At 40.2% G+C, this 576,716-nt stretch overlaps 1 long non-coding RNA gene across 1 annotated transcript; it reads left to right on the top strand.

The window, feature by feature from the left end:
• Positions 1-280,313: 280,313 nt before the first annotated feature.
• LOC143153573 (uncharacterized) lies at positions 280,314-291,303 on the top strand. The gene is made up of 2 exons (XR_012993863.1): positions 280,314-280,335; positions 290,969-291,303. It is a non-coding gene; the product is annotated as an uncharacterized LOC143153573 (long non-coding RNA).
• The last annotated feature ends 285,413 nt before the right edge of the window (positions 291,304-576,716 follow it).

The following is a 576,716-nucleotide window of genomic DNA, read 5'->3' as shown; positions in this document are numbered from 1 at the left end:
ATTTACTATCGGTGCACCGTGGCGCGGAATTAACGAAGCGAAATTTAACGTCGTATCGGAGCCTTGAATCAAAGTCGTCGTAGACGCGGTCCTTTCCGAGCGTTGCTCGATCGAGCAGGAAACTATGAATGGAGCAACGATCCAGAACGCCAGCTGCTACCAGCGTTTCCATCCTCGTCAGGTTCGCACGTACACCGACGAGATTTCCCTTGTGTTCTGCGCAATTACCTCGGGGGGAAGTGTGGCGGTCGCGAGCCTCTTTTCTCCTCTTTCGGGAAAATAACGCTCGAACGAACAAATTCTTTGCCTCGGTCGAGTACTCGAGCGAGAGTACTTCGAGAGCCGAGAATATGTTTGTTTTATTCATAACGCCGCGGATAGAACCGGTTGTGTATTGTTTCGCGACATCCCGATACACTCACGGTAACAAACTGTTTAATTGTTTAGCGATGGAGAGCACTGTGACGGGTTTCGAGACCGTGTAATTAAATACTGGAACGAGCAAGAGGAATACGACCGGTCTTACTATAGACGCGGGTACTTTTCGAGATATTTTGTTCATTTTTTATTCTTGCGTTTGTAAGTAGATTTTAGTGCAATTGTCAATAGGGTCGGATAAATTTGTATATACGGTAATCGGTACTTTTGTCAGATTTCTATTTCATTTTCTTGTGTAGAATCTTTTAGGTATTGGTGTAGGAAACTCGAGTGAAAAGTAACAATTGATAGGAAAATAAACAAAGACGTGGAAATTCATTACCACGAAGGAATTTTACGCTTTCATGATCATCGAATATGGTTCTGAGTAGAGCAACGAACGACAAACGATAAATCGGCAGAATTGTGGTATGTTTTAATTCAACGAAACTGTACAAACTTTTCGCAAATCTAACAATAGACGAACAACTTTTCTCTTACAGGAATATGCGATTCCAATAATTGTTATTCACTGTCCGATCTGGTGTGAACCAGTCGCGAAGTAATAAATAAATTAATAAATGAATTTCAGTCAAGTGTTTTGTATTCCGTACAATTTATCCATGAAATGGATTTTATCGATAAGTCCATGTTTGTCAATAGCCCGCTTAATTAATTCCTGCTTGTTATATGGGTACTCGAGTACTCAATTATTGAACATTCTGCGTAGATTTTTGTTCGTGGAAAATTGAGCAGAAAATTTCCCGAAAGATGGGAATTCGGAGCAGTTTGACGATATTTCAACAAAAACTGTAAACAATTCATACGACGAGCATCGCGATCGACGACCGGGACAACATTTCGAAACGCTATACTCAATATCGTTTAGTTATTTGTGCTTTAATATCAATATCCCGTGTGGTTGTTATTTGGTTACCATCAATAAGGGTATTTTGTATCTTGTTTCGAATAGAACGTCTGTTATATATCTGGCCGCAATTCTGTTCGAGAAAATTGAGCACTCTGATTTGTCAATGTCTCGAATTGAATCGATTACACACGGTGTTGTATATTGAAAAAATTCTGTTCGTAGAAAAGAGTCGTGGCCCTCTGGTGGTGAAATTTCGTCCACCAGATGTCGCCACTCCATATTTCGTTCACATCGTAACGATTCTTAATTTTAAATCGATGCTTCGAAATCGACGTAGAATCTCGAGTCGAGAAATAAAAAACAACTCACCGAGATGGATCAATTCCAAAGTCAATAAATGTCAAACAAATCCAAAAATAACAATCGAACAGATACAAATCGGAAAACCGATGTAACCATGTCGTGGCTACGTTTCGTTCAACCGATCGTAACTTTCATAATGGAAAAATGGCAAATAATAATTTTCCTCGTTTCGATCGCGGCGTGTACAATTATTTGACGTAGAATTACAAACCACTGTGCACGGGTGGTCTCGATGTACTCGACCTACGCCATTATACGACATGTTCGTTGACGTATGTAAATATCTGTCAGAATTTTACTTGGCCGCTTGCGACTCTCCCCATCGGCTTGAAGGATTTTCCTCAATTACGCCGTTTCACTCGTTACATTTTCATTGCATTTTCATTACACGTTCCGCTCGGGAAGTCGGTCCGCCGCGATTCATAGAGAATTAAGTAGGCCGACGTGATATACTTCCTTCTCTGTCGGAAGCAGGAAATTTGTTCAGTGACCAGCGCGCGCTTTAATCGTATTCACGGTATTCTCTAGTCCCTATGAAAGCACCTTGAATACCGGTTTCCCATTTCTCGGCGCGCGCCGTCTGGGAGCCAATTTATATGCAAAATTACCCCGCGCTGCAACACATGTTCAAAAAGGCACGGGATGACCGACGGAAAAAAGATTATATTATCACGTCGTCTCGTGGAGAATTTGTATGCAAAAAACGCGCTAATGCAATATCGTGCGACGGAACAACGGTTCACGGAGAAAAATGTTGCTTACCGGTGCCATTTCGTCGATAATTTTAGGTTAGGTTTGTCCTCTCGCTCGCGAGACGTTTACTCTGGCTTGGTAAAGCTTCACGATGAAGCGTTCAAGGTCGTGTTCTTAATTTACATTTCCTTGTACACGAGCCGATAAGTGATTGTTGGATCGAAGTGTGCTCGTAACGTTAAATAATTGTAATAACGACAATATGTATGTATATAGAAACGATTGCGAACAGTGTCGATCGAAGGAGCAATAAAACACGTTACGTGGAAGTAGAAATAAATATACAACTATGGTACAATTCCACGATGATAAACCAGGGCTATTGCGAGCATTTATAGGTTAGGTTGATTATTTTTCAATTCGTGAAACTTTTCGATCGAATTTACCGTCGCGATACAGATCTTATCTAACAAGATCGTGAGTAATTCATTTAGTAGATCTTATCTGGTAAGTTTTAACGTACTTAAAACAATGGAATGTACATTGTTACAAGGAATGATACGGGTCGATCACATTTTTTTCACAGTCATTGTAGCCGGTGTTAAAAGCTATACGGTTATTAAAGAAATAAAAGTGTTTCAAAAGGAACGAAAAATCGGGAACCTATGCGACTCGAATGTCACAAATGTATCCGTATTTGTCACGATCATCGAGCGCAGACAGCTCGGCAAAGCGACACGTTATTCATTGAATCCGATGGTCGTATAATTAATAGGTACATCAAAGCGCGCTGGGAGGATCACTCGGGCATGGAACGCGACTGATTTATCTGCATGTATTACAATCATACCCATCGACCAATTTTTCACGTGCCAGACTCAACCGATATCCCTGATTCGATGTCTCGTCATTTCAACGAGGATCTATAGCACGTACAGATCCCAAGGGAAAAAACGTGTCCAATCGGTGATTTCTTAAATACAGAACGATATACACGGCGATACGATCGAAAAGAGAGCAATCATTATTACAAACGTATACGTTTGTATCGACCGAACCCTCTGCTCTATCATCGAGATCCTGCATCGTCCAAACACCCGCGTCATCGAGCTTTAAATCGTACACCGAAACTTTCTAATTGTATTTTCCACGGCAAACTCTCTGTTTCGAATTATCGTGCGATAATATCACGCTATGAAACAAAGTCTTTACAATTGCGTGTTCACGATGCGTTAATTGTTTTTTTCCAGATCACCGATCGCGACCAGCGGTCATCGTTGCTTCGGAGCACATCGATCGTTATAAAGGTACCGGCTAGAAAAGTATCCCATTTTCGGTAACGCGATCGTTTTGCGACAACGAACCAATTTCTATCGCACCTCGTGCTTTTCTCAGTTATTTAGAGTCGTGTGCAATTCATCGAGATACTCAAAGTGGGGGGACATATCCACGAGTCGTGTCACAAATCCTAACGTTCGGAGACCCTAGCATTTATCTCGGCAACGAATGGAAATAAAGCTATAGTTTATAGGACATTTTTCATTCGGAATGACCTGGCAGACACGCTAGAATGGTTCGCCGAGTACTTCGCGGGACACCCGGTGTATCCGATCCCTGTCGCCGGATCTCGGCCGATTTCGACATTTTACGCTTTTTGCGCTCGTCTAGTATGCTAATCACGGTGTCGTATAGTATCGTTAATGCTCGAGCGGAGCGGAAACGTTAACGGAGCTTCGATCGGAGCCGGGGCCATGAATCATAAGTCGCGGAAAAGATAAATAAAATTGTACAAAGCCAGCGTTGCGTGTAACTTCATTATGCGGAACAAGCTTCTACGAGTCGACTGTTCATATTTCATTCCGATCAAGCGATGTGTGCCTGAAAACCCGCGGGATTTTTAATGACGTTCCTGTTCGGTACGAGTGTTATTTATGGGCGTGAGCGGCTACTGCGCTGCTGAAAGCTCGATTTTTACCGCGCAGACAGCAGGTTGATAGTAAAAATCTTGGAAGTCTCGTAGTACAGAACCCATTTTTCAATGAACTCCACGAGTAACGGGGCTCTTTTATTCCGGTGAACTGTACCCTAGCGTAAAAGTTAATTTTCAGCAAATTTGAACGTGTATCTCGATTTTATTATAAAAGGTAGCCTCGTGTAAGTTCGCTTTTAAAATTCGGTTCTACGCTTCGGTAATTTCAAGCACCTCGAGGTCAGGTTTCATTGTCGAAGGTAATTTTAAATATCGTTCTCGAGTTTAAAGTCACTTTTTGGGGAATTTAAATAATCTCCAGCCCACGTTGGACTTAACCACGAGTAGAACTTCGCGCAAACTTATTACGATCTGCACGATGAATTTATTATTGGAAACATTCTCGAGTAATTTGAACCGATTCATTTTAATTTTAAATAAGATACAAAAGAAATTGAAGAATCTTTAAATACGTTCAAGTTAGAGCTCAATTTCGCGCTCGGGTAAGTTTTCGTATTCCACAAATTGAGGTTAGGTTCTATCGGCAACAGGACAATTTTCTCCGTGTAGAAAACGAAAGTTGACCCGAGCATCGAAGATAATTTTACAAAGCCACGGACACTCTCTGAGATGAAAATTCAACGCGACGAAAGGAACATGTTTTCTTTGAAACTTCTCGTGTCTGAGCAGATCTTACGTAGTTTGGTTCGAAGTTTGCCGGTTCAAAGATGGAAAACACCGATCCCTAATCAATTCTCAAAAAAAGCGATATCTCAGCGTCGAGTTGTCTGTTTCTCGTGAAAATTCACCCAGAAAGCTTCTAAATTCGATTCTATCACCGAAGGTAATTTTCATTCTGACTGGAGTCGAAAATTTGTTTTATCGTCGAAGTAAACTTCGTGCAGTTGCGACAACTCTTGCGCGTAATAAGAATGCAGACTACACTGATACTGGAACACCACGTTCTCTCTGACATTTCAAACTTCCGCGTAATTCTTTCGAATCCTTCGAAATTCCGAGTCGGGGGGACCGAAGAAAATCCAGGAACTTGAAAAAATAACGCTCCGGGAAACTTTGATCCCGGCCCGTGGAAATAAATTTATTCCGAACACGAGGTTAAACTTATTTTCATGGAAGGTGCGTGTAAACTGGAATCGTTCGTCTTCCGCTTGTCGCTCGAAAATATTCGAAGCTCGTAACAATCTCGAGTTAGTTTCACGAATAAGACGATCTTCGTGGAGCGTAGTCTAGGCGTTCGAGAAATCGTTTGCACGCGGTGCACCGTCGAATCGACTAGTCGGCCCTGATTAATTACAAACGTCGAACGATTTACAGTTCCATTATCGCGCTAACCGAACACTAAATGGAAACAGCGGCGCGTTGACTAACAATTGTTCTACTATTAATCGCTGGCCACATTGCACCTACCTATCTGGAAAATCGATGCACACCGCTGTTCAGCTGGCTGTGTTAAATTCCAGCGTCGGTTTCCATCGATTTATTTTATACACGAATTACGTCGATTGACTGACAGATACATTCGCAGTAAAAAGAGAAGAGCAACAAAAAAAAAAAAAAAAAAAAAAAAATAAAATATTGCTAGGAGTAGTATTCTTCTTATCACAATGACGAATGAAATTGACATTTTATTGAAACGAATTGAACCGGGAATTCTAAATACGATGAAGCTTAAAAAGTGAAGTGCTTCACGAACGAGCATTCTTTTGCGAAAAAAAATTATTGCATTTAACGAGACTTTTATCTAACGGGCATCGCTTTTATCTACGTATTTATGATTCGGTAATTATTGTATTGAGTATTTCGAGCGTAGGACGAGGATATCTTTGATTTTTCACGAACTGACAAGATTGATAACCAATATGTCAGAGGTCTGTTTGAGATGGGCGTGTACGTTGAGGTTAGAATAGAACTAGTAAGCTAGGTTAGAGTACACTCGGATGGAGCTCGAATTAAGCGTAGATTGGATTTAAATTTAGGTTAATTACTGTACATAGGTAGTACAGCATAGGAATAGTTTGTATCGCGTTGGGGTGGAGTCAGATTGGGTTACAGTTTGGTTAAATCCGGCATATTCTATAGGCGGGTACAAAGATTGACTATGTTAGGAGGGACACGTTAAATTAGACGAACTTCGAGCGAAGATTAGACAAGGTCTAACTCTGAATTATATCAAACTTACACGTAGGTTGAATCTAGATTCGTGTAAATAGGGGAAGTTCCCCTCCCCCTTTATCGACCATCTTAAGTTCTTTTTTGTTACAACTCGGGCTAAAATCGTTAAAACACAACTTGAAAAAAAATGATTTGCGATGTAACTGAAAGTTTTTTAAGTTTCTGAAAACTTAATAATATGTGTAAATAATTCGCAAAAATGGAAATGTAATTCATAATAGACGAAAAATGTTCTGCAAGTAGAGACTAGTTATTTGGTTAGTGGATTTACTTTGTACTAAGGGGTTAATAATGCTAAAAAATGTTAGTAAAAGATATTTGGTACGACATCGTTTGAAATTTATTTAACGAATATAGTAAATAAAATAATTGATATTTCACCGGTGCGTGTATCGTCCAAGTGTGTCTAACCTTCATGTTGGTTGCATCGCACCCAATCTTCGTTGAATGATTCCATACTCAACTTTCCTCTCTTAGTTTTTTCTTTACTTGTTTTTAATTGTCTGACGATGGAGAATTAGGTTTGATCGTTACCGGAGAACCTTCTTCTACCTTCAAATAGAAATAGAAGACCATAGTCCTGGATTAATACAGGTCGCGTACACTCTGTACCAGAGTTAAAGTCTTCTTAAATTTCGCAAATAAAATTTCAAGATTATGTCAATTTCGATTAGCTGCAGAAACATTTACCTCCCATGAAAACACTTTGTCGTCCCAATTGAATAGTGAATTGTTTATCGCGTTGACCTCGATTTTATCGATATTGCGAGACTATTATACGTCCTATAAATTTTGAAGGAATCTTGGCTTTCGTTGAACACACTTCCTGCATCGACCATGTATCTTTACGATAACGGTCCGTGTGGTGGATGCTAGGAGAGTGTTTTGCCAACTGCTTCGTATTGGCAGCGTTTGGAATTCATGTTGCGAACTTTGTACAATTTTTCGGGCTACGAACGAACCGTATTTTCCGGGTTAATGGCCAGAGTTTCTCGATTTTCGTTCCCAACTGGGTCATTGTCACTGTGTCTCTTCCGACTTTCTAAACTGGAATACCCTCGCGACCGAACATCCAGCCACATTTTTCCGACCTGTATACTACACAGGTACTGCATCGAACGATGCATTCACATTGTCACGACTTTACATCACGTGGACATTTCTCTTACAGAGTGATCGAAGCTCGAACATAAGAATTTTCTTTTCTTTTTGCAACAACCCTCGAAGCTCGAGTTTCTCAAGCTTGAGGCAGTTGCTCTCCAAAACAGCAATTTTCTTCTCGAGGGGTATCACCCATTAGGTATCGAGTTATTTAAAACTTGTCTTTTAAACGAGTTTCGATTTTGAACGAGTTTTTAATTAAGAGTTGTAGCAAACAGGTTTTAATTAAAAACTGTATTTCCGATTAAACTTCGTTATAAATAAATCAACATGTACATGGAAAAAGTGGCAATCTACGTCAATATTTATCAGAACGGTAGAGCCGCGCCACCATTAGACGGCAGTCGTTGTTAATTATAGATGTGGTAATCTTTCGAATTTACTTATATGATATGCGCAAAAAGCATCTGATTTGCAAGGCACGTCCAACTCCAACCTTTCGGATCTACTTAATCTCGATACGGTAGTAGACATCGGACAGGAAGGCCTCGAATTCCAGGTAAAACGTCAACGTGGATATTTACAATAATCGTTCCCTAGCTGACAACATAGCACTTTGAGTTATCGGAGGATAGACAAGAATATACTGTGTTACGTTACGAACAAATAATCATTGACTATCCTGTTTTGGTACACGTCCCACTCCAATCTTCAAAATCTATCAAAGAGAGCCTTCTTTTGTGGGAATTTGAAAAGAATGATTCGATTTTTTCATTTTCTAAAGAATAGAATTTAAAAATGTATCCACAAAATCCTACATTTTTCTCGAAATTGATTATATTATCCATTATAAAATGGCGTTTTTGAACGTGGAAGGTGTCCTAGAATAAATGAGAAGTATTTTATGCATCTGTGTAGCATCTGAAGAAAAACGAGAAAAGTTTACGTAAACACGCGTCCTATTTACGATTACGAGATACAGCGAGTTTCGCATTGAGAATAATAATACTCCGGCAAACAAAGCTGGTGCTATTTATTCTGCTTTATTGTTTACAAACAATGTCTGATATATTTCCCATGATTCATATCCTCGCATACTGCTCTATGAATTACACAGTTTAGTTTGTCTTTCCGATAAGATCAATACGTGCCAAATCCATTGAGTACGCAACGCCTATTGAAAGTGTTGAAACACTTCTGTACAGAATTGAATATGCGTTTCAACAAATTCGAGAAATACTAGGAAACACCGAAAGGGTTGTTACATAGATAACAAAGCCTCTTCGTACACGTGTCCGAATACATAGATAATAATTTCGAGCGTTTAATGCGAAGAGAATTGCATACAAAATGAAAGAACAAAAAGTTTGCTACATCTGGTAAACAAGGTGAAACAGATCCACGTTGTATGAACAATTTTCGTTATTTTTTAGGTGCTGAATTGGTATATAAAATATTTCTCTATATACGTTAATTTATATATTTTGATACGTACTCGGATACTAACGATAATTTTCACATTTCTTTTCATCCTATCTGTATAATAATTGTTCATACTCGCGGTTGTTACACTCGCATACATACATTTTACTGGCAATTTTAATAAACGCCATTTTCTTTTGGCAATGAATAGAAAAAAAAACAAGTTGCAATGTAACATTCGGTTGAAATAGTCTAATTTCTAATAAAATTTTTAACGGCCATAGTTTCACCGTAAGTGATATTTATCGATCGAAATACGAACGAAGAAAGTGTATTTATCGATCGAAAAAGTTTATATATTTTGTCTACCAGTTTTTTGTTGTCTACTTCTTCGGATCGATCGCGTAGTTTATTTTCGATGTTTCTATATTCTAATCGACAGATTTTCGAACCAACGACGGATCGTTTGTTCGCTAACTGTGAATCTCTCGAGAGCTGTATCGATACTACGAACAATCACCATTTTGTCCTAAAACGATCGACGAAACACATATTCTGTGGTTGTCGACCAACTTGTCGACACACTTAGACTTTAAACTGTGAGAAACTTCGTGCGTTTACGGAATCGCCTATTTCATATGCAACAACCTAACGACAACTGAAAGCACAATGGATGATTGCGGGTATGCATTTGTACTCTATTTGGACAGAATAACTCCGTACAATCTGCATCACAAGAGCGTGGACGCGATATCTGTGAAACTCGAGCGTTCTCCAATACATCAATGTTCTTCGATACACGTTAACTCGTAGACTCTAAAGGTACGTTTTCACGTGGCGGTGATTGTCGAGAAACTGTCGCGGTCTCTCGACTGTTTCTATATTATACGATAATATAGAATAATAATTAATACAGAAATAGTTGCACGTTATACGATATCCGATTGCTTTTAGAAAGCTTTCTAATAAATGAATTTCAGTCTTCGTTCGTATCGTTCTTGAAATAATAAAATTTCTTGCCGGAAAATTGAAATTTTCAGATCACTGACGTGCCAAAACCAAGATTGTCGCAAAACCAACTGCTACACTTTCGTACAATATCATGGTGGCTGAAGTCTCAAGTCACGACTTTTAATGTTTCTTAAAAACGTACTTTTACAACTCTTACAAATCGAATCGTCTTTCTGAACTTGGGTTCTATCGAACGAGCCTATAAATCTATATATTTTACTTATGGAAATACAATTATGCAGAGTCTTGTCGAATATCCGATAAAATTGCATGTTATGGATTTTGGAACATTGTGCGTCTTTAGAGGCTATTGAATGTCCAGGAAATGATTGAATTATACGAAAGAGGTCTCTTAGTATCTGCGAATCATCGATTTAACGATACTAGACACTAATAGATTCTTCGAGAGACCATTGATCCCAAACACCGAAGCCGAGTTTGCAGATACGTCGATTTAATTCAATATTCAGAGAAGAAAAGCAGATACGTCGATTTAATTCAACATTCACTTGCGATTCATTTCACAACGCGAAGTGAAGCGATACCTGAAAGTATCTTTCACCGAGTTTGCAAACCAGCAACTATTATTTTCGCACCGCGCCTCACGAGAATTATAATACACAGTTTATTATAATTATTGCAGATAGAGTGTGGAATTATTGAAATTGGAGACAGAACACACTCAGTGGATTTACTTTCAGTTATTTCAGATACAAACTGTTTACACTCAGGAAGGTTACAAAGTGAGCTCTCGATCAGTAGGCAAAACGCGACAGTACAAATTATTGCACAAAAAAAATTAACATGACTCATCGATCATACAAGCATTGTCAGGAGACGATAAAGGACGCGATTACCACAGATTAATAAAAATAAACAAGGATCTCGAGTATTCAGTAGTACAATGATTGTAGATAATAGATTGTTCAATAAGTTTCGTCGTTCGATAAAACTTATTGTACACTACTGTTCGATGTAGTGAGAACGGTACACTACTGTTCACGATCTTCGACCGGTCTCGATAAGTTCTATCCAACGACAAAATTTATCGAACAACCTAGTACCGTTCGATAAGTTATATCGAACGACAAAACTTATTGAACAACCTAGTACTGTTAGATAAGTTTTATCGAACGACAAAACTTATTTGAACAACCTAATGTAAAAATACAAAGTCGAAAGTGTATGAAAAAAAATGGTTGAAATTTAAATGAAAAGCAGTGAAAGGGTTAATCTTCGTGCAACGATAAACATCGTCTCCTGGCGGAGACGGATCTCGACAAGAGATATTCGAATCGACGAGGCTACCTTTGCGTGTCTCTACGGTAGCTCCAGTTCCTCAAATCGCTTAAAAGTTCATCGCAGCGGACGCAAACAGAAATTCAAGTAGCACTCGAGATGCTCGCGAGGCGTGACTGGCCGTAGCCGCGCAGGTTGGACGACGATCGCCGCGAGGGACGCGTGACGTGGTACGGGGCCGTACAGAAGCCGATCGGCCTGTTATTACGCGATCGCTTTCGTTATTTAAAAGCGTTCCCGCGCCTGCAGCCCCCACGGCGACCGACTTTAATTCATCCGGGACGATAAGAAGACCGGCAGCGAGATTAACGAGCGCGATTCCATTGACGCTGCGTTCAACGCTGTTCCATGCGAAGGAACCAACGGACGTAGGTACAGTCTGTCACATAAGAACGTCTTGGCGATATCTTCGAAACTTGACACCCACTGAAGTGGAAACATTGATAATCTAAGTGTATGCGATCATCTCGAATACGCGTTGGTTAAGTTTCTTTCAGATTCGTTTCTATCGATGTCGAGAACAGATCTTTTTGAGATCAGTGCTAAGTATGCAAAAAGGTTTGAGACGGTTTGCCTGTGTAGTCACCAAAAATGAGTTTTGCAAGAAACTGTGATAATTTAAACGTATATGATTATCTCGAATACGCGTTGGTTAAGTTTATTTCAGATTCGTTTCTATCGATGTCGAGAACAGATCTTTTTGAGATCAGTGCTAAGTACGCAAAAGGGTTTGAGACGGTTTGCCTGTGTAGTCACCAAAAATGAGTTTTGCAAGAAACTGTGATAATTTAAACGTATATGATTATCTCGAATACGCGTTGGTTAAGTTTATTTCAGATTCGTTTCTATCGATGTCGAGAACAGATCTTTTTGAGATCAGTGCTAAGTATGCAAAAAGGTTTAAGACGGTTTGCCTGTGTAGTCACCAAAAATGAGTTTTGCAAGAAACTGTGATAATTTAAACGTATATGATTATCTCGAATACGCGTTGGTTAAGTTTATTTCAGATTCGTTTCTATCGATGTCGAGAACAGATCTTTTTGAGATCAGTGCTAAGTATGCAAAAAGGTTTGAGACGGTTTGCCTGTGTAGTCACCAAAAATGAGTTTTGCAATAAACTGTGATAATTTAAACGTATATGATTATCTCGAATACGCGTTGGTTAAGTTTCTATCGATGTCGAGAACAGATCTTTTTGAGATCAGTGCTAAGTACGCAAAAGGGTTTGAGACGGTTTGCCTGTGTAGTCACCAAAAACGGCCAGAAATGAGTTTTGCGTTATAGAGTGTAAAAAATTGGGCACATAAGAAATTAGCAAAAGTTAAGAATTCTTTTTACGTGTGTACAAATTGTATCGCTGAATAAAACGGACGATTATTAAGTGTATAACTTTTTCTTAATGTACGTTAAATTTGTTACGTTTTTTAATTTAGATTATTTTTCATTGCTTCGTTTATACGTAGCGTGTAATAAACTTGTTCCTTAGTACGCGATAACTAATCTTTTACATGCATTACATTTTCACATACATTATTTTAATATACATTATTTTAACATACATTAAATTTGTCACGGTTTTTACTTTAGATTATTTTTCATTTCTCCGTTTATACTTAGCGTGTAATAAACTTGTTCCTCGGTACACGATAACTAATCTTACTCTGAGGCACACTTTCACAAGATGTCTCGCTCTGTAAAATGACTTTTTTCAACGTCACGGTTCTGATTTAGTTAAATGTAATCGTGGTCGTTAATAGTGAACAGTATGTACTTCGAGTGGGCGTCATTGACGAAGTTGGAAATGGAATACGAAAAAAGATGAACTATAAACAACCGAAAAATGTAACAACCTAACCTGTCCTCTCCTACTGGTGTAAGCAAACGTGTTGAGTACGGTAAGACCGGTCGAAGATATTAAAGACTAATTAAGATATCGAGGCCAATAACGAGTCAGTTTACGTTACGAACATAGAAACAGAATCGCTTATTATGTACCGCGTTTGCTTCTTTACGTTAACCTTAATTAACATAAGTGATTTCGATGAAAAAACCTTAAACGATTTTAAGGTTAGTTCACTCTTGAATGGCTACTTCATTTTCGTTGGAACATCGCAAACCCTGAGACGAGTGGATCGTGTGTTCTCTAAAGTAAATTGACCATAAATTCGTCTTCGATTTTTTCTGTATTCGCACAAACCTCTATGAACATGAACTAAAATTTTCATCGAAAAGAGACCGGTTCATCGTTTCGTTCGTAGCCCTTTAACACTAGGACTACGTATTCTTATTTGTATTACGCCATGCACGTATCTTCGAAGTTAAATTAATTACGAGTACCATTAGTTGTCTCTTTCAATAATTGTCCACGGATATTTTAAACAAAGGCACAGTTGATGATTAAGTGATTTTAAAAAGAAGTTCGAAACAGGTCGAATTAACCCCTTTGGTGGTTCCAGTGTTGAATCTTTGGGTTCAGCCTACGTTAGATGATGATTTTAATAAGAAAAGTGGACCGGTAGAACGCACTTGCAATCGCAACAATGGTTTCTCGTCTTCAAATCGGTGAGTTGTGTAAGAGTTGCACGACCAAGATGACGTTGAAAATATAAGAATACAGCCAGCATCGTTATTGTATACGTGCATATATAAATGAGGTAACATGGGTTTCGAGTAGTCTAGCTAGTGACCTATCGCAAACCTACGCGTCCTCCTGAGAACTCTTGGCTGTCATAGTTAACGTCCGAGTGTAAGACCTGCGTTAAGATTAAGATTTGCGTAGCACTCGACTAGACTTAAAAACCATCGTAGCATTTGTTATCTCTCCAACTGTACCGACAACAGTGTTCCAGTAACCACCGATTGTTACACGAGACGAGAACGTTCATTATCTCAAATTGGGTAGATCAAGTTCCGAAAACGACAAACGTATGGTGATTCGAACGATTATGTCCCCCTGTTATCGTTACGTTCAACTTTGTTCTACCTTTTCGTTGCAGTACCTCTTATTAACTTTCACGTATATACTGCTCATATGCGAGAAGAAGGCTAACGAGTGGTTGCATCCTCACTCTGATCTACAGGCTATTAGTTCCCCTACCATTGCGCTCATTGTCGTAATTGGCCGCTGGCGATCTTTCGTCATCGTAGTCGGCCAATAGCAACAATGCGCGTGTCGGTAGGAGCATCAGTATTTTCACACGAGCTACGCATTCTGTGTCTTAGCCACAGTCTCTGCCATAGTAGTATGAATAGATTTTAATTGCGTCCCTATTTCAATATGTATACGAATATAAAGCTTGGTGTTTATAAAATACCGAGCTTTCGTTTATGCTTACTTTTGATGCATAAAACGTTCGTTTTATCTCATAAGAGTTAACATAACAAAGAATATTTCAATATGTATATGAATATAAAGCTTGGAGTTTATAAAATACCGAGCTTTCGTTTATGCTTACTTTTGATGCACAAAACGTTTGTTTTATCTCATAAGAGTTAACATAACAAAAAATATTGTACGATATTAACAGTTTTTCTATGGCTGGAGTAATAAAGATGATTTTGAAGTACAATTAATTTTCCTTAATGAAATCGAATGTTTTGTACGAAACAATCCGACTTAACTCTAGTCATTTTCCACAAAGAAGTATTGAGCCATGTTTCCTGAGAGAACAATGGTATTTCCAAATGTGTTAAAATTTAACATTACTGTTATCGCGTAGAAAAAATACAGGACGAACGGAATAACAAGAATCAGAAAATTAAATGTTTTCTTAAAGAAAAGTATACATCTTTTTAAGAAAGCAATGGATACATTTTCTCCGTACATCACACATGAAAGCTATTGCAATATCTACCGAGAAAATTTGTTTACATTTAAATTTGTAGAAACTGCCCAGAAACTGATTAAGTTTTCTCTGAAACATTCTTTCGTCAGAATATTGGAGGTGCCTGAAAAATCGTGGCGACAGTTCTATGTACCGCACACTGTATATAGTATAACTTTCTTCGAAACGAATGAAATTTCGTTTCAATTTACTTCTAAATCAAATTTCCTATTAAATTATTTTTCTTCTCGAAAAGAATGTCACTTACTTCTACCGATAATTATACAACCAATGCTTTTCCAGCATATTGTAAAAAAACTAACAAAAATTGCTCTGCTGTATTAAATATAACCATTCGATAATAATAATACGTTCCATCCAGACCAATGGGGCTCTCCCTGCCGCGCGTTTCTCATTATCTCTCTCTCTCTATCTCGCTACCTTCTTCGTCATTCGGTCCACATGTGTCTGTAACTACGGCGACGAATAGCGAACTAGAATTAAATGTGTGCGTGAGAATCGATGTACCCTTTCCATTTCTCTGGCATTCCTGCCGCGAGACTTCAGATCAGCAGTAGACTATACATATTTTTGTACTTTTTGGGTACCTCGGAGCTAACTTGTCCGTTCCGTTACACTCGAATCGTATACACTCTATTTATACATACATACTTGTATATTGGATTCATAAATTATTATTATTATTATTATAATTATTATTATTTATCGAGCAATCGATTTCAGAGGCATGGTGGCAGCCTCGGTGCAAAAACTCGGAGAAGAGAAACCGGGAAACGCGATCGAAATAATCACAGCCTGGCGTCGATAGATACAAATGCGTAACGATGCTCCTCCCGTATAGATTTACGCACGCTTATTACAGGCTCCGCTGAAACGAATGTGATTGAAAACCGTGTATGAATTATGCAGACCGCGGAAAAATTATGGAAATCTCGCAGGAAGAATTATGGATACGTCGTAACTGCTCAATAACGTTACCACCGTAATTGCCAACTGGTACGCGATTCCTCTTTGATCGGTGCCCACAGAATTATTGTAATTAGGTTTACCACGGATTTCGCATGAATCTATTATAGCTCTGTTCTGTTACGCGCGTCAAAGGCATTCCGTAATCCAAGCAGCGATACGCGTCCCGCTGGAATCTCCGAGAACGTTGCTTGCGGTGCACACTGGAATTGCATCTTACGATGCGTTACTGTTAGCTCGGCGGCCATCTTTGAAGTTCGATCTTGTTGGTCGGGCAACGCCGAACGACCGATACTCGACCCGTCTACGGCCCGGTTTAACGATCCAACGGATTCAAAAGTGCAAATCACGCTTCAAGATGATAATAAGAATCTGTAATATTCGATGATGATCGGTACGAATTTATGGTAATTATCTGGAAAAGAGATCCTCGACTCTAACGAACTTCACCTTGGAATATATTGCAGAGGGGAAAGTCTCGAGGGATATGTATTTGTTCGAGGCGTGTCGACAATTGTTGATTATAACGTAGGATAATCGTGGTTCGTTCGTAAGAGAAAGAAAATTGTACATTTTGCGTTACGTTATTGCGGGGCTGCTTCGTTATTAATATCGTTTAACGCGTGGTGGAAAATAGGTTAGTTTTCCCACGTGGTGTCGAAGCTTTGTTTCCGTGGTTTCCCCAATCTTACATCCAAAGTTCCGAGTCTCGAATTTCGAGATTCGAGTTTCGAATATAATAGTGAGATAGATCTCACGTTCGAAGTTTTGAGTTACGAAACTCGAGTTTCAAGTTTCAATACATTCGAGTCTTGAGTCTCAAATTTCGCCCTCAAATTTCTGGATTTCGTATCTCGAGTTCCAAGTTCAAGACACTCGAGTTCTGAATTCCGAATCTTGCGATCAAAGTTTCGAATACTGAGTTCCGAATTCTCTGTTCTAAAATACTCAAGTTTTAAATCACAAATCTTGCGTTCAAAGTTTTGAATTTTGTAACTCGAATACCAAGTTCAACATACTCGAGTTCCGAATCCTAAATCTCTTGTCCAAAGTTTCGAATACCGAGTTCCGAGTTCTCCGTTCCAAGACACTCGAGTTTCGAATCTCGAATCTCGAATCTCCGAAGTTTCGAATATCGAGTTCCGAGTTCTCCGTTCCAAGACACTCGAGTTTCGAATCTCGAATCTCCAAAGTTTCGAGTTTTGTGTTTCAAGACACTCGAGTTTCAAATCTCGAATCTTCAAAGTTTCGAATACCTATTTTCGAGTTCTCTGTTTCAAGGCACTCGAGTTCCGAATCCTAAATCTCTTGTCCAAAGTTTCGAATACCGAGTTCCGAGTTCTCCGTTCCAAGACACTCGAGTTTCGAATCTCGAATCTCCGAATTTTCGAATATCGAGTTCCGAGTTCTCCGTTCCAAGACACTCGAGTTTCGAATCTCGAATCTCCAAAGTTTCGAGTTTTGTGTTTCAAGACACTCGAGTTTCAAATCTCGAATCTTCAAAGTTTCGAATACCTATTTTCGAGTTCTCTGTTTCAAGGCACTCGAGTTCCGAATCCTAAATCTCTTGTCCAAAGTTTCGAATACCGAGTTCCGAGTTCTCCGTTCCAAGACACTCGAGTTTCGAATCTCGAATCTCGAATCTCCGAAGTTTCGAATATCGAGTTCCGAGTTCTCCGTTCCAAGACACTCGAGTTTCGAATCTCGAATCTCCAAAGTTTCGAGTTTTGTGTTTCAAGACACTCGAGTTTCAAATCTCGAATCTTCAAAGTTTCGAATACCTATTTTCGAGTTCTCTGTTTCAGGACACTCGAGTTCCGAATCCTAAATCTCTTGTCCAAACTTTCGAATACCGAGTTCCGAGTTCTCCGTTCCAAGACACTCGAGTTTCGAATCTCGAATCTCCGAATTTTCGAATATCGAGTTCCGAGTTCTCCGTTCCAAGACACTCGAGTTTCGAATCTCTCTCGTTCCAAGTCCCGAAATCTCGAATCTCGTGTCCAGACTTGCGAATCTCGGATCTCTATACCGATCGTGGAATACCCGAAAGTCCAGCACGGTGCTGCGATCGTACGAACGAGCAATATCGCGCTCGGGAATCTTGAACGAATCTCGACGACCGATAAAATTCGAGCAGAATCGATCTGCACCGGCACGCGAGAAACTACGAAGCAGCCGTTTCGCAGAGTCGTCGCGGATTCACGCGGCAAACAGCGCGGCCCGGTAATCGAATCGCGCGTGCCGCGAGCGTCGCGTTTCGACGTATCGTCGCGTGTTTCGAGGCTCCAATCAAGCCAGCATTCATCGCGTTTGTTGCCAGCCTCGCAGCGTTCCCCATCCGGTTGCGGATAAGTGCATTATCGGGACGCGCGTCCGCGTGACGAGACGCGCGGTGACGCACGAACGAACGAACGAACGCCTCGAAAATCGGGAAATACGTGGCTGTCCTCGTCTCCAGCGACGAATCGTCGTCGCACGGAATTGGAAACGGCAGGCGGTCACCGCCCGCGGAAATTCTATCGGTAGAAATAAAATCTCGCTGTAACAACGTATTACTGTTATCCCGCGGAGGCCTCTGACACCGAGGCCGATGTTTACGATTAGATTACCGATCAACGACCGCCACTCGAGCTTGACACTAATGGGGAAGGAACCGACTCGCGAGAACACCACTCGTGGAGAAATCAAATGAATCGATTGGGTCGATCGAGAATCTCGCCCCGAAACTTAGCCACGTTCGAGTACTCGACGATTATTCTGAGCTGTTCGTGAGTTAGGATTCTAATGTGCATCGATGGAAAGATTAAGGTACGTTTTCACGCGATGGTAACGGTGCAACAGTTTTTCGACTAATTTTCTACAGTTGCGCGTTACACGATGTTCGTTACTTTTGGAATGCCTTGTAAGAAATTAATTTTGTGGTATTTATTTTTTTTTTTTAGCGGTTGATGTATCCATTCGCTCGGTGTCTATTGTTTTTAGACCGACGAAAAATCAAAAATAAGGTAAACACAACGACGAGACGGAACTGTAAATTATTTGAAATTCCCACCAAAAGTTTTGTACTTAAGTTTATTCAGATTTTCCGCCTGAATCGGTAATTACTTATTACTCGACTCGACAGAATCGTTTTAGAACCGAAAAGAACCGATGTATCGACGTACTGCGAATTCCTAATCGAAAATCGCCATTTTCCAACCGTAATAGATAACACTGTATTTCGATTTTTCGGAACAGTTTTCATATCGTGGTCGTTTTTAATCCGTGTGTATATCGGACAGCTCGAATCGAAGAATTCAACGTCTGTACTTTTCTGAAAATCGAAAGTCGAGTTTCCGATTGAATCGAACAAAATTAATTTTTAACTCGTCGTTTTGAGAGCCTATGTGCAGATTTCCAATTCGTTAGAATATGTTCGAATCTTTAATGGCGATCTATAAAAGGAATTGGTAGATCAGTGTTGCAGATGTTCTTCAAATAACAAGTTGAAGGCTTATGGAAAAATAACCATCGATCAAGATTCTATTTCCAATACAAATCCCTCGTTATTCTTCGAAAAGAAAATGATATTAACCCCACGAGGGACCAGTCACCCCTTGGAGTATTTTCCTGCATTCCTTGGAACAACCTACGTGTATAAAACCATAAATCTCGGTTGCGGTATATAGTACGTGTTATTTCTTCGTTGGTGGGGCTAAGTTTAGGGTTGAAACGCTGGTAATAAGAAAAAATATTCACGTAAATGTACAATTTATGCGATTCTGCTTCCAAATATAGCCTTTTTTATTTTAAACAGACCGAACTGCTGTTCGTGTTGACTGTTCCACGAACACCAGTTTGTGGTTCTCCGTGAGTAATTTAAGCTGAATTTGTTATATCGAGCGTTACGTGTAAAATGTACAGATCGATCGAGGATGAAAATGACTACATTTTGGAAACCCAGGCAATAATTTATTTATTATTAAGTATTTATTCAGAGGTTCCTTTGGTTCGAAGAAACTCTTTGGTACGAACAGATAACAGGTAGAGAAAATAATATACAAACACGAATAGATAATAGAACAAACAAACGGATGTGAAATTCAAGCCAAAGAAATCTTTAGAGAAAGTAAAGACCAAATAGATCAATTTCCAGGTGGAAATAGTTGACCTTGACAATCGTTAAACATTCAGTTGTGTAAAATTGAAAAGTTTACCCAACTAGTATAATATACTTGTTCAATAAGTTTTGTCGTTTCTTCCATTGTAAAAAACATACTATGACACTTCAACTTTGAACAATTAAATATAACTAATTACTAGGTTGTTCGATAAATTTTTTTGTCTCTCCATTGTAAAAGAAATACTACGACACTTCAACTTTGAACAACTAAATATAACTAATTACCAGGTTGTTCGAAAAATTTTGTTGTTTCATCATTGTAAAAGAAATACTACGACAATTAGACTTTGAACAACTATAAATATACGAACGAGTCGACAGATATACACGAAACTTCACACATGTTCATCGAACAGTACTACCATCTTTAGAAAAAATAAAAGGACGAACCTAATAGTGACGTGTCTTATCGAACGACAAAACTTATCGAGCAACCTATTATATCGTTCACAATTTTGTACAGATTGATCTTGCAGTCGCGGGTAAATAAATCCTACATCGAAATTTTACAATAATTTCCTTCCGAGTTGTATAATTACTCTTGGGATGCCCCAATGTCGCTCTCTCAAGATGAAGGACGATTACGATGATCTTCGAGCAATCACTTAATTTATCTCAATCGTAGGAATAGATGTAATTAAACCAACTCCCACCGATCTTTCTAACAAAACTCTAAATAGTTGCTAATTATATAAATACTAGGTTGTTGGATAAGTTTTGTCGTTTTCTCCATGGTAAAAAAATACTATGACACTTTAACTTCGAACAACTAAATATAACTAAATACTAGGTTATTCGATAAATTTTCTTCTTTTTCCATTGTAAACAAAAATACTATGACACTTCAACGTTTGAACAACCGTAAATATACGAACGAGTCGACAGATCTACACGAGACTTCGCACATGTTCATCGAACAGTACTACCATCTTTAGAAGAATAAAACAACGAACCTAACAGCTCCGTTTCTCACGAACGACAAAACTAATCCATCGACCTGTTACATACGTTAACTGAATGTAAAATATTTGAATCTGTCTTCATTTTTAATCGTAAAAGACCTTCCGTCAATGAAATATTGAATAATCTCAGGAAAGTAGGGTCCAAACGACAAAGTGGTTTTCTCGTGTTGATTGGTATTTACCTATTAGTTGACACTTTCGTCGTATACGGCGTTGCAGTCGCATGGAGACAGTTCGAGGGTACTCGCCGCGGCGGTTCGTCTCGCGAGATTACTATGACACTTCAATGTTTGAACAACCGTAAATATACGAACAAGTCAACAGATCAACACGAAACTTAGCACATGTTCATCGAACAGTGGTACCATCTTTCGAGAAACAAAACAACGAACCTAATAGCTTCATTTCTTATCGAACGACGAAACTTATCGAGCAACGTATTATTACTCCATCTTGGTAATCGGAGACGACGGTCCGTTTCTACAAAAAGGAGGCCACGATCCACGATGTCGCGTCATCGTAGCCGATCAGGTGCCATTTCCCCCGTATTCTACCCTTCGTCCACGCCACCCTTTCGCAACAGGGGTTGTCGAAGTATCGGCACGATGGCATCGATATCATTGAAACCGAATACCCTTGTCCCTGGTGCTGCTGGACGACGTGGTGATCTCTAGAAAGCCGACCAACATCGATATCCTTGCATCGAGAACCTCGTTTTATCAGCGTCCGTTCAGGAGAGAAAAAAGGGGAAAAAAAAACTGTGCATAGGTATCGGATGGTCTACTCGTAATCCGACGCCGCGAGAGGAATCGAGATTTTGTTATTAAAAACAATGTCGGGGGTCCGATCGAGTGTCGCGTCATCGGCGAACGTGGTTATTCAGATTTGCCGCAAAAGTTTCTTCGTTTATTTCCAATGGAATTTTTCACGTTTGCACGCGAATCTGACCACGCAGGAGACACTGATTGACCTTTGTGATAGGTTCACGAGGCTTGAAATAAACAACGAAATAAACATTAACCTTCCGGAGGGGGATGCAGCGGAGTTTCGAGCGATAGTAGACACAGAGTTTTCGAAGTAGACCGAAGTTAACCACTACTGAAAGTCTTTGGGACGACCTCGGGACTTTCTTGATTAGGATTATTGTTTGCTATATCGCGAGTACTGCGAATGACACTCTTGGCTTTCCAAGAGAAATATGTATCGCTTGTTTTTGGTAACAGGACGATGAATGCGGCAAAGGATTGAATTTCCAGGTCGTCGTAAATATACATATACGGGGTATCTCGGTTGAAAGTGATCACCTAAATATCTGTCTTATTTTTTTATGTATGAAAATAACCTCCTAGGGCAAAATTATGCTGTTTTAAGGGCCACGTGTAACCGTGGAAAGAATTTTTTCTTAAAGTTATTTCTTTTCTTTTTTTTTCGAGATTTCAAGGTCAATGATATTTTTCTAACTACACTCGATATCTTATTTATTTGTTTATGTACTTAATTATTTATGTAATTACTTATTTACTTATTTATTTATTTACTTATGTACGTATGTATGTATGTATGTTTGTATGTATGTATCTATGTATGTATCTATGTATTTATTTACTTATTTATTTATTTATTTATTTATTTACAGACCAAACCTTTTAGAATACAAAGAAAAAAGAAAGAAGAAATATAAGTAAAAAAAAGTAAGAATGTACAACACGGAACAACTGAAACGCAAATCTGGCAGGAGTGAAAAAGAAATCGCTATATTTACAATATTTAATAACGTATTTTAACTTTCAAACTTCTTTCAACGTAAGCGTATGAGCACGAATAACTGTGAAAGGCGTTGTAAACTTAAAGTTTAATGATTCGGAGTAATACATGAAACCATTAATAACATTATACGGGAACTGAAGTCCGAGTAAGATACGACTCTCAAGCGATAAAAGATTGAGCTCGTACAGGAGTTGCGTACAATTATGGTTGTCAATTGCCATAGGGCGATATACACAAATAGCGCATAAAGGCTAAAACCGGTGCTGGATACTCTTAATCTGTTCACAAAGGTAGTCGTGATACGGGGACCGGGTAATGGAGCAATATTCCAAACGGAATCGAACAAGACAGATATAAAGATATCTCAACGTATGAATATTCGTAAAAAATGTTGACACTATTGATAAATTCAGGTGAATAGAAAGCTGAGCTAATAACATTATGGATATGGGTCGAAAAGGATAAATCACACTGGAGGGTAATACCAAGATCTCGAATTTCATCGACGACGAGAGAAGTATTATATATTATTCAATTTCAAAGTAAACAATTCGATGCTTTCTTTAGGCGAGAAATTGATAACTGAATATTCAGAAATGCCAAGATACAATGCATTGTTTCGATAGTAATTATTACTTAGACATTCGTGAATCTTCATATCGAGAATCTTTGGTCACACGAAATTCATCGATGTCCGACCTGAGGATGGTCCTTAGATTTTAATCTCCTTATTCGATACTAGGTACTTTTAAACGAGAATATAACCGAATCGATAGTTCGAAGAACGATACGAACAATTTTTAAATAATCTTCAAACTATCCTATGTAAAACGAATAGAATTACAATTAGGATCGAGAACGGTGCAAAAGAAGTACCCTATACCCAAGTCTCGAGTAGTCCCTTAAACGTAACAATTGCAAGAAACAGTTTTCTTCAAATATCTTTCAAATATAATTTTTGATTTTCTACCGTTTTTCGATTATCGATTTCACTATTCGAAACGGATATTCCTCGAATCGATAACTTTGCAATCCCCGCTACACGGTAACTGTAAGATATACAACAATGTCACCAATTCTTACAATTTCTAACAACGCAACATTCCGCTTGCACACTTACGCCTACGCATTCGTTCCCTCGCCCAAGCAAAATGTACCGAAAGTGAAACGTTTCAAAATAAATATACTACCCGAGTATAAAATCGTGTGCGAATTTACATAATGTAACAAGAACCAACACCTCGAGCAAACACCTCAACGTCCTTCTGTAACGTTACAACCGAGGTTCCGGTTTCTTTGGCTTCTCCTTGGCTACGATTTACAATTTATCAGCCTTCGTCCCGGTTAAACAATAAGAAACGTTTACCGGAGAAAAAACACAGCTCGTCGTTTTCCAGACCAGAGAACAACGCTGCCAAATGGAATCGTTTCGTTCCTCGATCATCGACTACGGTCACATCCGGCCAGCTAGAAAACCTCGACGAACAAATTGGCAAGTTTTCAGGCTGTTTTGCGACGGTGCCGGGGCACGTCACACTGTTTTGTTAGGACGCGCAATCTGCCTAGGATTCTATGTCTGTCTGTCCGTTGCATTCACGGTTGCCGGTTGGGTGAGGATTTGCGAGAGAATTTGGCAGTGGCCGCCTGCATACGTAAGCCTGAAATATACTTCGGACTTTATTCGCGCGGCATAGTTGGCCTGGAAGGTGAGAGGAGAGGGCAATAAGATCGTTCGACATTCCCCTCTTCGGGCTGGATTTCCCCCGGAAGCCTTGCTCGATCATGAGAGCAATCCACTTCGTTCGGCTAGCAGCTTGACAAATTGGTTGTTCGTGAACTTGCATTCCGATCGGTGAAGGAACACGGATACACACACGTGGATCGGTTTAAAGAGAATCCATCCTTTCGCGGATACCGTGTTCCGTTTGACTGGAGCGACGGTGATCAGAGAGAACCCGAAGAAGATTAGAAGCCAAGAAACGGTGAGCAGGAACGAACGATCGTTGACAAACAAAGAATTACCTGGACGGTATGATAAGTACACGTTATGGAGGCAAGAAACGTGTTCTTTTTGTTTATTTCTCGACAGTCTCCTTTTAACTGGATACACATAGTCCAGAGAAATTTCGAAATTTTTTAGCGATATGAAAAGTAAGTTTCGACGAACTCTGTGAAATTGGTCTCTATTTCGACGAATATTTTCACAAGAAGTCTGTAACTATGCGAGTTTTGGGTACTGATTATATACGAAGGCTGTACGATAAGTACCTGTGTTAGGGAAAGGAAACGCATTCGCTTTTGTTTATTTTAACTCGATGTACATAGTCCAGGGAAATTTCCAAATTTTTAAGCCATCTAAAAAGTAGGTTTTGACGAACTCTGTGAAATTGGTCTCTATTTCGACGAATATTTTCACAAGAAGTCTGTAATCTATGCGAGTTTTGGGCACTGGTTATGTACGAGGGCGGTATGATAAGTACCGGTTATAGGGGAAAGAAATGCATTCTTTTTGTTTATTTTTCAACATAGTCCCCTTTTAACTAGATACACATAGTCCAGGAAGAGTCCGACATTTTTAAGCCATCTAAAAAGTAGGTTTCGAAGAATTCTGCAAAATAGGTCTCTCTTTCGGCAATTACCTCTTCGTTTGACACAAACTTGTTTCCGCCAAGCCATTTTTTCAAGTTTCGGAGGAAACGAAAATCGTAGAAAGTGAAATCTGAAGAATATGGTGGACGAGGCAACAATTCGTAACGTAATTCGAGCTATTTTGCTATGACGACTACGTCCGTGTGCAGTTTCGTATAATAAATACCAGTTTTTACCGGTGGATGGTGCCATTGATTCAAAGTTTGTATATCGTCAATTAACTCTAGCTTTCAAACGACGATTGTCAAAATTTCAGACAAATTTATCGAGTAGTTTTGTTTTGGTAACTGTTTAAACCGTGACAAGTTTGTTCTACTGTGATCAAACGTGACATTCATCTAGCCGATAGCTTCCTCATGTCCAATTTTTCATGTAGGATATTTTACACGCGTTCAATTGATATGTTTACAATGCCAGTAATCTCTCTGATCTTCTCTGTTAACACGATATCGTGGATTTTGTTCACCATATCTTTCGCAGTTATCTCAATAGGACAGCCTGGGCGCTGTCGATTGAAAACAGATGTTTGGGCACGTTTGAATTCATCGAACCAAAGTTTGACGGTAGTCATCGAAGACGCATGATCCTTATAAACATCGTGTAATTTTTCTTCGACGTCCTTACACGTTTTCCATCCAAAAAAAGGAATCAAACCACTGAACCATATTGCTCTTTTTCCATGGTTGTAACCTAATACAAACTTGTCCAGTTTGAACAATTACCAAAATAAAACTACTCGATAAATCTGTCTGAAATTTTGACAAACGTACTTTTAAAACTAGAGTTAATGGACGATATACAAAACTTTGAATCAATGGCACCATCGGCCGTTAAAAACTGATACTCATCGTACAGTTCTCGTAGATGATGTTAGACAGGGGTCAACAATGTCGGTGGAAAAGAAAAGACGACAGTTGATCGTGGCTTCTGTTCTTACCGGACGCGATTCGAGAACAAGAATCGAAATAATTAGAACCGATAAGAGGGACGATGGAACTTGGAAAAGTAAATCAGCGGCGGAAGGATAGAAGAAAACGAAAGAAAAGTAGGACTGTCCGTGACGGATGGATCGTTGAAGATCAGCCAAGACACGTAACTCTATAAGCTTTACAATGAATTTAAAGAATCTGGCTCTAAACTTGGAACGTAGAAACGTAGACGTTGTCCTGTTTGGTAGCGATAGACACACGAAGTCGAACGACATTAACAGGTTGAACGTGTGAGGCATCGAAACGACTCATCACTCAGAGATAACCCCATCCCCAGACGACATCGACCAAACTTTGCTCATGTGATGCACCAAAACAATCCATAGTCCAAGGATGACAGTACTTAAATGACATCGACCGAACTTTGCTCTAGCCCCCACTCTCATCTAGCGTACCCAAACCTAACCAATAAGACAAAACCATATAGTGAGTTGTTAACAATCTGACGACTGTTTAATTCGAATTGATCGACCGAACTTTGCTCTAGACCTCACTCTCATCTAGCGTACCCAAATCTAACTAATAAGACAAAACCATATAGTAAGTTGTTAACAATCTGACGACTGTTTCATTTGAATTGATCCATTGTACAAACGGACTATTCTTTGGTACATAGAGTGGCTTCAAAAAATATTATCGTACGCTATATTATAAGGAAAGTTTTCGTTGCTCATATAGAGCATAATAGTACATATATAGGGAAATTGTTTTGTCTACAGAAAATTTCTTTAAGAAGGTGAAATCAAGTCTCCAAGGCTTAAATGTTTCTTTTTTATTGCTTTAATGCAATTTTTCTTGGGACTGTTTTATAACAGAACGATAGAGCACCAAAAGCTGGACACTTTTTACAGAAACAAATTTTATCTCTATTTCGCACTATTACGAAATTGTATTTGCAAAATTGAAAAGCACTGTAAAAGCAGACGACTTTCATTTTATTTGTAACTTTGTAATCGTGCGAGATACGACAAAAATTTTCCTACAAAATATATTCACTTTTTGGTACCCTATCGTTCAACTGTGAAAAAAAAGCCCTCCAAAAGGATTATATTAAAAACTAAAGAAACGTTAAATTTTCAGGTCTTGATTTTATCCGGTCGAGAATATTTTTTATCGATGAAAAGATTGTGTCACAAGCGGCCCTGTATGTATAATATATCCTATATATGCACACTTTCATTAAAATTGGACTTTTAGGTTAGGAAAACTTCCTCACAATATATCGTACGAGTATATTTCTTTATCGACGAAAAGATTGTATCACAAGCGGTCCTGTATAATATATCCTATATATGTATACTTTCATTAAAATTAGACTGTTAGGTTAGGAAAACTTCCTCACAATATACCGTACGAGTATACTTTTTTATCGACGAAAAGATTGTATCACAAGCGGTCCTGTATAATATATCCTATACATGTATACTTTCATTAAAATTAGACTTTTAGGTTAGCAAAACTTCCTCACAATATACCTGACGAGTATATTTTTTTATCGACGAAAAGATTGTATCACAAGCGGTCCTGTATAATATATCCTATACATGTATACTTTCATTAAAATTAGACTTTTAGGTTAGGAAAACTTCCTCACAATATATCGTACGAGTATACTTTTTTATCGACGAAAGGATTGTATCACAAGCGGTCCTGTATAATATATCCTATACATGTATACTTTCATTAAAATTAGACTTTTAGGTTAGGAAAACTTCCTCACAATATATCGTACGAGTATACTTTTTTATCGACGAAAGGATTGTATCACAAGCGGTCCTGTATAATATATCCTATACATGTATACTTTCATTAAAATTAGACTTTTAGGTTAGGAAAACTTCTTCACGATGTACCGTACGAGTACATTTTCGATCCATTCGATACTGTTGGCGTATCCCCATAGAACGAACAAGTAACTAAAACCCGAGAAGGGCGCTATAAACCGGAAGAGAACACCCTCGGCCGAAAAAGCTAGGGAAAAAAGAGGACGTTCGCGCCTTATCTCTCCTCGCGCATCGTCTCGAGCAATATAAATCAATGGACCGGAGACGGCATTAGCAAATATAAAACAGAGCGTCGGCGGTGCACGTACGCGTATATCGTCCCAGCATCCCCCACCCCCGGAGGGCGGGAGCGGGAGGTTTAAGCAGGTCGTTTTTTAGCCGCGTTAAAATGCACCCTCTAGCGGGAAAGTGTCGCGCCACCCTCGCCTCGGGCGCGCGACTCGTCCCGCCCCCTACCCCCTCCGACACGGGCCACCGGATAATTCTGTTTTAGTTTCGCATTACAATACGACGTACGGTAGTGTCCCCGAGGGGGTGACTTCCTCGCACCTCTCCTACGTTGCTCCGCTTTTTCTTCCCCGCCGAGAGGAATTCGTCTCCACGGTTAAACTTCGTTCGTTGTGCTTTTTCTTTATTTCACTTTTTTCGAAGACGCTCGTCCGCCCCATCCCCCGGTCGCTTAATCCGAGAGTCGGCGGAATTTGACTAATGCAATCGCGAATGCTAAGAAGCCATTTCTTCCCGGCCATTGTGCCGCGTTATTCCCTTAGTCGCGCTTCGCCAACCCCCGCCTACGGGCATAGGTAGAAAAGAAGGGTGACAATGGAGAGAAACTCGCGAGTGTACTTGCCACGACGCGAGCCGTCCTACTCTTTGCGGGCTTCTCGAGCGGTACGACGCGCCACCGAGATGAGACGAGCGGAGTGGAGCGGAGAGGCGGATTTAAATGTTTGCCTCCGGCCAGAACGACGATCCAACGAGGCGCGAGTGCCTCTCCCCGGGTGATTTTGGGACGGTTAGGATCTTGCCCGACACTTCAACGAAGAGTTCTTTTTCTTGTAACGGTTCGCGGGTTAAGGGATTGCGCCGGCTTAGCAACGTTCGGCCTATTCGAACGAAATACGTTTTGTAGGATTTTCCATCGGCTTGCGAACTCCACCGTCATTTTTAGAATTTTATTTTAACGCGTTAACGACGAGAGACGCCCATTCGCGTATTTCGTGGTCCGACTGTTTGCTAACGGAGACGTTTAGTCGCGTTTTACGTACTTTGGGCGGTATCTTGTACAATTGTTGGCTATAGGTAAATGGAAGAGCGAAAAGAGCAATTGACGTGGGATGGCGAGTATGTCTGCGAATATGTGTGGTATAGTAGGTTGTTCAATAAGATTTATCGTTCGGTAAAACAACCTAGAAAGATACTGTTCAATGAGTTTTATCGAACGACGAAACTTATCGAGCAACCTAGTATTTGTAAATTTTGTCCAGTACCTCTCCATCGTAGAAATTGTTTTTAGATATATAGCATTGAAAAACTTGATTAGGAGTATCTTCAAATATGCTCTTTGATTTTTAATATAATATTTCACTCGTTAAATACAATACACTATTTTGTATCTTAGCAATCAGTTATTCAATAATCAAAAACAATACGTGATAATTTTGTCTGTATGCTTATCACACCGTATCGTCATCAATGTGTTAACGTTACAACTTTCCAATAAAAGGTTCAATAATATTTTTACGAAATGTGTAACATTTTATGTTAAGAACTTGTAAGAACAGTACTACATTGAATAATCTATTATTAATTTCTACGAGCCTGTTGATCGATCAACGGTCGAAACTCGAGAAGTCCGGAAATAGGAGTATTTTCAAATATGCTCATTGATATTTAATCAAATATTCTACTCGTTAAATGTTGTACATTCTTCTCGAATTTTTGCAATCGTTGATCAAAGAATTCAAAAAATACGTAGAAATTAATGCTATATGCTTATCAGATTGTACCGTCGTCAATATGTTAATAAAATGTCTTTGGAAGGTAAAGATCGAACCAGGCGATGCGTTTCACGCTATTCTCTAGTAGGCGTACCGGAAGTTACGGATGAATGCATATACTTCTTTGTACAGGGTTGTTGAGCACGACGTTGAATCGATCCACAATGCTGAATTCAGCTCGAAGGACCAAAATGTTTAACAAAACGTCCCTCTGATGATTGCACTCCAAAGTAACGGAGTGTTATCGCATTGAAAAATTTGTTGACTTACGACAAGGTGTTCGATGTTGAACTTTGGTTTATTTACAAGCCGGAAAGAGAACAGTTTGTCACGGTTCGGTGGTTTTGTCGTAACTAACAAGTCTCGCGTCTGTCTCGTTGTTGAAAATTGGGTTGTCTTGAACATTTTTCTACGATTAGTGTATTTTATAAAGTGGTCACTCTATATGTACCAAAAAATGTTTCAGAACAGCTTAGAATATCGAACAACTATTACGTCGTTCCGTAACGTTTTTTTTTACGGCATCCCTAGACAAAATCATTTATTTAATTATTTATTTATTTATTTTAAACGAGATATCGAAGATATCTGATTACATTATTTTAAAAATGTTAAAAATATTATGTGCAACAAATAATGTTACTGACACTGAAAGTAGTAATAAAAGGAGAACACAATGTGCATGACAATTAGAAAACGAACATAAAGCAGTGCACTTGCAATTACGATAGTTTAGAAATACACGTTTTATGAGCAGTATCGTTAAAAAAATTCAAGTTTGTACAGTATGCATTAGCAAATTTACGTAAACGAGTGGTAGAGCTGGAAACGTTAAACCTGGATACAAGTTATTGGATAAAAGATGTATACGAATCGAAAAAATAATAAGGGCACATAAAAATAAATTTCTGTAAGAAATTGCAGACAAGAAATGATAGCATTCGAATAATGTTATGCAACGATTTAAATACGAACAGTGGATCGGTAAAAGTACTCCTTGAATCTAGAGGTAATAATTTAATTTACAATTAGCTGTTATCGGTTTGTAATTATGGTTGGTTATACTCATTGTGTGCCCCAATTTGCATGCAGCGAATCTCAAAAATCTGTGCTAGATTCCTTCGATTAATTATTTAGATTTAGTCCGAGCAAGTGGTCAAATTAGCGACACAGTTTCAAGAATTAGCTCGATTAACGCTCAATATAAAAGTTTACTCCTTTGAATATCCTTGAAGTTCATAGCACATTGCATTACAGAATGTAGTATCTTTGGTGAGTTCGACACAACATTTTGGTTAGGATTTGACAAGACAGGTAACGATATGAAACAAACTCGTGAATCATTTACTCCCGAGACGTGTCTGAAAGTTATTCCATGAAATTTGTACTCAAAGGTAAAACCAATTTACGGTTTTCGACGTTGGATGCTCTTTGAGTGGAATTCGTCTAAAAGCATTGTCGAGTAACATTAGATTTGTACGACACCACTGTTCTACACTCCAAAGATCGAGTCGATGCTGAGAAGAGTCACGTTCGCACGGTATCTTTGTGAAAATCTCAAAATCACCAACATAAAATAAAGATTTACTGTGCTGAATTACACTTGTAACGCCATTTACGAATAGAACGAAGAATGAAGAATTATTTAGATGATTTCAGATTTCTTTGGTTTCAAAGAGAACCTATGTGATACCCTAGAACGTGTATCAATTGATGGTGAGTACATACGAGTAGAATTTGTTTACACGTGCTTTGGTGTAAAAATAAGAACGGTTAAAAAAAAACATTTTCGAATTAAAAAGAGAAAATTGTCTCTCTTTTACCGATCTGATTTTTCGTTGAAAAAATCGATGCAAGTTAAAATCGGCCAACATTCGATCGCGTATTCGACCACTTTCGAATACCGTTCGAACGTGTATCCGAATGTTGTAATATTTTTCGAATCCGTACTCAACCGCATTGGAACATCCATCGATTTAGAATATACTAGGTTGTTCGATAAGTTTTGTCGTATTTTACATTGTAAAAGAATTCCACGACACCTCAAAATTTGAACAACTGTAAATATACAAACAAGTCGACGGATCTACACGAAACTCCAAACATGTTCGTCAAACAGTAGTACCATCTCTCGAGAAATATAACGACGAACCTAATACCTCCATTTCTTATCAAACAACGAAACTTATTAAACGACCTATTGTATCGCCCCACGGAGAACGTCTTTCGTCCATGGAACAATGTCAAAGTTACGCGGAAGATTCCAACAGACACCACTCTGCGTTACCGATAGAACGATCCACCTCACCGACAGAACGATCTACATTGCCGGCGGAGCGATCTACCTCACCGACAGAACGATCCACCTCACCGACAGAACAATCTACATTGCCGGCAGAGCGATCTACCTCACCGACAGAACGATCCACCTCACCGACAGAACGATCCACCTCACCGACAGAACGATCCACCTCACCGACAGAACGATCCACCTTACCGACAGAACGATCCACCTCATCGACAGAACGATCCACCTCACCGACAGAACGATCTACATTGCCGGCGGAGCGTTCTACCTTACCGAGCGAGAACTCGTGATCCCCACCCACGGTTAGAGATCTCGGCGATATTACTATTCGCGCGTAACTTGTTCCCGACTCGGAATAAAACTACAATCCGTTGCGTCATTGTATCACCGAATACCGGGCAACTCGACCGCAAGACCCGAAAGGAAGTATCGTCGAATTGAAATATCGTTGAATCGGTACGGATCGTCGGTGTTGCGGGCGTCCATTGTCGACAAAACGTAAAAACAGCTCTGGGTACCGTGCACGCGGTATACGCAACAAAAGCCCGAGCACGGATCACTGCCGCGGCAAAAGCTTGCCTCGCGGAGGGTGTCGATCTCGTTTTTCCCGTAGCCGGAGCAACGAGAGCCAGCCACGCGGAATCGCGCCGCAACTCTTCCGAATTTCAGATGGAACCGGCAGTCACGGTTGAATTCCGCGCGCAACGAAGCGAGTCGCCCATCGTCCATCTGCGAATCGCGTTCCTCTGGTAGCCAGGGGACGGGAGGGGGCCCGGGGGAGGGGTTACCGGGGGCAGACGGAACCGATTCCAAGTTTTCGCATCGACGGGCTCGCGTCTCATTTCGTCCGCGTCGAAACGAGTTTTTGCAAGGCCCCGTGACGGCGAGCCGTGCCTCCTTTCGCGGGTGTGGAGGGCGGTTAATCCCAACCCCTGTCGTGAGTCACGCGCCACCGTGGAATTTACGAGGCACCGTTGTTGCGCTCCTCCGCTCCTCTGATCCGTAGGATTATCTCCGCGCGACCGACTGTTCACCCCCGTCGGCCGACTCTCTCGATTATTATACCATCAAAATGTGGCGTCCAGTCAGAACACCCCCTTAATTACAAGGGGCCGATCGATCGTCTCGATCCGACCAAATGTAGCCCGCGACTCTGTCCCTGGGGTTGACTCGCGAGGGTCTAAGGGTCGCGACTGTACGGGACATTCAATCGGACGGAATTTACAATACGAACGGGAGTACTCGATTTAGGTGCGATCGAGCTTCGTTCGCTCGAATGTTTCCCTCTACGTTTCGACGGTACTCGCGGTACTGGGCGTGGTTAACCCTTTAACGCGTTAAGCGCCACGCCTCTTTTGTCTTCTTTTCCGTTCAACCCGCGATATTCGATTTCTACTTTAATCCTTTTAAAGTTGACCGATGGTACTTCAAGGTCAATATTTTTCTAAACGACACTGAGTATTTCATCTATTTATTTATTTATTTATTTATTTACGAGTTAGGCATTTTATAATACAAAGAAAAAAGAAAAAAGTATCAGTCGTCAGAATGTATAACACGGAACAACTGTAACGTAAATCAAGCAAGAGTAAAAAAGAAATCGATGATAAATTTAAAAGATTAATAATTCGGGGCAGTACACAACTCGCGGTACTGGGCGTGGTTAACCCTTTAACGCGTTAAGCGCCACGCCTGTTTTGTCTTCTTTTACTGTTCAGTCCGCGATATTCGATTTTTACTTTAATCCTTTTAAAGTTGACCGATAGTACTTCAAGGACAATGTTTCTCTAAACGACACTGAGTATTTTATTTATTTATTTATTTATTTATTTATTTATTTCCGAGTTAGGCATTTTATAATACAAAGAAAAAAGAAAAACTATCAGTCGTAAGAATGTATAACACAACTGTAACGTAAATCGTGCAAGAGTAGAAAAGAAATCGATGCATTTATAGTATTTGTTAACATATTTTAGTGTTCAAGGAACTATTAGCGCCGCGTATTGTGCGATATAAACTTCTTTTAACATTATAGTATGATGACGAATAGCTGTGAGAGACGTTCTAAATTTAAAAGATTAATAATTCTGGGCAGTACGTAACTCGCGGTACTGGGCGTGGTTAACCCTTTAACGCGTTAAGCGCCACGCCTATTTTGTCTTCGTTTCTTTTCAGCCCGCGATATACGATTTCTACTTTAACCTTTTTAGCGTCGACCGACAGTATTTCAACGTCAAGTATTTTTTTCTAAACGACACACACAATTATTCAAAAGTCACGTGTAAAATATAAGTTTTTACATTTTCTATCATAGGTAGAATGAATTTGGACTATAAAAAAAGTAGACACTTTCCTGTCACGTTTCATAAATTTATTGGACTATTTAAGGATTAATACGCAAAGAATTAGGGAACTACACTTGTATTTTACAGTCTACGTCGTGTCGTCGCGAAGCGAAGTAAGCTCTAGAGTACACTCAACGAAAGATGCTTTCTGATTTCGTTCGACTTTGTATCGAGAAACTCGTTCTCGTTCTTTAAATTAATGTATTAAGATTGTACGAATTGAAATACAGACACGTTAACATCTGTGCAATTAATAGACGTGAAATAATAAATAGTTTAGATAATAGATAGCATTTAAAACTGTGATCTTCGGCAACTATCGACGAGCCTTCCACCGCGAGTTTACGATACGTGAATCGCTGTCAAGGACTAGGCGTTGCGACACAAGAAGATGGTGGTTGCCAGAAATGCAGAAATTACGTGGGAATAATACAACCTCCAGGATCGTAATCCCTCGTGCAGTTAGGAAACCGGAACCTCGATATTTCCGGCAGCTGTTCCTCAAAAATAGGGTGCACGCATCGTAAACTCGAGTTTTGGACCGTTTAACAATTATTACCTATAGAGACAAAACGTAAATAGTCATGTCGAGTTGCTATCGATATACTAGGTTGTTCGATAAGTTTCGTCGTTCGATGAACAGTATAGTATCAGGCTCCTCGATAAGTTTTGTCGTTCAATGAACAGTATAGTATTAGGTTTTTCAATAAGTTTTGTCGTTCGATAAAACTCATTAAACAACCTATTACGTACCAAAACCTCAATTTCGTGACCGATGTATCACAATTCCAACTTCGCGTTTGACATATTATTATCTCGACTTCGCGACCTATGTACCATACCTTCATCTTCCCGAACACCATCTTCTAGTATGTGACTGAAGTAAAGTAATAAGCTCGACTCGGAAATGTAATCGTAACTTTTAATTTGTTTATAAAGTAAATTTGAATATTCCCAATATAACGTTCATATCGTTTCTCCGTTTCGCAACTTCCTTTGAGTATTTAAGTTATTTTTGTCGGTAATCAACTAGTGCTAGGTGTATCGCAGAATTGATAAATTCTTAACGTTATCTTTAGAAACACATGGGCATTATTTTTGCAACAGGTGTTACTATCGTGCAAAATAGTTTCTACGAAGTTACTTACGATGTTTCGCAATTATTCTAATATTCCGTAACTTTTGTTCACGCAGTTATTCGCCTTTACGTATAATTAAGCAACACTCGATATAATAACCAGGGTTCCAGGCTATCTATTAATTATTGTAACTACAACGATATTCAAGCTGAGCTGGAATCATGTCGTTTCGATTCACTGTTCGAACTATGCACGCTGCAACTACAATGTCCTATTGTTGCCACGTCCGAAGTCGACGTGTCGTTAAAATCTCTGTAATTACACGCGTTACAATCTCTTGCACAATTCCCCAGCGTGCTGTAACAGCACTGCTAGCGCGGTTAAAATGTATTAAACCGACGACTAATGAAAACTCTAGTTACCCGTGAAAATTATTCGCAATAAAGTTATCCAACGATTAAATTTTGCCGTCTTGCAATTTTGGCTTCTGTAGGTTTCAACACCGTCCAACTATTGCATCTGAACAATTCGGCTCTCTTATATTTCGGTTTGGACACGTTGAACTGTTTTGACATCTTGTAACGTCGACGCCTCCAAATCTTGTCGTTTCAAAGGTTTGAACGTTTGTATTATGGAGATTTGAAACTTTAAGGGTCCCAAATTTTGTACTATTATTATTATTATTATTATCATTATAATGAATTCTTCTTATTATTATCATTATAATCAATTCTCCTTCTTCTTATTATTATCATTATAATCAATTCTTCTTCTTCTTCTTCTTATTATTATTATCATTATAATCAATTTTCCTTCTTCTTATTATTATCATTATAATCAATTCTTCTTCTTCTTCTTATTATTATTATTATCATTATAATCAATTCTTCTTCTTCTTATTATTATTATTATCATTATAATCAATTCTTCTTCTTCTTATTGTTATTATTATTATCATTATAATCAATTCTTATTATTATTATTATTATTATTATCATTATAATCAATTCTTCTTCTTCTTCTTATTATTATTATTATCATTATAATCAATTCTTCTTCTTCTTCTTCTTCTTCTTATTATTATTATTATTATTAATATTATTATCATTATAATCAATTCTTCTTCTTCTTATTATTATTATTACCACAACATCATGAATGATTTTTATTATTATTATTATTATTATTATTGTGATTATCATTATTATTGTATCGTCTTTATTACGCAAACTAGAAGAAACATATCGCGATGAACGGTAGCTGCATAAAGGCCGTATACAGAGTTAACCTAATCTCAAATTTCTACGCCGTAAAATTTTTAAGCGTCTGAATTCCGGTGCATTAAAACTTCAACGCATTCAAATTTCATGCACTGAAATCTTAATGCTCTCAGAGTTTGACACCGTTAAAACCTTAATGCTCTCAAATTTTAGCGGATCGTAATTCTGAGCGCCAAATGTCTGCTACTTTGAAAAATTCAAACGTTGAAGTTCGAACGCCGTGCGGTTTCACCGTGTTGAAATATTCGCGCTTGGAAACGATTGTCGAAGCCCGCGTGTATCGTACCGTTCGTGTCCCAATGAATTTTTCGTAATTGGAATTCCGTTGCGGGGACCGTTCTCCGAGAAATTAAAAAACAACACGATCAAACAAGTCTCGAGTCTTCCTCGGGCGTCGTGACGCGATCGATAGCAATCAATCTTTGCGACTGCATCCCTTCCGTGGCATTATCTCTCTTTGGAAGCTGGCATGCGACCCTTCGCGGCGGTGGCGCATTGCTCGATTATTATACCATCGAAATACAGCGGTTCGTTAACCCAGCCTGCCCCTGGCCCCTCTTAATTACAGGCACTGATCGATAGGACCGATTTTCGCGAACGTAATCCGCAAAATTGTGTACACACGACGCCGTCGAACGCCTGTGTTTACGACGATAAAGCACCACGTGTTTGTGTATTTGCACTATCCCGTTGAAGAATTTTTAGCATCCATCTCGCTCGTTATCGTGGAATTTCGTTTCAAGGGCTACCGGACGAGGTTCTGAGCAAGGAATGATACATATCGGAAAGTTAGATAATTATTATCGTTTATTTACGGGGTAAACCCTTTAGAGTAGAAAGAAAAAAGAAAGAAGTCGTGAGAATGTGTAACATTGAACAATTGAAAACTTACGTCCAACAGTAGTGGAAACAAAAAGTTATATATTTATTAGAATTTTATCGTTAAGGTTAAGGTATCGTTACAATAAAACTGATGTTCCACGTGAAATAACATTCGTTTCTTCGATCGTCAATTCCGGTCATTGACATCGATCTATTAATCAATCGTTCGCAATCAAAGTTCCGTTATTCTTGAAACACCTAACCTACGAAAATACTGTTGAGACATGTATCCTATCAATTCATGAATTACTTTTAATTCATGTGATACGTATTAAATCATTAGAGTGATACAATTTCTTCAAAGCCTTTTACTTAATTTACAATATGTCGTTAATATGTCGGGTATAGTCGGAAAATATACTATAATCAGAATTATTCTTACACGCATCGACGCCATGGTAGAATTTTGTTTGCAACGTTCCACGCGTAAATACGCGTACGAGAATGAAAGGAATCCGTGGGTGTAGACCCCGATTCTGAGCCTCTATCGTTTCCGTCGATATTTCCGTGTTTTTCAACGCATACGCTATAGTCTTCAGGCAAGTTATGTCGTAATAAATACTATTATATTACGAAGTAATAGGTTGTTCAATAAATTTTGTCGAAACTTGTTTGCATTGTCGAACGATAGAACCTCGTCCGGTTGAACTTATTGAATAGTACTGTTCAATGTAGTACTGTTCAATGTAGTACTCTTCAATGTAGTACTCTTCAATGTAGTACTGTTCAATGTAGTACTCTTCAATGTAGTACTGTTCAATGTAGTACTCTTCAATGTAGTACTCTTCAATGTAGTACTGTTCAATGTAGTACTCTTCAATGTAGTACTGTTCAATGTAGTACTCTTCAATGTAGTACTGTTCAATGTAGTACTGTTCAATGTAGTACTGTTCAATGTAGTACTGTTCAATGTAGTACTCTTCAATGTAGTACTCTTCAATGTAGTACTGTTCAATGTAGTACTGTTCAATGTAGTACTGTTCAATAAAGTACTGTTCGATGTAGTACTGTTCAATGAAGTACTGTTCGATGTAGTACTTTTCAATGTAGTACTGTTCAATGTAGTACTGTTCAATGTAGTACTGTTCAATGAAGTACTGTTCGATGTAGTACTTTTCAATGTAATACTGTTCAATGTAGTACTCTTCAATAAGTTTGATCGAACCACAAAACTTGTTGAGCAACCTAGCACTATACTGTTCAATAATTTTGATTGAACGACAAAAACTTATCGAACAACACGTATTGAGTCATTAGAGTGACACAATTTCTTCGAAGCCTTTTACATAAATTACATATCGAGTGTAGTCGAAAAATATACCATAAGCAGAATTATTCTTACACGCATCGACGCCATCTTAGAATTTTCTTTGCAACGTTCCACGCGTAAATACCTACTGTCCAATAAGTTTCATCGAACGATAAAACTTATCGAACAACCTGGTATATTAGTTTGGAACGAGTGCGGAGTAAAATATTTGCCGCTTAATGTTTTCATCCCAATTGTTGCCCACGTGTTAAATACATCCGAAGTTTGACCAATAAAACCGGATCAAAAGAGAACAAGAATCGAATCGAGATTAACTGTGAGATTCATTTGACTGGAACAGTCGTCGATTCATCGAAAAAATTCTCCGTCGCTCGCATTTCATTCGCAGAACTATTAATCCATTCCGGGATATTAAATCGCGTTCAGCGTCTTCCGATCGTTCATTAAAATCGTTCCTCCGTTAAGAACGAGTCGAGACACGGTGTAAATATGCGCAATTCGTTTCCTCGTGGTGAAACCGATGAGTCTGTCGCCGTGGAACGGAAATAATGAGCTTTCACGAAGTAATCTATCATGAAAACGGCCTTATTATCCAGGCGTTGCAATATTCGACTCCGGTTATGAAAATCGGACGCTCGGCGGATTAAATATTGCCCCGGTCGCAAATACCACACCTACGATTCGTTGATATTGATAATTAAATCCGATGATCGCGCTCTTCTGCGCGACGTTCTCTCATTAGCAAATCTTCTAACAATGTATCGAGCCTGGAATACGCGATACTATCGCGTACAGGCAAATGAGATTACGTTTGATCGGATTAATCAGACTGAGTCCTGGGCTACGTTTAACGTCCAATGTAATTTCGATGTTTGATAATGTTAATGTTGTCGTAGCGTTCGCGTTGCTCGATATGCCAAACGTTGCGCAATGAATGCACTGGAAATGTTTTCCTTCGATCCGGCTACGTGTTTCCCAACATTTCCTACCCTCCATTGGGAGTTTCGACAATTTCTTGAACAAATTTTGCTTTCGGTCGTTTATCATCCAGGATCGTTCCGTTGTTTGTCAATTATTGAGAAATTATATTTTATTTTTCAACGAACGTTGTCCGAGAGTGAAAAAAGACATTAGAGCTTCCAAATTTGAAAGTGTAAGTTTTTAAGTCTTTGAGTTTCAAATTTTAAGCCTTAAATTTTTAAATCTGCTTCCAGATTTCAAGGCGTAAAATTTTTAGCGTTTCGAAATTTCAACGCGTGAAAATTTTAAACATTTCTAAGTTTTAGCGCGCCGAATAATTGAACAGCTTCAAATTTTCAAGGCGTAAAATTTTAAACGTTTTTTAAATTTCAAATGCATCGAATTTTGAGCGCCTCGAAATTTCAACGCCTCGAAAAATTGGGAGTTTTCAAATTTGGAAAGCGTAAAATTTTTAGCGTGAAATTTTAAGCGCTTCGAAATTTCAACGCGCCAAACAATTGAGCATTCAAAAATTTCGAACCCGCAAAGTTTCGAGCGCTTCTAAATTCTAAATTAAAATTTGGAGTGCTTCCAGATCTCAAGGAATAAAATTTTAAGCGCTTCCAAATTTTAGCGCGCTAAAAATTGAAAAGCTCAAAGTTTCAACGCAACGAAAAATATGTCTACCATGGAATTTCAAAGCATCGATATTCGAGCAACTTGTCGAACTTTGGGCGTATCTTATCGACGATTATAGTTTGAGCTGGATTTCACTCATAAGTGAAAGAATATTCTCTCGATCCCATTTTCTTTGTAGCTTGTATGCAACGTACTTGAAGAATTTTTCTCCCTTTTTCTAAACAATTTTTTGGTAATTTTCAAAGAACAAGCATTGGTACATTAAAAGTACCAATTTCCAAGAATACCATCAAAGCGAAGCTTTATACTCTAGCCTCTAATAATAGTATTCTTACAAAGAAAACGATCATAAAAGGAGAAGTTTTAAATATACATCCATGGAAGACGTGAAAGCATAGAGTTAAAGACAACCAAAAAATATTATTATACATTAAAGATCAACGGACCTCGTATTCGACGAAACACCCCTATATAACGCCTATTTTTATTCATTGACTCGGTTATCGCAACTTTAAATCTTAACGTGAAGTCGACTTTTATTTGCTCCACAAGTGCATCGTCTTCTCCATACGAGTCACTCGTAAACTAAAAAATTCAACCTCCAACCTCGCGATAAAATATGTCACGTCGCGAATGAAGGTACCTGATCCACTTCGTGTGTCGTGCGATGTAAAGTCTGACGTTCTAAACTTTCGACATACTTTTCGTAACTCGTGTCTATTTCCATGTTACTCGAAAGGATGCAGTGTCGATTCTCCTTTTTCGAAAAGAGAAGAAGAAAAAAAAGAAACGAATTCCTCGAAACATCGGCGGATCCATGCGAGTCGAGCGTCGTTCCACGTGACAACGAGAATATATTTGAAGAGAAACCCCAGCGAAGGACCTCTCCGGGGAATACGCGATCCCAGGGCGCGTTGTATAATGCACCAGAGTGACGCATCGGTGAACTCTGCATAACTGCATACGCACCCCCGTGCTGGCGACTAGGGTGGTTCGCGGCGGTCGTTCATCATCGCCGCGCTCGCCCCTATTGCAGCATCTCTGACACACTTGCCGGGGCTGAGTGGTCGATTGAAAAAGACAATCGAGAGAGGGCCGGGCTTCATTAAACGTTACGAATTTTCTGTACATTCATCGGAGATATTAAATTCGTGCTGGAAACGAAACTGGTCCCCGAGCGCAACCAGAGACCAACGAACGTTACTCGTGTTGTTCGACGACCTTGGTGTAGACTTGATTCACAAAGACACGAAATACTAGGTTGCTTTAATGAGTTTTGTCGTTCGATGGTATAGTAAATTAAACTTCGATAAAATTTATGGAACAGTACTATATAGTATGGTAAATTAAATTTCCATAAAACTTATCGAACAGTACTATGTAATATAGTAAATTAAATTTCCATAAAACTTATCGAACAGTACTATATAGTATGGTAAATTAAACTTCGATAAAATTTATCGAACAGTACTATGTAGTATAGTAAATTAAACTTCGATAAAGCTTATCGAACAATACTATATAGTGTAGTAAATTAAACTTCGAAGAAACTTATCGAACAGTACTATATAATATGGTAAATTAAACTTCGATAAAACTTATTGAACAGTACTATATAATATAGTAAATTAAATTTCCATAAAACTTATCGAACAGTACTATATAGTGTAGTAAATTAAACTTCGAAGAAACTTATCGAACAGTACTATATAATATGGTAAATTAAACTTCGATCAAACTTATTAAACAGTACTATATAATATAGTAAATTAAATTTCCATAAAACTTATCAAACAGTACTATATAGTGTAGTAAATTAAACTTCGAAGAAACTTATCGAACAGTACTATATAATATGGTAAATTAAACTTCGATCAAACTTATTGAACAGTACTATATAATATAGTAAATTAAATTTCCATAAAACTTATCAAACAGTACTATATAGTGTAGTAAATTAAACTTCGAAGAAACTTATCGAACAGTACTATATAATATGGTAAATTAAACTTCGATAAAACTTATCGAACAATACTATATATTATAGTATAGTAAATTAAACTTCGATAAAACTTATCGAACGACAAAACTTATTAAACAACCTACGTTTAGATTAGATCGATGTTAGGTTGGGTCAGTTAGATCAGTATTATCTTGAGACCCAGTAACAGTTTGCAGTACTATAATAGTACCATTTATTGTAATCTAATAAAATATGGTAACCTGATTGAGCTTTGTGGATGAGAATTATGTAAAGAAAGAAACAGAGAAAGAGAGAGAGAAAGAAAGAGTGTGCTCGCCTAAAAGCTGAACAGCGATTGCGTATTAGTGTTTCACGCGTGTCTCCTTTTTATTGAAAATATTTTTTATTTCGATTTTTTTTATTATGAAATATTGTTAAATTCTATATTATAGCTTGAAAATGTTAATCTATCAAGGTACAAGAAGTACAGGCTATCTCCACTAACTGTTAGCAAGCTATCGTTAACATTTACAAGGTTTGCCATAATTTACTACCGCTGAGACGAGATAGAATTGCGCGGTTAGGTACGAACGAGTTAAACTTTGGATATTCGAAGTAAGAACCTCGTGGGACTTGGATCGTGAGTTAGGTCTACGCATTGTTTTTAATCTGGTAAAACACAACGCTTTGTCTTGTCTAAAAATCTCTGTAAATATTTGATACGATACGATTGAACATCGTTTACCCAAACTGATCGTGAATTTTTTCGGATAATTGGTCCGGAATAGGCAAATTTTCAAACATGTTTCGAAACGATTGAACGTAAAATATATGAATGTTTATTATAAAAAAAATTACGTACGTACCGAATAAGAGGAATGTATTCTAAAGAAAACAATTTTAAAATAAACATCCATAGAGTATTTGTATTCGTTGTTTTATTCATTTTAGTAGAATATCTAATGCATTTTTAGCTTCGCATTGTTTCGTTATTTTTGTCGAGTACGAATACAATAATATCGTCGCAATTTCGTATCCTGGATTACGTTCACCTGCGTTTAACCATTCCTTTTTAAACTCAAAATGTAAACATTGTTATGTACCTAGTTTAAGTACTTCAAAATTTTTTAAGAAAGTTGATACGGTAAAATATCTTTATATCAATCTCGTTGGATCTCGTTTGAAATATTGCTCCATTATCTGGTCCCCGCATCAAGACTACCTTTGTAAACAGGTTGAGAGTGTCCAGCACCGGTTTTTGCGTTTACGTGTTGTTCGTATATATCGTCCTATGGTAATTGACGACCATAATTATACGTAACTCTTGTGCGAGCTCGAGAGACGTCGCATCCTGCTTTGACTTCAATTCCCGTACAATGTTATTAATAGTTTCATTTATTGCCTCAAATTATTAGTCTTTTAAATTTACGTCCCTCACAGCTGTTCATCATTGTAATCTTACGTTAGAAGAACCTCGTGTCACGTTGCTTAATAATTATTACTTCGAATAATTACCAACATTATTCTAAACTACGTCAATAAATGCTGTAAACATATTGATTTCTCTCCCACTCCTGCTTCGAGGTTCAATTGTTCCAATTATACATTCTTACGACCGATCCTCTTCCTTTCTTGTTAGCACTCCAAAGCCATAACCCTTCGAACAAATATTACATATAATATAACTATTACTTGTAATAAATATAATTTCTTCTACGTCGAATAATCGTTCTCGATTCGAACCTCATTCTTCAACCACGAACGTAAAACAATTCCAACTTTGGCGACTAAATTTCCCTTTAAACAAAGCCTTAGGAAAACGGTTGACACCGACGCGTGGAGAATTGCTCGTATTATTGAAGGACATCCGGTCCTAACGGACCAAGAGTCCAGATTGCATCGTGGGTCGAGTCCGAGTAGCCCTAGACCGGGTGTATATAATTTTGAGAGGCTGGGTTAGGTTCTAGATTACACCTGCTACGGCTGAGTTAGCAGCCAGCGATTAGATCGAAATCGGCTTAATCGAGGTTGCATTATGGCGCGACCTGGGTAACTCTGGATTATATCCGGGAAAAGAGTTCGTTGATTCGGACAAATGGGAGGCCCAAGGACGCTAACGACGTTAAATCGCGCGCTCCATTCGCGCGGTAGCTATCGTGACGCGAAAAAATTCATGCCCATTCCGTCTAATCTTATTTCCACTCGCGAGAGAAACGAATGGCCAGTCGTTGCGGCGGAGATTAGAAAAAATGTCCACGGGTACCCGGCTTAGCTGTCCGCGCACCTGTACTCGTCCTCGAGCGTGTAGTCGCGCGAAATTTCGTCGTGCCCAAGGAGACGCGCGTGGCCGAGTGCGCGGGTAAAATGGACGCTGAAAAAGGGAACGAAATAGGTGGGACTGCAGGGTCCACGTAATCCTGTGACTGATTGCAGGTAATTACGGCACTCCGGTTGGCTGTACGCCGCCACGCAAATACCGTACCGCGAGGGTGCTATCTCGAGCGGAAATAAAATTTCAAAGTCCTTTGACGCTCCCCAACAATCTCGTTCTCTTTCGGTTTCTTTGCCCGCGGTCTACCCTGTTATCATTCCTTTCGTTCCTCCTTTCGCGCGCTCTTCACGGTGATGTTCCTTCTGCGATCGGTCCCGCGCACTCGTAGACCTCGATGCTGGATTAAACCACTACGCGGGCCTCGTCCTCGATAAAAGACGAGGAGAGAATTTTTTTAAACGCGTCCACGAGAAATGTTCGAGTCGGTTCGTCTCGAACGCCAGACAAGAAGAACGAATCGAGACTAGAACTATTGTTGGATTGGAGTGTGTTGAGGTGGTCCTTGGATCTCTCCAAGGGAGATCGATGATTGAAGAAAAAGGGGAACTTATCAAATCGATTGTGCGTGGAGAATGGAAATGATGTATAATGTAACGTCTTTTAACGTATACTATATGTGAGTCTTTTGAAAATATAGTATGGAATTTCAAGCAAATTTCTTCGTAAACGCAGTTGGAACCGGACATTTTTACCGGTTGGTATATCTAGGGTTGATAAGGTAGACGCTTGTGAACGAGTATCGGGATACACTGTATTTTTCGTAAGAAAAGGGGTAGAAACCTTTTGAAATCCGTGTTAATTTTAAAAGATACAACAGAGGGTGTTTCCCAGAATTTTACGTGACGATGCTACATGTCCGATCGAAGAGAATATTTATCTACGTATATATACTGTACGATTTTAGCTGTGAGACGTTTTCCAAACTGAATCGTAGTAACTTTGTTTTTTTTTTATATTTAGACAACTTTGTTCCTTTTGATACTACTACATAATAAATATAGATACATTTACAATATAGATTCATGATATTTTTCCCCCATATCTTTCCTGAACTTTTTCACGAGATGAAACGTATTCGTATACTATATGTGACTCACTGTATGTAAATGAAAAATGTCCTAGTTCTTTCTCATGGCAAAAGTAGCGCGCAAGTGCTCTTAATGTTTCGTTTCAGCGGGTTCACGTGCAATAATTGTCTATTTTTTTCTATAGTATAAATATATAAGAATGTTGTATATGATATATAAAGTAACAAACGGAGGAATGTTCCTTTGTGTTACGCGATAGCCGGTGAGAAACGTTGAAGTTGGATTATGAACGATGAAACTCGATTGATCGTAGATGTGTATTTGGTCCCACTTGATTAGAGAAGTGGACTCTTTAGTTGTATACAGAATGTGTTGATTGAACGAATAACCTTCACGGAATGAAGTCTGATCACAGAACGAATGTTTTCTCAGATCTACTCGTTATTTATGTATATGCGTTTGGTATGCGTTACTATTGGTAAATCGGTGTGAATGTTACAGACTGAATGCACAAGATCGAATGTTGAAGACTGAATGCTCAAGACTGAACGTTGAAAATTGAATGTTGAAAACTGAATATTAAATGAACGTAGAATGTTGAATGAATTTTCAACGAATAATAATATTTTTCTTGCGTGTTCGCTACTTCCATAGATATGTGTTTCCACTGATAAATCGGTTCAAATGTTGAAGATTGAATTTCGAAGACCGAATGTTGAAAATTGAATGTAGAATTAATTTTTCCCAAATAATGATACTTTTCGTGTGTCCCTGTTGCTTGCATAGGTATATATTTCTATTGGTAAATTGGTTTAAATGTTGAAGACTGAGTGTTGAAAACTGAATATTGAAAATTGAATATTGAATGAATTTTGACCGAATAATACTTTTCGTGTGTTCCTGCTGCTTGCATAGGTATGCATTTCTATCGGTAAATCGGTTTAAATGTTGAAGACTGAGTGTTGAAAACAGAATATTGAAAATTGAATATTGAATGAATTTTGACCGAATAATACTTTTCGTGTGTTCCTGATGCTTGCATAGGTATGTATTTTTATCGGTAAATCGGTTTAAGTGTTGAAGACTGAGTGTTGAAAACTGAATATTGAAAATTGAATATTGAATGAATTTTGACCGAATAATACTTTTCGTGTGTTGCTGCTGCTTGCATAGGTATGTATTTCTATCGGTAAATCGGTTGAAATGTTGAAGACTGAGTGTTGAAAACTGAATATTGAAAATTGAATATTGAATGAATTTTGACCGAATAATACTTTTCGTGTGTTCCTGCTGCTTGCATAGGTATGTATTTCTATTGGTAAATCGGTTTAAATGTTGAAGACTGAGTGTTGAAAACAGAATATTGAAAATTGAATATTGAATGAATTTTGACCGAATAATACTTTTCGTGTGTTCCTGATGCTTGCATAGGTATGTATTTTTATCGGTAAATCGGTTTAAGTGTTGAAGACTGAGTGTTGAAAACTGAATGTTGAAAATTAAATTTTGAATGAATTTTAACCGAATAATGATACTTTTCGTGTGTTGCTGCTGCTTGCATAGGTATGTATTTCTATCGGTAAATCGGTTGAAATGTTGAAGACTGAGTGTTGAAAACTGAATATTGAAAATTGAATATTGAATGAATTTTGACCGAATAATACTTTTCGTGTGTTCCTGCTGCTTGCATAGGTATGTATTTCTATTGGTAAATCGGTTTAAATGTTGAAGACTGAGTGTTGAAAACTGAATATTGAAAATCAAATTTTGAATGAATTTTGACCGAATAACGATCCTCTTCGTGTGTGTTCGCTGCTTGCACAGGTGTGCGTTAATCCTGTCTTAAACTGGAGGATCCCAAGAACTGGCGCATATCGTACGCATGCTTCAACACGACAGCCTGCGACAGCCTCTCTCCTAGGTTAACATCGACGTAGAGACTTATAACCTCTACGTGGTTCTGGAATACGACGAGCTGAACGTTCGAGGATTCCAAGTTTCGTGTCCTCGAGATACGGAGGTGTTCAAGTTTTTACGATTTTCCGTCTTCAATCTTCTCGAGACCGCGAGCTCTCCAAACGGTGGATCCTCGGAACAACCAAGTGTCCAAGTTTCGACTCGTCAAAATCTCCAAGTACCAAGGTTTCATCGCGTCGCGATGTTCGCGGCGAAGCTTAACGTCTACTCCGTGTTCCGTGAAGCGGAAATTTGGTAGGTTTGGATTTTTACGGTTCCGGAGCGAGTCCTCCGTTTCTCGTACGCCAGCTTCTCAATCAGCTAATAAACAACCTACACGCGCGTCCGAGTCTCCGGCGTACACCGTTATGCTACAGGCTACTTATCAGATTATCGGTATCGCTATTCAACGCCCACGTCGATCTTGATTCCACCCCGAGCCATTGACTCGCCGCGTGTACGCGATATCGTCGGAAAGATCCGGCGTGCAGACAAGCGGCTAGATAGGCAGATGGGTAGATAAAGCAAGGGACGGAGATACACGAGGAAAGAGAGAACGAACAAGGGAGGAAAGCCTCGAGGGTATTCGGAGGACGAGGCGTTGACGCGACGCAACGTTCTCTGTCTCGTCGATGATTGGACACATTCCATTTACCTCGTCGTCGATGTCAGGGACACCGCGTAGTCATTGTTTCGCGACAAATTAGTTTGTCAAAAGCAGCGGATGTTACGGAGATACGGAGGAAAAAAGCGATAAGAGGGATGGCGGGGCGGGGGTGGTTGGTACACGTCGGAGTCATTTCGCCTTGGAACTCGGCTAGGCTGAAATTGAGGGAGCAAGATGGATTGAGTAGAAGCGGGGCAGAAACGCCAACCGAGCCGGGCTAGGTTATTTCTGGACGCGATTGGACTCTTTTTTTTCAATACCGGGTTCAACGAACGACGCGGAAGCCCGCGTACTATATAACTCGCGCGCGTGGGCGAATTTGATTTCCTGCTGGTCAACGCGTCAACGAGTTTCCTTCTATACGCGCGATAGAAACGCGCCGCGCGTTCGAATCGACAACATCGAGCGTAGAGCAGATCGTCGCTTTCGATACGGAAGGAAAAGCAACGGTAATTAAGATCGTGAAAGTGATGCTTCGATTTTTCGGCGCGTAGAATCGGACGATAATCAATCGGGGTTCGAGGTAACCGTGAAAAAGAACATTCGATAGCGGATCCTCGAGATTTATTGCGGAATAGAGGATTCGGTTATTTAAACGTTTTGGAGCAACGAAGATTCGTAAGGTACGAATTCGACGATACCAAAATTCGGTAGAATTCGCTTTTTATAGAATTCGTATTTACGGTAGAAAAATACTACGGTTGTCAAAATTTTGAAATATCAGATGTCAAAATGAGATAGTGTCTCGAATTCTTAGCATTGGAATTCGGTAGTACCTAAATTTATGATACTAAGATTCTCTAGTGTTCCAATTCTTGATAATAAACTTCCGTAGCGTGTGAATTTCTAATATAAAAGTTCGATAGTTTCTGTATTTCTATCATCAGAATTCGATAGTGTTTCAAAAAAAAAAATTCTTACAAAATTCGATACTAAAATTCGGTAGTGTTCGAATTCCTCCTAACAAAATTCGGTAACGTCCGAATTTCTCCTAACAAAATTTGATTGCGTTCGAATACGTATAATTTGGTACCAAATTTCAGTAGTTTCCGAATTCCTACTAAGAAAATTTAATAACGCCCGAGTATCTAGTACTAAATTCGATACGTCCGAATTCCTAGTACCAAAACTCGGTAATGTCCGAATTCCTATTAACAAAATTTGAGTGTCTAAATTCCTAGTATCAAATTTCGGTAGTTTCCGAATTCCTACTAACAAAATTCGATAGTATCCAAATTCCTAATACCAAATTCGATAGTGTCCGAATTTCTATGATCAAAATTCGGTAACGTCCGAATTTCTACTAACAAAATTTGATAGCGTTCGAATACCTATAATTTGGTACCAAATTTCAGTAGTTTCCGAATTCCTACTAAGAAAATTTAATAACGCCCGAGTATCTAGTACCAAATTCGATACGTCCGAATTCCTAGTACCAAAACTCGGTAATGTCCGAATTCCTATTAACAAAATTCGAGTGTCCAAACTCCTAGTACCAAATTTCGGTAATGTCCGAATTCCTATTAACAAAATTCGAGTGTCCAAATTCCTAGTACCAAATATCGGTAGTTTCCGAATTCCTACTAACAAAATTCGATAGTATCCGAATTCCTAATACCAAATTCGATAGGGTCCGAATTTCTATTATCAAAATTCGGTAATTTCCGAGTTCCTACAAACAAAATTCGATAGCGTCCGAATTATTACCATCAAAATTCGGTAGTTTCCGAATTCCTACTAACAAAATTCGATAGTATCCGAATTCCTAATACCAAATTCGATAGGGTCCGAATTTCTATTATCAAAATTCGGTAATTTCCGAGTTCCTACAAACAAAATTCGATAGCGTCCGAATTACTACCATCAAAATTCGATAGCATCCGAATTCCTAATACCAAATTCGATAGTGTCCGAATTTCTATGATCAAAATTCGGTAACGTCCGAATTTCTACAAACAAAATTCGATAGCGTCCGAATTACTACCATGAAAATTCGGTAGTGTCCGAATTCCTACTATAAAAGTTTCGGATCCGAATGATCTAACACCGAGTACCGATTGCGTAAAAATGTTCGCGTTTATAATTGGACAACGAACGAATTCGGTACCGTAAACGTTTCCTAGTGTTTAATTTCGGATCCAGGGAATAGTTGACACCGAAATTACGGCGTTTCGAATCAAGTCCAATGCAATATCATAGACGGCCAAGTTTCGAGGCGCCAAAGTTCAGCCGATCCAAATTTAGAGGCGCCAAAATTCCGCCACGCCCAGTGCGTATCAAAGCGGCATACTCGAGACTCGTGTCGCCGCGTTAATAATCATGGGGTCTCCGAGTAGCGGCGCATGTTGCTTTACATGCAAATCAGACAATTGCGGCCGATATGTACGGTCTCGCGTCCAAAGCACAGGGTTAGTCTCGCTCTGGGCATCGGTAGTTTAATTAGATTACGCCTGCATGGTTCATCGTGCCTCGCGCTTATCCGTCCCCTCTATAGGGTGACGCGTTACGCGGCTGAATTGATAGCCAGATAGGCGGCCGTTACGGGGCGGCGCGAGAGAAAAATACGCTCGAGTCGGCCATGAAACGCAGTGAATTTTTATGTCAAGTATTCCGGCACACGTGCTCGAATTTCGTGCGCGTGGCACCCTGATGTATCGCTTCTGGTCTCGCGCGCGTAAAAAATTTCACCGTTGTAATTGAAAACGTGTAAAAACGCGGCCGTTGAATCGTAATAAACCGCCAGGGTGGAGCTTTTTCCCCCTTACACTCTTACTGGCTGGCTTTCGCGCCCGAGGAAGTTGAACCAAGTTCAAAGGAGGTCCGGGCTACCGATAGAATTCTCGCTGGTCGCAATTTCGGACCGTAAATTGAGTTCTATGTTTAGGTTGACCGAGCAGTTATGCGCGAAGCTGACAGAGGAGATGAAAATAAGGCTGAGAAATTCGGGTAGAGTAAATATCGGTCTCGTGACTGAGAAATTTGCTTTCTCCCGTCGCGAGTGCGTCGGGACGCGTCGACGTCGCGTCGGGAATCGGTGGCGCCAAGCTTCGACGTCCTCCGAATTCAATGCCGGTATTCGGTAACGTCGTAATTCGATAACGTCCAAGTTTCACGAGGATGAATTCCGATCGTTTAAAAATTGCTGGAGTCGGACTCGAGTGACTTCTAAATTCGGATAAACCGAGATTCGATTACCACTGTATTCGATCGAAAAATTCGGTAGCCTTAGAATTGCATAACGAGGAAATGTTATCCGCTAAAAAATCGATAGCGAGCTTTGTATCTTTAAGATTTAGGGTTAACGATATTCGATCACGTCCGAATTTGGTGCAAAAGTTTAAAGAAATTTGCTAAAAAGTCGGTGGTGGCGAATTTCCGCATTCTTCGAATTCGGATGCAACGATATATGATTATGTCCGAAATCTATGTAAAAATTCAGTAGCCTAGAGATTTCACAATGACAAAATACCATCCGCTAAAAAATCGATGGTGACGAGTTTCCGCATTCTTCGAATTCGGATGTAGCTATATACGATTATGTCCGAAATCTATGTAAAAATTCGGTAACCTCGAAATTTCACAACGACGAAATATCATCCATTAAAAAGTCGTTGGTGGTGAGTTTCCGCATTCTTCGAATTCGGATGTAACGATATACGATTATGTCCGAAATCTATGTAAAAATTCGGTAGCCTCGAAATTTCGCAACAACGAAATACCATCCGTTGAAAAGTCGATGGCGGAGAGTTTCCGCGTTCTTCGAATTCGTATGTAACGATATACGATTATGCCCGTAATCGATGTAAAATTTCGGTAACCTCGGTGAACCGCAACAATGCATCGTTGTACCATTGAAATCGAGTAACGTTCCAAACCGAGATTTTCGGATTGTTTCGCTTCGAGCTGGCTTCGATTCTCGACAATACCAACGCGTTCGAATTCTCGTCGGGGCTTTCGTTCTCGATACATCCGCGCGCGAAGATTCGAATTCCTCGTCAGCGTTGCCGCTCGCGTATTCCCATCCCGCGACTTATGAATTTTTACGGCCCAATAACCGCGAGGGACAGAAATTTCTTGATTCCCGGGGACAAGACACAGGTACAAGGAGGGGGCGCTACGATCGTGCGACATCTCCCCCCACCAATTTTTTCTCCGCGATTCGTCTCCGTGATATCTGCATCCGCCTCGACGGGCCGGCTTCCGCGACACGTTTTACGACAAAATACGATTTGCATTCCGCGGCTACGAAGGCGCAGCCGGTTGAAGATGAAAGGGAAGCGACCGCGGGAGAAAAAATCGAGCAGGAAGCCGAGTGCGGGTTGGAGGAGGGGGAGTGCTGGCGGCGGAAGGAGCGGAAGAAGTAGCAGAAGAAGAGAACGAAAGCACGCCGGGCACGCGTGTAGTTACATTTCCATTCGAAATACGGCCATGTACTTACGGGTTTGAGAATGTGGAACGCCATAAGTAATTCAGCGTGGCAGCATTCTGCAGCGGGAAACGTGCGTCGCGACGCGATACCGGGGGAAAGAGGGTGCAGCCAATGGGAACCGTTTTACATTCCGCGCTCGCTTCCGTCTACGAAACGTCTCCGATTTTTCTTACGAAGCGGCCCCGACGTACCGAATACTCACCCCCACTACCTTTGCCGCGGTTTAAGTGGCTATTTCGAAGCCGGAGCTGGAGAAACGACCGGCTCGACGAAGATTTCCGGACTCTTCGAGTATCGATCGCGGATCGATCAACAGCCTCGTAGAAATTAATATATCGAGGACCGTGTGCTTTTCAGGGCGCACGGCAGACGCATATTATTGGAAATGATGGACGCGCGAATTCTTTGGAAACGATGTTATTGTAAGTTTCTAATGTAAAATATTATACTTTATAGATAGTTATTGTATGTTCTTAATATGAAATATTATACTTTTATAAGTTCTGAATATAAAATATTATACTTTGATAACTTCTTAAAATAAAATATTATACTTTTATAATTACTTAATATAAAATATTATACTTTTATAACTTCTTAAAATAAAATACTATACTTTGATAACTTCTTAAAATAAAATATTATACTTTGATAACTTCTTAAAATAAAATATTATACTTTTATAAGTTCTTAATATAAAATGCTATACTTTGATAACTTCTTAATATAAAATATTATGCTTTGATAACTTCTTAATATAAAATATTACACTTTTATAGGAAGTTATTGAATTCTTTATTGGAAAGTCGTAATGTTGACACATTGATGGCAGTATGCTCTGATAAGCATATAGACTGAATTGTCACGTATTTTTTAAATTATTTAATAAATAATCGATAAGATTCAAAAGAGTGTACTGTATTTAACAAGTAAAATATTTGATTAGAAATCAACGAGCATATTTGCAGTTACTTCTAACGCAATATTTTTTAGCGCGATATGCTTGAAAACAATTCTCCCGATGGAGAAGTACATACTAAGCAAAATTCACATTATATTGTGCGTTGCCCTTTCTTTTGCGTGCAGTGCATACACGGCATATTCTCTCTGGATATTTTTGTTTCGCAGTGCTAACAATTTGTTTCACAATATATTGTCGCATATTCCCAAACAATCTTCTAGTTGAATCGCTACGAGGAGCTTCGGAATCGTCACTTGCTCAATTCTTTGCCAATCGGAGTAAAAAATCTTTATACTTAATTTTTCTCACAGTGTTCAACTTTTTATAGACTACAAATGAATCGAACAATGCGCAATTTATCATCCAAAACCCCACTTTCTTTAACCACTTGATCGTTTCACGAAGTATCGAATAATAGGACAAATATTAATCTTCTGTATCCACTCCCTTCGTGAAAGTATTATATTCGATATAAGTAGCTTTGTTCTTATAGTGCCATTTCAATACGTTTTATCGAATGTGTTCTATAGTAGTTAACATTTTTTACAATATACCGCATGAACGTAGTCTCCAATCAACAACATCTTTGTAAACCGAAAGACGCCAATTGTCGTCTCTCGTTCTCAATGTGTTGAAACGATACTATATTCGATATAAGTAGCTTTGTTCTTGTAGTGCCATTTCAATACGTTTTATCGAATGTGTTCTATAGTAGTTAACATTTTTTACAATATACCGCATGAACATAGTCTCCAGTCAACAACATTTTTGTAAACCGAAAGACGCCAATTGTCGTCTCTCGTTCTCAATGTGTTGAAACGATACTATATTCGATATAAGTAGCTTTGTTTTTGTAGTGCTATTTCAATACATTTTATCGAATGTGTTCTATAGTAGTTAACATTTTTCACAAGACAGCGCATGAACGTAGTCTCCAATCAACAACATCTTCGCAAACTGAAAGACGTCAATTGTCGTCTCTCGTTCTCAATGTGTTGAAACGATATTATATTCGATATAAGTAGCTTTGTTCTTGTAGTGCCATTTCAATACGCTTTATCGAATGTGTTCTATAGTAGTTAACATTTTTTACAATATACCGCATGAACGTAGTCTCCAATCAACAACATCTTTGTAAACCGAAAGACGCCAATTGTCGTCTCTCGTTCTCAATGTGTCGAAACGATATTATATTCGATATAAGTAGCTTTGTTCTTGTAGTGCCATTTCGATACGTTTCATCGAATGTGTTCTATAGTAGTTAACATTTTTCACAAGACAGCGCATGAACGTATTCTCCAATCAACATCTTCGTAAACCGAAAGACCCCAATTGTTGTCTCTCGTTCTCAATATGTCGAAACGAAAACACGCTCGATTTTCCGCGCGTACTGTCGCGCGTTCGTGAATTTTCGAGTTATCGTTTCGCGATTGGAGGTAGGGTGAGAAGCAAATCTAGTTTCGCGGCGATCGGAGCAACCATTTTCAAAAAGAGATTTCAAAATGACGCACTACGAAACGAAACCGTTTCTAGAAATCGATTATTCCGCCTAACCGGTTCGATAATCCTGTACTATTTTCAAAGCGCGTTAACGCCGCCGGAAACACCCTCTAAAAGGGTGTCTAAAAGGTTCATCGATAATTACGCGACTCGCGGGACATTGTCGTATTTCCTCGAAACCTGGGATAAAAAATTAGCCAACATTTTCTTTCAACCCTCGGGACCCACCACAGAAATTCCTTGTGCATAAATCACCACCGTAATTTAATCGAATCGTCTCCTTAACTCGCCGATACTCGAATTATGGTTACCCGGAGAATGCTTTCGCCAGCCGCGGACAGGGGGCCAGGGTAGGAAAAAAACGAGTGATTTATTCGTCGCGAGCGGCCCGTCGAACGGAAGTGCCGCGGAATTTATGGGCGGGGCACTTCCGACTAGATTTTATCGTTTATCAATAACGTCCGAATAAAAGTAATACGAGGCCCCGGGCCGTGGGCTACGACAAATGGATATTTCGTGAAGTGTGTTACGGAGTCGCCGGGCGAAATAAATGCGAGCGATTCCGCTCGGCTCCTCGCGAATGCTTCATGTAAGTATAAAAAGTAGGGGCCGGTTTGTATCGTTCCAGACGTTGCATCGATTCGAGTCTCGAATATAAGAAGAGATATATCTGCGCGAAACGATACCGCCCCTTATTATCGAATACTATTATACGTTCGGTTTATTATTCCTTTGTTGGCTCGTTCGACGTGGCTATACGGATATCATCGGTGATTCGGTGCTTCTTGTCGACACCCGTAACCTTGGAATAAGCAACTCTTGCGCGACAGAATAGCGTCTCAACGCGAGACGAATAAAGCCACTCTCTCGCCGGAGGATAAGGTAAACTCGTACAAATTAAGCCACTTTCGCGCGAGAACGTCGTTACATTTTCGGCGAATTGTATCGCGAATTAAGAGTCTGTTACACGAGAGGATTGTACGATCTGTGGCGCGTTAAGCCTCTTTCCCGCGGGAAAATACAATGAATTTTGAGGAATTAAGCCCCTTTCGTGCGAAGAAATTGTCACATTTTCGGTGAATTTTGTCGCGAAATAAGATTCAGTTAGACGAGAGATTTGTGCAGACTGTAGCGCATAAAGCTCCTCTCTCACGAGAAAATACGGTGAATGTTGACAAATTAAGCTCCTTTCGTGCGAGAAAATTGTCACAGATTTGGTAAATTTTGTCGCGAAATAATATTCTGTTACACGAGAGATTTGTGCAATATGTGGCGCATAAAGCCACTTTCTCACGAGAAAATATAGTAGATTCTAAAATATTAAGCCCTTTTTGCACGCAAAATTATCACACATTTGGTAAATTTTATCGCGAAATAAGATTCTGTTACACGAGAGATTTGTGCCGACAGTGGCGCATAAAGCCACTTTCTCGCGAGAAAATATAGTAGATTCTACAAAATTAAGTTTTTTTGCACGCAAAAATTGTCACACATTTGGTAAATTTTATCGCGAAATAAGATTCTGTTACACGAGAAATTTGTGCAGACTGTAGCGCATAAAGCTCTCCTCTCACGAGAAAATACGGTGAGTGTTGACAAATTAAGCTCCTTTCGCGCGAGAAAATTGTCACACTTTCGGAAAATTTTGTCGCGAAATAATATTCTGTTACACGAGAGATTTGTGCCGACAGTGGCGCATAAAGCCACTTTCTCGCGAGAAAATATAGTAGATTCTAAAAACTTAAGCCCTTTTCGCACGAAAAAATTGTCACACTTTCGGTAAATTTTATCGTGAAATAAGATTTTGTTACACGAGAGATTTGTGCAGACTATAGCGCATAAAGCTCCCCTCTCTCGAGAAAATACGGTGAGTGTTGACAAATTAAGCTCCTTTCGCGCGAGAAAATTGTCACACTTTCGGTAAATTTTATCGCGAAATAATATTCTGTTACACAAGAGATCTTATATACAAACCGTGGCGCATAAAGCCACTTTCTCACGAGAAAATATACTAGATTCTAAAAAATTAAGCTCCGTTCGCACGAAAAAATTATCACACCTTCGGTAAATTTTGTCGCGAAATAATATTCTGTTACGAGAAATTTGTGCAATCTGTGGCGCGTTAAGCCCCTCTCTCGCGAGGAAATATAGTAGATTCTAAAAAATTAAGCCCTTTTCGCGCAAGAAATTGTCATATTTTCGGCAAATTGTCTCAGGAATTAAGATTCTGTTACATACGTGATTTGTCGAAACTGTGTTGCGTTAAGCCACTCTCTCGCGAGAAAATACAGTGAATTTTGTCAAATAAAGCCCCTTTCGCGCGAGAAAATTATCACATCTTCGGCGAGTCGTGTCGCAAATTAAGATCCCGTTACGCGGTAGAAGGATGGGATCTGTGGCGCGTTAAGCCCCTTTCTCGCGGGAAAATACGGTAAATTTCGAACAATTGAGCCCCTCTCGCGCGAGAAGATGAGGTAAATTTAAACGAATTAAGCCCGTTCCGCGCGAGAAGATTATCACACTTGCGACGAATCGTGTCGCGAATGAAAAGTTTCTTACGAGTACGAAGCGATGTTTCACGATTTAGGCCCACCTCGCGCGAGAAAATTACCACGTCTTCGGAAAGTTGCGACATACATAAATTATGGCATCGTGGTACGCGACAATTGTGGAAACTTCGTTCGAATTAAGCCCTTCACAGGCGGCAAGATTATCGCAGCGAGTTAGGTGTCGAATTAAGCTTCCATCGCGCAAGATAATACGAAAATAATAGACCAACCATCGTAATCTCCTTTACGTAACCGGAATAAACCCGGTTCGCGTAAAGCGATTTAGCCACTTCCGCGTCTACTCAGCGGCGTTCAAAGGGACAACCTTTCGAACGAAACGACTCGTAGCGATGCGTCGAAACGTAATTTTACGTCGATACATCTCTCGTCTAACCGAATTATGTGAAATAGTGAAATTCGTTCGCGATCGAAATATTCGCGAATCTTTCGCGATCCAATTAGAACGAAATCGGGAACAACCGACGTTGAATCTCGAGCGTCCCCCTTCTATATTATACGAGTACACGTTATTATAGCTATCGTTAAGTATCCGATATTGGCTTTCGTGTGGCTCTATTTACGAGAAAACGCCATCTCGGCGACCACGAGAGTTAACGAAGAAATATAATTCCCGCGTAAAAGTTGGCTCGTTAATTAAACACTATTCCGCCGGAATATCCATAAACGCTATTAATGTGTAAGCCGTGTTCGTCTTTTTATAGAGCGGCTCTACGACGTCGTAATTTGCGTAGCCGCAGCGAAAAAAGACGCTCTTAATGACCCAGCTTGGAACGAAATTAAGAGTGGGGCGGGGGGTGGAGGGTTGGGGGGTGGCCCGAGTGGCACGAAATGCCAGCTCCTAATCCCGTAAAGTGCACGCCCGCGATAAATTAATATCTCCGGCGGCGCGGCATTGGGAATTTTTTGATTGATCGCGACTCGTTTCGTTAAGTACAACACGGTACAGGGAACACGACGGAAGTTTCCGTCCCGGGAAGACTTTATTAACGAACCGCGGCAGACATTTCTACCGAGCGATTCGGACGTCTTGTCGCATCGTGTCGTTCCGTGTTCCCGCGTATTTCTGACCAGCTCCGTAGAATCTTAACGAACGGCCCTCGTATTCGGATAACGATCCGGAACGGTGAATTGAAACGTCATACGACGACGCGATCCCCGTGAATGTTAATGTCGTGTCATTGTACACCGTAAATGGATTTTAATTTCCATCTCTATCCAGGACTCGCAACGATATCTCGTACGTCCAATTGCGATAGCCATCCGATGAGAAAAATACTCACGGCACAATGGTGAGGAACGTAATCTTACTGCGCGTATCGCTTATCGCGTATCAGCTTACATTCAAAAGACGGGGACTTAATTAGATCCGTCCGGACGATAGCGGTACTGTCCTCTCGGTTGAAAATAAAGCCCCGTTCGCGCGTACAGATAGCGGACCAGCGGACTAGCGTGTTTCTCGATGATGGCTCGAGTCTTGGCAAGTTCGAGCGAGCTACGAATTGTTCAAGACAGCTACCAACAATTGAGCCGCGTTAACGACCCGATATTGCTACGTTTCTTTTCAACCGATTGGAATCAAAGCTTCACGAACGACAGTTGGACGAATGGATTTCGAAATGTATGCTTGCACTCGAGAAACGACTCTCGGTCGTCAAATAATTTATTGGAAGTTTAACGATTTTTTTAATTTTCAAGGAAAACTTGAAATCGAGATGTAAGAAATGCTTGGCGAAATAACAAATCAATAAAAGAATCAATATCGCATTTAAAGTTCGTGCATCGATCGGTCGATCGATTCATCGACTATTTTCGAGACGAATACAACCCGAACTAATTCTAGTATGACAGAAAGGTTGAATGGTATTTTATACGTCATTTGTCACAACGATGTATGCTTGAAAATTCTTTCGGAGGAACGATACATTTTATTCCGCGTCAAACATTGTACGAAAGTGTATATTAATGGTGTATTAAGAAGAGTATTTGGCAATAATGCTTGGAAGTATTTATCGGCACTGCTTTTGCAAGTATCTGGCCAAATATTTTTGCGGGTATCTGTTGACAATAGTTTGCAAGCATCCGTTGGTAGTACTCTTGCAAGTCAGGGTATTTTTAGAATACTCTTGCAAGTGTTTGACAATAATTTTATAGGTAAGGTACTTGTCGGCAATGTTTTTGCAAGTATTTATCAACGATACTTTTGAAAGTGAAATATTTTTCAAGGATACTGTTGTAGGTAATGTATTTATTAACGATACTTTTGTAAGTCAAGTGCTCGTCGACAATAGTTTCGAATGTAAGGTATTTATTAACGATACTTCTGTAAGTCAAGTGTTCGTCGACAATACTTTTGAAAGTAAAGCATTTATTAACAATGTTTTCTCAAGTTACTTTTATATGTATTTGTCTATATTTTTGCAAGTATTTATCAACGATACTTTTACAAGTGAAATATTTTTCAACGATACTGTTGTAGGTAATGTATTTATCAACAATACTTTTGCAAGTAAAATATTTTTCAACGATACTGTTGCAGGTAATGTATTTATTAACGATACTTTTGTAAGTCAAGTGCTCGTCGACAATAGTTTCGAATGTAAGGTATTTATTAACAATACTTCTGTAAGTCAAGTGTTCGTCGACAATACTTTTGAAAGTAAAGTATTTATTAACAATGTTTTCTCAAGTTACTTTTATATGTATTTGTTTATATTTTTGCAAGTATTTATCAACGATACTTTTACAAGTGAAATATTTTTCAACGATACTGTTGTAGGTAAAGTATTTATTAACGATACTTTTGTAAGTCAAGTGTTCGTCCACAATACTTTTAAAAGTGAAGTATTTATTAACAATACTTTTTCAAGTAAAGTATTTATCAACATTACTTTTATACGTATTTATCTATACTTTTGCAACTATTTATCAACAATATTTTTATACGTGTTTATTTATACTTTAGCAAGTATTTATCAACAATACTTTTATACGTGTTTATTTATACTTTAGCAAGTATTTATCAACAATACTTTTATACGTGTTTATCTATGCTTTAGCAAGTATTTATCAACGATACTTTTGTATTTATAATAATACAGTAGACCCCTGATTATACGATCCCGTTTTAACCGATGACACTTTTTTTAATTCGAAAACAATTGTGTTTCACTTCTTCCCGAATAAATCTACTTTTCATCAGATCATATTGGTCATTATCTAAATGCATAGTACTTCTCTCGTTAATCTTATTTTTTGTCCTACTAAATTTTCAAATACCAGATGCAGTATAATCGTTTATATTTTTTAATCGACCGACGAATCGTTTACCCCCAAAAAAACTGATTAAGAAGAAGTCTGTTTCTACTCTATCTTTAATTTTGTACTTTAAAGTGCTGCATTGTCCCATAATTTTCGAAACAATCGTGCAGCCTTGGTTTATTTCACCTTTAATTCTTCCATTTTACATACCGTGTAATCTTTACAATTTTTCATCATCGTTGTGACAAATAACATAAAAGACCATTCAACCTTTCTGTCATACTAGAAGTCAATGATTGGTTCGGGTTGCATTCGCCTCGAAAATCGTCGATGAATCGATCGACCAATCGATGCACGAACTTTAAATGCGATATTGATTCTTTTATTGATTTTTTATTTCGCAAAGCATTTCTTACACCTCGATTTCAAGTTTTCTTTGAAAAGTAGAAAGATCGGAAAACATCCAATAAATTATTTGACGATCGAGAGTCGCTTCTCGAGTGCAAAGGATTAAATTTCACTGATTTATTCTAACATTCGCTGGAGATTAATTTATCGACGCGAAATTTGTCAGCACCTTTCGTTAAGTTGCTCCAAAGCATCTATTATCTCGTTTTGCACCGACAATCGTCGAGTTTTCTTCTCTGCGAACCGTGTTTTATTTTATATGAATTAAGCTCCTCTCGTATTCAGTAGACGCGTTTTCGCGCGAAATAAAAATCGAATGTTGTTTTCGACGTAATCGCGATATACAGGGATGACATCGTCGAAGCCTTTCCACGATTCATTATTTACTTATTTACTCACGAAGTAAACCTCTTAGCGTAAAAAAGAAAGAAGTATTTGTCGTAAGAATGTGAAACTCGTAACAATTGAGAACTGAAATCTAACAAGAATGGAAAAGAAAACAATATATCAATAGTATACATTAAGACATTTTAAAACATCGTTCAAGCAATTAATAACACCGTATAACGTGACACGAGCATTAACTCGTGTAATCAGTTAACTAATGTAATCAGTTCATACCTATGAGCGATTCAATGTTCCCTTTTATTTTTCACTCGAGAAACGGATAACTGAACATTCAGAAATGTTCGAACTCCATTGCTCCAACAGCAATTCTCCGATTTACCAAGATGAAATTTTACAGGGAACGTACTACGAGAGGATTCGATAAGAAATGCGCGAAACATTCGGAGAGGTCGTGAATAAACAAAAGAAATAACGGATGACCCGATCCCTGAGGAAGGTCGGAGTTCGCTGTAAAGGTGAAGAATTTGTGAACCGAAAATCTCGGGCATTGAGTAGATTCGGCACGGAGTAAGCGATGCAACTCCATTAAACGAGTGACTCTAAAAACGCAACTAAGAGGAAAACGGCAGGCGGGTTCGGGCACGATTATCGACAGAACGATCTCGTCGTTATAGATTCGCCATCTCGACGTGCACCAGCGTGGCTTTATGATCCGTATAATGCTGTACAATGGGAATTAATGTCCCCGGCCTGGCCCGATAAAATCATCGCGCGACGCACGAGCGTACCGAGTATTTTATGTATATTCATTCGAGGTACGTTGCGTCGTCGCTGGTGAAATCAAGCCGTGATTTATGGATCTCGGGCTTCTCGGCATCTGGACGCGGTATAACTCCGCGGGGCTGCAGAAATCGCAATAAAAAATTTAAATGTTCCGTTGCACGCTTTACGACCCCGAGCCCGCGTGCCACGCTCGAGAATTATTGTAAACTTTAATCTGATCCCGCGAAACGTATCCTGGTAATGGACGGCTTTAAGGATATTGTTACTAATCCTAGATAATTATCGGGCGATGTTGGAACACGGGAGGCCTCGCGTTTTTAGAGTGCGAGAACACGTGATCCACGGCCAGTACGCTAATTTTTATTTAACCCCCAACCCCCGGGGGAAAATCAGCGGGAGCGGTTGTAGTAATTACCATTTGAAATGCTTCGGTGCACGGAATAAATAATGCACCGATTAATGCTCGAAACGACTAAAACGTTGCGATTCATCGGTGTTTCGTCGACACCGATGCGCTTTAACGACTAACGTCCCGTACGATTAATGTATTTTCAAACGCTCGAAATGGTCGCCATACCGATTAACGTATGCTCGATGCGCGAATTAACGTTCCCACCCTTTAATCGACTCGTTCGTTTCGCATCCCGATTAAAGTTCTAATCGAATTCAACCGATCTCGCATTATGCGGTAATCGAAGCGCCGATTAATCCAACGAGAAACGAATCGAGTCCCTCTCCTTGTTATCGTGAACGCGGAATTTTCGCACGAAAGAATTTCCAACCGAATTCGTAACCTTTATCGCGAGAAAACAATGTAAACGCGAGTCAATAATAGAATTACCACGAGGGTCGATTTCACCTGTTTCGAGCTTCTCTTTCAAATTACTCAATTATTAGGGGTGAGTTTGCTTACCGTATTCGTGGACAATTATCGAAACAGACGACTAATGGTACTCGTGAATTAATTTATCCTTTCTAACATCGAAGATACGTATCTGATTTGATGTAAATAATAATACGTTCGTCGTCGGTAGTTCTAGTGTTCAACGAACAAAAGGAATACGTGTCGTTGTAAACCAACGGTCTCTATCGCTTTATTTATCTACGTGAAATTCACTCTTATTTTTTATCAATGTAAAACAAAATATATGCGCAAATTAAATCGGTGAATGAAAGAAGTGTTCTCAATACCTATTATTGATAAATATAATTTTCGAGAGTAATGAGTAACGTACTCGGTAATGTTCAAAGTCTGGCATCCACGATTTGTCGAAAAATCGAGAAATACAATGTTATTTAACAGTAAACTCCACGATCGGTCAAATAACCGTTTCTGAAATTTCGATTAAAATTTCCTATATACGACATAATTGCATCGCCTTTGAACTTCACGATTTTTCTTAAAATATATTCAGGATACATTTTTCAATATTCGTTTCTTTTTTTATCGTTTGTTTCCTGAAAAAAATGTGTAGTCTGTCTTACCTACCACGACCACGGTTGAACGATTTATACCTTTCCGTAACACTATTCTCTCGAAGACCCAATTCTGAAACTATAAAGTCGTTACAAACGAAAAGTAATGCAAGTATTGAATGACTTTAGCCGGAAACGTAATGGTACACGATCTAAAAGAGCCGAGACAATGGTGACGTTGATTTACTTCCCGAAGAAAAATGACTCCGTGTGTTTATTTCCCCCTGTCTCGATTTTTGTTGTTCCAAGACAAAAGACGAGAAGTTTGGTGCAAATTCGTTGAGATAAAGAAACTGTTACAAACCAGGATCATGTATTACTATCGATGAACAAATGTTTCCAAGAAAATCAAGGTGTACATTCACTCGGTATATGCCCAGTAAACAAATTCGATATCAAATTCTGGTTAGCGTCCAATGCGAATAGAAAATATATAGGCTTTGCTTATTTGGGAAAAGATAAAAAGAGGAAATGTTCAGTTCCGTATACAGGGTGCGGAAGAAATATAATCATGGACAATTGTTTTACAAGCGCGTCGATAGCAGTTCAACTTTCAGCAAAGAAAATTACGGTCGTTGGAACAATTTATGCAAATGGAAGGGAGCTACAATAATTGGCGAAACGAAAAACGTTTCTCCACAAAATTATATCGTTCGAATAATTGTACTCTGACAATTTAAAAAGCTGAATCAAATTAAAAAAGTACCGATTTTTAGCGCAACGCATAATTTCGTAAAAGTTGAAAAAAATGATGCTCGTCATCAGAGACAATTAGATTACGCGACAGCGCCAAATTCGGTGTAGATGCGACCAACCAAATGGCCCGAAAATACACATAAAAAGCAAATCTCAGAAATAACGTTCACAAGTATATTTCAATACTCTTGACTCGGTCAAGTTCGATGCTTGGGTTTTGCATAAAGAAACCACAGGAGAAGGAGTTTCAAGGCAAGAATTTTTATTTCAATCGAGAGAACTTGCCGCCAAATATCGAAAAGAGCACAGCTAGGCAAAGAAGATGGACAAAGTCAATAAAATGAACAAAATCTGTCTAAAATGGAAAATGTACGTATGTGGAAAATGTGCAATCGAGAAGCTTGTTTGCAACAAAATACGGCGTAAACTAATAAAATGTACATTATTCGCTTCTAAATAATAGAAACTATATTTTTCACTGTCGAATTGGCTATTATCTTTATTCTGAATTAAGAAATATAATTTATTTCGAAGATGGGTAGTTTGACCAGTGTTGATAGAAATAAGTAAACCGAAATGTCGGTAGGTTCAGTGTTGACGAGAGAAATGATATTTTTCACCGTCAAATTGACTATTATTTTTATTCTGCATTAAGAAACATAATATATTTTAAAGATCGATCATTTGACTAGTGATAGAAATAAGTAAACCGAAATGTCGGTAGGTTCAGTGTTGACGAGAGAACTGATATTTTTCACCGTCAAATTGACTATTATCTTTCTCCTGCATTAAGAAACACAATTTATTTCAAAGATCGCAAGATTTCAAAGATGGAAGGGAGCTACAAAATTAAATCGTTCAAATAATTATACTCTACCGATTTAAAAATTTAAATCGAACGAAAAAAGTCAATGATAAGATGAGCGAACTAAAAAAAAAAAAAATGTCGACAGGTTCAGTGTTAACGAGACGCGAGTAAATTGGCGTCGAAACTGCTGGACGGTTAACGTCTCGAGCAGCGCGTCCGTGTCGAAGTTGAAAAATTCGCGAGCACCGTGACCCAACGAGGTAACAATTTTCTCCCCCCCCGTCCACAAGGGGTAGAAGTAAGTTTCCCTTATCGACTCGTCGCGGAGAAGTATCGTCGCGCACCTGGCCGTGTATCCACGACAATGAAACCGACTGTCGTGGAAGAGTACCGCCGCGTTTCAGACTATAGATCAAGATCGTTGAATTATTTAAGGCGCGGAGGACATCGATCATCGCGGTCACGCGATACCCCGGTTTATAGTACTTAAGCCCTCGCAACGTCGTCCAGCGACTTGACCTCGCGTCGAACCGTCGACCTCGATAATTCGCGACTATTCTTCGGTAATTACGGAAATCCGCGGACCCACCACGGGGACAACGGTGCACGTTGGACGTTGCATCGCACTTTCTTTGCATTTTCTCCGATGCATTCGGCACTCGACCCTCTTCCGCTACCCCCTTTCAAGCCGCGACCCACTTTTGGGAATTAACGTGTTAAGCACGAAGCGTGGCCGTTGAAAAATTTCACCCAGGAAGAACGAACGACCCGGCCGCATTCATTTCCACGTTTTAACGGGCCCCTTGGTCCCTCCTTCGCCCCTCCAGGGCTAATGAAGCGTACCCTTCAACCAGACACTCGAAACCTGGACCGACCGTAATGCAACCGCGAGAACCTTCGACGACTCTATGCGTCCTAACGACCAATTTTCCTCCGAGTCGCGTTTTCTTCGTGGAAAATTAACGGTCCAAGGACTGAGCTTGCTCGACCAAAATACGCGAATTGCACACGGTTTCTTCCGTCAGGTTTAAACGTCAGTTTTCTTACCCAAGATGTGCAGAGATCTAGATCTTTTCGAGCGATCGAGTTTATTTATTTACCATCGACGTCGCAGCGTCATCGATAATTATTTCCCCGTTTAAATAGGTTACTACGATTTTGAAATCTTGTCGAACAAAAACCCTGAAAAATAATCTTTGTTCGTATACATGTGGCTCTTCGAAACGTAGTCTTCTCCTTCTTTAATATTTTCGATATTCCTGAAACTTTACTCTTTAACCTTTTTTAATATTTTTAAAGCAATGCTTGAGTAAATGGAAAAATCTTGTATTGTACGTTATTAATATATCTTTGTTCGTATACATGTGGCTCTTCGAAACGTACAGTCTTCTCCTTTAATATTTTCAATATTTCTAAAACTTTACTTTTTAACCTTTTTTAATATTTTTAAAGCAATGCTTGCGTAAATGGAAAAATCTTGTATTGTACGTTATTAATACATCTTTGTTCGTATACATGTGGCTCTTCGAAACGTACAGTCTTCTCTTTCGACCCTTTTTTAATATTTTTGAAACAATGCTTGCACAAATGGAAGAATCCTGTATCGTAAGTTATTAATATGCCGGATGATAATATTTGTGAATAAAAAGGGATAAAAGTGATAAAAATCGCTTTAAAGAAAGAAAGTGTAGGATCGTCATGTGCGACATTTTACAAGACTATAACTAATTGTAGCGTATGCGTGTTGTGAATTTAGTGAGCGAAAATCAGTCTTGTACAAGCCATTACAACGGAAAGTATGAATAAACAGTGTTACAGATTACGATAAAAATACAGGCAGATTGTACAGCTCCTCCAACAGAAAGTTTGCACAAATTTACCGATATCGTGGCTTTTAATTATCGATACGAAATTTTATAACTGTAATCAATACATAATATATATATTTTGCAGATATTTTTACAGAAATTTTGGGGAAATTTTGTATCTGTAAAATATATATATATATTATATATTGTTTTCAGTTACAAAATTTCTTACAAATTTCGTATCGATAATTAAAGGCCACGATATATATATATATATATATATATATATATATATATATATATATATATATGTGTGTGTGTGTACACAAATTTTTTTATATATATAATACATTATATACGTCTGGGCATTCTCGAAACGGAGCTGGCCGCTTTCCAACACTTAATTATCAATTAATCGAACCATGGGATCTCTCTGCGACGTACCGGGTGGGAATGTCGAAAGTTGTTCTTGTTCGTGGCTGAAAACGGGCTCAAAATATCGGCACTCTTTGGAGCCAATCGTCCGGATGGAAAGCGAGATTTCACGGTTTCCTGCCGCGAACGCTCTCCCCAGACAGGACGCGCGAATGCTTCTTATAAATCGAACGAAATCCGATTAGGCTCTCTCTGGACCGCTCCTTCTTCGTGGAATCGGAGCTGTCGATTCTCCTTTTTGCTCGCGTCCGATCTTTGTGTTCGCGCCTCGCGTTGGCGTCACTTGGCGAGCAAAAGGAAAACGTGCAAATTCTTTTACCAAGCGTGGGAGTAATTTATCAAATTTTGTCAAACCGAGAATATCGGGCGACACTTTTGGAAAATATCTTTTTTTAATGTAATTGAAACGCTTCGAAGAGTCATGCCTAAAGAGAGTTACGAAGCTCGGGAACATCAGAATGAAATAATTATAAAATACGTCCAATTACTTGCGTAAAGTAGAAGGATTTTTAGGTTAGGTCGTGGTCGTGAAAAGAACTCGAATCCATTAATCGTAAGTAGCGACGGGCGTTCGAATCTCAACTTCGAAATGATTCGAAATTTTTCAAGACCGTGAAGATTCGAATCACTTGTTTTTGTTTGATATTTTGAACGCGATTCAAGAGCCAAGACTCTTGAAAGGTCTTCAACATTTTCGACGTCTCGAGTGTTTTAGTAAATTTTGAAAGCTCGGCGAGAATTCAGTACCTTTCGAGTATTTTTATCACCTTTACGCGAGCAATGTTACTGACGTGAAAAAAGTAAAGAAAATCTGAAAATTGAAATCATCGATAACAAACACATTGATTTACATTGTTCGTCTTTGTAGCTCGTAGTATGTACGTATTACGAAATTGTAAATGTCGATACGTTGGGAATGAGAGAAAGAAAAGAAAATAATACGGAAAAGGTTTGGACAATACAGAAAATACGATTGACAGTTTATCGATACCCCAATTATTTCCCCAATTATTTCATATTGTCAATAATAGCGACATAAAGAAACACGGTCTAGATTAATCATCGTTATTAATTTCACGTGTCGACTTTGTAATCAATTTTCTTAAAATACATTTGCTAATTGTTTATTATCGTCCAATTTACTCACATTGTTAAACTTACAGAACTTACAAGAATTTTCCGAACGATTAAGATTTTAAGACTCTCAAGATTTTCAAGATTTCCAAGCCGAACGAGACTTTCAAGAGTTCGAGACTTTGAATCAGGTTCGAAGTGATTCGAATTTTCCCGCCATTTCATAGTTTCGAACCAATTCGAAGTATTCGAAATCTCATCACCGATCGTAAGACACGTGTAATCGCTAAAATTGCAAATAAATATTTGCAATTAAATTTCTCAATCGTTTAACGCGATACATAGAAGATCGATAGAGATTTGATGTTTGTTTACATCGAACAATACAATTTGCCTCCAAAAGTGGTTAGAGACGAACGCGTGTAAACGACCGAGTATCGCGCGATCGAAATTCCACTGGTCGGCCGAATAATCGACGATAAAGCTTTCGTTGAAAAATTGTTGAAAAACTGTTGAAAAAGTTAGAACCTTCTAACTTAGTTAAGGTATTAACGATATTACTACTTGTTTACGCGAACGTTTGTATAAATTCTACAGTAGGTGCAACGAAACGATGTAACACTCGTCCCCCTCGACTCGAACAATTTCATTTTCGAGACATTTCACGGATGATAACTGTCGCGCGATAACTTACGAATAAACCTCGAATTGGATCGAGCGAGATAAAATCGAACGACGTCGAAAGCAGTGCAACGACGAAGAAATGAAAAAAAAAAAAAGAAAAAAAAAGGTATTAGTAGAGGCTCGTTTCTCTCTAGATTTTTCCATAGCACGGTCGCTCAGGGGATGAACGTCGAACTCTCTGGTCCAGTTCTCAATTTGCATTCCAGACAAATCCAATTTCGCGCGAACAAAACTGACGCGCAAGCAGAGAATGGCGCCAGCCGCTCGATTTTCCCTCTTACAACGCTGCTGTCAGTAATTGTTCGAGTCACGCTGGATACGTGATTATTGGAGCAAGTATAAAGTAGTATCGAGCCGTCGGACAAAAGGGAGACGCGCGTTGAAAAGTCTGGACGCTTGAATGACGAAACAACGGTACCAGCTGAACAAGAAACACCAACAACGCTCGAGTTTCTCGAAATGCGAATTACTTGTACACTTGAATTCGGTTGAAACGCAGACTCATTGTTCCAGGGAAAGTACGAATACTGCAGAGAAACGAGGACACAGATTGCGCGAAATAATCGAAAGATCTCATAAACGGGATCATCGTTACAGAACGATTCGTAAGGAACTTGAAAATTGATTACCCGGTATTTCAATTTGTAAATTTCTCCGATCGTGACAATCTCTACGATCGTTTCAATTGTACATTTTTTTTTTTTACCGAGTTATTCGCAAGTTTTACTCTTTGACTTTTCACTCGGGTCAAGTTTTTGCTCGTCCTAGTATTTAGTTATATTCAGTGGTTCGAAGTTGAAGTGTCGTAGTATTTTTTTTTCATGGAAATACGACAAAACTTATCGAACAACCTAGTATTTATGTAATTAGCAATTGCTTAGAGTTTTGACAAATTTCTTTCCAAGAGCGACAAATTTGTTCGATAAGCTAACGGGGGATCGTATTGTAAAAATTTGGCACACGCCGCACCGCATCGAAAACACGGAGTGCAGCGAGAGCGAACACGGTCGCGCAATTAACATCCGCCGCGTGAATTTCGATGGGCAGGTTCTAATGTTTTCAAGCAACACAACCGCAAGCGGCGGCACGGTTTATCCGTGGATATCAGCGGGTCGTTCCTCGCGTAGCCGAGCGGTTCGTTAAACCAATTTACAAGCTCGTTTGTAAACAAGCAGCGGTCAGTTTGTTCGCGCCTACGTATCGGCCATCGACACGTTCGTTTTATAGTCGCAAATTAATGTCGAATCTCGCGAGACGAACCGTCGCGGCGAGTTCCCTCGAACTGTCTCCATGCGACTGCAACGCCGTATACGACGAAAGTGTCAACTAATAGGTAAATACCAATCAACACGAGAAAACCACTTTGTCGTTTGGACCCTACTTTCCTGAGATTATTCAATATTTCATTGACCGAAGGTCTTTTACGATTAAAAATGAATACAGATTCAAATATAATATTTTACATTCAGTTAACGTATGTAACAGGTTGATGGATAAGTTTTGTCGTTCGTGAGAAATGGAGCTGTTAGGTTCGTTGTTTTATTCTTCTAAAGATGGTAGTACTGTTCGATGAACATGTGCGAAGTTTCGTGCAGGTCTGTCGACTCGTTCGTATATTTACGGTTGTTCAAACGTTGTAGTGTCATAATATTTTTGTTTACAATGGAAAAAGAACAAAATTTATCGAATAACCTAGTATTTAGTTATATTTAGTTGTTCGAAGTTAAAGTGTCATAGTATTTTTTTACCATGGAGAAAACGACAAAACTTATCCAACAACCTAGTATTTATATAATTAGCAACTATTTAGAGTTTTGTTAGAAAGATCGGTGGGAGTTGGTTTAATTACATCTATTTCTACGATTGAGATAAATTAAGTGATTGCTCGAAGATCATCGTAATTGTCCTCCATCTTGAGAGAGCGACATTGGGGCATCCCAAGAGTAATTATACAACTCGGAAGGAAATTATTGTAAAATTTCGATGTAGGATTTATTTACCCGCGACTGCAAAATCTGTACAATCAATCTGTACAAAATTGTGAACGATATAATAGGTTGCTCGATAAGTTTTGTCGTTCGATAAGACACGTCACTATTAGGTTCGTCCTTTTATTTTTTCTAAAGATGGTAGTACTGTTCGTTGAACATGTGTGAAGTTTTGTGTATATCTGTCGTCTCGTTCGTATATTTACAGTTGTTCAAAGTTTAAGTGTCATAGTATTTTTTTACAATGGAAAAACAACAAAATTTATTAAACAACCTAGTAATTAGTTATATTTAGTTGTTCAAAGTTGAAGTTCATAGTATTTTTTTACAATGGAAAAACAACAAAATTATTGAACAACCTAGTAATTAGTTATATTTGGTTGTTCAAAGTTGAAGTTCATAATATTTTTTACAATAGAGAAAACGACAAAACTTATCGAACAACCTAGTACACAGGGTGGTCTGTAATTTGTGGTACAAATGAAATTGGGGAGGATTTTGTGCCTCGAAATAGGACGAAATGTATCGAAGGTATCCTTTACGAGGATAATGCGTTCGAAACTCGGTCGAATATTCGATATTACAGATTCCACTACAGACGATTAAAGTGTTTTTCGCATAGTTTAACTGTTTGGAGCATAGTGGGTTAAGAAATGTCCCACCTTTTCGGTACATTGATATGCACGGTAGGAAAATTGTCAACCCACCATGAAAAATTAAAATAACTCCGTACAAGTTCCACGACGAGATTGTGAATATTTTATCTCATAATTGAATATCTGATTAATCTATTTTTTAGTTTTAGTTATTTTGTATCGTTTCACACGTTCAGCAACTGTGCCTCAAAGAGTTAACACAAGGTTGCACAACTGATGGCCCGGTAACCATGCTTGGCTATTGTGTTTATGCCACTTCCTTCGTTTATAGCTCATGGTAGGCTCGATGTTGGTGGTGGGGATGTTACTTTGACTACCCAGCCTGAGTTACACAGCTTTGATTCAACACATTGTTGACAGTACGCTGTCAAGCTTGCCGTAGCCGTGGCTCCTGTATATTATCGGAAATAATAAATGTACGAATATCTTCGAAACAGTGTTCAAAATGTATTGACGTAAAATTTCATTGGAAATTTACTAGTAAATTTAACGAGCTGTACGTAGAAGATGTAAATTGTTTCGTTTAACGTAATTCGAGAACGAAGGTCGTCAATTGATGTATCCCAGCAACAGTGTATTAGGAACGTGTTAATAGGTAAGTATAGATAATAAATAAGCCCTGTAGCATGTAGAAAAACATAACAAGTATTAGTCAGGTGTATGTACACCATGAATTACGAACCACCCTGTATACACAACGAGTAACAAAAATATTTGGTCAGTAGTGTACGTTTGACTTTGACAGTGTGTAACTTAGTTAATTATGGAGGAAATAGGATTGAAATTGTTTCTCAAGATGCGTCGTTATGCACGATTATGTTTCATTAATATACTTATATTGCATTAAATACTGTTATAAAAATATTCGGACACTTACCTTGTTTTTAAGTTTCTCAGAAATATTAGTCGAGAAGAAATTCTTAGAATATTGCTGCTTGGGAAATTCTTAAGGGTAAGAAATCACTTTTACCACACTACTTAGTCGTTATACCACCGCGTTGTTTGTAAAAATGTGTCGGAAAATTACGGACGTTTCGTTTAATTTACGTCAACCTGTAATTTTTCATCGCTAAAAGGGGAGATCGTATGGTCGGATTGTTGCTAACTCGGCTTTAAAGCATAGTAGCGAACAGATTTAAAAACGAAGATAAAATACATAATATAAAGTATGATAAAGAGAGACCAAAAATTGTAAACGAAATAAAAACAATTCTCGTCCAACTACTTGAACCGATTAGCTGCTCAATTTCCAGAAGAAAGTGTAAAAAATAAAAGTTCGTAGACGATTCGACACGTTCTTGTACAAAGTTTTTACAATGATTGAACGATATGAAAAAGTCATCGGCGAAGTAAATAAGAAAAAGCGATTAATGCTTGCAAAGAATATAATTTCCAAAGAAGAGTTATAACAGAGCGATGTCACTTTTGTCGATGGAAGAGTATTTATTATTTTTGGTTTTGATGGACGAAACACGAAAAACTTGTAAATTACTTTCAAACATGGCAAAGGAAGTGTCATAGTCTGCGAATAAATACCGAGCAGTGGAGCAAGGAAACTTGTTTTTATTAATGAAATATTGGAGAAAACTAAATATTTAACAATCTCGATGGAACGTTTAATACAAAGTGCAATTGCTCTAGATATTCAAAGAACATTTAAATTTTATCAGAATAACGATTCGAAATATAAAGCAGGGATCGTGCAGAACTACTTGCTTTATCATTGTCCGAAAGTATTGCATCCGCTTCCACAGTCCCCAGACTTAAATCCCATTGAGAATTTCTGGAATAATTTGGATCGCGAGATACGGGTGACACCGGGATATATTCGAAAGAGTAATTGAAAAAGAGATTGAAAAAGGGATGGGAGCGAACAAGTAGAGAATTTAAAAAGGAAAATTTTCGATACACCTAACCGATGGAAATAAATCGTAACGAAAACAAATTATACCAATAAATATTAAAAGTATAAATATTAGTTACAAACGATGCATAAATTATAGTTTTCGTATGGTGTTCGAATGTTTTTCTAATACGAAAATTGAATGTTTTCGTTTAATACGTGATACGGTGGAATTGCGTTAAACGAATTAAATAAGTTACAAATATTTGTAAACTACAATAAACATCTTGAGAATGAATTTTCAGTTTCTTTTCTCTACAATTAACCAAGATATACAGTGCCAAAATCAAAGCTGTTCTACTGTCCAAATATTTCTGTTTCTCATTGTATAAAGTTAAAACGTACTGATTCAATTTATAAATTTATACCAAAATTGCAACTTAAAAGTGTCATACGCATACAATTGCAATACTTATGTACCAAAGGTGAAGAAACGTTTGTTTATAAAACATGTAAATTAGGAATAAATCATTTAGAGCTAACCTGTATCTAACTCGAACCGATTAAAGTCCAGACTCGAAAAAAATCTTTATCCAATCTAATCAAAATACACATCCATACTGATCGATTTTAACCTAGACGTCGCTCGAAATTAATCGAGACCCAAGCCAGATCCAAAATTTAATTCAGTTATAATCTAACCTTCACATTTTTATAGACGACTTAACTCTTTTATAGGAGCTATCTCAGTACGGATAGAAAATCGCTTGGTTTTAATTTTGATTCAAGACTCAATGAAAATCTAACACAACGTCCGATAAATAGTTTGGCGATCAATTACTTTTATTTTTAGTTGAGCAAACACGAGGGAAATATTAACGAATTTCGGTATCAATTCGTTCGGAGTGTATACAATTGCACACGCGCTGATTAAACAAAACATTGATTGCTCTTATTTGACAGTAGGTAAATATATTGCACGAAAGCAGGAAGGTCAATATTTGATAAAACAATGAAAATAACGTTCAACCATAAGCGAGTACAAGCGACAGTGAATATTGAAACGTCGTTTCGCTTGACGACGCGACATTATTGGTAGATCGATCAATTAATGAAAGTGCAAATTAATTATGACTCGAATTAGCATCGAAAGTTTCAATTTCCGCAAATTGCATCGTCGATCATTACTGAAAAAAAATTACTGCATCGTTAATGTATCAGCTCGAGCGCAATTTTTCGACGGATATTATGCAACGTGAAAATGAACTTTTATTTCTTTTTTATCGTCGAAGGAAATTATTTATTTTGTTACTCGACTCGAATAAAAATATGTATTTCCAAAAATACGGTGCTCGAAATAACCCAGCCCGATGTTTTCTCGCGAAGAAATTAATTGAAAATGTCGAATACGACTATTTCGAACCAGATTTTATTTTTGAGAAAATCAATTTAGAAAATTGTAGAATTCGCGTACGACCGATGACGACTTGGCTGACATGTTTGGCCATTACTCGTTATTCTCGTTTCTATTGATTTTTGTAAACATTCTCGATGATACACGATTATATTATTCGTATTCCATCCATGTTACCGTCTTCCAACTAAATACAACTGCATAATTAAACAAATAATACGATACCACGTGTCTGCCCGATACTCGTTATTTCTACTTGCGTTGATATTTGTAAACCTAGATGTTTACAAATGTCAACGCAAGTAGAAGTAACGAGTAATAGGTAAACACGTTAGCCAAGTCACACTCAATGCCAAATACGAGCGTAACCCGTATTTCCTTTCTTTTTTATCAATTTTTTTGAAAAACGATGCTTCGTATGAAAAAATTTTACTTCATATTTACTATTTATTTTAACACGGCTGCACATGAAAGTGAAACAACCATTTCGGTAAATATACAAATGTATTTCCAGAATGTATATGCAGTCAGATGTATCTCGTATTTCTTACGTAAAATGTTCCATTTTTCGTTCTCGAAGAATCGGAAATGGGAGTAAAAAGAAACAATAAATTAATTACTTTCGGATATCTGTCTAACCTGAAATCAATATTTCGCTGGAAATGAATTTAATATCAGTTATGACACTCGTTATTCTATTTCAATGGAACCTCGTTCGAACGTTCTTCGGGATTAATTTCCAACGAAAGCAAGCGGAACGCTTACGTCACCGTCTCGTTCTCCCGTCAGAATTTCGCATTTTGTTTTCTTTTTCTTTTTTTTTTTTTCTTTTTTTTTATCCCTCGGCGCGTATTATTTTCCGCTTGCCTCCGCGTCGTTACGAGGCAAAACAAGCGGAAAAAGGACGCGGCCGAAACGAGCGTAACGCGTTATTTGCCCGGGCATGCGAAATTGCGCGCAGAAGTGTAATTAAAATCCAATCAACGTTCGACATTTATCAAGGGCCAGTGTAAATATTTTACCGCGCGTATCGACGCATCAAAAGTGTACTTAACGCAAAACGACGCACGCTTATCAATTCCATATTACCCCTTCGGAAACGCGTTCGCCGATTTTCAAAGTGTCCCGCCCCTTTCACCCCCACACGCCTCACCTTCTACCCCCACCCGTCCGGCCGCGATGGGGTCCCGTTGAAACCGAGCGAACCAAGCGTGTATATCGATTTCCAGATAAATGCAATTAACGTTTCGCCGCATTCGTTTCTTCACGCGCTGGCGAGCAGAATTATACGGAAAAGCGTGCGTACCGGGCCGATTTTGTTTAGTCAATCGCAATGCGTGCGGTAGGGAGGGGGACACGATGGGCGGGGCACGGGACGAGGAGGTATGTTTTATCGTATCAGGAAGAAAACCCGATAACCGGTCCGCCGTGTAATTGCAGTGTCCATTAATTATCTCGCGCTCAGGAGAAGTTGTCCGCACGCGTGCACCTTCATTAGTGGCGACGACAAACGTTGCGGAACATTTTATGATGTCGTTTATGGCCGAACGAACGACGTGACGGAGTTTATAATTCATACCGACGTCGTCCATGGTCTGGCCCTCCTTAAAAACGCGACCGGACTCGTCGTGGAAATTCTGCCCCCAGCCCCGCACGAAACGTGTCCACGTCTCCTATCCTAATTATCACTGAACGAGGTTTACGGGAAACTGAAATAGATGTGGACTTTTGGATGTCCATTGCGATTCTTCAGGTTCAGATTGGACACTCGGTGCTGTTTAACGCGTGTTAAGCGCCATGTCAGTCACCGATCGCTGAGAGTAGAAATACTTCTCGTTACGGTCGTGTCACTCACTCTCGATTCACGATGTACAGTTTATGTAAATTGTACTATTGATTACGTTTATTGGTAAATTTTAAATAATTCGATCATCGTAAAAGAATATTATTCTTTGCCCAATAGAACTTGAACCAATAGTTCTTGAATATTATTCACCGACAAAAATTTTAACGAATGTTATTAAAACGAGCTCCAAAATGGTTGTTCTTTACAGGTTTTAGAAAATGTTTATAACTCGTTTTGTCAGCTTTCTGGAAATATCTCGTCCAATCGTGCTATACTTTCTTCAGAAGATAGCATTTTTTACAATATCTACGAACTTTGGATATTCTTTCAGTTTTTTATTTATGGCAAGATATTTGAGGTATATTAATGTAAAAGGAATGTACTTGAATGTTATTCACCGACAAAAATTTTGACGAGTGTTATTAAAACGAGCTCCAAAAAGGTTGTTCTTTGCAGGTTTTAGAAAATGTTTATAACTCGTTTTGTCAGCTTTCTGGAAATATCTCGTCCAATCGTGCTATACTTTCTTCAGAAGATAGCATTTTTTACAATATCTACGAACTTTGGATATTCTTTCAGTTTTTTATTTATGGCAAGATATTTGAGGTATATTAATGTAAAAAGAATGTACTTGAATGTTATTCACCAACAAAAATTTTAACCAGTATTATTAAAACACGGTACACGCTAAAAAGGTTATTCTTCGCAAGTTTCAGAAAATGTTTATAACTCGTTTTGTCAACTTTCTGGAAATAACTCGTTCAATCGTGCTGCATTTTCTTTAAAAGGTAGTATTCGTTACAATATTTTCGAACTTTGGTCATTAGTCCAGTTTCTTGCTTATGACGAGATATTTGAGATATATTAACGTAAAAAGAATTACTTGAATATTATTCACCGAAAACAATTTTAACCAGTATTATTAAAACACGGTACACGCCAAAAAAGTTGTTCTTCGCAGGTTTCAGAAAATGTTATAACTCGTTTTGTCAACTTTCTGGAAATATCTCGTCCAATCGTGCTGCATTTTTTTCAGAAGATGGTATTTGTTACAATATCTTCGAACTTTGGACAATCTTGAAATCTTTTATTTATGACGAGATATTTGAGGTATATTTACCTCACTGAACGGATCTCGTAGTACATAGTATAAATCCGATAAATACATACATGAAACACATCTGAAGTACTACGTGAAGTTCTTAGATCCACGACAGCATATCGGTGATACTGGTTAGCGCGACCTAAACACGAAGAAGACAAGACACAGCGCTTAACGTGTTAAAGAGTTTGAAACGTTTCGTTCGATAAAAAATTTCATTCACTATCCATGGTACCCGGTGACTAGGTGAAAGTTAAACTTCGATACTCGTTAGAGTTCGATCTCGAATGGGTTCCTGTGGGGCTTCTTTGTCGTTTGGTATGATTTATCGTTAAGTGTCGCTTAACACTAGAACCATCAAAGGGGTCAGTTTGACCTGTTTCGAGCTCCTTTCTAAAATTACCCAATTATTGACCGTGTCTTTGTCTACAATATTCGTGGACAATTATCAAAGTAGACAACTAATGGAACTCGTAAATTAATTTGCCTTTCCCCGTCTAACTTCGAAGATACGTATGCAGTCTGATACAAATAGGAATACGTTCATCATCGGTAGTTCTAGTGTTGTTAAAGTGCTACGAACGAAACGATGAACCGATCTCTTTCCAATGAAAATCTTAATTCATCTTCGTAGAGGTTACTTTGATATAGAGGAATTTGTCACAGAGGAATTTATAATAGATTTCCTTCAGAGAACACACGATCCACGCGTCTTCAGATTTGTAATGTCACAACGAGAGCGAGGTACCCGCGATATATTCAAATGTTAGAAAAAACACTTGGGTCGAGTATTCGTATACCAGGACAAATGACAAGTATCGCGCTCCAGCAATTCACTATCGAGCTTATCGTACATCAGTGTAAATTACAATATTCATTACCACTGTTCTCAACCAAGTGCGTTCTCGAACAATACCATTAATTTACACGATACGAAATTTCGTCCAACAATGAAACAACCTTTGTCGAGAATTTCAATCGCCAGTATGATTCTCTTTAGATATCCAGTGTATCGATACTCTATTTGTCCGATCTCGTTTGCTTCTAAAAATCCCATTTCTGTTCAACATCGATACGAAATTCGATGAAACTCTATGGAAAAGAAACTTTGGTAAATACTCCTGGCGAACACGTCTTTGGCCCGAACGAAAAAAAATTCCTGCCTGCAGAAGGCCTGAACGATCATTCTAACGAGTCGGGTATCCTCGTTACGACGTAACTCGAACAATTAGAAGAGAAAGAACATCAAAAGGCAAACATTTCCGTTTCTGGACGATCGTAGAAATACACGAAGGATTGTGCTCGGAAATTCACAGACCACTTAATGCGAGGAGAGAATTAATAGTAGCGTTTCAAGTTAGTAGCGAAGGATAACAATAATGGTTCGAGGGGTGAAGGGAGGGCAGGCGCTACGACTTAAAAACTCCTGCGTACTGTTAGCGCAACTTCCCCTCACCCCATTAACCCGTTCCGGATTGTAATTCTTCAACGTCGACGGACACGCGATGGCTCGAGGAAATTCAGCGAACTTTCTCGCTGGAAGAATTTTCGAGCGGAAAGAGCCACGGCGATCCACCTTCTGCTCACGTACGTTCCGTTCAATAATTGACAACTTTATCGAAAAATATCCATGAAAGATGCAGCCGGGAGGCTTTTACGCGCGAACGTACACTCGAGGGTCAGGATTTCCTTCCATTCCCTCGATTTCTGACGTCATCGAATGATTTTAACATTTTACCGACTCGAAAGATTCTTCGATACGATCTGCAGGCATTACTTTCAATCGGGGAAGCTTGAGTAAATTTCTATTCCAAGAAATCTCATATTTCGACGACTATGCCTATCTTAGATTCAAATTCGTTGAAAAGAGTATCGAACCGCGACTAGGTTAGGTCTGAACTCAGGTGTGGATTCGGATATAGATTGAAATTTATATTGTATCGAATCTGGTGTCCCGATGATAACTGTGCTCTCTTCCTTGGACTTAAATAAGCTCGGATTATAACTAGGTTAGATGTAGGATCGGGCCTAGATTAGAGTCAAATTGTATCGAGTTTTGGGGGTAGATCTAGATTATAAGCACATTATCGTAGACCGAGCCAAGTCTAGATCTAACCTAAATATAATGTGGTTATAATCTAGATGAACCAGATCTAACCTAAATATAATGTGGTTATAATCGACCAGACCTAACCTAAATATAATGTGATCCTACCCTGAACCTAGTCCCAGATTTAATGCGCGCGTAAGCTAATCACAATATAGACCTACTTCGGGCTTAACGACATCACGATACGATTACTCCGTGAGATCAGTTTACTTCTAGGTCGAATATTGTCCACTGGACGAGAACCACTCACCAAACACGTACCAACGAAATCTCTGCAGACCAGTGTTGGTTTATCCTCGCGATTAATTCAACGATTCTGGCACAGAAAAATCCAATAGCCTTCGAACAATTAAGGCAGTCTCCGCGGATCGTTCTCGTAAAATGCAGGCTCTTCTGCGGCCCTCCTGACCCATTTAATCACCGAAAGCCTGCGAGAAAGCATCCAACGGCACCGGTACCAGCAAGGATGAAAGGCTGGTCCGAGTAGGGGCTCGGAACGAGCCATAGTCGTCCAGTTTAAACGCGTCGTAAGTACTCGAATCGTAAAACCGGGAATACCTCGAAGGAGCAGCTCGATCCTGGCCTCCTGGAGCACTAAGTAAATGCACGATGAATAAGTAAGACCGAACGTTCCGCAGCTGTCCCGAGGAAACAGGGAGGTGTATCTCGCTCCAAAGCTCCCCCAGGAGAGTCGATAATCGAATAGTATCTGATGTACGGTGGGACAATAACGGACGAGCTTTCGAACGATCGGCCAGCATCAGAAATCGATGAAACGCCAAAGAATCCCATTTTAGGGTGAATGATACAGCGAGGACCGATAACATTCACGCGACTGGGCAAAGTTATCGCGAGGATGTTTCGATAACATATCGAGCGACGACGACAATTTTTTCCACGTGTGCGAAGTCTATTTTGTACACTTTTGGTTCTAGATTTGAATTTTCAATGGCAAAAGTTCGGAGCACTCTCTGAACAAAAGTGACCCGAATGTGGAACACTTGAGGTAGATTCTTTCGATGAGATATTGTTATTGATATTCGCGAAAGGATCGAATATATATGTCGGATCATCTTTAATTCGAGTTTTATCTTCATACTCGGTCGCGTTTCGTTTCAATGTTAACAATGTTAACGTTTAGCTTTTTCACTTGATACTTCGAGATGAACCGATTCGTGTATTTCGATGGAACGAAACAATCGAGAGACTCTCGAAGTTTACGCGATTTAATTTTGTTGTAGATTCAGATTATAATGTACTGTTTATTATAGCGTGCAGAGATCTCGCGTATCCAGTGGTATAACGAATTGTAAATAGAAGAATGTAAAGTTAACAAATATGTGAAGAAATGTACAGCGATACAACTTAGTATGCACCACGATAGTTTCGTGCGCTCTTCCAGACTATTGACTCGGAACTGAAAAACCTAAAGAGAAATAATCAAAGCTTTGATACCATCCTTTGATACCAATACAATGACAGTCCTTGAAACTAACGTCAGCCATTGGTTAACGATGTCTGACGCGCTCGACATCGTCGTTGCATTCGTTCCGAAAAGTTTCTCGCAATTGAGTACGTGCATACTGCGTGACACGAGCCAACGTAAATTAAACGGAGCAACAAACGGACGTACTTATTTCGGATCTATAAAATCGTCGCTCGAAAATTTTCAACAATCACCAACGCAGTCACTTAAAGACACAAGATACGATCGAAACTCTAAACAGATATATAGATGCAAGAACATGGGTAACGACACGCGAATATTAGGTTTACAGACAAAGCTCGGAGACTGGTCGAAAGATCCAACCCATTTAACCACCCAGCCCCTCCTAAACAACCGGTTATCAAGTTCTTGCGCTTCTTCTGGTCACCTGTAAATGCGTTGTCGGATCTAGATCGAATACAGACGAAGCTACTATTTCAAAGCTTTGAAGAGATATTAAATTCTTAATTACCTGATACCTATTTAGAAACATATAGCTATAATTTGAGATTCGAAAAATTTCTACTAACCATGAGAACTGTCAGCTTGCAAACGTCAGGGATTAGAGAAGAGAATCTTTCCTGATGTTTGCCAGCCCAGAAAGATGACTTTATTCAGCCTAGAAAGTTCCAAAGTAACATCACCGAAAACAGCGACAAGGAATCCTTGTTCCTCACCAAACATGAGAAAGGTTTAAGGAAAGTCACCACGCTCTTTTTCGGAAAAGACGAAAAATAATACCGACTTGCAATTTTCCAATTCTCCGGTTCAATCCACTAAAGACCATCACTCTGGCGGTCGGTCAGTCGGCTCTGTATTCACGCCGTCTATCCTTCATTTTAACACTAGAACTACCGACAGATTTCGGAACGTTAAGGTATACCTAATATATATAAAAATTCAATCGATGAGAAAAAGAAAGAGTTTATAAAATTGAACAGACGTATAGACTAAAAAAGAAGTTACAAAGTCTACGGAAAACATGCCACGGAATTTAAAGTAAATTTCATTTCTAGTTGAGACTGGTGTAAATCTAATGTTAAATGAAGCGATTATCCAGACCTCGGTGCAACAATTTCGCTCACAAAATTTCTTACGAATCTTTGGAGATCTGTAATATCGCATTCGAAGACAGAGACTACCTATCAACAGGTAGTCCTACGGTTTAGAATCATCTAAGCGAACGAAAGATCCCTGCTGAAACGACCAGCTGATCCTCGGCAATCGACCACCAGGTTCTTGCGCCAACATTCGACGACCCCCGATACACTTTCCGCTCGCATTAGCGAGGTTCACAAGGTACAATGGACGGGGGCATAATCACGAGAAGGAGCAACAATGAGCATTAAATCATTAAGCCTGCCGGACACGCGTCCGCGACAATAGAAATTCCCCGGGACGCGGCCATCATTCCGGCTATTATTCAGCCGCGTACCTCTGCGCAGTCTTGTTTATCTATCCACCGGTCCCCCCTGTCCCCGTCGCACGGTGTTTGTTTCGTGGCGCGGATTCACTAGGGGCCAGGCTGTCAACTCTCTATACATAATATCGGCTTCCCTTCGACTTCGCGACACGACCGTTTCATCGTCATTAACTCGGCTACGTGGCTACGCAGCCACCGCGACAACGGGACGCCCACCGTCCTTACGCCCACCGACGCGCGCCGTTTCGCGCCCACGACTTTTCACTTTTCTTCCTCCTCTTTACCGATCCCCGATGCCGCAGCGGTAGCGGGAGCTTTACATCGGTAAGCGCAATTACCAACGACCGAGCTGACGATGCTACCTGACACGAAATTGAAACCCTTTCGATGTTAACGATGACTAGAGACACCTAACGTTTCACACGCACATAGTGGACTAACGGTGACTATAGTCACGCAACGGTTGGCGTATATAGGACGACTGATCACCGTTGGTGATTGTCTGCGAAACGCTTCACGCACATAGTGGACCAACATAGTGGGCTAGCGGTGATTATAATCACCCAACGTTTGACGGACGTAGTGGACTGACATAATGGTCTAGCGATGACTATAAACACGCAACGTTTGGCGTACATAGTGGACTAACATAATGGACTATAGGTGATTATAATCACCCAACGTTTGGCGTACATAATGGACTAGCGGTGATTATAATCACCCAACGTTTGACGGACGTAGTGGACTAACATAATGGACTATAGGTGATTATAATCACCCAACGTTTGGCGTACATAGTGGACTTACATAATGGACTATAGGTGATTATAATCACCCAACGTTTGGCGTACATAAGGGACTAACGGTGATTAGTCAGTCAACGTTTACGCACATAGTGGACTAACGGTGACTATAGGCACTCAAAGTTTGACTCACATAGTGGACTAACGGTGATTATAATCACCTAACGTTTGACGCACACAGTGGATTAACATTGTTGAGCGTCGTTTCGCTCTTCGTGGCCGCACTTCGAACTTAACGGAGTGCAGCCTATTTGAAATGGTTTGAATCACGACTGACGGGCACAGGCTGGACTTAGAGTTGTAAAGTCTAGCGCGACGCTGCAGCTTGATGTTAAGACAATCAATTGTGACTGACCTGCCTAAGGTCAGTTGCGCCGAGGAAGGCTCGGCTGGGCCCGTGCTCGTCGGTGATTCGTTGACGCTGTTGCTGGCTAGGCGCGGAGGGCGTATTTTTCGTCTAGGCCTAACCAATAGACAATTTTGCAAGAGTCCGCTGGAGGTGGCATGCAATGTTTACTAGTAAATCAACGAGCTCGGTGTCTCACAGGGTGGTCGCGCGTCTGGTCTTTTATGGCGGCGCCTGCCGGAAATCGGCAGGCGCCTGGTCGCCAAATGCTCGACCCGAGGGTCTTATTTACGACGGCCACTTCCAACGTATCCTTGGCCACTTGCGACGCAACAAACATAGTGGACTAGCGGTAACCATAGTCACTCAACGTTTGTTACTCATAGTGGACTAACATAGTGGACAAACGGTGACTATGGTCACCCAACTTTTGATACACAGAATGGACTAACATAGTGGACTAGCGGTAACTATAGTCACACAACGTGTGAAGCCTGCTGTTCACCAGCGATGATTTTCATCACTTTTTAAATTTCGCATTCATTTTTAACTTTTGGTAGAACAGAATGTATCTGTTATCTCTACGGTTACCGATTCTAACTTTGATGGAACGGAATATATGTTATCTATATGGTTACCGATTCTTTTGTCTTTGTTATCCACTTTTCATACCCCCGAACGAGTCTGTATCAAACAAAAAAGAATGATAAAACTCAGGAATTTATATGTAAGTCAAAATGCACAATCCATTATAATTCTTCAATGAGTGTAGTCGAGAAATGTAATATAATCATTAGTTCCATTGAATCCATAAAAAAAAACAATCAAATGGTATAAGAAGTATTTCTTTCATTTGTTGGAAATCGCCGTTTGGAATTCGTATTGCTCGTACAAACAAAAAACACACAAAAGCACATCTATGACAAAATTTCATCTTGAATTAATGCGGCAAATTTTTAGAAAATATCACAATCACGATTTCGTACAAAATCCTTTCAGATTGACGAATAGACATTTCCCAGTGATTTATACTAGTGGGAAAACTAATCGTAAAAATCTATTGAAAAAATGTGTTACTTGTACCAAGAATGATGCGCAAAGACAAACGCATTATCCATGTAAATAAAATATAAAGACGTAATAATTTACCCTACATCGTTAGATATTAAAAATTATGTTCTCTTCGTAGTAAAATTTAAACTCGTTTGCGTTGAGATCGCTCCGTATCGGGATAGTCGATTCGCGAGTAAGTTGGTCGTAACGAAAAGGTTACGAGTGATCCATTGTTACTAGTGACCGCGAGCAACTGACACTCGACGCGTCACTTGCATACGAACACGAGCGAGAGCGCGCGACTCTCACCGAGTTTCTTCGGTTATCTGATCCACCGTTGAACGAGTTCTTTTTTTCTTCTTCTTTATTCGCGCCATCGGGGACGTAGCTGTCGAGGTGTTTCCACTTTATCGAGGATCGTTCGATCTTAGTGCCGCTGGACGATGTTTTAGGTCCGAGACTCGAGCAGAGGCAGATGGGAGGAGTAGAGGGGGTATTGATCTTCCAGATCGAAGAGTTTCGGGTTTGGGGAGCTGCTGTCTCAGGATGTAAAGATTAGAGAGTAGGATTGTCAGAATTTTAAGACCAGAGCAAACACTTCTCACTTCTGATGCCGCTGCACGGTAGCCTCGATCTTACGAAACGATAAGGTTGCTTCACGTTGTTGCCAGTTTGACAGGAATTGTCACAAAGCTACCGAGATTGTGTAGTGTACAAAGATGCGTACAGTGGTTACAAGAAGAGGAAACTTCGGAGAAATTCAAAATAAAATTACACTGCCTCCCGCACTGATTTACTATATAGGAGCTGCTATTTGATTTTAATATTACGAAATGACTTTTTTATTATAATCTTCTATGTATTCACGTATATCGGTTTGCACATAAATTTTCATTCCATTTGTTCCTTAAGTAGGTATCTTTTTGTTAAAATTTATGTTTCTTGTTTCAAATTTGTTGCAAGTAGTATCGCATCACTGCTCGCGATAATTAACCGAGCAGCCAAAAACACTCAAACTCGTTTATAATATCCTGGTACAGTTAGGATGTATCGTAATTAGTACTTTCTCGCTGAAGGAGGCCGTTGCGCTATTCGCATAGATACGTTTCCTCTAATTTCCATTAAACGAATAGTAACGCAACACGCCGAAAGAAAGAAGCGTGGATCTGATTCAAAAATTTCCCAGAAATCATAACCGAAAGCAAAAAACGAAAAAAAAAGAACCAAGGATATAATTTCAAAATTTTTCAGAAATTCTAACCGAAAGCAAAGGACGAAAGAAAAGAACCGAGGATCTAATTTCAAAATTTTCCAGAAATTCTAACCGAAAGCAAAGAACGAAAGAAAAGAACAGAGGATCTAATTTCAAAATTTTCCAGAAACCCTAACCGAAAGCAAAGAATGAAAGAAAAGGACCGAGGATCTAATTTCAAAATTTCTTAGAAACCCTAATCGGAAGCAAAGAATCTTTGAATCACAGCCACGGACAAATTTTGTCCACTTTGATTGAACGAATAGTAAGGCAACAAGTGAAAGAAAAGAATCGAGGACCTGATTTCAAAATTTCTTAGAAACCTTAACGAAAAGCAAAGAATCTTTGAATCACAGCCACGGACAAATTTTCTTCACTTTGATTGAACGAATAGTAAGGCAATAGGTGAAAGAAAAGAATCGAGGACCTGATTTCAAAATTTCCTAGAAACCTTAACCGAAAGCAAAGAATCTTTGAATCACAGCCAGATGAACGTTCACCAATTGCTAACCGTTCCTCTTCGACATCGCCGAAAATAAATCTCCCACCGTGAACCGCAATCCCATCGTTCGTCGTATCGTTTGAAGACGCCTCGATTCCTTGGCCCATTATTCCCCGTGAAAGACGCGCGTGTCGAAAAATGTAGTTGTCAGCCGTACGATACATTTCCCGGTGCCCGGGTGTATAATCCAAAGAGACCACGAGCTGAAAAAGAAGCCCAAGAAGCCGATGCACGGAGAGAGAACTTGGAAGGAAGAGGGGAGGGTGTCTTGGCGTCGAGCCACGGGCAGAAAAAAATTAGGGGGGACAGGGGGGCGAGGCGGTCGATCATCGAGGAAACTGGAAATATTTTGACGACGGGAGGAAGGTTGGCAGCTAAATAAAATTCCCCAGATAATTGTCCTCCGGTTCGAGCGGAGGCCATTAATTCGTCCCCGTGGCTGGCGGTGTGTCTGAACGTCCTCCGGCCGTTCCGTCCGTGTGTCTTCCTTCGAGATCCCCACCTCCATCCCCGTCTCATTTTTTCTACCCAACCACCCACCCAACCCCCCCTCCGGCGCAAGACCGTTCCTCGCGAGTTCTCTTTTTGCCCGTCTTTATACGCGTGCCTTCTTAAGACGCGGAGGGCCGACTCGCGGACCAAGAGGGCCAAGGTATTTATACAACCGCCCACGCGGTTGCACTTACGTCCCCGGTTCATTCAGTTCTTCGCTCGAAACCATAATCGAGCGACACGGACGACGATTTTCTCCGCTGGTACAGGGACGATCGCCGATCTCGAGCGTGGCGGACGATTCGAAACGCGAATGGATTCTTTCGCGATGAGCCCGCGGCTCTGTTCGACGTTCCTCTCGTTTATCGCTTCCGGTCGCGGTACCGAGAGAACGTTCTCAGACTGTTCTCCCGTTAATCATTTCCCGACGGTTTCCTGGCGAGCGACACGCACGAGAAACCAGAACGAGCGGTTCACCGAACGTTCCACCTACGATGATTCCGGGCAATTTGGAAAAATTTTAAATTCAATTTAAATTCAATTTCGAAAATTCCGCGACGGTTAGCTAGCTCGCGCGGAAAGACATAGCCGGTCGTGGATGGTGTGCTCGCCTGGAATTCAAAGCGAGGGAACAATTTTTTGGTATTTTATATTCAACGCTGCCTCGTTACCTTACACTCACTTTGAATTATATTTTTCGAGCTTCTACTTTTCGAATTTTTCACGAATTTGCACCGGGCCAATTTCAAATGTGCTTCACATTTAGCTACGTTCTATTATCACGTTTCTCGATTAAACTATTTCACCGAATATTTCACCGTTAATGTTCTTAACGGATTTCTTAACGTCGCTTGTTTGTCAACGAAGGAAGGTAATGTTTCGTTTTCTTTTTATCGAATAAAATTTTATTTTATGCGCGGTACTTTGTCATTTTTGACAAACATTTACCATTAATCTTTGAAATTTCATTAAACGAAATTTTATTTTATGCATAGTACCTTGTCATTTTTTAAAAACATTTACCATTGATCTTTTACATCGAAGTTGATAAACTATTGCAGTATTGGAGAAAAGAAATTAATATAAAGCAACAAATATACTTGTACTGTTATACTTTACTGAAATTATTCAGTTCTTTTTCAACTTCCTGCCACGTTGAATGTTTCTATCCTGGAATTATTCCACTTCGTGCAAGTTAAAGAAAAATACTATTTTCCTTCGTGAAAGATTCGATTACATTGATATTTTGAAATCAATCGCAAATTTAAAAAGTCGATTTGGATCGTCGTATTTTTGACCTAAAATAGCGAAATACGTAGTATTTTTATATTTTTGCGTCGAGTGGCGAACGTTTCATCGATGAAAAACTGAACATTGTAAATATAATATTATTGCCGCTAAAATATATTTCCTCTTGTTTATAGCAGACTGAATTTTTTCGGTCGTGTATTACAATGGTAAACAATTTTTAGAGAATCGATGCTTTGTTTGACATTTTGAATACGTTTCGGTTGTTTTCGACTACGCAAACACGAAAAGTTTAACAAAAATATGAGTTCGCATAACGGGATTTCGATAACAAAAATTGCATACGTTGATCACGAATGTACTCCTTTCATCGTTTGAAATATATGAATTTTTAAATATTTCGTATCCAGTGCAAAGTATAATCGACCTATTCAGCGAATGATAAACTGGTCGTAATATTTAATTCTAACATAGGTGATCTTGGTCAACTTAGAAATACAAATAAGAATGACTCGATTTTTGCTGAATGTATGTTTGTAATATATTAAATACAAAACTTGAGAAAGGAATTTCAGTCGAGCATTCTAACTCTTCTAGGATTTGAACGAAATTTAAATTACATATCTCGATTTACATGCTACAAAAGAGCTTCTTGCCTTCATAGTTGCCAAATATCCTCAACGTTAATAAAATATACACGATCGAACAATATAACACTTGTCTCAGTAAAGGACACAATATATTGCGTTTAGAAGTTTCAAGTTCCGTTTCTAAATAATTCAACGCGTATTTCTTCACCACGGACTGACTATCGGATTGATTAGTAAGTTTTAATAATGTTTTCTTCGCGTAGAAATTTTATTCGAGGAAAATACGCATACGCGAAAAATATGAACCACCGACAGAACGAATATCTCTTTTGACTTTCGCAAAAATCGATCGGTTAATTGTTACATCTCGACCAGAATCAATTTTCAAATCGTCGAAACTTTCACTTTTCGAAAAATTTCTCAGTTTCGGAAATAAATGCTACAAATATAACTCGCGTTAATTTTCCACCGAGAAACATCAACTGTCTCGTTGTGAAATTTGATCGAGAAATTCATCCTGACGGAAGAGAACGTTCTGGTGCTAAAACCGATATTTAAATTTGAAAACGTTCAACAAAAATTCTCACAGATAGCTTCTCGTAATTTTAATCCTCCCATTTCCTATTTCGATCACGATTACATCCCCCATTCTATCGCACCTTAATCTCCCGTCTTTAAAACGTCGCTACCTTATGTTCGATTTATCGTTTAGGTATAAGCTCTTAAATGACATTATCGCTCATCCTGCAATTTTATCTTATTTCTGCTCGAATATCCCTCGACTTTCTCTAAGGCACCATACTTTCTTACACAAAGAACGTCGCGGAACTCTTTACGGCCAATTCGATTACCTTAATCGAATTTTGATTAATGTAAATGATCTTGGTAATTCGTTAAACGTCCTTTTATCTTCGGCGATGTCCAAGCAGAATCTCTTGTAAATCTTAACGTCCTACGACAAATTTATGTTTTTTATGTTTGTACATCATATATTTTATTATTTTTTGCTGCTATTCTGTACACCACAATGTTTTCTACCCGTTGATGAATCAAATTATCGAATCGTTGTCAAAACTCGAAACTTGAGTTACTCGTGATCGAAACCACCGATATGTTAACAGAGTATTGTACATGGTAACGACACGCGATGTACAGTGGCTCCAAAAAGTATTCGTACGCTGTAAGATTGATTTTAATGAAAGTTTGTGTGCACGTAAAGCATAACGTATGCAGAGAAATTTTTCGTCCATAAGAAATTTCTTTAAAAAGGTGAAATCAAGTCTCGAAGTTTGAATGTTTCTTGGGATAGAAAACTAAGAACTATAGTATGCACGATAGAACACTAAGAGCTAAATATTTTTCGTATAAAAAGTTTTGTTCTATTTCGCACTGTTACCAATTGTATTTCAAAAATCGAAGAGGAAATGGTAAATTTTCAGAAAGTGCCACTGTAAAAGTTCATTTCCACCAATTTTATACGATTAGAGATCTTGCAACGACTTTCGTGTTCTTTACGACTTCATAATCGCGCGAAATAGAATATAAAATTCTCTTTCAAAAAATGTTCAGTTTTCATTGCTCTATCGTTCACCTGTGAAAAAAAGTCCCCCAAAAAATTGTATTAAAAGAATGAAGAAACGTTGAATTTTCGAGTCTTAATTTGATCTTCTCGAGAACATATTTTCTCGACAAAAAAATTCTCAGATTTGTGGATCATGAAAATTCCTTTATAACATTGTATACCAATACTTTTTTGATTCACTGTAGGTGAAAGTAACCAAATCGGATCCCAATTGGTTTCTCTCGTATAATGTTATCTCTCTACTTTACGTACACACAAACTTCCATTAAACTCAGACATAGATCATGAAAATTCCCTTATAACATAGTATACCATAGTATAACATAGTAAGCGAATACCTTTTTGACTAACTGTAGGTGAAAGTAACCAAATCGGATCCCAATTGGTTTCTCTCGTATAATTTCCTTAATGTTGTCTCTCTACTTTACGTACACACAAACTTCCATTAAACTCAGACTTGTAGATCATGAAAATTCCCTTATAACATAATATACCAATACTTTTTTGATTCACTGTAGGTGAAAGTAACCAAATTGGATCGCAATTGGTTTCTCTCGTATAATTTCCTTAATGTTATCTCTCTACTTTACGTACACACAAACTTCCATTAACACTAAACGTACCAAGCGGGGTCAAATGACCCCTTTGGAAAATTTACTTTAAATTCGTACATTTATTGTTATTTCTGTCGGTCATTTGACTTTCTGTAAATTCTTATATCATCCGATTATTCAATTTCCCACTTTCTGTTTTTCTCGTAGCTTATTTTTTACCGACAAAAATTCTTTACCTACCTTACGTACCACGGGGGGTCATTTAACCCCGTACGAAGTTTATGTATTTTTTAGCAGTTTTCCAACTGGAACCTTAGTTCTAAATTCATACTTAGGGCGTGATGAAACCAGACTGACGTCAATACCACTCAGCGAATTTGTTGCGATGAAATTAGTCGAACCTTTCACCAACTGTAGAAGAAATATTACAACCGACAATTTTTTTACGACTTCATCTTTGGCTGCAAAATTATTGGCGAAAAGGACAACGTTAGTGGGAACAATGCGTGCGAACAGGAGGGAATTGCCCGCACTTGCATAAACAACGAAAGATAATTCGAAACTTCTTTCAACAATGACATACAAATCAAATGACTGTACACTAACGATTTATAAATCAAAACCAAGAAAGAAGGTAGTGATATTGAGTACCAAACGTAAAACCGTAAAAATCAAGAACAATAGAAAGAAGACACCCGAAACGATCAGTTACTATAATAAAACCAAATTTGGCGTCGATATAGTTGACCAAATGGCGCGAAAGTATAGCGTCAAATCGAAGTGCAATAGATGGCCTGTACAGGTATTTTTCAATATTTTGTATCTGGCCAGAATCAATTCGTGGATACTCTATCAGGAAACAACTGGGTTGGAGCTATCGAGGCAATCTTTCCTGTTACAATTAGCAGACAAGCTTGTTACAGAGTTCCTCGAATTTTGCGAAGAAGAAAAGGAAAATCAACGAGAAGGAGTATCGAGCAGCTCCAATAATAATTCTCAATCCAGGAAAAAATGTCAAATAAGATTGTGCGCGAGCGATAAAACAACACAAACTTGCATAATTTGTAAAAAATTTGTTCGCGGGAAATGTACGAAGGAGAAACCCATCCTATGTAAAAAATGTAATTGGTCGATTGTTTTGTTTATAACGATAAAAATATGTGTTTCATTTTATACGAAATCGGAAACGATGTTGCAAATTATTTCCTTTAATAAATAAAGAATTTTTTACGAAAAATCTACGTTTATTTCATAAGGGGTCAAATGAGCCCCTATGGTAAGATTAGGTATAGAAAAATGCCGGTACGTTTAGTGTTAAACTCAGACTTGTAGATCATGAAAATACCCTTATAACACAGTAGACGAACACTTCTTTGATTCACGGTATGTCCAATTGAAATTATCGAGGATCCCACCTTACCACTCGCATCCGTTTCCCACCTGCGGAGTAGCAACAGCAGACCACTGCAATCTTGCACGCGGCAACAATTTACCTCGAAGGGGCGACCGTGGGTATCGAAGAAAAAATAAATTTCCAGAACGTGGCATCGACAACGTGGTACGTCGCCCCGGGATATTCCGCGATCGAGAAACCGTTGGCATTCGACTTTTATTGGACGCGAGACGATCTACTGGCCGGGTAACCGGGTGAATTGTCGTCCGTGGAGAATACCCGACGGGGGTTTTGTCTCCCGGACCAGCCCGTAAAACCACTGTCGTCGGCGTAATTAAAAATCTAGCCGGCAAACAGGCCCCGCCGATCGACTCTCCCCACCCACCCGTCTCCGAATCGAACTTCGATCGACGACGACAAACAATACCTTTAAATGGAACGCTGCAATTAAGCCCGGATATTGCAACGATACGAGAGTCGCGGAATTAGTTGAATATCGATGGCACAATTTAACGGAGCTCGAACGACCAAACTATCTCGTCTTTTGTCCCATTTGCGCTGCCCGTGCATCTTCGAACGATCTTCCATCGCTGGTAATACGAGAAGAGGGAAAAATTCAAAGATACGACCTAGTGGACCTTTCTACCTCCTTTGATGATATTTCTTTTTATTTTCGGCGCGTGTATACCTTTCGTTTTCATCGACACTTTTTCCCATTATTTTCGAGCACCTCGATTTTTCCAAATTTTCAAAATTTTTCTGTACAAATTCTTGTTATTAGGCTTAAATAATGTCTACGGTGGAAAGAAAGTGTTGCGTGTAACGTAAATATTTCTTTTTATTTTCGGCGCGTGTATACCTTTCGTTTTCATCGACACTTTTTCCCATTATTTTCGAGCACCTCGATTTTTCCAAATTTTCCAAATTTTTCTCTACAAATTCTTGTTATTGAGCTTAAATAATGTCTACGATGGAAAGAAAGTGTTGCGTGTAACGTAAATGATATTTCTTTTTATTTTCGGCGCGTGTATACCTTTCGTTTTTATCGACACTTTTTCACATTATTTTCGAGCACCTCGATTTTTCCAAATTTTCCAAATTTTTCTGTACAAATTCTTGTTATTGAGCTTAAATAATGTCCACGGTGGAAAGAAAGTGTTGCGTGTAACGTAAATGATATTTCTTTTTATTTTCGGCGCGTGTATACCTTTCGTTTTTATCGACACTTTTTCCCATTATTTTCGAGCACCTCGATTTTTCCAAATTTTCCAAATTTTTCTCTACAAATTCTTGTTATTGAACTTAAATAATGTCCACGATGGAAAGAAAGTGTTGCGTGTAACGTAAATGATATTTCTTTTTATTTTCGGCGCGTGTATACCTTTCGTTTTCATCGACACTTTTTCCCATTATTTTCGAGCACCTCGATTTTTCCAAATTTTCAAACTTTTACGAAAAACTCTGTTTACACTTCTACCTTCTTTTCTCTACGAATTCTTGTTATTGAGCTTAAATAATGTCTACGATGGAAGGAAAGTGTTGCGTGTAACGTAAAATTAAAAATAAATCGAATTTGAGGGGTGACTCTAAAACCACTGTTCTACTAGGTTGTTTAATGAGTTTTGTCGTTCGATGAAACTTATCGAACAATCTATTACTTATTGGGAATATTGTCCATGTTTCTTTCCATTTTTATTTTTCTATTTTCGGGTCAATTTCGTACGATTTTTCAGTCGTGTGCAGCCATCTGTCGAAAAGTTTGAAATAAAATCGACCGATATTGAGTGTACAACAACGATATTACAATTTTCGAAATTAAAGGTAACCTTGGGTTTTTTAAATAGGATTGGATATTTTTTCTCTCGTTATGTTGTATGGAACAACGTAACATTGTCTTTTTGTTGACACAGTATGTACGATGTTTACAGTAACGGAAATGGAATTATCAACTTTTCTGGAGTATCTGCACTTGAAGTGCACTTGCACTTACAGTATAGTTTCTTTTGTTCAATTTTCATCTACGTTATGACAATCGCAACACTATAAAATCCTAGCTCTACGTTTACATTTGGTAATCCAAGGACAAATACGAACGTTCGTATTATTTAAAAATAGAATACGATGAAAAAATACTGTAAACATAGTAATGTATTATATCGATAAAAAAACGATGTTATATGGTTTCTGAATTCGTCTCAATGTGCCCTATGATACAATCGAAAAAAATATCCAATCTTATTTGAAAAACCCAAATTGGCATTGGTTTCGCTGTGAAAACAAACTGTTTAAACAAAATTTACATTATCGTCGTTTATTGTACACTCAATGACGATCAATTTCTGTTCGAAACTTCTTTTTGTCGGATGCCCTAGTGAATAAAAAATCGTGCATCACATCAAAGGAAACACCTTATACAAAATTTATATTTATTGGTTCGCTCTAAGCGAAAGAGAGTAGAAACTTTACGCTGATAAAAATGATAAAAAAAAAATCTCGTCCAATTTTTATTACACTAGGCGAATCGATGTAAATTTCAATAGAAAGATTCCATTCTCGAAGATAAATATTTGTTACTACGAATTGGCTGAAATGTAACAACCTCTGGTTGCAAAATCGGGTAACGTTTATCCATGTTGTGCTTGGGTAAATTTTTAAATTCTTTAGAAATTTCCTGGACTCGAATACCGCGGTCGGTGGACAAAATACGCAGTCCAAGCACGATCACTAATTCACGGAACGAAGAATGCATCCATTAAATATCCATCGCATTATTCCGAGAGAAGCCCAGCTTCCCCTATAGAAAACCCGTTTTCCCTCTTCATCCCCGAATTTCATGCAGTACATAGCAAACCTGACCGCATAGACCCTTGAAATCTCGCGACGAGGACCCTTTCTCGATGCTGCGGCGCGACAGTAAATTTACAAAGTACCAAGTTACGTTTGAAAAATCAGAATTGTCGGATCCAGCTTCGTCGTGCAACGGCATTGGATATCGATTTTTTAGTTCAACCCATATATTCCTTAGAGCTGTTTTTCATTTGCATTTCTAGAGCCATTTATCGGTAGTTGTTTTCATACAATTCAAACATCAACCGATTGCGAACATAGGTATCCAGGTAGTTACGTCGAAACGTTCAAACGTTATATTATTCGGTATAGCGAAGTGTTTGGAAAATATTTTGCATCGAAGCTTGTAGAATGGTTTCTTCTGCTATCTATATTTGATCGAAATTATATTTAAATACATCTCTTATACTTCATGTAACTATTTACAGTCAGTTCAACAGTCTGAATAGAATGATTATTAACGTTAATACATTTGGCTGTTCTCGAAACTTTTTCGCTTCACCTGTTACTTTTAGAGATAGTGTTATACAACTGTTGGCTTTCCACAACGATACTGTATAATTTGTTTGTTCTTTTTTTTGTTGTATTTTTGTTTACCAAAGGGTTACAGCCATTTAAAAAAATAAAGAAATAAAGAAATAAAGAAATAAAGAAATAAAGAAATAATGAAATAAAAATGTAAAGAAATAAAGAAATATTAGATTATTTAAGTATTAAAACACTTAAATAGAAACATTTAAATATCGAACTAGAGACACTCAAATGTTTAACCGGAAGCGTTGAAACATTCAAACAAAATACTCGAAACGTTCAAACGTTTCAACTTAGGAGCGTTCAAACACTCTAGATACGATCGAACGTTAAAATGTTCGAGTAGACATTTAAACATCCAGTTGGATAGATTCGATCGTTGAAATAAAAGCGTTTAAACGTTCAACTGGAGCACTCGAAACGTTCACACTTCAATTTAAAAGCGTTCAAACATTGAATTAAAAGCATTTGAATAGGTGATTTGAAGGCATTTGAAGCGGTTCGCGAAAGTATTTATATGCTATATTACAACGAAATTCCCCTAACCTGTAGGTTTGATTTCAACAAAAGTTTGCGCCCATGTAAATCATAATAGTGCATATACGGAGAAGCCTTTTTGTCTAAAGGAAATTTCTTTAACAGTTCTTCATTTTTTGAACATAATTTCTCTTGGAACTTTTTCAACGGAACGATAGAGCAGTAAAAACTAAACATTTCTCGTACGGAAAGTTTTACAATCATTACAAAGTTGTAATGTTGATGGTGCCATAAAAGCTGACTTAAGCCGATTTCAAACGATTAGAGAGATTGCAACGATTCGTTTTCTTTTCAATTTCGCAGTTGCGCGAAATACAACAAAATTTTTCTCAGAAAATCTTCAGATAAGTAAGAAAGTCTTGGAAAAAATGGCATTAAAAATATGAAAGAACGTTGAACTTTCTTCGATTTCATCCACTCGGGAACATTTTTCTAACAAACATTGCGTCATATGCAGCGTGCTTTGCATTTGCACAAACTTTCATCAAATCAGATTTGTAGGTTAGGGGAATTTTCTTCTGATACAGCGTATAGATACTTTCACGAGCCACTGTGTACGACTGGAATCATTTGGCGAACATTTGACGAGAATTATTTCGACGGTCGAAGATTTGTCTCGAAATTGTCGTAGATTCGATTAGAAACGTTTGAAAGTTCGTGGTATCGATCGAGAACGTAGCAAGTTGAACGTCTGGAGACGTATTGTGTTTCCAGAAGTGTCGTCGTTCGACCAGCGACAGTAAATGGCGAATAGACTGCGAAAAATAAGGGAGCGAACGCGAGGCGAGTTTTTCGCAGATCGTGCGTCACCGGTTGAAAACGAGCGACGAGGGAGTTTTAATTGCGTTAATTGTCGTACGTTTATACGCGACACAGCCTCGTTACCAGAGTATCGTCGTCTGTTTTCGCTTCGGGGCCGTCTTTACGGGCCACTAAATCTCGAATCAACCATTCTGTTTTCGTAGCAGCGCATTAAATCTTTCGAAACGTGGGCGTGTCGTCGCTCGTAGCGGCGCAATCGTCATCGTTACCGCGTTCGGGTTCTCGCGGATCGGTTACGGGGTAAATTAATTAATAAAATCGATCGAGAGGTTCGTACAGTTTCGAAGCAACAGTTACGAAAACGGAATCAAAATTTGACACGCGATACTTGCCGATAAAACTTGGACTGCTCGTTATACGTACGTGGTTTTATATAGGGTAGATCGAAACAATATTCTTAGACTATATTGTAAGGAAATTAACCCACAAGTCCGATTTTAATGAAAGTGCGCGTGTAAAGCATATTGGATCGCGTATGATATAATTTTGTTGTCGAGAAAAAATGCTCTCGAGAGGATAAAATTAAGACTCGAAGATTCAACGTTTCTTCATTTTTTTAATACCATTTTCTCGGGGACTTTTTTCACAGGTGAACGATAGAGCGATAAAAAGTGAACATTTTTTGCAAGAATGTTTTATATTCTATCTCGCACGATTGTAAAGTTACGAAGAACATGAAAGTCGTTGCAAGATCTCCAATTGCCTAATATCGAAATCAGCCGTTACAGTGCCACTGTCTTTTTCATTTTTCAAACACAGATACGTAATAGTGTGAAATATAGCAAAACTTTTCGTACGAAAAATGTTCAGCTCTTAGTGCTCTATCGTTCACTTGCAAAAGAATCCCAAGAAAAATTGCATTCAAGAAATAAAAGAAACATTGAAACCTTCGAGGCTTGATTTCACCTTCTAAAAGCAATTTTCTGTGGACAAAAAAATTTCTTTAGAAGAAATGAAATAGGAAAAATTTCTTCAGAAGAAATTAAATAGGAAAAATTTCTTTAGAAGAAATTAAATAAAAAAAATTTCTTCATAAGAGATTAAATAAAAAAAATTTCTTTAAAAGAAATTAAATAAGAAAAATTTCTTTATTATTATAAAGTGTACGAATACTTTTCGGAGCCACTCTATATGGTCTTGTTATTTTAGGTCTAGGTACAATAGGTGAGAGTGGAGCCTAGAGCGAAATTCGGTTGATGTCATTTAGGTACTGTCATCCCTGGAGTTGTTTTCTACGAGTGGGTTATCTCTGAGCGATGAGTCGTTCTGATGCGTCACAGAGTCATCGAGATCTTCTTTCCTCGGGGCCTGAAGGTAGAGTGATTGTTGTCTTCTGGTAATGACGCGTTAAACTAGCCGCGTAACGTTCGAACGTCGCGCGACAAGCGCGCGATGGGCTATTAACGACGGTCAAGCACGCAGCTAACTTTAGATCGTTGTTGATCAACATGGTTCAACGTACAAGATTCCATTTCGTCTGTCCGGTGCAACTTGTCGGACAACTTCGTTCCCCATTCATACGCTGACAATTAATTACGCGGCGCGTTTAAAACACGGAAAAATATGATAAATTCAACCGTACATCTGGCCAGGTGTAACACGAATGAAACTTGACCGTATCGTCGATTTCTCTTCAAGTAAGCCGATTTATTCTTTGCAATTTGTCCGGGTGACATTTGGCAAATTTTAATATCGATTTGTTATACATTAGCATGCGTTGTTACGTTAAATACATGGAACCAAGTCCAATGGGTGTTTTCTTTTCAATCTTCTAACGATGCTGTCTGCACAAACTTTCGATTTTCAATTCTTTCCTTGTAACGAATAACGATATTGCGAATTTCTTTGTTTATTTTCGAGATTCTCAGATATATCGTCATTCCTGACGTTCCAAGGTGCATCAGCCAGTGTTGCAAAGATTATCGTTTACAGTGATTCCATTTTTGTTATGTGGCTCTTCACAGCTGTTCCCCAAAGTGTTATTCCGTATGTCCAAATAAGTTTTATCATTGTTTTGTATATTTTTTATTTATTGCTCAAGTTCAACTTGAATTTACGAGTACAATTTGTATAGGTACAACTATACTCGTGGTACAATAGTACACTATACTATAAGGTACAATAAATATAAAGGTACTATAATAACTATACTATAGGTACAATGGTACTCGTACAATTCGTATAAACACAATTGTACTCCTACAATTTGTACAGATACAACTGTACGAGTACAATTTGTATAGGTAGAACTGTACAAATACACTTTTTATGAACACAACTGCACGAGTACAATTTGTATAGGTACAACTGTACGAATACAATTTGTATAGCTACAAATATCCGAGTACAATTTGTATAGGTACAACTATACGAGTACAATTTGTATAGGTACAACTGTACGTGCACAATTTATACGGATACAATGGTACTCGTACAATTCGTATAAACACAATTGTACTCGTACAATTTGTACAGATACAACTGTACGAGTACAACTTGTATAGGTACAACTGTACAAATACAATTTGTATAGGTACAACTGTACGAGTACAATTTGTATAGGTACAACTGTACGAGTACAATTTGTATAGGTACAACTGTACGAGTACAATTTGTATAGCTACAAATATCCGAGTACAATTTGTATAGGTATAAGTATACGAGTACAATTTGTATAGATACAACTGTACGAATACAATTTGTATAGCTACAAATATCCGAGTACAATTTGTATAGGTACAACTATACGAGTACAATTTGTATAGGTACAACTGTACGAATACAATTTGTATAGTTACAAATATCCGAGTACAATTTGTATAGGTACAACTATACGAGTACAATTTGTATAGGTACAACTATACGAGTACAATTTGCATAGGGACAACTGTACGTGCACAATTTATACGGATACAATGGTACTCGTACAATTCGCATAAACACAATTGTACTCGTACAATTTGTACAGATACAACTGTACAAGTACAATTCGTATAGTCACAACTGTACGCTACTTTGAAATATTTCTATCCCCGATAGAAATAAAAGCATCACGCGTGAGAAAGTCAAAGCCCGTGACAACTACGTGTACCGTTTTCCTCATTCGAGCGGCAATTAATTCGGTCGAGTATAAATCTTCCGATCCGTCTGGAAATTTATCCACGGTTGTCGGTCTCAGGCCCGTGAAACGAAGCGAATTCGATTTTCCAGCGAGGAGGCCGCAAACGCGTGTAAACACAGTCGTCGCTGAACGACAGGCAGAAAAACCCCCGGGATCCGCGGTAATATCTCCGCGAAACAAAACGCGACGCTCGTTACGATCGCCCCGGCGTGAATTTCTTGAAAGGCTCCTCGTCCGTCGACGGGACAGGCGTGAATGATATTCTGAAAAGCCGTTTGAGACAGGAGGGTGCAAAGACGCCGGCGGATCGCGCAGCCTCGGTGAATTACATTGAAGAGCCCGGCTGAATGACAGCATTTATCCGCTCGTAAGCCACGGGGACGCGTGGATGCGGAATAACCCGGCGAATAAATGCGAGCGTGTATGCACGTACCTGGTGAAATTTCCCCTTGCCGTGTTAACGGGATTGCGCGCGGAAAGTAGAGCAAAGTACGCGCCCCGTGTACGCCGACCCCCGGTTTAAGTGGATTATAACAAATTACGCGTATTAAACGCCGCACCGGGCCGTGTGCTTGCCGCGAAATCCTCATTGATTCCTTTGCCGTTCCGTGTCCTCTACGAGCCCGTATTCGCCGCGCGGTCCCTTCGGACAATGGAACGGCCGCGCGAAGCTAGCTAAATAATGCATGAAACGGGACGATGATGTATGAAAGTACGACGTCGCTCGCAGATTAAGCACGCGTTACCGGCCGTTTGTCTTTCGCTTTTCCGCGACAAAGTATCAACGAACAATGCTCTTTTCGATGCAAGCCTCGACAAATACAAAAGCGATCGAGGGTAATCGCGCGTAGGATCGCGCGAGGGCTACCGATACCGACCGAGATGAATTCCTTTTTCAAAACGTTACGGACCCGTGGACTCTTCCCGGTCATTCGGATCCTTGAGAACTTGACGATTTTTCTACCAACGTTCGGACCGGTTCGATGCTTACCGGTTTTTGCGATATACTCGGGCTTTTGGTGACACTTCGGACCTTTTGGACTTTTTGCGGAAGTTTCGGTCCTTTTCGAATTTTACACAGCTTTCGGAACTTTTCGAATTTTACAGAGCTTTCGGACCTTTTTCAATTTTACAGAGATTTTAGATCTTGTCGAATCTTACGGTTACTTTTGCACCTTTTCGAATTCCACGGAGCTTTCGGACCTTTTCGAATTTTACAGAGCTTTCGGACCTTTTTTAACTCTAAAGAGCTTTCGGACCTTTTTAAATTTTACAGAGATTTCGGACCTTTTCGAATCTTACGGTTACTTCCGGACCTTTTCAAATTTTACAGAGATTTCAGATCTTTTCGAATTTTACAGAGCTTTCGGAACTTTTCGAATTTTACAGAGCTTTCGGACCTTTTTAAATTTTACAGAGATTTCGGACCTTTTCGAATCTTACGGTTACTTTTGGACCTTTTCGAATTCCACAGATATTTCTAACCTTTTCGAATTTTACAGAGCTTTCGGACCTTTTATAATTCTAAAGAGCTTTCGGACCTTTCAAATTTTACAGAGATTTCGGACCTTTTCGAATCTTACGGTTACTTCCGGACATTTTCGAATTCCACAGATCTTTCTGACCTTTTCGAATTTTACAGAGCTTTCGGACCTTGTATAATTCTAAAGAGCTTTCGGACCTTTTCAAATTTTACAGAGATTTCAGATCTTGTCGAATCTTACGGTTACTTCCGGACATTTTCGTATTCCACAGATCTTTCTGACCTTTTCGAATTTTACAGAGCTTTCGGATCTTGTATAATTCTAAAGAGCTTTTGGACCTTTTCAAATTTTACAGAGATTTCAGATCTTGTCGAATCTTACGGTTACTTCCGGACCTTTTCGAATTCCACAGATCTTTCTGACCTTTTCGAATTTTACAGAGCTTTCGGACCTTTTCAAATTTTACAGAGATTTCGGACCTTTTCGAATCTTACGGTTACTTTTGGACCTTTCCGAATTCCACAGAGTTTTCGGACCTTTTCGAATTCCACAGATCTTTCGAACCGTTTCGATATTTACAGAGCTTTCGGACCTTTTCGAATTTTACAGAGCTTTCGCACCTATCAAATTTTTACAAAGGTTTCGAACCTTTTCAAATTTTACAGAGCTCTCCGACTCGTCGATTTTTCAGATCTTTTGGAATTTTGCCGAATTTTCGGACCGTACAATGTTTTCCAACTCCTGAGACTACGCAGAATTTTCGAATATTACAAAACTTTCAGATTTTATACATCCGAATGATCGAGAAATCGCCAATTTTTTACGAACATTTCTACGGTTCGATGCTTTTCGATTATTCGAAATATTCGAATCTTTCGAATATTGAAGACACTTCGGACCTTTTTGAACTTTTCGGAGCTTTCGGACCTTTCTAAACTCTGCGGAGCTTTCAGGCCCTTTTGAACTCCGCGGAGCTGTCGGTCCTTGCAAATTTCTCGGACTTTCCAGACCTTTTTGAACTTTTCGGAGCTTTCGGACCTTTCTAAACTCTGCGGAGCTTTCAGGCCCTTCTGAACTCCGCGGAGCTTTCGGTCCTTGCAAATTTCTCGGACTTTCGAGACCTTTTTGAACTTTTCGGAGCTTTCGGACCTTTCTGAACTCTGCGGAGCTTTCAGGCCCTTTTGAACTCCGCGGAGCTTTCGGTCCTTGCAAATTTCTCGGACTTTCGAGACCTCTCGCGTTTTTCGGAGCTTTCGGACTCCGGTGGAGCTTCCCAACTCGTTTCGGACTCGCTCGATTTTCCGTTGCTCCAGACTCTCGTTGCTCAGAGGCTTTTTCGCGGGAGTTGCTGATACAAAAGGAATTATTCTCGGATAGTGGTCACAGTGGTTCACAATCGAGGGGTTCGTGCACAGGTGATCTTGGATGAATAAATCTCCGCGGGCGTCGAAGCATTCATCGACCGTGAAAATATGTCCAACGGTGCTGAAGTTTATTAGGCGGAACTAACGCACGGTTAATTGCGAGTAACGTGGTACCCGAGTGGATACATCGATAGGGCAATATTATACGTAATGACGGCGATCATTCACGGAAAATGGTTGCGCGACACTCCGCGTTATCTCCTCGCATGATTACGTTTCACCATCGTGTCGTGTCCCACGAAGAAAAAGACGATCGCGTGACGTCCCGTGCTTGTTACTCGGTTTCCATAGACGGTGCTTCGATTGTGCAATCGTTCGACCTCTCGACCAATACCACGTCAGCATCGTTTCGAACTATGTATTATACATCATTTCCGTTCTCGAAATTGCTTATATCGGTATTTCGCGATTTTCGAAATTCATTCTCGAGCGAACACTGCGATCGAAATTACAAACGAATATATTTCAGAGAGAGAATAACATAAATTTCTATGATTTTGAGTATATATGTAAACTTAACCGTCGAGCGTCGATTCTTGATCACGATTACTTTAAAATATTAAATACGATCAACTTGGTTACGTTGTGTGCACGTAGAACAATAGCTGACCATGTATTCATTTTTAATTTAATTAATAATTACATCGATTGCTCCTCTCCTCTTATGAAAATTAATTTCTACGTGACGAAACGTTAATGACCCGGATCAAAGAATTCAATCAATCGTGTCGCTACTGACTCTAACACTCTTCATAATAGAATAGATGTCTCTGTGGTTCGTTTCAAAGTTTCAAAAACCAATTACGTATGTTTATCGGTTAGTGTTAGTCCTTCTCGTACAATGCGTACCTTCCTTCCTATACAATACATCATTTATTCACTTTCCTCGTTTTAGGTACACAATTTTGATAAACGTCTTCTGATCGTTAATAAATAAATAATAATAACAGAAAAGCTACCGTATCGGTGTTTCTCAGTGTTTCCCGAAATCCTTTGTTGAATTACAATTTCAATTTTTTCGGTTCCAGATTTGGCCACCGTTTGGAACGAAACACCGACCGTTGGTTGAATTAAAAATACTTTACCAGAAGCGGAAACTCTTCGAACGCGTAGTTCCAACGCGATAAATTATTGAACAACGATGAAGACTTTACGCATCCAATATGGCGCCAGCTCCCGGAACGGATGCTTCGAGTCCCGGTGACCGTAAAAATCCCTCGGAAAATGGTTTCGCGTTATTCGGGGAATGCTCGAAAGCAGATAACGTTCCTTAGGACTATCGCGACACGTTGCGTAAGCCGCTTAACCATTTAATGCTAGAACACGCATTCGGAAGTGGCGAACCTCGTGTACCAGATCATAATGCGATTAGACTCGTGTTTTCTCCACGGCGCGACGCGCTCCAACGTTCACGCGAGCATATATACATGTATATTTTATATATTTATATATATATAAATAATATATTATATATATAAAAATAATATGTAATATATATATATATATATATATATATATATATATAAATAATATATTATATATATAAAAATAATATGTAATATATATATATATATATATATATATATATATAAATAATAAATTTATATATATAAGTAATATATATATAATGTATATGTGTACAAATAATAAATATATATAAGTAATATATATAATGTATATATGTACAAATAATATATATATATTAGATATATCTTAGAGTGAGAGTGTTTTAAAGATACATAGATATATACAGAACGAGTCACCTAAGACTAGAAGTTGAATATTTTTGAAATTGTCGATTATATCGAAAAAGGCCTCGCACAAACTTGAATGGTTTCAAGCGGTAGATTGTTCGATGCGACTAAAATGATAGTAAATAGACCCGTCGAGAGCGAACGAAAGTCGAATTTATTTTTTTAAATAGAATTATACGTTCTTTTGTGAAAAAAAGTTTCGAGTTATTTATACCGAGAAACGATTACTTTTATTTTAATTAAAATGTTTCCCGAAGTAATGGTTTTTCATTATAAATCGCGAAACGCTTTTTCGTAAACAACGACCTGGTAAATTGGCCGGGCGGTTGAAAAATGTAAAATTCCATTTCAGGAAACAAATTTGATGCACAAAACAGTTACGAAAATTCTCGAAACCGTTCAATTTTTCTACAATGTCCTTTTCGATACCATCGACAGTTTTTCGAAAATATTTCAGCTTCCAGTCTTAGTTCATCCACCCTGTATATGTATACAGTTTGTTTCTGAAAGTTGACGTCTAATTTTGGGGACACGTAGTATTCGTCGAAATAAACGAAGAAAAAAAGATTCTTAATAAACATGGATGTAAATATCGTTAATTTTGGATTTATAAAATGTTTTACACCACGAGCTTTCAACAGCTTACGAAACTACCGCGTGTCTATCTGAAACTTATCGAGTAAGTCGTTAGGCCGAACAAAGTAAACACAATACGCATTGGTGCTGCATACGTAGTTGTACCAACGTAGTTCAGCACAATAACAGTCACTTTGGTATTACAACGTCGAATGACAATCCTCGCACCGGTCTTGAATCGAGCCACCGACATCGTTTTTCCACGAACATGTGGGTAGGAATTGTAGGAAATCGATCGATCGAACCAGTTATTTTACCGAATCGACCAACAGGAACATTGTATCTTTACTTCTCGGAGCATAAATTATTTAATTTGTTAGATCCTATTTCTTCTCCCAAGTAAACCAAAATCGAGGCATCGAGTAAAATAAGATCTTAATCCGAGTTCAGATTTGGGGAAACAAAGACGAATAAAGTAATACATTTATCAATTTTATGTTACGTAAATGAAACAAACGGGGTTTTCTAATCTAATCGAGTAGTTTTATAATTTGGTAATAAACGACCAGAACGCAATTATTTTAAGTAATCGTATCTTTACGATTATCTGCTATTTTCATTGGGAAATAAACCAGTTTATGGAAGAAGATTGCAGGTTTAGTTTATTTTATAAAGAATTTTTATTTCTTATGTCCGAAGAAGGTTGTTGCACTTGAAAAAAATGTATTCATTGGAGTTTAAATAATATTTATATTCTGCTTAAATTTATTTATTCGTAAATATATTCATTCTCTTCGCAGCGTATCTTCAAACCATTCTCTATTTTCGGTGCTGATAAACTGCAAAAGAAATTCTATATTTTTCCCTGGGAAAACTGTTAATGTAGAATCTTTTATGCAGAAATTTGAAAATTAGAGCTGTTGTTTTACACGTTACAAACTGAAACTTCAACGTTTTATATATACTTTAATTTCACAAATCTTTTAATCTTAAGTTTAGCATTTTTAAGCTTTGGAGTTTCATGAAATAAATATTTCAGCGTGGAATTTCAATTCTTCGACGAGTAATTGTATCGAATGGTTAAATAACTTTTCTTACATTTTCCATCAAACTTAGAACTTTGTATACTTTTCGCAGAAACAATTTAACCCGAGTTATTGTTTTTCCACTCAATGCCTCAATTATGGTTTATGCGCGATGGCGCCCCTGCTCGTTATTCCAGAAGTGTGAAACAATATTTGAATACTACGCTTCGTGAAAGGAGGATTATTCGGGACGAATATGTGAATCGGTCGCACAGTGTTTCGTCCAATGGACAAATAAACGTAGTTCTTAATGCTACGTGAATTTTTATTAAATATATTAATCCAGCTATGGAAATTGAGTGTAAAAGTTTACTGCAAATTTCGAATTTTCTTTCCCGAACATATGCCATTAGTAGTAGATTTGTCTACTTAACTTGATCTCTGTAAATAGAATTAACTATTACAAAACTCTTGAAATGAGTGAATAATTTTCATGCAATAATGGTGAATAGTTCTAATTTGTGGATATCGATGTTTGTAAAGTTTGAATTGGCTTTAGAAAAAAGGATTTCAGTGATTTCGTGTACAGGCATTTAGGATTGATTAAATGTTACATTAACTGAGAGTTCAGCTGCTCAAATTTGCTCGAAATAAAAAAATCATCGAAATCTCCATTGACGTGTTTACCGTCCCTATTCGATTGTTGTTTGTAATTTGGAGTACCGTGTGTCCTGTAATTAACTATAAAAGCAAATTAAATATCAAACATCGAACGAACACGAAGTCTTGACTTTTGTCCATGAAATCCATTCGCACGATTTTTTACTTATTTCTTTCGAACTACCGAACAATATTTCGAACAAAAACAGAATTTAACTAGTGACGAATTTCAATTACCGTCGAAAAACTTTTTATTCGATAAAACTGTAGATTACCTCAAGTTTCTTAAACCAAAAACGAAACTGTTTACTTTTTTGTACATCATTGTATTCAGAAGTTATTGTTTCAGAAGTCAGAGTGTATACTTATAGTCATTTAATCTTAAAGTGGTGATGTACGTCAGATTGCCTCCGTATCGCTACAATAATAGTGACTTGACATCAACTTGGCTCCGTATCAATTAGGTGACTCGACCTCTCAAGAAATCTTGCATTAAAATGTATCGTTTCATTATTCATAAATGTATCGAAATAAAATCGATTATTGTAATTGTATTCACAAAAAATACATTTTGTTCATAAAATACTATAAACACAACAAAAAAATTATCTAAAGAGTAACAACTAATAGCGTCTTGATACAAATAGAATATACCTCCATCTAAGGATACGTCAAATCACCATTATTGACAATTAGTCAATTTGACGTCGCGTTGCCACTGACCTACGAAAATATTGGTCACCGTTCGACAGTTACCAGTGTAGAACGAGCCAATTATTTCGTTGAATAAATTGCAAGAACGAATCGAAGACAGTTGTCGAAAGTTAAAAGAAAATACCCAAAGATCTCGGAACGTCGTGCTTCCGTGAGAAAAGAGACATATGCTCTATACCGGTGTAAAGGGAGGTGCATAAGTGATACGTCGCTGTTGAAAACGTCTCGTAAACTTTGAAACCGATGATACTCGAAGCAACGTTTATTAAAACTTTTTGCTCGTTTCGACGAGTACCAGATGCCCGTGAAGTTTCGCGTCGAAGTTTCACAGGCGCTTTGTAGATTCGTTCGAAAAATACGTAACGCGAGAAGAGCGGTAGACGCAGTCGAGCGATAGATCGCGTATCAAAGTTATCAAACGACACAGTTTATATCAAGCAGCTCCTTACCCGGTCGCTTTTGTTGCAACCGTGGCTGTTGCTCGTGGACTCTTTCCAAGATTCAACAAGTCCCCCGATGCCGCGATAAAGCGCCCACCGCGTTCGTTCCGACGGGACGCTTTGTTTCGCGAAAGAGCACCCTCTGGGAAGAAAGAGAAAGAGAGTAGCCACGGATCGAAGCTTCCCACGACGCGTCTCTTCGGGTTACCGTGACATTAACAAATATGTTAAGCGCCGAGACACAAATCGTCGGAGTAATTGCTCGCGGAAGAGAAATGGCCAGTGACAAGGCGAAGAGTAAAGTAAACACGTCCCGGCCGTTCGTTCAAACACCGCCCCCGTTGGCTCTCGTCAAACAGCCAAGACATGGACTACTTTGTATAAATACTAACGGCGTAACCAGAATTCATCGCGAGCTAATCTGTTTGCGTAACATTGTTTTAGTTAACGCCCCGTGTGTTTGTCCGAGACGCTTTTCGGTTTCACTGGAGGCCGCTGAAATTGTTTCCTACGTTGAAACTTCCGAAGTTTTTGTCAATGTTGTCGCTTTAAGAAGAAATTCCACACGAATTAGTTTTCGGAGGGAAACTTTTATCGGAGAAATTTTTGTTCGCTAAAATTTTAAAAATGGATCAAAGTAATGTAACAATAAATCTAATTTAAGTAACAGAACTTCCGTTACTTTTACTTTTCAATTTTAATTTTACTGTTTACCATTTGAACGCGACTCACCCGCACTGTCTTGGGTTTTTTTTTTTTTACACGCAACTCCCGCTCTTCTCTGCATACACGCTTTTGTTAATGTTGTTACTTTAAGAAGAACACAAATGCGTTTTGGAGGGAACTTTTATTGTAGAAATTAACGAACGAAATTTAAGAAAAGGAAATTCAAAGTACTATAATAAGAAATCTAATTTAAGTAACAGAACTTTCGTTACTTTTACTTTTCAATTTTAATTTTACTGTTTACCATTTGAACGTGACTCACCGCACTGCCCCGGTCTTTTTTTACGCACAACTCCCGCATTTTCCCACATACACGCTTCTCGACCCTTTTGCTCTCGCCTGCTACCCACAAACCACCGCCACCTCTCCGAAACGAAATTACCAACGAACAATTAAAAAACATCGTTTCTAAAAATACAAAGTAACTCGTGTAAAATTAGACAAAGGTTCGGAGAAAATTTGCCGCACGAACGAGTCTCTGATCTTCGATATCCGAAAATATATATTTCGATCTAACTTTTCAAGTTTTCGGTGTACTATACAATCGCGAGAACGTTATCTATGCGTTCGCGAGGGTTTGTCAGAAAATGAGTCCAAGCACGGTAATGTTCGGAGTACTCTTAACCATTCAAAATTGGAAATTTTGTTAAAAGCGTTCCAAACAACGCCTAATCGAAAATATCGCGACCGTAATAGATTGTTCAGTAAGTTTTGTCGTTTAATAACACTTACTGAACAGTACTGTTCAATGTAGTACTTTATTAACCGATAAAACTTATTGAACAGTACTGTTCAATGTAGTACTTTATCGAACGATAAAACTTATCGAGAACAGTACTGTTCAATGTAGTATTTTATCGAACGATGAAACTCCTTATTAGTGTTCTTCAATGTAGTACTTTATCGAACGATAAAACTTATTGAACAGTACTGTTCAATGTAGTACTTTATGGAATGATAAAACTTATTGAGAACAGTACTGTTCAATGTAGTACTTTATCGAACGATAAAACTTATTGAACAGTACTGTTCAATGTAGTACTTTATCGAACGATAAAACTTATTGAACAGTACTGTTCAATGTAGTACTTTATCGAACGATAAAACTTATTGAACAGTACTGTTCAATGTAGTACTTTATCGAACGATAAAACTTATTGAACAGTACTGTTCAATGTAGTACTTTATCGAACGGAAAAACTTCTTATTACTGCTCTTGAATGCAGTACTTTATCGAACGATAAAACTTATTGAACAGTACTGTTCAACGTAGTACTTTATCGAACGATAAAACTTATTGAGAACAGTACTGTTCAACGTAGTACTTTATCGAACGATAGAACTTCTTATTAGTGTTCCTCAATGTAGTACTTTATCAAACGTTAAAACTTATTGAGAACAGTACTGTTCAATGTAGTACTTTATCGAACGTTAAAACTTCTTATTAGTGTTCTTCAATGTAGTACTTTATCGAACGATAAAACTTCTTAATAGTGTTCTTCAATGTAGTACTTTATCGAACGATAAAACTTATTGAACAGTACTGTTCAATGTAGTACTTTATCGAACGATAAAACTTATTGAACAGTACTGTTCAATGTAGTACTTTATCGAACGATAAAACTTATTGAATAGTACTGTTCAATGTAGTACTTTATCGAACGAAAAAACTTCTTATTAGTGCTCTTCAATGTACTACTTTATCGAACGATAAAACTTATTGAACAGTACTGTTCAATGTAGTACTTTATCGAATGATAAAACTTATTGAACAGTACTGTTCAATGTAGTACTTTATCGAACGATAAAACTTATTGAACGATAAAACTTATTGAACAGTACTGTTCAATGTAGTACTTTATCGAACGGAAAAATTTGTTATTAGTGCTCTTCAATGTAGTACTTTATCGAACGATAAAACTTATTGAACAGTACTGTTCAATGTAGTACTTTATGGAACAATAAAACTTATTTAGAACAGTACTGTTCAATGTAGTACTTTATCGAACGATAAAACTTCTTATTAGTGTTCTTCAATGTAGTACTATATCGAACGATAAAACTTATCGAACAGTACTGTTCAGTGTAGTACTTTATCGAACGATAAAACTTATTGAGAACAATACTGTTCAATGTAGTACTTTATCGAACGATAAAACTCATTGAGAAAGCTGGTAGTATACCGTTCAATAAGTTTCATCGAACGAGAAAACTTATCGAACGATCCAGTAATCTCGAAAGAAAGAGTCTCGTTTCTTCCTTGCCACGGTGTAGGTTCAATCTCCCGCCACGAGGAAACCAATTCCAAATACATATTACGATACGATGAAAGTAGGGGCGGTAGGTAGTCAAAGTGTGTAAAGAGTGGCGGAACGACTCGATTATCCAGGAAAATCGGGACTAATTTCGCGCGTTAATGGTGAACAGGCTCGTCCCCCCCTAGCTACGCGCATGTTTTCACCGTATACGGTCGCGCAGCCGCCCACCGGCTAGCACGCAACACGTATTTGCGTCCCGCGCGGAACGCGGACGCGTACGGAACCGATGCGCACCGTTCGCTTTTTCTCCCTTCTTTTTTTCCTTTCTATTTTTTTTTTTTTTTCATCCCTTTTTCGTTCCGCGAACGAGCCACATGCAGGACACTGATTGCAATAAATTGCCGTGCGTTTGTTCGCGTGCCACGACGCGCCCCACCCGTCGGGAGAGGGTGGTTCGCCCCACCTCGGTCGATACCACCTTCCACGCGGGATTCAATTTGGCGAAATTATCCTTTTCTTGTTCGGGAAGTAATTTCATAGAACGACGGATCGATAATTGCCGAGGCTACGCGGCGCTCCGGGGGGGCACCCGGTTTTAGGTAAATGCAACGCTGATTGCGGTAAGTTCATTAACCCTTCGACGGCTAGGGGTGTGTATAAAATTGCTACTCTCGCGAGTCTGAGAGGGCGAGACGCCCCGAACCCGGAATCGTCGAGTTTGCCGTCACGCGGCGGGGTGGGTGTGTCCTTGGTTCCAGTCTCAAAGAACGAAATTCGTTTTTCGTGGGAACAACGAGGAGTAAACTGTTGTTACGTAAACGACGCTCCGGAGAATTGTAATTGCAAGCGTTAACAAGCTTACCCGTTTTTCGTTCCGAGAATCGCCGGCTATCCTTTCGCGGAATGAAATTTATTTCTCGGGGACCCTCCGCGCTTATTTCGTAGGTTACGCTCCCGTAATGAGCCAAGGTTTTGATTACAGCAATTTTAAACCGTGCCCCGTACCACGGCTTTATGCTTTTTCGTTTCTTCGTTTCGTACTTGCGTAACGTAGACGTTGAATAGGAAACAATAAAGAATCGTTGAAAGTGCAACGCTTGCTACGGCTTTAACGGTGAAATTCCAAGTATTATACTTCGAGGGGAAACCGTTTCTCGCCCGGGTAACGAAGACTTTCTCAGATGTTGGGAAACGTTTGTTTCGTTGGAAACAGACGTCTTGTTCGTTACGTTGCCGCTGGATTTCTATACAGAATGCGGTGAAGTTCGTGGTACGGTCAAGAAACGGGTGGCTCGTCTCGTTAAAGTAAATCGACAAGGCGAAATGAAATTTTTCTTACGCGACGCTTTGTTTCTTTTTTTTTTTTTTTAAGAAAAACGATCGTAAAAATGTGGTCGTCGACGACAAATGTTCAAGTTGGATTATCTCGTCCACTGCGTTTCCCGAAGCACAAATTCATGTTATCGTTGGAAATATAAACGATGAACTTGGTTGACGTGTATTTGGTCATACTTGACTGTCGAAGTGAACTCCTTAGTTGTATACAAAATGTGTTGTTTGAACGAATAACGCTCACGGAATGATGTCTGATCACAGAACGAATGTTTTTTCGGATGTACTCGCTATTTGTGTACATGCGTTTGGTATGTGTTCCTATTGGCAAATCGGTTTGAATGTTGAAGACAGAATGTTGAAGACTGAATGTTGAAAATTCAATGTCGAATATTGACAAAATGAGTGTTCAATGAATGTACAATGTGAAATGAATTTTTATCGAATATTCTAAGTCATATTGTTAGTCTTCGCTAACATAGATTCGGTATGTGTTCCTATTGGTAAATCGGTGTATCGGAGAAGTGGACATGATTGTGCTAGATTGAGTTAATTTTGCGTAAAAAGTGAAACATGGAGTAGAAAATTTTCCTTCTCGATATCGACTTGGACTTCTGGGAAGCTTCGTTAATGAAAATTAAAATTTTGTAAAAAGATTCTTGATTGTCTTGCAGGTGTTTCGCAACTGTCCAAAAACTCCAGGTTATGGTCACAGACCATATGATACAATTCTTTCGGGGACTTTTTTCACAATTGAACGATATTCCACTAAAAACTGAACATTTTTCGTAAGAAAATTTGGATTAATGAAAATCGTTGCAAGAATTGGCCAAAATCAGCCTTTACAGTAGCATTATCTCTTCGATTTTTCAAATACAATTTCGTAATAGTGCGAAATAGGACAAAACTTTTCATACGAAAAGAGTTTAGCCCTTAATTTTCTCTCATCTGTTGCAAAAGAATTTCAAGAAACGTAGCATTGAAAAAATAAAAGAAACATTAAACCTTCGAGACTTGATTTCACCTCCTTAAAGAAATTTCCTTCTTACGATTAAATGTTCTCTCTGTATGCACTATAAATGCATATTTCACTTAAAGAAATTTCCTTCTTACAATTAAATGTTCTCTCTGTATGCACTATAAATGCATATTTCACTTAAAGAAATTTCCTTCTTACAAACAAATTTTCTCTCCATATGCCCTATTATACTGTAAATGAACACAAGCCTTCGTTAAAATCAATTTTACAAGTAAGAAGGATTTTCTTATAATACATTTTGCAAATACTTGTAGTTGTTGTTCGTCGGTTCGGTACACGATAATTCTGTCATAAAATTGGCGTATTCCAAGAACCCAGTATGCATGCTGCACCAGTGTGAGATGCACAGTGCGACCGAGACTACTTCATCTATTACTCGTTATTTCTACTCGGGTTGGTGTTTATAAATGTAAATCCAATTCCTCGCCGTCGTGAACGTTCACAAAAACCAGGATAAGTAAAACTGGTAACGGACACACTCGGTCAAATAATATTCGCTTTTAAACGTGGCCGCGAGAATTTTGAAAATTCATTTCCTCGGAAATCTCGCCGGTAGAAATTTCATTCCGCCTTTTCGAGCAGCGGTTTCGCGCGAAGAATCCCGCACCGTCGAATAAATTTAACGAAAACCGCGAGAATTCAATTACGCGATGTTCGAATTCGAAAGTTGCTTCCTCCGTGTGCCGAAAAGCGAGCAATGTCGTATTCGTAGGTCATCGTCGAGCGTGTTTTGCGTCGAAACAGTCGATTTGTCAAAGGAAACACGAAATCGAGGGGATACCGCGCAACGTCGAACCCCTCTGGATGTCGGGAACATTAAAAGACCCGGCGACCCGTGGAATTCCTCCCCGTAGGAAGTTCGCGCATCATCGTCGACTTCTCTCCTTTAATTATCGTTCTCCTCCACCCTCTCGCTCTCTCACGGAATGCATAACTAGCATAACGAGTTCCCGTACGGCCGCGAGACGAGGCCGGAGAAAGAAACGAATTCCGTGGTACGGGAAAGGGAACGGGACTCTGCGATAGCAGAGGGGTGGAGAAAAGGGGATAGGGTGTCGAGGGTCGGCGGGGAGTTACGGAGGAGTTGCATTTTAGTTTATTCATATTCAAGCGCCGAGAAATCCGCCGGTGGGATCGAGCCATCCGCAGAGGATTTTCCGCGTTTGCAAATTGCGAGGCTGCAGCTGCAATGCGGCTATCACGGCGCGGAAGGGGCGGTTGGAAGAGCCTAGAGGTGGAAGTGACGGAACCCGAAGGAAGGGGAGGGCGTTCGTTAGAAGCCGTCAATTAACGCGAATCGAATTAAGCCGGTGTTATTCCGCACCACCTGAAGTAGCGACACGCACGCCGAAACCGTTTCTTCCGGAAAATGTCTCCGTTTACTCCCGAATCCCCCACTCCGCGACACGCGATCGAAACGGGTGTAACGGGCCCGTGTTCGTTCTCGTTTTGGAAAGAACGATCGTGTACACGTGCCAGGTGTCGATCAGGACTAATAAACGAGACATCGAGTGATCGACGAAAGTCTGGAAACGTCCTGGCATATACGGAAACAAAGAGACCAAAAGAGAACTATTGGGTTCGTATACTGTCGCGTAACGAGGAACGATGATATTGGACGTCCAGATGACAACTAGGGTGAACAAGAGGCGGAGAGGTTACACCAACCTCGTAATGTGCAACATCGACGATTGGTTGGCAGGTACAGGAACGAAGAGACACGTACAAAAGTGGACTATTGGGATCGTGTACTCTTGCGTGAAAGTGAACAAGAGACTGCAACAACTTTGACGATTAGCTGGCAGGTTCAGGAACAAAGAAACACGTACAAAAGTGGACTATTGGGATCGTGTACTCTTGCGTAAAAGAGAACAATAGTATCCAGCTCTCAGATGACAACTAGAGTGATCGAAACGCTCGATACTTCGAAGAAACTACACCTAATTTACAAAAGTGTGAAAGCGTCATGGTAAATAAGGGAACAAAGAGACACCGTGTGCTCTTGCGCGAAAGATAACAATATTATCCAATTTCCAGGTGATAACTAAAACCAACGAGACGCTAAATACTTGGAAGTAGTTAGACCTAACTTCCAAATGTCAACGACACGTTTGTAATAAGGATTGTATTCGCGAAAATCCAATTTTGTGTAGAAATTGTGCGGAAAATTAATAAATATTACCTTCTGAACATGCTGGTTTCTCTTTTTTCTATAATAAACTTACTGTTTTGGAATAATTTATAAATTCTGTACAATAAATCTACATTTTTTCTCTATAATAAACATATTTATAAAATGCAAGGAAAAAATTACTCTTTGGAATCTATTTGTGCGTAATTTCGGCGTGGGTCACAAATGACCCGGCGTCAAGCTTGCATTTATTTTCGCTTCAACGATGCCGCTTCGACGACCGGGTAGTGGAAGAAGCTGGACCTAACCTCGAAAATTGCGAAAGCTTTGGCGACTGCTTGGCAGATACAGCGACAAAGAGGAAACTGTCGGAATTGGGTATTCTCGCGTAAAAAAAGAAATACGATATTCAAGTTCCAGATGGCAACTGGGGCGAACAAGAGACAAACTACCTTGGAGAGTTTACAACTTACCCACACGAGCGCGAAAGAGTCAACGACCAGTTGGATACAGGTGCCCTAAGAGACGTCTCGAAGCGATCACCGTCCCGATAACCGATTCTTAAGGAGAAAGTGATCGGAAATAGTTTAACCGGAACAAGCGTAGTCATCGTTAACCCTAGTCACAGTTCGTGCGTCGCTTCTCTCGTGGTAGATCGAGCTCGACCAAAGTACCATACTCTGCTACGCCTCGAGACGCTAATGGAGGAACACAGACGAACGGACAATCGTAATAGCGGTTCGATACGCGCCGTCTGGTATATTTAAACCGTTTTGTTCGGGGAATATCTCCGGTTGCGCCCAGACGCCCCATTTCGCGACACACGGTCGCTCGTGTGCGTTCACTTTTTCCGTTTCTGCGGGAGCAATCGGTCGGAAGCGTGCCGGGGAAAGAACAAGGGCCGCGGAGTGGGGCTAGGAGGGAATCAAACGCGCACCCGTTACACGGAGACGCTTCTTCGCGATGTTTGCTCTGAAAACACGTGCCTCCGTCGACGCGGACGAACGAAAGACTGGAGCGCGAGGAGGCAAGGGGATCGGAGCCACGGGGAATATTATATCCCGGGCATACTTCGATACACCGCGTCGCATTCCGTTTCTCATCCCGAGCCACGGCTCGCTCCGACAATGTTTCGAAATTCTTCTCTCCGCGTGCGTCCTACTTGAACGCGCCTCCAGACATCTCGATGCTCCTGGCGAACGTGCTGCAGACAGCTCCTCGAACGTCTCTCGCGTAACGTCGATGGTAGATTGTTGCCGTCGTTGTCTCTCGACACCTTCCTTTCGCCTGTCAAATTTCCTCGTCTATTTTCCTCTCTTTAACCTGGACAAGTTGCTCCCAAGCTGCTGATCTCCTACGAGGATATTGGGCGAGTTTTCGTCGACGTGCTTTCGCAGTTGGATCGAGACACGTTCGGACGTACAAGTGGTAATCTCGTGTTTAAAACGAGATTAGACGGGCGGTAACTGTAACGGGTATGTTATCCGTGGCACGACCGGTCGAATAAGATCCTTTGTCCCTCTCGTTCGCTCGTACTTCTGTCTCTTTTACACGGTACGAGACGATACTCGATAGCTAGCCGAGTACGGGTCTCGCACCGGCGCGACTCGTCCCATCGCGACCAAGCCACTCCCTCGAGGACCTTGTTAAACTCGTCGAGCTATACGCGATACGGAGCATCGCCTCGCTAGCCGATCGAATTTTTCCCTCGATAACCGACGACATCTACCCTCCTTGACCTCGATCTCACGGAGGAAGCTCCGATTGCCGAGGAAGAGGTACCCGGTTACCTTCCCTCCGTAACTGACCCGTTTACCGAGCAGTTAACGAGGTAATACCGTACTTCCGACAGCCCCGACGCTGTCCGCGAAGGAAGCGCCCGGGACAGTTAGCTCCGACGACTCCGAAGATAAACCCGAACAGTTCCCACGCTAACTACGGTCGTCTGGGTTCATAGAACCCCATCGAAGACACCCTTCCACCTCGTAACTCCATACTCGCGCGATCTTCACCCTCGTCGTTATCGAGCTCCTCGTGTATCCGATCGTCCAGAGGATGCCGAAGACGGGAAAGTGTGCGCATCCGCGCGACAACGGAGTGACGGGCCACCCACCCTTCCAACCGAGCGTCGGCTCGGCGGAGATATAAATCTGCCGAAATTAATTAGGGTAGGTAAGCCGCAATTTAGCGTAGCGCCAGCCAGTGCCAAGACAAAGTTGTCCCTCTCTCGTTTCGCTCGCGGTCTCTCCCCGATCTCTCCCCGGTCTCTCCCCGGTCTCTCCCCGGTCTCTCCCCGGTCTCTCCCCGGCTCTCCCCCTCGTAGCGGCATGGAGGAGCTCCCGTACCTACTCTGCAGTATAATATCCCTTATTAGAACACGCCTGGTAGAAACTGCGGAACGTGGATATCGAAGAGGAACACGAGAAACGACGAGGTGCCGGTTCGGGGCGCAGGAACGGTTGACGGTGGTTTACTTGGCAAGTCAAACATCCTACAGCCTGCAATATCCTGCCGGGCAGGCCTGTAAGATACCGGTAAGGCTGAATTGAACGCACCGATCCCCGTTATATCCCCCTTCCCCCCGTCCACTTTCCAGACTGTACCACGGGTCCGACCGGAGCTGCAAAGGTTTAGTCCTGACCACATCAAATGGACTGGCCGCCTCTCGGTATGCAAAGTATGCCCGCTGCTAAACCTGTGCGCGAAGTTTGCCCAACATAGGCTTCCAGAAGGGCATGTGATTAGAGCGACCAGGTGACGCGGCGTTAATGCGAGTAGATCGATAGCGGTTGATCTAATCAGGATATTGATCCCCCTCCACGGAGTGACCGTGGGATTGGGCGTTCAATTCACGCGATTCGCGCGAAATCGATGTCCCGGATATATTCCAAGAGGTTGTACCAACGAAATATAGTACCGTTCGAGTTCACATCGATCGAACCAGCTATGATTTCGCTATGCGTCCCGTCTTGACCTCTTTGTAGTTCATCGCAGTGCGATATCACACCACAGTAACTACTCGTTTCACTCGTGACACGATCGACAATTCGTATTCGCGCAGCTTGTACGCTCGTTGGAAAATACTAACGATTCGGGAGTGGTCGAGACGTTTGGAAATCGGAGAGTTGAAATTTTCAAAAATTCAATTCAATTTTAATTAAATTCAATTTTATTTTCCGCAATGATCGAACACCTGGAGAATCCAGGGTTTGGGATACGGAGTTTAATACTAGAACTACCAAAGAGGTCAATTAGACTTGTTTCAAACTCCTTTTTGAAATTACTCAATTGTTAACGGTGTTTTTGCTTACAATATTCATGGACAATTATCAAAATGGACAGTTAATGGTACCGGTAAATTAATTCGCCCTTTCCCCATCTAACTTCGAAGATACACGGAGTGGAGAATACTTCCAAAATGGAGAATAATTAATTTAATAAAATGTTTATACACTCTGAAAAATTGTGTTTCATTTTCTCCAAAAAAAAAAAAAACGAAATGACTTTTCGAACAACCCAGACCGATGAAACCCAGTTTGATAAAAATAATAATACGTTCGGTGGTTCTGGTGTTAAAACGTCAAAATGCAAAATTCTGACACATCTGAACCTCGAAGAGCAAAAATGCAAAAACCTCGAGGATCGAAAAACACCGAATCGCGAAGATTCGCGAGACTAAAAGTTTGAAAGAAGCTTCGAAAGCGCGAGCAACGAGGATCGAATATTCAAAATACTCCCTGATCCTTAACGCTGTAAATAAATCGAAAATTGAATTAAACGGTGCTCGGTGAAATAATCGGGTTTCGTCATCGTTACGTTTCCCTCGATAACTGCATAGAATTAACGCAGGCACGCCGCAACATTACATCGTCTCTAATGAATCCCGTAATTGGAAATTTTTTACGCTCGAAGATTCGAGCCACAGAAATTTGCGAATCGGGACAGCTTGGCCAGTAATCACCGTTCAATCAAAATTACAATTTGTTCGAACGAATCCAGATTACGGTTGACGTTGTTTGCCCAATATTTCGGATTCCAACACCTAATTTTCCTCTTCCCGTTCACGCGGATCGCGTTGAATTTTACAGGATCGATGCAATTAAGTTCTCGATGCATGTAAATCGGGAGCTTTCGCGTACAGCATTCCGGTTACGCTTTAACCGAGTTCAGAACGATCGCTGGGAAATTAAATTTAATTCCGAAAACCTCTATCACCGAACACCGTGCTATTTGGTCCGTACACGGTCTGCTCGAACTTCCAGGAAAATAAGATCGGATGATAGCGTGCAAAAGTGCTCCACACACGCGTTCCCGTATGCACGCGTTTACACGCGTGAATCTTTGTCCCAGAGGCGAAAATAAAACGAAAAATTCCAGACGATCCGTGGTGCGTACGAGCGATACGGTTCTCGTTCTTCCGCGCTATTTATCGGAAATGAGTATCCCTCTCGCGCTCCATTTTCGCCCTCTCCTTCGTTGTTTCTCTTCGAGAATCCTCTCGGTAATATGCACTTTCTAGCGAAAACTGTGTGCGTCGGTTTTATGTGTACGTGTGAGTAACGTTGGACGAGTAGGAGTCTTTTGCCTATAGTTTCGTAATCCGTGGTGTACTAAATAAGATATGCGTCCATGTCCAGTGAAAGAGACGTTACGAACAATGTTGAAGAGAGTCAGTCATCGTAGCAGAGACACGGAGTAAACACCAAGAGAAGGAAGAAACTGAGAGTCAGAGAGTCAAAGAGGTAACTGAAGTGAGAAGTGGTTTATCGCGTTAATAGATATTACTTTGAGTTCGTTCGATTATTACCTGTTTGGTCTAAATGAACTTTGTATGAATTCGTATACCAAAAAGAGAGACATCGTCCCATTTTACCGACAGAACCAAGATATCTTCGTTAAAATATCTAACGAGAGGTGCATCGAAACGATTAGTACGTAAATTCTAGAAACAAAAGAAGTCAAAGGGAGAACTATTGCGTTAATAGATATTACTTTGTGTTCGTTCTGTTATTACCTGTTTGGCCTAAATAAACTTTGTGTGTCTTCGTGCAATAAAAAGAGAGATACTATCGTCCCTACGAAAACAACGAAGATGCAAATTTAACCGGAAAACTCACGCGCCAAAGATTCCAACTTTTGTGTAACTGTTATCGCAGCGCGAATTTTAATAAGAGTTTTCTCGATACGATTGGTCCGTTTCATCCAACGTTACTGCAACGTGACTGTCCGCGTTTGTTCCAGATAGAAACCAACGTCAGAAATTCACGAATTTCGAGTATCGATATTAACGTTCGAAAGCTGGCTAAGAATCACCGAGATTACTATTGCAACAGTCGATCGATCTAGTTACTCGTGGCGCTTAATCGAGGGAAATCGTTTAAGCGGCGCGCAAACTTTCGAGCAGAAGAAAATGAAACGAAAATTGGAGCAAAGGATTAAGCTTGCAAGTGCAACCAGCCGAACAATAGCAAGGAGTTCCAGTTGGAACAAAATCAATTGGTCGCTCAAGGCCGCTGGGAGACTACCCCACTATTTGGCTGTTCCCTTCTCTTGTACACACAGAGCGTATCAGCTATATCTTCGAAAGTTGATACACGATCAGGGGAGATTGCTATAATTTATACATAGTTTTCTGGAGTTGGTTACAATTCTTTCGAATTTGTTTACGTAACGGTATCTAGATGCAATCCAATGGAAAATGTATGATTCGTAATAAAGCACAAGCTTAAGGGAAAATGTTTTTTAATAGGTTGGTATCGGGTCATCAATGTCTCGCAACTGTTTCAATGATTGACTTTCCATTTGTTAGGAAATGCCATAATTTCCGCTTTTCTGTGTTTTTCTAACATAAGATACGGTTTCTAGTTCGACGTTAAAATATCAATTTTGTTTTGAATCCTAAGCGCCGATTATATTGGGATCGCGTTTGGGTCTTATTTGACCCATTGTACCAGTCACGCGGATTATTTGAGAACAAGTGATTTTATTAAGAAACTTATCAGATGCGAGAGATATCGATACGGATTGAAAATAAATGCGACGATGATCTCAGTGACGTGGATTACACTTATGTAGTGAATATTCAAATCGTGATATTTATAGAAGAATGGAAAACGACGATAATGAAATTACTAACAGAGATTGTATTTTGCGTGAGATGTAAAAACAATCGGCAAACAACACTCGATGCGAATGAAGTATCGTATCGCTTGCTAATATGATTTACAAACCTTTCGAACTCTCGCCCCTATTTTCTACAAATATTTATTAACATCGCCGTGTCAGATTTTTTTACAGCATTTGGAAATGATTAAAATAATCGATTAAAGTTTCATTTACAACTCATTCGTTTATGTTCTATGTTGTTTCGATCGTTTATTTTCATTACACCCGTGATATTCTCTATATTAACACGTTAAATTAAACGTTCTATTCGTTTCACATTCTTTCGTATATTTATCGATATAAGTAGTGTTTTCCGAAAGATCCATTCTTTCTCTTTTATGCGCAATCTGTACAACTATTAATACCATTTAAGATAACGATATCCGTTGTAATTTACCCCAGTGTCCCCGCGAAACAGTAATGGGTCACGAATGACCCCACGATCCAAGATCACCTCACCGTACCCGTTAAAAATTAAAATTAAAGACTCGAATACCTTATTCATCAAATATGGAGGTCGCTACCTATACAACCCCCCCGAAAAATTGTCAAAAAGTACACCGAGACAATCTCAAGCTACAATTGCTAATAGAGAAGATTTCGCTCGTCGTTAAGAGCGTATTAGTGTCTTTATGTATTATACATTCGATTCGTATGAAACTTTTTTGAAAAAAAAATAAATAAATTTGTATTTATACTGTAGTATCGGATTTTCGGCGTCCGCTTAGGCCTGCTTCGAGCGTAGGCCTAAGCAAGATAACGTGCGCGGTTGGACTCGAGTTGAAGTAAACATTTAGCGCCGATCGGCCCGCTAGTTTTCCTGGAAGGCACGAGTATCCTTTACAAGGGGTCTTGTGCGACGACCGAGCGTGAGAATGCATGGGGATGAAAGGAAATGCATGTGGTTCGGAGAAAGTGAAGAGTGTTTAGAAAAGACGGGTGATTGGGATGGCCGAGCGTGGCCGAATGTCTCAAGTGAGAGAGACTGAGGATTGGAATGAAAGAGAATGAATGGGAATGACTATATAGAGCGCGAGAAGAACGTAGGAACATAGTATGACAAAGTATGACGACGAGAGTATGTCCGAAGAGTGTGTCGCGGACGGTATGACTAAAAAGACGATAAGACGAGACAACTAAAAGACGTATCCAGCGAAACTAACCACTGACACTACATCTAACACTACCATCATTGTAATATATAATATTATTAAATATACTTTAATATACCACATCAGAGCAATAGTTATTTGGGGGCTCGTACGGGGATAAATCATTCAAAAGGATCTCTCCTCCAGAGATCCAAGTGATAGGAGGAGAGAACGAAACAACAATACAGATGTAACCGACACGTTCTCCGAAAACAGACGATCGAAATCTCTGTGTCTCGAACATAAAAGCGAGTTGACAGAAACGTGAAAATGGGAGTCGCGCTTCGCGGTAATTTTAATATTTATTTTAGACCCTACGTTTGCCATTGGATCATCGCGAAAAGAATCGTACAGATCCTCGGTGTTTATCTTTGTTCGAAGTAGTTGCGACTTCGCAGATCGGAAACGACGAAGCGAGGACAAAATTAATTGACCGTTCATAGCCATTGGTAAGTGAACACCACCGTATCTTTCGACCACATCGCCGCGTTATCCCTATATCTTAAGGTGAGCGTCCATTTGTTACGTATCACCCGGTGATACGCTGAGTAAACCGTATCGAAACAGAGGATACGAGTGGTCGATAAGCGGAAAACAGGATCACAATTTCTACTGTAATTGCCAGCAGTTGGTAACAGTCTTGTAGATTTTTATTCGTTGTGTACCAGGAAGAAAGCAAAAGAAAGTCACCGATGTTTGGAGATGTCGAAAATTTAACAGGCAGATGTACAATGTTTATCAACCGACTTAAAGTGTATGTATTTCAGTGTGGATTGGACGAGATCTTCGTTAGGATACATCCAATCGATCTTGAGTTCTTATCATCGATTGGATCAAACATTTTTAAGAAAGACTCGCCATTTTGGAGAACAGTTGCTATTCAAGAAGTACTGGTAATAACGTTACAATTTTTACGATAGTAGTAACATTACAATTTTACGATATTCTTCAAGAGGAAATATATCGAGATCGGACAGAAGTCGTACATAATTATAGTTATCGATTGCTGGATACTTTCAATCTGTTTACAAAAATAGTGATACGGGGATCGGATAATAGAACAATACTTCAAACGAGATCAAACAAGATTGATATAAAGATATTTTAACGTATGAATATTTTTAAAAAATGTTCATACTGTTGATAAATCCAAGTATATGGAAAGCTGAGGTGATAACATTATGAATATGGTTCGAAAAGTATAAATCAATCGAGAAGGTAAACCAAGATCGCGTATATCGTCAGACTGTGAGAAAGGGAAATGATTAAATTTATAGGCGAACAATTCAATGTCCTTTTTATGCGAAAAAGAAATAACTGAACATTTAGAAATGTTAAGATATAATCAAATAAGATCAAATTGTATAAGAAATGTACTACGAAAGGAATCAATAGTACGAAAAAATTTGAGGTCGTCCGTGAACATTAATATTTATATATTTATCAACGAGGGTAATCTTTTTAAAATACAAAGAAAAAATACTGATTACGCGTAAGAATATAAACCACGAAACAATTGATACTTAAAGCTAACAGGAGTAGAAAAGAAGTCGATAGATTTACAATACTTATTAACATTCTTTAGAATCGTGTTCTAGAAATGATTAACACAGTACAACGCAATCTGAGCTCTCTTTAATATAAAAGTTTGATGTCGAATAGTTGCGAGAAACTTTGTAAACATAAAAGACGTTGTAAAGTATAGAAGAAAAAATAGAACAAGACAAAAATGGTCTTTTTTAACCACCGTAGGACGAACGTGGGTCACTCGAGACCTCGGTCGAAGTATTTTAAGAGTTTTTCCGTATGTTTAAAATTATCAACCAACAGCTGCGTAAACGTGAAAGGCGTTATATTCGTATAAAAAAAAAAATAACAAATATACTTCTGCGTGTAAAAAGTGCCAACGACACATTTGTAATAATCGTTCAAAAATACAATTTTCTGTAGAAATCGTGCAGAAACTTGAGAAACATTATTTATTTTCTAAACATGCCGGTTTCTCTTTTCTCTGTAACAAACCTATCGTTTCGGAATAATCTACCAATTCTCTACAACGAATCTATACATTTTTTCTCCGTGATGAACCTATTCGTAAAATACACGGAAAGAAACACTCTTCGGAATCTATTCGTGCGTAATTTTGCCCCGGGTCAGAAATGACCCGGGGCAATCAAATTTAAAGTGTCGCGTAAACGGAATGGCAGACTGGGCATGAGATCGTCGTTTCGCGATATCGGATCCTAGATCTCGGTTAGGCGACCGTATCGATCCTCCAATGGTCAGTGGCGGTTGGGCATAGCGTTCACGGACAGCCACGAAATAATAATTCCACGTTTGTACGTCGAGCGGCCGAAATCTTGATAACTTGTTAAACGATTTCTCCGCGATTCCGTATCTCGGACGTTTCGAGGTCTTTTATTCCGTGCGGCGATCTCTGTCGAAAATCGAATTCCATTCTCTCGATTTCTAGCCACGGGCCAGCGCCTAGGACCAAGGACGAACGGAACCGGAACAGAGGAAAAAGACGATAGGACGCGCGGTCCCGTTCGAGGGAAAAATAAATTGCGCGCCCGACGTCCGACGGGAAGTTCACGACGGAATATTGATTCCCCCGTGTGGAAGGCGACGTCGCAGAAAGAAAAGACGACTTTTAACCGATACACGTGCACACGGGGCACGTGTACACACACCTGTCCGACGACGACTGGCTTCCCAGCGTCTTGGATTCACGTCGCGTCGACGGATGATACCGTTCACGGAACCGGAAGCCGATTCGATTCGCGGAGAAAGGGGCAGCCTCCTTCGGAACTCTCGCACGAACGACGACGGAATCGCGAGATAAGCATCGATTCCGATTCTTTCCGAAATGAGGGGATATTAGATCGGTCGGAAATATTTTCATGAGAGATTTCACGGGGCTGCGGCGCCATTATAGGAAATCGTTCCGGTGTAAAGACGATCGCTGACGAAGAGAACGACGCCGATGGAATTTTATCGACCGTGGCCGAACCTTCTGCCGTGCGAGAGGGTAGTTCGTTTCGATTTTGAAAGCAGCGCAGGTCCGACTGAAGAAAAAAAAAGGAAATGTTTCCACGAGGTATCGAAGATACCGATGGAAATCGTAAGCTTCGAAGCGAGAGTGTTGGTTTTCTGTGTATACGTGGACAATGTTCGATCGGTGCGAGTCTTTTGTCTACGGGTGTGCAGTCTGTGGTGTAAATACGATATATGAGAGTCCAGGCTGGAGGAAAAGTGTTATGAACAATGACAGAGTGAATTTGTCGGCAAATCGAAGATAGTGGTTCGAAATGAACAAAATCCGGAAGAAATGATAGAATATTGGTATGGAAGCACCGATTTGCAACAAAATGTTTCAATGTTTTCGATATCGCTGATTACGAATGTGAAATGAAAATTGCTGAAAAGAAAATGGTAAACACAGTTTGTCGAATGCATATTTTAAATAATTGTCATATTTTCATATTTGATTCTCATATTTACCTTAGTATTCAGGAGATGTCGAATTTATTTACTACGAATTAGTAGTCTGAATTTATAAATATAATAAATATTCAATAAAGAAAACGGCGAACCCGAAACTAAATGAAAATTTGAATCAATCGATTGAGAGTTTTGAGAAGTTTATCGTAGACTAAGAAAACACTAAAATTAATTATTTTCGAGAGAAAAATATTCATTTGTCTAAACGAATTAAAAAACACCGCTGGCTGACGCTAAAACGTTACAACTAATTAAAGTCGATTAAAAATTCAGTTTTGTAAATTTTGCGCTCTACTGAAAACAATAACGAAATTGTTGATTTAACGTATTTTACTTATTTCATTTCGATGTATGTAATTAAATTATTGAAACTTTTTTTCATTAAATGTTGTCAATAACTTGTAATCTTAACATTGTGTCTTCCGCTAAAAGTAGCATCTACTTTGACATCATATTTCTCGCAAAGTATAAGACATTTTTCCAAAATTTTTATTGGATTTTGAACGTCAACGATCCTACTATGAAAGTGCATTAAAAGAAATCGTTTCTTAACATTGAAAAAATTGGACTTGTTTCCACTTTCGAACCACTGTGCAGCATACATACGGTAAGTGAGGAAAAGGAGAGAGAAGGATAAAGAGTGAAAGAGAGAACTAGAGAATTACTATTGTCCCATTCTGTCCACAATTATATATACATATGTTTATTCGTTCAAACTTCAATTATTTTTATATTCAATTATACCCACACCAAGTCCCGGCAAATTGAATGACAGAGGAGCAAGAGACCCTTGGTTTAACCAATCCTCGTCAGAGATTCCTGCATTTAGCTGCGTTGCGCATAAATAAAAAATATACAAAACCGTGAATACGGAAATCTTGAAGCGTAAGAAAATTCCACGTGTATATGTATAAAATCGAGGCTAACTTTGGTAAAAATCTGAAGAAAGAGACAACACCAAAGAAGAATGTTAAAAAATGATCAAAATTTGGGCAGACACTTAAAATATTAATAAAACGTCGTCTCACGTGTGTGTCGATGTATTTGTAAATGTTTAAGCATACCACACCGAAAAACGTTACTAGAAGTATTCTCGTTGACGTTTAATCAAATATTTCGCTCGTTGAATACTATACACTCTTTTGAATCTAATCAATCGTTCATTAAATAATTTAAAAAATACATGAAAATTCAGATTGTACGCTCATCGGAGTATACTCTCGGCGATGTATCGATATATAAAATTTCAATAAAAGATTCAATAATTTTCGATAAAACGTTTAATATGTGCCCTAGAAAACACGCGGTCCTCAATGTGCTAAGACTAATTACCAACGCAGTGTCGTTAACCTAATTATTATTGTTACAATACCCCGACGTTTCCCAAAGAACAAAAGTATCGTCCCAAAAGATTTGGTCAGGAATCCTCTGTCCAGTGACAGGATCGTCAACTTTGACGATTAGCTGGCAGGTACAGGAACAAAGAAACACGTACAAAAGTGGACCATTGGGACCGTGTACTCTTGTAAAAAAGAACAACAATATTCAACTTTCAGATAACAACTAGAGTGAACAAGAGACTGCAACAACTTTGACGATTAGCTGGCAGGTTCAGGAACAAAGAAACACGTACAAAAGTGGACCATTGGGACCGTGTACTCTTGTAAAAAAGAACAACAATATTCAAATTTCAGATAACAACTAGAGTGAACAAGAGACTGCAACAACTTTGACGATTAGCTAGCAGGTTCAGGAACAAAGAAACACGTACAAAAGTGGACTATTGGGATCGTGCACTCTTGTGTGAAAGAAAACAATAGTATCCAGCTCTCAGATGACAACTAGAGTGATCAAAACACTCGATACTTCGAAGAAGCTAGACCTGATCTACAAAATTGTGAAAGCGTCATGGTAAATAAGGGAACAAAGAGACACCGTGTACTCTTGCACGAAAGATAACAACATTATCCAATTTCCAGGTGATAACTAAAACCAACGAGACGCTAAATACTTGGAAGTAGTTAGACCTAACCTCCAAATGTCAACGACACGTTTGTAATAAGGATTGTATTCGCGAAAATCCAATTTTGTGTAGAAATTGTGCGGAAAATTAATAAATATTACCTTCTGAACATGCTGGTTTCTCTTTTTTCTATGATAAACTTACTGTTTTGGAATAATTTATAAATTCTGATTTATAGTATAATCTGTAGATTATAAAATCTACATTTTTTCTCTATAATAAACCTATTTATAAAATGCAAGGAAAAAATTACTCTTTGGAATTTATTTGTGCGTCTATAACTAAAACCAACGAGACGCTAAATACTTGGAAGAAGTTACAATACCCCGACGTTTCCCAAAGAACAAAGTTATCGTCCCGAAAGATTTGATTCTTTGCCCCGATTCGCGCGTAATTTCAAACTCGGGGTGTCACGGTTCGTTCTAATCGTACAACATCTCGAAACCTCCAGAAACGAGTATCCATCGTGATCGATCTGACAGCTAATCCGCCGCGGGTGACTTTTCTAGGGTTGTTCGAAGGAAGAGTATCAAGAAGGACATCTTGTTTTTGACATCGACTCGCGTTCCCAACTGAACGCGTTGACAGGTTATTTAGGAGGCCCGGTGAACCTTTGTATTCAAATTGGGGGGATACGTTGTTCCCTGGATCGACGTTCACGCTCTACGCGACGCCAATAATTTCGAGGGTAGACAAACGGACGAAAATGGAACACCCTGTGTACGATCGTACAGTGTCGGTTGTCGCGTCGACTGTGAAGAGAGATCAGGGAACAAGCTTCCTTTAATCCCATAAATTTTCATGACGCTCCGTAGGACAGGTTGGGACACGAATTTCCTGTTCGTTCGACATCGATGTTCGATGGGCTGGCTCCTCTCCTTTTTACGTTTCCGGCAGACAGACCTCCGAGAAACCCTCGACTGTGAACCGAGTGGCACGTAGAGAGAGGAGTGGAGTCATTCTGTGATCTCGCGGATATGTTAAATTGATCGTGGACAATAAGAGGAGACGCCGCGTAGGTTCTTGCGGTGTTCCAGACTGGATTCCAGAAAAAGGTCGTCGCGCCGGAGTTAAAGGGCTGCCCTTCGGCCGAAGGTCCCCCGCCGCGACGACTTCTACAGGGACATTAATTTTCGACTCGGGACATTCGCCTTTCTCGTGCATGTTTATTCAATTCCTACCGAGTGTTTCTTCTTCCCCGGACCTCCTTGGAAGTCTGCTCCACGTCATAATGGATTCCCCCTCCATCCACGCTTCACTTTCCCCGTTCGTTTCTTACCCCTCCCTCAACTACTCGTCGTGCATTTCCCTCCATCTAGTCTCGTTTAAGAGTCCAGACAAGCTTGATTTGTTTTTCCCTTTAACGCGATGCACGGAACGCAGACGACCGAATTTTATTTCTCTCTCTTAATCTTTCCTCTTTTTCTCGTATCCGCCGGGGGAGAACACGGAACGAAAACTTTCCGGATCAACAGAATTCGAACCAAAGTCATTTTCCTCGCGGCCAGACGTACTACCAGCTGCACCCCAAGAAGCTCCACATTAACCTGTCCCTTTTTCCGGACATTTTTCCCGCCGAGATTAACCGTATTCGTAGCAGCTGCTCCTGCTTCTCGTTTTTCGTACACTTTTCCTACACCCTAGCTCTAAACGAGATGTAAACATCCAGGGACACTGTACCGGGCCCGACCGAACTCCGATCCACCATTTCGTAAAATGCTAATGGCGAAGCACGGATGGATGGACGAGTAAACGAGTTCCTCGACGCGAGTAGTACAGCGTGGTCGAACTTAGGCTCGATATTAAAACTCGAATAGCCAATAACGTTACAACGATACTCGACAACGTCGACGTAACACAGCTGAGAACTGTAAACGCAAAACGACGCAAAAATAACCGATCGACGACTCTACGAACAGCTAACGACCGACCACGACACGTTTAGACTCTATGTATTACCTACGTACACAATACACTCGTAGCGTGCACCTTGTCACTCACAAACGCAACAGCTTGTTGGTCCCGAACCTGTAACAACCGGATAGACCACCTGCGCGTGCCGTTACTAACCTAACCTAAAATTTATGTACCACTCGGTCGCTTAATCGCTGTTAAGGCGTTTCGACAAAGTCTCCAACAGTTCGAGAAGAGATTTCTGTAAGATCGACGAAAGCCCAACCGACTCGAAGAAACTTACTATAATTATTACAAATGTAATAATTATTACAAATGTAATAATTATTACAAATGACTCGTTGCCAGAACGAGCAACTAACAAAGAATATTATTCGACGGATGCTAAAGTCGAGTATACTTTTTTATACAGCTCGAAAATGCATGTCGTAAAGGTTACAGAAGTATAAATTAAAAACGATATTGAAAAGCAAAGGAAAGTGATCGAACATTATTTATCTTTATCGCGCGGAAATAAATTGTAACGAACGAATGAAAATAAATCAATGATGGATAATAATTTGAAAAATTCGTAATAATAATTGACAATAACGATGATAAATAATTATAGGGAAATGATTAACAAAGAGAGACTAATTATTCTATGCATTCGTAATCATTTTCCTCCTCGCTCGGAGGAAATAAAAGAGCGATCGAGGCAATAATAATTCTTACGATTTCATTGAGTGAACATTGTTTCTTTTGTACCTCGACGTTTCGGTCGCATTTTTACTTTGTAGTTTCTCAATCTTTGGAAAAGTTGTTTTCGCGATGATTTTTAAAAAAACCTTGCTTTCTGTCCGAAACAAGATATTTATAGTTTCTTAATAAATTTATTTCGATTGAACTTTGAAAATCTGTAATTTCGAAGCAAATGTACGGAGGTGAGTGGAGAACGACTACAGTCGACCGTTGAATATGAATGGTATTTTATGGAGGGCAACTATAATCGGCCGTTGTATAGGAATGACATTTTGTAGAGAGTGATTATAGTCAGTCGTTGTATATGAATGGTGTTTCAGAGAAAACAATTATAACCGGTCGTTGTATATGAATGGTGTTTCAGAGAAAACAATTATAACCGGTCGTTGTATATGAATGGTGTTTTACGAAGAGCAATTATAACCGATCGTTGTATATAAATGGTGTTTTATGGAGAGTAAATATAATCAGTCGTTGTATATGAATAGTGTTTTATGAAGATCAATTATATTCAACTGTTGTATATGAACGGCAGAGTGTGACGAACGACTATATTTGTCCGTTGTATATGAATGACGATTTTTGGAGAGCGACTATAGTCGACTGTTGTATACGAATGGCGTTTTACAAAGAGTAATTATATTTAACCGTTGTATATGAACGGCAGAGTGGGACGAACGACTATATTTGTCCGTTGTATATGAATGACGATTTTTGGAGAGCGACTATAGTCGACTGTTGTATAAGAATGGCGTTTTACGAAGAGTAATTATATTTAACCGTTGTACATGAATGGCAATTCGTAACTAACGACTATATTTATCCGTTGTATATGAATGACGATTTTTGGAGAGCGACTATAGTCGACTGTTGTATAAGAATGGCGTTTTATGAAGAGCAATTATATTCAACCGTTGTATATGAATGGCAATTCGTAACTAACGATTATATTTGTCCGTTGTATATGAATGACGATTTTTGGAGAGCGACTATAGTCGACTGTTGTATAAGAATGGCGTTTTACGAAGAGTAATTATATTTAACCGTTGTATATGAACGGCAGAGTGTGACGAACGACCATATATGTTCGTTGTGTATGAATGACAATATTCGGAGAGCGACCATAATCGGTCGTTGTATATGAACAGCGTTTTATGAAGAGCGACTATAACTATCGACCGTTGTATACGAATGGCGTTTTACGAAGAGCAATTATATTCAACCATTGTACATGAATGGCAATTCGTAACTAACGACTATATTTATCCGTTGTATATGAATGACGATTTTTGGAGAGCGACTATAGTCGACTGTTGTATACGAATGGCGTTTTATGAAGAGCAATTATATTCAAGCGTTGTACATAAATGGCAATTCGTAACTAACGACTATATTTATCCGTTGTATATGAATGACGATTTTTGGAGAGCGACTATAGTCGACTGTTGTATACGAATGGCGTTTTACGAAGAGCAATTATATTCAACCGTTGTACATAAATGGCAATTCGTAACTAACGACTATATTTGTCCGTTGTATATGAACGACAATATTCGTAGAGCGACTATAATCGGTCGTTGTATACGAAGAGCGTTTTGTGAAGAGCGACTATAGCGATCGGCCGTTGTAGCGAAATGGTGAACCGTCCCAGCCATTCGGTAGCGGTCTCTTCCCGAAGAACGATCGGGACTCCGCAAAAGTAATTCTATCCAAGGAACTGGTCGAAAAAAAAAGCAGATCCCGGTAAAGGGTTCGGTGTGCATCGGGCAAAAGGATGATCTGTCTGCCTTGAACGTGGCGCTCGTAAGCCGGAAGCCAGTCGGAGAGACATCAGGCTCCTACCGGATCCATCCGGCACGGTCGCTACCAATTTGGCCAGGGGATCGTGATTCCTGGCCACCGGTTTTATCGAGCGTGAAGGTTTTTCAAAGGGAGCGGAGCGGTTACCGTGGTCGAGAAGCGAGAAGAAAATGCAAAGGAAACGTGGCAAGAAGGCAGGGATCGAGTCGCGGGGGTGAGACACGGAGCTAGGAACGGTCGAATACATTAGGAGAGATCCTATCGGGGAGTACAAGCCGTTACCTGTGTTCGCCTCGGACCAAATTGGAGGCCGGTTCGTCGTGGTCTCCTTGGAATACGCTCTGATCCCCGGCGACCCTTCGCGAGAGACGTTCGCGGAGTGACAAATGGTCCTGCCACGGCCGTTATTTCGTGTTCCGTGGCCTCCCTTTCTCTCCTTTCCGCCTCCTTTTTCCTACTCCGCGAGGAAGAACGAAGCGTCTCGAGACGCGGAGCTGTCGTCCCTCGTCTTTACGATTTCGAGATCGCGGAACGATTATTGGCCGATGAAAGGGAAAACCGACCCGATTCGTTACTTTTGCTAATTGCGGAGACGAGCAACGGAGCGTATACTTTCTCCATCCGAGGATGGAACGTTAATCCGTGAAAGAAAACATCGTTAATGGTTTCCTTAGGGGAAAGTGGAATAAAACGAAACCACCAATGTTTCTTTTAGATAAAAGCTACGAGGCACAGGGTAGACAGAAAAATAAGCCGAATCCCGTGTACAAAGAGTGTATTCTCACTGCGAATAATCTGCGTATATTTTCCTCCCACGAACGTAAAGTAACAGAAAATTGTCAAGAGTGTCCTTACACAGCGGTATTACGATATTTAAATAAGAATGTACGAAATTGTTGAGCGACAGAACGAAAAAGTTACCCGGTGTTCGGTTAGCGACGCTAGGGTTAAAAACTATAATTCCATTGCGCGATTGAATCGAAATTCGAAGCCAAGTTCAAGCTCGAGAGTGAATCCTGGGTCTCGATGAAAAGGTAAGTTGGAGTTTCAAATTTGCACCGATCCGCGATATTAAATCGAAACGTTGTACGATTCGGTGAATGGACAACTTGGGACTCGGTAACGAAACGAATCGAGAACCCTGTAAGCAACAGACCGGTAAAGGTTAAATCTCACCTTTAACCTACTAAACAGCTTCGGCTTCGAAGCAATTAATATTCGATTCACGTTCGACCTACGTCGTTGTTATTATTGCATCAACGCGCGTATCACGAATGCAGAATTGTCGTTTAGGTAGCGTTATTCAAAGGCCTCGCGTAGCGTTAACCAATGCTTCGCGTACGAAATCCTGAACCGAATGGCGCTAAATAACCCTAACTCAAAGAGGTCCATTGCGAATTGCACCGCTGCGCCGGTGCACACGTGCGAGCGGATCTTAATGCGTCGCAAGGGACGCGCGTTTCAGCCAATTAACATTCGTACAACCGGCAGAAACCGAAGCTAATTACATGGAAGCGTAACCGGGCTCGAACGATGGCGATGGTTTCGGGCTTGAGAACTTGCTCAACTCTCCTTGTCGTGGTTGCTGGAAAAATAGAATCTCTCGTTCGGGGTGAAGTTGCGAATACGTTGTAATTCTTTTCACCTCGAGTGCACCGAGTTGTTTTATAACGAACGAGTTTTCACGACGACGCAACGTTACTTCTAACCAGCGCAATAATCGGCTCGATTCGACGATCTGTAAATCCGCGATGAAAAGTTTCATCGGGAATAACGAAATGAGATTTCTCGCGGGAGCTTAGCTTTTGCGCAAAGTTTGCCGATTGGACGACGCGATTGCGTTTGATGCATCGTGGAAAGGATCCCCGACGATTCGATTGAGTCGTTGCATAAGTGCACTGCTCGATTCTCGATTGTCTGGTTGTCACACAGATACTTTTACTATTCGACTGTCAGCTGTGGAAGCTGAAAAGTTCTTGGTTCTTAGTAGAGCTTCCCGTATCTGAAACCTCGAATTCTCTGGTTATGTACTCTAGTATCCAAACGTTCTATTATTAGTCGAATACTCTGGTACCAGAACGTTCTATTATTCAAATACTCTGATATCTGAACATTCTATTATTCGAATACTCTAGTACCAAAACATTCTATTATTCAAATACTCTAGTATCTGAACATTCTATTATTTGAATACTCTGGTATTTGAACATTCTATTACTCGAATACTCTGGTACGAGAACGTTCTATTATTCGAATACTCTGGTATCCGAACGTTCTATTATTCGAATACTCTGGTATCTGACCATTCTATTAGTCGAATACTCTAGTACCAAAACATTCTATTATTCAAATACTCTGGTATCTGAACATTCTATTATTCGAATACTCTGGTGTCCAAACATTTTATTATTCGAATACTCTGGTGTCAAAACATTCTGTTATTTGAATACTCTGGTATTTGAACATTCTATTACTCGAATACTCTAGTACGAGAACGTTCTATTATTCGAATACTCTGGTGTCCAAACATTCTATTATTCGAATAATTTGGTGCCCAAACATTCTACTATTTGAATATTCTGGTATTTAAACATTCTATTACTCGAATACTTCAGTACCAGAACTATTATTCGGATCTTTCATTATATGAACAGCGTTTCATAGTGACGAATGCTTCCGTACATAGAGGATATGTATAATCTACTTACTAAAACGAGTAAAAAGAGTCTTACGAACGCGTATCCTATTTATTCATGGTTCTCTAGTTACAGATGATCGAAGAAAATGTTCGTTATAAAAAGAAAGTTGATTCTTGGAAGCTAGATTTTAAGAATACCTCTTTAAGAGGAATGTAGTATCACAGAGGAATGTGGACAATGGTGAACAAGTTTTATTTATCGTTAAGTGTAAGCCTTCAAGGGTCAATTAAAACGTTTCACTCGATATGATCCTCAATTTCTCAGCTCCGCACAGTAAATTGTTGTTTTCCATTGAATAGACGATAGATTTTAAACCGATCTGATATAAAAATGTTGAAGAACCAAAGTGACACTTTCAACATTCTTTTTAATCATTCGTAACTCGAAAACCAAGATATACAGGATATACTTTCGTAGAATATTTTTTATTTGTCTTAGTGTAAACATGTAAATTCACAGCTCGAAGTACGTATTTTTGAATCGCTCTGTATAATGTTTACGTACAATACAAGATGAACAGAAAGTCATAGTACCGGCCAAGGAATAATTTTACGTAAATGAATGAAAAACAAATATGGTATACAGTTTTTTTCATTCGAGGCTTCGTTTTCGAGAAAATCGAATTTGTTACTTTCATTTTATTGTAGTTTATTACTTTACAAGTACCGATGGGAATATCCTCCCTGTTGCTACATACATAATTGTGCTCGTCGAAACGAGTAACGTATCAACATACTCCAGATTAGAATATGTCACCAGAACTTGATAATTTGTAACAAATGAAACGAAACGAACTCTTACGCAACATTATAAACTATCATTTCTGTCAGACATCGAACTGTCTGAGTATTTCCTTCAGTATCCTGTCATTATCAATGATTATAAACACCAGCATGGACAAAGACAACCGGTAATAGAACACACCATAAATATTCTATAGTAATCGTATCGCGTGTTCGAGCAAACTTCAAATTCGGTTTTCTCGAAAAGGAAGCCTCGGATGAAAAAATTGTACAATACATTTTTTTCTTGTTCGTTTACCTAAATTTAGTCCCTGGTCGAGCGTACCACGATTTTTCACCCACCCTGTATACGTGTATACAGGTTCCTGTGCTCGTCCAAACGAATCTCGAGCGTAGCAATGGTGGTACGAAGCCAATAGTACACAGTACAGTGACAACCAAACACGAACGTGTAGTTTTAACTATTGGAGAAAAATACGAAATAAATAAAGAGCTCGAACACGATGAACGTGCAACAAAATAGTCGAAAATACACGATATCGAGAAATCTACTGACGCGGATATTAAAAAAAGAAAAACACGATATTGAAAACTATAGGGCAGCGTGTAATAATAACGAGGATGTGCTTCTTCGTGTTAAAGCATTCGAGGCATTTAAAAAAGAACATCGGTGGTTCGAAGCACAAGAAGAATATAAGTCTACGTTACTCGTGTTGAAAAACATATATAGCGTAACAACCAAAACGATAGTGAATACTATGATTTCGAAACGAACGGTCAATTTTGTTGATTTCTATTCGAATAAACGAAGTACAATGGAGAGCGATTGTTCTATTATCCAAATACTCCTTTATCCGGGCACTTTTGTCTTCCAATTAATACGTACACGAGAACCTCTACTGCATTTGCAAATTGGGTCAAGAATACTCGAGCGACGAGTATACCTCGTAAGTAACTAATATTCCACAAGCAAGTGTAGAACCTACATGGTTCGAGAGAACTTGAGATTCCCGAAATGTTTTAGTTCTTGCATCGACTCCTACTGCCTTTCCGTTACGTTGATCGTTAGATTGCTCCTAAAATTGAAAGGAGATTGTAACGTGTAATACGAATTGTAACACAAATAAACGTACTTGCAGATTGCACAGGTGACCCGTGAAATACGTACTTTGCGCGTGAGTTGTAACGTAAATTAATAATATCGTATATCGATATAAATTGACAAACATTGTATATTTATACCGTACGGAACTGTGTTAATTTTTCTCTAGTCGTTGGATGGTGACAGTGAGCTTTTAGGAAAGCACGAGGGAAAAATAATAAAGACGATCGGAACGAGCGAATGTTTGTGTCATTTCTAATAACGTAAATAGAAATATCTTGGCAAGGATCCACCTTTAGAGGGTTAAAAGACAGCTGCTACGACAACTACGCACGATTCGTACCAAATCGTCTCGCGTCTCATCCTTTTCTTCGAATACCGAGCGACGAGAATACCTCATAGGTAACTAATATTCTGCGAGCCTGTGTAGAACCTGCTTGCTTCGAGAAAACTTTCAATAGTCGAAATGATTCCCTTCTTGCACAGAATGCAGTTTCCTTCTTCCCTCTTCCTTATCGTTGCGTTCGTCCAGGGTTGAATGTTCCTCTGAAAACAACTGCTGCAACACTACGCGCTATTCGTACCAGATCGCTTCGAATACTCGAAGAAAGTCGAAAATACTCAACGAATGTACTCTTAGGTAACTAATATTCTAGAAACCTGTACAAGACTCACCAAGTTCGAGAAAACTCAAATATTCGAAATATTTCACCAACTGCATCGAGAACGATTACTTCCTTTCCGTTGCTTCGTCAACTTTCAGAGTCAAAAGGAAACATCACATCGTAGAATTTGTACCGCTTTGTCCATCTTCTTCTAAAAACATCTACTGCAACGCTACAGAACACCACTACGTACAATTCCAACCAAATCGCTTCGAATACTCGAAGAAAGTCGAAAATACTCAACGAATGTACTCTTAGGTAACTAATATTCTAGAAGCCTGTACAAGACTCACCAAGTTCGAGAAAACTCAAATATTCGAAATATTTCACCAACTGCATCGAGAACGATTACTTCCTTCCCGTTGCTTCGTCATATTTCCAAAGGAAACATCACACTTTCCATCTTCTTATCACTGTTCCTTAAAACACATGTGCTACAACCACCCACGATTCGTACCTATCGTCCGGATTTCCCCACACATCCTTCTCTTTTATCTATTCCCTTCGTCAATTTATCCGTTAACCGAGAGAGCTCTGCTAAGGGTGGCGAGAGAGTATACATCCGACTACCCGATCGGACACGGTTCGCTCGATGGAAAAAATCGGGCCCCCGGGGCACTGTTTTTTACGAGAACGATTTAATCGAGTGGTCCGCGCACATGTGCACGTAGGATCACCGACGCGACTCGGTCTCTTCGAAAGAAATCTCAAACGGGATAGGTATTCAAGACTTGGCCCTTTCGAGCGCAATGGATCGCCTCGAGTGACTTCTTCCGTTCTCACGGGCCGCGATTGTCCGCGGCGTTAACGGCGGCTCTTTACTATCGCGTTAAAGATAAGCGCTTATTACCGCCCGCTGTGAGCAGCTATTTACAGACAACTGTAGGCGGCGATGTTAAGTTCTTTCAGCGACGATTAGCCGGCCGGTATGCGAGTGCATTTTTCTCGAATACCATCTTTGTGCCCAGGCACGAGAGGAATTAAGCGCCTCTCTCTCTGTGTCTCTTCGTCTCGAGAGTAGATTTTAGTTGTCGAGGACCGGGGTTAGAGACGCATCTGGTATTTGGTGTGTGTGTATATATATATATTTAGTTGCTTATGCATCGTAGATATGAACATTGCCTCGGTGTTGAGGCAAGAACGAGACAAGATGCTCACAAGGGACGTCACTTGAGTGTAAATTAACTAAATCGATACGTGGTATAGTTCTTAGAGAAATATTCGATACGTATCTTCTTTTATCCGTTATTATCCATATCCAAGGGGTGAAATCAACCCTCGAAGCTGGGGCAAGAAAAATACATTTCCCTCGATATTTCGAAAATGACGAGACTTGGAAAAAAGTTGCTTAGAACGATTTATAAAGATGCGAAAAAATGAATTGCACGATTAAAAGGATGGAAAGTGAAAGTTTTTTAGTGGATCGTTTAAATACATTTGTATTTTGCAAAACTGTTTGGGAACTTGAATTTATTGTTCGAAAGTGTGTAATTTTTGTTCAGGTAACTTTTTTCTAGGTCTCGTCGTTGTTTTTTCTTCCCAAATTTGAGGGCTCCTTGATATAGATAATGGCAAATAAAAAAAATACCTGTCGAATATTTTTCCAAGATTTATATTATATGTAAGTTCGAGCAGAATTGATGACAAATTATCGATGCAACGGAGCGTCGATTATTCAAACGTTGATAATCCGAATGACCTGTTATGTGAATACAGAACGTTGTACATATTTCAGCTACGCGTTTAACAATGTTTGTTGTTACGGAACACGTATCCTAGCTGCTTCAAAGGCCCGAGTTTAGTATCCTGACGGAATTTAATGTGTTCGTACGTATAGATTTTACTCGTACGATGAGCGTTAAAAGAAAAATATTGCTTTTGAAATTAGAGCGTACAGAAGCTGGACATTGTATACCTGATTTCGAAGTCTGGATGAACATGGATAAACATAATCTAGATTTTGAAATTACGAGCGAGGATGATATTATTTCATTTCTGCTCGAAACAAGTGATAACACAAATGTCAGTATAAATGAAGATACGACGGGATGTAGACTCAGTCCAACACACAGCGAAACTGAAAATGCATTGAATATTGCACTGGAATGGGCGAAACATCGAAACGAAATAATTGCTGTACAAATGTTTAAATTGAAGAGAATTCGTACTCTAGCGGTATCTAAGAACGTTTAATTTATCAATTAAACGATATTGCATTTTCCTTATTATTAGACATATATTCGTTTATGGATAAACCACTCGGGCTGAAAAATTGCTTGATTTCTGATCGATTTTTGACACAATTAAGAATTTGATTTTTCCAAATCGATTATCCGCAAAATCGATCATCGAAACGAATTTGTCTCTTAATTGAGTTGGACAATCGATGCTCTATTGTATTTTAAAATTAAACTCGAAAGAATAGACAGTTCTGGAACCATGGACGAATGGTGGTTATATTTTCTGGATTCCATCGAAGTATTTGTAACAATTATATTCAATCGCAGAAATAATAACAACGATAAGAGTACTCACGATTAGACGACAAAAATTGGCTTTTATCTCGCGCGTTTGCGTTAACACTCTTCCTTTATCGAATTAACTTTTACTCGAAGCTGTGAATTGCATCTGCAAAGTAAATCTCTGTTGAAATATTATATTCGATGCTCGTCGAACCGGGATGATTCAGGGCTGGTTGTGCCAATCGAATTCTCGACTCGTGCTTTATAAATTTTATAAATTATAATCGAAACTACCAGAGGAGAGTCACTTCTGTTTTAACGTTCAGTTGCGTTCTATTAATCTCATTTCGAAGCTCCGTTGAAACTCGAGGCGTTAAAACGTCCCTGTCCGGAATACTTACGCGACAACGACCGAGTTGATAAATATTAAACCGGGCCAAATTCGAATACGTTCGAATTCTAACCCTGAATCTGAAATTCCTGCTCAAACACGAATCGAAACGTTCTTTCGAGAAAATGTCACGTACGTCGTAAACACGAACTCTGGGACGAAACAACATGGCGATGCAGAAAATGCAGTGTCGCGATGTGTGTTTATTAATATTAATTGTTTCGTGTTCGGTTAGAGGTTCTCGGGGTTGTATAATAATTGGTAAAATAAGAAAATTAATAATTTTGATGTTATTAACTTGTGGTATATCTAAAAGGGCCCAAATACCTTTTTCTTGCTGGTTACCTGCTGCAATAATTGCCCCTACCCCTATTTCTTCTTTCGTTCATTCTTCAACTTTAGTAACAGCAGGAATTTATTTATTTATTCGATATAATGAGATAATTATGAATAAATCTGTATTTAATAATAATTTCTAGATCGAGTATCCCTTCGCTTGTCAAAACGCTTCGAAACATACGCTGCCAATGATTTTAATGCCTAACTATCAATGATTTTTTACATTGACATTATTTCACAAGAAGGAACGTATATCACTCTGTTCTGATAATTCGACACGAGTAAATTCAATGTCGAACGATAGAATTGGACCGATGTATTAATTTCCTCGTATAGGAAATTTGAAACGAAATTCAACCGGTTGCGAGTATTCAGACGAAATACGAATTGTCTTAGAACGATAAACGTTTTCCGATCTCGTTCCATTGCGCGTACTCGAGATTGATCTCGAGCGAATATAAAACTAAATCAGCGAAGTTCAAACGGAATTAACTTGAAAGTGAACGTTCGAAACGAACGACGATCGAAAAATACCTGTTCCGGATCGTTGTAAAACCCTAAACGTGTATCCGTGTGAAACTCGTGAACTTCGATCCCGGTTTACACGAAATCCGTGGCCAAGGTTTCCCTCCGTATTCGTCAACCAAAGAGATATCGACGTCCACCGTCTCCGACTAACAATTCCGTCTCATAAAGTCTCCCATAAACCAAAGACGTCACCTCGGTTGCGTTCCAAGGGTTATCCGAGGCGATTCCTCACGGTTGTATCGTTTCGTGGCACAATACCCTCGAATAGTAAATCACAAATCGTCAACAGGGTGGTAGGGCCGGTTCTACCCGCAAGAAAGCGAGGAACGCCGATTATTTATAGCCGGGAGCTGGCCGCGTTCGATGGAAAATCCCGTAGGGAAGTTACGGGCCCGAGTGCATGAAGAAAAGCGTACCAGACAAGGAGCGAAAAGCTTGATCCGAGGCGACGGGACCTCTGGTGACGGCGCCCAGGGTGAAAGCAGCTTCGAGTTTAAAGGCTGAGCCTTCGGGATCTGGATGTCACCCCGCGCGAAAACGTACAAGAGAGGATTAGAGGGAGAGAGACGCGCCGGCCCGAAGAGGACAGCCGGCGCGAAACAACCGGCCAGTGAACCCTTTCTTATCCTCGCGGAACGAAGGCATCAAAGGAATCTCGGCTGTTTTGCGAAACGCACTTAACTTTCCACCCGCAACGAGACACGTCGCGACGTTCCGTTGCTTCTTTTCTTCCGGTTCTCTCATATTTTCCCCCGCCTGGTTCCATCCACGGTCCGTCTCGCCATGGTCGTTGATCTTTCCACGGCCCCCGTAACGGGATCACCTTTTTACGCGAGGATTTACGCACGTTTCGGCAGTTGGCTTACCGATCGGATGGATTCCTCTTTTCCTTGGTCCGTTGGAGGATCACCTCCAACTCGTTGGGTGTTTTTTAACGGGAGTGTCACCGCGGCGGTGATTGCAAATCGCATCGTACACGACACGATAGAATCGATTACGCAGAGTGTGTCCACTTACCTGAAACAGAAATCAACGACAAGGATCAGTATCGACGAATTACAGAATGCTCGAATTACAGTGACGAGCGTCACCGAACCCGCTTCGTACAGTTTTCCGAATGTATTAATGATATTTCGTAACTGTAATATTGTAATTTATTTATTTATGCATTTATGCATTTATGTATTTATTTATGTATTTATGTATTTATGTATTTATGTATTTCTGTACTCGTGTATTCGTTCATTTATATACTTGTGTATTTATTTATGCATTGATTTATTTATTTATTTATTTATTTGTCTACTCGTTTGTCTGCGTGATAAACACTTAGAGTGCGAGGAAAAGCGAGAAGATTAGTCGCGAGAATGCATAACGTGATACAATTGAAAACTTGAATCTATCAGGAGTGGAGAAGGAAATATATTTACAGTACTTACTAACATATTTTGGAATAGTGTTCGAACAATCGTAACGCGACACGAGCTTCCTTTAACGTATTCGATTTATATGTAAACATACTGAACATTCAGAAATGTTAAGACACAATCTGTTGCTTCAACACCAATTCTACAAATTGTTAAGATCGTAATAGAGAATAAAAGAACAGAAGTAATAGAGACAGGTGAATAATATACGAAAAGTTTATTAAGGTCACAAAATGATATCTTTTTACGGCGTAGTTATCATAGATACACATTCTACTTGATTTTGCATCCACCTTTTACTTTTAATACTCCGTTCATTCCTCGATGCGTACTCTGTACCGATTTTTGAAGCAGTAAGTCAGATCGATTCTATTCCATACTTCCTGGACCGATCCAAAGATTAACGGTTCGTACCGGGATCGTATGGTATTGCCGGTGCAATTTTCCCTTCAAACGAACCCACAAATTTTCGATGGGGTTTTAATCCCGACTCTGCGCGGGTCAATCTAACAATATGAAATTTTCACTTTTTATTTCATCCTGCTGGGATATCGCTCCAACCACGGAACAGGGCATATTCTCCACCATTTTCGATAGACGAGATTCCAGGATCGATTTATAAATCTATTAACGATCATTTCGTGCATTGCACCCCTTGCATTAAATACACGTTTCTTTAATGTGGCACAGTTTAAGGCTTTCGTCCGATGATCATTTTTGTCTCATCGAACCATACTACATCTCCACTGATCGAGACTTCGATTTTTATATTTCTTTACAAATGCTCGACGAAAATATCACATTCTTCGTAGGAAGCACAAGTCTTCGTTTCTTTTCATTGGATATGATCGACTCATTATTGTACATTTATTATCTACCTTTCTCTACTATTGTTTAATTTGTGGCTATAACGATGCACTCGAAATTTCACCAGTTTGAGTGCATTTCTCTAAACGGTGTTGGCACATCGACGCGATATTTTTTTTTTTCGTTTTCTGAACAAGGACAGACTTTCGTTAGAATCTTGCGCAATTTATCTTATAGAAAAATCAGAATTTAATTCGACTGTAAAAATATATTTTTCCTGGACAAATTTTGATCCAATTCGTATGATCCAATACGTATTATTCGTAATTTGCATTATTCCAATTGAACTTACCACTGTCCGTACAATATATGTACGAAGAGCTGATATATCGAATATACGATAAAATAAAATCGATCCAATGAATCCACAGAACCTTCAACCTTTAACCATAATATTAATAACTCTTGATTTTTGTTCCGATCTCGTAGAAAAGTATTTTATTATTGCGCATTGTAAATATTTAGCAGCTCAAATCGCGCGTAAAACTTGTACTGTGTTCGAAGTTCGACATTCGTTAACACTATTGATGTATAGTAAATATATATTGCTTCGATCTATCTACGATCGCCTGTTTTACACTTTTATTATAACTATCTATTATTCGTCCATTATTTTAAAAACAAAGTAAAAAATAAAGTTCAGATTGACCCGAACATTATCAAAGCAACAAACATGGATATCTCCTACGAAACAACACTAAGTACATTTGATCTTACCTGGTACATGCTTCGAGTAATACTGACCAAAGTCGGTAAAATTCATGCGAGTCGAATATTTTGCACACAAGTTATTTAACGTCAAAGTTTGATTTCGGGTCAAATTGAACCGGACAATGTAGAAAAGTTAAACAACCGTTTTCGAATTCGATAAAAGTACGCATCTAAAAGTACGATGTCTTCCCGGTGGATTCAATAGAGCTCTGTTTCGAAACATTTAATCGAAAGTTCTTAAAATGTAAAGGAGACGCGAAAAGAAAATATCGAAGATATTCTTCGCAAGATTGCAATGTCTTTTTTTTTTCTTTTTTTTTTTTTAGTAGACGCGGATAAAACAAAAGCTCGGGTACAGCAGTCGTTTCTTGAGGAGAAAATCTTCTCACGAATCCGGAGACCTCTTTCGATAAGAAGATTTTACCGAGTATATTGTCTCCAAACATCCGGTTGGAAACAGAACCCTTTCCTCGAGTTGTTGACAACCGAACTGGTTGTCCTCAGATCGTCTACAGCCCTGTTTTGTCATTTAATCCGCGACCGTTTTCGTTCCGTGTATCGATTCGAGGTTGTGCCAGGTTTACGTACGATTTCAAAGCAAACAATCGATGTTTGTCCATACGAGAATGAACGATTTAATACAGGCTCGAAACTACCTGCTACGTTTCTCATCGCTCGCGCGAAACGATGTGGTTCTGTTACAGAAAATTAATCATCGTGTCGTTCGATTATTAAATAGGATTGCAGATATTATAAATTGATTAATTTTGTAACGATTATATTGCAATTGAATGGATCGGATAGTTCTTCTATTAAAAATTGACCGAATTAAAAGTATTAAATACCGATCTATTTTATAACGATTGTACTGCGATTGAACAATCGTGAGAATTGTTATATTACAAATCGGTTAAATTAAAGGTACAGCTATTGATTTATTTCACAACGATTGTATTATAATTGAACGCACGGAAAATATTATATTATAAATTGATTGAATTATTGTTCCAGAGAATCGATGATTATCCAATTACCATTCGTGGATTTAGCAACGATCGCGTCGATTATATGTAAATTGAAGTCTTCGAGGAATCTCGATAATTCTTCGGTTCAATTCCAATGACTAATTTTATTTCACGATAAAATATCAAATTTGTACATATCGCTCGGTTAATCTCTTCAGCTTCGACACCTACGATTGCAATCATTATCAGTGTGCTACGTTAAGATCGAGACGAGACTTATCATTATCGAGATCTTTGATGTACCTAATCTTTGCGATGGAAAACTCGTGAACCATTTCGTCGAGAGAACTGGTTATCTGGATTTAACACCGAGTCTAGATTATCAAGGCACGCGATCGGAAATTCTTGTAGTTTAGATACGGAACCAGTTTTGGCCCAATAATCGAACAAATACTTTGCTAACAATTTATTGATCTAAGTTTTCCCTGTGGCAGTTCAGATACCCGTTCGCTGTAATACAATTGCTGTACGCAACAATGCTGTGAAATCTAAATCTGGCAGGCATCAACGCGTTTACAGTAAATCGATACCATTTCAGTAAACCAGTAAGATGTTTGACAGTATATTTAGATGGTTGAACACCGAAACAATTTAACCGAGTCGTTCAGACTCGGTTACTATTGCAGTGCATACAGGTTAGGTTTTAGAGCAATTGAAGTTAAATTTAGGAACAGGGATTCAGCCGCGTCTCGCCTCGAATGTTTATCTCTTATAACTCGACAAACTTTGCGCAATAGGGACGTTAAATAAATTGTACTGGACTCTTCTAAGGTAGCAATACTAACTTCTATTCAATTAGGTAGGAGTTGGTAAATATTTTATAAAAATGAACTGTATAACTTCTAAAGATAAGGTACTCTAAAGACGAAAATAAAGACGTTAAATAAATTGTACTGGACTCTTCTAAGGTAGCAATACTAACTTCTATTCAATTAGGTAGGAGTTGGTAAATATTTTATAAAAATAAACTATATAGCTTCTAAAGATAAGGTACTCTAAAGTACCTTTAACTTCGTCGGAGATAACGATATATCATAGGTTGTTCAATAAGTTTTATCCAACGACAAACTTATTGTTAGTACTGTCCAACGTAGTACTGTTCAATGTAGTACTGTTCAATGTAGTACTGTTCAATGTAGTACTGTCCAATGTAGTACTGTTCAATGTAGTACTGTTCAATGTAGTACTGTCCAATGTAGTACTGTTCAATGTAGTACTGTTCAATGTAGTACTGTCCAATGTAGTACTGTTCAATGTAGTACTGTTCAATGTAGTACTGTCCAATGTAGTACTGTTCAATGTAGTACTGTTCAATGTAGTACTGTTCAATGTAGTACTGTTCAATGTAGTACCGTTCAATGTAGTACTGTTCAATAAGTTTTATCGAACGACAAAACTTATTGAACAACCTAGTACATACACACATATATATATATATATATATATATATATATATATATATATATATATATATATATATATGTGTGTAGCTTCAGTTTGTAGGTTTTTTTTAAATAAATAATTACGTCAATGTTGCCACAAGATCGACAAATCCACGAGTCAACATTAATTTGAATTGGTCTTTCTCTCGAATAAAATAATTCGTCCCTAAAGGTGTTAAGAAGTACTTGGGTAATCGATCACAGGCAGTTTGTACTAGTTTTTCCTGAGGTATGAATAAAAATAAAGTACAATACAAACTATTCGTCAGCTTCAAAGTTTCTGCAAACACTCAACAACTAGATCCATTTTTCATCAATTATTAGACAGGCTTGGGAAATGTGAGGTATAATTCTAGCAAAAAATGTGATTCGACATCGCTAGAAATCTTAACTAGACACAAAATCGAATGAAACGTGAAATTATTGCCTAAAAACCGTAAAATACAATTCAGTACAATTCAAAATACAATTCTATTTACTTAATGTAAATAGATTGTTCGAATCAAAGTAAAGCAAGAAAATTAGTTCACCGTCGAAATACTAAAACTTTTCATCTCGAAATTTTTTAATTTCTCTGGATTAACAATTGCAAAATCCGTCCGAATGCAATATCATACGTTGGTACATATCACGGTTCTTATCTTAGAAAAACAATGATACGCACCCGGTTATATTTCATATTATTCTACTAAATCTATCAAAATGTGATATTTCCTAGGAAAATAAGTCGAAATGTTACAACGAACTTTTTCATCTCAGACTTCTTCGTCTGAGAAAATTGAGTGGAGAAGTTGTAGGTTGTATGCACACTCGGCGTAGTGGCCATAGCGGTTCTCCGCGTGGATCGTTAAATCATTGCATGCACCGTACTTATTTATTTATTATTATTACACGGCTTTATTTAGCATACGTAGAAGTACATATGTACGTACATGAATATATAGGGTGTGTCCTGTAACGCATGGAGCCTATTTCAGCGGTGGTTCGGGACACGAAACCAATGAAAAAGGTTCGTATAAACATGTACATATATACCCCTATCGTCCTCGAGTTATAGTTATTTTTGCACATAAAAATAATATATAACTAGAACGTTGTATTTTAGAGGCGAGGTGCAACTGAAAATATATTATAAAACGTAACCACAATTTGCGCTATTAAAATATGGAAAGTGTTCCCTTGGATATTCAAAGAGCTCCGTTTTGTATAAATCGAATTAATATCGTAAACTCTATATTGTTTGCATTCAATTATAGATTATATTTAATTCGATACGCTTTGCCCGCGTGTGCTCTCAGTTCGCTGGTTCTTGAAACTCGGCTATAAAATATGGATCGTTCTTTTCTTAAACCTTGTGCTCTCAATTTCTAAATAATTCACAAAGATCCGTTTTCAACGTCAATTAACACATACTCAACACTCGTAGGACGAACGTGGTATGTCGTGGTCACTCGAGATTTTACGTTAGTCGTCTTTCAGACATTCCAAGAGCAATGGAAGTATTTTAAGAGTCTTCGTACGTTTAAAATTACCAACCAACAGCTACATAAACGTGAAAAATGTTATATTTGTTGAAAAAACGATAACAAATATACTTCTGCGTGTAAAAAGTGCCAACGACACATTTTCAACAATCATTATATTCGCAGAAATACAATTTTGTGTAGAAATTGTGCGGAAAATTACCAAACATTATACATTTTCTAAACATGCTGGTTTCTCTTTTCTCTATAATAAACCTATTTCTTCGTAATTTGTAAATTTTCTACAACAAACGTGTATTTGTCTCTATAATAAACCTATTCGTAAAATGCAAGGAGAGAATTAGAATTTGAAATCTGTTTGTGAGTGATTTTAGGGTGGGTCAGAAATGATTGATTGTAACAATTTTGTGTAGAAATTGTGCGGAGAATTACCAAACATTATACATTTTCTAAACATGCTGGTTTCTCTTTTCTCTATAATAAACCTATTTCTTCGTAATTTGTAAATTTTCTACAACAAACGTGTATTTGTCTCTATGATAAACCTATTCGTAAAATGGAAGGAGAGAATTACACTTCGAAATCTGTTTGTTCGCGATTTCGGCGTGGGTCATTTCCGACCCACGCCAAGATCCCAAAATCCGTTCACCGTGGGTCAATATCACCAAAGTTCCTTTCGATGCGTACCGAACGACACGATCTCGTGATCGATCATTTCGTGGAGTGTTTGACACGCGACGTATCCGCAGGACCAAGTTGTAAACTCTATCGCGCAGTCGCGTAACGCCGCGTCTTTTTGCGTAAAACGATCGAGTCGAAAGCAACGAGACAGAACAATGGACGTAACACGAGCTACAGCGAGAGCCGCGGCCGACGATCGACTTTACGGAAACGGTTGGACAGCGGCCACGTTTCAGGGACGACAACGCTGGAAACACGGAAATAATCGGACGCGTAAGCCTATTATCGGCGCAGACTGGAGTCAACAATAATTAGAGGGAAGCAGAGTTTCGCGGGACTGCTTGTTCGACGAGCAACAGCGGTAGCAGCGCGGACTTAAAATCGAATGCAAACAAAGGTGTACGCGGGGGCCATGCTTGTATACACTGGTCTCTAGTCGTGCGTATGTTGGGAGTTCACGTGCTGCTACCTAATCCATCCTCTTCTCTATTTGTTTCCCTTCTATTTTCGATGCACCCTCGGGAACGCGAGCCCACCGCGTCTGTTCCATTGCACCCACGCTGGATTCCACTTTTCGACTCTTTCCTTCTGTTTTCCCCCGTTCGTTCATCCGCGGGCTAATTAATATTTGCCAAGGTGGAATCTTGTCGCGGTTCGATGACGAGTGAAAATGTTAATTGGTTCGACTCTGCAATGGGAAAATTGTCGGAATAGCGGACCTCACGAAGAATAGACAGAACGTGGTGAGTGCAGATCGGGTTTTTTTTAGAAAACGTCAAGTCTGCTACACGAGAAGGCAAACTATCGATGTCGCATCGATAGTTTTTGTTTCTATCGAATTGGATGCGGAGACTGGCGAGTGGACAGTCTCTGGACGAGGGATAGTTGCGATTGGTCCTCAAATATTCAAGATACATTAATACATTGAGCACTGCATGCTTTCTAGGGCACATAGTCCTGCGAGTTTTCCCATATTGTTCGAAACAATAAATGCGCGAATACTTTGAGTTACACTTACACGTTAATACTTAACATGTTACGATGTTATTGAATTTTTTATTGAAAAGTTACAATGCTAACGCATTGATGACGGTATGCTGTGATAAGCTTATAGTCTGAATGTTTGCTTATCTTTTCAATTATTTAAGAAACGATTGAGAAGATTCGAAGGTAACGTTTTTCAATGCGATGAGCTTGAAAACAGTTTCCTCGATGGAGAAACACTAAGCAAAATTTACAATTATGCATATCCAATTTTCGATACCTTTGTTTTTTGGTGCTAACAATTTGTTCTGAACAGACAATTTTCCTGCTGAATCGCCATAAGAAATCTTTATACTTTATTTGCTACGTAGCGTTCAACTTTTTATATACATACGAGTGAATCGAACAATGCACAATTTATTATCCAGAACGCTACTTTCTTCCATTACTTGATTGTTTTACAAAGTATCGAATAGTAGAACGAATGTTGATCTGCTCTATCCACTCGCTTCGTGAAAGTATTATATATGTCGATACAAGTAGGCTTTGTCTCTGTAGTACCATTTCGATTTATCAGCATCATAAATTGTCGAAATCATTGGTCAACACGTAATCGTAGTTAACATTTTTTACAAAATACGGCACGAACGTACAGTTTCTCGCCATAAACGGTCGAAAACCGAAAAACGTCAATGGCGACTCCCCCCTTGAATGCGTTAATATCGTCGAAACGATACGATCTTTAAAACGAAATACTCGAGTTCATGAGAATTCGCCGTACGTGTTCGTAAATAAACATTCCAAGATCAGAATTATTTCTACAGTTGACGTTTGGGTACCACGCGCACCAAATATGGTGGACATTGTACGAAAGTAGGACATATCTCGAGTATCGCGCCCAGAATGACAAGCTGGAAATCCCTGGAACCCTGTGCGAAACAAGTCCATCATAGATCGATCGTATCGTTCGAATAAAGTATCCACATCGGCAAACCGCAGCCATGGACGCTTTTCTCGGAAGGAACGCGAGAAACGTGCGAACGTACCACGTTCTGGTTGTTTAAGAACTAACGTACAATCTCCTCTAATCGTAAAAACACTTTACAAACATACGCTTATCGGATTTTTCGAGTCAACCTTAGCCGGTCCTAGTCTAAATACCAGTCCGGTCTCGTTAGAATAGAACAAAACAGACAAGTCCTGCCACTTCGTATCAGCAAACCTTATCGACTCTATGCCGAGTGAGTTTAATAAACATATCATTAAACAAACTGGTAATTCGAGTTATTGTGTAAAGCTACGTCAACGATTATGTCAGAAACGTTGAGACGATAGCACCAATCGAACCGAAAACGACTTTCCGTGGCAATCCTCTTCTCTGAAAACCGCGACAAACTGACCAGAAGATGTTCCATACTTTCCAAAAAGGTTCGATCATTCATCTGATAATTCAACTCTCCAAGAGATGGTCTCCAAACCGCGACAAACTGACCGAAAGATGTTCCATACTTTCCAAGAAAGGTTGATCATCCATCTGATGGTTGAACTCTCCAAGAGATGGTCTCCAAACCGCGACAAACTAACCGAAAGATGTTCCATACTTTCCAAAAAGGGTCTGATGGTTGAACTCTCCAAAAGATGGTACGTTTCGGTTCCAATTGTATCGAAACTGATTACGTTCCATCGAGTTTACCCTAATCGGATCTATCGCGAGTCTCTACGAGATTCATAAGAAGGTGACTCGAGAGAGCGTTTCGTATCCAACAGGTTAAGTTGGATTCCATTGTACCGCGTAAAGATCCCCCTTTCTCGATCTCAATTGCATCACACCTACGTCTTCTCCTTCTCCGGTTGAATTTCCTCCGGAAACAGCGAATTCTGCGTTCCTGGAGACGCTCTGGTACACACCCGACATCCACGGGAATACCTACTTTGTTCAGATTATTGAGTAAAGCGGATCTATGCGCGTTTACGTGGCGCAATGGGGCAGACAGCCGTTGAACGGGCCGTTATCGATAAGCGGCCAGATTCGATCCTATCGGGAGACGGCTATCACGTGCAACAACGTTCACGCCTCCTTTGATGCGCGAACCTTCGCACGTCCAGCACTTTCTGTGCGCAATGGGACCGTTTGTTCACGGTCTGGCCTCGATTTCTCGAATACTCCGCGATACCGGGTCCATCCTTGGTCCACGCCCGGCTCCATTCAGGAAAGAGATTAGTGTAAGAAACTGATCAAACGTCAGACTCCTTCCCTTATGTTCGATCTTCGAATTATTTTTATTATTATTATTGCTTTACTTACGAGTTAGTAAGCCCTTTTAAAGTTTACAAGAAGAATATTTTGGAAGAAATTGTTAGCACCAAAGAAGAAATATATCGAAAGAAAAAAAGGGGCGATGCACGAAATGTTTTCTATTTTATAATTAACTTTCGTTTAGTACCTTTTGTTTTTAAGCATATCGCACTGAAAAACGTTACTAGAAGTACCTTCAAGTATGCTCGTTGATTTTTAGTAAAATATTTTACGTTTTAATATTTTACTTATCGATCGTTTATTGAATAATTCAAGAAATACGCGAGAATTCAGGCTGTATAGTTATCAAAGCATAATAAAAAGTTGCGGTATAAAATTCAATAATTTCTTAGAGAATGTCTAATATTTTATGTTAAAGACTCGCAATAACATCATTTTCAAAGTATACGTGTATAGAATCCGGATGAAGAAGCATTACACGATACCAAACTTAATTGATAAGTAGATACTTGTGAAATATTTGGAATGATCGATTACACGATCGAGGATCTTGAAAATAAATAGAAAGTCCGCAATGGTTCCACTCGAAAAAACGTTTTCATTAGGTGGTTATCTTTTTGAACCATCGTTTGTACCAGTTCTTCGTTAACTTGAAAATTCTTTACACTGTGATTTTTTATACGAATTCTATCGAGTCGAATTCTTAGACGACGGATTAAAGAATCTTTTGACGTTAAATTAATTGTAACGTTCGCACGAAGAAAATCGTGCAAGAAGAATCAATCGTTTCTCCTTATCAAGCGTCAAAATTGAAACGAAGCTAATTTCGATTTCAGAAACTGGACGACTGCACAAGTTCGATGGATTTGTTTTCGATACGCCCATTGCTGTTCGGGTCGAGTAGCCCGGCGCAATGTTTGCGATCGAAAGTAGAAGGTATTCTATTTCGAGAGAAAATGCAAAATGAAAACCTTTTTATCGACGAACAGACAACCGAAATTGTATCCGTCGAAGTTCGATTCGAAGATTCGTAAGAGAACCGAAGAGACAGACAGTCAACAGTTTGCGATGTAAACTTCGATAACTCGCGTAATTTAATGGACATTGTTCGGACAAAAGCAGCCAATACTTTATCCCGAACGTTATCCGATATTTGCGAGCAAATACAATCCGCCGTTTGCGACAAAATTACATTTGCTCGTATCAAAGGCGAGTTCGGTTTAACCAACGTCACAATTCCGTGACAAACGTTTCGCCGATACAGAAACGCGTTTAATAAAACGGTCGCGATCGAGGTAACCGAGGAAAAGCATTTGCAAGTTTCCAAGAAGAGTGTCCAGAAATCGGCAATGTCCTCCGTTTAAATTAAACATCGTACCGTTCTTCCAGTATCTTTTCGTTAATTCATACCACATAGAAATCCTTTATTCGTGGTTCTTACATACGAAGTTGTAGTTTCTTTATCACTTCTCCAACAAGGCTAACGCTCCCACTAAACTTCGAAACTTACATCGTTCGAATAATCACACGGGGTGTTGTACGTTTATCGGGAGGGCCTGACGCCATCTTTGGTATGCGTGCGCATATTACCGTCACGTGACTGTCGCAGCAGCCATTCTCGCACATGTGCCCCAGCCGCAAGATTCGTCGATCCGTATCCGTTATCATCGGCACTCGAATCGTTCTACATTATCTCGTAACCCTACAGATCGTGCAAGTGTACGTTCGCTGATATCGTTGATGTAAATATTTTCCATCGATCGCGTTACGTTCGTAGAAAATCTACCGACCGAATTCCTAGTGTCGTCCCTCGCGCTGTATTCTCAACAGAGAACACCTAGTTGAAGTTATTGCGTAATTGCCGGTCCAGGAACTCGCGCGGGATCGAGAGCACTACATCGGAGACGGGGACGCGCGTTGCTCTCGATCCTCTAATTACCAGCAATTACCGTCGCCTAATCAATTACCGTAACGCAATCTGCTTGCATAGCTACTGTCCGCTGACCGCTCACGGTAATTGCACTAGCCTTGGCCGTGCGTTTTCGACCCCTTTGTCGCGACACCAAAGAACGCCCCCGATGGTTTACAAATAGACGCGACCGTAATAAAACCAACCCGACAAACATCGTATTCGTTCGTGTTCCACGCTTACACCGCGATCTTCTTTCTCATCTCGCTGGTGGAGTTCCGGAACAAGATCCTACGGGGGTAAAGGAGGGTACATAAGTAATCGGCCTTTATGGGAGGTGGCACGCCAGGTCGCGTCGTACGTCGTACGACCGTCGATTTTACGAGCAGCTTCTCGCCAGCCACGAACGCCGCGAGTATTTTGTTTAAACGGACCGAGCTGCGGTTCGGATAAGTCTGCTGCTGGGTGTTCCAGCAGCGATTCACTTTAACGCATCGTTGAAGGGCGCTGCAGTAACGGTGGAAAAAGAACGAGCAACGGGAAGCCGATAACACCGGACGCTTTTACCGAGTTTACCCAGTGAATTTTTGAGGGGCAAGAAAGTGGCCGGGAAAATTTATTTCTTCGATGCGCAATAACGTTAACGGGAGTGGTTATACGTTAACGATTCAACGAACCGTTTCTGAGGATAAAATTTTACAATTGCAAAATGGCAATGGCAGCTGGAGACTACGCGCGCCAAATGTGGTAGACATTGTACGGAAAAGCTACGAACCCTGGAGAACGTCTAGTCTAGATTAGGGGTAGTCACGGATAGGCTCTCAAGTACCCTAGCAACGAGTATACCTTGTAAGTATACCAATATTCCCCGAACCACCTCTCCGTTCGAGAGAACTTAAGATCAGCGGAATATTGCAATCCTTGTATCGATTCTTAACTCTCTCTCTCTTTCTCTCTCTTTCTCTCTCTCTCTTCTTCCAAGTAGACTTACAATCTCGCAGAACCTGGAGGTACGGACAAATCGCCGCGTGCATTATTTCAAAACGCCGATACCCCTGGCCGATCGAACGGAAATACAGCACCAGGGTTCGCAACATGGTGCCGAAAACTATACTGCAGTTATATAGACATAAATTCAGTCCGAGGCACCGGGGTTCCTTGGGCGGTAAAACAGCGAGTCAACCCCATAAATCCGGTGCACGGCTAACACACGCGCGTACTCGCGCCAGCTCGTCATTATTTCAACGTGTACACGCGTGTTCGTGGACATCGGGTACAGAGAGAGAGAGGCATGAAATGGATCTTGGTCGTTGCACAAGCTCGATAAGCCGCATATCAATCATTACTTTAGCCGTGTAATTGAACGAGAAGAGGGAGCGATCGAGAAAGAGAGGTCTGGGGAGGGAGGAAAAGGAAGACACCGAGCCGGAAAGGAGGACCTAGAAAGTCACGGTAACGAGCTTTTTCTCTGGTCGCGTGGGAGCCATTCGAATGGGCGTACCTATAAATATATACAGGGTGTTTCACCGATATTCGCCACTTGGATACAACGGGTGTCCCAGGACTTGACGATACTACCGGGTTCGCTTATTCCATGAACAGAAATCAAAGATAGCAGGATGTCCCTCGATAAAATTCTCAACTTGGAATCAATGTAACCTTTAATATTTTATTCGAATTTTATCCCGATCGAAGTGGACAGAGATTCTAGGCACGTTGAACAACAACGACAAAAATCCCCCTTGAGATTCGTTCACGGAGGAACGAAGCTAGCGAAGTAGCAGGATATACCTCGATCAAATTATCAACTCGAATCCTTTAATATTCTAATCGAACTTCATCCCGATCGAAGTAAACAGAGATTCTAGGCACGTTGAACAACAACGACAAAAATCCCTCCTTGAGATTCGTTCACGGAGGAACGAGGCTAGCGAAGTAGCCAGGATATTCCTCGATCAAATTATCAACTCGAATCCTTTAATATTCTAATCGAACTTTATCCTGATCATAGTAAACAGAGATTCTAGGCACGTTGAACAACAACGACAAAAATCCCCCTTGAGATTCGTTCACGGATAAGTGAGGCTAGTGTCTTTAGAATTCGCGAGGATTGCTGACATTATGGCAACGAACAGTGTCAAAGTGGTTATTCGTTGTAAATTTCCCGATTCGTGATATAAAAAATCCTATCAATCGTGCGATTGAAATTCACGTGGGTCTACCTCCTCGGTCACAGTTATCGAACGGTATCGATCCTCGATCGTGATTCTGCGCGAGCGAGTTCCTCGTGTTTCGTTTAAAATAAAACTTCCCTGAAAGCTAGCCTCGTTACCTCGCTAAGGGATTTTTCTTTCGACCGACGTGATAAGGCTACCTCGATGAAGCTACTTTCGGAGCACCTCGTATAAGCGCACGAGTACACCTATCGTTCGCGGTTTACAGAGCACAATATGCTGGACTGAGAGGCCGGGCAAACGGGCTCGCAACTTATAAGTATAAAGCAATTACCGTGGTATTGTGCTCGTTCGACTCAGGATCCTGTGGCGTCGGCTCTGATCGATAGAGACCGGGCTATTAATTATCCGAGATTGGTTCTCGAGCCAATGCACGTCGGGGCTAAGTGACTCCCTGGCACCGAGCAAACGCCATTGTTTTATCGGTCGGCCTTACGGAAAAAAGGATCGCGGATGGACTGGGAACAAGCACGAATAGGGAACTGGCTTTAACCGGGGTTCAAGTCGTGATCCAGTTCGGCCGATTTGATTGTCTTTCTATTACTTCGGATCTATGATAAAAATCTTCCCGCTCCGCTCGATCTAACGACCATCCAGGTCGTTTCACTTCCGTTCGGAGCGGACTTATCAGGCTGGAACCATCGAAGGCGTTTAATTAATAAGAACACGCTGCGGTACAGTGCTTCACACGGGTGATTTGTGAACCCTTTCGCTGGTAGACTTTTTTCTACTTGCAAAACGATCCGAAAGGGTACCGGTGTGCTCGAAATTGTCCCGATATTGCAGCGAGGAACGTCGTTACGGTGCTTCTTGCCTCTTCGAGCTAAGTAACGAGTGGTGGTCTTTGATACGTTCTACAACAAATAGAAGGACAGTGGTCTTGAATACTACAACGAACAGCGGAGCAATCGTGTTGGTCGTTACTCCGGCGAAGAGCAACGTGACACAGCTCTTTGTTCCAGAGAAATCGAGGCGACAGCATTCCTCGATATTCTAATGAAAAGCGACGTGACAGAGCTCTCTGATTCTACGGAGCAGGGACAACCAGTTCTGCAAAAACTATTCACCACGTATCAGGGAGAGTTTCACGGTACTCGTTCAACTACACCGGCTCAAGTACAAAAGTTATAACGCGATACGTGAAGTGTTGACATAAAATTAATGCTCCGGTAACAGGTTTCGAACACTTATCGTGAGAAATCTACGAGCTTCGATACGCGATAAACTATTGGAAAATCATTGCGAAATCCGTCCGTGTAGACCCTGTGCGCGCGAACGAAGTACTTTTTTTTGTTACTACGTATTATAGACAATTAACACATTAACGACCGCAGGCTCCCAGGAGCATATGAACCTGGGAGCTGCACATTATTCGAAATAATAAATCCTCGAATACTTTATAAACCATACTATTATAAGTCTTTAATATAAAATATTATACATTTTGTAAAAATTTAATAAAATTTTTTATCGAAACGTTATAATGTTAAAACATTAATGACAGTGTGCTCCGCAGAATATAGCCTAAATCTCCACGTATTTTTTGAATTATTTCATTATTTGATTATCAATAAGATTGAAAAGAATGTATAATCTTTAAAAAGTAAAATATTCGATTAAAAATCAACGAGCATATTTGAAGCTACTTCGAGTAACGTTCTTTAGCGCGATATGCTTCTACTAAACAAAATTTACAAATAATAGGTTGTTCGATCAATTTTGTCGTTCGATAAAACGTACTGAACAGTACTGTTCAATCTGGTACTGTTGTAGTATCTGGTATGTAGTATTCAATAAGTTTTGTCGTTCGATAAAACTTATTGAACAGTACTGTTCCATCTAGTACTGTTCAATGTAGTACTCAATAAGTTTTGTCGTTCGATAAAACTGTTCCTTGTAGTACTGTTCAATGTAGTACCCAATAAGTTTTGTCGTTCGATAAAACTGTTCCTTGTAGTACTGTTCAATGTAGTACTCAATAAGTTTTGTCGTTCGATAAAACTGTTCCTTGTAGTACTGTTCAATATAGTACTGTTCAATATAGTACTGTCCAATGTAGTACTGTTCAATGTAGTACTGTCCAATGTAGTACTGTGCAATGTAGTACTGTTCAATGTAGTACTGTTCAATGTAGTACTCAATCAGTTTCGTCGTTCGATAAAACTTATCGAACAGTACTGTTCAATGTGGTACTGTTCAATGTAGTACTAAATAAGTTTCGTCGTTCGATAAAACTTATCGAACAGTACTGTTCAATGTGGTACTATTCAATGTAGTACTCGATAAGTTTTCTCGAACGACAAAACTTATCGAACAATCCAGTACATCGCACATATTCGCAAACATACTTGTCATTCCACATCCATTGCTTTCTTTACCGTTTATTTAACAATAGTTAAGATTTCTTGCAAGACACAAGGTATCCAAGACACGAGCGTCTCTCCGTCACCAACAATCGAGAACCGAAATACGCGAATTGGCATCTCCCAATGTCGTTAACTCGAGTTAATTTCAATCTCGGACGTATCGATCGTCGAGATTTTTCGATAAAAATTCAACGAGATTATAAAATCATACCCGGTACGTAGTATCGTTGTAACACAAACGAACAATGCTTGCCGACTTAAACGAAAACTACGCATCCGAATGGACTCGGTAGCGGGTAAACTGCAACAGACAAGCCTCTCCACTCTAATCCACTTCAGCTACCGCTACCTCGTGCTTCTTCGCAACCATTATTCCCAAAAATTCTCCTCAACCTGGCACGTGTTTACCGACCGACCGAGCCCCGGGGCTGGTGCGCCAAATCCACAAGCAACGCTCGTTCCGGCGCAATTATTAAAGCCCTCGATACACCGGGGTGCTTTAGAGGGCACCCCAATTTCGGGCGTAGCTCCGATCAGAATTTACGGCACATTGGCGGCCGCTGAACCGTTCGTCCCGTTGCCTTTTCAATCTTTCGTAATGAAGAGGCCCGACGATAATAAAAAAATCAAGCGAGGACGCGAGATGGCCGAGAGAGGAAGGAGAAGGAGGAGGAGGAGTAGGAGTAGGAGGAATAGGGTTGGGTGGCACCGGAACCAACCGGGTAGAGGCACTTTTGCGTAGCGTTATACCGACGTTATAACGACGTTACACCGAGTAATATCGTTACAGGGGAAAATCGTTATCCGACGTGTAATTGGTAAGGCGAAACGTTTTACGCTGATTATCCGGCCTCCTTCGTCTCTACAATTTATTTTTAATTATTTCCTGCCAACTGCAGCGGATCGACGACCTGTCGCCTGGGCTAACAGACTCGTCCGATGCACGCTCATTTTGTCGCTCAAATACCCGTGCACAATGAGCACGCTGTAATCGCCATTGTTGCCGAGTTCACGGCGAACTGTACGCGGATCGAGGGATCTCGATGCCTCTCTGGTACGCGGGGGGAAGGTTAATCGATGATCTTGTTAACGGCGATCGGTTCCCGGTGCCAAACAGTTTCGAGAGCTCGAGGATACAGTTTCGAAACCGAAATCCATACTTTCGAAACGTTCGGACGAGATACGGTACTCACCGTGAACGTGTTGCAACGTAACCGCGTACACGGTGTCCTGTAATTCGCGGTACGACCGAACACGGGTTAATTTCTCGTTGAAAAATTAATGTACATCGTAAACGGTAACGCGTTACCGGAGACGATCGATTTTGCAAACAAACGAACCGCCCGGCCAATTTCGAACGTTCGTTTCGAGAATAACGCTCACCCTCTCGAGAATTCTCTTCCACGATTTCGAGTCGACTCTCATCGAGGAAATACTTTCTTCTCGGCTTGGACGCGCCGCTCGCGTTTAGGAAACGGAACTGTCCATTTTCGTCGGAATAAATTTTAGTTAAAGTCGGCCAGCTGTATTTGAAATTGTACAAGCTCGAAGAGCCCGGGGTAAAATTTTTATTCAGGAGTCGAGAATCCGGGAAAGTTTCGTTATCCCCCGGTAAAAAGAAGCAGGGCAAGTTTTTCCGAAAATAATTTACTACGAGTGTCAATTGTCAAGACAGTCGGTGAAAATTTATGCGCATTTCTAGGCGTTTCGAATCCGGAAAGTAGCTACGGCCCATATAATATACGGGACCGGAGTGAAACGGACACTCGATTCATTCTAATTTCAATTTCCGCGAAAGTTTCAGCGGGACTGCGGGATTTTCACGGTAAAATGTACATCTTCGAGGGGTAGGAAAAATGCAAGAGACTCTTTCGGCCGTTTCTCGTTTTCTACATTTATGAAGCTCATCGTATCCTGTTGACCCGCTTATCACTGACTGTCCGCCCTAACGAACTGCTTTCAGCTTCAACTCTTTTGCTACCTTTACGTCTTTACATCCTTTCCTACTTCATCCATTCGCATTCATATTTAGAACCTTCTGAAGCCCTGACCTACATACGCGCCTCTTCTCGGGCCCCGTCCGCGTTAACGACATTGTCCGGATAAAAACGAAACAACGGATTGTTCGTCCTTTCGAAGCACTTCAATTGACAAAATACTCGACAGTCTGAATACAGTTAAACATTGTTGGAGTTCCGTTGCTACGAAAATTAGAGGAATTTTCTCCGAGGAATTAAACGGAGACAAAGGAACGCGTTTATTCCTTCATGATTCTGATACAACAGGACTCGTGGACAGGGTTCTTTGAAAAGTTCGCGCCAATTTTTATCAGCTGGCGTTCCAACAGATCTGAACATATCAGAACGATCGAAAACAATTGACACGCGCGAGAATTTGAAAAAGTGACGTTTCAGGCATTTTTGGGAAAAAGTTCGATTAGGGTGCGTTAATTTTCGTAAAATTTGTAATGGTAAAATACGTTTTTGAATACGAGAAGAAACTGTTGAATTTCCAATACCATCTAAAGATGATACAATAAAAATCATCTTTGGTTGCCGTATGCATATGTATATGTATGTATGTGTGTACACATGTATGTATATAATGTCTTTCTAGAATCTTCTGGAAGATTCTATTCTACGAATACGTGATGTTTATTAAACAAAATAAGAGTTACCATGACGATCTCGTGAAGAACGCACGCAAATGATATACTTTCCGGTATATCTTCGTGATATTAATAACGTTTGATTTATTTATTAAATAGAGATACAGAGCCATTGTTTAATCGCACTCATAACCCAAAATTCCAATAGAAACAAAGTTCGTTATTCGTTAAGTTCGTTGTGTTTACGGTGAAGATGCCATGGCTGAAAGAACTGTGCGAAAGTGGCTCGTTGGATTTATAGTAAAACTGGTGATTTCAATCTTGATGATCTAGAACGCTCGGGTATACCACTGACGAATAGTCAACGCTACACGACACGTGAATCATCAGAAACGTTAAAAATATAAAAAAAACTACCATCCACGAGCATTTCGCGAAGCTTTGGATACGTAGACCGTTTTGATGTATGGGTTCCCCGCAATTTAATGGAAAAAAATCTGATGGACCGTATTTCCATTCGCGACTCGTTCTATAAACGCAACGAGGACACCATTTTTCAAGCAGGTAGCTACTGAAGATGAAAAATGAGTTATTGATATTGAGCGAAAAAGATTCCGGGTTAAGTGAAACGAATCACCTTTGGTGACCCCAAAAGTCGGTCTCCAATCGAAGAAAGTAATGCTCTGTGTCCGATGGGACTGAAAAGGAATCTTGTGTTATGAATTTCTGCCAAACAATCGGACGATATATTCGGAAAACTACCATACTGCTCGCAATTAAACGAATTAAAAGACAACGATTGAACAAAAACGTTCGTAACTAGCGAATCTGAAGGATGTTGTACTTCAGCCAGACAATGTCACTCGTGTGTCTTTGACTACTCGAAAAAAATTGACAGAGCTTGGTCGGGACGTCCTACTTCGCCAAATATTGCACTCTTAAATTTTCACTTACTCAGGTCCTTGAAAAATCCCCTTAATAGCAAACACTTGGACTCTTTAATCGATACAAAAGAACACATCGGAAAGTTGTCACCAAGAATGAGAACATCAAGTTACGCGAAAGGCGATTAGATAATTCGATAAATGTATACAAAACTTGAAACGTGTCGTCTATGAATATTTCTAAAAAATTGGCCCAAACTTTCCAGACGAGCGAACACTATATTTATCCAGGATGATGGTAAGTAACTCGTACGAATCGTCGACAAAGACGGTTAGAACTCGTGTTCTTCGATGGACGATCGTATCGAAAGTGTCCGAAATTGATCGAAATGGTGTTCTCGAGACGCTTCGAGTACGAAGGATTGCCTGGTCGCTTGGAAACGTTGAAATTTCTCGGGCCGGTGTACTCGCGTAGAAATCAGGCTCGGTCTTGAAGATCCAGAGGGAACACGGCCCGGACGAAGACGGATAAAGGAGAGGTTCCTTCCGGGATACGGTGGGCAGTTCACTCGGCATGTTCAGTTTCAGGATTCTGCGCGAAACGCAATTTGCGAAAGCCCTGTCCGGACCGCAAGAACGCAAACACGAGACAAGGGAACACCGTGGAGGAACGAGGGCGACGCGCGCCTTGTACCCGCTGAAATGGACCATTGTTCTGGTCGATGGTTCGACGACCACCTCCTCTCCCAAATAAAACGATCGAGACGCAGAGATCTACGGGCTTGGGCAGCGGGTCGAGCATGTAGGCCGTGGCTGACCTATTCGAACCGAATGGAATCTTTTTGCGAGCGGTGAAAAATATGGCCGATTCCGAGCGCGACGTCGGCCACAGCCTCCAGCCAATTATTTCGTATTCCAGGATCCAATTTTTTTTCTTTTTCTTTTTTTTCTTTTTTTTTTTATTTATGCCTCTCCGTTGGTCTCGCACCGTGGATCCAGCTTTCGACGACGCGTTGAAAAGTGGGAGGAGCCGATCGTTTCCGGTCCATTCACGCCACCGAAGGATTTTCGAGAATTCGATCTTTCGGTTAGACAGCTGCCCGAGACTTTTCATAGCTTTCCACTTGTTGCTTTGTTTGTTATCAATTCGTCGTTTCGTTCACGGCTGGATTGGGAATTTTTCACGTCTCTCTAACGTTTGCTAGAACTCTCGTCGTATCGTCGTCGAGAACTCGATGGTTCTCCACTTGTTGCTTCGTTTGTTATTAATTTGGGAAGACCCTATCGATTCACCGGAATACTCGTTACGAAAATCATTGGTGAAACTCGTTCCTCGCAGTTTCTCGCTGCGTTCTTCATCGTTGTACTTTCTTGGAATTTTTTTGGAAGTTTGCAATTGAGTTATTCTACGTACAGGCTTACCTTAGCTGAATATTCCTAAAAAATTGGCCCAAACTTTCCAGACGACCGAACACTATTTATATTTATCCACGATGATGGTAAGTAACTCAAATAGTGACCTTCAGCTACCGCGCGACTTGTAGCTGAAATTATTGTTAATTCGTTATTTATCGATAGAATACTGTCCGAGTCGTTGAGACGTTTGTCAATGTTCTATTTAACGTTAGATTTGTTGTTATCGGTAACCGCTGGCGTTACAGTTAACGCACTATTTGCAACTGATCGTCGACTTATCGTCGATTATTGCTGAAATGTTTACCAATTTGCTGCTCGTTACCGAATTTTCGAGTAGGACGTTAGTTGTCGCTCAAGTGTCGATTAAATCGAGACAATCGAGGTTGAATAAATTATTGCGGGAATTATTCTTGGAATGCTTTTAGAATTATTTAGAGTAGCAAATTTAATTTATAATTAAATATTCTGGAACCGAAATCGAGAAACGTTACTTTCCAGTGCTCTTTCTATTCGTTAATAATAAAAAATCTCGAAAAATACATTCCGGTCGATGATACGCCGCGTTTAATATCAGAAAGTTTTTACTTTACGTTCAATCTTAGATTCAGGTCCTTGATCGCTGCGATCCAACAATGGCTTACGATTCTCTTTGTTGAGCAAACGCGGAAAATCGTCTTTTGAAACGAAAGGATCGAGAAACGAGACAGTTTTTCGATAAAATCTTTTTGTGCGTGGGCAGAAATACGGCCGAACCAGTATCTTCTCCCTTTAACTCGATTCGAAGCTACAATAGGAAAGAATCATTTTATAGAAGTCACAATATTACCAGACTAAAGAATGTAATAAAAATCTATGGAGCTCGATTCACGCTATTCCTACCCATTCGCTGTAAAATAAATTCCAACGAGCAATTTACCATGCTATTATCACACTTTCGCGAACGTTCAACCGTTACTAAAAATTCCTTTCCGAAAAAGCGACTAAAAAGTTTGTTAAACTTTGGACCGATGTAACGGTTTCGGTTCCGGATTCTATTTTTTCCTACCAATTCGTTCAAAGAAACATCGTCGCCGGAACGATTCGAAGGTAACTATTAAAATTCGTTCTTATCGTACGCGTGGAAATGGTTCCGATAAATTGAAGATTAAATTGAAAATTGAAGAAAGACTTCTGCGATCAATTTCCAGAGCCATCGCGTCAAATAGCGAGGAATCGGATCCGCCATTGCAAAACATCTGCGACAATAGTTCTCCTAATAAGCGATGAAAGGGTTAATTAAACGAGTTTCGCTCGGGGAAGCTTTCCTACTTTGTTAGTACTAATTATTCTTTGTCATCGGGTACAACGAGAGCTTTACACTCCAATTATACACAGCCGTTATAGTCTTCGATCACCGAGCGTTCAATTATAATGAACGGTTCCTTTGATGATCGGGACTCTCGCAATTCTTCCCTCGAGGGAACCACTCGCACGCGAATCGAATCGAAACGAAGTCTTTTTCCTCCTTGGACAAAGAAACTATTGTGGAAAATTGCTAGATCCATTTTTAAGTAAAATCTTTTAACGAACGAATTGATCTTTGTCAATGAATCGGCATAATTTTCTCGAATATTATTGTTCTCGAGAGCGAAACGAGTCAACGAGTCGTTTGTGAATGACTCTTCGTTGGACGAGACGAATTAACCACTCGCTGTAGAATGTATATATGAATTAGGTTAAACGAGTTGACTCGTCGCTTGAAAATATGCACGAATTTCATTGAACGAATGAACTTGTAAATACTTTCGTTATAGTCATCATGAATGAATTTGTTAAAGTATCTTCGTATTCGACGAGACGGATAACTCACCGCTTGGAAATATTTTCAAATTGGAAAGGACGAATTAACTCGTCGCTTGGAAATCCATCCGAATTGGTATAGACGAGTTAACACGTCGACTAAAAATGCTTTTGCATACAACAAGACGATTTAACTCGTCGCTTGAAAATGTTTTCGCTTTGAACAGGACGAATTAATTCGTCGACTGAAAATGCTGTCGCTTTGAACAGAACGAGTTAACTCTTCGACTGATAATGTTGTCACGTTGAACAAGACGAGTTAATTCGTCGCGTGGAAATCCCTCTGAATTGGGATAGACGAGTTAACACGTCGACTAAAAATGCTTTCACATTGAACAAGACGATTTAATTCGTCGACTAAAAATGCTTTGGCATACAACAAGACGATTTAACTCGTCGCTTGGAAATGTTTTCGCTTTGAACAGGACGAATTAATTCGTCGACTGAAAATGCTGTCGCTTTGAACAAAACAAGTTAACTCGTCGACTGAAAATGCTGTCACGTTGAACAAGACGAGTTAATTCGTCGCGTGGAAATCCCTCTGAATTGGGATAGACGAGTTAACACGTCGACTAAAAATGCTTTCACATTGAACAAGACGATTTAACTCGTCGCTTGGAAATGTTTTCGCTTTGAACAAGACGAATTAATTCGTCGACTGAAAATGCTGTCGCTTTGAACAGAACGAGTTAACTCGTCGACTGAAAATGCTGTCACGTTGAACAAGACGAGTTAATTCGTCGCGTGGAAATCCCTCTGAATTGGGATAGACGAATTAACACGTCGACTAAAAATACTTTCACATTGAACAAGACGATTTAACTCGTCGACTAAAAATGCTTTGGCATTCAACAAGACGATTTAACTCGTCGCTTGGAAATGTTTTCGCTTTGAACAGGACGAATTAATTCGTCGACTAAAAATGCTTTGGCATTCAACAAGACGATTTAACTCGTCGCTTGGAAATGTTTTCACTTTGAACAAGACGAATTAATTCGTCGACTGAAAATGCTTTCGCATTGAACAACGTTTACAAACGCTTAAAAGTATTACCTCCATATTACGTACGACGAATAAACTCGTTTCTTGAGAACGTAAGACGAGTTAACTCGCTACTACTTCGCCCTATTCCCCATTATCCGTATTTGCGGAGTTTTTGGCCGAGAAATGGCCCCGTTAACAGGTTAATTAGTACGCGTCGCCTCGTCATGTTTTTTCACGATTAAATAAAAGTTCCGCTCAGTGAATTAACTTTTCCCCTAATCACGATGGCGCCAAGTGGTTTGCACGAACGCGACAATGTATTCTCCCAGCGAGCAACTATTTCACGGGGAAAACGCGACAATCACGGCATCCGCCGTGTTCGTTAATTATGAAGAAGCTAATTATTCTTCGTCGCGGACCGTAATGAGCTTTACACTCCAATTACATTTCGTCGTCGCGTTCCGCGTTGATCGCGGCCCATTCGACCGTAACGAATTGTCTCTTTGATGACGTTGCGACTCGCAGAAACATCCAATGGTAAATACAGTTGATAGCCTTTTTTCACACTGAATCAGACTCGACGAACAATTTCATTTTTCTTCATTACAAAATCAATACTCGTTAACGTATTCGTACAAACGTGGTTAGTTTTGTACCGTAAGAATAAAAGTTTCACAAAGGACTTCCCGGTTAAAAGTGACGATAAGAATTCTTCGTAATTCTCATTTAATGACTTTTTCGATGTCGTATGTTTCTTTCCCTTACTCCGAACAAATGAAAATTTCTTACGTTCATAATATACGACATACGATTCTTAATAAACAGTTATTAATTTCTAAATGGTTATATTTCCTTCCCTGTTGTAAAAAAGCAATCGTTTCTTCAATTATATTCCGTTAAGACTTCTGCCTCGATATTCGGACGCGTGATGCCCCCGTTAAGTGTTTCGCGCATGCGCATCGAATGGAAATTCTCGATCGTTCGCGAGGCTGTACAAGTTTGCCAGCAACGTGCAACGACAACGCGATTGCCGGGTAACAGAAATTAGTCTACCACGGGTTGAAAAAGAAAATCAACACGGGGAAACGGGGACTCGATGCAAACGGAAAGCGGTCGAAGAGGCGGCCGATCGTGCAAGTTATTCCTTGATTTTAAATTCACCGCCACGCTCACCGTTTACATCCGTAACACGTGCACCAACGCTGATGGCTGTTCGTGCCGCGCTGGCCGCACGGCGAATGCATCGCCGCATAAATGCCCCTTGCGTACCTACGCCGATGCATTTTCCCTTTTCTGGGAAGAAACGTTTCCGAAGTCACCGATAACCCCTGCCTGGTAACGAGAACGTAAATCGAAGCAGCAATCTACAGGAGACTCTTAACACCAGCACTACCGCAGGTGAACGTAAATACCATTTGCATCGAACTGATAAATTGCTCGGTAAGTTTTGTCGATAAGAAACGGAGATATTAGGTTCGTCGTTTGATTTTTCGAAATATGGTACTACTGTTCGATAAACGTGTGCGATGTTTCGTGTAGAGCTGTTGACCGGTTCCTATATTTACCGTTGTTCGAACGTTGAAGTGTTATAGTATTTTTGTTCAGAATGGAAAAAACGACCAAACTAATTTATCGACGAAAACGTAAACGATGACGAAACCCGATTATTTCGCTGAGCATCGTTTAATTCAATTTTCGATTTATTTACAGCGACAAGGATTAGGGAATATTTTGTATAATTTATCCTCGTTGCTCGCGTTTTCGAAACTTCTTGCACACTATCAGTTTCGCGAGTCTTCGCGATTCGATGGTTTTTGATCTTCGAGGTTTTCAAACTTTCGCGCTTCGAGGCTCAGAGGTGTCAGAATGTTGCATTTTGATGTTTCAACACTAGAATTAACGATAGTAAACGTATGTATTATTATTTATATGAAACTGGATACGTATTTTCGAAATTAGATGGGGAAAGAGTTGATTAATTTACTAGTACCATTAATTGTCTATTTCGATAATTGTCGAATGAATATTGCGAGCAAAGACAAACAAGTCAAATTGATCCCTTTGGTAGTTGTAATCTTTTATTTTTGCTACTCGTCGGAGAAGAATTGTTACGCAACCTGTAATAAAATAATCCTCGAATTCGAGCGCAGAGTCATCCCCATCATAGCTTGACAGTTTTATATTTTTCATTATTCAGAGTGTTCCTGCAATCGTGATGCAATCGAACAGAGGATGATTCCTGGTGGGAAAATAACTAAAAAATGCAGAATAAAGGCTTTGTTTTCGAAAAAATGGAATTTTAATATTGTTTGAATACCCCTGTGTGCGGTAACTGTAAGTTACAACTTGATAAACTTTTGTTTCAGTTCGTGTTTGTATTTATAAACAAGAGCAATGTTACCATCTGCTTCCTGACGATGTTTTTATTATATTTTCCTTTACACTGTAATATTATATGATTCGACCACGATGCTGCGTGTACAATTTTGCCCTTTGAATTAAATTATTATACACTCCCCCCCCAGTGTATCATTTGTATCTTTTAATTTTTCAAAGACCGACACAATATTTTCTTTTAATTCCTCAATGCTAAAATTGTCCACAGAATACATTTTCGATTCAATAAAATCCCATAAAAATAAATCGCGTTAAAGTTAGCATTAACACCGTCGAGACGATAGCAACATTCTCAAATAGCAGATGATAAATTTATAAACACGAACCGAAACAGAAATCTTAAAAGTCGATACTTACATTTTCCAATTCTATTTTCTCGATATCAACGAAACCTTCTGTCAAAAATGTTTATTCTACACTTTCGACTTATTGTTTTGCGAAGAAACACACCGAATGCCTTCGTGACAATATTAACGATAAATTGGCGTAGTTTTTCCAATCAAAATAAATCCAGACGTGTCCCTTGTCGGATTAATTTCAGTTACATTTACAATTTTTCTTTCGTTTCTTGCAAAAATCCTCATTTTTAACACCGTTCTTTACCAACCTTTGAAACCAAACCTTTCAATTATATTTACAATTTTTCTTTCTTTTCTTGCAAAAATCCTCATTTTTAACACCGTTCTTTACCAACCTTTTAAACCAAACCTTTCAATTATATTTACAATTTTTCTTTCTTCTCTTGCAAAAATCCTCATTTTTAACACCGTTCTTTACCAACCTTTTAAACCAAACCTTTCAATTATATTTACAATTTTTCTTTCTTCTCTTGCAAAAATCCTCATTTTTAACACCATTCTTTACCAACCTTTTTCTCGGATCGTCGTGCACATGTAAGTACGGGTAAATAAACGAGTAAATAAACGAGTAAATAAACGTTACTCGCTGACAGGATCGAGAGAAGGGGAAAATTTTGCGGCGTCGCGATGCCGTTAGGCGTTAACATTTCTCTCCCTCTCAGCACTCTCAGCGTCTTTTCTGGAAAATATTTTTCCTCTCGGGCGTTGTCAGCGATTTCTATTTTTTTTTTTTTTTTTTTTCCCCACTATCATTGGGAGAGTTATTTCGTCTCCCTTGGACACGGGCTGCGGAGCGTATCGGTAAACGCGCACGATTTTCACAAATCAGCAACGTCGATGGACGCGAGAAACGAAGAGGGTGATTGGGGCGGAGAACGAAGCAAAAATAGAGTTCACAGGCCTGTGAAGAACTTGTATATGTTCCGAAAGTGTAAGTAAATAAGAATTCTATATAAAAGGAGAATGTGGTGACTTCCATTCGATGAGATCTATCGATATTATTTAGTATGCAATTACTAATTATATCGTCGGTAGCAGTGTATTGCAATTATTGATAGAATCAACGAGTCGAAGAACGATACAAGTCCAAAAATGGTATTTTGAAATATTTTAAGAAAAACTGTTTTTTTACATTCGTTAAATTCACGATACTATATAAATCTCGGGTGTAGCGTATTTCTTTTGCACTGTTTTTAATACACACGTGTAATTTTATGCATTTTGATAATTTTTAAGTTGTACTGTTCTTCAATTCATTGATTCAATTTAGTAACAAATAATACGAACAAATTGGCCAATGTGTTCCTCGTATAGTTTATCATAAATGTAACTTGATTTTAGAGAATATATATGGTACGTAGAGCGTATAAGGTAGGTGATGGTTTATCGGTTCTTGCTCAAAGTTCGATACAAATTCATATCCAGTCTCGACCCAAATTTCAATCATTTTTGAATAAGTAACTATCGGGACCACTTTTAATTCTTACAGTTTATATCCTAACTCTTACAGTTTATAGCCTTGTGCAGCTCGACCGAACGAGAACGAAATAGGAGAGTGAATGCGCTCGAGTAGATGGGGACACATGCTGTACAGAGATTGTACGTTGTCAACAAATCAGATTAGTTGTCTCACCTCGAATTACACGCATTTTCGTTATTGACTAAGGCGATCACGTATACAAGTCTATCGCGTGACAAATGTTGCGAAGGAAAGACATCGAAACAGAGAGAGAGGGAGGAAACGAATGACAATTGGAACGCATTGGCGTAGACATGGACCCAGAATATCAACTATCAGCGAATCAAAAGAATTCTCGTACCTTTCGTAATATAATCCCGATAAAATCTACGTAATAACGATCATTGTCAAAAACAAGTATTACAATACGTCGAAATGTGCGCTCAACTTTGTTCGAATAACGAAGGTTGGAAAATAAGGTAAAACAAATTGGTACATGTTTCGTACACCACTTGTACACTCGCTCCATTGTGATAGGGAGTTAAAGTTTGTTAACAACGTGAAATAAATTTCAATTGAAATCTGTTCTATGTATATGCTGTCACATTTTACAAAAACAGAATCTTCGTATCGAGAAAAAAATTCCTCGCGTATATTTATAAAATAATTACGCAGATTTGAATAAAAATACAGCGCACTCTAAAGGAGGATGTTGAAAAGTGATCCAAATTTGAGCAACTCGGCTAGTTAAAATATTAACAAGGCATCGTTGAACAGGTTCCACGAAATTGTAAACTATTGTAATTATTTACCGCAAATAAGATGGTAAAATGATAAAAGAAAAAGCAGATAGAACGACTAAGCGCACGAAAACGGATTCTTAGGGTGAACAAACAAAAACATTTTACAGATACAAGATAATACTTTCTTAAAGAATATCTGTGTCAATTTCCTGACAATCTCTAAACAATAAATTTATCTACGTTGAACAAAAACTCGCGCAGCAACAGGTTAGACGCTTTCTAAAACGGGAAAAGTTATTGAAAGAAATCGGGAGAAAAATGTCTTCTAAATTCGTATACAAGATTCTCGATTCAAAATACGAATATTATTGCGATCGTTGTTATCGTTATTAAACAATCTTCGCGTAACGGTGAAACTACGGATCCACGAACTAAAGAATATGAAAAAGGAGAATTGCGTAAACGCATAAGGGGCGAGTTACGGCTGAAACGCCGCCGTTAAAACCTAACCTCAAATGTCGCGCTGTTCCGGGAAGAAAACGAGGCACGAAGGAGCCACGAGAGAAAGAGGCGAAGGAAACGAGCCCACGACCCACTTTCATCGCCCGTGTCCCCGTGTCGTTTTTCAATTTTCAATCCACCCCGATCGCCGATAAAATAATACCGGCCATTCATCGCGAAACTCGTGGCGGCAGTGGGGCGGACGATGGATGGAGGTGGAGAGGAGGTTGGTCCTTCCATTTCGCATCGATCTGTCCCGGCCACCCAATTTTTTCGTTCCTCGTGCACGCATATCCGACATACGAATCGGTGTATGGACAAAGCTCGCCGATTAGACCGATTACTCCGACCGAAAAAAAGGCAAAAGGAAATAGCAAAGAGGGAACGATAGTTGAGAGGGGGAGGCGACAGGTATGTCGATTTGTTGCACATGGGTTGCTTCTTTGTCCGTCGAATTGCAACGACCGTTTCGAAGAGATAACTCGGTCGTCTGAAGAGTTTCTCACTTCTAACAGACGTCAGCGATTATCTCTCTGATAACAAACTTTATTCTTTTTATACTTTGTAACGATACCAATAACGTTAGCAGTTGCAATAATAAAGACTTTGTCGCAGTATATACAAGAGTGTATATATATAGGATGTAGTTGTAAAAGTGTAACGAATTGCTACGAATTATAACTTATAGATTAATCTGATCTCTGTGTTCTGGCTGAAGGTTCGAGACAATCTTGTGCGTATATTGTACGTGAGATTTCTTGGAGTTTTATCTTAAGGAGAACCATTGTTTTCTCGTTTTATTCGAGTGGATTTTTAATTAAGAGTTTGTTATTTCGTAGAAAGTATTGAAATTGGAACGAGGTGATTGTTTTTTCAGGGGAGTACTCAATTTATCGGAGATGCTGCGGGATTGTCTTTTCGTAATACCGCGTTACTTCGTTGCTTACTTTAACTCTATTACCGATGAATAATTCTGCCATTTGTTGACTGGTGGTCTTTTCCTCGACATATCTGGGTCACCGTTGATCCCATCTCTTAGTCTATTTAAGTAAACCGAGAAATAATATAATGCTCCTTATATAGACAGTCATAGATTTGTCGGAAGAAAAGTATGAAATATCGAGTTATCAGAGGCGAGTTAAAATGTTTCTTTCTTAACAAAGAGGATCAGAATTTCATTACAGAACGAGGGAAACTCGGTGTTTCTTCACTTTCGAGGGAACTTACTATTTTCCTCTGGAAATAACCGGTGTGAATAATACCATGGAAAACCACGAGTAATGTGCCTTTCATCTTGAATGGATAGTGGGGCAATTCAAAAAATGAGGAAGTCGTTGAAGACGAGAGACGAAGAATATTCTAAGAACTATGAAAGTAGAAAAACTAATATTGATCGCTTGTATAAATTTCACCATCGAGGGCATTCCCGTTGAACGAAAAACTGTATAAATCACTTTCGAAAGTATTTCAAGGTGGACAATGAAATTTGTCCAGCGCTTGTTAGTCCCTCAGAAGCCGGCCATTATATGATAATTCCTCGTCCCGTCTCTTTATTATTCATGCCCGTTCGTTCTTTATATTTACGTTTATGATGTACTGTTGAACCTACAATTGTATATTACCGCAATAACGATACCGTTATCGGTGTGTGAAGTTCTCCGGTGAACATTAATCCATGGAATTTTAAATGTAAACGCTTCCTCGCGCATAAATTCCAACGACCAAGATTCCAGCTTTCGGAATATTCCTTTCGCCGAAGTGTGAATAAAATGATCCCCGATTCGATTTTTATCGAAGAAACCGACGATAAAATTCGTATCAAATAACCCTGTATTCGTGTTGCAAATTATTTATACCGTGTATTATTTTGCAAATTTCGTTTCGTGCATTCTTTGAAATCCGTGCAGATGCACTTTCAGGAAATGAGAGAGAAGAATGTCGGAGGAAATTTTCCATACGAAATTAAAACAGATGTTCAGCACCGAAGAATGTAAAGATATGCGCACTGTATGCAACACGCGCGATGCATTATTTCGATCGATGGAATTTCGTCCGAACGAAGTGTTTCGGAAATAAAAGAATAAAATGTCGAAAATTTCAGGCAGCAACGACAACTCGATTCTCGAAGACTCTTGGTAATCAGTGTATCGTATTCAATTTCAACGTACCGGTTATAATTTATACTGTACAGCGTTAGCGCGTAGTTGTACAGTAAATAGTTGTGAATTTTACGTGAGAATATTTCGTATAGATATTTCAAAGCCATCGAAACTCCAACACTTCGACGGATCGAAATTAACCGATAGGTGTAATGAACCAGCAAGTGCACAAACGTAACGCGTTTCTATGCGCTTCCGCTCACGCAATGCACGCGTGCACGTGTTTTGACTCGTTCAGGATCGATCGGACCAGTTTTCAACACCGCTGGCCGCGTGCAGCCAAACACGGCCACGCTCGTAAGTCAATCCAACAAGCGGCTGTAAGTTCGTGTTAAATAATTGAAACCGGGAACTCGAGGCGAGTACGAGAGGAGAGCGTTTCGGTGACGTCTGGAGAAATGCGATTCGGTGAAAGTGAATTACACGACGCTCGTTGTTTAGTTTAAATAAGCTCCCGTCGGGGTTATTTGCTCGACGAAACGTACGCCGAAGCCGGTGATCGAACGGGGATCATTTTTAACGAAGCTGCGAGATTCGAGATCGTTTCTCGCCTTCTCGCGTCCATTGTGCAGCACGAAAGAATAAGGTAACGAGGAAATTGAACGGGGATTTACATTTCGAGCCAGCCGAATTAATTAATTGCGTAGATACTGGAAAATAAACAGTCAAAAAAATTACCGCTTATACGCTCGATCGTCGAAAACATCAGATTATTTTTAGACGAAAATACGAAACTTTTCGAAATTATTTTTGCAAAATTTTCGGCAACGTTTCCTTTCGATCAATCTACACGCTTCGATACCCTTGTATTTTCAGATTGTATATTTTCAGATTGTGTATTTTCGATAATCCTCAGTGGTCGCGATCTTAAACTGCACAGCAACAACTCGAAGAACCATTATTTGTGTCTGGTTAGTGCAATCTCCGTCTCTCGAGTTGTCACTTTAGCTCGAAAGAGTATTATGAAAGCATACTTAATTGCGAGATCGATAGAAAATCCGCGTGTCTCGCGATGCAACATTTTATTAAACGAGCCGAATATCAATCTTTCGAAAGATCTCGTTGACGAATATTCTGAATGCAAAACTGTTTCATCGCGAAAGGAAATATAACGACGAAAGAAGGAATACGCTGTTGCTGTACCAATTCGGATAAAATGGCGACTTTACTGTACTCGAATCAACTGTACTCAAATCAACTGTACTAGAATCAACTGTACTAGAATCAACTGTACTCGAATCAACAGTACTCGAATCAACTGTATTCGAATCAACTGTACTCGAGAATCAACTGTACTCGAGTCAACTGTACTCGAATCAACTGTACTCGAATCAACTGTACTCGAATCAACTGTACTCGAGAATCAACTGTACTCGAATCAACTGTACTCGAATCAACTGTACTCGAATCAACTGTACTCGAATCAACTGTACTCGAGTCAACTGTACTCGAATCAACTGTATTCGAGAATTAACTGTAGTCGAGTCAACTGTACTCGAATCAACTGTACTCGAATCAACTGTACTCGAATCAACTGTACTCGAGAATCAACTGTACTCGAATCAACTGTACTCGAGAATCAACTGTACTCGAGAATCAACTGTACTCGAATCAACTGTACTCGAGTCAACTGTACTCGAATCAACTGTACTAGAGTCAACTGTACTAGAATCAACTGTACTCGAATCAACTGTACTTGAGAATCAACTGTACTCGAATCAACCGTACTCGAATCAACTGTACTCGAGTCAACTGTACTCGAGAATCAACTGTACTCGAATCAACTGTACTCGAGTCAACTGTACTAGAATCAACTGTACTCGAATCAACTGTACTCGAATCAACTGTACTCGAATCAACTGTACTCGAATCAACTGTACTCGAGTCAACTGTACTCGAGTCAACTGTACTCGAATCAACTGTATTCGAGAATTAACTGTAGTCGAATCAACTGTACTCGAATCAACTGTACTCGAATCAACTGTACCCGAATCAACTGTACTCGAATCAACTGTACTCGAATCAACTGTACTCGAATCAACTGTACTCGAATCAACTGTACTCGAGTCAACTGTACTAGAATCAACTGTACTCGAATCAACTGTACTCGAATCAACTGTACTCGAATCAACTGTACTCGAATCAACTGTACTCGAGTCAACTGTACTCGAATCAACTGTACTCGAGAATCAACTGTACTCGAATCAACTGTACTCGAGAATCAACTGTACTCGAGAATCAACATCGTAGTACAGAAACGTTCAATAAGCAAATCAGACGCGTCTCGGAGTGGCCTCTTTCGGTCCACTTCGAGAAGCGAAAATTATTTCAGTCCGCGAAGAAGTGGCGGGGAGGGGGAAGGGTGAAGCAGCAAACGTGCTCCGGGAGCAACCATGAATCTTTTAGCAGTGCACCTTTTCACGGTAATTGCGTGGTGCCGTGGATAGTTAGCGTCTTCTGCCAGCGATAGCCGTTCTTCATTTAATTGGCTAGTTAGGCGGACGGCCGGAAGCAGCTCCCCGAAAAAGGACCCAGCACCCTCCGTCCGGTTCATGGACGCAGCCCATTGACAGGAAACATCGAAATTCGCGTGAAAGTGTACCGTTGCCTGTTGAAAGGACTCGTTCCCAAGGGTACCATGAATTAAACGGAACACTTCTCGACTCCAACCGTGGACTATCTTTCCACGCGTCAGGTTCAGTAATTGTTCGACTTTTGCTCATAGATATCCTATTTCGATACCTTGTTTAGGGTAATTACTACGTCTCGATTGAGATTAACTTTCCAAGTTCTGTTAAATCGTACCAACGTTCTTTTTCTCGCTTCTTAAGACACGAAGCGTCTTATATTTCGTTCTCTTCTTTATCGAGAAAAGTTACTGAAATTCGTTCGAATTATTGGCTGCGCGTAATATAAGATAACTTTTAAGAAATTACTTAAACGATTGCTGTAACCCGAAGATTTTTCTATAGCCTAAAAAACTGTCTCGACAAGTATCTGTATACAAGATATTTTACATTACGAAATACGGAGGTTCCTTATTTTTACCTTTATTGGTTCGGTATTTCTTAACCTTTTCGCGAACTATTCGCACCGAATTGTGTATCGTTCAATGAATTTTATATTTTTCAGTACTCGAAGTGCGTAAAATATTTTTAATCGAGAAATGTAAATCGAAATTGCGAAATTTTACCGAAAAAGATCGATATCTTCGATTCAACAATGCTACGTGTTAATATGTGAAAATAAAAGGCGGGCAGAGTAATCGGTCCTGACACGGTGATCGATACCCTTACTCTAGTAGGTAAATTTCAAGCTGAACAATAGATGTGGCTCTTTCTAGAAAGAGAAGTCGAGATATATTCCCGGCCAATAGGACCCACATTCCTTCCGGAACAGATCTCTCCCTCTCGGAGCCATATCTCCCGAGTTGAACTTTTGTCAGACTTTTTCAGAATAGTTGTAAATCACCGGCTGACGAAGCGGCGGCTGCCAGCTACGCTGGTCGCTCGCGTTCTCGTAGGATTAATGGCGCGATTCGTGCTTCTTCTCGTTTGCCTAACGAGACCGCGCGGCTCCACGACTCGAGTTCTAATTGTTTTCGCGATTAGGTGTCGTGTTTGCATGTCCATCGGGAACGACCGACTGGCCAGTAATCGAAGGTAATTGTTAATGCATTGGATACGCTCGTAATGGACATGGTGTGCCGGTAGGGTAACGTCCATTGCGGATCTGTTGCTCTGGAGCAGGTGTTAAGCGCATGTACGGGAGATTCGATTTTGGCGATCGAGCACCGATGGGGTTTGTCGTCGTCGAACGAGAAAGTTGGCTTCGCGGTGTGCACAAAGAGAGTATTTTTCGCGCTGGAAATAGATGTCCCTTTGATGATTCACACCTGTGTCGAAGAGCGACCGTATAACGATCGACGCTACACAAAGCAGCTGCTCGATTCCATTATTTGTTCGCGATGCAATATAGCGGAGAACGAACGAGGAAACCTGACAGAGTAGAAAGGATTTGAAACGGAGAAAAAGAAACGGGAAAGAAACGACGTTCCTCGAGTGCGCGATCATTTTCGCCAGGGTCTGAAAAAACTTCGAGGAACTTTGTCTCGAGTACAAGGCGAAGTTTATCTTTGACGATGCAGCTGGTATTCCGCTTAGAGATTCACAGTTACGTTTAAGAGTATCCATTGAATACCGCAGCCCATGTTGACGCAGATGACTGTCCCTTCTCTCGTAGAAACCTGTCTTTAAGTTTTCAGATTGGTCCATGTGTTTAAGCAGATTCGAAAGGTTCGAAGGGACTTGGATCGAAGTTTCTCTTCGACGTGAAATTCCGATTAGAGATTCGCAATTGGATAATAAATGAGGTAACAATACCGAGTTGAGAATCAGCTTTTCGAGGGTCTCGAAAAGTAGTATTACACATCGGACGTCTCTTCTTTTTACTTATACATCTGTGAGCTTAGATCGTATCGTTTGACGACTTGTCGATTCGAAACAATTCTTAAACGTCTGAAGTAACTTGAGGATCGTGTAATTTATCGATCGGTAATTCCTTGTAGTTGAAGAGGAGTAAAGTCGATTTGAAAAGACTTTCTTCGCATGGAATACAAGTATGGTACCAATTTATACTCGTACGAAACTAATGCAAACAATATGGCCGAGAGAAAGTGAGGATCGTTAAGGGATCAATCAAGGAATCGACGACACGAATTAAAACTCTCTCGATAGATTCTGAAAATTTATCTCGTGTAATGGGAAACTCGCTCGTTATTATCCCATTTTTCTCGTTCGCGTTGCGCTGTATTTCGATCGCAAACTACGCGTACTTAAGGGCGGATAAAAACGATTTGAAAAGCCTCTCTCTGCATCGAATACCAGTACGATACAATTCGAACGAGCACGTTATTAATGCAAGAACGCAGCTACACGCGATGAAGTATAAGGATCTTCGAGAGAGGTGTAGTGATAATAATTTAGTTACCGACATTGCGCCAGTAACTAGATTTAAGTATAGGCTAAGGATATCTTTCGTTTCACGACGTAGTCAACGCGAGGTGACAAAAAATAAAGGTCCATTTATAGACAACCGAATGTTAACACTAGAATTAAGAAAGGAGTCAATTTAACCTGTTTCAAACTTCTTTTTGAAATTACTTAATTATTAACGGTGTGTTTGCTTACAATATTCGTGGGCAATTATCGAAATAGGCAACTAATGGTACTCGTAAATTAATTTGCCATTTCATCGTCTAACTTTGAAGACATTTATATGATCTGAGACAAATAGGAATAGGTTCACCATCGGTAGTTCTGGTGTTGATAGGTTTTAATTTACATACAGTTAAAAGAGGTCCGGAATGTGTCTGTACCAAACACGCTAGTCAGTTTCAAATTTGACATTGTAAAGTGTAGAATATACAGCAAAATACCGTTTCAAATTGAACATTTAGCTCTAATGGCAATACGTTTGGATGAAGAAGAAGAAGAAGAAGAAGAAGAAGAAGAAGAAGAAGAAGAAGAAGAAGAAGAAGAAGAAATGACCTATCAACGAAAGAAAAGACAATTCAGTACAGATCCGTTACGGCACGGACACGATAAGAAAGAAGAATTCAATATTCGTAAAGAATGAATCATAAACAAAAATTTTACAAATACTTCAGGATGATACAATATTCTTTAAATATCTTGCTGGATAAAAATGTGTTCGATTAGTTTCTCATCATTCATTTTTAATGCAACTCGATGTCACGCACTCGATCAATTAACCGAACCAATCGAGCTGCTCTTTGTTACTAAACGTGAAGTGTGATGTTCAAACATGTTTATAGATGTCCAAGCTACGACCGTGTTGCTTGGTGGTGAATCTGGGAAACCGAAAAAAAATATCTGTGGCTGTCAATCGTGACTCTCTGCTAATGACGGACACGGCACGGACCATGTGTAAACTGTTCCATATAAAATCATAGTAACTAATTCGATTCCGGGACACGGTCAGGACACGTACCGAGCAAACAACCGACAGAGTTTTTGGGTTGTACACGAAAAAACGAAAGTAAACGTTCTATTTTGAAAGTGTGGTGAAGTGTCCAGTGATCGTCGTATATTTATTTTTCTTTCCGTGTTTACTAATAGCGAGATAAACTACTCAACACCACGTGGAAAAAAAAGTTAACCTATACCATCACGTAGTAGAACATAACCTATTCAATCACGCGTCGAACTATTTCGGAAAAAGATTCTACTCACAGAGCAAGTAAAATGAACCTATTCCATCACGTGGAAAAAGTTAACCTATACCACTATGTGGTAAAACATAACCTACTCAATCACGCGTCGAATTATTTTGGAAAAAGATTCTACTCACAAAGCAAATAAAATTAACCTGTTCCATTACGAAGAAAAAGTTAACCTATACCATCACGTAGTAGAACATAACCTATTCAATCACGCGTCGAACTATTTCGGAAAAAGATTCTACTCACAGAGCAAGTAAAATGAACCTATTCCATCACGTGGAAAAAGTTAACCTATACCACTATGTGGTAAAACATAACCTACTCAATCACGCGTCGAATTATTTTGGAAAAAGATTCTACTCACAAAGCAAATAAAATTAACCTGTTCCATTACGAAGAAAAAGTTAACCTATACCATCACGTAGTAGAACATAACCTATTCAATCACGCGTCGAACTATTTCGGAAAAAGATTCTACTCACAGAGCAAGTAAAATGAACCTATTCCATCACGTGGAAAAAGTTAACCTATACCACTATGTGGTAAAACATAACCTACTCAATCACGCGTCGAATTATTTTGGAAAAAGATTCTACTCACAAAGCAAATAAAATTAACCTGTTCCATTACGAAGAAAAAGTTAACCTATACCATCACGTAGTAGAACATAACCTATTCAATCACGCGACGAACTATTTCGGAAAAAGATACTCTTCGTAAAGTAAATAAAATTAATTTCTTTCACCACGTGGAAAAAGTTAACCTATACCACCATGTGGCAGAACGTAATCCACTCGATCAGGCGTCGAACTATTTCGAAAAAAGATCCTCCTCGCGGAGTAAATAAAATTAACCTATTTTACCACGTGGAAAAAGTTAAACTATCTCACCACATGGAAAAAGTTAAGCTGTATCACCACTCGGAAGAAGTTAACCTATACCACCACGTGGAAAAAGTTAATCTATACCACCACATGGTAGAACATAACCTACTCGATCACGCGTCGAACTATTTCGAAGAAAGATCCTCCTCGCGGAGTAAATAAAATTAACCTCTTTTACCACGTGGAAAAAGTTAGGCTATTTCACCACGTGGAAAAAGTTAAGCTGTATCACCACTCGGAAGAAGTTAACCTATACCACCACGTGGAGAAAGTTAATCTATACCACCACGTGGTAGAACATAACCTAGCAAATGAAGAATCGGTCTCTCTTTGGGGCAGAAAAAAATTGACAAATATCGATAAACTGGACCGGTCAAGATTCAATATCAAGATTCGTGCAAAAATCCTCGATTCTCGCGCCGCTCGGTCACCGATCCATCTTTCGCCGCGAACGGATCATTTATTTCCTCCACGATCTCCGGTCGTTCGCCTCTCCTTCGACAATCGCATTCCAAACGAAACCCTCTCGCAACAACATCGCCGGGTTCCGATTAACCCGGCAGACGGTCGTCGAAAGAAGACCAGGAAAAAGTCTCTCTCCCCGCTGAGAGTGGAATAAAAGAAACGAGCGGATCGCCGAACGAAAATTTTCCCCGTGTCTCCTGCTCGATGGCCGTGAAGCGAAGACGAGCGAGAGGAGTCCCCGCCATCATCATTAGTCCCGGTCTACCGGTAATCGCGATCGTTCTTACGGACGCACAAATTGCCTTTCAAATTGTTCCCTCCCGAGAAAACAGGCCCGGTGCCAAGGGTGGCCTCTTTTTAACGCGACGTCGGAGAGGAGACGATACAGCCGCGTGGACGATAGATAAGGAGAGGGAGCTGGGAGCTTCGTCCGTTTCGACGTCCCTTCGTGGAAACACGGGTAATGGCAGACTATCCTCTTCGATCGTTTTTCTCGATCCGGTCGGTGTTCCGTCTTCTACCACCGACGAGGATCTTTCAATTCCGCGTCACGTGGCGGTCCCGGTGACGCAACGTTGCGATTTGCGTTCGCTCGCCACACGGTTCAACTGTCGCGGAATTGGACCGATGTTGCAATCCGAGAATCGATCGAAAAATTCCGACTTATTCGCATTTTGATAACCGGACTGTATTCGATGGCTAGCCGTAGAACGTTGTCGTCGTTGAATCCAAGATGCGGGATCCGATTCGAGGAAACGAAGTCTAACGAATAAACTTTGAAACGGTCCACCTGGTTACGTCCTGCTCCAAGTACCATGGTGTACCTTCGTGACGTCGCTCTGTTGACTGCACTTCGACTTAATGGAATGTAATCGCGTTGAGAAATTGGTTGGGTATACGACACAGTGCTCGATGTTAGAATTTGGTGTGCTTGCAAGTGGACGGATGACTGTTCGGTGGTTCTCTCCTGACTCAACTGAGAAATTTCGTAGAATAACAATTCGAAGGTAAAAGATACGATGGCGGAGTAAAAGCTTGACGAACAGTACTTGCTGGTAAGATTTCGACTGACTCTTTATTCACGTGTGGTTCTACGTATACAGTTCTGTCTTGTTTGGGTTTAGGTACAGTAGGTGAGAATGGGGACAGGAGTAAAGTTCGGTCGAGGTTATTTAGGTGCTGTCTTTCTTGGACTATGGGTTGTTTTGGTGCGTTACAAAAGCAAAGTTCAGTTGATGTCATTTAGGTAGTGTCATCCCTGGACTATGGATTGCTTTGGTGCGTTACAAGGGCAAAATTCGGTCGATGTCATCTGAGGTAGGTTACCACTGAGTGATGAGTTGTTTTGATGCTTCAGTCTCGTCGTTGAAGGGTCGGTTGTCTTGAGTATTTTTTCGTGATTGGTAAGTTCGGACGGTGAAGGTGTCGAAGACGAATATTTTCACCGGATTCGTCACTCTTGGTTCGCGTGAATTTTCGGTAGTGGTAGCGATGTGCAATTTAAACTAGTAATAAACAGAGTCTCGGTTTATTATGCTGTTTGACTGAATGGGCAGTCAGTTGCTCGCTACATTTTCGAAAACGAATGTTTGCACATTTATGGGGGACAATATTAACCTCTTCCCTCTACACTTACGACGCTACAGTAGCGATTTATACTTTAATGATAATAATGGAGTTATTGACATCTAAGCGTATCTTTTGTTCTATGATGTAATCAGCGAGAGGGACGAAAGAATGAAACGATCAACTAAAGAAGAAAACGTATGAGAGACGAGTCGCATAACCAACAAGCAACAGAGTTTTGAGTTATTTACACGAGAAATAAGAAATGAAATATTTTATTTCAAAAGTATGGTGAAATGTCCGGCGTTTGCGTATATTTATTTTTTTTCTTCCGGTGTTTACCGATCGTGAAATATAAATTATTCGACACCGTGTGAAAAAGGTTAACCTATTCCACCACGTGTCACCGCATAACCTCTTCGACCATGCGTCGAACTATTTCGAAAAAAAGATTACAATACAATCGTCGAAGTGTTTCCTAACATCTTTCACGTACAGTATCGTGCGAGACTCGTGTCAAGGAAATTGAGCGATAGAGTCGTGGAACTGTCGAGAATTGTTGCCACGCTATTTTTATTGCAACTCCGTAGGGATCATCGATAGACGACGTTGCACATCGGGCAGACGTCGAACGACTCGCGTCAAGTGTGTAATAGAACTCGGGAAATTCCTCCGCAATTTTTACGCACGTTCCGGATTGCTCGGAATCCATTTCCTTTCACGAAGGTGAAAAGATACTTCCAGGATTCTGTCGAACGATCCTTTCAAATAGTCATTGAAGCTCCGCGAAGCTATCGAGAACTTTGAATTTTCTGCACAGTCGATCGAAATAAACGTTCGTGCTTTATTTTGTTTATTAATCTGTACCCGCTGCAAGGACCTCGATCTACATTGTACGTTATCATAGAAAAGTAGTCAGTTTGCGAATATAGAAAGTAAATTACGTCTAAAGGTGCAGATAGGATAACAAAAATTGATTCCTCGTAGCGGTGATTCACGTTTTTGATCATTCTATTAAGACGATTAAATTGGTCGTAAAGGGCTAGATGAGATTTCTGTTCAAGATGGAGACGGTGTCTTGTAAAAGGTCGAGCGTACGTTAATTGAATCAGTTAAAATATCGGGGCTGTTTACAGAATCGTTTAATATTTTCTGTACAAAAATTTGACATTAGACTTGAACGATTCAAAATCTGTGAGTATTCGTGCTCATTGTTAGACATTGGACAATCTAAAACGCAGACAGCTAACCGTAGATATCTGCGCTGTAAGCATTCTGTGTGTACAACCCCCTTGCTTGTATGGTGTGAGATTCGTGATACGGGAACCGAGTCAAATATAAGAACCACGGCTGGCTCTTATTCGCATTTGTACGTTCAAATATATTTTCTCGGAAATATTCGAACGAAACTCTTACATAATGTCTTCGAAATGACAAATTACAAGGACTGAGAATTGTGATCGAATTTACCGTTGATTACGATACGCGATATCGAAAGTAAAATCGTAATTGCAGAGTTACATTTGTTAAAAAGTATTACGTCCCTTTCCTGCTGTAAGTATCCAAAAATAATAACATATTAAAATGATCAATAGCGAATTTGTCGATAAATTGTTCAATTGAGTAGCTACCTACATCACGCGCACCTTCGTTAGCAATAATTGTACCATCCAGAGGAATTATACGCTTCTTTTTTACTCGCGTGTTAAAGGTTACGCCATTGTACTTTATCAGCCCACAAACGCATAAAACGGTTCCTCCTTTTATTCGCTCGCAATATTACAAATAAATGTTCATTTCTTAAATTATAGAGTCCATATCGCGATCCGGGCTAAAAATTAACCGATCGTAATACCAAAGTTTCATTTTCCTCGTAAAATACGACCAACTAAATTGGCCCAACGGGATACAATGGCGCAATATTTAATTTGATTCCAAGTCGATAACGGCTGAGCTCGTTATACGTTTTTTTTCTTTTTTTTTTTTTTACCATTTTCGGTTCCAAAACCGTGGGAGGTTATTCAATTTTTATCCACGCGCATAAAATACTATTTCAAAGTCCATTCCATCCATCACGAAACCATTCCGTATCTCAGTCATAAATTTCTATATTAAAAAAAACTCGCGTGCCACGAAATAAAACTGTCACGGGATTCTAGCGACGATTTTTCAAAAAAAAAAAAAAAAAAAGAAAAAAAATGTTCCCGCGACATCGTAATAAATAAATAATAAACCGTGTAAATAAATAAAGGCTCCAGTTGGACCGTGCGAGGAAATTGTGGATCGATTTAAAAATCGGATGACGCGGACGACAGTTTGGGAAGACGCGTGACGGTCGTTGAGAGCCGAAACACGACTTCCGGTTGCGACGGGAATCGTCGACGGCGTAGAACGTTCGCGCTGAAAAATGTCCAACGTCGTTGAACGCTATTTCACTCGTCGGGTATCGTGTCTCCTCTTCCTAGAATCGCGTGAAACATTCATCGAAAACTTCGTTCCCCGATGGCGGGCGTCGTCTAACGGGCAGCGCCAAAGGAATTCGTGGAGAAAACTTATTCAAGAAATAATTTGTCCACCTGACCCGTTTCGACATACCTGAACGGACCGACAGTAAATCGTTATCGTGGAATGGACCCACTGGAGTCTCTTTCTGCCTGGAAATAAATCGTGCGTTTCCAGGAACTGCGGCTCCATATTGTAGATGATATCGCGAACGGATGCTCTTTTGTTAACCGAAGCTTCTGCAAATGTTGCGAGAGAATTATTCAACGAGATGTGTCGTGGTAGGTGGGCGATTGTCCATGAAAAAAATTGATAACAAATACACGACAACGCTTCTTTTTATAGGAGCTTCGTTTTTAAATAAAATCGATTCTAAATATGCTCACACTGTTCGTTACGTCGATAGTTTACCAGGTTGTTACGCGTTTCGACAAATTTTTATTATGTATTCATTTTATGAAAGAAACCAACGAGAAGTGATCATTTTCCTCGATATTGGACACGTTTAAAACGAAGGTTGGAATTGGTTGGTTTGAAACGTAACATTTGTTAGGCAAATTTTACACGATCTAGCACCAAAGTGCTGTTATTAACGTTCGTTTTCGACAATGGAGATTATATTTTAGATCCTAGTTTTAGATTATCGAGAGGATTGAAATTATTCGGTGAAACCTGGTGTTCATCTTACTTGGTATAATAATAGTTACTCTGCCATCGATTTCTATTGTTAGACTATCAGAATTTTTTTTAGATATATTACTTCCGAAAGTGATATTACTTTCGACGCCCGACGTAGCCTGTTTACGAGGTTAAGAACTTTAACTTTATAAATAGTGGAAACACATGGTCTCTTAAAAATGCCGTTGCTGGTAGACTCACCGGTAATACTTATCCAGCGAACCTCGCTTTAGAAATGATCGAGTGTAATCAATTCCTACGCATAATGGCTCAAAGGAGTATTATAAATGTCTTCTTACCTGTGTAAGAATGCGTATACAGAGAAATTTTGTTGTCTACAGGAAATTTCTTTAAGAAGGTGAAATCAAGTCTCAAAGATTTTAATGTTTTCTTTATTTTTTTAACGCAACTTTTCTTGGGACTTTTTTCTGAATGATAGAGAATGATAGAGTATTTAAAGCTGAACATTTTTCGTACGAAAAGTTTCGCTCTATTCCACACTATTACGAAATTGTACTTGAAAAATCGAAGAGAAAGTGGCACTGTAAAGGCTGATTTCCATCGACTTGGTACAATCGGAGAGCTTGCAACGACTTTCATTTTCCTCGTAACTTCATAATCGTGCGCGACAGAATAAAAATTTTCCTTCAAAAAATATTCAGCTCTTACTACTCTGAAAAAAGTGTATTAAAAAACTGAAGAAACGTTGAAGTTTCGGGTCTTGATTCGATGCCCTCGAGGACACTTTTATCGAGCAAAAAATGATGTCGTGTGCAACCCAGTATGCTTCACATGCACGCAAACTTTCATTGAAATCGGACTTGTAGGTTAGGAGAAATTCCTTATAATATAACGTACGAATACTTTTTTCAGCCACTGTACGTACATATGTATGCGTACGCCGAAGTATTTACTCATTAACATTCACGGGGTACGATTTACGTCAATCGTTCGTCTACCGTGGTACTCGGCGCGTTGTGAAATCAATTCCAGGTTTCTTAAATTACCCACCGTGAACTTCTACGGGCTCCGCGTCGTCTTTTAATACCAATTGACACGTACAATACGCGTGAACCCAAAACATTGCGCGATAAATCTAACCTCTAATACCAACGCGCGTTCACGGACCAGCGGCAACGCGCATCAATCTGCGCAGGTACACTCGCCGCGCCGCACTGTCATTGAACTGGCTTTAATTCTGCGGACGATAACTACGTTTCGCGTCGCTCAACTCCGTAGAAATGATCCCGGTGTGAAAATTGCCGCAGACTTCTTTACGAGATTGTCAAAGGGGCTGTCCCGAACGATCGTAAACACAATTAGCGTCCAGTGAAGGACCACGCGTAACGCACGTCCGTTTTCTCGTATTTACTGAAATTTAAGGCCCGTTACGGCGCGCTTAATTCCTTTAATTAAAATTCTGAGTGACCGTCGACGACGCACGCAGGATGTCTGGATGTCGCTTAAAAATAAAACGAGCGTGTCGCGCGCGCGTTTATTCGTGGCCGCCACACCAGGCGACCCTGCCTACCGAGAAATATCTCTTTCGCGAGCTCGGTGCAATTGCAATTTTCTATTTGGAATTAAACCTCGGAATCCCTGATACTGCCGAGCAATAACAATCTCGGACGATTGAACATAATAACGTACATGTAGTCGCGTTTCAAGTTGGATTTAAGTTCGATCAAAGTCTACGTTTTGGTACTCGGTTCGGTACACAAATTACAGCGCGACAGTTCCCGTGAGAATTTTAACTCGTCGTCACGATAAACTGTCAGCGATTACGTAAATACCGTAGTTCGTTAGCATTTTTCGTTCCCGAGAGCTGGAATATTATTATAAGCCAACGTGTCTTGCTGTTGCAAGTGTTTACAATTAATACGTGGAACATTCTCCACGAAATGTACGCCTTGTGAAAAATGTAAGATACGCCACGAGGTATTGATTCTTTGAGCATTGTACCATTTGCATGTTAACGTTTCGAGGAATCGATACGAGTAAAAAGAAATGTACGAAAAGAAAGTACATTTGTATTGTTCGAGTGCATTGCGACAAATGTATCTGTGTAGTTCTGTACCGTACAGGTTGTTTCACAAACGCGTCCATACTTCGGACAGAATGAATCTACGTACTAATGTAACAGAATCTCGTTCGAACACATGTCCTGTGTACTTTGGTTTCTGAGTTATGGACGATTGAAGAAAATATTCAAAGTGTCCCCCCTCGTGTTTCGACACACGTTATTGTACACTTTGGCATTTTTGCGCGAACTGTTCCGCCCTCGCTCGAAAATAATAGGCGTTCTATAAATAGTTTCGAATCAATTTTGTGTTCATTCTCGCGGATCGTGTACATTTTTTATTTCCGTCGAATGCACGATTTTTAAACGGTTCAAATGGTAAATGTCGAGGTCAGGAGATCACAACGGTCGTGTGATAGGTCCACCATTGTTCTAGGCGTCGGTTTGCGGGAATGTTATTTAAAAACGATCTCGTTGTACGAAATGGGGAGTCTTTTTCCTTATTTTCGAAGTATCGATAAAAATATATTAGCAATATTAATTTATCCCGTATTCCATCGATATTACATCCTCCTCTCTATTCGAACATGTATATATGTATGTAATTACGCGCGCACACGCAATTGACGCGACGAGGTAGCCATTGCGTTCGCTGCTCGACAATCGGTTTATGCTAACGGTTCACATATCGATCCTCTGGATCAGTTTTCATTTCCAAGAAACACCGCACATATTTCGGACGAGAATTACAACGATACATTTACATCGAAAGTATACTCTCTTTCGTCGATACGTGTACAAATAGTATTCAATTTATATTCTTTGCATACGTTATATGATCTACGCACCCAACACCCACCCACATACCACCCAGTGGTAACAATGCACTTTGTATTCCGAATAAGCGGGTCACATATACACTGTCGTTCAAAAGTTAGCAATCGCCACGCGAATTAGGATATTTAACAAGGATATTAAACAGGATATTTAAGAAAAGAAACGAACACCCTTAAAGCGACTGAAACGATTTTACATATTGGAAAACTAACGAGTAACACATTTTCTACTATTTTGATTTACAAAGAATTTCATTGCTATTTTAAAATACCAAAGAGCTACCTATCGCACTTCAAACCGTTTACGAGAATGAAAAAAATATACGATCAATTCTGATTTTGTATACATACTCGGGCCTAACGACGATCGATTAGAATCGAATATAAAAAATAATACCGAACGCTCATTGGCTGAACAAAAAATCACGAGCTGCTATACGAAGCGAAAATGAAATATCTTCCAGCAAGTGGAAAAGTTCAAACGAAGCGTTGTTTTTAATCGAATGTACGACTTACATTGAAGTATAATGGATATAAACAAATGCTAAACTCTCTAAAAATATACCTGTCCTTGTTAAACAGACAGCACGTGAATAATGAGCGAGTAATAAATTGATCGAAGTAAAAAATTTTGGTAGAAATCGGTGAAGGATTCTAAACTTTTCGACGAGAGTGTACATACGTATAGAAAGAACATAAATTAGTATTGCTGATATATTTTTCTTAATGTCTCTAATGCTGAATGTTTTCGATATTTCGAATCACCATCGTTGAATCCTTGAAGCATAAATTTTCGATTAGGAGAAACTCTTCTTTCCGCTATCGTTCCGATTTCTACAGCATTTGTGTCGACGAATATTGTTTATTACTGTGAAATAAGGTCAGTACGTTCTGAAGCATGTACATGGCACGAATACGTTAAACATTTCCTTCAATCGTTCATAATTCAAAAACTGAGGTACGCAAGACATATTTGTACAAATTTTGTTTACTTACCTTAGCGCGTGGATCGATTCTCTAAAGTATAATCGTGTATTTCTGAAACACCTTGTAGAGATTACATTTAAAAAAGGTGTCGATGTATAATATTAACACGTGAAGAAAGAACATCGAGAGACTATCTATACTTGTACCTCTCAAATAATAAATAAACTCGATATAAACTTTTGTCCCTTGCGCACAATTGCGTTAAATATATTCGTGAACCGTTTAAACGAAACGATTAAAAATTGATCCATGGAAAGAATTGTTTCCAAACTCTGAGGTGGCGATGCACAAGTAGCTGCATCCACGAAACTCCGATAAGGTACGGCTAGACGAGTTTCGGTGAATTTTGTGCGTGGTAAAGTTAATAAATTGTAATGCAACAATACGAAAATTGATTATCAATTACTCAAGTTTGCCACTGAGTTTATCCGACTATTGAATTCACCGTGGCTTCAATGAAGCCTCAATTGCCGGCCCTTTGAGTTCAAGTTGCCCTACTTGTTAAACAAGTTCGCAAACTACTTGTAACGTAGTACCGCGCGATACAACGCAGAACACGGGCAAATTCAAGCTGCAAGAACTTTTCCGAACACTTTGTTTTAGCAATTGAAGCGTCGTGCATTAAACGATACCCTAGGTTTTATTCTCAAAGTGAAACCTTTGAAATACTGCTGTTTACAATTTCACGCGGAAAGCTCGATGTATATTTTCGTAGTAAAAGTCATTAACTGTAACGCAGTGGAGTACTACATTCGAAGGAAAATATTTTCACTCATCGAAGTCACTCCTCCCGCTTGAAATTATGTACATACGTCAAGCGGTACTCCTACTTTTACGACACGGTACAACGCACCGGTTGGGTGTACACAATCCGTATTAACATACGCTAACACCACACGACGTGCATCAATTCTTGTAACTATCGACTAAAATCTAACCTGAATACCGAAAAGGCAGTTATCCGTTCTGGATACCGGCTACGACCAAATGCATCTTCAAGCTAAAATATCAAACGACGCGCATCAATTCGTATAACCGTCGACCCTGTAGCAAAGCTAACCTAAAAGCCTGGACCGAGAAAATCTTCGTAGGATCAAAAATTGTTGACGTTGGTGTAGGTGGCGCGGCGAGCATTTTCTGGCGCCTATAAAATTAGCGGTGTGCCCTCCAAAGGAATGCAGTTACTTGTCCTCGATGCCAGCCGTAATCAGATGCATCCTTATCCGGGCTTTAGGCTGCTTAAAGCGGTGCGGAATCATAAATAACCAGATTTATCCCGGCGTAAAATTACTGGTGGCGTTAGCTTACTTTTTACGGCAACTGAAAATCGCCGGGGAAAATCTTTTAAAATGCGCTTAATGTTGACTCGTTCTCTTTTTCCCCTCGTCTCTCTTTCTCTACGGTGCTCGCGTCAAAATTTTATGACCTAGGACACAACGGAGTTTCATGTCCGCCGCCGTAAAACATCTTAAACCCTTATCCCTTTAATCTCGTTCGTTATACCCGGAGTCGCTAATACAACCCCGTCCGTTTTCTCATCCCTCTTTCTACCTCGAGGCGTCTCGTGTCGTGCTATCGCGTAATGTAATCTCAGGTCCAGCCATTCATAGATTCCGCGCCCGATAACAGTTCGAAACTTTTGTCGGGGCCCTCGCAGGGAATCGCATGCTACTTTTTGTCCCGTGTCCTTTTTTTTTGCTCTCTCTCTCTCCTTGTCTCGCGTTCGGACACTCGCGAGACCGAACCCGTGCATTTTTACAAACCTCGAGTGAACACCGCCGAAATTTTAACGAATCGAAATTTTAAACGCGAAAATCGAACCATCGGTTAATCATTTCGCGCGATGTGTAACGGTAATAATTCACAGCCTCTCCCTCGTAAGAACGTGATGGCGATATCTTCGAAATTTGACACTTACCGAAGTGACAATCTAAACTTGTACGAATATCTCGAATAAGCGTTGGTTAAGATTATTTTCGATTCGTTTCTATCGATGTCGAGAACAGATCTTTCCGAGATCAGTGCTAAGTACGCAAAAGGGTTTGAGACGGTTTGCTTGTGTAGTCACCAAAAATGAGTTTTGCAAAAAACCGTGATAATCTAAACGTATACGATCATCTCGAATACGTGTTGGTTAAGTTTTTTTCAGATTCGTTTCTATCAATGTCGAGAACAGATTTTTCTGAGATCAGTACTGCGTACGCAAAACGGTTTGAGGCGGTTTGCCTGTGTAGACACCAAAAATGAGTTTTGCAAATACTGCAAAACCGTGATAATCTAAACGAATACGATCATCTCGAATACGCGTTGGTTAAGTTTATTTCGAATTCGTTTCTATCAATGTCGAGAACAGATCTTTCTAAGATGAGTACTGCCCGAGTTTGAGGCGGTTTGCCTGTGTAGACACCAAAAATGAGTTTTGCAAATACTGCAAAACCGTGAGAATCTAAACATATACGATCATCTCGAATACGCGCTAGTTAAGTTTATTTCGAATTCGTTTCTATCGATGTCGAGAACAGATCTTTCCGAGAGTACTGTCCGAGTTTGAGGCGATTTGCCTGTGTAGTTACCCAAGAAGGCCAAGAATGAGTTTTGCAAGTGCTGAAGAATACTTGCACGAGTCACCACAGTTTGTTAAGAAGTGAGGTAGGTAGGTACAAGGAAACGAAAAGTGTCGATGATTTTCCAAATCGTGGTTTAAAGGGAACTACCGGCACCAGAGAAGATAAAGCGATCCTTAGACTTTTTGCTAAAAATGCAACACTTCCGTCGCGTGAATGTTAAAACTGTATCAAAGGGGGTTTCTTAGATCAGTGAAACGTTGGTTCAGTCAAACCGAGAACACATGGATTATTCAAGAAGATAACGATCCAAAACATAGAAATCATATCCGTAGAGAATGGAAAGCAGCAAATGGTGTCACCGTGTTGCCATTCTGGTCCCCATTAGTCGTCTTAGTCCTTTGATGCAAATCCAATCGAAAATATGTTGTTCTTAATGAAGCGCAAACTTAACCCTAGATTCATAAACTATATTTACGGTTACATTGTTCATAAACATATGTCTCTGATACACCTTACTTTTAAGGTCACTTCATTTAAGTATTACGGGAGATATTAATAAAAATCTACAAATATTAGTTAGAAACCACTTTTATTGACAATTTAAACATGAAAAACAAAAATTGAAAAAATCAATCTGAGCATTCTAGGCACAAACCACGCATGTATTTGCATCTCTTTCTTTCAGTCGAGGGTGTATGAGAAACGTGTGGTTACGAATCTAGGGTTAAAGAGAAATGTATATTAAAATTAAGAACCCTAATAAGATCGTCAAATATAGAGATCGTTAACCGTATCGTACGCAGAAAAATTGGTTGAAAGCATGCCAAGAAGATATCAAACTATTATTGCTAATGGAGGAGATTGGACTCGCTATTAAAGTAAGAACGTGTTAGTGTTTGATATGTATACTCGGTTTATATAAAATTCTTTACGAAGGAAACCATGTTTACGAAAATATCAGCGACACGCTTTTGCGAGACAAACATAGCAAATGGACAACACCTTGCGTTAACATAGTACCGATAATTATATAGGTTCAGGTACAAGCTGAGTACATCTTTTGTTTAACGACGTGTTCAGCAAGAGGGAACGAAAGAACGAAGGACAGAGTTTTGCGTTGTACACGGAGAATAAGAAATTCAATGTTGTATTTCGAGAGTGTGGCGAAGTGTCCAGTGTTTGTACTACGTTTATTTTTTTCTTCCAATGTTCACTCGTGAAGTAAACTCGATACCACGTGCCATAGGTTAACCAATTCCACCACGTGTCAGCGTATAACCTCTTCAGTCGTACGTCCAACTATTTCGAAAAAAAGACTCACCCCACGGAAGCATTTAGGACAACCGTGCACGACGAAACTCTGACACGGTAGCGTCTCGAGTATCGATAGAGTTCGTTGCTCGGATTCAAGATCAGAAGTCATCTCTACCGTCCCTCCAGTCAATGTTTTGTCATTTTCGAACATTACGCGAGGCACCACTGTACACGCGTAAACAAATTTGATCCTGCTACGATTCACTCACGTTGATAGAACGAGAATACATTTGCCTGGAAATTTTGCTTAATCGTGAACGGCTGACGGGCAATTCGCTGATCAAAGTTTCACGGAACATCACCGCGATGAGATGTGTACGAATTTCGCCCGGTCTGTTTGCTCGAGCATACAAAGCCCATTGTATCAGTTCACTATTAATGGTAGACACCTTTGGACGAAGGCCCGAGAGCAAAGCAACCGCGCCGGGACCGCGTGGCACGTCATGTCAGAGCCCCGTGAACCCAACAATAACCATTAAGAAGATTGATCAGCCTGCAGCTTGTCCGAGCCTTATAGTATCGAGCATAAAAAGCTCATCGCAGTTAGCTACCGTAAATGCCACTAATTAAAGACCTCCGTCACCTGCCTCTATCAATATCGCAACGCTCACGGCCGCTTTTTAATGGCTAGGTAGCTGACGCTTTGTGGCTGTAGAAGTTGTTCGATAACTTTTGTCGTTTTTTCCATTGTGAGAAATTACTACGACGTTTCAACGTTTGAACAACCGTAAATATATGAACGAGTCGATAGATCTACGTGAAACTTCACACATGTTCGTCAAATAGTTGTACCTTGGAAAAATAAAACGAAAAATATTTCTTATCGAACGACAAAATTTATCGAGCAACCTATATAGCGATGGGTATTATTTAATCGAGGAGTCGACGATATGAAAATTGAATATAACGTGCTGTCGTGTCAGCGTGGTGCTCGGAAGATAAAGTTCAATCTTTGTAGGAATCGGAGGTAGGATTTTAGTACCTGCAGTTATGGTACCAATATGGTAGGCATCGCCATAGTCTAGAAGAAGAGGTGCCTTTGAACTTACAAGTCCAACGTACCAAAAATCTTATACTTGATAATAATACTTGATCGTGACTATCAAATGGATATTGACTTTGGATGGTTTATCTTCAGTTAGAAATCTGTAGAATAATTTCTGAGAACTTACTTTAAACGGTAAGAAGAATCGGTATTGTCTAAATGCTCCGAACTTAGTTATTGTCTGCCAAATGGAAACTGGTTCTTTATAACGGTTTACTATTATTGCGTCAGTGCGAAACGAGGTAAGAGTTGCTATAAATTAAAAAACAAAAGCTCAACGTACCAAAAATCTGAATCTTCTAAAGGTGTCGACATCGTTTACTTCACCGTGTCTATCGAGTGGATATTAGCTTCGAATGGTTTGTTATCTTCAGTTAGAAATCTGTAGAATAATTTCTGAGAACTTACTTTAGAAGAGTGGGTATCGTCTAGATCCTCCGAACCTAGTTGTTGTCTGCCAAATGGAAACTGATTCTCTACAGCAGTCTGGTATTGTAGCGTCAGTGCGAAGCGAAGTAATAGTTGTTTCGAAGTAACTTAACGAAAGGTGCTTCCTGATTTCTCACTTCACGCTGAGAAATTGATCTCGAGTGAATATTAAAATAAATCTCTCGAGTTTAAATATAATTAATTTTCATAGAAACGTTTGAAACAACTGAGGTTCGATCGGTACAGAATTGACAGTGGTACGTCTCGATAGCGTGGTTGTTGATCCTGATCGTTTTTTCCATTTTATACAATAGTTTGGTAACCGAAGGACGCACCAATTAACGATTAGTATTTCTTTTTCAAGGAAAAACGTTCCCTTTTTATCCGATGGTCACTTTGGCTACATGTTTGCCGAAGGTATAGTTTCAAGGTTCGTAAAATTTAACTGAATACAACTATTGATGTTAAAGTAAATTGCTCTTTTCTTCGTTGATCGTATCGCTATTTCCACAGATTTCTACGTTAATAACTGCAGTGGCTCAAAAATGTACTCGTACGCTATACAATAAGGGAATTCCCCTAACTTACAAGTCCGATTTTAATGAAAGTTTGCGTGCATGTAAAGCATACTGGATTACACACGACATAATTTTTTGGTCGATAAAAATGTTCTCGAGGGCATAAAATCAAGACCCGAAAATTCAACGTTTCTTCATTTTTTCAATACACTTTTCTTCCGGGACTTTTGTCACTTTTGTAAGAACTGAACATATTTTGAAAGAAAATTGTTATTCTGTCTCGCACGATTATGAAATTACAAAGAAAACGAGCTTGGCCTTTTCGGTGTCACTTTCTCTTCGATTTTTCAAATACAACTTCGTAATAGTACGAAACAGAACAAAACTCTTCCTGCGAAAAATGTACAATTTTTAGCCCTATCGTTCCGTTGCGAGAAGGTTCCAAGAGAAGTTGCATTGAAAAATTGAAAAATTGAAAAATACATTCACCTTCTTGAAGAAATTTCCTGCGAACAAAAAAATGTCTCTATACGTACACTACTGTGCTCTACGTGCACAGAAACTTTCGTTAATATCAGACATACAGGTAAGAAGAATTTCCTTCTAATCGAATGTAATGCATCTCGGGTCACGGTACATTGTAGCAATCTTCGAAATGATTTTCCGAAATAAAAAACAGTTTAGAACGTATCTCGAAGAACATCGCTCGATGAAAAAGAAGTTAAACGGTAGATTTCCATCCGTCTGAAAGAAAACCATCGTCTCTTTATCCTGTCGGTCTTCAAGAAGAAACCTCCCTGGAGAACGAACGATAATTAGCTGGAAAGTCGGGCAACGTCCCGCAGAAGTAAACGTTACTCTCCTAAACACGGTTTCTGGCTAGTCGGTTGAAACTCGGTTCACCGACAGCTCGGCAAATCTTAATCACGTTCGAGAAAGACTTCGGCTGCACACGCGGCAAAGCTACCGGCTACATCGCTGAAACTTCCAACTGAAAATTCGAGTTCGGTTGTCGAGGACCGGTAACAATACCGAAAGAGAGGGTGTTCCGGGACTGTTGGCCGACTAATTAGATTAAATAACAACTGGAGCGCGTGGAACGCGTTTACGAGGTGTGCAGGTGCAAACCGCGGCGAAGCTATAGCCCCATAGGTGCGCGGTGGTCGAGAGCCATACGCAAACCGTGGCCAGGATCGAACGAGAAGAGAACCGGCCGCGAACGTATCCGCGCGAACCTTATTTACCCGCGCGGAACACCGCCCGGGGAACTAGTTTGTTTAGGCGTGACAAGATTTGCGTAATTTCGAGCGCCACCGGTGTCTTTCTTTCGCTCCTTTTTCGCAAGTCCGGCGTGGAACGCGACCGCGTCCCCTCGGCGAATGTTAATTATTTGGAAGTCGTTCGGTAATTAATCACACGGCCCGGACCGGGTTCTTTCGCAGTGCTGGGTATCGGCAGACCGGACGAGATTGTTTCTCCGTGATTAATAGTCGTAGCGGGATCCGAGTGAACCGGTAGTTTCGTTTTAAAATACATCGGGTACGGGAGGAGCACTGGCTCCTGGCCGCTGAAATTCAGCATTCGGTGCGCGCAGCGGGACACGTGTACGAGTCAATATCTGTTAGGCAATCAGCGCCAAGAAAAGAGCGCCGATTAATATTCCAACTGGCGCGCGCGATCCTGAAAAGAGGAAAATGGCGAAACGAGGCAGGGGTTCCGGAATCCCGGACACGTTCTCAACCCCTTGCGATCGTCCGATGTAAACGCGCGTCGCGAAACGCGGGGCAGGGAAGAGGGCCGGAAAAAAGAAAGAAAAAAAATGGAAAGAAAAAGAAGGAAATTGGGGCGACAAGGAGAGGCACCGTGTGACGAAAATGAGTGAGAAAATTTGCGAAAGTTCCCGGGGTGATCTCCTCGTGTGTGCGCGCAACGCGAATCCATTCGTCCGCGGGGGTGGACAACGGGCGAGTCGTGGTCAGCCACCCTCGGGGCTTTTTGCGGCCAGGGGGTGGGGATCGGAAGGGTGATCCATACGAAACTTTTCAATGGAGCTTCGACACAATGGGGTGGTGGTTTACATTTATTAGACCCGCGGCGAAAAGCTTAGTTTGCATTTGAAGCCTCACCTACCCCTACCATCCGCCACCGGCCCTTATTTTAGATGCATTCGCACGGAACGGCAGAAGGTTGAATATCTTTCGAGGGATGGGTCAGTTCTGCCTTCGGATACAAAGTTTACCCCTCTCGTTAGACGGATCCCGACACGCGCGAATCCCTCCGCCGCATTATCGCGCGATTATCTAATTATCGGCCGATTTATGCACGGCCACAGACCACCCGTTGCCGTGCACTCGCATAATGTTTATTGTTCTATTGTGATTCGGATCGGTATTGATTCACGCGTCCGCTCGTGAGAGAGCTCCAAGTTGGAAGTTTACTCTGGACACCGAAGGGTTGGGGAAGAGTTCGTACGATGATGAGAATTCCACCAACGGAATTAAGAGGATTAGACCGAGATTCGGTGGCGTGAATCAATCGCGGATACATATGCCAACGAGGTACTCGTCGATTTGGTAACATTGATAAGTGGAACGTGTTACCGTTGAAAAATTCACGAGATTTGGTATCGTAGAAGGTGCAGGGGATGTTACGATCACTAGGAAGGTAAACGATCGAGATCAAGCTTTTTGGACATTTTTTGCTTTCAATATTTACTCACGGTCAATTTTCTTTCGAGTTCAGCAGTTTTCTCTCAGTGTTTAACAGTTTTCGAAGATTTCCTTCGTAACGGTTCACGGAATTAATTCGAACTTGTCCGAACTCCCATCGAAACTTTTTACAAAGTTGCCGGTTGTGCTCCTAAACGCGAGAATTCGAAAGAAACGGAACTCCGGGACTTGGGAATCCGATAAGTTTTGAAACGTCCGAGAGAAACGTTACCAATCTTGAACTTGAACATTCAAGGGCTTCGCAACGCGGGAATTCCAACTGTTCCGAATTTCGTAACTCGGAAACTCGAAACTCTTCGTACTCGTGAGTCGAAAGAGTCCAGAATTTTGGAAATTTCGCAGTTCCGTCATCTGGTAATTCGTAAAATCTAGGACATTAATTCACCGATGTATCAGTCACGTGACCGTCATTATCGTTCGGTTTATAAACTCCGAACAAATTTCGTAACTCGGAAAATCGGAAACTTTCGTACTGGTGAATCGAAAGAGTCGAGAATTTTGAAAATTTCGCAATTTTGTAATTTGGTAATTCGTAAAATCTAGGCCATCGACTTGCCGATGTATCGGTCACGTGATCGTCATTATCGTTCGGTTAATAAACTCCGAGCGAATTTCGTCACTTGAAACTCGAAAACTTTTCTACTCGTGAATCGAAAGAGTCGAGAATTTTGTAATTTGGTAATTCGTAAAATCTAGGCCATCGACTTGCCGATGTATCAGTTACGTGATCGTCATTATTGTTCGAGCGAATTTCGTAACTCGGAAAATCGGAAACTTTCCTACTCGTGAATCGAAAGAGTCGAGAATTTTGAAAATTGCGCAATTTTGTAATTTGGTAATTCGTAAAATCTAGGCCATCGACTTGCCAATGTATCAGTCACGTGATCGTCATTATTGTTCGGTTAATAAACTCGAAGCGAATTTCGTCACTTGAAACTCGAAAACTTTTCTACTCGTGAATCGAAAGAGTCGAGAATTTTGTAATTTGGTAATTCGTAAAATCTAGGCCATCGACTTGCCGATGTATCAGTCACGTGACGGTCATTTACCGCATTGTTCGGTTAATAAACTCCGAGCGAAGCCAAATCGAATCGCGCGTCAAATGAATATTTAGAAGCGGGATTAGAATTCACACGAACCGCTAACTAGTATGCACCTCGTTGCCACTTGCCCGCGAATTGATCCTGGACGCGATGCAACGAACGTGCATTACCATTAGCATTTCACGCGGAACGCGACTCGACTTTTCCCAGAAACGTTACCAACTTTAAAGGGGGGCCCCGTTCTCGATACACGCGCGTACCGAAAAAAAAGGGAAGAAAGAAAAAAACAAACAAACAAACGAAAAAACGAAACAAAAACAAAAACAAAAAACGGCGTCTCTTTTTCCGGTAAGTTTTGTTTCGACTTTCCTCTCTCGTCTCTTTCATCCAGCGGCACAATACAAAAATTGCTCGACGGCCGCTCCATTGTCCCGCATAGACGTTACAAACTTGCAAAATTGAAAAACGCCGCGTTTCAATGCTTATATTATACATACATAGCGAGAGAAAGAGAGAGACGGAACGGAGAACGGTCGATCGTTATTCCGGTGAACCCTTCGTTCCAGCACGCTCGCTCGGCTACGCGCGCAGCCAGCGGATACAGGGAACGATGACAACGATGACAATGGTGACAATGATGAGTATGACGAACGTGGGGTCCGTCCGTACAATGGTCAAGTCGTGACGCCGCGCTATATCTCGGCGCTTTCCATCGAAAATCATCTGCCGTTTCGTTCGAGCACGTCCGTATTTACGCTGGTTGTGCGAGCTCGATTGTTGCTTCCTTCGCAAACGCGGCGCTGCGTTCTCTGTTATTTATTGGAGATTATATTGCGAGGGATTTCCCCTGGAAACTGGTGACTGAGTATTTTTGACAAACCGTTCCTGTCCGTCGTTCGAGCGAAGCGTTTTCATTTCCGAGAAACGACCAGGGATTTTGCTACTGTCAGCCCCGGAATTAGTTGTTGCGCGGGGTGACGTACGGATTCTACATAAAAAATGGCATCGAAAACGTGGAATAACATTTTTTCGCGCGACTCTCCGTTTTCGAAAAAACCGAGCACGAAACGGGCGACGGGGCGCGTGCTCTTGCCTCGCGATAAATCCCGTTCTCCGCGTGTCCCGTGCCCGCGTACACGACACGTATATTTACGATAGTTGGCAAAAATTCTCCTTGAAATTTTATGCATTTTACTAATCGCGAAACTCCGTAATAAATCAATTTCGATCGAATCGACGAACCGATGCACCGCGCCCCGAACGAGCTTCGAACTCGTTGTTCTCGAGAACGAAGCCTCGTAGGGGAAAATATCATTCTATCTTTTCGATTCGTTTTTTCGCGGAGAATCGACCAGCGAAATTCTTCTACGTAAAATACGGATCGACGTTCTCGGAGTTAACGTCGAACGATGAAACATTCCTCGGTTACCGTCTGTTCGTTTCGAGCAACCCGGACGAGAAAATTTCGTTACGAGCTCGGTAACGAAATTTTCTCTTCGCTTCTGAATCAACGCGTCGATGTTCGCGTTGTTCGAAACTATAACGCGAAACGAGGCGACACGTTCGCGGCTACGCTCGAGCGAAAAACGCGTAATTGTTCTTAGAACGAGTCGGTGGCGGCTATTGGAAACGAGATTCGGGACCAGGCGAGGTTTCGGTGTTGTCACCGGTGAAATATCGCGATGCGCGCCGACAGACAACCAAGCTCTCTCGTTCGACGACGCTATCAGCCGCGTGCACGAATTTCGCTCGGACGAACAACGCGCTCGTGTCCGGACCGGGATATTTTCCAGTTAAGAATTACGAGTGAAATTCTCGCGTTTTCTTCGTGAACCGTATCGCGAATGTTTTCCAAACCGTCGACATTCTCGTTCGTTCCGTCGAACGTCACTGCTAAACGAACCCGCGTCCGTGCGCGTTCAATGAGTACTCGCTTTCAGCATTTTCCACGAGCCGAGCTCGCGGATAGGTACAAACGTACGACATATTTTTCGATGCGAAGAGTCAACGAACGCATCTCCGCTAATGGGAACGAGTTATCCGACGAGAATCGTGTTTCAAGCTCGACGGGGTCAGTCGATGCGAAGGTGCCGCGCGCTTTGGAATTCCAACTTGAACTCCGAGTGAAAATAATCGAATCGTTACTGGAATTTCAAGCACGAGTTACGAATTTCTCGCATTGGTTAACGAGCCTCTTACTGAATTCTAAGCCGTAATTACTGAAATTGAAGTAGAAGTTATCGAACTTTAACTCGAATTCTGAACACGAGTTATCGAATTCCTTGCACGAATTAAGGAATACCAAGTTGAATTCCAAGTACAAGTTACCGAACTTTAACTCGAATTCTGAACACGAGTTATCGAATTCCTTGCACGAGTTAAGGAATACCAAGTTGAATTCCAAGTACAAGTTATCGAACTTTAACTCGAATTCCGAGCACGAGTTAACGAACATCAACTTGAATTCCAAGTTTAAGTTATCGAACCATGACTGGAATTCCAAATACAAGTTACGAATTTTTAGCACCAATTAACGAGCCCCAACTTAAATTCCAAGCCCTACTTGTATTCAAATTCAAAGTAGAAATTAACGAATCTTAACTCGAGGTCCAAGTACAAGTTACCGAACTTTAAATCGAATTCTGAACACGAGTTACCGAATTCCTAGCACGAGTTAAAAAACAACAGCTTGAATTCCAAGTATAAGTTACCGAATCATGACTGTAATTCCAAGTACAAGTTACCGAATTTCTAGCACGAATTAACAAACACCAACTTGAATTCCAAGTACAAGTTATCGAACTTTAACTCGAATTACGAACACGAGTTACCGAATTCCTTGCACGAGTTAAGGAATACTAAGTTGAATTCCAAGTATAAGTTATCGAACTTTAACTCGAATTCCGAGCACGAGTTAAAAAACAACAGCTTGAATTCCAAGTATAAGTTATCGAATCATGACTGTAATTCCAAGTACAAGTTACCGAATTTCTAGCACGAGTTAACAAATATCAACTTGAATTCCAAGTACAAGTTACCGAACTTTAACTCAAATTCCGAACACGAGTTACCGAATTCCTAGCACGAGTTAAAAAACAACAGCTTGAATTCCAAGTATAAGTTATCGAATCATGACTGTAATTCCAAGTACAAGTTACCGAATTTCTAGCTCGAGTTAACAAACACCAACTTGAATTCCAAGTACAAGTTATCGAACTTTAACTCGAATTCCGAACACGAGTTACCGAATTTCTAGTTAACAAACACCAGTTTGAATTCCAAGTATAAGTTATCGAATCATAACTGTAGTTTCAAGTACAAGTTACCGAATTTCTAGCTCGAGTTAACAAATACCAACTTGAATTCCAAGTACATGTTACCGAATCATGACTGTAAGCACCAGTTCCAAGCACTAGTTAAGAATTCTTAGCCCCAATGAACGTGCCCCAACTTGAATTCCAAGCCCTGCTGATATTCGAATTCAAATTCGAATTCCAAGCGAAACTCGAGGAAACTTAACCGGAATTTAGAGAACAAATACGTGGATGAAAACTTGGATCGATACTTACATTTCCAAGCTCGAAGAGTCTCGAGCTTCGCTACGTCCAAGTTTCATTCCCGAGGACTTTCTAAACACCTAAACCACCGCGTCGCGATGCTTCGCGACTCCGAAGCGACCGATCGAATAAAAACCCGTCGCGCCGCGTCATAAATTAATAACTCAATAACCGAAGCGATAACGCAACGAAGATAACCGATCGATCAACACCCATTAAGTCGCTTAAACACAACCTTTCCATTAACTTCGCTCATTCGTCAGCGTGTCCGCGACGAACGAGCATACATCAAAGCAACGCACAATGGCCCCCCGATACATGCATACCCGCGGACCGACTCGACTCGACCCAAGTGCATTCACTCGAAACACCCACGCGAGAACCATCTCGATGATAGAAATCCTTTCGCGTCCTCGTCAGTCCTCTTCGTAAGACTGTCGTCGCACCATTACCATCGAATCGCGGAACGCGCGGGCGCACCCCTGAGGAACAGAAAATTACGAAGACGAACAATGCGCGTCAGCGACAGACCGACCGATCCGATGGAATCGCGAACGTGTATCAAGCGACGGAAATAACTCGACGCCCTGGAATCGAAACAGCTCCGTATTTAATCGAATCACTCGTTATAATCATCGGTGCTGTTATCTCTAATGCGGTGTTGTCAATTTCTAGCCGAAGCCCGCGCGACCGAATCAGATCCAGCCCCGGGTCTCGATCGAAACGCAATTCGACGTCGATTCAGCGACCAACCCGTGCGAAATCTGCATAGAAATAACAAACCGATCCGTGCGGCATCGCACGCGGTGAAAAATCGGTCTATTTTTTCAACTCTCCGCGGCAGAAGTCGTGAGATCGTTGCGTACGCCAGTCTCCTTATTAGCAACTGTCGCGGGGATTCGCGCACCCCCGCGTTTTCTCGCTCTTTTTTCCAGTCAACGGAGAGGAAAGAGCGTCGGTCGAGAGCTGGTTTCGTTCCCCCTTTCGTCGCCCCGTCCCTTTCCCTCCACCGTATTCTGTTTCCGCAATGGTTGAATGCGGAGAACAGAACGGAACCAGCCTCCTGGAACAACGGAGCCCTGGCTGCTACGGAGAAACGAGGGAGAGACCAGACAGACGGACGAACAGCCGAGGAAATGATGGAAAGATGGAACGTAGACGCTGTGTGGCGGACCGGAGATCGGGCTATTGGAAGAGAGCTAAAGAGGCACAGATACGAGGGGTAAGGAGCCCCGTTCTGTCATCGGAGTGATCGAAAATGATCGTTACGCTCGGATACCGTATTGGTTTCCGTGTCTCGAAGCCAGTGATTCGGATGGTTCCTTTGCAACGGTAATGATTCAGTTAACGACATCCAGTAACTATGGTCCAACCGAAGAGACGAGGTACCGATGAATGTTTACATTAACGTCTGTGCGATCAGTGGAACGGTCCGTAGCTTTTTGAGCTATTTTCTTGAGCTCAAGAAACGACTCTCAGGTGTGGAGGGTCTTTTTCTCGGGTTGGAATACACCGAACGGTTCGAAAGAATTTTTCAAATTTACACTGAATGTCTTCTTTCGAATCGCTTGGTTCAATTCGAACTGTTCGATTTCCATGAAATTGTTCGGTTTATTCGAACGGTTCGATCTTCTTTAAATGAACCGAACATCGTTCGGTCGATGATGGTGGTCGCAGTGGTAGTAGTTTAAACAGTGATTCAAAATAAACTTTTAATAATAAAAAATTATTTTCTCACAACTTATTTCATTTATTTCGATATTGTCGTATATTTATCTTATATTTCTTTCAGAAGCGATTGCTCGAAAATATTGTTTCTTTTACGTGCTGTCGATTCTACAAGTTCTTTAATTGTAAGTCAAATATTAGGTTGTACGGAAAGTCATTTCGTTTTTTTTTTTTTTCGGTGAAAATGAAATACGATTTTTTTAGAGTGTATAAACATTTCATTAAATTATATATTCTCCATTTTGGAGAACGAGATGACTTTCCGAACAGCCCAATAGTTTCAATTACGAAAAACTAACAATGAAGTTTAATGTTCCAATCATTTGGCCCTGATCCGATCTCGTCTCGTTGGACGAATTATAGGTTCGAGTAGAGGCTAAGCATATCGTTCATTTTATAACATAGTCAACGAGAGGAGACAAAAGAACGAAGGACAGAGTTTTGAGTTGTACACGGAAAATAAGAAATGAAATGTTTCATTTTGAAAGTGTCGTGAAGTGTTCAGCGGTTGTCGTATATTTATCTTTTTTTCTTTCAGTGTTTACTGATCGTGAAATAAATTATTCGACACCACGTGACGAAGATCAATCTATTCTACCAGGTGTCAGCGCATATCCTCTTTAACCACGCATCGAACTATTTCGAAAACAAAATTTGCTCTTTTCGCGAAACAGTAACGGTACGTTTCTGTCGCTAATAGAATTTGTTCGTAAATGATGAAACAATGTACACTGTCACTTTGATACATGTAAATACCATTGAAGTACGAAAAGAAGGCACAGCGTGTTTACATCCTCGCTCTTCCCATAGCAAGCAAGAATCACTATTGGTCGAAGATAGCGACGAAGATCAACAACGACCGTAGAAAGATTAAGTGAAAGATTTTTGATTTTGAATCAAATGTTAGCTATTAAGAAACAGAATGATTTCATTCCTGTTTAAATACTCTCACTGATTCGATAAGTTTCTCGTAATGAAAAAATGAGCACAATTTAATATGCGTAATAATCATCATTTTGAAAATTATTCATAGCGAAAAGAATTAATTTGTATTTGTTAAAAATAATACCACTCCGCTTGTACTCATTTCTATTCAGATAATGATATCTTTAACCCAAAAGACCAGTGTTACGAGATAAATCAATCGTGCTTCAGAAATCTTAATCGAACTTTGTAAGCTCGAGATTTTAGAAAGGTTACGACTCGTGAATTTTGGAATTCCAGAGCTTTACGATTTGAGAATTCCAAAATTCAGAATTTTCTATTCTCTTCTTCGAGCAAACGTAAAACTTCCAGGAGTAACGGAACGCGTTTGTGGACGGTACAATAGGATGTTTCTATCGCTCCAGTGATTCTAGGGAACGTAGACCGAATCGAGGTAAAGAGAACCGAGACTTTCGAAGTTCTAAATTTAGAGATGTTTAATTCGTTGTGCCGAATTCTCAAATTTCAGAATTCAAAGCTTCGAACTCCGAAAGTTCCGAATCCTCGAATCGTTAAACTCTAATTTTCACGAATTCCCGAGTTCTTTAGTTCGAAATTTTCAACATTCCGAATTTCCCAACGATTGATCTCTAATTCCATCGAATCCTTAAGATTCAAAGTCCTGAAGCATTTGGATTCCCGAGTCATTAAGCGCGAAAATAATTCCTCGAAGAAAGAATTACGATCCTGAAAACCTAGTACCCGCCGATATCTGTCTTCCTATCTCGTTGTTGCTCTTTTCTTCGTCCTTAGGGTGTGTCCTGTTTATGGTTCCTCGCTTTATGTATTCTTCTACCAATAGTATAGTAGTAGGTAACTTATGTTACTCGAGAAGGGCGGGTCAGGATTTTCTAAGGTTCCCAACAAGGTCCTGATGTCTCGTTAGTTACGGAAACTCGAGAGTTTTGTAGAACATGGTCGCAACGTGGGACAGGCATCGATGACTCCTGATAAGGGATCGGTGATCGACAGATAGAACTCTCTATAGATCCTACAAGGAACCTCTGGAACCCAATATTAGAAGTGCAACGAGGAACTACAAGCTGGACAATGCAACGATTCCTCGAGTCGATACGAGTTAAAATTTTATGGCGATTAACAGTAATCAACGCGCGAATCGACGCTACGGTGCATCTAAATTTCATCTTGCCACCGTTTCTTTCGATCTATGAATTTTTCATCGCAAAATGTAATATAATATTCCGTGCATTTCAGTCGTTAAATCACCATTAACGCGTTGACTGCTCGATTTTGTGAATCTTCCTTCGGAAACTCAGATCGTTGCATAATCGATACTCGTATTTGGATCAACTTGATTGAAACTGTCGCAGAATTATGCACAGCATCGTTCGTATAAAAAAAGGCGACATCACAGTAACTGAAACTTTAATCGTACATCACAGATGTCTATGATATAAATCGTATCATTGTATCAAAGTAACCTTATTACTTCTCTCATATCTGGGTCATAGATGACCTGATTCCTCGTTCTTGTACAGAATACCCAATGTATTCTTTTTTCGTGCCTCCATTTCAGAATACATTTTTAAACAACACTGTTTTACCACTTGTCCCGGTGTGACGTTTTCGTTATCGTTTCGTCTACACTCTGACTTTCTTTTTTAATTCTCTATTCGTGTGGGAATTTTTTTTTAAATTTTCCTCCTTTTTCTTCGATTATTAACCCAGAATATTTCTTGCGGATAATACCAATCGTTACATTTGGCTGGTACATTTGGTCCGTCAATTGACACGGTTTGAATTAAAGAATTAATGTAAAGAAAGAAGCAAACGGAACGTTACTCTCGTGTAAGCAGCACGAAACTGGACGATGCGTCGACAAAACTCGCTCGGTTCATTTTCAAGTGGTGACCATTATTTTCATAGGACTAGTGATAACGTGACGTTAAATTGACTCCCTATTGATTATGGTGATTTGACATTAAATTGATTCCGTATCATCAGTAGTGGCGTCAATTTGACGTATACTTAGATGGAGATATATTTTACTTGTATCAAGAGGCTATTATTTGTTATTCTCTGGATAATTTTATTATATTTACAATATTTTATAAAGAAAATGTATTTTTTGTAAATACAATTACAGTAGTGAATTTTATTTCAGTACACTTAACAATAATGAAACAATATATTTTAATACAAGATTCTTTAAGGCGCTAAATCACCATTAATTGATAGGGTGTCAATTTGACTTCAAGTCACCACTATTGGTACGGAATCACTTTGGCTTCAAGCCATCATTAATCGATAGAGAGTTAATTTGAGTTTAAGACACCTCTATTGATACGGAGTCAATTTGACTTCAAGTCACCGCTACTGATAGGGAGTTAATTTGACTTCAAGTCACCACTATTGATAGGGAGTCAATTTCACTTCAAGTCACCACTATTGGTATGGAGTCACTTTGACTTCAAGCCACCATTAATTGATATGGAGTTAATTTGAGTTTAAGACACCTCTATTGATACGGAGTCAATTTGACTTCAAGCCACCATTAATTGATACAGAGTCAATTTTACTTTAAGTCACCATTAATTGATACGGAGTCAATTAGACTTGAAGTCACCATTCATTAACAGGGAGTTAATTTGAATTCAGATCACCTCTATTAATACGAAGTCAATTTGACTACAGGTCACCACTATTGATAGAGAGTCAATTTGACTTCAAGTTACCACTATTGATAGGAAGTCAATTTGACTTCAAGTCACCATTAATTGATACAGAGTCACTTTGACTTCAAGCCACCATTAATTGATATGGAGTTAATTTGAGTTTAAGACACCTCTATTGATACGGAGTCAATTTGACTTCAAGTCACCATTAATTGATACAGAGTCAATTTTACTTTAAGTCACCATTAATTGATACGGAGTCAATTAGACTTGAAGTTACCATTCATTAACAGGGAGTTAATTTTAATTCAGATCACCTCTATTAATACGAAGTCAATTTGACTTCAAGTCACCACTATCGATAGAGAGTCAATTTGACTTCAAGTTACCACTATTGATAGGAAGTCAATTTGACTTCAAGTCACCATTAATTGATACAGAGTCACTTTGACTTCAAGCCACCATTAATTGATATGGAGTTAATTTGAGTTTAAGACACCTCTATTGATACGGAGTCAATTTGACTTCAAGTCACCACTATTGATAGGAAGTCAATTTGACTTCAAGTCACCATTAATTGATACAGAGTCAATTTTACTTCAAGTCACCATTAATTGATACGGAGTCAATTAGACATGAAGTCACCATTCATTAACAGGGAATTAATTTGAATTTAGATCACCTCTATTGATACGAAGTCAATTTGACTTCAAGTCACCATTAATCGATACAGAGTCAATTTTACTTTAACTTCGATACGGGGTTAATTAGACGTCAAGTCGCCGCTAATGTAGTACGTCGTATTGACTCCGGTGTACGTCACCGCCAGTGTTGGTAGTCAATTTGACGTACGACACCACTCCAAGGTTAACTGGAATGCCCGGAATTGGATCGCAAGCTTGACCCGTCGGTGTCCACGCGTAGGAAAAATCCCTGGAAATCCAGCGGTCAACAAGGTCTCCGCTCGCAGGACCGCAAATTACCTTTCGCGCAGGATTAAACGTCCCCCGAAACGAAGTTACGAAACCGCCCCTAAACACCTGTATCCTCTTCAACGATGTCCCGCCTTAATTCTTTATAGCGGTCCTGGTAATAAACGTGTCTTTCCTCGGCGAACTCGTCGAACAACAGTGAAACGAGGGAAAGGGAATGGAAGGGACGGGGGTGGCGGAGGAGGAGGAGGAGGAGGAGGAGGGGTTGGAGGGGAAGAACAGGACGGCGCGGGCGCGGAGAAACGAAGGAAAGAGAATCTCCGTCCGTCTGTCCATCCGTCGGGTCCTCGTATATCTCATCTGCATAGAAACAAGCTCTCCGGGACAATGGGGTCCTTCGTCCATTCTGAACACTGCAAACACGCTGCAACCGTGTTCCCCTGGACCAATGGGGAGGCACTTCAGTATGCTCCGCTAACCCTTTCGACGCGGGGAGTGGCGGCTATCATCGAGACCGCGTTATCCTTTGTGCATCGTACAATAATTTCGTACCTGGCAACTTTCACGGGGGTTGGCCCCCGCGACGGGGTGAAGGACACCGGGTGCGTATTATACAACCACTCGTTCACGTGCGCGTTCTGGAAAAATTGTTCTTTGCGCTCTCGCTCGCACACTCTTATAAATATGAAAAGCTTCGGGAATCGAGTTACCGCGGGATATCGAGTAGCGATCGCCTGTCGACGAGAAAGGGGAAGGGATGGGGAGGGGGAGGGGGAAGAGAGGTCTGGTCTTTGTGCAGCGGCTTTGTCCTTGGGAACACGATCGCCTGAAAATTGTTTCTTTGATCGTAAATTTGCCAGAATTATTTACGTCACTGAGAAACGTAAACCTTGTTCCAACCGAGCGGTTGTACGCACGCAGCGAACCGATAACACGAAAACCGCTCGACGTCTTCGACAAATTGAACATTTTCCGACTCGGAACAACCCGATTCGCCACCTTCGATACGACGAATGAACGTACTCGCTCTCCGTGCATCCTTTCTCTTCTCATTTACTCCAAATTTGCAATTTCTCGATGTTCGATCAAAGTTTATCAGGAAAGTATAAACACCTCGCGATCTTTGATCGAAGTTTGTTAAGAAGTTACAAACACCTTACTTCGAAGATAAGTTTTCTTCGTAGCTTTCTACGACGTAAGACGTAAACACTGACGGATGTCCGCGCGCAATATGTAACACTTCCGCCACGGCGTTTCGATCAGTGTGAGCGTTTTTTTGTTTACCGTACGTTCACTCCCAACTGGTAGTTTTTCCATGTTCGTTCAAAGTAAGTTTCTTGAAAGAAATTACAAACAGCTTGCTTCGAAAGTAAACTCTTTTTCGTAGCTTTCGCTGGGGGTTTTTTTTTGTTTATAAAAACAGCAATTTCGTAATGGAAATTGTTTGGACCAATCACTTGAGGATGTATATGTATAATACATACACAATAGCAGATAAAATATCACATTTTGCTAAAATTATTCGGAAGATTACCAGTTCCGTTATTTATTGCAATGGTACAGAAATATCTATAAGCCAATTGCACTTTAGAGTAGTGCTAATAGAAGAAACATTCCTCGAGTTTTGTAATGTAAGTATCAGACAAGATAGAGCAATTCACGTTGATTCAATACCTCGTTTAAAGGAAGGACATTTTGATCGACAAGTTTCACCGAAAGGGAAAAAATCAAATCCGCGAAGACGTTGCATAGTTTGTCCAAAAAAGGCCAAAAGGACTCGAGATACCGCTGTGAAAAGTGTGACGATGAATTGTGTACAGATGCTTCGAGATCTATCGCACGCTGCATCGTTTTTAAGGCGAGCGATTCACGCCAGGCTGTGTAGGATAGTTTTCGTTCCGCAACTCCGGTCGCTGAAGGGTTAATAAAAGTTTCCAAAGATCCGCGACATCTGTCCGTCAATGTCTCAATCCTGATGCAACGTCTCCATTACGCCATAGGTCGTAGACAGGCTTAACGCTTACACTCGGTGCTGAAAGTTTCCAAACATCGGAGACATCTATTCGCCGACTCTTCGATACTCTCACGAGACGGTCCTGGGTAAACCCGTAACACGGTACAATCAACTAAGAAATTCCGTAGAATAACAGTTTGAAGATAAAAAAAAATAGAAAGTCGGAGCAAAAGTTTGACGCGCAGCACTTGCTGGTAAGATTTGGTAAGACTATTTATTCGCATGTGGCTATATATATGGTTTTGTATTGTTGGTTTGGGTTTAGGTACGATAGATTAGAATGTACAATAGGTTGATGACATTTAGGTACTGTCATCTCTGTAGTATGGATTGTTCCATATGTATGGTTTTGTATTGTTGGTTTGGGTTTAGGTACGATAGATTAGAGTGTACAATAGGTTGATGACATTTAGGTACTGTCATCTCTGTAGTATGGATTGTTCCATATGTATGGTTTTGTATTGTTGGTTTGGGTTTAGGTACGATAGATGAGAGTGTACAATAGGTTGATGACATTTAGCTACTGTCATCTCTGGAGTATGGATTGTTCCATATGTATGGTTTTGTATTGTTGGTTTGGGTTTAGGTACGATAGATGAGAGTGTACAATAGGTTGATGACATTTAGCTACTGTCATCTCTGGAGTATGGATTGTTCCATATGTATGGTTTTGTATTGTTGGTTTGGGTTTAGGTACGATAGATGAGAGTGTACAATAGGTTGATGACATTTAGCTACTGTCATCCCTGGAGTATGAATTGTTCTATATGTATAGTTTTGTATAATCAGTTTGGGCTTAGGCACGATAGATGAGAATGTACTGTAGATTGATGTCATTTAAGTACTGTCATCCCTAGAGTATGGATTGTTCCATATATATGGTAAGGTATTGTCAGTTTGAGTTTAGACACGATAGGTGAGAGTATACAGTAGGTTGATGACATTTAGCTACTGTCATTCCTGGAGTATGGATTGTTCCATATGTATGGTTTTGTATTGTTGGTTTGGGTTTAGGCACGGTAGATGAGAATGTACTGTAGATTGATGTCATTTAGCTACTGTCATCCCTGGAGTATGGATTGTTCCATATGTATGGTTTTGTATCGTTGGTTTGGGTTTAGGCACGGCAGATGAGAGTGTATAATGGGTTGATGGCATTTAGGTACTATCATTCCTGGAGCATGGATTGTTCTATATATATATATGGTTTTGTATTATTGGTTTGGATTTAGGCACGGTAGATGAGAATGTACTGTAGATTGATGTCATTTAGCTACTGTCATCCCTGGAGTATGGATTGTTCCATATGTATGGTTTTGTATCGTTGGTTTGGGTTTAGGCACGGCAGATGAGAGTGTATAATAGGTTGATGACATTTAGGTACTATCATTCCTGGAGCATGGATTGTTCTATATATATATATGGTTTTGTATTATTGGTTTGGATTTAGGCACGGTAGGTGTGAGTGTACGGTAGGTTGATGTCATTTAGTACCGTCATCCCTGGAGTATAGATTGTTTTGGTAGGTTGCAAGGGCAAAGTTCGGTCGACGCCTCTTGGGAGTTGGTTATCTCTGAGTGACGAGTCGTTCCGATGCCTCACAATACTGACGCAACGTCGTTATTATGCCATAGGTCCCAGCCGGACTTGGTACATACGTTCGATGCCCTCATTTCCGATAACAGGTGCACCGATCTCCGTAACATCCTTTCGAATCTCAGCTCCTCGGACGTCCAATTCGAATCGTGGCGGATCTAGTTTCGGATAACCGAAATCCCACGATGCACGAGAGTGATATGCAAGTCGTGGCACAGCCATCTACCAAGCTATCCCTAAATTCCGAGTAACCCGATTCTTTGTAAGAGGAACGAAGGTACAATTGTCCAAGCGTATCGGCCCGGGGACTGGAGAGGGGGACACGTATTTCTCTTCCAGCTACGCAGCAACGGCTGCAGCGGCAAATTTTACTTTTATCGTCCATGCATCCTCGAGCCTCTTGCAAGAAAGCAAGCTTTTATCTCCTGCGTACTCCCGCGGGGTTATACGAAAATTTTGCAAACCGCTGCGGTATCCGGGAAGGAACATGTAAAACGAGAAACAGAGGAGACACGGAGAGAGAGAGAGAGAGAGAGAGAGAGAAACAGACAGACAGACAGACAGAGAAAGAGAGAGAGAGAGAGCCGGATATGAATAGGTGCACACGTTAGATTCCGTCTGAGCCGCAGCTGGAGAAACCAGTTGCAGTGGATTCCGTGGCATTAACCGATAACAACTTTGTTTGCCCTTTCCTCTTTTCGCCGCAGACAGGCAATTCACCTTCCTATCGCCGTGCTTGTTGGACTTCGTTCACGCGCGTGGTGTTTCTTCAAATTGTGCACACCCTGTTCGGGTTCTCTGCACGGCCATTGGTCGACGAAAATTACGTCTCTTTTGGTCCTCGTCGGACATTGTTGCGGGTATAATGGGACATCGAAATAATAATTCAAGTTCGAGCGAATAAACACGTGTGTGTGTATATATAATTGTTGATAGAATGGGGTGGATAGATTATTATTAAATATTTTAATAATAACTCTCTTTTCGGTTCTCTCTTTCACTCTCTGTTCCTCTCTCTCTCTTTCTCCTCACTCGTTGTCTATATATCGTGTTTTCGGTTCGCCGACCGACTCTCTCGGGCATTGTTCATAACACTTTTCTCTAGACTGGACTCTTACGTGTCTTTGTTTACACCACAGACTACAGAACCAGAGACGAAAGACTCGTACTCATCCAACTGTTATAAACGTATGCACACAAAATCGCACCTACGATTGTCTTCCCGAGTAACGTACACCTCCGCTGAAAAGTTCATAGGACACTTACTGACACGTCGTAAAGAACAAAAGTAATGGAAATCGTGGCAGCATTTAACGGAGAATAATCTTTCTTGTATTTCACGCCGTTAGCTACGAATAGAAGAAAACTTTATGCGATCGTTTGCACAAAATCTCACCAACGTCTAATAATTGGATCTCCTCCTCGTATATTCTCCGTGTACTTTAGTACTCCAGTAATTAGTTTTAACACCGTTCCATTCATCTCGTAAACTTCGCTTATAACTTTGGACGTTTCTTTTCCAACGGTTCGAATACGTTTTTCGTTATTTAAAACATTCGAACGAGTGAATATTTCCCCCGTACTTAGTTAATATAAGCAAGAACGAAGCCAAATAATTTCAATAATTTACATTACACCATCAAAATTTGTTGAAACGACCAAGTGTCCTATGACTTTTACCGAGTGATCTAGGTGTCGTTTATTCTTCAACGAAACTGAAAGAAAGAGAACCCGAGTGATCTCGTAGCTTCGTACTGGTATTTAACTCATTAATGACACTATACTTCTCCAAACACAGGCAAAATTCTTATTTCGTCGATCCTAATCGAGTGTTTTGCCCGTGTACGCACTAGAGCTATCCTGCTTCATCCAAAAGAATCGAGAAACTTTATTTTGCCTCTTTCTACTCTCAGCCAACGATTATCCCATTTTTTTCGGTATGCAGAGACAAGAAGCTACGCAAACGAAGAAAAAATAGAAAATTCCGAAGCTTTTCTTCTTCACTCTCCCTCTCTCCCTCTCTCTTCCTCTTTCTCTTTCCCTCTGAACCTTGTTATCCAACGTTCTCGCTCGGAGCAACTTCCGGACTTTCCAGAAGCAACGCTGTCCGGTTGCACGAGTGAAAAAATTTGTTAGAAATTCTGAAGGATCCCAACGCGGAAAGTTCCCCGTCGAACTCGAGCCGCGGTGTTCTTCGCGGAAAGCTGCGCCATCTTGGACACGCCGTTTTTCCCTGAGCGTCGTCGCCACCCCTTTCCGCTGCCCGTTCACGGTTAGATGATCGCTGCAGCTTTCCAGAAAGTTGGCCGTTCAGCGTGTTAACCGGCGCCCCGTCTACGCCGGTAATTAATCGGAGAAACTCGGATCGTAAACAACGCGGCATCCATTAAGATCCCATTCATTAGACCGGAAGTGGGCGCGGGAGAGCGGTTCTCCCGTTGCCTTCCGTCTTATCTCGTTGCTGCCTTCAAGAAAACTGCAGCCAGCTGGCCGACGAACCCGTGGAGGATCTCCAGGCTAAGGAGACGAAGAAGAGGAAGAAGAACGTGGGGGTGGCGGGGGGTGGAGGGTGGAAGAGGGCCGCAGACGGGAGCCGAAGACTTTCAATAATTCTTCGGAATAACTTTGAAGCGCGGAGACGGACTAGCGAGTTTCAGCCAAGTTTCTCTCCCGGCCACCTTTTTCTTCCGGCCCTTCGTCGAGGGGGTAAGTTTCAGGCCCCCCCGTTCCTCCATACCCCCTGGTTGTCCCCCTGCCCAGTCTTCTCTTATCTTTTATGCATTATTGGAGGCTGAGAAACCACCCCCCTTGCTATCTTCGTCGCCGTTGTACTTCGTCCCGCTACCTCGATCTAGTCGGACCCATTCTCTAATATTTCGGAACCAATATTATGCTAATACTCGCGCTACAGCCGCTCTGTGAAACACGAACGTTAAAATCCACGTGGACCGTGCGTCGCGTCCTTTTGAATAATTCCGACGCGGAGGGGGGATGCAGGAGCGGTTCGAAACGAAAAATATTGGAAACGGTCTCGGACGTTGTTGCGGGGAGCTTGTCGAGTTTCACGCACGCGGCAAATAACAAGCAGAAAATGTTGTACGGACACAGATCCCGTGTACTCGAAAGAAATGCTATACTTGTTCTCCAGTCGCATCGGTCCGCGGGACAAATTTCTTTCACGATCAAGAATACAACGTTACGTTCGGTTGCTCGTCCCTGTTCGGATCATGCGCAATTGGAAATGATTATGGATCGTTGGTACGCGTTCAATGTGCATTCAGCCTTCCGCGAATGTTCCGCTCTTTTGTAGAAATTCAAAGGTGTTGCTGCGACTCGACTGGCTGGATTCACAGCTCCGGATTTGGTTTATTAATTTTCTTGCATTCGATTTTCATTTGTCTCGTAATATCGCGACGTTGTAAAATTCTTGTTCCGTGTTTAGATTCGATAATCTGAGATCAAGTATGTTTACATTGTCCATGCATAGAATGCAACGAAAAGCAATCGTATATCTAATGTTGGGTCATGTTAAACGGTTTTTGAATTTGTCTCGATGTCTCCTACAATACGGTGAGAAAAAACATATCTGGTCGTATTTGAGAAACACAAGGTGACCTTGGTTTTACTATGAAAACAAGCTACTTTCGAAATTTTTATCATCGTCGCTTCTCGCTCTCTCTCTCCCTCTACGCACACGTTCCCTGTTTCTAATTGTTTTCCTTTTTATCGTACAATTACTCAACAAAGTCAACGATTTATAAACGAATCGTTACGTTAACCATTTTGAGCGAAGTTTTATGAATAACACTTCTAATGCACAAAGTTCGTTGTGGAAAATGTAGATAAGGAAATAATCCTCTACGCGAAATGCACGAAAACTTGAAACATGATTCTCTTGAAAAATATTGAACGGTACGATGCGTTTATTATATTATTATCCGTTCAATAACTGTGCACAAATTTAAATCGAATCAGTGATTCATCTCACGCGAGCACCTATTGTAAGTTTTTTAATACGTCCGAAAATTTACGTACCCCGGTAACAAGTTAGGCGATCAGAACGCCGCCACGTCGTACGCGATCGACCAGTCGTGTCGGTTCGAAGAACCGTTGTACGTTACGCCCGAATTCAATTGCATCTACGAATAATTTTCCCACTTGCGCGGTTTTCCACGATGGTAAATCATTTTTACAATTCACTCTATGAATGAGAATCATAGAGAATCAATGAGAATCATTTCAACTCGTTTCAACATTATTTGAAACAGTGGTAATCGTGACATCTAGTATGTAATGTATCACGTATCAGTTGAGTATCGCTTGTGCGAGCTACCAGCTAGTGTGAATCATTCTATTAGGTTGTACGGAAAGTCGTTTCGTTGTTTTTCTTCAGTGAAAATGAAACACGATTTTTTTAGAGTGTGTAAACATTTTATAAGATTATACATTCTCCATTTTGGAAAACGAAATGACTTTCCGAACAATCCAATATAATAGTTTCGGGAGAGCAAGTGTGCGATTTTTGTATATTCAATCTGTGTAACGTATATAATTGCGGTAGAACAAAAATTGTTTTCTTCCTTTCGCAAACCTACTCCGAGAGATTCGTGTTCCGAAACGTAACCATTTTCCATTTTAGAATCTCGTAAGTACAATTGGTTCTCGTCGAAAGTTTCCTGCTCGTTGAACAGAACGGCCGTGCGTTGTTAATTTTAACGGGGTGTTTCCCCGATCGTCTATTTTGAAGTTCGCACGTTCGCGAAATTTAAAAAAAAAAGGAAAAGGAATCGTTGGCGTTCGTGCCAAGACAGGAGCGTGTGACAGCTTCCTTTCGTCACGTACGCGACGCCGCCCGGGGAAAAATGAATCCTTCGCGCGAGGTTAGATAGACTGAAATATCTTCCTCGACGGCCGCTGAATATCTAAATAAGCGGCGACGCGGAGACGCCGCGACGCGTTATCGTTTAATCGGAGCTGAATCGAGGCTGTCCGCGCTCCTGGCTCGACGCTCCAGGGAAATTGTGATTTATGCCGTGGGTCTCAAGGAGAACGACTGCTGGTGAATCTCGGCTGCCGCGTGTTCGTAGGTGTTGGTAGATGTTTATGGCTCATCGCTGTCGATTGTGCCAATTCGAAGATTTCTCGGAGCGATACGGTTTTTAAGCGACGTCTCGCGCTTAACGCCGTTCTTATCGAAACACTTCGATCACCGCTCTTGTCGGAGGAATTAGTGCTCCATCGAGTCCGGAGTTCTAGAAGACACGACATCTTCTTAAACGATACCTGTGACACACCCTTCTTTCGATTATTATTCTTCTTTATTCCATTCTATTTGTAATTCTTCGAACGACGTTTCTCTTTCAACGTACTTTCCAACTATTTTCTGTATCGTTTTTCGTAATACGAGAGTCCAAAGTAACCAAAACATAGGGACAATTGACCAAAAGGATAATTGACCAATGGAATTTAACAGATTCCATTCTATTTGTAATTTCTCGAACGACGTTTCTCTTTCAACGTACTTTCCAACTATTTTCTGTATCGTTTTTCGTAATACGAGAGTCCAAAGTAACCAAAACATAGAGACAATTGACCAAAAGGATAATTGACCAATGGAATTTAACAGATTCCATTCTATTTGTAATTTCTCGAACGACGTTTCTCTTTCAACGTACTTTCCAACTATTTTCTGTATCGTTTTTCGTAATACGAGAGTCCAAAGTAACCAAAACATAGAGACAATTGACCAAAAGGATAATTGACCAATGGAATTTAACAGATTCCATTCTATTTGTAATTTCTCGAACGACGTTTCTCTTTCAACGTACTTTCCAACTATTTTCTGTATCGTTTTTCGTAATACGAGAGTCCAAAGTAACCAAAACATAGAGACAATTGACCAAAAGGATAATTGACCAATGGAATTTAACAGATTCCATTCTATTTGTAATTTCTCGAACGACGTTTCTCTTTCAACGTACTTTCCAACTATTTTCTGTATCGTTTTTCGTAATACGAGAGTCCAAAGTAACCAAAACATTGGGACAATTGACCAAAAGGATAATTGACCAATGGAATTTAACAGACTTGTTTGAATAATCATATACGTAGCTTATAAATAACATATTTCAATGAATATGTAAATAGTAACCGTTTGAATGGTATTTAATCAAAAATGAAAATTCTCGACCTAGTTTTAAAATGCAACGTTCGTTTATACACTGTTCTTTGTGAAACATGTTCAACGTATTTAGATAATTCACGTGTATCGTACTCACGAAATACTGAGGCTCTTGAGTATACAAATGAATGGAGGTCGGTGGACTTACCTGAAACAGAAAAAGGAAATAAATTTACTCGGTTTTCGCGAACAAGCTACCTTTACTTTAAACATTTATAATAACGTTAGTTCGATCGGACATTCGAAGGTAGGTAGATATTTTATCTAAATTTACAAAGATATAAAATATGTGGTTGAATAAATTATTTTTCTCGATCAAAGATACGAATGATTTCAATTTATACTCGTAATAAATTACTATTATTAACGTAACAAGCAATTCCATCGGAGATTGAAAAATTTTAATATCGCGTTAAAAGATATTTACATACGCGTGTGATCTTACCAATTGTTCCAAATTTCTAGTAACTTTAAACAGTGAATTGGTTTATAAACTTATCGATTGTTCCTTTTCGTGGGAATTGTTAATAAACGGCGACAGGCATTATGCGTGATTTCAAACGGTAAGATCTTATCCGTGTCACCTAAACGCAATATTTAAAACACGTATACTACAAGTATTTACCATTTACCAAAGATTTGCGTGAAAAGGAACAATTAATGAGTATGTACACTAATTCTCTGTTTAAAATTACGCGAGTATATTGACATAAATCTTTCACCTTTTTTGCCGATATGTATTTTTATATAGACATATTTCGGAAACTAAGCTCAAACGGCGGTTATATGTACATTGATTATTTATTATGTGTATTGAGATGTAGATTATTATTATTATTATATATATATTGATTGTTATATGTATTGAGATAATTGGGCCTAAGATAGAAGGCCCAATTACCGATACTTGAATAATTGAATGTAACATTATGCATAGTTGTTTCATTTATTGCCCTTTTTGTTATTCATTATTATTCGATGTATTGATTTAAAAAAAAAGTTGTGTCAATAGTTTCTACCGTATCTAGATAATTTAAAGAATTATATTTTATGTTCATAACTTAAATATTATAATTATAGCTTCTTCATATATATATAGAACCACGTGTGAATAAAGAGCAGTCTAAGTCTCGGTAGTAAGTACTCTAAGTGAAACTTTTACACGGATTAGTATTTTTTTCCTTCAAACCGATATTCCACGGAATTTCTTACAAGAAGAGAATAAGGTCTTCGGGTCATCGATTTAGTTCAAATTTTGCAGAATGATAGATTTCGTGCCCTTGTTGGTGAAGCTATGATTACGTATCTAAACTCCATTGTGTGTTTTTATATGTAAAAAAATGATACAGCACAAAAGACAATTGAGAAAAAGGAAAAGAAGTTATTCATCTGCCCTCCGAAAACTGATCCATTGCCGCGAGCCTAATCCATCACATGGTAATCACTTCGAATAGAAGTGTTTGGCGGCGCTAATAAGAAGATGTTTGAGATAGGAGAGAACGGAAATAGGAAAAGGGGATAAGCGTTTCATCCCGGGCCTGCTAGTGGACTCGTCAGTAAGGCATCCTAGCAGGCCCTGCCTTATACGCCGGGACATTGGAAGATCGGTAAGAGGTCGTATATATAGCGATCGGAGCAGGTACGGGAACTTGCGGGAAACGGTTGGTGGTGAGTTTCCCTCTGGTGGCAAGCGTGGGTAGTGCCGCCACATAACCCCCTTGCCAGTGGTAAACGATACTTTGAAGTTCCGTCCTGATGTCCCAGTGGCGTAGGTATTTGTTCCGTAGTTCGGTTTGTCACAACAGGCACAGGAGGAGGTTGTCCAGAGCGGTGGAAGAGAAGAATGCTTCTTTTTCGTAGTAAGGCCCAGCTGCTGTCGATTGCGGAATACGCGTGGCGAGCATCGTTTGCTCAAGCCGCGTTTTCGCTTGTTGTCCGACGTTGATGCGTGCGCGTACCAGTATTTATGAAACGCATCGGTGTGGTCGGTGAATAATGTCGACAAGCTGCCTGCTGTCCTCCTGGGGTTGATCCTGATGGTTAGCCGGGAGTATAGCGTTCGTGTCGTCGCTGGCAGGTCGAGGAGTCAACCCTCGGAGAGGGGGATTTACGAAAAATCGGCCTTTACGTTGCGTTCCTTCCATCGTCTTGTGCTGCACCTGTACTGCTGCTGTGCTGCTGTCCAGAAAGTTGCGTTGGTTCTTAGACGGGGTCACCACTTTGGCGGCGCTAATAAGAAGATGTTTGAGATAGGAGAGAACGGAAATAGGAAAAGGGGATAAGCGTTTCATCCCGGGCCTGCTAGTGGACTCGTCAGTAAGGCATCCTAGCAGGCCCTGCCTTATACGCCGGGACATTGGAAGATCGGTAAGAGGTCGTATATATAGCGATCGGAGCAGGTACGGGAACTTGCGGGAAACGGTTGGTGGTGAGTTTCCCTCTGGTGGCAAGCGTGGGTAGTGCCGCCACAAGTGTATTTAAGGAATGGTAAATCTTCAATTGCAAATATTAAAAAAATTGTTGAGTAGTGGCCTACATAATCATATATCTTCATTAATAAGGGCACTAAATCTACTATTTTGCAAACTTTGAACTAAATCGGTCGATATCTAAAATTTATTATTAACGTCTAAAAAATTATTGAATAGTGGCCCACATATTTATCAACAGAGACACTAAATCTAGCATTCTGCAAACTGTGAACTAAATCGGTTGATATCTAAAATTTATTATTAACATCTAAAAAATTATTGAGCAGTGGCCCACATATTCGTCAACAGAAGCACTAAATCTAGCATTCTGCAAACTGTAAATCGGTTGATATCTAAAATTTATTATTAATATTTGAAAAATTATTGAGCAGTGGCCCACATATTCATCAACAGAAGCACTAAATCTAGCATTCTGCAAACTGTAAATCGGTTGATATCTAAAATTTATTATTAATATTTGAAAAATTATTGAGCAGTGGCCCACATATTCATCAACAGAGACACTAAATCTAGCATTCTGCAAACTGTGAACTAAATCGGTCGATATCTAAAATTTATTATTAATATCTAAAAAATTATTGAGAAGTGGGCCGCATAATCATACATCTTCACCAACAGGAGCACTAAATCTACCATTCCGCGAACTTCGAACTAAATCTTCCGACATGAAAAATTGATTATTAATATCTGAAAAATTGTTCGGTAGTGGCCCGCATAATCATACATCTTCGCTAATAGGGCCACTAAATCTACCATTCGGCAAAACTCGAACTAAATCGGTTGACAAGTAAAAGTTATCGAGTAGTGGCCCACATAATCATACATCCTCGCCAACAGGAGCACTAAATCTACCATTCTGGAAAACTTCAACTAAATCGATGCTCCGAAGATCTTGCTCTCTCCTTGTTAGTCGAGTTACGCGTTCGGCAGGACCCGCGAGAAAACCAACAAAGATGTCCCTCGCGCCGATTCGGGCGAACTTTTGAACGCGAAGGTACCCGCTCACTGGAACCGCGCCCGATTTCAATTGTTCCATTTTACATTCCCCGGCCCCCAGTGTCCCGAACTTTTTCCTGGCCCATCCGTCCGGAGGGGGGGAATTTTGTTCCTTTTTTCTTTTTTTCCACCGCAGATAGGTTGCACCATGTAGGCGCGTTTCCTCCCCATCGCGGCTTTCAACCCTTGTTTTCCCGGCTGGTGTGTCCCGTCAAACCTCCGGGCCACCGCTATCGACTGGCCGTCTCCTCTCGTTTAGCGCAACCCGGCCGAATGGTGATTAAAAGTGCGTCATCGGCCGGTATACGCCGTATGCTCGGGACCCTCGAAACGATAATCGAGCGAGTGTATCGACTTCCAATGGGGATTGCTCGCGCGGCGTCCAAACGGTGGCTACGTTTAATCGTTCGCGAAACGAACTTCGGATACCGAGCTTAAGACGTTTATCGTGAAAGGGACGATAGGGCTCCGGGCGATGCCAACTTGCGGCCAGAGTTTGATCGAAGTCTAGTAAGCGCGGGAAAATCGTGGAATAGACGATGCCCCGGGGGATCGTTGTTCGGGAACGTTTGCTACCACGGAGATGCGTAATGGCGTATCGGTGATGCTTCTATGCTTTCGGAGTTATTGTTTCCGAGGCCTGGTCCGGCCAATCGGGTGTAAAACCAGCGAACGAGTTTCGTCGAGCCGCGGCTTCTTTGTAAACGTCCGACAAAGACTATCGAGACGAGGACGCGTTCAAGGTTTATCGATTCTTAGATCGTGTACCTTCGACGAACACTGGCCAGCCCGAAGACACGTCCGAGTTATCGGTCTTACGTCAACCGGATTTAAACCGCGCTCGATTCTTAGATCCGTCTACAAATATTAAACTGTGAGATGTCAGGTACGAACGAGTGGACCTCGCGAGACTCGGATTCGATAGGGTATGTGGAAACTTGTAATTTCAATTTTAAATTATGTTAGTTTTTTAAAACTATCGTTAGTTGTTTAACAAAATTAACGAAGAAGTATTCGTACGTTATAACAGGTTGTTCGAGAAGTTTCGTCGTTCGATAAAACTTATCGAACAGTATAATACTGTGTTGCTTAGTAAGTTTTATCGAACTAGGAAACTTCTTCAACGACCTAGTCTTATAAGGAAATTCTTCTTACCTGTAAGTATGATTTTAATGAAAGTTTGTGTAAACGTGAAGTACAATAGTGCACGTATAAAGACATTTTCTTTTTCCACAGGAAATTTCTTTAAGAAGGTGAAATCAAGTCTCGAAGGTTTTAATGTTTCTTTTATTTTTTTAATGCAACTTTCCATAGAACTTCTTTGCAACAGAATGGTAGAACATTGAGAGCTGATTTTATACGATTGGAGAACTTCCAACTACTTTCATTTTTTTTTTTATAACTTCGTAATTTGAGAGTCAGAGCAAAAATTTTCTTTCAAAAAATGCTTTAGTGCAGTTTTTCATGCTCTATCGCTCTACTGTGAAGAAATTCTATCAAAATTGTATCGTAAAAAGGAAAAAATATTGAAATCTTGGATTTTGATTTTATTCCATTGAGTACATTTTTTGTCGGATGAATAAAAAATTGATTGAATAAAAAATTATATCATACACAGTCCAGTATGTACTCGAGCTTTCATTACAATCATTTTCTTATAATATAGTGTACCAATACTTTTTGAGCCACTGTATATATTGCTTAATATGACTATTGAAATAATTAACAAAAGAAAAAGAATACAATAGTCGCATAAAAACATAAAAGTCATAAAAACTAACATAAAACGTAATTCGTGTTCTTTCGATGCATGTTCGACGAGGATTCACTTCTGTTTGAATCATAAACAAAAGACTATCGTCAGTCTCGTTGAAAACTATTTAAGTAAACTAAAGCTTATTTTAAACTCGTATATTTCTTAGCGTATCAAGGATTATAAGAATGGTCAATGTTCTTTGCCAAGAGAGTTCTTAAAAGATCCCATAGTTTTTTCGTTGTTACATCAATTATTATCACAGTATCCTTCTTTTAATATTGATCCTGTTAACCGTGACAAACCTATCAAAACCAACATGGTGACCAACCCATTTCACCATGACTCGAACGGCTCACTTTTATCGCTGTATACTTTATTTACAACTATCCAAACAGACGTGATCACAATATCAGCTGACTCATTTTCACTTATTCGGACGCAGACACGCATTGTACACTCTGCGCTTACTGGTTTATCTCGATATAATTTATTTAATATCTATGATATCTAAAATTACGAGTTTCTAGTAATATCGAGCAACAGATGCCTCCTCTGATAAAAAAGTTTAAAACCAGACAAAATTTCTTCGAATTTTTTAATATATTTTCAACTATTTTCAAGTTTACTATGCACTCAGCAAGTGTCCTAGTACTTGTATATGTGACCCATGAAGACCACCATGTCGAGAACATATTCAACTCATTGATCTTACATTTAACTCCAGTGCATGTATAACGATTGAAAATCTAAGAAAAATTGAATTGATTGTGTTTCGTGTTACGGATGACCACATAAACGTTGCACTAAGGTTGAGCAGGGGAGAGAATAATTATATGTGAGATTTATGTTATTAATATAAGTTAATGTAAGTGTAAAAAAGTAATATTTCATAGAAACAAAATTAATATTTTATAGTTACACGATAGTTTACATAGTTTCAAACGAGTACCTTATTTTACCCTATCCATGGGGTGGGTAAAAGGTATTTCGACATTTTTGGAAAGTCTTGTTGCCATTGTTAACGAATTATTTTTTTTCTTACAATCCAAGGTCTAATAAGGACTTAATTTCCTCACTGCTAAGGGAGAAACACTTTCGATACTTCGTTTCATTCTATTTTTCTTATAATGGATGCGACTGGATGTTCAGGTATTCCCTTAGTCATCTCATGGTGTTATAAAGTTAGAAATCAGAATTCCAAATATTCAAGACACTTTTTGTCCCGTGACTTTGCGTGCGTGATCGAATGGAAAACGCGTTAAGATTAATGGGTTTAGATCGACGTCGATTCCTAGCTGCACAATCTAGATGCAATTTAACGTCATTGTCGTTTCTGACATGTTTATGACCTTTCGTTCAATTACTCTCGGATAAGTTAGAAATAACTACCGGGTTGCTCGCGCTGCCGACAGATCCTTTCTTCGTTAATTTAAACCATAGTTAACGATGTTAATAGTTGCACGGAGTACCGGTGAAAAAGAAACGATCGATTTTTTAGAAAACATTGGTTAAAATTATAAAAAGACGGGAATTGAGGATATGCTCCAGTAACTGTCAGTGTAAAAATAAATATTACGAGGTGAATGTACCATTTGAGCATAAAAAACGTAACTAATGTAAGCAGAAAATATGGAAATTGTCATAATGTGACAAGGACAATAATTTTACTATTCATCTTATATCTGTCGCACAAATTGCATCGTTAATATGTAAAAATCATTTCCATTCGAGCGACAATTTTTCAAGTGACAGTAATAAGGACATTGAACTTCGTTGTACATTTTCGATTAATTAGCGATCGATTCATTCCGTAAAAGAATTTTCACCGATACAAGAGGCAATAAACAATGTTATGCACCAATTTGGTACAACTTTTAGGTTAAATAACTTTTAAAATAATTGAACAAAGTTACGCGATAAGTTGAAAGTGACAGTAATTGGAATCAGCAATATCATCTGCTTTATGACATTGCCTAGCAAATGGAATGTCAATAACAAATAGTTGCGAATCATCAACGACCCAACGATATCGATAATTACGAGTTAACTTTATAGTGGCGACGTTCGTTAAATTGGCCTTAAAATTAGCACGATGTACGTCAGATTGACTCCGTTTCACTACAATAATGGTGACTTGAAGTCAAATTGACTTTCTATCAATAGAGAAGACTTGAAGTCAAATTGACTTCCTATCAATAGAGAAGACTTGAAGTCAAATTGACTTCCTATCAATAGAGAGGACTTGAAGTCAAATTGACTCTGTATCGATTAATTTATTAAAACTTGACGTCTTAATAAATCTTGTATTAAAATGTATTATTTCATTATTGTTAAGTGTATCGAAATAAAATTTATTATTGTAATTGTGTTCAGAAAGAATACATTTTCTTTATAAAATATTATAAATATAATAAAATTATCCAGAGAATAACAAATAATAGCCTCTTGATACAAGTAAAATATATCTCCATCTAAGTATACGTCAAATTGACGCCAAGACTGATAATACGGAATCAATTTAATGTCAAATCACCATTATCAATAGGGAGTCAATTTAACGTCACGTTATCACTAGTCCTATGAAAATAATGGTCACCACTTGAAAATTAACCGAGCGAGTTTTGTCGACGCATCGTCCAGTTTCGTGCTGCTTACACGAGAGTAACGTTTCGTTTGTTTCTTTCTTTACATTAATTCTTTAATTCAAACCGTGTCAATTGACGGACCAAATGTACCAGCCAAATGTAACGATTGGTATTATCCGCAAGAAATATTCTAGGTTAATAATCGAAGAAAGGGGAGGAAAATTTTCAAAAAAATTCCCACACGAATAGAGAATTAAAAAAGAAAGTCAGAGTGTAAACGAAACGACAGCGAAAACGTTTCACCAGGACAAGTGGTAAAACAGTGTTGTTTAAAAATGTATTCTGAAATGGAGGCACGAAAGAAGAATATATTGAGTATTGTATATTCTGTATTTCGTTATCGATAATTTAGTGTCAATTTATAGATACAAATTTACAGATAAATAGAGTCAATTTAACGTCACGTTACCACTAGTCCTATGAAAATAATGGTCACCACTTGAAGGTTAATTCAACAAACAGCCGCCGCTAATATTTCCTTCCATTTTGTTTCACATCGATTTATTTCCTCTTGATCGTCCGTTATTTATTCTAATTTCCTCCAGCATTCTAACGTAAGATGCTCACCGGTGCGCAGTCGACTATCGCGAATTCATTAAAACGACGAAACTTATCAAAACTGAAAGATCAACTTCCACGGTCAGAGTTTACTGTACGCGGCTATATATTGCGCTGACAGCGATAGAAGATCGCAAAGACTTTGGTCGTGCGTCATTGTTAAGCGAGGACTTCCGGCTCCGAAGTAAGCTAGCGCTGAAATTTTCGCTGAACTTTCCGCCCGGAGAAATATATCGTTGAAGTTTCGTCAACCTGAAAAACTCATCGGCAACTTCCTTCTAGGAGATCGAGTTACGGCGAAGAAACGGCCCGACCCGAAATCACCGAAACGGCAATTTATTTACCTTTTTTAATTGCAAGCTACCGGAGAAACCAACCGCCGAGATTACGTCAACGCGTTCGTTTTTCTATAATCGTCGTGTCATTAACCAATCATTTTATACATTTATCGATAACCAGGTACCTGGGTATCCAAGTGTACCTGCTCGGATAAATCGAACGCACAGCAACGATTTCGCTTCTACGCTTTCCCTTCGATTATCTTTGAGCTACAATTGAAATAATCAAAAAGGAAATATATGTGTATAGAACAGGTTGTCGAATAAGTTTTGTCGTTCGATAAGAAATGTTCATCGTTTTTTATATACATTTCCATCTTATGTTAAGATTCTGGAGGAAATTATATTAAATAACAGACGATCAAGAGGAAATAAATTATTTTTAAAGTTTCTCTAAAAACGGTACTACTGTTTCACGAACATGTACGAAGTTTCAGGTAGATCTGTCGAGTCGTTCGTATATTTACGGTTGTTCAAAGTTCAAGTATCATAGTATATTTTTACAATAGGAAAAACGACGAAACTTATAGTTAACGAGCTAGTATAAAAGGAAACACAATTAGATGTTGACGTCCAGAAGATCCGCATCGCGCGAAGCACAACAAGCGCATCACCGACGTCTGCATTTAGGCTATTGCAACAGTTCCCGAGCTTTGGTCTGGCCCCTTTCAGCGCGATCGTCTCCTACAGATTGGGTCTGAATTTCGTCGAGCGAAATGGTACGGCATGGGGTTAATCGTTAATTGGAAAAAAATGACACAGAAACAGCCTCGTTGCCGATCGACTGGCTCTTCGTGTTTCCGGTCGGTGTCTTCCTGCGATGGACCAGTGCCATCGAATCTACTGAACGTTTACACTTACTCGTTTCGAAACGCCGCGTATTTTCCAGGCGTCCGGAAGCTTTTCACGGCGGGGTTCGAGTAACTTTACGACGGCGTTGTTTTAATTAGCTGCAGGCACAATTAGTTCGGTTTAATTCGCCGGCGTTTCGCAGCTCCAGACGCGCCCTCTTAATTGGAGAGCGGCGAATAATTGCCCCGCTGCCCTCCGCCTCGACCCCCCACCCACCCCCCACGATCGATTCCGCCGATCTAATTAATCGCACGGCCGCCACGTTTTTGATTTCGCGGGACGCTTCTTTCGTCGAGATGAACCGAATTTGCCTTCATGAAGTCGGGCTGCCGACGACAGGGGAAGCTCGTTTCGACACGGAGGAATAATTAAGGGTGAGCCCGCTCGTTGCATTCCCGTACCGATATTGAAGTCGTTCCGCGCGATAAATGGATCGAAGACCCACCAATGCGCCTTTCCGTTTCCGTGTTCCGCGCCACTCGGAACAATAGCTGCCTTTTTCCCGCTACCACCTCGGACAACCTTGCGAAAGGTCGTTACAGAAGCGAAAAAGTAAAGACGCGACGCATTACCTCGTTAAACGAACGAATTTCCACCTCGATAAACGAATTGGACGATTGGAGCGAATGGTACAGGCTCTAGAGATTGCGGAGCTACTCTTAGCCCGGTGTTATTAAAAAATTGTCAAGTATTGGTCGCTATAGTGCACAATGTATTTTAAAAATTTATTTGTTTCAATAAATAGGTTTATGGGCGGTACCGTAATATTTGCTTAAATTTAGGTAAATTTAACGGAGACAACGTTCTCTCTGATCTTTCAGCAAATGAATCCATTAATATTGTGCATTCTCACTTGTAATATTGTATGTAATAATTTGTACTGTTTGAAACGTTACAAAGATCTTCTTATCTCACTGATCCATTAATTCTTTAATCTCTCTAATGAAAGCTAAGTTATAGAAGCGAAAAAGTGAGGACGTGACGGATTACCTCGTTAAACGAACGAATTTCTACCTCGATAAACGAATTGGACGATTGGAGCCAATGGTACAGGCTCTAGAGATTGCGGAGCTACTCTTAGCCCGGTGTTATTAAACAATTGTCAAGTATTGGTCGCTATAGTGTACAATGTATTTTAAAAATTTATTTGTGTTAATAAATAGGTTTATGGGCGGTACCGTAATATTTGCTTAAATTTAGGTAAATTTAACGGAGACAACGTTCTCTCTGATCTTTCAGCAAATGAATCCATTGATATGGATTCTCACTTGTAATACTGTAGGTAATGTGCATTCTCACTTGTAATACTGTAGGTAATGTGCATTCTCACTTGTAATACTGTAGGTAATGTGCATTCTCACTTGTAATACTGTAGGTAATGTGCATTCTCACTTGTAATACTGTATGTAATAATTTGTACTGTTTGAAACGTTACAAAGCTCTTCTTATCTCACTGATCCATTAATTCTTTAATCTCTCTAATGAAAGCTAAGTTATAGAAACGAAAAAGTGAGGACGCGATGGATTACCTCGTTAAACGAACGAATTTCTGCCTCGATAAACGAATTGGACGATACGTGCGAATGGTACCGCTTCTGGGGATTGCGAAGCTACTCTTAGTCCGATGTTATTAAAAAATTGTCAAGTATTGGTCGCTATAGTGTACAATGTATTTTAAAAACCTAATTGTTTCAATAAATTTAAATGGAAGTAAATTTAACGGGACAACGAGACATGGTTCTCTCTGATCTTTTAGTAAATGTGCATTACCACTTGCAATACTGCATAGAATCATTTGTACCGTTTAAAATATTACAAACATCTCCCCACACCATTGGTTCTCTAATTGTTTAATCTCTCTAATAAAGGTTAAGTAGCTGGCTCATCGTCAATTGATTCATGACTTGACTATCAATAACTGAAAATACTATTTGTATATTAAAAGGGTTTTCTCGTTTACCGAATAAATGAGTTATGAATTTTGAATTAAATCGGGGGTTGGCGTTAAAATTATCGCGAAGCAGGTAGCGATTTATTCCGGGTATAATCTCGAGCTCGAGTCTCAAGGCTCTCGACAAGGAAAGAGAATAAACACAGCGAAAGTAAGCGAAAAGGAAATAATATGCGGAGTAAAGATGGTAGATCTTGAGCATTTCAAAGGAATACCGAACCGTACATATTACGATGAATTATCCGATTACAAAAATGAACATTTTTCATTCTCTCAGTTTATCTTTATAAATAATGGTATCCATAAGTCGGTGAAGTTTTTCCAATCAAAATGAGTCTAAACGAGACGTAAATCGAATGAACTTTATTCGTAACAAATTTAAATATTCCATATAGCGAAAATAGTAGGATAGTAGTAAAGTTTTTCCAATTTATGCTGTGTTTGGATTCGTTCTGATCGAAAGAACCTCACCAATTCGTCGAATTACCATTATTACGAAGATAAAACGAAATTTTTATTTTTGTAATTGGACGATTCATCGTAATACGTGCGGTGTTTCTTTGAAGTACTGGAACTTGATCATTACTGCATAGCATACTCTGTCTTTCTCCCTTATTCTTGGTATGTCCATTCACTCTCTTTGTTCATAGGATCGGATTACGCTCGGCTCGAGAAACCGAGTAGTGGGGGAATGGTGGAGATAGGTCGTTGAAATTTAGGTGAGACAACTCTATTGAAATTTAAGCGAGCATTACCGTACTGGGTGCGAAATTCGGTCTCGCTTACAGATAAGGAAAGTCGATTCTTGAAAAGAGAACGTTACCATCCGTCGGTAATTGAATAGGAGCAGTCCCTGTTCGCGATCAGTTAACGAGGTGTTTAAAAGTATCCAATACTACACATCCGATTCACTTCAAAATTTATACAGACATTCTGCACAGAGTATTCTACAATGTAGCGTACGATTGTTTTAATACGTTCATTGTTTAATTTTGTATAAACGTTTAAAGTCGTTATTTCGATAAAAATGATTGTTTTCCCTTCAAACTTCGACCGTTTCTACAATTCTTAAAATTTTCGAAAAATCCTACGCTACATTTTAGATAATAGTCTCTAGTTTATGAATCGACAACATTTTTTTATTCCAAACTTCCCAGTTCTCGTCAACTGTGACGGTTGACACACAATGTTTCACCAGAAGGGGTTCTGGGAATAGCGAATAACTTCGCCATTTTGTACAATTTTTATTTTCGCAAAATTGTGAAACGAAGGTGAAAGTTACATTTATATTTTCTAAAAAAGACTATATTTTTCATGTAGTAACTACATAGGAAAAAAATTCGCAAATTTCCCCACTTTTTGACGTCTCAGAGCAGTGCCCCTCCTTAATACCATGAGTTTCTACGCCAATGACATTCACTGTTGTTGTATCTCACTCTATCGCGTCTTGTTTCGTTCGTGTTCTTCGTTACACGATGAGCAGAAGACGTGTTTACTACTCTTTCACTCTACTATTGCACTTATATACGTGTACTATTTAACCAGTAGCAATCAAGGATCTGAAAATTGAAAGAGGCTAAACAGAGCGGGCAATCGATTCCCCTGGTCTCTCGTTTAGCCTGTGGGTAGTGTTTCGTCTTCTCGTTTCCCAATAGTGCACGATTTTTCGTCTTTTGTGCACTCGGAACGTAGTCCGAGGACACTCGGTTGACAATTAACGCCGAGAGAGTCGAACGATCGAGAGGGGGACCCGAAGCCGCGCGAAAGGAGCAGCGGGAAGCTGGAGAGGGGACTCTGTCTTGAAAAACAAATTCATATTTCACAACGGAAGCCCCGACGGTGTACTCGTTCAGACAGGGCGGAGGCCAGATAAAAGTGAAATACGCGGGTTTGCCATTGAAACGCGGCTGCTGCGTTTCGCGATAAAGATAAACGAGCGGTGAAACCGAGACGAGAAGTCTCGGGCATGTTCGTCATTCGACGACCCCCTTTGTCTCGAGTGATTACAATGGACCGGCTTTGACGACCGCTTATCCCGTTTGAATCCACTTTCTTGGATGAACGATAAATTCGTCGCAGAGTATCTCGTTCCCGGAAGTCGCAGCCCAGGCTGGTCCGCCTTTTCTTGTTGAGACAACGCGTTGGCTGCTTTCGTAAAGATAATTTCCAGCCTGCCCGATCGTCGAGACGAACGAACGCACCGTTCTCTCGGCCATTGATGCTAGAAACGATCGAATTGCTTGTCTCGTGCTAACAACGAGAGCGCAAGAGCTCTTCGTTTCAGAGATCCAGACGAGGCTTTGCATATTCGTACGTTTACTTACCCTGATTTATCATGTATAGCATCACAAGAGGCAGATACTCTATAATTTTTTAATTATTTCTAATCGAAGTTTCATTGTTTTGTATAATTACAGAATTATCTGGGTTATTCTAACCCAGACCCGAGTTCGATTGTAAACATTTTTTAAGATATTTTTTCTTTTCATTTATTCGAATTAATTGAATCGTGATCGAAATAATTTTATTTTTTCTATGAAATATGATACTTATCGTGTATATATATAAAAGACAATCAAAACTTATTATTATTTACAAAATTAAATAAAAAATTAAAAACGAATAAAAGAAATACATTTGATTACACAAGGCGCACAATTAGTTATTCAATCGTGGCTAAAAATAAAACGAAAATAAATATACAAACTATTTATTACACGTATCAAATAAATGTACGGATAAAAACACTTACAATTTATATACAACAATGACAGTTACTGTTTTGTGTATACCATACTTTGTGTAAAAAGTAAAATTATTTGAATCAAGATCTAATTAATTTGCATAAATGAAAAAAAAAGGTATACTAAAAAATGCTATAAAAACTTAACTATTCTGTAATTATATACAATGATGAAACTTTACCTATAAATAATTAGAAAACTATGAAGTATCTGGTGTTACAATGCTGTACATAGTAAATCAGGGTAAGTAAATATACAAGTATACAAAGCCTCGTGTAGATCGGTGCAACGAAGGTGTTGCGTTCTCCTTGCAATAACGATCGTGTGACAGCGAAAGAAGCTTTTGTCCGCAATTTTCGAGAAAGAGCACGGTCCTTGGTCCAATACGAGAACACGACGGACCGACGTCGGGGATTCAATTTTGTATGGGCGATGATTTATTTTCGTCTTCCAAGGATTAATCTTCCGGAAGCCTGCTGTATTTTACAACGTCATCCTCCATTAGGTTTGCAATCTACAGCAGCCTTCGTCTGGCAGGATTAGACCGGTCGAATCTAATCGTGGCTTGGGAACACGCATCGATCACTCGCAACGTGTCGTCGTGCTGCATCGTTAAAAAGATGCCGCGATTAAAATGTTGCGTTCGTCCCGACGATCTTTATCTATCCGATGAAGTACGTCCGAACAGAGTCCAGCTGTCGTCTCGAGTTTCAAATATCGTTTCAAATTATCTAATTTTTCAGGTTTCCACCGGTAGATTGGAGTCTTGCCAACGCTCGAACATCTTGGATTCGATCGACGCGCAGCTGATCTAAACGTAGCACGGGTTCAACGCGACCCAACTCCAGTTAGAGTCTAATGCAAGTTAACGTGGACAAGACTTAACGAGAACCTTGAACAGTGCGAGTATTTTGCTTTATTTTTCTACTTTACTTCATACAAAACTGTTAGTACAATGAACCTTTTACGTATACAAACATTTATACAGAAATGTATAAAATTCTAATTGTTCTCATCATTCTTGTTGCGACTGTTTGCACAATGGATCGACTCTTTCACTCGCTCTGTGTTGTTCTCCCCTTGACGCTTCGTTATACACCGTTTGTATATTTCGTCCTCTCTATCCTTACTTGCTTTTCAAGCTAAACCATGCATACCAGGTTGTTCGTAAGTTTTGTCGTTTTTTCTATTGTAGAAAAATACTATGACACTTCAATTTTTAACCACTGTAAATATACGAACGAGTGGACGAATTTACATGAAACTTCACGCATGTTTACCAAACAGAAGTACCATCTTTCGAAAACAAGTGACGAAACTAGTAGCTCCATTTCTTATCGAACGACAACATTTATCGAGCAACCTGTTACACTATCTAGACGCATTCGTTAAATGCATACCCATTTCTATACTTCGAACTTTTCATTCGTCGACAGAATGTTTCGTACACACTCGTCACACTTGTTCTTCCATACGAACATCGCTGAGTTTCACGTCGTACTTGCACATATTTTATGACAACCATCCTTATCACAAATAGTACCCTTCTATTTCTTTTTCTTTGGGTTTAACGTCGCATCGACTGCAAGGTCGTTAGCGACAGGTTCAGTCCAATCGTGTGTTAAATTTTACTGTTATATTTTTGGTATAGTTGTTTCCCTCGGAGAGTTTAAGGTGTCTGTAACATGGTCTTTAGAGGTTAGGTACGTCTTTGCGGTGAATTTCATATTTTCGTCTCTGTAGGTTAAATCTGTTGCAGTAAATAGCTTTCTGTTAACGGTTGGTTGCAGGAATTGCAGCTCAGTGCAGGTCACTCGTCTCGATACAATTATCCTATCGTTCTCAGCGAGATTTCGGGTTGGCGTTTGTCGAGAAGAAACCTGTGTTACATCATGCGTATTTGTACGCTTAGTTGAGTTCCATATCTCGTTCCATTCTGTTTTCACTACTTTGTGAATCGATTTGAGATCTGCGTACGGAATTGGGACATTACATTCGACAAGGGCAATGATTATTGCGTTTTTGGCATCGAAGTAGGCTCTTTCATATCCGATAATGCCTTGGTAAGAACTCCTCCCTTTGGTCTAACCTCTAATCCCAAGAAACAAACCATACACTGTAACGTCACTTGCAAATTATAAGCAACAGTCCCTTTCAACTTGACCATTGGCATGAAATTTGTTCAAGACTCCTGATTGCGATAACTTTGGACAAAGTACCAAAGTTAACGACACTACCTTAATGACACAGATTCCTATGATAGCAATTTCAGCTAAAACTTGGGTACACCTTAAACTCGAGTCTTCGAAGTTACCCACGAACGACACGTTTCTCGTTCGACGTATCTGCACTTCGTTCCCAAAGAACAATTCATCCGTAAACTCTCGCGTATCTCGTCTCCGGACACTGCAGAGACACCTCGTGTCCAATATACGAAACGATCCAATTCGAGACACGCGTCTCCCGGACGAATCGTAACACAGACGACTCGTCACCAGATGACAACTACACCTAGGAACAGCACGCGTATAAATATTGATCCGGATCAGAGTTCGTTTTGCCTAACAACCGTCCGGTCTCTCGTCAACACGAAAATCCCATTTACAGCTAAGACAGGAGGGGCTGATCGTTGCTCTCGAGATATCAGGCGCAAAACAAATCCTAACCCCTTCTCCGTATCGGGAGAAAATATCATAGGGGGCGGCCGATGGTGGTCTATTTCTCGAGTCCCGCCTAAACGAGCGCGATTTGGACAGGGACCAGGCGTCTCGGACGGTCCGCTCCTCGGAGCAGGCTGTGCGTGTCCAACGTGCATACACACGTACAGACCTACACGCGCGCGTAAAATACGCGGGACAATGGACGAGTCCGTGGCGTGCACACGCGTGCAACTGTCTAAACACAGCCACGAGCGTAATATACGCGGCATCGCGTTATCCCTGCGCGTCTGTCCATTATTGCGATAGCAGCCTGCGTCAATATTGGCCCAAAGGGTTTCACCGTGATTGTCTTCGGCGCACGCACACAACCGGGCCCGATTTCAGACCGTGCGTGATTCCGTTCTTCGACGTCCGGGACTGATTCTGCACGGGCCGTCAGATCGCTCGAACGATTCCAGATTGCACGGTTCCATCGATAGCCCTAAACAGTTTGCACCTGTTTAGCCGGAGCTTTGGGGAATAGGCGTATGAATCGTTGATGAGTCGGCGGGGATAATCGTTTCGCCGCTGCCGGACAATGGCCCGGGCTTGATGGCGCGGGCAAATTTGATGGCGCGTTAATTCCGCGTTGCAATTTGGCCAGCTCAGACGGTTGCCAACCAGCGTCCAATGGACGTGGTACAATGGGTTTGATACCGAAGAAGTCCCGAAGTCCTGTTGCACGAGAACCTCGGTACCTCGTAGCCTCGAGCATCGGGATTACTTTTATCGACTCGGGAGATATATTCGAGGCGAATTTTTCAAACCGTGATCAAGCAAGGGACTCCACGGAAACTTTAGTTTTCCGTGCCTCGTAGTCTCGAGGAACGAGATTACTTTCACCGACCGGGGACACATCTTCGGTGCCAATTGTTAAACCTAGGAGCAGGAACCGGGATCGAGTGCCGCGCCGGAGGAGTGTTTGGCCTTTTACTTCCGTTGCTCGGGAACTCTGGCCTTTCATACTTCGTAATACCGAACGATGGGACCATTTTGATCACCCGTGGCCGTACACTCGATATCAATTTTTCAATCCGGGATCAAGGAGCGCTGCTCGGAGACTCTGGTCTTCCGTGTCCCTCGTTCCCAATCGATGCGATTACTTCCGTGGGAGTATCCTCGGTACCAAATATTTCAATACACTATCAGGAAGCGTTGCTCGGGGACTTTGATCTTACGTACCTAAGATCTTGCAGGACGATAGGATTACTTTTAGTCGTCGAGAAAAATTAATCAAAGTATCGATCCTAGTTAAATCTAGGGGCAGGAAGTAGGATCGAGTGTCACGTCGAAGGAATTTTGTCTCTTATTTGCGTTGCTCGGGAACTACGGTCTTCCATACTTTATAATACTAAGCGATGGGTCCGTTTCGATGAACCTTAGGCATACCCTCGATACCAATTTTTCAATCCAGGATCAGAAAGCGTTTTTTAGGAACTTTGGTCTTTCGTATCTCGTAGTCCCAATCGATACGATTACTTCGATCAACCGTGAAAGTATCTTCAATACCAAATTTTTCAATATACTATCAGGAAGCTTGGAGACTCTATTCTTACGCAGCTATAGCACTGTAAGGCGATACGATTACTTTTACTAATCAAGAAGATATCTTCGATGTCAATTGTTAAAATTAGGGGTAGGAATTAGGATCGAGTGTCACGTCGAAGGAATTTTGCCTCTTACTTTCGTTACTCGGAAACACCAGTCTTCCATACTTCATCGTTCCGTGCGATGGGACCATTTCGATGAACCTTAGGCATACCCTCGATACCAATTTTTCAATCCAGGATCAGAAACCGTTTTTTAGGAACTTTGGTCTTTCGTATCTCGTAGTCCCAATCGATACGATTACTTCGATCAACCGTGAAAGTATCTTCAATACCGAATTTAAAAAAAAATATCTTTTACCGCGTAACTTTCAAGAAGAAAAGAACAATTTATGTTAATAGCCTCAATAGTGCTATTTAGTTAAATTCCAAGAATCCTCAAAACAATACAGTAAGAAAACATATGGGCAAAGTGACCATTCGGTAAAAAGGATGGTACCTTTTTCTTTGGAAAAAAATGCTAGTCGCTGATTGGTGCGCCCTTTGGTAACCAAAATACTATATAAAGTGTAAGAGATTCGATTAGGACTCGACTTGACCAACAACCACTGTAACTTCAAGTACCGTTGTCAATCTTGTAACATTCCAATCTCAGTTGTTCCAATATTTAAATTAAATTTATCATATGGCCAAAGTGACCATCCGTTAAAAAGGGTGATACTTTTTCTTTGGAAAAAAATGCTAGTCGCTGATTGGTGCGCCCTTTGGTAACCAAAATACTATATAAAGTGTAAGAGATTCGATTAGGACTCGACTTGACCAACAACCACTGTAACTTCAAGTACCGCTGTCAATCTTGTAACATTCCAATCTCAGTTGTTCCAACATTTAAATTACAGTTATCCATATTTCAACTCGACTGATTTATTTTTACTATTGACCCGAGATTAATTTCCCTCGAAGTGAAATGAAGCGATATCAGAAAGCATCTTTCGCTCAGTTGCTCTAGAACAACTACTACTTCGCATCGCATCGGGCAACAGTATCAAGAAGCGTTGCTTGGAAACTCTGGTCTTCTCTATTTCGTAGCCCTGTAGAACGATGGGATTACTAAGTGTAACCGTTTTCAGAGAATATAAATATAACTTCAGCTTCATTTCAGAATTTTGCGAAAGTATAATATAAATCATACAAAATGACAAAGTTATTCGCTGATCGCTTCACCTTTTGGTGAAGCATTGTTCGTTGACCGCCACAGTTGACAAGAACTGGGAGGTTTAAAATAAAAAAATGTTGTCGATTCATAAACTATAGACTATTATCTAAAATGTAGCGTACGATCTTTCGAAAATTTTAACGATCGAAATTTGAAAAAAAAAGAAAAAGAAACAATCTTAATTTTAATTTTCTCTCTCTGAATTTGTATTAAAAAAAACGACTTTAAACATTAATACAAAAATGGTAAAATTAACGTATTAAAAAAATCGTATAGTAACAAGTAAATAATCGTAGTATACTCTACGCAAAATATCTATAAAATTTGAAGTAAATCGGATGTGTATTTCCGGAGATTTCGTATCGGCCGGAATATAAATTCGAGAAAAACGTAAAACAAGTTTATTTACCGCTGCGACTTCGCTGAATGGTTGAATATCGAAACATCTTCTGGACATAACATTCTACATACTTTAAACGCGAAGAAAATAATAAAAAAAAAACATTTGATTTTGCTTGACTCGTCAGTGTAACGTCCTCCCTTAAATCTAAAATCGGAAAGCCTGCACTCGGAGCATCGATCCCGAAACTGGTGACCGTTGGACCCGTATCGTCGGACCCAACGATTAAAGTTGTTCAGGGCGGGAGAACGACGAAAGTTCGAGGTTTCGATTCAACAATTGGTATCGAGAAACTGGACTCCGTAATCGAGAGCGTCACGGACGATGCACGCGGACCTGCAGTCCCTCATAACGTATGCGGTGCAGCACTCTATGCGCCAGGTGCTGGTAGTTATATTGTACCGTCCCCTCTCTTTCCGTTTCACAACGCGTTCGTGTGTACAACAGAAGCAGGGTTCTCTCGGTCGCAGACGATGGCCCGGCGCGTTTTCTTTCCACGGAATACATCGTTGGGCCCTCCCCGAAAATAAACGTTCGGGCCATGGAACAGGTGCGAACCTTCGTCGCGCGAAAGACACTCGGATACGCGGAGAATTTTTAACGAGGAACGCGTGTTGCTTGTCTGCCGTGTGAAATATCGAGGGGGCGGGGAGGGACTGGAAATAGCGACTGTTTTACGCATCTGTCCGACGTGGCTGCTTAGAGCGCTTCTCGACGGGTCGATAAATATTCATTGTTTGCGGTCGAGAGCCCCTTCTTTGTTGTTCCATCGTGACCGAACGAGGACACGTTCGGTGACCAACGAAAGAATTTCTTCGACTTCTTTCGAAAGAGAATACGTTCACTCTGTTACGGAGATCCTCGAATGCGAAGGATCGGACGAAACGATCGGTGACTCTCGATCATCCGAATTGTTTAACCGTACGCTTGATAAACTTCGAGCGATTTTTAACGGTCGAAATCGATATTCGTCGCTGGTCCAGGTGATTGTTTATATTTTACGTAACCTTTCGAATCCAGTTAGGTACACATCTTGAACACCGAATAGTGTTTCGTACGAACGCTCGAACGCGTCTCTGAGAATCTGACGTTTATCGAGGGTAATCGATTCTGCGCAAAGACTCGATGACAAAGTTTTTCTAACGACAGGATAAAATCGAACGGAAACACGATTACGAAATATTTCAGAAAAGGATCGTTCTTGGACTTTGTCGAGTGTTTCGATATTTTTCCAATCAACAGGTCTTCGAATGCGCGCGTCGGTGTAAATGTGGCGCTGAATGTGCAATTTAAAAGCATACGTAGCACGGAGCAGGTGCAGACCTATTTCCTACGGTCGGGAACGGACCGTTGGGTGAGAAATCTTCAAGGAGACCGAGCACGAGAACAAACTGTTCCGTTCTCCGCTATCGTGCCACCGTAATGGCGCACTTTTAGTCGAATCCTTGGGATAATAGTGTTGTTAATGTGAAAATACAATTCTCAACCAGTGTATCAACGCGGTAGGTTAAGCACCAGAAGCTTCGAAGTGTTATTGTAGCCGGTACATGTATATCCTCGATGACTTCTAACAATCCGTTTCGAATCCTGCGCTCCCGTTTACACGAAAATTTGGTCAAGAACGCTCACTTGGTGGATACGCGAACAATTTTAGGTCATTTAAAAAACGAAAAAATAATGGTTAAAGCTGCTGGGTAAATATAATACGAACGTAAAATCTCAACTTTCATCGTACACGCGTTGTTTGGAGCATGGATTTACGTCCGATACGAACAACAACGTTCGTCGATAATAATAAAAAATCGAAACGAGGAAGAATCGTGTCGAAGGTTATGCGCTTCGCACTGTTCCGATCGATTATCGTTGCGTCTTGTGAGTCGAGATAATTGAAACTGGGAGTATCATCGAAGCTCGATAAATCAAGGTGCCACTGTGCTAATTAACAGAAGCAGTTAACACGGTAGCTAATGCTCTCCAATAGATGCAACTGATTATCTGTGCGGGCTAACAGAATTAACAATGTCAATTATTAACACGCTACCAGTTGACATTGCTGATTAGGATTATAAACAAAGTGTCCACGTTGGGTAAACTTTCACAGCTTGCAATGCTCGGTTGAGATTGAATCAGAAATTTAAACGTCGATCTTGGAACCAATCATTTAATTTTCCTTCATTTTTCTTATTCGTTTCGGTAGAACCTCTCTATAGAAACGAAACATTGCTTCGAAGTAACATCGGTTACCTAACTCGGTATTTCTTTCCATAGTAATTATCGAAGTTGGACCCCAAAACTTTCGCTCGTGTATTCTTCTCAAGGTCTATACGTATAATTGACGGTTTTAAACTCGATGGCCACTTAGTGGTCACATCGGCACTTGGTTGGTGTTATTTTGTTCGGAAGTGGTAGTTCGTTTGGAGATTCAAGGATGAGTTACGCTTACAGATGTTTCGTTTTTCACCTGTTCAAAGTTACGAGGCGATAAAGACATTAAGGCTACATCCGCCACTTTTCGAACCCATCATTTTGATTATTTCCAGTGCCTAGTGTCGGCGCATACTTTCGAAGATCAGTGTTACGTACAATTGTCATACTTGCGAACACACACATATGTAGTTACTTTCATCCACGTTCTTCATAAGCGATAACAAATCGGAGAGATTCGGTTACACATTAGTTTACGATTCTACACGCGTTCCTTGGAAGAGATAACAACCGATGAGGTACGAATTTGTCGAAGAAGGTAGCTCGATCGAGACGTAAGTTCGTACGTATTAATTTAAATGTTAAATATACGTATTTACTCCTTTTTAATATATATCCTTGGACTTAAGACCATAGAAACAATTTTATATTCGTGACGAGATATAAACACAATGTACAAACGATACGCCTAGAGGTACGATTTAAGGATTTGAAAAATTACGTAATCGCTATGGCTGCCGCGCATGGCGGTGAAATTCCTCGGTTAATTCCCTCGATAAATTTATTTGTATCGACAGTAATTTCGACGCGGCCGTCAAACGCTACGGGTGAATTTCAAAGGGTCGGTAAATATTATTTTCGCTAAATAAAATCTTGCCTCGCCACGCAACAGGTGAGCCGCGATATTTCACGTTTCGGAAGTAATCTCACGTTTACCGCGCGATTGTGCAGGCATAAAATACCAGACAATGGCGTCGAAATTAGAATTGCAAGGCTCGGTGGAATCGTTTCGCGGTGGTGGCTGGTGGGAACGATTAACGGACCTTTCGGTGCAATTTCGCGTCGATTGTACGCTACGATGATCGTAATTTTCGATGACCCTCGGGTGCAGCCAGGTTACGGATTTCAGCGCGCTGTCGACGTCCAATTTTCTAAATACGGAATATCGACGACTTTTCTAAAACCGAGATCGTATCTTCCAGAACTGAACGAGATCGGTGCTAGATTTGGGCCAATTTAAGCGTAAGTTGAATCCGGGTTTAACCAATCCTGGATAAAGGTCGAGAAAATATTAACCCGTAGTTGGTGTCCTCGAGTCACTGACGATACGTTAAATTTTCGTTTCATATTTTTGCGAGTCGATGTAACTAGTGTTTTCTGAAAAATCCACTGTTCCTTTTTCAAGAGACCTTCGAGTGTAACGAGGATACGGATTGCCCAATTTTCTAAATACGGAATATCGACGATTTTTCTAAAACCGAGATCGTATCTACCAGAACTGAACGAGATCGGTGAGATTTGGATTCTAGATTTGGATCAATTTAAGCGTAAGTTGAATCCAGGTTTAACCAATCCTGGATAAAGGTCGAGAAAATATTAAACCGTAGTTGGTGTCCTGGAGTCACTGACGATACGTTCAATTTTCGTTTCATATTTTTCCGTGTCGATGTAACTAGTGTTTTCTGAAAAATCCACTGTTCCTTTTTCAAGAGACCTTCGAGTGTAGCGAGGATAAGGATTGCTCAATTTTCTAAATACGGAATATCGACGATTTTTCTAAAACCGAGATCGTATCTTCCAGAACTGAACGAGATCGGTGAGATTTGGGCCAATTTGAGTGTAAATTTTGTTTCTTTATTAATACTAAATTACATCTACAGCTTCATTGATCTAACCAGAAAATTTGACGAATGAAAGATATGGCTTGCATGAGGTAAACTCTCGGTAGCGTTGTCGCCAATGTTATACGCGATGTCCCTTCTTTAATTTAATTCCACAAATCGGTTCGTTTATTCCTTTTCAGTTTTCTCTGTTGTGATATACGATTTAGATCCTTCGTGTGTTCGTTGGGATGATTTGATATTCGTTTCTTGTGTGCTGTGGCGAATTTTCCTATCTGTTCTTTGATATTATGTACGCCCAAGTCTTTATGCAGACAATCCGAGATGATGTGCCATGAAGTATAAATTGAATCCGAGTTTAACCAAGTCTGATTAAAGGTCGAGAAAATATCAACCCGTAGTTGGTATTTTCGAGTCACTAACGATACGTTAAATTTTCACTTCATATTTTGCGTGTCGATGTAACCAGTGTTTTTCGAAAAATCCACTGTTTCTTTTCCAAGACATACGTACAATTATCAATGTCATTAAAGGCAACAGTACTCGTCGCTATTTACACGAAACATTACAATTTACGACTTGCCTGGATACCAGGTACTGCTCGTCCGCGAGAAGAAGGCAAATGAATGTTTACATCTCCACTTTCGTTTACAATTTACTAGCTCTCCTATCGTTACACGTGAGACGAGACTTTTACGCGTTACTTGTTAAAATGAATACGCGAAACGAAAATAATTCCAACTAAGGATTATTTTAGGCGTGGTACGTATACGTTTCTCTGGTATCGACGTAAAAGACCATTTTCTACGAAATTTGGAATTTTCCATTGGCAATGAATAACATTGTAGATAACGTTTAGTAATAATTCTCATTACGTTTAAACGAAACGAGAATCCTTTCAAAAGATTCTATTGTCGCGTGAATCTACTCGACTTTAACACTTCGTTAGACCGTAGTAAAAGAAGATTTAGCAAAAGATACAACGTGTATTCAGTTTGAATATTATACAATTATACAATCTCTATATATTATACAAAAAATATATATACTATACGAGAATCTATATATATATATATATAGGATATGTTTGATTGTTTTGATGTATGGTAGACGAGAGTAGGGACTAGGGCAAAGTTCATCTGATATCATTTAGGTACTGTCATACCTGGATTATGGTTTGTTTTTGGATGAGTCGCAAGGGCAAGGTTCGGCTGACGTTATCTGGTGATAGGTAATCTTGAAACGATGATTCGTCTGATGCTTCGCACACTCATTGTTGTTATTGGTCGCTGTCAATCTTTGTCACAATGACGACAATGCTGGGAGCTAGTTAACTGTACACCAGAGTGGGGACATAACTGTATCTCTGGAATGTTCTCTTGCTGTATTGTTTTAAAGGTTCTTGGAATTTAACTAAATACCTCTACTGAAACTATTAACGTAAATTGTCTGTTTCTTCTTGAACGTTTCGCTGTTTTTATAGATTTTGTATTGTTACGCCGTAACAGACACCTATCTCGCGTTTAGGCGTGGCACGTGTACATTTCTCTGGTATCAACGTAGAAAATCATTTTCTACGAACATTTCGAAATTTGGAATTTTCCATTGTCGATGAATAACATTGTAGATAAGAAATCATTTTCTACGAACATTTCGAAATTTGAAATTTTCCATTGTCGATGAATAACATTGTAGATAAGAAATCATTTTCTACGAACATTTCGAAATTTGAAATTTTCCATTGTCGATGAATAACATTGTAGATAAGAAATCATTTTCTACGAACATTTCGAAATTTGAAATTTTCCATTGTCGATGAATAACATTGCAGATAATGTTTAGTTTGTAGATAATTCTCATTACGTTTGAATGAAACGAGAACTATACCTCTTCGTTCGAGACGATAATTACACATCACGTGTTTGTAGATAATTACATAAAAAATAAAGTCAGTGAAAATAACAGAAACTACCGAATGAAAAATACAACCCTGTCATCTTGTAAGGAATCTGTTTCTGTGGCATTATTATTATTATTTTGACTGCCCGTGACGTATCCTAAATCCACGTGCTGTAATAAATATCTTTTTGAAGGAAAAATTGTTCTCGAGCGCGGAAATATAGGTTGTTCGATAAGTTTTGTCGTTTCTTCCATTGTAAAAAATACTATGACACTTGAACTTTGAACAAACTATAAATATACGAACGAGTCGATTGATTTATATGAAACTTCACACATGTTCATCAAACAGTAACACCATCTTTAGAAAAACGAAACTATGAACATTTCTTATCGAACAACAAAACTTATTGAGCAACCTATATATATAAAACTCACACTGATAATACAATTCACAATACATTTAAATAACATAAACCTAAAGAATTAAATGAAATTCTCCTTTACTCTGCAAACATATCATATTTGTATAAACAATTAAATAACAAAATTATATATATATATATTATTATTATTATATATACATCTCATTTTTTATTATTTCAATTGTACTACAAAAATAGAACAACGAACCTAACAACTTAATTTTTTACCGATCGACGAAACTCATCCAGCAACCAATTATTTCGAAAATTCCAAGATGCTGGAAAATCTCTGTAAGCAGACTTCGAAAAATCGATTCTCGCGTCCCAGTGAAATTCATCGTTGGCCTCGACGAGGACACGGATGTCCCCCGACAGAAATCTCGTTTCGATCGACTGGTTTTTTCGTACGAGTCGTCGATGCAACACGATAATACAGCCGACTTCCTCCCCACCCTGTCCACCGGTCATTACGTTTCTTCTGCACCGGCTCTCTATTAAATGCTGGGTATAAAATTGTAGGTTATGGCCGGGCCATTACTCAGACGTCCGCGGCAGAGAGGCACGGGGACCCTGGTGGATCGCTGAATGAAATGAGTTTCGGCCGCATTAAGGTCGTGTAAGTACCAATCCCGTTCTTCCAGTTCCAGGCCCGGTCTGGCCGCGCGCGTTCACGCACACGGACACGCACACGCACACGCTCGTCCTCGACCGAACAAAATCGGCCTGCGGGTTATAAATTGCCAACGGCGCTCGGCCATTCAGTAAAACGCTCAAGGTCTTCTCCAAGGGAGAGTACACGTCGGCTGCACGGTGCATCGCGATTCCAGGCTGTGCCCGGTTGCAGTGCCAATTAGCGGCGTGCTGCGCTCTGTGTTGCCGATGACAATTAGGGGGATAAATTGGAACGATTGATTATGCGGCTGGGAGGCAGGTTCTCGGACGGTGTTTAGAGATCTTACGTCGAGCGATTGATTCTCTTCGTTGTTTCACGAGTGGGATACGTTCGAGGAGACGGTTCGACGGTCATCCTAACGCGATATATAGTACAGGGTGGTAACGAACCAAGGGTGGTACCATCGGGCAGTTGGTGATCGAAAATAAGTCGAAGGATAATTTCTCCCCTCGAAGTTTCGTTCACGAGAGAATCGAGCTACACAGCAAGCGTGTTCGCAATTTTACGAAACGATCAATTCTGCACAATAATGACACCTCGACACACACAACGAATTTTCTTCGCGAGTATCTCGCTGGTTTCGATGTTACCAACCGTCGCATTCTCCGTGTGACTTTTTTTTATTCCCAGAGATAAAATCGTCGCACAGATAGAGTATTTAGGGGACACGAGCACCGTAAAACGAGAAACGACAAGGATATTGAACAGCGTTTTAAAACAGGACTTCCAGCGCTGCTTCGGTCAATGGGAACGTCCCTGGGGCAGGTGTAAACGCATAAACGAGGACTGCAATAACATTGGTATAGAAGGAAATTAAATGGGCGGGACGGTTTGAAATTTTGAAGAAATCGATCGTTTGGTTTAAGTAGTTTGAAGTTTTAAGAATAAACGTGCGAAAGGTTCCAGTCTTTTGAAGAATCTATTTTTCGAGGCTCGAAGAACGTGACAGATTGAACGATGAATTTAAGCTTCTGAACAGTTTTGCAAAATATCAATTTGTTTATACGATACGTTAAAGAATGTTCATTTCTTATACTCTTTTTTTACACAATTCATTGTTTCGGATCTTTATCCGTACTTATCTGTACGTCTTACATTTGTCAGTATAAACGACGGACCAATATGTAAGATGGGTATATTTAAAAACTTTGATTCGATCCTTTCGATAGAAGTTAGCGTGGTAGGATAAAATGTAAACTTTTATACACAAAATGTGAACTTTTCGAGCGTACGCGAACAGTTCGATATCTTGCGAAACTGTTTGAAAGCCTAAATTCATTACTCAAAAGTACGCAATTTTTGCTCAAACAACTTTCTTCTAAATCATTTTCGAAATATCGAGGAAAATGTGTTTTTCTCCCTCAACTTTCAGAGCTGATTTCGTCCCACTAGATATGGACAACAGCGGATTAAATGAAACACGTGTCAAATACTTTTCTAAGAGCTATATTATACGCGAGTTTCGTTAAAAAATAGCGATTTGCACTTAAGCAATGTGCGTTGTTAGTCCGTTGGATCAACGAACAATTTTGTCGCTACGCGACACGTAGTGTAACACGAGTTACGACGTAGCCCAACTCGAACCGTGTACTGTAAAATCCATATTTTCGTGGCTCGAAAACTCGTCCTCGAGATTCAAATTTGAATCTTTATCGCCCAACTTTCCCCTGAAAAAGACATCGACGTGTCAGCCGTGATCCCAGCACTCCACGCGACATGGAGCACCCGCAACGTGCGAAGTGTCATCGTCGAAGGGTCGAGTCGACCCTCGACGACCGAAATTCCTCGTCCCAACAGGGCCGAATTAGCAATTACACTCCAATTTCGTGATCTACGCGCGTTCACGTGGATCGTGACAAAGCAGACCATCGTGCATCCACACGAAGACTTTTTTCGATGATTCAGGTTAAACGAAACACTAATGTTTTGTGTTCAGTGTGCACTCGAATCACTGTTTGTAATTAACTCTTAAAGTTACAACTATCTACCATTTGTAAACCAAGATGTGTACTTTAAACTACCGCGTGGTCGTCGATCGGTAAAAAATTAAGTTGTTAGGTTCGTTGTTCTATTTTTGTAGTACAATTGAAATAATAAAAAATGAAATGTATATATAATAATAATATATATATATATATAATTTTGTTATTTAATTGTTTATATAAATATGATATGTTTGTAGAGTGAAGGAGAATTTCATTTAATTCTCTAGGTTTATGTTATTTAAATGTATTGTTAACTATATTATCAGTGTGGTACCAGAAATTTCAACATTAGCTATTTCAAATGAATATATAGAGCAATGATAAAGTATCACGGTGTTGGAATATTAAATCGAGTGACTGTACGTAAACACAAACGAGTTTACATTTCTACTCTGAAATTTTCTTCATCTTTGCTTATTCCCTTAAAGTTTACTCCCTTAGAGCACCCTTAGCGTGTTCTTTGGGACTGCATGGTGCTACGGTGGGGAAATCGAACATTTTAACAGGATTTTCTTCACGTTTGTTACTTAGGGCGTATAGGATGTCAAAAAATGTTTCGTCGTGGAGAGTGTGAAGCACCAAACGACTGATCGTTCGAAGATTATCCATCACTGGACAACATCGACAATTTTACCCTTGCTACTCACCAAAAACAACCCATGGTCCAGGAACGACAGTACCTGGATGACATCGGCTGAACTTTGTCCTAGTCCCCACTCTTACCTTACCCCAAAGCAATCCAACCGGATGAGACTGTATATATAGACCCGCGCTTGTGAATAAACCGGAGAATCCAAGTCTAACTTTCAAACTGAATACACGTTGTATCTCTTGCTAAACCTTCTTTTACCACGGTTCAAAAAAGTGTCAAAGTAGAGTAAATTCACGTGACGATAGAATCTTTTTTCAATTGAAAAGATTCATCTATTTAATAATTTAATAATAATTCAATAAATTTAGTAACAATGCGTGAAAGTCCCGTTACACTGGCATAGGTGGACCCTACATCCTCAGATCGATGAAAAAATCTCCGCAAAAATGTCCTCCATTGATTTTTTCCAGGACATTTTGTATTTGGGGTACAGTGAAAGAGATCGGGTCAATAAATAAGAAACATCCAATAGCAAAAGTCCGTGTAACTTCTAGAAAACTGACATTTTAACTAATGCTTTCCACCATCTACAAAATAAGTTTAAACTGCACGAAAGAATTCAAAATAATGTAAACTCCGGGTTACAAATTTCTTTACAAAATAACGACGACCACATTGAAACTGGTACGCAACATCGATCGATACGGATCTGTTCTTTCGCTACGTACTCAACGTAGAAGATAAAATACTTTTCAAAATTTAAAATATAAAACACGAAAGTTTGCATTTCATTGTTAAACAGAACGTTCGTAATACGACGCATGTATCCTTCGAAAAATGTTCCCCTTGTAACGAACAGAACACGCTACGATCACCGAAACTTCGATCTAGAAAAAGTCGCGCGACATTTTCACCGAAACTTCGATCTAGAAAAAGTCGCGCGACATTTTCACCGAAACTTCGATCTAGAAAAAGTCGCGCGACATTTTCACAGAAACTAAATTCTCCGTGCTTGGTCGATCTGCGAACGTAGAATAGTTCTCAGTAATCCAATCCACGAAGAACCATTTTCTCGACACAGTGTACAGTGTGCGTTCCCGGGAAAACTTTGATTCACGGCGGCCTGCAATTAGCTATTGGCGCGCTGTCGAGGAAGCAAGCGTGGCCACGTTCGGTGGAAAGTTCGAAAGAACGTATTTCCTCAAAAATAGCTACCGTTGGCTGGCGAGTCGTAAACCATGGCTGGCCTCTTGCACGCCAGATGCTTGTGAAACCGTACGGCCAGTCGCTACACTTTCGTTTCGGTTTCGAAGTATTCGAACGGTGTCCCGACCGTGGAAAGAATTAACATCTATAATTAATGGCGGGGAATTCGATTCGTGGAGGTACCCAGTCGGACAAAAGAACGGACCGTGGTGAATTACAACGTCTCCGCGGTAGCCGCGACGCGCACGACTCTCTGCCCCCTCGGTACAATGGATCAGGGTCGAATTAACGACGGCTAGAGGCCACAAAGCATGGAAAGGAGGCTGGAATGCGTGTGTTGATTCCGGAAACGAGTCCCTCGGCTGCGTCTAATGGACGCGACGCGGCCTTCCACATTAGCTAGAAACAATCGCATTGTTTTTACCACAATGCTGCCGGCGCGCACGTGCGATCCTGGTGCCGGAGACTTCGTCCGTCGACGGCATTCTACCGAACAGACCGAGACCTGGAAATGGTGTACGCGTGTTCGAGAAATGTTCACGGGACGTTCCGAGATCCCGTCCCGATGGATATATCGCGCCGGTGAATGGTTCTTTGACGCGTTAAACGCCGCGCCATTTCTCTGGGCTCGACGCGGGAGGGACGACGCTCCGAGAGGTCGATACACGGCTGAATTTCCCGAATTATTTTTCCAATCAGTCATCGAATGAAAATTCCAGTAATTTTCGGAGAATGCGGATACTACTTTCAGCCTCGTTTTAGAATTTTGCGAAAGTAACAATCGTGCAAAATTACCAAGTTGTTCGCCGTTATCAGAACCCCTTCCGGTGAAACATTGTGTGTCAACCGTCACAGTTGACGAGAACTGGGAAGTTTGGAATAAAAAAATGTTGTTGATTCATAAACTAGAGACTATTATCTAAAATGTAGCGTATGATTTTTCGAAAATTTTTATCATTGTAGGAACGGTCGAAGTTTGAAGGGAAAATAATCATTTGTTCGAATAAAAATGACTTTAAACGTTTGTGAAAAATTAAATAAGTAACGTATTCGAAAAATTGTAGGTTATGTTACAGAATACTCTATGAAGAATATCTTTAGAAAATTTGAAGTAAATCGGATGCGTAGTGTCGAGAAATACAGTTTTGGGGGAAACGTGAAACATGTTTATTTATCGCTGCAACTTCAGCGATATTATAAAATTGTCCAGAGAGTAAGAAATAACAGCGTCTTAGTACAAGTAGAATGTACCTTTATACGTGAAATTGACGTGGTGTCGTTACTAGCGATGCGGAGTCAATTTCACGTCGAGTCACCATTATTGATAAGCGGTCGATGTGACATCGCGTTACCATTTGAAAGTTAAAAGTTCACAAGTATTAGAGTTCATGCCTTGTAAGTGCTTTAGAGAATCGTTTCAACTTTGGAGCCCCGGTCCTCAGGGACCAACATCGCGTTTAACGTGTTAAGATTCGACGGGGACAGATCCCAAGTCCCATTGGCTATCCAGATATCGGTCCTGTCGAGCTCAAGTTCGATGCAAAGGGTGACTCGAAAATGTACACCCGGGCACGGGGTGACTCTACGTGAAAAAATAAGAAAAACATTTCATACGACATATTCTCGCGTGGTGTTTCGTTTTCGAGAAAATCGATTTTGAATTTTTCTTCGATCGAGCAAACGATTAAATACCACATGATTATCGTTTAAGGTAGATGCTCCAATTTCGATGTTCTTATAACAACTGTCGCTTAAATTATTTTATTTAATAACGGAAGAATGTACGAAGAACGGTGAGTAAAACAATTTTAATTACTGAATTTAGTTACTGAATTCGTACCTCGTTTTTACGTAACAATACTCAATACTTGATGGTAAATATTATTAGAGGTGAATGTACCGTTTGAGTATAAAAAACGCAATTAATGTAAGCAGAAGGTATGGGAATTGTTGTAAAGTGGTGAAGAAAATAATTTTACTGTTCATCTACATAGACCCCTTACATAAACTGGATTACTGATTGTAGGAATCATTGCGATTCGAGTGACAAGTTTTCAAGTGACAGTTGTAAGGACATTGGACTTGGTTGTACATTTTCCATCAATTATTAATCGATCAATTGTATTCAACTTATAAAAGAATTTTTATCGATGAGAAAGATGTTGCTGAGCAGTATTGTGCTCCAATCTGGAACGATTTTTACATTAAATCGCTTCTAAAATAATTAAACAAAGTCACGCGATAATCTTAAAGTGGCAGTAATGGAACATCTACTCTGCAATTGAACATCTACAAACCTCAAAATCGATTTTCGTGAAAACAAAGACCCGGATGAGAAAATGTATCAAATTTTCTTCTTATTTTTTTACGTGGAAGCACCTTTACCTGTGTGTACTGTGCTTTCCGACCCATCCTGTAAACGCATCATTTTCAGACCATAGAGGTAAATCGTACAGTTATTGGCTTTTTCGTAAAAACAGAAAAATATTAAGAAATAGCTAATTATTTTGTTTAAACAGCATTTGAATTGCTTGTACGTTTTTGCTTTGAACGCAGTTAATATTTCAATATTCTTTATTTTCTTTAAACAGCATTTGAATTGCTTGTACGCTTTTGCTTTGGATGCAGTTAATATTTCAGTATTCTGTAATACGTAATATATAATATATTCGGAGTAAAAATATATTATACATAATATATAATATATTCGGAGTAAAAATATATTATACATAATATATAATATATTTGTACATTATGTAATGTACAAGTAGTTCATATAACCGAGTAGGTTTATATAATAGGAGTCTGCCGATTGTTCTCATTACTTTTAACTTTTTGTTCGAATAACAAGAGTCCTCGTTCAAATAAGTGAATACGATCGTTCTTTAGAAAATTTTTTTCATTTATTGCCACTTCAATTTCGTACTTTGTTATTTTAGATTCGTTTCTCTTAATGTTAGATGTCGTTGATTTTTCCACATCGATCACTTTGAATAAAAGAATTGCTGTCTTTCCGTTTTTCGATCTCTCCAGAATTTTATTATTTTTCTTCGAAAGACCAAACACATTTCTTTTACGTTCTCATGGTTTTCTATTAGGAACCATGTTCTCAAAGTACAATTAAATACAATTGTTATAGCATACAATTGGAAGACTGCTTTCTGGCTGAGACGTATTTACAAACACGATTCGATTTCGACAACGTCGACAACGGACAACGTAAATATGTTTTGTTTTCATTTTCGTTGCTAGTAAATGTTCGTGTAACTGGAGTGTATAAACATCCATAGGAGTCCAGTAGAAGTTCGCTAAATAGGTTATTGACGAAAATTTCGTTCTACTAAATGGACTTTGAATAAATATAGTTACGTTGTAAATAGATACAACGACTGATTGAATATATGTAGGTAACTTCCCAAACTAAGAATGTTTAACATTGCGTACTCTATACACAACTCTCATATTCGTCATATATAGACAAATAAAGGTTAAAATTGTGAAGAAAGTAATTTCTTTGTTGAAAAGGAGGAAAAGATGGTTAACAAGTATCGTATAGATCATTTTGGAACACAATAATTGGCCAGGTGACTGTGTTGGATCGCAAGTTATGACAACTACGAAGGAACAATTGACCTCGTATTCGTTATTGCCATTGATGTGGATGAATCGTAATGTGAATTGTAATAGTAACAATGTAAATACATAGAAAAATACGCAATTAGAAGAAGACAATGGAAAAGATTTTTGCAAAAGTATCGACTGATTGCTGTAGCCATGGTTAACCTACATTGTTTTCAGCGGCCAATTACCGTTGTATTGTTTACCGGTACGACTTGGTAGTCGATTTTTTAGCATATCGGGCACAGGTCACGAGATACGTATCTCGTACATAGAACACCAAACATTGAAGCTGTGTTACGTAACATCTCGTTTTTACGCTTTGCTATACGCGTGTATCGACACCGCGCCGAATAAAAAATAATTCGATTTGTTCGTCAGGTTGCCAAAGTAACGGAGCTTTGTGACAACCTGTGATAAAAAAAATCACGAAATATTCGCTCGAGTCGTAAGTGATTATCGATTTGAACGACGTGTCGTAAACTTTTTAGGGAATTTCGAATGACCTGTAGCTTCTTCTCGTTGTTGTGTTTACTTTATTTTAGAGAGTTCAACAATCACCAAAGTATCGGTACACTTTCAGGTCTAATTGATAAGTTACTTATTACGCGTAATATCGAATCGAGACCTAAAAAAGCGCATTTTTAACGCCATACTCGTATATCGTACGTGAATGAATTCAGACGCCTCGTTGGGAATAGAGAATTTCAAGAGAACGGGGAATTGCTGTTTTTAACTCTATAAACAAATGTTAAATTTGTAAAAAAAAAAGAAGAGAGGTATCGAAACTGTTATTTTTAACTGCGTACATTTGCTGCACATTCGACCGAGCCCAAAAACCACTTTAAATTAGATATTACAAAGGCCTGGCAAACACAATGGGAACGCGGGTCGTTTGAAAATTTCTATAATTGACGCGGCGATAACCGGTCAATCGTGGACCAAATCAATCATCCATGAAGTGTTTCCAAATTCGTGTCTGTCATTCAATTTTCGAATTTAATCCAGTACCCATCCCACGCTCGAAGATTCTATTTAAACTGGCGCTCGTTGCAAATTCGATTGATTTTTGTATAAGCCCGCGCGTGGCGCGCGGTTCGACGAATCGATTGAAAACGAAAGATACGAAACAACGCGGGACACGGAACCCTATTGTCCTTCTCCGTTGATTATTCACTTCTTTTTTTAACTTCGATTCGCCTGGAACGTGGCTGGTGGTAGAAAAAAGAACAGTCCTGTAACTCTATCCCAAATTGTTTTAGTTATCGCGTCCCATCCTTTCTGCATATTCTGTCTGCGTTTAAAAGTATTAACGCCGACTGCGACGTCGAATCGTTGAAATTTTCGCCCCGTTCTCGTCACATTACGTTCACGATCTCGCGATCGAATCGCGTCGAAATTTCGATCAATTTCTCGAGAAGAGGAATCTCATCGCTTTCTTCGGGCCGTGTAAAAGTTACACGTGTCGTTTTGCGATGAAGTGTCTATTATTTGAACGTTCGTTCAAAGATGCGATCAGAAGGATCGAACGACATTGGGAAACTTTGTGAAAGTATTCTCAAATTTCGCGAACCACGTAATACGAAATGTTACCTCTTGTATTTTTTCAGTACGAGTCGAAATTTTATTCTTTTAACCCTTTTCGCAACACTTGCCAAACGATACATCGTTGCGTATGCGATGACGCTTTACTATTTTCATCGTGATCTCGAAATTTGTAAAACGTTTGAAATTGTGTAATTTCATCGCAAAACGATTGAAACAATTGTCTATGGATTGAACTTTTTGTTATATTCTATGCTGGTTGGTGCCGAGATTGCGTTAAGATAGAAACTCGACACGGGGTATTTTCTTGAGTAAATATTAACAAATTAGTAAATATTACACAATTTCAATAGACAGATAACTAAGTATAAATCTTGACAATAATACTAAAATTTGATTCCAGTAACGTTGTACTAGCTACAACAATCCTTTTTATCCTTTAGTTTCGTGGTCCGATATCAGTTATTTCGTTACAAATGATTGAAAATGCAATATCTAAACTTCATGCCACGTGTACAAAGCTATGATTAAACGATGATTTTTTTTACGAGCAGATATCGTTTGTAAAAGAGAAATTAATTTCTATGTTTTTCATAACGTTTCGTATTTACGTTATTCGTAAGATTTTCAACAAATATTCAAGTATTATACAATTGACATTACTTTATTCTTCCTTTGTTTCGTAATACGCTCCTTTTCGAATTTTGTAAATATCATTCTTATTTTGTGTTTTATAAACTTTTCCCCAAATCTCAGTAAATTCGTCCAATTGGTCCGGTATCCTTCGCACAGATACGATACTTTCGGTCAGTATTAAAAGGGTTAAATATCGTTCTGAATATTGTATAGCTTCGAAATGCGCACAATTCGTAGAGAAAGGTGCAAGGAACAGGATGATATTTTTCCCGCGAATGAGATCGTCGACGAAATAGGAATTTGGTCGTTTGCTAAGAAGTATGGTCGTTTTGTACACGGGTAAGATCATCGATGCCTCACAGATTTGTCAAGAGGCTTTTTTAGGAACCGTGTTAAGTGATCACAATGGGACGTGAAGTGTTTGGGGCACAGATGTGCCAAGTGGCGATTGTTTTGACTGGCTATCCGTCGACAACGGCCACGAGCACGTGGTGGTAAAAACATTGAGAGCGTTCGAAAACTGCTCTTGACGACGCATCGAGTTACACGACGGTCCATTCACCATCTGTGATTGTGTACTCGATGTATCGTAAACGTAACGCGAAATACTTCCACAAAACGTAATTTGTACGTAGAGTATTTGATATAATAGTAGCTCCCGTTCCATTGACCAACGATACACTTTTTATTGCACAGTTTGCTTTTCGATGCCACGAAACGCGCGTTAAAATCGTGGCTGTTAAATTACGTTTCGAAAATTCTTTGATGAGAATTTGATTTTTCAAGTACGATGTCAGTTATGAGTGAGAATACGTCTGGTCGAGCGATGGCACGAGTGTTGACAGGTATGAATGTTTGTTTCATGTGCGAGAGGACAATGTTAGTTTTAATGTACTCTGTGACTGTTATTGGTGAGAGTAAGTTTAAGGTATGAGAGTTCAGTTAATAATGGAGAGTGTACTAGAACGTGAGGAGAAAAAAAAAGAGAGATTAATGTCGATATATTGTAGATAGAAAGATTTATCTTTCACGTTTACTTTTGCAGTATTGTGTTAATAAATATATTTTCGTTATATAAAAATATTTGGTCACAATCTCTGCGATGCGATGGAATTTTATCAGTCGAAAGCTCCAAATTCCACTTGCAGGGTCTTTAAGTGAAACGAACGTAGTGAAAAGATAATCGTACTACAGTATTACTAAAGAACTGAACTAAATTTTCAAATTTGGGATTGGTATTCGATCGATAGATTGATAAAGAGGGGTCAGAAAATGAAAATGTATCTATTTTAATCGATTTTATCTCACATTGTGAACATCGACATTTAGTTAAAGAAATATTTACATATGACCACTCATCTCCAAAATAAATAAGGTTGAATGTTAACAAATGCTTAAAGTCTTTGTATTAAGAAAATAATTCTATCGATTTAAAGATTTCAATGAAGTTAAGAAAATAGTACCGTCATTTTGCTCTCCAATGCATATTTACACTGGAAAATTTATTTTCTCTTTTATACGTCACACGTGAGTAACGATCTACGCACGCCATTTTGTCACTTGTGATCACGTGATATCGTGTGACGTTCAAGAAACTGATTGAATTTTCACCCACAAATATTCATTTTAGAAAAAAACTGATCGTTCTGCTCGTGTTATTAAGATTGACAATAGAATCAATTCGTCGATACGAAGATCGCGATATTCTATATTTTTTTCAGTTCAAACCAAATCGATCATTGTCTATACTCGATGTCGGGGATTTTTACGAAACTGAAATATCTTGTAATCGATGTGAAACTGGGAGAGAAGGTGAGAGCTAAATTATCATTTGATTGGTTTCGAATTGATTTAAAAGATAAAGGACGCCAAAGTGTACGATATTTTTCTATTTTCGTGAATTCTTATCTACCAAATTACCAATCCTATCGAGTTCTTCTTCTTTTTTTTTTTGTTATTAATTTTCCTTAAAATGGAGCAATCATTCTTGTAATGTAAAAATTAAGAAACAAATTTTAATTTTCCAAATTTTAATTTTCCAAATTTCGCTACGAAACTCTGCTATTATTCGAGATACTTTCCATATCCACGAAACTCTTTTTCAATATATTATGAACGGGATCTACTTCTTTAATTGTTCGTTTCTGGGTTTAAAATTCTTTCGCGTTAATAGAGGTCCTTCTAACTGATCAACGAATTCACGTTGGATGGCTTTTTATGAAGATGTTAATATTCTGCACCGATGATTATAAAAATCGATTTAATTTGAATAATGCAGCTTCGGTCTGTTGAATATTCTTTTTCCAATTCAATTTTTTACAATCACATTCTTCGTAGAACTTTCGCATACCGATAATACTCTTCCGGTTACAGGGATCGTTGTACCAATAATTCATCATCTTGAGTTAAAAACCAAAATATTTTTGGTGGAGTAAAATCTCGATAATTATTCGTCCCCTGTGTCGAAGATTCTGAATATATAAAAGGACGATAAAATAAGGACAGAATGTATTCGCGTTCAAAGCCTCTTATTGCCCAAAATCGGCAGTTTTGGGTACATCTATTGTTTAAATTATAATCGTGAGAATCACTGTAATTGTTCCACGGCTACAAACGGCACCATTGAAAGGATTATTAAACCTGTCGATAATATGGTAGACCTCGTTGAAAAAATATAACGCGAGAAAGGCACGGTTCGTTCACTCTAACTGCAGGGCACATAGGTCAGTTACCTGAAATGGGATTCCCCGTGACCTTCGACAGCTCTTCGAGATGTTAATTATGAAATAAACACGTTAAAAACTAAATACTTTGAAGAGGGAGCTTCGATGAATCAGGTCACATTTTGTTCGATATTTTCAACATTAGACCTTCGATGAAAAATTTGCAAAATAAGAATATGTTTACACTTCTCACGTTGAAAAAACGACCCCTTAATATTCGAAAAAATTGATTCCCAAAGGCTGATCCTTTTCGATAAAGACGAGAAAAAGAGGAACTCGGTACAATTTATAGTTTCGGTGATAAAATCATTCGTTTCCATTTTCATGAAACTAGGCCAAATTCGTAAACTTTGATGCCCTTTTTTTTCAAGTAACAGAACTATCCTAATTTCACACAGACCACAAGAGATAGCAATTTCGTAAAAATGTTTGATCTCGAATAAGCAATCGATTCGGTGTGGAATGTCGCTCGTTTATCTGTAAAACGAGTTCCCTTGATAGCTCATCAAGATCTACAATTTGAGGTATGATTCAACGAAAAAACGTGCTCCAATTTCTGGTAGTCCTCGTGGAACTGATCTGAAACTGAGATTTCAACTAGAACCGGGACTAAATCACAACAGCAATTGAATTTTGAAGTCGAAGCGAGGGGGACATGGACTTAAAGTTAAGAAAAATGTTTTCAGTGACCGAATCAGTCAGAAACGAGGATGATGTCTCGGATCGAGTGGAGATTATGCATTAACATCGCCAGATAGACGAGATCAGTGCATCACAGATGTCAACGAATTATTTTCTTCCGGATAACTGATACTTCGAGAGCTCGATTTCGTTTCAGTTATCCGGGGATTGTTATGTTCCTTGAATTTACATAATTTCTCCCAATCTATCTGCCACTTTAATCATCGACGAACGTTGAATCGGCAAAAAAGTCGATGGAATGATTCCGCGAGGAATGAATTTCAATTGAAATATCCTCGTTTAATGCAAAACAATCTAAACGGCATCGAGCATCAAGACGTTTTCATTTTGTGGACAGTGTGGTTTCCGGTACCTGAACGGTGACAGTTTGTTTTTTAATTAAAAATCTGCCAGTCTCGATCGAAAGTACCGTCATCTCGCGTGACAACTGCGCCGGGACGCGCGCGTGTCTCGTCATCGCTATGCAAAACGCGCAATTCGATTTTGTCGCAGAGGCAGCCTCCTAGCGAGGGTGGGTCCATAAATAAATATCTCGCGCGAAACGGCTGCGAACCGATGGGGCGGTTTTTAATCATCAGAGAAAGAAACATCCCGGGAACGCGCGATCGTATTTTTTCGTCTATCCAGCGTACGAAGTAATTTATCTGGAAAATTATATTTCCGTTCGCTTTGTTTTTCGCAGCGTTGAGAATTTCGTTCCACGGTGAGTAAATTGTTCCCGATCGTCGTTAGAAAAAAATAAACGTTCGTCCAGTGTGTCGAGTACATCGGGACGCGAACGTGTTGTTGGATAACCTGCTTTCTGGCCGTCATGGGTGACTGGAATGAGCGATCGATAGCTCGTCTCTAACTGTTGTGTTCGTAAAGTATTATTCATCGCTGCGCTCAGTTTCCGTTCGAAAGCGGTGAACTTGTACGGTGTTCGGTTCACGTGTTCGGAATTTAACGACGATCCTTCCATTTTCTTTCTAAACACTCCGATATATAAAACGAGACAGCTTTGATTACGTACCAGGAAGCTCTCTGTCGGAGTGTCACGATTCCTGTTTGTCAAGTTGTCGGAAAATTATATCCACCACTCCCTGAAATTGCTCGGAACGTGTGAACTGTACCTTACTCGCTCTCGTCACTGGTATACACAACACTGTCCCTCAGGTTGTCGTAATTTCTCTCTGTCTCCGGTTATCGTAGAATTCCGCACCACCGTTAACAGTATCTCGCTCATGTGTATAGTTCCTTACGCTCATCCCCAAAGTATACATACTGTCTCGCAGGTTCGTAATAATTTCTGCCAGTCAGATTGTTACAGAGTTATTTCCACCTCGGTAACTGCATCTCATCGCCCTCGCTGTTTCTCGCACGCTTTCAGGCTGTGCCTTACTCTCGCGTCTAATACACATTGTACAATGTCAAACGAGCTGATCTGCTTGTCAGGTTGTCACACCACGCTGCACGTGCTGCGACGCTATCGTGATTGATTTTTCATTTTCCGAAACGTTCGTTACCGGAGCCAGTCATCGACGAGAATTGCGAACGCTAAGACCGTGCAATGGAAAATCGACGAATGCTTTGATCTTCGTGCAACGACAGGTACAGTAAGCGATAAACTATTCAAGGACGGGATTTTTTGTAGAGAATGTACAAACCCTATAACGATCGTTGAAAAGGAAAATTTTGCAGCTAGTCCAAGCACAGACAGCTGTTGGAATTAATTGGTACCAGCGAACCGACAAGTACCTTGGGGGAGCACGTCGCTCTTAAGCGATGTTCGAATTAAACCAGACCGATGAAACGGAAGCAACGAGTCGGTATAATCGAGTCTAGCGGAAGGCGGTTGCTTTCTGAACTTGTAATTAGACCGAATTAGAAATCTCGTTTCGACCTCGGCAATATTTCTATTACTCGTCACGGTGGATTACCAAACCCGGCCGACATCTAAATTTACCGGAGTTTGAGGTTAGATTCACCGCTACTACATTCTATCGTTTCGCTGGCATGTAAATAGCTGAGAGAGTTAATTGAGTTTTACTTTGCCAAATACGACGTGACGCGCGTTTCACCGACGCGCATACATGACCGACTTAATCAACCTCGAAATTTCGGATCCAGCCGGCATTATAACGTCGCTAATGGCGGCCAACGTCTCTCTATCGCGCGGTACACAGTTTCTCTGTTTCGCTTTACGAGGATCGCTCGGCACGAAACGGTCCCTATTAATATCTTTCGCTCGATTTTACGATGATTGCCGAGAAAACAAGATTCCCAAGGAAACGATGGAGAAAGGAGCGCAACAAGTTGGTATTTTTACCCATTATCGACATCCATCTATGCACAAATACTATATTACTGTTACTCTTGGAATCGCTCCGTTTGAGAAATTTCTATTCATTGTTACCGTTTTCGACCATCGAATGTCTTTGTCGCTCACGCGTGGAAGTAAATATACGAATAAAATATATCTAGAATATCGTATTACAAAACCGAACCTCGAATAGATTCTTTAGACGTAATATGTATCATTGAAACGATAATGGTAAACGATACGTAAAATAGATGAGATAACAACGAATCGGAGACATGGTTAGGATATCGGGACAAGTGTAATTGGATAAAGGATTTGGCGGCATATTTGAATCGAATGTAAGCTGGGTTGTCACGTGTATGGAAAGAAAGAGAATCGCAGCGAAGAGCAAATGTGTGGGGGAATAGGTAATGGTGGTTAATGTCGGAAACGTTTTCCGAAGTAAGTTCATTTACATGGAGTAAAGGAAGATGGACGTGTGAAGCGCGAAAAAGTAGGTTAACGTGACGTCTCGATTAATCAGCGATGTCATACGTCCTTTACGATCTATTGTTTTCTAAAATGTCAGAATTCTCTGAATGCTTCAAATGGTAGACTCGCTAACTGGATGGATTGCACAGTGATAAAATCAAATTTAACAAAGCAGTCTTCGTGTCCATTTCATCGTGAACAGAGGATACAACGACGAGGAGAAACGTTCTTTCCACGCACATCGGTCAATGTTTCCCATTGGACTGTCCCAGTACCAATTAAACGCTCCTTTTACTCCCGATGAATCAAAAAAAAAATTCACGATTTACGACGTGCAGACATCGCACGTTGTTTCGAGTAACGATTTACAACGTCAGCGGTAGAGGAGTGACCTTCGTTCTTTCAATTATTTTACAAACACCCTCAGCTTGTACCATTTGTACGAACAGTGCTATCGTGTAAGAAAGTAAATTAATTACCTATTTGCAACTCGATTGCAAATTATTTTAAGAGACTCTTCGAAAATTCGACTAAACATTCGACGAACGATAAAGTTGTTATTCCGAGCAACTTCAACTTCGACCATGCTGTGAAACATTTTCAGTGCACACGAATTTAAATAGATCGTAGTACTCAGTAGTTTCATTAAAATTGTTGAAAGATGGTGAGACAGTTTTGGAAAATTTTCTTCCATACACTTTAAGAACCGATATAATTGGTATTTTCGTCGATTTTCGAAACTCCTCGTATCGGTTAACCTTCACGTGGTGACCACTATTTTTATAGCACTAATGGTAACGTGACGTCAAGTTGACTCCCTATCGATAATGGTGACTTAACACCAAATTGTCTTCGTATCGTAGGTAGTGGTGATATAACGTCAATTTGATGTATCTTTAAATGGAGGTACATTTGACTTGTTGACGCTATTCTTGTTTATTCTCTAGATAATTTTATTATACTTATAATATTTCATAAAATGTATTTTCTGTGAATACTATTATAGTAATAAATTTTATTTCAGCACACTTAACAATAATGAACCGATATATTTTAATACAAGATTTTTTAAGAGATCAAGTCGTCAATTTATACGGAATCAATTTGACTTTAAGTCACTACTATTGATACAGAGTCAACTTGACTTCGAATCACCATTATTAATTTGGAGTCAATTTGACTTCAAGTAACTACTATTGATACAGAGTCAATTAATGGTGATCCAACGTCTCAGAAAATCTTGCATTAAAATATATTGTTTCATTATTGTTAAGTGTATCGAAATAAAATTCATTACTATGATTGTATTCACAAAAAATATATTTTCTTTATGAAATGTTATAAATATGATAAAATTATCTAGAGAATAACAAATAATAGCGTCTTAATACAAGTGGAATATACCTGCACTTAAGGATACGTAAAGTTGACCTCGTGTCACTACTAGCGATATGGAATCAATTTGACGTACATTGCCACTAATGTTACGAGTCAATTACATTTCAGGTCACCTCTATTTATACAGTCAATTTGACTTCAAATCACCACTATTGTAGCGATACGAAGTCAATCTGATGTATATTACCACTAGTATTAGAAGTCAATTGGACTCCTAACGTCAGCACTCTAAGATTAACCCTTAATTACTGATATCGATGGATCATTGGTAACTTGCACCTGTTTCAGTTATTGACATTCCGTTTGCTAGTCACTTTAAGCTTCTCGCGTAACTTTGTTCAATTACTCTAGAAGCTACTCAACTCAAAAATCGTTCCAGATTGGAGCATAACATTACTGATATCGATGGGTCATTGGCAACTTACACCTATTTCACTTATTGACATTTCGTTTGCTAGTCACTTTAAGCTTCTCGCGTAACTTTGTTCAATTATTCTAGAAGTAACTCAACCCAAAAATCGTTTCAGACTGGAGCATAACATTACTGATATCGATGGGTCATTGGCAACTTACACCTATTTCACTTATTGACATTTCGTTTGCTAGTCACTTTAAGCTTCTCTCGTAACTTTGTTCAATTACTGTAGAAGTTACTCAACCCAAAAATCGTTTCAGACTGGAGCATAACATTACTGATATCGATGGGTCATTGGTAACTTGCACCTGTTTCAGTTATTGACATTCCGTTTGCTAGTCACTTTAAGCTTCTCGCGTAACTTTGTTCAATTATTCTAGAAGTAACTCAACCCAAAAATCGTTCCAGATTGGAGCATAACATTACTCAAGGCCTCTAAGGTTAAACGCGTCCGATCGGAGTGTCTCGTCAAACGAATGTCAGGCACCGCGCATCTTCTAGATCCTCTCTTTAACCTCGATCGATGAAAAAACTGTCGCGATTTACGGCGTGTCGAAATTGCACGTTGTTTCGTCGAGCGATTTACGACGTCAACGGTAAGAAAAGTATCCCGTATCCCGTGTTGGCCCTCGGGCGGCAGCGACTTACCGCTTATTACCGTGCAGAGCCAATTTATCGTGCACCTGTCAGCGATCGCGATCTCTTTGAAGGTCCCATCACCGTGGAGGAAGCCACCCTCGTCGCGAGATCCACTTCAAAGGGCAACTTTCGGACCGATCCCCGGTACGATTGTCCCAAGAAAAGGGTGAGCCGTTATTAAAGGGCGATTTCAGGCTCGAGGATGTTCCTTGGTCCTGGCAGCGATGCCTTAACGGAAGACAGGAACGGCCTAATTAACGGCCAGCCGAATAACTAGGGGGAACAATGAACGAGATGGGGAAGAGTAACGCCTGGTAATTGCGACCTTTCGCGATCAACGGTGACCAGATTATGGGGAGGTATCTACATAGACGGGGTTGATGCGCCAGACTTTGTTGTTTACAGGCATGCGCGCCTTTCGAACGCGATGCTTTGATCTCGTACGTCTTATCTGTTACTCGTATGTTTCGCAGAACGTGTCAAAGCTCTGGTTATTCAAAGTACGCGTGAAGCTTGTGCTGCGTTACGGATGACGCGTGACTGACGATCTAGCGTTGGCCACTGGATCGGGAAGCCTTTGAACCCTGCCAATAGAAACTGTTGCTTTTGAAATCCTCTACGAGACGATTGTGGACGATTGTATATCAAACTTTCGAAACCTCCCGCGAACAAGAACTCGGTAGAATAATTAGATTCGAATGTTTCCAGGCGTTTAAACCACCACCTCAAAAGTTTTCTATCTTCGGCCCTCTATTCCAACGGTTGTCTATATTCGAAACTTCTCTATCTCAAAAGTTTTCTATGTCCATAATCTTCTCTACCGTGAAAGTTGGCCGGCGTCCAATACCCGTCTACCTCAAACGTGTTCAAAACTCATCTATCTCCAGAGTTGGCCATGCCTAAAGCCCATCCAACTCAAAACTCTAATCGCCATGTTCGCGGATCTCTTTCATCTCCAAAGTTGTCCACCTCTGGATCCGCTCTACCTCAAAAGTTCCCTATCTACGGATCACCTCTGTCTCAACAGTCTCCCATCCCCGAGAATCTGATGTCGTACGTACTACAGCCATCGTGAGCACCCTCTTGCGCTAAAGAAACCCTGAAAGAGGAGGAGGAGGAGGAGGAGATGGAGAAAGAATACTGAAACGTGCCTCGCGTTTCCGAGTCCCGTTCCATTCGTCGCAGACTGTACTCATTTTCCATATTTCACAAAACCCTCTTCGCTAGCCTCCCAGCTATAGAGGAGTCCGTTACGCGGCCATTGGCCGTCGAACGCCGGAATTCGTCGGACAGTTCCACTTCCTCTCCTTTTGAATAGTACATTCGCGGTAATAGAGTGACGGAGGACATCGCTGCTGGAATATCGGTGTTACTCACGGAAACAGGATAAGAAGCAGCACCGTGTTGCACGAAACGGAAAGCGATACGCTTAGTGCAACGGAGAAAAGACCAGAGCAGAAGGAGAAAGTAAAGCGGTTCTCGCAATAAGGGTGAGAACGAGCATGTGCCAGCGCCGCTGGTAACTGAAATATACAGGGGTAAGTCATCTGACTTGGAATTATTTACATTCTCCACGTTTTACGGAGGAATTAATCGAAACAATTCGATTCTTTTAATCGCTACGTATCGTTTTTAGCCAGTTGGGAAGATTATTTATACAATGTTTCATTTTACGGAACAGCCAACATCTGCTTTCGAGATTTTAGTATTCGTGTACTTTCTCTTTGAAAACGTACAATTGGAAGTCGAACAATTTTGGGTTGTTAGTTTGAAAGATTCGAGCTATACAGAGAGTGTCTTAGAAATAGACGAACGAACGTCGGAAACTTATCTTATTCAAGTTGGGGATGAGAAATGATCAGAAGTATTGGTTCCAGTACCATTGAAATCGAATAGTGGAAGTGAATCGACAGTAATGTACTCAGGTACATCATTCTTTTAATTGTTTTCCAGTGATTACGATGGGCATAGTCGGGCTATACGATGGTGGATGAATGCTCTTAGTAATAGTGTACGATATTGATCGTAATGGTAGCTTTATACTTTTTATCTTGTATAATTACTAATTTCTTTTAAAAACCTTGAAAATCTGACAAGACTTATCTCAATCGTAGGAATAGATATAATTGAACCAACTCCCACCGATCTTTCTAACAAAGCTCTAAGTAGTTGCCAATTACATAAATACTAAGTTGTTCAATAACCTAGACATAATTTTTGTCGTTTCTTCCACTGTAAACAAATACTAGAGTCTAATGCAAGTTAACATGGACAAGACTTAACGAAAACCTTAAAAACAGTGTGAGTATTTTTCTACGTTACTTAATACAAAATTCTTAGTACAATAAACCTTTTACGTATACTAACATTTATAAAGAAATGTATAAAATTACTTCTAATTGTTCTTATCGTTTTATCGTTATATACTGTTTGTATATTTTGTCCTCTCTGTCCCTACTTGTTCTTCAAGCCAAACCATACATACTAGGTTGTCCATAAGTTTTCTCGTTTTTCCATTGTAAAAAAAATACTATGACGCTTCAACTTTGAACAAATGTAAATATCCGAACAAATCGACAGATCTACACGAAACTTCACAGATGATCATCAAACACTAGTACCATCTTCGGAAAAATAAAACAACAAACCTAACAGCTCCACTTCTTATCAACCGACAAAACTTACCGAGCAACCTATTATATAGTTTACAATTTTGCACAGATTGATTTTATAGTCGCGGGTAAATAAACCCTACATCGAAATTTTACATAATTTCCCTCCGAGTTGAACAATTACTCTCGGGATGCCCCAATGTCTCTCTTTCAAGATGGAGGACGGTTCCGATGACTTCGAGCAATCCGTTTATTTTATCCTTCAAGAATTGTACGCCGCGAATACGACAAACAATCGCAATATTCTTGGACTGCTTCTCAAAATATTGACATTAAATTTCCTACGGTATAATTTACAACGGAGCTAGAATCGGTCGATCGAGGTATGTCCAAAAATTGTCGAAAGCCGTCTCCAAGCAATTACACTCTACGTGCCGTCGCTGGAAACGGAATAGCCGCAGCGGTGGGGAGGGGTGAATACTCGATATTTTTCCACAGCTTTCTCCTTTCTTTTCGCCTCGTCTTTCCTCCTCGGTTCCTTTTTCATTTCGACGACGACCGCTCCGAACCCCGTATCTCCCATAACCCCGTCCCCCTCCTCCACTTTATTGCATCCGTGATCTTTCCCTTTATTACGCGGCGGGCCAGCAGCGGCGGTCTTTATGGATGCAATTATCGGCCTGCAACGGCGGTTCGCGAGCTTCTGATGCGCGTGCGCGCGCGCGCGATGCACGAGCTGGTTGCACGCCGGTTCCTCTGTCGGCCTGAGAACGAGCCGTGCGCGCAGACAGGGGGATGGAATCCAAGGAGAGGCGACGAAGCGGTGACGCAACTTTTTGCGCCTCGTGTTTGTCAAACGGCCGCACGGTGGTTCGAAGATTGAAGAAAGTTCAATTTTTGGAGGGCACGTGTTACACATTTTACGAAAAGTTATCGAATTTTTTGTTGGGAAGTTACACGCTGACACATTGGTGACAGTATGCTCCGACGAAGTAAAATATTTTATTAAACGTCAACGAGCGTACTTCTAGTAACGTTTTTTTTATGGGGATGTGTTTGAAAACAGTACCGAGCGAAATTTATTAATATATCGACACACACGTGAAACGATGCTTCGTTAATAATGTATTTTAGGTGTCCACCCAAAATTTTGATCACTTTTTAACATCCTCCTCTGGAGTTGGAGTTTTCTTCAGATTTTTACCAAAGTTATCCTCAATTTTATAAATGTACTATAATATAATATAATATAATATAATATAATATAATATAATATAATATAATATAATATAATATAATATAATATAATATAATATAATATAATATAATATAATATAATATAATATAATATAATATAATATAATATAATATAATATAATATAATATAATATAATATAATATAATATAATATAATACAATATAATATAATATAATATAAATTTTGTTTTTGTAAATGAACTAAGGAGTTGTCGATGGGTAAGAAAAGAAATTAACGGTTGCAAAGGGTTAAGTATGGAAAACTGGTGTAGCGGTCAACGTGTTAAAAAAAAAAGAAAACGACAAAATTTACGACAGTACCTGATAAATTCGCGTCTGTCCGACGCGACTCCCGCGTGGGCAGGGAACGGGGCACGCATGAGTGGTAACGAATCGTTTGTCATTGTGGATCTGTGCGTGAAATTAGGCGTGATTGTGAAACGTGGAATATCGCGGAATAGGGAAAGTTGACGAGCGAAGAATGGATAAGCGTAATGCGGAATCGCGACGACAGAGTGGCTTGTCTGCTGCGACGTTGACCATGACGTCATGGGTGTCATGAGTCTTGCGAGAGGTACTGTTCTTTGGAAGATTATTATTATTCACGGCAACTTTCCAGTAGACTATGTACGCTTTGTCTCGACTAAAATGTAAAGAAAGGTGCTAGGTTGTACAATAAGTTTTGTCTTTCGATAAAACTGTATTGAACAGTACTGTTCACTCTCAAGTTGTATCGAACACTTATTGAACAGTACTGTTCATTCTCAAGTTGTATTGAACACTTATTGAACAGTACTACTACATTGAATAGTAATATTCACTCTCAAGTTGTATCGAACACTTATTGAACAGTACTGTTCATTCTCAAGTTGTATCGAACACTTATTGAATAGTACTGTTCATTCTCAAGTTGTATCGAACACTTATTGAACAGTACTGTTCATTCTCAAGTTGTATCGAACACTTATTGAACAGTACTATTACATTGAATAGTAATATTCACTCTCAAGTTGTATCGAACACTTATTGAACATTACTGTTCACTCTCAAGTTTTATCAAACGACAAAACTTATTGAACAACGTATTATTTACAGTAGTGCCTCGTACAATGTTTAAAAATCGAAACTGTTAATCATCAATATGCTAGAGACTGATCGTGAATCCGAGCAACAAATTATATCAATACCCGAGGTATCACTGTACAGCAGAGCTGTGACTATTTACATTCCCAAGAAACATTTCGAACGAAGAAAATTCTTGTGCTTGTAATACTGAGAAGGTTCATGAAGGTTCATATTTTAATACACGAGAATTTCAGCTCGGTGTGTTTACCACGAAATGTTAACCTATCGTGTTTGCGTTTATTTCTTTGTTCTGTACTTGCAGTCTCTTGCGTGTAGTTACACAGTGAGGTGAATGGACTAGATACGGTAGTCGTGTTTTCAGAATCTATAACATTCTTTGCTACTTTAACGTATTACTGTACTTCACTGCAACACTCGTTGTCCGAGAGAGAAGTTGTATCCTTTTGTTTCGTGCCAAGGAACGTCGATACGAGGGTATAGAACTTTCCATAGAATCGATTGTTCGTGTAATAATATACATATGCAACCTTTCCGTCTCTTCCTAACATTCTACGGATAGTTTGCGCAGAACTTTCTTCTATGAAGAAGGATTTTCTGCCCGATATTAAAGTACGAAGGAACGAAGACCAGGCTATAGAAAATTATGGAGAGCCAATATTTTTCTTCGGTAACAAATTAGAAAGCAATTTCCTATCTGTTGCCACTCGATGACTCGTCGACCATTTCCATCCGATGGAAGTCTATAACTGAAATTATATGCAGTTACTTTTAATTGGTGAATTACTCTTTTCAAGTTTAATTAAATTCCTCAGATGTAATTTCACTGTTGACGATTTCTCTAAATTCTCAGTATAGAGAGTTTTGAGTAGATTCAGAAAAACGATAGACCTTTCCTATAGTTAAAATAATCGAAGTTGCCGGTAGATGATAAAATGTTTGCAAAGTTTAGCTGTTTGCTTTCACGAAACTTCTTTTCGTAATTGTGATTCTGTCGTTACACTGTATACATATTTACACTTTCCAAGTCTAATTTCACTTTTGTACTACTTCGAGTTAGCGTGACTTTAAAGCAATAGTACGATTACTAACGAATCTATTCATAAAAGTTATTCCTTACAATTTTTAAGACCAGCATAAATACACTTGGAAGAATGTTTCTATTGGAATTCACCTTGAAATTGGTCTCCCATTATGAACGTTTGTCAATGCTTTATTATATAACTTTTTACAAAGGTAAAGATAATTTTGATTACAAAGGGTTCGGTAAACAAGCAATCTAGTCCGTTTAACGTTGATGTTATGGTCTTCAGTCGCTTCCTAACTTCCCAACATTGCCTTTCGTTCCGAACAAAGTGTTTTTTAGATTTCTCTGCGCGTCTTAAGAGATGGAAAATCAGAGAAAGCATTTACTTCGTAATGAAAATTTCAGCTCTATAAACGAGATAAAATATTACTTTGAACAATATTTTGCTAGTAAACCGTAGAAATGTTTGAGAGAAAACGTCACGAAAATTCCAAAGAGACGAGAAAAAGTGATAGAATTAGAATGGATCGTATAAAATTTATAATATTACATCGAATACGAAATACTCTACACCTCGTGCTTTGAAACGAAACGAAACACATTTTTATAGCAATCTGATACACTTGTCCACTTGAATATCTTCGTCGTTTCGAACAATATGCGAAAATGTTACTGATCAAAGTTATAGAGTTTAAAACAGTGATATGGTCAAACTGATCTTTTCACGCGAGTAGGCGTAAAGATGTAGAAGTAAATTTTGTTTTTTCAAACGGAATGTCCAATCTTTTATCCTCGATTTCGATTAAACGACGTACTTTGAGTGTACAAGTTCTGAGGTATATTTCGCTCACCGTTTCTGAGATATTTGATTTCGTTCGTGAAACATGTTCGATATGTGGGTCATGTGCATCCAAAGTTGTAGTTTACGAAGTGTTCCGTAATAAACCGAGTGAAATATCTCAGAAACGATATTTTACAGTAGAAACCTAGTTCTTCATATTTAACGTAGTTCTTTGATTTCAGTTTGACAATCAGAACGTGTCATTCTATCGAAATCGATGACATCGCGTTCGACGAAACAAAATTTACCTTGGCAACTTCCTCGCGCCTCCATTTGTAAAAAAAAAAAAAAATCCATACACACCGTACGATGTACTTCATCAAATTCTACAACCTTCGTAAACGACACTTTCGCGCGAAACGCAATACATATATCGAAACAACGAATATATTCAAATGGACGCGATACGCGGTTAAAAATGATGAAAATCGTTCGGGACGTTTCCATCGTCCAATTTGCATCGCTTCTTTCTTCCGAAACACTCTCGGTGTACAAAATTCTCGATAAATTCGAATTGGCAATAACCTCGTGGCTTGTAAGGGAAGCGAGGTTAAATAATTTCGTGTTAGCCCGTATCTCTCCGAGCTCGTCCGACGTGAAAACAACTGGCGCGTGGAAGGATGCGAGAAGACCTAAGGAGCACCGACGTCGAATCATTTTACCGCGTTTTATACGCGCCGATAAAAAGAGGATAGCGGGCCAGGGACACGGCGTAATATTCGGCCGGTGCACTCGACGACGAGCGCGTGGAATTCCGGAGGAATTTCTTCCGGGTTGGATCGTGTTCCTCGTGGTCGAGGTACGACGAATTCCGACGGGAAGACCGGTAACCGCGCCAAGTTACGTCGAACAGTAGGAAGCTCGAAATGATAGAGTCGTGGAACTGTTGGGAATTGTTGCCACGCTATTTTTATTGCGACTACGTAGGAGTCATCGAGGGACGACGCTGCACGTCGAGCAGACGTCGAACGACTCGCGTCAAGTGTGTAATAGAACTCGGGGAATTCCTCCGCAGTTTTTACCTACGTTCCGGGTTGCCCGGAATCCATTTCCTTCCGCGAAGATGAAGAGATAGTTCCAGAATTCTGTCCAACGATCCTTCCAAATAGCCATTGAAGAAGCTTCACGAAACTTTCGAAAACTTGGTATTTTGCTGCACAGTCGATCGAAACGAACGTTCGTGCTTTGGTTTATTTATTTATTTGTACCGGTTGCAAAGATTTCGGTGTACATTGTAGGTTATTATAGGAAAGTGGTTTGTTCGCGAATATATTGGGTTGTTCGGAAAGTCATTTCGTTTTTTTGAGACACGATTTTTTTTGGAGTGTATAAACGTTTGTGCGCTCTGAAAAAATTGTATTTTATTTTCAGCGAAAGAAACGAAATGACTTTCCGAACAACCCAATAGAAAGTAAATTACGTCTAAAGGTGCAGATAGGATAATAAAAATTGATTTCTCGTAGTAAAGATTCACGCTTTTGTTAATTCTATTGAGACGATTTGGTCGTAAGGGCTCGATGAGATTTCTAGTTAAGGAGACGGTGTCTTAACATTTTTTATAGAAAATTCAATCGAGCAATCAAGTGTCGTTAAACTTGAACGATCCCAAATCTGTGAGTATTCGTGATCATTGATAGATATTGGACAATCTAAAATGCAGAGACTTGAAGGATTCCAAATCTGTGAGTATTTGTGATCATTGATAGATATTGGACAATCTAAAATGCAGAGACTTGAAGGATTCCAAATCTGTGAGTATTCGTGATCATTGATAGATATTGAACAATCTAAAACGCAGAGAGTTAAGCGAAGATATTTGTGCTGTAAGGATTCTATGTGTTTAATAAAATATCGATAATACGGTGATTAGACGACGGAACAGTACTCAAGATAATGCTTGCACAAAGAACAGTACAAGCGTTGCTATTTCTAAACAACCTAAATCTGTATATGTAAGTATAATTAATATGTGAAACGAAAAATTTGGAATATAGTACTAGAAAGTGTGGTACTGTGAGCTATAAACGAGAGATTCGACGAGAAAATTTCTCCTTGATTACGAAAATTAGTTACAGGTGGAAGACTGAGGCCACAAATAGTATAATTATTCAGCCAGAGACAAATTGGCTGGACACCTGTTTGTGTTAGATAAAAATATTGCAAGTCTGGAATTTTTTCTAATCAATTGCTACCTTTTTCATTCTTTATTATAGTTTACACGTGTATAAAGATACTTCATAAGTTATTTTTCGAAATAGAGTGGTTCATCTCGAATAAGAATATTTGCAAGTTTTACAGGAACAAAACAGTCTGAACAAAATGGGATGGACGATTTTCTATACTTTGCTCTATTTACATTCTTTTAATATTTCTTATTTTCTCCTTTCGCTTTAACAACCGCTTCTAAACATTTCGAGATTCTTTCTACTAAATGTTCAATGATGTTTCTCGTTATATTATACATTTCCTTGAATGTTGCAAAACGCTGAAAAACGAAGTTTGATCCGTTCCGTTGGTAATTGACACTCCATTATCCAATAAGGCTCACAATTTTTCAACAGGATTGAAATCTGGACTTTGCGGTGGCCGTTCGAAAAACTTTGTTCCCGAATCATTGAAAAAATCCATGGTTCTTTTCACTTCGTGTATCGGAGCGTTGTCTCGTTGAAAGAAAGAATCGTGTACAATACACATTCTTTCAACGGATTGCTTTCATTTACCAGGGTTTACAATTTTCACGCATCCCTGTCCCCGTTTCGATTAATTTTTTTTTTCATTCGTCGAGCGGGAACAAATTTCGATTATTCGAAACAAATACTTACCGGATCGAAGAGGGAAAGCTTGCGAGGGGTGAGCGCAAAAAGCAGACAATATTTATACACGAAGGGAAGACGCGTGGCTGCGCGGCAGTTTTATTTTTCATATTATTTCGGCCTCGACGACGCGCAATCTTGGCAAAAATTTTTCATGCAAAGCCCCGATGTTTCCCTAATCGAGGTTTCATTATTCACGGGGCCCCGTTGTACTTCCGTCTGTTCTTCCCTCCTCCCTAGCCACGAAATTGTAGCTCTTTCCGGTAGAATAATACATTCCTCATCGGCTCGAATTGTTTTCGTTCGTTCGCCACCCCTTCCGCCCTCTCGACGTGTTCGTTTTGCGAATTTTCCACAGGTCGGTTCACAGTGGTGAAATGAAAATTTTATTCGTTTGTCCGGCGGTTTTCATTAAATCCGCAGACACCTCTCGACCGTCTGCCAGGCTTCTCTTTGAAGGCCCGTCAAATATTTTCGTAATGGCGGATTATCGAATGTGCAAGTGTCCAGCCGAGTACCTCGAACCAGACTATAGCTTTATCCGCGTTTTCTCCGGAACTACAACTGTTAGGTATATATTGTTGGACATGTTGCAACGTTTCATCGTGTTCTATCAATGTTTCACCGGGTGTGTCGATAAACGAAGATGGACAGTTGTTAATTGCCGATGAAACGACCAACGAGCTGTTTGGCAGTTGTTCTTGAGATTTCAAAGAGATGCAATGTGATGTTTCTTGTTTGCTAATTTTACAATACACCAGACCGATGTATGTATCTCTGTGGCTAACGAAGAAAGGAAAACATTGTAGAGAAATATTTATCATCGTTTAATAAACGTTAAAATTGTGTAGTGGAATTTTTTTTAAGACACAATTGCAAAGTCTGGTTGCATTTATTCTTGAAATGGAAAGCTGTGATTCGTTTTACACGAATTGATTGCTCGTATCGTACCGAATGAAAACGTATTAGGGTACAATATCGAAATAATTGATATTGTTTGCTTTTAAACATTCAGAACGAAAGTTCAAACGTTTCACCATTACATTATAAACATTTTCTTGCACGTTTTATTTGAATGTTTTATTATACACGCATTATTCAGTTGTTCAGCAGTTATATTTAATCAGATTCCTTAAATTCATTCTTTCGTTTCATCTATTAGAGTAAATGATTGCGAATACACTCTATTTCTTAATTGCATAGCTTTTAATTAATTGTATAAAGTTTGAAATATCTAATGAAATATGAATTTTTTCGACTCTACCTTCATACTTTTCTATTGGATAGTTACATTTTGCAGCTGCACCGAAAAATAATCGCACTATGCGATGATAGCTTGTTAAACAATGCAAAATTTTCCTCTGACATCTTTTTCTATCTTCGGTAGAAAGAGGATTATGTTATGGTTCAGCCTAATTAATAAATACACCCTGTATATTAGATAGGAATACCCGTTGGAATGATATTTCGTTTCTTAAATTGTAAACCTAATATAATGTTGTGCATATATATATATATATACCAAGTCTTTTACGAAGTAACGATTTGTTCTCGACGTATGGTTCCTTTTGAATATTTTATTTTCTCGTCGAGTAAAATATACTCCAGTTGGTGGAAAATTTTGTCACGAGCGTCAAGGTAAATAAGTTGACAAGCCATATCGTTACATACCCTGTATATAATTCAGTTAATTAAGTGGGAGAGAAAAGTGTGCGCTTCGATCGGAAACACTGTCGGCTCGCGCAAATCTCTTTCAATAAGGGAAGCGGAATTGATACAGGAAATGACGATTTGTTTTCAATTCTTCGATCAGTGATAGAAAATGAATAGGCCGCAATGGTAGGATGCAATAAAAAAAAAAAAGAACAGAAAATGAGAACAAAACTCGTGACGTTTTGTCAATCGACCATCGACTACGGTTCGTGAAATTTTCAGTGTCCCTCGATGAGGCGCTCGACGTTGTATTATCTGGTAATCGCGAATAGCTATAGTAAAGTCGTTGTTTCGTTCGAAATCGACATCAATTTTGCATCCCAGTGGAGGGAGGAGACATTCTTCTGTCGTAAGATAGACATCCCGCATGTGTAGCACTCTATTCCTTTAAAAATATAAATTTGTAAATATATAAATCCGTAGTGGACGATATTTTAGGTGTCATGCAAAAAAAAAAAAATTAATCGATTTCGTAATATTTAATATTCTGGTAACTGACATTGCAAATTGAACAGTTTAGTCGCGAAAATACTTGGTGTATCGTTTTTGCAAAAGATTACTATCTTCGGGGTTAACAGTTGCATTAATCGAAAATTGGTATAAAATCTTTGATTTTTTCAAAAATTCACATACATTTATGTATCGTGGAACCAAAAACGAAAAATAAAAAATATTTTTACGTTGAAATGCACTGAAATTGCTTCCTTGTTGAATACTTATTAAATTTTGCAATCTTCATAGTTTACGACAGTATATTTATCGTAGTTGGATTTAAAAATAATCATTGACTGTAGACTCGCTTTTACATATATACATTAAAGGTATAATTCTTTACTGATACCTGCAATTCCTTAATAAATTTAATTATCATTACTACTTCAAACTTCGAATAGTTTGAGATTTAAACTCTTTTGCGTTCACCCTGTTCCATTTATTATATATAATTTATACTTTCCTTGCGTTTGAACAACTTTGAGGTTAGGTTCACCAACAGTTTCTAACTGTACCTCGCCATTACCCAATAACTCTATGTTATAATATGTACAGTTTCTTATAATTTCGTAATAAAGACGACATAGTAATAATATTTAATTTTATCGACCAACTCTTTCAGCCAAAAATGTTACCTACCACCTTGAATGTAGTAATAATATTTAATTTTATCGACCAACTCTTTCAGCCAAAAATGTTACCTACCACCTTGAATGTAGTAATAATATTTAATTTTATGGACCAACTCTTTCAGCCAAAAATGTTACTTACCACCTTGAATGTAGTAATAATATTTAATTTGATCGACCAACTCTTTCAGCCAAAAATGTTACCTACCACCTTGAATGTGTACTACCCTTGGAGAACGTTTGACCAACAGTCTCCACCGTTATTGAGAGCAGAGAATTCCTCGTAAATTTCCTCTTATGATTGACATGTACGACGTGGTGCGGCTTGCACGCAAAAAGCGTACACGAAATGGTTCAAAGGTCGTGAGACCGTCGACCTTTGGCATTGCCAGTCGCTAACCATCAACAAGATCGAACGGTAGTTCGTCCAGACCGAGGGTCAGAGGCGAAGTCGATGGAAAGGAAAGGTAAGGAAATGCAATTAAGTGTATGTCTAGGTAGCTCTCTGTAGCGAGTTGAGGAATTTCAGCGGCGTAAAGTCTTATCGAGCCATCTTTGGACAACTTTCTCGAAATTCCCACGATACTTGCAAAATTTACGCACGAAGTCTGGATCGGCTTTTTTTTATAAAAATACTCATTCGTTTTGTCCTGTTTCGTTTACAGGAAACTTGTAAAGCGGTGAAAACGTTGTCGCGCGTACACGAGGGAATTCGAAATCGCGGATATCTTAGGAGAAATTAATTTTTTAAAAATATTATATCTACAGAATTTATATGAATTTAAAAAGGCAAAGTATACTTTGAAAAATTGATATCTGTAGTGTTTTATGGGTGCAGAATTCGATAGAGCAATGAATTTTCAATGGAAATTTATAATGATGCGTGTGTTCTAAAATTAATATCTTCCGCTGATATTCAGCTGTTAAAATATTAGGATTATGAAATTTATAGTACAAGCTACGAGAGTCAAAGGGATTAGAAAATTCATGGCTTTATCTAATAAATTGCAGCTTGGTCGTTTCCAGAGTAAACGTAATTTTATCATTTTTAAATATAAAATTAAAATTATAATTTGTAGAAAATATTTTAGGGAAATGGTTGGAAATTATAATCATAATTTCATATTTGCAAGTTACAAATTAATTATATTAAAACAACTCAAAAATCTATCGAGCGAACCATCCGTGAAACCAAAATTTTAAACATTGAGAAAATGGCTTCGTTGTAATCGGAAATAATTGGTTCTTTGGTCTTTTTTTTCTTGAACCGATTGAAAAATGGACAAATTCAAGATCTTTGGATAAATACTTTTGCTTCGTCGTATCCATATTTCAAATCGATCGGTAAACTTCCGAGATATCGAACATTCCGCAGTGAAAAATGACGTCTCGAGAGAAACGACTTCAAAGTGTCAACGTGCAACGCTGAAGTCCTGTAACGTTGTCATTTCTCAAATATCGGAGCAACGTTTCACGGGGAGGAACGAATTTTTGAGAAAGTGAACTTTTCAATCCGAAATCACCAGAGCACCCCCGCTAAAACCGTTACCGTGTTCGGCGGGAATTCTAATTCTTATTTAAATTCGGCAGCTACTAGTTGACCGAAAGTTCTCCTCGGTCTGAAAGGCTTTCGCGCAGGATGTTTTCAACCGGCGATGAAAGCATCGAGACACCTTGGTCGTTTACATCGAGTCCTCCCGTGGCCGTTTTCAACTTTCCGGGCGTGCGGCCAACCGAGATACCCTTTCGAGGTCCTCGTCCTTGAACGCAGGGGTGAGCACACCCTTTTCGAGACACCCTCAGACCCACTGAATGAGCCTTGCCGACTTCCTCTGACCAGCGTACACGGAGTGTGTTCGGTCGCGTATAACTAATGGTGTCCCCGCAGGGCGGTCCTTCGGCCCGCTTTTTGACCTGTCGAGTGCCAAATGACACCGCACGCAGAGCGATTAATAGCTTCGGTAATTGTGTCATGCCCCGGCGAGCAGAGACTGACGCTGTTTGATGACAATCGACGTCGCGGGATTTACCGAACGCGCGTTACTCTGATTTTTCACGAACGCAACGTGTGGCTGCTGTTAGAGGGCAGGACGATCCTTTGATTTAGACCAAAGGGAAGGAACCTTGGGGAGTATTTCCTACGAGCGAATCGTACGATATAATAGGGACGAGTACAGGGACGGGTGGTACAATTCCCGCTTTCAAGTAACAATTTTTACATCGGGTTCAAGCGAAGTAATCGCTTCCCATTACTGTTTATGTTCCTTCGGTGTAAGAGACATAACCCAGATCTAGACCTCGTCTAGACCTTACTCAGACCAAAGAGAATCTTGGAGAGTATTTTCTACGAGGGAATCGTACGATGTAACAGGGACGACGAATACAGGGACAGGTGGTACAATTCCCGCTTTCAAGTAACAATTTTTATATCGGGTTCAAGCGAAGTAATCATTTCCATTACTGTTTATGTTCCTTCGGTATAAGAGACCTAACCTAGACCTCATCTAAACCTAACTCAGACCAAAGAGAACCTTGGGGAATATTTTCTACAAGGGAATCGTACGATGTTACAGGGACGAGTGATGCAAGTCCCGCTTTCAAGTAACAATTTTTACATCGGGTTCAAGCAAAGTAATCATCTCCGCAACTGTTTATGTTCCTTCGGAATAAGACACCTAACCCAGACCTAACTGAGAACAAAGAGAAGCTTGGTTTTCTACGAGAGAATCAGGGGCAACGAATATAGAGACGCGTGGTACAATTCCCGCTTTCGAGTAACAATTTTTACACCGGATTCAAACGAAGTAATCATCTCCACCACTGTTTATGTTACTTCGGAGTAAAAGACCTAATCCAGACCAAAGAGAAACTTGGTTTTCTACGAGGGAATTAGGGGCAATGAATACAAGGACGCGTGATACAATTCCCGCTTTCAAGTAATAATTTTTACACCGGATTCAAGCAAAGTAATCATTTCCACCACTGTTTATGTTCCTTCGGTATAAGAGACCTAACCCAGACCTAACCTGGACCTAATCCAAACGAAACAAAACCTTGGGGAGTATATTCTACGAAGGAATCGTACGTTGTAACAGGGGTGACGAATACAGGAACGCGAGGTACAATTCCCGTTTTCAAGTAACAATTCTTACATCGGATTCAAGGGAAGTGATCCCAATCACTGTTTATGTTTCTTTGGCGTAAGAGCGATACGATACACAAGGAAGGCAGGATCGAATTTCATCCTCCGATGAAAACTAAACTGTTCAACGTGTATGTTTGTAGGTATTAACTCTCGAAGGGCGGACCTCGTGGTGGTCGAAGCTGGATCATTTCTGACCCACGTAAAAATCACGCGTAAACAGATTTCAAAGAGTAATTTTTTTCCTAGCATTTTATTAATAGGTTTATCATAGAGAAAAAATATAGATTTATTACAGAAAAGTTATAAATTATTATAGAAATTTAAACATTGCCTTGTTCGAATACAAGCAACGTGTAATGCGAGTCTCGAAAGCTGGTTTCTCTGACTCTCGGACTATAACGTTCACGTTTCTAGTTAAAAGAGGAGAGCTTATGGTGAGAGACGTAGAAGTAGCCGTAGCGAGGATGACTCTTGTAACTATAATATTCTGTAGTATCGTTAAATCGGTGAATTGTTTACACGTGCGTACGCATATAGCGATCAGATGCATTTCGTGAAAAGTGGGCATACATTTCTTATGAAAACGAGCGAACGTCTGTATTAGAAACATTTTCATAATGTTTCTCGGCTTGGCACGTTTCTTCGAGAGTGTGAACCTTCGTTTAAACGGGCACGTGCTCAGCTTTTCACCGCAGGATTGACTTATTCCGTGTTTGTGTATCAAATTTCCCTCGTTATTTACGCGCTGGTCATTTTTTGACGCCAGACGAGCTGAGTTTTCGCGAAAATCTAATAACGAAAGCTGCTCATCGCGCGTTAACGATGTAAATTTAAAAGCCGACGGAATATTTCACAGTTGCCAGCCCTTGGTAAATGGAGACCGTGCGTGCGTACTTTACGTATTCTATTTACATTTAATCTTCGCGCCGCGTTAATTCAGCATCCGGTGAAAATTTGGAAGAAAATCTAGTTAGTCGACACGTAGGTCCATCCGTAAAAACCAATACTAGACGCTGGAGAAAATGGCGGGACACACCACGCGGAAGTTACACTTGTTTTGTGATACAACATCAAACACGAGTCGTTTCTGTCATCGATCAGAAGCAGGATACTCCTAGATTTGAATGTTCAAATACTTGAACGATTCAAATATTAGGCGGATTATGGTCCCATTTGAATATGATTCAAATGATTCGAATACTTAAAAATTCGAATACTCGACTGTTTGAATGCTTGAAATGTTGAGTACCTAACTATAGGTATACTCGACCATTCGAGTACTCGGAAAATATTCAAATAGTTTCAGCTCTGGTTCAAAGAGACGTTGTCACCTGAAATTTTGATTTACCATCCTTTTGAACGTTGAAAAAGTAACGCAAGATTGTATTTCAGATTTTGAGAGGGTTTAAAGTTTCGGAGACCAGAAAACACCACCAGAGTAGAAGTTCGGTTAAAGTAGATTTAGATCGAAGAGAAATTAAATTGATTTGCGAGTAAAATTAGTACAAATTCAAGTCAGACAGGTTTCTTTCGAACACCAGTAGATCCGAGTAGATCGCAAAGAAGAGTCGGAACCTTGGTAGTTGTATTTTAGGTAAAAAAACGATTGATAATTGAAACGATACCTTGGACGGATGTCGGTGTTCGTATTAACAACAATATAAGGTAAACCGAGTTTCGTATAATTTCTGAACTCGATTGTGATCTCCGATACTGCAACCTGTATTAAAGTTACGAGCTACAAATTTGTAGGACGTCGTGGTTTCAAATTTCTGCATGTATCGCGACTCGTGCAATTATCGGGGTAAGGAGTCGCGCTTACACGATATACTCCCTCTTGTATAACGGTTTATTACCAATAATTTGTATTTGTTTCAAAGTAAAGATAGAACACTTGTTTCTAAGTAACCATCTCTTCTGATGATTAATACAGTGCAACGAACGAGGTTCGCGTGCAAGTATCGAGGTTACACCTATCCATATTTTACCGCATAACGTTTTAACACAAATTGGACCATAATCCAAGAGACCCTAAATTAGAGAATAATCTAAATCATCCATAAGCTACGGAACTCTAATTTGTTGCACTATATGTATATGTAATCTGTGGAGGGATGCACAGGACATCGTCCTTCAGATAATGATTTGAATCACACTTTGACCACACTACTTCCACACCATGGTGTACAGTAATCTCGTATCGATGCATACTTATTGTTATTCAATTCATTAGATTTGTTAATGTTTCTGGTTCTGGTGTAGCATCGCTATACGATAAAGATTCACTGTCTCTATTGTCTTTACTATCAATTCATGAAAAATTTCTCTATTTTCTCACGATTGGTCCTTCGTTTTAGACATCCTAATATGATACAATAACGTTATGTAATAATTGCAAAACGTTACAATACGTTCGAATAACGATGTTTTAAATTTCAATACAACGAATTCTTTCAGAGCGCAAAATACGATTTGTCTTTTAAAGGTCACACTGAATACTATCGAGAAATGCATCTTCCGAGCTGTGTTCGCTTCGGTATCGTTCTAACGTAAACAAATTGCACCGCGTATCAAAGAAGCGTATAGCGTTTAGAATGGGGTCTGAACGGACCCATCGATCGTTAAATAAATACCGATTCGTTGTTACGATGCTACTTAAGAAAAGTAAGTTGCTCGAAATATCGCTGCAAGGTAGACAACGCGTTGACTGCAACTTTGAGTCACTTTCAGTTGAGCGTGATCGAATGTTCCACAGCTTGGAAGAGGATTTTGGTTGGCAACAATTTCGAAGCGAGGGATACGCTATTTAGAAGCTAACCATACCCCGATCACCACCGCTTACGTATCTCAAGACTCTATCATTATTTGCGTCTCGAATTACCCCGCACGAGTGAACAATCGCGAGTCCAATTTCAACCGTGAATGAAATATCATCGAGCGTCTAGATAGCTCCGCTCGGTCTCTAATGGGGCCGATTTTTCGAGAGTAAATAGAGCGATACGGCGACGCGCGGCGTTTGATCCTCGACGATTGTGGTTCGTCTGGCCAGGTTTTTCAGAAGCCAGCGGCCAAGTTCGCGCCGATAACGTTAATGCAACTAACTTGTACGCGGTGGAATAAAAAATGGGAGAAAAAGTCGGCGCAATAGATAATAATTATTGTACGCTCGCGAAGGAAACGGAAGCTCGCGTGAGCTCGGGAGAAGTGGATAAGGCAGGCCGTGCCCCTCTCGCTCTCTCTCTCTCTCTCTCTCTCTTCGCGATGCATGCACATAGTTAACACAATAAGCCGTGATAATGTTTATTTCCGTCCGTAGAAACGTGTCGCGCTCATTCCGAACGCAAATCCTCCGCAAACCTTATCGTTTCCGATCGCGTCGCGACCGAAATTCCCGACGAAATCCCCCGCTTTGGTTGTAAGCACGGCTTGAAAACGCGACGCACGCCAGCGACACAGCTCGAACTTGCCATCGTTTCACCTCTTCCTCTTCTCCTTCTTTTTTCTTTTCCCCCTCTCTCTCTCTCTTTTATTCTCTGACCGCGTTTCACGAACGATTCGTAGCGCACGAAGCGAATATCAGCCCGAACCGACCGCATTATTCATAGATCAGATTTAGATTCGCACATTTATAATGCACGAGCGTGACAGCTAATCAGCCACGTAAGGTACGTCATAAAACGTCGAGATAGTGGTGGAAAATGCGCGGCTAGCGTACGACTCGCTTCTCCGGGCTGTACACGCGCGGTTTAGAACATTTTATAGCTTTCCAAAGGACCCCGACTTAAGAGAAATCGGAACACGGTGCCCCGTACGTTCGTGCAACTGCGATATTTCCCGCCGACCCGGTCTACGCGCCAGTTCCGATTCGAAAATCCCGCTCCCGAATCGTGGAAAACTAGATACGACCGGGCCGGAATTAATTGGCTGTTCGAGGTCACACTTCCCTCCTCCAATGTGATTCAAGCGAGACGCAGTGTTCCGAGTTAGGTTGCCACAGAGTTATCCCTGATTGTCACTATTTCTCGCAGCAATTAGGTTTTATCATCCTTGTAGATTGGTACGGTTTCGGGGTTGTAACAACGCGATAAGGTACACTGGATCTATTCTAGGGAAGCCAGTTTGTTTTTCTCTCCCAGATACAGAGAACGTGGCGCAAAGAGGCGAGAGATAGAGCGGTGGGGGTAGCTTCTAGACGACCTTGAACAGCCAATATCTTATCCGTCAAGATTTCCGCGCAGAGAGGAGAAGTGGGCAACTCGGTGACACAGCGTGGATTAGTTGTTTCTTAGCCTTCAACGTTCGATTCTGTTTCGACTCGTAGAACTGTGTGTTCGAAATCCGAGGGAATATAATCTCAGGTACGTTCTCAGTGTTACTCGCGGGTAATTCAAACTGAAAAGTAAACGATACGGGCTGGTTTCGAAATTTGAAATAATCTTCAATTCTTATGATCGCTAGATTTAAATTTTTAAACCGTTGCAACAGAAAATGAGAAAATACCGGTCCCTGTAAGTGGCCTTTCTCGCGATTCGATCGAAGAGACGGTAAACGCAGTCGGGACGAATGAAATTCTTCCCAAGTATCGTTCGATTTGACCGCGGGCACATCCATGGAAAATGACTGACTCGCGTAGTCCTTTAAAGGGACTAAAGAAAGAAAAATCGCCGTTTCCAATTCAAATGGAGCAAAATCGTTGCACGAAGTATGCGTCGGTGAAATACATCGGCGTGTAATGGAAATACTTTGTGCCGGTTCGTGTCGCGGCAACGCCGGAGGTATGCGGCTAGGAAAAGAACGGAGTGGAAACTTGCTTTTCCTTTTTTTTTTTTTTGTTTCCCCGGGGGCCGCCTTCTCGTTCTTCGCCCGGAAACCGCAACTGCGGATAGGGGTGGTTATGGGTTACGGATACCTTTGCCATCGGATATTCCGATCTCCCAACTTCTCGAGACTTTCTGGTAATGATTACCGAGGAGAAACGCAAAAACGACGAGCGCACAATGCGAGCCACGTAGCGTCTGCCTGGTATTCGGGCCGCATTACCGCATTACAGAACCCGCTACCTTCGTGCTTCTCGCTTCGCGGACACGCTTCGTGCTTTTCGTAAAACTGATCAATTGATCGAACTTATTATGTGTGTGTGTATGTGTGTGAGAGAGAGGCATCCTGTATATATTTTCGTAGAGTAAAGTTTCTTAAAGATTTGGTATTTACAGAATGGGATAAAAAAATATACTAATTGCAAACGAGGATGTATTATCGATCTCCCTTTTCTTAAGTAATGAGATCATAAATATTATTTATTTTTACAATTTTGTGTGTTCTCGAAGGGAATTTATTTATTAGAATTACTGTTAATATTGCCCCAAAATTATGCGATGTACCACGTAAAAGAAAATTCTATGTCTGCGACATGGAATATTTGCTACAAACAGTTATTCATTTTTTTGAATTGGGTTTCGTAGAGCCAACTCGTTCTAAATACTTTAGCCGCGTATTGAAGGGTTAAGAACCTTTCATAAGGCTAGTTTATTGACTGGAAATCGAATGGGAGGAGTTTGAGAGACCAGGAAGGGCGGCACGATGAAAAGCTATCGTTGAAAGTTTCGTGCAGGATTGGATTAACGTGTCGTGACATTTTCAGCGACGTTTTCCGTGGTGCAGAGATCTGCGGTGAATTGATAGTCGTGAAAAAGTAATTAAGCGGGTCGTATGCACAACCACGAGGGAAACAAAGAAACAAACAGTACACTTCGTCATCATTGTTCCTTCGAGACAAAAGAATCGGCTTTTTCGTTATGCAACCACCCCGTAACGTAGGTCACGGATGTTTCAATAACTCTGTTTTGCACAATGTTTACACCATTGTGCTTGGGCGTGTACCCGAGTGTGGAACTTCAATCGTCGGTCATCGAGGACATATCTCGTTCCTGTTTTTGGGCTCGTTTTTGTCCTTTTTCGAATGACTTTGAGACTTTGTCAACATCTCCCACAAGTCCCACATTCACTACCCCCCTCTTTTTATTTTTATTCTTTCTACGGACCTTCTTTGTTATAACGCATTCCCAATGCATAAACTTTTTATGGGTCATTTTTATTATTATTCTTTCTTCTTTCAAATTATATTTCTTCTCTCGTCAATTTCCAACCCCCCACCCACACACGTTTAAATGGAATTGGGGTCCAACCAATTCCATATTATTTAAGTGGCTTCAAATTTATTCATATATGACACATTTTTGACGTATCTGTCTAATACCTACAATGATTTTGTTGGCCTTCCAACTTTGCATTTTCGATGAACATAATTATTTTTTTTTTTTATGTCATTGTTGACAATGTTTCATCTTTCCTACTTCTAGCTCGATATGGCCTACAAAATTCACGAAAAAAACATTTCTAGTAAGCCCTAGGTTTCGAACTCGGGAGTTTCGCGTGGAAGTCTCACACTCTACTCACTGAACCATTGTACCTTATGTAACTTCGTTCTATGGACAATTTCACATATACAGTCCATTCAATTTAAATCATTCCATAATTAATGACTCTTTTTAATAGAAGAATCCCCAATTATACTATAAATTTGTGTTTGATCATTTTTTCCAAGTTCATAAAATTTAATACTACTGTAAATCAATATTAAAAAAATTCATTTTAATATCGTTATATAGAACGTTATTGATCGTAAACTATTCTTGCTATGAAAAATATGTTTCAAACAAAAGTTTTTAGATATATTTATACATTTCAATTATTCATGATTTCGTTTTAATTTAATCGTACAATTAATAATTCGTTAAAGTTGCGACAGCATTGTTATCAAACAGAATTAATTGTTTCACATAAGAATATACATATGCTAATATACGGAATGTCCCATGCAACGGAGATAAGCTATATTTTTAAAACGCTTGTAGATAAAAAGAAATGTGAAAAGGTAAAGTTAAATGGTTTGGAATGGAGTATATTCTGATGTTAATTTCATGCATTAATGCATAACAAAATTCAATTGCACCTATTTTTCATATCGTACTCCACACTCTTATATATACAAATCGATGCACTTTTTTTTCCTCTACAAGAAAATGTTAAAGAACTTGTGCCTTAAAACTCCTAGAAATGATTGCAATTTAAAATTTCCTTAGTCCTTTTATCTACCGAAATTAATTTTCACGTATTAGTTAATATTGTTGAAGACTGACGCTAATTTCTTGTTTCTTCTAAAATACGTTTGCTACATATAGCAAACTTGAAATTGCAATAACTTTCAAACTAGTAGTTTTAAAGTGTAAAGCTCTTAATACTTCTTGCAAAGAAGAAAAAAGTGCATAGATTAGTGCATTTAAAAGTATAGGGTATGAAAGAAAAAATAGATGCAGTTGAATTTTTCGGATGCATCAACGCAAAATTAATATCAAAACATCTCCGTTCTAAACAATTTTACTTTGTCTTGTGACATTTTTTTTCTATCTACAATCGTTTCAAAGATATAGCTTGCCACCGTTACCAATAATACCTTTTATGAAATCGTGTACCATGAACCGTAATCGATACAGAACCGAAAAATAACAGTTATAAAATAGATATAACATCGGTTCTGAAGAAGCGTAACTGAAATAGAAACCGTAACGAGCCATCGATGTTATCGATATATCCATAACAGTTACAACATTTTTCGATTCTCGTAACTATTCCAAGAATCGAAACCGATATTACACCTGCTCTCGATCCCTATACGAAACAAATTTTCCACCTTTCAATGACCAACGCTACAAACCTCGCAACAAAGAAGCCAGAATGTTGCTCCAACAACGCGAAATCGCAACCAACTACGAAACAACAGAACGTCGCGCTAGTTCGCGACTAATTAGAAGACGCATGCAGCGTTCAGCTGGAAGCGCGAGCAAAACAAACAAGCAGAGAGATCGTGGGCCTGACGTTTTACTTTCTTTCCGTAGCTGGAGCACGCGTCCACGCTGTTTGCCCGGCTATTTGCACAACTTGCAGCACGCGCAGCGACCGAGATACTCGCCGGAGCAAATTTGTCGAGCTGCACGTACGCGAGCGACCGTGATTGTCGAAGATGACAGCGGACTCAGACCTGTTCGGACCTTTTGTTTCCACTACGTTGATGCACAGAGCACGCAGACCTCTTCCAGACGGTTTTCACGAGTATGCAGCGCTGCTCAAGGAACTACAAAATCGAAGAAAACGATCGCTGCACAGAGACGAATTCCGAGCAGTTTTAACGATTCCAAAGAGTACCACGATTACGTAATCCTGCTGGATTCGAATTTCGTCGTAGAATCGGTGATATCTGTGAAACACGAATCCGTTTAAAAATGGAAAGAATTGAAGTTTGGATTTTCAATGTTATTCTTTTCCGAGAACGAAGACTAGATATCGGAAATACTTTAAATAGTATTTTTCAAAGAGGATTTCTACGCACATAGTTATTGTTTTCAACGTTACAGGCGAGCAATAAAGTTGGTTTACTTATTGTAAATTTTACTTATTTCTATCATCTCCCTTCTTTTTCGTTTAAATGAACTCCCTGTACGAGACAGAAACAGATAAGTCGTGGGTACGTCCGAGTGCTAAGCACAGAAGACCAACATGGTGGGGGTAGCTCGTGAGTGGCCTTGAGCAGCCGATCCAACTTGTCCAGACTCACTCCGTGAGCCCGCTTTCTGGTCTATCTTCTGCAATGCTCGTTTCCTCTGCACTTGTTTGCCGCTTAGGCTTCATTCTCAACCCTCTTTTTCTCCGTGCACTCATCTACCTCTTCACTCCACCCCGGTCTCCATATTTCGTTACATTGTCACTTTTTCGTTACGTATACGCACAGAATTATTCTCGTTCGACGTAATAGGTTGTTCGATAAGTTTCGTCGTTCGATAAAACTTATCGAACAACCTGGTAGATAAAATCACCAAGCTCGTGCAGCCCGTGTTACGTGTGTACCTACGCGAGTGAGCAACTCGCTGGCAAATTACGCGGCAGAACACAAAGGGGAGGGGGTGAACGGTTATCAGCGTTATCAGGAACGTATACGCCAGCAATTAGCGGCGACGCGCGGAAACTCGAGTGACCGGGAAATTCTTTGGAAGCGGAGGCCGATTATGGATGACGTACGCGTCATGAATACTTAATTTCCGTCGCTCGCGGACGCGGGAAACGTGTGAAAGTAATTGCACATAATAAGAACGTTACGACGCGCTGTCGCCCGATAATCTTTCGAAAATCATAATATCCCGCTATTAAGGAAATTACACGCGCCCCGGTCTATCCGTATCCGCGGAAACGTTCCGCTATTCCAACGTTTTTATTTCATTTTTATCGTCGACTCACTTTCGCGGAACAGCTCCCCCGAAGCAATGGAATTCGGAGGAAGGGGAGAGAGAAACACGATGAATTCTCGAAAATTCGATGAATTTTCTTCGTGGCTGAGATTCGCGTTGCTCGGAATCGTCAAAAGTAGAAACACAGTCTCCTTTAAACAACGGATTCGCAAATTTCAACCTCGTGAATTATTCGCGAATCGAACCGATTTTGCTCCAAGCTGTAGAGTTAATTTTTGGAAAAAATCGAGTTACGGTTAGTATTGATTTCTATATCGCAATAGAAGTTTAGTCAGTTGTTAAACGCGATTGGGGATACGTTCGATGCAAATCAAATCGACGACAATGATAAATTGAGAATGGAAAATTCCTGGTAACGGAACGAGTGCTGCGAGACCGATGAAAATGTAGGATGTGTACTTCGGAAAATGGAATATAGGTGATGAAAATAGTCGTGGAAGACTGTCAGGAAATGGGAAGAATGTGCAGGGTACACGGTTCGGTTAAGGCCAAGCTATGAACACGTGAATGTTTAATAAGAGCGGGGAAAACTGGTATATAGACAAGTATCATATGTGCCTACTACAAGAGGTGTACCACGACGGAAAAGTGTTTCGAAATTTTCTAGAGTTCCAATTTGAAAAAGTTGGTGCTTCTGCTCGATGTAAAAACATTTACCAAATGGTCATATTTTGAATTCTGATTTATTGTTGGTTTCTGAAAAGGATTTTACAAAATGTAATTACACGAATAATTAGAAACGTATTTTCGAAATCGTGGCAAGAACTCTTGACTGCACTTCTCAACCTACAGAAACGTACAGAAAACACACGTAAGCGTACAGTAGTTGAGACAAGGATTTTATTAAACGTTTCAACGTCACTTTGCAGCCCTGCTCCCCTCCTCAGTTCGCAGAACAACGCAAAGGTACACAATCTCAAATTTTTCACTCGAGATACCAAGTCTCGTTTAACAAACTCCTAGCTATTGTACGCGTACGGAGAGATTGCGTTCGGAGTTACGAGGGGGGGTCTCATTTGTTTACGTGCAATCTCCTCAGCCGCGAATGGAATGTGTATACACGTCTCCGGTACACCCGAGGCGATAACTCCCGAACGTGTAGAATCGGTTGCAATTCCAGATGCAATCACCTCGCTTGCATACTATACATCCGTACGAAGAATCAATAACGATGAAGAATCGTAGATCGACGAGTGGCTCGTGTCAGGTATCCGCGTAGTTCATCTCGCCGTACCGAGCACGTTAAAACGGATGAATAATTCAACGGGAAAAATTCAACTCGCGGGCGGCAAAAACCGATTACGTAACGCGGAAACAATGCCACGCGCGTTCAAGTCCTGGACGAAGAATTCGAGGTGTGCACGGGGCCGAAGGGGTGGTTTCGTGACGCGGGCGCGGGTGGTGGCGATGTGTTCGCGAAGTAAGGGTCGATGGAACGGCAGAAAGCAACCCCCATGGTTTTCGCGAACGAGCTGCGTAAACTCGGCTGCCCCCACGTACTCCCATGGCGAGCGAGCAGACGAGTTCGACGAATTGCGTAGGCGCGCGCGTGCTCGCGTGACTCGGCCGCGTTTACGCATCGAGCGCAACCCTGTCATTTCTTTCTTTTTTTTTCCCCCCCTTTCTTCCGTGGATCCCGCGGCACGCCATCAACTTCCCTCCGTAGCACGTCCACTTCTTCTTTGTGCGCCTCTAACGGGCAGGTTATGATTCCCCGTAACCACTATTCTTCGCTTTCTTTGTTCTTTCTTCGGTCGTCCAACCCCGCTGCGTCTTTTTCCTTTTGGCCTCCGCTCTTTCACTTTTGTATATTTGGCTCCCCCTTCGCTCGACGCTCTTTACTTTTCGTCGTTTTTTTTTTCTTTTCTTTTTTTCGGTAATGATAGACCAGTCGAAGATCCGCGAAACGGATAAGTAGATTGATTTATTGGCCTGTGATAATATCTCTCGAGGTAATAATAATGTGGCCGTTTGGTGTACACTCGGTCCGAATGATTCGGTATGTAGTGTACAGTATCGGAGATGCTGGACGCGTAGCGACTTCCGATTGGCGACGCGTGCTCCACCAATCGGAAGGCAACGCGTCTAGCGCCACCCGTGCGTACGTCCCAGCACGAACAAAGTCGTTTGAATCTAATCTACATAGCAATAGTAGACGTACGAACGTAATAAAGATATCTACGAAAATGTAATTACGTACTCTAATTACACATGATCGACCAACGATAATAATAATGACTGTAAATGTGAAAAGGTGAACGCGATCGATGTAAATCGTAATTAGATTTGGGATTAAATTTTGACTATTGATTTTGTCAAATTTGATCATCGAATAAAATAGTATTAATTGATAAGCATTGTATTCTTACTTTTATGTATACATTCATGTGTTCGTGAATGTTATTAGTTGCTAAGAAATGTATACATTTACCAATTGGCAATAGTATACAAGCGTAATAAAGAAATCTACGAAAATGTAATTACGTATCGATGATCGACCAGGGATAGTAATAATGACTGTAAATATAAAAAGGTGAACGCGATCGATGCAAATCGTAATTAGATTTGGGATTAAATTTTGACTATTGATTTTGTAAAATTTGATTATCGAATAAAAAAATATAACTCGATAAGAATTGTATTCTTGCTTTTATGTATACGTTCATGTGTTCGTGAATGTTATTAGTTGCTAAGAAATGTATACATTTACCAATTAGTAATAATACACAAGCGTAATATGAATTATGTTTCAACTGGAAAATATATGTATGTACTATTTAAATTCGGTAAGACTCGCAATTCGTTTAATTGTTGATTGGGTGAAATGTCATTAGGAGAAGTAAGGTCGAACGAGAACGTTGGTTATTCGTAAACTATGCAAAGAGGTTATGTATACATTTACTAATGATCATATATGTACATTTCTACTGCAATTATTGCTTTAATTGTAACATACATGATTAGATTGTAATTGAAAATCGATTGAAATAACCTCACCTCTTATGAATTTATTCAAATACTTATTTTATTTTTTATCTTTTCATCCGTCTACATACAATATTTAATGTAATATTACCGTTTTCGGTAAGAGCTTCGAAATACAACATTAAATATTATCACGAATTGTTGTAGACATTTATCTTCTCGATATTAAATGTCCTTTATCAGCGTACATTGCGAAACGAACAATTATATTAATAAAAGTAACGACAGGCTGAATTTTGAAAATAAAAGACACTTTTGCGAGTGGTATTCGTGCGACTGAAATGTTCTGTTCACGCATTCAATAGAATTTCGTGTTCGTCTCTTTGATCCAAATTATACGTGACGAATTAAGCATGTTCGAATTAAGCACCACAATTCTCGAGCGCATTAAGAATATATCCACTTCACCGTAGTGGGTAAACATCGTTAATAGCAATTTCTAGTAAACTTCTCGAGAAAATTATCGTAGAAATACGCATCAACGAAGATCAACTTCCGCGCTTCGAAGCCATTCACGATCCATTCACGAAGAAATTCACCGACAGAAGTCTTTAATGAGTTCCGTAAGCATTCATGCTTAATGTAAACTTTGTTGAAAAAGGACAGACTTTCATCGTCCGAATCCTTAATTACCGGTATACCAAACTGGAGTGTCTATGATTAAACTCATCTCGTTTAATATAGGGTGCTTAAGACCAAGATGGTTTGCGTAAATAAATTAATTCTTCATCCAGTAAATTTTTTTGTTCAAGTTCTTCCTTGGAAATTTGATTTTAATCTCCAAAGGGCGTCGTAATTTTTTTTAGACACAACCGGTGTTCTGTAATAAAAAATGGTACCGATGCGAAAGATACTAAATGCAGTAATCTATTAAATTGAAAACGTAAATCACGACTAACATTTTAAATTCATCAATTGGTATAACAGACTCTGCAACGCCATTTGAGGGTTACATACATGTGGACTAGTCGTGGGCATAATTTGAAATTCAATTTAATAAATACCATTCCAGATGTTTATCGTATGTATTTTAGAGTGACATTTATTTTTAATTTGTTTTTCGGCGCAACCGCCAAAACTGTGGAATTAAACGGAAAAATAATCTCTGAAAAATTTCAAATTAATCGAACGTTGCCGCATTTTAGTTAAATTTTCGAAATAATTGCGATTTTATGTCAGCTTTGGACATCGCTTCATACTTCTCTATTATAAAAGATTTTCTTATAAAATTATTGTTTCCTTCTTATACGTACAATAATGATATTTATACACAATATTAAACAATTTGCTCAAAAACTTGTATCATAGATTCCGGGGGCCACAATCGCGAAATATTTCAGGTTTTTCCCTATGAAAATCCTTCTAGTAGAAAAACATTCCAACATCGTAGAAAATACTTATTCATTATCTATAGTATATAACTTGAATTTCAATAGTATTTTGTTTATAAGTATATAGGTACAAAAGCAAATAATAAACATGTATGAGCCACGATTTATGTGAAGCACGATACGACAGATTAATGGAAAATTTAAAAGTTCTTGAGTAAATTGTATAAAGTTACGTATAAATAACGTCGTGATACGCGTAATAAATTACAATTTTTTAAAAAATCTCGATAACAAATAATGATTCCTGTAATTAAAGGCTCGCTAACTCATTACACGAGGTAATAAATTGAAAATTAAGCGAAAAGTATTATTTTCTTCTTTCTCCTTAGTCAAGATATCGGTGGTCTACAATAACGTTGTAATACACATAAGAAATTATAATTTTATAAAAAAAACTCGACAACAAATTATGATTCCTGTAATTAAAGGCTCGCTGACCCATTACACGAGGCAATAAATTGAAAATTAAGCGAAAACTATTATTTTCTTCTTTGTCCTTAGTCAAGATATCGGTGGTCTACAGTAACGTTGTAATACACATAAGAAATTATAATTTTATAAAAAAAACTCGACAACAAATTACGATTCCTGTAATTAAAGGCTCGCTGACCCATTACACGAGGTAATAAATTGAAAATTAAACAAAAAATATTATTTTCTTCTTTCTCCTTAGTCCTTAGTCAAGATATCGGGAGTCTACAATAGCTTTCGACGTTCTACACATTCTTACACATTCGTACAATCCTCGCTTTATTCGTTATCATTTTGCATCGGATACTTGAGAATTACTACAGATCACATGTCTCCGAGCTAACCCAAACCCTAACATTCTATATTCTGCGAACAATCTTTCCTCAGAGTCGTGCGGATAAGTTCACCCAATCGTGACTCAAAGAAAGTTATCCTCGGTAGATTTCTTAAAGCAGTGAATTTCAAGGAACTACTATATAATCGAAAGAAGAATTACAACTCAAAGAATTTCTTTTTTCACGGTGAATCGTCTCCCATCAATTCGACACCCTATATCAATCGAGGAAACCTCGCTGAACATCCCCTCGAGGCAATTACAGGCTCTCAATGGTCACGAAGAAGACTTTGCGCACCAACGGCGACAAGAAAACGCAATAACCGTGATTAGGCGCGAACATCGGAGGCAGCGACTCGATGAATTTTTTATTTCTATTCATCGGAGTTAACAGGCGTGTGTTTCAGTTAGAAGCTGTGCGCCGCGTTGGCCCACGTAACGCATTGTGCCCGCTCGGGAGGGTAAAGCCGCCTCATTAATAAGTCAATGCTCATAATGTACGTGGGCTAAGTGGAGCATTAAGCATGCGTGGGCCGCTCCGGCCAAACGCTTGCGAAAGAACGAGCTTCATATTTCTCTCGCGGCCGGTTTCCAGACCCGAAACCGATTATTTTCGATCGAAGTTCAACACCGAACACCGCGAATACGCTTCCGACACCTACGAGAAAATCCTAACAAAAACTGATCACGGTTCCCGCGGTTTTCATCTCTTCCTCGGATCGGCTTCTTATTTTAAATATAAACTTCAGTTCGTTCCAGTACCAGCGATTCGAAATTTAAAATCAGAATGCAACGACAAAAGGAACACGTTGGATCGTAGTTGTACAGGAAACAAGTATTTTTTTCGAGAATTCAATTTTTACTTCCTCCATTTTCAAACTGTTGAGACAAATGCAGCAATGATTTGGGTAGTGCTACACGTCGACGGTGAACAGTTTATGGACAGAGTTTTAGGGACTGTATTCTTGTCGATAAAAAAAATCTGCCGCGCGGTTAACAGTTTGACCTTACTTTTTTTCCAGTTTCTCGTCGGTCAGTTACAAGCAGAGTCGAGAAAAGCACACGACACTGTTCGTTGTTCGCATCAGGTTCAATTACTGTATTACTGGATACGTATTATAACAAATCAGATACTATGATCCGAACTTTTACGAGAACATTGGTCAGCGCATTGACTTTCTTACTTTCTTTTTCAGTTTTTCGTCAGTCGGTCGCAAACAGGGAATCGAGAAGAGCACACGACACTGTTAGTCATTCGCACGAAAATTAAATCACTGTATTACCAGGTACGCGAGATCCCTGTGTATTATAATAAACCAAACATTGCGATCTGAACTTTTACAAGAACATAGATTAACGCATCGAACCTGGAAGTGTAAACGATATAGAAGAGGAACGAACGCGTCTACTATTATATTTGGATCGCTAGCTCATAGCTAGCTCAAAGGTAGCGGTTCAAGAGGTTACCTTTGGTCCTCGAACAGGTGACTTTTCAAGCACCTTTTATCCAGACTCGCTCCAACCAAGGAAGAGCTATCGCGGACTGCCAAAGACAGAGAAAAAGGGAAACAGTTGGACAGAGAAGAAAGATAAGCGCGCAGGATTTTGCAAGTGAAGCAGAATGAAGACGAGTGGACAAAGGGGTCTTTTAGGCAAATGAAGAACGAGGGAACGATGCGAAAAAGGGAGGCCCGCGGCAAAAGAGAAATGGGATAGACGATCGCACAGGGGGAGGGCGCACTCGATGGTCATACCTCGTGTCTGCATTTTTCTGCTCGTAAATAAAGCGTGCCGCGATACCCACGCCATCCTCCTCTCCTTCTCTCTCTTTCTCTCTCACCCTTCACCTCTCCGCTTCGTTCGTTGCTATCTCTTGAAAGTAATCCGTGCTTCTCAATAATAAATCCGTCGTGAATACAGGATATGGCCGGACCATTTAAATCCGAAGTACATCGAGCGTCCCGGAGTATTCGTGCGTGTAACCGATGGCTTATATCTGCCCTAGCGTACAGAGGTAATACTTAAACCTTTGCTCGGCGAAAGTGGGGCGAGGGGGGGTGCGGAGGTGGGGCAGGTAGAGGGCGCGTGCTGCGTTTTATAGCCGCGCCGGCCAGTCTGGATACTTTTTTACGTTCAATACCCCGACCCGTTAAATTATTTCGGTGTATTACGTTCCGGGATTGAACTGGCCACCGTTGCACCACCTTCGGGAAATTCTCCTTACGCCCCGTTGGGAACGAAAGCGACAGTGCCCAGGCAGCTTCTCGAGACTGTGCGCGCAGAATCGAGCTACGAGTTTCGTAAGGAAACGATGTCCTTGCCTTGCGATTTTTTTCGCCGCTTTGAATACACCAGATGTGTAACGCGTTAAAGCAATGCTCCATGAAAAATCGACGGAGCACGAACTATCGTCCGTCGGATCTTCGTTTAATGACGAGCTTGGTTATCGATCTTCGACGATTCGAATTTACGAACGTACGATAATAAATGAACGATTATTGTCGATCGATTGAAAAAATCGATTCGCGACGATAAGCGGACTAATTTAACGATGCACGATAAGAAGACGTTGGAGCTAGTTCTGTTCAGATACTGACGTACGTGCATAAATGTTACGTGTAATATCGTTTCGATCACTACTAGCGATACAGAGTCAATTTGACTTTCACTTGAAGATTGGACCATGTAAGGTAAGAATTACGCGAGAAAACATTTTTGAGTCAGGATGCTCCATTTTTCTTCTACATCCTCATTCACCCGACTCATCTTCCACATCTTGTCATTTATCTCGATCCCTATAAAATTCATCAAACGAATAAAAATTCCATAACAACGATCGTGTACAGGAATTCGTTCAAACGTTTCCTTTTGTTTTTGCATCAGAGATCGACGAGTTACCAAATAAATTATAGAAGTTATATTTAATAACCGAGAGTACTTCACGAACCAAGTTATCTCGTACCTCTTTTAAAAGAGAATTAAAATTAGTACGAAACTAACGACTCGAGCCAATAACATCGTCAGGACTTTTTTTAATATCGATACATTCTATTGTCGAAATAGGGTTCGTACAAGTGGAAAACCACTCGACTCACAGAGATCGGAGGCACTTGCCGTCTAGCCAGCTATCGATTAGAAATGTTTACGACTAGTTATCGTAGCAAGAGACGACCTTTCGCGCGAAACAGTGACGAGAAACAACAAAGGGGCATCCAGACTTTTCGCCTTGGCAAGCTTCTTTCTCCTGTCCCATCGTTCCAACGCGGTGTTAATGGTGCTCGAGGCTATCTATCACCACGTAGCCTCCACGTATTTCACGCTGTCTGCGATGTCTCTAGCTTGTCTCGAATAATGCTCCTTTTGTTTCCTGATGCGCCTACTTTCACGTCCTGCCGGAGGAATCCAGATAGCGGTCTGGGCTGGGCCGAGAGATTCCCAGTTTCAACCGGAGAAGCCAGTGTTAAAGAGTCTAGCTGTACCTATGCTGTCGATTGCTCGACGAAGGTAGATACGAAGAGTGTGGACTCTGGACATCTGGGTTTGGGTGTTCTGCACGATCACCAATTGGAAAATTAACATCGAACCTCGACGCTACAATTCTAACGCAAATCCTAACGAGAGTCGAGATTTTTCAGCTGTGATAACGTCGAAAGTAAAATTGTACTCCAATCGATACGTTTGTATTAAAATCCATATTTTGTTGCTTGATTCGTAACTTTGACTTTTAAGTCGAGAACCAATGTACACTCCGCGATTTTTCGAGTTTCTCGAAATCAATGATGTGACCAAATACTTTGAACAGAGGTATGGTAAGCACCGTTCTTGGTAACGTACGAGAAAACGGTCACTCTTTACACTGTCCTCTGTGAAATGTACTGTTATAGCAATACGAAATCAATCTGACGTACATCACTATTAGTGTTAGCAGCCAATTTGACGTACGTCACCACTCTAAGGTTAACGTAGTCATACGAAAGCACTACGTCTTCACGATCGATGAATGCTGGTCGTTTCTCTTGCGATTGTTCTTGGATCTTATCTGCTATTCGTCTTATCTATTTATTATCCGATTGTTCGACGTAGATGTTGTTCTACTAGGGTTTTCGAAACTCGGTTCAAACTTAGGGTAATCTCGAGACTAGTATCTCCAGAACGTAACACAAAAAACTAATTCTGCATTGTGTGTTCTGTTACTATACGTTCCTCTGCTAGTATCTGCGAATACTAGCAATATCTGTAGATATTAGCCTATCTGTAAACAGATGCTTATCGCATGAAAAAGTGCTATTAATTAAACTAAATCCGTTACATCAATTTATCGAATGTTCTTACTGGACGAATTGTTAAGTACCATGGAGATTAAAAATAAAAAATGTGTTATATTGACTTCTCCATTTCGGTTATACAAAACATTGTACCAGTGTTTGATCTGTGCTTGCTGACTGATGTTTTCGAATAATGTTTACACGTTTAAAATAAGGTAAGTACAATGGCGAAAACGAACTGTGGATCGCTTGAAATTCCCTAAAAAATTTACGATCGACCATCTAATCGTCGATAAAGAAACAATTACTTGTAACTCGACCTTACAGTTACTCCAACAGCGGTAAACAAATTTTCCTGGCTCCATATTCCGTCGAAGGAAATTCGTCGTTGTTAAATTGACGCGGAATAATATCACGTTCGAACAATGTTCGAAAACACGTGAAACGATGCATCGATACGCGAGACTTTGAGATTACAAGTTTTCTGATCGCGTCGATTGGATAATTTTGGCAACGAGGTCAAAATTGCGAACGCGGGGAAGCAATTTCAACGGTCGCGCAATTTTTCTTTCCGGTGACAGCGAAATCAACGGAGACGATGATTGTACAAAAAAGTGTTATCACGATCAGAGGCATTACAGGGCTGGAAAAAAAATAGCTGCCGCGTCGAGATTGATGGTTAAACGTCGTCAGAGCGCGTCAAAGTCAGAAACACGTTATACGGGACTATTTGCGTTCACCAATACGTGGTCGGTGACCGACAACGCGTATTTTTCGTTCATTCGGTACCGGTGAACCTAAATGCAAATTTCACTCGTGCACCGTAACCGTTCGCTCACACTTATGCGGAGCAATTTTTGTCCGTGAATGTATCTGTCTCAAATTGACTTTTTAATGGCTGCAAAAGAGAGCTATTCCAACTATAACGGAAATACGTCGGTCTCTATTCGAGCGAACGAATCGCTACTTTCTCGTTAGGAACTGAAGTTGCAATGTTTCACAGCAGAATAATTCTTGAAACGTCTCGTAATTGGAGTTGGGACTGCACGTTGAATTCTTTTGCATTTGAATAATCGTACGCTTCGATAGTACTTGATAATTCGAATATTTTGTGAAATTCGAATACTCGACAATTTTAATACTTTGGACAATTCGAATAGTTGACAATTTGAATATCTTGTGCAATTCGAATGCTTGACAATTTTAATACTTTGGACGATTCGGATACTTGACAGTTCGAATATTTCAAACGATTCAAATATTTCGTACAATTCGAATATTCGACAATTTGAATACTTTAAACAATTCGAATATTTTCGACGATTCAAATATTTTGTGAAATTCGAATATTCGACAATTTGAATACATTAAACAATTTGAATACTTGACAATTCGAATATTTTGGAGAATACAAATATTTTGTGCAATTCGAATACTTGACAATTTTAATACATTAAACTATTTGAATACTTGACAATTCGAATATTTTGGACAATTCAAATATTTTGTGAAATTCGAATATTCGACAATTTTAATACATTAAACAATTTGAATATTTGACAATTCGAATATTTTGGACAATTCAAATATTTTGTGAAATTCGAATATTCGACAATTTGAATACTTTAAACAATTTGAATACTTGACAATTCGAATATTTTGGACAATAGAAATATTTTGTACAATTCGAATACTTGACAATTTTAATACATTAAACAATTTGAATACTTGACAATTCGAATATTTTGTACAATTCAAATATTTTATACAATTCGAATACTTGACAATTTTAATACTTTAAACAATTTGAATACTTGACAATTCGAATACTTGACAATTTTAATACTTTAAACAATTCGGATACTCGACAATTTGAGTATTTTGAACAATTCGAGTACCTACTTGGGGAATAATCAACAATTCAAATATCCATTTGGAGAATGCTCGACAATTCAAGTATCTACTTGAAGAATATCAGTAAAATATTCGCTGTATAGTATCCGAATACTTATAAAATATTCGAACAGCGTTCGAGTGCCTCTACTATATTCATATAGTCCCGGTACTAGTTACCTCGTGTCTTGCTCCAAATTTATGTAGTCGAATATCGAAACAGTTTCTCCGAACGGAGACTCATCGAGTCCAGCGCTCTCTTGGAGTAGCCACCGCCAATAAAAACACCGAAAGACCGGTTGATTGGTTTCCAAACCGACCAATTATCTCCCGGTCAGCGATAAATAATCCCCGGTTGATACTCCGCCCTATTTCATCTTTTCCAACGGCTCTCCCGTTCAGCGGACCCCTAAACATCGCCTATCCTTTGTCATCCACCTACATAGAGCTTATATCGGTTGGCTGACAGACGAGAACAACCGCACGACCATTTGTAACGAGACGAAAGGAATAAAAGGGACACGTTGTCGTGAACTAAAGACGCGTAGATTTAGTAAGTAATACCATTAAGACCCCGTGTCGTGACAAGTCTCATGAATCGACTTCGTTTGTGTCACTAATTGTCCCAGGATCGGACAAAGCGCGTACAATTCCCCGTATTCGATCTAAATCGAGTAACCGGGTCCCGTTGCCATGAAAATCTTCGTTCTCGACCAGTCGTTCCAAAATATCCTTCCTTTTGGACTCGTGGACGAGATATCGTGTTCAGCTACTCACTACTGCGAATCAATGCGCGATAAATCGATATCGAGTATACGATCGAACGATAATTACCATATCCCGATATCCTTGTAATTTTCATTACCGAGAAATAAATCGTCTCGTCTACGAATCCTCGATCCTTCGATCAACGACCTCGTTAACTCGCTCTTAGCAACGAATTCTTCCTTCTATCTTCCTATGATCAGCGGTTAGGTGTTTTCCTAATCGAAACTATAACGTCGGTTCTCTAAACACAGACTGTCATCAGGGAAGATGTCGTCTCTGTTTCGACAAACACTCCGTTCCGACATCATCGTTCGCACAATGAAACCATCTCCGAGTGGCGTCGAGGCTGAAACAACAACTGGACCGAAGGATTCCACCGATCGTGTAGGTATCAAGGTACCGAAGACCACACCTGCAACACGACGCTACGGAGGGCCAGCCACGCGGCCGATGTACTTCCGGTTTTTCGTAGGAGGTGGCTAGAACGCGTCCATAAATTCGCTGGCACCCGACAGACTCTATAAATATTTGGACCCTTTCCCGGTCTATATCCACTCTCGGCATCCTCGTGTCGGGGTTGCTGGCGAGAGGCTGGCGCGTCGCGGAGCACGGGGTAGGGGGGTAGGAGCCGTTGAATACCCGAGGAACACTCTAACCCTCTCGGTTCCGGGCTTAATTAAGCCGTCAGAACTAACGCGTAGCATTCGAACACGTGGCTATGTCAGATTTCGGTGTAGCAGTCCGGCTGCGCCAAAATCGTGCACCCGGAGCGAGCCGTTAAATCGAGAGGCATCTGTTTCCGGATTCGTCGCGCGTACGATGCTCCAACTTCCTCCGTAATCGTTTGAATTTCCTCCTTTTTCCAGCGCCTTCGTTTGTATCTGGGTTACGAACGCCACGTCCCGGCTCCTCGTCCGGAATTAATTAAACCGTCAGCAGCACCGTGGACACATCGTGTCCCTACGTGTCCCTTGTTGCGACGAGATTACAGGTAAACCCCTGGTAAACGTGCACCGTGTGTGGAAAGACGAAAGTTTCGGCCGTAGGGCGAAGTCCGCCGATCCTGCGTTTGCGGTTGCCCGTTGGTTGAAATCCGCTCCTAGGAAGTCGACCGTGTTCACCGTCGAAAGAGGATCAAATTGCGACGACGTTGCTGTTCTCTTTGCGATTGAATGGAAAAAGTAAGAAACATCCGATCCCGGATACGTTTAATAAGTACGGAGCAACGCGTTGCGTGAAACGCAGTTAAAATTTCACGATTTTCACGTTCTCGATTCGTGTCCCATCGAGGAAACATTGAACGTTCCTCTCAACGATTTCTACCATTATGGACGAGTCCTATTTCTTACAGGGAACAGTCGAATCTGATGTTAATTTTCATCAAACTTTTTCTGGTGATTCTGGAGAAAAATTGAGTAGACACATATCCGAGGTTTGTTACCGTTGTTGATTATTCGTAAAGATGTTTAACATTTTGTTTCTTTGATTTCGTCTTACACGTAGTTTCTTAAGAGCATTGTTATAACTGCAACGGCGATGGTGCATAGGAAATGTGCATGTAATGCATCAGCATTTATCAAATGTGCACATTGCTGAAAATGTATATGTTTTTTATCTTTTTAGGTTGCGTTCCATCCGAGGCGTTGTAGAAAATGAATAAAGAAACGGAGTAAAAGTATGATGTAAAAATAAAGGAATATACGAAAGTAAAGAAAAAATTGCAATGTTTTCATGTTTTAATAGAGAAGAAACAACAATGTTTTTAAGACTACGTATAATAATGATTTATTTTTATTTTAGAATCGCTAGAAAAAGCTTGAAAAAAATTGACGACAGATGCGGTTATTCCCTGTAAGAAGGACTTATACAGGGTGGTACAAATATATAAGTCGAACGTTCAATGGTATAAGACAAAAATCGAGAACGACGAAATGGAGTCGGAGTCTTCGTTTTTCTCGAGAAAAGTGAACTCGAGAATCGACCGAGCTAACAATGAACACACAGCTAATAATGAACACTACAGATTTCACAATAGAAGATTTAACGAATTATCACAGAATTAATTACTATCGAAACGCTACTATTTCCGACCCGTATCGTAGTTTCGACTTCGACTCGCGAACAAATCGCGGAGAGTATTCCGTATACAATTTCGAAGTTCGACGTATCCTTCGCACACCTTAAGAACTTGTTAAGAAACAAGTATAGATGGTAAATAAATCGCATCGCGTGCAAAACTATTGTGTATTCGTGCTCCGATGGAATTTCGTTTCTCTTCCATTTTATTTTATTTCGAGTCAGAATTTTCTTCATCCTTATGGGCCACCCTGTACATACGATTCTTCTTATCGCGACAAATTGCAAAGATCTGTCGAGAATACAACCGATACGAAGAGTAAACTAAGCTTTGACTCGGAATTGTTGGATCTCGTTATCGCGCGACTAATAACGGGGAGTATGCGCGACCAATAACGAGGAGTATGGGCGACTAATAACGAGGAGTATGTGCGATACAAGTATTTTTAACGCGATCGTTGGACAACTACGATCCTAACGTAATTTTACGAATATTTACGAGTATTTACAAAGTGTACACGTTAGCGAGTAATTTTAGGTTATGTTCGATGGCTTGGTTTCGGGATGGAGCTGGTCGACGATCGTTCCTCGACGAGTGGGAGATCGGTTCGTCCGATTGGAACATTTCGAATGAAATTTATGCACGCCGGAGGCGCAAATCCGGTCTTGCGCTTTATAAAATCGGCGTAGCCCGTGCATAAAACTCCGTTCGACTAAAAAAGTTTGTCTATCGCAGACTCGGGCCGCCAGAAATTTTAATCAAACTTTCAAATGAGGTTTCTCGCGAGAACTCGTTGCATAAGCTATCGACAACGTGTTACTGCCTGCGTGACACGAGTTTCGGGAAAGGTGGGGCCTTCCCATTGTATTTTCTATAATCGTGTCATCGTTATAAAATTACTCGACAGAGATCGCGACGAGCGGTAGTATACGTTGCTCTTACGTGGTTCGCGACAATCTGTTTCCCCCCGGGTGTACACGCGGCAACTACACCGATAACTACCGAAACAAGATGTTCCAGTCTTTTACGCATTACTTGTTCGAGCCCGCGGAGAAGTTCGTTCCGGTGAGTTGCAGAGGGAAATTCGAACACGGGCAGATCGCAAAATAAACGTGGCGCGTATCGTAGTAGCCGGCTCTGGAATTCTCCGGTAAATCAAACTCAAAATTTCCACTCCCTGCGGGAAATGCTAATACCCAAACTACCGTGAAACCCTGTTAATCCGGATTTTCGTGTAACTAGAACTCTCCGATCCTAATTAATCCTCTGTAACTGATTACACAGTTTTATGATACCCGTAGAAAGGAGATACATCAAAGCCGTGAAGTTTGCACAGTGTGCGTTAACTTTCACGGAAATGCAGTTGTTTGAACACATCGTGGGTAGAAAATATCTGGAGGAGTAGGGTGGAAAATAGAAGCACGAGGAGTTTGAATGGGAACATCGCGTTCCCGTCAAACGCAGCTAATTTAACTTACTTCCCTCGACAGTGTTCCTCATCAAACATCCTCGTCGATTCGAACTCTGCCCGGGGTCGTTCGTATACCGGGCTCTTTTTTTCTCGACGAAATGGAAAACCGTGGACACCGGCTTGGCAATCGTGAAACGAGCGACGTGCTCGGTGACGTAGCTACCAAGCATCGGGAGGGTGCGATAAAAATTTCAACGTACGTCGCCCCTCGTTGGCGGGACTCGTTTCATCCTCTGCTCCTCTACGCGTCTTCGGCCGCTTTCACGAGCCAGGCAAAAATTACCGGCTGTTTGTTGTCGCCCGTTAAATAAATAATACGCAAGTCGTTAGGTTCCCAGCGGAAGGTGCGCTTCCCCTCGAGACCAATCGATGGCATTCCGCGGCGTTTTCGTCACGGGAACACGCAACTCCGCCACGTTCCAGCCCTGTATCGATAACGTTCCCCCCGAGTGGAGGAGGACGAAGCGTGGAAGACACACGACGGACGGACGAACGAGAAAACTTACGAAACGAGAATCGATCTCGAGCGTCGCCACGAAAATTCTGACACGGCGTAACGAGGCGTCGAGTTCGCGATGAGTTTATCGCTGTTGGGGAAACTTCGAGGGGCTGGGTACGACGACGGAGACGCTGCGTAAATTTGAGTACAGTAGTTCCCGTTTATAGGAAAGAGGTTTGCCCCAAACGTGATGAAACCGGATGTCCCGTTTACGATCCTACTCGGTCGGGTCAATGAAACTTAACCTCGGCTCGAGATAAAGCTACGGGTGAAAAGTACTCGGTACTCGTCCAAAGTACGAGTTACTTCGAAGATACAAGTGACTCCAGAAATGCAATTCACCCCCGAAAATCTAGAAATTAATTTGAAAGATTGAGGAAATTCTAAGGGTACGAGTTACTCTGTAGTACGAGTTACTTCAAAAATACAAGTAACTCCAGAAATGCAATTCATTCCAAAAATCCATAAATTAATTTGAAAGATTGAGGGAATTCTAAGGGTACGAGTAACTTTAAAGATAAGAGTGGCTCTAAAAATTCAAGTAACTCTGAAGGTACTAGTTACTCCGAAAATACAATTAACTCCAAAAGTGCAGTTGACTCCAAAAATCTATGGATCAATTTGAAAAATACAAGAAATTCTAAAGGCACCGGTAACTATAAAGATAAGAGTAGCTTCAAAAATGCAAGTGATTCTAAAGGTACAAGTTACTCCAAAACTACAATTAAGTCCTAAGATGCAATTAGTTCCAAAAATCCATGAATTAATTTTAAAGATACAAGAAATTCTAAGGGTACGAATAACTCTGAAGATAAGAGTAACTTCAGAAATACAAGAAATTTTAAAAATACAAGAGATTCTAAAGGTACGAGTAACTCCAAAAATGCAAATAACTTTAAAGATACAAGTAATTCCAAATATACAATTAATTTTCAAGACACTGGTGTGTTCGAAGTTACTCGTATTTTTAGGATTTCTCGTAAATCCAAAACTGTACGTAACTCTAGAGGTACAAGTTACTCCAAAAATACAATAAATGTCAGAGATGCGAGAAATTCTAAAGGTACGAGCAACTCTAAAGATAAGAGTACTTCTAACAATGCAAGTGACTCTAGAGGTACAAGTTACACCAAAAACCCGATAAATTTGAAAGGTACAAAAAGTTCTAAATGTACGAGTAACTCCGAAGATACGAGGAACCCCAAAGCTACAATTAACGTTGGAGGTACAAGTAACTCCATAGATACGAGTAATTCCAAAGATACGAGTGACTCGAAAGATACGGCAATTGGTCTTTAACGGAAAAGATCGTTGTATCAACAGGATCCGTTAATTGAAGCGTAACTAATTACGAAGATCGTACGCCGTAGCTACTTCTAGCTTGTAATATAATTCCTTGAACGCGGATAAGGCGATGCTGTTTCGATAAGTGCTCGCGAACCTCGGTGGTTGCGCAGCGAGCAAGGACCGTGAACGAAATTTTCGGAGCTTAAAACCAAGACAAGGTTTCGAGTCGTTTCGCGCTAAAGAACGTCGAACGAGTTAACCGAGCATCCTCGTGGGACAACACCGGGCAGCAGATTTTTTTCTTCGAGTTTAATAAGAAATTTCACGATTACGGTTGTTCGCGGAGATTCACTGGCCGCATCGCCGACTCGGCTCCTTTTTCCTCGACGACGGTCTCCGAGTAAAAAGTTATCTTGGTCCGTCCCGTGGTGTGCACGGGAGTTCCTAGGAACCGTCCGATTACCGCAAAACGATTAGGGTGATTAACACTCGGACAGCGGACTACCGAGAAAGCGGTGGTACTGGATCCATTCGGATCCCAACGTGAACTCGCGTAAGATTATGCACAGTCGATTATTTTTACGAAATATAACACAAACAATAAGAAGAACAACGAACGAAAGAAATATGTGTATATACTGGGTTGTTCCATAAGTTTTGTCGTTCGATGAAACAGTACTACATTGAACAGTATTTTCATCGACAAAACTTATCGAACAACCTATTATATAGACAAATAGTATTTATTACTATCCTGCGCAACGTATGCAAAATATTTATAATTTCGTATGTACATATGATTTTAGTAATTACTACACTTAACTCTATACTTATTGTTATTTCCAGTAGATATATTACATCTTCTTTCTCGATCCATTACAATTTCTTGCTTTTACTATTTTACGCCCTGTAGATTCAATTCCACTTACAACTTCTTTGGGCGAAAATATACCAGTATTTTCAAATTCGCTCTCTCAATATCTTCTAATATTAGCTCCTTATCTAAATTTTCAAGAAAATTCTTTCTTCTTGCATAATTTATTATTGGATTTTTTATTTCTTACAGAACCAATGCGTTACGTGCAACTGTATCGACGTAGTTCGAAAAAAGAAATAATGGTCAACGTTGCGTGCATTTACGATCCGAGTACTTTGGGGTCTGGACGGACCCGGGCATCGCCATCCGAGCGTTAAAATGTCCAAGGCGTATCAGACACCGTTAAAAACCGAAAGACCTCGGCCAGCGAAACGAATCAGCGTTCACGGTGTAATTGATTCGAAGGAAAACATTGACTAGTCGCTTCGTCGCGAAAAAATGCAATTAAACATACCTAATTGATCAATGGCCGACTTTTTTGGACGAAATCGATCCTTAACCTGTTTAGAACGATTGACGTACATGTGTTTCATCATAGAGATGCCTTGCACAGGACGTACCTTTTCTAAGCAGTAATTTTCCGATTTGAGTGTACATTTATTTTTCTACACTTTTCAGAAGTTATCAACGGAGTTGTATACAATACGAAGACTATCGTCTATGAAATAGATAATATTGGTCTTCGTTTATGTATTTTTTTTTGTTTTATCGACGGTAGTTGCAATACAAATATTCTATCGCTTGTAAAGTATCTTTATACAAAATTAATACGGAATATTAATAAATAACTTCTTCTGTCCGTGTGTCGTTCTGAATAGGTTGAGTTGTACAGGATGATTCGTAATAAGAACCGCTACTCGAAACATCGCATTATTTATTGATTTTATCGGAGAACGTTTCATACGAAGTATAATACATTGTACTCAATGGAACCCACTGGACGAATGCATTTTAATTTTTTATGTCTAATGTTTCCAGAGATATCGAGGTGTTTTAAATGACATTGCATTATCTTCTTTAAAACCAATTCAAGGCTACCTAATTATCTATCATCGAATTTGTCTTTTCACCGACACAATATTTAAAAAAATATGGGGTGTCGTTTAAAAATCTCAGAGTTACCTTTGAAAATTAAACATATAAAAAATCGAAAAGGCATTCGTTTTTGAATAAAATGTAGATCGAATCGATACGTAACGAGATATTTTACGCAGCAGGTGGTTTCGATGAATTACCATTTTTGCAGGGAATGAAATAGTAACCTTTGAAATCGGGAAACACGTTTCGTGCGTTTTTTTTTTTTCTTTTCGATTTGCATTTTGTGTAGAAAGAAACCACTGTGATACATTATTTAAAATCCGTATACCGCTGAAAACGTCGAACGTCCGTTTAAAATTTCCAGCGAATCGGTGCAACGGTTCTCGAGATATCGCGAGCATCGTTTTTGAAAACATCGTTTCGAGAGGAACGCGTTCAAAGTTTGAGCAATGTGTGTTTTATAATCGAAGCTTTAAATTTTATTGGACCTTTAATCATCTATTCCTGGCCCATAAAGCGACCCCTGGAGCGATGTAAAACATTCGTTTGAAGCGTTTTGTTGCTGTCTGCAGCTTGTTCTCTCCTCTTTTGTTGCCTCGTGGGTACTCGGGTCGCTGATGGTAATCCGCTTTTCCTCCTCTCTGTTGCGATACCGATACGAATATTTACTTGTTTCGATATTCATAAAACGAAGCATTCTTAAAAATATTATTGCTCCTTGGTTCGACGTTTAGGCCACGCTGTAGGTAGCGATATTGATAGCGAGAACATGCTTCGAAATGTTCTCTAAAGCTGCGCAATCTTTCGAAACTTTCGTTCGGGTCTTGTGAATATCCTCGGGAACGTCTTTCAAAGGATTCATTGTTCGTTAATTCGGAACGAATTGCTTTTATTGCACTTTCGAGAAGACATTTCGAATGCGTGATTATCGTCTAAATTGCTTTTAACCTCTGTCGACAGTTGTTTTCTTTCTTGAGATACAATTATTTATAATTTTTATAAATCTCCGAACGACCATCGTCGATTCAATCGATGCGTTTCGTTTCGCAAAGTGTTCCGGTTCTCGAAAACATTTCCCAAATATCGTCGAATTTCTTTTTCCCAGCCGAGCCTCGATAATTCACCGAACCTTCATTTTTATGGCTCTCCGCCAATTCGATGATCGTTTTTGCCTTCTAGTCACAAACCTCGCTGGTGGGATGATTTCACCGATTAAACAAAAATTCCATTTACCGTCCGTTTTGCAGTTTTTCCTTTAAAATTCTATAACTTGCGCAATTTTGAAGCTATTGATCCAAACTTTTAGGAAAATATTCTCAAAGCTCCGTGTCTTCGGAAGATATCGATTCTTCTTACCCCTTCCACTGTGTATACGTGTAACCATTTAAGGATTTAAGGATTTAATGGGAACTGGAAAGTTACGAAGCTGCTTCAACTTGAAAGAAAAGTGTTCTTCACGAAACTTAATACCGATAAGTTTAGTAGGAAGTGTGTTTATTTCGTGTTTAAACGCGGTTGTTAAAACAGGTAGGCCAAACGACGTAACTATACTCGAAACGAATGCGAACCAAAGAGCAATGCAAACTATATTTTAAATCACGATAGGGCCTCGATAAACGAAACCTTGATACTTGCACGCAAACCGCGATAATTGCGTAACAAACATGGACCGTGAAAAATGAGGATCAATTGCATAAGCGAAGTTCATTGGATCGGTTACTCCGATAATCGCACGAATTTCGATACATGCATTTCTCAGCGACGTTTCTCTGCATCTAGGTTTCTTTGGTCGACTTCGTTGGCGATTTTTTATTTAGAGATAGAAATTTATCCGAACAGAATTTTATACGTGACTCGCGAGTAAAAGTTCATATAAACAAAAGGGTATTCTTTATCTGGTTAAAAGTGTGATCAAACCTTGATCGACAAGCTCAAAACGGTACAAGAAACGAAGTTTGAAACTGTTTAAAAGCTCTAAACAGTGAAAAACAAAATTTTAATTTCTGTCAACGCAACTTAGGTCTATTTGGACCCAAACTCGTGGAAAAAGAACCTCGACGATCTCCTTATTTCGCAATGAGTAATTTAAATCGAGGACTGTTTATTCCAGAACTGACAAGACGATCGATTGAATGGTAAAATAAAAGAAGGTAGCTTGGGTCTATTTTGACCCTCGCAAAAGTCTCGTCGATCTTCTCGATTCGTGATGAGTAATTTAAACCGAGGAGAATTTATTTCAAATCTAACAAGACGATCGATAGAATGACAAAATAGAGGAGAAGGGAGTTTGGGTCTATTTTGACCCCCGCAAGAGTCTCGTCGATTTTCCCGATTCGTGATGAGTAACTTGAGCCAAGAACTGTTTATTTGAGAATTGACAAGACGATCGATAGAATGACAAAATAGAGGAGAAGGTAAATTGGGTCTATTTTGACCCTCGTGAAAGATTCGTCGATCTTCTCGATTCTTGATGAGTAATTTAAACCGAGGAGAATTTATTTCAAATCTAACAAGACGATCGATAGAACGACAAAATAGAGAAGATAACTTGGGTCTGTTTTGACCCCCACAAGAGTCTCGTCGATTTTCCCGATTCGTAATGAGTAACTTAAATCAAGAACTGTTTATTTCAGAATTGACAAAACGATCGATAGAATGACAAAATAGAGGAGAAGGTAAATTGGGTCTATTTTGACCCTCGTGAAAGACCCACCGATCATCTCGATTAATTATTTTCCAGTGTTCTACCGACACGAGGTATTCTAAACAGATCCATACATCTTCGTTTGATCGAAAGAAAATTCCTCGTGTCTCGAAGAACATTGTATTCACGATTAGCGAAGCAGCTCGTTAACGCGTGGGCCGACGAGCGTTCTCGGCGAATCAATTAACAGGAGAACGCCGAATTGGCAACGCGCCTGGCAATTATCGCGTCCCGACGCGCATTGTGCGTGTCTCGACCGCGAGCCGTCGCGACGGAACGAAATTTTGCTCCGCGAACGGCGAAGTTTGCGGCCGGTGGACGTTGGAATCGTGTTAATTTATCGGCTACAAGCAAGAGGATAGATGGGTTTCTGCGGTTGATACACCACGAATCGCGCCTGGACAACTTCGAGGAACCTTGAAAATGTGGTACTCCCTCGATAATTGAACAGGAATCGCCCGATTTTGTTCCCAACCCGAACAAAGGGCAGCCACGAGCGAGAAAGTTGTAGGATAATCGCGGGAAGGAATTTCATCGAATAAAAATGAAAATTTGTATACTTTTTATTACAGTTTCCCGAGAATTTTACCAATGGATGGACGAGATCTTTTTTCGATGAAAATTAATTCAAACACGACCTCGTTCGATCCAGTTTTAATTGTATCGTGTATTCTAGAGTCAATTCTGGGTTTACTCGTAAATAAGTGAGATACGAATACGGATGAGTCGGTTTTACATAGTCGTAGCCTTTACGGAGATTCACACGTCTCGTCCAATGTAACTCGAATACTGATCTTTCTCTTTGCGATGTCTGAAAATTTTGTCGAGATTCGAACACTGTATTGTACAATGAAAAAGAATAACACTTGCATCGAGATTCTCGTAAAGATACAATGAAAAATGTGGACTCGTCCCTCGCAAGTAATGCGAGACTCTTACACTGTTGCTCTGTCTCGCTTACTCCCTTGTTCACACTCCTATACGGACGAGACGCGCAAGATTTTACTTGTAAATTTAGTTGTAACTTTAGTTGCACACTTGTAAATTTAGTTACCCGGTTTAGGAATATATACCGTTGTAAAGGCAGAAACTCAATAATTTTCGAGATATTAACGATTAAAGTTTCATTATTACGTACAAATATAATTTTTATTTCCCATTTATTATTCAATACTATGGTATAATGGTAATGTAAAAGAATGCTACCCGGTAGATTCGATTTCTGTTAAATAATTCTTTTTCTCCCTCGATATAGATAAATTTGAATAATAAGAGTTACACATAAAAACGCTAACTAACTTTCAAATAAAATGTCTTTACATTTACTAAAATGTATAACATATATAACAAAAAAAATATAAAAATTAGCAGGTGAAGTTCTCCATCCACGAAAGCATTAAAAACTATTTATTTCGCGAATGGAGGGAAAAAAATAAAAAGCTCACAATTATTGTTCCGTATAACAATGTCATAAAAACACGGGAAACATAAATATGGAAATCATCTTGCACAGCGAATAAATGCCATTTTACATGGACATTGCTGTTTTGTATTTCCAACGGAAAACAAACTTGGTGTGTATTTTCAAACATTTCTCCATTTGTGGATAGTCCTGCTGCAAACCGTGCGCACTTCAACGTGGACAGAAAAATCGATGCATATAATTGTTCATGCACAAGATTTTATGTTATAAATAAGGTACTTTATTTAAAAGATAATTAACGTTATCATGTGTGAATTTCACTATTCAAATTTATCTATATTAATAAAGAAAAAAAATGATACGTTTACCAGGTAGGATTCTCTTGCTGAACGATAAGTGGAAAATTAAAATTATATTTCTACGTAATAATGAAACTTTAATCGTCAATATCAATATTATTGAATTTCTGCCTTATAATGATACATATCCATAAACCGTTATCTAAATCTACAAGTGAGCAAAGTTTCAACAAAATCGGTAACCCAAAAGCCTTGTCCTCTCCTGGTAAAAGTTAAAAATAAATAAATTTCTCGACAAAAATCACTATTCCTTCTTCGTGATCGAAGAGAAAAGGACTCGATTCGCGATCGGTTTACGAATCGGAAACCATTTTGCAATTCCCGTGGATCTCAGCGGCGTAGGACCCAACAATTCGTCCATACAAGGTGGCGCCACCTACGAGAGAATTTTCGTCGCGAAATCTCCGTTTCGTGGCGTAGTGGCGCGAATTGTTTCCGGTTGCGACGCTCGAAATTGTCACCGGGATTCGGGCCGGAGATGCGCGAGTGGAGTTTAAACGCAGTTAACGGTGGGATTATACTGCGATAGCGAGTAAATGAAAAAGTTAACGCGTTAATTGGAACCCGCCTGACAAACTCGGAACAGTGCCACATCCTCCTGGGCGACACAGAGGGGAACTGGGGAATAGCTCTTCGCCCTGATCGAATTAAACAAACGTTCCTGTTTGCGCAGAATCGCTAGGCAACTTTTGTTTTTCTCGAACGCTGTCGCGTGGCTCCACTGCACCGTCAACTATTTTAACGAGACTGCGAGCTCGCCTTATAAATCTCCCTTATTCTGGCGAGAACTTCTCGTTAGTTCGAACAAATTGTGGCCACTGAGAGCACCACGAATCGCCATCCTCTCCCGCGGTGTTCGTCACGAATCTAGCCAAGGAAGTTACGATCGAGTTTGCTTTATTCGGACGTCCTTTGTGTTCCGTGCTTTCTTCGATGCTTCTTTGGACTCTATGTACGAAGCACGAAGTAAGGTTGGACTAGTTGCCCAATTTGTCCGTATTCGAATATTGGAACGGTTCAGCGACTCAATTATTCGGCGAATATAATTCGAATGTTGGGAAATGGGAATCTTTTCTCTACTCAGATTACACGAATTTTCAACTATTCGAATACTTGAAACTTTGAATACACGACTGTACGAATACTGTTTAAATACTTAACTAAACGAGTTACGTTCGAATACTCGACTACTCTAGTACTGTTCGAATATTTGAGTATTCGTATATTTTGTACACTGAAGAAGTATCTTAATATTCCTAATATTCAAATACTTAACTACACGAGTAATGTTCCAATACTCGACTACTCTAATACTGTTCGAATATTTGAGTATTCGTATATTTTGTACACTGAAGAAGTATTTGAATATTCACAATATTCAAATACTTAACTATACGAGTTACGTTCGAATACTCGACTATTCTAGTACTGCTCGAATATTTGAGTATTCGTATATTTTGTACACTGAAGAAGTATCTTAATATTCCTAATATTCAAATACTTAACTATACGAGTTACGTTCGAATACTCGACTACTCTAGTACTGCTCGAATATTTGAGTATTCGTATATTTTGTACACTGAAGAAGTATTTGAATATTGTGAATATTCAAATACTTAACTACACGAGTAATGTTCGACTATTCGATTACTTTAGTACTGTTCGAATATTTGAGTATTCGTGTATTTTGTACACTGAACAAATATTCTAATATTCATAATATTCAATTATTTAACTACACGAGTAATATTCGAATACTCGACTACTCTAATACTGTTCGAGTACTTGAGTATTCGAATATTTTGTGCACTAAACAAGTCACTGAATATTCATAATATTCAAATACTTAACCACACGAGTAATATTCGAATACTCGACTACTCTAATAGTCGAGTATTTGACTGTTCGAATACTTGAGTATTCGAATATTTTCTACACTAAACAAGTATCTGAATATTCGTATTGTTTGACCAGTAGGTTGTGCGCATCGAATATTCTGTTCCCGTTTGTTAATTCGAAGCTTTTCTTGTACCGATATTTTCAGAAAGTTTTCATCGAACGTACTTTTCCCAAAACATTTTTACTCAAAAATGCATCGTTCACAAGATCCTGAGTACCTTTCGTACCTGGACACACTGCGATACGGCGTTACGAGTTCCCCGTACGAACATAATTAAGAATATCCTTTCCTCGTCGTTGTTATTGTTATTAATAACCGAAGCACGTGAATGCCATTAATCCTTGCGCGGGGCTCGTGCAACCTGCGCGGTGTAACCTTGACTTCCCGGTGGCCATAAATAATCGGCCAGCGTATCGCTTGATAAACCAATTGGGCCGCGATAACCCCGCCGGTGTCAGGTTCACGCGGCTCGTTCGACGCGATCTCAGCTTTCTGTGGCGTTAACGAGCGAGACGATCCGGACAAATTTTCGCGTGTTCCGGTGCACACCGTAGGGGTGGCGGAGAAAACGTGGCAATACGTCGCGCGGCACCCTGACACGGCCCGCTGAACTGACAGCGACCAATTAATAATAACGAGAGGACGTTTCGGGATTACGAGGAAATTATCGCTTTTAACCGTGCCGTGCCTAGCCGTGCACGGCCGAACATATCATCGACCAGGCCATTAATCCATACCCTTTCCTCGCTCCATCGCAATTTCGTACGGTGGCCGCGCGCGCGCCAGCGCGCCATCGGACACGGACATGCACCCCCGCTGATTTAATTAGACAAATCGCGCTCTGTCTTCTGGAACGGGGAACTTCCAGCGGTCTATCGGATTTTAAAGACTGCTTCGGACGAATTTAACGAATCGCGATTACCGTGACCGGTGCTGTGCGTGCACCGACAGTTTCGGGTGTTCAACTGATTTCGCCAACTGAAATTTAGGTTATGTTAATATCGTATACCTTGATTTTCTATCATAAATGTATACTGATCGTTGCGAATTGTATCTTATTCGGTTTTATATAAATGAAATATGTTGCATACACCTTTAGTGGAATAATTATTATTTATTTTTATTATCATTTTAATTGGAGAAACGATTCCGAATTTGAAATGTCGATTTATAGGGAATTGAAGAAACGGTGAGAAAGAAAATAATATTCGCTAAAATATGACAAACGAAAATACTTGGTAAATTTAATCGGAAAATAATTTTGTTAGAATTATGAGCGAGTTTCGATTTTTGTGTTAGTACTATTTGCTACTGTTACTGTTAAATTCGTCAAAATATCTAGAAAACAATATCATAAGCTTAAATCGTTCGTGTTTTATTTTCCACGTTGCAATTAATTTCGAATAATTCTCAAAGTCAAAGAAGACGTCAAAATTAAATATCGTGTCAATCGCATTTCATATTTATACAACATTCTGTAAAATTCTACTCTTAGGAAAGGATTAGTTTGTATTGGATATATGATAATCGTTAAATGTCTGTAGAAATAAAAGAAAAATATAGTGGAAGCGAGTCGATGGATTTAATTCAGTGTATATGAAATTGTGAAAAATTTTATTTATCGATTTTCGTCTTGTTCGATCTCCCGAAACGCGTTCCAAATAATTGACACGCAATTAAGAGGGTTCACTCGATGTTTCGATTCGATCTTTAACCCAAAATCGGGCATTCGCAGTTCGCGGAGCTGTGGTGAAAAAATATTTCCAATGCAAAACGTCGCGGCAGTCCGCCCCTTTATCTGTAGAGGCAGTTCGCCGAACGTTATCGCGATAGTTTCATTATCGTGTCACTTGATTAGGAGGTCGCGTTTCCGGCGATCACCGCTCGTACGATTGTAAAACTAAACGATCTCGGTGTATACGGTGCGCAATGTCGGAATTCTGTTTGTACAATGAACACAGGGCGAAACAAAAGAAGAGAGAACGAGATGCGGTGTGTAAGCGAGTGAGCGAGTGAGTCAATCGGTGAATGGTGAAATGGGTAGCTGAATGACTGCGTGAGTGGGTTATTGAATGAGCAGGTCAGTCAGTGAGTGAATGGTGAATGAATGTGCGAGTGAGTGAGTAAGTAAACGATTGAGTGAGCGAGTGAGTAAATGAATGAATAAACGAGTGAGTGAGTGAGTGAATGAATGGTTAGGGAAATGAGTGGGTGAGTGGGTGATTAAATGAGCAGGTCCATCAGTGAATGAATTGTGAGTGAGTGAGTGAGTAAGTGACTCAGTGAGGGAATAAGTGAGGAACTGAGTGAGTGAGTGAGTAAATAAGTGAATGAATGGTTAGGGAAATGAGTGGGTGAATGGGTGATTGAATGAGCAGGTCAATCAATGAGTGAATGGTGAATGAGTATGTGAGTGTGTGAGTGTGTGAGTGAGTGAGTGCGTAAGTGACTGAGTGAGGGAATAAGTGAGTGAGTAACTGAGTGAGTGAATAAGTGATTGAATGAATGAGTAACTGATTGAGTGAGTAAGTGAGTAAATGACTGAGTGAGGGAATAAGTGAGTGAGTAACTGATTGAGTGAGTAAGTGAGTAAATGACTGAGTGAGGGAATAAGTGAGTAAGTAACTGAGTGAGTGAGTGAATAACTGAGTGAGTGAGTAAGTGACTGAGTGAGTGAGTAACTGTTTGAGTAAGTGAGTAAATGACTGAGTGAGGGAATAAGTGGGTGAATAACTGAGTGAGTGAGTAAGTGACTGAGTGAGTGAGTAACTGTTTGAGTAAGTGAGTAAATGAGTGAGTGAGTAACTGATAGAATGAGGGAATGAGTGAATGAATGAGTGAATGAATAAGTGAAAGAGAGAGAGAGAGAGAGAGAAAGAGAGAGAAAGAGTCAGGGAATATCGAACGATGAATCTCGATCGATCGCCGGCGCAGGTTACGCTCTCGTCGTTTAACCAGATTATTCACGCTCCGCCAATGAAAAGGGGCCAATGAAATTGCGATAAAGCCGAAATTGTGAGCTCGCGAATCGGAAGAGAGGGACAGACAGAGGGCGGAGGGTGGAGAAGGGCACCCGAGTGAGAGAGAGAGAGAGAGAGAGAGATAGAGGGAGGAAGGGGTGATCAAGCCGGCAGCAAATATCGCCGGACGACTTTCATTTTCAGCGCACTAATTATTCACCTAGCCCCGGCGCTCATTCGTTTGTTTCTGCCGCGTTCGCAAATAAAAGCGTGAGCCGAAATGGATGCGCTGCGCCCGCGACGAAATCGCAGACGCACACGGGGCTCGTGGATGCGTCGGGGTCGAGGGTCGGCGACGATCACTGCCCGTGCCAATGGCTCCGGAAACTAATTTTAATGGCAGCACGTAATAATAAAATAGAAAACGAGTACGTTTTTCGATCAGGTCGAGCAACTTCAGCAATCATTTAATAAGTAGTTCGTCGAAACGTACCGATGGACAATCTGTACGATCTTTCGAGTAAAAATTCTTTGAAAAATACAACGGTAACTGCGGTAATGGTAAAACAATGGTAATCGATGCGAGAGCAATGGAAATTTCTTAAATGAAAAATTAGAAATTCAAGTATCGAACTCACAATAATATAGATACATCGTTGGAATACTTTGAGTAAATGGCGCGATGGTTCAATGGATGATTATAAAACGTAACTAATGAATTTGATAACTCCAATGTAAACAATAAGAGACGCTTTCAAGTAAAATGTAAGAACTGTCCTAATAACAGATGTTAAGGAGAAAGTGGTGGAACGTGATTCGAAGACAAGTTCTAATTCTGGAAAAAATTCAAAGAAAATAAAGCCTTTAGCGTACTCTTCGTATCAATTACAAGTATGAAACTCGGTCTCAGACGTGGTAAAAAGTCGAGTGACCATACTATCTTGCAACACCCTTTTTAATTATTACGCTGTTATATATACATCGCGGAATATTTTCTGCCAACGACGTCTGTATAAAGCTCCATGCATTTTTCATGATCCTCTATAGAAACAAAAAATTCTTTAGAAATGCGTCAACAATGGCCTGTGCGCTCACATTCTTGCCTGGTGATAAGAAGTACAATATTTTCCGCCCTAAATCGCAACGTAGTCTTTAATCATATTATCCTGCCTTCGGCGCAGAAGAAACATCTATGATGGATGATTTGCCCCGCTTCTGGCTCTTCCTTCGTGATTCTCAATAATCGATAAAGCTTATAATGATTTCTCGACTGACAGATTGCGAAACAATGGGACGATGTTCTGTAATAAAGGTGAAGAACCGATTTCGTATATTTCTCTATTGCTTTTCCCTCTATTGATAATTTGGATCGAGTAGTGCCACGGACTACGTTGGAGGAGATTGAAAAATATACCACGATCGTTTAAATAAATCCAATACGATTACGAAGTCGAGTGAAATCGATTTGATAAAAGTTAAAGCTACAATATTTCCAACAGAAACGATTTTTACGACTTTATCGTCTGTGAATGTATACTTAGGAGAGATTATTCTTTTCCCTTCCTACTCGAACTGTTCTCGAGTCAATTTCCTTCGAACGTTATTTTAAAATCCTGCATAATATCCACAGACAGATAACGAGAGACCAACTGGCGTCCGGAAACCTTTTCACGGGTCTCGAAACAATCCGGATAATAATCGATACAACGAACGCGTTCTAAACAGCGACTTTCACGTCTGGGACTTTGTATCGCGAACAAAGGAGTTACGTTTCCCTTTCACTGCCACGCGTCTATTTAATTCATCTCCCAGTAACATTTACCGATGGTTAATTGAAATCGGCAGTTTCGAATGCTCGTGCAACCCAGACAATAGTTACTTCGCAATCTACAATCTTACGTCAACGTAAAAACAAGAAACCCAACGCGACCGTTACGCCATCGGCCATAAGTCGGGGACCACGTGCTTCATTGTTATACATTATTCATACGCTACTGACGAAAAAATCCCGCGCAATGGAGGTAATACACGCATTACAACAAATGATAGAACTTTATGAGTATGGAATTTACACGCGCGGGGAGTGGAATGTTTGTGCGAGTGTTGTCGAGTGTTCGACCGTTCGAAGTTAGGTTTAGAAATAATCCTTACTATACATTGGCTTCACTCATTGTCCAATAATTCTCTGTCGTGTGTACATTTTCTGGTACTTGCGTAACCGAGACGTTGCGATAATATTAACGATAATAAAGAATAGTAAGAAGAGAATATTTTGATGTTAAAATTTGCACGCGTGTCGTTACAAAAAAAAAAAAAGAAATAGAAACAATAATAATTGTACCTTACTTTGTACTCTTAACTGTGGTTAAATCGTTTTTGAAGACTTTTTAGTCGTTAGGTCGATAGCAAGTCTTTGATTACAGAGAATTATTATCGATTTTTAAATTTTCAAAAAAAAGTCTATTATTACGAATAAATATAATAGTAACTTGGATAAATTCTATCGGACCTGTATATATTCGATGCTGTGTCTCTTCGGTTTCCAACTTGTCACAATTACGTGGTTTTGTTTACACGAAGTGTTTCGAATTAAATGTAGTCGAGTGTTTTCTCGTTACAAAATATATATCTTTTCGACGTTGGAATTATTAGTTTCTACCGATTCAATGGTGCAAATAATTTTCTTGCATTGGGCTAAAAACTACGTTTTCCCACTGTCATTAGGTGAACAGTATAACATTCGGTAGAGTGTTATAAATCTTCCTCTTTTCCATATTACCCCGAGAATGTTGAAAATGAGCTTACGGATAACTAATGATCACGATCACCCATGGTGATAAAAACACAAGTCACGCCAGATGCACGTGATATGGAATTTTTCAAAAAAAACCCTAATCACAGTTCCAAGAAATATAATTACTCGTGAGGTGCTCTGGCGTATCCAGCCTATTGCATAACTTGGTTTATAACAATACAAGATGTTATCGCAATAGGTGGTACAAGTCGAAAGGGTGTGGCTCTGCGTAAAAAAATAAGTCGAAAATATAGAATGACATTTTTTCGTCCAAAGCTTCGTTTTTGAATAAATCGATGTTAAATATTCATCGAGTACGCATGCACTTGCATATGACCTCACTCGTGCCTACGTCTATTCAAATCGCTGTTTCGATTTCTTACTCTGAATAGTAAGGAATAAACATTGAAATAAAATTACATCCCGAATTGAACATAATAACAATAATAACAGACATAATAACAAGCATGTAAACAGTATATTGGTACATTGGTAGATTGGTACAATGGTACTGTTCACATGCTCGGACAAAACCTAACCTATAACAACACTCCATTGCACACGTACACCACGAATCTTCAACGTCGAGTAATACGAAAATGGAGCCCCGTACAAAAAAATTACACTCTAAATTTTCAACTTATTTTTTCACCTAGAGTCACCCCTGTTCGGCTTGCACCACCAGTTACCAAACACCCTGTAATATTCTCCGAGATAATTCTCGTACACCGTTCCAATTAGTCGCTCCCTCGATGTCAGCAAGGATCACTTTTAACCACCGAGTAAACAGTGGGCGCGTAAGATTGCAAAATTGGTGTTATTCGAGGGATCTCGGGTAGGCGTTTCCGCGTAGCTTTGAAACGGAGGGATTTCGTTACGATTTCCGGGCCCCGTTCAGGATGGAATCGATCGTCGAGATCGAAAGGGATCTCGTTGCGCGGAGAACAATGCAAGAATTAACGACGAGGAGGCTGGTTCGGCACTGGCCGCGGTAAATCGCCGTTTTTTTCTGGCCAGGCGTGTTTTTCAAGTGGTCCCGCCACGTTCGCCGCACACGACCGCATTCATTTATGTTGCGGTTTCGCCGACCGCCGGTTCGCCGAAGCGCAGATGCCTTCCGAACGCTTCGACGCGATGGAACGGGAGTCGGGGGTGGTATCGGGGCTCGAGGCAGGACGATAAAGTGTCTCTGTCTGGCCGCAGACGCGGCTGACTACGCCTGTCACCGTGTATCGTAAGAGTATCTTGTTCTCCGCGCAATTACACGATGGATGGAATATTTACATGCAACGTAATTGACGTTCCGCCGTGGACTTCAGCCGTTTGATCACGCGATCTGATGTATTCTTTGCGGTGAATTATGCTTCTTCTGTTACGTGACGGTGAAGTTTATCGCGGTGCTGTATTAATTTTGCGGTGCCGCAACTCCCCGGCACCATAATCTTTCGGCTAGCTGGACTTAACGGGATATTAACACTCGATCCACGATAAGCTGAATCTAATCTATCCCCCCTAGGTCTGGAAAGTCCTCGAATTATAGTACCAGAGGTGTGTCGTGTCCTAGTTTTATACATCTATAGAATCTTTTACAGAACCTGAGTCCATGGTGTCCTAGCTTTCTTGCGATCTATAGTTTAACCGAGTCCGGTATTTTACTGTCTCCTTGGTCCAGAGGATCTTATCACGGAGCTACCCTGAGTTTCTAGTATCCTAGTTTTATATAATCCTAAATCGTAGGTTCATGGTACTCTAAATCCGGTAATCGTAATTTTACAAAATTATAGATCCTTGGTAACCTCCATCCACTGTCTCCTATTATTACAGAAGCTGGATCTAATCTATCCCAGGTCTAGAAAGTTCCAGAACTATAGTACCAGAGATGTATCGTGTCCTAGTTTTACAAAACCCTAAGTCTATAGTGTCCTAGCTTTCTTCCATTCTAGTTTAACTGAGTCCGGTATTTTATGGTCTCCTTGGTTCAGAGTCTCCTAATTCTACAGAACATTGGATGTACAACAATCTTATCACGGATCTACCCTGAGTTTCTAGTATCCTAGTTTTATATAATCCTAAATCGTAGGTTCATGATACCCTAAATCCGGTAATCCTAATTTTACAAAATTGTAGATCCTTGGTAACCTCCATCCACTGTCTCCTAGTATTACAGAAGTTGGGTCTAATCTATTCTAGGTCTAGAAAGTTCCAGAACTATAGTGCCAGAGATGTATCGTGTCCTAGTTTTACAAAACCCTAAGTCTATAGTGTCCTAGCTTTCTTCCATTCTAGTTTTACAGAGTCCGGTATTTTATGGTCTCCTTGGTCCAGAGTCTCCTAATTCTACAGAACATTGGATGTACAACAATCTTATCACGGATCTACCCTGAGTTTCTAGTATCCTAGTTTTATAGAATTCTAAATCGTAGGCGCACGGTACCCTAAATCCTGTAATCCTAATTTTACAAAATTATAAATCCCTAGTAACCTACATCCACTGTTTCCTATTATTACAGAACCTGCGGTACCTCTAACTTACGGAGACCTAGTTCTATTATGCCCTGGTCCATTATATCTACGGAGTTTCCTAACTAAGCACCATTCTAGTATGGAGTACTTTATCCAAGAACTGTAACAGTTTTCATTTAGCCATTAACGGACCGTAATTCGATTAATTATCTATTCGAGCATCCGTAAGATGATCTCCAATTTTCTTACGATTCGCGATCGACGGTCTCGCTGGAGGTTGTCCTTTACCGTGAACCACGTTTCACGTACCACACTCAGGAACAATGTCAGGATCAATAGAGCTTGGAACTTACCTGAAACAAAAAAAGAAACAACCCTTCGTTAAAAGTTCCGCCAAAGTGTACCTGATCATTGGCATCGTAAATAATGTCCAAGGTACGCGATTGCTTTTGTCGAAAATACATTCGTCATCATCAAGACAAGCGTTTATATCCTCCGCTCCCAAAACTACCAGCGTTCGGTTCGAACAGAAAAACAAGCGGCCCGTTCCATTTGCATTCGGCTCGCAACGGAGCCACACGGGCTTAATTAACCGGCGCGCGGAGCGAGGCGATGAAGACATGCTCGTACATCCGTTATCTTTTCGAGAGCCTCCTCCCACGACCGGGCTACAACTCGTCTATTGTTCCTACGGGGCTAAACGGGCCATTATCATTATTCATAAACGACGTGGGTTTGTTCGGTTACCAGCCTGGGGAGGCAACGAGCATGTACGTGCATTCGTAAACGCAAAACGCGCCACGGAAGCGTCCTGATTCCGGCCACAATCCGAGAGATTCGCCTCTTTATACCGTTATTTGTTGGCGGTACAAACTGCAAGATAAAAAAAGCCCACTTGCCAACCCCAGTGCCGGCAAATTATCGAGATCGAACGAAGAGTAGCCCTCCGAGTGGTCCGAACCCTGTCAGATGCGGGTCCTGATGCTTCTGAAGGCTTTCGTCCCTTAGGGCTCGAGTATCTCCGATCTGGATCGGACGTTTCGTTGGACAAACCTATTTTGCAATGATAGTTCGCTGATAGTGCGTCCGGCACTTTGATTTTGGTAATTTCGGTTTACGACCGAGGAGTCAACGAGCTTAGAGGCTATTGGTAATCCTGTTCTATTGGTTATTCATGAACAAGGGGTAACAAGTTGATCGAGTTCTTGGTCACTGAGATATCACGGACCGATCCAATGAACAGTAGGGACTTTGCAACGAAGAGTTAATTACAGCTATGTCTATTGGATCACGTGCCTTAAGATACTTGGTACATTACCGACGAAGGTTAGCGTCCTCGTTCCTATTCGTGATAATTCCAATGGAAACGAGACGAACGGACAACTGGTGGACCAATCGAAGAAAACACGTCGAATGGAATAGAAAGCAACGGATATCGACGTAGTAACACGAGTACAGATATCGGTGATATCCCAAGTCTACGAAAAAGACTGGTGTCTCTCCCTCGAATTCCAAGTTCGTGTCTCCTTCGAAACGTCAACTGGAATTCAACCAGTTGATTTCGATTCCCCGAACTTTTCAGTCGCAACGGACCTATCGACACAACACTGCAACACCGTTGTTCGACTGCCAGATTCGATTACTCGTTATTGCAAAATCTTCGGGTCCCGGTCCTCGCCGGCGCAATTAAAATTCATTTATCGACCAGCCATTACATCCGCCCGATCCTTTATTTTTATTCGCGTCTGAAGGGGCTCGTTACACCGTCCTAACCAGTGGCAATTAATCACGAACGTTTTAACGATCCGCGAACACGGAACGACGTCGACGGACACCGGGAAATCCCCGTTAATAATCGTCACCGAATTTTCTCTCCGTCCCGTCCCTCCGCCCCAATTCCCCTTTCCATTCAGCTGGAGTTTCGAGCGATCGGTGAGCAGAGACGGACAGCAGAGACACGCGCGGATAATTGTCTGTCGAACTGCGTTTCACAGGTAACCGAATCGCTGTCTTTCATATCGTAAACACATTTAACGGACAGATTGCTCTGGAAACGCGACACCGAGGCTGGAACGTGTTTGTCGTTGTCGCGCGGGGGATTACGCGATCCAAGCTTGAACGGATAATGCGACTCGTGCTCGAACGATAGTGACAACTTTGGTCGAAGGTTTTTGTTTCAGGTTGCATTTCGTTGCACTTCCATGTCGACAGGATCATCTAAGCGCACAGTTGGCGCACCAGGCTTAGGTGGAAGTGATCCGTCTAGGTAATTTAATTGTTTAGTGTTTTCGGAGGTCTTGTCCAGACGATGAATGATCGGGATTCGGATTTTCACCTTTTTATTTCATGCTGCGTTTAGATTCCCGTGTCGACAGGATTCTCTGAGCGTCAGTTGGTGCATTAGACTTAGGTGGAAATGATCTATGCAGGTAATTTAATTGTTTAGTGTTTTCGGAGGTCTTGTCCAGACGATGAATGATCGGGATTCGGATTTTCACCTTTTTATTTCATGCTGCGTTTAGATTCCCGTGTCGACAGGATTCTCTGAACGACAATTGGTGCATCAGACTTAGGTGGAAATGATCTATATAGGTAATTTAATTGTTTAGTGTTTTCGGAGATCTTGTCCAGACGATGAATGATCGGGATTCGGATTTTGACCTTTTTATTTCATGCTGCGTTTAGATTCCCGTGTCGACAGGATTCTCTGAGCGACAGTTGGTGCATTAGGCTTAGGTGGAAATGATCTATGAAGGTAATTTAATTGTTTAGCGTTTCAGAGGTCTTGCTCGACCGATGGAAGATTGGGATTCAGTTCTTGGCGTAGTTGTATCACCTTTTTACTTTATATTGTATTTAGATTCCCGTGTCGACACGATCACCTAAGTGACAGCTGGTGAGCTAGGCTTAGAGAGAACCTATAATTTAATTGTTCAAAGCTTCAGAGATTTCGCCCGGCTGACGAAAGATTTGGATTCTGTTCTTGGCGTAGTTGATTCACCTTTTTACTTTGTATTGTATTTAGGTGTCCATGTCGACAAAATTACCTAAGCGATACTGTACTAGAGCTTGAGACAAAGTGGCTAATTTAATCGTTTAGAGCTCCATACGTCTTGTTCAGCTGACAAAACATTAAGATTTCGATGTTGGCTCAGTCACACCACCTTTTTACTTTACGTTACATTTGGATTTCCATGTAGACGGAATCGTCTAAATAATACTTAGTGCCCTCGGCTAGATGAAATACTGGGATTCAGATTTTGGTCTAGTTGCAATACCTTTTTACTCGAATTGTATAGGATTCTTCTTTAGCAGAAAAAATTCACACAAATGTCTAGGTTAGATGTAGGCTAAATACGAGTTACTCTCGATGAAATTTTAATCGATACTAGTTCGCTTTTTTCGTTTATGTTCGTCTTCGTATACATTTAATGTAGACTTCGTCTGACTAGGCTCGAGGTTGGACACGAATTAAGCCTTCTTTGAAACTGATTTAAATCTTGATCGGTCTTACGATAGATTTCAAACTGTTCGAGTTAAGATTTAATTCGGATTAAACCTCGATTTTGTTGAATTGAATTCGTTTTGCTTACGTTTAGAGTCAGTATCGATTGAATACACCTAAAATCTTTCTACCCTCAGATTATTTCTTGACGTAATTTATCGGGTTGTTCGGAAAGTCATTTCGTTTCTTTCCCGGTGAAAATCAAACACAATTTTTCTAGAGCGTATAAACATTTTATTACATTATATATTTTCCATTTTGATTCTCCAATTTAAATGATATATTCTCCAAATGACTTTCCGAGCCCAATAAAATTGATATAGACGATTTTTAAATCGTACTCAAGAAATATTTAAAACTCGATCCTAGTATCGAAACGAATAAACAATTTTGAAATTCACTTTTAGTACCTTGGCCAAAAACGAATATTTTCTACCAATAGTTCAATGTTCTAGGCATAACTTGTAGGTACTTGCACATATAGCCTCTTGTTAGGTAGGGTTTAGCTAACAAGTATCTGGTTATGCAGTATCTAACTACCTAGTGTCCATCTATCTAGTATCTGGCTACATACTGTCCGGTGATATAGTATCTAGCAACCTACTATCTGAATATCTAGTATCTAATAGGTTGCTCGATAAGTTTTGTCGTTCGATAAGAAATGTCACTATTAGGTTCGTCGTTTTATTTTTCTAGTATGAAAGATGGTACTATTGTTTGATAAACATGCGTGAAGTTTCGTGTAAATGTGTCGACTCGTTTGTATAGTTACAGTTGTTCGAAGTTGAGGTGTCGTAGTATTTTATTAGAATGGAAAGAAACGACAAAACTTATTGAACAACCTAGTGTATACATACTGACCAGCTATATAGTATCTAGCTACCTACTGTTCAGATATCTAGTATTTGGCCATATATTGCCCAGATATCTAGTGTCTAGCTACCTACTGTTCAAATATCCAGTATTTGGCCATATATTGTCCAGATATCTAGTATCTAACTACCTACTGTCTAGATATTTAGTGTCTAGTAATCTACTGCAAAATATTTAGTATCTAGCAACCTACTGTCCCGCTATCAGTATCTAGCTACCTTCCGTCCAGATATTTAGTATCTAGCTATTTACCGTCCAGATACTAGTGTCTAGCTATCTACTGTCCAGATATTTAGTATCTAGCAACCTACTGTCCCGCTATCAGTATCTGGCTACACACTGTCCAGATATCTAGTATCTAGCTACCTACTGTTCAGATATCTAGTATTTGGCCATATATTGTCCGGATATCTAGTATCTAGCTACCTACTGTCTAGATATTTAGTGTCTAGTAATCTACTGACCTAAGAAATGTCACTATTAGGTTCGTCGTTTTATTTTTCTAGTATGAAAGATGGTACTATTGTTTGATAAACATGCGTGAAGTTTCGTGTAAATGTGTCGACTCGTTCGTATAGTTACAGTTGTTCGAAGTTGAGGTGTCGTTGTATTTTTTTACAATGGAACAACGTAGCGTGTCTCAGGTACCGATCTGCGTTGAAAGTCGCTTAAGAATTGCGGAGGTAGCATCGAGAGCGGGTACAAACTCGCGAAACGTTGGTGAAAAGTCGTAGCAGGTTGCGGAGAATGGGAAACTCGTTCGCGCGAAGGCACGGCGACATTAATTATCTAATTATATCTCAGGAAACAGCGGAGAGAACGCGTCCTCCGTTTCGCGAACGTTGTTGCGCGGGTGTTAAGGCCGCCTGTTGTTTTGACGGGCCATATATTTTTCGAGTCTTTCGGGAGCGGGGCCAAGTGTTTAGAACCTCTAAGTATAGCCTTCCTCCTCCGCGTTTGTATATATTCTGAAGTCTCGGCGAGAATGAAGTATGCCAGAACAGAGTGTCGCGTTTAGAGTGATAAGTTAACTGCAGCGGCTGACGTCCACAAGAAATACACGAGATTGTTTCTCGCAGCAGCGAGACGTCTGATCCTCGATAATTTCGTTTTTCGTTCACAGTGCCACCGGAAAGTATTTCCACGTTGCTCGGAAACTCGTTTCGTTCTTTTTTCCGGTGAAAATGAAACACCATTCTTCTAGAGTGTACAAACATTTCATCGAATTATGTATTCTCCATTTTGGAAAACGAAACGACTTCTCGAACGTCCCAATAAAGTAGGTATAGACGATTCGTAAATCGTCGAAATGTCACTATTATGTTCGTCGTTTTATTCTTCGAAAGATGGTACTACTGTTCGATGAACATTTGCGAAATTTCGTGTAGATCTGTCGACTCGTTCGTATAGTTACAGTTGTTCAAAGTAGAAGTGTCGTAGTACTTTTTTAGAATGGAACAAACTAGTATGTCTCAGACCAACGACTTTCCTTTATAACTTCTTTACAGCTTACAAAAAATATTCAGTTTTTAGTGCTCTATAGTTTAACTGTGAACAAGTCTCGGAAAAAATTGTATGAAAAATCTAACGAAATGTTGAATTTTCGAGTCTTGATTTTATCCTCTCGAGAATATTTCTTGTCGACAAAGAAATTATGCCATACGAGGCCCAGTATGTTTTATATTCGAGGAAATTCTTCTCAGTTGTGAAACTGATTTTAACGAAAGTTTGTGCACGCGTAGAGCGTAATAGTGCACGTACAGAGAAATCTTTTCGCCCACAGGAAATTTCTTTAAGAAGGTGAAATCGAGTCTCGAAGGTTTTAATGTTTTTTTTTCTTTTCTTTTCTTCTTTTAATGCAATTCTTCTCGCCACTTTTACGCAACAAAATTATAGAGCACTAAGAGCTGAACATTTTTCATACATGTTTTGCTCTGTTTCACACTGTTACGAAGTTGCGTTTAAAAAAATCGAAGAGAAAGTGGCGCTGTAAAGGTTGATTTACATCGATTTTAGACGATTGGAGAGCTTCCAACGACTTTCATTTCCTTTATAACTTCTTTACAGCTTACAAAAGATATTCAGTTTTTAGTGCTCTGTCGTTTAACTGTGAACAAGTCTCGGAAAAAATTCTATTAAAAATGTAAAGAAATGTGGAATTTTCGAGTCTTGATCTTATCCTCTCGAGAGTATTTCTTATCGACAAAGAAATTATGTCATACGAGGCCCAGTATGTTTTATATTCGCTTTCATTAAAATCAGACTTATAGGTTAGGGAAATTTCCTCGTAATATAGTAAACAAATACTTTTTTCGTCCACTGTATATGTCGGCCAGGATCATTCCTTCTTGAGATCGAATCCGAAGTATTTGTATTTCTAAGGTTTTCAAAACTTTAGAAAGTTTCTGATTTCGAGTAACAGTAATTGGAGTCTTTGTCCATTTTTCTATGACAGTCGTTGTCCTCTTACTGGTGATTTTTCACTTCTCGTAATTCGATCGCTCGATCTTCGATATTCATCGGCCCTCGTGTCAAGTTTAAGAGGCGTCACGGAACTCTCGTCTCGTATCGTTTCCCTCATAACTTCAGTGGTTCTCAAAACATTTTCAATCCATGCTATTTGGCGAACAGTATAATACCCTGCCACGCGCGAATATTTTAAGCTTATTCGATTACAAAGTTCGTAGTGCTCGGCTAGATGAAGGGTTTGACTGCGGCAGCTCCGCAGTTGGCTGCCTCGCTTTTGAATTACGGCCGTGTTTGTTTCCTTTTGCATTATATACGCCCGAAAATAGAGGAAATCGGTTACTTCTAAATGTCGGTGTACGATAAAATAGAATTTCGACAATGTTTGCGATGCAAAAGCGATCGTTTGGGTAAACGACGTTAGTGGATATTTAAATTTCTTTTCTCGATAGGTCGCTGAATAAGTTTTGTCGTTCGATAAGAAATAGTATTATTAAGTTCGTCGTTCTCATTTTTCCAAAGATGGACCGTTCGATGAACATGTGTAAAGTTTCAAACAGATCTGTCGACTCGTTCGTATATTTACGATTGTTCAAAATTGAAGTATCGTAGTAATTTTTTTTACAATGAAAAATCGACAAAACTTATCGAACGATCTAGTACATCAGAATCACTCGAGAGCTACACGATTGTCTTCGAAAGTTTTTATTTCCTCAAGTATGTGTACACCAGCGTCGCGTTCCGTTTGTTTTTCCATGCCAAGTGAAATATACTGCATTTTTCTGTCGGTGTGGGAGGAAACGCGCGAACACTTCGAGACGCTAAATCCCTCCATGTTTCATTTCGAAAGTACAGTATACAGCAGATGTTCAATAAAAGATTTAATACGGCCTGTTGCGCGTCTGTACCTGTTCCGATTCGATTTCAAACATCGTTTTCAATATCGATGAAAAATAAAAATGCAACGAACACTCTTACCTTGCGGTGTTTTCACACATTTTAATTAATATTACCCGACCTTTCGATCGATACAACACGTATTGTGCGTACAGTAAGTTAGAAAATATCAATGATATTGTAATTTTAATCCGATTCGAATACTCGTGTCACTTTGTCTAGTAGATAGCCCTCGATTATAGAATATTTTTATTTTCCTTCTTTTTTACTATTTATACTGTTCGTTAAATTGGAAATGTTCGTTTTGTTGTAAACAGTGATAAAAGTTGACAAACTGGAATCAATGTTTCTAAATATTGTCAAGAACATTTTGAAACCATTTCAGATTCATCGGACAGAAACTATGTTAACGAAACTGCACTTTTATTGCGATACGTTTTTTGAATATTAAAAATGTAGGCAAACTAAGTACGTAAACACATTTTGAAAAGTGGAAGGGACTCAGGGTTTAGTATACAAAGGGAGTGCTCCTCACGTGACAGGAGGTCGTCCAACGCGAAATCTGAAATACTTGGAAGAAAGAGAGCGGTGTAGTGAAATTCCGAGCATTTAAGTAGGCTAGCGGAACGACAGCCCAGATAAGATGGCGTATTTATCGACAGGACTTAATTAAATCGACGAAAGCTCGAGAAACACCTCGGCGCCGAGCAGACTCGCGTGTTATATTCTCGCGTAGATCCTCTGTAATTGCGATGCTTAAGGGCTATCCTGGCCAAGACGAGTCCATGAAGCTATCAGGCGCTGGTAATTCGCCGATTAATTCAAATTGTCAGTCGTCCAGGACTGCGTTCTACTGTTCACGGTAATTAGACGGCCTGATTGCGCCCTTACCTATCGTCTATCGACTTTTCGAGTGTTTTCGACCACCATACCGTTCTGCAGCGTCTTGCTCGAGAACAATGCTCACCGCACGGAGTTTCAATCGACGATTCGCAATTGTGAAATGAGACGTCCATGGATGAGTCCAGTTTTAAAAGATTGCTCCCGCTTCGCTTCAGAATTGCCTCGAAGAACAATTATTCGTTGCACTCTTTTGGCACTGATCGTCGTTCCCAGATTCTAACGTTCAATACACGTGTATATATATATAGTCTTTCAACAGTTTTGTTTCAACGTAACTCAATTCTTATATCTTTCACTCTACCTTCACGAGAGTATCGTCTATGGAACGGTGAGACGTTTACGATGAAAACGAGCCCAAACACGACCCCTTTCGAACTATTTTTCATTGTACACTGTTTAAGATACTTCTGAGAAGTTTCAGGTATTGTTGGGAGAAGGAAAGACCAATCTTGGAAGGAATTGCGAATCGTATTGGTTCAAACGTGTTGGTCAGCTTCTGTAAGACTTATAGCTGATGATGAATGGTCAGTGTTCGTATTTTACTTATTCATCGTGCCGCATTTCCTTCGAGATTGATCTTTCTTTCTCCGTAGAATACATGCAATTGAAAAGTACACCGAACGAAGTCGTGTTTGGGCTCATTTTCATCGGGAAAGTCTTGCCAATTCATTGATGACACTTTCACGGTGTATGTAACAAGTTTCGTGAGGTGGACGATTCGATTAATTTTATTCAACGCGAATCTTTGTCACTGGAATACGGGAGTTACCGTACCCAGAAATACAAACTTAGTCAAGTTCGTGGAGTTCCTTTCATCGTCGAAAGTCCCACTTGCGTGTAGCGTGGCAGCGAAAAATATACATATTTTCCTCTGGCTGGCGCGTAATGACAGATGGAGAACCGAGTTACCAGAGAGACGCCGCGTCTCGGAATTTCCGGTTTGATTTACGTCGCCGGGAGGGAAGTTCGGGATAAAACGGTGATAGAAACGCGCGACTGTCAAAAACTGCATAGAAATAGGGACATTTTCGTATTTCTATTCCGTCGCAGCCGCGAACTTTACGAGTCTATTCGACTCTCGATGCGGATACGCTTCCCTATCTAAACGTCGGGTGGATATCGTGGCTAAAAGTGACACAGATAAATGCGCGGGGTTGAAGGGAGCAGAAATCTCGCTGTTTCTTCCGGTGTCTCGTGTTCGCAAAACTGGAAAACCACGGTGTAGGAGAAGTTTGGGGACGGTGAGGGGGTGGCGGTGGCTGATGGAAATAGGACTACAACGTTACGGTACAGTGCTTTTACGAGGCGTGAAAAAAGAACGAAACTTGGCTACAACAGAGTCTCGATAATGCTTAAACTTGAGTGGCTCAGTGTACTCCCAACTAATACGTAATTAATACAATTAATTTGAGCGCTGATTATTGTATTATGCGTACAGTGTGGCTCCTCTTGTATATTGTTCTATACATTGATTTAAATTTAGTTCGACGAGAATGTAACTACTTAAATAATTTTTTTATATTTAATCTCACCGGTGACGATGGTGGTGGAAATATAGTAGAACTACAACGTTACGGTACAGTGCTTTTACGAGGCGTGAAAAAAGGATGAATCTTGGGTACAACAGAGTCTCGATAATGCTTAAATTTGCGTGGCTCAGTGTACTCTCGATTAATACGAAATTAATACAATTAATTTGAGCGCTGATTATTGTATTATGCGTACAGTGTGGCTCCTCTTGTATATTGTTCTATATATTGATTTAAATGTAGTTGCGACGAGTAAATAACAACTTGAATAACTTTGTTATATTTAATCCCAGAATATTTTTTCTAAACAGAAAAATTCAGTCAACGTTTAAATTTAGTTGCCACGAATAAACGACTTGAATAACTTTGTTATATTTAATCTCACGGAAGATTTCTTCGAAACCGAAAAATTCAGTTAACGTTTAAATTTAGTTGCGACGAATAAATACCGACTTGAATAACTTTGTTACATTAAATCCCACGGAAGAAGAATTTTTCGAAACAGTTCATCTTGTTCATTAATAACGAAAATTAAATAGCTATTTTCATCCAGGATTGCCATTGTTAATCGTAATTTTGAAATTCTCGTATAAATTCTTGAAATCGCGTGTAAAATTATTCGATGTTTATTTTCGGTATGAGAGTTTTGGTATTCCGTGATGTAGAAAGCAGCATCTCCTTTTTTTGAAAAAGGACATCGACCTTGCTAAATCCAGTGGTACACGGGAAGATTTTAATCGGGGAAGAGAGAAGATTCCTAGAGATCACCGGTGTCGCGGTATCAGTAATTCGATCGCGGTCGATGGATCCGTGTCTAACGTGGACGTGATCCCCGGGTCGCGTAAGAAGGTGCAAGGGAGTGGCGTAATCGCGTTTGTTTGTAATTCTAAGCCCCGAAGCCCCGGCACAATACCGCGCGCGGTTGCTTCGATCGTGGAACTTGCTTCGTGTCTTCACGGTCCGCCCGCAAAACCGACAAACGTAGCTTCTTCGCACCCTTTACGCAGACTGTCGTTCAAATATTTTACTCGTCAATCGAAAGCTGCACAAATATACAAATGTCCGTGAATGTTTCGATATCGCGCGTCGAACTGAATAAAAAAAATATATAAATACTAGTCGTCGATCCAACAAACCGAGATCAAATTCTGATCTGAATTAACGAAATGCTGGTCCAATCGGATCGGTATCGATAGAATTTGTTAATTTCAATTCCGTTATTACTAGGTCCCTGAAAGGATGAAATTCTTCGGAAAGTAATTATTTCAATTACTTTGAACAATCACGTGCTATTGTTTACGCAAAGTCATTTGAAATGAACGAGAGCGAGGCACAGTGTACGAGGAATTTATGCTCGAGAATGTGTACGATAGATGCAATGGAATTCTTTCCAATACTCCAAGAGTATTTGTAGAATTGTTGCGTTAAAGGTAAAGCTTTGAAAGATTGTAGTTAAATTACATATATTTGTGAGATTTTCTGGCTTGGATTTGTACTTGCTCCTCGTGCGTTTGACGAGTTCCTTTGTCGTTTGGATTTAAATTGCCACGACAGTCGAACTGGGGAAACCCTACGCGGTAGAAGCACCCCAATGTTTCGTTTTATCTTACACTAAGCCGCCTTATGCGGTTTACAGGATAAAACGAAATGTATCCAGGAAACTCGACGAGACAACCGTTTCCCTGTAAATGCAAACAAGAATTTTCGATTTCGTTATGGGTCGTATTAAACGTAACGCAAACACTGCAATTAGAATCCTCGAACGATATTTTAACTTAAAAAAAAAAGAAAAGAAAGAAAAAAAAAAACAAAATATTCAATTCTGAAAAGCGTAAACGAAACGGAGATCTAAATGCGATTATATTGCATTATTCAAACAAACGTAATCGTACCGGTAATTTTTATCGCTTCGAAAACAACGTGCATCGTTTAATCCATTATTTATCGATAAATATTTACACGGCTCGATGACCTCTTGCTCGAGAATATTGTTCAGTCATGGATTCTCTGTTCCTTCGAAATCGCTTGAAAGTTTGACATTTTTTAGATTGGATATTTCGTAATTGTTTCTTCCTACGCGTGCGTATGGAACAAAAGGAGTTTCCCCCTAATGTAATACATTAAATTGAATTAAATTTTCGGCGCAAAGGAATTCACCGTTCTTTCGACTTCGAATGAAATTTAATTAAATATCCTGTTCATTAACGATCAGAACTTCGAGGGGGCGAAGTGTAGGACATTTCCGAAACTCGTGAATTTCTTTTTTATATTTTCAAATAATTCACGAACAATTCCATCGTCAACGATTCATTCCATTCCCTGTCGAGAACGCAATAAAGTACCGTCCAACTCTCGACAAAATTAATTACTACCCGTTAATCGTTCCTTCTTCAATTATTCCCAAACAAACACATTTTCCACCAGCGTGTCGAGCATTCCTGAAACGCTCGCAGTCTCTCCACAAACTTCCAAGAAATTCAGCAAGAATTCGTAATTCCGTCTGGAAAGAAACAATTAATCCCGCTTTACGCTGCAATACGCACAGCACAAAAGCCCCGAGATTAAACGAAACTGCTCGTTACGCAGCCTCGTTTGCCACCTATCCGCCAGTTAGTGTGTGCCATCTACGAAACATGAATTTTTTATAGAGTTGCTATCGACCCTTATTGAGAACATACTGGTGAATATCGTCGAAAATATCGTTGCATCATCTATTAGTTACGAGTAATTTTTCAGTTGCACGACTTTCAGTCCTCCATCGTCAAAAATGAAAATAAAAGTGTCGAGTATTTCTCCAGGTAACGAAAGTCGAGCGCCATCTTTAAACGTGCGATTTCTTTATTCCTGCACGATCGATCGACAAAGGAAATCTTAACATCAAATATCAAACACTCGTATTTCAATGTTCAAATTCCTAGAAATATTAAATACTTTAATATACAGGACGAAGCACTTACAAGTATACGAATATTCCTAACCTTAAATTTGTTCCTTGTCTACGAAAACTCCAAAGCAGTATAATCCCGATCGAGGCTGAAATTTCTTATACATTCACTCAACGGAATGGAAATTTGAATCTCGACAATCCAAAAAATTCAATTCCTTCCTGTCTCGTCCTAACCCTAAATTCGTCCCGTACCCTACAAAATTCTAAAACACAGATTCTCACAGGAACTAAATTAAATTCTCACGTCAACCTAACCTAAAATTCGCCATTCGTTTCGAAAAATTGTAAAACACGATAATAAATATAAATATCGTATAAAATGTTCCGTGAACATAAATTGTTCACAGAATTCGGTGTAATAGAATATCGAACTCTGACGATATTAGAAATGAAATTAACCTCCCTAACCTCGAAACGATCGCGTACCTCGACAGTGTAATCTCCGTAGCGATTTCAGTTGCTAAAAAATTCACCCGCCAGTGCAATAAATTAAAATCTCGCCCTTATCCGAATCGTGCCACGTCTGGTTCGACATTATTGCTCGAACACGCGATTGCAGTTGGCGCCCTTGGCCAGACTACAGCGGCGGTAGTGCGAACCTAACCCATCGAAAAATAATTGATCGCGCGTTAATTGCGACGGCGGCCTGTCGAGCCGCGTAACACCGAGCCACGAATTATATGTAAATAACAAATGGCCCGGAGTTTCGTTGGTCGAATGATAAACGCTCGCCGCGCGACAAGCATTTCCCAATTAATGGATTTTCGGCTTTGTTCAGCTGCTAAGCGGACCTCGACGTGTGCATTTGCTCGCGGATAAGTTACAGACGCTGCTAACGACAAACATTACCAAATTAAATTTATAAGTGGAATTTTCCCTGGTAGGGTTAACACAGGGTGTCCAGATGTCTAAATACTATCCATCGCCTGGTTACCGATAACCCATTCATAGATCGCGTCTTAACTTAACGAACAATTTTCCTTTCCGTGAAAAAACTTGTATTTCCGGTTGGAATACAACGACATTAAACCATGCAGTACTTGAGAAGTCAAGGAATGGTGGATGAGCTCGATACCGGCTTTCCTATTTTTCCGTTGATGCGACGACGTGATCGATACAATCTGTTCAGTTGTTCGTAACCATATTTCGCTGCACGACTGTAATATATTTATCTAAAAATAAACGTCCTATTTACATTTTTTCTCTTGTGCTAAACAATTCCATAATCCCACATTTCCCGTTCGATGAAGTATCTTCGAGCACAAAATACGGGAAACGAGACTGAAATTTTGCGAGAAAAAACGTAAGAATTCCAGTCACTTTCGTATCTCTAATTCGTTGGAGCATTTTGCCAGAAACTGGTGCCAATGGCCGAAGTAAAATTCCCAAAAGCCGGTGTTCGCGTCGAGTCGGGAAACCTGAGACCACCTAAGTCCCCAGAAAGGGAACAGGAATCCCTGTGATCCAAAAGCGTGCATCCAAATTCTCGGCGGAGCTCGAGTAACCCAAAAGATCCTCCGATCAGCACGAGGAGCGGCCAAATAGTCGAACGAAAGTCACTCGAGTCTTCGTCATTCCGAGCAGCGTCGCTCAAAGACCGTGCATTACCAAAGATAACCAGGTTCGAGGAGAGCACTCAATCGGTGCCAGTCTCTCTCTTCGTCGAAGCTTTTAACCGGCCGCCCTTAAAATCAGACTCCTTGCAGGCTGCTCCTAATTCCACTCGAGTTGGGCTGCCGTCCGAATCCACGGCGAGCAATCCCGAGTTAATCTTTTTATCGTCGTCATTAACGCGGAAGGTTGGCCAGAAGAAAACGGCCTGGAGCTAGGAGGAACGAAAAGAAAGGAAGTGGGAGAAAGAGAGAGAGAGAAAGAGAGACAGAGAGAGAAAGAGAGAGAAGGACAGCTTACGCGGAACAGGAGCTCTGTTACCGAGATTAGGAGGAATTTTAAAGTGGCGAATGGCCAGAGCTAGACGCCAGACCTGACCTGAAGGAGCTCGTAACGCGTCGCTGGTGGTGGCGAGGGCGGGGGTAAGAGAGATGCCAGCAGACGAAGGGACCGAGGCTCCTCGACTACCAACTGAACGCTTAGACGCCACTCGAGGTATGTTGAGGCTCCGAGCGTAGTACAGACAGGTACATACACCGACTGTTGAGAGACGGCCGAGAGAAAGTGTGCGGAAGGGAAGAGGGCAGAGACAGAGTGCAGAGGGTGCAGAAGATTAGCGGTAATTCGTCGAGGGACCGGCCAACTCCGAGCAAAGACCAAAGGATCTCGTTTCGGGGAAAAGAGAAAGGGAGCTCGTTCGATCCTACAACTACCAAGCCTTCGGGAGGTGTTTCGAGTACCATGGTCGCTGGAATTCCAGTCGATGGAAACCGTCGATGACTCGAGAGTTTCGAGTTTAGCTACCAGGCTGACTGCTGGAGCCTGGTCTCCTCGAAACAACAAGAACTTGTTACGTGGACTGGGTGGCTGCTTGTTACGGACTTTGGTCACCGAGGTGAAGGCTTGGATCCTCCCTAGACAGACCGATCGATTAGTTTCGATATTTTTGAAAAACGAACGCGGATATCGTCGTTCTCTCGAACGTCGAAGCGTCGTTGTACAGATTTGGTAACTGTTGCGAACGTTAATGCGACGAAAGAGAAGGAAACTGAGAACTTTATCGTATTATCGGGATTAAATGGAAAAACTTATCGATAATTACGAGGTTATTACAGAGCGTAGAGAATCGTATTGTCTTGAAAATGATAAGTAGTTGGTCCATGGGCTTGGTGTCTGCTTCCTACAGGGTACGAGCACGCTGTTAAAGTTTAGGATCGTTTTGCCGTTGTTAGGGGTCAATAAAGGTCAATATCTTGGTACGGGTGAAATTTTTTGAAGGTGTAGATTGACATGTAATTTCCTCGGGCGTGAAGTTGGTATGTACACTGTAGGTGTCTGTTACGTTCATTGCGATAAACGCTGGGAACCTCATCGTACTGTCAGGATTACTCAACCGTATAACACACGAAAAGGTCTCTTGGCAATCATGAGATTATTGCAGAGTCCAGATTGTCACCCTATCGGTTGAAAGCAACGAGTTGTATCGACGCCTGTTTATTACAGAGTACAGACCGAATGTTAAAGGTTAGGTATCTTTCGATACAATCAGGATTATTTAACAACGTGTCACGTGAAAAGACATCTTACTACTCGCGTGGTAGTTAGAGAGTCCAGATTGGCACGTCCTGTCGATTTTAAATCCATTGCTGGTGGATGTTCGAAACAAATTTTTAGCTTCCACAATGGTGGTTACAAAGTAGAGGTATTATTGACATTATAGCGCAGAAACACGCACCTACAATGTAAAAGCTCGCATAGAACTCATTGGACGATAACTTATGCGAAGTTTACGTGCATGTTTCGACCTGTGTGATAAATGTGACAGACCCGTACACAATGCACGTCGGAATCACGAGTCTGTACTTATACCTCATATTTCTAAACCCATGATTCGTTCGAAGTTATCCGTAGGTCAACGCATTGAACGGAACGAAAAGATTTTATTTCTGTCGATAACGGTAACGACACGGACGCGAAAAAAAAACGTATCGTCACGGTAACGGACATTATCGACGAACTTAAACGAAACGATCTCCGAAAGAAAAAGTATCCCGTCGGTTCGATACAAAATCGTTTCTCCTGTATTTGATAAGTCGGCCGAGATAAACGAAACACTCTGTATTGAACGCGTCGATTACGATCTCCCATTTTCGCAGAACTTCCCTCCCGCGAGGTTTTTTTTTCATCGCGCGAATCACGCAACCCCGCGCAGCCGCAGCTTTCGTCGCGAGAATTCTGCCTGATCTTTTATGTAAATGTCCCCCGCGACGCGTGCTGTTACGACTCATTAAACAGCTGGAATGGAAGTAGCAGGGGCATTTACTTATCAAGCGACTTCGCCTTCCTCGTTTACGCAGCCGAGAGCCAACGAAACGATACTGGACGAAACGAAATAACCGCTTATCGAACACTGTTACCCCCGTTTAACAGCACGAACGTTTGCTTATCAATTGATTCCGTGCCCGACAAATCTGCAGTGACTCTCGCTCGTTCGCGACAATTAACGAGTCATAATCAACCGGTGGGATTCCAAGTACCGTTTCAAGGGCGCTTCCCTACCGCGTGAATTTCGAGATTTTATCTGCGGCACCGACCGCGAGGCGCGAGAAAGTCGTGTCCTTCGTAGTCCGGGCACGTGTCCGGTGTAATTTACAACGTGACCCTTTAAAAAACAACTTTTACCGAATACGCCCGTGGCAGCGCTGTACCGTGCTTCGACGCGATAAAAACTTCGGTTATAAAACGGAAGACATTTTACGTGCGTCGGTTTCCTTGTTTCTTTTTTTTTTTTTCTTTCTTTTTCGAACTTCTTTACGTTCCGTTTTATTCCTCGTCGCGTGACGGTTTGCAAGGGAATATTGGAGACAGGTGATTGATTCCTCGAGACACGAAGAACAATTAAGTAACGGTTCGGACACGAGACTTTTATACCCGCGGCGTATTACGGGATGGCGAACCTACGTCAAACCTACAATTGACGACCGCCAGTTTGGAAAGTTTCTTTAGATGTTATTTTCGAGTCGAGTTCGGTTCGTGAAAATAGAAAAGACGAATAACAGATTGTTACTCGTAGGTACTGCGAATTTCTAGGCGAAAAGTGCTTAGACGAAGGATTATTTCAACAGCTAGCATCGAACATACTAAAATGTATACGCTGAAATCTGTTCTGAATTCGGTTCGAATCGAACTGTTCCAAGTTTAGATACGTCTTGAAACGAATTGCAAAGTGCTACTCGGGGAAGTTACATTGAATCTGCCTTAATATTCAATATCGATCTTCGTTTTAATAACACGAACTTCCAGGTTTAAATAAGAAAGTTGACGTTTGAAAACTGGTCCAATAGAAACATCTAGTTACTGTTACAGATTTAAATTAGATCCAGATCCTGTTGCCAACACCGACGGATCATTTTAGGATTCGACTCCGGGGCCACTGATAAAAAGGAATTCTTCTTCAGCTTTTTCCCAAGCTCTTAGCTCGAACTTACGTAGTATCTTTCGACAATTGGTATTTAGATACTCTGATCAGCATTGAGAAGATATTTGAGGCCTGTGGGCTGGTTGAACATAAACTCTCGAATACGTTTATAGATTCGAATTGAACCTCGATTTTGATTTCAGCAAAAACAAACGATTCAAAGATCGTTTCAACGATTCAAAGAAGAAAGCTTCTGTTGTAAATTCAGATTATAATATACAGTTTATTGTTAGTAGTTTGGCACGTAGGCTGGCCTGCCTTAGATCATTATTGCATTCGCTCCAACAACATTTGATCCATTTCAAGCAAAAATCATTTTTTATATCAAGAGTTGGATTATCCAGGTCCAATCTGTGGTCATAGTATGTAGGACTTGTTGGTAGCCAATGACCGATTACCCACTCTGTTGGTACTCAAGAAATATTTAAAACTCGATCCTAGTATCGAAACGAATAAACAATTTTGAGATTCACTTTTAGTACCTTGGCCAAAAACGAATATTTTCTACCAATAGTTCAATGTTCTAGGCATAACTTGTAGGTACTTGCACATATAGCCTCTTGTTAGGTAGGGTTTAGCTAACAAGTATCTGGTTATGCAGTATCTAACTACCTAGTGTCCATCTATCTAGTATCTGGCTTCATACTGTCCGGTGATATAGTATCTAGCAACCTACTATCTGAATATCTAGTATCTAATAGGTTGCTCGATAAGTTTTGTCGTTCGATAAGAAATGGAGCTATTAGGTTTGTCGTTTTACTTTTCTAGTATGAAAGATGGTACTATTGTTTGATAAACATACATGAAGTTTCGTGTAAATCTGTCGACTCGTTTGTACAGTTACAGTTGTTCAAAGTTAAAGTATCTTAGTAGTTTATTAGAATGGAAAAAAACGACAAAACTTATTGAACAACCTAGTGCATACATACTGACCAGCTATATAGTATCTAGCTACCTACTGTTCAGATATCTAGTATTTGGCCATACATTGCCCGGATATCTAGTATCTAGCTACCTACTGTTCAAATATCTAGTATTTGGCCATATATTGTCCAGATATCTAGTATCTAACTACCTACTGTCTAGATATTTAGTGTCTAGTAATCTACTGCAAAATATTTAGTATCTAGCAACCTACTGTCCCGCTATCAGTATCTAGCTACCTTCTGTCCAGATATTTAGTATCTAGCTATCTACTGTCCAGATATTTAGTATCTAGCAACCTACTGTCCCGCTATCAGTATCTGGCTACACATTGTCCAGATATCTAGTATCTAGCTACCTACTGTTCAGATATCTAGTATTTGGCCATATATTGTCCGGATATCTAGTATCTAGCTACCTACTGTCTAGATATTTAGTGTCTAGTAATCTACTGTCCAGATATTTAGTATCTAGCTATCTACTGTCCAGAGATGTAGTATCTAGCAACCTACTGTCTCGCTATCAGTATCTAGCTACATACTGTCCAGCTATATAGTATCTAGCTACATACCGTCCAGCTATATAGTATTTAGCCACATATTGCCCAAATATCTATTATCTAGCTACCTGCTGTCCAGATATCTAGTATCTAACTACTATCCAGATATCTCGAGCATCGGTACGAGAAGACACGATATCCAAAGACCACTCGATATCAATTTCTAAACGCACATCCAAATTAGATCTGTATTCCGATATTAACACGAGCAAAGAATCCCGGGATTCACCCTCTGATTCTCATCCGAGAAGAGAACCTTTCAACCTGTACGTAGACCCAGGAGCGAGCCACGGTAAATTATCGATCGGGACAGGGACGATCGTCCGACAAGCGGGCAGAACACTTCGATGGCTCGGTCTCGGAGAAGGAGGAGCTCGTGACGCGTCGGTGGACCAGGATCCCGCGTCTCATCGCGATCTTGCGATCGTGAGGTTGCATTAACAGTACCTTACGTTCACCGAGCTCCGAGGCTGTACCCCATCGAGTGTTGACCCGGCTTCGCACGCGTTCGTGTGCACCGTAGCCTTTGTGTCCGTCTCCACTTTCGAACGCACCCGCCTGCGTCTTCTTGCGGATTCACGTGTTCGCGAAACAACCGCAGAGAGCCGGGCATAAATATATAGCCGGCGTTATTGTGCACCTCGAGTCCTCGCGTCGACGTTTCCCCGCTCGTAACGCGTCGAGACACTGCCACGCGAGCGGTACCCGCCTCCAGAACTATGGCCTGGGAGGGAAACGACTGGGGGGACTGGGGTGTGTTTTTTCGGGGCGGATCTCGCGCCACGAAGATGAATGAAAAGAGGGTTCAGAGCTACCTGTGATACACTTGGATTTGGCAAGGTTGCCTTGCTTTTTCGAGTTTCCTATTCGCGAACGAGGAACAGTTTATAGGGGAGCTGCGACACCAAGGTCGAAAGGGCTGAACAAAGACATGGGAATATTAAATATACTTACCCTCCCGAGGGAGAGACCTAGCGGGGTTTGATATTGATCCTGACGAGATTTTTTATATCTATCGATGTTCTCCCATTTTTTTTTTTTTTGCGAGTTTTCAAACAGGGGTTATGGTACGGAACAGGGACGAAGAAAGGGTAATTCTTTTACGATAGTATAGGTTGAACGTCTGGGATAAACTATTTTCGTTCCAGCTTTTATTTTCGAGAAAGATAACTTTGAAGATTCTTAAGTACGGGCACGGCTGGAGGGAGCACTCCCAGGGGTTCTCATTCGTACTAACATCGATCGTATTGCCTTTGAGGGAGTATTTGATATATTTTAATACACTTAGCTGCTTATCTTCTAATAATTGAGAAGAGTCTATTCAATTCGTGTACCTTCATTGTTCTCCATCGGTGTTCTGCTGTCGTGTAAAACGTCATGTCCGTCAAATTTTATACAATAAATAAAGAGAACACGGTCGAAAATTTCGAATAAAAAATATCATCAGTACGTAAAAATATACGCATTAATATGCATAGTATACAGTGATTGTAGCACTAAACCAGCTTTGTCGAGCGCATGCCTCCATCGTATATACTAGTAAATTTTCTCGAAAAGGAAGACTCGCGAGAAAGATAGTTTCGCGGCATTTTTAAACGAGAAATCTCTTCCTGTTCGAACGAACCGTTCAATTTTCATCTTTCTCGACTTTTCAAATGAAAATTTCGTATCGACGACAAAATAAATCGTTAAATGTGCACAGTTCCGTTCGAATGTTCCCAAAATCGCACAGAGGACTCTACGGTGAAACGATCCGAAAATTTGCAAGACAGAATCGAACGATGACCACGAATCTCCCTCTGCAAGAGAAAATCAATCGAGACGCGACGGCATGTAGGTACGAAGACGAATGGCGTATGGCAGAGGGATGTGCAGCGAAACGTGCACCGTGGATGCAAGAAGAGGAACGGAGGAATAGCAGGCAGTCTGGCAAGGGTCGAAGGTCATTCACGTGTTGCCGTTCTTTGCCTCTTCGACTGGCCACGGCACCTCGCTGCAAAACACACCTGCCCGACACTGCGGTCGAACACTTTAACCACGCTCGAGACCTTGTTCTCTTATACGAGCCGTTGGCCGCGTCGTTGCACCGTCAAGATGCAATATTGGCTTTGCGTTTTAGAGACACGAACTTTCGCGTTTAGCTTTCGGTCTCCTTTTATTACTCCTTTTGAAAAACGTTCCTTCCATTCTCACGTCACGGTACGGGGGATATTTCGCTGGACGGATCGCAAGAAAATTGAAAGTTTTTACTTGAACGTATTCGAAACGCTGAAACGGAGAGATCACGTGGAACTTTAAACAAGAGCGCAAACTTTGAAGTTTAAACGAATTTTTCACAGAGAACGCACGGTAGGAGGAAAATTTTGTTCGGTGGATTTATCGTAATCGTATTGTACACGTATTGTTACTATTATTGAATTTTACATATTTTTTCAATTATACAGTCCGTACCTGTCTTCGTTATTGTGTTCTCTCATTTCTTCCATACTAATGTTATCGTTTCTTAAAAATAATCCCTCCGTTTCTTTTAAATGTTTACAAGTGTAAATATTATATTCTGTGGATGGCTCGAAACACAATCGAAACGTTAATAACGTACATAACTCGTTCAAAACTGATCACTAGCCGTTATTTATTTTTTACATTGACGAGTATACTTTTCCGTAGACGTATTACACATTTACATAATTTGTAAAATGTGAATGCTGTAACGCAGAAAAATAGAAACAGTGTCTTTTGTAAGATCCGTTTCTTTTGTAATCCGACAGATTCAATGCACAAAATTGTTCCCATAAACGCGATCGATTTCGTACAGTGTGTCTCGAATAATTTCCATTTGAAGTCTCTCTTCGCTTTCAGTATTTCAACAAAAAAAAAACATATTCTATTCTAATATCCGATAGAAACATCGACGAAAATTACCCACGATTCGAAGTTATCCAAGACGAATTCGAGAATCGACGAAGGTCACGCATAATCGAAATTCCCCACGTGCTAACGAACGTCCTTCACCTTTCCTAAGTTCCAATCAGCATTCCGTGATATCCGTACGATACCATTTCTAAAGAGTGTCCTCGCGAAGGACCGTTATAAAAATGGAGATAATACTACCTTGATCAAAAAGTTCTAGGACTGTCCCCCGTGTGTCGCTGTCAATCACCCGATTGTTTCTTTTTTTTTTTTGTTAGGTTACCATATCTGTCATTAACACTTCCTTCCAATTTCAGCATCATAGCTTGATATTTGTAAAAGTTACGTTGTACTGAGCACATCTCCTTTGTTCGTGTCTTCGATTTTGAAAATGGCATCATTTGAGCATCAACGAGTTTGCATTAAATTTTGTGTAAAAAACGGATTTAACGGTCCGCAGACCTTGGATATGTTGGAGAAGTGTTTCGGCAACGATACTCTTTCGAGATCAAATGTTTTTCGATGGCACGAACGCTTCAGAAGTGGTCGTGAGTCGGTCGAAAAACCACGTCGTTTTCAGTCAAGAAAGAAGGCGATGCTCACGGTTTTCATGGATTACAATGGTGTTGTGCATCAAGAATTCTTGCCAGAAAAACAGACAGTCAACAAAGAATATTATTTGGGCGTTTTGAGACGTTTGCGCGAAGCAATTCGTCAAAAAAGGCCAGATTTGTGGGCAAACAACTCGTGGATTTTGCACCACGATAACGCACCGGCGCACAATGCGATCCTTATCCGCGAGTTTTTGACGAAAAACAACACGAACACTATCCAGCAGCCTTCAAATTCACCAGATCTGGCTCCCTGCGACTTTTTTCTGTTCAACCGAATTAAAAAACCGCTTCGCGGAACGCGTTACAGTACCCGAGAGGAGGTCATGACAAAATCGAAGACGGCTCTGATGGACATACCGAAAATTGAGTACCAGCGGTGTTTCGAGGATTGGATCAAGCGCTGGCGCAAGTGCATTGCAGTCAATGGGGACTACTTTGAAGGGGACCATATCGATTTGGACGAATAAATTTGTATTTTTGATTTTATGAATAAAGTCCTAAAACTTTTTGATCAAGGTAGTATTTCAGACGATAAAGTTACACGGGGCACACGGTGTATTCAAAAGCCGAGGGAAAATTGGCTCCGGTGGTAAACGAAATATTATCATTTGTATCGAAAGAGGGATTCCGTGCGAAACGATACTCGCGAGCGAGCATCTGGTCGTTCTTCGCGGTTCGTTTCCTCTCGTTTTGAAACCGTGGCGCGTTTTTCAAAAGACGTCAGCCACGGTGGAATCGCGGTGGCCCGCGAAGCTCCCCGTATCTTCGAGTGCGAGCGGAATGCACTGCGCAGACTGCCGTTTCATACGCATTATCCGCGCCATTACGACAACTTATTCGACCGCCGCAACGCGCCCCGACGCTGGCTTTCCACGTAGCTCCCTGTCCCCGCCAGAGACAGTGCAGAAACAACGCGTAAGTGGAACATCGCTTGTATTGATTTTCCCGCCGCTAATAGCGCAACGTCCTCAAGAAACCATACAGTCGGTCGATGGGGGTGTTGTGCGGCGGCCGGCATGAAAAAGGCGAGAAATAGGCCGCAAGCCGCTTTACGAGTGGCTTCTTCGACTAATGAAACTGTGGCCAATTACCAGCCACTTCCTAACGATTTCTTGTCAATTTTCTTCGAACTGTTGTCGTTCGTAAACTGTGAAACTTTTTCTGCGTTGTTGTTGTTCGTAAATTGAGAAACTTTTTCTGCGTTGTTGTTGTTCGTAAATTGTGAAAGTTTTTCTGCGTTGTTGTTGTTCGTAAATAGTGAAAGATTCGAAGTTGCTGTTAATTGTGAGTTCAGACACTTTGATGATGGATAGTAAGAGTACGAAGCAAACAGCTACGATGTTTAGCGAATAGTTTGGACGTCGAAAATGGTAATTTAGTTTGCTATTTATCGTTTGTATGGAAAGAACAACGTAGCGGGTCTAAGAGAGCGTATCTGGAAGTAGATAATCGAACGCAGAGGATCTCTCGGGATCTACCTGGAGAAATATTGTACAATATGCAGAGTTTATCCAGAGAACGATTATCGAACGTACAAGGCGTATCACGATGTACCTAGAGAGAGACCATTTATCCGGAGATAGATCATCTTATGTACAGGATCTGCCAGGATGTACTTTGATAAGGACTATCTAATACACATAATGTATCTAGAGAAAGACCCTTCGATATGCAGGATGCATCTAGACAGCGACTAACTACTCCACAGAGTGTAACAGGGTGTATCCAGAGAGAGATTACCAGACGTATTAGGATATACCTTGAGGAAGACCGCCCAATGTACAGGGTCCATTAGGGCACATCGATAGAAAGAGTACTCACCGTGCAGGATGAATAAGTGTGTACGTAAGGAAGATTATCCAACAATAAGAGTACGTCTATAAAAAGATTACTCATCGTACAGGATTAATAAGAGTGTATCTAAGGAAGACTATTCAACATTAAGAGTAGATTTATAGAAAGAGTATTCACCATACAGGATGAATAAGTGTGTACTTAAGGAAGATTATCCAACGTGAAGAGTACATCCATAGAAAGGGTATTCACCATGCAAGATGAATAAGAGTGTATTTAAAGAAGACTATCCAACATTAAGAGTACATTTATAGAAAGAGTATACATCGTACAGGATGAATAAGTGTGTATTTAAGGAAGATTATCCAACAGTAAGAATACATCTATAGAAAGAGTACTCACTATACAGGATGAATAAGAGTGTATTTAAAGAAGACTATCCAACATTAAGAGTACATTTATAGAAAGAGTACACATCGTACAGGATGAATAAGTGTGTACTTAAGGAAGATTATCCAACAGTAAGAATACATCTATAGAAAGAGTACTCACTATACAGGATGAATAAGTGTACCTAAAGAAGACTACCCAACAGTAAGAATACATCTATAGAAAGAGTACTCACCATACAGGATTAATAAGAGTGTTTTTAAGGAACACTACCAACATTAACAGTATATTCAGAGAAATACTGTCCAGTATATCAGGGTGTATCTCGAGAAGGACTGTCCGATACCCAACTTCTTTTAATCCTTGTTTAACTAAATCGAGCAAGAACAGAAAAAAAGAATTTCAGTCGACTAACTGTACCCTTGGAGCCCAATTGTCCTTGTTTAACTCAATCGAGCAAGAATAGAAAAAAGAATTTCAAACGACTAACTGGACCCTTCGAGCCTAAGTATCCTTGTTTAACTCAATCGAGTGTAACCCTACCGGACCACTGATAACCGAAATTCCTTTTGCATACGTTCCCATAATAACGCACGTATGACACTCCTTACATAACGCATGACACTCGGAACAAAGGAACGAACAGATATAAAAACCCGACCCATAGGAGACAGTTCAGTCTCGACCTGTGATTCGATCCGAACGAATCTATGACCAATAGTACGGTAATTGTAATTGTAATGTAAAACAAGTGAAAATAATAAAGAGTTCGTCTCCTGTCGGAGATCAACATTTTTTTTTTGTGTCAAATACCGAATTATTACGCGACACGAGCAAGAACAGGAAAAAAGAATTTCAATCGACCAACTGCACCCTTGGAGCCTAAGTATCCTTGTTTGACTCAATAGAGCAAGAACAGGAAAAAAGAATTTCAATCGACCAACTGCACCCTTGGAGCCTAAGTATCCTTGTTTGACTCAATAGAGCAAGAACAGGAAAAAAGAATTTCAATCGACTAACTGTATCCTTGGAGCCTAATTGTTCTTCTTTAATTTAATCGAGCAAGAACAAGAAAAAAGAATTTCAGTCGACCAACTGCACCCTTGGAGCCTAAGTATCCTTGTTTAACTCAATAGAGCAAGAACAGGAAAAAAGAATTTCATTCGACTAACTGTACCCCTAGAGCCTAATTGTTCTGGTTTAACTAAACCGAGCAAGAACAGGAAAAAAGAATTTCAATCGACTAACTGTACCCCTGGAGCCTAATTGTTCTGGTTTAACTAAACCGAGCAAGAACAGGAAAAAAGAATTTCAATCGACTAACTGTACCCCTGGAGCCTAATTGTCCTAGTTCAACTAAACCGAAGAAGAATGAAAAAAAGAATTTCAGTCGACCAACTGTAACCCATCGAACCTAAACGTCGATCGCTGAATCGACACCTGACGGTGACATCAGCTTCCTCGCGTTCCCAGTTGGTTGTAATCGGTCAATTATAACGACTAGATTCGAAACCATCGTCGCGTGCACCAAACAGGACAAGATGGACGACTCTACGTGGCAGCTTTCACCTGTTCCCCGTCGAACAAGATCTCCGTGTGGTGCGAGGAGATCTCTCACGGCCGTGGTTTCGCGCGCGCAAATCTACGCGATCCGCGTACCGGATCTATCCCGCCGTAGAAAGGCGTCCGCTGTAACCTAAGCGGCTTGCACTTAGTGCCTGTTTATCTCGTTAGAAGCGAGGCTCTAACCTTCCGGAACATCCGACGGCACGATCTGCTCGTAATCTCGTTTGACTGTTCGTGCTCCCCGTGTCTCCGGGAAATCCCATTACCGTGCGCGTCGAGATCATAGGCATTTCGCGAATAGAAAATTTACCGAGCGTATCTCGCGACATTGCGCGCGCACCGTTTCACTCTCGCGTCAATGATCGATCGATCGATCCGCCCTTCCTTCGATTTCTTGGTCGACCCTACCGGTCCATGTTGTTTCACGACTTACTGTCATCAATGGACGTGACAAATCGAAAATAATCGTAATCGTGTTCGCGTAATTCTATCCCACGCAACACCCCACTTGTCACGCTTCGTTTTACAATCTTGAACACTGAAGAAAGATACGCAACGCGAAGAACGATCGTTTTAGTAACCGTCGATAAAGAAAAGAGGAACAGCGAATTCCTAATACGAAAAATGTAAACATTTTTGAAGGCGGGATCGCCAAAGGTAACTATGTATTTATTTTAAAGATACTTTAATTTATTCCGCGGTATACTCGGGCTATCTTACTGCTACACGCGTGATCGCGACACCGATAGACGAACTGTGGCGCTAACTGAGCTCTACTCTCGCGAACTCTGATCTTTGCTCAACTCCTTCGCGGCACGGGACAATGCGTACTTAAAACTCGTAGGAAAAGACAAGGACAGATGCAGGATAGCAAAAGATGGAAAACAAAGTTCTCGACCGGAAAAGAAAGTGGAGAAAATTTTCGGAGAACAGGAAAAGGATAAGGTAAGAAAATCTCGTTGGTCGCCACATGCCTGCGACCAGAGAGAAGAAACCAAGAATCGCTGAAACTAGGAAACAAAACACAGGAAACGTAAAATAGCAAAGTGCCAGAGAAATGAAACTATAGGAGAAAGTGAAGGAACTAAAGTCTATCCTGATAGAATAGGTTGGTAGATAAGTTTTGTTGTTCGATGAGAAATAAAGGTATTAGGTTCGTCGTTTTATTTCTCGAATGATGGTACTACTGTTTGATAAACATGTGTGAACATTTATGTAGATCTGTCGACTCATGCGTATATTTAGAGTTGATCAATGATGAAGTGTCGTGCAATTTTTTTCGAATAGAAAATAAGACAAAACTTATCGAACAATCTAGTATCAACAGTAGAGCTACCGACAGATTTTCGAATATGAAGGAGGATATAGTAACGAGTCAAAAAAATAGAACTCGCGTAGATCTGTCGACTCGTTCGTATATTTGCAGTTGTTTAAAGTTGAAGTGTCATAGTATTTTTCTACAATGGAAAAAACGACCAAACTTATTGGACAACCTAGTATTTCAGATATTCGTGGTAACTCCGGAAACAACGAAGAAAGGACATGCTGGCAACGTCGAGACGCCACACCCTCAACAGGGTTAACATGAAATGTTAAATTACATCGAAGAAAAAATATTTTTATCTATAAAAATAAAAAAGTACATAAATAAGATGCAACTCTGTAGCTCGAACGAAAATTGAAGTACGTATCATCGCAAGATACGTGCTGAAGGAGTAACCCGCGCGGGGCACCAACCATAAAATGTCCAATATCTCGCCTACCGTTGTTCCTACGACAAAAATGTGTATAACAAAAGTGATTGCAAATTAAATTTTCAAACTTCATCCCCCTGTACAATATTTCTTAAGAATCAACGGTAACCAAGATATCGATCCATCCCTTCCAACCATCCCCTTCTGTGTCCAGGTACGCCTGAAAAGGTTGCAATAATTTCTGTCAAGCGATCGCTGAAAATTTCGCGAAAAAATCCAGGCCAATAACCAAACAGTGTTCTAATCTCACGAAAGAACGTACCAATTTCGTTGGAACGTTGAACGTATCCGCGCGAGGAAGCTCTCTCGCCGATCGCGGTCCGGAACGATCCCCTCTCGCACGAATGAATAATCGCGAGCCCGTGGAAGTGGAAAAGAATTAATGCAAATTGATGGTCCCGGAGCGTGTCCAACGCCAGGTGAAAAGATTCGTAGGGAGGACTGCTGAGGGTGTAGGTCCTCGGAGCGGGCCGTTTCTGGCTTTCGATTCCCGTGGCCGCGCGAGGATTTCTATCAAAGTGACACGGCCGCCCGTTAATAACGCATTCACGTCGGGCACGCGAGTGTCAAACTTTCATATTTATTAACAGGGAGAGAAGCAAGCAGGTTGCGGAACTTTCTATCGTGCTCGAAACCCGGGCGTCTCTGTATTCATCAGGCGGGCGGGTTGCATCGCGGCGGATCTCGTTCCGCGCACTTTGCCGCGAGTTCGCTTCCTTCCGGCAACTTGCCTGCGAAATTACACAACGCCGGGACAAAGGTGACGCTCCTCGTCTCGACGTGCCTCCACGGAGAAACGTCGAGAACGCACGGGCTCGGCTCGAGGACGCCCCGTGATTTTCCCGATCGCCAGCCTCGAGTCGAACTCCGCGTCTGGGACACGTCCTCAGGGTTCCGATCCGGCGAACTTCCGCGACACTTTGTCAGGACGTGACGTCCCTTCGGTCGGTACCAAAGCGGTTACCTCGATACTTCGCGAGCTTCGCCAAGTATGCACCGACGGATTCTTAACCCGCCAATTACACGGATTTCGGACTTCGCGAGTTAACTCTTCGCACTCGAGGCTTTTTTTACTACCGGAAACCGACGCCTCGAGAAAATACTTCAAGGCGTAAAATCAATTCGGAATGAAACATTTTTGTATACTTTGCATACATGCGTTTACACTCTACGAGAACGTAATATTTCAATTTCAATCTAATTTGTAATATTTGTTAATATTTAAATCTAATTTGAATTCCAACACCGCGAAGTTTTTCCGGATAGGAAATAGTACATCGAATTAGGTGGTGATCGAGGATCTCCTCTCGAGTTCAAAGGGTTAAATTACGAAAACTATTACCACCATTATTTCCCTTCGATTTAGGCGGGCTATTATCAACGGAACTATACGAATATGCATACTCGAATCTGTTTCCTTCTGTGCTCTGTAATTTTAACATTTTGTACAATGTATGCAATCTATATTTTCGGATACCTGTCAAAATTGACGGATTACGTTCGTGGTTAATTGTGACGAATGAGCTTTCTTTCACGAAATTATTTCTCTGGTGAGAAATGTGAAAGTAGTGGGAAAGTAGATAAGATACAGAAATTGTAATTCAACGAAAATATCTTTCGTCGAACTCGATATAAACTAGCCGAGGTTTCGTCAGAACAAGGAATATGTTATAAATGATTTTCCATCGAACCTGATATTTGACACCTTCGGGGCAATTTGTGGACTTGAAATTAACTGAATCATATTTACGTCGAGGAAGATTTACTATAGATAATCCTTTCGCCACAGTACACCACTTGCGAACAAATTATTTACGCAAAATACAACTTTGGTTGAGATCATTGGAGCGAACAAGAGTTTTCGAAATTAAGAAAAGGACGCAACGACAAAACGGCTCTGTATTATAAATCACTGGATTATAAATCAAACAACTGCGTTCTCACTACTTACCAAAGTAAACCAGAAATAAAAGTATCGTTACTCGGCACAAAACGTACATTTGTGAAAGTTGAAGATAATTACAAACGTTTCCTAGAAACGATTAAATTTTACGATAAAATCAAGTTTAGAGTAGATGTAGTCGATGAAATAATAAGCAAATAGAGTGTAGAGACAGAGTCTTTCCAATGAAATATTTCAGATTTGGCAGTCACAAATCCTTGTATAATTCTATTGTACAAAGAATACATCGGTTCGAAAATATCCAGAAAAGATTTCGTGATCAAATTGGTCGAAGACGAATAGAAGAAAAACGAATCAAGGATTCTTCTTCCATCGATTAACAGTTCGCAAAAACGCAAGTCGTGTCAAATCGGCCATTGTAATCAAAAATAGACGTAAAAATACCTGCATTAAATAACAGGTTCAATCGACTTATATTAACTCTGTTAACGTACTTCTCTGTCGTAGACAGAGTTGTCTTGTCTGCGACAAAGACAAGTTTCTAAATTTTGTTTTTAAATTCAATTAATCACTTTTCTTTACAAGAAAATACGTGGTTTCCTTTAATGTGACGGGTGTTCGTAAAAATAGGAATGCGTACAAGTAAACTTAGCGTTAAAGGGAATTTTTGAAACGCACAGATCGGATTCAGTCCAGGTGCAAAGTAATTGGTAAAATCGGTGACTTCGAAGAAAAAGTTCCTCGTCTTATTTTCGGTGTAGTTGTAAACCGGTCGCACATCTCGCACGATCGGGGGTTAGTTTCGAAGAAACCGTTAGACGTTACCTGGCTTTCAGGAGAAGAAAGTTAGAAATCTTCCATTTCTCCTCCCTTGGTTCAGCAACCCTCGCACCCTCTTTAACCCCTGAAACACCGGATGCTCCAGAAAGGACACGAAATCCGAATACGGGTCACTTTGACCCGTAGTGGAACTTTAGATATATTTATACATTTCAGAGGAAGGTTTTCTAACAAATCTTCCTGCTGTTATTGTTTTAGCATTGTTTCATCATTTTTTAGTATCTTATTCAACTGTGTACACTTTACGAATACAACGTACCTACGTATACACACGTACATACTTAAATTGTATACCAGCTATCGTCTTTACCTTGCTTCTGCACAACGTACCAGGTTGTTGAATAAATTTTGTCGCTCTTTTCCATTGTAAAAAACTACTACGGTATTTCAACTTTTAATAATTGTAAATATACGAACGAGTCGACAGATCTATACGAAATAAAACGACGAACCTTGTAGCTCCATTTCTTATCGAACGACAAAACTTATCGAGCAAACTATTGTACTCGTGATATTGTTTTTCGCGGTATGGGTCTTACAAATTGTTCAACGACGTTACATCTCGTACACGGCGTTTCGTTATTGTTCATATTAGAGCGATAAAATGACAATCGACCGCAAATAGGCTACAGATCAGGTCAGAATGATCCGGTTTTCGGTCTGCGAGAGCCAGACATCAAGCATGCAACATTTTTTGTTATTTTCGCTACTCGACACCGACTAATTAGAAATTTAGGAAAGTCGATCAATCTTACACAACGCGAATACGACAAACAGTATTCAACGAACACTCGAACGTAGAATATCCAGTTTTATACTTGATTTTTACGATTAAATAATTTTAATAGCGTATGTATGCTATTAAATAAATAAATAAATAAATAATTAGCGCAAGTGCGTACTATTTTCTTGGTTCTTCGCTCAACGAACCAATGGTTATTCAACGAACACTCGAACGTGGAATATCCAGTTTTGTACTTTACTTTTACGAATAAATAATTTTAATAGCGTATGTGCGCTATTAAATAAATAAATAATTATCGCAAGTGCGTACCATTTTCTTGGTTCTTCGCTCACAGAATTTTAATTGAACGCGTAACACATTGTTATCGTCTCAAGAAATGCGATAACAAATAAATCGACACCATGAGTTTTTATAGCTCTGTAGAAGATTTCAACTTTATCCTTTCGCGGTGGAATTCAATGGAGCGGTGAATTCTGAGACCGAAAGCATCGAGGTATTGGAAAAGATTAGTACACTTATAGATTGTTATGAAGCAGCGCTTTTAGAGAGAAACAACGATACCCCATCCATCTATTTCAATTCGGTTCTTTTCGTTAGAAGGGAGGAAAAGATAGGAAGTGATTTAGCAAAAAGTATAACTGCTCCAAGTAAGATCGATCTCTTATCGGCTTGATTGATCTTTATCCTGGACTTTTTGAAACTGTCATGGAAAGATACACGTGGCGTACCGTACATTTATTCCAATTTTTCATCCACGTCGAGGAAAAATTGTCAAGGAAATGATTCGCCAAGGGGGATGATCTTGTCCTCGACTTCAAGGGTTTGTCACGAAATGAGAGACCCCTCTTAGACTCTTCAACGAAGTCACAGATTGTGAAACGTGACTCGTTTAGTTCGATTAATTGACGAAAGAAGGAATATTGAACAAAAATTCCCAACAGCTATTAAAACAATTTGATGCAAAACAATCGAGGATCTTACGACAGAACAGTACCTAGAACACCTATTTCAATCCCTGTTTTATCACTTAAACACGATGAACCGGAGACACGACCGAGAGATCACACCTATTCAAAGTGTATTGATAACTGATCTTGGAGAACGATGACTCAACTCTTCTACTTTAGTTTCTGTACTCGCTGTCCAAAAGAGCTCTAGAAAGAAACGGATGTATTCGAAGAGGAATAACTACTCCGTTTACGTAGATCCCAGAAATACGAAGCTACTACGATTCTGAATAGGCGCTAGATCGGAAAAGGTGTTTCGATTTTGAAATCACAGTAGAGAACGAGAACACTTTTCCTTCGAAACAATTAGAGAAGGATTTCTCGTTTCCTTTACGTTTTGCTAAACTTTTCCTTCGAGAGAATTACAGAAGGATTTTTCGTTTCCTTTACATTTAGTAAAACGTAAAGGAAGTATTGCGTTTGGATTTCGAGCGTCCTCTCTGCCCAAGATTTATTATCAAATGTATTTTTTTGGGAGGCTGGCACGGAAGAACTTACGAGAGGATCTCGAGTTCATATTCACGGAGTTGTCGCAACCGCTTTCGTAATCCTCGCGCGGCAAAATTGGGTAATTATTGCGATTTAATATCGCCGGCTTCCCGTAAACTCGTTAGGCTTCCTAATTGAGATTACAGGAGGAGATCCTCCGAGCAAGAAGATTGCGGAATACACCACATGCGCCCGGATACTTTGGAAGACTTATCGCTTACAAAACTTCGTAATAACCTCCCCGAAAGCTTGCGTAATGCTTTAAAGCGAAACGATACTTTAACGATCGCGGGGTTCCAGCTTTTTATGGGGAACTGTTCGCCGCAGAAGCACTTCAATGTTAACGAGAGGAAATCTTTAACATACTGCGAAACCAAGAGCGGAGAAAAATGTTAAATAATATCTCTGTTAGCGTTGTGTGTGCTTCTTCTCTTTTTTTTTCTTCTTCTGAAAATCGTCGAGAAATATGCTTTACAACGGACATTTTAACCAGCAGAAAATGGATCAGGAAGACCTTGTTTCTCTGGTAAAAAATTACGAAAAATTCCCCAGTCTCGAAAATAACGATATTCAACATCATTTGCAAAGAAGCACAAATTGCGAAAGTCTCTTTACACAGTGCTTCTAGATCCCCTTAGAAAAGAATATTTGTCGGACACTTCTGGAACAAAGAGAAGGATTTGTTCAAAACAGAACTCCAACTCAAAGTCATTACCGAGTTTTTGCGACTACGTAACCTAACTTGTATCTGTAGATCGCTTCGGGTACAAAACTCGGTAAAACTCGAAAACAAGGTCAAACACGACATACATGTGTTTGGCGGCGCTAAATTAAAGTATGTGAGGAAGGAGCGAACGGAAATATAAGGAAGTGGGGATAAGCGTTTCATCCCGGGCCTGCTAGTGGACTCGTCAGTAAGGCATCCTAGCAGGCCCTGCCTTATACGCCGGGACATTGGAAGATCGGTAAGAGGTCGTATATATAGCGATCGGAGCAGGTACGGGAACTTGCGGGAAACGGTTGGTGGTGAGTTTCCCTCTGGTGGCAAGCGTGGGTAGTGCCGCCACATGTGTTTCCATAGATTCGTGTTATTGTTTTTATATGCTAAACGAGGATAGATTTTGACAACAGTTTCGTCAAGCTCAAAATTTCACCGAGCCTTCGATTGCGTCACTATGACCAAATAGATATTAATTAAAAACGATCTATTCGACTACAGTGACGTCACTTCTAACCCGATGAAATTTGCATTCGGTCCTTGCGAATGCTCGTTGAAAATAAAAACTCTTTTCGTACGCAATATTTTCTTCGATCTCCATTTCGAGATGTTACCGACTAGACAGAAATTTCATCCACAAGTGTAATCGGAAACGAACTGAAAAAACTAAGAAAATTACCACACGAGTACAATCGCAAGTTTACTTTTCACGTTCGGTTACAATACCAATCGATATCTTAATTTCATCTCGCTTTTCATCGCTATCCGTCGTTCCCGTTTCTGTTACTCTGGAAATTCAACAACTCGCCACCTTGTCCTGCGAGTTGTCCCAGATTCGTACACCCTGCCGCCACGAGCTCGCCAAACGCACCGCTTTCACCGCGCATAAACTCTTCCACAAGTTCGAGGGTAGTCTTCGCTTCTCGAACACGAATATCGAACAAGGAAAACAACAAAATCCGCGTCTAATATTCCAGTAACGCATAGGAACGTAACGAAATGCCTATGGCTCGGAGAAAATGCGAAGTGTTTGGGATAAACGAGCCAGTGAAGTGTTTTCGAAGCGCGAAAGAAGAACGTGTGAACGAAAGACAAGATGTCCGAGCTAAGGTGTGAAAGACGAGTAATTGGAATGGCACCAGACTGAGGAATTTTTAGTGAACGTGACCAAATGCATCGAGTGAGAAAGATCAAGAATTAGTACGAAAGAGAATGTATGCGTGTGAGAATATAGGGTACGAGAGAAACACGATCCACTATTGGTTGGAGATTAGTGGAAGCGAGTGTATACACGGTCCAATGAGACGAGTCGGTAAAGAAAAATAAATGTTCGTGTGGAGTTTATGCATCAGAAGACGACACACCATAAGTTTGTTCTTGTCTTGCCTAAACGTCGATCGTTTATATTTGTTTACATCCGCTGACTGGTCTCGTTGGCCCGAGTATAGTCGAGTCTGGAGAGAGTTTACGTAATCAGCACAGTTATAATTTAAACGTACGTTGATATTATTTTATTTCTATTATTTAATACACGTCTCTCCTAAAACTCTATTCACCTATACGTAACACGTTTCGTAGAATATTTGTGAATATTTGATTGTCGAAGGACAACGATATACACAACCCTGTCGATAGTGTGGTCAAATATAAACACTTGAGAGCTGCAACGTGCTAACTGTCTTCTCTTTTGACTCTCAGTAGTTTCTAAAGTTTCGTTCCAGACATGGGACAGAACGCATCCGCTCTACAATTGTATTTCTTATTTTCTATCCTTAATTAAGGATAGATTTGAAAAAATTACCGGTTGCAACTGCTTTTACAATGGAATTTACTTTAAATTCTATAGCATATTTTCAAAAGACGTTACGACTTTTTCTATAGTACACGTACAATCGATTTCGTAAGTTCCTCCGTTTCCTCGATCATCGATTTTCCTGGAAGACGTACGAAGAACACCTTAACCCTTTCCACTCGAGAGGAAATCCTCGATCGCCGCTTAATTCGGTGTACTTTGTCCAATTCGGAAAATCATCGTGGTTTGGAATTGAAATTAAAATTCACAATTACTCCTTTCTTGCAAGATGTAAACATACGTATACGAAACGTTGAAATGAAAATGTTCCATGTTGAATTAATTACACGATTCGAAGGATTTGATTCGTGTAAAGGGTAAACACACTGGAATCTGTCGGTGGTTCTCCTGTTAAATCGCCGTTTCGCTAAATACGTGTAAACTGTGCGTGTTTTTATCCTTAAATCTACAACATTTATCCACCCGTTAAGTTTCATCGAAATCGGAGATGGTCGTTTCTTGCGAGTGTCTTAAGGATCGTAAAACGAGGTCTAGAAGGAAGTTTTAGTTGTAGAAACTGGAGAAACTACGTGGACTCGAGCGGAGGGACGAACTTGGAAGAAATTAAAGAAGCTGTGTTGAACTTTGAGATCTAGATACGGCTGTACCTGTTGTAGATGTTACCTAGATACGGCTAGGTACCATTTCGAGGGAGATGTTATTACTTTGTGGCAATAACGAACGACGTACAGGTAGAAGCCTCATGTACGATAAAAAATATATAGAAAAAAGCGTAGGTAGGAAAGGATGGAGCCGAAAGGGTGATTTTTGAAGAAATTGTCGGTCTGGGATTGTGTACCACCCACTCGCGATCGAAACGGTTTCGATGGCCGCGGATCTCGGGCAACCTTCGCCTCTCGAAGGCGGCACTCGCGGCCGGATCTACACACCTCCTCGAGTTCCTTGAATTTTTTCACCGGACGCGGGGAATCTCCGTGGAGATTACGAGGTCGGGAATCGCGAGAGGCGTGGGAGGGTGGAGACGCGGCCCTAACGAGATAAGTAGGCATGTGAATGCAGGCCTGGTTCCACACGCGGGCTCCTATGAGAAGACGTTGCTGAGGAACGGGCCAGGAACCAGATAGGACGGAGAGATTTGCGGAGGTTCCGGGTCGTTGGATGTGCGCGCCGCCTACGCAGAAACGGACCCACTTCCACGAGCTGTCTCTTTTCCTTTCTCCTCTGTGGGACTATCCGTCCCCTTTCCCTGGATCCTCGAGCTTTTGTTTTTGCCGTTTAACGCGTTTGTTGCCGCGCAGCTCGTACCGTACAGATGAGAGCTCAGCGGTGGACGTCGGTTTCCGGGAATGTCTCTCGCTCGCAGACGTTACTTAATCTCTTACGTTCTCTAATCTCGTGTTCTCCGGTCCCCTTAGCCTTCCGTTGGGCTCGACCGGGTCTCGTTATTGGCGTTCAACGCGATTATTCTCCTTTCGTATTTTTTTTAGGGGGATACACTTTCCTAGGTATACCAACTCAACCTCGAGAAGGTGAGACGTTAAATCCTTGGTAGTCGACCGAGCTACGTGTTACTGTTACACGCGGTTGTGTATTCTTTCTAAGTTCACGAAAATTGCCAGAAAGAAGAGAAATAAGTAATCATCGATAAGAAACGGAGCTATTGGGTTCGTCGTTTTATTTTTCGAAGTATGCGCGAAGTTTCGCGTAGATTCGTCGACTCGTTCGTTTAAGCAACTAGAAACTTTTGCGAGAGATCAACGCGTACAATAATCGCCAAGTTATCGAAGCGACGAACTAGGTTCGAGGCTCGATATTGCAAAGGCTGATGATTTTCAAAGCGTCAGGTAGGAAGATCGATCGTTGGATAAGCGGGAGGAGATTGTGTAGGAAAAATATTGTTGAATTAGGAAATTTGTAAGTACTGTCAGAGGTAAAATACAGACTCTTGTATTTCCGATGGGACAGTTGCACAATCGGGAAATTGTCGCGGTTCGTTCGTATACGTTGCTAGAATCTTGCCAAAACGTGCCACGAAAATATGAACAAATATTTTTCTCCGCTACCGCGTTCAATGGAACGTGACAACGCGATTTATCGCCACTCGATTCTACGCAATTTATTTAAATGGCGCCGCGTAATAGAATCCCGTTAATAATGAATCGCGTAATCTTTCGATGTATTATTCTCGTTCCGCTTTAAGCACGAGCTTTATTCGATATCCGGCAACATGTGACCGTTTAATTATTTAATAGGCGGGGATCGTTTCGTTGTCGCGTCGAAACCGTCTCTGGTAACTTCAATCGCCTGTTCTCTTTCCTCGCGAAATTCAAAATCCATGTCCGCGTAGATAAATTTCGTCGGGTCGGGAATTTGCGTTTCCATTCGCTCGGCTGCTCCCTTTTTTCGCGAGGGAAGAAGGACGAATAGGACGAAGGGAGAAAGTGTCCATTGTGTAGGTCGAGACGTTTGAAATTGTTCCTTCTCGTTTCTGTTTCGGGACAACAACGCTCGGATAAGAGACATTTGACGCGCGAAAGTGGAATCCTCCCTTTCGCGAAAGAATTTGTCCCTTTTGCTTCTCGATGGAAATATCGGAGAGGTTTGGAAGTCTTTCTTAACCGTTTCAAACGCGAGTCGACGACTGTAACGGAAACGACGCGGATGAAATTAATCGTCAACGTAAATTCTATTTTCAAACGACTCCCCTTTGCCCTTTGCGCAATCTCGTCACTTCCACTTACAGAAATCTGATGCTTCGAAATTAGAAAAGCGAACAGCCATACCAAACGCGAGACTTCTGTTCCAACCTGATAAACGTCGCTCTTCAAACTGTTCGAAACTTTTAGACACTTTCGCGAAACTATCGAGTTATCTAATCCCCCCCCGTGCAGAGTGGGTTGAACGAGCATTGGAGACCAGCCATATCCTCTGGATACTGATAAAAGAGTAACGATATAATTCACGAATACAATCCGAAACAGTGCGACAGAAGAACACTTTGTCACATGGTGGTACTTCGTTGGACATTGATAACGCGATTGCTCCTCGAAGCGCAACCCGATTGCTCTTATACTAATTTCTGCCCGAGATTCAGGATTTATGAATCTAGCAGGTTATAAGGTGGACCTGGAATCTTTCTAATTAAACGATACTCTTGATTCGAATATCGATAGTAGGTTGTTCGATAAGTTTTGTCGTTTCTTCCATTGTAAAAGAGCACTATGACACTTCGACTTCGAGCAACTGTAAATATACGAACGAGTTAACAAATCTACACGAAATTACACACATGTTCATCGAAGAATAGTACCAACTCTAGAAAAATACAACGACGAACCTAGTAGCTCCGTTTCTTATCGAACGACAAAACTTATCCAGCGACTTATTAGACGCAACACACATCTTTGAACACCGATAGGACAATTGTCATTCGAAACTCGAGAAAGTCAGCTAATTTTTGTCTACGACGTTGGATCTGCGATACTACTGTACCTACGGAGTGTTCAATTTTCCAACCGCATCGATGTTTGAACTTTGTTAACGAAATAATGCCGTACGATAACACTTTGTCGTATGGCGGGGGACAGAATCATCGTCGAACGTTGATGGCACAATTGCCCTTTGAAACGTCGACGAAGTGACCAGCGCGGCTAGGAGCCTCAATACATAATAAGGAACGTAATCGAGGTAATGGATTAATTGCACGATTCATCGCTGCTTCGGCACAGTGGTGAGCATCGTTAATGCGATTCCCAAACGGCTTTTGACCTTAGGAGGGCTCATCGAGCCGCTTGAGAATCAATTTACCGTTACACCGGAACCCGTCTACGTCAAACGTTCATTTTTATTGCACTTTCTTAAATTAGACCCTCGTTTCGGGCCATAGAGGACGCCCCGGCCGCGTGGGCGACTTCCTCTCCTCTTTCTTTGTACAGTTGTCCTTCCACTTGGGCGCTGCTGTCGCTGTTCTGAAATTGGGACGGTAATCGCGATTGTTCAACGTTGATGAAAACGAGCTTATAACACTGTCGAGTACCTTATTCGATCCGACGAAGCAAGGAAACGAGACTCGAAATTCACTATACGGTGGATAGTACGGATCAGGTTAAGCGTTGTTCAGATTAATACCAATGAGCCATGAGTAACATCTGTGCTACAGGTTGGATGTCTTCTAACAAGAGAAGTCTCAGATGTGATTCTCACTCATTGCGATGAAATTTGATGGAATAACAAATCTGTGTCTGCAATAAGTGTGACTGTAATTTTAGCCGTAGATGATCAGTCGATTCCGAGTAAAGTAAGTAGAAAAATATAGAGAAACCCTATACTCGGATGTGTCCATACAATGAAACAATTTTTGTGTATTCACTGCTGGCTGTATGTTTACAAATATTCGTCCTGGGTTCGAATAGTCACGGGAACTTTTCCGCTTTTTTTTAGCAAGTTTTTTTTTTCAGAACAAATACATTCGTTTATACAAAAATAGAACGTTTTTATATATGTACAGTACAAGTTATAGTGTAAGTATTGTAGTAAAAAAATTGAAATCTTATAGAATAGCCACTATTAAAGACTCTTACAAGTCTATTGATATATACGAAGGCGTATATATACGTCTTTACAAGTCTATTAATACACACGAAAGGCGTATATATAGGCTCTCACAAGTCTATTAATATTCACGAAAGACATATATATACGCCCTCGCAAATCTATTAATATAGAGGAAAGGCATATATATACGTCTTTACAAGTCTATTAATATACACGAAAGGCGTATATATACGTCTTTACAAGTCTATTAATACACACGAAAGGCGTATATATAGGCTCTCACAAGTCTATTAATATTCACGAAAGACATATATATACGCCCTCGCAAATCTATTAATATAGAGGAAAGGCATATATATACGTCTTTACAAGTCTATTAATATACACGAAAGGCGTATATATACGTCTTTACAAGTCTATTAATATACACGAAAGGCGTATATATAGGCTCTCACAAGTCTATTAATATTCACGAAAGACGTATATATACGCCCTCACAAATCTATTAATATAGACGAAAGGCATATATATACGTCTTTACAAGTCTATTAATATACACGAAAGGCGTATATATACGTCTTTACAAGTCTATTAATATACACGAAAGGCGTATATATAGGCTCTCACAAGTCTATTAACATTCACGAAAGACGTATATATACGCCTTCGCAAATCTACTAATATAGACGAAGGCGTACATGTACGCCTTTACAGGTCTATAAATATATACAGAAGGCGTATATATACGCTATCACAAGTCTATCAATATACACGAAAGAGGTAAATACACGCCCTCTACATTTTCTTTAACCGTAACACCGTTACTATTTTACCAATTGTAAACGTATCTCTTGTTACCGTTTCGGTAACAGTGGACAATCAGTCTTAACAACTGATATACGAATACCACGTGCGGCATCCGCGTTGATGATTCTCTCGGAGAGTGCGTCGCAGTGAAAGGGTTGAAGCTAAGCAAGTGGCAAACACCCGATATAAAAGAGATCAGTTGTCAGACGATGCTCGAAATTCCATTTCTGAATCAATTCCAGCCCCCTCGTGTTACGCTCGCGCGGACTATTAAAAATTCAGCATTTAGTCGCGCGCATTGTCGCGTCTGGTCCTTTTTCAGCCACGACGAATGGGACGTCGCGACGCCGGGGCGGTTGCATACGAAGCTCGCATGCAGTTCTGCCAACGGCTGACCGCGGTGAGATTTTTATGCGCGTCAAAGCGTCGACGCGCGGTCGTGAGTTATCACGCCGCGGCCGAAATTAATTTCGTTGCCGAGAGAAGGAAGAGCACGCGAGAAACGGGCGTTGAACGCCACACTGGGAGCTTCCGGGGCGGCATGAACCCTTTTCGGGCCATTTCTTTCTTCCTTTTCATTTTTCTTTTTTTCCTTTTTTTTTCTTCTTTTTTTTTCCTTTCTTTTTCATCGCGAATTTTTGTCCGCGCACACCTGCGGAAACGCGGAAGCGCCAGCTTCGGCTACGAAATAATGCAATTTGGGTTTGAAAACGGACGATGAATCTCGCGGAGGACGCCCGTCATCCTAGTAACAGCACTGATGTATCTCCGGAGTTGGGTCACGTTGAACTCGAGACGGCTTTAATTTTAGCGAGCAGATTTTTTCGTTTAGAAATTTTTTTTTTACCGTTCACCGCTCGTTTTTCAAGCATCCTTACGGTACCGTGAAATGGTCACCGAGAAGACATCCCAACCGTACCTTGTGTCCACTCTCGCTTTCGTTTCTACGACCGGCCAAACATCATGTCCTACTCGACGATACATATAATATTATAGATTGCTCGATAAGTTTTGTCGTTCGATGAGAAACTGAGCTATTAGTTTCGTGGTTTTATTTTTCTAAAGACGGTACTTCTATTTGATAAACATGTGTGAACTTTTATGTAGATCTGTCGACTCGTGCGTATATTTAGAGTTGATCAATGATAAAGTGTCGTGCAATTTTTTTAGAATAGAAAATAAAACAAAACTTATCGAACAACCTAGTATTAACAGTAGAACTACCGACAGATTTTTGGATACGAAGGGGGAATATACTGACGAGTCAAAAAAATTGAAGTTTTCTTTCTTATTGACTAGATATTCATTGACTGACAATGTGTAGTTCAAAATTGTTGGTAGCAATCTGCTTGCTGGTTTTTAAGACACAATAAGTCGCTCGATAAGTGTTATCGTTCGATAAGAAACTGAGCTATTAGTTTCGTGGTTTTATTTTTCTAAAGATGATACTTCTATTTGATAAACATGTGTGAACTTTTATGTAGATCTGTCGACTCGTTCGTATATTTAGAGTTGTTCAAAGCTGAAGTGTCATAGTATCTTTTTAGAATGGAAAATACGACAAAACTTATCGAACAACTAAGTTAAAACTAGAGCTAGCGATTTTCTAGAGACAGATTTTCGAATATCAAAGGGGAATATATTGACGAGTCGAAAAAATTGAACTTTTCTTTCTTATTGACTGTGCAGTTCGATACTCACTGACTGATTTTCGAATATCAAAGGGGGATATCCTGACGAGTCACAAAAATAGAACTCGTGTAGATCTATCGACTCGTTTGTATATTTACAGTTCTTCAAACTTGAAGTGTCATAGTATCTTTTTAGAATAAAAAATACGACAAAACTTATCGAACAACCTAGTATTAACAGTAGAACCACCGACAGATTTTTGGAAACGAAGGGGGAATACACCGACGAGTGAAAAAAATAGAACTCGTGTAGATCTGTCGACTCGTTCGTATATTTACAGTTCTTCGAACTTGAAGTGTCACAGTATTCTTTTTACAATGGAAAAACAACACTTACCGAACAACCTAGTAGTTTGAACGATTTCTACGGTGATTTTGAAGTGTTCACTCCACTCGTTTGTAATAATTTCTCACGGGAGAATTTCGCATACCGTCGAAAAGATTCAAAGGCCCTGTGCCAAACTAATAGGGATCGCACCGCGGCCAAGTCCAAAGAAATAACTTGGGTCTGAAAGGGTTAGGAGGAGGATGCAATTGCTGGCTTCGTACTTCTCAGGAAAGACGGTGTAACGCGGGCCAGTTTCGCGTCCCGGGCCGCAATAGGAGAGCTTCAGTTATCAGGGACCAGCGAAATCTTAAGAGCAGCATCAGATTATCCGGGGCTTAATTATTTCGAGGGATTCTGTTAATCCGCGTTCCGTTTCACTTGGAATATCTGATAAGCGGCGGGAGTCTGAAAGCTTCGGACTGTCTCCAGCCAGGGACTCGATTATTTTACCCCGACAAATTTTACTTGTCGACGCTGGTTAACTAAATACAGTGTCCTCCATGTTGGCTGTTTCCCAGCGAACGACTTTGTTGCAAAAGTTACTTTAGCGCGCGACTGTTTCGCTCACAATGCAACCTACTGGGAAGTTGCACTTGTGTACATAGTTATCATCGGATTACCGTAATTTATAACGCGATTTTCTTTTTAATTACGAAGAGTGGTAACTGGAAGCAAAACACCAGCAACACACAGACATTTAGAGGGTATCCAGAAGTTGCTTCGGTTATCGATAGAGTTCGTTCCGAGTCTGCTTCTCGTCTATCGATACAATTTTCTCGTGTTATTGCAGGCAGGATCATTTTAGAAGTAACCTAGACCATGGACTTTCACGAATCTGTGACAGTAATCCGTATTTATCGATTTGTCCGTTGGTTTGACGAAATATTCAATTCAAACGACGAAATGACTAACCTCGCTAGGAACGATTAGATCGAGTTAGATTAGGTTTAATTTAGATTCGATGCGGCTGAATTTGGTCCGAATTGGGTCGATTTAAGCTGACTTACATTCAGAGCTAAGTTTCCGTGCCGCTCGAATTAAATTTTACTTAGGTCTGAGTCGGGTAAAGCTCGTGTTATTCAAATGCAAATAAATTCCGAATAGAAATGTGGAGCAATCGAGTAGGTTCCGGTTAGATATTTGGAAGGCTCCGACGAAGGGTAGACGAATAAATTTCAAAAAGAAATCAACCAACCTAATAATAGGTAAAAATCGGTCTAGGTCCGAGCTAGATTTCGGTTATGCATAGCTGTTGACGAGGTTCTGGGTCAAGTGTCGTTAAACACCTGGCAGGAGTCTGGATCATCAATTCCCAATTTGGAAGGCCTCTCGAGTGGATCAATTGTAAGTCCGAGCTGGATTTTGGTCAACTAGGACCAAATATTAACTAGACTATGGTTAGGTCTAGGTTAGCTCGAAATTAATATTAGATGTAAAGAAAAGTTCTGTTTTCGTTTTTTTTTTTTGGAGGAAAATAAAAATGATCGTTTTCACTTCTTTGTTAAAATTTATTCTAAAATATAATTTCTCTCCTTAGTTAAGACTGTTTGGTATCGTTCAGGAAATTTGTCCAATACTCTGGAGAAAAAATTCTCGCTTTTAGAAAAAATTTCCTAATCGACCTCTGATAGGTTTTGGTTGGTCTTCCTTATCACATGTGGTCTAACGTTGTCACGATTAAAGACAACACTGTTTCTGTTTGCCAAAGACGGACGTTTACGTTGAATTTTTGTCTTCGAAAGCTCAAGACCGATAGAATAACGATCAGTATTAACAGGTTCGTCTTCTTTCGATAACTCGTAACAGAGTGTTCCTTCACAGACCCACCAACAACACAACATGAACTTTTTTTTACGAACTCCCGATTTTGACGTTCTTTTCCTCTCTACGTTCTCATACACTATCCACTTTTCATCTCCGATATGTGACTAAACGTTCCAAAAACGATTCTCCTTTTTTCAACTTCTTTTGAAACCTCAGTCCATCCAATGTTTTTCACTCAATTCGTGTAGCACACAAACACTGAGCTTTAACACACAATCAAGCCTTTTGATGTGTTTCAAAGCAGTTGTCCGATAAATTCCAAGTACGAATCCCACATTTACGGATGTTAACGTTGGATTTGTTCGGATTACACAGCGTAGCACTTTATCGTTGACGTCTGGTGGCCTTCTCAACCGTGACTCATCTTGCAAGGAAAATTTACCCGTTAGAAATTTCACGAGCCATTTTTGGCAAGTTTGAGCTGTTACACTTCACGCAAGTGTTTTTCTACTCCGAGTTACTGACCTTTTGTAACTCGTAGAGCATACAACGTCGCAAATGCACTGTATCTTCATCCATGTCACTGATACAAAGAGTTGATGGAAATTGAGCGACAAACACAAAATGTTCCTTAAACAGTCTGGAAGAGTGTTCCTCCTACCTATTGTTATTGAAGTCCGACCACCTATCAACCCAGAATGCATATAAAAGTAGATATAAAAGAAGCTCACACCTAATAATAGCTGCTCACACCTAATGATTGCTCAATGAGTTTTATTGTTCGATGAGAAATGGAGCTATTAGATTCGTCGTTTTATTTTCCTAAACATGGTACTACTGTTTGAACAACTTTTAATATACGAACGAGTCGATGGATCTACGTGAAACTTCACACATGTTCGTCAAAGTCGAAGTGTCATAATATTTTTCAAAAATGGAAAAAATGACAAAACTCATTGAAGAACTTAGTATTTTTATCAAAGTTCGACCATTTACCAACGCAGAATGCATATAAAAGTAGATATAAAAGAATCTCACACCTAATAAAAGATTGCTCAATAAGTTTTATTGTTCGATAAGAAATGGTGCTATTAGATTCGTCGTTTTATTTTCCTAAACATGGTACTACTGTTTGAACAACTGTAAATATACGAACGAGTCGACGGATCTACGTGACACTTCACACAAGTTCATTAAAGTTGAAGTGTCATAATATTTTTCAAAAATGGAAAAAATGACAAAACTCATTGAATAACTTAGTATTTTTATCAAAGTTCGAGCATCTACCAACGCAGAATGCATATAAAAGTAGGTATAAAAGAATCTCACACCTAATAAAAGATTGCTCAATAAGTTTTGTCGTTCGATGAGAAATGGAGCTATTAGATTCGTCGTTTTATTTTCCTAAACATGGTACTACTGTTTGAACAACTGTAAATATACGAACGAGTCGACGGATCTACGTGAAACTTCACACATGTTCGTCAAAGTCGAAGTGTTATAATATTTTTCAAAAATGGAAAAAATGACAAAACTCATTGAAGAACTTAGTATTTTTATCAAAGTTCGAGCATCTACCAACGCAGAATGCATATAAAAATAGGTATAAAAGAATCTCGCACCTAATATATTCGAAGACGGAACGAGGGCAAAGGGACACGCCTACTGACGAGTGCAACCCGTTGTAGTGTCCAAGATGCGCAGGAGGGATGCAGTTGCACTTGTGCTCGCACGGTTCGGGGTGTCAAGCGGGTCCTGTCGCGAGGAGAAAACGAGACGCGGCTTTGCCATTAGCCGACACCCGTCGTGCAACGCGACTCTCTCTTTCTCTTCTCTGCTGGCTGCTGCACGCTAATTGGCAAACATCGGCCAGGCTCGCTTATCGCGATCGGCCGGCGATTTTTGCAAATTACGACGCTCGTCCGACGCCGCGCGAACCAGCCAGCCGACTCCGTACGGAGATCTCCGATAGCGTGTCCACTGATATCGAAACGATCCGCTGTCCTTTCCAATGTACGCGACACACCTCTCTTCTTTTCGTTCGGCAATTTTTTCCTCTCTCCTCGCACTTAGGTGTTCCTTTAACATTGTTGGGACCTCTCGAAGCCTGGCTTTACGATATCGACGTTCAATGTACCGCTAGTTTCGACGTGAACGCGAAGGAAAATTTGAACAAGATACGCTAAATCTTCGATACCGTCTCAATTCACGCGTTGTTGTTACACGCGTTCACGGGTTTACGGTTTATCTACGGTACGACGTAGAAGATAGCGAAAAACCGAGCCATTGAGGATAAACTGAAGTTTACTGAGAGCAACGGAAAATTGGTTAAAATGTCGAGGGTACAAGTCCAATAATTGCTGAGTGAACGTCAGCGCGATGCAATAAGCTAAATTCGAGGCCTCTCTCGCACTTAGGTGTTCCCTAACATTGTTGGGACCTCTCGAAGCCTGGGTTTACGATATCGACGTTCAATGTACCGCTAGTTTCAACGAGGATGCGAAGGAAAATTTTACCAAGAGACTCTAAATCCTTGCCAGGTGTTCCGATCTACGTGTTGCTATTACGCGTGGGTATGTATCTTTTGGTTTACGATATCTCTACGGTACGACATGGAAAATTGCTGAAAAACGAGCAACTGAAAACTGCTACAAGTATCGAAGGTAACAAGTCCAATAATTGCCGAACGAACGTCCCTGCGATGCAATAGGCTAGCTTCGAGGCCTTTCTCGCGCTTAGGTGTTCCTTAACATTGTTGGGACCTCTCGAAGCCTAGGTTTACGATGTCGACGTACAAGGTACCGCTAGTTTCAACGAGAATGCGAAGGAAAATTTTACCAAGAGACTCTAAATCCTTGCCAGTGTTCCGATCTACGTGTTATTATTGTACCTAGCTCTGTATCTTTTGGTTTACGGTTTCTCTATAGCACGACATAGAAAATTGCTCAAAAACGAGCCACTGAAGATGAACTAGAGTTTGTCGCGTACAATTGAAAATTGGTAAAAATATCGAGGAGTCGAATAATTGCTGAGCGAACGTTACCGCGATTCAATAAGTTAGGTTCGAGGTCTCTCTCGCGCTTAGGTGTTCCTTAACATTGTTGGGACCTTTCGAAGCCTGGTTTACGATACCGAGCTCGAAGTACCGTTAGTTTCAAAGAGAACACGAAGGAAAATTTTACCAGTAAACAACCAAACAAGTCGAGACTGTGGAAATTGTTTCGTTGTCGCATTGTTTCGGGCAACCGTTGCTATATGGTAATCAGACGTAGCTACAAGAAGTAAATCGAAACCGAAAACTCTAGTCGTTAATTTCGAGAATTTTTATAAATCTTCGTCGAGTCGTGAAACATCGAAAAATAAAAGTCTATTGTTTTCAACTATGGTAAATCGAGCTTCGAACAGCCAGAAATTCTAAACGTAGAAATTACGACGTAAAATTTTACAAATATATCGTTCAAACCCTATTCCTCGTTCAAATGCAAAAAAAAGTCGATTTTTTCAAACTTCTACAGAAGACTTAAGAGAAAAAGCGAAGAATATTGACATCTCGATCGAGATACGACTGTGTTTTGAATTATACAAATTCTCGTCTTGTTCGAGACACTTGATCACAAGTATCGAACGAAACAAACTACGAAACTATAATACCGCAAATTCTTGTAACTGATCCGTTGATAGAATTTTCCCTTGTCGAGGAACAATTAATCCTTTTACCGGTATCCTGTAAATCCGTAAATAACATTCAACGATAAAAGTGTTGCGTGTAAGGGAATTAACTGCGCAAAATGTCGCTGAATGGCGGTAGGACGATATCTCGATAATCGTGTGTTTCAAGAGACGAAAAATGTTCGGAGGAGAAACGAGAGCGGTACGAGAGCTGCGCGCTTTTCGAGGGCGCGCCTCGTAATTTCCCCGTGCATCGATTTCGAGGCGGGATGCCGAATTATGCACGCGGCGGTGGCTCCAAAAGCGAAAAATCGCTGGAAACGCGTATAAACCGCGGCGCTGTTTGTGGTTTATTTTCCTTTTTTTTTTTTTTTCTTTCTTTCTTTCTTTCTTTTTTTTTCCACTCTTTCTCCGTTCACCCGGAGCTTCATAGCCGCGCTCGCAAAAATGATCGTTGTTATCGGATCGTTGAGCGCGATAACGTTTGTCCGCGACGCGGAAATCGGTTTTCCCGGCGACCAATTAGATGTACGCACGCGATAAGTCCGCGCCTGGTAATTAGATTTTTGCGGAACACCGTTCTCTGCCATTCGCGCAATAATTATTTGATACTGACGCGACGGGTCACCGTGGCTGGCCATTTTTGATGCAACATTTATGGCGAACACCGTGACAATTCAATTCTTTTCCCGCTTTGTTCGTAGCTGGCGGAATGATACCGAAAATTACGCACTCGGTGCTAATATTTCACAGTGATAGCTGTTGAAGCGCGAGACAAAGTAATTACATAAAGCAATTCATAGTATATATTGCCCGTTACCGTGGAATATTAATCGAAAAATTCATCAAACAAGTATAATATAATCTATTTATTAAAAGCGTCGACCTTTTACGTTTTAGTACTCCTCGGTGTGTAACATTTAGCTGTCCCCTCGTACGTGGAAACGAGGAATAGTGTAGAAATGTAAGGTAACGGATACAACGAAATTTTCTCATCTTTATTCGCGCGAGAGAAGAGAATTAAGCGTGGTTCCATTTTGTAAGAAATTAGTACGAATGTGAATTAATTTGAACACACGTCGGTGGTTTTCGTAACAATTTGTCGAAGAATGTAGCTGCGCTTGATTTTGATTTTAATGTACGAAATATCGAAAACTCCTTCGAGCTAGTTTCTTTTTATACGGTACAATAAAGAGTTCAATAAACGATCGATTTAAAAGAACTTCACCTTACAATCGTTTACTTACACCGGTAATTTAAATTCGTATAAATAGTCAATATTCTGGTATAAAGTAACAAGTTCGTAAAATTCCATTTTCGTAATACTCGAAAATTCTTGTGCGAACGAAACAAACGCGTATCATGATAAATAACACCAAAATGAAATTTATATCGTAATTCGATCGGTACTATTATTTTCGGAGAAACAATTTGTAATTTACTCGTGTCACCAGCTATTATTTCGTAATTGATTGTGAAGGTACAACGATCTGAATAAACTTCGGTGAACTTTATTTATATATTATGAATTAAGATGGAACTTTAGACATAAAATTTATTTATACATTACGAATTAAGATGGAACTTTAGACATAAACTTTATTTATACATTACGAATTAAGATGGAACTTTAGACATATTTTTCATATAAATTTCAATATTATTTTTTCAGTATGGTAAACTCTGTAACAATCGTCTACGCGTAATGGTAGACAACAAACTTTGCAAATATATCTCGTTTCGCTGCGCTTTCTTTTTGAAGAGCATACTCTGTACGTTCTAGTTGGACTCTTTTTACGCAAGTGACTATTTTTTCTAAAACGTGGTCTTTCAGTTGTCCTGAAATCCTGAAAGGTGAATCATTCTAACGAGCCCTTTAGAAGTACGAGAAGAAGTGTCAGGTACTCTGCTGCATTCATTGGAATCTGCAGTTATTCGTTCTCTAGTTACTTCTGGTAGAAAATTCTTGTACCTTGGTTCATTTTGCGACAGAAAATGTTCCAATGCATCGAACGAACCGCGATTATTTAAAAACAACTGTTCGACGAATGGCATGTTGCGTAATTATTTGAAGAACGATCCCCGAACGAAGATAATACAGTGTTTACGATTGTACCTGTAACTGTATATAAAATGATAGAATAAATAAATATATATATATAAAAGTGGAGCAAAAAAATTGGTCAGAAACGTCGAAATGGTTAACAAAGACTGTCCCGGCGGAAATTCGAGGAACGCGAGTAACCGTGGGAAATTAAAGCGACGCGGGGACACGTTCGTCGGTTCGCGCGCGCATTACGTATTATAAATGTTGCGCGCGGCGAGGAACGCGTCCCGCCGGTGACTAGAGACTTTAATAAAAAACGCATTACACGCGTCAGGTGATTTTATCCGAGTTTCGTTTCGCCTTCGGTACACGTAAGCCAACGCGTACACACGAGCGAAACAGGGAAGCCCGTTGGATATTGCGATTCCGCGACGCACACAGGGTGTCGCCCCTTCAATCTCGTGTGTCTCTGGGACTAACAGATATCGTCGACATCCTGTAAATAGAGAACATCGTCGCGAACGATATTTATTCGGGCGCGGAGTCGCCATCTACGCGCGGAAATTTCCCCGGTACTTACAAGGGAGAAGGTCCGCGAGAGATGGTGTCGTGTCCTGTCTCCCGCACGGGACAAGAGAAGGGAATACCGTGATGCAACAAGAAAATGCATTTTGGGTGCAGCTCTTTTCGACGACACACGGTGCAACTGAATTTACAGGTTGAACCGTCTTACGTTGTTCCTAACTTTCGAAGGTTGCAGATGTTAATCGAGTATCGAGTGACTGAACAAACGAATTATTGAATGATCGAGTGATCGAGTGATTGAGTAACTGAGCGATAGAGTGACTGAGTTATCGAGTACCGGTTATCGAGTACCGAATATCGAGTGATCGAATATCGAGTGATTGAGTATCAAGTGATCGAATATCGAGTGATTGAGTATCAAGTGATCAAGTACTGAATGATCGAGTATCGAGTACTGAATGATCGAATATCGAGTGATTGAGGACCGAGTGATCAAGTACTGAATGATCGAGTATCGAGTGACTGAACAACCGAATAAATGAACGACCGAGTGATCGAGTGATTGAGTAACTGAGCGATAGAGTGACTGAGTTATCGAGTACCGAATACCGAGTGATCGAGTGATTGAGTAAGTGAGCGATAGAGTGACCGAGTTATCGAGTACCGAATATCGAGTGATCGAATACCGAGTGATTGAGTACCAAGTGATCAAGTACTGAATGATCGAGTATCGAGTACTGAATGATCGAGTACTGAATAATCGAGTATCGAGTACTGAATGATCGAGTACTGAATGATCGAATATCGAGTGATTGAAGACCGAGTGATCAAGTACTGAATGATCGAGTATCGAGTGACTGAGCAACCGAATAAATGAACGACCGAGTGATCGAGTGATTGAGTAACTGAGCAATAGAGTGACTGAATTATCGAGTACCGAATACCGAGTGATCGAGTGATTGAGTAATTGAGCGATAGAGTGACCGAGTTATCGAGTACCGAATATCGAGTGATCGAATATCGAGTGATTGAATACCGAGTGATTGAGTACCAAGTGATCAAGTACTGAATGATCGAGTATCGAGTACTGAATGATCGAATATCGAGTGATTGAGGACCGAGTGATCAAGTACTGAATGATCGAGTATCGAGTACTGAATGAGCGAGTATCGAGTACTGAATCATCGAGTACTAAATGATCGAGTACTGAATGATCAAGTACTGAATGATCGAGTACTGAGTGAGCGAATATCGAGTGATCGAGTACCAAGTGATTGAGTGCCGAGCGATTGAGTACTGAGAGATCGAGTGAATAAATAGCGAGTCACGAAGAAACCAGTTATTAAGTATCAAATGACCGAGTGATCGAGTATACTGAATGATTGAGTACCGAACGATCGAGTACCGAGTGAATGAGTGAGTAAATACCGAGTCACGAAGCAACCACTTATTAAGTATCAAATGACCGAGTACTTATACGACTGAGTACTAAATAACCGAGTATACGAGTCATTAAGCACTCAAGTACCGAGTACCGAGTGACTGACAAGTAACATTAATTAAATTGTGAACAAATTCAAACAAACGTAATATCAATTATCACTACAATTTGAACAAATTCAAGTAAACATAGATTCACTGTCTATCCAACGGGGATTTCTACAGTTACTCCTTTTCTCGTTTTCAATCGTCAAAATGTATACAAAATAAAAATATTTGCAACTTACCGTGAACTCGAAATAGAAATATTTTTCGTCAAACATTTACAAAATATAATTGATAAAAGTGATTCTCTATCTTTCGTATTGATTATTTTCACCGATATTATTTTACTATTAAAAACCGCAATTTATTTAAAAAGAACTTCCTTGTATGTCCGATCATTTTCAAGAGAACACCAGAGGGTCGAACTTTCGAGGGTAGTTTTACCCCTTAAATTTGAATTACCGCTGCTCAAAAAAAAAAAAAAAACAAAAAAAAAATAGATACATCTTTTTCTTGTCCGCTCCACAATCCTGCAAAGTTTCGGCAAAATCGAAGGGCCAGAGGAAGTACGGCACTCGGCGGATATTCCTTGTTAGTTACACGAAAGGTTCCTTCTTCCATCGACGCCCGGAAGCATCGACCAGCGGGCGAAATAGTCGCTCGAGATCGAAGAAACGAAGAAGACCGAGCACCGAAGTTGGAAAGACACGGGCGACTTTGCGTCGAGTCAGCTTTCAATTTTTATCTGCGCCGACAAGATTCACCTATCTGGTTTTCAATGAAATACGCCGTAGGTGAGGCTGCTGGATGCTCTTTCAGGGACTTGTGGAGGAGTTTGCCAGCGTATCGAGTAGCGAGGAAAAGTACGACGTCCGCGCAACAGTTACTCTTGGAAAAGTTTCCAAGTCCGAGTTCATCATATCGAAGTTCCGAGAAACGTGCAAGAAATACGTTCCGCGTTCTCGCGTCGTTCGTCTACTGGGTTCTCTGTTACGGGTCCGTTCGTTACGAAAGCTTCGTGCGAGAGAAATCGCGCGACACAGAACCGAAGAAACCGTCGCAACGGTGAATGCAAATCGAGTGGATCCTTCGGCCCTGTTTTTTAACGATTTGAACGTCACCGCCGCGGCGAACGGTCCAACGAAGAGAACCCAGACGGTCGAAAATGAAAAGATTACTTATTTTCAATCCTTACGATTCGACGGGTAGAGAATTTTCCACGACCTTTCGAGACCTTTCGAGGTACACAGACGACATCCCGCCGGATGAATTTTTAAATATTCGAGGCTCTCGATACCGTCGAGAATCACCGAGGCTTTTCAGACTTTTAACAATTTCAATATCGTTAGGATACCGAAACTCCTCGAGACAAGTGAGAAAATTTACCGAGTTCCAAGACTTTGGAAACCTTCGGGCCCGTCGGGTCGCCCGTGATCCTCGAGACCAATTTTCAAGACCATCTAACGCGAATTGAATCTTTGTAAAATCGAATTGTCCAAAAAACTTGAGAGCGAGGGGGATCGAAAAGGTGACTTCCACCCTCCGTCGCGAGTCGAGCTATCGTCGCTCGCCAGCCGCAAAATGAAATCTCGACGAAATCGTAGATATTCCAAGCATTACGAGCCAACTGTAACCCCATTTCCATCGTCTTTCCCCACCCACGTTATCCCATTTCATGCGGCCAAGAAACGACGATACACACCATTCGGCCTGCAAATTGAACCGAACAAAGAAGCAGTTCCAAGGATGCGAATAACCAGCGAAGGGCAGACGACTCGGTAATATACGATATTCCTTGACACCAGCCCGGGGATATTAAATAAAGAATCCCCCACAGTCTCGCGGGAAGCCCCGGGGCACCGTTTCGCCCATTACCGATCATCCCTCCGTGTATCCCTCCGGAGACGAGACGCGGTAATATCTGCCGATATTATAGCTCTATTCATGCCAACTTACCGAGTATCTTAACAATGTATTGCGCGAGTCGATGCTATTCCACGCGAGGTCCCCTTTATCTCCGTTTTTAGCTCCTAGGCGGGGTAAGGGTCACGGGGGTATTGCCAATTTTAATTGTGTTTACCGAGGACCCACTGAAAAATTTAAACTCCCGCGAGTTAGCGAGAATGATCGCCCTAGCGTGAATCTGATACGTCGTTGCGGAGACTTCGTGACGTCAGTTACTGATGAGGATACAGAGGTTACCGAGATAGTACTCGATGCGAGAGAAACCGTACATCGAAACGACGAAATTGTTTCGATCCCTCCTGACGGAGGAACGATCGTCTCTTAGTCGAGTTATTCGATAGCTGCAGAGATGGAACCATCAACCACATTGAATTGTGCAAGTGCTTGATTCGACACGTTGATCGGTTCTTTTTCTTCCAATGGTAGCTTCGTGGTATCCCTGACGTTAGCGATGTATAAAGCTCGAGTCTTCGAAGCTTCGAAGCTCGACTTCGAATGTTCTTAAGGCTACGTTGTAAGAAAATTCATGTTGTCGAAGCTTTAAGACTCGAGCTTCAACGCTCTCGGCTTTCGAAGCTCCCTGAGAAAGAAATTACCAACAGTTGTACGTGTTATTTATTTTACCGAGGAGTAAAACTTTTACTTTAACTTTTACTTTTTTTTACTAAAAGTAAAATAAGTTTATATTATGAGCCACCTAGTGTCCAGATATTTTGTGACTAGCTACTTACTGGTCCGATGTCTAGTATCTAGCTACCTAGTGTCCAGCTATATAGTATCTAGCTACATGCTATCCATATATCTAATATCTAGCTACATACTATCCATATATCGAGTATCTAGTTACATTCTATCCATATATCGAGTATCTAGTTACATGCTATCCATATATCGAGTATCTAGCTACACGATACTCATATATCTAGTATCTACCTACATACTATCCATATATCTAGTACCTAGCTACACACTATCTATATATCGAGTATCTAGCTATATACTATCCATATATCGAGTATCTAGCCATATGATATTCTTATATCTAGTATCTAGCTACATGCTATCAAGATATCTAGTATCTAGCTACATGCTATCCATATATCTTGTATCTAGCCACATAATATCAAAATATCTACTATCTAGCTACATGCTATCCATATATCTTGTATCTAGCTACATAATATCAAAATATCTACCATCTAGCTACATGCAATCAAGATATCTAGTATCTAGCTACACGCTATCAAGATATCTAGTATGTAGCTACCTAATGTCCAATTATCCAGCTATCTACTGTCCAACTATCCACGATATCCAAAGACCACTCGATATCGATCTTTAAACGCATATCCAAGTTACATCCCTATTCTGGTATTAACACAAACAGAGAATCCCACGACTCTCCTGATTTTCCTTCAAAAAGAGAACCTTTCAACCTGTACGTATACCCAGAAGCGAGGATAGGGACAATTGTTCTCCCCAGAGGGCAGAACAAATACTCGAATAAATTAGACAACTAATCCGCCCGCGTATGTAACTTCTTGTACTTACTTTCAATACGAAGCACAGGGAAGCAATTGTTTCTTGTGCCGCTCTACTTCCACAAACAACAAGATTCTATCGATATTGCGAGCACACCTGCTGATGTAATAATAGCTACAACCAGTCGCAAACGATTAACCATGAATTCTTAATGACGATCCCAACAAAGTCTCGCGAGACTTGTATCCTAATCGGAATTCTAGACTGTTCTGTGGTAAAAGTAACTGATCTGCTCAGGAGTTTGTTTATTCGAACAAAAAAGGGTAAATCTATTACAAAATGAAAAGAAACGATTCAGACGATACGTCTTAACGTCTTCGCTCTATCTCTACGACTGTTAAAACCACTGCCCAGTTCGCTCTGTCATACACACGCGTACTCACCCTCATTTATCCGAGCCCATCCAAAATATGCTACACAACAATCCAAATACACTACGCAAAGTACCGACGGTTGAAACTATCTCCAAATCCAGCTCGAACTGTCATCGAAGTTGTCATTGTCGACAACTCGGTCGTATAGTCTCGGTCGATTGTCCAGTTTCGTCGGACCATGTCCCGCGTTACGATACGTTCCGTGGATAATTAGAATCTAGCATGGTACGGTACACGAAGCGTCCCGGTTGTTGTTGCGAAGCCCGTTAAGAGCTACCCCGCGTGTTTTCTTTCAATTACCGTCGCTCGCTAATAGAGACGCGGAATCTCGGCTTGCTTTCTGTCTAAACAACGAGCCCTGATGATTTCGCGCGTCTTATCGGCACTCTTTCCCGGAGCGGAACGGAACAATTCCAGGCGCAAAAGGCGGGACGGGAAAAGCAGAGACGGAGACAATGCGGAGCCTGGCGAAATTGCTCGAGATCTTGAATGCCAACGGGAAGCTGAGTTAACGTCGAAAAGCTTCTGAGTGACTTGCTCGAGGTTTCATCACCGGCAGAAACTTCGGTAATGGGAGCTGCAAAGTGCTCGCGAACGAGGCTAATGCTACTCCGGCGCTCCGCGTGTCTATTGCCTCTTTACGAGGGAAAAGTTGGACAAACGTGTGCACGCGTTTAGATTCTCGTAAAAACTAGATCCTTCGTGATTTCGGTGATCGTTACTCTGTATGCGTGCGTTTGTAAGCGAGGACGCTGAGAAGACGGTGTCGGAAACTTGAATCCTAGGAACATTTAGATTCGATGGTAAGTTGCGCGATATTGCACAATCTATGTAGATTTCTTTGTTTGGAAAAGATACATCCCCCAGAAGTGTAGACTCTAGAGGTTCCAGTGTTTACAGCTGGGCAAGTCTCGACACTTGGGAAACAGTCGATTGGTTTGGTCATTCTATGAGAAAGACACCTGTTCAGAATCAAGACAATGGAGAATCTCCTAGGTTCTAAGCTGGGTTTTGTGCAGAACCGACTGCTCTTACAAGGCAATGGATTCTTAGAAGGCGGTGTCGAAAACTTGAATCCTAGGAACATTTAGATTCGATGGTAAGTTGCGCGATATTGCACAATATATGTAGATTTCTTTGTTTGGAAAAGATACATCCCCCAGAAGTGTAGACTCTAGAGGTTCCAGTGTTTACAGCTGGGCAAGTCTCGACACTTGGGAAACAGTCGATTGGTTTGGTCATTCTATGAGAAAGACACCTGTTCAGAATCAAGACAATGGAGAATCTCCTAGATTCGGAGCTGGGTTTTGTGCAGGACCGACTGCTCTTACAAGGCAATGGATTCTTAGAAGACGGTGTCGAAAACTTGAATCCTAGGAACATTTAGATTCGATGGTAAGTTGCGCGATATTGCACAATCTATGTAGATTTCTTTGTTTGGGAAAGATACATGCCCCAGAAGTATAGACTCTAGAGGTTCCAGTGTTTACAGCTGGGCAAGTCTCGACACTTGGGAAACAGTCGATTGGTTTGGTCATTCTATGAGAAAGACACCTGTTCAGAATGAAGACAATGGAGAATCTCCTAGGTTCTGAGCTGGGTTTTGTGCAGGACCGACTGCTCTTACAAGGCAATGGATTCTTAGAAGACGGTGACGAAAACTTGAATCCTAGGAACATTTAGATTCGATGGTAAGTTGCGCGATATTGCACAATCTATGTAGATTTCTTTGTTTGGAAAAGATACGTGCGCCAGAAGTATAGAGGTCTGGTACTATACTTCTTGGATATACGTTTAGAGATCGATATCCAGTGATCTTTGGATTTCGAGATACCTGGATACAAGGTAGCAGGGCAGTGGACAATTAGATATTAGATAGCTGGACGGTATATAGCTAGACACTAGGGACTCTAGCGAGTCCAGTATTTACAGCTGGGCAAGTCTCGACACTTGGGAACTAGTCGATTAGTTTGGTCATTCTATGAGAAAGACACCTGTTTAGAATCAAGACAATGATTTTGTGCAAAACCGACTGATCTTACAAGGGAATGTCAGAATTGAGCCTCACCGATTTTAATGAAATTTGACAGGCTCGTAGGTTCACATGTGCAATAATCATAACCGGAATTATAAACGCAGCCAGTTGTAAAAAATGTAAAAAGTGTGGACGAAACACTAGAGACATAAGTGTGCATTACACTATTATACAATATTACTCGCTACATTATTATACAATATTACTCAAACGTACCTCACTGAGCAATCTTTTCAAACTTTGCACTTATTTTTTTCATAACAGATTAGCCATCTACAGCTATAATTCCGGTTAACGAATATTGTATCTGGACATCTTGGCCCGTTTGCTTGTGGTGGAACTCTATGTCTTTTGTATGTTCGGAAATTCTAGAGTTTAGATTTCTACGAGACCATCTATCGAATTCTTCGCGAAGCGAGCTGATCAAATCATTAGAAGCTATCGAGACGACACTTCAGAGATACTTGGATTTAAATATTGATGGATGTGAAACGCTGAGACAGCACCAACTTTCTCAGAGATACGGCACATCTTGACCTATCCGCTTTGTCGAACGAAGTATATGTTTCCTTCTACTGCATTGAACTGCATTCAGTCTGCTGGACGCAGCAAAGTTCTTGGTTTTGAATTTCGATACGGGTGACTAGGTTTCCGTCCTGAATCTTTTCTAGGTTAAAATTTACGTTTTACGTCTAAACAACTTACCGTCGCGATCATTTTCAAGAAGAACTTTTCTTCGAAAGCAAGATATTTACAATTTCGACGAGATAATTTTCGACAAGAACTTTTCTTCGAAAGCAAGATATTCACAATTTCTCGCTACACTTATTTTAATTGAACACTGAAAAACTGCAAAGCAGGTAGATCCACGAAGGAGCGCGAAGAACGAGTCACCGATGGTAGCGAAAGGATTAACACTGATCGCGGGAAAACGTCGTAATCCAACGACACGCGAATTCATTTAAATTCAAAGCATCGTTGTAACGTTTAAAAAAAAAGAACAAAAAATAAAACAAAATTCCAACCGTCAACACCTAATTGAACGTCCATACAGAGACTGATTAATTTTCATCCGTCATAATTCGGTCGAGGCGGGACCGACCGGCTAAAAATCACGGACGGGGAGCCGGTTTTTCGCGGCGCTTAATGACGCCGCTGGCAGCGTTTTTGCCAGTCGTCTGCATAGCCTGCACCATGTGCGGCATGCGACTCGTGATTTTACGACGTAACGCGTCGCAACTACGTTGCTCCGACGTCGAGGACCTGCCGGCCGATAATTGGCGCCCGGCGCCTTTTACGTGCAGGCAAATTGTGTTAATAAAACGCGGATCATAATGCAGCGAGTTATTTACGGCGTGGCTCGCGGTGAGGAACGGCTAACTGACTAATTAATTTACGCCACACGGAAATTGTCGTACGAGGAATCGATCGGGTCCAATTGGCAAGTACAACCCTCTCGTCGTCCAACTACCGAGGCTGCGATCCGTTCTGCTGACTTTGGATCAATGTTGATAACATTGTTCGTGTTTGTTAGTGTATTTATTATCGTTGTCGACGTTCTTTGAATAGCTTTGGATATCAACACCAGGTATCCGATATCGAGATACTAACAATAAGAAGTAATTTCAATGAAATTTTACTTTCTCGAATAAAAGGTCTCAGATTCGGGACATCTGGACTCGAAAATTTCGACGAGTCTTATCTTTTGGATTACGAGAAGACAATATAGAAGACCGATTCAATGACTATGTAGGATGATTCCGGGTTACAGGTACGTATACACAGTCAGGGATAGAATTTAGTGGATGTTTGTGTTTGTGTTGTGACTCGTTTGTGTTGGATAAAAATGCTGTGAATCTGGAATTTTTTCTAATCAATTACTAGTTTTTTTATTCTTTGTTATAGTTTGCACACTCATAGGGAATTTTTATATGTTTCTTGGCAAAACTGAAACATTTCCGTTTATTCGTTACGCTTGCAAATGGTTTTCGTTGCGGAATACCACTATGCATATTTACTTCTTTGAATCTCGAAACATTTTCGGAAATGTTTAAATTGAATATTTTCATTATTTCTAATCTTTTCTAATATATTCTTCAAATCTAATTTTTCTACAAAAATTTGAGTAGTTTTATTCATTTATCAGCCGTGTCTAACCAAAGCGGTTACTAATTACAAATATAATAAATAAGCATTGACAAACGTAAAAATGAACATATTGTTATATTTGAAATAAAATATATAGTTACATTTCTATAATTATATGCAATTTGTACACAGTATAGTTTTGTCAATATCTACGTACGTATTACAAAGTGTTGTAAACATCGTTCGCATTTGTTAGTATATTTGTTATCGTTGTCGACGTTCTTTGATTATAAAAAAGAAGACGAACGACGTGTAAATATCTAAAATTTTCTAATTCCCATAAGTAGCAGATGTGTTTGTCTGCATCGTGAACTTGGAATAGTCTTAAATAACATTCTTGTATATAAACTCCGTCTCTCTTACTTGTTGTTACAAAGATTACTGACTATTGTGTATCGAACGGTCGAACGAGTCATCTCACTGCTAAAAGTAGAGAAGAAGAAGTTGCAGTATCGTGTTTCAAGAACCCAAACATCGCCAAACGTAAACAAAAATGTGAATTCATGGGTCTCTCAAGACCCCAGGATACGTTACTCTGGTTAACAACAACGCTCGTTTCGATATCGGATGGGATTAGACCCACAGTGTATACTATCTGACTTCAATTGACCTGCCAAACACGCAGGAAAGAGTTTCTTCTCTTTGATAATTGTTCGTTTGCCAAACGGTACAACCTCGAATCTAGGTTCACTAATCTAGGGGACTAATATTAACAAAGGAGTTTTAATCTCGGGCCATCCCTCGCCAAAGAATACTAGCTATCATTGCACGTCGAACTATCGAACGAATCATCTCACAGCTAAAAGTATAGAATAGAAAGCTACAGTATCGTGTTTCAATAACCCAAACATCGCCAAACGTAAACAAAAATATGAATTCATGGGTCTCTCAAGACCCCAGGATACGTTACACTTGGTTTCGAATTTCGATACGGGTGACTAGGTTTCCGTTTTAAATCTTTTCCAGGTTAAAATTTACGTTTTACGTCTAAACAACTCACTTTCGCGATAATTTTCGACAAGAAGAACTTCTTCGAAAGCAAGATATTCATCATTTCTCGATGAACTTATTTCAATCGATAACAGAGCAACGATTATCTCCATATCCGATAGAATTATACCCACAGTGTATCCAACCTTTTCGTTTTCAATTGACCTGTCAAACACGCGGGAAAGAGTATCATCTCTTTGATCATTGTCGTTCGTCAAACGATACAGGCCGGAATCTAGGTTCAGAAGTCGATGGTCCGGGCAACGCCATACCGGGGACTAATATCAAGAAAGGAGTTTTAATCTCGGTCCACCCCTCGCCAGTCTATATGCATTATAATTATGCTCGGTTGGGTTCGTTTTAGGGAACGCCTCGCGAACCCTTCGCCGCTCCAGGCAGCCGGGTTACTCTACGTATAATTGGTATTTATGCTCGTGGCCGCGCGTTGCGCGCCGTGATTTGTGGCTGAAACTCCGTTAATGAGACGCACGTGTCCGTTAATTAACCGGGACCTGCTGCGCCTTCGGGCCCACCGATCGGCCCGGATTAGCTGCTCGCTTTTTTCCAACCGGCTGGGAACCGTCGCGTACCAAATCAGAAGACGCTCTCGGCCACGATCGCGCGACAAATCCCCGTCGCCCGATTTTTTTCAATCACGGCCTCCTCGTGCTCGTTAATCTTCCCGAATATCCGTGCTCGTTTCCTTCACCGCCACGAACGTGTCGCTCTCCCTTCCGTAGTCCGGGAAGAGCTCGGGAATCGGTGCTCCTCAATGACTCGTGGAACGGAAATCGGAGTGGCTGCGAGGGAGACGAAGACTCGCTGGATGAACACCTTATACAGGGTGTTCATCGAGACAATGCGAATGTATCATTTTCAAGGAGCTGTTTCGACTTGATGTGCGAGCTGCACGTGGAAGTGAGGTACGTCGGTGGACATTTTTAGGCGAGTTATCGTCTCCGATGACTGGCAAGGTCGTCAAGACGCGAAGGTTTTTGTTCAAGATGGATATGTTTCTTTAGAATGGTCATTTGACCGCTTATTTGACTCAGAGCGGTTTATATATGAAATGTTTGTAGATTCAGTGTTAAAAGAGTCGAGAAATTGTTTATAGTTTCGGAGAAGTGGACGACTTGGTCCGAAATGGACAGTCGATTCTTGGTTCGCGACGAGAACAATGGATGAAATGAAACATTGATGTATAGTAGAGAATAGATTGTACGAGTTCATTGGGAGAGAAATTTGTTTCGGTAATCGAATTTTCGGATTATTTCCTTGGATGAATCAAATTCTTGATTATGGTATAAATCGATTAGATACGAAGCAATTCTTTAGCTTGTTTGGTTTATACGAAGACTAATGTATACCTAATAGTAAGGAAAATGCAATGTCAAATTGAATTACAAGTTTTTAAATATCCGTCTAATTTTGTATTCTACTTAGGAGGTTTTCCTTGAATTAATGGGCCTGATATTGGTACACCGATCCTTCGATTTTGTAAGATCCATTTGTACATTTCGTCGTCCAATTTATCATCGCTTGATTTCCGGTTTTATTTCCATTGAAAGTTTAACAATTCTGTTTCACTGTTTTTAACGTTACTAATCCAATATTATACTCTTTCGCTGAATCGGAGCCACATTCACCATTTTTTAAATGAAAAAACAAACATTCCGTGATTGTTCTTTATTTCGTGAATAGACTTCATTCTGTACCAAACATTCGGTCGATATACATTCCGTGAGCGTTATTCAACAACCATTCTGTATACAATTAAACAGTCTACTTCGACAAACAAGTGTGACCAAATACATACGATCAATATCCAAATTTATCATTCATATTTCAATTTTAACATTTCTCTTTTAACATCTCTATCGTGCAACAAGTTCCACCGTCATTTTCGCTATACTTTCCGTTAAATTTTCAATATCACCTAAAGATAATGCAACAAAAATCGTATCTATCTATATACGAATAAAAAATAAAGAAATATAAAAAATAAAAAATTCCCTCCCCAGTTCGTCCAGTTGTTCACGAAGTTGATCAGAGATTCGAATCGAAAGTGCAATAGAACTTCGATAATTGCAGGAAATGCAACGAGGAAATGCAACGAGGAAATGCCACGAGCTTCGTCCTATTAACAAAACTGAAAATGTTTACAAGTATCGAGGTTTGTGTATATATATATCTATAATGTCTTTCCCGAATCTTGTAGAAGATTCAATTCTACGGATACGTGATGCTCATTGAACAAAAAAAGATTTTCTTTGTTACCATGACGAACTGCGATTCGCAATTATTCCGAGAGCCGATCTCGTGTAGAACACAAGTAAAAGATATACCTTCCAGAATTCAATAAAGTTAAATATACAAGGCTGTTCGCTAAGCTTAGTCGTTCGATAAAACTTATTGAACGTTATAATACTAGATTGCTCGCTAAGTTTCATCGAACGAGAAAACTGATCGAACAACCTATTATTGATCAAATATAAACACTCAGCTATCATTAAATTGCACCCATAATCGAAAATTCGAATACTTTCCGCGAAACGATGCCCGTCCAGGTGTTCACCAAGATATAGCAAAATTGGAGGCCAGAATCCGGACAAAGGATTTGTATTTCCTCTCGGGACACCCCGTATAAGATAGTATAGGGTATAACGCAACGGTCCATTTCGACGAAGTTAATAAAGAAATATACAAGGTGACCAACCTCCGCATTTAATATCAATTTGCCGCCCAGCTCTTTCCTTCCCTCGATGACTGTCCCTCCGCGAGGGTGAGACGTCCCGGTGAGGGTGGGATCGCTAGGAAACGACTGCTGGATGACGGAGAGGGTACGAGAATAGCGAGGACGAGCGACGATAAGAAAATAAGGGGGATGTTGGGCCAGAGGGAGAGGACCAGGGAGAAGTAGAGGAAAATGGCTGGGTATCGCGACGGGAAGAGGTGGTGAAACCGGCTACTAGCTAGGAATTTCGTGGCAGAAGCCTGCCCAAGGGGCTGAAAAGAAAGTCAGGGTGGAACGCGTCGCGGAACTTCCTTCGCCCGGGACGAAGTAATTGTTAAAACGCGTTCCAAAAGATGAGAGCTGCTGATTACTTTCCTACCCCGGCCGGCGAGTGCGTCTTCCCGCGATGGTTTTTTTTCCCCTGTAAATGCCACGGATGCGAACGAACCCTTGCCGGTTCTGTGGAAATCTAGCAAATTGACGGGAATCTCTTCGTCCCGCGCGAAAGGAATTAGTCGAGTAACCGCGGAGTACTTACTGTTTTCTGGATAGATATCCGCATGGGGGATACTCTCTTTGTAGTAGATATAGATCGATTGTAGTAGATTTGCGTTCTCTTTCGAACGGAGATTTCATAGATGGAGGATCTTCGACGGATGGATCTGTAGCGGACCTCTCCGGATAGTTTCGGGGAAGTATAGCTATGCGTCGAAAACGTAATAAACAGGCGAACTAGCTTATCGTTGCCGACGGAGGCCTGCACTTGACTAGATGAGTTACCACTGTTCGAAAAAAGGCGATCGTGAGAATCGGCTTCGAGGACAGCAGAGCGGCGGTCGTAGGACAGTAAGCAGCGTTCGTAAAATAAAGAACAAAGACAGATCCTTTCCATCCACCGAACTATTCACTCGACTTTCACTCGCTTTGCGTCAATTATTTAATACCCACCTATCGTACAATCCCCAAAGATCGTTAACCCATTTGCATAGGTGTAAAGAAGAGCTGGAAAAACAGCTAGAAGAAATTGATGTGTTCATCGGTGTAGAGACACTGCTTAAGGATGACAAAAAATTGGACCTTCTAGGTTTCCATTCTATCAGAATTGACAGAAACAATAAACCTGGAGGCGGCCTCATCTTCTTGACAATAAGAAATTCTCCTTCTTCTGGATTCCCTCTCATATTGGCATTACCTCTAACGAAAAAGTGGACACCTTAGCGAAAGAAGCATCCCTTTCCAATGTGTCCTTCAATATTCTAGTTCCGTATTGCGATTTTTCTGATATTTTTAACAAACAGGCCAATGTTTTAGCCAATTTAAAGAGAGTTTATTTGCTGGACGAACAGGCTTCGGGCTAACCACTTCCAGTTAGCCGCATCCTTGTTTAAGATCAACCTCGCTCCGGACACAAAGTGCCAGTGTGGATGGCCAGTCCAGGATCCCAACCATGTGATATGGCAATGCCCCATCGTTAACAGTAACAGGTATATTCTATTAAATCGACTACGCAACATGGGCTACCACCTGCCCTACTCAATCGAGTTCTTCATAAGTAAACTGCACATTGCTCCTCTACTGTGCATTCACAAATTTCTGAAAGACCATGTGTAAATCTCTGACTGTCAGTGAGGTCTGTCTGTCTGTTTGATACCGATCCGAAAAATTATGAATTTATTTATATAAAGTATTCCATATTTATAAACCGCTACGAGTTATAAGCATCTAGTAATAAGTATTATATATTGCCAATAGTTATAAGTATGTAATTATAAGCACTATGTACAATCACTAGTAACAAGCATTTATTTATGTATAACGATACATAACGATGTATCTTCGGGTAATCTTAACTTATGTATTCCATTTCTTGCTTTGTACTGTTAGTATGCGCATCAATGTGCATGCTGCTAATAACCCTGTACTGGGTTCATAGCGTAAATAAAAAAAAAAAAAAAAAAAAAAAAAAAAGAAACCATTTGCATCATCGGTCTGCTTAAGCTGTTACGTTCAAACATCAGCGACGTTCAACCGACATGCCGAACGAGCATCAAAATTATTTATGGAGTTTATTAACGATACACTGTTTAAAACGATCAATACACAATAGTGTATAGCGAAATATTGTTTTATAGGCTTTTTTGCACCTTCGCGTAGCGTTGTTTGCGTACCGCGCGGATTTTTGCGTGACGCAACTCTCGTAGTGGCAATTTGAAAGATTTTCACGAAAGAGTGAAACTTATTTAGAATACACTGACGTATATCGAACTAAATGGAGCCAAAAAGTTCTCAGAAGTGGTTAAACGTAGTCTGTTGCAACTGGTAAAATGAGAGTCGTAGGCTCGTGGACTATTCCGCGCTCGGTGATAGTAGACAGTCGTAGGTTGGATGTAAATGGTGGGTTAAGTAAGGAATATTTGTCTCGAATTCACTCGCAAGGTGTTACAAAAACACGGACCTTCCGTGTGAGTCATCGAAGCCTCGAAGAGCCGATATTATTGACCGAGTATCGATGACTCATTCGGTAGGTGTCGCGCAAGGACTTCTTTAAGATCGGATATTATCGCACGATTAAATCGATTACGTTAAATTGGTCACTTGCCTAAGGCTGTTTCCAGCTTCGATGTGTAACACCATTCGTTGTAGCGAATTAACGAACAGTTAACGAACTTTATAAAATGAAAGATTTTTGATTCTTGGAATTGATACAGGTGTCAACTAACGCACAGACCGCGCATACGGGGCAAGGATAAGTATGTGCTAGGCTTAGTCGAGTTAACTTTCAGTTCTACTTACGATAGGTCGAGTTGTCTCTAAACTCGACCTGGGTTAAGTTTTCTTAATCAGAAAGAAACTATACCGATTATACTCAATTTATAGTATTAATTTTCAAGTATTAGAAATCCGTAGTTGGTATCGTTAGGTTACCGATGACCCGTAACTGTTTTTGTCTCCGCTAAGATATAGTTTCTAGCGTAACGTTCAAATATTACTGTAGAGTTTCGTTTTTATCAGCTGCGCGTGTTATCTGAAAAATAAGTGATATCCAAAATGTCGAACAATTTAATCGAAGCAGAGTTAGCGGAATAGCGAATAACTTATCGAGTGTGAGTGACACCGATTGTGGAATAGGCATTGGCAAGGCATACTGTACACATATATAGAGTGAATATTCTGATCACGATAACTATGCAGAAGTTCTAATAGAGGTTCTAATAGAGAAGAGACGTTAGAAGATATTTTTATACCGCTACTTTACATTTTGCGTAAAATGTAAAAAAGCAATTTGTAAAGAGCTTTCGATACAAAAGAAGTATCACTTTACTGACAACTATTGGGTTGTTCGGAAAGTCATTTCGTTTTCCAAAATGGAGAATATAGAATTTAATACAATGTTTATACACTCCAAAAGAATCGTGTTTCATTTTCGCCAAAAAAAAAACGAATTGCCTTTCCGAACAATCCAATATGATTTAGAAACCCAGTAAAAACCCATTAGTTTCTCAAGCTCTGGCAATCTATATTTCCTTTCGATACTAAAATACAGCATTGTTTAAAAAACAAAAGAACTAACTTGATTTAGGGAAAAGTTGCTAAAGTAAACTTTCACTAAGTATACAAATAAATAGAAATATAAAGAAAATAATCGCATAAGGAACTGTAGTAGAATCCCCATATTCGCTGTTTTGTATATCGGCGATAAGCAATCGAACGAAACTTCTATAAATACAGAGATCCTACTACTGTGTCAATAGTGATCGCCAGGAGCCAAAACGTAATGACTACGGGAGTTCTGAAGTGAGGAATATCAGGTTGTTCGATAAGTTTCGTCGTTCAACAAAACTTGTCAAGTTTACTGTTCAATGTAGTACCGATACAACTTGAGAGTGAACAGTACTGTTCAATGTAGTACCGTTAGAACTTGAGAATAAACAGTACTGTTCAATGTAGTACCGATACAACTTGAGAGTGAACAGTACTGTACAATGTAGTACCGATACAACTTGAGAGTGAACAGTACTGTACAATGTAGTACCGTTACAACTTGAGAATAAACAGTACTGTTCAATGTAGTACCGATACAACTTGAGAATAAACAGTACTGTTCAATGTAGTACCGATACAACTTGAGAGTGAACAGTACTGTTGAATGTAGTACCGATACAACTTGAGAGTGAACAATACTGTTCAGTGTAGTACTGATACAACTTGAGAGTGAACAGTACTGTACAATGTAGTACCGATACAACTTGAGAGTGAACAGTACTGTACAATGTAGTACCGATACAACTTGAGAGTGAACAGTACTGTTTAATGTAGTACCGATACAACTTGAGAGTGAATAATACTGTTCAATGTAGTACTCATACAACTTGAGAGTGAACAGTACTGTTGAATGTAGTACCGCTACAACTTGAGAGTGAACAGTACTGTTCAATGTAGTACTGTTCAATAAGTGTTCAATACAACTTGAGAGCGAACAGTACTATTCAATCTAGTACTGTTCGATAAGTTTTATCGAACGACGAAACTATTAGATGCAACGATCGAGTTGCACCCCTGTTCCCTCTGTGGCCTCCCTCGTGTCACCTTGTCTGTCACGCACTACACGCGATCGAAATGTCATCGCGCCGAATTGTCGGTTTAAGAAGAAAATTCTGCGTACGGAAGACTAGCGAAGCTTCGAGCTTATCCCAAATTTGTAATCACTTTCGGTGGGAATACAATCACCGAGCACAATATTCCAATTTCATCGGATTCAACGGCGACCCACCCCAGCAGCGAACGATGGCGCGCGACCCCGCGACGCAACAGTCCAAACACGGAAATCCTTTCGATTAACAGCGCGTCGAATCCGGCAGGCCCCGAAATTAATTCAACGGCAGCCAGCCCTCTCGTTCCAACCCGCAGAAACATGAATTATGTCCGTCAGCGAAGAAGCGCCGCGGCGCAGCTGTCACCGTCGCCCCGCGGTAATTGCATTATTTGCATTTAAAGCGGCCCCCTGAAAAAGACCCCGTGGAAACGTGGAAAAGGCGCGCTTCGAGCGTCCTTTGACCACTCTATCTTCGGAGACCTAGACGTTCCCCGTGGCGTCCCTTTGTGGCTGCTTCTGGGCTCTTATTAAGACCGAGAGACTGGACGCGCAATTGCGAGCTCGACACTGGCTCATCAAAGTCACCGTTTCCCCGCTTCGTCCCTCAGTACCCTTCACGCCCTACGAGCGGACCGGAAAGTGTTCCGAAGACGAGTCGAAAACCCTTTGACGAGCCGGAGATCGCTCGAGTGCGAGGGTTGCGACTGATGTATCGCGCGTTATCCGTTTCGGATGGAACTGGAACGATGCCCACGCTCGAAACGGTTACAACGAACCCTATTTTGCGTTGCTCGAACAGCACGCGTGTAAATATGTTTCAAAGTCGAAGGAAGCACGGCAGGGGGGGGGAGGGGGGAGTGCGAGTGGATAATGGGGCCACGAGTGGATCTAGAACGATGCGGGGTGCATGGAACAAAAGAGGGATGTGCATCGAGTTGCGTTAAGGGGGCAGGACGGTTTCAGATTTGGAAATAATCGATTTCTTTTTTTTTTGTTTCTGTTGTAAAGTTCAGATTATAATATGTAGTTTATTATAATGTGAGAGTGGATAATGGGGCCACGAGTGGATCTAGAACGATGCGGGGTGCACGGAACAAAGGAGGATGTGCATCGAGTTGCGTTAAGGGGGCAGGACGGTTTCAGATTTGGAAATAATCGATTTCTTTTTCTTTCTTTTTGTTTCTGTTGTAAAGTTCAGATTATAATATGTAGTTTATTATAATGTGCGAGTGGATAATGGGGCCACGAGTGGATCTAGAACGATGCGGGGTGCACGGAACAAAGGAGGATGTGCATCGAGTTGCGTTAAGGGGGCAGGACGGTTTGAGATTTGGAAATAATCGATTTCTTTTTCTTTTTGTTTCTGTTGTAAAGTTCAGATTATAGTATGTAGTTTATTATAATATGCAGGGATCTCGCGTATCCAGTGGTATAGTTTTTGTACATATGAGGGTACAAAGTCCGAACAAACGAGTATACATTGATATGCCTTGACGTGAACGATGACAGTGTCGTGTGGTCTTCGCTCTTTCGCGCCAATATGGAAACAGTCCTTAAAACTGACATCGACCATTCGCTATCGACATCTGGCACTCTTAGGATCATTGTTGCATTCATTCCAACAGTTTCAAATGGTGGATCCAAGTCTCGAGAAAAAATGTGGAGGGTCTCGATTTTGGAGATACGAAGAGCGTAACATATTCACTCATTACATTCGCGCATAAGTTTGCACACTTTAACAATGGAACTACCGGTGGTAAACGTATCCCATTTGTACCAAACCGTATAGGTATCTTCGAAGAAGATGGGTGAAAGGCAAATTAATTTACGAGTTCCATTTGTCGTCTATTTCGATAATTGTCCACGAATATTGTGGACAAATACACCGTTAATAATTGAGATGTACTTCTCGATGATTTATCGCAATCTGTACTATGTATCGCAGGATCTATTAGGTGAGGTAAATATTTACCTCAAATATCTTGTCAGAAACTGGAACAAAAACCTGGCAGAGTGTCTAAAGTACGAAATTATGTGTGAATATTTATCAATGAATATTAAAGATATTGTAAACAATGCTACGAAGATGATGCTTCGAACGAAACTGAAGTTTCGAACGAGATATTGGCAGAAAGTTGAAAAAAGAAGTTACAACATCCTGTGAAACCTGCAATGGACAACCATTTTTGTACAATGTTTTAATAATACTCGTTACATTTTTTTTATCGTAAGTAGTATTTAGATACGTTCTTTGATAATTTTCAAATTATTTAAAATTTATTAATACAAGATTACAATTTTTTAAATCGTATATCGTCACTCAACGGTGACTCACGCGAGTTACAGGTGACTAACGTGACGTTTAACGTGTCAACAGGGCATACCTTTTTAGAGAAGAGTATCTTTGGAAATAATTTCCAACAGAGATGGTAATACGTAGATCAAAATGCGTAATTATTTGTGCGCAGAACTGCGACGGAAAATAATGGAAGAAGTGGGTGTATGCGAGCGACAAGCTGTGTCAAACAACCAACGGTTAATTTTAAAAGAAACGTGACAGAGTGATGGATAAAAATGTTAAACGTTATCGTAGAAGAATCTGAGCGTGTAACGTTGAAATATTGGAAGTAGAACGTAGAAGTCTGAACGGAACGAATTGTCCGCCGAAGGCTACCCTCCAGCCGATCCCCACACCTGTTCGGCTACCTCTACCATACTGTTTGGTCACGCCTAATCTTTCCTCTTCACGCTGATCCACGGCCTGGTTCTACAACTACCAAACTTCCAAAGTGAAATAAAATCACTGGAAAATTTATTTCAAACGCGAACACTCGTTTGCAATAGATCAGCCCTGAGTAACTTCAACCTAGAAATCGGATCAACAGAGATCCGACGACACGCCAACAGGTACAATGGATCGAGCGAGAAAAATCATAACAATGCATGGGAACGTAACGTAATAGGTGTGATCCCGAGAAAATCTGAAATGTATAGGATAGACGAGCGAGTGAAGTGTCAACTAAACGAGGACAGATTCTAACAGCAACTTATGTGTTATATAACTACGTGTAAAATACTCTCGAAATTTCATCGAGACGTAGATCGCGCCACTATGATCAAATATTTACACAAAAACGATCTATTCGACAACAGTGACATCACTTCTAACCCGATGAAATTTACATTCGATCCTTGCGAATGCTCGTTGAAAATAAAAACTCCTTTCGTACGCAATATTTTCTTCGATCTCCATTTCGAGATGTTGCCGACTAGACAGAAATTTCATCCACAAGTGTAATCGGAAACGAACTGAAAAAACTAAGAAAATTACCACACGAGTACAATCGCAAAGTTTACTTTTCACGTTCGATTACAATATCAATCGATATCTTAATTTCTTCTCGCTTTTCATCGCTGCCCGTCGTTTCTGTTTCTGTTACTCTGGAAATTCAACAACTCGCCACCTTGTCCTGCGAGTTGTCCCAGGTTCGTACACCCTGCCGCCACTTGCTCGCCAAACGCACCGCTTTCACAGCGCATAAACTCTTCCACAAGTTCGAGGGTAGTCTTCGCTTCTCGAACACGAATATCGAACAAGGAAAACAACAAAATCCGCGTCTAATATTGCAGTAACGCATAAGAACGTAACGAAATGCCTATGGCTCGGAGAAAATGCGAAGTGTTTGGGATAAACGAGCCAGTGAAGTGTTTTCGAGGCGCGAAAGAAGAACGTGTGAACGAAAGACAAGATGTCCGAGCTAAGGTGTGAAAGACGAGTAATTGGAATGGCGCCAGACTGAGGAATTTTTAGTGAACGTGACCAAATGCATCGAGTGAGAAAGGTCAAGAATTAGTACGAAAGAGAATGTATGCGTGTGAGAATATAGGGTACGAGAGAAACACGATCCACTATTGGTTGGAGATTAGTGGAAGCGAGTGTATACACGGTCCAATGAGACGAGTCGGTAAAGAAAAATAAATGTTCGTATGGAGTTTATGCATCAGAAGACGACACACCATAAGTTTGTTCTTGTGTTGCCTAAACGTCGATCGTTTATATTTGTTTACATCCGCTGACTGGTCTCGTTGGCCCGAGTACAGTCGAGTCTGGAGAGAGTTTACGTAATCAGCATAGTTATAATTTAAACGTACGTTGATATTATTTTATTTATATTATTTAATACACGTCTCTTCTAAAACTCTATTCACCTTTACGTAACACGTAAGGTGACGTGTGGTCAAATATAAACACTTGAGAGTTGCAACGTGCTAACTGTCTTCTCTTTTGACTCTCAGTTGTTTCTAAAGTTTTGTTCCAGACATGAGACAGAACGCATCCGCTCTATAATTGTATTTCTTATTTTCTATCCTTAATTAAGGATAGATTTGAAAAAGTTACCGGTTGCAACTGCTTTTACAATGGAATTTACTTTAAATTCTATAGCATATTTTCAAAAGACGTTATAACTTTTTCTATAGTACACGTACAATCGATTTCGTAAGTTCCTCCGTTTCCTCGATCATCGATTTTCCTGGAAGACGTACGAAGAACACCTTAACCCTTTCCACTCGAGAGGAAATCCTCGATCGCCGCTTAATTCGGTGTACCTTGTCCAATTCGGAAAATCATCGTGGTTCGGAATTGAAATTAAAATTCACAATCACTCGGGAATTTATGCTGGAAAAATGTTTGCCTTGGTAGCTCGCAAACGCGGTAACGGTAAGTTTAGCTCGGATCTGACGATGCATTGTTTTCACAACTGTACGAAATGACAGCCGGTTGCTTGTCTTCCGGAGACACAACATCTGAAAGAAAACTCGGTTCGCTCCAGTTAAAGTCGCGCGGGCGCGAGCCCGCGCGCTCGTCGTGGAGAAATCGCAGTTTCCTTCAATACCGACGCGAATTCCGGGCCAAGAAGAATCAAAAGGTTTCGTATAAAACCTTTTTATCACCGCCTACGTTGCCGCTGCGAGATCGACGACAGCATAATGCTGCGCGGAACAAAAGTAATCGCGGAGCCGGTGCACGAGCGACGCGAAGGAGAAACACCGGACGCATAAAAGATAGACAGCTACAGCCGTGCTTTGTTTCTCGCCAACTTCTCCAGAATTATGGACTTCGGTACGCCGCACGGCGAGGAATCCTCTGCACTCTCGACCCCCGGACTCGCGCGATCCTTCCACCAGGCTACATTCAGTACTCCGGGCTTCTGACGTAATTGATTTTGCGACCGCTGTCCTTCCAGGCAGAAACGACCAGTCTTAATGGGTAACCGGCGACGTTTCGTCCTGTCTTTTACGGGGTCTCGTATCCTACATCGTCGCCATTACGGCTCGTGGCGAACTTTCCCCGTGTATACGGCGAAGAAAAGACACCCCGAGGTCGCGTAAGCTTCTACCGGGCTTCGAAAGTGTCTTCGAATTCCGTAATAAATTCCGTCGACGAAATGCCCTCCTCTTTGACGTTGCACACTGACGTTCGTAGTAATTGAGCAACTGGACGTCTGTTCAATGTTTTTTCTACGTTTACTTCGAATAGGTGTTTTTAAACGGTGTTCACTCGACCGATCGTCGTTACGTTCCTCCGAATTGGTCAGAAACGCGACACTCGTTGTTGCGTTTGTCGATGCAGCGATGTTGCGTACCAATAGTTATTTTTTACGACAAAGCCTTACCTCGAATCAACTTTTACAACCAAAGGAAAATCCTTCCCCAAATCCATGACCTTCGTCCTTGATTAAACCCGAGCCAGAAATAACAACCACTACCCTAGTATTTTCTTGGAGTATATATGTCTTAGATTTATGTATAGAGTATACATGTCTTAAAAACCAGCAGGGAGATTGCTACCGATCATTTCGAACTACACATTGTCAGTCAACGAGTATCTATCGTACTCGCAATTTTGTACACTAAATTGTATTCAAAAATAAATTAAGCTTTACGGAATACAACATCGAGGACGACTCGGTAGCCAACTGCTTTCAACTGTGGAAGTTGTCTTCCACGTATGTTCGAAAAGCTGATCATTCAACGTGTAGCGGTAATATTATAGTCATCGACGCTGGTAACTAGGTATCGGTAGAGGCTGAACGCATCTTTTGTTCACGACATCGGTCAAGGTGACGAAAGAACGAAGCGATTAACGAGAGAGAAAAAATGTACGAGAAACGAAACGCGTAACTGACAAGCAACAGTCCGAGTTTTGTGTCGTACGCGAAAAATAAAATATTGAATGTTTTATTTTGAAAGTGTTGCGAAGTGTCCGGCATCTAACCGTGTTTATTGATCGTGAAATAAATTATTCGACACCGCGTGGCAAAGGTTAACCTATTCCACGACGTGTCGGTGCATAACCTCTTCAACCACGCGTTTCGAAAAAAAGATTCCCCCTAGAGACACGTTTCGGTGATACTCGTGAACGATACTCAGGTAGGTATACGTCTAAGAAGCTATCGTTTGGGTACAGATTCTTTCCAACGACACCTCCTCTCGCGACTTTTAAAACGTTTCGAAAAGTCGACTCTGGTAAGCATGGAAATCAACTATAGCGATTCGATTGATATTCGTACACCGAAATCAAAGATTGGACACACGCTCTTCAGGACTCTGGAAGACGTACGAAGAACACCTTAACCAAGGACGTCTTCAGGACTATCCGATAGGTGTATCGGACATCGGTAGAATTTTCGTATCGAAGAAAGAACTCGCAGCGAAACTATGAGTACCCAACGGGTATCTTTGTAAAATCTATGTAACAGAAACAGCTCGCACCAGGATTCTAGATACAGGTTCCAAGTACCCAATAAACATCTCTAGACGCATACTCTGGCTACCCAACAGCCATCGCTGTAGATTCCACGTAGCGGGAAACATTCGCATCGCTTTCAAACACGAATGATATCGAGCCTGATCGAAAATTTCGGATAAAACCCAGTTGGTTCCCAGTGATATTAAAACGTGTAGCTACTTTTATCGGCGAAACGACAAGCGCTACCATGGAACGCACTCTAGGTGCATGTCGGTCCAACGAACGAGCCTTTAAACGACGATCCGCTCGACGAAAGTGGTCGCGGTCCGTTGCGAAACGCGGCAGAAAACTATATTTCACGGTTGTCCCCGACGCCGTTACGGCGGTTCGCCCTTCTAAGAGATGCAGCAGCGGCGAGACATGCGTCTCGTATCGGGTTATGGACCTGTAAATACACCGGACGTGTTTACACGACCATAACCGCGGCCGTCTTGTAAATAAGTTAACCCCGGCCGCTGGCCGGTTTTACGAGGACAGCGACAAAGTACCGATATAACGCGGCCCGGTGCTCGCCGCCTCGGCCAATCACAGGGATCCTCGCGGTCGAGTGAATTCAAACCGATGTACCCTTCCGCGAGCGACACGGTAAATCACGGTTAGCTGAGCACGGTTCGGGGTTAGAACGACGAGACGCTACGGACGTTTACGTCTTTGGTGAATTACGGAAAACTTGGACGCCGAGTGATTCCTAAGAACCGATTACGACCAACGATACTACTTGGACCCCTGCGTGTGCGGTTCGGGTGTACCCGAACGCACCTGCAACCTTCGAGATACTAGTTTCACACGGGTTTCACGATAACCGTACGAAATGTAAGAACGAAGAAAATTTGGAGAAATGTACGCAGGGTGTGGAAAGTTGATACACTCCGAGGAAACGTTTTTGTACACCTTCCGCGTATTCCGCTCGACGAGGGGATGAAAAGTTCCCAAAGAATCACGCGGCCCGGGCTAATAGTTTTCTCGTAAAAGATCGTCGAAGTTTGACCAATTAAATCGCCTGGAGTTGTTTATGGTAGCCAAACGCCCCTCCCACTTTGTCTCCCATGACTACGCGACACTTGCGCCGCTCACAGGTGGGGGCCCGGGTCCTCTCCCCATCCATAGGCTCTACTCGTGCGGGCTTGCTCGCACAACGCAGCGTCAAAGTGTAACACAGTAACGGAAGACAAAGCGGTGGAATCTCTGCGCGCCCTAAAGCAACTCTGTGCAATCTAATTGGCCAAAGCTTTGACGATCTTTCGCGAAAAAACGATTCGCGACGCGTGTACAAATTTCACCGAGATAAATTTCACCGGAATGAAATTCAACCAAGTAAATTTTAACGAAGTAAGTTTCACCGAAATCAATTTTACCGATAGAAATTTTACCCAAGTAGATTCTACCGCGAGTTCCTTTTAAGAATTATTAAAATACAACCGTGGCCCGTTCGTACTTAACGGTCTTTAAACTACATTTCGAGGTTATTTTCGTCGTATCGGTCGACTGGAAATAGAAGTTTCGAAACGATTGTCTATCTCCAAATGCTCGGATAAATATAAAGTTTGCCGAATAAATAAATATTCGATTCTCTTGGATCGAATGGCTGGTTTGTATCCCGTTCGAAACTAAATATTCCATCTCGCTCGATACGCAACGTTGCGATTTCGATTCTTAAAAAGTACAAACTAAATTCCCCCACGAGCCACGGGCACCTCGAATCGAACGGAACTTGTACGTTGGACAACTCGCGGCGCAATTTACACGCTTGTAATCCTCCGCAGAGTTCGTGTTGCGACACCCCCTTATGCCAATGGAGATTCCGCTATCTTATGGTAAGTGGTAACATCTCGAAGACGCATAATTGAGAGAGGGACACGGTGCCGGAAATCGGCAGATATCTCGACCGCCCCGAGCCAATTTCCATTCGAGTTATTAGTTCGGGGTTCGATGCGTTTGCAAGAGTACGCGCGCACATTGCACCCTGTACCCGGCAGCTGCACGATGAACAGAGATTCTCCTCGATATCGTGCTATGTGCGGTGCATACCAGCGTGGAATCGGTGTCTGAATGGACAAGTAGCCCGATCTCCACCGAAGTCGAGCTGTTTTGGAAATTGTTGATTAGTCTCGAGCGGTGTATAACTGCTCGAACTACTAAAGGCTTCCCGAGCCTGGAGTGCGCCAGGCTATTCCATCAACTATTGCAATGCTGAACGTTAAAAGTTGATGGAACACGACGAGAGGGCCATTCTTTCGGATACTTTCGAAAACAATTGACACTCTGTTTACGGGACACGTTTCTAATTTCACGGATTTCTCACTTCACGAGCATAATTAATCAAACTATTGCTATCACTTTTTTACAATTTATACCGACTACTACGAATGGAACGATACGAATGTACAAACGAATCTATTCCCCTTACAGCTCTGTAATTTCAACATTTTTCCCGATGTATAACCTATTGCGTTGTTCGGAAAGTCGTTTGGTTTTTTTTTTTTTTTGGAGTGTATAAACATTTTATTGAATTGTATACGCTCCATTTTGGAAAACGAAACAACTTTCCGAACAACACGATATTTGTCAGGATTTCGGTGAAATTGTCAGGTAAGTTACGTTCACGGTTAATTGTAACAAACGGAGCTGTTTTTATGAAATTATTTCTCTGGTAGGAAATGTGAAACTAGTCGGAAAGTGGATGAAAAATACAAATTATAATTCAACGAAAATATCTTCCGGTGGCGTCGAGTCTAATATAAACACGCTGCGGTTTCGTCGGAACAAAAAATCTATTATAAATGATTTTTCATCGTATTTGGGTAAAAACGAAATCCGATATTTGACACCTTCGGGGCAATTTGTAAACTTGAAATTAACTGAACCATATTTACGCCGAGGAAGATTTATTATAGATAACTCTTTCATCGGTACAGTACTTGCAAACGAATTATTTACACAAAATACCAATTCGGTTGGGACCGTTCGAGCGAACAAGAAAGAGTTACCGAAATTAGCAAAAGAACGACAAAATGGTTCTATATTATAAATCACTAGATTATAAATCAAACAACTGCGTTCTCACTACTTACCAAAGTAAACCAAAAATAAAAATATCGTTACTAAGCACAAAATGTACATTTATAAAAGTTGAGAATAATTACAAACGTGTCCCGGAAACAATTATATTTTATAATAAAACCAAGTTTGGATCCAGTCGATCGAATAACACGTAAATACAGTGTAAATGCAGGATTTTTCCGGTGGTCTTCGGGTCTTTTATAATATTTCAGATTTGGCAGTCATAAATCCTTGTATAATTCTATTGTACAAAGAATACGTCGGTTCGAAACTATCCAGAAAAGATTTCATGTTCGAATTGGTCGAAGAACTTATCGACGAATAGAAAAAAAACTAATCAAGGATTCTTCTTTCATCGATTAACAGTTCGCAAAAATCCAAGTCGTGTCAAAACGGCTATTGTAATAAAAATAGACGTAAAAATACTTGTATTAAATAACAGGTTTGGTTAACTTGCATCAACTCTGTTAATATTGTAATTGTTGTTAAATTTAATTAATCATTTTCTTTTTCAAGGAAATACATGGTTTCCTTTACCCGTCAATGTTACGGGTGTCCGTGGAAATAGGTATACAAGAAACCTCCGTAAACGTAGTGTTAATGATCGTAAAATCCGATAGTATACGACCTATACTCTAGCTACCGAACAGTTATTGCTCGAGATTCTATCTAGTGTAAAACATTCAGGATCGCTTTCTAACACGAATAAGGTCCGGTCGAGAATTTCGAACAGAACGCAGTTGCTTTTCAAGGATATTAAACACGGAGCTACTTCTATCAGCGAGAAGACAATCGCTATCGTGGAACGTGCTCCAAATGCCCTAAAATCGGCAGTCTATGCGGACAATATTAAGATTCTCGTCCGAGTGATCACCGAGAGGATAGATTTTCGATCGCGACATCTATCGATCGGATTCGATCGAAAAAAGATGATCAATTTGTCGGTAACACGCACATTATTACACGAGATTCCCATCCTTTCCGAACAGATGCGCGACTCTAGCGAAAAACGTTGCGTAAAGTTCACTGGTAGGACATTAATCAAAGTCACTGGAATCGATCGATGTTATCCGTGGAAGATGAAGACGAAACCAATGACTATGTTATTACCATCTAACACGATTACGCGCTTACAAATGAAAGGCAGTGTACTAATGTCGGCGCAAATACTCTTGGAATTAAATAGCGATCAATCTTCCACGCGAGTGAGCACGATTCAACACCGTTTCACCCCTAGTGGGGGCGAGGCTGTCGGTATCGAGGTGAAAAAATAAACAATCCCACCTTATCGAAGCCCCCCTCCCCTTTGGTTCGCGTTCTCGACATTAACGATACGCAAATGAGCCCGCTCGACGTCTACTTCCGATCGACCAGGACGATTCGCTCGACGTGGCGTATCTGCTTATTTATCGTCCGCGTAATGGGGTGGCCACCCCTCCCCACTCACGGTTTCGAACAAAGCGACGAGCAAAGAAACGAATTGGCAACCGGCTGACAGCCCCAAGAAGGGTGACTTTCGCTATTCCGGTGACTAAGAAGACGAAGGAGCACCCTAAACACGAGGAGGGGGTTCAAGGGATGGAAGAGAACCAAGTCGGTGGTTAGGATGATGGTACAGCGATCGCTGTACTATCTCCGGTGAACAAAGGAGGGCTAACCCCTGCATCCCGGAAGCCTGGCGTTGAAGGGGGCGGGAAACACCCTGAGACTCTCACTTCCGGTTCATCCCTTCGACAGTCAGTCATTGCTGCGACGGGGAATCGATCTTCGGGGTCGAAATTGTATTTGGATCTGGAGGACACCAGACGGAAAATACTTTCTCACGTTTATTGGAATGGCGCTTGAATTGGGGCTAAAGGCAATTTCATTCTCCGCGATACTCAATACTTGGTAAGTACTTCCGTCGCGCTGTAACAATTATTTAACACGTTGAATCTCATCGTATCCGAATTACGATCAAAGAGTCCTGGAGAACGAGTCAAATTTTGCTAATAAATTACAGAATACCTCACGAATGGAAATCGACAGCTCTGTTGCGTATGCTGGAATGACGAACAAGATTCGAAATAAAATAAAACAATTAGCTGGTGGTTCTGGAAGAATAAAATATGTTCTCTATGTATGATAAAAAAACGATGCTTCCCCTTTTCTATCAGTTTCTATAATTAAAATTCTCAATTAGTACCATGCTGGTTATTACACGATACCACTAATTTATGGTGATAATTCAGGTCACCGAGTGACTACTTTTACACAAGACAATTAGCTGGCGATACTGGAGGACTAAAATAAGTTTTCTATGTGCAATAAAAGAGAGTGTTTGCCCTTGTCTATCAGGTCCCGTAATTAAAATTCTCAATTAGTACCATGATAGTTAGGTATTACATGGTACCACTAACTTATGGTGATAACTCAGGTCACCGAGTGACTACTTTACGACACAAAACAATTAGCTGATGGTACTGGAGGAATAAAATAAGTTTTCTATGTGCCATAAAAGATGGTGCTTACTCTTTTCTACAATTAGTACCGTGCTAGTTTGGTATTACACGGTATAAGCAACTCACAATGGTAACTCAAGGTCACCGAGTGATTACCCCCACCACACGAAACAATTAGCTGGTGATATTGAAGGACTAAAATAAGTTTTCTATGTGCAATAAAAGAGAGTGCTTGCCCTTTTCTACCAGTTCTCATAATTAAAATTCTCAATTAGTACCATGCTAGTTAGGTATTACATGGTACCACTAACTTATAGTGATAACTCAGGACACTCGGTGACTACCCTTGCGACACGAAACAATTAGCTGGTGATACTGGAGGACTAAAATAAGTTTTCTATGTGCGATAAAAATGTGCTTACCCTTTTCTACCAGTTCCCATAATTAAAATTCTCAATTAGTACCATGCTGGTTAGGTATTACACGGTATAAGCAATTCACGGTGATAGCTCAAGGTCACCGAGTCTCTACCCCTGCCATACTGTCTAGTTGCCACCACCGCTGACAGTTCGCGCAAAGTAGAGGGTACACCAGCCCTGTCCATCGTAGGGGCTCCTCGCATGATTTCCCATCCAACCATTCTTTCCCACCACACACCGTGACCGGAGAAACCGTGCGACTCTAAGCGGGCAGCCATGAAAGGGCAGCGACTCCGTCGTAAGGAAGCTCACGGACACTGCACCCGACGTATGTATAGTGTCGCGTGCAAACGGGAGTAGGAGAACCCCAAAGGTTTCACGAGGCCCGAAACAATAAGTGCAAACCGAGAAAAGTAGAACTCATCCGTGACACCGCTTTTGTCAGTGATGGTGGCCTCGAGCGACTTATTAATTCTGTTGCATCGAATGGATCTTCGCTCTCCCAAACGGTACAATTTAATTGCATCACTTTAGAGCCACCAACGATCCACAACTACGTCGATCCGCGGCAAAACACAGCCGTATTTTGCACCCAAGTATCTGAACCGTGCATCCATTAAGGAAACGTAATCAACGTCAACCGAGGAACCGACGCCAGATTCTATGAATCAGCATGACAATAAAGGGAACGGTGGTGGAGAAAAAGAGAAGGAGAGTAGAAAAAGAGGGCAGTGGACTCGAGCAGGGGTAGTCAATTTCCATTGGCCCCCCGGCGGGCCGGGTGGCACGAAAAATGGACGGAGTCCAGCAGGGTCCTTGTGCGCTTCGCGGCTGATTATTTCGCTTTTTGCCGGGACACCGTGGCGTGGCGTCGTGGAGAAAAATGGCGCTATCGAGGAATGCCGTTTTTCATCTTCCGCTCGACGAACGGGAAGCCGAACGATTTGTTTCACTATGGCAAAAACCGTCGACGGCCTTTGCCGGAAGGATAATCGCCGCGATCATCGTAGTGACTCCGAGATTCGTCTGGATACCACGTTCCGTTCGCGGGATCCCCGTACGAAAACGCCACCGCACATCGGGATACCCTGTCGGAGCAGAGGATCGATGACTGGCTTCCGGGATTAGTCTGTGAATTTTTTTTCTTCTTCTTTTTTTTTTTCTTTCGAGGGAGACGAAAGAATCGAGGTGGAATCGACGAGGACAAACGAACGTCTCTCGAATGCAAATACTCGAGAATGGTCGATACTGATTTATAGCCACTGTCGGGGTTCTTTGTTGCGTAGGAGCTCCTTAGGTTCTAGGATTATACATCAGTACAGTCGGGATACGATTAAAATATCTAGTCGCAAGGAGAAGGAATCGATTTCGAGTAACCAGATGGCTCAATTAGACGGATACAAGCTCGACAACCGGATTCCACCTTCCGTTACAGGATAACCTTACGAAACGAAGATGGATACCAATACATCGGAGATCGGTCTCCTGGTCGGGACACAAATCAACAACCATCGTTCTAGATCTAGTACGAACAACGGTTCGGCAAGCACACAACTGCAAGCTGAACTTTTCAACGATTACTGTTCCAGCAAGAACTCTGAACACGAAAGGGTATATTCTATCACGGTTTCACGATCGTTCCAAACGTGAAGCGAATAGCACGAACGTTGCGGAGCCCTCGTTTCTGGCGCAACTGTCCAAAGTGATCAAAGTGTTTTTTTCCGGCACCACTTTCACACTGTTCCATTAAATCGAACTCCGAGCAGATATTCGATCTACAATAGTAGCTTTCGAGCCAGCGATTACACTCGAGAAACAGTGTTTCGCCTGGAAAATTTCGACCGATTTATTCGACCGGCGTGTGTTCAACTTTCGAAGAATGGATACGCCTCGTGACGATACAATATTATGGCTTCGTTCGCGCAAGTCTGTACTTAATCGGCACGATGACGATAATGACGTCTGAGCAGACCACCCGCATTCATCGCCGAACCACTAACCTCCGGGCAATAACGACAATGTGACTCGAAATGGATCGTAGAAAACCAATTCGCCAGGTTCTGAAGCAGACGTAGCCACAGGCGATATCTCCGAAGGCACGTGTAAGCAAGCGATTCGCGTTAAAAGCCCGAGCGTTCGTGTTTCGAGCGCGAACTGCACGCCGATGAGCTGCCGTTGAATGCAGATCTCTCTTGGCAAATACTGATAAGGCGCGATTTCTGTGGAAATCGCATCGTCGTAGGTATTCGAGGGTAAAGTGCGAAGGTAGGAATCTATAAAACGTTTCGAGTGTTCGTGGTTTTCCACGTGGTGTAGGGAAAGTGGCGAGAACAACCAAAGACTAAGTCTGTCGCAAAATTGTACAGTTTTTGGTGGCATCGGTCCTGGTGATTGTGCTTTACGAGTTACCGATGTGTTTACATACGATCAGCACTGAATTTGTAAAACGTTTCGAGTGTTCGTGGTTTTCCACGTGGTGTAGGGAAAGTGGCGAGAAAAACCAAAGACTAAGTCTGTCGCAAAATTGTACAGTTTTTGGTAGCATCGATCCTGGGCATTTATGCTTTACGAGTTACCGGTGTATTTAGATACGATTAACGCTAAAACTACCGACAGATTTCGGAATATTAAGGTACATTTTGTATGTATCTCAAAAACAAAATGTATATTTCGAGTATGTATCCGAAAATCAACGAGGAAGAGAAGGAGATTATAAAATTGATCACACATGTAGAATAGAGAAAGTCATAAAGTCTTCAGGAAACATGCTATGGAATTTGAAATAAATTTCATTATTTTAAAAATTATGAGAGCATTTGGAACCAGTCATTTTAGTTGGTAAATCCAACGTTAATTAAGAGAGGTCATCGTGTTTTAAATTATTATTATTAGAATTTTAGAACTCTTTTTTTTTTAATCGTACACACGTTTAACGACTATCTGCATCTTTTGAAGGATTTGTCATCGGTATTCGATATCGGTGGAATTCTTTCATAGGAGATTTGTATACGTTAGTTCGATGTGTTCTATAATCGAGACAAAATAAATCGACTGCTCAAGGCCATCGAAGATATTTGACCTCTCGAACAGAGAAACAACACCACATAAAAGTGACGGTCACGGACGTCGTTTAAGGTCCAAAAATAACCTTGAGCGGTCAATTAATCGTATCTCGACTGTTGTTTCGAGCGAACTAACCGCAGCCCGGCTTTCCAGGTAGCAAGATTGTTTGCGGACATTAAACACATCGACAATTACTTTCAATCGTTTATTACTCGGAAACTATAGTACGTGGAAGTTAAGTTCATACGACATTTTAGTGCACATGTTACAACGTAACAACACAAAAACCATAGAATTGGTTAATAGCTTCAATAGTGCTATTTAGTTAGATTTTTAGGTTTCCAAGAACCTTCAAAACAATACAGTAAGAGAACACTTGGCCAAAGTGACCATTAGGTAAAAAGGGTCACCTTTTTTTATTTTTTTAAAGAAAAATGTTAATCGTTGATCGATGCGCCTTTTGGTAACCAAAATACTATATAAAATACGAGACTCGCCCGATGAGATTTGACCATCGACCACCATAACATCGTATAGCCTCAGTAGCCTCAACATTTAAATTAAAGTTACTCGTACTTCAACTCGACCGATTCATTTCACTATTCACTCGAGCTTAACTTCCCTCGTCGCGAAATGGAGCGTTGTCAGTAATCATTATTCACTCAATAGCTCCGAAGCAACTATTACTAGGTTGTCCCATAAGGTTTGTCGTTTTCTCCATTGTAAAAAAATACTACGATACTTCAACTTTGGCAAACTTTAAACCAACCGACTGATCTATACGAAACTTCGCACATGTCATCACAGTAGACATCTTTCGAAAAATAAAACGATCAAACCCAAAATATCCCCAAATATCGTTTCTTATCGAACGACGAAACTTATCGAGCAACCTATTGTATCTCATCGAGCAACAGCCAGATAGTAGATTCGTTCTTTCAAATATCGTACCGAATCGTTCGTTAGAACGTCGTAGACTCGCAATAGCGATTCGATTTTCCCGGTTGAAACTTTCCGTCTTGCATTCCATGGGCATTGGATAGCCTCGTAAGAAAACAGGAAACGCGGGAACGCGGTTTACGCGTTTCCAGTAGCGAGAAGTAGCGGATAAAGGGTGCCTACAGTCCATGAAAGGGAACTTTTTACGGCTCGTATGTATACGGTAGGATTGGACTTTTTAGGGGCGGTATACGTAGGTCGGCATCGAAAATCCATAAACGGTCGAGTACGCGGAACGTCGATGGCGTTCGGTCGTCTACCATGAGGAACCGTCGATACTTTTAGCGAGGCCGGTAGACGCCTATCGTCCCCGTCGGACATCGCGAAATATTGTTTTGAAGAATACTCTCGGACTGTCGTGCGCCCTTATTGCTTCTCGCTCCGCTGGCCCGGAATACGATTGTTTTATTATACGATCTTCGTCGCGGACTTGGAAAACTTCCGTACACCCCCTCTCCTTTCTTCCTCCCCAACGCTTCGATTCTGTTTCGTATATCATCGTTTTACTGCCGTCGAAGTACGTGGCCTGAGAACTTTCATCGTTCCAAGCTCCCGTGGAATCTTGATAAACAAGCGGAATTTTTCCGCGGTTACTTATTTGCTTGTTCGATCTTTATTAACCTGCCTCCCCACCACGTCGTCGCGTTCGGTCTTCCGGAACGACGAACGGGACTATCGTCGGAGATTTCGACGCGAATAACGCCGAATGGGAATCGCGAATCCAAGAAGAGTCGAAGCGTTTCGAGAAGGTTGCTTCGTCTTTCCTACGATCGCGACCAGTTTCCAGAGTGTTTCGAAACGTACGAGATATAACAGCATCCGTGACAATTTGAACGTCGAATACCAACCGAAAGGATTCGTGTTTCGAAGCACGCGGATCGAGTTTCGATTGTGCCAAATCAACGAGCCATTCTGACTATTAGGTCATCCCATAAGTAACGTCGTTTCTTATCGTACTTTAAATAAGGACTTGAATCGCGTCTCGGCGATGTGTTTGTAGAAACTTCTTTCTATGTAGCTTAAAGTGTACTCTCTCGACAGTGGATCGGTTGAGTTCGATGCACTTCGATCGACATTTTTCACTTGAAAACAAATTTTTAAACGAGCAATATTTTTTAAGTGGAAAAAATTTCACAATACCGAGGATGTGAAATCAGCACTAAATGAGTATTTTGATTAAAAATCGCAAAAGTTTCTCGAAAATGGAACAAGAAAGTTGACCGATAGATTGGAAAAGGTCAATCGATGATTGAAAATAAATGTAAGTATTAAATTTTTTCACCGGAAGTCACCGTCGAAAAACGAAACATTACTTATGGGATGACCGAATACTTTGAAGTTGGTTCGCTGGAAAGTACAGTCGAGACATACATAATCAATTGGCCGCTCAAGGTCGCATCTCTTACGCAAGTCACGCCAGCCGAAGCTGGTTCACTCGATTCTACAGTCGGGACACGATTAATTAAGTAAATGTAATTTAGTTTACACAACAAGTGGCTGTGCTCTATTCTCAACTTCCGAAGTACGCGATTCAGGTTCACATTTCCCTTGAACTTCGCTCCACGTGTATACAGGGTGTTACCGGACGAGTGGTGCCATCGGATAGTGATTCAAAATGTTGCATTGACCGGATAGCTGGTGAGCCTACGTGTGAAAATAAGTCGAGAAAAGGAATAACATTTTTCAGTTTTTCGAAGCTTCGTTCACGAGTGTCGAATGAAACTTATACGAGTTTCTGGAAGAGATATAAACCATTCGTCGCCTCGTTAACGTTTACAATGATAACTCACAGAGCGCTCTAGAAAGTAGTCGACTGCAAGCTCTTGAACAATATCTTTTAATTTCTCGTTTCAAAAGTACTATTACGTAGTTTTCGCGGCGATTACGATAAGCGCAAGAGGTACGATGAATAGAAACTGAAAGGAAACTTTTCCTCGCTACTTGACGACAAAAGTCTCTAGAATGTGCAAAGCTACGATAACTGTTCCAATAAACAGCAATTTATAATTTCACACATGGTCGTAATTACGTAATTGCAAAACAACGTAAGCGAATGTAATCGAACTCAAACCTTACGGTTCGTTTGCGCAGATGTAACCGTTCTCCGGATATCGAATCGTCAAAAAAAAACAATCAAACGTTTAACGATCAAACCACGACGATTACTTTCTAAGAACACAAAAAATACTATTTGCTATAGAAGCTCGGTGATCACGAAACATATCTACGTGAAATGTTCCACGATTAAACGTCAACCGTAAAGTTGTTCTTTCGAAAGACCTCAATTTCAACAATCGGCATTTATTCACTCGCAACAATTTATAATCTTCGAATAACGTGTCTATTGTTTCAAATACTCAAAGGTCGAATATTGCTCTTTCAATCGAAATTTTCCAACTATCACCCAACATACCGAAATCGACCTGATGCCGAAGACTTAAAAATCGAGATATTTCGAAAAGTTGCTCAACTCGTGAATTCGTTATATTTTCTCACGTTTGATTGTCAAGATGAATCTCTCGAGACGATTGACATCGAAGTTGTTATTTTGTAAATGTTCGAATCAGAGCGGTTTCAATCTTCTCCATGAACCTAACGCCTTATAATAGCCCTTCTCCTTCGATCACATCCACGATACGTTAAGTTCTATTTCTCTTGTAACGCTCTACAATTCTAAAAATACCGACGAAACAAATCGTAAAAGACAGCAAAACGGTCACAATTAAACACAAACGGTGCGAAAAATCTTGCGAACTCGAAATGAGAACCGAGTGACGAGACCTCTTCCAAACGCCATGGACTCTGTAACGATGTTCCAGAGGTTTCCACGTTGGAAAGTTCCTCTGCTGGTCTCCTCAGCTTCATCCCGGACACGTTGCAACGATTTCGCAAGAGCAACGCGTAAAGCGACGATCATGGAAGCCGCAAGGAGATTGCAGATTAGCAAGAAATTCGTTCGCCGTTTAACGGACAATTCGTTTGATGCTTCTGACCGCCTCCTAGGGATATTGTGGACGGGGTGCGGTCACTATGGTCGGGCTTATAACCGGAATATAACCGCAGCTCGGTAAACGGCGGCAAAACGTATTTCAATCAAAGTTCCGAACAGCTAATCCCTAACGATTCTGCCCGGATCGAGGATGAAGGGATCAAGGATTGAACCTGGCCATAAGCTGTCTCGGTGAATACCCTTTTAACGGCATCCTCCTTGAAAATCAGTCATCCAGCTCCGAGATGGGCGGGCAATCTTTGGATATGGTTAATCGAATATTCGTAGATTCTCCTCCACCGCAGAATCCTGCTTCCTTTGTTACCCCACGGAAATAGCATTTGGGCTGGAAGTGGGCCAGAAGAGAGTGTGGGGGGGGGGGGTCTAGGGACAGATTTTTGGGAACGTATCCAACGTACACTCGCGAGAACCTTGACCCAGAACAGGGTACAGAAGCTTAACCCCGCATGAAAATCGTTTCGATCGCGAGATGAGTCTCGAGAATCGGTAACGCGATGATTATCCTTTTCTCGCGTGTATCTTCACCGATCCAACAACATCGGTAATCTGGTTTGGACGATAGAAATCGTTTTCACGATTCCTTGCCACGTGTAGCAGTGTACTGTTCCACGAAGCAAGCGGGCAAGGACATCGGACGTCGCTTTATCCTGGAAACATCGAGAAGTAGGAATTTAGGATCGAGGTGCGGTACTTGAAATAATAGAACCGGATCCGTCCCTTCGACGAGTTCGATCGTTGCAGGAAATTCTTACCCTAATGCTATTTAATACGAAAGTTTTACATCTTGTAGGGTTTCTTTGATCTCGTGAACCCAATCACCGGCAACCCTCGCAAGAGGAATATAATACAAAAATCGTCCATGGGAAATCACGTAATGCACTGGCTGGATCAAAGAGGCGAAGAAGTCGGAACAGAACGCGGAGGAAGAAACGAGAGGTTGGAGAGAGGGCAGGATTCGATTCCGGGATTTACGACGCAAACCGTTTCGCCTGGCCTGCTGAAAGAGGCGGTGGACCGTTGAGGAACGGGGCAAACTCGGACCGGCGGACGACGACGACGAATGGAATTGCATCTAATGATGTCTGAGAGCCGAAGCAATCCGAACGAACTGGTTGCTGACAAGTGTAATTCCTCTTCTCCACTCGAGGACCACTAGCCGATTCCGATTCGTGCGACTCGTCTCGTGACGAACGATACCAGCGACCTCTTCGACGAACAATGGCGACCAATGGCGACCGATGGCGACGGACTTAACCTCTACTTGGACGGACGTAACTTGTTGCGCGAACGAAACTTCGCTTCTTGTTTCCTGCAGAGAGGATTCACGATTTTTCGAGCACCGATCCTATTGGAACATTCTTAGAGGAATATCAGATTTCAATCTTCCGTTACGAGAAATCGTGAAATTTCGTATAACTCCAACGACTATGCTGGGATCAAGTTTTCTACTTTTTTCTTTGCGCGCGCGGATGAACGAACGTTGATCTTTTATTTGCGCGTGGATCGACAATCGATCGTATTGGCAAAGACTTGGAGGGTTTAGAAAATTGATGAATTTTTCAACGATGAATCGAGTGAACGAGTTCCAGACTCCTAGAGTTGAAATAGAACTCGCGACACATTGGAGCTGCGACATTCACGAACGTTTCACACATTCGCTGTCGAATGTATATCACACGGTGGTTTCAATTCCAGCGCGAGAAATTTTCATTATCCGGAAGGAAAGCAGATTAAGTGTAGGATTAAATTATGATATTAAACCGAACAGAATAACGAATACTAACCGGCAAACCTACCCATTATTTTCGGTATTATATTAATAGACAGCCGTACAGTATAAATGCTTTAATTAATCGTAATAATGTAAATCGTGTCGGTACTTTACAAGACGACGAATACATTCGAAAACACTAACGCTAATTGCATTGTACAATAATTACAATTGTGCAGTAGTAATCGTAACTATCGCCCTGTGTTACATTGATCGATAAGAACGTAACCTTCGGATAAACTTAAATACAAAAATGTATACGTAAGAAGCAAGGTACTGGAAGCGGAAGCTGACCTGAAAATTACCAACTCTCGCAACCTTTCGTTCACGAAATTCGAAAGAACCGTCTGGTCTCGCGAACGTTTATTTCCTCGAGGTCGAGAAATATTCCAAAATCAAGGAATCCGTCGACAGAGAACATCGCGCGGCTTGAAATCCCGTCTGCGATTCGCTCTGCGAAACGTCAACGTGAACTCGAAGCAACGCGAGCCCACCGGTCCGCGAATTTCTTCTCTCGTCGATTATTCCTAAAACGATACGTTTTGCTCTTAACGACCAACCGCGTCCGAGTTCTCCGCCGATCGCAGCGCCAGCCAGCCACCCCCCTCCCCCCTCCCTCGAACGTTCACGATCGCGGCGCGGCCGCATTAATAATTTATGTTGTCCAACGATGGGACGTCGGGTCGCGACACGATCGGAAATCGTGAGCGCAGATACGATCGGCTCTCCTCGCGGAAACGCAAAAGAAACTCAACGGCGTCTAGTCACGCGCACCCTACCCCCTCCCCACTGCCGCGCCACCGCACCCCCCACCTACCTTGCGGCTCACAGCGGGAGCTAATAAAGAATTAAGGACACGTGCAGACCCTACGAGGTGGTGGGGGGCTCGCTGTCCGCGTAGTGGGAGGAAGGAACTCGACGTGCAAACTCGCGAAACATTTTCCCGCCGCGAGGAACTTCCCCGAAGTGGGTCGACCTACTGCGCGGAGAAAACACTCGATTTTCGTCGGGACGCACGATTTGTATTGGGGTTTAAGAACGGGGATACGGTTCCCCGAACTTGAAATACAAATCTTTCGTGCCGGCGGGAGGAGAATAGAAACAGAAACGCGTTTGTTCAACGAGTCGTACATCGAGTCGAAGTTACCTCGTTAATAGTACCTAGCTGCGTATCAGTTTTCTATCCACTTCTATTCGATTCTTTCTTTTCCCCTTTTTTCCCTCGATAGTTTACTTCGTTTTTTCTTGTGCGCAATCGTGACGCGATAAAAGTATATTATTATCAGTACGATTCAAAATGATTAGCGTGAGGAATGATTTATTTAAAAAGTAATTAAGAGTATTCTTATCGATCAATAGCGGCGCGTCTTCGTTTGATACTCTTCAATGTAGGTTGTTTGGAAAGTCATCTCGTTTTCCAGAATGGAGAATATATAATTTGATAAAATGTTTATATACTCTAAAGAAATCGTGTTTCATTTTCACCGAAGAATTGAAATTACTTTCCAAACAACCTAATAATACTTATTGCGCTCTTGTATAGTGTGTTCCAGAGTGTTTCATTTCTTGGACCCACTTCACCAGTTGGAAGATTGTAAATATGCGTTTATCTTCGTTTACCAGACATAAGAAATTTTGCAAACAGAACCAACTCACTTTCCGTAAATCGTGGTAAACCGTTATATTTCGTAAGCAAAATATCGCTGCGTTTAAAAATAATATTCGACGTCTTTCGTACGATCATTTGACAATTCCACAAATTTTCAGCTTACCTGGAAATTGCAAGTCATTTTGAACAATCGTTCATGAACAATATTTCATGAACAAATACCAATAGGATATACGTTTATACGAACTTTCTTCATTATTTTTGGACTTCTTCGTATAAATCGATACGAATTACGGATCACCCTGTATACATACATTAAGATTGTTCACAACTCCTTATTACGGATTACTCTGTATTACACAATTACGATTGCAACTCTTTAAACATGTATATCAGTATCTGTTGTTAAATTGGACAAAGGACGATTAGGTGTTTAACGTATCGATCAGATTTATGACACACCGACGAGACAGAGGCTTTCAAAATGACAACCTAATCCATTGAGCTGCTTGCTTAGGCACGACATAGTATGTACTTACGTCTGGCACTCTTAGAGCGGCCGTAACGAACCACTAGCCAAGGATCTGCGCGTGCGAAACGTTCAATACTCCAGTGTTACCTGAAAATTTGTTGAAAATATTTTCGAAGTAGATATCCGGACCGCGCGTTACACGAGCTTAGGAAAAACTTCAAGAATGCCACTTTAGTAACCTGGAAAAAAACTGCCACCAAAGCACTTCCGCCCCGAAGAACCTTGGTGGAAGAAAAGGAGATTGAGCTAAACGAGGCCAAGATTTTGGACAGCGGAGAACGGAACAACTTGACTCGAAATGGTTAACACTTTTAGAAATTTATTTTAAATGAACAAAGAGAGTTATATTGTACTTCGATCTCGATCAACGTTTCGCCATTAATTCCCTTGTTAAGCGTGCTTCTTCGATCTGATTTCTCGATCTTATTTCGATTAGTCGATATATCGGTACCTATCGATGAATTCCATAACGTTATAGCAAGTGACTTTCGGCAATTTTTTTTATAACGCGAAGAAACATTTTGTTATTCTAGATCAACGTAAAAAAATTCTAAACTGTACATCGTCGACGGAAAGGCCCATGGAGTATAACATTTATTGGTCCGCAAAAAACCGATAAGTTGTAACAAAAAATGTATAATTTGGAGTGTTAAAAAATATACATGGAAAGTGACGAAAAGTTTCATCATGGTTTTACGTTATAAAAAAAAAATGGTCGAAAATCACTTTTATTTTAATATTTTACTCTAGTCTCCTCCCTTAAATATTAGCAATGGTTACTCGTGTACATGTACAGTGTGTCTCGTACTTCGCATAACTTGTAAATTATTCGTAGCACGAAAAAATGTTTCCAAGAGAAGTTGCATGATTTTTAGGGGAACGTACAGTCCTGTAATCGGTTTTACGTTACTTTACTTTTTCAACGAAATACGAATGTCACTTTTAGTTTTTGAATGGAATGACTAATATTTCTTCTCGAATTCGGATAAACTATCAAATTCTACGAAAAAAGATCGAATTATAATCGATAACAATATCTCTCTGTTGCCGAACATCGCATACTGAGCTCAATTCGTTGACAATGTCTGAAATTTAACAAGGATTACGTTTATCAATACGATCTACCGTTGTAAACAAAGAAATCTTACGAAATTATGCCAACAGTCACGTTAATCGACCGCATATTCTAATACAAGATAATTTGTTCGAGAGTATCTCGGTAATTATTTATTTTAGATCATAATACTATGATTGCACGACGCGACATTATCGGATATGTAAATTATTGAACACGGAATAAAACATCGTCGCATTTCTTTGAAATTTCGAAAGCAATTCGAAATGCAATAAATCGTTACCTCGTATAACGATACTTTTTTGTATAGAATTTGATACCTTATCCGAATTCGAGACTATTAATCATTCCGTTTAAAAAATCGAAGCTACAGGCGTATCTCGATAAAAAAGAAACAAAATAACGTAAAACCGTTTACAGTATCGTACGACCCCCCGGAATCTATGCGACTTTTATTCAGAATATTTTTAGTACAACGATCTACGAGTTATTCGAAATCCTCGTGTTACGACACTCATTTAGTATACATCCCGCTTCTAAACACGCGTCTCGCGATTTACCCAAGCAGACGTTGTACCATGGTTACTTTCCAAAGACCAAACTGTGCAAGGTGACAATGTTTCCATAAAATTCTCTTCAGTATTAAGAAAAACAAGTTCTAGTAGCAGAGTAATACCTTCCTGACGGGATACTATGGTTACTTTACAAAGACCATATTGTACAAAATAACCATTTTACCATAGAACTCTCTCCAGTATTAAGAAAAAGAAGTTCTAGTAGCAGAGTAATACCTTCCTGACGTGATACTATGGTTACTTTCCAAAGATCACACTATACAAAATAACTATTTTTCCATAGAACACTCTCCAGTATTAAGAAAAACAAGTTCTAGTAGCAGAGTAATACCTTCTTCACGTGATGCTATGGTTACTTTCCAAAGATCACACCATATAAAATAACTATTTTTCCATAAAACTCTCTCCAATGTGAACTCTCTTCCTGACGTGATGTTATGGTTACTTTACAAAGACCACACTGTACAAAATAACCATTTTTCCATAGAACACTCTTCAGTATTAAGAAAAACGAGTTCTAGTAGAACAATGATACCTTCCTGACGCGATACTATGGTTACTTTCCAAAGATCACACTATACAAAATAACTATTTTTCCATAAAACTCTCTTCAGTATTAAAAAAATCAAGTTCTAGTAGCACAGTGATACCTTCCTGACGTGATACTATGGTTACTTTCCAAAGATCACTATTTTTCCATAAAACTCTCTTCAGTATTAAGAAAATCAAGTTCTAGTAGCACAGTGATACCTTCCTGACGTGATACTATGGTTACTTTTCAAAGATCACACTGTACAAAATAACCATTTTTCCATAAAACTCTCTTCAGTATTAAGAAAATCAAGTTCTAGTAGCACAGTGATACCTTCCTGACGTGATACTATGGTTACTTTTCAAAGATCACACTGTACAAAATAACCATTTTTCCATAAAACTCTCTTCAGTATTAAGAAAAGCAAGTTCTAATAGTACAGCAATACCCTCCTGACATTGCACTATAGTTACTTTCTAAAGACCAAACTGTATAAGATTACCATTCTTCCATAAAACTCTCTTCACTGTTAAGAAAAGCAAGTTCTAATAGCCCAGTGATACCTCTCCTGACATTGCATCATAGTTACTTTACACAAACTAAATTGTACAAAATAACCATTTTTCAATAGAACTCTTTCCAGTACTAAGCAAAACAAGTTCTAGCAGCACAGTGATACCCTCCTGACATTGCACTATAGTTACTTTCTAAAGACCAAACTGTTTAAGGTTACCATTCTTCCATAAAACTCTCTCCACCATTAAGAAAATCAAGTTCTAACAGCACAGCAATACCCTCCTGACATTGCACTATAGTTACTTACTAAAAACCAAACTATACAAGATTACCATTCTTCCATAAAACTCTCTTCACTATTAAGAAAAGCAAGTTCTAATAGCCCAGCGATACCTCTCCTGACATTGCACCATAGTTATTTTACAAAGACCAAACTGTACAAAATAACCATTTGTCCATAAAACTCTCTCCACCATTAAGGAAAACAAGTTCTAATAGCCCAGCAATACCCTCCTGACATTGCACTACAATTGCTTTCTAAAGAGCAAACTGTACAAGGTTACCATTCTTCCATAAAACTCTCTCCACCGTTAAGAAAATCAAGTTCTAATAGCACAGAAGGGTTGCACCCCTACTGACATTGCACCACAGTTACCTTTCAAAGACCAAACTGTAGAAGGTAACCATTTTTCCATAGAACTCTCTCCATCGTGCGGCTCAAAATGATTAAGAAAAGCAAGCTCGGGTAACACAACGGCAGACAGCAATCCTGGGCCGTTGTCTGTCGTGGGTGGAGGAGGGTACGGGGTGGTGTGGGCGCGATCGTAATTGAATCTCGTTTTCAAACGGATAAGCGAAGCCGCAAACGCGATCGAGCCGGTGGCACGCCGTTATTAACGCGGCTGGCAGCCGAGGGAAACAGAGGACACTAATTATACCTCGGTAGAAAGAGAGCACCGTTGACAGGGAATGGCTGACGGGTCGTTCGAAAAGTGCTAGGCGGACGATGGGGTGGGTAGGAGGTGAAGGGTTTGAGCGCGGGGGCGAAAGGGTGACGCCCGGGGGGGGCCGATGACGTTAATTACGAGCGCTCGAACGTTGTCGTCGTCTGCGTGGATTTGAAAAAGTAAAGTGTGTATCCCGATCGACGTGACCGGCCAGCCGAAAACGCGCTGCTCTTTCGCGCGTGCATCGGAATCGAACGCGATTACCCCGTTTCGCGAGCTGTTGCGCCGTCTGTCGCCTGTATAAATATGCCAGTGATTCGGCCGCGACCACGAACCGCGTCTATGGCATTTAGCCCGCGAATTCCTAGCGACGAGTTCGTCGTTCGGCCCTTTCGTTTCACCGATTGGCTCTCTCAGCGACGAAAACGATCCACGAGCGAGCTACCTTGAAATTTCTGGAAACGGAGCGAGGGTCGATGATTCGAACAGGCGAACTCCGATTGTTCGGAGTTCTGACCCTCTGACAGGGACGACTGCTGCGGGTAAATACCTAATTCGGTTCGTGATCTTCGGATCAATGCGGATAAGCGACGGAAGCTTCTGGACCAGTGACGAGCAACACCCGGCCCACCGGTTACTCGCTACTGGGAAACGAGAAGATGAAACACTAGCCATGATCTAAACGGGACAAGGGGAATCGTTCGCTCGTTCCACCTAGCATCTTTTACCCTTTGGATTCTTGGTTCTTATTGGTCGAGTCGAACGCGTCTTCTGTTCTTCGCCCAACAAAGAAAACGAACGATACAAAATGCGACAGAACGAGATACAACAACCGTGAATGACATTCGCGTAAACGCAAACTCAGAATACTAACCAATGTTACGATATCGAGCTGAACGTATCTGGGAGATGGCTGGTTAACGAGTTTGGGTACATTGAAAGAAACGGGCTCATTGGATTCATTTGCCGATTTTTTACTGCCTCTTTTGTCACATCCGGTACAGTAGTTTATACCGAGAGTTGTTACTACAATTTTTACCAAAGTATACACTATTGGGTCTTTAAAGAGGAAAATGAAAATGAAAGAGTTCGATTCACCTAACAGTGTTCTCAAGAAGACTGCTCCGAGGATTTTGATTTGTTCTTTCGAACATTGCAAGTTGCAAGGAATCATTGTTTATTTAAAGTTAAGAAAGAGAAGTGTATCTCCTTTCCTTTTTTCTTAATGAGAGATTTTAACGAAAGAGTTTTTTCATCTCTGAGAGTGTAGGGTTACCTACTATTCTAAATCTACCATTTCTGCATTCAGAAATGATACGATGCAAGTAAGAATATTGAAAATTTTCTAAATAAAAGAATTAGTTTTCATTGTTTAATAATATTTAATATTGTATAATAATTGTGTTACAAGTTAAAGTAAAATTTGATATCGAGTTCTATGAGAATCTCTGCATCGATGATATTTATAATTTTACGTCGTTGCATTTTATTAATGCAGTGAGGCAATCCTATGTCTCTAATTTTCTATATTTTTTAAATTTCTAAATTATCCTCCGATATCTAGAAATCCTAGTTCCAAAAAAATGGTAGAGAAAAGTTTACGACAATCTGACTAGAAGCACTATAGTTTTGGTAACCTTCGCGATGACTGGAAAATTTGGATTAATATTTATTACATATACTACTAACCTATATATCTCCTCTTATAACGTTCTTTTCTTGCAGATTTCGCAAAACTCCCTGTTACGGAAATAAAGTATTCACTATTATCGCATTTATTATTTACGTACTTATATTGGCTCCAAAAAATATTTGCACGTTATATTATAAGGAAATTCTACTCATCTATAAGACTGATTTTAATAAAAGGTTGTGTGCAAGTAGAGCATAATGGTGCATATATAGAGAAATTTTTGATGCAAAGGAAATATCTTTAAGAAGGTGAAATCAAGTCTCGAAGGTGTTAATATCCTTTTAACTTTTTTAACGCAACCTTTCTTGGGACTCTTTGCAACAGAATGATAGAGCATCAAGAGTTGAACATTTTTCATTGAAAAAGTTTTGCTCTGTTTCACACTATTACGAAGTTGCGTTTCAAAAATCGAAGAGACACTGTAAGGGCTGATTTTAACCGATTTCATACAACATAAATTTTCTTACAAAAAATATTCAATTGTTAGTACTCTATCGTTCTACTCTGAAAAAGTCCCCCAAAAAGATTGTATCAAAAAATGAAGAAACGTTGAATTTTTAAGTCTTGATTATATTCCCTCGAGAAAACCTTTTGTCGAAATAAAAATTATGTCATACGCAGTCCAGTATATTCTATACGCGCACAAACTTTCATTAAAATCAGACTCGTAGATTAGAAGAATTTCCTCGTAATAAAACGTACAAATACTTTTTTGATCCATCGTAAGTACCTCTCCAAACTATCAGGCTGTTCGAAAAGTGATTTCGTTTTCCAAAATGAAGAATACATAATTGAATATTTTATCGAATGTTTGTAAACTCTAAAAGAATCGTGTTTCATTTTCACGAAAAAAGAAACAAAATAACTTTCCGAACAACCCGATATAAACGTATCTTTCTTATTCCCATGGTTAAATACAAATTCGTAGATCGATATTCCTTCGGTGAGCTTACTCGAGTTAAGATTCGACATTTCGTTACCGAGCTGTTTAATCGAACAAACGAGTCAAACTATGACCGCGTGTCGCCGGTTGTTCGTTTATTTGCGCAATAAGGAGAACGAGACGCGAGGACTTCCTGGAACAAAAGAAAATCGAACAGAGCGAAGGGCTGCCTCGTCCGGGACAGAGACAAAGGGCAAGCACAATCGAAGGGTGGGGAGTGGGAGCGAGTGGTGGCGATCGAAACTCAAGGTCCACGGAGGTAAACACGCGCGGCAATCGATTTCCCTCCTCCGAGTCGGCGAGAATGAGAGAGTTCGAGGACCCAGCAGGAATTAAATTCACGTCCGCTTGGTATTTGTCGAGTGGCTCGGACCCACGAGATGTTGATGGTGCGCGTTCCGGACGTCGGCCAACCGAAAATCGACTTTACTTTCCAACGGAAGAGGCTCGCCGACGCGTTCCCGCCGCCTTCGGGCGAATTCGGTTCCGTCTTTACACCGTCGGAATATTAAGCGGTTTCGCGGAGGGCGGCTGGCTATGAAAATAGGGGGCTCGGGTAGCTGCGCGAAGTAGCTGTTATCAGTCAGAACCGTCAACGGCACTGGGTTGCCTCCAAATCGACCAAATAAATTCCCGTCACGGCTACTGGCTTACGTGGTCTTTCGAATAATCGGTTATTTTGTCCCTGCCGCGTCCCGCGAATTCCACCCACCTCCCCCGAACCTTCCCCGTTGAATCTGTTAGAAAAGATTTACGAATATTATTACGCCTCCGCCCCCTCCACCCCCCATACTTGACGTTCTTCCATTTCCGTGGCCCTTCTGGATCCCTTGAACCGGGGCTCTCGTGACACCTGCGTCCGCAGTCGATAACTTGCTCGAAAATTTGGTTCGCTGCGCTTGGGGTCTGGATATGATGAAGCTCGAGGACGAGGGGCGGATCGGAGCTACTGGTAATTGAACTATTATTTACCGTTGAGAGAAATAACGACTCGGAACGCAAGGATCCGACAGCCACTGTGGTTTATCGACGGCCATTTATATACTTTTGCGGCGCAATTAGACATGCAACTGCTAGAAAGTTAGAAAGATTCGAACGCAGGGAGAATCATGGTTACTGTAGAATCATCGGAACTTGGGATTCTTGGGTAGTCGAAGACCCTGTGTATTCGAGAGGAAAACTCTAAGAGGACTGTGGTCAAATACACGAGGTGTGTCCAGAAAGTAACGTAAGGATCCGACAAGCTCTATGGTTCATCGATGACCATTTATATATTATACTTTTGCGGCGCAATTAGACATGCAACTGCTAGAAAGCTAGAAAGATTCAAACGCAGGGAGAATCATCGGAACTTGGGATTCTTGGGTAGTCGAAGACCGTGGGTATTCGAGAGGGAAACTCTAAGAGGACTATGGTCAAATAGACGAGATGTGTCCAGAAAGTAACGTAAGGATCCGACAAGCTTTGTGGTTCATCGACGGCCATTTATATACTTTAGCAGCGCAATTAGACATGCAACGGCTAGAAAGCTAGAAAGATTCGAACGCAGAGAGAATCATCGGAACTTGGGATTCTTGGATGATCGAAGACCCTGTGTATTCGAGAGGAAAACTCTAAGAGGACTGTGGTCAAATACACGAGGTGTGTCCAGAAAGTAACGTAAGGATCCGACAGGCTCTGTGGTTCATCGATGACCATTTATATACTTTTGCGGCGCAATTAGACATGCAACGGCTAGAAAGCTAGAAAGATTCAAACGCAGGGAGAATCATGGTTACTGTGGAATCATCGGAACTTGGGATTCTTGGATAGTCGAAGACCGTAGGTATTCGAGAGGGAAACTCTAAGAGGACTATGGTCAAATGCACGAGGTGTGTTCAGAAAGTAACCTTACTGTGTAATCTTACTTGGGATAAATGTAACAACGACTGGGGTAGTGCCACATGTTGATGACGAACAGTCTGTGTTGGGTTTCAGGGACTATATTCGTATTGTCGAGAAAGGGTCAACGGTTTTACCAATACTTTCCTTCAGTTTTTCTTCAGTCACAAACAGAAACTTATTTAGAGAGTCGAAAAAAGGACACGATATAGTTCGTCATTCACATTAGGTTAAATCACTGTATTACTGGGTACACGAGATCCCTGTGTATTGTAACAAACTAGATATAATCTGAACTTTTACAACGCAAATATTTTTTCTTATTAATTTACAGATCTCCGAATTGTCATCCTTCGTCACTGTCTATGTTTAATGTTATGGCACGAGTTCGGTTCAGGTTCGAGATAGCAGACCTCTACTCAGCTTTCGAACGTAGCTTCCATCTATAGAATTTTTAGCGCACAATTTGAAACACGATGGTTCCAGGACACTTCGAAAGGCATCGCTCGTGAAACATCGAAACGCTGTTGGTTAGATTTTTGAGACTCATTTGTTAGAATAAATGCAACGATGACTTAGATAGTGCTACATATTGGTGACGAACGGTCTGGGTTAGTTTTTGGGGACTGTGTTCGTTTTGCCAAAAGAGTTGACCGTTACTTTCTTTCTCAGTTTTTCGTCAGTCAGTCACAAGCAGAGAGTCGAGAGAAGCATGCGACACTGTTCGTCATTCGCACAAAGTTAAATCACTGTATCGCTAGATACGCGAGATCTCTGCGTATTATAATAAACCAGACATTACTAGATTGTTCGATAAGTTTTGTCGTTCGATAAAGACGAAGTACTAGGTCACACAATAAGTTTTATCGAACGACAAAACTTATCGAACAACCTATTATAATCTGAACTTTTACAACACTACTCTACTTCTGATAGAGGTTTAAGCTCGATCGAGACCATACGAGCGATTCGACAGCGAGTTTTAGAAGACTGTGTTATAACAACCGAAAATTAACAGCCGCGCATTAGAGTCCATACACTACGAACGTGCATCGCTTTCAACGCACGTTAATTCTTCACCGATGTATTTATGTCATAATGCACGTTGGAATACATCGATGCACATTTTCTATTGTTTATCGATAAATGCAGTAGGTCACACGAGCGTCCGTCAATCGTTTGTTACGTGATAATCGTGGTGAACAATGGACCTTCATTGAATTTATACATTCAATACACAATAAGCAAAAAATGTTATGTAATATTGATACAAAATTAAGAATTGCGGTACGAAAAAGAGAAGTACTATGGGACACCTATAACGAGGACTATAAAGATGAAAATAAAAAATGTCGTTCACCATTTATGGGAAGCACTCACCATTTCCTCTTTCGTGTGCCTTTCAAATGTAAATACCTGTGCAACTGGAGTTGCCACGATCGTTGCAATCGACGTCAGTTGCAACGCAGATCGTTTCAACGCTCATGTGCCCCAGCCGAAGACAACGCAGTGAAAACATTCTATAAATCGAAATTGACTTATGGTGATTAAGTTTTACTCAGAGCACAAGTTTTTAGGTGGTACGACCATTTTTAAACAACCGTGAAATTGACAAAGATGAAGCTGGTTCTAAAAAACCGTACACTTCGAGAACCGAAGAAAATGTTGAGATAATAAAGACTTTCGTTAGATCTGAATGTCGTTCGACAGGTAGAACGATTGGTAGTGAATGAAATATAAGTCATCGAATTGTTCGTACGAAAAATTTGTGCAAAGATGCTTCCATGAACGACAATATACCTTCTCACTCTGCATTGTTTGTAAATAAGTCTTTGGCGAAAAAGGGCATCCTTGTGATTCCATAGTTTCCGTACTCCCCAGATTTGAGTTCATGTGGTTTTTTTCTTTTTCCGAAAATAATCATTTTGGAACTGTAATTAACATTCAAAAAAATGTTAACCAACCAACTGAAAACAGTTGCGGTGGAAAAGTTTCAGCATTGTTACGAGTAGTAGAAACAACGTCTCCGACTATTTATAGCTTCTCGAGGGAACTATTTTGAAGAAAATAATGTAAATTTATCGACAAGTAAAATATAAACATGTTTATCAAACCAATTTCGTTACTTCTTGGATATATCTTGCATTGCCTATACTGTGGATCGCGGTATTTGCGACATATATATTAATGTTTTTAGACATAAAAAGAAAAATAAAGAAAATTGTTATTAGAATTACTTGTGCAATATTAATACGAAACATTTATTCCGTTTTATTTTCTTGGAAACCAAATCCAAAACATCGAGTAATCACATTTATGTGATTTAGATATAAAAAGAAAAATGAAGAAGATTATTATTAGAATTACTTGTGCAATATTAATACGAAACATTTACTCCGTTTTATTTTCTTGGAAACCAAATCCAAAACATCGAGTAATCACATTTATGTACAAAACGAACAAGAAACAATGTATTCGTTAAATAGAAAGGGAGATTCTAGAAAGTTATCGAGCCACGTAACTTTCTGATAATTTCCATTTTTATCATTTATAAGAAAATATTTCCAGCGTGGCTCTCATGCTAGTTAATAGTCCCGAACCAAAACTCGAACAACGATGATCGACGAGGTAGAAATCGCGACAGTTACGGAGGTAACAAGGCACCTTGAAAAATAACGAGTCTCGAGACGTATCGAGTGACGAATATCAAATTTCCTTGGCACACATTGGCTCCCGAGTGCCCAAATCTGGAAGATTTTAACAACAAAAAAAGGAAAAAAATCCTTGGACGACGCGAGCGCCATTAACCGTGGAAATTATTTCAGTAACTTGCCCGCTCCGTGACTTACGGAGATTGAAATTTCGCGGAACAGAGAAGGTATGGCGGTATGGTTTTATTAAATCTTTTTCGTCAACCGTAAATAAGTTCGCGTTACTCGATGCCGTAACGGGGAAGTTTCGCAGTTTGTCAGCAATTTTTTCGCGTTATACTGCCACTTCGGGCCCGAACTTTCACCGGGCTAGCAATTAAACTAGCGCGAAAACTTTCTTACGCGTCAACCAGCGAAATAGTAAACGGGGCTGGTCGCGCGCCAACTACCGGCTGCCAAAAACCCTAATGAATACCAACGCGCGCGCCGCGTCCTTTCGCGCGATCTGCAATAAATGGCTTGAACGAGACATTGTGCCCCGAACTTCCTGAAAATGTTTGCAACGAGTGTGTACGAGCGTCAACGAACGATATTAACAATGACGGCCGCACGTTTCGCGTAAGGACTGCTACCTGTCGCCAGCGACTGTCAGGAATTTTTTTTTAAACGTGCCGAAAGTCCTCAAATGTTTTCTGCCTCGGAAATTTGTAACTACAGATTTTAAAGTTCACGTGTTACCAGCGCCCACGTGTTTGTATCGTTGAATTCAATTAACACCTAGAACTACCTATGGCGAACTTATTCTTATTTGTATCGTATCGGTACCATTAGTTGTCTATTTCAATAATTGTGCACGAATATTGTGAGCAAAGATATCGTTGATAATTGAGTAATTTTGAAAAGAAATTTGAAACAGATCAAATTGAACCTGTTGATAGCTTTAACGTTGAGGAGGTATTGCTGTCAGACTGTCATTTTCTCGGTTCTTTTCATGATTTTTCTTTTTAACGGTGGGTAGGCCATTTTGTAGCGAGATTTCCCTGATATGTTTATCTATCTTATAAGTGCACACAATATTTTTTTTATGTACAAATATTAAAAATTATCGAACTTGTAGGTCCTTGTTTAATGACTCTTCTAAAATAAACGTTTCATTGGTTATTGAGATTCGGAAGGAATCTAACGCTATATTTTATTACTCTTTTATATACCGTAAGTATATCTTATTTGTATATATATTTATGAAATAGCAAACTATAAAATTGAAATAAAAAATACAACAACAAAAATGTCTTTGATTTTTCTTTCCTTTACAATAAATCTCACGTATGTTTTCTTTTTCAGAATTTTTCTTGACACATCTACTCTTCGACTCGGTCATACCAACTTACACGCACACTATCAACAGGTTCAGTTACACCAACTTTGAAACGAACAAGTGTCAATTTTATCGAATTCACACGAATTGAAAATTTTAGTTAACTCCCGCGAATTTATACCGTAGATGTAACAATTTGAACTTTGTCGTTTGGTCGTTTACAGACAAATGCAAGACACGCGAGGATGTTAAGAATAGTATTGTGCCCAAGAAATCGTAAATGTAGCTACAATTATAAATATACGACACACGGAATTCAGACTCAAACGAATACTCTCTAAGTGGACGGTGATGTAGCGAGGAAAGAATAAGACCACGTATAAGTGGCAATGGCCGATAACTTCTCGCTGGCAAAGTCACGTACAGGTGACAACGAACGTCAAAGTGTTAAACGTCACAAAGCGAGTTGCAAGTGCGTAGCAATTTCTATGCGTGCATTGAAAAGTTGTCGCTGGAAGGGATCGAAGAACGCATTCAACCCGTTAACTAGGTTAAGAAAACACACTTAGAAAAGAGCTGAAAATTCACAATCCAGACACCAACCAATAGACCTCTTCATCGAAATTTTCGAAATGCTTTCTAGAATATTGACACAGGTCTGAACAATTGCTCATAAAACATTGTCTCCACCTCTGCATCGAAACTAACAATAAGTTCTGTGTTTTCCTTTAGACCTCATTTTTTCAACTTTCTGCATTACTTACTACTAGAAGTATACTTGCTCTGGTAGGAAAGTAGGTTCCACTAGTCGATGAGTTATCTTGGTCTAGCAAGAGTGTGTCGACCACTGCTCTGTGTTGAATTTAGACTCCTTAATATATAACATTTACCAAGTTACGCACGAGGAAACACAATTCGCAGACAGAATTGAGGAACATGCTCTATCTACCTTGTACCATCCCTCGGGACAGATCTTCTCAGCTTCCAACAGTAGCTACTTTGGTATTGTAGCGTTGGAAGTTGAAAAGAACAATTCTGGACGAAAGGTAAATCTTATCGGTGAAAATTTCAATCACCTTTTTCGTACTTTTCTTTTCGAATTCGTGTGAAAAAATATGATATATTCTCTATTTCTCAAGGTTACTTCAAAGTCAATTTAATGTTCTAAAATGGAGCGCTGAATTTTTTCTCGATACTCCATTAGATGGAAAATGGTACCTCTTGGGAGTTATCTTCAGCCCTCAACGTCGATATTTGAGGAAAATAGTGTTAGAAGAAAGGTAAAGCTCATCGATCGGGACGTTAAACCCTGTCTCGAATCTTCGAATTTACGAAGATGAATAAAAATATACAACAAGTGCAACATATTTAGAATACCGTTGCGCCAACGTTTTTTTAATTCGTAACTGTAAATAATAAGAACGAGACGACCTGTTGATCGATAATATTTCTGGACGAACTGTGTTTGACGTTTACGATTCAATCTACACGAAAGTTAGAAACGTTAATTTTTAAACATTTTTCAGCAAGTATTCAATCGCGAGAGTCACGGTTGAAATGTTCAAACTTTAAAGCGAATCGTTCAATCTATTCATTTGCATATTAATTCGATGAATTTGGCGATCATTTCGAGAATACGAAATGCGATATGAAATTTGAAGTCACAATATTACGTTGCTAATTCGGAATATCGAAAATTAATCTATTATCTGGAAGAGGAAAACCTTCCAAGAAGGATGTTCTGTGTCTCTTCTGCGGTGTTAATTAAAGCTAAGATAGAAGACGAGAAGAATGGGTGCTTCGTAGAACGTGCGAAATGTGGGTCCCCTGTTAATGTGCTGGTTATGACTCTGAAAGTTACAACAACTACTGAAAGTAAATTTTAAGTTTTAGATTTTACATTTACCCAAGATGCTTGCAGCTGTGTTTGTTCCCGATTGGATAGAGAAAATAATTTTATCATCTACTTGTTGTTTTAATTTTATAAAAGGAAGTTAAATTGAAATACCGCTATTCCAAATTACATACACTGTAACAGAATCGTTACTTAACGTAATTTTTCAATTAGATCAAAGTTTTGGATATTTGTCGTTTTTCGCTATTACCGAGAGTTTGAGACATAAAAGTTTATTACTTCTTCTACGATATTATGCAGTTTCGTCTGTCCCCCATAGCGTAAGTTTAGGAAAATATAACTTTAAGAGAACATAGTTTTAAGGATCAACTCTGGAAGAGGGTAATAAAAGAGAACGCAGGGGTCGGTAGGGGTCGACGTGGACCCAACAAAAAGGCGTTTGACGACTGGTGGTTCGTGTGTATAGTTAGCGAAAATTCGCGAGCAACGAGTGAGGGGGCAAGAGAGTGTGTGGTGAGAGGGAGGGAAAGCGGGTAAGGGCCTTCCTTTTTTCAGAAGAAAAGACAGTGTTGAACCGAGAGTGTTGAGCCTAGAGTGTTGAGCCTAGAGTATTGAGCCTAGAGTGTTGAGCCTAGAATGTTGAGCCTAGAATGTTGAGCCTAGTGTGTTGAATGTAGAGTATTGAGCCTAGAGTATTGAGCCTAAAGTTTTGAGCCTAGAGTGTTGAGCCTAGTGTGTTGAGCCTAGAGTATTGAGCCTAGAGTGTTGAGCCTAGAATGTTGAGCCTAGAGTGTTAAGCCTAGAGTATTAAGCCTAGAGTGTTGAGCCTAGAATATTGAACCTAGAGTGTTAAGCCTAGTGTGTTGAATCTAGAGTATTGAGCCTAGAGTGTTGAGCCTAGTGTGTTGAATCTAGAGTATTGAGCCTAGAGTGTTGAGCCTAGAATGTTGAGCCTAGAGTGTTAAGCCTAGTGTGTTGAATCTAGACTTTTGAGTTAAGAGTTTTCAACTAAGAGCGTTGAATCTAGAGTTTTGAGCTAAGAGTGTTGAGCATACAATGTTAAATCTAGAGTGATGAGCCTAGAGTGTTGAGCTAAGAGAGTTGAGCTAAGAGTGTAGAGCTAAGATTCGTGAATCGTTATAGAGACTTGTATCATAGTCTCGTTATTTACTGTTGTCACAGTTTTAATTACTTATAATGTAACAAATTATCCTGCATCGCTTGCATTTCCAACGATCTCGGTAACATTAATTTGTTTTTCAGGAAACAGGGTCGACGAGCACGTTCGATCCAACATCAACATTCCTCACCAACCATCGCGCTACATTTGATGTTTGCACGCGTTCGGTAGACTCGCGCGCCAATTCGTCACGTTATTCACTATAATCTATCCATCGTCCAAGTATTATTTATTTCTAACTAAAAAGATTCCGTTCATTGAGAAACACGATCAACGAGCACGTTCGATCCAACATCAACATTCCTCACCAACCATCGCGCTACATTTGATGTTTGCACGCGTTCGAAAAATCATTTCATTTTTTTTTTATGAAAACGAAACACGATTTCTTTAGAGTGTATAAACATTTTATTAAATAATATATTTTCCCAGTTCAGAAAACAAAACGAATTTCCGAGAACCCAACACTATCTATCTATCGTCAAAGTTTTAATTATTTTTAACTCTACAAATTCTGTTAATTGAGAAATACGATCAACGAGCACGTTCGATCCAACATCAACATTCCTCACCAACCATCGCGCTACATTTGATGTTTGCACGCGTTCGGTAGACTCGCGCGCCGATTCGTCACGTTATTCACTATAATCTATCCACGGTCCAAGTATTATTTATTTTTAACCAAAAAAATTCCGTTCATTGAGAAACACGATCAACGACGACTGGACGTTCGATCCAACCTCAACATTCCTCACCAACCATCGCGCTACATTTGATGTTTGCACGCGTTCGGTAGACTCGCGCGCCGATTCGTCACGTTATTCACTATAATCTATCCACGGTCCAAGTATTATTTATTTCTAACTAAAAAAATTCCGTTCATTGAGAAACACGATCAACGAGCACGTTCGATCGAACAATCGCGGTAGACACGACGTGCACGCGTTGGTTAGCCCCGCTCGCGCGGAGATTCGCGCGGCTACCGCGGTAAAGAAGAAGCGAAAACGAACACGCGCCGAAGTAACATCGTTGCGACCCTTAATGTACCCCGGTATCGTAAAAAAGCTCGCGGGTAGATAGCGGGCCGCAGGAAGAGGGTGCGGCGCGCCGCAGGGCAGGTGCTAATTGTCCCGACTGCCCCAGTGGAAAACAAACGAGCCGGGAAACGAAACGGGAAATCGCCGGGCGTGCGTTCCCGGCGAGTAGCTGGCGTGTCGCATGATTTGCGGAGACTTTTATTGCCCCCGGTGAGAAACGTAGATGCTGCTCGACGATACGAGGTGTGCCTTCGCGGCCAGGGGGAGGAGAGAGAAAAAAAAAAAAGGGGTGATCGATCCGTGACTACCCCTCCGCCAGCCGTGTTTCTACATTCGCGCAGCCAAGCATCCGTATCCGAGGGGTTAGCCAGCCACGGTTCGATGACTTCTCTCGTCTACCACGCGGGGACGCGGACGATGAAATCAATCATGTTTGCGAGCTGGATTTATTCGCCGCGTGGAATTGGGACCACCGCTGCCTTCGAGGATTGATGGCCGAAACACGGGCCGAAAGTTGCGTTCCGCTTCTTTTTACTCCTTTTTGCGTTCGAATTCTGCTGATCAGCTTCCTACGATCCGTACGAATTACCAAGTTTCACCGAAGTCTTTGGCAAAAGTTCCAGGAGTTTGAATGTAGGTTCACCGCGTTGCAGAATTTTTGCGAGGAACTTCACCGACCGGTAGAAATCACTTGGGTGAAATCTTAGCCGACTTTAGGATCTAAGAGGTATTAGTCTAGGTAGTTCGCGCTGTACTCCTTTAACAACGTCGCGATACAAGTCTCGAGGACTTCCATTCTGAGTAAGGTGTCTTTGTACAAGGTGTTCCATAACGGTACAATGGAGAAGCGGAGGAAAATGTTTACTATGGGGAGATCGTGAGTTGTCGAACGAATTAGTCGTCGTACCTTCAATCGCGTGCATTTTCGTTAGTGGTTAAACTGATCGCATATGTCGAAACAGAACCGGAAGAAGAGATAACCAGCGACGATTGGAACCCATTGAAGTACACATAGGCCCGGAATATTAACTATCGGTGGAACAAAGAATTCCCATAACGATAAATTCTACGTAACAATGATCATTATCGAGAACAAGCGTTAAAGTAACATTTTCTTGTTCGTTCACCTTATACGAGCTTCTTTCGCGTATTTATACAACATTCCCATCGTAGTTGCGATAAATAATTGTGGGTTTGCACCTGTGGAATCTGCGGAAGTTATTAATTTATTAATATCTTATTGACACATTGTTGACCGGCAATTTTACCCAGAAGCTAATCTCGTGTCACGTAATTATGTGACTGAGTACATTCGTAACTGAATGTGAAGGTAAAACAATCTAAATAAACGTCAATAAACTTTATTTGTACGTAATGAATTAATATGGAACTTTGAACGTATCTTTTATATAACTTTTAATACTTTTTTTTAAATCCTATATTTCGTTATCTTTGCCCGATTATATGTTTTGAAGCGATAATTATCATTAAGTTATCATTAAGTGATAACTGCTGTGTAGATACAGAGATTGAAATTTTTGAATAATGTTCCAAAGTGAGTTTTTGAAATACTCTCTCGTGCCCTGAATTTCATAAATTGAAATAGATAATGCAAGTCCAAACACGAATAAACTCGCGATCGGTCAATAACGTTTGACCATGAAAACACGAGTTAACTCGTGACCGGTCAACCCTGTGTCAATACCTTAGGTGCCAGAGCTACCCAAATTTTCATCACTGTTCAACATCTTTCGTTAAAGTCCTTAATTTGACCAAAAATACACGAATTCCATTACGTAATTATAAATCCGCGAGAAATGTAGAAAACCACGGAGATCCTACTCCTATCTGACTGTTCAACATTCATATGTGAAAATATGAAAGTCCAAATTAATACCTTTCCACTTTGTAGTTTAGTTAATAGGGACTTGACAACTCACGATCTCTGCACGGTACGTTTCATCGATTTATATTACAATGACCGTCGACTTTTCTGCTTCGTATTTTGTATCAATTTCACCGAGGAAAACAACACGTCCCGTTCGTCAACGTTAATCAAGAGATCGACAATTAACGCGATCGAATGGCCCGCGTGACGTTAAAATTTGCGTAAAACTCGCACAACCAACGGAAACATTTCACGGTTAATCCGGTTCGGCGGATTCTCGCGAGGTCTGCTCGCAAATCACAATTACGAGGCGCGAGCATGAATTCCTGAATCAGCTTCGATAAAGCGCGGGGACTATCGAGATTCACGGGATGGATGCGTCGCGATTACATCGCGTCTTCCCGCCATCGTGGAACGAGCACCGAGCGCGAAACTTTCACGCGGATGAAAATTAAGTGGCCGTTCAAGGTCATCCGCAAGGAATTAAATCCGATAACTTCGGAGGAATTGGAAACTTCGAGAGGCGAATGTAAGCTCTATAAAAGGAAAACATACAGATATTGATCGGTATATTCTAGAAATTAGAAAAATATACAACATGCACCAGGAGAGGTTATGTGACAATTTCTTTGAATTCTTCTGGGTTTCGTCTCATACAGGGATATCGTTTAACGAGATTACCGATGTTTTGGCCAAAGTTGCAACAAACTCCAAGGCATTGACCGAAACTAAAATCCCATTCGCTGACTCGTACAATAGTTTTAAACGCAGAGCCAAACACAATGCGAATAATATGGTCAAAGAGTAAGGTATCAACAAAGGGCAAGGTATTACCAATGCTCTCATAAGGACCAGTTTACCAGACCTTGGTAGGCAGGTAAAAAATTAAAGAGAGAGTACTCGTTGTCATAATAAATCTCACGAGAGCCGATCACTGTCACTTATTGGCGTCAATAATATTAATAATGCAAAATGTACACGCGAAGAAGCGGAGGAAAACATAAATCACGTAGTACGGCAATGTGAACTCTGTGACTCTCAAAGGCTAAAACTAATGAAAAATGTGCATAAAATTGAATTGCAATTACCATTGAATGTAGAAACGATAGTTGCGAAACCCAACATCTAAGAGTGTTCGTATCTTCTCATTTTTACGAGAGAAACAATTTACACATTTAGTCAGGTAATATCGCCATACTCTGGCAGAAATATGTATATACAAAGATGTAACTATAACTTACATCGTATATTGATTCAATACAATACATTATTTATACATCATACTTGTAAATACGAGATAAACCTCAACTGAGGTTTCAATTGCTCGTTAAATAAAGAAGAAGAAAAGAACGAATCACAAATGTTACCTGTATCTATGTTGCAGACACAATACGATTATAAGTTAGGGGAGACCGAAGAAAATGCTGAGAATTTCGATTTTATCTTTATAAGCAATCTTGCTGTCTACAAAAAAGAGTATCTGGAATCTGCAGTCGATTCGTGTTAAACGTAATTACAAATCATTATTATTGGATTGTAAAAATTGAAAACTATGGACACAGAGCACTACGTAGCCAACTACCCCAAATACCAAACACTTAGTGCATAAGGTTATTTGGTGTATTGTTTCAATATACAGAGTGAATAATTGAAATCGGAAGACTTAAATATCTTCGTTATTTATAATTCCATAAAAAACTCTTTGGTACGAAGTTTCACTGTTCGATAGGGCACGTGTAATGATAATATTAATAATTTCCAATTTTTTACGAGCGTGTAAAGTCATCGATATTTCTTCAAATGGCACCCTGTAGGTTGTAGGTTTATTAAGGTAAACAATATTTTTTAATTCTCCACATAGATAGAAATCCAGAGAAGTGAAATCTGAAGAACGAACTGGCAACTCGCTGTTCTAGAACAATGAACTGAACACCCATCGTGGGAAAACAATCTCAATGACGAGAATCGTGGCACAACAAACCGTTCGATAACGTTAAGACATATTAACGTAAGTTTCTCGAGATCGAACGATTGGAACAGTATAGTTTATAAAGTTATCGGTACTGCTCGTTTCGCTTTTTATACTCTACAAGAATATAGAAAAAAATATGGGACGGTATTTAAAGAAATATCGACGCTCTGAAACTTTGCAAAAAGATGACCTTGGAGAAAGAATAACGTTACACGAGCTCCTTCGACCAGTCCAACTTCGTTCCAAAGAATTTGTTCACAGAACCATAATTAACAGAAATATTGACGTACTCCTATTGAACTGGTTCACCCAGTATAATACAGCAAATCTGAGAGGTCAAGATCCTTGAACCTAAAATCCCAGCCTATCGTATGTCCGGATGACAGATCCCACGACTGCACCAGAAAACGTCACGTACCTCTTAGATTCCGTTATTAATTGCAATTTCTTTTTGCTCGCGGGGTATCTCGCGTTACATCCAGCTACAATTATTAGCCATTCGGATGTCAGATGGGCTCGTCGGAGGTCCGAAACCTTCGGTTTCTTGGGCTGGCGATGTGCGCGCAATAATGAGACAAAATGGCCGTGAGAAATGCGGTCGCGTAGCTGTTGGATGGAGCCCAAAGGCGATGAATTATCGGGAATCCGAGACGGTAAATTTGGAGGCGAATACCAGTGGGAAACCAGGCGCCGCAATTGATTTTCCACGAGGCAAGAAAAGGGACAATACGCTCTGCCAAATTCGCGCGGCGCATGACGAGGTTAGGGTGTCTCGTTCCGCGCGAGCCTCGTTCACGCCGGGCCGCAAGAAACGCAACGCTGGCCGCGTATGGAATTAGAGACTTTGCACGCGGAATTTTATGTGGATGTTAACGCCCGGCTTAACGAGCTATAATGCGCGCGGTCGAGCTTAAAAGACGCGGTTATAGCTCGAGAACTTCTCGGGGGCTTGGTCGTTTGGTCAACGCAATTGCGGTCCTAACGACTCGCACCTCCTCTTTTTGCAATAATTCCACTTTTTACATATTTCTCGAGGAAGAGACTCTCCGGGTAATTCTATTTCCCGCAACGCGTTAGCTCGTTCCCGCGCGACGAGACGAGAGACGGGAGGCGGGGACGGTCGGGCGGTGTGGTGGGGGATGGCATCACCGTGGCCTCGAACGGCCAATTTATTTCGCCCGTACTACTGTCGCGTGTCACGGTCGAAAGGTGAGGCTCAAGAATCGAGCAAGATCGTGAAGTTACGGAGTTAAACAATAAGCGAAAGTTAGGAAGAAATTAATCGAGAATAAATTTTCAAAGCTACTCCACTTTTCATCTGCACCTTCTACGCAGAATATTCTATAATATTTCGGAAGAATGTACGGAAAAGAGTGCAATAGTATCCGTGGGAGAAGAAGGTTGTAAAAATGCAAGAAGAAAGATGCAAAGTTTCCGCTCGCACCTCCGGAAGAAAAATAACAAAATTCTACCGGTAACTCTGAAAAAGAAACTGGGAAAAACAACCTCGCACCTTTAGGAATAAAAATCTGAAGATTTCATTACTTTTTCTAAGAGAGAAACGCGAAAGTTTCATAAGTAGGTTCTGGAAGGAATCTGTCGGATGACTATACGTTCTACCCGTGCCCTATTTTTCACGGACTTATTCGGTCAAAGTTTAAGCCTTGAAAGCATTAGTCCTCACAGTGGTAGCGACTTTTGTTTACGACTAACAAAGATGGTGGACACAGAATTTTATTATACGAGCATACTTGCCGGGAACTGACACTCGAGTGCGAACGTCTCTCACGGTTTTAACCAGCTTCCGAGGATCGGGAAGATTCGAGTTCCAAGAAGAAGGTCAACGATAAGTATACGTAGAATAGTTTTCAAGCCATCTACAATTGGTCTACAAAAATATTCGGACACTGATATAAATTTGACTTTTATGTTTTGTACTTTAACAAAATGTACAAGGGACTGAACAATGTATTATATTATGATAAAGTAACGTTCATGGATAACCACGATGTATAAAGAATTAAAAAATGTATTATACTATCATAAAGTATAATTCATGGATAACCACAATGTGTAAGGGACTAAAAAATGTATTATACTATGATAAAATATAGTTCATAGATGACCACAATGCAGAAACATTTTATTTAATTGTTCGAGTAATTGAATAAAATCAAAGAAATTGCTTGTTTAAAAGTCGCAAAAATATTCTGACATGGTTGTATACTGTTACATATGGAAGTATATATGAAAGTTTATTAACTGCTCGAAAGTTATAAGTACAGTATTTATGAACATAATGTTTAAGCAAGCTACCGAGAAGACAGTATAAGGAAATTTATTGTGCTGCGCACACATATTGCGTTTACGAGTCTGAATGAAGTTAGAATGAATTTCATCCACGTGGAATGTAAATAGAAAATGAAATACTCGTAAGCTGAAAATATTGTACATTTCCACGTTCATTGAAAGCCAGCTCCTGTACATAGTCACGGTCGAGAGGAATCAATTGTCTATCGTACGTTTTCCAGCCGATCTGAAATCACCTCGGTCACCGTTCGTCGTTGACAAGGTTCTCTCTATCGATTACGTTACGAAAATCCCAAAGAATATTTCCTTTGAAGGAAAATACTCGAGCGATCGATAGGGGTTGTCGCGCTACGACAGAAGCGCCTAGGGTGAATGCAATCATGCTGCAATCAGACGACAATAGTAGAAGTCTGTAATCCACCGCTTCACGAAGCCCGAGACAACGTCGAATCTTCCCCAAACAGAGCCACTTCCCGCCAATAACGCAATTCTCGTTAAACGGGGCCTTCAAAAGAGACGCTCGATATTATACGTCACAAGCGTCGTCCCGCCCTATTTCCTTCGTCCTAACGGTCTTATCGGTTCAGCGATCTTATTACGAGGCCGATTGGCCGTGATCGCGAGACACTCCGTGGATCGATGCACTGTGCTCGAACAATCTACAGTGGATCAAAAAAGTATTCCTACACTAATAGGTTGTCAATAAGTTTTGTCGTTCGATGAAACTTATTTCTGTACTGTTCAATGGAGTATTGTATATTAACAAACTCTCGACTTATCACCACACTGTACTGTTCAATGTAGTACTGTTCATTAAGTCTTATCGAACGACAAAACTTATTGAACAGTGTAGTACTAGGTTGCTCGATAAGTTTCATCGTTCGATAAAACTTATCGAACAGTACTGTTCAATGGAGTACTGTACGTTACTAAACTCTCGACTTATCACCAAACAGTACTGTTCAATGTAGTACTGTTCATTAAGTTTTATCGAGCGACAAAACTTATTGAACAGTATAGTACTAGGTTGCTCGATAAGTTTCATCGTTCGATAAAACTTATCGAACAGTACTGTTCAATGGAGTACTGTACGTTACTAAACTCTCGACTTATCACCAAACAGTACTGTTCAATGTAGTACTGTTCATTAAGTTTTATCGAACGACAAAACTTATTGAACAGTGTAGTACTAGGTTGCTCGATAAGTTTTGTCGTTCGATGAAACTTCTTGAACAGTACTGTTCAATAGAGTACTGTACGTTACTAAACTCTCGACTTATCACCAAACAGTACTGTTCAATGTAGTACTGTTACTTACTAAATTCTCAACTTATTACCACACTATACTGTTCAATGTAGTACTGTTTATTAAGTTTTATCGAACGACAAAATTTATCGAACAACTTAGTATATTATAAGAAAATTCTCCCAATTGTTCAGCTCTTGGTGCTTTATCATTTTGTTGCAAAAAAGTCCCACGGACAGGGCATGACCGAATAATCACAATTTCCAGATCCCTATCTACAGTGGCTCAAAAAAGTATTCGTTCGTTATATTATAAGGAAATTCCCCTGATTTACAAGTCTGATTTTAATGGAAGTTTGCGTGTATGTAAAACATACGACATCATTTCTTTTGTCGACAAAGAATGTTGTCGAGGAGATAAAATTAAGACTCGAAATGTCAACGTTTCTTCATTTCTTGATACAATTTTTTTGGAGGACTTTTTCACAGTAGAACGATAGAGCACTAAAAACTGGAGACCTTTTGTAAGAATGTTTTTATTGTAACTTGCACGATTACGAAGTCATAATGAAAATGAAAGTATAAAATCTGCTTCTCTTTGACTTTTCAAATACAAATTCGTAATAGTGTAAAATAAAGGATAACTTTTCGTATGAAAAAAGGTTTGCTCTATCATTCTGTAGCAGAAAAGTTCCATGAAAAGTTACATTGAAGAAATAAAAAAAAAAGAACATTAAAACCTTCGAGACTTCGTTTAACTTTCTTGAAGAAATTTCATGTGGAGAAAAAATGTTCTCTATATATGCACTATTATGCTCTACATGCACACAAACGTTCATTGTAATTAGTCTTACATGTAAGTAAACTAATATAGAAGACTATATACTTTCCTTGTAATATAGCTTATGAATACTTTTTGGAGTTACCGTATAAACAGTATTGTCTATTATAGGTCGTCACTTTGGGGGGGGGGGGGGGGCAGATACGACTTACAACGAATCAGTGTTTTATTTTGCAGTTTTTCTATTCTAAGAAAGTTCTAATAAAGGGCCGCTCGAGTTTTAGCCGCTTCGATTGCATAGATGTACAGGAAAATAAATATGGTTTCTTTTTTGAAGGAAAATCTATTTAAATTTTTTACATTTTAACAAATTATACTATTACAATTATTATTTTAAATGCGCGTATTGTTATAGTTAAATAATTGTTAAATTGTCATGAGCCGGAAAAGAACCTCATTAACGATGGAAAGGAAGATCGACATACTTAACAAATCGTACACGGAGAGAGTTCAATGCTGAGAAGAAACTACCCTCAATTTAGCAAAACAGTATCAAATCTGTATAGAAACGGTTCGACGCATTCAACGTGAAAAACGTAAATTAAGAAGCTATACAGCTAAAGAAATCTGTGAATTCAAATTAAAAAACGACGTGCAGTTTTAAGAATGTGGAAAACCGCCTTCAGACGTGGTTGTTAGAACATAGAGCAATCAAAAATTCACTCATGGATTTATTATTATAGAAAGAAGCATTAGAAATAGAAAAAATTGGGACATTGTCTTCATTCGCTGCCAGTAGGGGCTGTTTAACGAAATATAAAGATCGTTTCAATATAAGATTTGTTATTAAAGCCGCCAAAGAGTGGAGTTTTATCGTTTAGCATCATCATGTGCTCTCTTCGGTTAACGTATTCCTATTTGTATCAAATTAAATACGTATCTTCGAAGTTAGACATGGGAAATTCAAATTAATTTACGAGTACCATTAATGGTCTATTTTGATAACTGTCCACGAATATTGTGGCTAAATACACCGTTGATAATCGAGTAATTTAAAAGAAAAGGTTTGAAACAGGTAAAATTGACCCCTATGGTAGTTCCAGTGTTAAAATCGTCGAAGACTCGGACGAACTTCATGACTAACCGTCATTGGGTGCCATCTTGTTCATTTTCAGTCTATCGTACTCGTCGCGGCAACTAGAAAACCAGTGGGGGGGATAGAGAGATTACTTAAACACATTACAGAGATTACAACGAAACACGAATGACGACCCATAACGAGACAATACTGTATTTCTGACGAGGAATTCATAAAATCCGATTAGGAATAAAAAGCTCGTTTCGTGCCACCGGAAGGGGGTAGGGGGCAACTCGTGGGAAGATCGAACATGGCGTCGCGTCGTGTCGCAGACGATCGACGACACCAGCGACGACGTTGTCCAAACGAATGTTTGGTAACCGAACGTCAACCGGGATGATGGATGACACGCTAATCGTTCGTATTTACGCACCGCGTCGCCTTCTTATTCCCTCGTCCATCTTGGTTGGAAATAACCTCGGAATAGATCCCTTGTGAAAAAATTTAGTTAAGTCGACTAATGTTCCGACCTGGATCGTACCCCGTGGAGCTTGGTCGATGGTCGTTCCGGCCACCTCATCGTGAAACACAGTAACGTGTTAATTGGGATCTTCAAATTTACGATTTTGTTACGTTTTTAGAACGACGTACCGGAGGAAGAGTCCGTAGATGCGAACACGTTAGATGGACTTACCTGAAACAAAAAGAAAAACAAGTTTCAACGTTTGTTCGATCGCCACATTCTGTACAATTGTAATTTTGATTTTACGTTCGTTTAGTCTTTAATAGAGATTGGAGAATGTCGAGTATTCGAGAGTAACTGTACCAGAGTACTCTGGTATTCGAGAGAAACTATACAAAAGTACTCTGGTATTTGTTACTCTGGTAAACTTCGTTTAGCCTTTAATAGAGATTGGAGTATGTCGAGTATTCGAGAGTAACTGTACCAGAGTACTCTGGTATTCGAGAGTAACTATACCAAACTACTCTGGTACTTGGTACTCTGGTAAACTCCGTTTAGCCTTTAATAGAGATTGGAGAATGTCGAGTATTCGAGAGTAACTGTACCAGAGTACTCTGGTATTCGAGAGTAACTATACAAAAGTGCTCTGGTATTTGTTACTCTGGTAAACTTCGTTTAGCCTTTAATGGAGATTGGAGAATATCGAGTATTCGAGAGTAACTGTACCAGAGTATTCTGGTATTCGAGAGTGACTATACTAAACTACTCTGGTACTTGGTAAAGTCTGGTACTTGGTACTCTGGTAAACTCCGTTTAGCCTTTAATAGAGATTGGAGAATGTCAAGTATTCGAGAGTAACTGTACCAGAGTACTCTGGTATTCGAGAGTAACTATACCAAACTACTCTGGTACTTGATAAACTCTAGTACTTGGTAAACTCTGGTACTTGGTAAACTCTGGTACTTGGTAAACTCTGGTACTTGGTACTCTGGTAAACTCCGTTTAGCCTTTAATAGAGATTGGAGAATATCGAGTATTCGAGAGTAACTATATCAGAGTATTCTGGTATTCGAGAGTAACTATACCAGAGTACACTGGTATTCGTGCCGAGTACCAGAATAGTCAAATATTCCAACACTATAGCGATTTAAACACTCCGTGAATATAATTCGAATACCATTCGAGTACATCCGTATGCGTAGCATTCGTAGTATTCGAGTAATACAATGAAAACTATAATTGAATCTTTTAAGATCATTGTTCGTGTATCGTGATTGAGTTAAGTAAATCAAAATTAAAACAAAAATCCAAGTGTTTTCTCCTAGTTTCATCGTGATCTACAATTTCTTCGCTTATAATCAAGATTACACACCCAAACTGACGAGATGACAAAAAAATTATTGGTTCATCTTTCAATATCGTTATTTGAACTATAAATCTTCTACCGAGATGTATCACAAATTCGCCACTACGGTTATGGACAATTCTCAACTTTCCAATATATTCTTTCCTCATCGTAACGGTCAACAATTTAACGACTACTTTTAAACAAGATTTGAAGAGCACTTATTTTTTTCTACACTTTTCAACATTGCTAATGGATTCGAGGGTATCGCTGAAAACATTAGGTTCTACCCCAAAGATCGTTCTGATTCTTTTACTTTCTCGAACACTGCAATTTATCATTTTATTTGTCCCAGCAACGTACACGCCGGATTATTAATCTGGTGCAAATATACAAATGTTTTCTTACTCGAATGATAATGTTCAATAATCTTTCGTTAGTTAAAACGAAGTTAAATTATTTGAACGATCTCAGTCTTGGATCGAACCTATCGCTTCTCCGATAACTTCGGTGAATAGCCATAAACACTTTCCAGAGTCTTTCCGTTTGGCTGCAACTTCAACGACTTGGTAATTAGTTCTTTCGGAGAACTGCCTGTGCGTCTTTATCCCGTCTCGCGTTTTCGTTCTTCGTATTTCCATCCACAGTGAGGAGGACGCGTCACGAAGTAACGAGCAAGATTTTTGAATGATTAATGTCGCGCTGCGAGCACTGTTTAAGTCGGCGCTCGATTAATGCCAGGCCGAGGGCTCGGGATCATTTTTCTTCCATCGGTCGACGTTCGCTCGGCCTGGAAACGTTCTGGACGCGACGATGTAACGCGATATACGAGCCTCGAATCCCCTGTCAATCTCCCCGATGCTCGAGATTTTCTTGTTTTTCGTTAGCCACGCGTATTCCGCTTGAACCGCTTCTCCGACGCACGAAACATCGACACGTTTCCATACGAAGTTTCTCGCTCCTGTATCTTCGAGGTGGATTCGATGACGGGGGATTTGAATCGCAACTGGGTAAATGGGGTATCGACGTATGCACGAATGCCTTGGAACGTAATTAATTCAGTGTTTAAAGTGAAGTATCAAGTGCCAAGTACCGAATCGAAGATTACCAAGTATCGATAGAAGATTACCAGTACCGAGTATCGAGTACCCAGAGTACTGTGAACTGAGTAACGAGTATCGAGTACCCAGAATACTGTGAACTGAGTACCAAAAGTACCGAGTGCCGAGTAATAAGGGTACCGAGTATCGAGTAGCAAAAGTACCAAGTATTGAGTAGCAAAAGTACTGAGTATCGAGTACCAAGTATTGAGTAGCAAAAGTACTTAGTATCGAGTACCAAGTATTCAGTAGCAAAAGTACTGAGTATCACGTACCAAGTGTACCGAGCATCGAATAGCAAGTGTACCGAGTATCGAGTAGCAAGTGTACCGAGTATCGAATAGCACGTTTACCGAGTATCGAGTAGCAAGTGTACCGAGTATTGAGTACCGCGTAGCAAGTGTACCGAGTATTGAGTACCGAGTAGCAAGTACCGAGTACAGAGTGCTAAGAGTACCGAGTATCGAGTGCTAAGAGTGTCGAACATCGAGTGCTAAGAGTGCCGAGTATCGAGTGCTACGAGAACCGAACATCGAGTATTAAGAGTGTCGAGTATCGAGGTTCGAGTACTAAGAGTACCAAGTATCGAATAACAAAAGTACCGAGTATCGAGTAACAAAATTACCGAATATCAAGTAGCTAAGTACCAAATATCGAGTGCCAAGAGTACCAAGTATCGAGTATCGAGTACCAAGAGCACTGAACATCGAGAATTCGAAATTCAACGAATACTGAGCATCGAGAGTACACTTTCTAGATATACATTTTAGAAGTCGATCGAAAACTTGTACTCTCTTTGGCTACACACCGTACGAAAGCAGAGAATCGTAAATGTATCGAGTACTCGGTATAAAAAGAGGTATAATGAAAGTACTTAGGAAAAATGGGAAAATTATAGGACGTACTAAATAAGCAATTCTCTCGAATTAGCCAAGTTTCTGGCTCCATTCGAGCGCAACTGGTCGACAAAGCGTCGACGAATCACCGGGAGCGAGTTCCCTCGAAAACGTCGAGGAAACATCGCCCCCTCGCGATCGACGATGCGTGTCGTCTCGTGGTCCGCGTTCGATTTTTTGATCGATCGGGCCATATTTATTTATATTCCATCGAACGGCCGCACCTGGTACCATTAGCTGTTTCTCATTCGCCGCGTGGACGGCTGCGGGGAAAAATATGAAATCCCCCACGACCGTAGCCGGCACTCTATCAATTTTTCGTGGAGCGGGAGAAATCTTCGGTGGAACGAAGCGATCGACTGTCACGTCCAGGAAGGTGAACGCGGAATTTTATCGAAGCCGCGTCGACAAGAACCCATCGTCACTTTTCTACCGTCTAAGGCAGATTTAATTATCCTCGAAAGTGCGTCGAACCTTTTAGTTGCAAAAACACCTGGTAAAATAGTTTTCTAGGAAACAGGTAGGTACATTCTGGTCATTGAGTATTTTAATTTTAAAAAGACATCGCGAAACGATTTTCGACGACAAACTATTCTCTCTTCTCTCCGGTTTACGAATCGATTCATCGAAACGCGGTAACGTTCGAATTCGTCGAATTTTTTCGTCACGTTGACTACTTATTTCGTTAAATTATACGTGTTAATTTATAAGTAGAAATTTCTAAATTTTGTACCGTTGTACACGAGACTCGCGCAAACACTCTCGATACTCTGTACTCTTGGAAATTGTGTGGTAACGCGATTTGGAAAGATAAAATAATGCAAGGTACGACCATGATACTGTACAAGGTGTACCAAATAAAATAATATAACAAATATATCGATTTCACGTTTGCTCTAGTCGAATGGTACGTGGACGTTAATCTTTTAGTGTGCGACAAATTTGTTTTTTATACGAGGTTGTAACAATTCTTTATTATCAAGATAGCTCTGATAAAACTGAATAACATTCACCTCAATTATTCTTTTTATCGTACGTACATATTTACAAAATTAAAATTGATTCTCCAACTACACGTTGGATGTTAGAAATGAAATTTCCAAACAAATTTTGGAAACTTTATCTCGAAATCCATCTAATCGATTCCTTTGAAATTTTACAGACATTTTTTACCATAACATTTATCAGGGAATGACGTAGCAATTTTTAAAAAATTTTAATTACTCCGGAAAATATAAACGAAAAACGTACAAATTTTTCATCCACGTTCCTTTCCTCGAATACAAATAGCTACCATTTTGACAATTTTCATAAAAATCAAGTTGTTCGAACGTCAATTCTTCGAAGATATATTATAGTTTCTAATATTTTCAACACCGATAGGTCATATCGAAAAATAATCATTGAAAGCAATAACGTCGCGAACGCAAACAATTATAACTATTTAAAAAATAAAGGCTCTTCTTTATAGTTCGCACTATCGTAAATTCAATGAGAAAAACTTGTATCAACCAAATGTTTACTTTCGCTTCGGAGTTAATTCACAATACGTATTACTGTCTAACGCGTGAAACCATTCTGTCCCTTTAAATGTCTCTCTCGATCGGTGCTTGGGATTGAGCATTATTCGGTACACGGTATTTGTTACTTTCACGTCGGTACTCGGTTTCCCGCAGCGTTGTTCTCCTTGTTTATAATGAAATTTGTTTCGTCGCTGGCACGAAAATCGCCCGTAGTCCTCGTCAAGCGGTTCATTCGTCCATTCGACGTGGAAAATAAACCGAGAACAATGTATCCTTTCGTCGAGTTCCCGGTGAATTCCACTCGGTGAACAATACCCGAACAGTCGTCGACTGCTACGCAACTTTGTTTCGATCGTTCGGTAGTCGGTCGCGGATTGGAAAGAAAACTCATTTGCAAGCTGCCTTTCCGCGGAATAAGATTTTCAACAACCTCCGGAAACGGCGGAGAAAGCTTCAATTAAGATTCAACTATCTCGCGTCAAAGAGTTCCTTGAGTTCTCGCGTTATCCGACAACAACGCGGTGTTTAATTTAAACCGCGCGCGCTTCGGTAGGGGAAAGCAATGGTCGACACGGACACCGATCTCGTCGTCGACGTTCAGTATTGAATTTTGAAATTTCTAATCGGATTCGTAGCACGAAATGTGTGAAGCGGTGTCGTCAGAAGATCGAAGAATCCAAAATGTGAAATCACATATACTATATATAGTAATACTAATATATATAGTAATACTGTATATAGTAATACAATAATACTAATATATAGTGTTATAACAGCAAGTATTTGATTGTTTTCTAATTATTTATAATTGAAGTTTCATAATTTTGTATAATTGGAGAACAGTTGTAGCATTTTTCAAGTTTTTTCAGTTAGTAGACACCAGAGTTCGAATTCCAGCATATTTTAATTCTTTCTTTCTTCTAATTTATTCAAATTGATTAGATCGCGATTAAAATAATTCTAGTTTTTACATAAAATGTGGTACGTTTTTTGTATACACAACGGTATGTATCATTGTTGTACATGAATTTTGTTTTTAATTGCATATTTATTGGATATCGTGTAACGATACGTTTTTACATTTATTTTTCTTTTCTTTTCAGACACGACTGGATAATTGATTCCGCATATTATATAATTAAATGTATTATTTTTATTCATTTTTAATTTTTTGTTCAATTTTGTAGGTAGTAATAAGTTTCGAATTTTTTGTGTATACAACGATAAGTACCATATTTTGTGTAAAAAATAAAATTACTTTAATCGAGATGTAGTTAATTTGAATATATGAAGAGAAAAAATGTATCAAAAAAGTGCTGGGAATCGAACTTGGGTTTGATAACTGAGAAGATCTTACCCTTAGTTCTTTAATCGGATCAACCGAATTGACACTCAAATTGACATTAACGCAACAAAATATCTCGTATACAACCAATTAAAAAGAAAAACAGTGGAACATATCTCTCACCACTTTCATATGGCATTACATTACTTCTTTAATACGTGAATATTTCCAAGATTATTTTCAGATCAACCGAATTGACACTCGAATTGACATTAACACGACAAAACATCTCTACTATCTATCAGTAGTATACAACTAATTAAGAAGAAACATATCTCTCGCCACTTTCACATGGCATTACATTACTTCTTTAATACGTGAATATTTCCAAGATTATTTCCAGATCAACCGAATTGACACTCGAATTGACATTAACACGACAAAATATCTCTACTATCTATCAGTAGTATACAACTAATTAAGAAGAAACATATCTCTCGCCACTTTCATATGGCATTGTATTATTTCTTTAATACGTGAATATTTCCAAGATTATTTTCAGATCAACCGAATTGACATTAACACGACAAAATATCTCTACTATCTATCAGTAGTATACAACTAATTAAGAAGAAACATATCTCTCGCCACTTTCATATGGCTTACTTCTTTAATACATGAGCATTTCCAAAACTATTTGCTGATCAACTCTTTCTTAGAAACCTCGTCCCTCCGTAGTTGCTACACGTTACGGAATCCGCGCGTTTCTTCGCCGCAGCCTCGCCGGTTTTAACGAAGTATGTATACCCAGCGGTGATACGAGCGAAACTCGATGACCCAAGGACTCGTTTCCGGCGAGTCTGCACCACGGAAGACGCGGGCTGAGAAAACCGAGGTAAAGGAAACCGACCGAGTCGGCGTAACAATTAATTTACTTCGCTTACGCTCGGGTAATTGAAAAATTGTCGATAGCTCGAAGGAAGTCGATACGGGGCCGGCGGGGTAGGGAAAAAAAAAGGAGGAACGAACGAAAGCGACAACCGTGAGATATAAGAAGCGAGAAAACGGAGTTAATTAAACCGGCTGGGAAGGGTCGACAGGGAAAGCGGAAATTAAAAATGTAAATCTGCGTGATTGGAAACCGCGAACCGACGGGCCGGTCTCCCTTCTGATTTCCCAATCCGCCATTTTTATTACAAGCTACACGAGGATCCATCGTACGCGACAAGACTCCGACTCCAGTTTTACGTTCATCTTCGAAACGCGATCGTAAGCTCGGGAACGCTTCGAGGTGAAAACTTTTTACGCTTCCAGGGCCTAGATTCTCGGCCACGATACCGCTCGAGCTTTTTGACTACGAACTTTTACTTTTGTTTCCAGTTCTTGCCTAGCCTGGATCGTCGATCCAGTTCTCAAACCACCCCTGCGTATGGGCTCCGTTCCTCGTGTGGGCTACAGTTTCTTATCCGTGTGTGTTGATTTTATGTTGCACAAGTGGGAGAGTCTTTTGTCTATAGTTTTGTAGCACGTGGTGTAAATAAGATATCCGAGAGCCCAGTGAAAGAGACGTAGCTTCTAGTGGCTCTAGTGGCTCTAGTGGCTTCCAGAGTGTAATGATAAAGGAGGATAAGCGAGCGAGATAGGAAATAGGAAAGAGAAATTCGATCTCTGTCGCGTGAATGTTTAAAAATGTTAAAGTATCTTCTGAGGCAAGTATCTTGAGAAGAAATGCTGGAAACGGTTTCATTGCTACGATTATACTCTACGAGTATAAGAGAAACAAAAAGATAGGGTACGAGTTGAAAGAATATCGATCACTTTGAAATCTTATGAAAAATAACCTTGAGAAAAAGTTTCTTTTCGTGGTCCTTGAAACGATGCAGCTTTGTTCGGGGAAGTTTTTTCACCGAGCAAAAAGTTAGGTAGATATTTAGGTCAGAGCCTGTACAATCAGTCCCACGTCACTCGAAGGATCCAACGTATTCATTAGTCGTCACCAGCCATAAGACTCTTTAATCTCACTCATCCTCTTTAAAGATAAAATTCAACCTGAAACCGTATCAGATATCCATCGATGGCCGATAATCGCCTAACCATCCTACTTCCACTCTTCTTAAAAACACGTTGTCCATACATATCTACACACACGCATACGCATGCACAAAAATTCGTAGTACAAGCGAGCAGAGGGTGATTCCATGTGAAAAAATAAGAAAAAAATTTGATACGATATTTTTTTATCCGAAGTTCTCGAGAAAATTAGTTTTAAAGTTTGTTCATCTTTACGAACAATTTACTATAGTTGCTTATTCTAGCGCGGTTGTCTCCGTTCGAGATAGTGTTCACAAGCCTTGTTTATTGTGCGATTAAAGTAGTACAAAGTGTTTCTATTTATAGTTACTTTCTTATTATTTATTACTACTTTCTATTGTAATACTATAACACGAGTCTATATATAGACGAGACGAATGAGAAGAACTGATTTATTACGCCGTCTGATAAACAATGATTTCTATCGCAAACCGAGCTACGTAGCAAACCGAATGTTTTCATCATTGTCAATATTTGTAAACATTATCTCGGACAGAGATAGCCACGGTAGAAGAGTACACAACTAAATCGTTTACAAAATTGAACAAACTTTAAAGTCCATTTTCTCGAAAACGGAGCCCCGAGTAAAAGACGTTATAGCAAATTATTTTCTTAGTTCTTTTTAACCTGTGTATATCCACGTTACTTTTCATTTGTTTGTACGTAGCACGAACTTTCAGTTCAAGCCACGTGGGGCGTGTACTCTCCACACTATTGTGATTAATAGTTTCGCTTCTGACTAAACACCGCAAGACTTGCAACATTTATAACAGTGAAAAGAGTATAATAAGCAAGAGAAGGGTGTGGAGTTTAAGATGCGTTGGACAACAAAGCGATAAATGTAACTTTTAATGTCACTTATTTGTTTGCAGTCGCAAAACTATATCATAATACGACCATAGCTTTGTAACAGGTTCGTAGATGTAATAGGTCAAATGACAATTGTCCTATCGGTGTTCAAAGATGTGTCTTGCATATAATAGGTTGCTCGATAAGTTTTTTCGTTCGATAAAAAATGTCGCTATTAAGTTCGTTCTTTTATTTTTCCAAAGATGGTACTGCTGTTCGATGAACATGTGTGAAGTTTCATGTAGATCCGTCGACTCGTTGGTATATTTACAGTTGTTCAAAGTTTAAGTGGCATAGTATTTTTTTACAATGAAAGAAACGAAAAAACTTATCGTATACGATAAAACAACCTAGTATACGATTTGAACGGAAAATTCAACGTAGGACGTATACGTGTTAAAGGAAACGATGCAAAGAAAAAAATTAATGACCGTGCAGTATGAAGTTACAGTGATAGACGAGCGATTTATAGTGTTGAACCCCTACCAGCGTGTATCGATACGAAAGAGACGATCGTACAAATCGAACCGTATGATCTCGAGAGAGGGTATATATTTATTAGGCCAAGTAGTGCTATTGCTCGCTGTGGATGAACGTGTGCGAGAATATACGCGAATGGAGTCCACACGAGGACAGCTTTGAAATACCGGAGTGTATTGAAAGTTTGTTAACCGCGTAAAAATTACGAAACTCACCGTACGCGAAGAGTTAATTAATCGTTCGAGGGATTGAAAACATTCAAGCGTCTTTCGGATAAATCCGGTTAAAAATCCGTTAGAATAGTATATTAGTTTTTACGTTAAAATTAGGAATAAATTAGACCTCGATGGTTTAACCCCTTTATCGATAACCAGCTTTTCCTACGTTTGTCGATAACCAGATACTCGAATATCACGAGTATGCCTGCTCGCATAGAAACAATTTCGTTCCTACGTATTCGCTTTGATAATCTTTTAGCTTTTTTACAATCTACCATGTGCTGGTATAGGAAAATCGAACGAAAAATAACAATCGATAACAAAACTACCAAAACCGTGGAAAACTGTTACTAGGTAGAAAATCCACGCTTTTATAGCCATCCGAGTACTGGTTTAAATAGATTTTGAAACAATTCAAGGTTTATTCATTTCGACGATACAGACATACGTGCGCAACGAATGATAAATGATAAACCAACTTCTAAATTCTAATTTAGTAAAACTATATCAACCTTCTGCAAATCGAACAATAAACGAGCAGTTTCTCCCTTACAGAGGTATAGAATTACGAAGTCAGCTAAACACGATATAAAAATGTAGCGGTTACGCGATTCTAACAATTATTATTGTTCGATAAATTTACATTGGGAAAACTATGATTGGACGAGAAAGAAATCGAGAAGAACGAGTTCCGAAGTAATAAATAATATCGAATTAAGTAGATATTTTGTATTCTGTACAATTTATCCGTAAAATATTCCCGTACTTTCGATTGCAGTACAATTTCGAATAAATTCGAAATCTTTGCACTAAGAACATTCGGTGTAGATTTTTTTCTACGAAACGTGAATTGATGCAAAATAGTCGAAAGAACGGGGATACAGAGCAATTTTGCGATATTTGAAGAAGAACGTAGACTATTTTCGAGTCAAAGTACGAAAAGGGTATTTGGTTATCGATGTAAGGGTTAAAGGGATACGCCGGACCTCGGTAACAAAGAGACTCGAAGATCTGGACTAACATTTACCAAACTCTCGAAACCACCAACTTGTACGCATTTCAACCGATCGACGTGTTTAACGCGTTTGAAATCATTCCGGAACCGAATCCTTGTTGCCGAAGCGTGTCGTGAACAAAGAGCTACTAGATTGTTTAATAAGCTTTGTCGTTTGATGAAACCTATTGAACAGTACTAGGTTGTTCAATAAGCTTTGACGTTCGATAAAACTTATTGAACAGTACTGTTCAATGTAGTACTGTTCAATGTAGTACTGTTCAATGTAGTACTGTTCAATGTAGTACTGTTCAATGTAGTACTGTTCAATGTAGTACTGTTCAATGTAGTACTGTTCATTACCAAACAGTACTGTTCAATATAGTACTCTTCATTACCGAATTCTCGACTTATTACAAATAGTACTGTTCAATGTACTACTGTTCATTAAGTTTTATCAAACGACAAAGCTTATGGTACTATTACCAAATAGTAATGTTCAATGTAGTACTGTTCATTAGCAAACACTCGACTTATTACCAAACAGTGCTGTTCAATATAGTACTCTTCATTACCGAATTCTCGACTTATTACCAAATAGTACTGTTCAATGTACTACTAGGTACTACTATGTACTACTATGTATAGTACTATATTGCTCGATAAGTTTCGTCGTTCGATGAAACTTCTTGAACAGTACTGTTCAATGTAGTACTGTTACTTACCAAACTCTTGACTTATTACCAAACAGTACTGTTCAATGTAGTACTGTCCATTAAGTTTTATCGAACGACCGGGGAAACTGTTCGGTTGGGCAGTTGGACGTTAATCTTGGAAAATGGAGCGAAGTACTACATTCAACAGTACTATATTGAACAGTACTGTTTGATAATAAGTCGAGAGTTTAGTAAGAAATAGTACTATATTGAACAGTACTGTTCAATATATTTTATCGAACAACAAAACTTATTGAACAACCTAGTACTATACTGTTCAATGTAGTACTTCGCTGTCCTTGAACACGTACGTGTGATTAAATAATTTTTGTAGTACTAAGTTTTATCGAACGATAAAACTTATCGAGCAACCTAGTACTATACTGTTCAATAAGTTTTGTCGTTCGATAAAACTTAATGAACAGTACTACATTGAATAGTACTGTTTGGTAATAAGTCGAGAGTTTAGTAACGTACAGTACTCCATTGAACAATACTGTTCGATAAGTTTTATCGAACGACGAAACTTATCGAGCAACCTAGTACTACACTGTTCAATAAGTTTTGTCGTTCGATAAAACTTAATGAACAGTATTACATTGAATAGTACTGTTTGGTAATAAGTCGAGAGTTTTGTACTGAACGGTACTACATTATCGAACGACAAAACTTATCGAATAACCTATTATATTTTACTCCATTTTCCAAGATTAACGTCCAACTCCCCGACTGAACAGTTTCCCCGGTCGTTCGATAAAACTTCATGAACAGTACTACATTGAACAGTACTGTTTGATAATAAGTCGAAAATTTGGTAATGAACAGTACTACATTAAACAGTACCGTTTGGTGATAAGTCGAGAGTTTGGTACTGAACGGTACTACATTGAAGAGTACTGTTCGATAAATTTTATCGAACGACAAAATTGATCGAATAACCTATTATACTTTACTCAATTTTCGAAGATTAACGTCCAACTCCCCGATGAAACAATTTCCCCGGTTCTTGACCAGGAAATCGTGTATCGGCTAATGAAATGCCAAACGGATAGCAGATAACAAAAGTACAATGTAAATATCGGGTGGTGAAGTATCGGAGTAACTCTCGACGTACGGATAAGCTTCTCGGCGCTTATCAGGTTACGGATCGTAACGATCGGGCGTTAACAAAGACCGTCGAACAATCCACTGACCGATAATTCGTAGCTGGAACGATTACGTTGCGTTTCACGGCGAATTTACGGGGCGCGTCGGGTTTGTTAATCGGCATTAAGTGCAAAAATCGTCGGTTGCCTTTCTAAACGAACGCCAGAGCCGTAATTCCCGACAACGCCCCGGCTATCCGGCCCCGCGATCGCGAAAGAAATATCGCGAAATTCTACGTCGCGGCCAGAATATATATTACACGCGCAATGCACGGCGATAAGCGTTGCATCGCGACATAATGAAAAATTATACCGTCACGTGACCCACGAAATATTTAATTCCTCGCGCGAGCATTCTATTCGGAAATCCAGCATCCCCCGCGACGATGTTCAAATAATCCACTCCCGACCGGTCGGAAAAATTTCACTCGCCAACTTGGCGCCCGATCCAGCACGATTTACGAGCAACGCGCGATTCGCGTCGCTAATTACGCTAATTGACTCCGTCGCGAGACCAGTCGGAGCGTTCTCGTTGGTAAACAATTTTTTTTACGTTATTCGTTTCCGGTACCACTCGCGTTTTTCGCGTTCTCGACGAGAACGCGCGACGAGTGCGCGGGTTTTTCAACCAAGGGACTCGTACTTTCGTTTGCGCGATCTAAGAAAAATTACTCGAGAGGATCTTGTTTATCCGTGCGTTGTTTAATGTTCAATGGTAACGGTGTTCGAATTACGTACCGCGAACTCGGTGTTTCGATCTGTCGATCGAAACTTCTTCGAGAGATTTCATTTTTATTAACAAGCTGCGTGTACCTACGAGACAGAATTATCAGTATAATAGGGTATATCGAGAGAGAAACAATCAACAAGTTCGAAAATAAAACTAGTATCGAGTATTCGATATTTCTATCCGTGTACTTGGTATTCGCTATTCAGTATTCGCTACTCGATATTCGGTATTCGATATTCGGTACTTAGTATCCGATATTCCGCATTCGGTATTCGGTGTTCGGTATTCGGTATTCGGTATTTCGTATCCAGTATTCGGTAATAGATTTCCATTGAAATACAATTTGCGTAAATCAAATAATTGTTTCCCCTTAAGAGATTGGCTATCGACGTTCGAACTCTCGATGTGAAATGTAACTTCGCGTCCCAGCGTAAGTCTTCAACGACTATTCGTTGTATTTCTAAAAATAATGGGAAACAATTTTCATTCTACAATCCCGACTACTACACTTCGCAAACGACAATTTACCCGTCGAGAAATACTCGAGCATATACTACGTACACGACTCGCTTGTCTCGCAACAGCTGAATTAGCACTTTGGTTGTTTTACAACCCTTTTTCCTTTCTCCGCGACGTAAGAGTCACCCATTCAAAGATAACGAGACAAATCTACAACATCGCTCTACCTATGCTAAGTGAGCATAAAGGTAAATTCTGAAGTAAAAGCAGTCTTTTCTAACAGTTCTCTCGTCTCCCTTTCTTCTTCAATTCATCGTTGGCGTTCCTCGGCATTCTGTTTCGAAACTACGTCGGTCCTTGAGTTTCAAAAATTTTCGAAAATCCTTTCGGGACTACCGTGGAAAGAACACTCACGAATTCGAGTGGTAAATTTAACGAAAAAAATGCTGTGCTCTTAAAAAAAAAAACGTAAAATATTCCTATTTGTAAATGAGAGTCGAAATCGTGCTGTGCTCCTAAAAATCGTAAAACGTTTCCGTTATAAATAAGAGTCGAAACGATTCGGGGAATTTCGCAAACTCGTTTCTTATCCGGATATTCTTCTCGCTATTTATTTGTCGTTAAGGGGGTAACGAGTACTCGCGACTGTACAAATACGCCGCTGTACCAGCTCGAGCACCGCGCTCTGAACAATTTCTCAAGGGAACGGGAAAGTCTCGGAAAGCACTCGTTCCAAAGTCTCGTATTTATCAATCTCGGCGTAACGTTCAAACGACTCGAGTCCTAGCTTCAATTCGACCGGTCAAAAATCTCTTTGCGCGGGGTTTATTACCTCCATTATTCATAGGACACGAGCAACAACGAGATACGATCTAACACCTACTCGATCACGGTCCGCCGCCGCGTCCCGCGATCGACAGGATCGATATCACTTAGCCGCGCGTCCGACGAGCGATTTTCATCTTCGATCCGATCGTTCGGTAACAAATTACTTGACCGTGCGTTCGACAGTAATTTACGGTACCTGTTACTCGCCAGCGACGAGAAACTTATCACCGATTGCGCAAAGCGACTCGAAACGACCACGTTATTTGCGACAGGATCGCCGTGATCGTTTCTACATACCTCTTAATGACCCATTCCGGAGGAACGCGCGAGCGTAGAGGAAATCTCCCGATTGTCGTGGATTTTTCAATCGCGATCGTTGAACGCTACGTGACGGGAGTCCAAACGGTGAGAGAGAAGTCGTTCGAGTGTCGATAGAACGAACGATTTACCGACTACGTTCGCGGAACGCGATCTAATTCGATCGTGGTCGATGGTGAAATCGTCTCTAACGTCGAGACAGCGGCAATATGCCCGCGGAGAAATTGCTGATTAACCTCGTTGAGGCGCGTTACTTCGCGCTGGACTACGGCTGCTTATCGAATATTTCTATATTCGAGTATTCGAACGCTTCGATTATTTCTGTGTTCGACTACACGAACACCTCGATTATATCTGTATTCGAGTACTCGAACACCTCGAATATTTCTATGTTCGGGTAATCGAACACTTCGAATATTTCTATGTTCCAGTACTCGAACACCTCGAATATTTCTATGTTCGAGTACTCGAACACCTCGAATATATCTATGTTCCAGTACTCGAACACTTGGAATATTTCTATGTTCCAGTACTCGAACATCTCGAATATTTCTATCTTCGAGTACTCGAACACTTCGAATATTTCTATGTTCCAGTACTCGAACATCTCGAATATTTCTATCTTCGAGTATTCGAACACCTCGAATATATCTATGTTCCAGTACTCGAACACTTGGAATATTTCTATGTTCCAGTACTCGAACATCTCGAATATTTCTATCTTCGAGTACTCGAACACTTCGAATATTTCTATGTTCCAGTACTCGAACATCTCGAATATTTCTATCTTCGAGTATTCGCACACCTCGAATATATCTATATTCAAATACTCGAACATTTCGAATATATCCATATTCGAGTACTCGAACGCTTCGAATATATCTATATTCGAGTACTCGAACACCTCGAATATATCTATGTTCGAGTACTCGAACACCTCGAATATATCTATGTTCGAGTACTCGAACACTTCGAAAATTTCTATGTTCCAGTACTCGAACATCTCGAATATTTCTATCTTCGAGTATTCGAACACCTCGAATATTTCTATGTTCCAGTACTCGAACACTTGGAATATTTCTATGTTCCAGTACTCGAACATCTCGAATATTTCTATCTTCGAGTATTCGAACACTTCGATTATTTCTGTGTTCGACTACACGAACGCTTCGAATATTTCTATGTTCGAGTATTCGAACATTTTGATTATTTCTGTGTTCGACTACACGAACGCTTCGAATATATCTATATTCAAGTACTCGAACACCTCGAATATTTCTATGTTCGAGTATTCGAACGCTTCGAATATTTCTGTGTTCGACTACACGAACACCTCGAATATTTCTATGTTCGAGTACTCGCACACCTCGAATATATCCATATTCGAGTATTCGAACGCTTCGAATACTACGAAAATACTATGAGAATAGTCGAAGATTCAAATACACGACTATTCAAATAGTTTGTGTAAAGATCGAGTATCTAGTAATTCGTGGTATTTGAACACACTATAATTCGTATTCAAGAATATAGCTCAGGAACGCCCAAAACTGATTATCTCCCCCTTACCTTTGTTTTTCGTTAATATTCGAATAATAATATTGGAAAATAATCTTTAGCGGTGTCTTTAATCGTTTCAATTACTACATAAACGATACTGTATATGCAATCGATATATTGTATGTTTGATTAATAAGTATAATTCCAAGGGTGAAGTTGATCACACTGAAATAATGAAAAGGGTTGATATGCATGTAAATGGATGTTTTTAGTTGAATTGGTCAAAGTGGTAACTTTTGAGTTGAATACAAAACTGTATACAGTGAAACCTATTTAATGAGATTTAACGCAACGAGATGATTTTCAATTATTTTTATATATAATATATTACTCGAATGTTTCGAATGTAACAGCTTCGAAGAAATACTCGGGTGACTATGGAACAGTTGGTTCGATAATACCGAATAAATGTAACGATAAAAATAACAAACAGGTTATGTCGAAGGTGTAATAACTATGGTCAAACCGATACAACTGTATAATCATTGCACCAACCGAAGGCTTACATTAATAGTCTTACTGCTTGCATTAATAGTCAGAGATCGATCGATTTAAAAGTGTCTTGGTCTTTGATCGCTTACGAAATTACATAGTTGTTACATAACCACCACTTGCTTGTTATCTTAGTATTAAATAACTAGGTACTCGTTTAAAATCAACTCAGTTCCTCGTTATTCCTAGCCCCAGCCCTTCGATCCTATTGGTCGGCAATATTCAAGATGGTGTCGATCAGAGTCCGCGTCGTGCTTCTACACACATAACCTATGTAAATGAAATGCAGTTCTGTTACCACATCACGAGAAAAAAACGTCTGGAGCGATCGCAATGAAACGTGGAGCGTCTTTATAAAATTGTTCCACTTAAAAATCGAGCTATTCGACGTTGCATAATTTTGGAAAAATTTGGAAAAAAGTTACAAAGAGTACCAAACATGAAATGTACGACATCTCGTTCACCGTTGTCTCAACGGTAAAAATCCGAATAACCAAAGTTATCGCAAATTAAATAATTCCGTCCATTTATTTGTGCCTTCGAAAATAAAACGAAAAACATTGCACAAATTAAGAAAATTGAATTTTGGGAAATGGTAAGCCAATTTCTGCTTTCGGACGATATTTCTAATTTCGGATAACGTCGACTGTTTCGGTTAATTCGCCTGTAAAATTATACTCGAAAAACAAGCAAAAGAAAATTATTCGTTAGAATTCGAGACGATTGCGAGTTTCGTCGAATTTTCTCGAGTTTAACTATCCCGTGGTTCGGTGACCGGTATTGTTTCAGTTTTCAATCTCTGCTCTCCCGGGGAACCTCGGCGCGGGCAATCGAGCCGAGATCTCGGCTCGCGATTCGCAATCAAGAGTAAATCGCGCGAAACTGCGAGCCATCCGACGCAGAGAATTCCTTTACGGGATCACCGGCGAAATAACAGAGCGCGTCTGTCGCCAAAGGTCCCTTCGCAGGCCCTTCGGCTCACGCACCGGCATTCCGAGAACCCTTCGTCCTAGTCTACCCCAACGAAAGGGTCCGCCCGGCTTAACGCAGCAAGACGATTCTCGCGGTTGGGTGCGCTCATGCGTTTTCCGCTTTATGTCGCCGAGTGTATGGCGGAAGGAGCGCGACTGAGGAGGGACGGAAAGAAAGTGGGGAGGCTCGATACACGCGCGGGAATCTAGGAACGTCTGAGAGGGCGAGAATCACCTTTCGCCTTCCTCGAAACCGAAGAATGGGGACGAGTGACGGAGAGAAACGTTTCGAAGAACTTTTTATCATCGCGAGTCGAGTTCCTTTCAACCAACCACCGATCGATATAATTGACACGTCGTACGATTAATTTCATTGCTGACACTCTGCTGTCAATTTGAGAAGAACTCTAACCAAAAAAGGAATATTGCAATGCGCGAAAATAATGCGTGTAGATAAATTGAGACGAATGATGGACGTTGGACGATTGTAGATTTGGTTGTAGATGGATTCGGATAGTATACTGAGATAAACTACGTATAGTTTATTTTCTGTCAATTTGAGAAGAATTGTAACCAAAAAAGGAATATTGCAATGCGCGAAGATAATGCGTGTGGATAAATTGAGACGAATGATGGACGTTGGACGATTGTAGACTTGGTTGTAAATGGATTCGGATAAACTACGTTTAGTTTACTTTTGGCAATGATTGTCTTCGATTTTTCAATTTTGACTTTTGTTACACCTGCGTAAATTTTGTACATGGTTTGTAACAATAATACCTTCTCGTTGCGATAGAATCACGAAATACGACCGTACATTGTTGTGAACCTAACCTCAATTTTCCGTATACTAGGATGGACAATGAAATTTATTTACTTAACTCGAAAGCGTATCAGAACTACTGGAAATTACTTGTGGCACCTTTTAAAATAAACATTCGTTCCGTAAACAAGCATGAAAATTTCCAACTTTGCTACATTCCTAAAATTGTCGTAATTGTTGTCATTCAAGGTCATCCGAAATCAACCTATCGAAACATTATCGAACCAGTTCGTTCACCGTTGCGACGAAAATCGTATCGACAACTTTCGAAACTCGAGATAAAATAATCTCGAAGAAGAAATCGTTTCTTTCGTCATACCGCAGACAATAACGAAGGTATTTAGATAAACGCGACACAAAGAAGAGGAGAAAATTGATTAAAGAAAAAAGAAGAAATTGTCCGTGGATCGTCCGTTTGTTGATTTTCAATAAGAATAGTATTCGGTGAGAAATCGCGAGTTGGTTCGAAACGCGAGTCTCGGGACTCGTTGCATCGGCGCCGATGCGCGGCGTCATTGATGCACATGCACAAACCGCACACAGCCGCGTGCAAGACTTAAGTCTCGAGCTCTCAGTCCGGTACGCCACACCCGCGCAATCGAGACGAGCCGGCTCGAGGCAGCCCGAGCGCGCGTTAATTCCGCTCGCATAAATTCCGGGATTAAGAGCATACGTTATACTTAGGGAAATGCGAGTTTCGTGCTTTTCGCTTCTCCTCGCCCGGTTCTCTCTCTCTTTCTCTCTCACTTCTCGCTCGATCCTTCTCTCCCCTTTTTTCCTCCTTCAGCTTCCTCCCCGGCGTTCTTTTACCCCTTTCGTGCGCTCGGATCTTAGGCTGTCCCTTCCCCTCTTTGCTTGCTTTCCCCCACCGTGCAGATTGTAACGTGTGGAACGAACGAGGTTCGAAGGTATTCACGGAGTTGTTGAAAATGTCAATACTAACTGTAGAGCTGTGTCGTCGCTGAATCTGGCTCGAAGAATCAAAATTGTGGAATTTTGTTACAAGGACCGAAAGTGTGGAATTTGATTCGAAGGACCAAATCTATGGAATTTGGTTCGAAGGACCAAAAGTGTGGAATTTGGTTTGAAGGATCAAAAGTGTGGAATTTCGTTCGAAGAACCAAAACCGTGGAATTTGGTTTGAAGAACCAAAACCGTAGAATTTGGTTTGAAGGACCAAAAGTGTGGAATTTGGTTTGAAGGACCAAAAGTGTGGAATTTGGTTTGAAGGACCAAAACCGTAGAATTTGGTTTGAAGGACCAAATCTATGGAATTTGGTTCGAAGGACCAAAAGTGTGGAATTTGGTTTGAAGGATCAAAAGTGTGGAATTTCGTTCGAAGAACCAAAACCGTGGAATTTGGTTTGAAGAACTAAAAGTGTGGAATTTGGTTCGAAGAACCAAAACCGTAGAATTTGGTTTGAAGGACCAAAAGTGTGGAATTTGGTTCGAAGAACCAAAACCGTAGAATTTGGTTTGAAGGACCAAAAGTGTGGAATTTGGTTTGAAGGACCAAAACCGTAGAATTTGGTTTGAAGAACCAAAACCGTAGAATTTGGTTTGAAGGACCAAATCTATGGAATTTGGTTCGAAGGACCAAAAGTGTGGAATTTGGTTTGAAGGATCAAAAGTGTGGAATTTCGTTCGAAGAACCAAAACCGTGGAATTTGGTTTGAAGAACTAAAAGTGTGGAATTTGGTTCGAAGAACCAAAACCGTAGAATTTGGTTTGAAGGACCAAAAGTGTGGAATTTGGTTTGAAGGACCAAAACCGTAGAATTTGATTCGAAGGGCCAAAAGTGTGCAATTTGATTCGAAGGACCAAAACCGTGGAATTTGATTCGAAGGACCAAAACTGCGGAATTTAGTTCAAAGGATCAAAAATGTACATGACGTCACTCTGTTGACTGCACTTCGACTTAACGGAATGCAATCGTGTTGAAACACAACCTAGTATTGTTTTGTTATACAAGACAAGCTGATTTAATATCGCTAAATTATTTTTCATGATTTTACCTTAAAAAAAAAATGTATGCATCTATGCATTAATAAGTGTTTGTGTATGTTGTTAATGCATCTATGCATTAATAAGTGTTTTGAAGCTGAAGTTCACCATTCTGGGCATTTCTTTTATTTTATTGTATTTTAAAAAATGTACATTGCGTTGTTATCGATGTAATAAATGAAAAAGAAATTAATGCAATAGTGTAACAATTTTGTAGACAGTTTTAGAAATACCTTGAGAAATAAACGTTTTAGAAAAAGTGTTTCAGGCAGACAAAAGTTATGTATATTTTTACGTATTGTTCGTCCGCAAGAAGAAGGCCAACGAGTGTTTACATCCCCATTCTAAGGAAGTACTCTACACTCATCTACAGTGGAGATGTAAACACTCGTCGGCCTTCTTTTCGCAGATGAATAGTAAAGTAAGATTTCGAAATAAGAAATATAGGTTTACAACAGAAAGAAAAACCAGTTGACCTTAAAATGACCTTGAAAGCGTTCACTCATGAAGAAAAAATAATGTTTCTCGAATCCCCTCTAAAAGTCACAAAAGAGACGTACCATCGTTTTATTTAATTAATTGCTTGCGAGATATTACGTTGCGTGAAATTCAACAAGAACCCCTACATGTATAATTTTTTTCTTATTTTAAAAATTTTGCACTAACGAGTGCTTTGTCGCTACAACGTCTCAATGTCTCGTGAATCGGATTATGTTCGCGACTGGTTGTGTCAATAGAACGTGCTTCTATTTTGTTCTATATTTATTTTCCAATTAACAAGATTCCGATCGTCTAATTACGTCAATGGAACATGCTTCTATTGTGTTGTATATTTATTTTCCAATTACCAATATTCGATTCATCTACGCAGCAATCAAGGGCAATCGATGTTAACGATTCGTTGGAATATCTATTCTTCGTATAGTTTCAACTTTTGTCTAGCTGTACGACTCTTTTTCCTTTGCGATTCGTGTTTACTTTTTCGAAAATATACTCACTTGTAGATTTATCGTTACGTTGTATCGCCAAATGTCGACGAAAATTTGTGTAACTCGTTGCCATTGCATCCTTATTCTTTGCTCTTTATACTCGTCGCAATGATAATTCCAATATTAGAAACGATTTATGTTGTACTGTATGTATATAATAGGTTGTTCGATAAGGTTTGTCGTTCGATAAAACTTATCGAACAGTATAATACTAAGTTGCTAAATAATAAGTTTTATCGAACGACGAAACTTATCGAACAACCTAGTACAGTATTGTGTCGATATAGATAAGTCATTCCTAATATTTTATAGCCATGATTATTTAATAGCCATGGATTCACAACTCGAACAATGGAGTCGATTAAAACTCGCGATGGACGTACGTTAAATATATATTTAACACTGGAACTACCAAAGGGGTCAATTTGACATGTTTGAAACTTCTTTTTAAAATTATTTAATCATCAACGGTGTCTTTGCCTATAATATTAGTGAACAATTATCAAAATAGACAACTAACGAAACTCGTAAATTAATTTGCCCTTTTTCCATCTAACATCGAAGATACCTATTTGGTCTGATGCAAATACGTTCAACCTCGATAATTCTAATATTAACAACATCGATTTGATTGCTTTAGAAAACGAAAAGCGGTTTGTATCGCACATGATCCGTATCCGGATTTACCAAGGTGTGGATAATCAAGCATGATCGCGGATAATCGGACCCCGGTTAATCGAGATTCCACTGTATGTTCGGCTATTAGGATAATAACCGTATATTAAACAGGGTATGGCCGAAATTGTGGTATAATCGGAGTTTGATATTTTGCGCTGAAATAAGACGATACTTGGTACTAGGTACTCGATACTCTATTCTTGTAACTCGTCGACTCAACGCAACGATGACAGTTCGCGTACAAGTATCGAGGTTGCATTTGCTCGATATGTTATTTTTAACGTACCGAACCGCATTTAAACGTTTGTGAAAAATTAAATAATTAACGTATCAAAAGAATCCCCAGCTACACTGTAGAGTACTCTATCCGGAATATCTCTGTAAAATTTGAAGCGAATCGAATGTGTAATTCGGGAGATTTCGTGTCGACCATGTTGAAAAATATAGTTTCGAGAAAAACGTGAAACAAGTTCAATTATCGCTGTAATTTCGCTAAATATTTGAATTTTGAAATATCTTTTCTGTGTAACGTTCTACACGCTTTAAACTTTAAGAAAATAAGAAGAAAACAAATTTTGTTCGATTCTTTTTGAAAAAAATCTAATCGAATCGAAAAAAAATTCGATTCTTTCGACTCGTCGGGATGGTGCCCCCCTTTAAGAAACAGAATGATTTCGTTTCTGTTCAAATGCTATCGTTATTAATATTCCGAAGAATATCAGGTCGTTCGGAAAGTCGTTTCGTTTCTTTCTCGTGAAAATGAAACACGATTTATTTAGAGTGCGTAAACATTCGATCGAATTATACACTCTCCATATTGGAAAACGAAACGACTCTCCAAACAATCCAATATTTATGGCGTCCCTCTTCGGTAACATTATCACGTAAAATTTCTCTCTGAAATAAAGTAAGAGTCACACTAGCCCAAGAACGATAATCGCGAAAACCGATTCGAGTATCGTGAAACGATAACTACCAAAGTACGAAAGAAACGGTCACTCTGTGGGGTAATTAAGAAAATGACCCGAAAATTCGTCAAAGGCTGTCATGGATTCGCGACTCGAACAACGGACCGGACGTAAACTCGCGGTGGACGATCGTTAATGACACGAGGCAGCACGCGACGCGTTAAATGTCGAGTGCTATTCCCAACATCGGAGATTGGAGACTTGAAACGGTTTTCTTGTAAACGCGGTAATGGAGCAGCGCGGACGACGAATGAAAACGACTCTTTGTAATTATTTTCGTGTCCCGCGAGCCTTTTCCCAGACACGAGGAGATTAATAGCAGAAACGCGGCGCAGCTCGCTCCCCGGAAACTTCTTCGTAGGAAGAACGTGATACATTGAACCCAACGATACCTCGTTAGGTGTCGATCGTAAATTCGTAGGTGAAGGGTCCCAATTTGACACGCCAGCTTACTACAAATTCCTTCGTGCGGCAGAATGTCGTATCCGCGACGAATCGTCTTTGCGACGCATTAAGACCAGCAGTCGCTCGGTTCCATTTCGATTGACCACGAAACGAACATCGCTAGGGAGAACATCGTAGGGCTTAGGATCAAAGGGAGAGAACGGGGGGAGCAGTTTATCGTAGATTGGAGAATCTCGAGCGAATACCACGTTGACCGTGGAAGGATTCTTCGAGGACGTGGCGAGTCTGAAAATTTCATTGTTATCCATTTTCTTGGCAGTCATCGAGACGGGAAATCGATCGACGAGAACGATTCGGTGAAGGAACCACGAGGTATCGTGGCTTGTAAAATTAATCGAAAATTGTTCGTACCACGGAGAAAAGGTATCGATCTTGAATCTGTGCATTACGACGTTATCTAAGTAGAGTAGTGTCGGTTTGTCGCGTACGGAATGATAATCCATCGGTACTTTTTTGCGAGTACGATATTTTCGGTACAGCACCGGGGATATTCTTGATAACTCGATCGTTATCGGAGCAAGTTACGCGAAAAAATTCGCGTTCGATAAGTTTTGTCGATCGGTAAAACTTATTATCGAGCAACTTAGTATTATACTGTTCGATAAGTTTTACCGAACGACAAACCTTATTGAACAACCTATTATATACAAACAGTATAACATAAATCATTTCTAACATTGGAATTATCTTTGCGGCGACATTTGGTGATACAACGTGACGATAAATCTACAAGTGAGTATATTTTCGAAAAAGTAAACACGAATCGCGAAGGAAAAAGAGTTGTTTTATTTTTCGTTTTTTTATTTCATTTCGATTCAAAGTTGTATCCATTTTACTGGAAACTCTTTAGTTCGTAGTTATGGTTGTTTGTTAGGTTCAGAGTACAGTTATACTTATCGTATAGGTTATACCTTATGGGTTATAAGTTCTAGGTTAGGTTTACCGATAACGAAATAAAATTAAATTTCGACGTATTGGAAAGCACGTTAACGCGAAACGCGTTTGAACCGCGTCGCGATTTTTCTTCGAGAACGATCTCCAAAGTGTTGGCCATTTTTCGAGACACGTGGAACGAGAAAGAATCCGTTCGTGATGTCGAAATTGGCCCGAAAATCATCGTACACAGCGCCACTGTAAACGACCGGCCGGAGTAACCACTCCTCGAAATCGACCGTGTGAAACTCGGGGCCCCTGCAATTTACCACGAAGCAAGATATTACCAATCGGAGCACGACTCGAGAAACAAGAGGAAGAGTTCCTCCTCTTGGTCTAGGCCGGAAACCGTGGGACAGCGCCGAGTAGAAACGTCGGCTGGAATCAGCGTCGATAAATCGTCCTAGTGGCGATAAACGTCCAGGCTCGATGGTTAACGGCGAATCGTTGATTATATCGCCGATTCGGCGATAATCCACCGCTCGTCTCGCGACACGCGTACATCGTCGTGAATATTTTTTTCTTCATCCCGGTTGGTAAATCATTTTTCGCGGTGTACGATACGCGCGACGGGAAGAAACGATCCCGCGAGCCCGAACGGTTTTAAATCATTGCCACCGGATCAGCCGGCCATCGTTAGATTCCCGCCGCGACAATAAATATCCGATCACCGGAACGAATCCTTGCTCCTCGACGAGTTCGCGCTTACGCAACGAGCGTACGCTTTAATTGCAAACGTTTCTCTCTCCGCGCCTCTTCTTTCTCAATCGTTCCCATCTCGCTCTGCCGATTCCAGCTCGATCAGCACGCCCCTCGCTTGTAGTCAATTATCGATACGCCCGTTGCAATTACTCGCGATACTGATAATAATACGCGGCCCCGCGTCTCGATTCCTTGGAAATTATACGGTTCTTTGAAAATAAACGACGCGTCAGCGGCACGGGTTCTAGCGTTTTGCTCGTCGCCGGATCGTTTATGCGAATCGACGCTAAGATCGTTACCGACGATTCCCTCGCTTGGGAATTGAAAGCTACCAAGAGGGTCCGCCTTTAATTCGACGATGTACCGTGTGCTTCGTGAGTGCACGGAACGCGTCGGACTTTTTATTTCATTCTACGGTATTATTGTACGAATCTAAGAAGGTATTTAGCGATACGAACGTACACGTCCACGTGAATTATTTTAAAACGTTTTTACGTTTCAGAATCGCGTAACGCACGTTTTACCAACGTATATATTTATGTCGATGTGTATCTAGTTGGATGAAAATTTCATGCAGAAATGATCGATTATTTGTTTATTTTATTATTAAACGCCGTTTAAAATGGATACGTACTAAGTGGTGTAAAGACGAGACGTATATATTTATATATTTATGTAGATTTATATCAAGTTGGTTGAAAATTTCATGCGAAAATGTTCGATTATTATTTTACCTTTTTTTTTATTATTAATGCATCATTTAAAATTGATACGTACAAATTGGTGTAAAGAGACGTATATATTTATATATTTATGTAGATTTATATTAAGTTGGATGAAAATTTTATACAAAAATGCTCGATTATTAGTTTATTTTATTATCGATGTACCGTTTACAATGGATACGTACTAAGTGGCTAAAGACGAGACGTATATATATATGTAGATTTATATCAAGTTGGTTGAGAATTTCATGCAAAAATGCTCGATTATTAGTTTATTTTATTATCGATGCACCGTTTAAAATGGATACGTACAAAGTGGTGTAAAAACGAGACGTATATATTTACGCAGATATGTATTAAGTTTGTTGAAAATTTCGTGCAAGTTTGTACACGTGCAAAACTGTTTGATTATAATTCTATTTTATTTCGTTATCGTTAAACCTAACCTAGAACTTATAACCTATAAGGTATAACCTATTCGATAAGTATAACTGTACTCTGAACCTAACGAGCAACTGTAACTACAAACTAAAGGGTTTTCCAGTAAAATGGATACAACTTTGAATGGAAATAAAATAAAAAAACGAAAAATAACCCGGTAGGCGTTGTATTATCTTAATTGTCAAATTCCATTTCCTGAATCGTTTCGAAAGCTTTGTTAACGTTTGCGTTCTTTCGTGTCACATTGTGGTTACTCCGAACGATTTTCATCTTCTTTTATCATTCGACGAAGAGAAAATGGGTATCGTACAAGCAAGGTACAAAAAAAATATTTGAAAATATACGTCCAACCATCGAATATCTATTACAACAAATACAAAGCTTTACGCAACGTTACGTTGTACCACTCACAGTTACGATATCGAATACTCGTAATTAACAAGAGTTAATTTTACATCGAAAGAATGGATCGTAGAACCTACATTGATTAAACATTTCGTTACATAAATATTAAAACTCTGAAATTTAAAGATGCCTCTTTTATCACCCCGTGTAAATTCTGAATAGTTAATAATGGTTATTTAAAGCGTAATATTCCGCGTATCTGTATTTCGTCGTCCCTTTGTCGCGTACTGTCATATTGTCGAAAGCTGAAAACATTTTTCATCGCGGAATACCGTGTTAATTGATCGATGCAAAATTATTCGCGATTGTTGGGGTTCGTTGTTTACAACGTCGAGATGTCGCGTTTGAATAGTACTCGCGAACACAAAAAAAGAAAAAAGAAAAAGAAAACAACGCGAAAAAAATTAACAACCAGTCGAGATCCGCATTGTTCTGCAGCGGAAACGGAACAATTAATGCCGGCTGGAAATTATAATTGAGGCTGTGTTTCGCGCGTCCGGGAACTTTTTAATTAGGCATCGCCGCTTAACGTTCGACGAACAAACGAAACAGGAAACGCGCAACACTCTTCAATTTTCGCGATTGTTTTAGAATGTTTCCTCGATTCTCGATCTACGAACAAGTTCTCCCGAATCGTGAATCGATTTACTCGGCCATCGTTTATCGAGTAACAAATTTTTCCAATTTTTTAACACGTTCAATTTCGTTCGTATCGTCCTGTATACGACCAACCGTTCCCCCGCTCGATGGGCGTGCAGAAATTTTAACCCGATCACTTTCGAAGATGTGCATAAATTTCACACAAAATGTGAAAGTATTATTCCGTCGTTCCAGCATTTAACTGTTTCCACGGAACGTGACTTCACGGCTATCTCGAGAGGTCTATATGTCGGTTGTTGCGGATCGTTCCCGTTTCGAAAGGGTTCTGATCGCCTCGAAGAAACTGAACCTTTAGGAGTGGCAATCGGGTGATCGCAGTGTGATAAGAAACAAGAATCGTGGGAGTGCGATACAAGCGCTTCTTCTGGCTCGAAAGCCAACGAATCGAGTTGCATTTCTCGGTAACCCTGTGAACATGCAACAAGAACTTAACCTAGACCCAACTCGGTAGCCAAATAACTCTGCAATCCTCAAGTATCGTACACTCGCGAAAAGAATTCAAAATGGTAACACTTATCGAGTCAAAATTGCCCAATTGGTAGACAACGACTCGAATATAGGTTAGGTAGACAAATCCTATGAATCTGATCAAAATTCACTCCCGTACAAAAATAATTCTCCGATCATTCGCACATAAAACGACTGAGAACATCCAACGATTCTGATTGGGTCAAAATTGTCCAATTGGTAAGCAACGACCCGAATCTAGGTTAAGTAGACAAACCTTACGAAATCTAACCCAACTTAGCTCTGTACAAAATAATTCTCCGACTATTCGCGTATAAAACGACTGAGAATACCTAACGATTCTGATTGGGTCAAAATTGTCCAATCGGCAAGCAGCGACCCGAGTTTAGGTTAGGTAGACAAACCTTATGAATCTGGTCCAAGCTTAGCTCCGTACAAAATAATTTTGTGACGATTCGCGCAAAAAACAACTGAGAACACCTAACAATTCTGATTGGGCCAAAATTGTCCAATTGGTAAGCAACGACCCGAATCTAGATTAGGTAGACAAACCTTACGAAATCTGACACAACTTAGATCCGTACAAAATAATTCTCCGACTATTCGCGTATAAAACGACTGAGAATACCTAACGATTCTGATTGGGTCAAAATTATCCAATCGGTAAGCAGCGACCCGAGTTTAGGTTAGGTAGACAAACCTTATGAATTTGGTCCAAGCTTAGCTCCGTACAAAATAATTCTGTGACGATTCGCGCAAAAAACAACTGAGAACACCTAACAATTCTGATCGGGCCAAAATTGTCCATATGGTAAGCAACGAACCAAATCTAGGTTAGGTAAACAAACCTTACGAAATCTGACCCAACTTAGCTCCGTACAAAATAATTCTCCGATCATTCGCACATAAAACGACTGAGAACATCCAACGACTCTGATTGGGTCAAAATTGTCCAATCGGTAAGCAGTGACCCGAGTCTAGGTTAGGTAGACAAATCCTATGAATCTGGTCCAAACTTAGCCCGTACAAAATAATTCCTCGAGCATCCGCGCATGAAACGATCGAGAAGTGGACTTAATGACTCTGATCGGGCCAAAATCGAGCAATGAAGAAACACAGACGCGGGTCCATCAAACTTTCAACCAACCGCCCACACCAGCGCCTCAACAGGTAACCGTGGGCCACGGTTGGGGAACTTCGATCGTCGTTGGAACTTCGGACAAAGACTCACCGAGCAGATCGGTGACGCTTGTTTCGAAGGAACCGGAGGTGTCGAATGCCTCTGGACCGAAGGGAGAGGCGCGAAGGAGATCTGCGCGAGAGAAGAACAGAAACCAAGAGAGATTGGAGGCTCCAGATAGAGTTCTGATCCACGAGAGCAGATATCCGGACGGGCTTCTCAATTAGGGATCGGAAGTGGCTTCGGGCTAACTGCACGCTCTTTGTTCTCCCTTATCCCCTAGATCCTTCGCTTCCGGCCTGGTCCTCGACTATCGCGTGTCACCGGCCAACCACCATACATCTTGGACCGAGAAAATTGGCCAGAGTGTCCTTCGGAATAAAGGGCTGGCTCGAGTTTAGCTTGTTAAGACGCGGTCCTTTGCGTTGACGCACGACGACCGTGATATTTCATAAGCCAGACGACGGGGATACAGTGGGGTACCTTTGCCGAAGGCTGTTGTAACACCGATGCATCCCCCGATTGTAGAGTCGTCCCTCCTGCGCATGTGTTGCCATTTAGAGGGCTGATGATTCCTTGAATACCGGATCAAATTCTTGACATCCTCTAACCCTGCTCCCAGCATTCTTGGTGTCGGACCTAGCTGTAGACAATGTTCATTTTTCTTCTTGCACTTTCAAATTTCCTGGTGCCGTAGTCATCGATCGTCGAATCTTTTAGGAAATTGAAGATTTGTCGATTGCTCGGTCGATTTTCCAAAGACACAATTCTTTTTGTTAATAGTTTCTTTCCTTTTTCGTCTTGTGGTTTTGCGTTTTCTGGTGAAAAACGCAAGGTTCTTCACAGGATCTATTGCATTTACGATAGGAGAATTCGATGTAGATCTAATCTTAGCTGATGTTCATTTGTTCTTCGTAGAAGGTGAGAATTTACCGAAGCCACAGCATTTTATCTTAACTTAATGTTCACTTTAAGGTTCGACGATCATCTTTTGAATTTTCAATGGAAACTCTAAGTACTCCTGAACCATGCGTTAGCCAATGCATGCTATTCTTTGTATTTTCTCTTATAGACTGTAACCTTTTGGTGAACACGAAGATTGCCCCAATTTCGAACGTATGTAGTTTGTTTCGATCTTCGACCGCTTCGTTGCTTTTCTTCGCTCGTTACGTGTCCACGCAACAGAAACGAATTTTTCCCCGGCACACGATCATTTTCAAACGTGCAAACGTCCGCACATAGTGTGACGGACAACTTTTCCTTGCCCTATCACCCTTCCGGTGTCCCCAATCCCGCTGTCTCGTTGCACGGTCTACGAGCAGCACATCAAATTTCCTTTTGCCCTGTGTCCAGATGCTGTCCGATCGTAGCAAGGTTACTTTTGGCTAAGTCTGCCGCCAGTTTACGATAACGAGCAACGTGTCACCGTTACTGACATCCTCCACGGCCACTAGCTGCCTTTCTCAACTATAGGCCGAGACACCTCTAACGTTGTCGTCCCAAAAACCTCCGTCTCTTTGACAGAACGACAAAAAGGCTGAAAAAGACAGTAGTAGAGGGTCGAATACGGTTATTGGGAGATGATTATTTTCAAGGTCGTATCTTTCAAGATCTAAAAGTCATCCATGTTTCTGTAACGGGATTACATACATCGTTCACGGTCTTGTAGCCGACGTTCAGACGAATTCGACAAACGCGCCAGGACTAGTGTTGTTATAAATCGTTTATGATAATACGACCTCCGAACAACTCTGAAACTTTCTATTCCCGTAACGTAACGTCTGAACAGTCACTTTGAGAAGCTGAGAACACCACTTCGCCGGCATCCAGCACCGAGGAATACCTAATGTCCTCGCGTTACCAAGAGGTAGCCAGCAAAACGCTAGGCACAGTGCGTTTCTAATTCAACTGTGAACGCGTTGGAAAGGGTTCGGTTGGAACGATACGTTAAATTAGGGTCAGGAACACCGGGAACCGAGAAAAGATACCGGATAATTTCAAATTCAATCAACCGAGTGTTCGTTACAGATACGTAGCGACTACCTAACGAACTCCCTCCGGACTAAATCGCTTTCGTTCAAGAACTGGTTCACCGATCTTATCACCGTCTAATAGATCCTCCGGGCAAAAACAAGACCAAGACACGTCCCGCGGATTAAACGACTCGCAAAGACTCGGGGAGAGGGCTTCGGATAATCCGATGGCGAATGGATAAGAGGCGAGAGGTTCCCGCGAATCTCTCGCTACCGGAGAGGCAGATTTATTGACCAGCCTAACCCGCGCACGCATAATACCCGTCTAAAAAGCCGCCAGGGACGGTTGTTGAGCGTCACGCGTTGAACACACCGACGATGTAATTTCACGGGTTGCACACCTGCAGCAACCGTTAACGAGAGTCGCGGGACTTTCTTGCTTTTTCCCCGGCGACTAACGAAGTGCCTTCCACCAGGCCAGCCGGCTGCTGGCCCGCCAGCGACAGGATTTAAACAGCCAGCCGCGATGTTTCGAGCCTCGCCCGCCGAAGAATAAACTCTGGTGAAAGGAGGGGGGAGGGAGAAAGAAGGTGGAGAACCAGGGGGTGAAAGTAACGCGGAGTAACGAGGCGTCCAATTATCAACTCGTCGTGACGCGGTGACTCCCGGGCCTGGGAGCATCCACTAGAAGCACATTTTTCCTAGCCGGGGATGCCGTCTACAAGGTGTGCCGAAAAATAGAAATCCAGGACAGTATATTCACTCGTTGGAATCGATAAGAACGTCAACGAATCCTCTCGAGTTTGGAGACCCTATCCTACGCAGGTTAAGATCGACCATGTACGATTCCAGGACTAGGTCGAATTAATGTTCGTCCGAAGACAACTCAGTTCTTGAAAATGGAGTCAAGAGCAAAGATGTTTGGGGATTTGGAAACCGAAGCACGAGGTTTCTAGGATTATTTGTCGTTTAGAGTTAGGGTCTATCCACTTTCTCGCGAAACGAAGCCGTGAGCCCAGATCTTGTCACGCGAAGAATACTATGAAACGTGGAACTAGGAAATGGTGGATCTTCGATCAATGTTGCGCATACGTTCCGTGAGAGGACCTTTCGTATTTAATTTGACAGTTTGTCGTTAGATTTGAGAAAAAGTAACAGGTCGAATGTTAGACGTCTGTCCAATGCCGAGCCCACGTGTCTCGGTTTCTTAACGAACTACCCTCAGCACTTTCTAGTACTCTTCAATGTTATCGTTCCAAGGCTTACTTAACTCCCCAAAAAGCAACGAACCTTTATAACGGGATGCGAACTACCACGATGCAATCGTATATCGATCCAGTTTTCTCTAATTAGAGACGCCGTATACATTTTCGAATTGATTTAGATTTCCCGTCATTGAATTTGGAAACGTAAAGTCGGTCTCTGATTGAAGAAATAATCTCTTCGTTAGGGTATCGGGGGTAAGCTCGACGCAGCTTCACGAATCATGTTTTCAATTATCAGTCACCGGATCACCCGTAACGGACATTCGGTACATGTTGCGGATTAATAAACGTCCTGTGCAACGTGCGCTTATAGAAATACACCTCAAACTTTCCCTTGTCTGTTGGCAGTAATCTCCGATCCATCATTTCAATTTGTACAGCACGAGAAGTGCCCGAATCGATCAGCTTAATAGGCATTGAATAGATGACTTTTAGACCCACGTTTCGGTACCGGTGTCTATTAGTGAATCGTCAATACTAGATCTCAATTTTTTAAGTCACTTTCCTTGAGACCATTCATCATCGTCAGGTGATCAGGCACTCCTCGTGCGGGGGGTCTTACTCAGCTTCCAGTACAGGTTGTGAATTAGTACACGTTCGAGTTTGATCCTCGTCTTCTAACAATAAATCAACCGATCTGTCGAGAACTGATCATCAAGCACCTTTCGTGATGCGAAAATATAGAGTTACCGAGTTGATAAAAAAGTAACACAGGGTCCCGTATTTCGATACTTTTATCGATTAAGAAATCGTTGATCCTACATCCCGTGTATCCCTCCACGCTTTACAAACACCGAACCGGTACTTAAAACCGTATCTGGCAAACTCGCCGATAGAAATTCATCTTAAAGCTCTCCCGATCCGTCAACAGCAATTTTCAATCCACCGTTTCAACACGTACATCGTACGAATTTGATAAGCCTCTACCGGCTGAGACAAAGTGTTCAATTCAGTTCGCTAATCTGTTAGCTTTGCTACTTCAACACAGATTCCTTCGGAACTTTTCCCAATACTCTTTTGTCCGTTTCGAACTTCGACGTCGAATTTTTAGCACACCCTGTAAAGCTGTCCTTGAGCACCCCACCCGCCCCGCCGCCCTCTTTCGACTGAACTCGCTCACCCCTAGCCGTGCCGTGAAACGACGCGAGTTTTATTCAGTTTTCAGAGAATCCGGAGAGTCCCGTCTGCGAGCCGCGCTAACGATTCCGCCAGAAAGTTCTAGCGTCGAGAAGTCGAGAGGAGCAGAATGGAAATTAAATAATTCTACGGTGCAGACAGGCCCGATTCCTTCGCGGATCGAGCGAGCTCGTCCCTGTCCCCTGGCGAGCGAATCGCGAGTCGTGAATTTACGTCCGGTCTTGATTGGCTCGTTGCGATGTAAATCTCTTTGATCGTTCATTTATCCGACTCGTGACATAATCACGCGACGAAGTTACCCTACCGTATTATTTCTAACTCTTTTCGTAGCAGCCAGTCTGGAGGCGCCACTTTGTTAGGTTAGGTTTCGCTGATCAGACATTCAACGTCACGAATACTTCCAATTCTCGGTTAGAGCTTAAACGATCGAATCAAATGTTAGAGCTCGTCAATGACGCCATCAATTGGACCAACACTTTCTCCTGCCCAATTTTCTACCATATCGCATCGAACAATATCAACAGGATCGAGATTTCTATCTACGAAGACACTGCTTTTGTGAGGTGAGAATAAACAGCTTCGGTCCATGTATCCAAATACAACACACGCAACTAGCTACCCTGTCGTATTATTTCTAATTCTTTTCGTAGCAGCCAATTTGGAAATGCCACTTTGTTAGGTTAGGTTTCGCTGATGAGACGTCCAACGTCACGAATACCTCCAATTCTCGGTTAGAGCTTAAACGATCGAATCAAATGTTAGAGCTCGTCAATGACGCCACCAATTGGACCAACACTTTCTCCTGCCCAATTTTCTACCATATCGCATCGAACAATATCAACAGGATCGAGATTTCTATCTACGAAGACTTTACTTTCGTGAGATGAGAATAAACGTTAGGTCCATCTATCCAAATAGCATACTAGCCAAGATCTTGGACCGAAAACGTTCACGGATTGAGAACCCAATGCAATAAGTAACAGGTCATGAAAGCTAAGAACCTTGAACGCAAGACTAACCGAACAAGTGAGGTGTCGTTAATCATACCAACTCCTTGACACCTCGATTCGTTCCACATTCGCATTACGCTACCCTAACGTAGCATACCGAGCTAATCGACCGGGTATCGATTGCAACGCAGCCGCCAATCGATCGACAAAACGTTTTCCTTCTCCGGACACACGTGGAAACGAGTTATCATTCCAAGAACAAGCGTACCAATCAGCGAGTCCTGCGCGAAACCGCATCGAGCTCGCTCCTATCGAAAGATAGAGCAATTACGCGGCCTGGTTCGGAAAATTCAGCCTTTTCCTCGCGCGCTTGCCGCCCATTTCGCCGTAATCACCGATGTAATTCCGATCCGCGATCGAGTATCTCCGGGCACGGAGGGGGGGCAATTTGGCGGGCAATTAGAGATCGATCCGCTAGTCGGCGCAGGTGCCGGTTAATTGATCCCTAATTGCCGCGATAAGTTGGCCGACTTCGCGGAAACGGATCGCCCGCCGTCCCGTGGCGGACGTGAGCAAAAGTCGGGACTCCCTAGGGAGGGGTAGGTCGTGAAAGAGGGAAAAGAAACGACGAGAAAAAGTCGCGTACCCAGAGACTTGGAAAGTGGCCTGATCAGCCACGGGATCTTCCTGCGATCAGCGGAGCGGACTGCGAAGTTTCATCCGCTCGTTAGTGTCGCATACAGGCCGGCCAACTTCTCTATTTACTCGCGAAATTCCCGACGTCTGAAATATACTTTCCAGCCAACGTACGTCGCTTCGATGTTTGCTCGACCGCCCGCACCACCTTGCGCCAGCCACTTTTACCTCTATCCTTCTCGATTAACCTTTTCACCGATGACGAAAACAAGGATAGAATGGTATTTTTTTTTTTCTATCCGACACGTTCCAGCTAACACCGCAGCGGTGTTGCTTAACTCTGTATCAACTCTATAACGATACCTTAACGAGTAATTATTGTTAACCCATCTATCGATGTATTTCAGAGAATTAGGAAAGCTTACGGTTATATTGCCTCGACCTAAGTATCGTAAAGTACAAAAATAGGTGTAGAAAGATCTTGACTCGAAGTTGTGACACGATATACTTTTTCAAATTGATTTAGACTTCTTGTCAGTGAATTTTGGAAACGTAAAGTCGGTCTCTCATTGAAGAAATGATCTCTTCGTTAGGGTATCGGGGGTAATCTCGACGCAGCTTCGGTAATTCTTACGAGTGACAAAATGAGGGACAGTGTACTTGAAAACGCGTTTACAGTCGTACAGTAGAAGTATCGAAAAATTACTCTCACGAAAGACGTTTAATTTATAGCTTGACCTTTAAGTAATGCAAAATGTTTTTGCATATATAACAAAGATTTTTAAAGTCACCATCCGCAGAGACAATTTCTCGATATCTTCAACTGTTTACGAAATATTCCCGATATTTTTATGTAAATTATACATACTGTAAAGTGGACATTTCATGTTAGATTCCATACCAGCATTTCTATCCACACCTTACCTTTACCTTAACTTTATACTATTCTTTAAACACTTCACTTTTATATTTATATTCGTGTATACATTTCCTCACGTGTGTAACAAAGACACCTAATAACGATAATTACAGTTCAGATAATAAAAATCTCTCTAATCACGTTCGTGACGAATAGTCACCTTACGTTGCGAGCTTCCTTGGAAAACTTTTACAATTCGCGGAGCTTAATGTTTGCGGGACACGAGTCCGAGTCAGTTTCTCCGGCACATGGACGAGAAACCCTCGTAGAACACGAACGAGTAAGTTCGCGGGTCTCTCGGCGTGTTGGGCCCCGCGAAGAACAATGGGACGCACTCCCCCGGTAGCGCAACTGTAAGTCGCATTAAATTAATCCTCAGCTCGGAGGGAGTAAAAAAATGTGAAACTTCCTGACGAAGCCATTCAAAACGATCTTCGTCTGTTTTTCACCTGTTCGCAGTACAAGTGAGCGGGGGCGTTGACGCACACTCGGTAAGGAAAAAGAGGGGTGAAACCGTGTTGGAGACCTGCAGCGTGACCGAGGGGTTCGTCGAAAGGATTATCCTATAATTAATAACCGGGATGCAACAGATGCGTGACGCTTAACGAAAGGTGAAATAAAGGTTCGAGAGGCTTCCCCTGCCCTCTCTTTCTCCCGCTGTTCCATTCCCTCTCTCTCACTCTCTCTCTCTCTCTCTCTATCTGGTTTCCTGGCTTTCACGGGTCTCCGTGGTACCAGAGCTTTGCGTCACACTGAGAATTTACGGGGATGAAAGGCGAGGATTCTGATCCAGTTTCTTTATCGTGGTCGTATTTCAAGATATTACGCAACGCATGGGAATGCACACGGTCATCGACGCTGTGTATTCGACCGGTGGCAGGAAGTCGAGGATCCGGAGATTACGAGGCGCACGTTCTAACCTATTCGCTGCGGATGTACCAAAATTATAGGTTAGGTTTCGTCTAGCCGATGGAACTTGGCAGAAACGAACGAGAATGTACGAGTGAACACAGGCTAACGGAGTAATCGGTTTTAAGATATTAAAATGTTCATTTTCGAGGCCGGGCACTGTTCACACGACCGGTACAGTAATTCTCGCTTCGAAGTGACACAATCGTGACCGTTAGTTCACTTGTACGCGGATACCAAAGTACGAGTGAGGTTAGCTCTTGGCACGAGGGTTCTAAGAAGGTGCAGGTGGAGTTTGTTATTGCCTAAGAGATCGAGATAAGAATAAACTTCAGGACGTTTGTTGCCATTCATAATAAAAGCATACAACATAATTTATCCTGTTTGCACACGCAACGTTTCATCCTGTCTAAACACTTAAAAATGTCAAGACGCGGTGAAAGTAATCGGACCCCGCGCATCACGCTGTCCAACTTAAGGAAAAACAACCATGTTCACGGTGGTGGACAAGTATCGAAGGAATACTACGGTTTGTAACCGTTTCAAGTCAAACCAATCATTGTGGCTACGAGAGTGGCTAACGTTCTTTTTAAATAAACAAATTCCAATCTTTTCCCTTCATTTACTAGCTATCATTGATAACGAACATCTAGCTGAAATTATTTTTACTGGAAATAGCATTAAAATGTTACGAATCTAGTTTCGGTTTTAGTTATTTTGCTGGTAGCTTATGTAACGATACATAATCGTAATAAACGGTTTGTAAAACGTTTTCGACAACATTTTTATGGTCATCTTCGGAACAATAATATAATTTACCAGTGAATATCTTCGAATTTGTATCGATCGTAAATAGAAGTACACGATCAAAAATAAAATTGTGCACAGCCAGAACTGTGAACGAAAATTATGGTTTTAAATGAATTAAATAATAAACGAATATTAACATTCAGAAATATATGAATAAGAAAACTAGCAATTAGTATTTAATTGATCCCGGTTTACTATTAAATTATAATATTCCTCTGTAGACGACCACGGAGAGAAAATTCAAAACGTTCAATAAATCACCATTTACGACTACATAATATATCGTTGTGATTTATTACTTTAACTGGTTATTAATTTAGTATTTCCTCGATATTACTTATGTAGTAAGTTTAAATTTGTTTCTTTTACGTTGTACAGCGTGATACGAGACGACCATTACTTTCACTGCGTCTTAACCTTCTCAAATGGTTAATCGGTATAAAACATAGTATACATAAACAGGATAAATTGTATAATTTTGTAATAAATGGCAGTAATTAGCTCGAAGTTTATTTTCCCTCAATTTCTCGTTATCTGTTGAAATATCTATGACGTATAGTAATTATACGTTCGGATTAGACAACAACAAACTAAATATGTATTTAACTGTACTACCCTCGTGCTCAGACCTCCTTTATAAAAATACAAGCACAGACAACTGCAAACATTGTTATCCATCGATCGTCGAATAGAACAATACAGTAGAGCGTCCATTATCCGACTTAATTGGAAGACAAATTTGTTTCGGCAATCGATTATTTCGGATAATTGGTCCGAACGAATCAAATTCTTAATTTAGTCATGAATCGATTAGAAATTAAGCAATTTTTTAGCCCAAATTGTTTATACGTAAACGAATACGTACCTAATAATAAGGAAAATGCAATATGAAAAATTAGACGTTCTTAGATACCCGTCTAATTTTGTACGCAATTTAAGAATTTTTTTTTTAATCAATGAGCCTGATATTGGTACTCTAATGCCTCACTTTTGTAAAATTCACTTGTACATTGCGTCATCTAGTTTATCGTCACTTGCTATTTTTAAGTTTTTACAGCTACGAAAATTGTTTTCATTACCTAATTTCTGTTGAAAATTTAACAATTTTATTTCACTGCTTTTAATGTTCCTAATCGTGAGTCTTCCAACATTATACACATTCGCTAAATCAGAGGCATATTCACCTGTTTTTAAACGTTCAACAATACCCCATGTCAAATTATGTTCTAATTTTAACACCAATCTTTTTCTTTTAACACTCATCGTACAAGTAAAATCGTACTAAACGTAACCTATAAATCTAATAGGTTGCTCGATAAGTTTTGTCATTGATAAGAAATGTCACTATTAAATTCGTCGTTTTATTTTTCTAAAGATGGTACCACTGTTCGATGAACATGTGCGAAATTTCGTGTAAATCTGTCGACTCGTTCGTATACTTACGGTTGTTCAAAGTTGAAGTGTCATAGTATTTTTTCACAATAAAAAAAAATTACAAAACTTACTGAACAACCTAGTATATGTATGAACACACTAAATTCAAACAGGATACTAAACTCGAGCCTTGTTCTAAAGTTAGAATACATATCCCGTAACATAAACACTGTCAAACGCGTAGTTACAATATCTACATACGTGACTCGTTCTACATTCAGATAATCGGCCGTTCAAATTATCGAGATTCGCATAATCGACGCTTATACTATCTAATAAAGTAACAATTTCTTTTCTCCAAAAACCAAAACCGTCTTGCTCGAGTCCCAATCCGTGGAACTTGTTCCGATTCGTTCGCGACTGAGAACACTCGTAGAGACACTCTCGTCCAACTTTTATTTCGTCCAGCAATCAACTTCGAGGCCCGTTAAGGGAAACTGGCGAAAAAAAAACGAGCGAAAAATGAAAGCACACCGAAAGGACAATCCACAGAAACCACCGTGTAGTACACACTTAATCGTTCGTGAACGAAGCAACAGAAACTTGTCGCATGTACTGCCCCTACTTCTCTCTCAGCAAGAGAGACCAGGCCAACACGATGTAGCGCACGATATGCGGTAACAAGCGAATTGTTTCGAACGATTATTCTCTGAGAAAGTGGCCACCATGTTAGTTCCCTGCACGAAAGTACACCGAGGATTACCAGAGTGTCCTCTTCCGACGGGGACTTCATCCGAGACTAATTACGTAGTTTATTCGTTCACGGTAGCGCGTCAGTCCTTCTATGCGGGTTCATGCAGTTGGTAATAATTACAACACGAAGGAAAACTATTGAGAATACGCGAAAGGAAACGGGCAATTTCGAACGTGGAATTTTTCCAACGTTCGGCTCGCGATAAGTCGCGACCTTCAATTATTATACGTCGGATCGCAATAAGCAGTGTGCAGAGGTGGGTCCCTTTGTTGCCAACAATGGAAGCAATTTTGTCGAGCGATGAGAAATTTACAGGGAATTCAAACATTCGTAACGCATCAACGTATGATTCTATATTAATGTTTCGTATTGAATAATGGCTGAGCTCGTTTACGGAATAAATAGGTAGCCACTGTGTACAGTTATCACTGGGTAAAGAGGTTAGGTTCGCAACGAACCGAGAATAAATTTGAACGAAAACGAGAAATATCGTGTACAAAAATTTCTCGAGCGACCGTTTGTAACCTTTGTGACCGTTCACGCGGTGGTAATCCATGAATGTTTGTCGTGTACAAAGTATGAAGTAGATATACGCTACGATTCGAAAACTAACCTCAACCGCTTCACGCATGCGTGGCTCTGTGGTCACTGCTCATGCGTAAGATATCTCGTCTCTGTTCGTTGGTATTCTACGTTCCAACGAATACAATAATTTGGGTAACTTATTATTGCACAAAAGAGACGAATCTAAAGCCTATTCAGAAGAGGTACGAAGTTATGTCCCTTTGAATGGATGATAAATGACTCGCGATTTTATTCGGTGAGTTCAGATCCAAGTATGCGGAGAATTTTAAAAGACGAGTTTTTTCGGTGCACAATTTGTAAACGATACTCGAACGGAAAGGTATGCAAGAAATTCTGCTTTACGAATTTTTTCAATTGACAGAATTATATTTATCCGAGTGCACGACACGTCTATCCGTTTCTTTCGATACATAAATATCCATATATTGCATAAATATAAAAAATATGTATTCTGAACAAAGTATCCGATTTCAGTGATACTGAATATGCGAAAATTAATCACGATCTAAATCGAGCAGTGTTGCGCGCGGGAAATTAAAAAGAAACGATACTTCATCGTGGAATTCTTTTGTTTTCCATGTTCAGGCAAATTTCTTTCATTCGAAACTTAAAATTGATTACGAAAACTTTAATTGGCGTGCAAGATGAACCTCCAGGCACGTAAAAGTGAGAATGGTGAAAGAAAAGGAATCAAAGGAACATTTAGTTTCATCGTTGGAGGTAGACTCTAAGGAGTGGATAGAAGCAGCCCAAGAAGTTGGCCTGTTGGTGTCTTCCGGACGGCGTTTGGAGCTTGAGAGAATGCCAGCAGCTTTTCTTGCAAGCTCGCAAAAACAGGCCGGAATTGCCAGCGTTTTACAAAGATCCTCAAACTTTTCGGCCTGAGACATCACTTCGTCCTTTGACACGACACTTTGTCAGAGATCTCTAACAATGCAAACCAACCTGTGGCCGTACAATGCTGCACCCAGGATTCCGAGTTCTTTCTACGAGATAATTTTGTCTTGATTCGAAAATGATCATTTGCTTCGGAGAGAATCGAAGCTTAATCATAGTACCGTATCGAGACGATGAATTATGCAAGATAAACGAACGCACAAATTTTTCACAAATTGTGAAAAATTCTAATTCACAATGGTCTATTGACAGATTACACAGTGATTTTTTCTTTCTTCTTTTCTGTGTAACAGAATGCATAAATATAAAAAATATGTATTCTGAACAAGTGATCATCAGTGATACTACTTGAAAATGAACGATACTTGGAATTCTTATTAATTACAAACATTCAATTAACATATTGCATTTCGAGGAATAAGAATACAGAATAGAACATTCTTTATGTAATCACACGTCATGTGGAAGCTCTATTATACGAACAGTATATTTTCCATTACGATACTCTATGAGAACATACAAAGTATTTGTTCCTTTCTGTAGGAATCTATGAAATTGGTGTATCGTAATATTGTCAATCTTTTAAATAACGATCAGAAATGAATAGTCGAGATGAAACCAGCGATAACAGTAATGAAAATGCACCATCTCATTTCGAGGCATTTAAAACTTTCGACGAAGGGTTTAGATGATTTAAAGTCGAAAAGAAATGTTACAACAGATAGAACTCATTGTATCGAAGAAACGATGTGATTTAATTTCTAAAAATTTCGAACCCGTAGATTTTATTTCTTTAATTTTGTTAAAACAACGGAGAACATTGTTTCTCTTTTATTTTGTATTCTATGTGTGAAGTTATCCAGAAACAAATTGTATTTATTTTATTCGATTTTCTCTCAAGTATTAAATAAACTCGAGTGTTGAATATTTGTTCTATTATGGGAAAATTCTCTTGTGGAAATATTTTTGTCTCTCAATTACTTCATACAACGAAGATACTACTGTACTTGTTTCGATTTACTACTCATGAGATCGATCACCCGAGTAGGTCAAACTGACTACTTAATTTATGCGCATTTCAATTCCACCACCGAAATGTTACACACGCTATGTTGGTCGGGTTAGGTTCTAGCCTACGGCCTGTTATGTACGGTAAACCAGAGTCACGTTTTATCATCAGATTTTAAAACAATTATTATTTGCGTTTATAATTACAACGCTCGTCTCGATGCAGGCTTCTCCTGGGTAAAATATTTCATTAAAAAATGGCTACACATTACAAACACGAAAATTGGCCACGCTAAACCCAAAATTAAAATTTTGTTCCGTAACAAGCAGCAATTTTAGCATTTTTAGCATTTTAAGTAAACAAAACATGTTGATCCAATTAATGTAAAATAATTTTCATACGTTTCACAGTAGCGAGCGAACACGCGCGAAAAATGATGAAACAATTGATTGAGTAATTTTTCTAGTTAACCCCTTCGGGAACAAATTACTTCGATCGAAGTGGACAAAATAGCATTCCCATATTTTAGTGATTGTTTCTACATATTACGATATTTAAAGTAATCTGAAAACTTGTATACGTTACGATATTTAAAATAATCTGAAAACTTGTATACGTTACGATATTTAAAATAATCTGAAAACTTGTATACGTTACGATATTTAAAATAATCTGAAAACTTGTATATATTACCATATTCACTATAGTAAGAAAACTTGTATACGTTACGATATTTAAAATAATCTGAAAACTTGTGTATATTACCATATTCACTATAGTAAGAAAACTTGTATATGTTACGATATTCATAATAATCTGAAAACTTGTATATGTTACGATATTTAAAATAATCTGAAAACTTGTGTATATTACCATATTCACTATAGTAAGAAAACTTGTATATGTTACGATATTCATAATAATCTGAAAACTTGTATATGTTACGATATTTAAAATAATCTGAAAACTTGTATATATTACGATATTCACAGTAATAAGAAAACTTGTATATGTTACGATATTTAAAATAATCTGAAAACTTAAATTCCCGAAGAAATCCCTTTCTTCTAAGCTCCCGCAAAGTAGAATTGCACCTTTGTGGCCTCGATGCGGAATTCTCGTAGAGACTAGTTCGCAAGGAAGCGACAGCCAGAAACCCAGCAGGTTTCATAATCGACGATCAAAATCCTGTTAGCGTTTCATATTCAAACCGCGGCCTACTAAGCCTCCCCGTAGCCTCGAAGACAAACGAACCGGCAGATCTACACTGTGTCCCGACGGATCATTAGGCGACCGCTTAAGGTTGCCTCTCGTGTCGAGCTGACTGGTAATAGAGGTTGTTTGTTTCCCGACGGAAATCTTATGACGTGCGGTCCCTCCTCTATGCTGTTTCCCGTGCGATCCCATTTGTTCCGCCCACCAACGCGAACCGCGATTCGCGCCGTGTAATATAACATTGAAAGTAAAATTTATACTTTCGTACTACGAATGAACGAATGTCACGTAAGCCCGGTTGCGGTGAAAGGTCTCCGCACGATTACCGGATTACGACTATTCAACCCCTTTAACTGGGCCTTGATGCGGAAGCTACTCGAGAACAGACTCAGCTTTTCGGAATTACTTCACTTCGTTTTCCCGCGCAGCGATACCCGCTTTCGAGTAACAATTTTTCACGAAATTCGACCGATGAAAACGTTCCACTGTTTATGTTTGCGGAGACGATTCTCGTGGACTTGAGTCTGGGACTAAAATCGCCACCTACCCCGTAGAACTCAATTTCGTTACTCGAAAGCGGGAACCACTGCATAGTACACTGCCTCGCAAAATGTTACAATTCTTGCTTCACGCGAGACGAAAGGTTCCTTTTGGGGGTATTTAAAGAGTTACTCGATTAGAAATGTAAACAATTACAAACTTTATAACTTGTAAATAAATGACAATCCTTGTTAAAAATACGAGCGATTCTGCAAACTTCGGTCCTGAGTTTGCGACACTGTGACAGACACTACTGTTCTTCGCAGAGTGAGAATCTCTATTAATTTTTGGGTAAATGTATCTCGATAATTTTATATCGAATGAAACAAAATAAGAGAAGCTCTATTCATTTTTGGATAAATATATCTCGATAGTTTTATATCGTATAAAAAAAAAATAAGAGAACCTCTATTAATTTTTGGATAAATATATCTCGATAGTTTTATATCGAATAAAACAAAATAAGAGAACCTCTATTAATTTTTGGATAAATATATCTCGATAGTATAAATCGAATAAAACAAAATAAGGGAACCTCTATTAATTCTTGGATAAATGTATCTCGATAGTTTTATATCGAATAAAACGAAATATGCAGTTCCACCTAAGAAAAATATGCTGTCGCAGGATACAGGTGTTTCGAGAAACATTTTTTGAAAGAATCCGTACAAAAAAGTAGACCTCGCTAAACCGTGAAAAATTCCTTTATCGATTTGGTCTGTTTTCACTTGGATGGTAACTGCGACCCGCCTCGATTTCCAAAACATCCCTGCATCGACGAAGTCAGTGCGTTAAGCTGGATCATCGCGTAATAATGCTTTCTATAGCGGAAGAGTTCTGCTCGCGTCTCGCTCGAAAGAGTGTCGGGCTACTTTGGCCAGGAACTCTGTGCATCCTGCTTCCTGCTTTTCTTCCGAAACTTTGAACGTTTCTAGGAATTCCGTGGCGTGCTTTGCATAAAATAAAACGGTACACGACGAGGCGCGGACGTCGAGCCCAACTCGACAAAGGGTTGCTACAAAGTACGCGCTGCTGCCCTTCCGGTCTCCGGGAAAAAACTTTTCACTTAAAGTTGGCCGGGTAATTCGAAAAGGCACACCTGTAAAACCGTCTCGACCGCTTTGCCGCGCCGTGGAAAGTTCGCCACGCGTATCAAGACTTCGTAATTCCAGGTCGCAGCACTGGGCGAAAATCCTAGAGCCGACGGAAACTTCTTGTTACTCTGGCGAACCGACGAGAACATCGGTCGAGAAAGAATGGGGGAGAAAAAAAAAATCATAAGGACCCGGTTAAAGACTCCGGGGAACCTTGTCCTCGACAACTCTCGAATTAATCGAGCGATACGTTGCTTCGAAAGGACACAACGGAACAACGGCGACCGTTTTAATGGTGTTTCAAACTCTCGTCAAATTGGAGACATTCTTCCGCGCAATGGTTGGAATTTTCTAACGGACCGTACGATTTAAATTTAATTCGAGGACGTTTGACACGATTTGCGACGGTTTCTGATATCGACAAACGCGTTTCCGATTGCATTTTTCTTCGCGATCCGAGCGTGGGGTTTTCGTTTCGTTGAATCGATTCCAATGAATAATCACCCATCGAACGGTGAATATTCGCTGAATGTTTGAAATATCTTAGAACGGTGTATACGTACTTGCGAAATATCTAGGAATTACTTGAATGAACTCCAATGCGACCTTGATCAGTTATACGGGGAAGGTATTGATTTTTACCAGGAACTTACCAAGTCTCGTATCTATCGACTAATGAGAAAAGTTCGCCGAGAATGACCGAAATACAGCAACAGTGGTGGGTGATGATCGATTCAATTACCGAGGAAAGAATTTAACCACTTATCGAGGTAATATTGTTTCCTTTTGTTCTCTACCTGATATTTATAATACCACTAACGGACCATTGGGAAGAATAAAATTAAACAAATATCAACGATAAAGAGATGCGATTCTCTAAGGGTAATACATGTTTCCTCGTATTTTCTTAACAATTATTTTCTTATAAAAACTATTAACGGTACCGGTGCATGAAAATTTGTGGATCTTCTTCGATAATCAGTGAATATTTATGACAAATTTTAAAACAACCCACAAAATAATTTCTCTATCTCTCGTAAGTCTTATCTTCGTTTTCATCCCAGTATAAACAAGAAATATCCCAAAGTTTGATCACCGTCCATATCACAATCCTCAAAGTGGCGAAGACAAAATTTCCACGTACATCTTGATCAAAAGAGCCAAAATGGTATTACGAACCAATCGGACAGGTATCACGATGCTCCTCGAAATTTAGTGTACGATCGCTGTTAAAAATACCAATCAATGGAAAGTCTTCGTCGTAACGGCTCATTCCGTGGGATCCCATCCGAGGACGATAATTTCTTCGAAAAGAGTGGATGCTGCCGCGAAAAGGTGAGTCGTGTTCGAACTAGTCGAGTTCATTTAGCTGACGTACGATGGAGGGCGAGGCACGCCGTAAATCCCGCCGCGTAAATGAGTTTCGTCTCGTAAAAGCGAAAGAATCCGATAGATAAGGCGTTGTTGACGTTAACACCTCGTGGACGAATTGTACGCGGATCTGTCCTGTTCTTCGGCATCGATAAGTAGTCGTCGACACGGTGTTAAACTCCCGCCACGTGCTCAAGGTTCGCCAGACTTCGGTAATCGAGGTTAGAAACGCGCATGCGCATTACCGAACAACTCGCAACGCTGAACGACGTCTCGCGCGTCACGAGTACACCGTACCCTTTTCAGTAGCTATCAGAAGTTACTTTTACGAAAGATACTGGATTGTTCGTTAAGTTTTGTCGTTCGATGAAACCTAGTACTGCAAAAAATATTTAATTACACGTACGTGTTCGAGGACAGTGAAGTACTACATTGAATAGTACTGTTCAATAAATTTTGTCGTTCGATGAAACTTATTGAACAGTATAGTACTAGGTTGCTCGATAAGTTTTGTCTTTCGATAAAACCTAGTACTGCAAAAAATATTTAATTACACGTACATGTTTGAGGACAGTGAAGTATCACATTGAACAGTACTGTTCAATGAGTTTTGTCGTTCGATAAATTTGATTTATTTGAAAAACGAATCTTCACTGTATCGTACAATCGACGTTTACACTAGAACTACCAAAAAGGGTTAAATTAACGTGAATCGAACTTCTTCTTAAAGTTACTTAATTATTAACGGTGTTTTTGCTTACACTACTAATTCGATGCTAGCAAATAAATATTGCCTTTAGAGTCAAAGCTAATGTAATTTCGTGTAAATCGGTCGATTTTGAAACGATCTAGAAACGTTGATGTACGAAATTTTAAAGTTATCGTTTAAAATATGATCACATCATTTTTTAACACTAAAACTACCAAAGGGGGCCAATTTATTTAGTTTAGAACTTCTTTTTAAAGTTACTGAATTATTAACGGTGTCCTTGTCTACAATATTCGTGGACAGTTATCAAAATAGACAATTAATGATACTCGTAAATTAATTTGCCCTATCCCCATCTAACTTCCAAGATACCTATATGATCCGAGGCAAATAATAATATATTCATCGTTGGTAGTTCTACTGTTAATTGGAAGCTCGGACCACTTCCTGCACTCCGAATCGTGCCAAAATTTTACTTTTACGCCAGGCTGCCTCTCTGCTCGAGATACACAGTTTAAAGTACAATTTTTCGTACAAATACAGTGGAGATAAACGGTACAGTGGAGAGGGAAGCTACTCAATGACCTTCAACGGCCAATCCATTCTGCTCTGGACCGCAATAATTTGAACCTTTTACAGAGAAGATATTAATCCAAGTTAGAAAGAACGGTACACATAGAAAGTACATAATTTCTGTCCTCGAACGCGTACGTGTAATTAAATATTTTTTGCATTCTAACGTAAATAAGTGGTGTCGGGAGTACGATACTTGTCGCTTTAGTAAGCAAAAAAAAAAAAAGAAAAAAGAAAAAATGAAAACTGGCAGTGTTGTAATATTACGTTTACATCGGAATTTCGTGTAAACTGCTCCGGCAAGTCTGGCGACCAGAAATTAACCCGGGAATTAGGTTGAGTTCCCACGGATCCGATGCAAATTATTCATCGCGCCAGGGGCTATCGACGCTCAATTTGCACGGAGTTTGAGCAGCCCTGAGATTTAATTCTTCGCTCAGGGATCCCCGCATTTGAATTCGTGAGTGGTTCGTGGGATCGGTGATTAGAATCCCGGTGTTTGGACAAGCAGCCTAGGAGAATGTCCTTTGTCTCAAGTCGAAGCGAACGCTGACTCGAAATGTTGGTCGTAGTACGTGTGTCGTAACCTCTGACTATGTATGAGCCAGCATGACGTTTATGAAAATCGAATCATCTTTGAGACAATTTCTCGGACTCCAATTGACTATCTACGAGATTGTTCGCGTCGTGGAATATTTAAAATACATTTATACGAATATGCGTTCAATACCAATATTTAGCAAAGAAATGTTACAATTACTTTGTATCGTACCGGTACGCGACGCCAATCGATCGTCGTGTTTCGTTGATCCTGATCGTGAAGTTGTCATTGAACAATTTGTACATTAGAAATGACAATTTTCTCCCGTCACCGTTTCAAGTTCAATTTTATTTCCACCTACGCACGAGTAAGGAAATTCAAATAACATTTGCGAGAGGTCAGACAGTTATTAACCTATCTATACAGTACCAATTTAGGTCTCATACTTTATCGTGTACGAATACCGATAACATCGATACTGTCGCTACAATTCAACTATTCCGGATTACGCTCGAATACTATCGATTAGCTGAATTACACGACACGGATAGCAAATATTGTTCGAATATAAAATAATATCAGGGTTTCTTCGTTCGATTTTACTCCCCTTCGTTTGTTTCGCTTCGATGTTACAAATAATCACGGATCTGCTACCACTTGCCCTCGTGGAGTATCAAAGACAAAAAGAATAGTGTCGATATCTCGGTTATTGTCGATTGTATCGAACATTTGTATACCACGAGAAAGTTTCCAAATATAATTTCCAATCATTTTCGTTCTATACATTATTTTCGTAACGGTAACTGCAAGCGATATATCGGACATTGAACCTACATCCTATAGATACGATTTGGGATTTCGCCGCAACTGCTCCGACCGTTTTCTCACCACGCGGTAACAAATAGACGGAACTGGATTTTATTTATGCAAGTTGTTAAATTGAAAGATAAAATACCATAAATTGAGCTAGGGGTCGAGAAACGACTCGAGCCTGAGACTCTCCCGGTTGTAAACCGCAAACTCGAGGGGTTTACCTTAAATACGACGAGGAGCTCTTCATTCGGGACATAATCCGAAATATAAGACAGTTGCCAATTCACGGTAACTCCGATCGATTGAGACTGCGCCATGAATTTAGTAAGGCATTCTTCCGTTGCCTTAGCCTCGAATTCTCGTTTCTGAAAGCGCGCGCACCGTCGAATAAACTCGTCTTAATTCCGTGCCGATACAGCGTTCGTTTCCCCCCAGAAGAAGAAGAAAAAAGAAAAAATCAGAAGAAAGGACGAGGGATTTAAGTCCATCTCTCTCTCTCTCTCTCTCTCTCTCTCTCGCACACACACACACACACACACACACACACACACACACACACACACACACACACACACATACACAAAGAGGTACGAGGCTCCAGAAAGCCGTACGCAAGTACACGAGCACCGTAATCCGATACTTCCGGCCGACTAAAGGCTTTAAAGGATAAAAAGCGACCAGCAAAAGTTACCCCGAAGCGTTTTCGACGCGCTACCTCGGGACGTGAGACCACGATAATGCGCTTCGCGTTGCCATTTAACGGCAACGAACCCGTGGACCGATCGTTAAGACGACTACTCCTTCTCACCCTGGCGACTCCGTTTCTCGCAACCCCTTGTCACTTTTCTTTTCATCCGCACCGCACCACCCGTACACCCATAACCGACTTGACTTCCTCTGTCTGCTACGTGATCCCGAATTGTTTGACTTCGTCCTTCCCTTCGTGTTGTATCAGAGATCGTTCTGTACCCGCGCGATTCAACCCTACCACGGGTCCTTGTCATTTTAAGATAGTACCGTGGATGAACGTTTGCCCCCCCCACCGACCGGCCGATTAATCGTAATCAGTTAGGAACAACGTCCAGGAAGTCTCACGGAATTGCTCCGAGAGTCTGCCACTAATTCGATTTCTGGAGCCGACGTTGGACGAGGTTCGTTTGTTTGCGTTGATCGTCCGTTAACAGGTAGTCGGCTTATCGTTGGCATGTTTTTAGTGATTTTTAGAGAAATTTCTTACCGGACTACGACTACCCTCAGCCACGTTACACGTGGCGATATTGCTTCGGGATTGAAGAACGTGGATCGTACCTGGCATAGTTTTCTTGTTGGAGATGGAGTTGAACAATGTGGGACGAACGTGGGTCACTCGAGACACAAGTTTGACGGGAAAATGAAATCGATCTGTCGATCGAGAAGACTTGTCGACGTATTTGTGACACTTGGGGGTCCTGGTCGGAGGAAAGTACCATTCGGTTTCGAAAAGAAGGCACAACGTGTTCGGGTATTCACTTGTCGCATAGTTCGTTGCCACTCGTACGATAGCAAGCAAGAATCGTCATTGGACGAAGACACCGACGAAGATCAACAATGACCGTAGAGAAGTGGAGTGAGAGAGAATACTGCGTCATTGGCGTAGCCTTCTAATCAAATGTTAGCCATTAAAGGGAGACACAACTGTGAGACGTCAAAAAATGGGGGAATTTTGAGAATTTTTTTTCTAAGTAGTTACTATATGAAAAATGTAGTCTTTTTCGGGGGGTATAGATACAACTTTCAGCTTCGTTTTACAATTTTGCGAAAGCAAAAATCGTACAAAATGGCGAGGTTATTCACTATCCCCAGAACCCCTTCTAGTGAAACGTCGTTTGTTGGCCACCACAGTTGGCCAAGAACTAGGAAGTTTGAAATAAACAAATGTTGTTGATTCATAAACTAGAAACTATTATCTAAAATGTAGCGTACGATCTTTCGAAAATTTTAATAATTGTAAAAGTGGTCGAAGTTTGAAGAAAAAGCAATCATTTTTATCCAAAAGAACGACTTTATTCGTTTATAAAAAATTAAACAATTAACATATTAAAAGAATCCTAAGCTACATTGTACAATACTCCGTGCAGAATATCTCTATAAAATTTGAAGTAGATTGGACGTGTAGTTCCGAAGATTTCGTGTCAGGTATATTTAGAATGGCCGAACGTTACGAATAACGATAATTTTGTGTTGAAATTGCGCAAAAAATTAATAAATATTATTTATTTTCTAAATATGCTGGTTTTTCATTAATAATTTATACATTTAAAATAGACCTATATTTTTTCTCTCTAATAAACCTGTTCATAAAATGCAAGGAAAAGAATAACACTTTGGAATCTACTTATACGTGATATTGGCGTGGGTCAGAAATGATCCAGCTTCGGTCTCTACGAGGTCCGTCCTCCGAGGGTTAAACGAGACACATTGAGTGCACCTTGTGCCTCGGTATGTATTCTAGAGAGAGAGAAAGATCGATTCTGGAAAGAATTGTACCAAATGTTTCGGTTTTGCCTTCGTAGGACCTGCGACTAACCAAAAGTTACTAGTCACTGTCCATGTTTCCCTCACTCGTGGTACCACGTTCCTCTTAACCCAGGACCGATTCGTCTTTATCCCTGCCATACACGCTACGAACACGTTTTGGCACTATCTAACATTTACAAACAATCTCGCTATCTGGAACGTACACACAACTGACTAGACAAGATCACTCTCCCTGCCGCATGAATTACATCAGATACGACTTCTACTAAAAACCTTACCTTCCAATTTGCTTCTCTGTTTGAGAAACGAAACACGCGTATCTGCAGGTTCGCGCGAATGAGACGAGAGTGGATGTAGGCGAACGATGTGGTGGAAATGCGTAGCTCTGTGGCCTTAGGCGGCCATTTAATTTCGCGCCGAGTAGTCACCAGGCCAATGTTACTCCGTGTCAGAGGTTCTCAAACGTTAAGATCTCCGAAATTCTTCACAGCTGCTTAAAATGTTTGCAGAGTCTCTGCACAACTTTTGCTCGTACGAGTTTCTACTCGTTGATCTTTGCATCGTAAAAGTAATCTCGATCTTACAAAGTCTCAAGATTTTATTCCGAGTATAGACCACAAAAATTGAACATGAGACTTGGAACCATCGCCGTAGTCCCGTAACCACAACAAAAGATACCCATAGTCGGTGCAACCAGACCAATCGGTGAAGAAAAACAAAACGTTCACGTGATACTCATGCGATCGATGACGCGGCCGCAATTATTGGCTACCAAACGATAGTCAATTGTCACACAGGGGAGAACTTCGCTGAAAAGTCTTCCGCGTGCAAAGCAGCTGGAAATTTTAATGTTTTTCAAATGTGCACACTTTCTCCTTCTTTCGTTGAAATTGGGAAACGAGGTAGAGAATTTGTTCCTTGGAAAAGAGCTGAAAAAAACTGGCAGATTTTCACGAGTCGAAGCTCACGATTGTCTTTTTACCATCGGAGTGTTGTTTTATGTTTTCGTTGTCTTCTTCGAGTTTCAATTGTGAATGGAAAAATATTGAAAAGTCGCTTGTTAAGAAACGCATCGAGTAAATTTATCCTAGTGAAAATGAAAAGAAAGCAGCATTTAAAATATTTACGAAAAAGAATTATAGACCACTCCAGAAAATACTGGAAATCTATTTGCAATACTGTAACAGGGGGTACAGTATTGCGAATGGTATTGTAGGGGTTTTGAAAGATAACGATCGTATATTTTACAACAAGAGAAAATGAAAAAAAAGCAGCATTTAAAATATTTACAAAAAAGAATTACAGACCACTCTAGAAAATACTGGAAATCTATTTGCAATACTGTAACAGGGGGTACAGTATTGCGAATGGTATTGTAGGGGTTTTGAAAGGTAGCGATCGTATATTTTACAACAAGAGAAAATGAAAAAGAAAGCAGCATTTAAAATATTTACAAAAAAGAATTACAGACCACTCCAGAAAATACTAGAAATCTATTTGCAATACTGTAACAGGGGGTACAGTGTTGCGAATAGTATTGTAGGGGTTTTGAAAGGTAACGATTGTACATTTTACAACAAGAGCATTATTTAATTTTGTAACGTTCTTTGGTCAGTGTATTTATCTCGACAACAAAAAATTTGACATTACAGTCAAGAAATTATTATTCAGAAAAGTAGCTTCGTATTTCCTAATACCTACAGTGGCTCCAAAAAATATTCGTACGCTATATTATAAGGAAATTTTTCTTACTTGTAAGACTGATTTTAATAAAAGTTTGTGTGCAAGTAGAGCACAATAGTACATATATGGAGAAATTTTTTATCCAGGGGAAATTTCTTTAAGAAGGTGAAATCAAATCTCGAAGATTTTAACGTTCTTTTTTTTGTTTCCTTAATGCTAGAAAATGATAGAGCAGCGAGAATTGACCATTTTTCATATAAAAACTTGTGCTCTGTTTCGCACTATTACGAATTTGTGTTTAAAAAATCGAAGAGAAAGTGGCACTGTAAAGGCTGATTTACACCGATTGCAGACAATTGGAGAGCTTGCAACGACTTTCATTTCCTGTATAATCGTATAAGATACAACAAAAATTTTCTAATAAAAAATATCCAGTTTTTAGTGTTCTGTCGTTCTACTGTGTAAAAGTCTCCCAAAAAGATTGTACTAAAGAAATGAAAAGAACGTTGAAATTTCGGATCATGATTTTATTCCCACGAGAACATTTTTTGTCGACAAGAAAAATGATGTACGTTTTACATGCACGAAAACTTTCATTGAAATCAAACTTATAGATTAAGGGAATTTCCTTCTGATACAACATATGAATACTTTTTTGAGCCACTGTAGATAGGGATCTGCAAATTGTGATTCGGTTCTGTTCTGTTCGTGCATCAATCGTCTACATGTTTACATCTTCTGATTCGTTGGACCGCGTATACAGGGTGATTCGGAAATATATATCCATATTTCAGGGGGTTAATTTATACACTAACATGTGCAAAAAATGTACCATTGATGTATATCGTACATACCTTAGCCTTCGTATTATAGATGAACGAAGAAATTGTTCAGTGTCCCCTTTGTCCTTCGATATTTTGATTTCGAGATCGTTTAAAATCTATTATATATTCAATATATAAGCCAACAACGTATTGTGCTGAACTGAGAAGTTAAGATGAAAAAGAGATTAAGAATCGTATTGCATAAACATTTTTAATCGACCTTCGAAGGCTCACAATTAACAATAAGTAAAAGAATCTCAACGTTGTCCACGTTTCTTTATAACATAATACTACGTTCTCCATTTGAAACATTTTCTTCAATTCTTCGTAATTTGAAAACTAAGTTACATACATTGATAGAGCATTTTGCAAAGTTTATGCTTCCCGTCTTATACATAGATTATGGTTAAATTATGTACGAACGTCATCTATATATATACGTCTAGAATAAAAGACGAACGTCACTTGTTCTCAAAACGTAACACGTATGTTTTACTTTATTGTTATTCCAGTGCTGTACAAATATAAATACACGAATCTGTGAATGAATTCCATTACGTGTAACATGTATTTCCAAACCACCGTGTATACATACTTGTGCAACCAGCAACGAAAGTTCACGAAACACAGGTAAAAGTAGCTCAACCCATGTTCCTCTGTAACATAATACTCCGTTCTCCACGTGGAAGGTTTTCTTTCATTTTTCTTTTCGTTTTCTTAACGCAACAGAACGATATTAATCAGAAATTCAAGGTACGAGTACCAATAAGACATTTCTTATTCATTTTAACGCACAGATTCAACCCCCGTAGCGTAGACACGTATATCCGAACAACCGTGTATAAATAGTTGTGCAACCAGCAACGAAAGTTCACGAAACACAGGTAAAAGTAGCTCAACCCATGTTCCTCTTTAACATAATACTCCGTTCTCCACGTGGAAGGTTTTCTTTCATTTTTCTTTTCGTTTTCTTAACGCAAGAAAACGATATTAATCAGAAATTTAAGGTACAAGTACCAATAAGACATTTCTTATTCATTTTAACGCACAGATTCAACCCCCGTAGCGTAGACACGTATATCCGAACAACCGTGTATGTAATAGTTGTGCAACCAGCAACGAAAGTTCACGAAACACAGGTAAAAGTAGCTCAATCCATGTTCCTCTGTAACATAATACTCCGTTCTCCACGTGGAAGGTTTTCTTTCATTTTTCTTTTCGTTTTCTTAACGCAAGAAAACGATATTAATCAGAAATTTAAGGTACAAGTACCAATAAGACATTTCTTATTCATTTTAACGCACAGATTCAACCCCCGTAGCGTAGACACGTATATCCGAACAACCGTGTATAAATAGTTGTGCAACCAGCAACGAAGGCTCACGAAACCCGAAGACGCGACCTGTTCTTCATAGGGAACATCGAAGCAACCGGGGCTCATTTTCGGAATTGCTTAAACGCGCGTGTAATTGAATCCCAGCCGGCCAAAATTGGACTTGCCGCATGAATTCGTAACAGACCGCTCGGCATTCTCGACTTATTAACGAGCAAACGCTGGAAAGGGCATCGAAATTACGCGAAGTGCTTTCCTATTATCGATGATAGTCGGCGGGTATCGGCCACGGCGGCAGCCACTCGGCCACCAGGCAAGCTTAATTATTCGTCCCAGAGTTTTCGTGCGCGCGAAATTACCGTAATGACGGCCGGGTACATGTAATGATACAACGTCGTACGTCGGCCGCTTTTGTGTCGTTAACCTCGTTCCGGTGGTTTCAACATACGCGATGGCCACCGAGACGCAACGCTTGAAAAAAAGAGAATCACGCGTTTAATAAATTCGAATTACGTGTTTACTTTTAGCCACGTCCGCCGCGGTTCTACACCGCAGATTGGGCTTCTCCTCGAAGATTCCACGGTCGGCGAATAAAATCACGGCGTCGAACGGAGCACTTAAGAAGCAACCGCTGAACAAATTGCCAACTTCCGAATTTTTAAGACGACTGAGTTTAAAACACGGTCGTCTACCATCTGTTCCCTAGCCTCGAGAGTTACCTTTTAACAAATATCGCTGCTACGCGCTGTAAAAGGTTCTTCGATCAGTTTAACGCTAGAACTACCGATACAAGTTATAAGTATCTAGTTATAAGTATTATATACCGCCACTAGTTATAAGTTTTTAATTATAAGTATTCTGTACAATCACTAGTTATAAGCATCTATTTATGTATCGTTTTGTACGTTCGGGTAATCTTTGACTCGTGTATACCATTCTTTTTTTTGTTCTGTTAGTATGCACACCAATGTGCATGCTGTTAATAACCTTGTACTGGGTTCATAGCGTAAATAAAAAAAAAAGAAAGAAACACTAGAACTAGCAATGGTGAATGACTATTTGCATCAGATCACATAGGTATCTTGGATATTAGATGGGGATAGGGCAAATTAATTTACGAGTATCATTAGTTGTTTATTTTGATAACTGTCCACGAATATTGTAGGCACAAACACTGTTAATAATCGAGTAAGTTTAAAAAGAAGTTTAATACAAGTCAAATTGGCCCCTTTGGTTGTTCTAGTGTTAAAAAATGAACGTTGACTTTCACAGTTTAATTTCTCATTTCTCGATAGTAATTCACGGAACTTGAAAATTAGCGAGGGATGACTTTAAAATTTTGTACCTCAACGTCTCTAGATCGTTTCAAAATCGATCAATTTACATGAAATTACAAGTCGTTTAATTATTATCGCACTGACTTCTATTCTATATAGAATAGTAAAATAGAACATTAGCTTTGACTTTGAAGACAATATTTATTTGCTACCATCGCGTTAGTCCTCTTGCACCGTGCAACTTTCAGGTCATTTTTTCTTATCTTTTATAACGCTAAATAAAAAACCCTGTTTATATGTACATAGTACACAGAGTGTATGTTGGTATGTGGGAAGTACCGCGGAAATGTATTCTAGACACAGAAATAAGAAAAAAATGTGGGATTTTGACAAGCAGGGATATAAATACTGATGTCACAATTAATAACAAACAATACACGTGGTAACGTATAACAATAAGTATACGACGCTCCTCTCTCGCTTTTTCGAATATACTAGTATGTCGCTTTAGTGACATATATATATACTTTCTCTCGCGCGTACGTACACTCACGCTTCTGCTAAAACCTTTTGTAGAACGACAAAATTTATTGAACAACCCAGTAGGTAGAAATCGACTAGATTTAGATACGAAGAGCGAGGTATTCGAAAGAGACACGAATTTGTATATAGTATAATACCGAGTACTATTTACAAATTAATCTGAACTCGCGACGATATTGAGACACTATTTATGTTACACAATGTGCATCTTACACGCGAAGAGTATTTGTGAGATGTCAGGGATGAATGAGTGGATATATTCAAAAGAGAATTTGAACACGTGTAATTTAAATTAATGCACTGGGTGGTCCACGCAACTGTTTCAAGTCGTAACTCCGTTATTAATGGATTTAAAAAAAAAAATGTCAAAGGAAAGAGATAAATGGCTCGAAGAGCACTACATCTGTAGAACCTTGGATTTTTTTTTCAAATTCAACGGTGCACGCGCAATTAAGAATTGCATCCTTTCTTTAAACGGAAATGCATATTTCTTTTAGCACAGATCCATTCCCCTGTCCATTCTACGTGAAAAATTCTTAAGGTATCGTGGCAAAGGAATTATTAAATTTGCGAGATATTTTCAAGAAATATCTTTATTAAACGACAATATCGAAACGGTATTTACGTTTACAACACAGCTACGAAGCGTTTCAGCATTTTCTTTAATAAAGGCATTTCTTTGTCGCTCAGTACACTTCGAGTTATTTACCTTTTTCCTTTGACATTTTTCCGTAAATGCATTAACAACGAAATTATGACCTGAAACAGTTACGTGGACCACCCAGTATATTGTTTAAGGTGACTATTAAAGTGATCGAGAAAAGAAGAAAACAATGATTGCATAAATACGTAAAAGTCATAAAAAGTAACATAAAACGTAACATTTATTCAACGAGGATTGATCCCCAAAACGCACTTCGATCTAAAACCTAAACAAAAGACTGTCATCCACCTCGGAGAAAATTAAGTAAACTAAAGCTTATCTCATACCAGTATGTCTCTTACAGATTATCGTAACACGAACGAAACTGTAAAACTAAGAATAAATCACTAGTCGTGCATACGCTTATACTAAGTCGTTCGCTAAGTTTTGTCGTTTCTTCCATTGTACAAAAATACCATGACACTTCAACGTTCGAACAACTGTAAATATACGAATAAATCAAGAAATCTACACGAAACTTCGTACACGTTCCTCGAACAGTGGTACCATAATTCGAAAAATAAAACGACGAACCCAATAGCTCCGTTTCTTATCGAACGACAAATCTTATCGAGCAACCTATTACCTACTCCTCTTCTTATATTTATCTCTGGAATCCGTATCCGTGGTACTTGCCACGTGCCAACGGCCACTCTGTACACGAGAATGTAATCGAACTTGCATAAAAGGGATCGGTCGAATGTCCCTCTGGTATCAAACGTCCAAAATTCCGCCACGCGTTTCTCAAGGATACGCTTTCTTTTCTCTCTCTCTCTAAAAGTTCTACAATTCCTTCCAACGTATTCGTGACCATTGTTGCCAAAAAACGTCTCCACGTCTGGATAGAACCGACCGGGGACTCGGTCCAAGAATGGAAAGAAAGTTGAAACCCTGGTGGTGCATCACGGACGACTTCATCGTAGGAAACTTTCGCTCGTTCGACGATTAATCGCTCATCCTTGAACGACAAAGCCAGAAGGATCACGGTACGTAGGTCTTACCGCTACATATCTCTTATTAATTATCCCTCGAAGAGAAAATCGAGTCCCGGTTTTCCAGCTTACCGCCAGTGGAGCGTGGCTACCAGCCGGTAATCACTTTCCCGAAGAAAACAGACGATCCGCTGTTAGCCGCAGGCTGGATCCCCTTCTCGCGGAATTCTTGGACCGCTTCGAGAGAGGGCTCGTTGGTTTCCAGTTAGTCGCGCGGGTAACTGGACCGTTCTAACGAGGCCTGGCTCAACGGATCGTCCGTGGAAGAACGTCGTAACTCGAAAAATCTCTCGACGAACGAAAGGAACGAGCACGAGACAGAGAGAGAGAAAGAGAAAGAAAGAAAGAAAGAACGAGAGAGAGAAAGAGAGAGAGAACGAGGTCTCAACGACAACCCGGTCCCAACGGAGTTAGACGACCATTGAAGGCTTGCTCATTGTGTTAGAATCAAGACCCCGGGAGGACAGGGAGGCACGAGATGACTGAGTGAGCGAGTTCAGTGCGTGCTGGGGCGGGTTATAAGCCGAAAACAATGGCGACGGGGTTTCTTGCACCCTCCATGCGTCAAGCTGTACATCCTGTAAGGCGCTTACCACAGCACTCGACGATTGTTACACACGGGGAGGCAGGACGGTTAACTTGATCCCGATTCCCGACGCGGCGACGCGATATACGAATCCACCGCGATCGTGCTTTAACCGAGGGCGCGTTAAACACCGTGTCTATCTTTGAATTTATCGCGCTGGATAACCGACGGACCCCTAACGGTGTATATTGATTCCAGAGAAAGATGGCTGAAAGGTGAAGATCAATTGAACGAATCCCTTTCGACGACTCGTGCTTCGTTAGGGTACGAGACAACTTGAAAAGGGTTGGCCATTCGGACGAGTGATCGGTACTTGCAACCTCTTGGATCAAGAATTTTGGCACAGGATCGAAGAATACCAAAATGGACAGACTGTGTGGTAAATATTCGATGTGTTTTTAGTTGGATTTATATGTCTCGTGTTTGACCCGGCAGCTCTCAGAACCCTGCGTATCTCTGGTGTCTGTCCTTGGTTCTGAAACGTGTGAAGGTGAGGACACCAAGAGCAACCAAACCTTCGCTTCTTGAAAGTACTCCGATTTTATTGACCGCGTGCCTAGTTTGTCTGGATACTCTACGCGTGATCACGGCAATGATGAACTGGACTGAAACTCAAACTGGAGTACTACTGAAACTGGAATTGGACTACTGGACTGAAACTCAAACTGGACTGAACTCTGATCTACCTCGTGGCATCGAACAACGCTTCCTTGAAACTAGTGAGAATTAGTGGGAATTAGTGAGAAAAGACAAAGACAGATGTAGGATAAAAGAAGATAGAAAACAGAAACAAAAGAGAAAGCGAAGAGAATCCTTAGGAAAGCAGGGTAAAAGAATCTGGAAAATGCCATTCGTTCGCCCTCGCGCATGTTTGCGTCCGAGATCGTTCGAGAACGAGACGAGGAATCGCTGAAACTGGAAAACAAACAGCAGGAAACATAAAATAACATATAGGTATAGAAAAAAAGCAGAGGAACTAACTTTGACGTATTCCAGATATTCGCGATAATTCTGTAAACGTCGAAATAAACGGACAAGGCCATGTTGGCAACGTCAAAATGCCACGATTCGTTCTTACCCGATAGACCTGTTTCTCAGCTACCCTACCGATCAATATCTTTCATATTCAGAGGCATCAGAACGAGCCATCGCTCAGAAATAACCCAACCCCAGATGACATCGAGCGAACTTTACCCTTGTGACGCACCAAAACAACCCATAGTCCAGAGATAACAGTACCCAAATGACATCAACCTACCGTACACTCTCACCTATCGTACCTAACCCCAAACCAACAAGACACAACCGTATTCATAGAACCACGTGCGAATAAAGAACCAGTCCATGTCTTACCGGTAGGTGCTGCGAGTCAAACTTTTACTCCGTCTTCGTATTTTTTTACCTTAAAACTATTACTCTACGAGAATTTCTAAGTCGAGTGTGCCATTTTACGCGTTTACCCAGAACCGTACTCCACGGAATATCGTACTCCTCGTTATCCGTGGCATCTTTGACCCAGAATCGTGCTGAGCATAATTGATCGTATTATTCTCGAACCGATACTCCGGGGACTTTCCTTGCTCCTTGTCTAAAATCACTCGATCGGATCACCTAAGAACTCTAAAACTAACTTTCCAAGACAATACATTCGCAACCGAACGTAGATAACTCCTCCACCGGCGACTTCTCGAACAAGATTCTAAGAACAACGGAAAATCGTTTTACTAGAAAAATACAACCAACGAAGAGATACCAAAGGCGTGGATACTGTGACGGTGCCTACCGCACTCGCCACTAGAGGGAAACTCGATCGACGATCGTTTCCCGCCAATTCCCGAATCGTCTTCGATAGATATATACAGGGTGTTTCATAACACGTGGGGCACACTTCGAGAGCTGATTGTACGCCTAAAAGCAATGAAACAAGTAGCGTAAATACACGTCCTACCTGCCTTCAAATAAATACCTATCTTCGTTAATGAGATATAATGAACTTTTTGTTTCAATTACCTTGACAAAAGATGCTCAAAATGAACATCTTGCATTTGAAGACTAACCTACACGCGTCATTGATCCGGTTACTCCTTCTCTATCGTTCCTGGTGTTTCTCGAGTTTCTCGATTTTGGTCTATTCTGTTTCGTAGCATTTCAATGTTCGTTCGATGTTCGATTGAACATGCTGAAATGCTACGAATAGAGAAAAACTTCCGACAAATTCGAGAAATATTAGAAACGATAGAGAGAGAGAGAGAGAGAGAGAGAGTAACCGGATCGATGACAAGTCACATGGAAGTTAGTTTTCAAATGCAAGGTGGTCATTTAGAGCATCTTTCGTACAGGTTATGGCGGCAACTCCCATACTCGCCACCAGAGGGATCGTTTTCCGCAAGTTCTCCCGTAGTAGCTCCGATCGGTATATATAGTGTTCCCGAATAATATGTAAAAGAGGGCTGGAGGTTATTCTTTATGAAAAAAGAAGACAATTTTTTCGATTTCGACTTCGAACAGGACCATAATCTTATCGATTGAAAAGAGAACCATTTTCCAAAAAAATTCTTTCTATTCTTTGTATTGCTCTTCGATCGGAAACCCTACCATTAGGATAGCGAATAAACTTCCGTTACAGATTCTCAAAGTTCGGATTGTATCAACGTATTCCCGATTCGTATAAGTAATCGTGGTAAATTATCGAAAACTGAACGGTGACGAAGTACTGTCGATTCCAGAAGCATACCAACAGTCGTGAAACATTATTTACAAACACGATAGACACTGTACATCGTAAATTCGAATAACACGAAGTAAATTTCCAAACTGGATTATCTCGAAAACGAAGTCGAAATCGAAAAAATTTTATTCTTTTCATTTTTCTTATTTTTCCATAAGAAATCATCTCCAGCTTGATTTCGCATGTTACATCACCCTGTACACGATCCTTTACCGATCTCCCAATGTCCTGGCGTGTAGGACAGGGCCTGCTAGGTTGCCTTACCGATGAGTCCACTAGCAGGCCCAGGATATACGCTCACGGAACACTCACTCTTCCTCCATCACCCTCCAGAAGCCACCACAAGGTGATTAAAACAGAAAGTTTGTTATCTCTCATAAACGAAGATAGATAGGACTTGTATTTACATGACTCTCATCATTGTTTTCAGGCGTAGTATCAACTCCCAAAGTGAGTCCTACATGTTGTGAAACACGCTGTATATACGATCCTTACCGATCACTGCTGGGGTGTCTTAGTGACGAATCCTCTAGCAAGCTCGGGACGAGATACTCTCCCTTCCTTTTCCTATTTTCACTCACTCACTCTTTCTCCATCACCCTCCAGAAGCCACCACAAGATGATTAAAACAGAAAGTTGGTTATATCTCACAAAGAAGACAGATAGAATATGTATTATATTCGTACAATTCTTTTCATTCCTTTTAGGCGTAGTATCAACTCCCAAAGTGAGTCCTACATGTTATAAAACACCCTGTATGTACGATCCTTACCGATCACTGCTGGAGTGTCTTATTGACAAGTCCTCTAGCAAGCTCGAGATGAGATACTCTCCCTTCCTTTTCCTATTTTCACTCACTCACTCTTTCTCCATCACCCTCCAGAAGGCACCACAAGACGATTAAAACAGAAAGTTGGTTATACTATATCTCACAAAGAAGACAGATAGAATATGTACTATATTCGTACAATTCTTTTCATTCCTTTTAGGCGTAGTATCAACCCCCAAAGTGAGTCCTACATGTTATAAAACACCCTGTATATACGATCCTTACCGATCACAGTTAGGATGTCTTAGTTACGAGTCCTCTATCAGGCCCGGAATGAAACGTTCTCCTTTTCTTTTTCCATCCCGCTCGAAACTTTCCTTTTCTATCTCCCCTGTTACTCCATCGCACCGTCTAGAAGCCGCTACAATACCATTCGACCGCAAGCCATTCGAACGAGATCGTGATCCACTTGGAGCAATCCGTGAACACTTCACGCGGGGCACGTGCGCCCCGAGGAAGCCGCAGTTACGAAAACCGAGCCCAATGAACGCCGAGCATCGGCGGTGGGCGCGAAGGTTCAACGAGAGAGACTTCGCCACCGTGGCAAATTGCGTCTTTCGCGCTAATTACGCGAGAAGCTGTGTCTCGCGCCCGTCGACGAAACCGTTCATGTTTATTCAGACGGTTTCAGTTGTCAGGCGGAATTTCATTCCGGAAGCCAACCGGCGAGATTATAAAGTCAAACCTCGCGAAGTCGTCGTCCCGGGCTAGCTGGGAGGCGAGACGGGGTGAACCGTGGAGAAGCGTGGCGTGGCGAGGCGAGGCGAGGCGAGGCGAGGCGTCGCGACGTTGTTCGCAGCGTCGAATTTCAGAGACGATACGGGTAGGGGCGGCAGGGCGCATGACGCGACGAGTTTTGGAATTCGTGGCTCGTAAGCAGCAGCCGGTAATTAATAGCCACGCCAGCGAGAGTTTGATTACCTTTTCGACCTTATCTGTAAGGTGTCTCGGCCTGGTCCCCTCCCACGCTCGTTCAGCGTTCTTCTAGCGAGCGCGCAATTTCGCCCGTTTCCGTTGGCGGGCCGGTACGCGCGCCAAGAAATTAGCTAAGAAACTCCTGGATCGAAGCTGGGGAACCAGTCGAGACAATGGACCACGGAGGTTTTGTTAATCCTGGCTGGAAACTCCCGGAATCCACTTACTGTCTAGCTTTCCCTTAGCTTCCTCTAGAATTCCTCGGCCGAACGTACGGTTAACATTAGTCAGACTGGTTTTTCTTCGCGAACTGTAGTCCGGGATGCTGCGTCGTATCTTGAACGGGACGTAGAGATTCGAGTAACCAGGTTTTGAATGACCATTCCCTTCGTAGGGAATCGCTAAGTTTACTCCGCTAATGGCTTCGGTTGTTTTATCATTGGACGGTACCAAGACGCTCGCCGCTACTACTTTTACGCCACGTCTGTTGGTTTCTTTGTTCGAAAGACGAACAAGCGCTCAGGACTGCGGCTAAGCGAGAATGAGACGCGGTCTAATGATCGTGCAATTTTCTACCGACTTCTGTGCAGACTTCTCCACCATTGGAAAAAATATTACTTCCGTGGTAGGAATCCATGGAAACGGGTCAGTTTTCGAATCCTGTTGTCCTCTGTGTCTTGTACAGAATACAGTCTATATCGAAGATAAAAACTTACACTATAATTGTTACACCTCGGTATTCGTTTCTCCGTTCGTTCTCCACTTCCATTTTCGACATCGTCCATTTTCTTTTATCAAGAACTTATACTACAATTGTTACACCTCGGTATTCGTTTCTCCATTTTCGTTTCTCCATTCGTTCTCCACTTCCATTTCCGACATCGTCCATTTTCTTTTATTAACGGACCTTGGTTCTTTTTCAATTTCACTCTCCGTTGAACCGTTATCATTGATCCTTTATAGAACAGTTGCGGGTTCAGTGGTAGTTTCTTATGCATAAATTAGAATCATTAAAACGATACTCATTAGATGTCTCGCCGCAACAACTTTCCACCCAAGGGTCAAGCTTTTACCATAAATGCAGTAGCGTACGAGCTGAAATTAGGTCCTCCGCGCCCTCCTCTTCTGGCAAGCTACATCTGACAGCCAAAAGTTTCCGAGGCACTCCCAACAACACGGAGAACCTAATTAAGAAAAACGATGTGCATCGCGTAGCAGTTTTACGTTCGAGGACAACTGAAGGCAAAATACATTTTGGTCCGATTTAAACAACTAACGCAAATACACTTATCTATTCCTCGTGAAAGAGAACTTCCAATTACTGATTAACTTTTCTATCATTGTCAGCCTTGATTGGACCTATGGTCAATCTTTTCGACCGCAGTTTGATTCGTGGTCGATCTTTCTGTTATAAAAATTCATTGAAATAACGAAACGATCAACGAGGGGAAAGACAATTTACCTCGATAGCTTCGATTATTCTATTCGGTCGAATTCTAAGAATCTTCGAACAATACCTTAAAAGAACACGTGGCCTAAGTGATCATCGGGTAGAAAGAGTCACACATGATCATCCAGGCAGTCCCTGGAAAAACTTGGGACTCGGACAACCCACTATATGAAACGTAATAAAAAAATCCACTGTTCAAAGTTTGGTTGTTAGATTTCTTGCAAACTATACGACTAATCTATTTTTACTCCTAATGAACGGATAGTTCACGAGTGAATTGCATCATTAGATGTGGTTAAAATTCGAATAGGTAAATTGTAAGGAATAACTATACGATTATCTAAATGTAAAAGTCGTATTGTATAAATGTTTCTTAGATTTTCATTTATGTAGGAGTCAAGTGTAATATTTACAAATTCTGGATATTCATACGTTCAGTATCATTGATTTCCAATCGATTTGACTGTAAAATACATACGGTTTCATAATTCATGAATAAAATATAGAATTTTTAAACATGGAAAAACAATAATTAACAAAATTATTAATCAGATCAATCAGATATCTAATATATATGTTAAGGTTAAAGAGGAAAGAAGTTCAGTTCGACGTCTGAAAAAGTCACAGCATCCCTGTACCGTTCGTTCAATTGAAAATGTTGCTACTGTTGCCGAAAGTGTGATAAAAACCCCGGATACATCGACTGGACATCGTTCTCAAGAACCGAACATTTCTAGGACCAGTTTGCAAAGAATTTTGCCAAAAGATCTTCATTTTCACGTACACCGTTGGTCCGGTTCGTTCCTTTCTCCATACCAATGATAATATAAACGTACAGTCGCCATGAAAGTGCTCTTCGACTTGTCCTAGTGGTCGTGGATGACCGGAAGTGGTTCCTCGTCGCAGATAACGGAGCCGGTTTAATTCGTTCGCCCCTGGAGAATTTCCGGATCCTCGTGGCTATTAGAAAAACGACCAACAGGAGACAGATCTCCCCAGCGAGTCGCATCTAGGCTTTCTTTTCTCCTTTTATCCGGGGCTGACCCGATATCGGGCCACGACTTCGCCTACGACTTAACTCCGACCGCGTGCACGATTCGGCAGATGTGTCGGACAAATCGCGTTGCGAACCGACGACCGCCTGCGACCGGTTCGCCCGCTCGATTGGGGTCAATTAATTTCGGGTTAACGCTGTCCAAAGATTCGTTACTGCCTTAACTCGGCCCCTCGAGAAAGACCGTTCGTGCACGGAGTGGATTCGAAAGCAATTACGAGGTCTGCTCGATAAGCAGAAACACGAGCGTGAAAAGAATTCCAGACCTAGCCAAATTCTATGATACTTCGACCAATTTTTCCGTGGAGAACGGGGTGTCGTTACTGGCTACGTTCGCGCAAATTTCTACGCAACTAACATGGTATCGTGCACATCTGATGCGGCAATTATCGAAAGTTTCTTCTGCGATGTTGGAAATTCATCGAACGTGTGTAGACTCTTGAGACTGTATCCGCAAGAACCGTGACTGATTTGGAGACGTAGTTAAATCTTGAAATTATAGAACTTGAACTCTTCCATACGGTCGAGTCTACGAAACTAGACTCGGGCCAACGAGACGAATCGGTGGACGTGTAAACAAACATAAACGATCTCGCACTTCAAATATAAATACTCGCACTTTTCACAACAGCGGCAACGTTTTCACTCGAAGGAGTGGTACGAGGACGAGGTGACTTTTTCAGATATCCAACTGAACCACTTTCGACAAATCCAACGACCAAACTCTTCACAGTGGTTTTTTCCAGCAGACGATTTCGAGGGAAATGAATACCAAGTTCCTGAATCGTTATCGTTAAAGATCGCGATTTTTTATAATACGCCTGAATAATTTTCACGCGTTTTTTCACCGTGTACCTTTCCATAATTAATTTCCCATCTATTTAAACGACGTATGTCAAATTTTAGGTTAGTCGGTTTGACGTTTCAAAAATAGCGGGAAATTCAAATCGACCGGTGATAACTAGGACACCCTATACGTGTGACGGAACTTTTACCCGTTATTTGTTGAAATAAATTATTATACAAAATCTACTTGACATTAACGCTTCGTTGAGTGGTAGTAAAGGAAGATTTACCAAGAGACGAAGTGTATTTAATTTATAGGTTAGACTTAGATCGGTTCTTTATTAGTTTTGGGAGTTATGGGTTATTAAACGAAATAACTATAGCGTATGTTAATTTTACCTATAATACTTGATAGAACACATGATTTCGAAGGAAACGATTACGAAGTTCACGAATCGTTATCGTTAAAGATCGCGATTATTTATAATACGTCAGAATACCAGGTTGTTCAATAAGTTTTGTCTTTCAATAAAACTTAATAATTTGCACCCGTCCTTTCACCGTGTACTTTTCCATAATTAATTTCCCATCTATTTAAACGACATATGTCAAGTTTTAGGTTAATCGTTTTGACGTTTTAAAAATAGCGGGAAATTCAAATCGACCTGTGATAATTAGGACACCCTATACGTGTGACGGGACTTTTACCCGTTATTTATTCAAATAAATTATCATACAAATCTACTTGACTTTAACGTTGAATCGTAGTAAAGGAAAGTTTACCAAGAGACACGAAGTGTATTTAATTTATAGGTTAGACTTAGATCAGCTCTTTATTAGTTTTGGGAGTTATGGGTTATTAAACGAAATAACTATAGCGTATGTTAATTTTACCTACTTGATAGAACACATGATTTCGAAGGAAACGATTACGAAGTTTCCGAATCGTTATCGTTAAAGATCACGATTATTTATAATACGTCAGAATACCAGGTTGTTCAATAAGTTTTGTCTTTCAATAAAACTTAATAATTTGCACCCGTCCTTTCACCGTGTACTTTTCCATAATTAATTTCCCATCTATTTAAACGACATATGTCAAGTTTTAGGTTAATCGTTTTGACGTTTTAAAAATAGCGGGAAATTCAAATCGACCGGTGAGGACCGGGACACCCTGCGAACGGTTCTCCGTTGAACAGCGTTTCCAATTTGAATGTTCCACCCCTGTCCAAGTAACGCGGAACGAGCGAACGAGTGGCAAGTGCTTCGATTTCTTGCCTCGTCGGCGTAGTCCCCTACTCGAACCGATGGCCAACAATTCCGTAAGAAGAAGAAAGTACGGGAACCGTCTTCGCAACTTCCCGGAGTCACCATTAGCGGCCAGAGGGTGAAAAACCTCGACTCGGTCGTCGTCGAAAAAAGCTTGACACCGTTTCGCCGGATTGAAAGCGGACGCGCGCAATCTTCATCGCGGGCTCTCGACGCGTTTGAGCGTACTTCTACACGCTGCACCGTGGAAACCCGAGGGACGCACGTGTTCGGACAATGTTAGACCCTGCGCGGCCTGTAATCTTATACTGACGGGCCGCCCGTTCACCGATGCCCGGATCTCTTTTGACAAATATGCCGGATCGTCCCACAGTCCGCTTCATCTATAATGTAATTCGAGATCGTAACTACTCGCGGGAAGATTATATTATAACCCGGGGAAAAGGGCGGCCCGACGACACCAGAGAATTCCTGGCGGCCTCTCCTCGGCCATCATTACTCACGTAGCCGTGATTCATTAGGGGGCCCGAGGAAATTAAGCGACCCGTTATACCAGTCTGCGTGATTTTTGACGCGTCGAAATTATTGGTCACAGTGGACTCCTCATAATTCGGGGTTCATCGTTCGTGGGACACTTTCGCCGATGACGTGGTCCGAACTTGGATGCATTTCGTTCAATTTATTTGTACTCGGCAGGTCGTTCGGGGTCAGGATGACCGGTCGGTACCAGCAAAGAATTCTTTAAACACTCGTGTTACAAGGACAAATTAAGAACGGCGAAGAATGAATTGGATTAGGATGGAAGATGAACAATGGTGTGTCGTCTAGAGCAATGGTAACGGAGAATAATGTCGTTTATACGGATGTTGAAAGTTATGCGCGAGACTGTCTGAACTTGGTGTACAGTAGTTGAATCAGAGATTCGTTCAAGTTAACTACGATGAACGGAGGTTCAAGAGTCAAATAAAGATTAAACGTCTAACATGCTAGACTCGATGCATTACGAACATTCTGCGATTGGAAGACATTTAGATTGATCTTTCTTGGAAGTACTGGCTAGCGTGTTGCAGATCCAACGGGGTTGTAAAACTGAAGAAGTTTGCGATACTTCTGGGTTGCTAGGCTCGTAAAACTAGGTTGCCGGGTTTCTACATGGAAAGAATCTGAACGATGTTGACGAACACGTCTCGTATTCGTCGGACAGGAATTAAAACTCAAAATCGTGCGACATTGGAATTCACAGAAGCAACCTCTCGTTCACTGGAGCGAAGAAATCGATACGAAAGAAAGAAAAAAAGACTGAGAGTCGAATACTCGACAGAGCGAGTCCAGGTTAAATTCTGCTCGCACAATTCGATCGAAATTACCCCTGGATCGAATGGGGTGTTAGGTTAACCCCTGAAGGCATATCGAAAAATATAAAATAAATATATACTGGATTGTTCGATTAGTCTTGTCGTTCGAACTATTACATTAGTTCGAACAACCTATTATCGAAAAGAAAAGTACCATGTGCGCATATCTCGATAACAGAAGTATGTTTATATAACACTTATATGTATATATAGTATTATACAGGCGAATTATATGTATAATAATTCGACAAAGTTCAATAGCAGAGCAAGTCTGGAAAAATATAAAATAAATATATATATATATATATATATATATATATATATACAAAAGGAAAGTACTATGAGCGCATAACTCAATAGCAGGGGAGGGTCTCTCGTTCGTTCCAACTATTTTCACAATCGACTCGTTCACTTTCTTCGTTACTCGCTTCGGTTATTGTGTGCAACTTCTTCGAGAAATAGTATATACGATATACAGTCTGTCCCGTAAAAACGTGTTGGCGATATTTTCGAGACTTTACACCCACCGAAGTGAAGCTCCTGATAATCTAAACGTGTACCAGGTTGTTCGATAAGTTTTATCGTTTTTTCCATTGCAAAAAATATACCATGACACTTCGACTTTGAACAACTGTAAATATACGAACGAGTCGAGAAATCTGCACGAAATTTCAAACATGTTCATCGAACGGTAGTACCATCTTTGGAAAAATAAAACAACGAACCTGATAGCTATATTTCTTATCGAACGACAAAACTTATCGAGCAACATATTACGGAGATCGTTACTCGTACCATACGCAGAAAAATCGATAGAAAGCATACCAAGGTGTACGATCAGCTATCATTGCTAACGAAGGAGATTGGACTCGTTATTCAAGTAAGAACCTACTAGTGTTTCATATGTATACTCGATTTATGTAAAATTTTGTTACGAAAAAGATCATATTTACAAAAATATCAGCCTTTGCGAGACAGACCAATACTATAAAGGCGAATTATATGTATAATAATTATATATCTAATAATTCGACAAAGTCCCACACCCAGCAGAGCAAGTCTAGGTTAAACACCGATCGTCGTACTCTCGACGAAAAATATAAAATATAAAATAAATAAATAAATAAATACAAAAGGAAAGTACCATACGCGCATAACTCGATAGCAGAAAAGTTCCTCGTTCGTTTCACTTATTTCCATAATCGACTCGTTCGCTGTCTTCGTTACTCGGTACAGTTACAGTGTGCAACTTCTTCGACGAATAGTACATCAGAACGGACAATAAACGGGAGACGGGGCGTGGCCGTGCTGCTCCGTCCAATTAGACCCGCATTCCTTCCGCGTGCCATCGAGCGATGCGCGTACAGTACAAAGCATCGTAGCGGATCGGGTAACAGACATTTCAACAACGAATTGAAGCTAACGAACGAGACGTCGTTGAACGAACCGTGGGACCGAAATTCGTGGCAACCGGAAAATCGCGACACAGGGTTCCCTCGCGTCGCGGAATCATACTGTAAACGTTTTCATCGTAAGACGAAGACAACGTCGAAACGTAAAAGATTTTCGATAAGAAATCTTGGTCGCTGTCGAGCAGCCGGTAATAAAGCCGGCCGGCTGGAAGAACGTAATCCCGAGTGTCTATAAAGCGACGAAGGAACAGGAGGAAATATCCTGGTTGGAGAAACGCGGACCGAGGGGCGCGGCCGGCGTTAATAATCATGCATAGCGTCGAGTGTTGCAACTACCGGCTGCATCGCTTATGCACTTGTCCCGTTGGAGCGCGTGCGCGCGTACGGTCGCGCGCTTATGAAAAACGAACAATCGAATTACCGGGCGTTCATATGGAAATGGAACGGCGTGGGAGAGAGAACGGACGACGACGAAAAATTTGATGGCACTGCGCGCTTACGTTCGACGAGCGCGGACGGAAATACGCCTGTCACTGGTCACCGCAGCTTGTATAATATTTCTTCGGCCAACCAGGATTAGGTTATTTCGGTGACATCTATGGACGTCGAACGCGCACAGAAGTTGTACTAATGGGTTTGGAAATTCATCGTGGAAATATGTAATCGACAAAAGAGCTATATATACTGAGCGTGGCGCTCGCTTTTTAATGGGCTCTCGCAGAGCGATTGTGCTGGAAATACCGAAGCTGTGATATATGATTTTCGGGCGGGTGGTTCGGTAGATATTTAATGGTAAAGTTCGACAGTCACCGGGAGGGGGGACGGTTTTTAAACGCGTCGTTGTAAATAGTTAAATTTGCGAACACGCGAGATTGTTGCCCGTAGATTCTTTCGTGCTTTCTTGAAACGTGGATGTGCGTTCTCGTGTACTCTGGATTTTAATCGATTCGTGAAATCGTGAAATTAGTCGGTTAAATTACGCTTTGGACGAAATTACAGCCTTGAATTTGTGCGTCTTCCAGCAGGAGTCATTTATAGAAATATAAACAATTTATAGAAGCATGGTTTATAAAATAGAATGCTATATTTTGCACCTGAATATACTCTCTATCAAAGACACGAGATAGTTGTAGACAGATTTTTCGATGCTTTCTCGAGAAGTGGATGTGCGTTCTCGTGTACTCTGGATTTTAATCAATTCGTGAAATCGTGAAATTAGTCGGTAAAATTACGCTTTGGACGAAATTACACCCTTCGATTCGTGCGTCTTCCAGTAGGAGTCATTTATAGAAATAGAAATAATTTATAGAAGCATAGTTTAGAAAATAGAATGCTATATTTTGCACCTGAATATACTCTCAATCGAAACCGATATATTTGAAGAAAACCCGTAAAGGATATATATTTTTAAAAAATCCAGGAAAGGTACATTCGAAACGTATCTCGACCGTACCGCATCCAAAAGCAATGATTTCTCGAGAAAGCGTCTGAATTAAATATTCAACGTACCGGAATCGAAGAGATCGCTAAGTAGAATGTAGACACGTTCGACTTACCTGAAACAAAGAACAAAACATTAATTAGAGCTAGAAAACACCGAACGTTCGAGTGTTTAAAATAATCTATTTGTCGTGGTGAGCGAGTAGTCGCAAATCGAGACATCGGGTCGTCTACTTTGCGACCCAGGAAGAAAGTAACGTGGGTTTCTGGACCTTTCGTTTCCAAGGTGCGGTCGAGTAGTTCGACCGACATCGACTGGCCGCTCAAGGTCGCTACCCCCACCACACCAGTCGACTATCCCCACCACTCCGGCCGACTATCCCCACCACTCCTCTTGTTTCGCAGCGGACGACTCTAGACTCGCGAAACTGTGTCACCCACCGCGGCGTAAAAACAAAGATGGCATACCTAACCCGGTTCTTGATCGCGATTCTGGCCAAGAGCGGTCGATTAAATTCCTTGTAATTGTTTAAACGATAGCACGTCGAGTAGCATTGCAACCAAGACGAGATAATTCGAATATCGGTCTTTCGTTCGCAAATGAAACGATTTTCGAGAGAAATTTTCAAACAGTTTAACGCGAACGGTTCGTCGAACGAGATCTTCCTTAACCGACTAGTGTCGAAACTCCTCCTAACGGACGAATCCATCCACGAAAGGGGTTGACACTGCGGCTGACAGGTGGAACGATCAAAATCGAGCACAAAATTTCAATCGTGTTGGCCCTTTTTTCCCCATCCGGCGCCCGGGACCGGAGGCGATGTAATTTCCCGGCGCGGCGTTCCGTCTCCTTATCTCCAACTTTAATTACTTCGTTTTATTCCGAAAGGAGGGTTCCATAATGAGAAGTCTGCGCGCGTCCGCCCCTCTGTCATAGCCGTTCATCGGGAGGAGGGAGGTGGGTGGGGGTGTGGGGTTGTAGGAACGGTCGCCAGGCAGCTTCCGTGTTCAAAGTCTGCTGTCGATTCCCTTCCGGAAGACCTTGGGTCTTCGACAAAGGCCATCGGGCAGTTTTAATTAGCCTGAAACGCGGCGATCCACTTATTGAAAAAGCCGAAACGCCTTGTCCAGGTTGGATCAGCGGTTCGGTCATTTGCGGAGCGTCTTTCTTCGCTTTTATTAACCCACCCACCCCCCACCCACCTTCCCGCGCCACTCTGGTCTACCCGTACCCCACCTATCCGGGTTCGTCGGTCCGCTCCTCCAATATCACGTTATTGCACTCCACCGCCTGCAGTGTCGCTATAACAGGCACCAAGAGTGTAGGTGGTTGCTCATCTGGCTCCTCCCTGTTCGATTTATTTCCCTTTTTCGCTGGCCCGCTCCTTCGCTCGCGCTCGCGCTCGTGCTGCTTTATTTCCACCTGCTCGGAGTGTCCACAATACGCGGCAATAACCGAGAAATCGACGGTTAGCTCGATACCACCGGTGTCCGCCCACCCGAAGTCGTGACAAAGCTGGGCCTCGACGACTCTTTGTCCGGGTCACGGTGCCTTTTCGTGGCTTTTCCCCGCCAGCGCGCGCACGCAGCTTACGAGCCTTTGCTCCCGATCCTATCGCTCGATCTCAGAAATGTTTCTTAAGGAACGCTGTCGCTGTAAGTGGAGTCTATCTCCGCGCGCGACGTCTCCGTCTCTTTTTCATGGCGTCGTGAACCGAATCAACGGTGTCGCGCGACATTCAATCGACGGTGCTCGATGAACAATCTTGAGGGGATCCGAGAGGTCGAAACTTGGGTAAATTTTGAGAATTTTCTTTTCCAAGTGATTACCAAATTAGAAACGTGATCTCTTTCGGGGAACGTGCACGTAACTTTCAGCTTTGTTTTACAATTTTGCGAAAGTAGAAAGCGGTACAATTTAACGAAGTTATTCGGTATTCTTAGAAAATATTCTGGTGAAACATTGTTCGTTGGTAGCTATAGTTGACGAGAACTCGGAGGTTTGAAATAAAAAAATTTTGTTCATACAGAAACTAGAGGCTATTTTCTAAAATATAGCGTACGGTTTTTCGAAAATTTTAATAATTGTAAAAGTGATCGAAGTTTGAAGAAAATGTAATCATTTTTTCCAGAGAAACGACTTTGAAGGTTTATAAAAAATTAAATAAGTAATATATTTAAAAAATCCTTAGCTGTATTGTAGAATACTCTGTGGAGAATATTTTTGTAAAATTTGAAGTAAATAATAAAAGTGTGGAAAAATATAGTTTTGAGAAAAACGTAAAACAAGTTTATTTATCGTTGCGACTTCGCTAAATGTTTGAATTTCGAAATACCTTTTTGACATAACATTCTACTTTAACTTTAAGGAAATGAGAAAGAACAATTCGACTTCTTCGACTCGTCAGGGCATTAGTTGAAGTAATAAATGCGCGAAAAGTGTTCGAATCGTTCGAAAGTATGTTTCTTTGATATTCTTCACCTTGTACGAACAATGCCCTGTGCGGTATTTCGATGCATTTGTATGCAACCGATGCACAGTGGGCCGAATCGAAGAATTTAGCGAGGTTTCGCCAAAAAATCAACTTTCTCGTGTCGATATCTTCCGAATACCTATCAGTTTCTAACTATCCATCCATCTCGAAGAAATTGAAGGAATTAATCAAAATTACACTTCCAACGAGCAATTAAACTTAAACGTAACACAGAATCTCTCTCAATCCTTGTAGTCGATGCAACACACAACCCGAAGAAAAAGAAAAAGTTGAATATTTTAAAGATAGCATTCATCATCGGGAAAAATTATTTCTCTTCTTCAAAGTATTCCAACGATCGTATTTAATATTCTGCTTTCGCTATTTTTATTTTTATTAAGAAAGGATTCTTTTGCGTCAAATATACGCACCTTCGATTAAAAATTACTATTCGTAACGTGTCGAGGATATAATGTTCGCTGCGATAAAGAAATTTGTTAAAATTCTTTACGTTTGAGGAGGAATATTTTTCGTGGCACAAATAGTTCTCCGTTCTCACAAAATGGTACATTTTCGGCACGTTTTTTCCTATATATTCGTGCAGAAATGATTTCCTATCTCGTCGTATTTTTCAAATTATTACCGTTCAAAGCATTCAATGTTGCATCGTCTCGCGTAGTATCACGAATATGCAGCAATCGCAATCTACGCGAGACGCTAAAGAATTCTCTCAAGAAACTGTTTACATTATAAACACACCAGGTGTTTATCCTACCGTATAGATAAACGTTCGACTAATCGTAAATCCTCTATTTTTCATCCACATTCAGTTCAATCAGTTCCACTTGAAAGTACGGAACAAAATATCCAAAGTATGTTTACATTTAAAAGTTATGATCAAGTTTTTGTCTCGTTTTGTTCCATTTAATTATACTTAGTGTATTATATATATATATTTCTTTTTAGCATATATAATGTATTTGTGATTAGTCTATTATATTTATGTATGTATTTCCCTATTGCTTGATAAATTTCAAGTTATGTATTTAAATTCTCTGTTTGTACGTTTAATAGAATTGAATATAATTATAGCATTACTTTCTATTCACAGTATACACTGTACTGTACTGAAAAATTTGCAACAATACTTTTTTAAACACTTCATCATTTGAAAATGGAAAATTTATTCAACTTGCAATTATAACTTACCTCGAGACACACTGAATACGCATAAAAAGAAATTAACAACATTTTTTGAAGAAATTAAATTTCAAGAAGTTACGAAAACAACTATTAAACAAATACAAATTACGATACATTGTGCACCGTTGGAACGGTATTATTTTTCTACTTTTTCAGGAAAAATTTCATTCCAGTATTCATTACGGTTGAAAAGTTATACAAAAATGTTATTAAATTGTTTCAGGCACGTTCGAATATCGCTTATCAATCCCTCAAAATTCTATCACTAGTGTCTCCCTGTAATTAATTTTTAATAAGTCGATACAGTTTACTCTTAATCGTGGAATTGAAATCGAAGCACGAAAATGTTAGGCGTCGTCAGGTGGCATACCCGAAAACTTGGAGAACGATACTCGCGAAATCATTGCGCGAGTATGTAAAGGCAGATAGCGATACGAAATGCAATGTTTGCCCATCGATTGTTCGAGCACTCGTGAGTCATGCATCGTACTTCATCGCCATGCGACACAACCGATAGATTGAATGGCAAATTACGCGTCAATTCGCCGCAATGAGACAAATAGCTCGTATAGTTGGTTCCAAGAAGAAAATCAAAGGTGAAAGGATAGAAAATCGGTATTATCGAACGCGCATTTGATACTCAACCGCGATAGAAACGTGCGCGAACAATCGAAAAGCCGACACGATCGTTGATAGAAATTCCTCGTTCGCGTCGAAGAGGACCACGTGGCCGAAGACAACGACACAACTCCGACTAGTTACGTTCACGCTCGATCGTTCTCGAATATTTCAAATTCGAATCAGATCCTCCGCCTTTTATCTGCCACGCGTTAGCGAATTCCCTCCTAAAGTGGAAAAATCTGCTCGAATGTTGGTCCCGACTCGTACATCGAATCGTATAGATGTCGTAATTAACATCGAGAGCAGAAGGCCATAAAACTCGATGCACCGATAAAACCAGTTTAGAACATGCCAACGCTCGACAAGAGGACCCCTTTAAACTTAATAGAAGAGCAGGCCTAGAACGCTCCAAGTGTTCCAAGTCTGCTCTTCTGTAAAAGCGTTTAATATTTAACATTCGAATCGGCGAGAGTTAATCGAGTTCTTACGTTCGGCCTAAGGGCTACGCGCTGAAACGTTCCTTGAGTCCGAAAGAGTTTCGAACGACCGCAAGAGAAGAAGAAGAAAAAAAAAAAAAGAAAGAAAGAAAGGCAAGCAGAACGCGACGCATACCTCGCAGAAGTATCCTATCGAGAATCGATAGACGCTGTTCGCGGCGGACACCGGCTGACCTACGATCCTCTCCAACTCTGGTTTATTTAACACTAGTTGTACCGACCAGTCGAAACGACTGGTTCCAACTGGTTTCGTAATGAAATTTACTTCAAATTACGTAGCATATTTTCTGAAGACTTTACGACTTTTTCTATTCTACGCGCGAGGAATTTTATAAATTTTTTTTTTTTAGACACATATGAGATATTTGTACACTATATTATGAGGAAATTGTCCTAACCTACCAGTCTGATTTTAACGGAAGTTTGTGTGCATATGAAGCATACTGGGACGCATGTGACATCATTTTTGTTGACAAAAAGTGTTCTCCAGAGGATAAAATCAAGTCCCGAAAATTTAACGTTTCTTCATTTTTTTAATGCAATTTTTGTTTAGCAGGGGGGCTTCTTCACTGTGGAACGATAAAGTACTAAAAATTGGATATGTTTTGTAAGAAAATTTTTGTTGTTTCTCACACGATTACGAAATTACAAAGGCAATGAAAGTCGTTGCAAGCTCTTCAGTTGTATGAAATTAGTTGAAAACAACCTTTACGATGCTACTTTCTCTTCGATTTTTCAAAAACAATTTCGTAATAGTGTGAAATAGAGCACAAGTTTTTATATGAAAAATGGCCAGTTCTTGCTGCTCTATCATTTTCCAACATTAAGAAAGGAAAAAAGAAAAACATCAAAATTTTCGAGATTTGATTTCACCTTTTTGAAAAAGAGGAAAACTATGTCTATTAAAAATGTTCAGCCTTTAGTGCTCTATAATTCGGTTGCAAAAAGGTCCCAAGAAAAATTACATTAAAAAAATAAAAGAAAGATTAAAATCTACAAGACTTAAATTCACCTTGTTAAAGAAATTTTTCTATACATCAACTATTGTATTCTACTTGCACGCAAACTTTCATTAAAAATCTTATATATAAAAAGAATTTCCTTATAATATAGCGTACGAATAGTTTCGCAACTGATAACTATATATCGAATTTTCAGAGTTATGTTCAAAAAAGATCTACAAAATTCTCTGCTCGATCGTTGCATTGAAAAAATAAAGAAAAAAAAAATTAAAACCTTCGAAGTACGATTTCACCTCCTCCGAAAAAAATGTTTCTATATATCCACTACTGTGCTCTACTTGCACACAAACTTTTATTAAAATCAGTCTTGTAGATGGTAAGAAGAATTTCCTTATAAAATAGCGTACGAATATTTTCAAAGCCACTGGAGGTATTAGAAAATACAAAGCTACATTTTCGAATAATAATTTTTTCACTGTAATGTCAAATTTTTTGTTGTCGAGATAAATACACTGACCAAAGAACGTCGCAAAATTAAATAATGCTCTTGTTGTAAAATATACAATCGTTACCTTTCAAAACCCCTACAATACTATTCGCAATACTGTACCCCCTGTTACAGTATTGCAAATAGATTTCCAGTATTTTCTGGAGTGGTCTGTAATTCTTTTTTGTAAATATTTTAAATGCTGCTTTTTTTTTCATTTTCTCTTGTTGTAAAATGTACAATCGTTACCTAGCAAAACCCCTACAATACTATTCGCAATACTGTACCCCCTGTTACAGTATTGCAAATAGATTTCCAGTATTTTCTGGAGTGGTCTGTAATTCTTTTTTGTAAATATTTTAAATGCTGCTTTTTTTTCATTTTCTCTTGTTGTAAAATGTACAATCGTTACCTTGCAAAACCCCTACAATACTATTCGCAATACTGTACCCCCTGTTACAGTATTGCAAATAGATTTCCAGTATTTTCTGGAGTGGTCTGTAATTCTTTTTTGTAAATATTTTAAATGCTGCTTTTTTTTCATTTTCTCTTGTTGTAAAATGTACAATCGTTACCTTTCAAAACCCCTACAATACTATTCGCAATACTGTACCCATAAAAAATGTCTCCATATATGTACTATTATGTTCTACTTGCACACAAACGTTTATTAAAATCAATGTTAAAGTTGAGAAGAATTTCCTCGTAATACAGCGTGCGAATACTATTTGGAGCCACTGCATACGTTAATATTCCGGAATACGTTAATATTCCGAAATCTGTCGGTAGTTGTACCGTTAACGCGTTAGAAATAGATCCGAGGAGGAGAGCGTGAGAATTCGACAGTGGTCCGCGCGTAAGCGTGCGTAAGAGCCCGTAAGAGTGCGTGCCCACGCGTTGAATGCCTCAATCACTGCGGGCTGATTGTGCGTATCCAGCCGCGTCACGTACCTCTTTATCCGTGTAGAAGTGGACGCGAGGCTCGTGCGCTCGTGTGCGTGCTCGGTGTACATTCAGGCTGCGAAGCGTTTAAAAAGGATCTAAATTGTCTCGAGAAACCAGCAAGAGAGCGAGCGAGTGAGTGAGAGAGAAAGAGAGAGAGAGAGAGAGAGAGAGAGAGAGAGAGAGAGAGAGAGAGAGAGAATAAGAAAACACTCGAGGAGTATCGAGGGATCGTGCACCACGTAGGATACTAACCTACTCTCCCGGTAATGTTCGAAATTCGCATTTTCGCAACGAGTGTCCGTTACAACCGTGTGTTCTTGTCGCCTAAAGGAGTCAGCGAGCAAAATAAAGATGAGAGGAGGTCGAAGAACTTGGTCGCGAAGTACCACCAACGATAACATCTATTTGACGAAAAGCTCGATCTACGAGTTACAGGTTCGTAGCTGTTCAACTTCCGGTTTCTCGAGTGGTCGTCGAAGTGTTCGATGAAAAATAAACGAAGAAAAGTCGACACCAGGGGAATACTTGAAAATCGACGAATTCATCGCTTAGTTAAGAAATAATGTTCGAAGTACAATACGAAATGTTAAGAACTGTCTACTGTCCTCAACTGGTTCGTCTCGGTGAGCCCTTGATTATTCAAATTCAAGATTTCTAGTCCTCCGAATCTTCCAGTGCTGATTTCCCTAGTCTTCCCAATATCATAATTTGTTAATACTCTTGGTTTTCTAAGTCTCCTGGTCTTCTAAATTTCTCAGTTTTTCGAATCTCCTATTCTTTGAAATTCCCTAATCTTTCGAATCGTTTAATCTTTTAAATTTCCTAGTCCTTCGAATCTCTCAGTCTTTTAAATTTTCTAGTCATTCGAGTCTCCTGGTCTTTTAAATTTCCTACACTTTCGAATCTCCTATACTTTTAAATTTCCTAGTCTTTCCAATCTCCTATTCTTTTAAATTTCCTAGTCTTTCCAATCTCTTGATCTTTTAAATTTTCTAGTCTTTCGAATCCCCTAGTCTTTTAAATTTCCTAGTCTTTCGAATCTCGGATTCTTTTAAATTTCCTAGTCTTTCCAATCTCCTATTCTTTTAAATTTCCTAGTCTCTCCAATCTCTTAGTCTTTAAAATGTCCTAGCCTCTCGAATCTCCTAGATTTTAAAAATTCCTAACCTTCGTGTCTCTCCTCTGAAAATTACTTAGTCTCTCTTCTCACGAAGTATACGTATGCATCGTTTCCTTTCTTCGAATATCAGAAAATGAACATTCCGGCGCGAAATAAAGTTCGAAAATTGAAGTTTCGAGCAATAGTAATCGAACACTTTTAGGGTTGGTGTAAGTCTGGTTCTCTAACAGCAGCTTCAGAGGAACATAGGAAAACTGTTTGCCAGCTTCTCGTCGTACGCGCAAACGATTTACGTGTACGCTGATTCGCGGAGGGGTTGGTTCACGAACGAGCTCGTATACGATAACGATTAAGGGTGCCCGCACATGAGGGGAAATTATCGTCGGAGGACTTTTGTCCCGGGGAATAATTACAAGAAATAATAGGCGTACCAATATTTGTTCCCGCTGCCGCAAACGTTTTTGTATCAAAGTAGCGGGTAGTTGCGAGCCGTAACTTTCTTGAAAAATACGATCTTTTCGATTCAAATTTTCAATGCGAAACATTATCGTTAATAACGATGTATTTATTCCAAGTATTATATTGCAAAGTATACTACTAATTGCTCGACTACACGAGCAAATCAATTGGAAAAGAATTCGAGCGTTACAATCGCGTGACAATAATGCACGGACTGAATCAAAGATGGCGTCACGTCGTAACATCGTCTAATCGCTACCTTGAATTCTACCCAACTGAACTAAATGTAAGAGGTAAACGAACAGAAGTATTCCTGTTTAAAGTCTACGAAAATAAACAAAAGGCTCTATTGTGTACGTCTTTACGACATTTACCCTTTAGACAAGTTAACACTTTAAATGCTACAGTCGTATACCGAATACATACACATAGACCCCTGCTCATAAATATTAGAACGTCCTGTGTTCTTCGTGAAAAAGAAATGAAAATCGTTTCGAGAAGAACACGATTTTGTTTTTTATCGATAATACGACCTTTTCACGTAACCTTTTTTACACGATTTTAAAAAATTCAAACTATCGTTTTGTGCGAAAAACTGAACTTTACCTCATCGCAAAGATGACATAACCTCTTTATATTTCGTTCCAATAGATCCACCACGCGCAATAGTTGCTTACTCTTTTTACGATGTGAAACATCAAATGAGGATGTATTCCTTCGAATTCTTCGATAAGTCTCCAACAGTTTTCGATTCGCTTTCGATAAGGGTCCTAATACATCCGAATGGGAGTGTATGTTATTCCAACCATGAGACATCTACGGTACGTCTTCGACTTTTCTTTTTTTTTATCTACGATACCTGTACGATCCTTACCGTAACACGATACTTTGTTCGTGGCTCGCGGTACGGTCTCTCTAAATTTGTTTCTCGTTGTGTATTCCTCGGATAGATGTACCCGAAGTAGAAATAAATTTAAAAAAACATAACGTTGAATAACCGCTCGAAAAGAGTTCCACCACCGTTACCAAGCGACAGCGTCCCAAGTACAAAGGGACGAGGTTACGTGAGAATTCAATTGTATCGATATTACTACGTGTCGATATTACAACTTTCGAAAAAGAATTCAATAATTTTCTACAAATCGCGTAAAACTTATAATAACATCGTTTCCAAAGTATTCGCGCATTTATTGTTTCGAATGATACACGGCTCCCAGGGTCATCTGCTCCCGGATGCACGTGGTCCTCGACGTGTTAAGAAGAGAAATATTTATATTCGGAGGAGCCGACCTAGCTGAAACGAAAAGAGGAAAAGAAAAACGAACAATGCTCGTTCGTTTCGACAACAGGACGGAACGAATTGGTAACGAACTATGAACGTGTTCACCGGTTCGTTAACTGTCGGTAATTTTGGCCCGTGAACGATTGAGACGTCTCGACGCGAAACCACGGCAACCCTTTCCCCGCTGGCCCGTATAATAACAATGTTCCTGCATACTTGATTCGCGTGCGTGGCCGGTAACGATAGCACTGACACGTGCGTGCGAGCTACGCTCAAGAAAGATGGTGGAAATAAGGAAGTCGTATAATCCCCTCAGCCCTCCCGTCCACCCCCCCTACTCACGGGGAAGGGAGGCCCGGTACAGCTGGAAAGGACGATCTAATTTATTTTTGAAATCAGGAAAGGTATTAACGTTCTTCGCGCCATGCATACACGTCCAGATAGCCGCGCGGCGTCGCATACATTAAGTATTTTTATCCGATACGCGGTAAAATGGTTCCCGTGTACCTTTATCGACGGTGTACTTTAGCCCCGTACAATTGATACACGCGCCCAAAAGAATTTATAACGGATTAGTATCTGCCATTAATCGAGATTGACTTTTTCAACCGAGAGCTCCGAGCCGCAGTTCCTCGAAAGGAACGATTGAACCTTCTCGGTGATGCGAGTACATAGTGTACATTTCCATGTACGTGTACATGGAACACAATAATTGGACACTACGAACACCGTGAACGTGTTTGCGTCCGAAGTACAGTGTTCGACGCTGAGAACGGTAGTTACGCGCGTATACACGTCAGAAGTATGCAGCATCGACAGTACTATGATTCAATACTAGGACTACCAAAGGGGTTTTACTTGTTTTAAACTTCTTTTTAAACTTACTCGATTGTTAAGGGTGTCTGTGTACGTCAGAAGTACACAGCACCGACAGTGTTAAGCCCTATAATTTGACACCAGAACTACCAAAGGGGTCAGTTTCACTTGTTCTAAACTTCTTTTTAAACTTACTCGATTGTTAAGGGTGTCTGTGTACGTCAGAAGTACACAGCACCGACAGTGTTAAGCCCTATAATTTGACACCAGAACTACCAAAGGGGTCAGTTTCACTTGTTCTAAACTTCTTTTTAAACTTACTCGATTGTTAAGGATGTCTGTGTACGTCAGAAGTACACTGCACCGACAGTGCTAAGCCCTACAATTTAATACTAGAACAACCAAAGGGGTCAGTTTTACTTATTCCAAACTTCTTGAAATACTTACTCGATTATTAAGAATCATTATTTTAGACACCATACTCGGTGTCTTTGTTTACGATATTAGTGAATAATTATCAAAATAGACGACTAATGATACTCGTAAATTAATCTTCCCTATTCCTATCTAACATCCAAGATACGTACTATATGTGGTGTGACGCAAATAGTAATACTTGGTTAAATTTATTGAACAACCTATTACAGCGTGTAGCAGCGATATTTCTTAAAAGGTAACTCTCCAGGATTGAGAACAAATGATAGACTATTTTAAACTCGATCGTCTGAAAAATTCAGAAGTTGGCAATTTGTTCAGCTTCTTAAGTGCTCCGTTGGGTGCCGTGATTTTATCGAAATTAATTTTCTTCGAATCTTCCGAATTTTATACATCTCAATGTGACATATTTATTTCGACGCATTTTGACAAGGAAAATTATAGAATCCAATTACATTTCTCTTCTTCCACTTGTACCGACTTTAATACATTTAACGAGGCAAATATATACCACAATTCTCTTTCTTCGAAGTTTTCTAATTTTATAATTCTCTATGTTGTGTACCTATCTCTTCCCTATATCAAGAGTTTAGCATTAGGTTTACGGTAAGCGTCATTTCGACGCATTTTGACGCATTTGGACAAAGAAAATTAAAGAATTCGATTAAATTCTTCTTCTGCTATTTGTACTAACTTTAATCCATTTAACAGGACAAATATATATACCAGGTTGTTCAATAAGTTTCAACAACAGTACTAGGTTCAATAAGTTCAATAACAGTAGTAGGTTGTTCGATAAGTTTTGTCGTCCAATAAAACTTATCGAACAATATAATATTAGGTTGCTCAGTAAGTTTTGTCATTCAATAAAATTTACTGAAGAGTACTGTTCAATGTAGTACTGTTCAGTGTAGTACCGTTCAATATAGTAATCTTTAATGTAATACTGTCTAATGTAGTACTCTTCAATGTAGTACTGTTCAATATAGTACTGCCCAATGTAGTACTGTTCAATGTAGTACTGTTCAATATAGTACTGTCCAATGTAGTACTCTTCAATGTAGTACTGTCCAATGCAGTACTCTTCAATGTAGTACTGTTCAATATAGTACTGTTCAATGTATTATTGTCCAATGTAGTACTGTTCAATATGGTACTGTTCAATGGAGTACTGTTCAATATAGTACTGTCCAATGTAGTACTGTGAAATGTAGTACTGTTCACTAAGTTTCATCGAACGACAAAACTTATTGAACAACCTACCAGAAATTCACTTTATTCAAAGCTTTCTAATTTTATAATTCTCCGTGTAGCGTACCTCTCTGTTCCTGATACGCGTCAATTTTACGGAAGGAGTGTCCGTAAACCAGGTGTTAATAAACGGGTCCGCGGCAACGATTATTTACGAACGTCGCCTCGTCGAGATCGTTTCGTAATCTCCGCAACGTCGGGTATCCTGTTTCTAGAGCCACGGTGTCGTAAAGAGACACCGAAATCAAGATTGTTTGCAAAGTCACGGGCGCGTCAGTCGCGTCTACGTTAATCACTTTCCACCCCCGTCGCGGTGACCGCAACTATCGGAGGCAAGCTCGAGGGCTCGATAGCTCGATAGCCTGTTACGAACCTGGAACCGGCTAAAAGCGGTTCGGGAAGCCGAAGAGAAAGGACAGAATCTAATCTCTCAGAAGCGACGCATCGAATATGCAAGATTGGGGATCTCTGCGTCGAATATGAAGACAGAGACAGAGAGGCGTCGGTTGGGTGAGGGCCGTGAGGCGCAGAGGGAGGCTTCTAGTAGAAAAGGCTTTTCCCGGAGGTTAGCGTCGCAATCTCCATCGCTCGATTGGTGTTTCCACTCCAGTGGCGTGCACCATCACCGTGATAAGAAATGCAAGCCCGTGGTCGTCTACCGGCGACGAGCGAGACGCCGCGCCGCGCCGTACCACGCCACGCCACGCCACGCCACGCCAAGCCAAGCCACCGCCACCGCCATTGGCCAAGCCGGGAAAGTGCTTTCCGTGAGATTGCCAGTCGGCGAACTCGGATTAAAAATTCGGGGGAGCGTAGCCCGCGCGTACGTATTCGGCGTCCTTTGCACCGCTCGATAATAGTTTCGAGTGGTCGCTGACCATTATGGGGTCCCCCGTCGCGCACCAAATGAGCATTCCTTCTCGTAATTGAAGCACGCGGGGATACACTGTACGAATCGACCGCGGAGGGACAACCAGGGGAGGAAAACGAGGGATCCCGAAGCACTCTTGCCCTGTCTGAGTACCCGACAGATAGAGAACCAGGGAAGGAGGCGAGCGAGACTATTGCGTAGCAGGAAGTGCCAGCCTCTCTTTGGACTTGGCGAGGTCCGCGTCTACCGGGCTTACGCGAGAAGGACCACGATGTCGACCATCGGTTAACACGCCCTTCGAGATGAACGAACGGACTTCTCGCGAGGATGGACCGTCGTTAGATTATCGTTTCTATCGTGAACCAACGTTGGTGCTTTCGGTTGTCACGGACGGATCCTAGATAGAACCGTAACAGGGCACACTTGACTGTGAAATTCCCTGGAATGACAGTTGGAAGGTAAACAGTACGAAGAGTGAACGTTTAACGTACAGTACTTGCCGGTAGAACTGACTCCTTGTTCGCACGTGGTTCTAGGTACACGGTTTCGTCTTGTCGATTTGGGTTTAGGTACGATAGACGAGAATAGATGAGAGCCAGGGCTAAAGTTTGGTCGATGTCGTTTAGTTACTGTCGTTCGTGGACTGTGAGTTGTTTTCGTACGTTACAAGGGCAAGGTTCGCTCGAAGTCATCCGAGGATGGGTAATCTCTGTGTAATGAGTCGTTCTGATGCCTTACACGGTCGACAACGGACTACGAGTTGGAAGATTATAGAAATCCGCGCAAACTCGTCCACACTCGCTGATCAATGGCAGCCAAGTTCGTCCGTGGCTTTTACGATCCACGACGGAAGAAATAAGAATTAATTGCCGGATGAGGATAGCGGGCTGTAGAACGACCATTGTTCCGTTAGACGTAAGCACTACTGAACCTTATCAATATGCTTATACAGTCGCTACGTCCAAAATAATCCAGTCACCTTGTTTACTCACTCACCATTCTCTGAACAAAGTTCACAAAAATATCTCAGTCGACTCGTGACCATAACTATGGTTTTCTTCGTCCCCGTTAAAAATAGAACCTATAAAAACCTAGGAAACACGGCTAGATTTGGCGTCATGGTTTCGTAACTCTTGTTGCGTTGAGTAGTTAATCGTAACCGGCTGTTGTGCTATAAAAGTATTAGGTTGTTCGGAAAATCATTTCATTCTTTTGGTGAAAATGGAACACGATTTTCTTAGAGTGTATAAACATTTTATTCAATTATATATTCCCCATTTTGGAAAACGAAATGACTCTCCGAGCAACCCAATATAACAAGTTTTCTGAAAGTAAGTCAAGAGTCAACGTTCCTCATCCTAGAACGCAACAAGACGATAAACAGCGAAATAAACCGAAGGAATACCGAGTAAGTTCACTCGGTGTAAATATGTGCGGAGTTTAGAAGTCTTCTATCCGGAGGAAGTAGCGATTGCAACGATACCAAAGAAGAGCAGAACACCGTAATTCGGAGGATTTTCTAATGTATCTCGAGAACACATTTTGATTCACCGAACCCAATCGGATACACACCGAAACGCTGTTCGTTTTACCCGTGCTTCGCTCGCAAAATGATGATGTATCGCGCAGACGTAGAAGACAATCGAAAGGAGTACGGGACATCGGAGCCCGAGGAGAGTAACCCGATCGTCTCTCGGTGCACGTTTGCATTTCGCTTTAACGAGGCGCGTAGAAGCTACAGCGACAGCCTCCGTCGGAGGCGTCAACGAAAAGAAAAGATTCATCGATGCGCCGGGGTCTGAACAAGCCGATGACAACGGTAGCGAAAGGATGATTAAAGAGCGAAAGGCTTACCAAGCTACGCGCATTGTGAAACTAATGATCGGTTAAAATGCGATCAACAGGATGATTTTCGATGAATCTTTACATTGGAAATACGTATCTCGATCTTCGGAAGTCAATTTACCATCCTTCGATGATCTCTTCGTTCTAGAACGTCTTTCGATGACTGTCGAAAGTGAAGTGTACTTGCCAATATTTCGAACGAACTTTTCAATTTGCTAACCGAATACCGAATACCAAGTATCGGTGGTTGATACCTAGTAGCGAGTATGAAATACCGAATATTCAGTATTTGGTATTTAGTACCGAGTACCAAAATACTTATCGTACAGTACGATAACTCGAATCTTCTGAATTTAGGATGCCATTCTATTTTGATTGTTGCAGATATAATCTTTCCCTTCTTGACACTTGCTTTATTGAATGTTAAATGTGCAATTGCTACTTCCTCCGGATAGAAGACTTCTAAACTCCGCAGATATATCATCGTTACTAGACACTTAAAATTGTCTTCAGAACCAAAGAAAAAAGGACTTCGACTCCAAGTCTCGAAATGTCAAACCGGAATGGAAGAAATATTTGAATATTTCGAACAAACTTTCCAATTTGTTAACCGAATACCGAATACTGAGTACCAAGTATCGACGGTTGATACCTAGCAGTGAGTACCAAATACCGAGAAACGGATACCAAGTATCGGCAGTTGATACCTAGCAGTGAGAACCAAATATCGAGAAACGAATATCCAGTACCTGGTACTTAGTACCGAGTACCAAAATACTTATCGTGCAACATGATAACTCGAATCCTCTGAATTTAGGATGCCATTCTACTTTGATAGCTGCAGATCTAATCTTTCCCTTCTTGACACTTGCTTCGTTGAATGTTAAATATGCAATTGCTACTTCCACCGGATAGAAGACAACTAAACTCTGCAGAGATATCGTCATCGTTACTAGACACTTAAAATCGTCTTCAGAACCGAAGAAAAAAGGACTTCGACACCAAGTCTCGGAATGTCAAACCGGAAAGGAGGAAATATTTGAATATTTCGAACAAACTTTCCAATTTGCTAACCGAATACCAAGTATCGGTGGTTCATATCTAGTAGTGAGTACCAAATACCGAATATTCAGTACCTGGTACTTAGTACCGAGTCCCAAAATAATGATTGTACAGTACGATAACTCGAATCCTCTGAATTTAGGATGCCATTCTACTTTGATAGCTGCAGATCTAATCTTTCCCTTCTTGACACTTGCTTCGTTGAATGTTAAATGTGCAATTGCTACTTCCACCGGATAGAAGACTTCCAAACTCCGCGGAGATATCGTCATCGTTACCAGACACCTGAAATCGTCTCGAGAACCGAAGAAAAAAGGACTTCGATTCTAAGAAACTTTCCAATTTGCTAACCGAATACCAAGTATCGGTGGTTCATATCTAGTATTGAGTACCAAATACCGAATATTCAGTACCTGGTACTTAGTACCGAGTCCCAAAATACTTATCGTACAGTACGATAACTCGAATCCTCTGAATTTAGGATGCCATTCTACTTTGATAGCTGCAGATCTAATCTTTCCCTTCTTGACACTTGCTTCGTTGAATGTTAAATGTGCAATTGCTACTTCCACCGGATAGAAGACTTCCAAACTCCGCGGAGATATCGTCATCGTTACCAGACACCTGAAATCGTCTCGAGAACCGAAGAAAAAAGGACTTCGATTCTAAGAAACTTTCCAATTTGCTAACCGAATACCAAGTATCGGTGGTTCATATCTAGTAGTGAGTACCAAATACCGAATATTCAGTACCTGGTACTTAGTACCGAGTCCCAAAATACTTATCGTACAGTACGATAACTCGAATCCTCTGAATTTAGGATGCCATTCTACTTTGATAGCTGCAGATCTAATCTTTCCCTTCTTGACACTTGCTTCGTTGAATGTTAAATGTGAAATTGCTACTTCCACCGGATAGAAGACTACTAAACTCTGCAGAGATATCGTCATCGTTACTAGACACTTAAAATCGTCTTCAGAACCGAAGAAAAAAGGACTTCGACTCTAAGAAACTTTCCAATTTGCTAACCGAATACCAAGTATCGGTGGTTCATATCTAGTATTGAGTACCAAATACCGAATATTCAGTACCTGGTACTTAGTACCGAGTCCCAAAATACTTATCGTACAGTACGATAACTCGAATCCTCTGAATTTAGGATGCCATTCTACTTTGATAGCTGCAGATCTAATCTTTCCCTTCTTGACACTTGCTTCGTTGAATGTTAAATGTGCAATTGCTACTTCCACCGGATAGAAGACTACTAAACTCTGCAGAGATATCGTCATCGTTACTAGACACTTAAAATCGTCTTCAGAACCGAAGAAAAAAGGACTTCGACTCTAAGAAACTTTCCAATTTGCTAACCGAATACCAAGTATCGGTGGTTCATATCTAGTATTGAGTACCAAATACCGAATATTCAGTACCTGGTACTTAGTACCGAGTCCCAAAATACTTATCGTACAGTACGATAACTCGAATCCTCTGAATTTAGGATGCCATTCTACTTTGATAGCTGCAGATCTAATCTTTCCCTTCTTGACACTTGCTTCGTTGAATGTTAAATGTGAAATTGCTACTTCCACCGGATAGAAGACTTCCAAACTCCGCGGAGATATCGTCATCGTTACCAGACACCTGAAATCGTCTCGAGAACCGAAGAAAAAAGGACTTCGACTCCAAGTCTCGGAATGTCAGACCGGAAAGGAGTACTAGAAGCAAGGAAGAAGGTGGTCAAAGGGAAACGAGAACTGTCCTTGAAGCGAATAATGGTCCGAGTTAGATATACACGAGTCGGTGTGCATCGAAAAGCTACCTAGACCTCACACGCCGAGGGGGATCGACCCAGACGATCGTAATTCACGCGAGGAGTGGATCGTTTTGCAGAAACAAACAACGTGACTCCGTGTGTTCACCGCAAGGCGACAAGAGAGAACAGGTTTTGTTTGACCTGCCAGTCCTCGTGACGCGTCCTTTATCCGATGGTGAACATTAGCTGTCTGTCATGTATCTTTACAGTCTCCCGAAGAGTATTTCATTACTTAATAACCTTCTCAAAGAAACCCTTCGTTGTTCGTCACGGGAAAGGATCGACTGGTCGACCATGGTTCGTTGAATCGCAAACAAAAGTGGAAGCGAGATTAATGATCCGCGCGATGTTCAACAACGTCGCTAAAACCTCCGAGAATTTTTGCACATTTTCGTGTGCGGATCTAACTCGACGTGTAGCGATTCGAATCCTCAACTGGCAAAAGTCTAAAGGCAAAACCTGCGATACGCTACGATCAACCCATTTCCAGTCCAATAATTTTGACGAAATCGTTCCACGAAATGCCTATCCGTTTTTATTTTCAGAAATTTGTTACGTTATTTCGATGTGAAGAAAACCAATTTCAAGCGGTAAATAAGATTTATCTGTTGTAAAAAGTGGAAAAAATGATACGTAGATACGTAAGTAACATTTTATTTTAATAGGAATTACAAACATGATTGAAAATTTAATTCAGTGAAGCATATTTTAAAGCATGGGATACGTAATCCCACATTGGAATCTTTGCAATAAAATCTCGTATTTTTTCTTATCCGACTTGCTTCTTTTTGCGCTTCAGGAGACACACTGTTGGTGGCATTTCTTCAATGAAATGTCATTCAGTTAGTCTCAAAGAATTGAATTTGTTCAAGGGCCCAGAAATTACTTTCGCTTCTTTCGGTTTATATTTGTGAAATAAAGAATAAATTGGATAAAATCTAAACCGAAGATACGCCTTTACGCCTCCCTGTTTTTTTTTTTTTATAATACCTAGGAGTTCCATATTGTCTGATCTAACAAACGTGTGAAAATTTTCAAGTAAAACTCGTCCCCCTTCTTTATATCACTCCGTAAGTTTTGAAAAATTCAAACGGGCCGGCTTACGGTTTTTATCAACTCTCGTAAATTGTTTCTAATTCTCTTTTTCACGCTACACGAAAAATACCATCTAAATGTTGTTACCGTACAACAACAAAAAAAAGTACGATAAAAACTGTACGTTTCCGCGTAAGCCCGTGACTGTCACGAGCCAGTCAATCACAGAGCATCGTGAATCTCTCGCGCAAAGAATTAAGTATCGCGAAACATTGTCAGCGTTGGCAACACTGAGTTCTTTGAGGAATACAGGTCCCAAGATCCTACATTTGATTCCCTGCGATGGTCAAGCATAGAAGATTCATCGGTGTCTATTCCAGTCCTTGGCAAATCTGTCCGGCAGCTAAGCTGACCACAAATAGCCAAGTCTCCCGTGAAAGTTGCCAAATCGGAATTTAACGGACCGAGTACCTTAAAAGCAAACATTTCGCCCCGAGAATCGTCAACGAAGGACTCGTCGCGATCGTTGCACTTATCCCCGACCGGCTAACTATCCTCAAAGAGCAAAGCCAAAAAAAAAGATGAAATCTCCACTCCGAACACCTGCACTTGGACTCCGTAGCTTGGGCCACTCTCTCATAATTGGTACAAATTCTACCCAATGGTACCGCGAACGATTCCAGCGCAATTGCTACCGGTCCAACAGGACCAGAGCGGCCAAGAAGAATAAAAGTCCAACGATACCTGACAAGCCCCCTCGCGACGTAAGTATACCCTGCCGCGGCATGATTTACCCGTGGCCCCGCACGATCTTTTAATCCTGATTTACGAGCACTGATGAGGCGGAAACGCCGATCGCGGAGTAGCCGTAATTCCATCGGCGACCAGATGCGTCACTGAAAAGCTCGTTTCGACGCGGATACGCGTCTATGCAGCGGCGCCGCGGCGCACGTGCATCAAGCGAATGCAGATGGATCGAAGGCGTAACGACGTCGTTAACGGTGGCGAACCGCGAAGACAGCCGCTTCTTAACGGGTCTATCTCTACCTTTCTCTCTCTCTCTCTCTCTCTCACTCTTACTCTCTCTCTATCTCTCTTTCTCTCTCTTTGCTTTTGCGGCAATATAACGCTGGCCAGCCACCGAGATGGCATCATATTCGACCGGAAAATACGAACTCGTACGTCAACCGGCGATATATTAGCACGCGCCGCCAGTAGCTGACGTCCGGACTGCAAATTGTTCGTCGTCTTTAGAAAACGAGACTCAATTATGCAGCCGGCTCGGGTTCGGTCGCTTTGAAGTTCATTTTCATAGTTAACGGGATGTTTTCGGTATAGTCGTTGCACGATAACGGTCTTGGGAACAGAGTGTGGTTAAATAATTCTCCCTTATACCTATACTCTCTTGAACGTTTAATACTCGTAATACGTAAAATAGCAATTCTACTTATAATTATTTATATTTGTAGAAATGAAGTGACTTTAATCGTTACTAAAGAATTTGAAGTTCTTTTAAACTTATTTCGTATTATTTAACAATATGAAACGTATATTATCTTAATATTTTCGATATTGAACTTTTCTAAGCTATTTAAATCAAATATATAAAAGTAATGACACTATTAGTAAAACATACCACTCCATTAAATCAATTATATATAATATAATCAATAATATATATGTATATACATATATCAGATTGTACTATATCGTATTGCTATTTTAAAATTTTGTACGATTGTTATTGCTAAATTATCAGTTATGTCAGAGATTTATTGCATTAAACTCTGTTTCCAAACATTTCTAGCCCAGAGCATTGAAATATGTACAAATCTATTTGTACGTAAAGCTTTTAGCGGTATAAATCTACGATTTGTATTAAAGCATTACGAGATCCAAATACCGAAACCGTAAGACCAATGATACATACGACGATGTTCTTTCATGTTACCCAAATTCCAGGGCCAAAACCAACATCCCCATATGTTACGGTTACGATAAATACAGGAATTAGAAGTCCTAATACAGGAAAGTAAAATGCACCGATCAGTACGATGAAAGGTTCGATACTCGGCACAATTACAGCCAATAGAACTATGCTTGTTATCACGACTGTTCGTGAAATATAAATTGTTAGTAATGGCTTCTTCTGGAATGTATCTTTTCTAACGTTTCGTGCAATATCGATTCGGACATAAAATTGTAAGTCAAATGTACAATAAACTGCAAGAGCTATTAACATTTTTGATTTCAATACACATAGACACACATTACGAGAATGTTCTAGAAAATGATGAACATGATCTACAAAAATAGTGAATATGTCTGATCAGAGATGTCGTAATTAATAATTTGGAAGCATTCAACAAATGGTAAACATTTATCGGTAGAATTGAATTTGGTTAGGTTGCAGTGTATGGTGTTTATTTCACTGCAAGGAATCGGTGATGGGAAACAAGCGCGTAAAAGAATGACAAATGGACATCATGAAAGCGTATAACATCCATCTGTAGATCGATAGACTTCCAAAGGAATACTGAATACCGAAGATCGAGTATCCAAACCTAGAACTAGATACATAGTATAGCACTTGAACGTGAGATCGAACACCGAATAAACGGTACCAAGTACCAGAGCCTGTACGTTAGGGCTGAAACTGCTTCGAGGATTTCTCTGTATTCGAATATCCCGAATACCACGGTGACTCGAATATTGAACGAATGTAATTCGAATACTATCAGAGAATTTGACTACTCAAATAGTATTCGAATACTATCAGAGAAATTGACTATTCAAATAGTATTCGAATACTCGATATTTCATACTCGGTACTGAGAGCCAAGTACCGAATATAAGAGTACTTATATTTGGAACTGAGCATATAGAATCGATTCACTATCTACTACGAAGTACCGAATATCTTGTATCCGATATTAAATACCGTTGAATACGGGTATCTGGATTTGGAGTACCGATATGAGAATTTTGAAACATCAAGCCTATCCATTTTGAAGCGTGACCACGTCACGAGTTTTCCATAAAAGGGAATTCGAAGGGAGAGAACTTATCGCAGAAAAATCGTGACACTACCTCCCCAACGTGAGTGGTAGCTGGTGCAGAAAGTTCGGTGATTCACGTCCGAAAGACAGAGCACCTTCTAGGTATCCGTTCGCCCGATCTCGATTAATATTAATATTTACTTCGGTGGAGGCACCGTGAATGTTAATGAAAAACAAAACCCGGCCACATACTTAACGCTTAAGTGGAATTATATTCCATCTGGGGACCCTATCGCGCAACCACAGGTCTCGTTTAGCCCATTACTTTCACTCGAGCCGTTGTTAAACGCATTAGAACGCGAAGTTCGTTTCAGGGCGGATCGTTTGATGTCTAGAACGACGAAACGAGAAAACGGGATTCGCAATTTCGGTGAGCATCGTGATATCCGCGAACGACAGGGCGAGAGCGTGGACAAGCACGACACTAAACAAAAACGGTTTCGCGCGGGCTCGCAGAAGCTGTTCCCGGTCCCCTGTCCGCCTCCTCGTGCTCGTCTAAAACACACTTAACGCCAGAAGCTATTTATTTCACGAGGGTTATTCCCTCGGCGCAGTGTGTACGCCTAACATTTTTGTAATTAGTTTGCTCGCGACTCCGTGGAAGAAGGGAACAAAGGAGGGTCGAAAACGCGACCAAGAGACGACGGAACACCGGCATTTATGGACGTGCGCGCGTGCGCGTGCGCGAGCACACGCGTCGCACCACCACGAACAACTGTTAAAGGTAGTTTGCCAAAGAACAGTTAGCGAGTGGAAGAAGAAAAGTCGCGAGAGACGAGGAGGAAGGAAGAAAATGGTGGTGGGTATACCGCCTAGCCTTTCCGTGTAGACGTTCGTACGAGAGATGGAAAAAGGGGGAGAGAAAGTGGTGTGTTTAAGGGGGAGGGTTACGAGTAGTCTACGCCAAGCGAAACGGAGAGAGGTACAGAAATTACGACGTACACGATACGAGCGCCTAATTGCCGGAGGCGCGTCACGGGTGATTATTTTTTAATTGCTGCGATTAAAAGAACAAGATCACCACGCATCGGTGCGTGCATTGCGCCCGTTTGATGTCCGCGTTGGTCGAAACGCGCAACGCCTTCCTCGACGAAGGGAAACAGCTCGCGAAACAGTCTTCGAAGGGGATCAAACGCGAATTCAAGGGCGGTGAGTAGTCACCGCGTTAGGGCTGAAACTGCTTCGAGGATTTCTCTGTATTCGAATATTCGAATACGTTGGTAATTCAAATATTAGACGAATATAATTCGAATACTATCAGAGAACTTTACTATTCAAATAGTATTCGAATACTCGATATTTCATATTCGATAATATTCAAATGTTCGGATACTTTTGTTACAGTAATCGACTATACAATGTTGGTATTCGAATAGTACGATTCGAACAAAATAAATTTCCTCCTGATTTATCCTTTTCTATCAAATAGGACCAAACTAGGGCTGAATTAGGAATTATTCTGTATTCGAATATTCGAATACGTTCGTAATTCGAATATTAGACGAATATAATTCGAATACTATTAGAGAACTTTACTATTCAAATAGTATTCGAATACTTGAGATTTCCTATTCGATGATACACGAGTGTTCAGATACTTTTTTTACACATTTCGACTTTTTGAACATTGATGGTATTCAAATAGTACGAATCGTACAATAAATATCCTCCTAATTTGGGATAGTTATCCAACAAAAATAATTTTAAAGAAATGCAAAAAGAAGAATGTTGAACTAAAATTACACTGTACTTTCGTAAAATGTAAATAATCCACAATATGTAATAAATATACCAACGATTTTCTAAGTAATACTTTCTTTACCCTAATCTACACATTTTAGTTTCAGAACGTATCAATATATTCAATACAGTATATCTTTTACGTTTCCGGTCAACAATACGTAACTGCCTATGTAATAATGATTCGAGGTAGGAGTGGAGAGAAAAGTATCAAAATTGTCGGTTTTCAATTACACGGTACATCGACTTTTGAAATTCCCGCGTACCTCGAGGAACAACCGTATACGAATATTACGATGCGCAGTGAAATCGATTTCTTAAAATGCATCGTTCCTTACCGAACTTTTGTTTCCTATAATACATTTTATTAACGATATACGATAAAACATTTCTATTTCGATGAAGAAAAACCCAAGTGTGTTTATATTTTTCCTCTCTAAGTACCTTGTGTTTGCAACGATGGTACTGTCAATTTTAGGAAAGTCACGTGATGATATTCAATTGTTCAAGTAAAAACACTCAAATATTCTTACGAGTAGATCATTCGTTGCGTTCGAATATCCACAACATTCGAATATTGAATTCTTCGTCTCGGTCCTAGTTTGCACCGAAGTGTGTCTACATTTTTCGTTCGTAAGCAGCTCCGTGTTTGCAACGATGGTACCGTCAATTTTAGGAAAGACTCCTATCCAATATCCAATCATTCGAGTGAAAACACTCAAATATTCTTGGATAATTCGTTGCGTTCGAACATCCACAACATTCGAATATTGAATTCTTCGTCTCGGTCCTAGTTTGCACCGAAGTGTGTCTACATTTTTCGTTCGTAAGCAGTTCCGTGTTTGCAACGATGGTACTGTCAATCTTAGGAAAGACTCCTATCCAATATCCAATCATTCGAGTGAAAACACTCAAATATTCTTGGATAATTCGTTGCGTTCGAATATCCACAACATTCGAATATTGAATTCTTCGTCTCGGTCCTAGTTTGCACCGAAGTGTGTCTACATTTTTCGTTCGTAAGCAGCTCCGTGTTTGCAACGATGGTACTGTCAATTTTAGGAAAGACTCCTACCCAATATCCAATCATTCGAGTGAAAACACTCAAATATTCTTGGATAATTCGTTGCGTTCGAATATCCACAAAATTCGAATATCGAATTCTTCGTCTCGGTCCTAGTTTGCACCGAAGTGTGTCTACACTTTTCGTTCGTAAGCAGTTCCGTGTTTGCAACGATGGTAGTGTCAATCTTAGGAAAGACTCCTATCCAATATCCAATCATTCGAGTGAAAACACTCAAATATTCTTGGATAATTCGTTGCGTTCGAATATCCACAACATTCGAATATTGAATTCTTCGTCGTAGCCCTAGTTCGAGCGCACGCGTAGGGATTGAGTTTCGCGTAACGATGCGAAGCGACCGAATCACGAAGGGATTCGAACGGACTCGAGGAACCGGAGGACTTTGTTTGCCACTCTCTTACACCGGCTCTCTGTTCGTCATCGATTTTACGCGACGCGTTATTTGCATACTTTACGCCGATACGTCAGCGCCGCCTCCGCGTTGCCACCTAGCCGTTGACAAATTTATTTGACGATCCCCCTTGGTCGGCTTTATCGACGGATAAGCACCTTCGTTAAATCGATCGGCGAAATTGACATCCACCTTGTTTACGGCGCAACCTTTTTAACGAAGCTGGCCTTTAGAGATACTGCGCGTTATACGCCGATTCGCGAATATGATATTCCGCTCGGTCCTGTTTCCAGTAGGCGTGATTCAGGGTGGTGGTTATGCGGAGTGTTCGGTGTTAATCGATGCAGGCGTGTCTCTGATTCTGACCGAGATACGATGTATTTTTCACGGCTGAGTTTTATCGTTTCGAGGGGAAATTATTTTTTCCCAAACTGCTATACCGAGTTTTTTTATCGAGTTTAATGGTAATTGGTAGACTGGAATAGACCGAGGACAACAGTCGAGATCATTTCACTTTGGAGAAACGAGTTTAGAGAACTTTTCACTGTAGAGAAGAAAAGACAATAGAGATCATATATTACCTGTCTCTCTCTTGGATTGTCTCAACTTGTGACATCAGGGAAGAGAATACGACAGAGTATGGATCGTTTCAGCAAGCGATGAAGATAATTATACGACAAACTGACCAATATAAATCGTGACGGATTGGTACTCCGTGGAGCAACCAACTTGGCGATGGATCTCGAGAAAGAGCAGGCTTGGAAACCCGAAAATCGAAAATAATAAAAGCAAGTGAGAAACGGAGTTTGTACAAGGAGAGTATTCCCTTCCCTGTCGGGCAGTCGCGAAGTTATTCTCGTGTACGAAGTGGAGCGTGAAGAACAGATAATAGGGATCAAATTTTATCTTTCTCTTGTCTCAACTTGTGACATCACGAAAGAGAATATGACAGTGTATGAATTGTTTCAGCAAGTGATGAGGATAATTATATGCCAAACTTAAAAATATAAATCGTGACGGATTGAAAACGTGGCTCCCTTTTGATTAACATGTTTATATATAGCATCATCTTTAACGAATAGTACATATCTTAAAGGTGTAAATGGATGTGATTTAAAAATAGATTTGAAAATAATTTTCATCGTAGCGAAACGAGTTTAGAGAACTTTTCACTGTAGAGAAGAAGATACAACGGAGATCAAATTTTACCTATCTTTCTCTTGAATTGTCCCAACTTGTGACAACACGAAAGAAAAAATGGCGGAACATTGAGTGTCTTAGCAAGTGGTGAGGATAACTGTACGACAACCTGAAAGACCTGAATCGTAACGATCTAAACGATTGAAAACGTGGCAACCCGAAGCACACTAAACAACAAAAAATATTGTGAACAACAATATACATTGTATTGTTCAGTAACGAAACAATAAAATAGTTTACAAAGCGCATAAACAATTTATACCGAATGCGAAAAATTCTGTTTCACCGTAAGACGAGTCTACACTACAGACCGATACTAGCGACATTTCTGATTGTACATTTCTGAAAAACTCTCGCTCGATCGATCGTACAAGAAAACATGGAAAATATCTTGGTTGATCTCATCGAATCCAAGAACCACGATTCTTCAACAGTTTCCGTAACATCGAGTAGATGTCTGCGTGTACACCTTCGATTACCGTAAATTTCCAGAATATTCGAGCCGTTGAATACTCGAAAATTCTAACTCTCTCTCTCTCCGGCACTCTTTGAATTTTTCCCGTAAATGCAAACACGCTTCGTAACGTTCCAGCGCCGGTACGCCGCCGGCGTCAGTGGCAATGCATTAGTCGGGACATTAGCGAAGATATCGAGCCAGCCATCGTATCGTATCGTCATCGGGTCGGTATGCTAAAATACCGTGTAATCTCGAGGAAATTACATGGCCGGTGTACACGGAGCGAGTCTGACGGCATGTGTAGCTCCGCCCGTAATATCATTGTCATATTTAGAAAATGGGACTCGTAGCATCCTGCGGTAAAGTATCGCTACCGGGTACCAAAATCGCCTCGTTGGGACAGAAATAACCTTCCCTCAAATTCGAGTTGGATGTGTTGCGCAACGAACCATATTTCGATACCCACGATACGTAACACGGCAATAGCTTTCGGAGCAATTTTCGTATTCCGGATACAGAACGGATGAATAATTAATTCGCTGGAACAATCGGATCTCCTTTTCTAGCACCGATTCGGTCTTGTCCGATCTTACAGATGGAAAACAGGGAACGATGAATATTTCGTGCAACGAATATCTTTGTTTAAAATACTAAGTTGCGTTTACGAATGCATCAGTTAGTTCATCTTCAACCCTTTGCACTCGAGGCTTCTTTGTTACCAGAAACCGACGCTTCGAGAGAGTCCTCTAAGTCGTAAAATGAATCTGTAATGGAACATTTTTATACACATCGCGCACATGCGTTTACACTCCACAAGAACGTAATATTTCAAATCCAATTTGAATTCCAAACCACGAAGCTTTTCCCTGAAGGAAAATAGTACACTGAATAATTAGCCGGCGACCGAGGATCTCCTCTCGAGTCCGAAGGGTTAATTGCGACAGATTCGAATCACGGTGTTCCATAATTATTATCTGTTTCGTAATCCTATCGACTGTTCGTAAAATAAGTTAAATGGATTTTCATTGGTAATGGTACACAGACGTTAATCGAAAGAGAATGCTAGGTTGTTCGATAACTTTCGTCGGTTTTTCCCTTCTAAAAACAATACTACGACGCTTCCTCGAGAAGTGTATCCAACCAAGCTTACACTGTATATTCGTTTATTACACTGTGTATTGTTTACTTCGAACAACCGTAAACATACGAAGGGTAAATACCGATAGATCTACACGAAGTTTTACACATGTTCGTCGAACAGTACCATTTGTAAAAAAATAAAAGGAATCTAATAGCTCCCTTTCTTATCGAACACCTATTACTATAGGTCAAGTCCCAACCCCTTGTATCGTAATCGCGTGTAGGATGATCCGATGAAACCTTAGAACGATGAGCTTGGCGACGTCGACGACACCGAGATTAGACAATTGTGGTATTTGCTATCGAAACGGGTGATCCGTGTCGAAATTATCCATAAGAATTCGGCGAGTAACTCGACGAGTCGCACAACGAGACGCAAGACGAACGAAATGAAATCGAACGGTGCGAGCAGTCCGCCGAAAGGAATTGAATTTCTGGTGCCGCGGGAGACGATATCGATGTCGGTGATCGATGTAATAGACGAGACGTGCGCGAAGATTCTCAGACACGGTTACGGTGAGAACGCCGCTGTCGGCTAATGAGTCGGCCGCTTTGAAACGGTGTTTCTCTCTTTTCTCGGTTCTACCGTTCGCTCGTCGCCGGTACTCCATGCTCGTCACGCTCATAGAAACGTACGTGGGACGACGGGACACGCGAGGTTATAGTAATAATTAATTTCGAAGTCACTTTGAAGTCAGCTGCGACGAACGGCACCGCTTTGAGAGAGGCGTAAACCTCAGACGAATATCCCCACGTATATACCTTGCACCCTCGGATCCACCTGAATACCCCGAATTTAGCCCACCTATACGCGGCACAATGGGCGACATGTTGATACAAAGGGCTTCGATTTGACGCCGTTCGGAGACAATTAACGGCTGTTGGAATTTATGCAAATCCAAGGTACGTGATCGCATTATTCCTATCCTCTGGTGATTCGCTGGGCTCGATTTCGAAAGAGAAATCGCTGCCTATCGTGGCCTCTCGCCGTGTTTAGCGACGAGTTGTTGATAAGTGCCGATCACGTTCCGGAACATTTTCGAACGGGACGGTTGCTCATATTCTGGGTTTAGCTGTTCGGGGCTACGGTCGCTCGAATTAGTATTTCTTGTGAAAAGTGTTCGGTTATTGGTGCTCGAACATTCTGATGCAGAAAAGTCTCGGGAAATGTTGCATTGAAAAAATCAAATTCCATTGTTTTACAAGGGAATTCTTCTTACTTGTAAGACTTATTTTAACGAAAATTTGCGTACACGTAGAGCATAATAGTGGATACGTAGAGAAATTTTTTTTTGAGAAGGTGAAATCAAGTTTCGAAGATTTTAATGGTATTTTCTTTTTTTTTTACTTTTTTAATGTAACGATCGAACAGAGAAGTTTGTAGATACTTTTGAGAAGATAAATCTGGAAATTCGATACACAGTTATCGGTCACGAAAGAATCCTAACGTGTAAATTTGATTTTAATAAAAGTTTGCGCGTATATGGAGCGATTCGTTCGTCCATAGGAAATATTTTTAAGAAGGTGAAATCAAGACGAAGCTTTCGACGGTTTTTTGTTTTTTTAATGCAACTTTTCCCGGGACTTTTCTGCATCAGAGTGATAGAGCACCAAGAGCTGAACAGTTTTCATAAGAAGTTTTGCTTCGTTTCGCACTATTACGAATTTGTTTTTGAAAAATCGAAGAGAAAGTGGAGAGTTTGCAAAGGCTATCATTTTCTTTCTGACTTTGCAATCGTGCGAGAGGCGACAAAAATTTTCTTACAAAAAATTTTCACTCTTTGATCCTTTGTCGATCAACTGTGAAAAAATTCCTCCAAAAAATTGTATTACAAAAATGGAGAAACGTTGAATTTTCGAGTCTTGATTTTATCCCCTCGAGAACATGTTTTCTCGTCAAAAAAAATTATGTCGTATGCGGCCCAGTACACTTTATATGCACACAAACTTTCGTTAAAATCAGACTTGTAGGTTAGGGGAATTTCCTTATAATGGAAATGGTGTACAAATATTTTTTTGAGCCACTGTATATTTGGTCGAGCCATCGAATATATGTACAGGATAAACTACATAACTATTCGTGTGTTATTTTTGTTATTAGCGAACCGACAAAAATTTTCTTCATCGATATAATTCGGAAGGTTCATCGAATTGACAAGGTCACATCTTTTATACCTTTCGCTTCTTGTAAGATTTCGAGGTTAACGTCCACTTGCTTTTTTTTATACAAATTATACCGAATTATAATTATTTTGCCTAAAGTTTGACTAGCATTGAGCGACTGTACCCACGATCTCTTGTAACACGATCTTCGGATGATCTTCGATATGATAATCATCAGGCGATACAAATCTGTATTTTAAATTATTAGGTTAACGTCCACTTGCTCTTTTTATACGAATTATACCGAATTACAATTATTTTGCCTAAAATTTGACTAACATTGAGCGACTGTACCCACGATCTCTTGTAACATGATCTTCGAATGATTTTCGATATGATAATCATCAAGCAATACAAATTTTCGTACTGAAAATAATTCAAAGGTCTCATTATTATTGCGCAATGATCGCGAATCAGTATTCGGTAAATAATAATCACCTTAAAACGTGTCATTCGTAAAAAGAACGTTCTCCTTTTAAAAAAAAAAAGTAACACAAGCGTTGTACAGATCAGCCGATATAGAGCTACGAAACTTCAGTTGATAATAACGAGACACACGTGAGTCGAGCGCAAAGGATTAATTTAACGTTACGACAAGTTTCGGTTTGACGTTACATAGTTGGAAAAGACCGTTTTCATCCGGTTCATCGATAAAATCAACCTCACACAGCGGGTGACATTTAATCCATAGTCTCGGGCGTTAGAGGGTAGAGCAAAGTTTCTTGCACGCAAGAAACAGCGTGCGCGCGGAGCTTAGAGTTTCATTGCAAACTAAATTATCGAGGCTTTGGTGGTGTTCTTGCCTTACATAGATCGAAAAACGTTGTCGGGCTTCGGCTGAGCGCTGCGCACGAGCTTTAAATATTTCAAGACGGGACTTTAACGGCTAATCTCTCATTCTCATCTCTCGTAGCGTGAACAGTTTCCCTTGTGCCGGAACATATTTGCAAACTTAATTATCGTTGCTGCGTCCGAGGAGATTATACATTGTCTCTGAGCCGATTCGTCGGGATCAGCCTCGTTGGTTGTTCGGAAACACTCGCGAAACTGAAACTCAATATTGGATACTGAGTGTCATCGGTGTCCAAAGTTTCGAAATTTGATAAATATACATTTGATAATTCGATTCGTAATAACCAGAGGTGTGCGGGGAATTTTATTCGAACGATAGACGACGAATAAAATCAACGTGTTTCTAGCAATTTATTCGCATTTTCATTAGTTAATCGTGAAATATATCGTTCTGTGATTGAAATTGCTAGCTTCGTTCGATCGATAACGAATAAAAAGTATTTTATCTCTTACTTCTTACCCGATACACGTTTCGGATGAATATTTTGCTCATCCTCGATAACGACCATACATATCGATTTAATAATTAAAAGATTTTTTAATAATAAAAGTAGTAACTTTGATGAAAATTCCTTTGGATAAAATCTGCACGATAAGAAGAGCACGTAAAAAAATTAATTCAATTTGTTCCTACACTCGAATTTTTTTAAACTGCAAGGTCAGCTTTAAGCTTTTCAATGAAAATTAAATTTCTTTTCATAATATTCGAAGCATCAATTTTCGATACGTTAATACATCAAACTTTTTCGAAAATTACTTAATGGCCAGTTTCCGTAATTACATTTAAAATATTTTCCAAACTAATGAGTTTTTGATCAAAATGGATTAATTATTCTTCTACACAAAACTACGAGTGGGGTGGCAACCAAAGTAAGGAAAATGATACTGTACAAATTCATTTAAAAAAATTAACTGGGGAATTAAATGCATATACTTGGGGAAAAAATTAATTCAATCAAATTATGTTCTTCCTGTCACCGTTCGACCCTTACCCAAATATTTTTGCTAAAATCATTACTTACAGCGCAATCGAAACGGTTCCAATGTCGTGCCTATTAATAGAACACGTTGTGACATAAAAAAAAAAGAAATTTTTTTCGGAAAAAATTATTTTGTCTCTTTAATATTTTGTAATACACACGATACAGAAAATAAACATCGATATTGGAGAAGCAATCGTTTGGACCTGGTAATGGGTTAAATACTCGGTATTCGATATACGTGCAGCATACTCGGTATTCGATACTAGATACCGCATACTCGGTACTCGATCTCCGGTACTCAAAATACACAATCGATAGTTCGATTACGTTCCACGCAGAAACACCATTAAATCCTACATATTTGTACATTGAGAGAAAATTCTAATGTAAAACGTATCCACTTGCGTATAAACTAAATTTGATTTTCTACGCTTGTACACGTTGCTAAATTTGTCACCGAAAAAACCGACCGCGAGCGGTCTCTATAAATAGCAAAACTAATTACTACCATCACCGGTGATATCGTTGCCAAAAATGTTCGCAAGGATGGCAAGTAATTGGTGCAAAGTAATCAGCAAAACGGAGACCGCAGGGAGCAGGATAATTTAGATAAAACCTTCGCTCCGCGCTGAAACAACGTAATACAGCATATTTGATGACGTCTCAGCGGACCAGCGGGCATTATTACAAAACTGTACGGGATGTGGCGAGATTTATGCTCGCAATCGGTGTCAAACGAGCACAACGGATAAACGAGAATGGGTTTTAGCTTCGTTTTATCGTGGACGGCTTAAGTTACCAAGCACCATGTGCGTAATGTGTCCCCATAATTGTACACGCTCGTCATAATACATATTGGGGATACGTTGCGCGTTTGAATTGCGATTACCATCGTCAAATTATGAAACTCTACACCGGACTTGCAGCACAGAAATACGATTGCTAAATTATCGACTCACGTGATTCTTAAATCGATGATACATCGAGCCTATCTTTCAACGATCCAAGTGTATTAACTTTCCCATAGTCGGACATTTAAATTTCATTCGCTCCGAAGGAAAATTGACTACTTTGATCGTACACGATCATTGGGAAGAACTCCCGAAGAACGAAAAAGTTTCTTCGTCGTTTTTTCGAAAAACGATGGCAAAGTTTTTAAAAATTAATCCAAACGTGTAAACGCGACAATGATCGAACTCGCTTAAGCTGGTTGATGTTTAATCTTCTTCTTCGGATATTGAACCATCTCTGAGCCGATGAACGAGAAAATTTATTAATGAATCGAGCGAAGATCGAGATCGAGGAAAATCGAATTACCGTAAAATCATTGTTGCATTGGAACAACAACCAACAACGAATATATACTGATTTTAAGTACGATAATTTAAAAATATTCAACTTGAAAACAGAAGCGATATAAAATACGTATCTGTATACGTATATTTAACGTAATACATAAAGTGATAATACAGCGGTAATAAAAAATACGTATATATGTATATTTAAAGTAACAACACAGACGTATACATATTTGATACACTATGGTTCTTATTTTTCAGTCGAACATCGCTAATTTATTGAACTTGCAATCAATACACACATTAATCTCCGAATGCAAAGCAATGAGCGTATTATCGGCTATCGTTTCCATGTAACGATTTTACGCTACTTCAATTTCCTCGTTAATTGTTTAGGAGATGGTTCGATATCCGAGGAAGATGAAACTCAACGCTTAGGTGAGTTCGGTAATCGTATCGCATTCGTACGTTTCGACTCGTTTTCAACGACTTTTTCATCGTCTATTGGGAAAACGATAAGAACATTTTTTGTTCCACGAAAAGCATTCTTAAAAATCGTGCGTGCATTCTTTATTTTCAAGCAGACCGAAAATTGATCATTTCTCAATATCCTTCATTTTCTTTTTCTCGTCTCCGTGCAATACCCTAGACAAACTTTTCCTACTTAAGGAAAGTACAGGATGGGTCAATATTGACTGTTTTTGAACATTTATAACTTTCGTAGAGTTTAATTATTATTATTAATTTCTTCAGCAGATTGTAAAGAATTTTATGAAAATTTATCACGGTTACATATCCAATGTAAGAACGGGTTAAAATTATTGAATAATTTTATAAAGGTACTTATCCAAACTTGTACTTGTAACAAAAATTCCTAAAAGGATCAAAGAAATGAAACACTACATAATACACCCTTAAGCAAACCGACTAATAGATTGTTCAAATAAGTTTTGTCGTTCCATAAAACTTATCGAGCAACCTAGTACTATATTGTTCGAGAAATGTTATCGAACGACCAAACTTATCGAACAGCCTAGTATATAGACCGGATAAGTACAGCGGTTGGATCTTTGACAGCAAATATCGTCATCTCTAACAAAAATTCCTAAAAGGATCAAAGAAATGAAACACTACATAATACACCCTTAAGCAAACCGACTAATAGATTGTTCAATGAGTTTTGTCGTTTCATAAAACTTATCGAGCAGCCTAGTACTATATTGTTCGAGAAATGTTATCGAACGACCAAACTTATCGAACAGCCTAGCATGTAGACCGAGTAAGTACAGCGGTTGGATCTTTGACAGCAAATATCATCTTTAACAAAAATTCCTAAAAGGATCAAAGAAATGAAACACTACATAATACACCCTTAAGCAAACCGACTAATAGATCGTTCAATAAGTTTTGTCGTTCCATAAAACTTATCGAGCAACCTAGTACTATATTGTTCAAGAAATGTTATCGAACGACCAAACTTATCGAACAGCCTAGTATGTAGACCGAGTAAGTACAGCGGTTGGATCTTTGACAGCCAATATCGTCATCGCTCGGCTCGGTTCGTTTGCACCAATAACGAAACAGATTCGTCTTGGACATTTCCCAGACTGTCCGAAACCGTGTCGATGACGATATCGTCCGACGCAATTTCCACTGAAACCACTTGGCCCGCATGACGTCTTAAGTCGAACATAACGCACGATTCACATCGTGTTACCGATGCGCCGCGCCGGGTTAATGGGATTCGTTTAGCCATAGCTCACGCCTGCTTATCGTTACGCACGAATGCCTGGACAATGAAATAATCGCCAGAGCGTGCACTCCTTTAAGCGAGTGTCCACGGATTAGCCCTGCGGAGCTGCTGCGTTTCTCCTATGACGATTAACACGTTGAACACTACCTAAGTTTTCCCTACCTAAGCATATCCCTGGTCTTTGTTCGAACAGTAGGTTAAAAGGTTACAATATTCGATAATTTGTCGATGTTGGTTAAAATTGATCGTTTCGTAGTATTACCAACGAGAGTAATGTATTTAAAAGTATTTAAAGGTATTTAATAGTGTAGAAATACCGGAGTTCGTATTTTGCGAATACTTTGGAAAATCGTAACTTTGGAGCAACTGACTGTGAAAAGAATAGCAGGGATGATAGATTGACACGTTAAACGTCGCGTCAGTTTTTCATATATAGGAATGTTTCTGTGAAAAGTTAAAATATTCGATAATTTGTCGATGTACTTGTTTCATAGTATTACCAACGAGAGTAATGGTATTTAAAAGTTTCCAAGTACCGGAGTTCGTGTTTTGTAAATGCTTTAGAAAATGGTTGTACATGTGGAACAACTGACTGTAAAAAGAATAGCAGAGATAATGGTTGATCTTCCGATAAAAATATCTGGGAGAAGTTTGAAAACTAAGACTTTGAAAAATTGATCGTGTTTCGCTGAATAAAAGAAAATGTATTTTACCAACAACGAGCAAAAAAGATTTGTACGACTTCCGTTGATACCGACTTCCAAGATTCGTGCAACAAAAGATATACATTTCCAGGTAAAGAAAGGATGCAATTCTTAATTGTACATGCACCGTTGAATTTGAAAAAAAATCCAAGGTCCCACAGATGTAGTGCTCCTCGAGCTATTCACCTTTTTCTTTCGACATTTTTTCGTAAATGCATCAATAACGGAATTATGACCCGAAACAGTTGCATGGATCACCCACTATACATACGCAGTACAGTAGGTTCGTAGTATAGATCAATCTTACGATAGATTTCAAGCTGTTCGAGTCAGGATTAGACTTAGTTTAAATTAAATCTCGATCAGGGCTGAATTAAATTCGTTTTGCTTACGTTTAAAGTCAGTACCGATTAAATACACGTAAAGTCTTTCTTATCTTCGGATTACTTCTTGGCGTAATTTAAGATAGATATAGACGATTTTTATTTAATAGGTTGCTCGATAAGATTTGTCGTTCGAGAACAAACGGAGCTATTAGGTTCATCCTTTTACTTTTCCCAGATATTTTTATCGGAAGATTAACTATTATCTCTGCTATTCTTTTTACAGTCAGTTGTTCCAAAGGTACGATCATTTTCTAAAACATTTACAAAACACGAACTCTAGTATTTGTAAACTTTTAAATACCATTACTCTCGTTGGTAATGGTACTAATGTTCGATGAACATGTCTGAAGTTTCGTGTTACTTTTCATTTGTTTGCACGTAATGCAAACTTCCAGTTCAAGCCACGTGGGGCGTGTACTCCCCACACTATTGTGATTAATAGTTTCGCTTCGGACTAAACACCGCAAGACTTGCAACATTTATAACAGTGAAAAGAGTATAATTAGCAAGAGAAGGGTGCGGAGTTTAAGACGCGTTAGACAACAAAGCGATAAATTTAACTTTTAACGTTACTTGTTCGTTTTCAGTCAATATCATAATACAGCCACAGCTTTGTATCAGGTTGCTCGATAAGTTTCGTCGTTCGATAAGAAATGTCACTATTAAGTTCGTTCTTTTATTTTTCCAAAGATGGTACTGCTGTTCGATGAACATGTGTGAAGTTTCATGTAGATCCGTCGACTCGTTGGTATATTTACAGTTGTTCAAAGTTTAAGTGGCATAGTATTTTTTTACAATGAAAGAAACGAAAATACTTATCGTATACGATAAAACAACCTAGTATACGATTTGAATGGAAAATTCAACGTAGGACGTATACGTGTTAAAGGAAACGATGCAAAGAAAAAAATTAATAACCGTGCAGTATGAAGTTACAGTGATAGACGAGCGATTTATAGTGTTGAACCTTACCAGCGTGTATCGATACGAAAGAGATGATCGTACAAATCGAACAGTATGATCTCGAGAGAGGGTATATATTTATTAGGCCAAGTAGTCCTATTGCTCGCTGTGGATGAACGTGTGCGAGAATATACGCGAATGGAGTCCACACGAGGACAGCTTTGAAACACCGGAGTGTATTGAAAGTTTGTTAACCGCGTAAAAATCACGAGACTCACCGTACGCGAAGAGTTAATAAATCGTTCGAGGGATTGAAAACATTCAAGCGTCTTTCGGATAAATCCGGTTAAAAATCCGTTAGAATAGTATCTTAGTTTTTACGTTAAAATTAGGAATAAATTAGACCTCGATGGTTCAAACCCTCTATCGATAACCAGCTTTTTCTACGTTTCTCGATAACCAGATACCCGAATATCACGAGTATGCCTGCTCGAATAAATAAAACCCATAGGAACGATTTCGTTCCTATGTTTTCGCTTTGATAATCTTTTAATTTCTTCACAATCTACCATGTGCTGGTATAGGAAAAATTTACAATGGAAAAAACGACAAAAGTTATTGAACAACCTAATACATACCAAGTCACAAATATTTTCTACGCGTTGTGCAGAATAATACAAACAACGTTTGTACACACACAAATAAACAAACGAACAAAGACAAACACACACACATATATATTGAAAAAAATCCAAGGTCCCACAGATATATATTTATATATATATTAGTTCCGTTCATTATTCTTCTTATTATTCCAATTGAATTTTGTAAATAAAAATCAATCGTACACAATCTTACACGAGTTTACGTTCGAATCGTAATGGATCCGGTCGCGGCCGGTTGCGCACTCGTCAACGAACCGTCGCCGGAGTGTTAACGCGTTAACAGTCGCCGTTAAGTTTCGACGGGAGGATCCGTAATCAGAGATCGAACGGTTGATAACCGTAGCGGAGTCGCGGTCTCGGGCTTAACGACTTCCCGCCTCTGATTTAAACGCGGCCGCGAAAGTGGCGGAAAATTGGCTTTCTCCGTCGTAAAAACCGTTAATAACCCGGGGCTTGCTGCGGCATCCGCCCCACGGTACGCGCGGTGGGGGCCTATTTCGACGCGAGAATGTCAAGGCGGAGGAGTCGACGGCCTTTCGTCGCGACGCGCGGCGTCTTTTCTGGAAAAGGGCGTACCTACGGTCGAGTGATTAACCGCGCGCGCATTTATTTCTCGCCGGGCAATTTGTCGCGTTAATTAGCCGTGTAACGAGGGCCTAGACACGCGTCGCCGTCTCGTCGTCGCGCGGCCGCGTTCCGTGATCCGAGGCCCCCGTTTCTCGTAACGGCGCTGACGCTGACGCGCGTTCTTGCGCGCCGAGAGAAAAACCTACCTACCGGACCGATACGAGCCGGAGCCAACGGTTCGGTAACTCACGTCGGGATTCAAATGAGTTACGGATCCCATTCACCTCTCGAGCGCGTTAAGCGGCCGCGGACCAACGAAAATTTCAATTCGCGTACCACACCCCCCACTCCACCCACCCATTCCGTCGTACACGCTTTGTCTTCGCAACGAGACTGCCCTCTGTGTGCGCGCGCTCCTTTGCTCGCGCCGGGACCTTCGATTGTCCGGCTACCGGTGAGTTATTTACGGCCCGGCGATGAGATTTCACCAGAGGATTTCGCGATGGTTAAATCCTCTCGTACCGAACGATCGACCACGTTGGTTCTCGCTTCTCAATGGAACAAATCGGGATCACCGAAACCGGGATAGTTGACGGGCTGCTAAGTTTCGTCGTTCGATAAGAAACGGAGTTGTCGGGTTCGTTGTTTTATTTCTCGGAAGGTGGTGCTACCGTTCGATGAACACGTGTGAAGTTTCGCGTAGATCTATCGACTCGTTCGTGTACGTACAGTTGTTCAAGGTTCGAGTGTCGTGGTATTTCTTTTACTATGGAAGAAACGACAAAACTTATCGAACGACCTGGTACACAGGGTGGTCTGTAATTTGTGGTACAAGTGAAATCGGGAGGGGGGATTTTGTGCCTCGAAATAGGACGAATTGTATCGAAGATATCCTTTACGAGATTCCACTACAGACGATTAAAGTGTTTTTCGCATACTTGAACTGTTTGGGGAACAGTGAGTTAAGAAATGTCCCACCTTTTCGGTACATTGATACGCACGATAGGATATTTGTCAACCCACCGTGAAAAATTAAAATAAGTGTCGTTGTATTTTTTTTACAATGGAAACGAATCACAAAACTTATCAAACGAGTCTAGTGACTATTCGAGAACTTTGAGAACGATCCGACTCGAGTTTTGACACTTTCAGGGACAATAGACTCGGTTGCTCGATTCGTGGAAAGATAGCAGGCTACGAAGAGACGAGAATTGTAGTAGGCAGAGAACACGGTGAGGATGTGACACGGTGACCTTGAACGGGAGATTAATTCTGCTCTGAACCTTCCTAAAATTCACACGGTACACGCACGATCGAACAGAGAACTCTGTAAATCCTTTTGAGAAGATAACTCTGAAAATTCGATATACAGTCAACAAACACGAAAGAATCCTAACCTGTGAGTCTGATTTTAATCAAAGTTTGTGCATACATGGAGCAATTTGTTCGTCCACAGGGAATTTCTTTAAGAACGTAAAATCAAGAGGTTTTTAAGATTTCCTATTTTTTTAACCTAATTTTTCTCGAGACTTCTATCGCAGAATGATAGAGCAATAAGGGCTAAACATTTTTCGTATGGAAAGTTTTACTCTGTTTCGCATCGTTACCAAGTTGTATTTAAAAAATTTTTTAAACTAATTTCATACAATTATTGAGCACGCAACGACTTTCGTTTTCTTTCTACCTTCGCACTTATGCAAGATGGAACAAAAGTTTCTTACAAGGAATGTTCAATTTTTAATTCTCTGTCGCTCTACTATGAAAAAAGTCCTGGAAAAGATTGTATCGAACGAATGAAAAATCGTTGAATTTTCGGAGCTCGATTTCACTCTCTCAGGAATATTTTTCATCGACGAAACCAGTTGTGTCGTATGCAATCCGGTGTGCTTTATGTATACACAAACTTTCGTTAAAATCGGACTTATACGCTTGGAGAACTTCCTTAGAACGTAGCGTGAGAATACTTTCGTGAACCACTGTACGTACTTATACACGATGTTCGAGTTCCCCCATTCGCGAATTCTTTGGAAAGGCGTGTCCGGTTGATTTGTCTCGTTTCAACGGCCAATCGTTCGCTCGAGTCGCGGGAAGGTAACAGCCTACGAAAATACGAGGATAGAAACGAACAAAGGACACGGTGGGGATTTGACACGGTGACCTTGAGCGGCCGATTGATTCGGTTCGAAACCTTGGCAACGATGAAACGATACACGCGCGATCGAACGTAGAACTCGGTGGATCTTCTCGAGAAGATAACACTAAAAATTCAATACACGTACGTAAATACGATGTTCGTGTTCCCCCGGTCGCGAATTCTTGAGTGAGGCGTGTCTGGGCCGAATTCTTTGCACTTCGACGACCAATCGTTCGCTCGAGCCGTGGAAAGCCAGCAGACGAGTATACGTACGCAAACTGGTCCAGAAGCGAGCTTCGGTCGAGAACAGCTGCACCATTGCAAAACTTTGTCCCAACCATATTACGACTCCTCTTAACGAATTTAACCGTCAAGCCGTAACTTGACGTTTGAGTTTCGTACGACAACGAGGAGGACGTGGATGAGACCGAGGACGAGGACGATGACGACGGCGACGATGTCGACGCCACCGGTCCCCGGAATAAACTTTGGGTTTATGCTGACGTACGTAGCTCGTAAGTGCACCGATGTCCTTCGATTTCTATGGCGCTGCCACCGTCAGGCATTCCTTCAGCAACTTACAACGGGGACACTAAGTGTTTCTTCCATTTCCTTCGCGAGGGCTCTCCCGGCGAAACGTTTGACAGTAATTCGGGCCATTTCGAGCCGGCGTTACGAGTGCACCGTTATTTATTTCCGCGGAGACACTCGTTTGTTCTCCGAGGAACGATGTTTTCCTCTGTGATCGAGCCTCGGGACGTCCTTCATCCAAAGTTTAACGCGATTCTGGAGTTTAATGCGCCGTTCGCCATACGATCCGCGTCTTGTTGTCCGTGCAGCGATACGCGCACGCTTTCGAAGCGTTTCGTACTATCTTTGTGTATAATTTGTAGCGTACACTTGACGTATTTCATCGGTTGATCGCCTCTTTTTAGAACCATACTGTACAATGTAAATATACCATAGGTTACGGCCGAATAAATTTGTACAAAAACAAACGAATGTTCCACACGAACGCAAACGGTTAATACGTTTGTGTCCTAGAATAGAGTGGAACGGACAGATGTGTCTCGTTTAAACGTCTACTTTGATGCAACGGAGGCTCTAATGAACCATAATATTTAACGATAGAATCTATGAGGTTCTATTGTTACCATTGTGTTTAGAGTTTTCTCGGTATTCGAATTATCGGTGTTATTGTTTATAAATTCAAGTCCAACTCAGAAAAGTGGCAACAGTTGCCTTGTATCAAATTTCTCAGAGTTATTGTTTATAAATTCAAGTTCGACTCAGAAAAGTGGCAACAGTTGCCTTGTATCAAATTTCTCAGAGTTATTGTTTATAAATTCAAGTTCGACTAAAAAAAGGTAGCAACGGTTGCTTTATATCAAATTAGTCTTATTAAATATTGCTTTTGCTCGTAGCTCTAGTTTTTACAATTTCTTTCATACGCTTCTGGTACTTATTAGTTCACGGTTGAAGTCCTTCGATGATTATTTCATAGCTTCTTTCAGATTCGATCCGATATGTTTAGCATTCAACAATTTTGTCTTTAAGTGCTCGAGTCATTACGAAATATATCGAAATATCACTTGTTTGAATCATGACTTGATTCAAGTTCAGTTGTTCGATGCTGTAATTGTCTGTTCTTGCTATACGGTTAAGTAGTTGCGTTAAAATATCTATTATCTATATATGTGTGTGTATCTATGTAATACTATATACAGATTGCAAGAACTGGTTCATTGTACGTGAAGTCGTTCTTGTTGAATGTATCATGAACAAGGACACGAATACTTGAATGGATCGATGAATAATTATAAGGTTACGTATCGATTAGATTATCTATTTAAGTTGGCAATAGAGTATGGGATATGCGAAGTCGAAATAGTACGACTAAGTCGAGCGATCGAGAGGTACAGTGTCCACGTGTGTGACGAGTGGTTTATATTTATTTGTTGTTACTCCTTACGATAATAAACTAGTAAATAGTGAAAACTATGTTCTTCCGTTATCGCATCAACCTCGTATCCCAACTATTGCTGACTTTGAACATCGATTTCGTGATTATTATTATCCATGAAAGTATACGGAATAATTGTTCATTTTTCCTCCAGAGTGACACGTATCCACTGTTATCTTTATCGGTTGCGATTTCGTTGCAGTTCTGGTCGTTGAGATTTAACGAATAACGGGTCGATCGTTTCGAAATTATTTACTTGACTCGTAAAAAATTCAGGATCCCGTCGTTGCTTATTTTAATCGGTTGCATCATTTGTGTCACGTTGATTATATTGTACGCTGTTGGCAGTTAACCGCCTTTCGCTAGACACTGTTCCCTAACGCAATTATACGTTATTTACTTCGAGAATACGATACGACGCGTCTGTCTTATTCGACTGCTCGGGCAGAACTGCAAAGAAGCAGTACGTTGAAAAACCAGGTCTGGAATTCAATTCCACGAGTGACCAGCGATTCACGCCGCAACAAAAGACTGGATAACGAGATACAAAACCCGGCCATATATCTCGAACCGTCCGTGCAGATTAGCATCGACGACCATGCGGCGATAAATCTCCGTTTCGGGAACACCGGATCAAACCGAAAGCAATTACGTCGCCTCGTATCCGGTACGCAATGGCGTGCAGGTGCCGCGACGCGCGAGGAACCGGCCCTTTTAATGGTCAGGTCTTAAGTAATAAACTTAATCGCCGCCGTATTGTGCGTCGGGCCAATTCCGGAATCCAGAACGGTGAGAAGGCAAGGAAATTGGCAACTAGTCGTTCTTGAACAAGTAAACGTCTTCGAGGGGCTATAAGGCCAACCACAAATGGAACCGGGACTGTGTTGGGTCTGGATCAAACGGGTTGGTGTTTGATGACGTTGAACGACTTCCTTTATTACGATAAAGAAATGTTATTCTTCAACGAATCGAAATGTTTCGTCTAGACTTGAACCTGATCTAGGTGTTTAACGATATTGGATGGTGTTGGATGGCTTTGTCACGGTTTGAATCTAACGGGTTGGTGTTTGATGACGTTGGACGACTTCCTTTATTACGATAAAGAAATGTTATTCTTCAACGAATCGAAATGTTTCGTCTAGACTTGAACCTGATCTAGGTGTTTAACGATATTGGATGGTGTTGGATGGCTTTGTCACGGTTTGAATCTAACGGGTTGGTGTTTGATGACGTTGGACGACTTCCTTTATTACGATAAAGAAATGTTATTCTTCAACGAATCGAAATGTTTCGTCTAGACTTGAACCTGATCTAGGTGTTTAATGATATTGGAGATGGTGTTGGATGGCTTGGTCACGGTTTGAATCTAACGGGTTGGTGTTTGATGACGTTGGACGACTTCCTTTATTACGACAAAGAAATGTTATTCTTCAACGAATCCAAATATTTCGTCTAGACTTGAACCTGATCTAGGTGTTTAATGATATTGGATGATGTTGGATGGCTTTGTCACGGTCTGGATTAAATCTGGATCTAACGGGTTGGTGTTTGATGACGTTGGACGACTTCCTTTATTACGATAATGCAATGTTATTCTTCAAGAAATGAAGAGACTTTGTCAAGACTTGAACCTGATCTAGGTGTTTAATGATATTGGATGATGTTGGATTACTTTGTCTCGATAAAATAAAGTCCCTAAAACTTTTGTTTAGACGCGCGGGTTTCTCAAACTCGAAATTTTGTACATAGTATAATACCTATACGTGTTAGCGAACTAAGGTAGAAAGTTGTTCCCAACTGCATATTTCGTAGTGTACATAGGAAGAAAACGGAGTAATTTTGATTACCTAAACAAGAAATGCTATAAAACTTTAAAGCGTCTATAGACACCGGATTAAGGAAGGAGAATTGAAAGAAGATTGAGAAAATTAAAAATTACGAATAAAAAAATTTAAAAACATATCATTGGAACACTATTGAAAAGGAATCGAAGTGTACATACCACAAAATTACTCTACAGTATATTCTATAGTATAACGGATCGTGTAAAATATATAAAAAGGTGTAGAAGAAATTCAATCGAATCTTAATTAGTACAAATACTATCCCCGTAACGTTTATCTCGTAAGAGTTTACTCAAATTCCCATATTTGTCAAATCGACGTGTACTTTTGTAATAAAATTTATATTATTTCAAAGGCTCGATCGTTCCAATATACAACACACTTCGCAAGAACTTCGAGAAGCGTATTGTAAGTAAATATCGATCGTTCGTCGAAGAATCGATACGATACGAACACTTCTGTGACTCGTTGTCAATTCTCCGAGAAGCTTCGACATTGTTACACGAGAACACCGATTCGGTGGGCCAACGATCGGAAGAATTGCACGCGAGAAGTTTAAACAGTGATCGGCAAATTCTCGATAAAATTGAGCGACCGGTGTAAAAGCTACACGAAACGCCCGTTTCCAATCGATTTACGACCCGAGCGAAAGGACAGCTTGACGTTTATTCGACGCCGCGTTGTTCGCCAGAAATATACATGAAATTCGGTCGAAAACGCGCGCATTATGCCACGACGAGCGTATTTCCGATAAACGCGCACACGCCACGAGGAAAATGATTCGGCACGATGAATCTTACGCGCAGCGTTTCTGTCCCATTTATTCGAGACGTTGCAAAGGTTGATTTAGCAACACGACGGTACCTCTGTATCGGTCGAGCGTAACTCGTTTATTGGTTTTGCGCGAAACGTCGACGGAAAATAATGGCGAATCCGTGCAGTCGATATTCGACATCCGCGATCGGTTTCGAGCGCGTGCCCGCTTCGCGATTCACGCGCGAAATCTTGCGTGAAACCGGATCGCAACCGCTCTCTGGTAGAGAGATTTCGCAGTTCGTCGAAAACGTTTTCTACGATGAAAAAAATTACGTTGGACAATTACGCGTAAACGAGCAACGGCCAATTAACCGAAGATTCCACGCGGTTTCTCAAACGGTTCAAGTTAAGTCGAACGGTTTACTTTTGTCGTCGTGGATCGTTAACGATCTCGTTTGCTACGAACTCGAGACCAATTGTTTTTTCACTTAAACGGTTTTTTAGGAAAGAATTATAATTATGAAAGATTTTGAATAAAATTTTGTCACGGAATTTTGTTGCGATTATTAAACGAAAGATATTTTCCTTGCATGTCTACGTACATGTACTGTCCGCGTGCAAGAAGATTGCATCTAGAGTTACCTTTTCCAGAAAATGACCTCTGAACGAATAGGACACTCTGTGATAGCAGACGTAATTTCATGTACAGTGGCTCAGAAAAGTATTCGTGTGTTGTATTATAAAGAAATTCCCCTAACCTATAAGTTTGATTTTAATGAAAGATTGGGTACATGTAAAGCGTACGACACAATTTTTTTTGTCGAGAGAAAATCAATCGGTTAATTATCTCGAAGAGATAAAATCGAGACACGTGAATTCGGCATTTCTTTATCGTTTAATACGATTATTCTTCTAGGACTCCTCGCACGATTACAAAGTTATAAAGAAAATAAAAGTCGCTGCGAGAATCGGCTGAAATCAGCCTTTACAGTGCCACTTTCTCTTCGATTTTTCAAAAACTACTTCGTGATAATAATTATGCCACACACTTGGAAAATTTATAGCTCCATTGAGCGCAAAAACAAAAATTACATACATACGTGTAAGTTGAAGTTATTACCGTGTGCAACTGCTTTTATTTTTCTATTATCTCAATTGTCGTTTAAATAAACGTTTAATCGTGTTTCGCGATCAATTATTTCATTTCGTGACAATGCATTTTTAAGACGAATCGCAGTATTATTGTATTAAAAAACGAATTTATTTTTCATAACACGATTTACAAGCCTAATAATTTATTCTTGTATTAATTTGAAATATCTTCAGACGAAATTGTCTACGTTAAATTCTTCATCAATTTTTTCATCCGCGAATAAAAGTTTTTCCCTTTTCTCCCCTCTATTTCTCGCGAATGGGAAACATTACTCCTTACACTGCACTGTTTATGGGGTTTTCGTCTGTAACGGTTCGCATGTTCAAAAAACACGACGATTCGCGAGCAGTTTTCCTTGCTTGAAGTTAAAGTTGAATTCGAGTCGATACTATACTCTCCTTTTCCTTCATTTTCCAGATCTCTCGACGAATTGTAAATTATTTTCTAACTTCTTTTCACTATTCGTGAAATTTTCGAAATAGTAAAATTCTAATTTTTGCATTCGATAACTTTTCCGATTACACTACCCCTCGATTTGTCATCACGACTTATATTGACACGTGTAACGCGTTAACTTTGTAACACGTTACGCTACTTGTTGCTCGCTCGTCGGACCACGAGCTACCGTATAGTAATTTCCAAACAAGGCTCAAATATTCTTTAATTTCGCTTTCGAGATTTATCTATTCACTCATCCTACGGTGAAAGTCGCTAAGGCCGGCCCGATTTTTATAACAAGATTCTTTCGTTTTACAAAAATTAAGTACAGCACACCTGTGCTGTAATTTTATCCAGAAGTGTAATTTATGTTCACCGTGCTGGTAAACACGAATCAGTTTCCAATATCCAATCATTGTTTCATCGCGCTCGATATCGCAATTTCATCGTCACCGTGCTCAGACCACGACCTCGGAGATTTTTCTCTAAATTACCGATTCTGTACCTATCCCCCAAAAATTGTTGCAAATTAGGCCTGGTTCTGATCAGTTATCCGAAGAAGGTACCATTATTTTTCAGGTACCGACCGGTTTCGTCTCGATTTAAAGCGTGCACCTTCCGACAAGGAGAGTGAAATGGATCGAGAGCGAGTAAGACAAGGAAACAAAGATGGGCGTAATTCTCTTTCAGTTATCCGAAGTAGAATTCGGATCGGTTATCCGAGCTAAAATTTCATCAGGCTTCCAAGATAAAATCCGAGCTGTTCGATCGATTATCCGTGGTAAAATTCTGTCTATTGTCCAGAAACTATCGTAAAAATTGAAGAGACTTTTACCATTGATTATCTAAATTCAAGCATTCCTATTTCTCTCGAATCGCGTATGTATCTTAGAATTTAAGCAGAGAAAGAGCAAATTGATTCACGAGTACCATTCGTTGTCCATTTCGATAATCGTCCACGAAAATTGTAGACAAGAATACCGTTAATGATTAAATAATTTTAGAAGCTCGAAACAGGTCGGATTGACCCGTTTGGTAGGTCTGGCGTTAAATAAATTTTTGAGGATCGTTCCATTGATAAAAGCACCGAGGCGCACCAGCGAAAGCGTGAAGAATCGCGATCTATGGTCGGTCTATCATAGCGATCTTCGCGCCTCTAACTGCGCGAGAACACAGAGCGGGTCGGTGGAATCCAAGCGATCCACCAAAGCGTAGAAAGTATAAAATCCAAACAGCCGACACCGCCGTTGGGTATAGTTATTTGTTCAAAGGCGAGCGTGGCAGCGTTTCTCAGCCGTAATCGCGCACCGGAGGAACACACCTCTGCTCCGCCTTAATTTATTGCCGCCGCGCCGCTTCGAACTCCATTTATACTATATCATTACACTTTCCAGTCTCTTCCTCCCTCATTCGAGACGCGCAATTAACGATCGGCCTTTAAGTATGCGGCGCGAACCGCGTGAGACTACGTACCGAGATATTTTACAGAGTGTCTTTTAACGGGGCAGTGTTCTGGTAATTTTTGATGAAAAAAATTCATATTTTCTGTTTTCTTCAAGACTTAGAAACGTAACAACTTGCAGGCGACGATATTGTCGCTTTAAAGATTCGATCATCTTGCGATCCACTGATTTGTGGCCCTCCTCGGGGATTGCACATATTTTAATCGAATCGACATAAGTGGTCGGTTAAATTCGGTTAAATAAATTGATATTTTGCGTTTTCTTGAAAACTTAGAAACGTAACAACTTGCAAGCGACGATATTGTCACTTTAAAGATTCGATCACCTTTTGTGGCCCTCTTCGGGGATTGCACATATTTTAATCGAATCGACGTAAGTGATCGGTTAAATTCGGATAAAAGAATTGATATTTTGTGTTTCCTTGAAAACTTAAAGAGGTGTGTAACAACTTGCAAGCGACGATATTGTCACTTTAAAGATTCGATCATCTTTTGTAGTCTTCTTTGGGGATTGCACATATTTTAATCGAATCGACATAAGTGATCGGTTAAATTCGGATAAAAGAATTGATATTTTGTGTTTTCTTGAAAACTTAGAAACGTAACAACTTACAAGCGACGATATTGTCACTTTAAAGATTCGATCATCTTTTGTGGCCCTCTTCGGGGATTGCACATACTTTAATCGAATCTACATAAGTGGTCGTTTACGAGGAAACTATACAGGGTGTTACAAAGATGGCCCAGTTGGACGAACGGTACTATCGAGCAAATGGTGATTCTACCTGGGAAAATAAGTCGAATAACATTTTTCGACTTGAAGCTTCGTTTACGAGAAAATCGAGTTTGAAAATTGTTACAAACCTGCACATAGCACGATCATTTTCGTTTACGCTTTCACATTCGTTGTCCTCTGTATATCTAGATTCTGTCTTGAACTGTACGACAAGTCGCTGTTTTTACTGTTAGTTTGTCTTTTACCGTTAGTAAGAATCAATCGAAGCTAAAGAAAAGAATAATAAATGCTTTCGTTATAGTAAAGTGACGTAATGACGCGAGTCTATGATTCACTGATAAGAAGAGCAAGGTTATGTTCGACACTTTCAACAATTCATCTAATGTAAAACAACCAATAACAAACATATTTTTTACACATTTTCAAACTCGATTTCCTCGAAACGAAGCTTCAAACGAAAAAATCTTATTCTTTTTTTTTTACTTATTTTAGCACTTGGAATTATCACCTGTCCAATGGTTCTGCTTGTTAGGCAACACCCTGTAGACACATAAGAAATTGTTGTTTCATGTAGAAGTGTACACTTGCTACTTCTATTGGACTTGTGTATACAAGAATCGTATAACTTGCTCCTACAACCAACACGGTGTGTTTACGATCGACGTGTACGATACAATTTTCGAGGTCACATCTTGTTTTACGCGAGACTCCTATTTGACGCCTAGGATTTGAAAACACTGGAATATCGTGCTATCTTTATACCAGAAAGTAATATTCTTTTTTTTTTTAGCATAACGTTGGTTTCACTTTTTCAATTTCGTGACTCTCGACTACAAAGAAAGACGCCGAAACACGCCGTAAATACATTATTCGTTTGTTTTTTTTAATTGTCAGTTTAACGCCGCGTCAACTGCTAGGTTATTAGCAATGACTGGTGGATCATATTTTGCAGATACTTTGTAAGATTTTGTTCAAGAGTTGGGTTTCTTTCACGAATTCCAATAGGCCTTGGTTTTTCTTGTTATTCGCGTTATCCTTTGCGTGTGGTATCAATGTGTATTTCTTTCAAGATGTGCTATACTTTGAACAGTGCAAGATTAGGTGGTCCATTGTAATCTGTGTATTACACTCATTATAAGATGCTGGATCAGAAGATACGAGTGAGTAATTCTATAATGTCCTACATGAATTAGGCTGACTACAACTTGATCTCTTCCAAGTCGATTGACGGACGTTGTGCCATTTGCAACAAAGTTCTGTTGTATGTTTATGATGCAAGGGGATGCTGTTTGCCTCCATTCAGTTTCCCCTTGTCGTTCTAAGATATTTTTGGTTGTTTTTAATGCATCTTCCATACTTAGTTTACTGTATTGGGTTATTGATATAGTAACTGCTTCTTTAGCAGATTGTTTTTAATTCATTTTCCATATTCAGTCTACTGTATTGGGTTATTGATGTAATAACTGCTTCTCTGGCAGGTTGTTTTCAATGCATTCTCCATATATAGTTTACTGTATTGAATTGTTGATGTAATAACTACTTCTTCGACAGATTGTTTTTAATACACCTTCCATACTTATTTACCGTATAGAGTTATTGGTGTAGTAACTGCTTCTTTGATAGATTGTTTTTAATACATTTTCCATACATAGTGCACTGTATTGAATTGTTGGCGTAATAACTGCTTCTTTAGCAACTTGGTCTACTTTTTCATTTCCAATTATTCCTACATGACCGGTGATCCATACGATTTTAATTCGTTTTACATCTGAAATAATTTTTTACTGCTTTTATAACGCTATTGGAATCGGTAAATACAACTGAATGTTTGTAGAATTCTGCACTTCCAGTTTGGAAAGCTTGGTTAACGGCGATTAATTCAGCTGAGAATATTGTTGTTTTGTCCGAGAGTTTGATTTTCATAGCGAGACGCGATGCGATAACTAGAGTATCCGGTGTCTAATGAGGATTTTGAACCATCGGTGTGCACGGTTTTCGATCGTATCTGCTACCAGTATGCTGATAGATCTCTCGGCTGGTCCAGGATTTTTCGAATACTATTAAACTCGGATCAACTTCTATGGTGTTGATTTCTCAAGAAAAGAACAAAGATAATTTCCTTCGAACAACGCTTTGTAATTTTAGATTCGACACTGTCGCGTATTGTTTCGCTCGATAGTGGCTCAATTGCACTTTTTCGAGTGCACTCGATGGTGCCGCGATTGCAAGATTATCGTCCAGTTTGCGTTTCCATTTATTCTACAAAACAGAAACGAAAGGGTTCGGTTCGGCTTCCTGGAACGCGTATCCACGATATTGCTTCTTCCGGCTACCTATTCGCTGTGTTCCGCGCGGAACAAACAGTATAAAAAAAAAATGGAGCAAAAGGAGCAAGTTCGAGCACCGTTTTTTGTTTCTTCTTCTCGTCTCTTGGCTACACGAGACCGAAACGCCCGGCATCGATCGTCGGGTATTAACATCCGAGACAAGTTTTTCACTCCCTCGCGCATCGCATTTCCCGGCCACGCGATTAAACGTCTTCGGCGGAGCGAGACATCGACGTTGCGATGGAAACCAGGCCCGAAACGCTTGACGTCTCATCATCAGACGTAGCAATAAGAGGCGTTTCTGTCATCCCCGTAGCGAAAGATCGTTTCGTTCACAAGGGATGGTAATTTTCCGGCGGAAATGATATCCCTGACGGCGCTCCCGATAAGACGAACCACGTCTGCGTTTCCTCGTTTCAGAGGGAACGCGCTCAAACGTTCGGTAGAACCTCGCGAGAATGTATCTTCGTTACTGAAATGTACCAAGCCGGTGGAACTGGCTTCCAATAAACAACCGATTTACCACTCGTAATTAGCGTATCGCTAATTACAACGAAAACGTAAAATTAGCGTCCCGTGCCGCAAGAACGCTCATCGAAAGTGTCCCATCGGATCTTTCATAGTCAACTTCGGAGGAACAGTGAAGTGAGAAACATCCACGCGGTATCTACTTGTATTTCGAACGATTATCGAGGCGCGGGGAGTTCGAATTTAGATGAACCGATATTAGGGATACAAGAGGAAAGGAACAACGATTAACGGTCTAATTAAAAAATCTACTTGTAGTTCGACCGATTATCGAGGCGCGGGGAGTTCGAATTTAGAATGAACCGATATTAGGAATACAAGAGCAAAGGAACAACGATTCCAGTAGTCTAATTAGAAAGTACTCTAGTACTCTGGTCTAGGTTGATGCGTGTCTTCTAAGGATTTAAGTATTCAAAGAAGACGACAGAGGATGGATGGTCTTTGGAACATGGGTTTGAGATGGTTATAGTTTCATCCACTGTTATCTACAAATTGGTGCACCTTACCGACAAACTGTAAATGATCTTTCGAATATGGGATTGGGCTGGTTATAGTTTCATCCACTGTTATCTACAAAATGGTGCACTTTACTGACAAACTGTAAATTGTAATTGAACCTTCAGGGCGTTGAGCTAATAATAGATCTGTAAAACGGTTATGGAAGCGATACCATAAATTGAAAAAGATATAAAACAATAATCGACAACCTATGACCCATCATGAGTCGAGCAGTGACTCGTGCAATTACGATCGAACCGAATACGTTATCGAAGAAGTTGTTAACTAGAACGAAGGAAAATTGTTTACGAGAGACACGTACGTAGATTATCAACATCGAGAAGAAAACGATACTACTACGAGAAGCTAAACTGAATGTGCAACCAGCGCACGATGTATTGCCACTGTTCTTTGCTTTTACTTAAAAAACATAATGGCGCGTTGCACGTCACGTGGCACTGCATTAAGCACAGATTGTTTCCACCGTCTCCCCCGCATTAAGTACAAACTATTCCTTTCATCCCCTATATTTGCTCAGTTCTAAGGAACAAGTCCGTAAAGGCGATCTCCTAATTGTTTCGACCGGCGTGTTTTCCCTGGCCCGTTTCAACCCCTCCCCCTTTCCCACCTCGACGCCATTATTTTCAACCCCACCTTCTTCTCTCCCAAGGAAACAATAACGACGAAATCGCTGCTGATACAGCCCCGAAACGGAAGTGAATTTCTACCGAGTGTATCTCCGCGACGTCGGCGCGGAAAAAAGCCGAGGGGGATTGAGAAGGAAGGCCATCATAACTTAATCCAGGCTTACGACCAAATTCCTTAAGAGCTTCCGAATCTCTCCGCTCGCCGTCCGATCGATCTCGCGCGGAAACGTTTCAAAAGTCCAGTAGAATTCCTCGATTACGTTTCCGTCGTGGCCCAACGGTCACTCTCGCAAACGAATACTCGCATTGGAAATAAAAATGTTTATTTCTATTATTATCGTCTTTTATTATTGTTATTGTTATTATTGTCGTCGTCGTCGTCGTCGGTGTTGTTGCTGTTGTTGTTCTTGTTGTCGATGGTGTTATTGTTAGCGATGATGTCGTTATTATTATTGTTGTTATTGTTGCTGCTATTGTTATTATTATTGTTGCTGTTACTACTGTTGTTATTATGATTGTTGGAAATAAAAATGTTTATTTCTATTACTATCGTCTTTTATTATTGTTATTATTGTCGTCGTCGTCGTCGGTGTTGTTGCTGTTGTTGTTCTGGTTGTTGTTGGTGTTATTGTTAGCGATGATGTCGTTATTATTATTGTTGTTATTGTTGCTACTATTGTTATTATTATTGTTGCTGTTACTACTGTTGTTATTATGATTGTTGGAAATAAAAATGTTTATTTCTATTACTATCGTCTTTTATTATTGTTATTATTGTCGTCGTCGTCGTCGGTGTTGTTGCTGTTGTTGTTCTTGTTGTCGTTGGTGTTATTGTTAGCGATGATGTCGTTATTATTATTGTTGCTACTATTGTTATTATTATTGTTGCTGTTACTACTGTTGTTATTATGATTGTTGGAAATAAAAATGTTTATTTCTATTACTATCGTCTTTTATTATTGTTATTATTGTCGTCGTCGTCGTCGGTGTTGTTGCTGTTGTTGTTCTGGTTGTTGTTGGTGTTATTGTTAGCGATGATGTCGTTATTATTATTGTTGTTATTGTTGCTACTATTGTTATTATTATTGTTGCTGTTACTACTGTTGTTATTATAATTGTTGGAAATAAAAATGTTTATTTCTATTATTATCGTCTTTTATTATTGTTATTATTGTTAATGTTATTATTGTCGTCGTCGTCGTCGGTGTTGTTGCTGTTGTTCTTCTTGTTCTTGTTGCTGCTATTGTTATTATTATTGTTACTGTTGCTACTGTTGTTATTATGATTGTTGTTTATGTTGTCGCTGCTATTTTTATTATTATTGTCGTTATTGTTGTCGTTACTATTTTTATTATGATTGTTGTTTATGTTGTCGATGCTATTTTTATTATTGTTGTCGTTACTATTGTTATTGTTGCTGCTGCTGCTATTGTTATTGTGATTGTTGTTGCTGCTATTGTTATTATGATTTATGTTTACGTGGTCGCTGCTATTTTTATTACGATTGACGTTGCTATTGTTATTATGTTTGTTATTGTTACTGCTGCTATTATTATTGTGATTGTTGTTGCTGCTATTGTTATTATTATTGTTGTTGTTGTTGTTAATAGGAGCCTTTAGAATACAAGGGAATCCTTTAGAATACAAAGAAAAATACTGATTAAGAGAATACAAATGGTCGATACTTACAGCTAGCAGAAGTGGAAAAGAAGTCGATGGATTCACAACTTATTAACATTCTTTAGAATAACATTCGGGCAATTATTAACTCCGTGTTGCGTAATACGAGCTTCCTCTAACATAAGAGTTCGGTGTCGAATAGCTGTGAGAGACGTGGTAAAGTTAAAAGACTTCGATAATTGAGGGCAATACTTGAAACGAGATCAGACAAGAGTTACACATAATTATGGTTATCGTCTACCATAGGACGATCCACACGAGAAACACATAAGTGTAAAAACCGATGCTGAATAATCTTAATCGGTTTATAAAGATTTACAAAGGTACAGGGACTAGACAACAGAACAATATTCCAAACGAGATCGAACAAGACAGATACGAAGATATCTTAACGTATGAACATTTTTCAAAAATTGTCACGCTCCATTGACGAATCCAAGTGTACGGAAAGCTGAGCTTATACTTAACATTATGGATATCGATCGAGAAATATGTTCGATAAGATCGGTAAGACTCAAGATTGAAAATCAGTCCAAACACGACCCCGTTTCGTCTATTTTCACTGATGCGTGTTATGCGAAGAAAAGAACAATTTCAAGTTTAATCTTTATTTCTCCCTATAATGATTGAAATATTTTCAAAAACTACTCGAGCAACGAATAATGAAAAATAGTCCAAACGAAGTCGTGTTTGGACTCATTTTCATTGGGAGAATTTTGCTAATCCGTTGATAATATTCTCGTAAAGATACATCGAAAACAATAACAATTTTTTCTACCGTACCTAGTAATTTATACAGCTACGTAAACACTGCACAGAGTAAACAGTGTGTTTACTCCACACCAAAGGGGTCAATTTGATTAACACTTCTTCTTGAAATTACTTCATTATTAACGGTGTCTTTGTCTACAATATTCGTGAACAATTATCGAAATAGACAACCAATGTTACTCGTAAATCAATCTAACTTCGAAAATACTTACGCGGTCTGATAGAAATAGTAGCACCATCGGTAGTTCTAGTGTTAAAAGTTAGAATATAGTTCCACTTGAAGCACCGTAGGTGACCTCGAAATCCGAAAAGTGTCTTCAACCGAAAGAAAAGCTAGTGGCAACTGTTTCCACGTTCTCTTCGAAACGGTCCATACCGAACCGTTTATACGAACGATCGGTAGTTCTGAAAAGATTAAAACGGGACACCCTGTGTATACACTGGGCAGGTAATTAATCGATGGGTTCACCGCGGCTCGATCAAAGGGACACGAATAGAGTCTTCAACGTACTGGAGAAAGAGTTCGATAATGACTCCGATGGACTATTAGATCGCGGTGTAATTATGGTAATGCGTGTTGAATTGATAATGACCGCAGCGAACTTCTCCTTTCCCTGATGGAAGTGCTGTCGAATGATCAAGCGAGAAAGAGAAATCTACTCGATTCGTAATTCGAGTTGCCACAAGAGCTTTCGTGGAACGTACTCCGACTCGAAATACTTCCCTGTGAGTAGAAACGACTCTTTGGCAAGTTCTGAATGCCTGGAACAACTTCCATGGATTCTTTCATCCTACTTTTATGAAAAAAAGAAGGACTAGAATCTCGCTTCCATCCTCGAGTACCACCGTTCGAATACCCTCCGAACTCGAGAAACTTTGCTGTCGCGCATCGAATCGAGCCATTTTTCGAGATTTGGCGAACCGTTTCGAAAAATGTCGCGAGCAGTTGAAGAAATTCACCACCGTGTCGTTCCAACGGGCCAATGGGCCTTTGTCGATTCAGCAGCGAGCACGGGAAGAAAAATCGGGGAGATGATCAGGGCGCTGATGGGCGCAGCTCAGAGAGCCCCTCATGCCAGGCCACGTCGCTTGTTTTGACAGACGCCAAAGATATACGTATATATTTTGTTTGCTCATCTTTTGGACGAGCCACTTCCCTTTCATTCTCCGCCTACCTCTTCCGCCCTCCTTGTCCTGGCTGTCATCCTGTTCGATCCTCTAATATCTCGTCGCAACGCCTGCACTTATTTTCCTTCTGGCCGCTGCCCACATAAATCTTATTCGCGCTCAACACCCGCGCATCATCGCCTGCCAGATTCCCAGCCGTGAAAGATAAGCGACAACGAGCGTCCTTCTTCGTGGAAATATCGTACACTTCTTTGTCCAGTGATCGTTGAACGACGAAATGTTAAAGCTGCCCGCGTTTCATCTCGTACACAAGGTTCTACAAGTAGGGCTCCTCGAGCTATTTCATTTTTTCCTACGACGTTTTTTCCGAAATCCATTAATAACGGAATTACCAGCCGAAATAGTTACGACTGTTCACATGGTGTAATAGGTTGCTCGATAAGTTTTGTCGTTCGATGCGACGAACATCGAGCGTTAATAATTACGACAAAGTAATCATTTCCTGGCCCGTGTTTATTAAGAGTGTTAACATCGAGCGTTAATAATTACGACAAAGTAATGATTTCCTGGCTAGTGTTTACTAAGAGTGTTAACATCGAGCGTTAATAATTACGACAAAGTAATGATTTCCTGGCCCGTGTTTATTAAGAGTGGATACCAATCCGAGACACTAAAAATGGGACAAAACTTGTGAATTTTTTTTCAAAGTAATTACCAAATAAAAAAATGTAGTCTTTTTCGGGAAATGTAAATATAATTTTGAGCTTCGTTTTACAATTTTGTAAAAGTAAAAATCGTTCGAAATGGGGAGGTTATTCGCTGTTCCCGGAAACCTTTTCTGGAGAAACATTGTTCGTTGACCGCCACAGTGGACAAGAACTGGGAGGTTTGAAATAAAAAAATTTCGTCGATTCGTAAACTAGAGACTATTATCTAAAATGTGGCGTACGATTTTTCGAAAATTTTAATATTTGTAGAAATATCGTCGTTTTACTTTTTCATTAGATTCGTCGTTTTATTTTTTCAAAGATGGTACTACTATTTTATGAACACGTGTTGATGAAGTTTCGTGTAGATCTGTCGAATCATTCGTACTGTATTTACGGTTGTTCATAGTTGAAATGTCATGGTATTTCTACAATGGAAAAAACGACAAAACTTATCGAACAACCCAGTATAAGTCTATTAACGACTCTAGAACGAAGTGCACTCGAATGCATAAGTATAAGTCAATTAAATGCACTTGAATGCATTTACACCTTATACTTTTTAAAACCAGTAAGTGTGTGCTATAATGTATATTATAGCTCGTTGAAACGAAAGAAACAGTCTTAAGGGAGAACACACTGACGAGTTAAAAAAGAAATGAATTTTTCTTGTTTTTCTCTTATTTTCTTAAAGTTTCAAGTGTGTGGAATCTTACGTCGAAAAGATATTTCGAAAT

The sequence above is a fragment of the Ptiloglossa arizonensis genome, chromosome 1, assembly GCF_051014685.1.
Source record: "Ptiloglossa arizonensis isolate GNS036 chromosome 1, iyPtiAriz1_principal, whole genome shotgun sequence".
Lineage (NCBI taxonomy): Eukaryota > Metazoa > Arthropoda > Insecta > Hymenoptera > Colletidae > Ptiloglossa > Ptiloglossa arizonensis.
Note: the sequence above shows the minus strand (reverse complement) of the source record. Positions and strands in the feature narration are given on the sequence as shown.